At 37.3% G+C, this 445,009-nt stretch overlaps 1 protein-coding gene across 2 annotated transcripts; it reads right to left on the reverse strand.

Moving 5' to 3' along the window:
• Positions 1 to 30,919: 30,919 nt before the first annotated feature.
• On the reverse strand, positions 30,920 to 440,249 carry kiaa0825 (KIAA0825 ortholog). 2 transcript variants are annotated; one of them, XM_039759351.1, is made up of 20 exons: positions 439,997 to 440,249; positions 394,998 to 395,137; positions 386,446 to 386,614; positions 381,529 to 382,201; positions 357,758 to 357,928; positions 319,801 to 319,886; positions 317,049 to 317,276; positions 289,365 to 289,630; positions 278,435 to 278,585; positions 268,306 to 268,496; positions 266,639 to 266,821; positions 265,361 to 265,480; positions 260,988 to 261,127; positions 192,983 to 193,162; positions 189,579 to 189,806; positions 183,852 to 184,260; positions 170,473 to 170,629; positions 158,398 to 158,553; positions 148,029 to 148,123; positions 30,920 to 31,223 (listed from the first exon to the last, which is right to left on the reverse strand). In XM_039759351.1, the coding sequence occupies exons 2-20, from the start codon at positions 395,126 to 395,128 to the stop codon at positions 31,031 to 31,033; spliced, it is 3,927 nt and encodes a 1,308-aa protein (XP_039615285.1). In that variant the 5' UTR covers positions 395,129 to 395,137; positions 439,997 to 440,249; the 3' UTR covers positions 30,920 to 31,030. The 2 variants fall into 2 exon arrangements, with proteins under 2 accessions (XP_039615285.1, XP_039615286.1); XM_039759352.1 differs by lacking the exon at positions 439,997 to 440,249 and adding an exon at positions 396,855 to 396,922.
• Between the last annotated feature and the right edge of the window lie 4,760 nt (positions 440,250 to 445,009).

Raw genomic sequence — 445,009 nt, forward strand, 5'->3', positions numbered from 1 at the left:
ATAAGACCCCGCTAAAAATGTCCATACACATAGATCCAAATTTGGTGGGGGAAGGGGAAATTGTCATCCCTCCATCTCCCCATTCTTGGAGCAATTCCAGAGAAAAGAAAAAAAGGTAAAAATGAGTTAGAAATTCATATTGGCTGCGTTTGAGTCTCTATAGGCTACGTTAAGACCACAATTTTTGGCTCATATGTAATGATTTTGTTTGACTGTTCAAATATATTCAGTAAAAGATTCAAATTCAATATAACTGTGAACCAAAATATATCCTGAATCTGCAAAATTAATAAAAATGAATTCATCAAACTGAAGTGACCTAATGGACAACCTAGAATACCAGCGACATGCTGACTTCAAAATTTTTACTGATCCAGACATATCATAATGTTATTGTAAAAAAAATCATTGTTATTAGAAATATATACGCTTGAGAAGTGAAATTTTAGAAACATTTACCAATTTGGCTTTATTGGCTGGCTTGTTTACTCTCTTTTTAGCATTTAACATTTATCTAAAATTATCAAATATATGCTATGTGAATAAAAAGAAAAATAACTTTTGGTCACCGATGCAACCAAACTCTATTTGGGTAGCTCTCTATTAAAACCCATGAAGAAAGGCTGCCTAAGGTGATGGTGAAAGTGTAAGCATAATCTTATCATACAACCCAATAAATCATAAAGATATACATTAGATTAGGGTCTCTAAAATTAGCTGACTATCCTACTATAATCACAAAAGTCAATGAAACTGAAGTATGTTAATTCTCTTTAAACATTAACTCATGATTCCCATTTACTGTTTCCTCATTAATGTATGTAAATAATTCAAGATCATTTCAGAGATTTTTTTCTATTTCTTTTCTTGAAAGTAACAGACTATGGAGATCTTTTCAAGTGTGTCAGGAGCAAAGGTGAAAAATGAAATCTATCAAGTCATAGATCGTGGTGAACAACAGGGACGATATTTTGTGGAGTTTTTATGGAAGCACATTTGAAGGTGTTAAAGTTTTTTTTCATACTTTGAATTCAATCTCAAATTCACAAATAAGCTCTTAATATGCCACACTATATAGAGACAAATAAATCAGCCTTTAACAATGCAGTCAAAGCCTACTGCTGCAGACCTGATGCCACGATAAAATGACGGGGTTAATCATATAATTTTACCACATATGTGTTTCTATTCTACGTCACTTTAATAATAATAATACTTATTATTACTTTTGTTGTTATTGTCTATACATTTTCTCCCTCCCCACTGTATTTTGATGAGCCAGTGCCCATTTCCATACATATACTTTTTATATGCACAACAGAGGCCAAAAAAAACTTTCATACCCCTTCAAAACTAATAGCTGCATATCAAGATATATGTGCATAAAAGCAAGACCCTCAAATCATTGGAAACCTTAACTTTGTGAACATGTGCTGATATGGTTGGCCAAAATGACATTGGACAGAGAAGAAGGTTAGGGGTGTTTACCTTGTACCGCAACATAAAGCTCGGTGTGTTCACCTTGTGCCCCAGCAAGCTTTAAAAAGTAATCAGCTTCAAACAGCTACATGAGGAAGAGAAAGGAATGAAGACCAGAAGACCCATGCCGTGAAATGGCGGAGCTGGAACATGCCATAACCATGAGAAATGAGAGACATCTGAATGCTGACACACAGCACTGCCAGGAAAGCTGCAAAACATTCATGTTGTATAGTGTGATTGTTTCTTCTGCTCCAAGAATATTAACTCTATAATAAATGAATAAAAAGTTTGAGCCTGCTCCCCTGCCTGCCATGTTACTGCATGTTGCTGTCTGGGGGTCTAAGGAATATCGGGGATGCTCCTTAATTGGGTAAACTGAGTGCAGTGACAAACAACTCTGGGAGAAGTAGAACGGTAGTTCCAGGTATAAGTTCATTGCAGGTGCATTCGGTGTCTCGTTCCCAGAAAGGTGAGTGCAATGATAGCAGGATAAGGGTTTGGGTGGAGGACATATCTGTGGGACCTCCTTTTAAAAGAATCTGAACATGAAATAAAAGAATTTATATAAAAAAGAATCTTCCCAATACCCTTTCATAATAAAAAAGGTATCTAACAGTTGCTTCATATCTTCTTAGATATCCACATCAATAATAGGTCAGGGCCTCATGCAGTAGAATCACTTACCTCTTCTCTACCTTTAAATACTTCCCTCTGCTTCCACTAGAACTCTTCAATGTCTTTTTATTATTTAACTGATGGACATCTGTTGGATTCACTTTATTGAAGCCTTTGAGAATTTCAAACAACTGGATTAGGGCTGCAGTAAATGATTTCAGCTGAAAATTAAAATGCTGAGGTCACTTAGCCTTTTGGAATTGAACCTGCATTAATAGACTGCTCTTCTCTATCCAGAGCCTAATGAAGCCCTAAATAATATACTGTATTTTTTTTAATTAATACCTAGAATTACACACAATGCTATAAATGCAGTGTCACTTGTTCATTGAAGAGTTAAAGAAGAATCCCCATTTATTTCTATTCTACACTTTTTATGACAGAATAAACAACATGTATTCTTGTTTTTAATGTCTTCAGCACATCGCTAAGATGATTAGTACATTATTTTATGATAACCTCCTAAAACCTTTCCAAAATCTTTTTTTGTTTTAATTCAGTGCCTTCCATCTTTGATTCATTTACATAACGTTAGGTTTTCTGTTTTTGCAGCACTGTTATTAGCCTTTCTTGACAGAGCACTGAAGGAGAATATAAAGACAGAAAAAAGAAAATATCTAATTTACTTTTTTCTCTGTTTTTAAGGAGCAAGCAAATTTTGTTGGTTAAGAGGAGATGTATATGTGTATTACATTTCTTTGACAACGCTTCAAGTTCTAAAACAGATTATTTACAGACACCCAGCTATTATTCATGCAATATTCAAGTACAAACCTACAAACCTATACTGTATATCCATCACCATAAATTATTTATATTTGAATTCTTACACAACAGCTCTTGTAATACCTTTAATATAGGTGGGTTTATAAACAGTGTACATATCTCAATTTATTGGTCTGCTTAAATATAAATTATATGAAGTACTGCAGAAAAAAGGAAAATTTGAAATGAAGATATTTTTCATTGCATGTTAATCTCCTTATATTATCAGCATTGTGTCACACTGGTTAGCACTGCTGCCCCATGCTCCAGAGCCCCTGTGCAGTTTACAAAATCCCTCTTAATATGGGGTGATGTAGGGGTTTCCTGCAGGTACATTTTGAATCCCACAATGTTAATCCATGCTGTTTAGCCTGACCGTCAGCTCATAATAGATGTGCTTTGGATCTCTGTGTGAGTCTGCTTTATATTTCAAAGGCATCCCATTTAAAGCCGAATGCTGTGTTGCAACTGATGCTGTCTGGCTTGGTTTTGGGTTTTCACAACCATTTATTGGATAAACTGGGTTAAAAAAATGGATGGATGGGTGGATAGAAAAGCTTTATATTAGGCAATGACTTTTGAGTAATCCTGGATCAAATATTGTATGATGTTCACATTAGAAGCAATACCTTGTGATAAACATCTCCCATAAGAGTTTTTCACTTTACCAAGGAGGAATCTGTGCCTAATTTGGCTCATTTTCCTTAGCAAAGTCATAGTGTTTGAGGGTTTTTTTGAGACCATGGCTCTTTTGAGGTTATGCCATAGCATAAACCCATAGTAGGGTTTGAGTTTATACTTTGGCTTAGCCATTCTCATATATATTTTTGTTTAGCTCTTTCATAACTTAAATCTTGGTGTCTTCTGTGGCATTGTTCTATTGTCCTGCATGATCCACTTTAGATATGACTTCTCATTTTCTTGATTGATTTCTTGGTATTGTGTTAAATTCAAAGGCTGACGTGATGAGGTTAGCCCAAACCAGGACACCTTATAGACTGTGTTTGATAAAAGACATGAGGTGTTACTGTTTACAGTTAGTGCTTGATTTCTATGAAAAATCACTGCTTGTATTTTGACCAAACATGTCCAGTTTCAAAATTTCCTAAATTCTGATTAGCAGTCAAGAATTCGATCAAAAGTGTATGTGGGGCCACTAAAATAACTATAAGTAGGGCAGCATCTTCACTGGTCAGCCCAGAAAAGACTCACTCCAGACCAGCTTGCCCAAAAAATCTTCCTGCAGGCTAGAGCCAGAGAAGGCCCCCAAATGGGAAGCTGGCTTTAAGAAATTAGAAAAAACTGTAAATGGTCCCAAAATTTGCATGATGCCCCACAAAGGAGATAAAACTGCAAAAACTCTGGCTTGTAAAGGAAACCTCAAACTCTTTATTATTATTACTATTACTCATGCTAAAATTTTAATAAATTGATTTATTTACAAAAAAAGACGAAATAACAAAAATGCTAGAAAAAGTAAATATGATGTGCCTAAAAAAGCAATCCAACAACAACCAAGTCCCAGAACAGTATCCAATATTCAGAATTAGACAATATGGCACAAATCCAAAATTCAAAGAACACAGCAATACCTATAAGCTCCTTCACAGCCTCTATAATCCATTGCTGAGATTCTGTCACTACCTCAGTACATAGCAAGGGGAAGATCCTAGCCTTATTGATGTCAGGGTGGCCCTGCCTCCTGGGGCTCCACCCATAACGTACACAGAACTTCAGAACATTTAAAGAGACAGTGCATACATCTTACATTATAAACAAATACAACTAAAATTACATAGAAACTTTGAAACTATTACTATAAAAACAAGAAGAACAACAATGTACCAGAAAATAAACATAAGCCAGGGAATAAACCCTGACTGAAACATAACAGTATATCTATAACATGTAATTTCAGAAGCCTCTGATATAGGTAACACTGTAGATTTGCTACTACCAATAATTCAGCCATTACTCATATACTGTCAAGTAACAAAATATTAACAAAGGCTGTTTCATCTTAACAACACTTATAAAGCATCAGTAAAGAGGCTGTTTATCTGTGTGCAATGTGATAAACTAAAATAACTTCACTTTGGTGGCTTAAGTGGGTTATAATATGTCTCTCAATATTGCATATTTCAGTGTAAGGCTTGTGAATCCTTAATTAATGCTTAAAAAGACCAAATGAGGCTCTCAGATTTACAAATAAGCTCTTAATATGCCACACTGCACAGAGATGGATAACCACTCTTCTGATGCTTCGAATGTGTTATTAAGAACAAATGTATGAATACAAATGGAGCAAATACTGAGACATTTAGGTAGGCCCAGGGAGGCTATAGGGCTGTTGTTTTTGTTGCGTTAATAAAGGTATCATTTTTATTCATTTTTGCCCCTATTGAATTTTTCTGGGTGTGGAGGGAATCCATATCTTACTTGTGAAATGGTGTCACTTTTACATGAAAGTACTGAAATTGGTGAAGGTCAAATATGTCTAAATCAGCCAGACAATAAAAATTGCTTCTATATGCTTTCTATTTTGCAAACATACATAGATATATGGAAATTAAAGAATGAAGTGTTTATAAATAAATACGTCAGGTATCCTTGTGGTGTGGGATCCCCACAATAATGAAGGAAGAAGCCCTTTTCTGAAAAAAAGTATTTACAATAGGACCCCAATTTAATGTTCCAATATTTAGCATGTTCACATAAATCTGTGCTGGTGCTTGGCCAGTTTGGAGGCACCCTACGGTGGCATTAAGATACAATAATGAACTATTTTTAGACCAATCTTAATATTTACTTATTTCTTTTAAAATACTGTGTTTCCTTATATCTGTAGCTGTCAGGTTGTTTGGCACCTTGTTATAAATAAGCTTGTGGTTGTCTGCAATGGAAAGAGGTGGGCAAGGAGGACAAACTGAAGAAGCCTTTCCTGTCACAATAGCTTAAGTCATGGGCAGCATTTTACCAGTTCCCCCTTCAACTGATAATTTTAGCATAGATGTTATCCTTGGTAGTTTGGTAATGGCCTGCTGTGCCAGTTACTTGATTTAGGCAGCTCTTAGTTATTTTATTTTTCTAGTCATAATGGATCTCTTTGTTGTCTGCTCGCTAACATATTCCGATTTTCTCACATTTGCCGTCTGTTTCTGTAACGTCATGTGACACAACACACTAGTTTTCACTTCTGAGTTTAGTGTAAAAAAAGCAAAAATTAAATTTACTTCTTGTAGCTGACTTTGTGGAGGTCTGTTGAGGGGCCCTTTGGAGGTGAAAGCCCCCCTGAGCCTTGCTAATGTACAGTATGTATTTTTATAAATACCTTACTGCCAGAAAACTAGAAGTTTAGTAAATAGTAAAGAAACCAAAAACTAAAGGATTGCTCCAACAGGACCTTGGGTTAACATTAATCATCATATAGGCGATTAATGTTATATGAACTTCAGAAAGGAAATTCCATGAAAAATATGACAACCTTGTTATTTGAAATGTATGCACGTTTGACATTCATAATGTGTCATTGAAAAGACAATATTATACACTACTAAAATGTTCTGTATGGTATAAACTAAAAGTGTTCCTTTTTACACAAAATGTTTGATATATTCTTTTAATTTTGTTCAGCTCCCTGACTGCATGTCTACAATTCACTAAATTAAAAGTTGCCAATGACACACAAAGTACCATAGAGTGTATTTTAACTGGATTTGTCTATAACATAAGGAGCATCTGAAAGCAACGCATTTGTAAAGAATTACATTGAAAAGATAAAGAAGAGCAATCAAACATTTGCTCACTTGAAGAACATACATTTTGATGCACAGTGAGCTGCTTTGGTTTCTGACAGCACCACCAACTTTCACCCCCTTATTTCATGGTGATGCTGACAATATAAATTTATGCTAATATGCCTTTTTGCAGTTCTTACAAATAACAATATTTTAGGCACCAAACCAACCTTTTCTACAGCTGTGGCTTGTAAAGCAACAGGAACACACAGTTCCCTGGCTGGTAAATTTTAGGAGCAATACTCAGGCCTAGATGTTTTGAAAGTTATTATACTTTCACAAATAATAGGTGTGTGCTTCGAAATTCCTCTGTGTTCCTTGAGATTAAAATACAGAGATGACTTTTGTAAATTGCAACTTATCTAGAAATGTGCTATGAGGTACATGCACCCACACTGTAATTAAGAAACTTTACAAACAAGCGTTTAGTGAAACAGTATAAAAATTGCATCAAAATGTTTAAAATCAGGATAGTTAAGAACCAACACAGAGATTAGAAAATAACTTTTCCTTTTCCAAAGTTTACATGGTCATATAATTGTACTATTCAGGCTTATGAATGACATTTCCCAAATGGAAAATGTTATGGATGTGGTTTTATGAACCATTGGTTTTATTTCAGTTAATGCAATAATCCATGAGCTGGCAGGGATTGGGAAAGGCAATTTACAGGCGTAATTTAACAGCCTTCAAGTGATTGAATGATGTCACGTTTCTTGAGCACTCCAAGGCATTTTTACTACATCCTAGGGCACTTTATATGAATATTGACTGAATGCATTCAGCTATGTGCAACCACCAGTTGGATGGAATAAAACACCATAGACTCATTAGAGCACAAAATAATATGTGTGGTGGCAAATGAAGTGGCACTTGAATTCAAAACAATGAGGCAGAACATTTTTCCTCACAAAGTATCTATATTGTAGCATTCCAGTTTGTTAAAATTATTACTCATACAAACATGACACACATGAGTTACATTATGTTTACATTTTTAATGTGTAAATTCTCTCCTTTCAGTCTAAATATAATTATACCATGTATATTTGTGAATGACAATCCTGGTCCTGCCATGAGTTGGTGCCTTGTGTGCTGTTGGACTGTGCTCTGGGCACATGCAAATTAATAGTAGACACTTCAGGGCTACTGCAATTCATTTCTGGAGTCTAAAGCACTTTTTAAAGATCTACCATCCCTCCAGAAATAACCAGTTTTTGGCATCTATATGAGAATTTCCATTAAATGAAAATGCTAAATTTGTTAAACCTGTTGTGGTGCCTTATATTCAGCTGGCAATCTTGCAGTGCAGCCCCAATTACCCTCCACAGGCATAGAGTAAGCTAAAGAGCATCTTCTAAACTTAAAAAAGGTAAAGATTAACGCAATGTTAAAGCATTTCAATGTCTCAGCTGTTTAGCCAACAAAGTGATGTCACCAAATCTTTTCTTGGCCAGTACTTGGATTGGTGATCATCCAGGGAAAGTTTGGGTTGCTGCTGGAAGACGTGTTGGTGAGACCAGCAGGGGGTGCCTACCCTGTGGTCTGAATGTGGATCCCAATGCCCCAATGCAGTTAAGGGGAGACTGTGCCGTAAAAATGGAGCCGTCCTTCAGCGGAGATGTAAATTGAGGTTCTGATCATAACAGATAACTGTGCGTCCTTTGTAAACTGTACAATGTATCCTGATGTCCTGGATAAACTGCCCACCACAGCATAGTCATTCTGGCCCCCTAATCATTCGCTGCCTCCAATTGGCTATTTACCTCACACCCCTTCACCACCTAATAGCTAATGTGTGGTCTGCTTGCTGGCGCAAAATGGCTGCCGTTGCATCAGCCAGGTGGATGCTACAAATTAGTGGCTCCACATTCATTATGTAAAGCGCTTTGAGTAGTGAGAAGAGCATTATATAAATATAAAGAATTATTATTATTATTAAAGCCCCAGTGTGGAAATAACCTAAACAAATTTCCTTCAGCCTAAATCTAAAGTCGTAAAAGAGAAAGATTATACTGGGTACATGTAAGCATAAAAACAACTAAAAGATACCGGGGCAGAAATAACTGAAAAATGTATTGTATTCCTTTAAAAAAATACTTCTGACAAAATACATTTTTGTTAATTTGAACTATACAATTACAAAAAAGAAAGCATGGTTGCTTTATATTAATAAACTACAATAAAATCATTTTTCTATCTAATTGACATTATTTTTTCCTGAAAAAAATGAGAAATATTTCACCTAAGGTTCCAAGATGGCATATTTGGATACCACTCAAATTCCTAATGCCTTTTTTTAAACATCTGCCTGAAAAGCTGTCATAGTCTCAGTCTATTATTCCAATTCTTTTTATAAGAAAACAGAAATTTTGACCTTAATTGGCACTTATCCAAAAGAATTTATTGTAACTGGTGCCTATTTATGTCCTAATGAATAAGCAAATTGAATACAAATTTTAACTTTTTAATTTAGATTTTAACAGAAGAGAGTCTTTTCAGTATGCCATAAAAATCAAGAAAAACATCAAGCATTATTTTGCACATTTACCAGCGTCTTTGAGTGTCAGAGACATTTTGGAATTGACTAATTATTTTTTCGCTGCACCCTCCACGGTAAAACTTCACAAAAATCTACTGCCTGCATACGCCAACAAAAGAAGTTCATATTAGTGTTTAATGCTCATTAACCTTCCATCACCTTCAGTTATTAAACTGGTGGATGTGGTGACTGAAATGAGATGAGCGGGTAATGCTGCACTGATATAAAAGCTCCCAATGCCTTCACCACCACAATTTGACACATAAGCCCGTTGATTAATGCATGAAAGGAACCCCTATATTCTCTGCTCACAGTGAGCTAATTTTGTGCAGGAATGTCGAGGCTGGTATGTCAGACTAATTCACCACCCAGGTGGCTACATTTGGACTAAATGAGCTGTGAAGGGTTTCATCTCTGCCCGTCACAGCCTTCCCACTCAAAACCCCATAGTAACAGTTCTCTGCTCCAACATGACTTGTCACACCCCATCAATACAAAATAAATTATTGCCATTCTCATTCATCAATGGACCTGTCTTCACTTCAAGCCATGCCTAACAACTGGAAGCTCCACAGAAGCATTCCCTGCCTTTGCCTCGCACCATCATAACTGAGCGCATTAACATCCCCAGATAATAAAAACAAAAAAGCTGCGCCAAATAATTTGATGCTTTGGGCCACCGACTGCAGAATTTGCCTTTTGAAAGGTCTGCAGTATCGCCTTAGAAGCTTGAGGACGGTTTTCCTGACACACATTTAACAGTAGCCTTGAGAAGTATTACACTTCTCTGATAACAGGGTATTTTATCAGGGAGGTGTATTAAGGAGCACAAGCGAAAAATGAGAGAAACAACAGAAAGGGCCCCATGCAGTGCAGTCTCGTTCACTTCGAATGTCAGTAGGGCATGTGGAGGTAGTTATTGTATAAGCACTGAGATTTGATTCAACAAGGGTAGGAGGGTAAATAGTAAATAAAATAAAGACAAAAACAACTGCCTTGTACTGGCCAGAATTACATTAAAAATATAATTCTTTGGTTACATAAGTATGGGAAATATTAGGAGACAGTTTGTAGTTGTAAGGCCAAAAATTGGTTTCTTTCTCATCAACATATATGTTTTTTAATTTGATCACATTAGCTTTAGTTATTTATCAGTCACAATGTTTTTTGAAAAGATAACTTCTATGTTGAAACAAAAAACAGTGATTTTATCTTGAATCACAGTACGTTAATTTTTTATTATTCCAATTAGAGTTCTTTTCCTGTCATTAAAGAATAAATAAAAAAATGCAAAACCAACCAAATACAATCCCTTTTTTTATTTTTATTTTTTGCATGTTGTACTCTCTTGTTGGCACCCTGCCCAGGATTGGTTCCTGCCTTGTGCCCTGTGTTGGCTGGGATTGGCTCCAGCAGACCCCCGTGACCCTGTGTTCGGATTCAGCGGGTTAGAAAATGGATGGATGGATGGATGTACTCTCTTGGTACTGAGGTTTATAGAGCTGCCTTAAAGCTTTAGGAACCCAATGTTAAGTTATAGCCACATCACCTTCTATAAAGCTTCAACCTTTTTAATTTCAATTTATTTATTTACTCTCTGTCTGGGTCATTTTCTCTTGGTTCTCATATTTCTTCCCACATCACAAAGACATGGCGGGTTAATATTACATCTTTCCGTATCCTCAATCAACTTCATTAACATGTTTTCAGGGTTATAAAGTGCATAAATATAAATACAACACTATAAATATCACACCAGGTCATGTCAGTTGCTGAAATTCTCCATTCATTCTGGAATAGGGTATCACTGGAATATCTGAAGAAAAACCCAGGGAGACTGCAGGAGGAGGAGGAGAAGGACGTGTGTTTGAAAGCTTCAATAAGTGTCACTATGAGATAGAAGTGCATTTACTTGATAAATCTAAACTGGCCCAGTATGAGTGAGTTTGGATGTGCAACTACAGTAGGTCTTCCCCATAATTGACTTGTATGTTGACAAAAGGGAGGAAGTGAAGAACTTTGGAGGAAAGAACCAAAGAACTGTTTACTGACTTCCACCGCACCAAGAGACTCTGTGTCTGATCACAATTCAAGGAGTGGATGAAGAGGTGGTGCACTCTTACAAGTACTTGGGGGTCCACATCCATGATAGGCTGAACTGAATTCATAACACAGAGTAACTATATATGAAAGAGCAAAGCAGGCTCTTCTTCCTTAGGAGACTGCACTCCTTTCATTTTGATAGATAGATAGATAGATAGATAGATAGATAGATAGATAGATAGATAGATAGATAGATAGATAGATAGAATCTGGCTTTTTATAGAAGCTCAATAAATAAATAAATAATAATATGACAGACGTAGTAGTGAGTTTCCACACATGTTCTATAACTTTCTGATGGGCAGTGGGATTTTCTACACTGCATTGTGCTGAGCTGGTAACATCATTTCAAAAGAGGCCCACAAAATCAACACATTAACTAGTCAACTGCGGTAGGCTCAGCTATGGGACACACTATAGACTTGCTGGAGGTTATAGTGGAGGAGAGGATGAAGACAAAACTGAATATCACTATGAACAATACTGCATATCCTCTCTCTGACACACTAACACTGAGGACTTTTAGCCAACAAATTATTCAGCAGAAGTGTGTAAGGAAACACTACTGGGACTCCTTTAAATCGAAAGCAATGCCTCACTTTGACTGCTCTCCTATCTTTAGCCAAGACAAGTTTTGTTTTTCTTCTTTTTGTATTTCTTGTATCTGTTTGTGGGGTTTATTGTTGCTGTCTAGTTCTATCTAGTTCAAGTTCAAGAGTTTATGTTCAAGTTCAAAAGTTATATTCCCCACACACACAGTTACACAGGTATAATGTGCAGTGTAATGAAATGTTACCCTACTCCAAGATTGTGCAAAAAAAAAGAAAACACACAACTGAAAAAAAAAATAAAATTAAGAAAAAGATAATAAAACTAAATTAAATAAAATTACCAAAATTAAATTAAGTTAAAGTAGAATAAACGTAAAAAATGATTGTGCACTAAGTTACAGTGAGTGTGCATTGAGTTTTAGGTTCAAATGCTTGTTGGCATGTCAGAGCTGAGGATCCTGATGGCTGGAGGGTAAAAGCTCCTCTTGAGTCTCTCAATTTTTGCCATTAGGCTGCGCAGCCACTTGCCTGAGTTGAGCGAGCTGAACGGTCTGATGCTGGGGTGGCTAGAATCTATAATTATTTTAATTGCCCTGGTCCTGCAGCACTTGAGGTAGAGGTCCTGCAGAGAGGGCAGTGCTGATATTAAGATGTGCTCTGCTGAATGCACCGCTCTCTGCAGGGCTTTGCGATCTTGGACTGAGCAAAACATGATATGCAGCTCTATGTTAGGATGGTCTCTATGGCGTTGGTGTATAAAAATTCCAAATTGGTGGGGAGACCTTGAATTTCCTCAGCTGCCCCAGGTGATAAAGGCACTGTCTTGCCTTCGTGACCTGAGTTTATGTGTGCTGGGTCCATGTCAGGTCCTCAGTGATGTGCACATACAGATATCTGAAGCCGCTCAAGCTCTCAACAGGAATATCTATATACAGTGTATCTAAGGAAACAGACCCTAATGGGACACTAGTCTATCACAAGGAATATTAAAACACACCAGCACTCAACTCAAATCAGGCTGAATTAAGGCTTGCTGATTAAGCTAACCCCATCTTTGAAATGTGGGAAGAAAAATGGAATATTAAAAATAAACCCAAGGAGACAGGAGGAGGAGGAGGAGGATGTGTGTTTGAAACCATCAATAAGTGAAACTGTAAGTTTAATCTGTAAATCTATATTGGACAAATATGAGTGACCAGGTAGGCACAATGATAGACTTGTGTATCATTTATGTTTCATTCCAAACTTAAGTTTGTTGTTTTCAGGATAGACTCTGGCTTACCTAAACCTAATAACAGGATAAGCAATCACCACAAATGTACAGATTTTCAGAACTGTCTATCTAAAGACAAAATTAATAAACTGGCAACATACTCAAATATGTGAGGTATGTAAAATAAAACCAAACCTTAAATCTGAATAGCATAGCAGACAATATGATCTTTGATCTTGGAATACATATTCAAGAACAGAGCATTGTATTTGTGTGATAATGTACAGAACAGTATGGCTTTTTCATTTTTAAATTGCTTTGGAGCACAATAGGGTGTAATTAGCTATGCAAATTTAACTCTGGTCCAGCACTTTGTTTTGTCACACATATGTTGACTTGGCAGTAGCTATGGTGGAAACTACATATTTGTCAATTCAATCCAAGTTCTGACCCTTAGTCATGATGTGACCTTGAGTAAGTTAATCAACCTCATGGGCTCCAGATATAAAAATATGGGAACAATTGTTTTGTATAACTCATTTGACAAAGCTTTTCATTTTCTTATAAACTAAAAAAGAAAAGTTGATTCCACAAACTGGAATTGCTTGGTACACTGAGTACAGTTTAGGAGGTGAGAACTAATTTGCCAACTCCCAGTACTTAAATAATTCTTAAAAGACAGTAGACAAAAAACTTTACCTCCTTCAAAGCACAACTCTTTTAGATATCCTCTCAGGAAAATTATAATTATGTCAATGTAAACAAACAAAAAAAATAAATAAAAAAAATGATATATATATATATATATATATATACTGCTCAAAAGAATTAAAGGAACACTTTTTAATCAGAGTATAGCATAAAGTCAATGAAACTTATGGGATATTAATCTGGCCAGTTAAGTAGCAGAGGGGGTTGTTAATCAGTGGGTTAATCAATTTGGTGGTGGGTTAATGTTTGTCTGCAACAACAACAACTACAACATTTATTTCTATAGCACATTTTCATACAAACAGTAGCTCAAAGTGCTTTAAAGTGCTGGGGAGGCATATCCATGGAGGGTCACACAGACCGCTACAGGCTTGACAAAGGCACCTTGGCTGCCATTAGGTATCAGGATGAAATCCTTGGACCCATTGTCAGACCCTATGCTGGTACAGTGGCTCCTGGTGCACGACAATTCCTGGCCTCATGTGGTGAGAGTATGCAGGCAGTTCCTGGAGGATGAAGGAATTGATACCATTGACTGGCCACCACACTTTCCTGGCCTAAATCCAATAGAACACCTCTGGGACATTATGTTTTGGTCCATCCAAAGCCACCAGGTTGCACCTCAGACTGTCCAGGAGCTCAGTGATGCCCTGGTCCAGATCTGGGAGGAGATCCCCGACAACACCATCTGTCATCTCATTAGAAGCATGCACCGATGTTGTCAGGCATGTATACAAGAACACAGGGGCCATACAAAGTGCTGCGTACAATTTTGAGTTGCCGCAATTAAATTTTGGCAAAATGGACTAGCCTGCCAAATAATTTTTTCACTCTGATTTTTGGGCGTCTTTGAATTCAGGGCTCTGTAGGTTGATCATTTTCATTTCCATCAAACGATGTGGCATCCTTTCGTTCCTAACACATTACCCAGTCTATATCAGTATAGATATCCAGGAGGATTTCTTTTGAGAATCTGATGTGTTTTCAAAGTGTTCCTTTAATTTTTTGAGCAGTTTACAAATATATATATACATATATATATATATATATATATATATATATATATATATATATATATATATATATATATATATATATATACATACAGTATTACCAACAGCACCATGAAAAAGGTAAAACAGCAAACAGCCTTGGATCAATATACATCACACATTTATTTGAAAATTATTACATTCTTTACACTATGAAGCAAACTGCTAACAACAATACTGTTACCAATAATGCATTATTGACACAGCAACTCTAGGGTAGAAGTGAAAGTGTCTCAATTGTTATACTTAGACAAATTAAACTAACAAAGATTTCACCTCTTAAATCTGAATTTTATGTACTTTTGCTTTAATGTATATTACAAATGATTTTCCTTAATATTTTATGCAGTATCTACAGTTTTTAGAACAGGTATTGTAATTAATGTAATCATATATAACAGTCAAAATATAGTAATCAGACTACATTAAAATTAAAAATGTAAATCTCCATATAGTAGAATGAAGTTTCAAACATTAATTAACTGCTTTTAAAAATGTTAAAAGGCACATTTATCCACCTCCCATTGGTTATGAATGAGTGGAATCATTACTGGTTATGCTTTGAAACTAGCTGCCATCTCTCGCACCCTTCTTAATCTTCATTAAATTTACTTTCTTCTCAGCAATAACTGACATTTTTTACACAACATATTACATAAACGTTATGTAGCACAAGACAGGAGAAAGAGATTTATGAATGATGAGCAAAAGGAGATCATTATGAGAAAGACAAATGGGATTAGAAATAAAAGAGTGGAATCTTTACTAAGTAGCTGGGAAATTAAATATTTCATAGAATCGGTTTTCTTTGTTTTTAGACTGAATATGCAACTTTTTCTTAAACAATACATCATAAGTCAAGTAAGAGAAACAAACAAACAGCATGATTCTACATAAGTAGAATCAGGGTTAAGTGGGATTTTACTTATTGTGCAGCACCAAGTGCCAGGAAGGAAGCAGCACTAGATGGGAGTCAATCCACCTGCAGTACGGTTAATACTTATATGAATATTAACAACCACATCAAGCTTGTGAGGAAAAAACAGTGACCATCTGCTGCAAAATAAAAACACATTATGTGAACCAAAGGAGTAGGGTGTTGTACTGTGTTAGCCATTATGGATGCAATGAGAAGTCAAACAAAATGACAACTTTTATTGGCTAACTGAACTGTACACAATGTGCAAGCTTTTGAGGCAACTCAGGCCCCTTGATTACAAGTTGCCTGAAGACCTAACTTTACATTGTTGTGACATATAGGGCAAATTTTATTTATAAAAATACGAAAATAGCTACAGTATTCATGAAATACCCATAAGCACTCACATATAATAATGTTGCGTTACATAGTACCACTCCATTAACAACAGACAAATATGATTCTGTGCATGAAGACTGCTCAGTGACTACCACAGCATTCTAACAGATTGGTATTTGAATTGTTGCACGCACCACATAATCTTTTCTGGGATTCCTACTTTTAGGAAGAGCAGCAAATTTCAAAAAATGGATGGCAAAAAACATAGTATGGACTACCCTGGCAGACATGTGTAAGTGTAGACTTTGAACAGTCCTCTCCTGGGTCATCAATGCTGTGGACATCTCTGTGATGTAGAGTGTGATAGTTCAGCTCACTGTGCCAGCGGACAATATGAAACAGATAGCTGGAATAAAAATAATAGGTGGTGCAAGTTTAGGCTGTAGACTCGCCAAGGCTCTTTGAGTATTAGCATCTGGCGTAACACTTTGTACGGTGTACTCCTTGTATGTTGTGGTGTGAAGCCCATAAAAAGCTGGACAGCAGACTTCAACTGAAAAACAAGACTTTTGGAAAGACTTAATATTAATTAGTGGAACCACAAGAATCTTGGTATGATAATTTTAAAGAGTTTTGTTGAAATTATTCTAAATGAACTGTATTTTACAGTAAAACCTTGATTATCTGTCACTCGATTAACCATCGGGGCCAAAAAAAAAAAACAAAACATTGCGCATGCCATCGTCTACCTATCACTACTGCCACACAATACGCTCTGAGCTCTGAATATTCAAACAACTCTCCCTTTTGCTAGCATGTAGTGTTTTTCCCCAACTAACAGTGTTAGTTACAAACATTCAGCTTCAATAGCGTTTTGTAGCTTTTCACTTTTGTTATAATTAAAGTACTATACATTGTTATGGCCGATAAATATATGTGTGTGGTGTTGGAATTGGCATAAAAAATTGAAATTATTAAATATTTACAAAATTGCAAAAGTGCTTCAAGTATTGCTTCAACAACAGTGAATGATATGAAGTGTGATTCCAACAAAATTGAAAACGTGTCAAAAATGGAAGCCACTGACAGTAATGTTATTCTGTATTAATGTTAATATTCTTCTGCATTGTCATTTTCTTTTTAAATTCTGTTATATTATGTTTTGTTACTATACTGTGACGTGCAGACAGCTTATGATGTGCTTTGCGGGAGCATAAAGGGCGAAATGCTGTGAAAGTGATAGGACTGGGTGAACGGCTTCTGTTCTCTGAGGGGCGGACATGCCTCTTAGAAGATGAGTGACAGGAGAAGTTTGGAGGAAAAGGAAGAAGCGGCGGAAGAAAGTTTTGAGTAAGGAGTGAGGAGACAATAAGCAGGAGTGTTTGCGGTATAGAAAAAGACAGAACGTGAGTGCCAGGAGATAAACTGATTGGTAAGGAAAGCTTTCTTTAATTGTTTTGGAGATGTGCTCTGTAACCCTGATAACAGAGTATAAGGCAGAGCACCATTTCTTACAAAACAAAGACTCCAAGTAAAACAGAAAACTCCAGTACCTCTGAGTTGTATTTGCTTATTACACTGGTATTACAATATTATAGAAATCAATAAATTTTGTTAATACTATATTTTGTTAACAGTTTTTTTTATAAATAAATATGATTAGTCGCTAAACTAACCTACTGTATATCATTTTTAAAGCAGGTGTTCTATTATCTGTCTTTTCTCTTATCCATCACGGCCTTGATCCTGACCCCTGACAGATAATCGAGGTCTTACTGTATTTGTAAAAGATTGCCTGGTTATAGCATTCTTTCTTGTCCTGGTGGTTGGAGCTCCCTCATGAGGTGACAGTAAGATAAACATATGTAAATAGCAATAATACAAAAGTGAAATTATAAATATAAGGAGTATTATTCTACACAAGCAAGTACCTTATATATTGGTGAATACTTAGATGTCATACTAAGACAGGAATTTAAACAGCTTTCTTAGGAAGACATAACATAAAGTGAGATTTATTGTGTAATATCTTTATTTTATAAAATATTAAGCAAAATGTGAAACTACAAATCAAATCTTTACCACTCTTTTTAATTTATTTATTTAAATTTGCATTCACTGATAATACAATTATCAATATAACAGATTACAGTCCCAGGGGAATAAAGACACAAATTCTCAATGAAATGTTTTTAAGACTTCCTTACATATTTTCTTTTTGAATTACACTTTGTGTACATATGCACTAATGCAAAGTGCACCACTGCTTGTGTATGCTTTCTGAAAGACCAAAACTTATAATTAATCACTCAATCATTATATATAATCAACATTATACTGTATATTGCAATAACAGCCTTAAGATTTATCTGTGTAGTGTACCCTGTTGTATGTATTGAAATGAAGCAAATCATAATGTAAGATGTTAAAGACTGAGGGGAATCTACTCCAGCTCTAATGTATCTCATTAACATGTAGCTTTTAAAACCAGTACAACATAATTTAATCACAGTGGAAGCAAATCACTGGCAAACTGAAGCCACATGTATATAATTCCTTATTGCCAAACACCTTAAAGCTTATAGAATATGCAGCCTGAAGATTTCCTTATAAAGACTGTTCATGCAAGAGGGGTTTCCTCCTTTTCACTGTGGATAAAGTCACCATTTAGAAGTAACATGAAATCTGTGCAAAAAATGTTACTTTGTGGACTCATCCTATTGAACGGCCCATTGCCTCTTACACCACACAGCAAATTTACAACAGCTTGCTTCCAATTTTGAAAACCACTGTGTAATTATTTTCCTGCTAATTAGTGTAATTTAAATGTAATTATACCAAATGCTTATTTTAAACATTAAGGGAAAAAAACACAAGATCTGTAAAATGACAGTAATTTACTAAGATATCAATAAACAAAATCCAGACGAGAAAAAAACATACTTCCACTGCTCTGGCAAGCAGATGTTATGAATCCGTACCGTTTAAAGATTATTTTTTGATAAGCGATAATGTGCAGGAATAGTCTGACAATTGCACAGCATACCCCTGTGATCTATGCCACCTATACAGGGTGTTTAAAGACTCGACTTTAAAATAAAAAATCAAGTTCTTGTCATCAATAATTAACATGCCGTGTACTGATAATAACATGCAAACTGCAAAGGCCAGACATGTCCATAATAACAGAGAGTGCAATATCACACCCTGCAGAGTGAAAAATGGAACATTTATTGCATGTCTGCTACGCCATCCATTCTGCCTAATTGCAAACACCACACAGGTTATAAAAGGCCGTACATAATTAATTAGAAATCTCATCATCCCTGTAAAGTACGGCTGGGCTTTTAGAATCAATAAATCTGTGTAAGGCAACGTGTGGCCTTGAGTCTGCTGGAGTATCGTGCAATATCCTGCCAAGTAAATATGTTTTGCGAGTGCTGCTCAATTGAAGCCTGGATGATGGGTTTGCTATCCCTGAATAAAGCCATCTATAATTGTTAACAGCTAGGTGTAGATCCTCTTTCTTCAAGAGCTATGGAAAGATTGCCACAGTGTCAAATGTGGAAATGGGAGGAAATCCCAACCCCCTTACTGGCAAACTTCCCTTTATTTTTCACATTCCCAAATCACTTGTTGAAAACTCACTTATCACATAGAAATGAAGCTTGATAGCATCTGCTGGTATTTGTACTTCCTCAGTGATATGCTAGTGTAAACTGTAGAGAATGTGCTGGTGGGCGAAAAAAGGTACCTAGCAACAAAGAATCAGCACAAAATCAAAACAGTCTGTTTTACTGAGCTTGCTAGATTATCTCTTAGTGGTGATCTTCGGAGACACCCTTTAAAAAGAGTCAACTGGCAGACAATGTATTACAGGAAATTAGTGCATTACACATGGCTGGTAGCATAGTCTTATATTTAAGGAGAATGACTTGAAACACAAAGGTTGCGTGTTTAAATCGTACTTACTGAATTATTATAAATTATGATATTGTAACAATCAATAAATGAATGCTTGTGTCTCATAGTTCCAGCCAGGACTAAACCCCAAGACACTGTCAGCAGAGACACTCTACATTCTTCTCAGTTCTGCATGGTTTCTTCCAGCATCCCCATTGTTTGAAAACTGTCCTCTTATAAGGGCATTTAGGGACTTGCATTAGTGAAGGTATGTCATGAACTGACACCTCACCTACAGTTACTTACTGATATACTTACTTACTTGAAATAGCTGGGAAAAACTTCAGCCTCCTACAATCACATATTGGAATAAGAAGATCTGAATGATGAATAAATGCACACATAAACAGGATGGCTATTATGCTTACTACTATAAGAACCTTAATTCTGTAAAATAGACACTGTGCAACTGGCAGAGAGCACAGCTAATGTGTCCCTAGTTAATCCTGCAAAAAATATAACATTGTACACATGAACACTGAATAATTAACAACGTTCATCTTCTGCTTATATGAATCGGAAGAGTGACATGCTGGGATTTGTACTCAAGTAACGGTCTACCATGGACAGTCAGTCTATGTTTCATATAATGCAAGCTTTTATATTATAGACCGAATTTAAGTAAATGTTATGTTTTACTGTTGTTTTTGTTATTGTTGAATTACAATTTTTCAAAATGTAGGTAATTTTATTATGTTTAGAATTGTCTACTGTTCCTTTAAATGTCTTAATATTCTGTGTGCTTTGTGGGTGTCTCCCCAAGAGGCGGTGCCACCGTGACATCACTGCTCCAGAGCCCTCCCTCTCACTATTACAGGCCTCATCTTTATGGATTTTGATGTGGGTAATATGGTTTTTCTTCTACTCTGAATTCAACTTATATAAATGCATGTGTGAGCATCCTTAACAGTGCACTGGAGTCTTGTCCATAGCTGGATATACCTTGTTTTGATATTGCTGGAAGAGACTACAGCCCCATAAACCTGAAAGCAATTAAGTAGGTTATAATGGACACATAACTTTTTTTCCAATAAGTTAAAATAAAAATAATTTAGTAACAGTTTATTAGCTGTGCAAAATGTGACAAATGTGATGGTGGGTGAGTAATATATAAAGTAGTAGTTGCTTTAGTATGGATAAATGAGTCCCATTTGCTTTTCACTACTCAACTAGTCATGACCTCTTGTGGATTTTAAACAGGATTAATAACTTTTTATTATATAAATATGCCTTAGAAATTCAATTGCAGTCATCTTCTGTATGATGCTCTTTAGAAAGCCAAGGCAGCATTTTTATTGAAGTCATTTGGAGTTTTTCATGTGAGTAATGCCCTTTCTTTGCTTTTGCCAGTTTCTTTGATCATTTTGCTTCTGTCATTAGATTCTGCTTTCTGGAACTGTGTTGGGATTTTGTCAATGCTTTTTGGTGACTCATTTTTGTGCTATTGAGCTTTGTTTGTTATTTCCTAGTTTATAAGTACTTTTCTGTTTATTATAAAGAATTTTCATTGCCATTAGGTCACAAGCTGAAGTGTTGCTCAGTTTCTTCTCATGTGAGGCATATTTAGGACATAAGTACACTTTTTGAACTTTATTAATGAGCTTCCTTTTTTGGGGCCTAGCCAGACAGAAGGCTACTGTGGTAGCCTCTTCTGGTGAGCCTCTTCTGGGCTGACCAGTGAAGGTCATGGATGGCTCTTCTGGAACCTTTTGGAGGCCTCTACTCATTTTTGCCACTTTTAGCCTGCATTTCATGACCAGGGGCCTCATGTATAAATGCACAAAAATGTTGCATACACCCGTTTCCATGCTTACATCACAATGTATAAAAACTAAACTTGGTGTAAAGCCACACACATTTTCATGAAAGCTCAATCCCTTGTCGTACGTAAGTTCTCTACTCGGTTTTGCAAACTGGTGGCAACCTGCTTCAAAGCAGTGCTCCTGTTCCTGTGTGATTTCCCTTGATTTTTTAGATTAATGTCCCTGACGTGCTTTTATTAAATACACTGAAATTAACCACATATCGTTTATTACTTTAAGGCATCTGATTGTAATCAACCCATAACTATATAATGGTCCACGGAATGGCCAAACTATTCCAAATAGCACAGCTGCTTTAGCGTTTTCACTCTCAGTGCACCACTCAGTATTTAACCCACTGTATCTGAGTGTGGAATCACAGCTGTACAGAAGATGATCGGATTATCGGGATACAGCATCTAGCACATGCTGCCTCAGCCATACGCAAAGTCTATCTGAATGTTTCCCATTCGGCAAAAGCTTCAGAGAACCTCTTGGTTCAGAAACAGTTTCATCCAAAGAGCTCTCAACGTACTCAATCAGTCCATCAATTGTTCCTGGTAGAACTGTTTGTACTTATAAGTACAATTACCTCACTGTAAACTTGCACTACAGTTATAATATTGCACAAGCTGAGCCACTTTATAAAGCGTGTATTTACATTTGAAGATGACTGGCTTCTAAGTTGATTTAGATTTCCAAGCGCTATCTTCTTGCAGCTCTTGATATCATTTTTAAGAAGAAGTAAAATATGGTTTTTACAGTACATTATAAAGATACATTTTTAACTTCTTTTAAATAATGTATATTGTTAATAATTAAACATGTGAGGACACATTGGCGCCCCGTTCAGGGATTGTTCCTGCCTTGCGCTGTATGCTTGCTGGGACTGGGACAACCCTGGATGGATAGATGGATGGAATAATTAAATATGTACTACAAAGATATTTCAATGTTCCTTGAAAGTTTTGAAGAATTGGCGTTCTAATCTTGCAGATGGCTTGGCATCTATTACAGAGCTGATTGTGTGGCGATTGGTTACTTAGAGAAAGAAAAGGAAGGACAGAAATTGGGGGTTAGTACGATTGAGAGAGACAGTACTGCTGCAATAAATTATTTCATCGAAGGTCATGCAAGGCGCAGCAAGCATCATGAGGGAGGCAGGAACAATCTCTGGACAGGGCACCAGCTCATTGCTAATACTGCACCACCGTGTCCCCATGTTTAATACATGCTTTAATTACTTTCATCATGAAAATATCAAGTATACATCTTGGTATTTATATTGTTCAGAGAGCTGTAATTTCATGAATATAATGTATTCTGTGTCCTTCCGGCGGAAGATAAAGCCCGTTTAAGAAGTATGTAGTGATTCACACACACACAGACTACACAGAAGAACACACAGAATATGTAAATATTACATCAAAGATTCTCTGGAAGCTTCCTATTCAAACAGATGCCATAGGCAATGCCAACCAATCACACATCATTATTGAGAATCTATCCACCAATTAACCTTTTTTAATAGATAGATAGATTTTAATAGATATCTAGGTGCCGTCAGACTATAACATTGGTCCAAAATTAGAGCATAAATTAGAGTACTACCATCAGCTCTGAAACAAGATTAAAAGGCTTTGGAAAACAGACGCAGAAGTGGTCCCTATCATCATAGGTGCTACTGGTGTTAATGCTAAACCCATCAAGCGATATACTGAAAAGATCACGCTCAACATCACCATCTCTGTTCTACAAAAACAAGCAGTGATATGCATAGCGTTCATCGTCAGCAGACCAATTGGCACAGTTAGCAGTAATAAATACCAGACATTTTCCTTAGAGTTGACCCTGACTAGGCATCCTAACCCTGACTACTGAGCGAGCATAGATTTTTCATACCATCTGAAAGGCTATGAGATCTAAAGAACTTAAATATAATAATAATAATAGTAAGAAGAAGAAGAATAATCTTTCCTTAACAAGTTTATCAATCCATACTTCCATCCTTCAGTTAAACTACAGGGTGGCCCACGAAAAAGTAGCCCGCCTTCCTGCCAGAGTGGCGCGCCGATTGACTACCCTCATAACGAAAGCTGTTTAGACGTAGTGCCAACGTGTGAGTACGAGCTGAGCGACATGTATTCCATTCCATAAAGAATCATTTTCAGCACTTTCTGTAAAGAGTGAGTAAAGATTGTTGCATTTCAAGTTTCTTTCTTTATGGAAGGGCACCTTTTTTCGCCAGGGAGGCGGGCTACTTTTTCGTGGGCAACCCTGTATATTATGTGAAATTCAGGGTTATGTGAAACAGATGTCTATCACTGCATTAAGTCTCTATTGCAAAGTTTGTTGCAACTAAATTTATACTTCAGCGTTTTATTTTAAAGTAATAAGAAAATAGAAGAAAATTTGTAGAAACTACATAAAGCTAAAATAACATTAACCGTTAAATCAATTTTAGGGTCACGGTTAGGGGGGCATGAAACAGCCCAGGACAGTCTATCCATCAGAAGTCCCACTCAAGCACAAATCCACACTCACACTCAGGTTTTTTTATTTGCCAAGAAAAGAACACACTCTACATTATTCAGGAAATGTTTATACAGAAATAAATCATTCAGATGTCGCTTTGCATTCTATAAAGTAAACTGATTAATGTGAAAAAAACATCCCAAATGGCATTCTGTGGTGTCTCATACAAGACAATCTGTTACTTTTTATGTGATCTTTAAATGTCACTTGAGACAGGTTTAAAGCAATCATGCTTTAATATTGAAATCTGTTAAAGGAATTAAATTGAAATAAATACACACTATTTTGGGGAGATAAAAGATGCATTTAAGGGTTTAAACACTTGCAAACAAATTAACCAGTGATCAAAATGAGACGACAATGAAGACTTCTTTATGGGCAACATGATGGTGCGGTATTAGTGTTGCTGTTTAAGAAAAATGAACTCCGATTGCTGTCCTCTATGATGTTCACAGGTTTCCATATGTCTTTATGGATTTTTGTTGTAAATTCTGTAGATTTCCTTCCATATCCCCATGAAATGCGTGCTAAGCCAATTAGCGACTCTGAATTCACCTCATGTAACTGTGTGTAAGCATCTTTAACAATAAATGGGTATCCTGTTCAAACCTGGATAAACCTCTTACTGATGCTGCTGGAAAAGACTCTGGCCCATGTAACCCCAAAGGCGATTAAATGGTTTTAATAATGGATGGAGAAATGTTTTGTTTTTAATAAGATCAGACAAAAATAATTTAGTAATAGGTGATCAGCTGAGCACAACCTGCCAGATGTGATGGTGGCTGGAGGTACAGTATGTCTTGCAGCATAACCCTTCATAAGCTGGATGTGGGTTATCTTCTTCAGGTAACCCATTTGCTTTTCTCTGTCTCACTGGTCATGACTATTCATGGATTTTAAACAGGAGTACTAACTTTTTATTACATAAATATGTCTATGATAATCAATTGCAGTTGTCTTGTGTAGAATCATTTGACTTCTTCAATGTCTAGCATATCTAGTACCATACAAAGTTTGATGCATTATTACCATACAGCAGCTTATGTAACTTAAAACATCAGATAAAGCATTGCCTCAAATTTCATCTACATTTTATAGAAAAAACAAATAGTGACCCAAACAATCGGCAAACCTGAATGAGGCATCCTGTGGTTATGTTAAGCTAGTCATGCGGGTACTCTTGAGATCAAACCTGTTTACTCAGTAATATGCATGGCTCACTCTCTTAAAGAGCTATGAAAGATGGTGATGTTTCTGAGCAATTTAAATTCTTCAGCTAAGCTTTAATTGTCAAAACAATTTTGAGATTGGCTACAGATGCTGTCCTGCTGTGTATATTCTGTGCAAATGATCCCTGTAACCCAACACTTTTGCTGTGGTGCACTTTGGTAAATGAGATGATTTATCTCAAGGAGCTTTTCTGAGTAACTATTTGACTAATCAATCAATCTGAGAAAAGACTTTCCACTTGCATTGTGAAAGTAATAATTCACACTTTGAAAGACTAGAAATACTACCTTCTCATGATATCATCGACTGCAAAATTAAAGAACAAAGTGGTGTCATATTTTACCTTTTCCTTAAAAAAATTGTACAGACTGCTACATCTGTCTTGATTTCATGCTAAGTTTCTTGACAAAAATCATTCCCTGAGTGCTTATAAAAAGCAATTCTATTTGCAGCACAGTAAATTGGCAAAAACAAAGAGCCTGACAACTGTCCTACTACAAAACGTAGTCTGGGAGCAGCAGAGCAATTTATTATTTTTAACTCATGTACAGTAGGATTAGCAGTTTAAGCGCTAATCTTTATCTAGAAAAAATGACATTGATGTTGTAATTTTATCAGAATTCTCTAGGTAGCTCTTTTTAAAGTATGCTTTCAGCAGAGCTGTTACTGTGCCCGTAAACAACCTTTATGATTTGATATTATTGAAGCCTGTTCATAATATTGTTGGAATGACATCATAATCATAACATTTTATGATCTGAAGGGCAGGCATTATCTAATGCCATGTAACGGACAAAATGTTTGATGTAAGCTGCTTTCTCATTCAAGGTCTTAAACGCTCATTGACTGAATATGAAAGCTCTAAAAAAGCATCTAATTTATCATACAAATAAATAAACTGCAATATTTCCTTTGGGCAGAACTGGCTACAAAAATAATATATCAGGAATACAGTATACATTTCACATAGAGTTATATAGAATGCTAAAAAGCAAAAACAGTTTGTAAAAAAAGCTTCCAAAAGCCCCAGAGCCAAAAATCTGTAGCACCTAATCGCAGACTTATCAACCCATCTGCAGTGCATCTGTGCAAAACTGTTTAACATTTTAAAAGTCCAAAAGTTACTTTTTGTTTTTAAAGTTATTAAATGAACTATGAACGTGATCTTAAAGTTTGTGGCCCAGGTCCAGTTTGAAGGATATTATCAGGGTTGGCCTTACTGGGTGGCACTTGGTGCAAGGATACGGGTTGGCATCTGCCCTATCTCAATTGGAAAAAAAAAGACAATTCTCGATTAGCAAAAGACATACATCAAGTAAAGTTAAATTGTCTACGATATTTAGACTTAACTGTATTATTCACAAATTACTTGATAAAAAAATCTTACATGCAACTGATATTAATTGTATAATTTAAAATATGATGGGTTTAATAAAACTTCATTTTATTCTCTTTTGGATATTTTCATCTATTTGATCTATTTCTAATTATGTAGCAGGGGTGTCCAACTCCGGTCCTGGTGGGCCGCAGTGGCTGCAGGTTTTCATTCTAACCCTTATCCTAATCAGTTTTAACTGCTAATTTACTTCTTTTCCCTTCATTTTAATAGCCCTGTTTTTAAGGATTCAGTCCTCTGAATTGATTTGATTCTTCTTTAAAAGGCAGCCAAACAGAAATGAGATATGAAACGAACCAGCAGATGACCAGCTAAATTGGAACGTCAAACTCCAGCCAGTTTCTTAATATGAAGCCAGTTCTTGCTGTTAATTAAAGCTGTTATTGAATAACATGACTTGTTGTTGCTCTCATTCTGCCACAGAAGACTGTTGATTGTCTGTTTTTTTCTAAGACCACTATCAAGATGTTTTGGTGACCTGAGCAGACCAACACCTTTCTTTATTTTCAGGTTAGCTAGTCATGTGGTGATTTGTTTTGTGTCTCATTATTGTTAGAGAAACAAACTAAGGGGTCTGAGTCCCATCAATTAAAACTAAGGCAAAACATATTAATCAGCATCAAAAATGGCTCGCTAATTAAAAAGATGGTTAGAATGAAAACCTGCAAGCACTGTGGCCAATCAGGACTGGATTGGACACCCCAATGTACAGTATCTCTAATCTTCATTAATTTAGGTAATCTATACTCTACTGGATTAGATACACTGTAATTCTATTAACTATTCATTGATAAGTGAAGAAGTACATGAAACTGCCAGATGTGGGATTTGGGTGTAGTTAGATGATTATAATCTCAAAAATATGTGCTTAGCAGAGCCAGCTGTAGTGTTGCAGCTGCCATTAACAAAGCTGTAAATGACTCCTTGCTGCTCTACTTTGCTCTGAGTGGAATTATCACTGCCAGACCCCAATTAGAAACCTGGAGACACAGGAGAGGAGACAGTACAGAGGAGAGTGAAATTTGAAGGGTTTGGATACAAATAGTGGATTGACAATTGGAAAATGTTGATGGAAATGTTTAATTACTTATAGCAGTGTCTGTTTACAAGATGGTCTCAGAAAAATATGTGCTTCAGAAGTGCCATTTAGATAGATAGATAGATAGATAGATAGATAGATAGATAGATAGATAGATAGATAGATAGATAGATAGATAGATAGATACTTTATTAATCCCAAGGGGAAATTCACATAATCCAGCAGTAGTATACTGATACAAAAAACAATATTAAATTAAAGAGTAATAAAAAATGCATGTAAATGCAGACAATAACTTTGAGTAATTTTAGCATTTACTCCCCTGGGTGGAATTGAAGAGTCGCATAGTATGGGGGAAGAACGATCTCCTCAGTCTGTCAGTGGAGCAAGACAGTGACAACAGTGACTACTGTTGGACACTGCAACATGATGCACCAGACATTGAATACAAAAGAAAATCAGGAGCAAAACAGTTTTAATTCTGTTGAATTTAATAGCTTATGTGAAACATAAAAATGACTAAAACTATATTTGTGCATACCCAGTAGGTACCTGTTACAATCAGCAAAAACTTTTAAGGAAGCAAGACTTTTCAAAAACATTGTTGTGCAGTGTTACCCTTAAACATACACCCATGATTCCAATTTACCAAATCCTCACTAACACATGAATATCTAATCAATGCATGACCTCCGAGAGGTTTCCTGTTAGAGATGGACTATTAGTGTGTCATGAGCAAAAGTCACAGATGGTGGTCATCAAAGGACGACAATATTTTCCAAGTTTAATGTAAGCCCTTTTAGAAAATTATTATAGTTTGCATTAAATCAGTCTTTAGCAATGCAGTCAAGAGCTGCAGTTATGTGGCCATTTTATTTTACTTTGACACATCTGTCCTATACATCAAAATTAATATTATTATTTCTTATACCCATTGGGGATTTGGAAGACCATCCATAATAGAGTGTAGGTTGTCACTTAAGTCCAAACATCATAACATCAAACAATATAAACAAGTTACTGGGAATCAAACAGTTTTGAGTCCAAGTCTTTGCAAGTCAGAGTCTGTATTGTTTAGAAAAATGCATCCCCCCTAATCAAACACTGCCCCCCAGATTAAATTTTGCTGCAATATAGGTAACTGCCTAGCCTACCAAAATGGTACAGCCAGCCCAGAGCTTAATTAAATGGCAAGCTATATGATTTTTTCTTATTTTCAAATTGACGACTTCCTATTTTTTATTATTTTATTAATACTATATGTTGACTGCTGAGCTGTATTTATATTTATACAGGGTGGCGCAGGGAAACAGCAAATTTTCAATTGACATTCAATGCACAAATAAACACATTACAAAATACATTTATTGATGAGATGTACAGGATATGCAATTAATGACGGTAATCAATATTCATTTTATGTTTTGAAGAAAAGATCATGGAGGTGTTGTCTATTTCTCTGTACACATTCTAACAGCCTGTTGCGGAAATTCTGCATTGCTCGACGTATCATGTCAAGAGGAATGCCAGCAATTTCCTCTTCAGCCCTTCTTTTTAGTTCAGCAATGGTACATTAGGCTTTTAAGATATCCCCACAGAAACAAATCACAAACAGTGAGATCTGGGGATTTGAGATGTCACCATTGCGTGAAATGATGCGTTTTACAAACAATCGTCGAATAGCTGCCATCGATTGTCGGGCTCCACCTGGGGACTTCTTTTTTAAGGTTCAAAATTATGCACCTATGTTGTAATCGCATGAGAAGATGGGACACGATCATGATATCCTAACTGGTAATGATGCCAAAATTCCCTTTGCACAGCAGTCACAGTATCACCATTCTTATAAAAGGTTTTCACAGCAAACGCTTGTTGCACACCACTTCACTGCTCCATTATAATTAATGGCAAGGGGTTCTAAACGAGGTTGCATTGATCCCAAACAACTACCGATGCCCCAGGGTCGCCAACATCTAGTTCCAAAATGTCCTGTTTCCCTGCACCACCCTGTACATGTAATAAAAATACATAATATAGCAGTATAAAAGAGACATAACTGGGAATTATGAAAAAAATGGAAGATTATTGCATTTAATGTAATTCTAATTATTAATTGAAATTAAAAGTGTAATGATTTATGGACCTTGTCTTGACAACTGCATATTCTCTTTACGAACAGTACAGTAGACCCTTCATTTTGTAGGGAACTACTTAAAAAATGTAATATGAAATTATTAAATGCTGGATTAGCTGAAAAATGTAAAAGTAAATAATAGTTTAATAATTTAAAAACATTTTTACAATAAAGATAAAGCACAGTTATAAAATGTGACTTTTTTTTAAATAGCAAATACAATAAATTATTCAAATATTTACAAAATCCATTTTGATTTTCGCCCGACATTTGGAATAAAGTAAAGGCAACATAACTTCAGAAGAATAATTGCAGAGGGGATGACTTCTCTTATCCAGAGAGCTGATCATTTTGTGTAAACCAATTTTAATCAGAGTCCTGTGTTTTGACAAAACACAATGACAATTTTTATCTGATTTTACTTTTGATGGCCTGCTGTATACAGCCAGATTTAGTTCAGCATAAGGAACTTAATCCATCTGTAGTTAATTTAGGTCAATGTCACTTTCTTTCCCTTTCTTCTTCTGGTTTTCCTTTTCCACATTACTTAAAGTAAACTTTATTTGCATTAACTTTATTTGAGAAATTTCAAAAAAAGCAAAAACAAAACCACAATGATTTAGTAACAGAGGACTCACTAATTCACATACTAATGACTTGGTTTGAAATTTTATTGGCATAAATCATGCATATAACAGAAATGTAAAACATAACACATCTTATAATAGGAGCAGCAGGTGATCCAAGGTCTGCTCCCTGAAGTCGCAGTGGCAGCCAAATAGCTAAGCTCTTAATGCAGACCCAGACGATGCCATTTCAGTTAAAGGTGAGGAGCATCTCTTGGAAATCTGAAGAAATAGATGTGCCCTCTGACTTCTAATTTTGATGTTCTCTCTCCCTCTGTTGACAATGGTCCTACCATTTAATGGTATCAGGTAAGGAATCATACTCTGATGTTTTTCTGGATAAAAGTGCCTAGAAATCCACATAAAAACACCAATGAGTTTGGTGTCCCTAACCAGGAGCACCGCTCACACTACCAACCTAAAGCCATCACTGGACAGCATTTACTTTTCATCCTGGTGTCAGCACTGCATTCTGGACACACAATACCCAATTACTTCATTCTCTTGTGAGCAGATGATTTAAACAGTGTGCATGATAATTTTCAGCTTTAGTTACTGCAGAAGTACAATATGTTGGTATTTTGTTTTATCTAACCTACTGAGGCTTTTACCATAGTCAGTAGAAGCATTGCACATACTGTACAGTTAATAAAATCAAAAATGTGAAAATAGTACTTTGAGAATTTGTACTCAATTTGTAACAATGGCATTAGTTAAATAATGGATTAAATAACCTGGAACAGCACAGAGAAAATTCAGAAAATCTGAAAAAAAAACAAGTTAAAACAACACAAAATTATCCAAATTATCCTAATGTAACATACATACAGAAAATGTTTGATACGTTCTTAATACAAATGTACCAAACTTAAGATTTTTGGTTTCGACACTGACCCCAAAATGTAGATGCTCTTAAATAACAGCTTGCTTGAGTAGGCTAGGGGTCCAATTAATGCCACAACATTCACATTTGGTCCCCAGGACTGAGTTTGAGCACCACTGACCTCAAGTAAAAACACTAATCAGAATTACAGCAGTTTATTTAGTGGCAGATGCGATATACTTTACAATTGATCCATCCATCAATTTACTAAACCCACTTAATCCAATTCTAGGCTCATGGGCAGCCTCAGAGACACAAGACAGGGACCAGCTCTGTGCATATTGCCAAAAATTTACAATTTAGCTATCTTAAAAATTATGTTTGCACATACTTTAAATGAATATGCATGCAAATTATATTCAATCTGATGCTTACATTCCAAAACAAAGCACAAGACAGCCAACTCCCAAATAAAAATTGTTATATACGCAATAACTGTTGAACACTGACAGTATCCAAAGCCTTGGAGGCTGCCAATATAAACTAAAAAGCCTTGGAAGTAAAATATATTATCCTTGAACTCTTTTGCAGTTGTTTTTCACAGGATGCCATTATTCAGTGACCAGCAGTGCAGTCATAATGTTTTGATATTGTTTTTTCCTGACATTTTATCCTCTATTAGCAATGCAATAGAAGAACCATTAAAAAAACATTCTTCAGTCTTTTACAGAAAGAACTGAAATAATCAGCTTCTAAATTCCAAGCATCACATGGCTATGTTCTATTAAACTTTGGAATATAATTGCTTTACTATGTAAAAATTCTATTACTATTATACATTTTAGCACTATAAATAGTATATATAGGACAGCATAGTTGCACACTGTGCCACTCTGTGGAGTTACCAAGTTCTCCCCATGCGGGTTTTTGACGACTATTCCAGGTTCCTTCAATATCCCAAGGATAAGCAGATGAGCTGATGTGTCAAAACTGGCCTGGTATAAGTGAATTTGGATGTGTTTGAGTGTGCGCAAGAGTTTATAAGAGCCACTTTCACTTGCCTTCACAGTCATTGCCAAAATGCCAAAGTGCAAGCGGTCAGAGTCACAGCCCACAGAAACAAGCAAAGCAAAGTAACAAGTGGGGTCACCCACAATAATATAAATAATCACAAGCAATTAATATACATCTGTACTGTCACCAAAGCAATTACGAAACTCCATTTCAAAAGCTGTGTCACCTTAAATGGCAAAAAATCCTTTATAGTTCATCTTCCATACAAATACTGAAGATCAGAATGCTTTATAGATTTAGAAATACATGCAAAAACTTTGGAATAAAAAATGGACAGATAAAAAAAGAAAAATAACTGAAGAATTTAAATTGAAGAAAATGAAAATAATACAATTAAGTACTATATTGTGTTCTAAACAAATAATACTAAAGGAAAAAAGGACAAAAAGGAAGGAATTAATATATGCAGTATGAAAAAAATTGCAAAAAGGGCAAGGAAGAAAAAAACAGTATAAAATGATTGAACACAAAGAATATGTACAGTAAATAAATAATGTTCTTCCTTACAATTATGATGTGTCACTACGTTCTTTACATTCAGAGCCCTGGAAGACGTGTCTGAGTACAGCAGACTGCTGGCGCCATAGTCAGTTCAGACACCATGAATTCATTTCACCTTCACCTCACACACACCAAATTGAGCGAATGAAGCTGGTAACAGTACATGAATTTCAAAATCACACCTTTTCTCACTATCTATTTCTGATGATCACCTATACATTATAATAATATAATACTTACAGTTTATTAGTTTTCAATTTGCCCATTTCTCTGTTAAATTATTGCCATTAGTTTTACCAAGTTAATTCCACTTAACAATGGATGTATTACTGTTGATATTGCCTGGACTAATAATTTTTGTTCTGCTGCTGATGGCAAAATGAAATCGAATAAAATTGAACTAAGGCCCATACCTACATTCAAATGAAGATAACTGTTAAAATGGAACAGTTACTTGTGCAACAAAACCCCTTGTATTTGGGACAAAGGTATTCGGTGACCTCGCATGCAGAGGTGTCAAGATCTGAAGGCTGAGAAGTGCTGAATTAGTTACAAAAATTCCTGCATTATATAGCACTACATGGTATGGTTCACTTTAGTGTATTATTACTACACTGCAATCAAAGACACATTTTCAACAAGCAAAATAAAGGGATTCCATAGAACAATTCTTCATTTCTACTTATGTTAAGCCTTTATACATCAAATCCAGAGGCATAAAATGTTTTATTTTTTATTTCCCTGTAAATAATGGAAGATTTTTATGTGGATAAAAAGCTAGCAATGCTGTTAGTACCTGATCTCAAATGTCAAAGCTATTAAAACGTGCATATTTCTATTCCTTTGTGTTATAATGCACTCTGCCAAGGTCAACAAGCAAATGTGTTCAATGTTGTATTTTAATGTCACGAGAATATGAACAAAGTACAACGCGGCACTGCCAAGATATTTAAATATCCATTCACATTTTTATATATGATACAGAAAGAAATGAAAAAGACTGTCACCTTTTGTGAAAGCTTCTGAAACAGTGAGTCTAACAATATTCCAGTCCAAACAGCTTTAGTGGATCTGACAGAAACAACAGCATAGGCTACTTTAGTTCAGCTTTCACATTTTAACACAATGGAGAGAATTGAAGAGAAATGGAAGAACAAAATGATTTGATACTCTCTTTTACTAATAAAAAATAGTTCACACAAGTTTCCTGATAATTTATTAAAATATTCAGTAATGTGCAACTTTTAATAGCACATGGGTTATGTTTGTAAATCAAAAAAACAGAGGAAGTACACATACTGTAAATGTTCATTTTACTGCATAGCATTGTAATGAAAACTTTTACAGTAGCTATAAAACTTACACAGATATTTTAGGCATTTTTATTTGACATTTTATTTATTGATCAATGCCATGGCTCAAGATGCAAATATTATTGACTGGTACTAGCTGTAATAATTTCACAATACTCGCTTCCAGTGATGCATTGTAAGGCAATATAAGACAAATAAAATTAAACTGCAAATATGTTAGAATATCTACAATGAAATGAACACTCAAAATATTTTAAGTAAATACCCTGGAGACTGACTTCATTATAATTCTAAAACTAATATACTAAATCAGTACAATGCAAAACAGTTTTGAGGTCCACTGTGCTACTGATATAAAAAAAATGCCAAATCACATTCAGTAAATTCATACATGACAATTATGGGATTTAAGTAGCCAAATACTGCAGGCCATTACTTTAAAGTATTTTATCATTTACTAAAGATACTTGAATATAACATGCCTATATAAAAGGAGTGGAGGGCATTTCTAAAATGTTGGCTACAATGAAATATTTTACTTAAATGTCTAAGCAAATTTTAGGAGTTTTAACATAACATATAAAAACAATGAGGAGAGTCCATAAATCCATATATTTGGTAAAGTACAGCCTGCTTATTCCACTTCAGGCTAACAGGGAACTGGGGCCTATCCTGAAAGAAGTGATAAGCGAACCCCTTGACGTTTGCTTCGCCTCAAGTTCGGTGAAATCATAGAAATATTCAGGGACTTCACCAAACACAGAGATATGCATTGAAGTCAATAGGAAAGGAGAAACTCAGCAAGTTTTGTGTGAATTATAATGGTGCAAAGAGCTTTTAAATGTCCCAGAGGGTTAAGGAGGTGTCTGACATTTATGGTGGACCAATTGTTGTGGCCCAAAAAAGTGACTCGAGCTGTAAGGCAGCAGTACTAACTACTGTGCCAGGATGACTGAAACAAAAAAGACACAGATGAAGCAACAACCACAAATAAAAATAACACATACAGCCACAAACTAGCAATAAGAAAAAAAAAATCATTGCACTCACAATGTTTTGATCTTCAGAGCACTGATTGTCTGAGCCATGCAGCATTTGTTTGAAGTCACACTTCATCCAGTAGGTGCAATTAGCCACGTAGCTAACTATGCAGATGCTTTGCTCTTATTTCTTCCATCAAGAAGAAAGAAGTGCCTTGTAAGTAGTATTAGATCTTTCCTTTATTATTATTTAACTGGGTACTGTGTGTTTTCGGACTTGGAGGGGAGCTCCTTTAAGGGTTGTTTTGATTCGTCACTGCGTCACGTAGCTAATTATGTATGCATTCTATTGGTGTGTACAATTAGCCACATGGTTCACTGGCAATTGAGTGAGCATAAAGAGATCATCGTTATATTCAGCAGCAGTACTCATAATATTCTTATTATGGTCAGCTAATGTATCCTTCAAATGAAAGTGTTACAAGTTTTGTTTTCTTTTTATTAATGCATGCTGGATACAAATCTTGCTAGGGATACTGATAGTGACATCATGCATGTACGACACAGATCAGGCAGTATGTGAACTATGAGGTGGAGTACACTTACGGTGTGAAAGTTCTGAACATGGCTGCTACAGCTCTGTGATGTAACTCTGGATTTGCAAATCATCTTAGGAAGCTGGGAAAAATGTTTGTCAAAGCTGGACACAAAGAAAATTTGTAGGCAAATATTCAGAAAACAAGCTTACTGGTAAACATATTCACTGTGAATATGAATTGGTGGATTTTGATGATCAGTGCTACCTGGCAGTATCCTATGTAAGGCAGGAATCATTGCACAGCTCACACAAAAGCAGACACATTCCCAATTTTGAGCCACACAGAAACTTTTGGGATACCACATAACAAAAATACCAGACACTATTCCACACTAACACAGGGAGAAACTCCACACAGACACCTGTGAGTGTTATCAGCCAATCATACGGCATCAACTCAATATATTTAGGCCTGTACACATTGTCAAGACGATCTGCTGAAATTCAAACTGAGCATCAAAATGGGGAAGAAAGATGATTTGAGTGACTTTGAACATGGCTTGGTTGTTAGTGCCAGACCGGCCGGTCTGAGTATTTCACGCAAAACCATCTATAGGGTTTAGAGAGAATGGTCTGAAAAAGGGAAAATACCCTGTGAGTGGCAGTTCTCTGGGCAAAAATGTGTTGTTGATGCCAGAGGTCAGAGGAGAGTGGCCACAATGTTCCACACTGATAGAAAGGAAGCAGTAACTCAAATAACTACTTGCTACTACTGAGGTATGCAGAAGAACATAAGTAAACTTTTTTCACGTTGTCATTATGGGGTGTTGTGTGTAGAATTCTAAGGAAAAAATGAATTTAATCCATTTTGGAATAAGGCTGTAACATAACAAAATGTGGAAAAAGTGATGCGCTGTGAATACTTTCCGGATGCACTGTATATAGTAATGTGTTGGTCACGGACTTGCACAAGAGAGTTGAAGGTGAGACCAGATTTAAAAAAAAAAATATCAATTTTTCTAAAAAAAAATGATCATCTGAAATTTTTCCAAACAGGAGCTGTCTTTTTAGTACTCACAAAAGCCCAAAGCACGTATGCAGTGATGCAGTTGCTCCCTTCTCAGATTAAAAGAGTAAATGGCAAGACTGAGAAAACAGAAAGTGAACACATGTCCAGGTCAGTGGCTGGTTTTAAATGTTCCCTGCATCAACTAGCGGGTGACCTAAATGAATAGATTGAACATTTAAAAATAAAAATGTTTTTAATTACTGACATCCTAATTTAACTCCAGATTGATGTGTCTTCTTAATGGAGTTTGTATGTCATTTTTACTTGTTCACAAGCCAAAGATGCACAATAAGACTGGCAAGACTTGGGTGAGTAGCTCCTAGGCCTGTGCCCACGCCATCAGAGTAGGCTTTAGGTTCCCAGAGATATATACGAGGTATGTCTATTAAATAGTGAGACTGTGATTCCACCTAGTAAACAAAGCAGTCAGAACCGGTTATAACTGCATGCGTGGTGACCTTGAACATATCTGAACCTGCATGACAAGCAGCATCACTCTATGACGTTCAGTTGATCGTGAATCGCCATTTAGTTTGGTTGTGTTTTCTGTAGTGTGCCGAAAAAATGATAAGTTTAAAAGTTGAACAACATGTCAATTTCAAATTTTTAGTAAAATTATGCAAAACACCAACAGAATGTTTTCAAATGTTTACTACAGCTTATGGGAATGACTGCCTGTGTCATGCACATGTGTTTGAGTGGCACAAAAGATTCAGTGAGGGACGTGAGAATATCAAAGATGATGAACGCCCTGGACCAAGAATGGAAAAAGCTCGTCAAAGCAAGTCAAAATTCAAAGCCATGCTCATTGTGTTTTTCAATATCAAGGGTGTAATTCTGGAAGAATTGGTTCCAGAAGGCACAACAGTTAACCAGCATTATTATAAGGAAGTTTTGATAAAGCTGAGAGAAAAAGTCAGAAAAAAGCGGCTGCAACTGTTGGAAAATGGTTTCATTCTTCACCAGGACAATGCGCCTGCTCAGACAGCACTTTCTGTAAAGCAGTTTTTGACCGACAAGCACATTACAACACTACTACCAGGAAAAGCACAGATGTTTTAATTTTCACTTTTGGGTGGCAGAGATGCATAGTAAAGCATGCTAAATAATACATTAACAGAACTAGAAGGAACACTCAGATCATTACTGTAAACTTTCATATGTTATCCTGTGGCATATAGTTTAGCCCCTCTGCTTGTATAAGCCCCCTCTCTATCCTTCATTCATCTGACTTACAGTATCGTGTTCATTCTCTTTTTGCCCACTGTGAATTTGTTTGCTATGGGTTGGCTGCCTTGACAAATCTTCCTAATCTCTGAACAACTTCCATATCCTCCACCTTCATATTCATCCTCACATAGTCTCCCCATCACTGCCTCTGTTCTCCTTTGACCTTTTTTGTGTGAAAGGCCTTCTTTAAATCCTCTTAATCATCTCCTCCTCATTTCCCCTTACCAAATACCCATACTTTCTCAATCTATCTTCTCTAATTTTCTCACTGATCTTTACCACTCCTGTCCTCCTAACCTCTTCATTCCTCAGTCTTTCAATCAGTGACGCATCCAAAGCCCACTTCAGCATTTTCAATGCAGTTCTTTCATTTCTCTATTTCCTTATTTTTCTTTCCTTTTTTCCCTTCTTTCCTTTGTCTTTGCACAATACATCAACGTGATGTTATTACCCTTAAATGGCTTTTTAACTTTTATCACAAAACTCTGGACATCTCCTGTCATTTCTTCCAAGCTATCTTTATTTTCTTACCTAATTCCACTTTACAGTGCCCCCCCTTGAGTTATAAATGATCTCAAGTGTTTAAACTTCTCCATCTTCTGAAGATCTAAGCCTGCTCTATCTTGTATTTACAGTTTCTCACCTCTCCTCCAGCTACTGTACTGATATCTACGATTTTCCAGCATTTACATTAATTTCTCACTCTTCTAAGGCTCCTTGCCACTTAGTTACCCTTCTCTGAATTCTTCCTGTGGCTCTGCCATGACTGGAAGGTCATCATTGTTTAATATTTTCCAGCATTCACCGCCCAGTACCCATACTAAGCACATTTCAAAAACAACAAAAAGGAAAGGGCTAAGAGCAGGACTCTGATGAAGACCTACTGACACTTTGAACACTTCTGTGTTTCTATACGCAGTTCTCACTGCTTTTTGAACCAGCATACATCATATCTACCATTCTCTCCAGATTTTCAGGAGCTTATCATCCATCTGACTATTATACCACCCTAACCATCTGGGTTACATCCATTCTCATATGATTAGAGTCTAACACTTTATCTTGCTAGTTACACAAACAAACAATAATCTACTACAACTATGAAAACAAAAGAATTATCATTTCTGTTGCTATTTCACCCCTCTCTTCAGCTCTCATATTTGGCATCCCTTGAAGTGTCACTGTAGTGTTTGCACCTTTCGGATGATTCACAACATATAAGGATTGTCAAAGATTAATCTTCACAATCCTCATCATGGCCTGTTGGAAAACTGAAAGCTTGCTAAATTCACATTTTATTTAATGTCATTTGATATCAAAGTATGCACACTTTTTGTGTAATACTGCTTTTATTTCATATAGATGGAATTTCTGGGATTTCTAAGTAATAACTGGTCGTTGTTTCAAAGTTTTATCTTTTGGAACATACATTAGGATTGCTCTTTTATTAGTATGAAAAGACAAACATGAAAATTCTCCAATCTCTTTTAAAATCCTCTGTGGAGAATGGGAGTTTAGCTTATAAGCAACAAGCATATGGTAAGATGGTACCCCAGTCCACCAAAACTCTACTGACACAAAGTGTGCCAATTTAAAGTCACTTATAAAATTTACAGTGTTTCACTGATCTATGGGAAGAAACCAAAGCTCATATGAACTTAGCAGATGAAAATTTCACACAGAGTGCTCCTACAAAAAATATCAGTCCAACCATTTTCTGGATCTGCTTGTTCTAATTCATAGTTTAGGAGTGTCAGTGGTTTCTCCTGCATCACTAGACTAGGAAGAGCCATCATGTTGACAGGATAGGACACCAGCCCATTGCAGGACATGCTTATGCACACATCCCCACTTACTCATGGCTGCCAATCAACCAAGGGGCACAGCACTGGGTAACCACACAGACACAGGGAAACATACAAATCCCACACAGACATTGCCAAAAGGCAGGGATTGAACCCGTGGGAGAGTTGAGACTGCAGCAGGACTAACCACTGAATCACAGTGCCACCTTTAGGAAATCAGGTTAGTATAAAAAACAAAAAAAAAAAACAGTGATGGGACAATTAAATTAGGAAGAAAGTCCTCATTTACTGTAGCAAACAAACTGTATGCAGAACTGAAAAAGGAACAGGCTAACAACAGCTGCACAACTAGCAGAAAAAAATTAATTGACATAATTATGATCACTTTTAACAATTTATAATTCATAAGATATGAGTATAATTTAAAGCATTAGAATGCTACATACTACTCCAAAGTATAGATCTACAGATAGAGAAGATATCTTTTTCTGTTTTAAACAAAAGCATAACCTGAACTGTCTGGAAACTAATTTTCCACATGAAAAACCTTTTATCTAGAAGCACATGTCATTTGATTCCTTCCATCTTGTTTAAAACTTAGCTATAGTAACATTCACCATCTTAAAACACCTTGTATGAAATCATTAGCATGGCAAATGAGACAATGGAGCAAATGAACTTCATTTTGCATTATATCATCTGGACACTTGAAGCAGAGAAGAGCAAAGGGATATCGCAGCTGAAGCGTTCGCTTCTATGTGATGGCGAGAGAGAGTAATTTTACTGCTGCTTATATCAATCATGTAAAGAAAATTAATTTGTGAAAACAGCACAAAATAATTAATGTAGGAAAATATGCCATCAGGTTTGAAAATGCTGCTGTCAAGTAGGGTTAATGTAAGTGTGAGAATATTGGTTTTGAATGCTGCAGTGCAGATGTAAAATAATTTGCAATGTAAAGTATTGTGGCTTACTGAAAGGAGTGCCCCAAAAATAACACTAAGCATTTTTTTTACTTCATTTTCTACGAGTTCTGCAAAATTTCTTCAAGAAATGAAAGAAAGAAAAAATTGATATATATATAGGCACATGTTTTCAAAAAAATCACACATAATGTATTGAATTCCTGTGGTAATTTATCTTAAAATTTTAGTCATCAGAGTAAACCAAGCCAGTAAAAAACAACATATCATAAATTCTTTAAAAACATCAACATTCTAGTTGTGAATTACAAACTATATGTTTCACGTGTGATTTAACTAAGTTGCAGTAAAATGTTTTTATATGATTAGTCCAGATAGACAATCTAATCAACTACAATATTGTAATTTGGTAAAGTAATGTGATCCATTAATATGAAATTCTGGTAACACTTTAGGTACCACAAAAATGCATCAATTTTGCATATACTGTTATGTAACAAGACCTTCACATGGGCTTTGTTTGATCTTACTTAATTTTACAAAGCATCAGTAAAATAGTTATTCACCTTTGTGCAGTATGGCATATTAACATGAGAGTAAAATTAATTGTGAATATGAAAGATTCACAGGTCTTATACTAAAATACAAAATATCAAGAGAAACATGTCTCAGTTAAGCCATCTCTCCTAAGTGAAGGTCATACTGCAGAGAAAAATATACACATAACTTATGCTATGTGTTATTAAGACCAAAAATTGTTTGTTACTGTCTTGTTACATAATAGTAAATCTGTTGGACATGTGCTTTTTTCAGCACCTGAAGTGTTACGGAAATTCTGAAAACATTACAACTGTTAATATGACTAGAAAACTTAATCCATGTTTTTATAATGTAATCTCAAAAATTAGGATGACTCTATGGAATAGTGCTGCAGCGCCCGTTTCTGTTTTACTCTCAATGCTCTCCACAGCTTTACAGTCAATTTAAACGGATTCACTGAATGCATAAGTCAACTGATGAATGTGCATTAAAAAAATCTATCTATTATTCTTTGTATTGTTAATTAGAAACAAGCAAATGCATTAAAATGTTGGGGTCTCAGGGAAACCCCTATTTAATAGCAATAAGGCAAAGTTGAAATGTGAGCACAGACTGCCACATTAGTGTCATACGTTGGAGAGTTCTGTTTTGAAGGAAAAGGGCCTGTCAAATGACAGCTTACTTCTGGTTGCCATTTTCTTTTTATTCTGTTTAACTGGAAGGGCCGATGTCACCTGAAAGTGACATCACCAGGGCTCAGTGACAGCTAGATTTTCCATATTGGGAAAGGAATGGGGGATGTGTTAGTGACTGCCTCCATTTCCAGCCCTGTTCTCCCAAACGATCCCAGTACCATAATAGCACTCACGAAACTATTATATATTGTCTTGCATGCACTTCAGAGGGTAACCATATAGACTGATTTAAGGTATGTAATACCACCTCTAGATGAGAGGGGGCACTGCTGCTAACCATGTCCCTTTTTTCATTTTGGGACTTACAATTCACAATGTTAATATTGTACAGCTTCAATACTTTTTTTGGGGGGGGAAGGGAAGTTTTGTGTGTCAGTTGTCCACCTGATACTGTTTTCCATGCACTTACAAATAAAAAAACCCTTTTGATTTACAATACCATCTTTTTGTGTCTGTTCCTCGCTGTCTAACACCTCTCAATTCTGATTCCGATAAGTCCCAGACTACAAGACACTCAGTGTGTAATCTGGTGCCATCTTTTTAAGCACACATGGGGTGTCACAGGGAGATTTAATTTTGTTTTTTATATATATATATATATATATATATATATATATATATATATATATATATATATATATATATATATATATATATATATCTACCACAGAGCACAGTATATATATACTGTATATGAGGAGCCACGGCCATTACCCAGCCGGGATGCTAGCTGGATGGAAAAACCGGGGGAGAGAGTATCCACAGGGTACTACCTTCCCCCCGAGACGCTAGAAGATGGCACATGGATTCCCACAGGGCATGCTTTGACTTAGAGTTTGGTGCAGCACCTGCTGGGTTCTGTGGGGGCCACCAGGGGGAGTTGCAAAGCTCTACAGTGGACTTCCACCATACCTGGGAGTGATTCCATGTAATGCTGATGGGCCACCTGGAGCACTCCCAGGTCCTACTGAAAAGGAGCCGACTCAGTCCATTTGCAGTGCTGTGCTCTGGGGAATGAGGAAAAAGCGCTTCCTCAGCTCTGAAATAAAGTTTGTTGTGAGCTGCACTTGTGTATCTGCCTGTCTGTGTTGGGTGGAGATATATATACTGTATACCTGGGGTGCACAGCCACCCTAACCCAACACAGACAGTATATACATATTGCAGTATATATTTGTACACACACACACAAACACACACACGCACGCACATACAATGCATGCTGAGTCCAGAGTCATTGCAGAGGCACCAGCTACTTGCAAAGAATTGCCAGGGGCAGGGAGCTGTTGACCTTTCCCACTGGCCTAATATTTGGAAGGTACTAGTGGTATAGTTATGTAAACCACCACTGGCTTTTAGTTGTCAGAATAACTTAATACTTCCCTATAAACTACAAAACTTTTTCTGACTTTCCATTATTCTTCCTCCAAACAGTGTATGAATAAATGCAAAAGCCATAATCTTTTATGTAAAACCACCAACAGAAACAATCACGCTACATACTATCGCCTAATCACAGTAAATTAATACATGAAGATGATAATATTGAAATAACAAATGACCGGTGTACAAAGTAAGCAGCTGAATACACCATGCTGTTTTTGTCTCTTAAATAAACTGAAGTAGAAAATTAAATGTTATTGCAAATGACTAATCAATCATTCTCAACAAAATTCCTGTTTCAGGCTGAGAAAGAATAGAGGTTTTATTTTGGATAAACTATCACTCGTTTCAGAATTTACTGTTGTGGTGTGACTACTGTTGACTGACTGTTTTGAGCTGTGCACGTTGCTGGAAGCAGTTAGGTTGAGTTATTGGGAATTCCTTTTATCACACTGACTTTCAATTCACGTACATGGATGATTCATTCACTCGTGTTAGGCTCACTCTACATGAAAAAAAACACTGAGACATGTAACATGAATAGTGCACACCAAGTGTTGGTATGCTAACAGGGAGAACATACTGTATGTAGGATCTAATTGACATGGAGGTAACGGACACACTGAGATTACCCACCCAGTAAAATATATATGTGTATAATCTGTCACATGCGGGCACTTAGGGACAGAATAGGGACAGGCTCTGGTGTCAGTAATTCTCCACCACTCCAGGGGTTGGCACTCATCTGCAGCCTGAAAGATTGATTTTCTACTGCTGATGTCACTTTCGGTGACTGTCTACCTGGACCTGCCTTTTCCTGTTGGAAACAGTCATAACTCGACGAATCTACATCTTTAGCAGTCATATCCAAACTCCTGTCTGAAAAAAAAACGCAACACAACACTTTAACCTGTGTTTTATTTCTTTTTTTGACGCTTTATTTATACAGGGTTTACTATGGGTGCCTCAAAACTTCCCACTGTCTTTGCAGCCAGTCAGGGTAAAGTAAGTTTTAGCACAATCAGACAAGCCATTTGTATCTGATAGATAGCAGGCTGGCACTGTACCAAATAGTCCGACTTTAAATGTTATCCAAGAAAATTAAGGTTATTTGCATTTTTTACATTCGTGACTGTTGTGCCCCAGACCTTGCTGTTCGATATGAACTTAAAATTTAAATAGGGCAAGCAAATGTGACAGTTCAATATGCCCTGACAGACAAAAGTCATTAGCATTGGCAACTCCTTGATCTAAAATTAAATTTTACGCTGAAAACACACAAATATGAATACAAACAAGCAGTCTAGCTGCCAGCCTATAATGACAATTAAATAGTTAAGATAGACTTATATCTGAGACAGAACAATGACCACTGCTCCATTATCAAATATACGGATGACACCATGCTCATAGGATGCATATCTGGGAAGGATGAAAACAACTGTCTAAATCAAATGAACTGTATGGTAAACTGGCGCAATAAGAACTCTGAATGCAAAATAGACCAAAGAAATGATATTTGATTTCAAGAGACAGAAATATGTATGCTCACTCATTGTTGTTAACTTAGATAACAATCTTAGCTAGAATGCAAATACAAAAAAAATTATTCTCTAAATGCAATCAGCGTTTATTTCACCTCCGTAAACTCAAACTATTTAAGGTAGATAACAACCTCATGTTGTCCTTTTATCGCAGTATCATCCAGTCTGTTATCACTTTCAGTTTCATTGCCTGGTTTAGTGGTCTAACAAACCAAAGTTTAAAAAAGCTCCAGCAGATTACCAAGCATGCAGCTAAAGTTACTGGGACTAATGTAGGTGATCTGGCAAGTTTGTGTCAGAGGACAATGTTAAAGAAACTGGAAATCAGCTCAACTGATGACAGACATCCATTACATGTTGAATTTAACTTCAGTAAATCAGAAAAGGATAGTCGCTTTGAAAACCCACACAAATCGCTCTAGAAATTTCTTTCTTCCTAGTTCCATACAACTTTTTAATAAGGAATATCAGAGAAAATTATTAAGGTTTGACATGTATCCTGTAACAATTTTTGTGTAAAAATGCAGAATTAAACTGCCCTACCTTAACCTGTCTTGTCTCTATTAGTTTTGTTTTATTTTTTCTGTCTTATTATTAAATACAACTGAGAAGGCAAATTTCCTGCTTTCTTGTGTATACATGACTAAATAAAGCAACCTTGACGATAGACATACACAGATCCAGAAGTGGAGCTAAGAAAAAGAATTGTTTTCAAAATGTGTGTTATTAAATGTGCAAATTTTTTCAGTCATACACAAGAATCACCTCCTATTGTGTCTTCGTACTTCAGTATAACTTGCTGCTACTGTAGATGTCAGCCCTGGATCATGTAAACATTACAATTCACTATGAAGCAAAGTGTGTTTGAGAAGGACGATATTTCCACAAGATCATTTTGAGTTTTTTAAATTCTTGTTGAGTTTATTGTGTAACAGAGGTGTGTCTGTGTCACCCTTAAATAAAGACAAAGATTCCATACTTTGATTGTTGTTTATTAGTATATTTCAATTTAGCTTCTTCATGAGTAGTGTGGGAGTTGAGAAATCCTAAACTTGATTATTAAGATTGAGAGGGTAATTTGAAGACACAAGTTAATTCCAAGGAATAATAATTCCTATTGCTGAGGTCATATATGATCAGTAAACAGTTCAACACGCTGTGCAAGGATGTGTTGTTCCTGTCTTTTTAATCTCAATCTGCTTTGACAATTCTATTTTGTCCCAGGCTAGGTTGCAGAAAGAGAACAATGTTTTACTGGGTTTAAGGTAATGAAGGCATCATGTTTTGTGTGACAAGCCACACAAAGTTTCTTGCGCACAGGCTTCACATACAAATTCAGAGGAGGTTCATTGCTCTGGTGTGTCTTTATATTTTACCTTGCATTCCCCTTCAAACGATGTGCTTCTCTTAACTAACTGGAGCTGCAGCCCTGGTCTGTTGGAGGATACTGTTAGTGTTGGTTTTTCTTATTTTTTGTAAAGCTTAACAAAGACAAAAAAGACAATTCCCTGCTCTTAAATTTTAGTTAAAATTAAAAAAAAATGAAAAAACTATACAAATTTCCCGGATAAAGATGTTTTAATCAGTTGTTTTTATTTGTTGGCTTCTGCTCTCTTACACCAAAGTGTAGTGCACATGTGTCTGGTCAGAATTACAAGATAGTGGTAGCCTTTTAAATAGATTGTAAATCTGCGTATGATGTGATTAGTTTATTTATGATGCTTATATCTTAAGTGATAGCATTTCTATACAGCTAATTGTATATTACACAGTGCTAGAGGAAGATTTCAGTATACAGTCAAAAATATAGCATTAAAGGGACCACCCCGAAATACCACAATCTAACAGTTACCATATTATAATTACAAAACCATTTACAATAAATGTACTGGAAACAGTTTTCAGTGACATGCTAGATGGTTACAATATAATAATAGACATGTGTTTATGTGCATGGATTACAGAATCGATCTAAAGTTTTTATCACAGTTGAAGTTATTCAAGCAGAATCTGAATTTATTTTCTGAGAAACTGTAACACAAGCATTTACAAAAGAGTCGGGCACAACTATAAGGCTAAGGTGAAGGCTAAAGGTACATCATGCTTATTTGTCTAGATAAAAATATACAGCTATAAAAAGCCATTTGTGTTGTTATTAAATGTGCTGATTTTTGCAATCATGCACATGAAACACCTTGTATCGTGACAGTTTAGCCTACGTAGGCTAGGTGTATCAGTGAGTGTGCTCTATCAAAGGACTTGCCTTAAACAACCGCTATTATTGTCCAGTCCTGCTGGAACTGGTCTGTCTCCCTCAGACTCTAAACTCAGATTAAGCAGGGTCAATAAATGGACAGATATATGGATATAACTATCAAAAAACATTGAAAACTTGACATTGCTTAAACCATGGAAGCACTAGGACAACGTTATACATCCAGGGAAATGCCTGATGTCTTAAATCCCAATTAAACATATTTATTCACTTTATTAAGAAGTAAGTGATTGCTCAAGATTCATAGTAAAAAAATATATGAATATGTGAGTATGAAATGCATTAACATGACTAAACCTGAAAGTCTGCTAAATCCACATTTACTGTATATAGTCACGGATAAGTTCTCCCACGGATAAGTAGGGACTTGATTTTACTGTATAATTTCTGGTGTTTTATAATATCGGTCATATAAGTCGAATGTGGAAAACTCAGCTGTTGGTCCAAGAGATTATGATATGCTAATGCCCACCTCAGAGAGTAACCACGGAGCACACTGCCTTTTTTTCCATGTATTGTTCCTATATGACCACACGGTAATACCCAAACTATTCTGAAGCAACGTTTTCACTGTTTTGTGTTTTTTGTATCTCACACCCTAATACACCGTAAGAGCATCCCTTATCGACGATGGAGCATTCGATCAGAAGAAAATACGAAGCTGGTTTTAAATTAAATGTTATTGAAGTAGTAAAAGAAATTAGTAACTACGCTGCTGCAACAAAAAGTGATGCATCTGAGAAACTAATGCAAGATTGGATGAAGCAAGAAAATGTAAAAAAAAAAAAAAATTAAGTGTCGCATTTTTGAACGGGCATATTAGTCGGGGTCTGATTTTCTGATCGATTTTTCGGGTTTCAAGACCCAAGTTATATGCGAGTATATACGGTACTTACTTTGGAGATAGTATTATAGGTAGTGGTTATGTGAAAAAGTTTTCAAAGTATAATACTTAATAAAAAGTTGCCAAGTTTATATACTGTACTAACATTACTTAACTAAAAAAGTTTTACAAATGATCGAATTTTGTTAATTAGTTCTGTAATAATATTTACACACTGTACTCTGTACAGGTGACAATAGTGACCCTATAAACCTCTAAAAAATTTCTTGTCAATAAAATTTATATTTATGATCCTTCTGTTGAATGCTTTTGGATTATTAAAATAATGCTGAAGTACCATTATGGTTGCAATGAGAAGTCAAGCAAGATGACCCCTTTCATTGGCTAACTGAACCGATAATGCTGAGGCAAGATATGGTGAACCTCAATCAAGTCTAAAGATACCTAGTAATAATAAAAATAGTAGTATAATAAAAAATGAGAAGGCACTACAAAAAATTCAGAAATTGCTGTGATTGTTAGTGGCTTCCAGAATAAAAATAATGGCTGGGTGAAAATGAACAATAATTTATATTTTTGATACATACAAAAGTAATAGAATATGTGAAAAACATACAGAACAGGATTGTGTCAAAAAATAAATAAATAAATATGGGGCTTGGCAAATGCCAATCAAGACAGTATTTATATTCTAATGGCACACCATGAAAAAATACATTTGAAAAAAGTATTTGTCCATAGTTGTTTTCCATTTTTGTCCATAATTCTATAAATCTGTCCCTTTAAGTAGAGGTGCCGTGAATGTGTTTTGAACAAAGGTGCATTTTGACCTCTGAATCCTAAATAAATAGTGCAGGTTTCATGCATTTTCTTATTCAAAACATTAAATAATATATATGGACATATAAAAAAAGGAGGACACTAGCTGTTGCGCTGTAATGAAATGTAACTATAACCGCCAAGCACTAAGGTAACAGCAGAATGACGCCTGTTGAGATTAAAAGGCCAGCGACTATTTCTTACAGACTTCCTGTCGAGTTAGTTAGGCAATGCCTGTTTGGTTGAAGGGACAAAGCATTTTGGATGTGAATGCCTGTCAGGCTCGAAGATTTATCGGCAGCATCAGACGGGCTGTCTGGTTACACTTTCAGCATTAAAAGTTCAATTCTTCCATACAACTACACACATTGCAAGTACTGCTGCAGAATGTTTCCAACCACAATCTAATCTAGTGTTCTTTGCAAAAGAAAGCCGCATATCCCCTCTTAAAAGATAGCGTGCCATCTTCGAGAACAGAAAGCCATTACAGTATCTATCATGCCAAAAATATATTTAATTTGTGCACAAAATGTGCTTAGCGGTTTGAAGCAGATAACATTAAAGTGCCCTCAGTACAACAATCAGCAGCTAAATTCTGACACACTAGGACTTTGCAATCCAAATTTCAAGGATGCTGAACACATTACGAGGTATATAAAATGTGCTGTTAAAACAGAGAAGTGTAAAAAGACAAAATGCTGTACTCCACTTGAAACAATTATGCACTAAATAAATGCCTTAAGGCAGATTTAAAGGCACTCCAGGAAATCATGTCTTGTTTAAAAGACTTAAAATCCCATTCCTCTGGGTCTCTTTTCTCAACTACAAATTTTAATGATAGTCATTTATATTTTGGCATATTTAACATGAAAAGGGGGGGACAGGGACTTTTCCTGGTACATTTTGGAGTTTGGGTGCACTCTTTCCCAAGCAATTTATATAAATATGACAAAAACAAGCTTGCTGATCCACAAACATGATATTCATTCTGGTAATTGAGGAAACACATTGAAGAAGACAGGATGGAATCCAGATATGCCAGCATCTGTGTTTATGCCTGTAGTCACATGCTAGGAAGATTGAAATATGGATTTCATTTTAAAAGACACAAACATTTGAAGCCCTTCACAAGTTACTTTTCAGACTAGTGCACCGGCGTGAATCATTGCTGACTCAATAAAAAGTATTAATCTATGCCTCCAGCAAGACCGAGATAATTACCTTACTTGTCCTTCATGTTTACAATTACTTAATTAGTTTACACTGTACTGAAATAAAGGCTGTCATATAATTCTCATTTTAATTTCTGAAACCAACAGCAAAGTCCAAAAGTATTTAACTTCAGCAGGGTCCCATTTAACATATTTAATAGATGCAAAGGCTCACGAGTGCCGATATAAAGAACGATTTACGCTTGCCATGCATTTTTGTCCAATTAATAGATTGCCTATGTGTAACATATTTTGCATGACAAAGGAGCCGAATATTAAAACTGCCATTGGTAATGAAAATGCACTTTGCAAATTAAAAGTGCCGAAACTGAAAATTTTTCAACCTCTTTAGGAAATAAACAGTCCTCAACCAATTAAACTGCATTGTAATAATCCCGTGATTTATTGTGAGTTGTTTAACTTTCAAAACTCGGCTAACCCACATTAAGGTCACAATCCATCATGTCTGGCTTGGAGAGCAGGCGAGTAATGGCTGTTGTATTAGCTGCTTTTGATGATAGTATGAAAGAAGTATTAGCACTTGTCAACAAAACTGCTTACAACATAACATTAGCATGCATGCACCGCTGTACCTATTTATTATTCTGGCAGCTTCACACACATTGTTACAAGCTTATAAAACATTTTGTCGGCGGAAACCAAATGTACACTGTTTGGTTTTCTGATAGAGTGGCAGCGTGAATGTCTTGCTGCCTTAGTTTAGTTTCAGAGCAAACAGAAACATGAATTCTTTACCCTTATTGATACTGAAAGAACTGAATAATTCAAGATCCCGTTCTTCTGTTTGCTTCTATCACAGTTATCAATTACCCATCAGTCTCCTTGTCAAAACAGAACAGATTAATTTGGCTGAAAACAAGACAAATAAATGGATACTATAACTTAGGTAACAGGGTTGCCAGACTGTCAAAGGGAAAGCCAGACAATGACATTTCTTGCCCCAATGGGATATTTGGCTTTAGCAAGTAAATGATTCCTCTTTATCGGCCAAGAATGCACTTAAGCTAAACATAAATTAATCTGCCTATTTTGACTTTTAACATTGCGTTGAACTGTGATAAGGAGGTGGCCAAAATGGCACCTTGTTGAGCTACAAAAATGTCTGCAGGATTAGGCATCCATCTTCTTGTGCTCGTTTGGTTTGTTTAAATTAACAGGAGATCAATAAAACAAAATATTTTAACTCAGAGTTACGGAGTCAAAATCTGTTATGCCAACACATGCATTTAAAGAGTTTACTAAAGTAAACTAAGTAATGCTAAGTATGCTGCAGTTATTGCTACACTTTGGTTATGAGTTTAGAAATACTAAAAGTATCGAACCACAAAATTGTACCACATGTCACATTATAGTAATTCAACAGAAATGGCACAAACAATATTGTTATGGAAGCTAAATGTAGATATTATTTTTATAGACATACCTAATAAAAAAATTTAAAAAAAGTCACATACACTTTTAGGTCATTTTAGGTTTGCAAAGTCTTCTTTATGAAGCATTGTGTACAAAAAAGAAAAGAAATGAAAAGTATACCATTAACTGCAGGCTTCATGATGTTGTTTGATGCACACGCTTATATCCAATCAGTTGTACATGACGCACAGCCGCTATGCTGACAATGTCCAGAACACTATGAAGACAACAATTTCAAAACGTGCATAATGTGCTTGTTTACAGATAAGCTGCAAAAGTGATACTCGGACCACCAAGGACAGGCCAGGACCTGGGTCTGCATTTGAGGCCTACATTTTTAGCCCCTCAGTTAATACTCTACATTAAGCGTTTGGTACACAATAAATGAACTCTAACCGATTTTAATAATTTTGTATATCTTTCTATACGAAGCTATATTTGGAACAGTCAGCCATTTCATTTTAACAGTCTAAAGGACATATTAAGAATATGTCTCCACTTAGTTTTAAAAAGTCGTATTACTTTCAGCTGGTTTACTTCAAATGACATGCACAAAATGTGCCTTCACCGAAATCAAGTTGCTAATTCATGCATATCAGTTAAGATAAAATAATCTTTCAATTTGCTTAGCCATTAGTTATAAGACTAGTTCAAAGTAATGTATATCAGTAGAGAAAACACATTGTTTTTTTTTTTCATTTTTCTCTTTATATAAGAGACTGGTACCAAGTACAAATGCATAATCTCTCAGTGCCCGTCACAATATTACTTTTATGTAGGTGTATTTCTTCTCTTCTTCAGTAACATTGAAACTGTGTGACTTAAAAGTGGTCTTCCTAATAACGTATCAAATTAATTCATTTATTTAATTAAATAAAAAGATGCAGTGTTATCTGTCTGTTGCTCAGCCCCCCACACTAGGATAAAGTAATGTATTCAAATCAACATTGATGATTGCCAACTATTAAGCACTATTTGTAATTATATAAAACAAGTGCATCTCATATTTTTAAAGCTGTGTGATAACTTCACTAATAATATACTTTAGCTTGCCATCAAGCAGCAGTATAATCATCTAAAATTGCTGATACTAATTGCTGGCTTTTATATCATCCACTGTTAGTTTGCAAAGCTACATACAGTGGTGTTTGTGTAATTTATGAAGATAGTTTCCTGTCACTTTGTTTAATTTGTCGTTTTTTCAGCATGTTCAGTTTGGTAGAAAGAACATTTGCCACCTCCCCTTAATACCCTTTTGTATACACACAGACGCATGCACACGTTTATGTAGAGTGAAATGCTTTTATACTGAAAACATAAGAGAAACACATTTTATTAACTGACTGAGTATTTAAGTTGATTAAAATTTACAGTCTAAGTTACATTGTGACCACCACACCAAGACAGCCCCGGGTGCAAAATAAACGCCTTTAATTTAGCAAATACCTTTTTACAGTCCACACCACAATGTCCAATTCACAATACTCCTTTTCCTTCTCCAGGTGAGCTTTTCTTTTTGTCTTCTGATTCTCACTAAAATGGAGGAGGCTAGTTGGCTTCCTTTTATGTTGGACCCAGGAGCACTTCCAGTGACAGGGCATAGCCTGATGGAAGCACTTCCAGGTCAGGGGGAAGCCCCCTGAAACAGTGTGCCCTTTCTCATGCAGCAACCTCTGGCAGCACCCAAGAACCCTGACATGTTTGTCCATCAGGACTATGAATTCCATGGATCCATGCCAGCGGAGCACTTCCATCTATCGTACTGGGGGAGATCCAGTTTTATATTAAATATTGTGATGGTTAGGTTATGCTTCTTCTCATGTTGTCCTTCTGTTATGGCTTCCCAGGTGGGCAAGGATCCACCAAAGCACTTTCAATATATATTCATTAATTCATATAGTATTGAATAAAATGAACCTTACTCAAGTCGATGTAAGACTGTGAAGTTTCTCTCTCTTACTTGATGTATGTGTACTGTGATGGATGATCTACATGAGCAGGCACCCTGGCTAAGATGGAGTATGGTTCCATAACCGGACAGGAGGTCAGCCCTATGCCACTCCAAGAAATAGGGCAAAGAACATCCTATCATGCCCAGAACACAGGCAGAGGATGCCGATGTCAGAATGGATATACTGACATCCTGGCTGGGTTAGATCCAGGAACAATACCCAGCCGGGAGGCCCGTGTAATAGAAGGAATGAGGAGGACAATTGATTTGGTACATTTCACTCCCCAAGATGTTAGGTGGCAAACTCCCTGGCTTAAAGTTCCCAGACGGACTCCCTCAGGGCATGCTGGATCCTGTAGTTCCTTGATGCAGTCCTGTGGTGTTCTGAGAAGACTGCCAGGGTGAGCTGAAGGGGTTAACAATCCCTATATGGTGGGAATTCTGATTGACCCAGAAGTACTTCCATCGGGCTATGCCCTAGCACTGAAAGTATTTCTGGATCTAAAAAAAAAGGGGCCACTTAACCTCATCCAGACGAGTCACAGTCAGGTGGAATTGTACAAAGCTCGCCTGTGAAATGTAGAGGAGGAGAAAAGAGAGAGAAACTGAGGAGAATTGTGCTTAGTGTGTTAATGGAACCTATATGGAAGGTAACTGTGAAAATAAACCAGTTTTATTTGAACGGGACTTGTGTGTGTGAGGTTGTGTCTGGGATTTGGGGATCTCTGCCACCCCCTGGTGGTTGACCCAAAAATAACAAGATATTTTTTTCTGGAGGTTGGAGGGGCGTTAGTTCTGATGTTCTGCCACTAGGTGCATGTACTAGACTGCCCTCTGCATCATTTGGCTATGTGGTGTCCTTGATTACGTGATGCCCGCTCATACAGGTGGTCCTCTCTCTACCTCATTCAACTGACCTGGGGTCAGAGGCAACATGTATGCCCACTGTCCTACAGCTCTGTGAGAGTCACTAGTGTTATGCACTCAGGCAGATGGATCCCTGAAATGTCTCCCAGCTGCTAAATTGCTCTCTAAGTGCTGTGTCTGCAAAACGGTGATCACAGAGCTGCTTTTAAATCAGCTTCTCCAGGTAGGCCAATTCCCTCAGACAGGTCTTGACCACCTGAGGAGCATGCTTTTCTCAGGTCAGAACCCAGGGGCACTATATATATATAGTGTCCAAGGAACTCTCTTTGACCTCCACGATGGTGAGGCATAGCTAAGTGCAAGGGGATAAAACTTCTTTTTAAGCTTTGAGTGTTTCACACACAATGGAACACAATGACCTCAATAACTGTGAAATGGAAGAAGTTTGGTATAAACAGTGCATACGTACAAAAATGTTGCGCACACCCATTTCCACGCTCACTATGCGATGTATAAAAACTAAACGTGGCATAAAACCACTCACATTTTCATTCCAGCTCAAACCCTTGCATACACTAGTTTTCAGCTCAGTTTTGCAAGCTGCCAGCACCCAGTGTCAAAGCAATGCTTCGGACGGACTGAAACATAATGTCACAGAGGTGTTCTATTGGATTTAGGTTAGGTGAGCATGGGTGGCAGTCAGTGGTATCAATTCATTCATTCTCCAGGAACTGCCTGTATACCCAGGCCACATGAGGTCAGGCATTGTCATGCACCAGGAGGAACCCAAGAGCATACCAGACCTGCTGATGGGTTAAGGACCTTCTATGGCCCTGTCCAGCTCTCCTAGAGTAATTGCCTGTCTCCTGGAATCTCCTCCATGCCCTTGAGACTATGCTGGGAGAAGCAGGAAACCTTTTGGCAATGGCATATATTGATGTGCCATCCTGGAGAAGCTGGACTACCTGTGCAACCTCTGTAGGGTCCAGGTATTGCCTCATACTACCAGTAGTGACACTGACTGTACACAAATGCAAAACTAGTGAAAAAAATCAGAAAAGATGAGGGAAAAATTTCAGTGGCCTCCACCTGTTAAACCATTTCTGTTTTGAGGGGTCATCTTATTGTCGCCCCTCTCGTGCACCTGTTGTTAATTTCATTGACACCAAAGCAGCTGAAACTGATTAACAACCCCCTCTGCTACTTAACTGACCAGATCAATATCTCAGAAGTTTCATTGACTTGATGCTATACTCTGATTAAAAAGTGTCCCTTTAATTTTTTGAGCAGTATATATAGAAATAGAATATATAGGAATATATATATTTCAATTCTTTATTGTCATGTGTACAAGTACAAGTTCCATGTACAATGAAATGCTTGCTTGCATGTGCCCCTGCAGACAGTGAACATAGACAAATATATATATATGTGTGTGTGTGTGTGCGAGTGTGTGTTAGAAGTCCACAAAGTGAGGAAATTAATCATTTATCTTAAAATAATCTTTTATTCCTAAGCTTTCAACATCTATCAGGTGTCATCATCAGAAGAAAATGATAAGACATACAGGAAACAAAGGCAATATATAGTGAATGAAGAAGGGGGGTAAGGTGGGTGTAAGACAAGTGGATCAGAACAGTAGTGTTTGGAGGGTGTTGGTTTTAAAATTTTTTTTATTATTTGGATGTTCTGACGCAACCAAGTAGCACTGCCGACAGTTCAGGAGCTCACTCACACCCTGATTCAGATATGGGAGGAGATCCCCCAGGACACCATCCGCCATCTCATCAGGTGCATGCTCAGATGCTGACGTGAGTGCATGCACACTACTTAGTCACATCATGAGTGGCCATACACACTACTGAGTCACATAATTAGTTGCTGTGATGAAATTCACACATGCTGTGATTTCAATTTTTGATTTTAAGTGTAATGTTGAATCCAGCCCTTAACGTGTCTGTGATTTATGTTACCATTGACCGTTGTTACATCATTTTGTTGTCCATTTATTGTGGTCCAATGTGTGATTTAATGTTTATTTTTTGAGCAGTATATATATATATATATATATATATATATATATATATATATATATATATATATATATATATATATATATATATATATATATATATATATATATATATATGCTCTTTGTCTGTGTGTATTGCAGTGTTGTTATTAAAAATCTTATCACTCTCATTTTTTAACTAACTGTCAAAGATTGACATTGACTGGCAACACCTAATTTAACTAAAGGTACATATGTATTGCAATGTGTAGTGAGGGACTTTTTCATGAGTTGGTTCCTGCTTTCTACCCTCTGCTGCTACAGGCCCTGAAATCCAAATATTAACGTTGGTTTAGGAGGTTTAGGAAATGAATGGATGAAACTCTTCGTTCAATTTTTTTGTCTTTTGTTATTATTGAAACAAACATCGAACATTGTCTTTCATTTTCTACAAGGACCAAAGCATTAGACTAGTAAATCTGTCTTTAACTATGACCTGTCATTTGTGTAAACACTGCATTATTTTGCCCTAATAAAAAAGGCTTGTCCTGAAAAGGACAAATTAAGATGGACCAGGACCAGGAGATGAAAGTTCTTAAAAGGGATAAGGCAAAATGTCTTAAAAGAAAGTCAGAATAGAGTGATAGCAAAACTAAATTGGAGGACTTTGCAGAGATCTGTTTTCACTTTTAAATTAAACAGTCTTTTTTCTGTTCATCAGTGCCAAAATAGCCAAATTAAATCTGCAGTGGTTCAATGTTGTATAACAATAAAATGTGAACACTTCCATGGAGGTGAATACTTTTTATAGGCACTCTAACTATTCTTAGAGTAAAGTGAACATTTTTCTTGAGGCTTTATTGTTTTAGTATTGTTATAGTTATTACTCTTCAGGTTTTGAGCTGCAAAACACATCTTTAAGAAAAAAATATAATAAAACTTTACTTAAATAAATATATTGTTAATATGAAAAACTTTAGACTGGAAATAAAAATAAAATACCCAATACATGCTGTATCTTCAAATAAAAACACATGGTACAATCTTTATTTTGACCTCACCTACTTAACTTTCTCAGAACACATAAATTCCAGCTGGCTTTAGTGCTATTTGAAATTACATTTGTGCAACTTAATTAAAAACACTGAAAAGCCATTACACTTAATACAGACCACTGGCACTAGAATATCATTCCAAACTACTTGGCACTATCTGAATTTTAAGGGGGTATGGCATTTTCAAATACTCAGGGAAATCTAGCCCTTTTTCTTTGCCCAGTGAAGGCAGGGAGCTGAAACTGGTAATTATTTGTAATTTACTGTCCCATTTTAAAAATGGAGCACTCCTCTGGGCAAATAAAGCACACCCTCCTAAACATAGACTGTATGTGTGAAGAGAAGTTATGCACGGATTTGCTGCAACAATAGTGGATCTACTAGACATTATTATGGTATATTAGTATGCTGAAACTGCAGCTTTTTAGAAGATGAATGAAAAACTGCAGTGAAAAAGACATTAAAAAATAATCTTTTAAGCTGTATAGTTGAAAGCAGCACACTTTTGCTAATAAGTCTGCATTAGGCCAGTAACCAGTACAGAATATGCCCGAGATGTAAACAGTGTTCACTACAACATGCATTTTCAATAAGCTTTAAACTTTTGTAAAACTAAAAGTCTCATTAAGCTTTCACTGAGCTGCTATGGAAGCCCAAGCGCTGCAGTTAAATAATAACAATTGTAATAATTAATTATATTTATATAGTTTTTTCTAGACACTCAAAGAACTAGACAGTAGTGAATGAATGAGAGAGACAGGGGATGATTAGGGGCCAGAATAAATGAGGCAGTGGTGGCAAATTTAGCCTGGAAATCAGATTGCACTCTACTCTGTTATGACCACAGAGGGTCAGGACCTTGGTTTTTCATCTCTTTCAAAGCACGGCACAATTTATTCAGCACAGTGTCCCCATCATTGCAGTGGGGCATTGGGATCCCCCTGCTGGCATCACCAACACCTCTTTCAGCAGCAAGTCATGCTTTTCCTAGGTGGTCTCCCATCTAATTAGTGGCCAGGCCTAAACATGCTTAAACTTCAGGAGGATTACCTGTGCAGGTTGTACGGCTGCTGGCCACAACTGTGTAGCAGGAATATAACGGGTTCAAAATGGTGACCCAATAAAGCCAGATAGAAGATATGAAGTAGGTGTAGAAAACATAGGTTTTTTTTACAGCACATAAACTTTGTTACTGGGCTTAAAAGAAGCAGACAAGGAAGAAAGTAATATTTTAATAAATATGCCTTTAACAGTTTAGAATATCATACAGAAAACGATCAGGTTTATAAAAGGGGAAATAAGACCATGTAGAACAATGCAACAGCAGGTTGGCAGCCATTGATATAATGTGGGAGGGAAACTTTTCCAGACAATGACACACGACAATGGACTGACACCCCCTGCTCCCCCAATACCATTGCCAAATGCACAACACCTCTCTTCCTAGAGGAGAACATCCAAAATCAATTCTGTGGGTTGATGGCAGACTTATAAAGCAGCTGTCTATGTGGTACATGAAAGATCTCATTTCGTATTTCTGTCAATTTGACACCTTTCATCAGTGTTAAAATCATTTAGAATGGGAGATTTCCAATTAGAGAGTGTTAGTTATTGGGTCAAGCTAAACAGTAAGGATGGGTGAGGACAGGGAGCAAGAGCTTGAATCGTTGTGGAGGAAATTCCATCTGGTCTTGCCAAAGATATGGGCTGTTGGATTACATCGGTGTCTCTTTCTCCTTTATGAAAAGTATGACACAATAAAAGGCAGATACTGCCAAGTGAGGACCAGCTGTTGATGCCCACACTCCAGTACAGATGGCAACAAAATGTGGAAGGCTTTCTATAGAGTAGTGGGCAGCTATCTAATAAGAATGTCATCTTTGGTAGTTTATATTAAAAATTCGGATTTCTTTTAGCTCTTAAAAGGTTCAACTTCTGTTCATCACGGCAACACCCATTTGGATGAAGCTGAGATGGAATGAAATCCAGTGCTCTTTAAAAAACATAGAGCTGGATTTTCTAAACATTTATATTTTTGGTTGGCTGCAAAGCTACAGCTATTCCTACCCAAATATTCAGAGGGAGAACAAGAAAAACCTCCAACTGCAAACCCACGAAATACTGCACATTCCACTATCCCCTGACAAATAAAAGTATCCTCGTGTAAAAGGAGCTTCGGCTGTAGTTGGTTTTCACTGCACTCACTCAGCTCTCTTTTTCCTGCAGTGGTCTGCAATAAAATAATAATTCAATTACCACAGGAGGAAATCTGTTATGCAATTCTAAGTTAAACATTCCCCTAACTATATTAGATTTTGCTTTATGCCTCATTACTTGTTTTTATTGAATACTTATTAAATCACAAGGAATCCTGTATTTGGCAGGCTTTATTCAGAAATGTGGGAAACGGGCAGGGCTACTACCACTGTGCTAAATGGCTTGTTAGGAAAATCTCTCCCCATAGAAGGACTTCATTCGCTCAACCTGCTCAGGTGCTCATGATGTGTTATCCAGAGAGTGAAAGCGAGTCCAGCAGGGTCCGGAATTCCACTAAATGCTAACAAATTCTGCTGCATTTTTTGTTCTTCTTTTTCCTTGCAGACAGGCATAGCACCAAATTTAACCCTTCAGTGGAGCAATGAAAACAAGCAAAAAAATAGAACGTGATCCCTTCCACAGTAGAAAACTAGTATTTTTCAAGTGATTTTTTTTGGTTGTCTACTTTATCTTTACTGTACATCTGGTCTCCCACCTTCACCCACCCCAGAGAGTGAGAGACAGACACTTACGACTGTTGCATGATTTCTGTACAAAGGGCTATTCTAGACGCGTCCTAAAGCCTCATTTTAGAAATGCAGCTAAACAGCTGTTATTTCTAAAGATGGACCTTCCTTTTGTTGAGGCATTTTATTTAGACATTATAGTTCAAAGCCTAATATGGTCTTCCTTTAAAAAAAAAAAAAAGTGCATCAACAGTAAGGATAACAATAGCAAATCTGGTCCTTGTGACAACCTGACCCGACTATAAATGAGTGGAAAATCTACTGAGCATCTATTACCTCAAGTCTTTTTTAAATGCATAATATTCCAGAAAGGCAAGCGCTTTAATACTGCTAGCTAATGGCCAAGATATCACAGTGTGAAGGAAGAAAAAAAAAAGCATTTGCCATTTAAAATATCATTTGGCATAATGAAAATGTAAAGCAGTAGTTTTATTTTATTCAGAATGGCAGGTTAGGAATCCCTGTGAAGCTACATTGAAGCAATCAGTCTATTAATAATTTAATTTGGTTCAGAAACTGTGCATGTGAGGCTTCACAAGCTTTTATTCTGTAACCAGCTGCTGACCCTAATATGGATCAACCAATTAGACATCTCTATTTAATTGTTGGGCAACCCGACTAAAACACACAAGGCATTTTCACTACAAACAACGCTCGATAGCCTGAAAGAATTGCAGCTATCCCCCTGGTGGAGATGCTTGGTGTGATAGAAACACACATGGGAGATGGACAAAAAAAGAATGAAAAGCAGGATCATTTTAGTGTGTGCTGAGAAAAAGTACATCTTAATATAATGAGCTTTTTTTTTTCTTCTTCTTCGATCTCCCTTGGCATTGCATCAGCTCTCTCAGATAACCCCACACAAAGCAAACACCATTCGTCTGAAGTTTCATTTGCTCCTTGTTATCGCTACTTATGCCACTTAATTTATTATTCAAGGCATTCACTTTCTTGTTTATTAGATGCAAGGTAGTCGGTCATCCCCAAAGGCAACATATGTTAAAGATTGCTTGTAATCCTGTCACTTTGGACCTCTCTGGGCGTTTACATTGCATAAGGAATTCAAAAGTGAAGAAGAAGGAGAAAGAATTTGAAGTGTATCTAGAATGATGATACATAAATGGTTGACACTTTCTCCCTCACACACACACACACACACACACACACGTGGAAGAAACAGGTGGCCACCTCCTAACCTTTTTGTGAATAGAAAAAAGGGGCAAGAGGATTTCTATCAAATATAGCTTAAAAATTGCATGTATTTTATTCATGTAAATGTGTTTGTTATCTGGTAGATTGTAGATTTGTATTGGTAATATCACCTATGCTGTGTTGCCACACCCAAGTTATACCTAGATTCTTTCTACTCCCGTGGAAATATAAGTATACTTGATCAGTAATATGCTTCAGTTTGAAGATACTCTCAAAATATGGCTGAAGGAACACCTAGTGCGTACTACACAGTTCCAAAAAATGCAGTCATTAAAAAACATATCATCCATTTTTGCACTCTCAACTTTTCATGGGATATTGATTAAGAGTATATAATTTAAAAGAAGGTTTTATCCAAACTTTGGTTACTGTGCGGTTAGACATTGATAGGAAAACTGTCAACTTTAACTTGCTGTTTTCCATTGAGTGTCACATAATTGTAACATCTAATAATTGAGTTATTTCATTTTGTATGCCTTGAAATGTATTGTAAATTCAAGAGCACAATTATCACAAACACACTTTCATGGAAATGCACACAATAAACTTTATTTGGCTGTCAGAATGAGTACTAATTGCTCATCTGTAGGCAAAGATGAAATTATAAAGCTGATAGAGAGTATGAGTGTGACCTCTTAAAATGATTATCATTCACATAGGAAAAAAATGTCTCTGCATTGCACACTTTAGCCACATTCATTAAAATGTATATAATCTTTCAAGTGTCACTGAGCCAATGCATTTCCAAATCTGCCAGGATGACATAAGCATTTATTTACTTCCTTATTAAACTGTTTTGTCCAAGTTTGATATGGAGGTATCGTTGTTAGTGCTGCGCCCCGCAGCTCCACCAACCCAAATTCAAATCCTAGCTCACCGTTGGAATGAAGTTTACATATTCTCTTTGTGATATATTTTTTGGGATACTCCATTTAACATCAAAATTTCTTTGAAAGTGATATGGTTTTATGACGGACTGGCACCTTGTCAAGGTTTGGTTCCTACCTTGCACCGAGTGCTGTCAGGACTGATCTGTAACTCAAGACTGGAATATAAAATGACAACTCTAGGTTGGACTAATCCAGGTTCCTTCATTGGGCCACTTTACTACTTTCTTTAAAGGGTAAATACATAGTATAGTCTATTTTACAGAGGCAGACTTCTGCTATGATATCTGTCTGTTTTTCTTGCATTTTAAGTCCTGTGTGGATTTGACTTATTGTTGTATATTCTAATCTGATGCCAGGACATTTTCCAGCTCTTTCTACTATTTCAGTACTTCATTGCTGCATCTGTTATAAATGAATGAAGTTTTAACACTAGTTGTTATCTTTTGGTGCAACCATCCATTTTCTGTGCCAGTTTTGTCCAATTCCAGTTGGGGCTTATGGGGGGCCAGAACCTGTCCCAGCATCATCAAGTGCAAGGGGTACCAATCAATCACAGAACAGTGTCTTCATTGTTGCTGAGAGAGGCTGTGGCTTCACGTGACAAAAGGGACGCAGAAAATGGATGAGTTTTGTTGGTTTTATATTGTATATTAGTTGCAATGTCGCTATCTGCAAAAATGACTTAAATGATATAAATATTACTTGATTCTAATTTAGACATTCATCAGCACTGTTCACCCAAGCATTCTGTTTTGAAGTGAAGTTATGAAAATGGATGCTCTTCTGCAGAATTTCTTATTGGAAGAGGAGTGAGCTGTCATCAGATAATGTGTGACTATCGCCACGGTGAGACTACTGCAGAAATTTACCAAAAAAAACAAGTCAATGCTCAATATCCTACATAAACATCTACAAACAGATCAAAAGGTTAAAATGATAGCAGTGCAATGAGGCAGGCGTGCCTTTGTGAATAAAGAAAAGCAACTTTTTAATGCAAGAATCCAAAAGTTTCATCAAATGTTTGTCTTAAAGAATACAGAGCCTGGAGTGTTACAGTTCTGGAGGTAAGCGGTGGCTGATAATTCAGGGTCTGAAGTTTTGTATTCATAAATCTAATCCTCTCTCGTTTCATGCACATGCACATGGATTAGTCTGAGATGCTGCTCACAATACAAGGCACTTCATAAAGTAAAGACAATTTAATTCTGCCATCATTATAAAGTAGTCTGTATGTACAGCATGCGCTCATATGTCAGTACAGCACAGTGAATCATAACTCTTCTCCACTGTACAAGAAAGCCGAAAAGAAGAAAATGCTGAGCTGACAGACGCCTCACAAGATACAGTATAAATATATATATTTTGTAAGTTATCTTTATATAGTATCCATATTAAGTCACATTTAGATCACTGTTCATTACAACGCATACCTAGCAGTAATACACAGCATGCTTGGCTCCTGGGGACATAGCTCCACAGGCAGGGGGTAGACTGTGTGCATTATGTGAATGATCATCAAATCCCCCTAATCTTTGAGCACAGACTTATGAGGCAGGCACAGTATCATCGACATCATAGAGTTAATGCTATTTTTTTTCTATTTTCTCCCACTGATTTACACTGAGCAACCTTGTTCTAGATAGAGATATTCTGACTGTCAGTATAAACTGCTTCTGTTTTCATTTTGCATTTATTTCAATGCCAGACTCAAGGCATAAATTTTTCATCACCTGCTAAGCTATGAATAAAAGATTAAAAAAGAACTGAGGGGGAAAGAAAAGTCTAACACATGCAGTGCATGCAGCCCAACGTGCAGACACAGTGTGCATAACTAGATGTTTAATTTTTACCATAATTTTAACATTAGGAGACCAGCACAGAAGCAGAAAAAAAATAATAATAATAATAAAATGAAATACAGGATGTCTGGGTATGATTTGCCTACCGAGTGCACAAGGCTCTGACTTTTTGTTTGTTTATTTTAACTCTCGAGCTACCCACGCTGGAGTGAGATGTACAAGACCCTGTGGAATCGTCAAGATGAAGAGCTGACAGCCTGAGCATCCTTATTTATTTATGTATTTATTTACTGATTTTGTTGTATTTATTTTTTATCTACAAATACTCCATAATGCACTTCATCTTGTTATTCTCAGCGTTAATAGGTTAGACGCATAAACCTTCCTGAGAGACATTAAAAATTTACAATTAAAATAAATCCTTTAAAACTCTGTTAAAAATCCAGAGGGTAAAAGCCTTTAACTTGTATCTTTTTAACAACCCACAAAAAAAGACACAGGTATGGCAGTTGCAATGGGAAAAGCTGGCACAGAAGAGACCCTGTTGACACTCTATAATAGCACCTATAATTCAAACAGAATTATGCATGGGCCCAGGATTGAAAGCCTTTTTTTTTTTTTTTTAATAATTTGGGGACATTAAGTATAAAAAATGAATCTGAGAATCCACCAACAGTGCAAATTAAATAAAAAGGAAATCACTGAAAAAAAGTATTAGTAATTAATTTTATTCAAGCTTTCTACTTTCATAACTCAGTATCCCCAGTTCTCTCGAAGATGGCTTCATTTCTGTGAAGACGCGTTTTAAATGGCATTCAATCAAGGTCAGCTAAACTGCCTCTGAAACTTTGCCAGCTAATTGCTCGTACCATGTGGATCGTGATGGGCACAATAGACCTTCAGCACCCAGAAGACCCTTAGAGAATACCTCAGGAGTTATTTCCCAGGTGTTAAGAACATGCGAGGCGTTAGTGGTTTAAACAGCATCACACATCTTCCTGTTACTTCTCGACAGCCCTAAACCCTAACAAAGCTGTTTTAGCATCCTAGCTGCCTGTGTAAATAAAAAAAGGTGCATATAGTCATGTTTAAAACGAATCACCTGGGATTCTCCTTTGTACAGACACCCTCCAATAAACAGCTTTCTAGCACTAGGCAAGCTAAATATAAAACAAGATGGGGGGAATTTGAATTGTTTGAAAGAAGAAAATCTGAATGTGTTATAAAATATGTTTGAATTCCATTTTAGAAATATAAAAAAAAATAAATCATAACCATTTAAATGTAAAATGTGAAGTTTCACTTTTATCTCCATGTCTACATGTATGTGTGCAGACATACACACACATGCACAATATAGTTAGATATAAGATATACAGTATACATTCATACATACATATGTATATATAAACAATAAGTATACATTAAATTAAATGTACAGTAAAGGTGAAGGCACTTTTTATGATCTGTACAGTAGTTTGCCCACTTCTCAAGGACCTCAGATACATAGCTAGCTTGAAAGTGAAGTAATATACAGTACATGCATACATTCGGTGTGGTGATTTCTAATGCAGATAATAAAGTCTGCTGCCCCCGCGTTCTCCCTCCTCTTAAATGTTAAACGAATAGTTGCTTACCTGTAGCTCAAAGATTTCTGTACCCCCCATCCACACACACACACACTCTTCACCCATCCCATATTACAGCCATAAGGTTCTATGTGCAGCAAAATTCATCTTGTTAGAATGGTGGTAATATATCCCACCAGGACCACTGTTCCTAGTAGCAATTTAAAATAATTATTGTGAGACTTGATGCTAGACATCAGGTTTGCAATAGAATTACAATGAGGGAAGTGTATTAGAGACAAAACATTGCTGGAAGAAAACTTCATAATGGTGCAATTTGGCACCATGCCTCAATTTTAAAAGTAATGGGTTATCTTTATGAGGACAGAGAGCAATGAACAAATTTAACACATTCAAATTGGGCAGCCAGCTTAAACATTTCAGATTTAACTTTTAGTAGAGGAGGAGGAGGGACAAAGTTGAATTAGTTTTACAAAATGAGCCCAGTTAAATGCATGCCAGAAAAAAATACACATACATTTTTATATCTGAGGGAATAAACACAAATTTTTGAAAAGTATATATTACAAAGAAAACTTGCAAAATTAAATTGTATAGCTCTTCTTTCTTTATCTGAAATTAAGATGCAAGTAAAACAAAAAACAGCCATCACACAAAATGCTATACCGTAACAAATGTAAGAGTAAAATCTATGAACTTCAGCCACCTACTTCAGAACCCACTCATCCATTTCAGAGTTGTCTATACTGGCAGCACTGGGCACACCATAAATGGGATGCCAGGCCATCGCTGAGAACACTCACTCATACTGGGACTGATTTGGAGCTGCCACTTAAAGTGTCCCAGACGGTTTAGGATGCTCAGGGGATTCAAATGCAGCTAGAGAAAAACTCACAAAGACACTAGGAGAACTTCTGAACTCCACAAATCTACTGTCCAGGAAGATATTCAAGCCTAGGAATCTGAATATGTGAGGTATGAATAGACTACTTTAAAAACAAACATACACAACAACCTTTAACTGCATTTTCATATTCATTATTTGAGGATTTTACATACTAGAGTTTACGCACAAGAAATTATATTTGGTGCTGAAATTTTGCATAACAGTAAAAATGTATTAGTTATTAAGTTTATGTAACTTAGTAGTAGCAGTTTTCTGTAATCATTATATATAAATACAGTATACATCTCCACATTATATAAAATGAACTCTGTCATGGCGTGTTCTGACAGCATACCTACAAGATTTGAAGGGTGTCTCGGTGCAAAGAATATGCTGATGCCTATTAGCAAATTAAAGTCTTCTGTAAGGCTGCTGTGACAGAGTCCTAAAATTGTAGTGTGGTGATAAGCAAGGCAGGCAGAAAGGGGGTTTGTGGACCTCTTATCATGTCTCCAGAAACTGATTTTTTTTCAGCAGGCCACGGCACAAAAAAATTGTTTGTAGCCATCTAGATGAAAAATCCTGACCAAATGCTTGTGATACATATGAGTGCACTACTAGGAAAATGAGTTTTGTCATGTCTATAAAGTACAGCAGTTGCACTGTTTTAATTCCATTCCCCTCTTCACTTTTATTTTTCTGACTAAGGTAGGCTGCGTGGCATACTGGTTAAGACTTTAGACATCAAACCTTGAGATTATGGATTTAAATCCTGCAATTGACACCGTGTGACCTGTGATCCAATTGGAAAAACAAAAGAAATGTAAGCAACAGGTATGTCAAATGTTGTCTTGAATGAAGGCATCAGCCAAACAAGTACAGCCAGATAATAAAAATGTGGTGTAAAATTGGTTTCATTAATTAGAGAAGTCAGGGCTAATACCATGCCATTTTCCAAGGTTGTTGAATCACAAGCAGGGTAATAGGGGACTGCAGCCTGTCCCAGCAAGCACAGTGCACAAGGCAGGCACAATCCTCAGACAGGGCACCAGTCCATCGCAGGGTGAAAACCCCCACACACAGACATATTAGGGGCAATTGAATTTCTCTTTTAAACAATACAATTAAGTACAACTAACCACAGTATTGGTAATTAATTGACATAGCAAAAATAAAGGCAAAAGCAGCAAGAGGAATAAAACATATGCACAGCTACTATAGTCAAACATAAATCCACATTATGAAACAGGCCCTAGCTTATTATCTTACTTACCATGTATGCTTAAGTAACCCCATTTTTCTACAGGAACCTGATTTTTAAAATGCCATGCAAGTCCTTATTCCAATTAGAGAAAATCAAGTTAGTGGCCTCTGAGAAAGCAGATTAACACAGGTAGATTTCCCTGCAAATAATCCAGTTATGTGGACATGTAAACTCTTAACCAGGTTACTGTTAAGGATTTTGATGTCTGCACATGTTCATTGCACTCTGTGTGTTGCTTCACACATGCTTTCACCAGCCATAGGTAGAAGGGTCAACAAAATACAGTACATTTTCCAGATTCCAATGTTTGGGCAATTATATTATTTCTTCTCTTGGCTAAAATAATCTGTCTTCAGAAATCGCTAAATTTGTGTTGATGAGCTGAACATACAGTGCTAAATTCTGTAACACAATCTTGAGTTTAACACGCATTAATGAGTATGATTACTTTTTAAAGTAACGGATATTCAATAGAAGTATGTCAAGAAACGCTACTGGGGCTCCTTTATACCAAAAGCAATATGCCTGAATAATGCTTCACTGGGACTGTAACAGCCAAGTCAGAACTTTTCTTTCTTTTGAAATTTTCTTGCATTATTGTAATTCCAGTGTGTCCAGACCAACATGTGGTGGGTATTTTTATTTACTTACTTATTTATCTGGTTATTTATGTATTTATTAATTTAAAGAACTTCTGTAAAAGCCAAATTTCCCTCTGGAACCAAATAAAGTTTTATCTAATCTATCAAATCTAACCTAATGTAATACTTATCTTCTTGAAGTAAAAATACCTGCATTATTATTATTCGAGTAGCAGTGTGTGTAAGGTGAGAAGCACACACAACGGGCCCTTTGCAGAGTGATCTGTGTGCAGTTCGCTAACGGAAACCTATAATTAAAGCATCAATTTGACTAAACAAATTTATAAAACAAGTAAATTACAACAGGAGATATGTTTATTTTCTGATTCATGCTGGCCGATGATGATGTTTAACTGTTTTTTTGCGTTTAACGACGTTGGATTGTTTTGCCAAAGGAGAACTCCAGAAGATTACTTGCGCATGCAAACATAAACTATTAAGAAACCAGGTTTACACCTTAACTGGGTTATTCTTTTTAACTCGATTATGCGTGTGCATGTAAACGCACGGACTGTCAAACCATATTACTGTCCTTTAAGCATTGGATGAGATGAGTCTTTGCATAAAGGCAGGGAAATATGTGAGAATGTTCGACAGTAGAGAGGACTTATACTGCCCTAAAATCACTATTGACCTCAGAGAACAACTAAAGTGTAATATTGAGACTATATATGTGGATTCACCAGGGGAACTTTATTATAGGAAGTGTACGATTATATGATTGATTTAAGGGTAACTTTTATTCTTCTTCTCTCATAGCTACTGTATAAGAGGTCTGTAAGGCCATAATACAGTTCAGGAAGTGAAAGGGTTTACCTGTTACACAGTAACTTGTTAATACCATAATAAAGGAGCAGCCTGATGGCTGTATTGTACACCTTCCCGTAGTAGCTTCAGGCTGTTTGGTGTAAACCTGACGAGAATAACTTGCTTTAATTGTAACTCATCATTTTATAAGAAAGCAAACCAAAGATGGAACTCCAAACCTTATAAATGCACAGTCATATCCATACCATTCATTTTATTAACCTGCTTTTTTAAAAAAAAATGAGTCAATCACAGCAACAAATAGGGCCATATATATATATATATATATATATATATATATATATATATATATATATATATATATATATATATATATATATATATATATATATATATATATATATATATAAATAGACCATCGAAGGGCACACACATGCACCAACAAACTCTCTTATTTACATAAAGCTGAAATGACCGAAGTCACCTAGTCTAACGTGCAAGGGTTTGTGATGTAGGAAGCAGATGAAAAACCTGAAAAAAAACCTTTAACATATGTAGAAATGGGGTAAAAAGATCAGTAAAGGAACTCAAATCAGCCCCAGTTGTGGTCAGCAGTAGTGCTAACTACTAGAAATGCTATGGCACCCTGCCCAGGCACTGACAGGTAAGTTTTTGTTACAAAATCAAACTCTGGGTTATTTGAATTCAGAACGTTAGCAGAACTTCTTAAATAAATGACATGCTACCCACATTCCTACTTAAAACAATTATGGCAAGACAGCAGTTCAGGTATAATGTGTGTTCATGCTTTCTTTATATTATGTGGAGATTTCTGTATACATTTATTTATTGCTAGGAAAGCTTTTAAAATCAAATAGCACAGGTAATAAAACCTTAAAAAAGAATTAAATCATCATACATTTTAATCAAAGGCTCAAAAACAATGAAGTGGAGGTGTGGGCATGATCTGAGTCAAAAAGTTAGCGTTGGCACATCTGCTTTTTATGCAGAGATGCCAGGCATTATATTACCTAGGAATTCTACAAATTCTGTACAGAGGTTATAGAATTTAGTATTTAATTCAGTAAGTTTTGTGTTTTCCTGTATAGTGTTTTTTTAAAGTTCATTAACAGTTTCATATTTGCATGGGTTTGTTCTGTGATGGTCTGACTCCCAGTCTAAGAGTTGTTTTGTTACTCATACTTAATGCTTTCCAGCCTCTGACTTCCTGTGATCATAAAAATTATTGCTGGATTAGGAAAATGATTAAAAAATCAAATACATTTTCACTGTTAATCAAAGGTATAGCATTAAAAGTGGACTAAATGCAATGGTAAATTATATAAATAAATTATAGTTTGATTAAGAAAAATATAGCATATTATATACATAACTTCATCCCTTCCATATTATTAATTATTTTGCTGTGGCAAGCATTAGGTTAATAGTATATTGACTCTGTCCCAGTATAAAATAAGGAGATACAAATTTTAAAAGAATGTTATATTTTATTTAGTTGATTATCAATAGACTGTAACATAATATAACATTGTGAAACCAGTTTAATTTCAATGTAAGGTCATTGGAGGGCTGCGCTAAGTATGCACACCCAGTCAATTTACTTAACCCTAAATGTCTTTGGGAATGTGCAAGGAGAATCCAAACACACACGGGGAGAATCAATGGATGAATGTGGCAGCAGCACTAACCACTGTTTCGCTGTGCCATCATTATTAATAGAAAGTTTAAAACACGGTTATAATGATAGTAAAATATTAGGTAATTCTTATTTACTTTAGTAAGCAAAATTGGGTGTGCAACCTCCTAAAAGTCACACAAATCAGGCGGGTGCTTTCATCAACCTTCCCAGAGAAGACATCACCCCAGGCAGCCAGCCCCCAACTACTACTTTCATAATAAAAATTTTAAAATGCTAGAACAGTTCCAAAATATACAAAGATGCATTTCAGTGAGTAGAACCATAAAGCCTCTGGCTAGTTAAGAACAGTTTAATAAAAAAAAATACTTTACCAGTAAAGAATTTATTTATATAAATGTAAAAAAGCATAAAAATAGCAACGACAAAATGTGGGCAGACTGGATTTGCATAAAAAGGCAATCTTGAGCAAAACTATACAAACTTATACACACTCTGAAAGAAAAATAAAGAACAGAAGACAAGAAGCCAGAAACCAGAAAAAAAATCCAAAGACAAGGAATACTCACCTAAAACTCCTACAACAATCAATAAACCTCTGCTGGGAAGGAGGACCCAATAGCATTGATGTCAGAGTGGCCCTGACCCTAGTGGCTCGACCCACAGAAGACAACAACAGAACATTTAAAGACATAGTATATTAATATGAAACAATACATAAACAAAACGAAAATCACTTAAAATATGAAAAGATTTTAATTATAAAATAACAATAAAATAAAAAATAAATATTGCACTGATTACACAAAGTAGTCATTGTTTTGACTAGAGATGGAATCTGAAGATGGATTGTAAAAAATAACAAGCCAAGGTCAAAACTAGTAAGACAGCCAACACTCTTAAAAATAAAGGCCAGAGTGATTCTTTAGAGCGATGCCATAGGGGAACCATTTTTGGTTTTCAAAAAAAAACATCCACATGAAGGTTCCAGTTCCAAAAAAACTGTATTTGTTTTGGTCTGTAATTTGTTCTAGAAATAATCATGAAAACATGAGAACAGATTTGTGAAATACCAAAGGGTTAATGATTATAAAAGGACTCGCACAAGTTATAATAACTCAAGCTAATATAAGGTTTTCATGATCTGTCAGTATCCTGCTGTTTAACGTTCAGTAAATATTTCTCTTCAGTCCACATATTAGGACCACTTTTGAAGCCCAAAGAACCAATTTCATATGTAAGGAGCCCTTCCCAGAATACAATGGTTCTACAAGGAATTACATAACCCAATAAAGTTCTATTTAAGAAACATTACTTCAACAGGGTAGGGCATGAGGTAAAAAGTAGAGCATCATAACGAGAATATCAGAAATCAAAAATAATGAAAAGTGCGAAAGCCAAAATGTTAATTGCAAATTTTACTAGAGGGGCAGAAGACTTCAAAAGAAGAGATTGTTTTAAATGCTAAAAAAACATGAGATATTAGGTTGTATCTACAAACTTAAGCGATGAATGCTTAGTGTTTCCAGGTTTATGAGTTATTGGGCTAATGATATCACTTGGTGTAACATCTGGGAGAGGTTGTCTGGCCACTGGTGGACACGTCCCTAACTGTGGGTGCTCAAGATATCGGCAACTATAATGAAAACAAAACGTGCCGTGAGAGAAAACGTTTAATTTCAAACACCATTAAAATGCATCAGATACAAAAACTAATGTGACAACTACATTCGAAGACCACAAAACCCCCAGAAACAAAGATTTAGTTAGGTTTAGAGACCAAGAAGATACTGAAAATAACTAAAAATAAACTCCAGGGAATAAGCCTGTGGATGAAACATAACCACAGCTTAGTTAACTTATTTCTTCTTGTAGCTTTCATATATTTTACCATTGTGAAGGATACTGGGGCATCAGTGAGCCCCAAACCCCCAAACACGAACATACAAAGAGTTCTGGGATCAAATAATGGAAGGTTTATTCAATTCACCTCCACCAAGTATCACAAGCACAAAGTAAACAAGTTTTCTGTCTATCATTAATTCTCTCACCACCTTACAGGCCTCCTCCAGTCAAGGGTTGCCTCTCTACCTCCCAACTCCGACTCACCTTGATAAGGGAGCGCAGTCCGTTTTAATACACAGGAGTACTTCTGGTGCCAGGGCGATTGCCCAATGAAAGCAGTTCCAGGTCACATGGAAATCCATTATAACTGTGAGCTTGTCTCCCTGCAGTGCCCTATCGCGGCACCCAGTGACCCTAGCAGGGCCGCCCTGCCAGACTACATTTCCCAGCATGCCCTGCTGGCTTCCCACTGTGCATGAATATCCGAGTCTGCTGCTGTCTAGTGTGCTGGGGGAGAAAACCCCCCCAGCGGCATCTTTCCTTTTCAGTGGGTTGTCCATCCATCCCTTCTGGTCCTTCCTTCTGGGAATGATCACTTTCTCCTCCCTGGCAAGGATGCCCATCTGCCTGTTAGAAGCCTCCTGTCTGGGTAATGAACCATCCCTTCTTGTGGCCAGGATACCCGTCCAGCCCCTGTGGCATCTACACCATATACATACATTACACTCCTTTTTCCAGCCAGTATGTTTATTATGCTTGACTCATAAGGTCCTAAACCAGTAAATAATACAGAGTAATGAATATGTTACAAGTTCCACGATTTAATTTCAATAATGGATGATTTAGAAGTTCTGAATTACACTCAGTCACATAGTGTTAATATTGCAGCACCAAGTTGATAGTGTACAGTTTATACTGGGTAAAGTAGTTTTTAATGGGATAAACGTAGGTCTACATAACTAAACGTAAAAGAATGCAGTCGCCATTGACCAGTCCATGCAATAAGTTACAGGTCTATCCAAACAATTTATAAGGTTTAATAAATGGAAGGAACCGCTTACCAAAGTTGGGAGTTTGGGGAGCCAGAGCCTATTGAGGCTGCACTGGGACAACTAGCACGAAAGTACCTCACACACACACCCCAAAACTTGCTTATACGGGTCATTATAGAGTCACCTTACATGAACGTGTTTGGGATGTGGGAGGAAAAACAGAGTTCTACTGTATGAATATAAGCTTATGCAAAAATGGAGAAAATGTTTAAACTCCACTCCGACAGTGCCTGAGCCAAGGAAGGAAAATATAGTATTTGAAATACATGAATCAAGTTATATTAATAAAATCACTTTTAAAGGTTAGCAATATTCAGGCTAATGAGACAAAGACATGATGTGGGAGTCTCATTAAATCAAAGGAGTACAGCTTTTGAATCATATGCAAAGATGAGGGAGTACAAGAACAAAAATGATCATTTTGTTACTCCATCAGTTATTTACTTTGTTCTGCATTAGTTACTTTAGTCTGTTAAGTCATTCTGCGCAGGACTTTATTGATGGCACACATGACTAAGACCATCTGAGAGTTAAATTGAGTTTAATCATTTTCATGTCATTGTTTAAAGAGTATCTTATTTAAACAGAAACAGAAGACTGGTGCGCGATATGCATTACAGAATGTATTTCAAAACTAAGAAGAAAATAATTCATTAAAGAAAAGGATTTCCAAGTAATAATCTTATCTTTTCTTCCCTTTAAAAACATTTCCTTAAGCATTCAGACAAACCTCTTCTTTGGCAGAATGAGTGCTTCTAATTGGCAGCTACTGTACACGGTCTGGTATTTCGATTTTAATGGCACATGAACAAAAAAGAAAAAAAAAAATCAGAAATAGGATACTCTTTCCCAAGAAATGTTAATGCCTCATAATATTTCTCTATATTTGTGAACACTGAAGACACTGAACTGTGATTGCCTGTTCTGAGACAGATTTTCTAGCTCAGTGAATAGTGGAAAAAATACTTGATACAATGCTATGTACAGTTAAGACTGCTGCTTATTTCTTTAAAGAATGCTGAGGATGATACTTAGTCTCCTCTCTATAGATGATTTCTCATCAGGTGTCTCCAAGGCACTTCTTGTACTCTTGCCCTCTCCCTTCCCCCACCACTATGCCAGACCCAGGATCCTGAACCTGGCATCTGCCTCACGCTCAGCTTTTCAGCTCAAAAACAACAGTACATCTTCCCCCTCATGGCAACCCTGATTAAACAAATTAACTGTGGCACTCGCTGCAAATGTACACCAGTGCGCGGGATGAGAATGGATACAATGGCCAAGGCTGCATTTAATTTTAATTAAATTTCATTCTTCTGCTCACTTTTGCCACATCTCCAAATGTCAGCAGGATTTAGGCAAATGGAGTGACATCTGCTGCTGTATCACACATCGCCTATAAAAACCGCGCCGCATGAGTAGCACCTGGAGTTCTGCCAGGCACGGGTGAAGATGCTTGCCGCAGTGCCACTGCCGCCACCATGCTTCCGGCCTCTGCAGAAAAACACAGATGATTCTCTGTACAAAGGGATCAGATAGGAAGAAATGCAAGGGCTTGGTGGTCCCTGAATTTGAATGAAGTAAAACCACAGCTTTACACAAAAGGCAAGATGGCTTATTTCAAGGTGACAGAATGGAAAAAAAAAATTTAAAAGGCTGAGCTGATGCTACATCAGTCTTGTTTAAAAAAAGAAAATAATGTGAGCAGCACAGGTGTCATTACAAAAATTAATGTTTATAAAAAGTTTCATTTGATCTGTGTGCTGCCTCCTTTACAGTAGGGGGGGGAAAGTGCTAAGTCAGTTAAAGGTCAGGCATGTCGCATAGAAAACATGAGGGGCATCTGCCCAATAGTGTGCTCTTTATATTTCCATATTTTTAGAAATAAATAAATAATACAAAGATAAAAAATTAAAAGGCTATGCATTTTATAAGACACTTATGAAATAAATGATCTCAGATATGTAGTGCTATGTTTATTAAAAAAAGTCACTAAAACAGATGAAAGTTTCCAAAAACTTGCAGTGTTTAAAAATAAATGCTGTATTACCCCCAAAGAATGAAGTAACATAAAATAACTAAGAGAGTCACAACTAATATACTGCATTAAAATTTCAGTCCTATGTGAAGTTCAGTTACTGGTCGCGCTGATTCACTTCAACGAGAGCAAGCATTATTTTTAGCTATGTGACTATTCATATTATTGTCATTCATTTTAACACCAACAGCAACTGTCCTAAAAACTTTATGCTTTGTTATTCTTGCTGATAGTTTAATTGTGCTTTATTAATTATATTAACCAATTTTTTGAAAATGCTCTCTTTACTTTCTCAGCTTGAAAAACCATCAGTCAAAACATTGGTTGTATGTGGTACAGTACTAGCAAAATAATACACTGTAAAAGAGAAAATTAGCTGGTGGGCAGCATGGTGGGGCAGTCATTAACCGCTACGTGGAGCTTCATAAAGACACGCACTGCATCTGACATTAACTGGTGACTCACTGTGAGCTCGATTTGTGCAAACGTCTGCTGACCCTACACTAGTGAAAGCGGTTTCAGAAGGAGGACTGATGAACATTAGCTGCTAATATCCTGACTTTTTATTGAGATTATTATTAAAATCTACTATACTCCCTCACAGTAAAATGCCTCTGACTGGAATTCTTTTACTACCAAGTAATAATCCTAAAGGATTATAGGACACGTGGACTGTGCTCAAGAGATGGACAGGCTCAGTCCTTCCTATGACCTTACTATGTGACCCAAACAAGTCATTTAACCTGCATGGGTCCCAATGTGTGAGCATCTCTGGCAAATTACTTTGGAATAAGCATTAGGTATCCAGCATAGATGTTGCATTCCTCATTACCTCTCTGCAAATAAATACAAATCGCAAAAAATTATCAGCCACAATGAAGATGTAGAAGAGTGTAAAAGACAACTTATTTCAACACTAATATATGCAAGGAAAGTAATACTGTAAATATCAAAATGGTCTGTCTGCACAGACGCAATGTTTAACTGCTAGGTGGTGCAAAATGAGTACACACATCCAAACCGTCTCGAAATGTTCAGGAAGGAATTACAGGCTAGTGAACTTCCCTACATTATTACTCTTAGCGTACTGCAAAGTTGATGCTTCTTGGGTATCGCCATTTGCTAATTAATCATTTCCAAAGTTACTAGAACAATATCCACATCAACATAGCTTTGCAGGTATGAGTTTCCATAAGTGACTCTCTACTTAAAGAAAGTCTACTGAACTGTACACATTCTGAGATATTTATTGTTTTTTTTTTTATTTCATTCCTGGACAAGAATGCCTTTTCTTTAGAAAAAAATATCATGTTCTTAAAAATTATGTCAGAAAAATAAAGATTTACTAATACTAGATTATTCAAATAGGTTTCACTACATATTAAGCAATACAGAGTTTGTTAATGCATTATTTACGGTGATTACCTTAGTTATGATAAAATAGCTCATTTGTCTAGGTGTAGTTATTACGTACTTGTAAAATGTACAAATAAAAAATAATAAATTATTCAATTTTATATTAAAACAATTATAATGAAATTTATAGCCTTAATGAAAACATATTTTTAGTGCAATATAATTTATAGGAAGGACAGTTTAAAATATAACAAATAGCACTCTAAATTTTATTCCATTCATCTGACTTCTATGCAGCAATTGTTTCCCCAGACAAAAATATACACCATATAGTACATACACACACAATAATTAGGCTTTAAAGTGTGATAATATAAGTAAATAATGAAAAGAAGATGAAGGAAAAAACAGAAATGAAATAAAACTATAAGGTACATGTTCTGCTATAAAATAAAAATAGTACAATATTACAGACTCACAAAGAAATCACAAAAAGGCAACCCTAAAGTTATAGACAGCTCACACACTTCAAAGCAGAATATTGAATATGAAAGTGAGGTGCTTCAAAGTCCATTGATAATCCGATCATAACTGAGATTCTAAGATACTGCATCAATGCTTTGGCAGGAAAGTAGCTAACATTAAAACTTTTGCAGACATTAAACTAAAGAAAAATGTAACCTGCGCCCACAGCCAAAACAAAAATGTCACCTAAGATGCAAAAAGAATCTTCAGAAATCTAAGAGTATTATTTTGAACTTTAAGCTCTGAAATATTTTTAAATGATGCATGTTTTCAAGAAGGATGTGAGCTACAAACATAACCTTTCATTACATCAACTGTGTTGTGTTTTTTTTATTTTACCAAAGCAAGGTTTAGAAATTACACAATGCAATTCAAATGAAATCCATTTACACTTTTGACTATATTTATGTATGTGCTGTATACTCATTCACGGGTTTATTTAGATTATATAATGGCATTCCTTGGTAATTTAAGTATGAATCAGGATATACTTTTCAAAGCACAGGCACAGGAATGTATGAACTAAAAGATAGACCGTACTGCAAAATCTGCACTTAAAGAGCTTTACCTCCTGTGTGTATTTTATTGAAATATTCTACTACTGTCTAGTGCAACAGTACTAGAAGCCTCTACAGTGAAACTATTTAGAGTGTTTCATTTATTATTGTTAAGGAACTTCTTATTTTGCTCTCTCACATTACTGCAGTACCAAACAGATACATCATGCTCCTTTTCCCACAGCCATTTCCCAGCCTGTGCCAGTAGAGGAGGCTAAAGTAAGTTCAGAATTGGCTGATGTGCCCAATGCCAGTGTAGTATACCTAATTTCAAGATGTGCTTTCAGTGATACTGTGGCTTTCAAGCCTCCTTCAAATTAATGAACAAGCATGACACAGAGAAAAAAAAAATGGCTTAAGATTTTCATTCCAAAATGAAAAGTCCACCATGAATAGCCCTTTTTTTTACTGATTTACATTTATACTGGACTTCCATGGATAATGAAACATTTTTACAAATTAGGTGCAATTTTCATAAATAATATTCAAAAATCTGCTCTGCTACATTTTATAAAGTGTAAGCTGTAAAGGATGACAATCCTCTCATTCATTTACTGAATTCAGGTCCAGTCCAATGTAGGATACATTCATGCTAGAAAACAGTCATAATAGTGACTAAACTATCACACATTTAAACTTAAATTAAAACTCACATTTTAAAAAATCTTAGGTCCTTTAATTTATTTCCTATGTCTAGTATTGAAAAGTGGCATGGGTAAAGCCACTGTCTGCATGTATTTGTGGATATATTTCCAGACAGTCCTGTTTGTGCCTATGATAAGTTAAATGTTGACATTAGAAACACCTTGTATGAGTGAATGAGAGTGACTGTGTGTCTTGTGCTAGACGGGTGGCCTCCCAATGACTCCTCATAGGCTTCAGTGCCTATCAAACCTGAACTGGAGTAAGCAGATTTGAAAATGGATGATGAGTTTAATATTGCAATATCATTTTTCAATTCAACAAAGCAAAAACGAATATTTACAACCATTTATTAGGATGGTTGAGTATAATGATTGGCAGTACCACCAATAATAAAATAACACAACGATATTTAAAAAGTACTAAGAACTAAGAAAATTGCACAATATTAGTTACACCTACAAAAAAGTAATAAGAAAACCTTCCAACTTAAAATAAAGTTTTAAACATGGGACTAACTGAATAAAATTTCTTATATTTCAATTAACAGAAGATATTCGAAAAGAAGCAAACATCTCATGACTTTGAAGAAAATGCTGTAAGTAACAAATATATATTATGACAAATAAGATACAGAATCTTAAGAATTATTCATCAAAATTATTTTAGATAGTCTGGAAATAGAAAAGCATTCTTGACATCAATTTTTTATTCAAAGTATCACCATAAATAGATTCTCAAATTACTATGGATTTGATAATGTTGATTAACACTTTTTATTTTTAGTAACACAGTTACTAGGAACATGTCCGGATTTTACAGTGATGACTCTAACAACAGACTACAATACAGAATACTCCAATTCACAAAACTGCATGTTATGCAATAAAAAAAAAAATACAACATACTACAAACATAGACAGAATAACTCCATAAAATACAAAGCGATAATTGTACTTACTCTTTATCCTCTATCAGTTCTTATAAATTAAACTTAAAACTGGTTGGGTGGAGGGGGTTGGGAATGTGGGAAAGTATATAACATGCCAAGTATCTGCAGTAATCAGATTCCGTGATTTAATTAGCTCACGTAAAATAATTAAATATAAAAATTCTTGACTTAGCAATATTTTTTTCACCGTGTAACTTTTACAAATTACTTTTCTGTTAAAACATATTAAAATACCACAATATTAAGCCAAGTAATAGTATTAAAAAGGTACCTTTGATAATATTTATGACTAATATAAATAACGAGTTTTGAATTCCCCTTCTGACATTATGTGGCATATCTGATAATAAAATAACCTGAGGTCTGTTAAAGCGGTGAACATGGCCTCGACTGCTTCGGTCTTTTACAGCAATAAGACTCATCATTTGCTATAAACGAGCTGTCAAACTTTGCCTCTAAAAAATGAGTTACTGAATGCTTGGAGCCGTTATGTTATTGTGCTTATAAAAAGATAAATTTTAACAGAATGAATGGTACTAAAATGGTGCTAACTATGATACAAATAACAACCATAAACTGAGTGAGTTCACATTTGATAAGGCTAGAAGTGATTAAACTTTAGTTATTATGCGGGTTGCAGGTTTTTTCTTTTGATAAGAGCAGGAATCTTGTAACTTTTATTTTGGTAAAACTGACAGTGCATCTTTACTCAGCTGATATATCAGCTATGCGTTACTATGCAGGAAAGTATCCAGAAGGCTTGTTGTCTTCACTTCACTGTAATAATAAAGACAAACCTTTACCAGATTACAAATCCATGTTTCCAATGGAAACCTTTAAGGAGCTTTATACTTCTTAGGTGACAGAGTGGTGCAGTGGTTAACACTGCTGCCTCATACATCTGGGGCTCTGGATTTGAAAGTCATGCCTGGCATTGTCCAAGGGGAGTTTGCATGTTCGCTGTTTTCACATTTTGCTATCCTGCAGTCTTGTGCTAAAATCATTTAAATTTATTTTTCCCCACATAAAGCAACACTCATACCCCAGAATAACAAAGTGAAAACAGAATTTTGAATTTGTTTGCAAATTTATTAAAATTAAAAAGACAAAATATCACATTGACACAAGTATTCAGACCGTATGACACTTGAAATCAGGCTCAGGTGCTCCCCATGCTATTGATCATTGTTGAGATGTTTCTACACTGTATTTGGAGTCCACCTGATGAGACATAATTAGGAAAGGCACACAGCTGTCTATAGATGGTTCCTCAACTGGCAATGCATATCAGAACAAAAACCAAGCCATGAGGTCAAAGGAATTTCCCACAGAGCTTAGAGACAGGATTGTGCTGAGGCACAGATCTGAAGCAGGCTATAAAACAAAAGATCCCAAGAGCATAGTTGCCTTCAGAATCCTTAAATGGTTTGGAACAACCACAACTCTTTCTAGAGCTGGTCACCCAGGAAAAATGAGCAATCATGAAGGAAGGGTTATGGCAAGAGGTCCTATTGATCATTCTAGTTGAGCTCCAGAGAACCTTGTGTAGATGGGAGAAAATTCCAGAAGGACAACCATCAATGTAACACTCTACTAATCTTTGCTTTATGACAGTCAAAAGCCTCTCCACAGTAAAAGACAGATAGAAGCCCATATAGAATTTTTTTAATAAGGCACCTAATGGACTTTCCAAGAAACAAGGTTTTCTGGTCTGAGGAAACCAAGATTAACATCATGTCCAGAGGAATAACAGACACTGCTCATCACTGGTGCAATACCATTCCAAAGGTAAAGCTCAGGCTGTGGGACGGACTGGGAGACTAGACAGGGTTGATGGAAAGCTGAACAAAGCAAAAAATTTAATGAAAACCTTCTCAATGTGCTCTAGACCCCAGACAAGGCAATGGTTCAACTTCTAACAGGACAATCATCTTAAATGCAAAGCAAAGACAACACAATAGTGACCCAGAAACAGCTCTGTGAATGTCCTTGAGTTACCCAGCCACAGCCCAGACTTTGGACCCAATCAAAAATCTCTAGACAGACCTGAAGATGGCTGTCAATTGACGGGTCTCCATCTAACCTGTGTGGAGGACTGCCGGCTTCCCATGCCGGTCCGCACCCCCAGGCCGCCAGGAGGAGCTCTCCTGACAGCAGGATCGTGCCCCGAGGTCCAGCAGGGCCTTATGGACCTTGTAGTGTTTATACACAGCCCTGCTGGATACCTTGGGGGCCACCAGGAGTCGCTGTGGGGGGACTTATGGGCTCTTTTGTGCCCTATGACACGGGAGTACGTCACGGTCACGTGACAGGAAGGAACGACATACTCCCGGGTTGAAGAAAAGGACTGATTGCCGGAAGGAATAAGGAACTGTGGACTGTTGGGACAGAAACACCTCCGGGTCAGGGGCTATAAAAGGACGGTGCCTCAGTCCAGACACTGAGCTGTGCTGGGAGGTGGAGGAGTAAAGTATCTGGGCGAGGAGGAGAGGTTATTGTGTTTATTATTGTTAGTTTATTGTATGAGTAGTGTGGAGGGTGCTTGATGCACATTTGTGATAGAGGAAAATAACGAGTCTTGGACTTTTACCCGGTGTCTGGGGTTATACCTGAGGGTTCAAGGGAGCACTAGCGCCCCCTACTGCCACACCTGATAGAGCTTGAGACAATCTGCAGAGAAGAATAGCAGGAAATCCTCAAATCCAGGTATGCAAAGCTTATTGCATCATACCCAAGAAGACTCTGGGCTATAATCGCTGCCAAAGGGGCTTCAACTAAATAATGAGTAAAGGGTCTGAATACTAGTGTCAATGTGATTTTTCAGTTTTTTACTTGTAATAAATTTACAAAAATGTTTAAATCCTGTTGTTATTTTGCCATTCTGGGGAACTGAGTGATGCTTAATATGGATAATAAAATAATTTAAATGATTTAGCATAAAGCTGTAACATAGCAAAATGTGAAAAAATGAAGAGATCTGGATATTAAATGAATGCACTCTAAATGAGTGGGTCCTGTTATGGATTGTGCTTACTGCTGTAACCCTGAATTGAATGACGCATGTTTTGGAATGTCATGTTAAGCTCTGCTATAACTTCACGTCATGCTTTCATAATGAAATCACTTTGAAAAGGCATAATAAGCAGTACTTTTCAGAAAATTATGGGAGAGAATGCATAATAAATTGGGAAGTATTAAAATGAAACAAATATAAAACAAAGTCAAGGTATAACAAATATTATGTAAAACAGTACTTGCTAAGTTTCAAGCGGCTAACCCACTTTCCTAATAAGATAACACTGCTTACGCTCTGCCTGTCTGTACTTGCTTTAATTGACACAATACTGATGTGGTGTGCTTCATTTCCTACTAAATTCTTACCCAGCTCTATTTCAGCACTACAGCTTAAATGGGTCACAGGGTGAATTTTATTCTTTGCTCTGGATGTTGACTTAAATGGACTCAGATTCCTCATTTGTGGTATACATCCTGTTAAAGCTTACTACCCTCTTAAAGTCCTTTACGAACAGCACATGTCCTTAACGATATTCTGCCTGAAAGACATAAAAAACACTCACATCAAGGGCACAAGGTCTCATTTCTACTGAGGATAACTGACTGCCCAATGTTTCAGTTCTAGCCACTATCATTATATGTATAAGACACTTTTCTGGGCTTTGTCTTCAGCAGTTAAATGTAGAATGAGGAGAACATTGATACACAGAGAATGACAGAAATAGAATGAATAAAAACAAGTGCAGTATAAAAAGTCCACTTCTTACACTCATTCCTGCCATCTCGTGAAAATGTGTCACAGCAGAATTTTTGTGTTCTCCAGGTTTTTTATAACCCCACATTTTGCCAATGCCCAGTGATGCCCAGTGAACACCCATCTTATCACAAATATGTACCAAATGCACCTACACATTGTATAGGCATGGCACTATATCCTTTCCATTTTTGGATCACAAGTTCTCTTTTTTATTCTGTTTATTTACATGCATATACAGCATAAGCAGGGCAGACTGCTGTTACAATAGCAGCCTTTACATGCACTTCAATAACCCGGTTATTCACAGAAACCCAGGTTGTCAAAATGCAATGTAAATCCTTATTCCGATTACAGAAATTATGTTTTTGGCCTTTGAGAAACCTGGGTAATGGAGGTAGGTTTCTCCATGAATAATCTGATTATGTGGGCACATAAACCCTTAACTAGGTTATAGTTAATTATTTTGTAGTCTGTGCCATGTTCATTGCACTCTGAAAGCGTGTGCACATGTATTTATTTGGTTTGCACATGCTTTCAGCAGCTACAGGTAGAAGCGTTCACAAAATAAAATTCCAGAGACAAATGTCCTAGTGATAGAATTATTCCTTCTCCTGGTTGAAATAATCTGTCTAAATATTTCAGAAATCACTAAATATATGTTGATGAGCTGAATGTAGAGTGCCAGGTTCAGCTGGATAATCTTGAGAGCAATAGAGTAGCATGTTAAAAGCAACGTGTGTTACATAGTCTAATTACTTTTTAAAGTAACACGTTACCTAACGGAAAACTTATCTTACTGAAGTAAAAATACCTGCCTTATTATTATTGCAGCAGCACTGGGAGTAAGGCAAGAAGCACAGGTAGCTGGTCAATTGCAGGGCTCAGTTGCACAACCAAGCAGAAAAGAGTTTGTTGCCTGCATTCCAGTAACGGGAACCTATAAATAAAGCGTTAACTTGACCAAACATATTTATAAAACACAAAGAAATCACCACAGGCGTCAGGCTTATATTCTGATGATGATGTTTAACACATTTTTGTGCAATTTAATGACTTTGAATATTAATTGCCCATGTCAATGCAGATGTTTATAAAACTTGGTTTCTGCTTTAACCTGGATATATGTATGTGCATATAAGCACACTCAAAGTAATGTTCAACTATATGAACATGTTGGTAAGGATGACTCAAAGTAAAGGAGTCACCTTTGTAACTATGATATTCTCCTTTCCCAAATGTATTGCAATCTCAGAACTGTGTGTGGAGACTTGGTTCTCAGGAAAACACTTTCAACATTTGCAGAGAAACACACAAACCCTCTTTTGATTAAAAAAACACCATCTAAATAGGACTTACAATGTCTTAATGCTAGGTATATACTGTGTGATTTGTAGAAATCAAAGGCAAGCGACTACTCACACTGCTGAATATTGTTAGCAGTTGTATATGCGCTAAAACTGTATGAACATGTTTGTTCTGTTTGACATGCTAAGATGTGAGTGCTTAGACTATACGTGTACACAGCACCGACAGACAGTTTTACCCTTTAAAAAAAAACATTAGGCCACTGTCTTCTGAAAATGTCAACAAAGAAAAGAGCTGCTTTTCTGACTCTTGCCATGCTCTGAAATGAAAAAATAACAACTGGACATGTGGATGGTTGAGACATGGCCACTGTGGCCTGTCTGTTTTACACAGAGAAATAGAGATATGTAGTCCATGTAATTAACATTGTGTGTGTTTGCTTTGGGCTCTTCCAGTAAAGGTCTCCTAAGATTGTTTCATCATTGGCCATGTGTGTTGCTATATATTATTTACATTTTTTAAATCTAATATGTGAAAATGTCAAAATGAGCATGACAATACCCAATGTACAAAATACTGTGATCAATACAAAATAAAATTTTATGGTGACATCAGAAAATCGGCTTGTGAGACTATTTACATTACAAGACAGCTGAATGAAATTTCTGACATGACAGAAATTCTTCCGATTGTACAAATATCAAGATAAGGTCAAGCATCACAACTATTTTTATACTGGGATTAGAACCCAGGACTCTAGAGCTCATATGACAGTCATACTATAACCCCAAAAAACCATACAATAAAAATAAACAACAGGATTTATGCATGACTGACAGAAAAAGTGAAAATTGTGCACCACAGCACAGGGTTATTTTTTAAACGGAAGCTACTGATTTTTTTTACTTCACAGCAAATGTCTTTGTGGTGTTATGGGTCCAATAGATTTGACCTGGGACCAAATTATCAAACAGCAAATCCTCTTTGGGCTAGGTCCTACCAAAAAAAATAAATAAATAAAAACAATCTCACAGACTTTAACACTCCTTATTCGCTCCTGGAGGCTACCAGCCAATCACCCACACCAATGTCTCTCCAAGAAAATTTGTATTTGGATGGATTTGGTTGCTGACCTTGGTGTATATCAGAAGTCTCTTCTTACAGAAGTGGCACTGATAAAACAATCTAATCATTGTAGGAATAAATAAACAAATAATAAAAAGAACATCTTTTTAAAACAAAAAAAATATTAATTTGAAATTTAATCTCATTCACAAAAGACATGCCCATAAATATGTCATGCAAATTTTTAATTTAATTTATTTGCTAACTTCTCATAGTAAATAGGAAGAAAGAACACTGTTTTAGTTTAGCATTATAAGTGAAATTCTTAAAAGAGGGGTGAAAATTGGAGGAATACAATTGCTTTGGGGTTGAGGGGAACCATTTTATTGCCATAAAGGCACTGTAACAAATAACTTGCAATGAATTTAACATGGAAGGCACATCACATTTAATCTCACCATTCGTTAAGTTGCTGGAGCAGTCCACTGCATTGAATCACAGTGAGGGACTAATTACAAGATTGTCTCAGAGTTTTTCCACTGATTTCAAGCCAGACATTGAGTTGTGTGTGTAGCACCAGTTGAGGGTGATGTTGGAAGCTGACTGGTGGGTGATTTTGGAACATGGTGCGATAGTAAACAAACAAACACTATAGACAACTCGGACACAGTATGCAACCTTCAGACATTCACAGTGACTTGATAAATTAATTAAAATCACTTCAAGATTCCTTGGAGTTGTGGGGTAGGGCTATGGATTACTAGGCAGGTGATCATGATTACTAGACGGCTTGTGGTAATGTGAGGTCCACGGCTCATTGCCTTTTAAAGTAATAATCCGAACTCGTGGCTTAAGGAGGGGGCATGGTAATATGGCTGGAGCGGTTCCTGGGCAAGATGCAGTGCGGACGTTTCCTCAGTTAAGTGCACAGGTGAGGAAGCGTCTGTGTCTATAATTGATGCCAAGAGCTGCTAATTGCCACACCTGTGCCACATCCCCACATATATAAGGAGATACACGAGTGTGAGAGGGGGAAAAAAAGAAGATGGAAAGGAACGAGAAAAGGAACAGAGGTTAAAAGGTGGCTGAAGAGCAGGCTTGGTGAGGACAATCTGGCCACCTAGAGAGGAAAGGCAGCATGAACAGGGGTCCCGTGAAGAACTGTAGGTTGTAGCACTCTAGGGGCTCGTTTGCCCCATTGTTCATTGGTGTGGAGTGGGGCAAGCATGGCAGATGACTTCCCCAGGTATGACTGTGGGTGCGTGAAGGATGAAGGAAGGAGTGTCGACCTTTGTGAGGAGGCAGCCAAAACGGGGTTGGGAGATGAAGTTCGCGTCTTTTGAGTCTCCGCCTGGTGCGCTTGTTATGGGTGAACCAGGGAGACGAAGAAGGAGGTGGGTTGGGATCTGAAGGAGCCAGTGACTGCATTTTTAACTTCTGCTTTTAATGAATTTATTTATTGTGTTTTTATTCCCCACTATCCACTTGTTTTTATGGATTATTTAATTATGGACATTTTTGAAGAACTGCATTGTGGACACTGTTTTTGGTTCTGTTTTGATTATTTTTATTAAAAGCGCGGAACACCTTTTACACCATCCTCTTGCTCTATGCATGATTTGTCCCCATCTGTCAGCTCATTCGGTCATAACTATCGACGGTGTTTTGGGTTCAAGAGGCTCCCAAATGTGAAGAGGGAGCATAAAGTGGACCCACATCATCACTCTGCCCATCCACTAGTTTCATAATGTCAATTTAAACCTGCCAGATTTTTATCAATGCAAGATAAGGATTCATCAGTCATATAGTGCGTTGCACTGAAGTCGAATTTTGGTGTTATCATTTCAAACAAGCTTTCTCAATCATTTATCTAAATTAACTTTGATATAATTTTTTTCATGAAAATTGCAGTGGCTGTACCAAGTCATGGAACTTTTTGTGATTAATCAGAAAGTAACATTACAAATTCTGAGAGTGTGGTGATATTTTGGTTGAAACAGTGCTGTCAAATTTTACTTTTGCTGTCAGTCCCAATAACAATTACAGTAAGAACAGTATTATAAAATCAATCACATCATTTAATTAATTGATATTTGATTATGCTATTACTGACCACTACTCAAACAAAATGGAATATGATCATATCAGTGACTTCCTGCAATTTTAATTAATCTTCCTTAACATTTTCTACTGTGTGTTTTGGAACAACCTGAGGTGTAATGGGAGAAAGACTGATACACTCAAACAAGCCGGGGATAATGAACCTTAAAAGGATGGTTTATTATCTTTTTGCCGACAGGGACCAAACTTCCATTATTAACCTCAAGAGAGGTCCAGTGAACTATTCACACCTCACCTGAGGAATCACTGTCTTTGTGGGCTCTCCTTCCTGTACTTTCCATGTTCTCATTATTATCCAGACTAGTTTATTGTCATGTTCATCAGCTCAATTTTTTTGAGGATGTTCAAGCACCCATAACTCTCTCGCTTCAGATTCTTACCTTCATATTTTACACAAATCAGTGGCACAAAAGTATTTATAAATGTTAAAATGTAAAATAAACACAATATAACTTCACATTATATTAATCTGAGTTCACTTTCAAAACAAAACAATCCAGACTCAGAATAAAATTAAACTACTAGTAAGCACTGATACAAAATGTTGAGAAATTACTTCAAAAGATTTCCTCAAATGCTATGAAAGCTGCTGTTTTTACTCCTTTTTGTAGCACTGAAATACAGAATTGAGACGTTGTGAATTGGACAGATGATGGCTTATGCCATGCTGATTTCACAGGGTGCATCTTTAGCAATTGGAAATGTTCAAACTTTTGTCAAACCTTTTGTCAAAAACTGTGGGTGTGGCACAGATTATTTAAGAGGCTGACATCTTTGTTTATGGACTGTGAATTGATGATCCCAGCTTCACAGACAAACACGAACTTTGGAGTTATTATATTTACGAACAAGCTACCAAAGGCAAAGAAAGCACTTGAACACTGTATGTGAGTGTTTTTATGTGTTTTGTGGTTTTCTGACACAAGAATTCCATTTCATAGGTTTATTTTTCATTGTGCTTTTATTTGCTAAAATGTATTTTGTTCCCATCTTAATCTTCTTTTTTTTATCGTCACCGTTTGGAAGCATCAAGTGACTGAAGTCATTACTCTGCTGACTTCACGGAAGTGACACTATAAATATGCTGGCATCCAGACCATGAGATATCTCTCAGAGGGTACACATTGTTCCAAAATCTCTGCTAGTGTCAAAACCACAGCAGTGGACAAGATTATTGTTTTTTAAGTAGGCCCTAGCTTTACAATCTTTCTTCTAGTTTTGACTTCCTTTGTCCTTTGACTTTTCAGTAACATCTTTTCCCTTTCATTCTTGGTTGCCTGGTTATTCTTAACTTACATGTTTGACCCTTTGTCCTGACATATCTTTTCCTACTTAAACCATCTCCTGGTTTTCATTTCTCTTACAATAATCCTCAGACACTTCTTATGTCTTGGAAAAATCACACTGACAAACCTAATGAGTTAAAATAAAGTATTTAAATATGCTCCCCTATTCATGATATGCTTATAGTGTAAGAATTACATTGTATTCCAAAAGATTTGCATTTTCTGTCACAAACAAAGACAGTATTCGAGGGCCTCTTGACATACAATATTTTTAGTTTTGCTATCAAGGTCGAGGACATATAGGTTTCTTGGGGGACTAATCCTGGAGAAAGCAATGTAAAGCTGACCATGCGAGAACCATGGTGAGCTAAGTTCAACCTCTGCCAACTTGAGTGTCCGTCCCTGGGCCTTGTTAATTGACAATGCAAAGCAAAGCTTCACCGAAAACTAATCTCTTGAACTGAACGGGTATGTCCGTCACAATTACAGGAATGCGAGGAATTAAAGCCATCTCGCCAATGCCACTTTAGACTGACTCGAACGGAGGCTGGCGTGTGAGTGAGGAGGGCCCCACCCGTTTGCCTCTCCTCTCGGCCCGCAGCCTCTTTCTTGGATTTGCGTGAATAAATCGCTGCCGCAAGCGAACTATGATACTTAGTGTGATGAGAGAAGTTGCAAAATCAACCGCAATGTTAAAGCAAATTATAAAAAAAAACCTGATCTAAATCCATTAAGTTAGTTCTGTTGTGAAAAGTGGACAGACATGCATACATACAGACAGACAGATGTTGGATTTATATATATATATATATATATAGGTAAGGGCGGCACGGTGGCGCAGTGGTAGCGCTGCTGCCTCCTAGTTAGGAGACCTGGGTTTGCTTCCCGGGTCCTCCCTGCGTGGAGTTTGCATGTTGTCTGCGTGGGTTTCCTCCGGGCACTCCAGTTTCCTCTCACAGTCCAAAGACATGCAGGTTAGGTGGACTGGTGATTCTAAATTGGCCCTAGTGTGTGTTTGTGTGTGTCCTGCGGTGGGTTGGCACCCTGCCTATGTTGGCTGGGATTGGCTCCAGCAGACACCCGTGACCCTGTGTTCGGATTCAGCAGGTTGGAAAATGGATGGATATATAGGTAAGATTTTATTATCACTTAAATCTGATTTGAGGCAATTGTAATTTTTATAACCTTAAGTTTCCCTTAAACACCTACACTCACTAACTTTTCTTTAAATGGATACATATTTGCGTAACCTCCTGAAGAATCAGTTTAGTCAGTGGAAAGCAAAAAATGACCTCCATCCATAAATATTCTGAAATATGGTTGCTATTTGCTTGCAGAGAGATGGTGCTTAGTCCAGCGACAACAGGCTCAAAACAAAAAACAAAAATAAGATTTTCTTAAGAAAAATTAAATGTATTAGAAATATGAGTGTCTACACAACTATCTGAAAGTCATCTGCTTATGAAAGACACCTTCAAACATTGCAGCTTTTTCTAAAGCTAAAATGTTTAGATTTAAGGTTTGTGGGATCGCATATAAATATGTTTATGAAAAGTATCCAATTTAGGCCTACGGGAAATGAAAGGACCACAAGTTTGATTTCAATTATTTTATTTTGATAAACATCCTCTAGATGTCACTTTCGGTGCTGTTATTCTATTACATAGGAAGTTTGTTACCTTTGTTGTGGTTCTAGTTCAGCTGTTAATGAGAAGAGCTGCCTGTGTCTTGACTGTCCTGATATGTGCCAGTGAATATTCTAAAAAACACTAGAATGCTTACTTTCTTTTATACTTTTAAAAAATATGCTTTTGTTCCAGTTCTCTCATTTGTTTTTAAATTCACATGGAACACTATGTATAATTAAAGATGTATATTAAAATCAGTTTTCCATAAGTTTCTTAAGGCTATTTTGAAGACAGTCCTGCAAATAAGGGTTAAAGATATGTATCTATTTGTGACACGCAGGCATTCTATTTTATCTGCATAGTAGAAATTTAAAATGTGTGGAATATATTCCTGCTTTAAAAAACCCTTTCCTTTAACTTATTTCTTATTTAAAAATGTAAACCGACTTTGCAGTCTAGAGAAAAAAAAGGTAAAACAGCATTTGTACCTTATTAAAATGGCCAAAGATATCCTTGTCCGTAACATCTTGGCTCTAGCCTACACTTCACACTCAAGTCATGCAGATTGGAGCTGACTCTCAATTACACAAAGTCTTTCTCCAGAGATGACAGTCCAAATACAGTAGAGATAAAATACATCAAGGTTTAAAATAGGTCCGTTCAGCCCCAGTGCCGCTTCATCATGAAATGATATAATTCACTGATGCTTCTGCCTAGCCTAACATATGTTCTATTCACAGCCGCGTCACTCTTCATTTGTAATTATTTCCTTTTTTTATCCTGTCTTGTAATACTTTGCTTGGCTGAAGATAAATACCAAAAGGCAAGAGGAATATGATAGCATGATGACCTGTTCCAGGGTGTTAAATCCCTGTCATGGTTTGATTTTAACATAGGGTATAGATGACAGTACATCAGTTCAGGCATCATTGTCCTGAATTAGACTGTATTAATTATCACTTGAATGCAATATGCATGAAAAAAGCAGCTCTGGCGACTAAAAGGATTTGACTGAATAGAAATCCATTTCTTGTCTGCTTGTTTATAGATAGAGACATTTTCTCTCTTTTGCTAACATTGCTTTTTTATTAACTGTGATATTCATAAGATGACTTTATGGAATAAATTATCTCAGTCAGGAACACAGTCAGGTGATGTTAAGCACATTAAGTTAACTATTCTCTTTAACCACCTTGCTAGTCATTTATTTTGATGGCCTAGACACAGATCAACAATTTTGTCACTCTCAGTATTAATCAGTCTTAATGGCAACTGGCATGCAACTCATACATGTGGGTTATAGCCTCCTAAATATAGACACACTTTCAACTTGCAAAATGCATTGCGCCAAAAGCATTCATACATTGTGTATTGTACTTGTCTGAATGATGTTCTTTAAAGTTATACTTGAATGCAGAAGAAAATCCACACTTTTCTACATAAAATATTTAAGACAGGATTTGAACAACTACAATGTAGAAACAGGCCTGCCACAATGTTACATCTGAAATGAACAAAATTGAATTCAGCCTGGGAAAGGTGCACACAATTCAAATAATTACAGAGATATTTAACATACCTGACGATAAGGTTCAGGGAAATAGTTTAGCAATGGACGTTATAATCTGAGATATTATCTAAAAATGAACTCCAAAGGGACATTTAATTTTGACATAATAAATTAATTTTAAATAAATAAATTACATTTTATTTATACAGTACCTTAGTTGTTTCCTTTTCATACTAAATGGCACTTTTTAAACTTTTTATTTCTAGTATGTACAGAGGAGGAAAACGATGCTTAAGAAAAAGATAAGATACTTTTTTGTGTTCACTCTTGTGGAAAGGTTTCAATAGACACCGCTGAATAGTTTGAGCCCATTATTAACTGTCGTTGGGACATTACACATGCCGAGGAGATCACTAAAGAGCATCTGTCATCAGAAGATGGGCTAAGTCATTCCAAATCCATCTAAATCAGACTGTGTGATATCAAGAAAAACGTTTTTCAAAACAAGTATTGGACCCAGCCAAAAGTAGTCCAGACTAGCCAATTAACTATACAATTCTGCAACTCTCTGACACAATTAAATATATATAAATTTGAAAGGGGCTGAGTACATTTCTAATCGGTATTATTTAAAACTGCTATTGATAGTGAGTTCAAGCCAGCATGTGTGCACCTGAGGAAAACTGCTTGCCAATAATTCTTCTACTTTGGCTTTTAAAAATGACAAATGCACTTTTCATAACCTCCACTTGCAGCTACCAGCTGCTTCAACAGACTGACAAGTAGATGTCAACTAATCTTTAACTAAGACTGTCAGCAAAATCATTTGGAAGGTTTAAATTTTTTAACTTACAGATAAGAAAATAAATACACAAAGTAAGGAAGAAACAGCCTAAAACTTATATGACATACAGTTAGTACATGTCAGTCTGAAGCTGCAAGCTTTTGGTTTCAAGGTGCTAACAGTGAAAAGAAAATTCTACCTGGCAATATGTTTAGAAGATCCAACTCTTTTTGACTTAGAATAGAATCTAATAAAACATGAAATGCTTGATATACTCTCTAAAGAAGAAACACAACTAAAATAAACATTTTATTTAAACAGGGATACTGTACAATAGAACAGAAGAAATTCAGTTATGTTCTTATTGTCAACCTATCATGACCTAAAGTATAGCCATCAGCCAGTCACAATTGTAAAAGGGGCAAATATATCCACAATACAGCATTGCACAGTGCACTGCATAGCGCTCAGCAATATACATTTTCCTACACCAGGGACAGCCACCTCCATGCATTTTAAACATTTGATTCATTCCAAGACATTGTTGATTAAGTTACCATTTAGTGCCAGTGCCTGCTGTGGGGTTATGCTACAAACACCTGTCCTCAGCTGAAAACTGGGCCAGTATCCACCGGAAGGTTCCCTCTCCTTCTTCCCATCTGACTAAAACAGTGTCATCTGTTGGAATTAAATTTGCTACTACCTAGCAATGCAGTAAAACAGAGATTACAAGGTCTGCCCACTGTGCCACTCGACCTTCAAAATACAGTACAATGAATGCTGTGTTAATAAAGTAGCGGCCCTTGACAGTCCTATTGGCATGGTTTCTTCATTGTAGACTCCTGCCAAAGATGCAGACATTGTTAAACGGACACCAAACCAACTCCACCTCCACTGTAACACCCCCCACCCCCCCAAAACCAGCCCCCATGTACCTGGAGACCATTTTAATTCACTCACTAGTTAAATTCTCCAAGGAACTGCCGTATATGGTAACATACAATCCAATATCTCAGCTATCAGTTTTCATACAGCCCGACTGGACCTTTACATTAATGCTGCCCCACGTTCATTGTTCTTTTATTGGATCTGTCAGCATTTCATGACAGCACATTACGGAGCACATGGCTATGGAGTCGGTATCAATCAGCCTATGATCATGCAGATATAAGTTACAGACTGCTGATAATGGACCATAAATCAGATCATCAGCGTCTAAGCAGAGGGTTCTTAAAAAGGCAGTGATCTGAAAGCAGCCCCTTGGCTCCTCTCACCTGTCACTAGTATGGCTCACTCCATCACAAGCTGCACAACCATACAGTACAAGCTAGATCTTCTGGGGACTGGACTGGAGTGGTCAATCGTGTGTGACATTCAGGAGGAAAATGACAAGCAAATGTTCCTAAAAAAAGATACAATCTGTATGTCATGTTGCAGTGCCTGGCTTTATAGTGGCAAACTCACAATGTTTTGTGTATTTATGTGAGGGCATATTGGACTGACTTGAGAATAAACTCCTACAAATACACCATTATAACCTTGACTGTGTGCATCTGCTTCTGTAGGCTGAGGACTTCATGCTCAAGTACAGCATTCCTACGTATCTTTGACAACAAAAAAACGATGCAAACTTTCTTAAGTCTGAACATTTCTAATGATGAAATAATACAAATTAAACAATCAGTTAGACAATAAGCTTGAACGGGAATGTGTATTGATGCAAAAATTGTAACCTAGACAAAACTTTAATCTGTTATTTCTAAATTAAAATACAAGTTACACAGGCCTATACCTAACATATAGTGAAAGATTATATATTCACAGATTTTTTTTATACAGTGCTAACATAAATGGCATACCTCAATAAACGTGGATGTTGCACTGACCAAGAATCTATCATGTTGTCATTAAAAATGGCACAACAGATTCACCTGAAACCATTTACATTTGTTAAATCTTTATGATACAAAAAATAAAAATAATAATTAAAAAAGTCATGATGCTGCAGTTTAGGCTTCCTTTACGAAAAATGATATTATGATAATAGATCTGAAAGAATTTGTTGCATTTTCTTCAAGTAGATCAACACATAAACTTACTAAAATGACAAACATATCAGGATTGTTAATTGACAGGATATAAAAATGGTCTGTACAAAATAAACTCTATCATAAACTTTAGCTAAACAGAATAAACAGATTTGGAGGTTTACTTATTTTAGTAAAGGATTGTAGTTTGTACAGATGGTGTGCTGCTAGTGCTATGCTGACTTTTTTAAAGGAATAATCTTTAATGTAATAAAAAGTAATAAAATTAAAATAAACTCATAGAAAAGTACAGCATTGATCTGGAACATGATTTTTTGGAATAGTATTCTTTTTTCCCACTGCAATATAAAAAAAATCTTTAGTCATATGAAAAACCAAAGAGATTGAGCAAACACATGCACTGATATCAGATGCATTCTTATTTAATTCTTTACTTATAAATTTCAATACAATAACATACTTTTATAAATATATTGAAATAAAGATATCGTCTTGACTGTCATCTCTTTAACATATTCAAGTTTGGAGATTTCAATCATTATGTATATATTTTGCTATCTTTATCGCCCAATTAAGGGATGCCTGTCTCTTTTTGTTTGGAACCAGCATGTGCTCCTTAGGTAGTCTCTCCTCAACTAACAGCGCACAGCTACTTGTTGTGTGAGCTGAAACTCCTCTACATTTACGGCTCATGGTTTTATTTTAACAAAATTTCTATTGCAGCTCCTGTAAGTGTACACAGTTTTTTGTTATCATGAAAAGTTTCATAGAGTCAAAAAAATGAAGACGGATAAAATGCTGAACCTACTCCTATAATCCTTTGCCACAGGTAAATCTTACACATTTTTATTGGAATAAAGATAAACTGGCAATGAAACCTTTATAGAGAAAATAATGTATAACTCAAAATACAATGAGTGCTATCTACTTATTAGTTGGAATGCTGAATTCACATGTTTATAATATTTTTGTATTACTGTAATAAACTTCAATATGAAAGAAGTTCATGATTATAAAGACTTTGCAAATAAAACAAAGCAAGCCTATAAATGTGAGGATTTCATGAAAATTATTGCAAAATTTTGGAGCGTAAAGATAAATAGACCATGTGCAACAAAGGCTGCAATTATGAGTGATTGTCTATGAGAATTGTATTGGATTTGGGAAAAGAAAGACTATGCCCACCCCCCACTTCTCCTTACCATACACACATAAACACAAACACACACACAAACCTCTTGACAGAAAGGTTTTTAAACAAAGCTTAAAAGGAGATAAATAAAGTCCTGCACATCGAGAGACTTTAAAATGAAATTTAAGCAAAAAAGTGGATAACCAGAATGCAGTTTGCTTCTTGTCTCGTTTGCCTTATCACTATAATTGCTGCATGTCTGTCATCACTACTGAATGTGAAAAAGTGTCTTCTTCAGCTGCTCCCTGCTTGTTTTGTTCGCTGTATTCTTGTAAAGTGGGAGAAAATAAGTGTCATTTAATGAATAGTGCTATTCTTTGTCTGACAGCTTCATATCTGTAAGGTGTAGGAGGCCCCAAAGCTTTCGTTCTTTGATAATGTCTTTGACAGTGTGCTAAATTCCTCCCCCAAAAGGACGGCATATATTCTACTAAAAGGGGTTTCATCGAGGCTGAATGGGTGCCCCCCTTTAACCCCCTTCAGCTTCTGTTCTTACATTAATTGAGCTGATCAGATCGAGCAGATGAATTTGTCTTTGATGTATTCGGATGTTTAGTTGACGTCTCTCCTATTGGCGGCGGACAGAGCTCTCAGACAAATAGGGCTGTTGCCATAGAAACAGCAGACAGCAAGGGATCTCTTGAAAAATATTTTTATTTCGAAATTCAAACTGTAAAATTCTCACTGGATGTGGTTCTCATTTCGAAAACGTGTCATATCTAATGATGAATGCAATTAAGATTCTCACCAGTGCCTTAAATTATAAATTAGGCTAATTTTCAGAGCAATATTCCCTCTTCTGGCATGGTGACATACAAATGCTTAACAGATAAAAAAAAAGAAAGAAGCAACCTGCTTTCCTTATGGCGAACAAAGCAGCTCCTAATAACTTTGTTAATACAGAATTAAAATTCATCAACATGGCATGAGGGTGGAGAAGTCCTTTTAAGAGGTTTGAAAGACATATTTATCCGGCTAAGAAAGAAAATCTGAAATGCGTCATTAGGGTACCATTTTTTTTATTAATTATATTAGTTAGTTTTAATGCTACCATTTTAGACTATTAAAGTGAATTTTCCCAAGTAAAATAGGCAGTTGCCTAAAATTGATGCCTTTACCTATAACTGTAAATGTAAAACTTATTACTTTTCTTTTAATGCAGCTGCTAACCACTGTAAGAATACCAACAATGTTTTACTGACACTCACTTCAGATGACATGCTTACTTAGTATAAATGGTTTACTGATATTTATTCTAATGCAATTTCCCATTTCAACTGCCCTGCCATGAATTTTAAGTAACATATTGAAATAGCTGATCTATTAATGAAGGGAATAATAGTTACAAAAATTGTGATTTAGTCATACTTAATGAACGCTGTCTATAAGCAACAAGTATATGTCTTAGTAAACTTTGATGTGTGTGCATGTCCTGATTACTGCTAGTCCATCATAGACAGGGAAGTCAAGAAAACAGAAAATATATTAAAAAAGAAGCATTTAAACAAGTAGTCATTCCTGTTTATACACAGCACAATTAAATCAGTTTAATTGGTCCATTTTCACACTTCGGAAAAAAAAAACTTTAAAGAGAAAATGTGCAGTTATGTTTTTATGAGCACTTTGCTAAAGAAGTTACATCCACACAATAAGAAACAAAGGGAAGCATAAGGGGAGAGGCAAGTCAGTAGATAGGGCATGACAAATGGTACAGACAAAACCACCCTTGAGTATTAGTTTGTGTTCATGATGCCCTAAAACAAAAATTAAAAAAAGAGGCTGAATAAACCTTTGTTTAAGATGAGGGTTATTTTTGTGTTTTTAATGTTAAACCATTTATTGGTCAATGAGCCAACAAACAATGAAATAGTTAGCTATTTTAAAGGCACTGTATCTTGCCTAATTTTCATGCACTAGTATGTTTCCTTTTTTTTACGAGCATTACAATTAAACATTTTTGTTGCTTAAAATTAATTAATTTTTAATGTAGACATTATGAATGGCATCTGTCATTAAGTAAAGTCTAATTAAAACAAACAAAATGATGGTTTGAAGGGCAATATGATCCACAGTATAAAGACAAGTCCTAGAATAAATAATCAGTGCCAGTAACAACCCTTAAAGCGCTAACTTTCACCATCCAGTTATTATAATTAGCCCCTCCTACCTTCAGGCTGCTACTTCTTGGCTTTTTTATACTTGCTTATGCTCTCCCAAAAGGTCCCTGCATTTTTTTTGTCATGCTGCATACATACATACATACATATTTATATTGAAGAAGGGCTAATTTAGTGCTACTGTAAAAACAAGATCATATGAGGGGAAATTATTTATTACAAAGGTAGGCAACAAACTAACAAAAACGCATGCAATAATTAAAAAAAAAAAACATCACTGAGTCTTTCTATATGAAGTCTGTTGCTTTGTGCAGTGCATGTATCTGGTTACATTTTAAAGTATATCAGAAATGATGCCAGTCATTAGCATATTTTACCCATCAGACCCATTTCTATTCCTGCACAATTTTCACTACAAGGGTGGCCTTTTGGCCTCCCAGTACTTCAGAATGACCACAGAGCCCACCACAGCTGCAAAGGTAAAATGACTGGAAGTGTAATTCCCTTACTATTTAAATAATATATTAAAATTTAATTTTCAGCACCTGGAAAAGTCTGTTTGTCTGCCAGCAAATGAGACAGTTGGGCCTGAAGCTGATGTACATATGGGACTACTGAACAGCCTATCACAAATAATTACTAAGCTAGAGCAGCTGTACGCTATGCAATAGTCATTTTACTAAATCATGTTTAAGTTTTTTTCCATCTTTTTCAGTTTTTTTACTTAGTAATAGGTAAGAAGTAAAGTATTGCATCATTGTAATATAATTACAATACATCAGTGTGTTAAACGTGGCCATTTAAATGAACAGAAATGTAATTAATTTATAACCCCCACCCCCTATTTTAGGCTATCAGCAATACTGTGTATTAATTTGAAGTAGTTTCAAGGCTTAAAGCCTTTAGTGATGCTCTTTGGGGTTCCAGTGATTAAAAGGCTTATAAAGATTTCATTGGTTTTCAATGGATTGAAGGATTCAAATGAAAATATTTAAAAAGCCTTTGTAAACTGTTAAGGTGTTAATTTTGGTGTAGTTGCAGTGGGATAATGTGATTTCTTTAGCATTTAAAAATTATAATATAAATATGTCTACCATAACATAAATATAAATGGAAATGAGGGAACATATAAATATGCTTATACAATATAATACATATACATTTACAAAACGAGTAAGAGGTAGCAGATAAAGCTCCTATATGCATTTATATGTAGGTAGGTATGTATATACAGCTCACATGAAGATACTGCAAAATCATTGAATTTGTTGAGTGCTCCCTACCTTTTAATGTAACTTTTTAAGAGTCCCTACCTTAATCAGTGTGTGTGAGCTTTAATATATAATTCAGTATGTTTTAGGTATGCTTATATTGTGTAGTTTCTTAATGCATACTAATAAATACATCAGAGAAATAAACAATAAATGAACAGTTCAAAAATTATTACTAAAATTTATAGATGCATTTCAAAAAAGTACTGCAGATAATATTTTATGGACCAATCAAACAATTTCATTTTTGCCTCTTATTCATACAAACTGTACTTTCAACAACTTTTTAAATGCAATCCAAAATATAGCTAAAAAGCCTAGAGATTTCCTAAACAATTAGCACTCTAAAAATACATTCAGAAGGTATAAAATGATTAAACAAAGACTGACACTAAAATATTAAATAACCATTCTACCTCTAGATAATCTTTCGCAATTTAGGGGTGTTAATGAAGAGAGCCTTCAAAGGATAAATCATGAAGCACTGATTAGATTTTCACTAACTTTGTGTTTTGACACCTTCGTCTTTCCTGGCATTATATTGTCCCTGTGTATCTTACAAAAGAAGCATTTTACCAGGTCTGCACATGAACAGGAGACAGGAGCACATATAAAAGAGACTGTCAAGGCTACAAGCCAAAATGGTCTCATTTGGATGTGAAGTGAAGAAAAACTCCTGGTGCATTTCATTACAATCTATGTGAATCTTTTGAAAAGAAGGATGGATTGGGAGTCTTATTCTTATTAATTTATTGAAATTGATTCAGTTTGCTCTTGTGTATCAGGAGAAGGAAGGTATTTTCTTCTTCAACATAGGTTTAATTATATTGACTTAAAAGAACAATATATGTTATGACGCGGAGTGATTTTACATTAAAATCAGCTGTACGCAATAATTACTGCAGTGCATTTCAATATATAAAAGATGCCTTATAATGCACATCACAGGTACCAGCAGACATTTTATTGATGATGATTGTGATATTCAGAAAATTTGCTTCACTTAGCAAAAGCTACAAGCAGAAAAGCTAAACCTGCCATAAATATATTTCTATAATACTAGAAGCCTTCCTTCCTGCAATAACGTATGGACAAAAGGTAATGCTGTTAAAATAGAAACACCATAAAAATTTTGTAATCAGACTAATGTTGAATTTTTATTGCTACATAACTGGAACATTTTAACTTAGCAGGATGTGGTGTAAATCATCCTTAGAAATTTACACCTTATAATACAGCTTCCTTTTTTAAAATAAAACTAGGATAATTTTATCTTGAGAAATCAATCACAAACTTTAGATCCTTCAACAAGTCAACCACAGAACAAGAAGTGAAATAAAAGAGCAAAAATTGTCATTGACAGTCAATTTTTACATTTTTTCTTTTTCCAATACTGAGCAGAGAAGACTATGGTGGGTGCGACATACCTATTTTTCTTTCTGTACAAAATCTATCTATATACATATTTTCTTAAACATTTTTTTTTCATGAATGTCAAGAAAGTGCCTTGGAAACGGAAGAATCGTTCACTCTTAAGGCACCTTGCCGTACAGTAGCTTCCTTATCTTTATTAAAGCTTCGTTGAAGTCAGGTACATTTTGGAGCTACCTCCATATCCTCAAACACAATTATCATTAATCAAGCTGCCCACAGTAAACTGACAGAGCATGTCTTACAAATCCCTTTGCTAAATGCAAGAAACCTAAACTAGAATTTATTTTTAGTGTTTTATGAACTAATGCTTCCACCAAACTACTAATTAGCTTTCATACTCAGAGAGGCAATAATATATGAATACTGAAAATCTTAAATCGATACGCTGTATGTAATCATGGGAGCCTAATTTAATTACACTTGTTTATTAGATTAGTTTCTCTCTATAAATCTTACATTAAAAAACAGAATAAGCTTTGCCAGGGTAACAAAAAAATTAATTTATTAAGAAGCTAACATCCCTGTGCCAGACCAAAAATGGGCCAATTTTGACATAATTTATTAATGTTGAATAATAAAAGGTTACTAGAAACTAGTGAATTTAAATTTAATTGAGATTATGTGTTCAATAATTAATTTTCCATGAGAACATCACTTTCGAGGAAGTGAGTGCTGAATGCAGCAGATTATAATAACTTGCAAGTCATGATTTCTTCCAACACAATGCTTCAGTCATGAGGTACCATTCTTGTACAGTATAAATGATTTCAGATTGGGTTCCTGAGCTGGCCTGTTGCTCCATCCCTTTAATAGTATTTAGAAACTTAACAGAAATAACATTTAAGAGTCAAACCCAGCCATTGTTAGCAAAAATAGTTTCTTGTGAAAAACTGCATATTGTTAACAGAGTAATTTATAAGTACATGCTAAATTGTCTCGCATTCCTGATAAAAAAAATGCAAAAAGATCATTTACATTTTGTGTCTTCTTCCAAATGAAAAACTGTTATCTAACACATTTGCATTCAGTATAAGCCCCCTGCTTATGGCTTAATATTATAAATCTGCCATAACATTGGAAAAGAGAAGGCAATCTATGCATACAGTATGTCTCCATATTTCAAAATTTCATCGAAAGAAATTCCGATGACCGTCTCAGTCTTTCACTTTTTTTTTTTTAACTAAAAATGACAAAAGGGCCTGTGTCACATATGTAGCTATCCTTTCATTTCAGCCCCTTCTTATACATAAATATCAAACATGTGAAGGACAATTCAATGACCTGTTATGGCCCCTGCCCCTTTCAAACACACACACTCACACACTGACACATGCACACACACACACACTGGTACACAGACTTATCCACCCACACAACAGACACAAATGCACAGCTTTCATATCCCCCTGCATACGTGCTGCAATTTATTTTTCACGAAAAAACATTCTAATGATGTCTTTGCGACATCTGGCGGTGTACACTACATACAAAAAAAAAAAGAGACACGAAGAAGAAAGTTTTGTTTCTGCAAAGTATAAGTGCTCAGAATTCAACACCAAAAGACTTGTATACCCCCTAGTGGGAGGACAATGGCAATCTGGACTGCAAAAATAAGGCGATGGACGTCCATGAATCCATAAGGTGCAAAGGTCACAGTTCTTGAGATGCAGTGACATCATGACAATAGGACACTTTACAGCCTTAGAAACACAAGCTGATCCATTTTGTATATAAAAGGGACCATGCCTACCAGTTCCCACACATTCAGTGCAAGTGCCAGACAAGGGGGTGGGGGGAGGAGAAGGGGGGAAATATTTGCCAGCACCTAATGTACAGCACTAGCTGATATATCTGGATCCCCCACAAAGTTCTTTAAATTTATTTTTAAATGCTGTAGAATCAGGAATCTGCACTGTCCTGTCTCCCAATGTTTAAGCATCACATAAATTTAGATTGCATAAGGAGGATGCCTAAAAGGCAGATCATAGAATCTTTTAGAATTAACACCAGCAAAGTTTTTTTTTCTGGTCATGAATGGTGCTGTGTTGCTTAACTATTTGTTTTAAATTAACCTCAGGGTATTGTCTCATAAATATGTCAGATAGACACAGGTTTCTCTGTTGCTTTCAAATAAAAAAATGTTTTTCACTCTTCTGTACTCTACCCCATTTAAATGCCCCGTTATTCTATTGATGGGCCCCATGGTTTGGATGCTTCATTTATGTTAGTCAATTTAAATTGTGCCAGAGATTAATACTCAATTCAAACTATATAAAATAGATGTTTGCAGGCTGCACTTTTACTTTCAATTTGTCTATCTCATCTATCTGTCTTGATGTATGTTTATATCATGTGCCAAAAAAACAGTTGGGGGTTCAGAATAAATGCTGCTTTGTTTACTAATGTTTTTCAGAAGAAAGAGAACAGCAAATGATGAAATAAAATTATAGTTCACTGATGCTGTAAAAGCGATTACCTGGGTTGCACTTTGGTTAACACCAGCAGTGACAATACAGCATATAACAAGCAAACCTTTAAGGACAGCTGACTAGAAATCACCAGCTAGCTGAGTAAAAATAACAAGAACATTCGAAATGTAACTCATAGGCACAAATTGAAAGGCCCATCCTGTTAGCGAAAATAGGCTCATCCATCTACAGATTCCAGTTTCATGAAGTCTTAGGGTCTGTAAGATACTAGTTGTGTTGTTGCATCTTATTAACTAAGGTTTACACTTTTTTGTTCTAGCAAGTACAGTATGTTATAGTTGCAAACACAGGCCACCTGATGCTCTTAGAAGTTCTAGGGCATCATGTTTTTTTTTATTCAAATTCTATGAGCAGCACTGAGGTGTACTTATTTTTTATTTTTCAAGTTTCTTTTAATTTCCAAACTCTACTTTTTTTCAAAGTCCAAGGTATAGCTTTGTTAAACTTTACAATGAAACAAACGCTACCAAAAGATACTTTGTTACCCAAATAATAACAATACAAATAAATCTAAAACATATGAATCATGTAACTGTATATATAGTAAAAGCAGAGTAAATGGGTACAGGATAAGGTGCATTGACTACACAAAATATAGCACTAGACACAGACAGTAAGTAATCAAGATAATATATCAAAAGAGCAAAGATAACAGTTGAAATTTAACTGTCACTTATTAAAACTGGCTTATTAACACTAGTGGGCTCATTAACTTGCTAATATATTATTGTGTATAAAGTACACTATAAAAAAGTCATGCTTAAATTAAAAATGATTCCTTTTACTTTTTAAATGCGGGACATTTCTGCAGTCTCTGTAGCTCCCGCCTCAGTATTACAATATGGAAAGGAAAAAGCAAAATAACATTAATAAAGAAAGACCAGATAAAAGAATTCTCATTCCAGTGATTAATGGTACAAATTAACACTTAGGGAGCTTAACTCCTAGGGCTTCTGCAAATGGAACAAAAACGGATAAGAGGTATTAAGAATGATAAAGCAGAAACCACAGCTATGAAAAGGTTCAGAGTGGACATATACTGCGTTTCTACCATTGCTACCAATTTAAGGTATCCATCTACCTTGTGCAGCAGGGCATTATATAGAGAGACATGAAAGTAATTCAGGACCCTTTCACTTTGTTGAGTGAACTCACATTACATGCAATCTCTGTTGTAGTAGTGGCGTTTATGAAGAAATATACAAAACATGGGGAGAACATGCCAGCTCTACAAAGAAAGCACCTCAACCAGAAATCAGACTGGAGTGCTTCGTCATCTTATGAAGGCTACATGTAGCGGGTTGGATAATGGATGGATGGAAACTATTAATCTGTACATATGGAAACAAAATAATTTCCTCTTGTTATAAGACAAATTAATTCACTACGTAACAAGAATATATGTTAACACCTAATACACTATGGAATCTCATTTATAAATATTTTACTTATTTATGTGCTATGATTTCAATTTTCTATATAAATCAGACAAAATTGTCAATAGCTTAGGATCAATCTTAACCCCTCTAGTACAAATAATGGATTTTCACAATAACACTGTGGCAGAGGAGGAAGAGACAGTTCAACATCCCACTGAACTTTGCATGTTTCGGGAATGCTGCAACACATCCTTGATTTAAAACTTGAAACAACATCTATAAGGGTGGCATGGTGGTACAGTGGTTAGAGCTGCTGCCTCATGGATCTGTGTTATGTTTACGTGTTTTCTTTGTGTCTGTTTGGGCTCTCCTGCAGACACCTCTGGGGTTTCACTCACAGGTTAAATTGGCCATGTGTCTGCATGAATGGGTTCTACAATGGACTGGGGTCCTAGCCATCCTACCTTGTGCCTGAGGCTGCATGGATAGACTCCATACCCCTATGACCTTAAAATGGCTGGAACCACTTTGAGAAAAATTACATTTCGTTAACACCTATAGTATGCTTACTTTATTTGGCAATAGTACAAAATTAATAATTACTAATAATTAATTCTCCTGATTGATAACTTTAACAGAAAATGGACAAAACATTTTAATTCCCTGGATATGTAAGATACCTGACCAAGTGTAAACATTCAAAGTCCAAATTAAATTAATTCTTACAATGTGACTAAATAAAACACAGGGCCACACTTGAAATACAGCAGGATCAAACTTAATTAATGCATTTATCTAGAAAATCATAGTCCAGACGGGGAAACATTTTTTATATAGTTTATTATACTTTTGAAAAGGCAAAAAATATAGTTTGCAAATAAATCTTAGTTAAAAAAATCATATACTTATTTATGAAATTAGTTGCATGTTTTTTATTTATATCTTTCCCTAATATTTAACAGAAATATTACATTTTTAAATGCATGTAATCAATAACAATATCTATTTTAGCGAATAGCAATGTAAAGTAATGACTGATTAGAATGTACTAAATGGCAGAAATGTTTGACTCTAAGTCTAGGGATCTCATAGCATAAAAATAAATGACTGAACAAATGTGGTTTTCCACATTCCACTAATTTACTAAATACTGAGGAACAGCACAAGTAAAAACCATATTTATTTCAAACAGAGGCTAATTTGGAAAATATCTAAAAATATTTATTACTTGTTAATTGCATAATGAGCTAATTTAATTCAGTAGGTAAATTGCAATACATATTTGTTGTGTCATGTTTACTAAATTAATTCTACTTGCCTCACAAATGGTTGAATCAACAACCTTTATTGAATGCTCGAGAAAATTAAGGGTGCAAGCTGCACAAAAATCTTTTTTGTCCATAATATGCATGACCAATAAAGATAACACTCCTTGCTAAAGATATTCACGTTTCATTTGCCTTAAGTAATCGGTACATTAAATGTCTTAATTGCGTTTGTTACCTCAGGAACAACAAAAAATGCCAAAGGAAATTAGTATAAAGGGTGACGACATTCATGTGATGTAACAAAGAGAATCTTCACGCAATATCAGTTTACTGGATATGGATGAGAGAAGTGCTTATGATAAACACTTTTACTAAGACAAGTGCGGTTATACTAAAACAAATGAATGGCTACCGTAGCGCTAATGCACTTTCTCTTGGAATCTTACATTGTCCTGCCAGTTAGCAAGGCATGCAGACAAATAGACATCATCTTTTCCAAAACATTTTTGCTCTGAAGCTTACCAGCTGATCTACATTTTTGCTAAAACCAGACCAATTTTAACTTTTATAGATAGACACATATAAAATTAAACCTTTGCAAAATAAAGTTGTGCAAAACTAACTGCACCTTAAATCTGATCCATTAGTCACTCCTTCTTTTAGGGATTGCCTTTGCCACCACCACTACCAGCTCATTTTACGTCATGCAAACATTTAAATATGTAAGGCTCTCACATTTGCATGCACTTCATCCCTGAGCAAGCATTTAGTTTCATAATCCTTTTCTTCTATTTTTCTACATTTTTATTTTAGCACTCATGTCATTGTCGTGACTTTTATATATTTTTATTTTGTTCTGGATTATGTCTGTGCATGCCCTGTTTGTTTTTAATCTGGCCTAATAGGTGAGATGGGCTACTTGCCGATTACAGTTTTCTGTCCTACATTTCCAAATCAGGCTTTAAGCAGTTCCATTAGCACCTTTTGTAACTAGAAACAACATTCACAATACTTTCCATTAGTTTTACATCCTTTCACTTGTGGCAATATACTTTTGCTACCTGTACTACTACACTGGCTGAACAAACAGGCCCTAGCCTAATGTTACTCGATTGTGTTTATCTCTTTTGTAGGTCACTTTGGATAATAACATCTGCCTATTAAGTAAATGTAAATGTAAATATAAAAATAAAAATAACTTTCCCTAAAAGTTACTGGTCTGATTATTTATTCATTCGAATGTGCATTGTGCTGTGACTTCCTAATTCTGGAGACTCCAAATGAAGATAAAATTTCTAAGTAAACTCAGCCTGTACAGATAAAAACTCTTGAGTGTACCCTAAATATGCAGCCAGGTTAAGACAGACAAACCATCTTTTCATTTTATACATACATTTGTTCCTATCTAAACTTTAAAAAACAAAACTGCAAGGGCAATTATGAAGAGAGAAAAAGTCTACAGAAAAACAATTCTGAATGTCTGTCTACAGGATTGTCAAAAAATCTGTTTTTATGTTTTTATTTTCAGCTTTTGCAGAATGTTTAAACAGAACAAAATGTGCTTAAATCAACTAAAAAGAATACATTGTTCAATGAAAACAAAAATACTCACAATAAAAAAAGGAAGTACGAAAGAAGTCCATCGATCCGTTATTACTTCTACTGACACGAAAAATGTGTCACAGGATCATAGGTATTCTCTTTTTTTTGTAGTATATACTTAACCTGATAACTTTTGAAGCAGCTCGTCTTGGATGGATGTGAAACTCTTACATGAAATGCATTATTTCTTACTGCAAAATTGTCCAAGTTTCAATTCCTTTGGCCATATAATGATCATTAAGGTGATAAACAGTCTGTAGAGCATATTTAGAAACCACAGGCGTCTGGTTTATTGTGCCAGTAATCATGGGTACAGCCCTCTTTGAATTCTAAATGGTTTTTATTGTGGACACACATGCAGCAGGAGGTAAGGTTATAAAAGGCTTCTTGAATTCTGGGCCTGCAGCCATACCACACAGCACAATTCTCTTAAATTCCAAGTAGTTATGGGAGGTGATTACGCCTGGTGAACCCAGATCTAGTTTTAAAACTCTTTGAATTGATCTAGGGCCATTGTTATAATGAGGAAAACAAATCTACTGTTTTTTGTTGATTATTTGTACATATGTATACTTTCAATTACTTTTCAATAATCAAAAAAGGTAAAGTTTAAACAAAAGTGCTAATTTAGAGAGTAGAAATGTAAAATAATACTCTGTTCTGTTAAGGGTGTTTTCTAAACAATAATGTATTTATCACAAAAACATTAATCCAAAAACAAGCAACAAATCTGTTAAAAAATAAGTGTGGCTCTTTCTTACAGTCCGAACTTTGGTGGGGCAGTGATTAGGGCCACTGTCTCACAGCTACATAGGTGGTTTGAGTTAAATTAATCACTTCTGGATGAATTTGGTGTGCTCTCCGTATATTTTTTCTTGAGGTACTAGTGACAATAAACTGGCTTGATATGGTGTGTGAGGCAGGGTGTTTGAGTGAGTGTGCCCTGTGATAGTCCAGCACTGCTTCCTTTGTTGTTCCTTTTCTGCATCTAACACTGCTATAACTGCGCTGTAATAAAACACGTAGGTCTGGATGTATAATTGAAATCTATATTTAGAACAATAAACATGAAAATAAGCTCACTGTAGAGCTGAGGGGTACCTAACAAAGGATATACTCAAAATGTAGTGCATGAAGAGAAAAATGACAGACTATAACAATAGGCAAAAGACAATGTTTAACATATTACACTCTTCACAGTGGACTTGAGGAGACCACTAAATGCAAAACTACCGTATATACTTGCAGATACGTTCTCCCACGGATAAGTCGGGACTTGATTTTAAAGTATAATTTCTTATATTTTATAATGTCAGTCGTATAAGTCGAATGTGGAAAACTCATGCTATTGGTACAAGGGATAACGATATGCTAATGCCCACCTAAGAGAGCAACCACAGAGCACAGTGCCTTTTTTTTCTATGTGGGTGCAGCAATGCGCTATATCAGCGTGTGCTCCTAACCTCCTCTCTCTCTCTCTCTCTCTCCCTCTAATGTGCCTACGTGACCACATGGTAATACAAACTATTCTGAAGTGACATTTGCACTGATTTGTGTTTTTTGTATCTCACACCCTCATACACCTTTATTATCTATGATGGAGTGTTCGATCAGAAGAAAATATGAAGCTGTTTTTAAATTAAATGTTGTTGAAGCAGAGAAACAACTGCGCTACTGCAACAAAATTCGATGTGTCTGAGAAACTGAAGCAAGACTGGAGGAGGCAAGAAGTATTCAAAAGTATTTAAATATTTTTTAAAATGAAGTGTCACAATTTTGAACGGGCGTATAAATTGGGGTCTGCCAGTAGAAAAAGTCAGTTACAGAGAAACATAATATGCCAGTATAAGCACTGGAGTTAATATTCTTTTGTGAAAGGCAGTACTGAACACTTCATTTAATGATTAGACTAATTTACTTCAGATTTTTCCATTAAAACTATGTGTACAACTCTTCATGTAACACCAATATTGTTCTGATGCTTACTCAAGTAATAAAAATAACTAAGAATTATATGCATTAATAAAGTAATTTGGCCTTGATAAGTTGGATCATGGAAGCATAGACATCTATCTATCTATCTATCTATCTCTTTTCAATAGGATGCAGCTCTGGAATTTTGATTTCAGTTAAATGCATGCACTACCTTTGCATATTTTTCAGTATCTTTTTGTTTGATAGCAGCCATTATCTATCTTCATATATTGGTTAAAATCTGTATGAACTAACCCAAAATCTTGATTTGGAATATAGCCATTTTTCACTTTTTCTAACTGCTACAGAGAAAAAAAGAATTCACTTGAATTTGCATGGAAGAATTGTAAAGTTTAGAAGAGTTAGGCTAAAAGGGAGTCCTAAAATAGAGGTGTTTTTCACAGACTTCAAATGTTTTTAGTTAACAATTTTGAAGCTGGGATTCAATAAAAAAAAATGTATCTGTTCCTTGTAATGACTTTCTTAACAGACATGAGCAGTTTTAGTGCAAAAACGAAGAGTACATAAAATGAGTCTTTAATTTATGTATTGAAGTGACAAGAAAGAAATGTTATCCATATCCAAATGTTTCTGGATAGAAGTGCCATCAAATGTATATAGATCTATAGATACATGTAAAGAGTTTTCTTTTTCTTTTTTTACTTATTGACTGACCCTGACAACAAAATAAAAAAGGGATCCCCATCATTTTTTTGGTCAGATATCTCATTAAGAAACCACTTCTTCAGAGAGCTGTAGCTTCCAGGAAGAGTAAAGTGGTTGGTTAGTATAATTAACAGCTGCATTGTACTTCTGTACATACAGGGTGGGGCAGAAATAACTCCCACATTTCAAAGGGGGATTGAAAAAAAAATGGTACGAGGTATCACCAAAAACGTTTTATTTCCCAAATGTAGATATAAAAAAGTTTTTTTACTTTAAGTTTTAAAAATGATATTGTCCAAATGGTGGCCTTGACGGTTGATACACATTTGGAGCCGTTCTTGGAAGTTTTCCATCACTCTCACTAGCATGTCGGGCGAAATTCCTTCAATTGCTTCTTGAATGGCCTCCTTTAGTTGGTCCAAGGACCGAGGACGGTGTTTGAAAACCTCGGCCTTGAGGTACCCCCACAGAAAAAAGTCACAGGGATCAGGCGAGCGCGGTGGCCATGGAACTGCCTTGCGTAAGGAGACCACTCGACCAGGGAACATCTCCTGCAAAAGATCCCAATACAGCAATCCATACGTCTTCCCCAGTCTACTGGAGACTACTGGAGACAATTCCTGACCAATCATAATCTTGTATGGATGTAAATGAAGGTCAGTATGCAAAATTCGCCTCACAATTCTTTCCGAAATCCGAAGAGCTGAGGCACGTTTCCATGCTGAACGCGTTGGAGACAGCTCAATCAAAGCCCTTACTGCAGCAATGTTTTCGGGTGTTCTCACATTTTTGGGACGTCCAGGTGGTTTTCTCTTCAGTACAGATCCTGTTGCCCTTACTCTTTGAACCCACAGCAAAATCGTTCTTCGGTCTGGAACACTTTCATTAGCACGTAAACCAAACCGCGTGCGAAACGCCCTCTGCGTCGCAGTTACAGATTCGCCATTTTTGAAAAAAGCCTCCCCTACAAAGCCTCGATGCTCAGCCGACCATGGCATGGTGACGACTGACAACTTTATTATGTACCGTACCTAACGGAACGGACCGCACCCCTCTACCTGCTTTGGGAACCCCACAGTGATTTTTCGAAATGTGAGAGTTATTTCTGCTACACTCTGTATAAGAAAGGCATGAATGGAACTTTCAAGCACACATACTGAGGTCAATTTCCATTAAACTAGGAGTATATCACATCTTATTTTTTTGATTTGTTGATGCTGAAATGTTAACACAAGCTTTGGCCCTTGGCCATCTAGATTAATGCAATGTAGTCATGACTGGCCAAAAACATAGTGTATCTCAGCTGTAATTTGTCTAAGATTCAGCAAAAAAAATTTGAGCTGAAAAAAACTATAAACACATTACACCAGACTTAGTATCATTACACTGGCTGCCTATGCCCTTTAGGGCTGATTTTAATCTACTCCTAATTGTATATAAGGCTGTACTTAGCATCTTTTTATATTAATGACTGTCTGTCGGCCTATATTCTTAATTGCAATGTTAGATCATGTAACACTTCTTTCATTCATATTCAAGAAGGAAGCATAAAAGAACTGGTGAGACCACCTTTTGTTTTTATGCATCAAAAATGTAGGAATACTTTACCACTGGTGATATACCAAGCCATGATCCAGTGTGTGTGTGTGTGGCGATGTTTATGTGTGGTGATTGACTCCTCTTACTATAAATGCAAATATTTTATAGATGTCACTCATGTATTTTTTAAGTATTCAGGGTTGGCACTCAGCACTACTGCCACCTCATAAAAGCCTGTTACCGCCGCCTCTGATGTTGGGAAGGCATTTACACACGACTATTCTCAAACTGCTGTTAAACCAATAATTGCTGACATATTTATGCTTCTTACAATGCTCAAAAAGGGGGTCAGTGGAGGTTTACTCCCAGAGGTTTACTTTCTCCAATACCTCAAAATATCCCAAACAACTGGAGTTTTTGTTTTCCTTTCATCCATGGTCTTCTGACCATAAAAGTTGACTAATACGATGAACATTTATTGTATCTGTTTTACAGTCATAAATAACTTGTATAACTTATATAATTGCCCTTTAGCTTTTCACTTTTTCATTTGTAACTCTTATTGTAAAGCACTTTGAGGTACATTTGTGTATGAAAATGTGATACATAATAAATATTGTTATTGTCATTATGTCCTCCACTGCAAAATAATCATCCTACTTTGTTCATTTTTATCTGTTGACTGTTTTTCCATTCCACTGTAAACCATTAGATGATGCAGATTTCATTTTTTTTTTTTGCTGAGGTGAGAAGAGATTTTGTGGAGAAATACAGTATTTTATTTATATATATATATATATATATATATATATATATATATATATATATATATATATATATATATACACAATACAATACAATATATTTTTGTATAGCCCAAAATCACACAAGTGCTGCAATGGGCAATGGGCCCTGCCTCTTGACAGCCCCCCATCCTTGATTCTCTAAGAAGACAAGGAAAAACTCCCAAAAAAAAGCCCTTGTAGGGAAAAAATGGAAGAGACCTTGGAAAAGGCAGTTCAAAAAGAGCCCCTTTCCAGGTAGGCTGGGCGTGCAGTGGGTGTCAAAAAGAAGGGGGTCAATACAATACACAGATCAGAATAAGTCTTCAGTACAGTATAAAAATAAAAATTTTACAAGTATTGACCAGAATTAAAAGTAGATGATATCACATAATATGATTTGGATTTGTTTTGAGTCCTGGAGACCTCAGCCATCAAGCTGCCTCCTCCATTTGGCCATTCCACAGCTAAAACAGCGCTGGACCAGCCAATCCGATGAAAGGACCCCTCTACCCAACAATTCCTGCGATCTTTCATCAGAGACGACTTTACCTTTGGCAGGCAAAACAACTTGGCAGGTGGGCTGTGGCACCAAGTGCCACATTTGAGTACCAAGAAGAGAAACAGAATAGGTGAGGGTTAGTATCCAATTACAACTATAACTATGTTACTTATGTTTTAGTACTAATGACTAACAACAGAGATGCAGTCTGTACAGTTAATCAGCAGGTCTAGTCAGGATATGCCAAACTGAAGTAGTGAGTCTTAGGCCGGGATTTAAAAGCTGAGACCGAAGGGGCATCTCTTACAGTAGCAGGCAGACCATTCCACAGGATGATAGATCCCAGTGGAAGCATGTAAAGTGAAAAAAAGACACAAAGTGTCCAATAAATAAAGTGCAGTGCTTCAAAAATAGTTCCATAAATAAATAATCCACAAAAGAAAAATGTGGAGGTTAAAAAAAACCAAAAAAACGAGGCCTCACGAGTCCCGCTGCCTTTCCGGCCTTCCGCGGCCAGTCATCTTTCCCCGGTCACTCCCGCTACCTGATCGCTCAGCGGGAGCGAATTCCAACTCCAACGCCTGGGTGTCGGCCTAACACCCAGCTTCCTCGCAGCTGCCCACGAGCGCTCGTTCGCTCGCTCACCCACACACACTCCGTGTGTCTCTCTCTCACTCGCACCGACTTGCTTCCTCTCTTGCTCCCTGTAACCTCTGTCCTTTTTTCCTTTTTTTCTCTCGTTCTTTTCTATTTCTCTTTCTTTTTCATCCTCCCAACTGACTCATGCTTCTTTATATTGTGAGGGGCCATAGCAGCTGCAGCACATTTGCCACGGGAACAATCATGGATGTGGGCAGTCCCTCACCTGTGCACTAGGTGAGAAACGCCCACACCGCAGATCGCCCTGCAGCTTGCTACGACTACTACGCCCCCTCACAAAGCCGCAGTGAGTGCGGTGATTATTTAAAAAGAAAAGGCCTTTGCTAAGCGAGCTGTGGACCCATAACACCACAGGGTGCCACCAGGGGGAGCTGTCAAAGGACCTGGGGACTCATCCTTTTCCTATATCCCGGAAGTACGAGGTAGTCACGAGGACAGAAGCCCTAAAGTACTTCCAGGCTGAAGAAAAAGCCAGTTCTTCATTAGACCTGAAAGTACTAGCAAGTCACGTGGTCGGAAGGACAGAAGCACTTCCGGGTCAAGGACTGTTTAAAGGACTGCTGGAAACCCAGCAGTTGAGCCAGAGTCGGGAGGAGGTGGACAAAGCTTGCTGGGAGGTGTGGAGGAGAGATTTGTATTGTGTTTGTGCTTGACTTATTGTTATTTACCTGTGGTATTGTGGCTGTGGTGTATAAGGCATTATCATTTAGAACAAACAATATTAAAATACTTCTTGGGACTTTTACTTGGTGTCCAGAGCATCTGTCTGTTGGGGTTAATGGGGCAACAGTGACCCCTTGCGTTTCACAATATATATATATATACAAAATGTAATAGAAATAGAAAAGATGATTCAGAACAAAACTTAGGTAATAGCTTCTCAAATGGACAGTCAATTAGGATGCAATCTCAATTTCCTTCCATATCACACACTAAGCTGCCAGTTTCTGAAAAAAAACAAATGAACGTTGGAAGGTACTGTGGACCAGGGTGTGATATTTATTACACTGTCATTGGAAACCTCAGCTTAAACATGACAATCAGTTATTAAAATCTGTGACACATTTATTAGGAGATCATTACTGATAGCAGCAATGAGCTGATCAGCTTCCTGAAGACCCATTTTATTTTTGCTGGGTTTATTCTTTTATGGCAAAACAAAGTTGAATGATGCCAGTTCAAAATACAGTATTTAGATGCTCACCTCATATAAATATATCCAGGTTGAACCTTTAGCCATTCATTAGATTATGTTTTTGCGATGGAAATGGCTACATTCCGCGTTTTAATGTGGGGATTAATTCAAGTAAACTTGAAAATAAGTAAATATGTGAAGGAAATAAGTAGAAACCAGTACACTGTAGAGAAGAAGAAAGTGAAAGAGAGTTGAGGAACCTCCATATAAAAACAGGTGATTTTAATTACTGTCCTAAAGTGTCCAGTAATGCAAACCAAATGTTAACACCACCTATCCGTCCATCCATTACCAAACTCAGACTGGCAGTGTTGACATCACAAAGCTCAGACATGGGTGCAGGCCTCAAAAACATCATAAAATGCCAGACCTACTCTCTATACATGGCTGGACCCACTGGATATACCTCATTCTACACAGCCTAGCCCCAATCTCAAATGGCAGGCCTCTGGGGTCCACATGCCCTAAAATAGAACTTAGCCTTTTAAATAGCAAAAGATTAAAACATGTCCACAAAGTGGAGAAGAGGAAACCCATTAAATTCTGACCCCAAATAAATAAATTTAAATTCCTTTAATATTTAAAGAATTACTGAAAAAAAATAAAAAGGGAATAACAAAAACATAAGGTAAAAATGCAAAATTTTTAATGCAATTTTTCTAATGCAAAATAGCTAATAAAACCATGAAATAATCGCAAACCAAAAAAACAGTACCTTTTAAGCAAAGCCAGGGGTCAAATGCAGAAAATTCAAACAATCATAACCACAAAACGAGGAAAAGAATACAAAAATGCAGAGCTCTCTCTTAAATACCAGCTGGTGCAGGATCCCAGCTGCATGATTGGGTGGTCTTTCTCAGTTTTCAACCAAACCTTGCAAGCATGCTTTCTCTCACATGTGTTGCACTGAATTTTGTTTGTGTGCCTGACTGAATTATATGTGTTCAATCACCTCTTCCAAGACTTTTATACTTTGGCCACCAAATATCCTAATTTAATTTACTTATAATTAAATTTTATTTCATTATAGTTTTAACACTATTTTTGATATAACAGTGGTTGTGAGTAGTGTTGAAAAGCATTTTTTTCAGCAAATATGTTGTGTTCACTAGTAACAAAATATTTTCCTAGAAAATATTTTCCGGCTTAAACAAATATTTCTTACCCGGTGCCCCATGATGCACAGAACTTTCACATGTGTGTACTGTAAGATTGTTACTCATCGGTTTCAGGCATGTATGATGTCACAAATTGAGCAGTACTCCAACCTTCCGCCTCATGTTAAAAAATTATTTGAGGGGTACACTAGCTGAGTGTAATGAGATTATGAGTGTTGCCACTGGATACACAATACTGTACCCTGTGCTTAGGCTGTGCAGTGCCTCCTGGATAATTCACACACATACTGTAGTTTAGTCATATACCACACAATTCAAAAGAAGCCTTAAAGTAGCCCTGACCCTCTTTCAGTCAGAATGAGACTCTTTTAAATAATAAAAATAACAGATTTATTACTAATTACAAGGTTTTTCATTTTTCTTGATGGATGAAGAAAGTGTGAAGCATCTGCAAAGATACATGGGAAACAAAAAAGATGATCCAGCTGTGTCCAGAGCAACAACTTGTAACAATGGAATGAACCCATCCCACAATTCACTTCGTGGCCAGTCAATATGTGACCCAAAACTAGAATTCTGTGAGTGTAATGATATATATATCTTTTTTACTTACTGCTAATTTGTGGCAGCTTGCTGTATTTTGGTTTTAGTTATTGTTCTATCTCTGTCTTTTGTTGTTTGAGGCATGGTGGCACAGTGGTTAGCACTGCTGCCTCATAATACAGATTACATTTTTGGCTACAATAATCAGTCTGGCATAGCTGGCAGACACATCACCAGTCCTCGGGGATAATTAAAATTCCATTTCACCATTATATTCCACTCGAAATTAGCTCAGTTCTTCCTTCCTCAATGACTTCAATGCATTTTGCAGAGTCCAACATAGTGACCAAACATTTTACTCATCACTAATTGTGAGTACTAAGTTTGACTCAAAAAGAGAACTTTATAAAGTAGTCAATTTTACTGGGGCCATAAAAACTTCTGCTTAAAAACTTAAGAAAATCTGATCTAGGAAAACTCAAACCATTAATTAAGTTGAGACTAGCCTCAAAAGATGGAATCTAAAGGGAAGAGCAGTGATTAGTAAAAAAACTAATTTCATATAAAAATTAGCAGGAAGAGAACCACTCAAAGAATGATATGCTGCTATCATGACGGAAGGAAGGGAGGAAGGAAGGATAATATTTAGAGGCAGAAGACAATTATAAGTAAAAGTAAACTAAGCCCTAAGTATATTTCATCATCTCATTATTATTAAGAAGCCAGAATTCTCAAGTGATAAAAAGTTTAAGACTTCACACTGTATGTGGCAGACGGTCATAGAGAATCAAGCTCTAGCAGTGAAACATCAGTCATAAAAACTCTAAAACTGAAAAGTTAGATTCAATTTACTGTTCAAAATAAAAGAGAGCATTTTGAACCAATATTGCCTGACTTAATCATTAAAACCTTACTTTATATTTTCAGAATGCTCAACCTATTACAGCATCTCAAAGCTTCTTTACTGGAATGAACATTAAAATGTCAGTACATATTCTGACTGTAATTGATTAGAGAGCAGGATAATATGTGTGTTTCTCAAGACAGAGAGTCTCCTTATACATTTCTTTTTTAATGGGTTTGGGAAGCTGTAAAGATGAGGTTTATTTACAAGAATTCTGCAAAGATATACCATTAATACACACCTCCTTGCCAATAAAGTCACAGCACATGAAGTGGCCGTGGGGGGGGCACAAGTAAGGAAATGAGTTTCATCTACCATTAGCGCCCATTATCTCTGGTCCAACTCTCATACTTCAATAGACATTTTAAGATGGGTCACTGTGTAAGAATTACATTAACCATAATTTTACCCTTGACTGACTAATACCGTCTATGACAAAATTGTTTTCTGCAATATTTATCCAATTTCTCCGGTGCCACCATCCTTTTTGCCCTTGTGAACCCTACCCTTTTAATAGGAAGTTCACCTTCTTGGATGGCAGCTGTCTGCATCTACGGAATGACTGGGTTACTATTAATTTATCCTTCCTTTGCCCTGTAGTGAAAGATGAGACACTAATTACTTTGGCTTTATGAACTAATATTCAGGGGCAAAGGAAGGGTAGGGATGATGACAGACGCATCTTATCAGCTTTAAAACAAATTTTCTTCCACATTGACTTGGTGCTTCATAGTGTAAAACAATGCCTAAAGTGGTATTTTCCATAAACTGGGTGGGGTGAGAAATACATATTTTATTTATCTTCTTGTCTCTGTCACCATTAAATAAGAGGAAATGAATATTACTGCACTCAAACAGTGGAAAAAAAAATCTTTGTAATTGAGTGTAGTATTTAATTTGACTTTTGCCATTAAGATTATAATGCTTTTTTTCAGCCAAGGCCATCTAAGTAAAATTTTACTTGCTTATGTACTTGCTGAATCCTAAATCTTATCTAGTATCTGCTTTCAAATGTTAATCTTACTTCATGTAACTGAAAATGACACATATTCTAATACATTAGTGCTTAATAAGTAGTGCGTTGTGGACTAAGTAATAAAAAAACTAAAACTGTATGCAGCACAGATGAGTGCTTATCAGCTTTATCATAATGGAGAAAAAATCGAGAATTTTTATTTTTCTTGTCTGCCAATGACAAATATATTCTGAGCTGTTTCAGGAAGACAGACAGACAGACGTTTTAATGTGTTGTAAGCTGATTCTCTTTCTAATACATTCTAAGCAAAAAATGCTATACCTGTATATTTTATCATTTTCCTTCAAGTTTCCAGTCATTTCATAAGAGTACAATAACATCAAATGAAAGCAACCATTCAGATGTACATGTTCCATCTTGGAAAGTCAGCTTTATATTAATATAATACAATGTTACATATTTGCACATAAAAATTGAAAACCTTTTAACACATTCAAAAATAGCAGCACATGACATGAGATTAAGTTAAATCTATTTTTGCATGACTTACTATAGCTTACATACCACACTGATGACATTGAACAGATTTGGTTTGTTCGTGCAATGTCAAAATAAGAACAATTTAGGTGAAAGAAATTTAAAGGTTGGCAGTATGACAGTCTTAAAGTAAAATGCCTCCAAAAAGGCATTATCAATATGGAACATGTATAAAGCTGTCCAAACGGTCAGGCTATGAATCATAAAGTACATTAGAAGTATCATAAGGTTTAACCTAAAGCAATCAGGTATCATCTATGCCTGAAGATGGCGTCTTTTGGACAAACTTCAGTTGATTCATTGGTGGCTAACTGAGATCATCTAAAATAATCAGAATTGTTGCTGTTTTCAATGAAATGGATTTGAAAGTGAGTTTGTTTTAGAAAAGGCATCTAGTACTAGAAACTTTCAAGCCGTGTAGGTAAACTTGCAACATGTTTAATGTAACTAAAATAGTCAAAATAAAATTAGTATTGAGTGTTAGAAATAAAAAAACAAACAGTATTACCTATAGTATGACATACTTAAATTGTAAGTTCTTATTTTTACACTTACCTCATAATGATATCTGATTTTATTGGTACATAATTAGGACACATAAAGGAAAAGCAATGCTATGCAGTATTTAACTTTATTCTTTTCATCTGTATGAACAGTCAGTTTTCTAAAAGTATGATTCACCCCACACAATTGAGTGAAAATAAAGCTTGTTACTTTGCAGCACTATCTCATTGAGTCAATTGTTGAAATGAACTTTATGTCTGTAACATTCAATTTTTTGTAATTGTCATTTTAGATCTGTGGATGCATAGTTATTAGTCACTGTGTTTTGCATAATGAGACTACAAAGACAGCACAGAGGCAACTATTTTTTCAAAGCTTATACAGTAGTAAATAACTGTATTCATTTATTAATATATAGCATTCTAAAATACTTTGAGGGGGTGGCAGGCTGACAAGAGGATGTCAGGCGTAGAGGCACCAATAGGACTGCACAGGAGAGGGCTAAGCTTTAAAAGAAAAAGAAGGAGACAGAGCGACACTCACAGACCGGCAACAGAAAGTTCCCCATACACACTAGTTTTGGGAATGCAGGACCCACTTGGGGACAGTAGGCCTTTTATGTGTCCTGTGTACTCAAGAAGAACCGACACAAGAGTGTAGGAGAAAGATGGTCTAGATCGGGGTGGGCAATGTCGGTCCTGGAGAGGTGCAGTGGCTACAGGTTTTCATTCCAACCCAATTGTTTAATCAAAAACCAATCCTTGCCAACCTCAGCACTTATTTAATTTTATGGCTTGCTAGTCTGCAATGCAAGGTTCTAATATCATAGACTTTTTCCTTTCCAAAGATATGATCAAACAATTTGAAGCCTAAAATGGATCATTTTCAGTCTGTCACATTTTGCTATTAAGTGTTTTATTAAATCAAACAGTGCACGATGAACACACACAGATGTAAATAGAAACAAGGTAGATGGAGAACTGTTGGCTGCTTTGCCATTTACATCTTATTGCTAATAAGGGGCCATTAAAACAGTGAATGCAGCTGTGTAAGTCTGAAATAAGCAGTTGAGGTTGGAGACCCTTAACAAGCAAGACCACTAAAATGAAGCATTAAAATGTCACTTAAGCAATACGTGCTTCATCAGCAATAATTGACTTCTCATTAAGAAGGTGGGTTGGAAGAAAAACCTGCAGCCACTGCGGCTCTCCAGGACCAACATTGCCCACCCCTGGTCTAGATGGAAGAATGTAAAATGGGTGTATGAGATCTAGCAGTGGGCAATAAATACCTGGCTTACGAACCAAATAGACAATGACCCTTGGAGTTAAAAAAACAGAGTGACAACACTTTCCTGTCACTAAAGGGTACATGCACAAGAACATGGTAGCCCTATAACATAGCAGTCAGACCCTTTAAGAGCTACAGCAGGGTAAGCGCCATAGGGACAAGAACTGCTACAGGGAGTTCTAACTTGAAATCCCAAATAAAATTTAATGCCATCTTTTGTTTCGGAAAGGATTCTGGAACTAGTCCAGATGTGCCCGATACTTGGGGTTTAAGGCCTATTGATCTAGCAACACAACATTTTGATGCCGTTCCCATTAAAGGACACTTTATGGTATTAGAAACATCTGATGCAGCAAAATGAGGGGACTGACAGGCCAATTAAATAAAACATTTTGTTAAAACCAAGGATCAGCATCAATGAAGAAACTGGTTAGAGCACAAACCGACAGGAATGCATTTCAATGGTCTTGATTTACAGAGTTGTTAAGAACGTCATTTATTTTTGCTGCAAAGAAACAATGTAAATGTGATGTTAAATAAAGGTATTTTATTTTGCTCAAGTAGAAGAATCCAAACCCGTATGCGTTAATGCACTTCAAAATTATATTGTTTACTATTTAAAATTAAAAATGAAATAAAAAATTTTAAAGAATAATAACCTTGTTAATGTCCTCCCCAGCTAGCACTCTTCATATAACTCTGTAATGAAGCTCAACTGTTTGAAACTCTTCAAACCCTTTTATCACTTTCCATACTATCCTCTACTCTTTCCCTCTCCTATATGGAGCATGGATGCCAGATGGAGTACTTAACACCTAACTATACTTGGATTACTGAGTGGGAATGACGTGTGCATTCTAGTGATATGTTAAAATCAATAGAATAAAAAAAATCACAGTGTGCTGTTTGGATTCTCATCTTCATTGACAACAAAAAACATTGTCATTATTTAGATTTTATATTTATTCTATACATATGACAAATGAAATGTAATGACAATAAAGTGAAAATGGTTTTCACAAAATATTTTGCTCAAAATTAAATGAAGTATTCTTGAATTAATTATTTATACTATAATTTTGTTAATCCCTCTTAATTGTATCATTTAGAATATACAAACATTACTTAACCTAAAAATGTTAAAAAGAATTTAGTACAAATATAAAATGGATGTAAAAAATTCTGTTAATGAGTTGATCTGATGGCCATAAGTACAAGTAAACTCATCCAGCATTGATTTGTAATCCGATTAGAATGCCGTGGGCCAAGACCATCCTGGCATTATCAGGCTCAAAACTGGATCCAACTCAATTTTATAACATAAAATTGTTTTTCAAAAGTATAAAAATAAACTGCAGCAAAGGGTATTCAATATAAAGGTTTATAATGCTACTTTATAAAACAAAGAAAATTAGTTGAATATCTGAATGTATGTTTTCATGGAAAAAGTTGGTGCTTTTTCATGATGGCATGCAGCAAAAACCCAGATATCGTGTAAAAATGGAATAACGTGTAGTGTAAACAGAAGACTGCCACTCTCTTGCATGCATACACTGAAAAATATAAAAGTTATTTAGTTAAATGCCAACAGTACCATGATAAAAAAAGCTGGCCACCAGTCATGCCACACCAATACTTAACAAATGTGCAATCAAGCAAGTATGGCATCTGCAATCTAAAAAAAAGGAATACTATGTGCTGTTTAAAATGCATTACAATGCCTCACCAGAAAATTCCTAAAAAGCCAATCGTTGCAGACAGTTGAAAAGGCATCTCTCTCATGCATTTCTGCAATCTTCTGAAAGATAAAGTGGGGACGACAAAAATGTACCATTTCCGAAATTCATTACAAATAAAGGATAGGAAATGAAGAAAAGGTTCTATAAGATGCGTCAGCAAAGGAAACAAAAAAGACTAAGTGACCATCAGTCATGTCACATAAAATATCTATGCTTTTGAACAATCTTTTAAAATCTGATGGAAATGTAGGAAAGTGCTTCTGAGATAAAAAGAAAGAATGCATGCATTGCTGCCAATGATACAGAAAAAAAATGCTTTCAAGATGATCACAGAGTCCGGATTTTATTAAAGCAGTTGATAATGCTGCTAATTTGGAAGACTGAGGCAAGTTTGCCGTGCTGGCGGCCTTTCTCATTTAAATGTGAATTTGCATGTGCTGCCTTTTTGAAATTTCAACAGTTGTCAGTGGACATATAATATGTACAGAAAGGGACTGAGTAGCCAGCACATTTAGGTGTTTTAGACATTTATTTTTTTACTGTAAGCCCCGGCATATATCACTTGCAGCACCCCATTAACGGCACAGATTCCTTGGCATATACTGTAGTAGCATGCACGATACAGTATACTTATTTATGTAGCTAATGCTGGAATGTAAATATTGTGATAAAAAACTACACTCAGAAAAGTAGTGCCAGGAAAGAACAAGCATCAATGAAGATTATATAAGAAACCTTGAGGGTCCATACTGAAGATATCTTTCAGAAATGGGTGCTAACATTAAGTGAGCCGCAACATCCTTGAATGACTGGAGCACTGGAAATATCTGACATTTAAAATATTCACGCTGAAAGTTGGAGCACATGAATGGGAATCACGTATAATGTGACCTTAGTTCTTGTAAAAGTCTTTTCAGGTCTACAGAGGAAGTTGCATAAAACAAACCCCACAAAACTGTTCAGAGAGTTTAGAGGTAGGAGGTAAGTTAATCCTTTAGCTTCCTGAAACCAAATATTAAGTTACAGAATCATAGGTAACATGAAAGGTATATGTGTTCTTGCAAGAAACAGTGAGGTAAGAATCAGGCAGTAAGTTAGAACCAGAATGAAACAGTAAGTGACTGAGTGTAATGGATGGAAGTTAAAAAAGCAGATAATCATGGCAGTTCATTAACAGACTAACAGATCACTCCATGTTCGTAAGTGTCGTCACTCCCTCATTTTTGCTGAGAACATGGATGTCCAATGAAAAATGTCTTGCAAAAATACAACTAGTACGAGATATTGTTGTGCCAGTAGCAGAAACACGCAATGGCCTGACAGACTCGCAGCTCCCAAACTGACTGCCCCGGGTTGACCACTGGCACGGTGTGTTAGGGAGCACTGCTCTGATAGTGAAAGCAGTTAAACACAAGATGCGTGTTTTCTTCATAAACAACACAAAAGATTTCTTTCTTGGTAACTAGAAGTAAAATTGAAAGCCAAACTGTAAACTTTTCTGAGCACTGAAAAACCAATGGGCACAATCGTAACAAACACAGATTAGAATTGCAGAGCACCATAAACAAAACTCTTACTCAATAACTAGAGCCAAGACAGAAACCGAGTCTATACAAAAACAAGACTATGTAATATTGAGGGGGCATGAAAACATATTGCCAAGTGAAAAAAAAAATAAAAATGCAAACAAATATTAGACAAGCTGTCACTAAAAACAACACCTGAAGAACCCTGATGTTTATGTGATCAAAACTCTGAAATTTTCTGTGACCAGAAGATGAGCTTTTACTGCTCAAAAAAAAAAAGAAAAATTGTCACTAGAAGGCAAGCTTATGTCACAAAAAATAAAAACATTTTCTGTGACTGAACTGATTCAAAAAAATAAATCGGAACTAAAAGTTTACCCAACACTACAAGAATCAAAACTTTGAAACTGAATTTGACTGGAAGGCGAATATTCACCCTGCAAAGAAGTACAGTGACTGAAAGACAAGCTGTTGCCACAAAAATTAAAACACATTCATTCCCTGAGAATGGAAGATGAAAATCGACTACTTGAAAAAGCACCATGACTGGAAGGCAAGCTGTCACCACAAAGTAAAATCTCAAAAAAAAAAAAAATCGAAGATTAGAAGTCAAGATTTTGATGAATCTCGACATGCTAGACCTCTCTGACTTTCTCGTATATGAAGTACAAGGAAATTATTGGAATCCTACAAAAATTCCATTTCCAGATTTTGATGAATCTCAACATTTTATACCTTCCTGAGTCCGAACATACCGTTTCTGGAATCATTGTCTTGAGGTTTACTCCTCAAATATCCATCCCCATATCTGAGTATACAAGAAAGTCTAGGGGAGACCACTCCCAATTTTTATTTCTGAGATACGCATGCTTGCCAAGTTTAGTTGGGTTTGATCATCTGAAGTGAAACAAATTGACATTTCAATATGAGTTCTGTTTAACATATTAGAATATAATACAATTATGGACTCTAGCATGTAGCACATGATATTGCTGGATGACCAGGACAGTTGCCATAGCTCTGGAAGAGAATCGTAACTGTTCACTCTGAGGCCTTGTGGATCCCCCATTGGTTATTTTCCCTAAGAACACTGTTAATTGTGTTTTTGTGTTCATCTCCACTTCTGTCAGCCATATCTTTTTTTAGCAGTTCTTCCTGCTGGAAAGATTTGAAAAACATTTTAAACAAAGTTTAAAGACCTCTGCACTAAAATTCATCTAAATATGTATATATAGCATATTCTTGCTATTCCTTCATTCTCTTAAACATTGTTTGATTTTTCAGTCATTTCCTTCTAAGCTCACCATTTCCGTTTCAGCTATTTCCTATCTGTAGAAGCAATGACAAATATACAGACCCAAATGTAAGCATGATGTGAACCAACCTGCAAGGTAGCAATAAGATACAAAAGTCTGCAATCAGAACAGCATGTACGTGAATTCAACAAGTATTCAGAGCCTTTCCCTTTCTGCACAATTTATTGTGTTGTAAATTTAATTATAATGGATAAATTTGCAATTTTTTGCCCATCAGTCTACACTCTTTAGTACTTCATGACAAAGTGGCAACATCTTTTCAGAAAGATTTACAAATTTATTAAAAATCAAAAACTGGAATCTGTCATTTATAGAAGTATTCAGATCCATTGCTATGGCACTCCAAATTTTGGTCAGTTGCACCCTGTTTGCTTTATTTACACTTTAAATGTATCTAGAACTTAACCAAGACCCACCTGTTGCAAACTATATTGGCTGGGTACCATTTAGAAAGGCACATACCTATGTATATGAGGTCCCATAATTTACACGGTATGTCAGCACAAAAACCAAACCATGAAGACCAAGTAGACCTCCACAAAAATTGTGGTTAGGCATAGATAAGGGCAAGAGTATAAAAGCAATTCTAAAGCTTTAAATGTTTCCAGAAGCACAGCGACTTCAATAATTGTGAAATGAAGACGTTTGGAACCACCAGGACTCTTCCTAGAGTTCCCTGTCCAGTGAAACTGAATAACCAGGCGAGAAGAGTCTTGGTGTGGGAGGAAATCAAGAACCCAATAGTCACTTTAACAGAACTTCAGGAGTCCTCTGCTGAGAAGGGAGAACCTGTTGGAAGGAGTACCATCTCAGCAGCACTCAGGCATTTATGGTAGAGTATTTAGATGGATCTCACACTTGAGTGAAAGACATATGACGATTTAAAGTACTTTAAAGATTCTCTGGTCTAATGAGACAAAAACTGAACTATTTGGGCAGAAATCCAAGCACTGTGTACCACTTGCCTAATAAAATCCTTATAGTGAAGCATGGTGGTGACAGCATCATGCTATGGGGGTGCTTTTCAGCAGCAGGGACACGGAGGCTGCACAGAATAGAGGGAAAGATGAATGCAGCCAAATACAGAGAGGTCCATGAAGAAAACCTCCACCATGCATGTGCCCTCAGACTGGGGTGATGGTTCACCTTTCAGTACAACAATGACCCACAGAATACAGCCAAGTCAATACTGGAGTAGCTTCGGGACAAGTCTCTGTCTGTCCTTGAGATGCCCAGCCAAAGCCCGGACTTAAATCCTGTGCAACATCTGTGGACAGACCTGAAGATGGTAGTTTACATACTTTGTACACTTCCCAATCCAATCTATTGAACCTTGAGAGGATCTGCCAGTACAAATGTGTATAGGAGGTCTATACGTATTCATCTGCAGTTAAATATATGCATGTTTATTGATACATACTGCACAGTTTCATACAAACTTTCAATCTAATTTCTGTCTGTAATGATCCCCATTGTCCCATCCCCCCAACAAAACACATAATGCCAGATTTAAAAAGGGAGCTTTTAACCCTTGCACGAATACATTAGAAAGATGGCAGGAAAATATTTTGCATATATCTCATTTATTATGCAGGAAAGGCCATATTGCAACTTTCATTCAAACAGTAGGGGGTTTCAGTATGAGATAAAACTGTCCTCCTACGCAAAAAAAAAAAAAACAACATTCTGTGATTGTGTGCCATGCGATTAAATATATAAACAAATCAACAATACCATAAATATAAAAACATCCACAAATGTGGCATCACTTGAATGTGTAATTCCAAAGGAGGGTAAATTGTACTTAATTTTTTTTCCATTTGTTATATATCTGCAAAATATTGTTTAAGTTATAACAGCAAATACATTTACAAAAAACATATTTCAGAGAGCAATGGTACAGAAATTAGATAGATAGATAGATAGATAGATAGATAGATAGATAGATAGATAGATAGATAGATAGATAGATACAGCTTAATTTAATTTATAATATAATTGCAGTCATATTAACAGACATCAGTTTATAACATACATAAAACATTTACAACTTTTAGGCTTTTCTACTCACATTTTACCACTGGACATTCATTGTCTAAAGAACATAAAACATCCGATTGATAAACAGAAAATTAGACACAGATACATACTGCGTACAGATAGGACTACGGTATGAAATATGTTTTATTTGTTGTTTTCAGCAGTTATGCACAAAATAATGGATGTAGAAATACCAACTATAAATTGAAGTAATGCACAAATTATTTTTTTTATTTGTCTATATTTTGTTTTATCGTAATATCAGGTCATTTGTATATATTTTACTGAATTTTAAAAAGAATACTATTTTATGTCATGTTATATTCACACCATGTTTCTCAAAACTACAAAAATGACAAAATAAAATTTTTATTTCTTTAAAAATTATATTTTAAAGAAACATGCTGGATTTTTGCTAAATACAATATATTTTTGGTACATTTAAAACGTATTTAACAGTATATACTGCATTTAAAATTTGGTTTCAATTAAATTTATTTTATGAAGCACATTCTCCTTTTTGAAACAAGCACTATATAATAGTTACAAATATAAGTGTAAATGTAATTTTCAGGCAGTTTAGTAGTTAGTCTGTTATGTAATCATGATGTCTTTTTACCATATCACCACAGTCAAATAATAAGGAATGTCGCCATTGTGTTTTTTTAAACTTTTTAATGATAGTGAATAAGACCCCCCAGGGTGCCTTCCCATATAATTATACTCACCTTATGTCATTCAGACCTGCCTCACTGTTGGAGGGCATTATACGATAATACCAGCCTTTCAGACTGACAGCATATTCATTTAATTGAATAACTGTATCATTAACAAGTTAAGAAGAACCGAGAAACCACAATCCCAGTGCAGGCTTGAGACTGAAAGGAAATGCAGAAAAAAGGCAAAACACCATTCTCTCATTAACAGCAGAATAGGAGAAGAAAATCTGATGTAAGAGTAAAATTCAAAAATGCACACACTGTATCAGTACTGAAGATAAACTGTACTATAGGCAAAAGATATTGTTAAAAAACGAAATTCAATGAAAATTTGAAAAAAATCACCTCTTTTTAACACTTTCTGCTGATTTCTGGTTCAGTTGTTGAAAGTAAAATATTCTTCTCTTAGTGCAATTGGCAGTTTATTTCTCATTTGGCAAACATATACCTGTAGCTCACTGCATAATTTGTTTTAAAGCATTAATATAACAGCTAGTATTAATAATCAGATCTACAGTACAATGCTTTAAGGATTACCATTTCTTTAAATACACTAAATAAACAACAATAGGAATAATCAGATGTTTTTAAGGATGGCCTTGTAGCATAGCGTTTAATGTGTCGGCTAAATTTGGATGCCAGTTCTGGTTACTGTTTGTGTGAAGGTTACACATCCTCCTCATGTCCGGGTGGGGTTTTCACATTTTGGTTTTCCCCCAGTTCACCAAAGAAGTAATGCTTAGATTATCTGGTAGGTCCAGATTGTCCAAAAATTGTGTTTGTGTGTGTTTGTGAATATGAACTAACCTTGGAGCTTTATCCTGGGATGGTTCCTACCTTGTACCCATGGCAGCTAGGATGGGCCCTGGCACTCCGGAGTTCAGAATGTGATTAAGCTAAATTGATAAAGGATGGCTGGACAGATTATAATATATTAAATTCATCAATCGTAACTGTGCATGCAGCAATACAAAATGTTATTTCTTTTTAATTTTTGTGGATTTATAGTCATTCTGATGTTGGTCTATTTATTCTTATCTACCTATTTATGTATTTACTTTTTTAAAGAGCTCCTGTAAAAAGCAAACTTCCCCTGGGGACATAAGGTTCATGTGTTTGTTCGTTTCTCTGTTCATTTTATCTATCTATCTATCTATCTATCTATCTATCTATCTATCTATCTATCTATCTATCTATCTATCTATCTATCTATCTATCTATCTATCTATCTATCTATCATAAGAAACACTAGCAATAAATAAGATTATTTTCAAGTCTCTACTAACGGGAAAATATACCAAATATTTTCTTCTTCCCACAATGCACATTTAAGCAAAAGTAAGGTGCCTATTGCTCTCATTGAGCCTCTCAAGTGTTAAATAAAGCACTGCAAAGGGAAAAACTGTAATATATAGATATATACACAGAATAAAACCTATCATAAGCAGAGAAATTTAGGTAAGACTGTGTGTCTACATGTATTGTCATTTATATGTATGGTAGGTGGAGGCACATTTTTGTATCCTCGCCAGATCCTATCATTAGGTTTACAGGGTCATTCATTAAAGGTTAGCTTAAAGCATGGGCAACAAAACATTGATTTTCAAGTTCCTGCATCTACTTCCACTTATACTGGTATCCTGTTGAAAATAATTTTAGCATGAAGGTCATTAATTATTAAAAAAAAAAAAACTATAAAGCAGCATTTTGTCTAATTAATAAACAAGAATTACCAACAACAACATTTATTTATATAGCACTTTCCATTAGAAAATATAATTCAAGGTGCTTTACAAATGGTAGTGAAGAGGAAACAAAGAAAAATAATAATCAAACTAAAAAAATAGCTACTTAAATATGAAATAAAAAATGTAAACACCCTATCCAGGATAAACATCCAAAAGCAGGTTTAAAAACGGATGAATGGTTGATGACTATTAAGATTAAAACAATATACGCTGTCATGCATGTGCATCTGAGGACCACCTTCCAGACTCTGGGGAGGTAAGAAGTTCCACCCCAGGACAAGAGAGAGTGCTGACATTATCTTCTGCTTCATCTGCAGCAGCCAAGAAAAGACACCCAAGAAAGATGAATGCTTTAAACTCCACCACCAACAGAAAGCTCCACCCCTTCTGGTGGTATCCCTAAAAACCATCCCATTTCCGGACACTCCTGAGGGACAGAGCCCTTGCATACATACCCTTGAGAATTAAGCTTCAGATCATCTTTTTTTATTTTCTTTTTAGCCTTTTGTCAGCTGATTTTAATGCTGATATTAAAAGGGGTTACCAGGGTGGTACCCTAACCTTTCCTTGACATCTCAAGTTGTTTGCTTTCCCGGCTACCATTACATTGTGCATTATTCAAACCTCTTTTTTATTACATTATTGGCTATGTTTTCTTTATTCTCAAAAAACTTCCGATTGGAGATGTTCTAGTTATTTGCTCCACCATTCACTAATCTTTTTAATGAAACTGGATTTTCCATTATTGGGTCAGGATGAGCCTAGTCCTTTCCTCACAGCTTAAGATGCAAAGCAAGAACCAACCTTGGATGAGAGGGCAGTCGACTTTAGGGCATGCATGCAGTCACTCGCACTCAATTTAGAAACGAATGTATTGTGATTAGGTGAGAAAACCATGACATATAAAGAGAAAAATAATGTGAGCATGGGCGAGTGTGCCAACTTCACCTATTAAATACAAATCATGTCTGGGTCCGTAGAGCTGGGAGATAGCAGTGTTAATTATTTAGCTTCTGTTAGCCTCTGTTTTAACATGGGTGAAGGTATTTTAAGTTTAATTAATTTTAAATTCTAAATGACATTGCATATTTACACATATACTGTAATATAAAATTAACTTATTTTACAGATGCTGTGAACTTGTAAACTTCTGGTACGTTACCCAGCATTTCAAAATGATTTAGACTGCTTTATAGATTTCTAATTTCTAATTCGCACTTTATACTTTTGGGTGTATGCCAACCTAACAAAGCTGAGTTTATGCCAAGAAATTGAATAATGATGAAATGAATAGGAGATAGTTGACAAAACTATATGTCAGAGCCAAATAAGGGATGCCCAAAATTACACACACTTTACCATACACATATATTTTAAACCGAGACTTATATCTATCCAATCAAACCTTGAAATTCCAAGTGCAAGATAAAGTTCAACACATTTATCAATTTAAGTGACTGAGATGGAATCAACGTCTTCTGTACAGACTTGAGTCCTGTACAGTTCAGGCAGCTTCTTCCAGCTGCACTTCCGGGTGTGGTGAAAATGCAGCCAAATACAGCCCTGAAAGCATCCATGTGCCCCCTGGTGGTGGCAACGGCCCCCGGCAGGGTTGAGTGCCCATGTCAGTTGGTGCGGGGAGAAAATGTTCTGGAAATATTCTCTCCCCCATTCCTTCCATAATCAGAGGCTGGGCTCAGAGAGAGAAATGTGATGCTCATCTAAGATTACAATATGAAGTATTATCATAAAAGTACAAAAGATCTGACAAATGAGAAGCAACCATTCAGTTCATGAACTTTGTTTGGTATATTTAAAGCTACATTGTACTTATAACTCCACATATACTAAATAAACATGATTAGGGTTTCCTAATCAACTGCTTTAGTGATTCGTTTCTTTCACATTCTCCCAACCCTTAATGTAAAGCAGTGCTGTCTGGCATTCATTCCTAATTTCTGTCTGCATCCTTAAAGATGTGATTCACTATTAAGCTGAAAGAATTCTTTTGGATTAGCTCTGATGATGCCTTTATGATTTTGGAACATCTACGTGAGGACCCTACTTTAGCCCTTCTCTGCTCAAGAATCTAGAGGTTTACTCTCTTTTGCCCTTCAGAGTAGGAACAGTTTGTCTAGAGATGCACTTGGTTGGTCTTCTTGTAATTAGTTTGTATGGTTTCACCCATAGACCTCAGTTTCTGATCACAGCTGAAAGACAATCAGTTCAATTAGCACAAGTGTGTTAAGGTTGACACCGAAATATTACCAAAATTAATAAGATAACCAGATGAAGAGATATTAAACAAAAAAGGCATTGTAACCAGGAGACGAATAGAGATATCATCAAACCCAAAACATCGAAAAAGGTAAGGCAAACAGGTGAGTAACCAATGGAGGGGATAATGAAAGAAAATGCACAAAATTTCTAATCGGAATCTGTCAAACTCAGATGATTACAGCTCAATCATGCCAATATTTAAGCCGTTGTACCAATGGTGTAATTCGTGTAACCTTTGGAGCTATTCTCCATGGCAATCACAGACATGAAACGTCTACCATGACACAAAATAGTGATGACTGGAAATAAACAAAAATAACAATGATCTGTTTCAAAATAAATTCTATACATATATAAATGAGAGAAAAAAATGAACACAAAAAAGGAGACAGGGAAGGAATCATAACAAAGCATGTGTGTAATGTTGTTTTCATGTGCATCCAGTGATAGACACACAGCCTATTCAGGTACGGCACCTGACATGTGCTTATCGTTGAAGGAATTGATATCCAGCAACCACAAAATATATTAAAATACTGTAATAAGAAAACTAATCTTCTGATATTACTAAATGTCTCACAACCTTTTAAAATTGCCATCCATGGTCAGTTTTGCAATTCTGTATTTGTGATTTTCTTTGTCTAACATGCTAATTGATAGCTTTATAAAATCCGGTAAAAGAAAGTGAAAGGAGTTGCTAATGTAAAGTGCATTTTACTTGTCCAAAATAATATCAAGGACTTCAGACGTGCAGGTATGATATCCTGTAAATAGCTTTCAAACAACATCTTCACAATAGGCTTTCCAAAATTTCATTTCATTTATTTATTATAAGAAACTGCCTAATATTTAATGTGGGGGAAAAAAGGATTTTATTTATAGTATTTTAAATGGAAAAATGTACAACATAACACCATAGAAATCTGCAGAAATCTTCCATTTGCCGACTAAAGTCACGGACAAAGATTTTAAATATCTTCTGTGGGTTAAAAACTACACAATAGATGTAGAATAATTATATATTTGACACGCAGAAATTAGCTACACTATACAAGATTACTGCAGTATTTCAAAAATGATCTTTTTACTTTCATCTAGAAGCAAAGGTAAGGCACTGAAGTGTTTGCAGGCCTGCCTACTTGACAGTTTGCCGTGTTGGATGTGACTTTCACAGTCTGTTGGTAGTTTGTGGGGAAGCCATCACACCTGTGACTCGGTCGTTGATTAATGAGTCTTTCAACTCATCACTGCCATGTGAAGGAGGGCCATGGCCTTTCCGAGCTTCACTGATTTATTCGCCTTCGGTACAAACCTACTAAGGTAGCCTCTATAAAGAAAACCACACCTGGTTAAAACTAATGAAAACCTCAATATGTCATTTTGAAGGCAAGTCAAAAAGCATGTAAAACTAGACAAAAGATGTATTCAAGCAACATGAATGCAGTTTTGTCATAACCTGTCAATCTAAGGCCCAGCAAAGGAGAAAAAAAAAAAACCTTCCTCAATGACACATTGAACGGCTCTAACTTTCAGAGTGACAATCTTGAATTCTCTCTCTGCCATAAGATGGAGAGCCCATGCCTAAATTTTTAACATTTCTCCAATAAAGAAGAAAAAAAAATGTTTGTTAGAGGACGTGTCATTCTTTCTGTCCTTGATATTCAAGTGCGCCTCTCAGTTGCAGAGAATCTTATAAAATCATGTCACATTTTTGCCATGTCAAATTTACAAGCACAGCATTACTCTTTGGCAACCTTTTCAGCATCCCAGTCTGCTGCATGAATTTTTAACAGTAAGGTAAATTGAAATCTTAAACTGAATTAAGTTTATCTTAGGATAATCAATACACACATACATTTTGAAAGTTGAGGTATTACAGAAAATCAAACAACCTCAAGAAAACTCCCCCGTACATCTTAATGGAGGACAAATTTACAGTACATTCAGGCAGCAGGTATTGTGTTTGTGCTGTAATTAAGACGATTCCTCTGTTTGCTATCAATTACTATAAAGATGCACTTTTTATAATATTTACCTTGCTTAATACTTTAGAAGAAATGTGTTAACCTTATAAACAAAAGGAATATTGTACAGTAATAATAAAAAAAACATTTGTATCTTAGTAAAAAGCATGTAAAAGTGATTTAAATTTTTAGATAAAACACTTTCTTCACAAAAACCTACATTTCTAATCTTTTAAATTTCATGTAAATATTAATCTGCTCCACATACAATTGAACTTTAAAATGCTCTTTTTCCAATGATTATACTCAAAGACACTGATTATATCAAGAGTGGAAATACAGCTTGACAGCCCTGATAAGTGTTTTAGAATCCTAACATTTGCCCCAATTTAAAAACTGACATAAATAATTGCAAAACACTGTAATTAAATGGAACAAATCCAGTGTTTTGAAAATGTACTAAAAATTATTAAATGTTTTCAAATTTGTAAATGTAAAATGCAGAGTTCTGGAGCTAAAACCCGGCCTAGTCGGTGCGTGAATGGAATCAGGATGTTCTGCAAGTATCTGTTTAGATAATCAGGTGTTCTCCACACATCCCAAAAACTGCTTGCAATAATAACTGGAAACTCTAATGTGGAAACATGCAAGTGAATGAGCAGGTGTATGTGGGAATGTGGCCTACCTTACATTTGAGACTGCCAGGATGGACTCCTGCCACTGCAACCTTGAATTGTATTAAGCTTGAAGGAAGACAGAGGGAAGGGTAATATATTTTACTAAAACATTCCATAATTATATCGAATTTTTTACAGCTTAAATTAGTTATGGGGGAGCAAATATTAACATTAAACCATTAGACTCACTTGATCCGGACTGTGACAGCACTGGGTACAAGGCAGTAACAAACCCTGAAAGTGGCTTCAGTCGTGTACTCACCAACTCTCACCCACGGCCAGCTTAGAATTCCCTATTGATCTAATACTCACAGTTTTGGAATGTGAGAGAAAAGCAGAGTATTTAAACAAAAACAGACAGAATATCTAAATTGTACACAGACAGTGAATGGGTATTAAAGAAACGTCCATTTTTTTTCTAACCTACTTAACCCATTCTTAAACTGAAATATGCTTTGTGTAAAAGTATTCAGACCTCTCAGTTATTTGCTTTGTGTAAAGGATTCAGGAAATGGTTGTATAACTTGTGGAACGAGCCCCGGACACAGACAGGCAGACATCATTTTAAGTACCACCACACATTTATTCACAGTCACTATTTACAATTAAAGTGCACCACAAACCCCAAACTCCCCCAAAGTCCAGGCCAACACCAAACTGCCTCTTTCACTTCAGGCCGCCTCCACTCCTCTCCACCAGGACTTCATCCTTCTCCTCACCTGAGAGCGGCCCCTTATATACACACCCGGATGTGCTCCAGGTGCTTCCCGACACTCTTCCGCCAGCACTCCCCTGTGTGGCGGAAGTGCTGGCTGCGCACCTGGAAGAACTCCGGGTGTCCCCGGTCCTCTTCCCACCAGCACTTCTGGGTGTGGCGGAAGCTGTGGTCCAGGGCTCCAAAGGCAGCAGGGAGCCCCCTGGCGGTGACCATGGGCCCCCACAGGGTTGAGCTTCAAAGCTCTGTACCCGTGGCCCCCAAAGCAACCAGGGCGGTCGCCCCCTTGTGGTCTGGAGGAGGAGCAAGCCCTCCTCCGGTCCTCCTGGGCGTCCCAGCTGGGCAGTAGCCCCAGCCACTCATCACAAACTGAACAAATGGTATGAAACAGGCATCAGGTTAAGCAGAATTGTATTTTCTATTGGAAGGAATTGCACAAGACATTCTTATTTATTATGCCACCAGACTGGCAACATGTTGCATGCTGGTTGGGCATGTAAGAATTTCTCTATTCACATGGACATTCTACTGTTACTATTAAATATAATTAGAACTGTCAAAATGATATTTGGTAGACGTTCCTGGCACTAAAACTATTCCATTATTCCATCTACCCATCACCGAACCTGCTTAATACAATTCAGTTTCATGGGAGTGGAACAGCACTGGAGCAACCAACTCTGTACAGAGTACCAATCCATCATAGGGTACACTCATATTTAAATATAAAGCATACAGTAGCACTGTTTTTGTAGCAGAAAGCCCCTGTTGCACTATATGATTTTATCTTGGATTTTCATTTACATAATCTTCAAGAGTCGTTTGCTAGTTATCATGAGATGTGCAGTGTGACATCTCTAATGATTCAGTCAAAGAGATTCACAACTCACTATGACAAAATAAAGTAGGTTAGATTTTGTGGCAAGTCGTAGGTGTGAACTACTGATTGTGCAAAAGCTAAAAACCAATGAGCGATCAGGCAGAAGTAAAATGCATACAATTCCCAAAAACAAAGAATAGCCCAACAGAATCTACAAGAATAAGAAAAACAGGGAAAAGCAATCAAGGAACAAAAGACGATGCACAAACAGATCTTTGGAGCCAGCACAGATATCTTTTTAACATCTAGTCTTTATTATACCACATTAGAGTGGCAAAAGAAAAAAGATGCTTCATGTTGATTGGATGATAAAATGTGTCAAACACTGTGATACTTTAGTGGTGCAATAGGGAATCTGAAATTGTGCATTCAGGAGCAATGTAATCCATCACCCCCGGAAGTTCCTAGTGTATAATCTGACATCCTCCATGAGACCCAGCAACTGAAGTTGTAAAAAATGACATACACACGCTCGTAGTTGTGTAGTGTGACGGCAGCCCATCATATATGTCTTTGGGAATTGGTAAGAAAAGCTAAGTACAGTACTTGAAGATACAACAGGAACATGCAAAATCCACAAAGTGCCTGACAGGGATTTAAACCCAGGGCTCTGGAGATGGAAGGTAACTACTGTGTCATTGTGTGGGAGTTTACAACTTTTGCACACTATATGAAGTCAATTCTTTTCTAATATTCTTAGCATATTCAAGATTTTAAAGCTTCACTGACATTTCAGATACAGTGGACTGAAAATTAAAGACTGTGTCAAAGAATCACACATGGATTAAAGTCAGGATTTGCAATGAGGACTTGAATATTCTTTTTTTAAGACTATTACAAGAATTCTCCCAGCAAATATCTGTTGTTGACTGATTAATTAATGGTTCTGACATTGCTCGCTGAGGAAAAGCATGTCCATAGCCACTGCTACCACCTTGATTTAATCAATAGATGAAATTATTAGAATGAGCTTTTTCAGTAAATTCAGACCAGCATTAATAAGTTTTTTTTTTTGGTTTTTTTTTAAATTGCTGGCTTGTTTCTAGCCATAGTACATCCTATCACAATCCAGACAAGAATTGTGCAGCACTCTTTATACTGTTGACTGCTTAGGTTTCAAATCATTATTCATCACAGAACTTGTTAACTTTTCAAAGTATTTAAAATTTAAAACCGAAGGATCTCCCTTTACATTTCTTATTCTGGGCAGGACAGGAAGTGTGTGTGTGTGTGTGTGTCACAGAATTTTCTAGGTAGAGTCTGGGTGATATGGTGCATCTACCACACCTTGATAACTGACTCAACAGAGCTCATATGAATGTTCACTTTACTGTTATGACGTAAACCTTTTGATAAGGTCATCTCTGACTTTCTGAGAAATCTTTTTGGTTTTAAATCTTGTGTATTTCTTTCAAATTTCCTCACAAAACATAGATAGGTATTTTTAATCTGAAATTATGACTATCTCTCTGATAGCACACCAACAGAGGTCAATTAGCTAAGCTCTGTATGTCTCATTTATTAGGTATGCCATAGCAGAAGGGCTTACATATTTCAGCAGTTAAAATTTTCCCAATTTGTGTTTTTAATCTTCATTTATTTCAACTCAGTTTATTCTTAAACTGCACTCTTTTAACCAAGTATAGGTTCACAGATCTTCAAAGTTCTTCACAGCCTTTCAAATATAACATAATCAAAGTCATACCAATAGATGGTCCACCTAACAAAATACATCAGCCAATTGACAATGTGGGGCAGAAAAACAAAAACTCCAGTGAACAGCATTTCTAGAAAATGAAATTATTGTGTTGTCCATGATTATGTAGAATAGAAAAAGAATTTCTGCTGTACTGTATCAAAACTAGCTTCCTTACCCTTTAAAAGAATACAAGTTCATTCATTAAATCAGGGATGTCAAGCTCAGTTCTTGGAGAGCCACAGTGGCTGCACATTTTCATTCCATTTTCTCCACTTGTAACCAAACACTAATGTAATGGTGCACAATATGTTGCCTTGATTTTAAATGACTTTGCATTTTAATTTTCTTTTTTTCTTTACCAACAGCCAAACAATAATGACATGCAAAGAAAGCCGAGAGATGACCAGGCTAATTTCGTTCCCAATTCCTACCTGTGTCTTTCACGCAATATCTGTCTCAATAAAATATATGAAAAGAAAGAAAGTGAAGGTCTGAGAAATGTTGACCTGCTATATTCTGGAATGGTCCTGTTGTGGCAGGAAGAAAACACTAACCAGCCATGGAATTAAATAACAGATTTTATTAACAGCTAAATAGATTGAAGTGTAAATGAGGACCCTGCAGGACTGTCTGAGCCCACTGAGTTAGCTGGTCACCTCTTAGGTAACTTTGCAGCTCTTTATCATTTGGGTGTCAGTTAAGACAGAAATAAAAACAATTAGACAAGTCACATAAAATTAAAGTAAAAAAGTAAGTTAAATTAGCAGCAGTAACTAGAGACTAAATAAAAAAATGGTTGACACTGTTGCACTACGTGCTATACAAATGATTTAACATATAACTTAATGTGTAAGGTTCTTGAATTCCAGACATCTCATTTTATGGATTGGAAGAACAACTTGATCTACTATGTGTACTGCATTTCCTTCAAAGTATGTACAGTACTTCCAATTCTTTTAGCTGGCAACAGTCTTTCAGTTGTGTACTGTAATTTAGGAAAATATACAATAAAAGGTACTGTGCAGTCAGACTATGAGCACTACAGCTAAACTACAGTAATATCAGGTTGGTCTATAGCCCAGCTCTCAAAACCTCTGTCAAAATACTTTTTACTTCTAAATAAAAACAGGGTTTGTAGGGGTTAAAATAGCCTATAATGCATCCTGAGCTTCTGAAATTTTGTCAAATCTGTAACTCCCCTTCCTCCATTTGCCTTACATAACACAGTATTCATTTACATAACTCTTTTGAGAGACATGAGATATTGCTTTTTTACCTTTATAAGAGGGCAGTTATGAAAAAAGAGCAGAGCTAAAAGCTAACAGGACATGCTTTCACAAGACAGACACTACCAAGTAATAGCTTCATTTTCAGATCAAGGAATACATATTTGAAAATGCATTTTACTGTTCAAAATTCACAACAGAAAACACAGCATTAAGGTTCATTTCAACTACAGCCGAAAAGAAAATCTATTTTAGTCTATATATTTTTCTACATCTTATGATAAAATAAGAAATGTTCTGAAACTTATCAAATAAAGATGGAGTCTATAAAATACATAGTTGAAATAATCTAAAAAGGACAGGGTGATGCAATAATATAACTGCACTAAATCAAGTATTAATATGACTATTGCAGATCCTACTTTGGCAATTCCTGACTCCAGAACATCACTGGTATACAATTAAAGTAATTTTAAATAGCATTTGGTGGGGAAAGTATTTATATTTCTTGTTTTTTCAGAATAGTCAAGATTATCTTTGAAAACAAGGGAAGGGTTCCATCAGAGATACACATTATGAGATATAATTAATATATAGGTATTAAAATTTCACTTACACACATGTACATTACATCAAATTCAAGTTCAGGTTTTTTATGTGTGCACAGAGTAGTGACAACAATACAATTCAAATAGCAGGTAATGAATACAAACACCAACAGTGATTATAATGTCATAGTTTAAAAGCAACATCTGGTTACAAGCACTTATGCAGATGTCACAATAGGTAACTGCTGCAAAGCCTTGTGAACTATGGATTAAAAATATCTGTGAATCTACTGGTAGTAGTGCAGATGGTTCTGTTATGAACATTGAGGGGTGTATAGCTCTCCAGACCCCAGACACAACAGACACTGAGCCCAAGTCCAACATACAACACACCTTTATTCAACTGTGGGAAATACTTTTGTCTCGTTACCTACAGTAGGACAGTACAGTATAGCACTAAGCAACAATACACTGCTCTTCTCTCCCTCTCTCTTTTCTCTTCTTCACCTCCACTCCTCCTCACAAGCTTCATCCACATCCCTCAGACTCTGGCTCTCAGAGTTGTGGCAGCTAGCCCCTTTTATAGAGTACCCGGAAGTGCTCCAGGTGTTCAACGATCTCTGTGTGTGGTGGCAGCCCTGTAGAGGAGGGCTCAGCCATTCTCCATATGCCCCCTGGTGGTGGACACTGGCTCCAGCAGGGTTGAGATTCCCTGCTCTGTGGCACTGTAGCAAGCCAGTCGTCCCGGGGGAAGTATTGCTCCATCCATGTTCCTTCCCCCGGTCCTTCCGTTTTGGAGGAATCCTGGCTGGGTAAGAATCTCGGCTGTCCGTTACACTGCATTTTTTGCCAGAATGGAAAAGGGAGAAAAGTAATAATAATAAGTAATAAGACTTGGGCCTCCAGTCCTCGAAGAAATGTGATGTATGCACCTCTCATGACACACACCACACCAGGTCACTCTACTGAGGTTGCTGCAATGTCCTTCCCTGCCATCCAGTGTCGTCATGGCTCCTTTCCTGGCAGACCTGCCATATGCTTAACAGACCCGACATCCGATAATGTGGAGAAGGAAGCTGACACCTCCAATCCTTTGGTCGTGTATGACCTTCTGTTGCACTAGGAGTGTATGACTGGTGCTTGTGATGAAAACAATCAGTCGGCATGTGTAGTGTGCTTTACTGTCAACTAGAGCTCAATGAGGCTCTTTTTCTGTCAGCAATGCCATGTGCCTATGCTGCTGTGTTGCCTTGCCTCGCTCCATCTTATATATCGGAATGCCTGACGCGTTATATTCCAAATCGTAACCTTAGATCTTCAAATGAGTGTCTCCTTATAATTCCAAAAGCTAAACTTAAAAGAAGTGGTGAGGCGGCCTTCTGCTGTTATGCACCCAAAATCTGGAATAGCCTGCCAATAGGAATTCGCCAGGCAAATACAGTAGAGCACTTTAAAACACTGCTGAAAACACATTACTTTAACATGGCCTTTTTATAACTTCACTTTAACTTAATACTGATACTCTGTATGTTCAATTCTTCATAATAACTATTCACAGTGGCTCAAAAATCCATACTGACCCCTACTCTCTCTTCTGTTTCTTTTTCCGGTTTCTTTGTGGTGGCGGCCTGCGCCACCATCACCTACTCAAAGCATCATGATGCTCCAACATTGATGGACTGAAAGCCAGAAGTCTACGTGACCATCATCATCAGGTCCTTCCATGAAAACCCTAAATACAAAGAGGACTGTTTGATTTATGTTAGGTAGATTGCCCAGAGGGGACTGGGCGGTCTCTTGGTCTGGAACCCCTACAGATTTTATTTTTTCTCCAGCCTTTGGAGTTTTTTTGTTTTTTCTGTCCACCCTGGCCATCGGACCTTACTCTTATTCTATGTTAATTAATGTTGACTTATGTTTATCTTTTATTGTGTCTTCTATTTTTCTATTCATTTGGTAAAGCACTTTGAGCTACATTTTTTTGTATTAATATGTGCTATATAAATAAATGTTGATTGATTGATTGATTGATTGAGGTGTGCGGCCACATCTCTGTTTACTGTGAGAAGAACCTGAAGTTAAATTTCGTGGCCAGGGTAGCCCGTATATCTTACTCTTGGGTTGTGTCACATGTATCATGGAATAAGCTGTTGACTGAGAAAAAAGACCAAGTTTAAGGTTCAAGGCCCAGGGATTTTTGTGAGTTTTTGTGTGACAGACAGATAGCCCTTAGCATTTTACAAGTATACAGGTACTGTTTTTCTTTCTAAGGCAGTGTCATGAACAGAAAGGGGCTGACTGTCAGTAATTTAGGCACCATTGATGTATATGTAATGAGATGTTCTGTTCATGAAAGTACCCATATGTTGATGTCTATGTAATAAGATGTTCTGTACATGAAAGTATCCACCCACAAATGTAACATAAAAATAGAGTATACATCTTCCATATCGATCCTGTATTCATGCAGATTCTGTAACCAGTGTGTTAATTATTATGAAATTCCTCTGTAACTGAGGACACACTATAAAGTACTGCCTTAATAACTTCTTAATGATTTCTCTACTTTAAATAGCAGGAAGTCTGACACATGTGCAAAGTTTGAACAATAAAGGGTTTTCACTGTATTCAGATTACTATGGAACTTTCACTTGTACTGTTCTCTCACTAACAGATAAAAATGCAATATAGCAGCAGTAAATTTAAAAAGTACATTCATTTAAAATTGGATATAATTGTCAAAACCTATTGTATGTTTTGGACTGCTAAAGAACAACAGTGTGCTCAGGCAAAGCATACAGTGCATCCGGAAAGAATTCACAGCGCATCACTTTTTCCACATTTTGTTATGTTACAGACTTATTCCAAATTGGATTAAATTAATTTTTTTCCTCAGAATTCTACACACAACACCCCATAATGACAACGACAAAAAAGTTTACTTGAGGTTTTTGCAAATTTATTAAAAATAAAAAAAACTGAGAAATCACATGTCGATGCACCTTTGGCAGCAATTACAGCCTCAAGTCTTTTTGAATATGATGCCACAAGCTTGGCACACCTATCCTTGGCCAGTTTCGCCCATTCCTCTTTGCAGCACCTCTCAAGCTCCATCAGGTTAGATGGGAAGTTTCGGTGCACAGCCATTTTAAGATCTCTCCAGAGATGTCAAGTCTGGGCTCTGGCTGGGCCACTCAAGGACATTCACAGAATTGAAGTAATCCATTACTATTATATTATTACTATTATATATTACTATTTCATAAACATTTATCATATAATAGAAGCCAGCAGTATAATAAGGAAATATACAAGCTGGAGTAGTGGAATAAGGCTTGTAGCAGCCTGTAACATGATGTGCAACATACTGAAAGATGGAAAGTTGATTTGCTGAAACACTCCTTTTATTTCTAGAAAAATGTAGAAACAAAAGACAACCTTACAGCATTTGTGGACAAAACACTAGAGGCTTTCCCAAATGACAGCCATTTCAAAAGTGGTGGTCTACATAAAGATTCTTCATAGAATGTAAAAAAAAAATGTCAAATGGAATTTTAAAGAGAAAATCTCTGTCATTTGGTGTCAGGGATTATATCCTGCATAAGTAAGCATTAGATTATCCATCCATCCATCCATTTTCCAACCCGCTGAATCCTAACTACAGGGTCACGGGGGTCTGCTGGAGCCAATCCCAGCCAACACAGGGCACAAGGCAGGAACCAATCCTGGGCAGGGTGCCAGCCCACCGCAGGACACACACAAACACACCCACACACCAAGCACACACTAGGGCCAATTTAGAATCGCCAATCCACCTAACCTGCATGTCTTTGGACTGTGGGAGGAAACCAGAGCGCCCGGAGGAAACCCACGCAGACACAGGGAGAACATGCAAACTCCACGCAGGGAGGACCCAGGAAGTACTAAAACAAACACTAAATAAAGAATATTATGCAAATCTTTTAAAAAAATGTTGTTATGTCACATTTTAAAACTATACTTAGTTCTGCAGGTTGTAGTCTTTTGATTTGTCCTGAAATGTTTTTTTTTTCACTTGAATATTGTTTGTTGTAAAATTTCATCAACAGTGAAAAAATATCTAACATGATTTGTCTTGAATTCACATTTAGCATAAAAGAAGCTGAAATTTGGCTAAGTGTATCTAATCTTTTGATGTTTAATGTAAATATACACACCCATGCATGTGTATGTATAACTGGTATTTACAGCATAAGGATGGCACACTAGTGTGGTAGTGACACTGTCACATAATCCAGAATCTCTGGTTCAAATCCCACAAGTTTGCATCTTCTCTTTGTGTCTGTATGTCTTTTCCTCAATTTTTGCTCCATTTTTTCACCCATGTCCCCAAAGATGTGCACCTTAGGATAGCTGACAAATTCCAAATCAGTCTCTATGTGAACACGTGAGTATGCCCTGGGATGAAGTGGGTGGTGCACTCTTGAATCAGGTTAGATGTTATGCTATATACAGGATAACCTTAATTAAATTTGTATTATATACAAAGTATATGGCCTTGACCTCCTTCATGAGATAATTAGTATCCCTGAGTAAAGTAACATTTATTAAAGCATTTTGTCCTAGGGCAGTCACAGAATCATTTTAGTTAATAAAACATAAATACTAAATACAAGTTTCATATTAAGAATCCTAAATGTATTAAAACAGCACTGATTACAGGACACTATTACAAAACAATAAAGTATAGATTTTAGGAAAGGAAAATAGATCACAACAGTCCTGTACAGTAGGTAGTGTTTCTTTGATTCATATAATAAGGCATTCTAAATACCTTTAATATGGAAGATGTTATTCACACAACCACAAAAGCTTTAAAAACCTTGAAGCTAGTGGAAGCAATTTCAATCAGCAGTTCAATGTTTATTGCTGGAGGCTTTTTTCTAGCTAAATGCTGCGTAGTTAATTCACATTTCAGATGTGTAAGAAATAGGACAGGACACATGAAGTCTGTTTGCTGGAGGTAAAAACAACAGAGTTCAAAATCAGCCAGAACACTGAAACTGTTACTCGCCTCCATCTGGCACATCACACCATTAGATCTAAGGTGAGCAGACTTGGCTTCCCACATTTCATTTTGCTACAGATAATTTATGCCTCTAAATAGTACTGCTGAAAGACGGTTTGTGGAAGACTTGAAGGGCATCACATCACAAATCAGATTTCTTGTTTACATTCATAGTAAATGTAATATTCATTCATTAAATGCTGGAAGAACAGAATTTCAAAGTGCACAGCCTTAGCATTTAAAATCTGCAATTTTAATAAGTTCTGGAATAATTAGATCAACAATATACACTTGTCAGTTACTATATAACAGGGTACATGGTAGCTAAGAGCACTCACACACTTGGACATTAAGTAGGAATCTATACAATCTGCACTGTACTTTAAATCTGGACCTAAGTATTTACACAGGATCAGATTAATGATCTCAAGGTGAAACAGCATGTCTCCACTAAGTACAACAAAATTAAAGATCCTTAACTACCCATTTAAGACACGTTTTTTTTCTTACTAATTAACTATAACTTCTATAAGTTATGATGCAGATTAAAAATTAAAAGCTCTTTTTTCAATTTGCCAGTTCATTTTCAAGGTTTGGATTATAAAGTCTCAATTTCCCACTGTGTAATGCCCCTCTTCTGCCTTCTACCGAGGCTGACCTCTGTAACTCTGTGGAGCAAATACACTGAGAAAGACATAAATGTTCTGTTTACTCCCGCTCAGCAGACCAGGAAAAAAAAAAGATGTCAAGGATATTTTTTTTCCACTTTTTTCATACCATGTCCTGAAGGCATTCCACGCCTCATTACCGAGGACACAGGCGCCCCCTACTGTGCTTGAATTGGATGAAAGCACTCTGCTTTACTCCACGAAGGTCTGCTTCAGCATGACAAGATTGAGATAGTATTTGAGCTCAATGTCATTTTGTGCTGAAAATCAATACATTTCTTCTTTGATGATGGCAATATATTTTTTATTCTATTAAGTTGAGTTTAACTCCCTCAATGGTGTGGTAAACACATGAAGTGTAATTCAAAATTTATCAGCTTTTTTTGTGACAGTGTGTTTCTCCTTTAATCCTTTAAACTGTCTATATTCATTCAACAAAAGAGATCTTTATTAAAGCAAACGATGTAACCAAGGACATACTATGACAAGATTATGAGGTATTATGCAATATTTACATCCCTTCACCAAGTCCCACCGAATCCCAAAGTCGCTTTTTTTTCCCTTCTGGTGGGCCAAGCTGCTCAATTAAGAGTGAGATTACCCATTCAAATTCATGAATAATCCTCAAATAATTCAGAAATGGTGTGGGGGTGGGGGAGGGTGACAGTATCAGCTTTTACACATGTGCAACAAACCAGCACATTTGGTGAAAGCACATGAACTCTTTGAAACACTTCACCCTCATTATAAAGCTGTCCTTGGCAGACAAGCCGTTTGCCCTTTATTAGAAGGTGCATGTTACAATGAAGGTGATTTAAAATGGATTTCATGTAGCTGCTAGACAAGGTGCAGTAGCCTTATAGCAGTAGATAGTGTTATAACTGACAGCTTTGAATTGGGGGCTGAGTTTATTTGAAATACCGCTACCTAATATGTGTCAAATAGCTACATAAATATTTATATGATGTTTTGAGGATTTATATTTAGGAAACTTCAGCATGCTTTCAATCAGGTGGGAAAGGCACATCAGTCTTGCTTTAACCATTTCAGCACCACAAACTTGCAAACAGTCGATGCACTAATCACCGCTGCTGTCTTCTTGGGGTTCATGGATTTGTTCTGCTGTCCCAAACTGGCCTTCTCTCTCAGGGGGAACTAACAAGTCTGTTAACTTCTTAGATCTGACACTAGTAATCCTGGCATGTTAATAATCCAAATGCCCAGTATTTACGCTTTAATTGCATCTATTCAGTGTAAAGCATCAAAATGATTCAAAAGCTGAAGCTCTGTGCACATAATAAACACCGCTGTATAAATGGAAATGGAGCTCTTAAAAAATAACACCTGAAGCCGCATCACAATAGGCATAAATCAGCCAACCACCTCAATTAGGATTGCCATGACTTACTACATAGTTTCACTTTTGACATATATGCCATTTATTAAATCTCGTTTACCTCAGACAGAAGACAGCATATGAAACAAGAGCAAGGCCAATGATGGCAAGCAGCTGTTTTTAAAAGTGAAAAAAGAAGAAGAAGTAGAAGAATCTCCTATTACCTGTTTGCCAGCAGCGCCCTCAAGGTCACCTGACTGAGTCCCAGATAACTTGGCAGCAGTTTCGGCCATTCCCAGTCCCACTCAGTTATGGCTGGCTGTTGATGTATGAGGAGAAGCTATTGTTAGTTATTAATCAGCGTTAATATGATCAGTAAATTAGAGCTCCAGCTGCGATAGACTAACTAAGAAGGAGGGGGTCCAGAACAAGGACTTAGACAGATGATATCAATCATGTCCGCACAAGAAGGTTTTTATTCCAATAAGACAGCAATTAATTTATAAATCCATTTGGGGATGTAGCCATCATTTATACAAAGATAAATCAATTTTGGAAGTCGTTATTCTTCCAACTGTTTTAATGGCACTTTGCCCAACCACCTTCAAGCAGAGAGATTCGCTCTTTGTTTGAAAAGCAAATAAAAATCCAATTCCTTTGATCGAGAAATGTCACTGTTTACTATGAGCAGAGTTTTATTGACAACAGGAGATGAGTGCTAGATGCTTCTCATTGAAGACTTTTTCTCTTTTTTCCTTTTAGCTTTGACAAATGAAACAGAGGTTTCAAGCGGAACAAGCAGAGGATTTTATTACATCCTTCAACAAGAAGGAGGAAAAATCTTAATCATTTATACTGAAACATAGCAGAATACAACTAACAAAAAAATATTTTATGGACTTTAGCATGCATGTGTGGGTGGGTGGATGGATATTGTTATTTTTTTTTTTCTATTTTTTTATTTTATCCATGTACTAAAAAACCTTTGAAGATCTAAGTTTCATTTTATTTTTATCATAATGGAGGCACCTGATTTTTTTTTAATTCAATATTTCATGAAATATATTCTTAGTGTAATTCTAGCCTTTTTATATTCTAAGTAATAAAAAAACACTTTATTTAATTGAAATATGCTCCTATTTGCTTCTCAGTGGCCATGCTGTGTGTTAGATTAAATCATATATTAGGTATTGACAACAAGGAGAGACGGGTCTTTTAAAGTTGCACTGTACCTAGAGATGCATTGATTGAGTTTGAGTGACTGTGTTAGTAACTTTGAGTCAGCTAACTCATTTTACACTTTTTAAATTTCTGTGAACACAAACCAGCAAAAACAGGAGAACTTTACCATAGCACCAGCTGTAATTTACAGAAAATGCAGTATCATGGACCATAACCTCATAATTAGGTATTTCATTTCAAACAGGGTACATCCTATGTCAGTAACGTGGAAAAGAATGAAAAGAGAAAATATTTAATAAAGCACAAATTCCTTATGATTCTCTTCAGATAAAAAAAATTGTTCTTTCAGCTATTAGATAGCGCCATGCTCTTAATCACAAAAGGAGTAAACCAAGATTTGTTTATTTGTAATGGGGAGAATATTTATGACACTCACCCAGGGTACAGAACTGCTGTATATACATCAAAAATACCATTGTTAATGGGATATATTAGGAATTTCATGTTCTCTTGACAGGACCTGACAATTGTAAAAATACTGACAAACACAGACACCCATGAAAACTGAAATCCAACATCTTATATATATATTGTCGAGGATGCCAGGGGCCACGACCCAGCCGGGACGCCCATCTGGGATCACGTGGGGGCCGCCTTCCTGGTTGCTTTGGTCACCGCCAGGAGGCGCCCCAATGTCTTGGGGACTTGTGACCTCAGCACTTCCGCAACACCAGGAAGTGCTGGGGGGGAAGATATAAGAGGACACCCGGAGAGCTGCCGGGAGAACAGCTGGCACTTCCGCCACGCTGGGGCGTGGCCAAGAGGGGAATACTGGGAACCACCTGGAGCTCATCCGGGAGGACATAAAAAGGGCCGTCTCCCTTTATTCAGAGCTGGAGTCGGGTGGAAGACGGACGAGGCACGAGAGAGAGTGTGGAGGCAGCCTGAAGATAGGCATTGAGTGGCCAGGACTGTGTTGGGGTTTGTGCACTGACTTTATTTAGTTTCTGGGTGACACTTATATTGTAAATAATTGTAAATAAAAACGTGTGGTGGTTGAATATAACATGTCCGCCTGTCTGTGTCCGGGTCGGCTCCACAATAGATATATATATATATATATATATATATATATATATATATATATATATATATATATATATATATATATATATATATATATATATATATATATATATATATATATATATATATAACAATGCTGCTTTAAATATTATACTTGGAAGGCATTGTGACACAATGGATTAAACAGTTGTGCTCGACTGCTTCTGAACATCAAGTTCAAATCCCAGTCTGTGTGGAGTCCTTCCTGTGACCAACACAGGACACATTCATTCACACAAAGAACATTCAATCTGCAAGGTCACTGACAAATCTTATGGAAACAGTAGTAAGAAGTACATCAGGTAAGCTGATCAGTGTATTCTGTTAAATAAAATAAACTTACGTATTTTAATACATTCTTTCTAAATATGAACTAGAGAGTGGCACATGTTGCATATGGATCAGACAGGCAAGTAACAATTTCACTGTGGTCTGTACACGAGACAATACTTCTACTACTACCAGGACACTACTCTTCTAATAATTATATATTTATGTTTTATAAAATTGTATGGATTTTTTGTTACTTATTCATCATTATACTTACCTAATCTTAGTTATTTTTTTCTTTTCTTTTAACTTTCCCTTTGACATCATGTAAAGCACTTTGAACTACTTTGCTTGTATGTGCCACAGAAATAGATGTTGTTGTTGGAATCAATTTCGGTTTCACTGTTTTTGGTTTATGATGATATATTTAGTGAAAACAATTATTTAAATTCCTAAAATCATGTGGTGCAAACTGACAAGAAAATAAGTGTATCATTACACATTGTCACACACATGCAATTAGAAGATAGTTTACAGGCCTGAATAAGTGTGATTATATCTGCCGGACCAGGGGTTGAAGCTATCAGATAAAACTTTCTCTCCTTCCTCCTCTGGAGACCATCACAAGAACGTCCCGCCTCTGGTAAAGTGAGGTCCATGCCTTGTGGGTGAAATTTAAATAAATAATTGTCACTCTTGCATTTTTGGTTGGTGGCGCGGTAGCATGGCAAGGGCGGTTCCCGTGTGTGATGTAGGTGCAGACAGCCCTGCACTTAGTGTACATGTGCAGGATTGCCCGCAACCCTAATTAGCGGGACTAATCTGGAACTTCTGATTGCCAGAGCTGATCCACATCCCTGTTTTAAAAGGGAATTGTGAGTGCTAGAGGAAGGAAAGCAGATTGGGGGAAGAAAGAGAATACAAGTGAAAGAAGAACATGAGAGATTGAAGAAGGAACAATAGTAAAAACATAGAGGTTGAAATAGGGAGAGTAATGATGGAGGCAGTAGGAGGTGCATGAGTAGGTGCAAGAGGTTGGAAACAGGCAGCTTGGAAGAAGAGCCCAAGGAGAGCCGAGGTTAGACACTCTAGGGGGCTGAAGAGGGTTGACTTGGTCGAGCACGATGGGTAGCCAGAGTAACCAATTTTCTCGTAGTGGGCTCCTAAGCCCAGGGAGAGGCAGCAAGAAATGAAGCGAGCAAGGCGAGGTTCATAACGGCACACAGAGGCGCTGAAGGAGGCAGTTGTGTCGAGAGCCTGGATTAAGGGGTGGCTATGCCTATCAGTGAAAACGTCTCCTCAGGCTGATTGATCTGAGGGTGAGCCTGTGAGACACCTGTTTAGGGAAGGAAGCACCAGTGCTCAAACACCTGTACAGAGCTTTTACTTTTTCAAAGGGTGTTTTGGTTTTACCTGCCTTGGGTTTTTAACTTCGTTTATACTGAATAGTTTATGGATGTTTTAACCTCTTTGGATTTGCTCTCATTGTATAGATTTATTTATTTAAGAAGATTTAACCTGCGCTATTTACTTGAACACTGTTCTGTTTGTTTGTTTAAATAAAATCATTATGGCACTGTTTTCACCTACCCCTTACGTTGTGTTTTTGTCCTCATCTGCCAAGCTCATCCCAGTCATGACAATTGACGGTGTGGGGTTCAAGAGGTTCCCACAATTGGAGTGGGAGAATACAGCTGACCCGCACCATTACACCACCTGACAACTTCATTTCCAGTCTCGACGCTCCTAACCTCAATTCCTGTTCTGGCTCTCCTGACCTCACTTCCTGTTCTGAGCATATTTAAATGTAATTTTGTTTGCTACAATTCAGTTCTGTACTGAGCTCGGTCTGTAAAGATATTATTTTTGCATCTTTCATTAACTGCTACCCCTAACCTTTTTTGTTGTCTTTGTGATTTCCTCACAATGTCTATATCATTTGTGCAATACACAGCAACAGTAAGATTTAATGTATTCTCAATCTTTCATTAGGATCAACTATTACCCCATTAATACCAAACTCAATAGCCATTATATAAATAAATAAAATATTATACTAACAGATGACACTCTTATGTTGTAAGGCAGAAAAACGACTCTAGGCTCATATTTTGTAGTAAAAGAAAGCATATTTTCACAACATAGAACAACAGAGATTTGACCCAATTTCATGGCACTGATATCAAAAACAATACCAGATGTTTCTTAAATTGGAATATGACATTTAAATAAGCAGAGAGGTAGTATTTCCAAGAAGATATTTAGCATTGTTGTTTCAAGCAGTAGCTGAATTATTAGTGGCTTTCATTTCAATATTCTAGGATATATTCTGCAAACAGATAAACTGCAAAACCACTTGACCAATTACTTTACCATACAGTTCCGAATTGCTTTGCTCCTTATATTGTAAAGAATCATTTGGAGGTATAAGGCAAACAGAGATTATGTGATTAGAGCATTTAAAAAATTCATCCCTATTAACTTGCACTGATACAAACTCATAAGGATTAAAACCACTCATGTTAGCTCACTCCTCTGCCTTAAGGCGCTCACTCAACAAGATTTTCACTTGACAAAGCAGAGACAAATTGCTCCGTGGCTCACATTACAATATCACTTGTTTAACATTTACTTCTGACTTTTGAAAGTGACATCTGTTTAACTTTCATAACGTTTTCCCTATTTATGGCAATACTGGAAGTCGCAATCAGCTTTCTGTTTTCATAACCAACTATCTTTAATACATAAAAAGCTATATTAAAATTATTCCCTATATTGTTAATTTTCACATTTATGAAAAAGTGACTGACTCTGCAGTGCTGCTTTACCACTGATATTATGAAAGACAAATTATAAACAGTACATGTCAGATGAAGAACAAGAAAGGAGTCTAAAGGAGTAACATTTAATGATTTTTCACTGTAAAACATTAAGGCAATTACTCATATCTGGTCCACATTTATAAATATACACATCAGTCTTTCAGGAGTTTTTGTAAAAGTGTTAACAGATCGTGTATGGCCATCAAACCAAAAGGTCTCCTAATACATTTCAAATATGTTTTAATAGAGGGTACTGTATGTCTCAGATGGCAGCATAAGCAATTATGCAAGCTGCTAATGGAGAGTTAAAGTACCTTTAGCAGCAGAAATATCAATGACTTATCCTCAAAACAGGTTAATTAAACAGAGCTGAAATTCATTGCATTTATTGTGTGACACTAGAGGGCGCTGTCGCTCCTCAAACCCCATAGACAAACGTCCAAGACACCAGGTAAAAGTACTAGAAATATTTTTATTTCTTTTCTTTTTGATATTGGGCCACAGTAGACACCACAATCACCCCAATAAACAATAAATCAATAATACAATACAATACAATACAATAAATCAATCCTCCTCTCCCAGCAGCTCCGTCACTTTACATCCCTACTCTGGCTCTTAACCAGTCCTTTAAATAGTCCTTGACCCGGAAGTGCTTCTCCTCCTCTGTTCACGTGACTTGTCAGCACTTCTGGGTCAGATGGAGAATTACATTTTTCTTCAGCCCACAAGTACTTCTGTTCTTCCGACCCCGTGACTTAGGAGTACTTCCGGGCTATAGGGAAAATAAAACTCCCCGTGTCTCGTTGCAGTGTCACACGATGGCACCAAAGGCACCCAGCAGGACTGTGAAGCCGAACTCCATCTCCCAATCCGGGGCACCTCCATGCTGCAGGGAAGACGCCATCTAGCGCCCTGGATGTGTTAGCCGGGATGAGCTGCCGGCTGTCCATCACAGTTCCCCACCCTTAGCGAAGCACAGTGGGGCGCAGCTTCCAGCCCCGTGAGGGTTGTCTTCCTCCAGGAGGTACCATTGGCTGTGGCCAGTCCGTGGCTTTGTCCTATAAAATAATCTCAGGAGAACCATGGGGAGACATTGCACACATGCTTAACTTCCTCCCCTGTTCTCCGTGGACAATTTCTCCACAAATGGCCTGGCCGGCAGCATTCGTAGCACAGCCACCTTCCCCCGATAGTCTACCCCAGTGAGACTGAAAACAGGTTGGAAACACTGGCTCCACCCGTTTACCTGCAAAGGATGGGTCGTCAGCCGCACATGAGCTCACCACTCTATTATATCAGGAGACACCCATTTCTCTTCCACAATCTCCTTTTTAATCTGGGGCTTTCTCACAATCTGGGTCTCTCTATGCGTAAGAGAGAGACCCTTTGCTGTTTGCACCCCTTTTGATTTTTGGCTGACTGGCGCCGATGTCTTAAGGATTGCATTGCTCCGGGAGGCAGCACTATCCCGCTGCTCCAGCTCGTTCGATCCTTCCACTGGACACTCGGTCATCATTCCTGTATCTTTTGTAGGACGTGAAGTTACTTGGCAGCCGCTACTAATTAATCGTGGGGCCGTTTCACTCTACGTCCCTCTTTCTTGTACGGTACCGGTAACATTTACTGTACCACTGATTTAACCATCTCGGGAAGCTCCCAACCAAAACGCAGGTACTCATCCACCTATTTCAAAGGTGCTTTGGTCGCTGCTCCTAGCTCCTCCACTTTCTTCTTAATTTAAGATGCGACCTGCAAGAAACTTTGTACGGGCTGGATAAGATTTACCAGCTCCTGCAAGTCAATATTATTATTTGAATTGGCCGGAGGTGGGCTCGAGCCATCATCAGCCCTACCTCCCAGCCGTGAGCCAATGAGCACGCCTGTTTCTGGCGTATGCTCTGTTGGGTTTTGCAAGGGCGGTTGGGAATTGGAGTTCCAGAATGCGGCTAATGGCCTATTGTGATCCGCCTGTTTTAATTTAGTGGTGGATTGATCAGTCATGCCCCGGACCTCCTTATCCTTTATGTGGGGTGAGCGATGCCTCGCTTGCTTTCCCCTTCCCCTTCAGAAAGACCAATTCATCATTTCGTGAGCGAAGTAGGACACAGTCGGACGTGGACCTTCTCCTTCCTATAATCCCTCAAGGCAGGTCATGTGTGTCCCTTCGGTGAATGTCTGTGACGACGAGTTTTCATCCAAAAGTCCGTTGAGATGGCCGCTTTCGTGCTTGGGGTAAATGCTGTCCTCTTGGCCCCTCTCCAGATCTTCTTCATTTGAGAGGTATGTGCAAGGAACAAACTTTATTAAGTCGAACCAATTTGTGGGTTTTCCTCCGACATGTACCTCATTCTGGATGTGATGATCCAGCGAGTTTTTCCCCTGAAGATGACTGCCTCTTGTCGTCTCTTCAGCAACGCCGATATTTCCGGGTCTGACATTGCCGATCTGTGTCACTTTCTTCATCCCCATGACGGACCGGCGGACGGGTTTGGTGGGTTTCTAAGTGTCGTGACGGTTTTGCGGGTTGTGTGCAGAGAATATTTTTTCCAGGTCCTCTGCCAATAAACGGCCAGAAAATCCTGCCGATTACACCAATGTGACACTAGTGTGCACTGCCGCTCCTCAAACCCCATAGACAAACGTCCAGGACACCAGGTAAAAGTATTAGAAATATTTTTTTTTCTTTTCTTTTCGATATTGGGCCACAGTAGACGCCACAATCATCCCAATAAACAATAAATCAATAATACAATACAATAAATCAATCCTCCTCTCCCAGCAGCTCCGTCACTCTACCTCTCAACTCCGGCTCAGCTTGCTGGGACACCAGTCTTTTAAATAGTCCTTGACCCGGAAGTGCTTCTCCTCTTCTGTTCACGTGACTTGTCAGCACTTCTGGGTCAGATGGAGAATTACATTTTTCTTCAGCCCGGAAGTACTTCTGTTCTTCTGTCCCTGTGACATGGGAGTACTTCTGGGCTATAGGGAAAATAAAACTCCCTGCGTCTAACTGCAGCATCACACAATGGCACCCACGGCACCCAGCAGGGCTGTGAAGCTGAACTCCATCTCCCATGGTGGCCTGCGGGAATCCGGGGCACCTCCACGCTGCAGGGAATATGACATCTAGCGTCCTGGATGTGTCGGCCAGGATTAGCTGCTGGCCGTCCATCACAATTGGTAAAGATATTTATGTTATATCTGGTCTGTTGCTTCATGGGTAAGGCAGATAAAAATCACCTTTTACTTTAATTTCTTTCATAAATTTCATTTGATAGTTTGTTTAGTCTGTGCTTACCATGCTTGTTTCCTCTCTACACTTGTAACCTTTTGATCACAAATATGTAAAGGCAGAAATGCTGAGGGATCAGTGGTACACTACATACTGTAAATGGAGTCTCAAACAATCTTAGTCACAGACTATTATCTGGAGCCTTACTGAGTGATCAAAGGAGGGTACCACATATGTACAAATGCTGGAAAGCATTAACAAAGGCTCTCCTGTGTTCTTGTTCCACTGAGTCTCCCTGATCTTCTCAATATAAAGACTTTCTGCATCCATGATTGTCCACATTATCTCCTGTTTAACAGCACAATTGACATGTGCTATAATTTGTTTCTTTTACTGCCCTGCCTCATAAAGACCAATAGTTCTGTCTGTATCAAGTTCACTAAGCTGTGGATTTCATTGATGAATTTCGGGTGATGTTGTAAGCATTCTGAGGTCACCATAATTCAGACCTGTCCCATTATTACCAGTTTCAACTTAACCATATCACAAATATACATAATAACAATCTCTCCTACAAATGTTGCCTTTTTTCTAGTAAATACTTCCTATTGTACAGTCCAAGCTCTTGCTATTCAAGAATCAAAGGTAATGCGAGAAGACATGTTCATTGGTATTAATATTAATTAGTAATTGGTTGAAGCCTTTATGCAAGGAAGTTTAAAACATTTGAGACATAAATTTGGTTACACAGCTCTTGCTTTTTCCAGTTGGAGCACAGACAGATGAAGTGACTTGCTCATGGTCACACAATGTCATTAACAGAATTTGAACCCATATAACCTCAAGGTTTGAAGTCGAAAGACTTAACCACTATGTTACAGAATTGGAAATGACATTTTATTGACAAATCCATGTTGAAGGCAGAGTGGGCAGCACAGTGGGCTGAGCTCCTATAATCTTGTTTACCAGTGACAGAGGGATTTTATGTACCATGGAGTTTACCCGTCCTGGTAATAGTTCAAAATTTTCTTCATCACATCAAGCATGATAAATGGCTTTGTTTTTCACTTGTAGGATGGATGAAGAGCACAAATGGTTACCTGAGTCTTTGTTATTACTTTATATCATATGAACCAAGAGCAATAGTTTACTAATAAGCCAACAGGAATAAGTATAACAAAAACTTATTGGAAAATCTAGGAATTCAAGTGGGAATTTATGCAAGAGTTTCCTTTACATTACTTACAAAATACAGCCAACTTTCTCACCAAAATAATCCATTTTAAATGACTGCAATTAGCATGTACTGAGAAACAGCAAAATGCTGAATATTGAAATATTGTATTTATAATAAACCCAGCCTCAGGCATTTTTACTAACAATGTGTAGGCATTCTGCTGAGTTTCTAGTTTATCCTTTTGACCTTCTAATTATTTTATAACAATTTTTCTTAGTTTTTTGCTCCTCTAGTTTCTTTTTAACAGTAAGCCAATTGTTACTTTAATACTTTTTTTTTTTTTTGGTCCACTTGATTTAAAGTCTACATGGTCTACTGAATATAATTATAATGTATTTAGTAAAAATCAAATCACATGTTGTAACTGGAACTGATCGAGTGTTACTGCATTATATAACAGTATACCAGCAACATTTTTTACCAATGTTACGGTATTTGCTACTGCACTCAAATACTCCTAAATGAAAATGGATTGTAGTTAGGCGTTAGATTATATATACAGTAGGTCTAAACACTGGAAATACAGAGCTAGAAATAAACAACAAAAATACAATGAACAGATCATATCAGTCCTTGATCTCAGCTAGACAAGGCTGACAAGAGCTGGGCCCACAAAAGACTGAAAGAATAAAAAAACTCACATAAATAAGCAATTGAGGCTTGTCCACGAAATATATAAACAAATCTATTATTGAAGAGTTGTCTTAAAATACAGTACCTACCTGGTCAAACTTATCACTCCCAATGTGACTAAACTCCTTAAGTGGGTTGAAGGCAGTAAGCTGCAGATCTGAATCTTTAAGGCTGATCTTTAAATGTCTTTGAGGAGCTTTAACTTTTGAATCTTCTATGGCAGAAAGCTGGGCCTTCACAAACTCCTGTATATAGCAAGAGGGAGTTGGTGAGGGGGAGACAGAGAGGAAGAAAATAAATGTGAGTTTTTCGACATTTGAAGAAGAATACATTTGAGCCCTCGGCTATCTTATAGTTAGGAGCAGAATGGTTTGAAAACTCACTTTACTGCCCACTTTTGAAAACATTAAATCAATTTTTTATTAGTTTCTCCTTCATACATAATGTTAAATAGTTTTACTCCTTAACTGTTTATGCTGTAAATTTTAAAACCTGATTATTAACGTATTCAGCATTTAAGTGAATAATCCATTAAACATTAACTAATATCATTTAAAGGATAAATGAATTTACAGTGTTAATCAGTCCAGTAAAAAGGAATTTTGAAATTTCACTTTAGTTGAAATCAGATCAGTTTCTGCAAATATTGTGCATCATGGGTGATGTGCTGCACTGGGGTATTTCAAGCATATAAAAGTGGCATGTGACAGGGAAGATACTCAGTTGGTACTTGGACTCACAACTCTTGTTATGAGGCAGCAGGTCTAACCATTCACGCACTGTGCTACAAAAAAAAAATACATTAAGTATTTTAATGATGGACAACATTTACTATTCAACTATACAGCAAATGGAACATGTGTAGTAATTAATATTTGACGCGACACTACAGTCAGTGAATGAAGATATTTATACTGCTATTCTACGGCTACAATTACTCCTCTCCCTGCTTGAGTATCATTTGCTCTTTTATGGTTTGGAAGAAAAAGTAGAGACTGCAAAAACATTTTTATACTAATTTGGCTTCAAATGGGCTTCTTTCATCTGTTCTTATTAGAGAATGAAGGGGAAAAGGCCACAAACTGTATAGTGGATGCTAACAACCTGTTGGGCAAACTCAAATCATGAAACAAGGGAAAATACATAATCTACTGTAGAACAAGCCCACCGTGTGTTTGTGTGTGTGTATATATAGCACTGTCCTCCTTCTCCTCCTCCCGACTCTGGTTCCTGGAGTTATGGCAGGCAACTCTTTTTATGTGACACCTGGAGGCACTTCCAGTGTGTTGAAGCTGAGGTTTCGAAGCACTTCTGGGTGAGGTGGGAGCCTGACAAAGTATAACTCGCCAGTTCCCACAGCACCCTCTGGCAGTACCAAGGGAACCCAACAGGGCTGAGCCAAAGAACTCTAGTTCCCTTGATGCCCTGTGGGAATCTGGGGCACTACAGAAACCCAGTTGGGGCTGCCATCTAATGATCCAGGGAAGACTAGCCCTGCATATGCTACCTCCCTCGATCCTATATTGTAATTGCCATACGGGATGGATAGGTATCCCGACCAAGAAAGAGAAAGGTTCCTTACTTGGACAAGAAGCCCCAAGTGGATGGACAAGCATCCTGGCTGGATGTGTTTTCAATATCTTTCCTGTACAGGATAAAATGGAAGAACAGGAAAGGACTGCCTCTGAAGACTGTTCGTTCCCTCAATACACTAGGTGGCAGCTTCACTCCCATTCATACTCCCACAGGGCACCCTGGAATATGCAATATCAGAGAAAAACCCTGTTGGGGTGTGTGGGTGCCGCCAGAGGGAGCTATAGAAAAGGTGTGTGCATCGAAGGAGGTTCCGCTTGACCCAGAATTGCTGCCAGGCTGAAATTATTTGACATCAGACACACTTCTGGGTTCTGAGATAATAGGAGTCTTCTAGACTCATCCAGGTGAGCCAGAGTTGGGAGGAAGTAGACTAAGCTTGCTTGGAGGAAACATGGAGGATTTATTGAGGAGCAAAGTCAATTGAAGGAGTATTGAAATCTGTATAAGGAACTGGATTTAAGAAAGCCATGTTTATTGAGGCCTTTGACCGTGTGACTGTACTTGAGTTCTGGGTTTGGGGAGCTGCAATGCCCTCTAGTGTGTGCGTGTGTGTGTGTGGTGCGTAATAGTGCATCACTTACTAAATGCTGTACCTTGAACTAGGAAAGAAAAACAGAATGAAGGGAAATGACCAGGAGAGGAAATGGTAAACAAACCATAAAGTAATACCAAAGAAGGAAACATACACAATATCATAAGCCAGGAATCAAATTAAGACATAAAGCCAAAAGTCAGGAACTGGGAAATCTAAATATCACTACTATACACACATACATGTCATAAACTCAGGTTCATATCAATTTTTTTCTGAAGGAAATACATTTGTCTTCCACAAATTACAGATTTTTTGTTACGCCATTTAAAATGGAGAATCTTTTGACATGATAAAAGTTCATTTAGGATGCCTTTTTCAAAAGCTTAAAATTGTTAATGTCACTAGTTTTAAATTTAGTACATCACTATGTTGTTCGTGGATTCAGTTTCTACATGCACTTTAGGTTTCTAGGAGCTGACCCCTAGAAGTTGTGATTTATGTTGTCATCGGAGCAACAATATAAAAATTTACCATTTTGACCTTCCCACTGTTCCTTTATTTTGGCCATATCTTAAGTTTATTTTTGAATTCGACCTTGCCTTGTTCTCCAACTTCTTTACTCATTTTCCCCTTTGGTTTTGGTTGCTAGAAATCTTTTTGATTGATAGTTCTTACTGGGTGTGCCTTCCTTGTCCTCGTGTAAACTGTTCAGCGATCCCTGTGGTGCCAGAACAGTACAAAGGGTTTCTGTTTAATTCATCCTCAAAGTCAAATGTTGACGCTTCTGATGCACTGAAATTTATAGTGGTGCTCCAATGATAATAATTGAACATCCTTTGGGACAGCACTCCATAGCAACCATTGTCATCTCTTAATAACAAGTGGCACAAAATAGCGGCCCCGGGAGAAGCAAACAGACAACAAAAGCAATACACAATAATTTTTCGTTAAGTGGACACAAAGTTCATATTACAAATAAATACTATAATATTAATCTCCGCCACAAAAATACCATGAAAGGACTTCAAAATTGAGAAGGAAGCTAAAGAAAGCCACTTAACATATTTTACACATCCTGAATCATGACACTATGTAGGTGAACTACTGCACCAAAACAAATGTGCAGCCTGAATGAAAGAAAAAATAAATTGCTCATTGTAGCATCTTTGGGGTTGTTTATACTAGGAAAAAGGCACAGGTATCTCCAGAAATGTTGGCATTGGGACAAAGATAAAGGCACTGAATGAGACTGGTGGACATTAGGTTATGAAGACTAGGGGTAAGGAAATGGGTAGGAGAACCACACCATAACACCAGATGTAAGAAAGATGCAAAGCTCCAGGGACTCTTCCATACTTGTCTATTTATTCGAGAAAGTCATGTACACAGATCGGTTTTCTGCAGTTTGATGATTTGTAGCTGGTGCTGCTATTGCACTGATTTTGCATTAACAGAAGCAGATTTCTTTTCTTTGTACATTCTGACATTGGCTGAGAGAAAAAAAGAAAATACAGTACATCTAAGCTCAACCAATAAAAAAGTTACACAATCTCCAAAACACTAAAGAATAAAAACAAAGCACTGATTATAAAAATGGAAGTTTTATAATCCCATTATTAGTCAAGTGACATTTTCTGCAACTTGCTGGCCTCAAGAACTGATTATGTGAAAATAGCCAGGCTGGCATTGAATGGAACCCAACATATCACATAATGATGGGTCTTATTGTTTAACACTGAAATGACCTGTGTATCTTAATAAAGTACAGTAAGGTCTAAAATCCAATTTCATAAATGTGGTTTACTTGGCAGTGTGCACTTTGCATAGATGTCTGTACATTTATCAAAAAATGTAATCTCTTGATGTTCTGTATTCAGACTAGTTCTACTTTACCTAACAGAGTGAGTATGAATGACGCGATCCTCTGACTATTCTAAATGCGTATAGTGAGTTTCTTGTGCACCACGAATACATCAGGGCAACGTCTTTGTCATATGCTTTACTTAATTTTTATTTTTGTTTTTAATATTTTTTTCACTATTATGGTGATGTCATTGTGTTACCATTTTGAGTTTTTGCTCTTTCATGGACAACTGCATTTTGCATATCTAATTTAATAGTTTATTTTATTCTGTGTGTTTGTTGCTATGATGCTGAGTGTTAACTTCCATCATTTATAAAACATGATAATGTGCAATGAACAAACTCTGGGAAGACTAATGGGACTCTACTGTACTTATCTTGCAGGCCACCAAAAATAACAAATACATAAACAAGCTACTTTTTGGTCATGACTTGCAGTGTGGTTTGACTATTTTGCCTAGAGTTTTGCTTTTAGTAACAGTTTTACAAAAAATTAGGGTACTGACCCCTTGCTTTGAATATTGACTGTTCATTTGTTTACTCCTCAAGAAAGATGTCTACTCAACTCTCTCTTAAAAATAATGTTAGTCCAATTGGGTAATTCCTTGGTCAAATTTGAATAAATAAATATACCACAAATTTCTTATAGGAACATCGGATGTCTGTGAACATTAGTGAGGGAGGATGCAAATAAAATCTGTTGGGTCACCTTAATTAAAACTTTTAAAGCTATTTCTCTAGGGGCGATGAACTGTCTCTTCACACTACCAACAATGTCTAAAAATATAAGTAAAAAATCTTTCCTTATCACCTGCAGCTTTGTCCTGGTTTGAGTGATAAATGTTTAAAAAAAATACAGTAAGTACATTTTTTGTTTTAAATAGTATAAAAAATACATCTTTTGTTATAATATTCAGCAACTGAAAAAAATGTTAGACTTGGTCTGTACATCTGGCTTATCATTTGGCAACACTTACAGCAGTGATTTGGGACTCTCTGTCCATAAAGCAGTTCTTTTCACTGTCTCATTACCTCTCCCTCCACTTACCTGAACACATACAATTTCTTTCAGAAAACATAAAAATATGTATCCCTCTATCCTTGCTAATTCCATTTCTGATCTTTTTCTGTCTTCACCTGTTCCATCAACACTAGATAGTCTTGATTACTATAGCTCAGCCCTTCTTTCAGCACTAGATTAAACAGTTCCTTTAAAACATAAGCAAGTTTCCTTTAAGTGTTCAGCTCCATGGTACAATTCAGAGCTACAGTCGATAAGAGCAACTAGCCGAGGCTGTGACAGAATGTCACATAAGACTGGCCTCGCTGTGCGTATCTAGGCTTTTTGTGACCATCGAAGGGCTTGCAGGAAATCACTAACTGCAGTCAAGAAGACATATTATGACAGAATAATAGAAAGTGGCCATGATAATCCAAAAGTTTTGTTATCTGTTATTAATAAACTGCTTCAACCTGCATCTGGCCCAATTAACTTCTCTACCGAAATCTGTGAAATATTCTGTATTTTTTCCGCAATAAACTTAAATATTTAAATAATTCAACTAACATAAATATACCATACAGTTATATCTTTCCCCACTCCATCCAGCTTCTTCTCTAAATTTTCTTCAGTCACATCCACTTTTGTTAATAAACTGCATTGTAAGAAGAGGCCGACTATTTGCATACTGGACCTCTTCCCCACCACACTTCTTAAGTCTTCCCTTCATGCCATAATCCCAACTGTTACAACAATAATAAATACATCCTTTGACACCGGCTTTGTGCTAGCCACTTTTAAAATTGCATCTGTAATCCCAATGTTAAAAATGTCTGGTCTTGATGCTGACGATGGTAACAATTTTTGGTTTATTTCTCACTCACGTTTTCTGTCAAAAGTTCTTGAGCATGTTGTAGCCTTCCAACTCACCAATTACTTAACTTCTAATAATATGATGGAACCCTTTCAGTCTGGTTTTAAGGTGCAGCACAGCTGTGAAACTGCCTTGCATTGAGTAACCAATGATTTGCTTCTGGCAGCAGACTCTGGACAAACCAGCAATTAATTCTTTTAGACCTCAGTGCAGCATTTGAAACTGTCAGACATGACATACTACTTTCCAGAATGGAGAACATTCTGGGTATTTCTCACGGTACCCTCCAGTGGATTAAGTCCAATCTGTCTAACAGGCAAGGGTTTGTTAGTCTTGCCAACAACAGGTCCAGCTTAACACCAAGTACACAAGGAGTTCCTCAGGAATCTGTCCAAGGTCCTCTGCTCTATATATCTATATGCTTCCCCTTGGCCATATAATTCATAGCTATAGATTGGGTTATCATTTTTATGCAGATGATTCTCAACTCTATTTCAATGATAAAAGTGAAACGTCATCAGCGCTTTCTCAGCTCACAACTTGTCTCAGTGAAATTAAAAAATGGATGGAGCAGAACTCTTTACAAATTAAACTGCAACACAACTGAACTCCTGCAAATTAGCACTAAAGTGCAACTTAAGAAAATTAGCTCCTTCTCAGTCACTCTTGATGGTAATCACATCAGACCCTTCTTCTGACTCAAAGCATCTTGGTGTCGTTTTTGATTCCTCCCTTTATTATTCTGCCCAGATACACCACATTAAGAAACTTTCTTACTTTCGCTTACATAACATATCCCGTGTTTGCTCATTCATCTCCTTTTTTAATACTGAGAAACATGTCCATGATTTTATTACATCCCACATCAATTATTGTAACTCCCTACTGGCAGGTGCCATTTCTAATCTTATATCACAGCTCCAGTTAATTCAAAACTCTGATGCAAGAGTCTTAACACAGACCAGTAATAGTGAGCACATAACACCCATCTTCGCTGGCTACCTGTGTCTCACAGGTTTGAATATGAAATTCTATTAATAATCTACAAAGCTTTAAATGGCCTCGCACTGGACTACATCAGTTGCCTCGTCCATCACTATTCTCCTGTTCGCCCATTAAGGTCCTCTGATTCTGGCAATCTTGTTGGGCCTCACACTAATATGCACTCTATCGGTGACAGGGCCTTCATCTGTATAGCACCCAGACTTTTGAATGACCTCCCTAAATTACTTTGATCAGCTGACACAATTAATTCTTTTAAAATACAACTTAAAACTCATCTGTTCAGGAAGGCTTTAAATTTAACTTGAAATTCTGTCCCCTCTTTCAGTTTGCCTCTCTGTTCAGATGCTCAGTATAATTTATGTGCGTGCATGTGTTATATCACAAATGATGTTATTTGTTGGGCTTTTCTTTTAGTATTGAATTTAGTATTTTACTCTGGTTTATTGGCTTTTATTCTATTTAATGCTTGGTATTTCCTGTATATATCTCCTGTGTCTATATTCTTTTCAGGAAATATTTGTATCCAATGTTACATATACCTGCTGCTTCTATCTGTAACTCTGTGAAGAGCCCTGAGCATGTGAAAGGTGTTATATAAAAAATGTATTATTATTATTATTATCTCCTCAGAGAAGCTGACAATAATACGACATCAAAAAAGACACATATACAGTATACCTGTAAAATATATACATACTGTAGAACAAACACACAATATACAGTGCATCCGGAAAGTATTCACAGCGCATCTTTTTCCACATTTTGTTATATTACAGCCTTATTCCAAAATGGATTAAATTAATTTTTTTCCTCAGAATTCTACACACAACACCCCATAATGACAACGTGAAAAAAGTTTACTTGAGGTTTTTGCAAATTTATTAAAAATAAAAAACTGAGAAATCACATGCTATGCCTTTTTTGTAATATGAGACCAAAGGAGCTGACGGTACTCCAGGTGAGGCATCACTAGTGCGTTACATAGCTTAAGCATAACTTCCCTTGACTTGTATTCCCCACAGTGTGTTATATCACCTAATTCCCTATTAGCTTTCTTGATTGCTCCCGTATACTGTCCGGATGGAGATCGTGAAGAGTCCACTAAGACTCATAGGTACTTATTTAAGGTGTACTTTCAAGTATTTCAAAGACTTCCCATTGTGTATTCAAATGTATAATTTTTACCTCCAACGTCTAATACTTTACATTAACCTACATTAAATGTCTTCTGTTCAAGGCTGCAAGCGATTAAAGTCCCTCTGTAACAACTTAACTCATTCTCTATTATGTGTCCTTCCACCTAGTTTGGTGTCATCTGCAAACTTAACCAGTTTAATAATTATATACTGTATTTGTCTGGACTGTTTATGTACATTAAAGAGAGTAGCCACCTCAGCACTGACATGGGGGAGACACCACTTTTAACATCACATAATTCTGAAAAAGTTCCCCTCACCATTACTCTCTGCTTCCTGTGCTTGAGCCACACCCTGAAATCCACTTCTTTTAGCTTGGTCACTAAGCCTTCTGAAAAATAAGCTGTGGCTCATCCTCATCTTCTAAATCAAAAAGCCTTACATTTAAATTCTGTTTAACACTGACTGTTTTGGTTTTGCCTGTCTTTCTAAAACAGAGCAGCCTAATGGAGCAGACTAACAGATCAGGCTAATACTGTATAACGTAGCTTCCGAAATAGCTGGTAGTTTACATGTTTAGAAAAATGTATTTTGCTTGCTCCATATTACCAAAGTGGTCAGCACAAAGGTAAGCTACATGCTTGCCTATAAAATCAATAAACAAAGCCATTCACTCTTGTAACTGATGATCATCCACTTGTTCACACATTTTCCCACTGTTAGGAATGCTGGATGTGTCACATGCTCAAGCAAAAGGGTAGAAGTCACTCACACACTTGTGTGGAAAATTCTTCTGTTGATTTACTTACTTTGATAAAGATGAGAGGTCTCTGATGTTGGTGTCACATCCTTTGAAGCTCAACTATGAGACAAGAATTGCACATAGAATCGAATGATCTACAAAGTGATGAAATAGCCAAAGAAAAAGCTTCATTTTATAAAGCTGGACAACATACACATCATTGAATGAGGCCAACTTTGCCGCATCGGGCACTGGACCAGCAGCACAAAGGATGCTGCTGTAATTCAGATCTACTTAAGTGGAATTTCTGCTAGATAGACATACCACATCTGAATGAGTAACCTCCACTTGAGTATTGGTTTACAGATCACCACAACACAGCTTTCTACAGATTCTGTTGCTCTTGCAAAAAGAGGTAATTAGCTGCATGGCTCTCATTAATCAAGAAGCTGTTTGGTGAGGTGTTTTTTTTTTTTAATTTTCTTTCAGTTTATTGTTAACCTTGAAATAATTACTCTATGCTGAATTTTGACCTTCTATAGGACCTAAACTATCTGTCACAGTACACTGTAGCAGCCTGCTATATGATTCCAGTATTTAATTTATTCTCTTGGGCCAGAAATGTTGATGATTATCTGCTAGGAATTCTTTGTAAAATTCAGGAATACTTTGGTTTAGGTACTGCAAAAATACATCTATTACTCATCTATTGTTACACAACAAGACCTTAACAAAGGATTATTTTGGTGTTAGTGACACACAGCGTCAGTAAGGTAGCCATTCATACCTGTGCAGTGTGCCATTTGATATGCTTTAAAATTACTTAAGAATTTTAAGGATTCAAAACTCTTCTATTGAAATATGCAATATCAAGAGATCTACAGTATGTTTCATTTAAGCCACCTCTGACCATTCCAAAGTGAAAATATTTCAGTAGGCCACATTGTACTGATGAATAACCACTTTATTGATGCTTTGTAAGTGCATTAAGACAAAAATAAATCTTTTCTTATTACATAAGAGAAGATTCATTTTTGCAGTACCTAAACTAAAGCGTTACCTAAAATTTTGACTAAGGACCTTTTATTTTAATTTTTTAGACTACAACTTTGTGTTTGTTTTTTGGGCGCTTTCACTGGATTTTGTTAGTGTTCTAATAAAGACCATGGGCTGGTTTCCTGAAGTTTGCTTTGGGCTGGGCTTGAATTTTGTCTTTCGACCTCCTGGTCCATTTATATGTTTGTAAAGTCATTTTGGAATAGCCTTTATTTTCTTTTGTGAACAATAATAACATAAAAATATTTCAATACTTTAAAGAATACATGCTATAGATAGACCGTGTTCCACGGTTCCACAAAGTATGTCCATATGCCATTTGACAGCTTATGGAAAATGAAGAATGAAGTGAACTAGTTGAAGGCTTGTGGAATACCATCCAAGGTGGATTGGAATAATTGGACAACATCAGCTCTGTCAGGTCAGAATCCTACCTGGTCAACCCTGGTATGATTTCACCTTAAGCCTAATGACTTTGGGAATCCTTAAAGATTACATCTTGGTGCTGTCCAACTTTTGAAATGGGCTGTAGAATCCCATCCATCCTAGACAGATCTCCTCCGTTGCTCAATACAGAATGGGAAACCAAACTAGACTCTTACCCATCCACCCTTGAAGGTTTTTCTTGTGGGAGAAATTAACCAACTATTGGCTCAATAAGTATGTTTCATCCAAAGGCCATGTCACATTACATGACTTTACTAGTGATTTTCACTTATATACTTTATTTACACAAGTCAGAGGAAATTGTGACATGCTACCTGACTACCAGTTGCGCAGTCTGACATACCCAGTGAAACAGTCCATTCAGTCTACAACTCACCCTGACAAAATCAAACAGGTCTGTGTGCATGAGATCAGACAGCCAATGAGTGCTTACCTGGCAGTACAATTCATATAATAAAGCAACCAGTAATAAGGAACGTAGGCGTTTGGATCTTGAAAACAGAAGAGAGGCTCGTATGTCAGATGTGTTGTGTTTTACATACTACAACAGAATGGAAAAAAGGCAGAAATTGTGGCTGAACCTGTAACCCTCAATACACGGGCCCTAGCTCCATCAGGAAGTGTATTATTGGCTCTCAGAAAAAGGGGTAAACTTACAATATTTTGAAAATGTGAAACTGTGCTGGAAAGTCATTACACTGTCGTCTAATTTGACATACTCTGTGGTTCCTAGTTGTGTAAGCTGACATGCTTAGGTGATGAGATCTGCAAGTGCAACTGTATTGATCAAGTCTGACATCACCTCAGACTAGAAGTTGTGTAAAGTGACATTGGTTTAATTCAACACCAGGTCTGATGTGTTTGCAATGGTATTTTACTTCTAGAGTAGATCTCTTGCAACACAATATTAGGCTGCTCAAGACAGAAAGCTTGGATCACTCTTTCACAGACTCTATATTCTTTGCAGAACCCAATGCCTCTGTGACAGGAGAGGGAAGGGTGCCATGTGAATACACATGTAATCCAGTACAGAGCCAGAGGGACTGGTACAGAGTGTATATCAACAGAGTTTGAAGGTAAAACAGTCATGTTTAAACAGTAACAAATACATATTTAATTGTTACATTAAAAATTTTAAATATTGTTATTTTCTTTAAGACTTTGCTTTAGTGCTTACTCTAACAGGAGGAACTGACTTAAACATACAGTTAACTGGGTACAGTAGTCTGTTTACAAAGCCTGTGATGCTCTTCATTCCTGCCTTGACTGATTTGGATACCATCTAGTAATTGTGAGATGCAGACCCATAAAGTCATTAAATAACAGAGTAAAAGGAAGACACTCGTTGCAATCTCTACTGCGTGTATTTTTGGATGCATTCTTTAATGGTGTGAAATATTACCCTGTGTGACCGAGCCACACAGACAATTGCTGGCATAGTCTGCAGTGTTTAGTTATTAGCAAATATACAAGGTAACTTCATACAAGTTCATTTTTAGAAATGTAAGAAAGAGCACAACATGTTAATGGCTGCTTTTTAAATGATTGTTTCATACATTATTTTGGAATTTAAATTTCAATAGTGAGCTTTTCACTTGGTATAAAAAGTTCTGATCTTTGGGGGGATAAACCACTTCTGTTTATCCTTTCCACAGGCACAGTTTAAATCTTACCAGAAAAAATGGAGTGCATTGTTCAGCACTCTTCCAGAATACTACTTCAACGCCCTTAATCCATTTCTGAAATCCAGAAGTGCAGAAATTCAAAAAGATTCTATTACCACATAGTACCGAGTTTGCTATTGACTTCAGGAAAGCTTTTGTGCCTCCTTGACTAACCCTTAGCTGCTAGCAGACGCTGCCTCAGGCCAGCACACACCTAATTGCTCGGTAAAAAGACTGTTTCCCTACCTCATTGAGTTGGATGATGTGATAAATTTGCCTCAGGTATTCGCTGCCACCTGGTTTGTGGCAGATATCCAGGACTATCATGCCTATTTTCTGCTCAGTCAATTCAAGCGCTGTGCTTTCCTCATGCGCGACACAGCTCTCATTGGACTCAAATGCACTAGAAGAAAAAAGAGAAATAAATAAAAAAAAAGATTGTAAAAGGGCAGCAGAGGCTTAAAAAATACAAAAAGGAAAAGCAGTGCTGATTTGAAACATTGCAAAACAATAGCACAAGACAATCTTCTAAATATAAAATCATGTAATGTTTGAATACATTATGCCTCCCAAAAAAGAAGTGACACCAAAATACACACACTTTAACTGACTTGGTCTGGGAAACACAGAATCCCAATGAAAGTCATTTATAGCTCAGACATCTAGAATTCAAGTGTAATCTGCTCTGGACAAATGTGTTTCAAAATGCCACATTTACCTGACCTCCTTTGCACATGCCATTGTTTGAAGTTTGCTGGTGCACTCATACAGACTTTGATTGTAAAAAAAATGAAATTTGCATAGCAATTCTAAAATTTAAATAGTGGCTTTAAGACATGTTTCACTTTGAGAAGGAACTATGTACTACAGATATAAATTAATTAGAGGGCAGAGTGGGTAAAGAAACTGACGCTTCTGTTCCTGCATTTGCTCTGTTGGGTGGCCCAGAGCAAGTCACTAACCCTGCTTGAGCCCCAACTGGAAAAAATATATAAAAAAAAAGTTTTTAAAGTGTATTTGTACTTATACAGTGTCTTGGGGAAATGCTTGCTACAAAAAGGCACTATAAAAATATATTTTTGGTTGTAATAACCCAATATGCAAAGGTTTAAAGTTCTTATATTGCATAGCAATAGGGTATCCACAGGGTGTTTATTATTATTCATTTTTTTGACAATAGCAAATGGTGACTACGGGTCAGTATTCCTTAGGAGGAAGATAAAAAACTACAAGAAGAAGACTTTTACCTGACGGACTGCTGCTCATTCAGCCTAACTTGACATTAAATATTTTTATTTTGTGGATGTTCCCACAACATGTTAATGCAAACTTCAAGCTTCTCATTTGTTAAAAAAGCTTTCCTTGACATAATTCATAATACATTTCTCATATTTGTGAAGAATAATGATGACTTAGTATTTTTATGCAACCCTTTACTTTATAATCACACATTTTAAAAAGGGCGTGTTTCACCTTGACACAAATAAGCCACTTAATAAAAGAGTTTCAGTTTATTATTCTAATTTTTTCACGAAGTAGCAAGAAAATAAAGGGATAAATTAAATAAAACAAGTTCAGGGACACCTCTCAAATGCAAAAATGATTATGAATAGTAAATCTACCCAGTCCACACTCGCACACTAAGAAAATATATTCCTGCAGTTTTATTCACAGGCCCATGAGGCATTCATGTAGCGTTCCTCTTGTTATTTTTCTTATTTTATGAGAAACCTAGACGCCAAGCTAAAAATTAATAAATAATGCAATGAATGCTTTACTCCGTATAGACTTCATATCATTGTTTTGCCTTTTTGGACTCCAACCCCCCCACCTCCCCCAACTCCTTTAAATTATGAGATGGCAGAAACTGTGTCACTTGTCAGGAATCTTTTGAGGGTTGACATTGAAAAAGTTGAGGCCTTTCTGACCAAGGAGTGTATCAGTGTCAGCACCTGAATTGTATCCTTTCCTGTCCATCACTGTGCAGGTGAAGCAGATGATTGGATTCAGTCAGCGCTATGATTAATGAGTTCCTCTCTGGATTTGGGACAGCCTATCAATCATGTCATTAGGGAGAATGTGCCCTGAAAGAGGCAGACCTCAGCCAAGGAATAACTGCATTTATCTTAATCTGTGTATGCACGCAGTCAGCCAAGTCAGGGTCACCATGATGGAAAACAATAATCTTCTCCTCTACAAATTACTTTGTGAAGATAGCTATTGCAGTATTTTTTGGACTTGTAAGCTCTCTCCCCAAGATGTACTGTACACTGATTGTTTACAACTCAGGCGTCACTTCAAAGTGAAGGTTATTTTAATGAATAGTAATGATTTCAGAGAGTGTCTAAGACAGGTGATACATAAGAATGCCCCCCCACCTCTGTTCATGTAACTATGAGTAGCACAATTCCTTCAGTGGTTAATGTCCTTTTCCATAACTTTATTTACATGCATTATTTTCAACAGTTCCTTTCTATATGCATTGCTTCATTAAAAGATTTATAGTTCTGGATAAGATTTAATCTGCTTTCTTAGATATCAGTCATGTTCCTTGATACATATACATATCCACCTATTCATCCATCCATTTTGGTATTTCAAGGTCATAGGCAGCCATAGGCTTTCCTGGCAAGACATAAGCCAGCTTTAGACGAGATTAAAGTGCAACCCCATCGTCACACAAATACTTATATTCAGTCACGCTAGGACAACATAGGGTCAACTATCAAACTACCGCTGACCTAACACGTCATTGGAATATGAGAGGAAACTGGAATTTAAGGGAAAAAACCTTCATGGACACTGAAGAAAAGTGCAAATTCACTTAGAATCTGTGACTAATCAGGTCTCTGGAGCTGTAAGTCAGCCACACTAACCCCTGAAATTCAGTGATCTCATGTGACATAGTATCTTTATTTAATTATAACTATAAAAAAGTGCAGTTTGGACACTTAAACTACTCAAGTATGATAAAAAACGGACGGCTTCCTACAATAATGATCCAATTCTTGGAACACAAGATTTTATAGATCTAGGATGATTTAAAAATCCCACAACCTACTGAAAGGAGACAAATCTGTGGAAACATTAGAAAATGCCCAGTGTTTAGGATGGGTGAAGTACACAAAACACTTTTAGGTTACCAATAAATAAGAAGAATAGAATGCAATATACTTTGACTTTCTCAACGCAGACACATGTACATTAGATTATTTGGTGACAATAAATTGACCCGCTATTTGTGAGTGTGTCTTGTATGAGCCGAATTCCACCGCAGGATTGCTTCCTGCCAAATGTCTGGTGCTGCTATGGTAATCCTGACCCACCACAAACCTGAACTGTACAAGTGGGTAAGAAAATCTATGATGGAGTGAAAAAATGATGTTTAGGCAAACAAAAAGATTTAATGTAATGCCACCACAATCTGAAAAGGCTCTAGGCTTCAATGACCAGAGAAGATTTAATACACTGCATTTCAACATGTTGTTGACTGTATAAGGGCTAATATTATTTCATGTTCCAAACCATCAATCAGTCAAACTGCATAACTGGATTGGAACATCAAAATGCAGAGTATAATGATATCTGGAGAAATGTTAAACACATTTTTTTTGCCAGAAACACAATCCTCAGGGCTCAAATCTAAAAAGAATTTGAAAAAAAAAAATTTTCAGCAATTATAACTTTAAAAAAGCAACTCAGTCTAACATGTAGAAAGAACAACATGCTTGTCTTTATGCAGCCCCAATCACTAAACCCATGGGCAGAGCCTTCAGTCGCAAGTGTGATTTTACCATGTAAATTAAATACTCGAATGAAAAATGATAAGAAGGGAAAATATAACATTGCACAAAAATAATGCACAACAAGCTTTTCTGCTTGTTAAACGTTAGACTTCAATTTCTTCCTACGAGCTGACAGTGAAGCATGAGTGTTGCACAGAATTAATTACAGACGCACAAGTAAATCTCAGCTTTTCAGGCTTTGTCTTTTTGTTGTTTATTTAATTAAAACAAATGATAACAAGACAATAAAATGGAAACCTATTGGCCATGAATAAAATTTTCATTAATGACAAAGTGCTTCATTTCTAAAAAATATTATAGCAACTGATCCAGAAAAGAAAATATAAAGAAGAATGAATAGACTTTTTTCTTAAACTGCTGCCCACCTACTATTTAAATAAAAATTTCTTTCTATCTATAACGGCATCACCATCACAAAAATGTGACTCTTGAATTAACATGCTTACTGTATGTATGCTGTTTATATTATTTATCTCCTTTAACCAAAATAAAAAAGAGTATTTGATGCCACCCAAACAAATCTTACGACTGGATGTAAACTATGACTGTAAGGGGCTTTACTGCTTGGCACAGCTAAATCCTTTTGCCACTCTGCTGTAGCCCTGCATGCGTCCATTTGTGAGAATGTAGCTTTCTTTAAAACACATCACACATTTCTGACTTTAGAGTTAAACTAAATTCATGTTCAAGATATCAATATTCCCCATTTGCCTATTTTGGCAAGTATTTATATTGGGTGGGATGAATAAATAAGTGTTAATTTCTGGTTTTCTTATTGAAGAGGCGTCAGACTTACATCAATGTTGTCTCTTATCGATGCATCATATTTAGCTGACAGCATGAATACATCTTGCTGAACTTTTATCAATATCACTGTCAATATCAGTATTTCTGCATTTCTTGATGGAACTGTTGTCATTCTGATGAGATGTCAAATCTAATTTAATAATATTACACTTTTTCTGAATTGTATATTTTTTTAGGCATAAGTATTACAAAATGACACACTGTCGGCACTAACCAAATGTAAGATTTTCGGATAAGCCTAGTTTCAAAGTATAGACATCACCAAAGAGAAATTATTAAATAATTTTTTCAGTCTAGATTACTCAATTCAGCGTCACTGGAAGACAGAAACTTAAATGATAATGCTGGACTCAGCGTAGAGACCAGGCATGTCAAACACGTGGTCTGCGGGTGGCCCGCAACTGAAATCTATGTTGCCCACACAACAGATCCTAGTTATCACTAAACTTGTACAAAATTATTACTATTGTTTGTGATTGAATCATTCTGCATCTTTGCCATTACATATTGACTTTTCTTACTTCCGCCTTCTGCCAAAAGCACATTTTCCCATGGCATTACGGTACCGGAAAAAGTCATCTGCTAGTAAAGTTCAGCTCCTTGATACCCTGGGCTGCTGAGACTGACCACTGGGCAGAACTGACCATCATGAGTAGTATTAGCTCGCATATTTTCACGTAATGGAGCGGGAGATCGACAGGTGGATTGGTGCGGTGTCCGTATTGGTGCGGGCTCTGCATCGGTCTGTTGTGGTAAAAAAGGAGGTGAGCCGTAAGGCAAAGTTCTCAATTTACTGGTTGATCTACGTTCCTACCCTCACCTGTGGTCATGTGATGTGGGTAGTGACTGTAAGAACGAGATCGTGAATGTAAGTGGCTGAATTGAGTTTTCTCCGCAGGGTGTCCGGGATTTCCCTTAAAGATAGGGTGAGAAGCTCAGTCATCCGGGAGGAACTCAGAGTAGAGCCAATGATCCTCCGCATCGAGAGGAGTCAGATGAGGTGGCTCAGGCATCTGAGCAGGATGCCTCCTGAACGCCTCCCTGGTGAAGACCCAGGACACGCTGGAGGGACTATGTCTCTCAGCTGGCCTGGGAACACCTCGGGATTCCCCCAAAAGATCTACTAGAAGTGGCCATGGAGAGGGAAGTCTGGGCATCTTTGCTCAAGCTGCTGCCCCCGCGACCCGATCTCAGATAAGCGGAAGAGGATGGATGGATGGATGGATATTTTCTTGTTTTTTCGCTTTAGTTTTATGCAATTTTGTGCTAGTATTGTAACAAACAGTTAGTGCAGACTACGTTGGCCTCGAGAGTACTGTCTATGTACGGAAGCACTTACCTTTGTGAGCAATTGTTTTCATTAATGAAAGCTACCAAAACCCCACATCGCTCAAGACTTACTGTCGAGCACCTTTCATCCCTCATAAAAGTTGCAGCTGCACAAGATTTCAAGCCTGGTATTGACGAACTGGTTACTAACAAGAGATGCCAAGTGTTGGGACAAAAGAAATAAATCTCATACTGTAAGATATCCTATATAAGGACCTAGCTAAGAGGCCAAGATTCTGATTGTACGCTGTTGTACGGAGATTGTACGGAAATAAACTGCTTTTCTTTAAACTTTAAGTGTTACATTTTTTAAAGTTTTCAGTATTGGAAAGAAAGCTACAGTAACTTTGTATAATAGTATAATAGTATTTGTTACAGTGTGGCCCGGTGACACACGTATGGCAGTCGAATCGGCCTACCAATGGTAGTGAGTTTGACATGCCCGGTAGAGACCAACCATGAGCAGAACGGCAGTTCATCTCAAGGCCCACTCACCTCTATGCCCATACTCACACAGGGCTAATTTAGAATCATCAGTTAAAAAACATGACTTTGGAATACGGAATAAAAATCCATAGAGACACAGGGAAAATGAGCAGATCTGACAAATCTATCAAGTGTGGGATGAAAATCCTGGATGGTGGACGTGTGGACTAGCAGCACTAAGCACTGTTCTACTGACTTGCAGAATTATAAAACAGACATTCTTCTGACAATGTTTTGTCATAATATATTACATACATTATCATTTAAAAAAGAAAGAATGTTCTTTGAGACAAAACAATCTTTTTCTGACGGTATCCTTAATTAATTGTGTCAGTGAAATAACAGAATGGATGGATGAGAACTGCTTGTCTTTGAATACAGAAAATAAAAAACAGAAATGTTGGTTATTGGGGGGAATGATACTGACAGCAACAACATTCTGTCACTCTTTATCTCAGTTGAAATCACTGTTAGTTTTCCTGAATCAGCACACAACTTAGTTGTCATCATTTTCACTAGCATGTCACTATGCAAAACAAGCCTTTCTCTTCTTAAAGGTGTTAGAAAAATTTTAACATTTTCTAAATATGAAAAATAGTAAAAAATGTATTTATTTCTAGTAGGATTAAATACTGAAATGTGTTATTCACTGGTTGTTCACATTTCTCTATACGCAGCTTCAATTAGTTCAAAATACTGATATAATAATTGTGTTAAGAACTCAGAAGTTTATACTAGCTTCCAGTTAAGCTTCCAGCTGATTTTAAAATCCTCCTTCTTAGAAAACAGTATATAAAGCCTTATAATGACCAAGGCCCTGTTTACCTATCATTACTTACAAACCAGATTTTAGGATGAAAACCTACTAAATGTTCCAAGGATTAATAAAATAACAGAAGGTGGTTGAGTTTTTAGTTACATGGCCCCGAAACTTTTGAACAATCTGCTTGTTTATATAAGAGATGCCCCAAGAGTCTCAGCTTTTAAAAGCAGGCTGAAGACTCACTACATTAATATGTGATGCCCTGACTAGAGCTGTATCTCTGTTGGTTAGTCATTTGTAAAAAAATACAAGCATTGAGATAATTATGAACCGTTACTAATCCTCCTCTGTCCTGTTTCTGATTTTGATGTCCTTCTGTGGCTCTTGTTATCACTGCTCTACAGCCAAAATGTTTTCCTGTCCAAGGAAAAGACATTTGAGATACTGATAACATTGGAATCAACAAATGGCAATATTCTGTCGTCAGATTAGGTGGCCCAACATTAACTCTACTGTAGAATACCCAGAAGGCAGTAGGTGGCCATTTTGCTAAGGTCTCCTGGACTGACTGTGACGGACGTTAACTTTCTGTGTTATAATTGACGATGGACCCTGCATATATTTATTTTCTCCAGGGGTACTGCTGACTGGAGCTTTTTTCCCACTCCTTCAATGTCAACTAGAAATGGTCCACAGTTCAACAACTTATTAATGGATGGATAATGATTGGCTCCATTTATGTTAATCAGTTTGAAACTACTGTACTTTGTCTCTTTATGTACTCATTACATAAAAATTTGTATTTGCTCTTTACCTGAGAACTTGTCATAGTGCTTTGTACCTGCACTCAGGGAAGGGCACTACACAAAAAAACAAAAAAATGAATTTAATTATCATTAATTTTTTAATTCTATCAGGCAATAGCCACATAAGCCAAGCTTTGTCATGAAGCTATTGGAGTTTTATAGTAAAGTGAGTCAATTGAAGTAATATGAAATTATCTCAGTTTTTCTACATCAGTTGTTACATTTTTCTAAACATCTTAATCCTGAAGCCAACAGTGGTTCTATACAAAGAAATTAACATAAAATTAGTGTGGAAGACTTTCTTTTACGGTGCTTTGAATAAATATCATTTTGTGACACAAAGACTCTGGAGAAGATAAATTCTGTTACACAAACGTTTTATTTCACACATTGTATTCTGGTCGGTATCTCTTTTTACAAAATAAAACACCAAACGTATCCCTGTTCTTACATGACCTAATTCAAGGTCAAATGAAGCTGAAGTCTCTCCAAGTACGGCATTAGATAGAACTTTATTTGTCTGCAGGTGGAAATTTGGCTTTTTACAGAAGCTCTTTAAATAAATAAATATATATATATATATATAGAGGAAAATAAGTAAATAAATATACAAACACACACTTTGGTGTGAACAAATAAGAAAATTAAACAGAAAGAACACGTTTGACTTGGCAGCTGTAGTCACAGTGAGGCATTATGCAGGTGTATTGATCTTGGTATAAAAGGGCCCTAGTAGTGTTTCTTGACACACTTCTATTGAAAATTCATTGGATGAAAGTCCTCAGAGTTAGTGTGCCACAGAGAGAGGACGTGCAGCATTGTTCAATTTTGTTTTAATTCTCTTCCCTGCTAGTACCTCAGGGGTACCTGACCGCCTCACATAAATGAGCCTGCCCTTTATATTGGCTTGATGATTTCAGTGAGCCTCACTTGAAGATATGTTACCATCCCAGCACATCACAGCATACAAAATTACTGTGATAAAATATCATTTGCAAGGCAGGAACCAGCTCTGGACAAGGCATTAGCTGACAAGAGTGCATTCACTCACATAACATAAGTTAAGAGTAGCCAGAGACCTAATGTAAATATCTTTGAGATGTTGGAGAAAAACTAATGCACCCAAAGAAAAATCTACACAAAGACGGAGATGCAGGCCTTTATTGAAACCCAATCTTCTAATGCAGTAAGGTTGCAGCTCCACCTCGTCTACCATAAAGGAAAAGTCATCTCTCTATTATAAAAAAAAATCTTGGGAGGTAGACTAGGGAGATGAGATGTGATCTTCTCGAAAGACAATATGACGTCCCACGAGAGACACTTTAATGTCACGCAAGACAAGGCAGTGAGACATTTAAAACAAGTTCAAAATCTTGATTTTGGCAGAGATACTTGCTCTTAAAACGAAAAGCAAGAAGCAGAACATGCAGCTCGCCAGCAGCAGCAAGACAGCATGATCCAATGGCATCTCCTAAGCATGTGTTAAGCCTCCCCCCCTTTCACAACGCGAGCAGCGTTATACGTCCTGCGAGAAAGATTTAACCATGCCCGGGGCCAGAAATAAAGGACAAGTATTGTTTTTACAAAAGTTTTAAAGTAAAAGTGAAATGAATGCATATGTAACAATTCCCATGAAAATAACAATCTCTTTAAATTGTATATCTGGTAAACCAAACCCAGGGGTGGGCGAGAGAAGCGAGCAGGGGTTGGGGCCCCCAAGTTATTAACAAAATAATTCTTATGTATGGATTAGATTTATCTATCTATGTGGCCTTAAATACTTCTATTTCATTGTCATAGTGTCTAGTGCTGTAGCTTTATAGCTCCAGGGAGACTGATTTGAATACCAGGACCTGTCACTATCCATGTGGTCTTTGCACTTCCTTGTGCAGGTTTTTCTTTGAGTGTTGTGGTTTTATTTCTTCATCAAAAAAATATGCATGTGATTCAAAATTGGCCCCGTGGAAGTTTTTGTGAAGGTTTGTACATGACTGGTGTATTGTTTATATCTTTTTCCTGCCTTGTACTGTAAGCTGCCAGGAACTGAACAAAATGAGTATGGAGTACTTATAAAAAGTATTCACCTCCCTATTATGCAACATTAAATCACAGAAGTTGTGTCTTTTTTCACATTAGTCAACAGAAAAAGACTCCTTACTGTCTAAGTGAAAACAGGTCTAAATTAATTACAAATATAAAACACAAAATACACAATACACAATAATTTCTAAGTATTCACCCCCTTCAAGTCAGTATTTAGTAGATGCGCCTTTACAACCATTCCAGTTCTGTAGGCACAGGTCTCTCTCTCTCTCCATCAGCTTTGCACTGCAGTTCTTCCCCATTCTTCTATCTTCAAGCTCGTATCGGTTGCATGGGGATCATGAATGAACAGTATTTTTCAAGTCTAGCCTCAAATACTCAAATGGATTAATATCTGGACCTGACCTGGCTAACTTCCAGGATAAGGTGCCTTTACACTGCAATTAACTGAAGCCTCAGACAGGTGATCTCCACTAAATTAATGATGTGGCTTCTAAAACCAACTGGCTGCAACTGTGAAGATTTAGCTGTGTCATATTAAACATTAGATGAGATTAGAGATCTTGATTGTCATATACACTGTGAGTGCACAGTGACATTTTTGTGCCAAAGATGTGGGGAGGGTGGCATGAGGGACAGGAAAGTATATACAGGCAATAAAATACAATAACAAAATAAGATGATGATATATGAATCACATTAAATTCTCTGTTATTCAATGTTGTTGAACAGTAACAGGGGAAAATTTTCTAGGAGGTGAATACTTGTAGGCATTGCAGATAATGGATGGGTTATATTCAAACAGACAGGAAGTGCAAGGCTTAACAAATACATGCCTACTACCCCTTGCCATCAATTCCCACATAACTTTTTTTTTCAAAATAATTTTAAAAATCTAGGCTTATCCATTGAACATTTATTATATTATGGTTTAAAACCATGCCGACAATATAATGTTTTCAAATGTGCTATCTAACACTTCAGATTTTACATATCCATTGTAAAATGAGTCAACATTTGGGGTCGCTGTTGCCCCTTAAACCCAACAGACAGATGTACAGGACACAGGGTAAAAGCACTAGAAGTATTTTAATAATTTCTTCTTTTAAATAGTGCTCCTTCAAAGCACCCCAGCCACACTAAACAAGCAATTAAATGAACACCACCCAGCAAGCTCTGTCACACTCCTCCCAACTATGGCTCGTTTGCTGGGTCTCCAGCAGTTCTTTATATAGTTCCTGACCTGAAAGTGCTTCTGTTCTTCCTACCACGTGACTTGCCAGCACTTCTGGGTCAGAAGGAGAATCCAAATTCTTTAATTAGCCCGGAAGTACTTTGGGGCTTCCATCCTCATGACTTCCTACTACTTCCGGGCTGCAAGGGAAGCATGGCTCCCCAGGTCCTTTCACAGCTCCCCCTGGCAGCACCCACGGCACCCAACAGGGCTGAGAAACTGGACTCCAAGTTCCAGGATGCCCTGTGGGAATTCGGGGCACCGCTGCACTCCAGGGGAGCTGCCATCCAGCGTTTTGGGGGAGACAGTGTCCTGGAAAAGCTGCTTCCCCCATCCTTCCATCCTTTGGGTGTCCCAGTCAGGTTGAGCTGCTGGCCGCCCCTCACACCATCCATTAATTTTTTGATCTCCATTTGTCCATTACAGGGTCAGGAGAAGCCTAATGCTATCCCAGCAGCAATGGACACAAGGTAGGATAAACAATCTTTATTCTCAATTTAAACCGACTTGCTTGTCTTTGGAGAGAGTGAGAAAATAAACAGTGATTCAGTTAGGAATTGAACCCAGGTCCCTGGTAAAGTGAGGCAAACAATGTGTCATAATGCACCTACCTTAAAGTGTATTTGTTTATTTACTAACAGCATTTTTTGAATGTTTAAACATACATTGTAAAATAACTTTAGTAACACTTGATATTAGCAATTCAAAACATTATTTCTTTCCAAATGTAGATTTTGTTTAGAGAAAGTATTATATAAATGAAAACCAAGAAAAAGAAAAGCCAACATATTTTTTGCTCCATATACCAGTGTATATGGTTAAAATCACTATCAGGAAACATCCGCTGCCTAGGTGACTCCAGCATTGGAATATGACGGCAAACGAAAGGTAAGAGCTACATTCATTAAATCAAATGTGAGAGGGTACTGCAGCAGCTAAACAAAACAGTGGTTAGTGTGTTCACTATCATCACTCTTTTGTCAGTAAATAAACCACCAAGGGACCTGCATTCACACAAAACGAGGATGGGGCAAATTTTACAATATGCCCCTCGCTGGCTTGGAGATTTGTGGTCCCAAGTGCCAGCAAGGACAACTCACCCCTGAAGGAGAGGCAAATAAATTGTGCAGTATCTTAGGATGAAGAATCCATTTGTTTTATCAAAAGCAGATATAGGCCTTGTGTGAAGAGAGAGTAAGGAAGGCAGGAACTAAAAAGAAGCCATTAATCCTTGCCATCAATTCCCTTGCAACACCTTGATTATTATCAAATTATTTTCAAAATAATCTTAAAAATCTAGGATCACCCACTGAACATTTATTATATCACGGTTTAAAACCGTGCTCAGAATTTAATGTTTTTAACTTATAAAATCTAAATCTGCTCCTGTCACCTTTTCCCCTAAGAGTGTGCTTAAGCTTTACTTTAATGAAAACATCTAGAACAAAGATAAGCTTTAAAAATCAGGGATTCTGAGTCATTGCTATGTGACCAGTGCTTCGGAGTGAATAAGTGGTCCTGAATGAGACATCCAAAAGGATTAAATTATTCTAGAGTGTAATAACAGTGGTGGCCAGAGAGTACTAAAATGACAAGCAGTCTTCCAAAGGGCCACAAAATAGGCCATATAACAATGAAGGCAATGTGGTGGCTTTTTAATATTACTAGAATGACATTTCTAAGCATTCTTGATACAGGTAATGACAGGATATTTATTCTTTGGGAATTTCTGAATCAGTAGAATTTGTGGAGAATCAATACTTCAAGCTACAGCTCATAAACCACAAACTGGAATGTAAGTAAGTGCTTTGTTTCTAATCTATAAAAGTTAAAAGCACTAGCTGAGGTCTTCTGATTTTTTACTATTACTGGCTGCCTTTTAATGCAATCAAAATACAATCCATTTAAATTTCAGCATCTTTTATTCCCCCCATGCTGAAATGATGGACAAATCAACCTACACATATCTTTAGTAAAATTTTATTTTCCAATCCTAACGCAGATAATTGCATTGGGGAATGGTATACTACCAATAAGAGCCTTTACAGGCAGAGGTTTATAAAATAACATTTTGACAAGAAAACATATCAAAGTTTGAAATCAAAGCTGCCTCAAAATTAAAAACAGTGTATAGATTAGACTGAGAAGCAAATTCTGTGAAACACAGTGTGAATATTAAAAGGCACGATATGTGAGGTGTGGTGGAGGAGCAGGCTGCAAACTTACAGCCCTCAGAAATCAGCTTTGATTTTATACGTTAATGATGTCTGTGTGAGGTGTTGTTTTTTTTTTTTTTTTGCTTTCTTCTCATGAATTTAAGGAAATAAGAAAACTGATAGAAATTTTCTTACCTTTCTCCACATAGCATTTTGGCTTTTTGCAGTTGGCTCTCGATCCATTTTGGCCTTTGTGTCTCAATGTACTGAATGATTTTGAGAACCACTGGTTTGGGACTTTCCTTCAGCTGACCCACAATACTTTGCAGGCAGTCACTGACCAAAGCCAGTTTTTCTTTGCTCCACCGATCCAGTGTGACTCCAGTGAACTGCTCAGTTCTATTGCCATCTTCTAGCATGTGGCAGTGGAGAGCAACTATGTTGTGAACCAGAAGACCATAGAAATTAAAATTCTTTGAGATTTTAGAAAGCCTTTTCTCTGCGACATAAAACAAGTATCTAACAGCAGCAGGAAGTGAGGAAACTAGGCAAGGCATATTGGAAATGATGAACACAATGGCTTCTGCCACCAGCTTTTTGAAACCTTAAAAGAAAAAAAGAATATCTTTACAGTTCATATTACTTGCAAAAAGCTAAAAAGTATAATTCCCCAGTAATAATAAACATGTATATTTAATACAAACAGAAAAGTGAAAGCTTACACAAATAAAAGATGCTGCTGCCTCTTAACATGAAATGTAATTGTCACTTTGATCAAATCATGCTTCAGTTTAAATTTTCTTTGACATTGTTGGACACAATCAGTGATTTAATTGATGGCACTGAAACCAATCAAAGTATAGAAATGTCTGTTTAATAAAAGTGTTGTTATTATGGAAAGGAATGAGTGAGCATCATGTCTTTTTTCCTATCATCTTTCAGGTAGTACTTTATTTAATAAAGCATTCAACAATATCTAAGCAATGGGCCAGTTCAGTAAATTGGATAATTCTTACATCTTGCTATTAAGAGACAGGATGTCAAACTGAAGAGGGTACTGGAATAAACATATTTCAAAATGTAGATTTTGTACCTTCCTAAAGATTAATAAATTAAAAGTTACATTCTAGTCAGTGTGATCAAAATACAGTATAAAGCATCAAAACAATTTTGATGAGGAAAGGCTATTCACCAATATTATACAAAATCAAATTAAATTAAATTCTGATAGTTCAACAAGTAACTAATCTACAGATAGTGCCAGGCCCCATTTATGTTAATCAATTTGAAACTTCTTTGTCTCTTCATGTACTCATTATATAATTAGTAGCATTTATATTAGCATTTACCTATGAACTTGTTACATTGCTCAGTGAAGAGTGTTATACTACATGAAAATAAACTGAATTAATTGAGTGTTTGTAAAGTCCTACTGTCTATCCAAACTACAGTAGACCCCCGCAAAGTCACGGTTCATAGTTCGTGGCCTCAGTCATTCGCGGATTTTTTCTTGGAACCTACCCGCAAATATCCTCTGCAATTTTTATGGCTCTTTTTGTGGCAATACTGTACTGTAGAGAGAACAGGAAGCAGCTGTACAGAAAACTGTGACTTGGGATGGTGAAAGTAGCCAATAGAATTTGAAACTGCAACTCCCAGCAGACCCTGCAGTGGCTCTGATTGGTCTTCTGCTGAGGGTGCTGGGGCTGTTGAGGTCAAAGAATGTCAGCGCGGCTTTTAAAAAGGGGACTGGTGACCAAAAGCAAAAAAAAAAGAAAAGTTTTTGTAATTTGTGTTTCAAGTTCCTGTCTGTCTGCCTTCTGTTGGGTTACCTGCACTTATTCATTTTGTCCTTGATCGTTTCCTGTGTCTGTATTGTCTGCCTGTGTACATGAGGACTGTAAGTGGATTCATGGCCATCCTGCAAAGAAAGGAGCGCTCCTGAACCCGTCTTCACCATTTCAGGAACTACCAGTAGGACTGTCTGTACATTCTCATTCAATATGTGGATCTCTGGACTATCTATTTTTATCCGTTGCCGTTTTTCATTAACTTTTTCATGATTTACTGTGTGTGTTTTGTTTGTGCTTTGTTGTACTGTATTTAATGTGTAATCGCCGTAAGGGGAGCAGGGGTGGTATCGTTGTTTTCTTATTTCATTTGTTTTCATTACATTCTTTATTTGCTATTTGATTACTGGTTTGCTTTGTTTTTGTCTCTGTTTGTGAGTGCGCACAGGTCAAGTCAAGGCTGAATGCATCCCTGGAATCTCCACCACAAAAATAAACAAATCTCCATCTTCTCGCTCGACTCTATGCTTATTTAAAAGCCTGAACACTGCTTGTCCTTTTTGGCCGATTGCTTTGGTTTTTCTCTCCTCCCCAGACATTCTCTGCTCCTTTTGGGGGTTTGTGCTCCCCTATGATGTTTGTCTATTGTTTAATCGATAACTAACTGCATACTGAGCTGCTTTTACTTCTGAAAGAGACATGTTTGTTTGAAGTGTTTGTACAGACAGAAACTTTACTCAATCTCCAGTGTTTCTGTGCAATTCTGTGCCCCAAGCATTGCACTTTGTACATATTGTTCCAGTAGTTTTTAAAATAGTTTTTACAGTTCATTAGCAATGTGTATAATGAGAGTGTTGCAGTAATTGTGATGTACTTTGCATGAAAAAAGTGTTCCATTAAAATTTCACTTTTTCTTTGTTAATAAAAACGTGCTTGCATGAATTATAGTACATATAGTGGTAACATCGGTATTTTACATTCTAGCACTGCGGGAGACATAGCAGTACAGTATACAGGTTTACCTTTATATTCTTTATTTTTAGGCAATGTATTAAGAAGAGTTTGAAATTAAATTGAAGTGTTTTGGGGTCATATTTAGGGTTTAAACTATGAAAATAGGCATTTTTTTAACCACATCCAAAATATGCGGTTTTTCACAATTTGTGGGTGCTCTAGGAACATAACCCCCGTGAATTTTGGGGGTGTACTGTACTTGGTAAGGTATTCCATGAATCTATGGTTCTGTGTATTAAGGAAAACATTTTAAAATTAGTGCAAAATTTATTCTTAACAAACTTCCATTTGTGTCTCTGTGTTCTAGTTGAAGAACCATTTGCAAGTAACAACAGGGATTTAGTGTACCAATTATCTTAAATCTTGCTTAAATTATATTGAAATGGTTCAACCTCTTCACCTCTTTTTATTAGCCCATAATTCACAGTCTGTGAACATGTCTAGTTGCTCTTCTCTGGACTTTCTCTAGAACTGCTGTGTGACAAACAGACAAAACTTGTACAAAGCACACCATATCAGGCCATGCTAATGTGTTACAAAACTTAAGCATAACCTGTTTTGATTTGTATTTCACCCATCTGGTAATAAAACTTAACATCCTACTAGCCTTCCTAATCTCTTCTGTACAATGTCTGGATTTGGACATATATAATATACCAGTAGCCATACCACCTACACTTCAGAATAGGTCTTTCACCTGAAGCTAAACATGTTCGGACCCGGCCAGTACTTGGATAGAAGACCATCTAGGAAAAACTTGGCTTGTTGCTCAAAGAGGTGTGGGTGAGGCCAGTATGGGGCACTTACCCTGTGGCCTGTATGTGGATCCCAATGCCCAAGTGAAGTGACAGAGACACTGTGCTATAAAAATAGCACCATCCTTCGGATGAGACATAAAACCAAGGTTTTGACTCTCTGTGGTCATTAAAGGTCCATGGACATCCTTCATAGAGAGCAAAATGTACCCCCAATGTACATGCTTAATTGCCCTCCATGGCCTAGTCATTATGGCCCCCTAATCATCCTCTGTCTCTAATTGACTATCTTCCCCATTAAGCACCTAATATCTAATGTGCGGTAAGCATACTGGTGGAATATGGCTGCTGCTGCATCATCCAAGTAGATGCTACACATTGGTGGTGATTAAAGTGGCTCCCCACTCTCCATGTAAAATGCTTTGAGCAGTGTGAAAAGCACTATGTAAATGTAAAGTATGATTATTGTTATTAATTAATGGGTCCACTACATCTTCCAAGTCCTTTTTATAATGTGCCTTTTTAGGTTTCAAATGTAAGTAACACTTAAACATACTTTAATATTCATGCATCAATCTATCTTTCATAACTTGACTATCCAGGGCTGAGTTATGGGGCAGCTGGAACATATCCCAGCAGTCACTAGATGCAAGGCATGAGCACCAGTCCACCGCTGAGAGAACACACACACACTAGGGCCAATTTAGCAAAGCCAGTCTACTTAACCTGTGTGTTATTGGACTATGAGGAAAACAAAGCACATGGAGAAAACTTACAAGAAACATGGGAAGAATATACCAGCTCCCCACAAGGAGCACCCAAAATATTAATGTCCTTACTGTTAGGCAGCAACACCACCACTGCACCAACTTGCTCCTCTGTTAATATTTGTAATATACATAACAGTTCTCTCCTGTTCCAGTGAGATGTGCCTTATGCACATGTGGCTGTTGCTTCTTGCTGGTGCTATGCATTTCATTGTTCATTCTGACTTCTCTGTTATGTTCTTTTTAAATTTACTTCAGGATTATTGTTCTTGCCAAAGTTATCTGAACATAAGGACTTTGATTTTCTCTTGGGAACTCCTTACCTGCAGTCAGAGGTCTTGATGCAACTCCACTACACTTCACCCAGTTTCCATGAGCCCTCTCCTGGTATCTTTTACACCTTCTGCATTATAGGTGAGCGAGTTTCCATTTTCTCATTTAGCAGTGCCTGACTGTTCCTGACTGTTCTCTGTTAGGTTAATTTGCTGACCTCCACTCAATTTACTGGTAGGTATTAGGTTTTGGACCCTGGCTAATGTGATTGTGATTTGGTGTTGTAGCTACAATAGCATGCTGTTTGCATCTAAATATTTTCGAAGATGCTCCTTCGGATTGCTTATCACTAAACAGCTATATATTTTGTAGGAGATAAAATATCTGGTATGAGTTTTGCAGGGGTATTTGGTCTTAGAAAATTCAGCATTCACAATGCTGCTACAGCAATTAGGTATTCATCATTACAGCTTCAAGGATTGAATTTCTATCCCTGAGAAAACTCCACAACACATTACTACTATATGGTACTAGAATTTATTCATCTCTCTCCTTGAAATTCTTGATTGTTTCAACTTCTCCCAGCACGTTAAATTTTCTATACACAAAAAAGGTCCCATTCTAGATTGGGTTTGCATTGCTGGGTTTGATATAGTCAATCCTGTGAAAACTGAATTGAGCACTACAGATTATAAACTTTACATTTGATTCCAGTATTCCATTGTCTCAGTCCTCACAAAAGCTTGTTATTATATTCAGGAATATTAAACATATTGATCATGGTCTTATCTCTAGGTGTTTTCACACTCATAGTCTGTTTGCTGTGTGCCGAATCAGGAAATCTCCAGTTAGTTCATTGACTGAGTGTATGAATAAATAACAAATAGTAATATTAAATCGTAATCTTATTTTCCTTAGCCTATAAGTTCTGAAAAACAAATCATAATTGTACATTAATGAGTGTAGAAATATTTCATGTTTAAATACTAAATGTAATCTTCAATGACTACATTAACTCCTTCTCACTTTTGTCCAAACCTTATTTAACTGTAAGTATCAGATGGCTTTAGCTGTCTTAATTTAATTAAATGCATTATAATTTAATTTGATTTCATTTAACAACAAACAAAATGCTTGAATTAGGTCAAACACATACAAATTTATAAAGAAATTGATATTAACTGTCAAGTAAAGCATTATATTGTTTTTCATTGAACAAAATGAGACAGTGAAATGATGAATACTGTATATAGGCAAACATCTCAAAGTAAAATATGTGTGCTAATTCAAGTAATGACTGAAATTACAGATGTAATTACTTACTTTTTCCAGATTCCTTCCTTTTTATTTCCCATGGAACATAATTCCATTCCTTTGGAATTCTACTTAGGAGATATTCAGGGACCATTTGTTTATGCTGGTAGATCCCATGGTTTTCACAGTCTTGCCAGGCATGAACCATAGAGATGAGTTGGTTTACAACACTAGTGATGGGTCTGATCACTGCCATTCTCAGACATGACATTGCTTCAAGTTCTGGTTTGCTCATATCTGCAAAATAACAAGTAGCACTACAGATTCAGTATAGTAAAAAATAAGTGTATCAAGCTGCAGGTTTTATAAGATTATATATCTATTGCAGGTGTATACGAGATAAAACTCATTTTCTCAGTTTTCTAAATTTATCATGAAGTCTGACTAACTCAGTGAATAAAATAACATTTTATTTGATATATATGGGTATCTATATGTCTGTCCTTTTTTAAACTTGTGTCTTCAAGGTTACTGGAGATTGGAGTATGGAGAAACACCCTATGTAGAAACTTGAACACACTCTAGAGAAATGATGGTCATCGCCATCTGAACCAAGAAGCAAATTTTTATAATAATAATGACACCAATGCCTCATGTTATAAACCAGTGGTTCTCAATGTTATCAGGTGGCATGGGAACACAATAAAAAAATAAATAAACAATGAAAATGATAGATAACCAAGGTTTTGCAATGGAGAGTAAAGAAACACTCTGAGAATATTGATGCTAGGTGCCTGTTAAAAGGACCATAGCTTACATGGCAGCTTAAACTGAGTCTCCATACTCTGTTGCGAGACTCGCTTCCTGTCTCTCTAGCCCTTTCTCTCTCTTCCATACCCATCACCTACAACAACTGGAAGTCTCCCTCTGCTCACATGGCAGCAACAACTATCTTTTGCGCCCCATCTTTTTTAGTTAATCTTTGACAGGATAAAGCCTCCCTGCAGATCACAGGCCAAGACTGTTGGATTTGTGCAGTGTAGAGCATCTGAACAAGAAATTATTGTCTTTCTGCCCACCCCTCCTCCATGCCTTGCAAGGGCAATCCATGCAGCCTTTCTTCCTCTTAGGTCCAGTCCACTAACATTACAATATTTTTCATTTGGTAAACTTGCTTGGTGTATGATTATTTATGTAACAGTTTTTGAGATTGCCAGAATAATGCAAAAGAATATACAATGAGGAACAAAGACGAGTTTTAATAATTATTAATAAAATAAACTTTTCCATTTCCATTTTAGTGTCCATTAATTTTAATCAAGAGCAGAAAGTTATTGTTTCAGAAAGAATCATTAATGTTTGGTTACCTTCATACAGAAATCTGTACTAACAATTATAGACACTGGAACCTGATATGACATTTGTAAATTTTATGATTCCAAATTCTTGTATATCAAACCACACTACTGCTCTTACGTCTCTGTATATCTCAATCAGCCACAACATTAAAACTGTTGGCAGGTGAAGTGAATAACATTGATTATCACATTACAGTAGCACCTTTTAAGGTGTGGGATATATTAGCAAGGAAAAGAACAATCAGTTCTTGCAGGTGATGTCCTCGAAGCAGGAAAAATGGGCAAGTGTTAAGGATCTGAGTGACTTTGACAAAGGCCAAATTGTGATGGCTAGACAACCGGGTCAGAGCATCACCAAAATGGCAGGTCTTGGTGGGGTGTTCCTAGTATGCAGTGATTATTTCATACCAAAAGTGGTCCCAAGAAGCAAAACCGGTGAACTGACAACATGGTCACTGATGTGCAAAAAAAAGACCTTAATCCTGGCCTTGAGAGAAAGGGGTCAGAACATGCAGTGCAGTTTGCTGCATTTGGGGCCGTGTAACCACAGACCAGTCAGAGTGCACATGCTGACTCTTAGTCCACCACCAAAAGTGCCTACAATGGATATGTGAATGTCAGAAGTTGACCATGGAGCAAGGGAAGAGGTGGTATGGTCTTAAGAATTGCACTTTGTTTTACAACATGTGGACGGCCGGGTGCATGTGCATCATGTACCTAAGGAAAAGATGGCAACAAGATGTACTATGGGAAGAAGGCAAGCTAGTGGAAGCATTGTGATTCTCTGAGCAATGTTCTGCTGAAAAACTTTGGGTCATGGCATTAATGTGGATGTTGCTTTGACACATACTACCTACCTAAAGATTATTACAGACCATGTACACTCGTTCATTGCAATGTTATTCTCTGATCGCAGTGGGCTCTTTCAGCAGGATAATGCACTCTGCCACATTGTAAAAATTGTTCAGGAATGTTTAAAGAACATGACAAACTACTCAAGGTATTGACTTGTCCTCCAAATTCCCAAAGTCTCAATTCAATCGAGCATCTACAGGACGCGCTATAAGTGCAATTTATGGAGGCCTCACCTTACAACACAGGACTTTTAGGATTTGCTCTTAATATTGTGGTGCCAGATACCACAAGACACTTTCAGAAGTCCTATGTAGTGCATGCCTTGATTGGTCAAAGCTGTTTTGGCAGCACAATATTAGGCAGGTGGTTTTAACACTGTGGCTGATCTGTGTATATAAAACAATAAAATATCTGATAACGTCTGTCTGATGAAGAGAGGAAACAATAAACTCAAAGGAAGACGGATGTAAGGGCTAAGAATGTCCAAGGAAACAAAAAAGAGGGATATAAGAGCTAGCATTTCGAAAGAACAGAGGTGTGAAAATGCATGCCACAATCGAAACAGATAAACTTACCATTGTACCTTTAAGCTTGTTTTAATAAACAAGCACTTTTCTATGCTAGTGAAAATATAATTAATTAAAATAGCACTTGGCAAGCTAGTTAAAATGTATTTCATTAAAATAGCACTTGGCATGCTATCTATAATCTCTTGCTTAAATTTCCAAATTAAATATTTCATGCACAAGGGACAGGGGAGTAGAAAACATTATAGTTCTGTTTGTTAAACGTTCTGTATTACATATTTGAAAAAAAGAAGAAAACAAAAAGTGGATGAGACCCTCTGCTATAAGCCTAATGAACTTTCTTGGGACATCCATAGTTATAGACAGTTTATGCCTACTCCCTCCCCCTTAACTCCATCTAGAACAAAATTAGCAGATCATTCTTTTAATTATGAACAAGAGAATCTTAAAAAGATAATCCAGTAAAAGTTCCAGGTTCTATGTGCGAAAAAGACTAATATGTCAAGCTAATGTATTTTCTAATATTGCAACAATTAATTTTAACAACATGGTTTTAATGCTTTTAAATAATGGACAATTCCCAACTTATCCAAATAATAAATTCTATCAAACTAGTATTTGCAAAACTGCAATTAACATTATTACAATAAGAAAAGCTTGACTGACTTAAATGTTACATACCGTACAAATGATGATCTTTCATTCACACCATTGTCTAGAATAGTTTTCTTACCTGAAAGGTCACTGAAAGATTCCCATAATTCCTTCTTATCAAAGTATTCTTCTATCACAACACAAAGAAACTTAGGAGACAAATAAGGGCTGATCAACACCATGAAAATTGCTTCCATAAGTAGTGTTTGATCTTGAAAATTATTTGCTGGATCACTTTCACCTTCAGTTATTAGGAAATCTAAAAACAAAATTGGCAATATTAAGAAGCTATTATTTATTATACCATGGAATCAATGAAGCAGTTAATGTCAAATCATTTTACAGCTGCATGGACAAAGATAAATGTGAAACTTGAATTGAGAGACAGAACAAAAAAAAAAGGAGCACAGTTTAATAACGACCAAGGATGATGTTTGGTGGCAATAAAGAAAAAGGTTAAGTAGCCTTTATACATACAGTACATTATTATTAAATCAGTAGTTTTGAATATGTATTTTGACTGGCAAAACTCTTTCTAAATACTTTTTTAATAAATATCTGTTGTAAAAGTGGAATATTTTTCGACAGAAATTGTGTATACTGTATTTGAAACTGACAAGGACACTGTACACAAGAGATGAAAATCACTAACAATGCTCTCACTACTTTTTGAAATATATGTTTTGACAACAGCAAGCCATGAGGTACATTATCTTTGAGCGTTTTGACGATTCAGGTAGAAAAAATTGAATACATTTATAAGATTTCTCTGCTTTGTTTATTTAATTAATTTCTTGAATTATGAAGATACTGTACATATTTAATTGAATAAAATTATGTGTATTGAGATGGTTAATGGAAACTACTGGCTTAATCTTTATATTTTCTTTGCTTGTGGTGTCATTGTCACATTATTATTGTCCTGCTAAATAGATGCAAAATGTGTCATTATAATTTGCTAGCACATTTTTTTTTCACCGAGACCTTAGGAGTTTCATTTTTCTGCATTTGCCATGAAGGTAGTAGTCTAATACAAAATATTAAAGAATATTTAAAAGGTTTAACATAAACATACCGAGTACAAAATAATTTTGATTATTAGTTTTTTAAGATTTATATTGTTAACATATATACAGTACAGTGCCTTAAAAAGTATTCAGACCCTTTCAATTTTTATACATGTTGCACTCTTGTTCTAAAATCATTTAATTTTTCTCTCATTAAGCAACACTCAATACCTCAGAATGACAATGAAGATAAATCAAGATTTTAGAAATTTGTGTAAATTTATTAAAGATAAAAAGCTGAAATATTACACTGACACAAGTATTCAGACCCTTTCCTCACTAGTTGAAGCACTTCTGGCAGCCATTACAGCCTGGAGTCTTCTTAGGTATGACGTGACAGGCTTCACATGCCTGGATTTGGGGATTTTCTGCTATTCTACTCTTTAGATCATCTCAAAGTCTGTCAGGTTGGATGGAGGCACTCAGTGGAAAGCTCAGGTATCTCCAGAGATGTTTGTTTGGGTTCAAGTCTGGGCTCTGGTTGGGCCATTCAAGAACATTTACAGAGTTGACCCTAAGCTAAATCTGTAGTTGTCCCTAAATTTGATCTTAGGGCCATTGCTCTACTGAAAGGTGAACCAACAGCCCATGAAGCTCTGGAGCAGGTTTTTTTTAAGGATACCTCTATATGTTACTCTGTTCAGCTTTCCCTCAACCATGACTAGTCCCCCAGTCCCTGCCACTGGAAAAACGACCCCACAGTATGATGTTGCCACCACCATGCTTCACTGTTGGAATGGTATTGCACAGGTGATGAGCAGTGCCAGGCATTGTCCAGACATGATGCTTTGAGCTAAGGTCAAACAGTTGAATCCTGGTTTTGTCAGAACAGAGAATCTGGTTTCTCATTATCTGCGAGTTCTTCAAGTAACTTTTTGACACCTCCAAGAAGGATTTCATGGGTCACCTGGCCACTCTGCCATAAAGCTCACACTAGTGGAGTTTTGCAGTGTTGGTTATATTTCTGAAAGTCTCTCGCATCTCCCAAATAGTTCTCTGGAGCTCAGCCAGGTTCTTTGTGACTTCACTCCTCAGAGGCATGCAGCTCTAGTAAGAGACACGGTTGTTCCAAACTACTGGAATTTAGAAATTATGGAGCCCACGGTGCTCATGCGAACCTTCAATTCTACAGATTTTTGTAACCTTCCATAATCTGTTCCCGGACACAATCCTGCCTCTAAGTTCTGCAGGCAGTTTCTTCAACATCATGTCATGGCTTTTGCTCTGATACACACTGTCAACTGTAGAACCTTTTATAGACAGGTGAGTGCCTTTCCTATTCACATACAACCAATTGAACTGACCACAGGTGGACTCCAAACAAGGTGTAGAGACATCTCAGCATAGATTAATACGATGGTATGCCCCTGAGCCAGGTGTCATAGCAAAAGGTCTGAAAACTCTTTTTTAATAAATTTGCAACAATTCCTAAAATCCTGTTTTAACTTTGTTTTTTTTATTCTTGGATTTGCTTTTGAAGAGGAAAACCATTTTAGTAAAAGGCTGCAACACACCATAACATGAAAAAGTGAACTTGTCAGAATACTTTCTGAAGGCACTGTAGGTGACAGAGTGGCTAGTGCTGCTACTTCACAATTCCAGAGTTCCGAATTTAAATTTAAGTTCTGAGTGTAAGCCTCAGGTCAGGCAGTGCCTCTGTGAAGTTCTCACATTTTCCTCATTTCTGTGCAAACATTCCAATCTGGATACTGAGATTTTCCTGAGACACCTTAAAGTGTGTGGATATACATTGTGGCAGATTGGTACACCTTTCAGGGTTAGTCAGTGCCTTGCCCAGGCATAATGCTGAACAACGTTTTGTTTACATGTTTCTAATTTAGGATTAGAAGGCCTCCTAAATGGATTCCTTGATATTAATATTTTTTCTCACAGAATTACAGTTTCCATCTTACTTAAAACAAAAATGCAGAGCACACACAGAAACAACCAGTTTTTAACCTACATTAAATGTCAGTTTTAATTGTCCACCTAAATGGCTTATCTTGCATCTACTGGAGTGTCTAGGATGTGCAAAAAAATTAAACCTGCTGTGTTTGACAACAGGCAAAATATTACGTTTGACCAAAGCATTGTGCTGTACTTAGAATGCTCTGTAAGTTTTAGTTTGTTTCATGCTCATACATAGTGAACAGAATCATAAGGTAATTAACAAATAAACACTAAATATGTTTCTGTATAAGCATCAAGGATTGAAACACAGTGAAGAAATATCAGTAGAGTACATATGGAGAAATACAATAAAAATTAAACAACAGATGTCACTGGGAGAAAACAGCTTAAGTTGTTAAAATAAAAAACGGAAATAGAAATAGCCAAGAAAAGAGAAATGCATACTTAAAGAAAAAACAGGATTTGAAGTCTGGAAAGCAAACTTTGGTACAGAACAATAAGGATGACAGCATAGCATAAGCAAGCAAAATGGAGTGAGCAGTAAGCACTCCATGTTGTTAGTACTGTAGAAGACTCTTATGCCATGTGAGGGGTTTACACTTTAAAAATATTTATTTATGCTATATAATTTGACTATGCACACATTTTAACAAATATAAAATTTAAAAGAGTTTATGGATTATTTGAGTACATTAAGGAAACTAGTTTAAATGTATAACTCAAAAATCAGAAGTTCCAGAATTAAAAAAAGAGAAGAAATAGCCCACTAATTAATTTTTTGTACTTTATACAAGTATTAACAGGCCTTACAAGCAGACTGGCATTGCTAAGTAAGGCTGAATACTGAGGGATTTATTGTAACAAATTAACATGAGTGTAATACACAATAAAGAATGAATGATGAACTTCTGCATTGTGGTTTCATTTTTGATAACGCTGCATGTACTCTGCAGTGTATCTTTACCTTGTAGATGGAGTTTTCAGTAATACTTTTAATTTAAAAGTTAAAAATATTATAGCACTTGAGATAACAATTTAAACAACAACAGCCAATATGTTGCCAACTCATGTTGCCCTTTGTTGACTACAGCTCTGCCTTTAACATGGTTGCCCCCCATAAACTCACCCATAAACTATCTGCACTTGGCCTGCACCCCACCCTCTGTGACTGGCTCCTACTTTCTGACTGGCAGGCCCCAGTCTGTCAGGATTGGTAATAGGACTTCACCCACCATTATCACAAACACAGGCACCCCACAGGGATGCATCCTCAGCCCCATTCTCTACACCCTGTTCACCCTCGACTGTGTCGCCTCCCACAAAGATAACATCATCCTAAAGTTTGTAGACGACACCGCAATGATAGGATGCATCATGGGTGGGGATGAGGCGGCCTAAAGGAGATAGGTGGACAGTCTGAAGTCATGGTGTGAGGACAACAACCTCACCCTCAACACAGACAAGACGAAGGAGATGATAGTGGACATGAGGAAGGACAGGAGATCTCACTGGCCACTGTTCATCCAAGGGCTTGAAGTGGAGAGGGTGAGCAGCATTAAATACCTGGGTGTCTACATCAGTGGGAATCTCATTTGGACACTTAACACCACACAGCTGGTCAAGAGGGCCCAGCAATGGCTGCACTTTCTGAGGAGACTGAGGAAGTTTGGTATGTTGACTAATATCCTCAGTAACTTTTAGAGCTGCATTGTTGAGAGCATCTTGACCAGCTGGATCAGCGTGTGGTATGGCAACACTACTGCTATGGACAGCAAACACCTGCAGAGAGTGATAAAGACTGCTGTGAAGATCACCAGGACCCCACTGCCCTCTCTGCAGAGCATCGAAAACTTCTGAGTCCAAAGGAGAACTGCCTTATCCTCACTCACCCCCAACACAAACTGTTTTTTGACAGTAACCTCTCTTTTGAGAAACAGGTTAATTCTGTAGTCAAGAGTTGCTTTTTCCAGCTTCGTCTATTAGGTAAGATCAAGCCTTTTTTTTTATCTTCTAAGCATCTTGAGAAAGCTACTCATGCTTTTACCTTTTCTCGCCTTGATTACTGCAACTCGCTGTATTCTGGGATTAATAAATCCTTGATACGCAGGTTGCAGTTGGTCCAGAATGCTGCCGCTCGCTTTCTGGTTGGGGCAAGAAAGTCTGATTCTGTTTCTCCATTATTAGCTTCTTTACACTGGCTGCTTAGATCTTTTGATCAGTTGTACCTTGTTGTTCCTCGTACCAAGTGTAAAACTAAGGGGGACAGAGCTTTCACAGCTGCTGCTCCTCGCCTGTGGAACTCTTTACCTCATCACATAAAGGAGTCATCTACAATTGAACCGTTCAAAATGAGATTAAAGACTCATTTCTATTCAATTGCATTCCGTGACCTTCAGTAATACTGATGGTTTCCTCATTGTGATTATGTAACATTACTTCTATTTATTTTATTTATGTTCATTTATTTTATTTCTATTTATGCTATTCATGTTAATTGCATGTTTTTCTTTTATTCTATTATTGTAAAGCACTTTGGCCGCAGCATTCCTATGTTGCTTTAAATGTGCTACATAAATAAAATTGACATTGACATTGTTCACACTTCTACCCTAAGGCAGGACATAAAGAAGTACGAAATGCAGGACTTCCAGGCTAAATACTGTAACTCTTTCTTTCCCAAGGCAATTAGACTCCTAAATAACTGACTGGAATTTATAACCATGGTTCACCTCATTCTATCTACCTCACACAACTGTATTTGACTTGTCCATCACACACCTACCTGTACAATTACACTTCTATTCTGTTTTTATACTTTATGCTGCCTCTGTTCCTTATAATTTATCTGCTACTTATTATTTATGTTTATCTTTATATGTTGGTTTTGGCATTTTGTGTGGATAGCAAAGAAAGAATTTCATTGTACAGGGAAACGTGTTTCCTTACTGTGCACATAACAATAAACTTTGAACTTGAACTTTAGTTGTATAATGTAAAGTTAATCAGAACAATTTTGCTACCAATAGTTGTATGGGTTACTTCATCAATGTACTGTTGGCCTTTTTTCCTTTGTGTTCCTTTTTCACGCAGGGTATTGAATTTGGCCATATAGTACTGTATATGATGTCTTGGTGCTACTGCACTGAACTGATGCCAGTGTTATGAATTAATTTATTTATATTAAGGTGATAAACTCCTCCTCAGTATATTGTGACTCAAATAAAAAGAGCTGCACACCCCTAAATGATCAGATATTGTCTTGTTCACATGCAAAATATTAACGCAAAGTTTGCTGAGCTTTTGAAATCATGTTTCCTATGGTCTGATGCAAATGTTGTTGACTAATACTGAAAGTTATTAAGTGGTCATACTGGTCAATCATGGCTTGACTTCATGCTTGGTTTCCACCCTGATGCACCTTGTCACCTGTGTTACCCTTGGACTCTATACAAGGTGTAGAAAAATCCCAATGATGATCAATAAAACCGAACGTACCTGACTCATATTTCAAGTGTTATAGCAAAGGGTCTGAATACTTGTATCAGTGTGATATTTCATTGTTTTTATTTTTAATAAAGTAGCAAAAATTTCATTCTGAGGTACTGAGTGTTACTTTATCTGCTGGAAAAAAATAGTTTAAATGTGTCTGGCTGCTAAATACCAAAAGGTGAAAAAGTGAAGGGGTCTGAATACTTTCTGAATCCACTGTAGATTGCATCCAATGGGGATTTTTAAAAAAAAGTCTACTTCAAATCAATGCTTGACATTTCGTAAAATTTATAATTTCCTGTGTTGACACCCTTTTCAGATGGGTTCCATATTTGTATACAATACTACTGGGACGGGATTTAGCATTCCATAACCTGGACTGGATTAAGAAGTGGATTTAATAATTGATGGATAGATGGACGGTGTTATGTAAGTTAATAATAATGAACAGCTTGACTTTGATGGTGCCGAGATGACACTTGGTCATTTTATTCGCAGCTTTCAACTTTAGACCATTGAGATGGGGACTCACATTCATAATGAAGAGTAACCATTGAAAATAACCCATTTTTCTAGTTTAGACCTTTCTTGAGGAAAAATCATGGACAATGTTTTCCTTTAAGGTGTTTGTTACCAGTTCAGAATAAATATAAGAAAAAAACTGAAATTTACAGAAGAAGAAAACTATAACACAGCTAAGGATCTCTATATAGGAATTATGGGGCTAATGGTAACAAGCAAAAAAGTAAATGACAAGCGTAAAGACAGAGGTTAACAGAAATGTTCAGAGAATCAAAAGGAGCTCAAATTTTGCTTTCCATTTATTAAATATGTCCTAACATCTTTTGCAATTAGACTGCTGCATTTTAAGCATGTGTATTGTTGATGCTTTTTCTTAGATTCTCATTTACTAAAATAGTATAAATGCTTGCATATAAAGTAGTTGACATAATTTATTTGCAACTGAAGGAAAGTATTAAAAAACAATGTTGTTGCAATTTAGAACAGTGCAAGTCCATATTATTTAATGAGTTGTTTTTTTTTTTGTTTTTTTTTAACAGGCTCTCTAGCCTTCTTCCCTGTATCATTCAAAATTCCATTTATACCTCTGCTATCTTTTCTCTTTTATACAGTAAGCCACGGTCTAAGTCCCATCCACCAAACCTGTAAAAGTTTGTCTCATTAAACTCCACTCTGTCCTTCTAAATAAAGATGCCTGCCAATCACTTTGTCGCAGCCTTTGCATGCAGCACCACAGACAGCTGTCACTTAGAGTACCACTGCTTCAGCATCATGATAAACTTGATACCATCACCAGTCTCCCGGTACTTTTAAAGACGCTGAGCCTATTCACCAGATGTAAGGGTTTCTGGTTCAAATCTCTTCAAAAAATGCATTCAGAAGCAACTACAGTATATAAAATTTATTGCAAAATAAGAACTTTCTCTTTTTCTGGGTACAGTATTTATAAAGTTCCTTCTCTGTTTACCAAATGCAAAAACAAATGTCAGGAAACCTCAGCCATCCACACAGCAGGTTACCTTCCAGAAAGACAGGTGTACAGAGACACTAATGCTCATTTGAACAAATACTGTATGCTTTGTATGCTTATACGTTTGTAGTTTAAATAAGCAGTCACTGTAGTTGTGTTATGTTCTACTGTTTATAATGTGCTTTCAACAATCATTTGCTTTACCGTAAGATATTACCAAAAGCTTAAAACCCTCCAATTAAATATTACCTTTGTCTATAGGATTAATCATCTAAAAGAGCATTAAAAGTCTTTTCATCTCTGCTGGCACACATGGAAATACTAGAATACTTTTGCTGATTACAGTATGAATAAATGAAACCCCCTTCAAATGCCAATTACATATAAACAAAAGTAAAAAATAAAATTTAAAATTATAAACAGGGAATCTAGTTAGAAGCAGTTGTCAGCAAAAAATCATATTTTTTAAAGATGTTACACTGCAACACAAAATATTTATTTAGTGCTAGAAATGGTTTGGTTTAAGATCATGGAATCTCTGCCATTTAGACTAAACACTCAATGTGTATAGCTGGCACGTTTCCTTGTGTGTGTATGGGATTTTTTTCTCAATACTCCAGTATTACTCCTCAATCACACAGCCATGAAGGTTAAGTAAGTTAATTATTATATCCAAATTAAGAGGCCTGAGTGAACATTGGTGTGTGCACAAACACACTCTGATGTCTTATCCAGGGTTGGTTCCCTCATTGTAACCAGTGTTCCCAGGATTAGCACTTGATACTCAAAATCATGACTTGGTTAAACATCACATAGAGATGCCCCAATATGAAAAAAGAATGTCTGCCAAAAACTGAAATGGAAAAGCTGCAGTATCTGAATGCAAATTGTCTGTTTTTATTCAAAATCAAATGCTAGGATTTATTATAACTATAATAATAATAATAATAATAATAATAATAATAATAATAATAATAATAATAATAATAATATATTTTATCAGATCACTTGGCTCAGGCAAGTTTATTTTGGGCTGTGCAGAGTCACTGGTTCTAATTTATTTTTTTCTTATTTCTACTTCCCTCCCCTATTTATGCTAATCCCTTTAGGGGAACTCAGCAGTATTTGCACCTTCCTCAAATTACAATTTTTTTTTATTAGTGCAATGTTTTGTGGATTTTAAATTGTAGATGCTTATATTTTATTTTTTGCTCAAACAAACAAGATTAACTGAAACACAGGACACTTGCAGGGGCAAGTAACATCAAAGTGTCTTCTTTTTCCGAATTGTACCAGGGCATCAAAGCATCCTCTTTTTCTGAGTTGTACCAGTAATCAATCACCTTAAAACATCTGTGTAAATGAAGCAGAAGACCAGGAAATACTTTATAACCTGTGAACAGATGGATGCCATAGGACTATTTGGAATTACCAAATTACAATATACTTTACAGCTTGGGAAAGGAAGTAGTGTGGAGATACTAAAAAGATCAAAAACTCTGAGTGAAGTTATCAATCATCTGGGCACCCAGTCAATCAAATGTGTGTAACATCACATGTTCTGAAGCTCCATGTGGAATTTTAATATAAATATGGTTTGTCCAAAGGGCGAAGGCGATGTCAGAAAATGAGACCATGCAACTGTTTCATCTGACTGTCAATGAAAGCATCTCATGAATAACACCGATTGCTAGTTCAAAAGCTGCCACAAGACAAACTTCTAATTCTTGACATTCCTTGTTAGCTTTTTTTAAAGATTATATATATACTTTGCAATCTATATTTTATTTTATACTTTCTTCAGCTGGTATTATTATTTTTTAATAAATACCGTTTTTCTTTTAGATTTCTATACTTTGTCTTTATATCTAGAGTGACTGAAATAATAAATTGAAAATTAAACACCTGTTTTGGGAGTATCCACATTACCTGTCCATAGGATTTATCAAGGTCACGTCTCAAAAGAAAAGACAGCAGTGGTAAAAGAAGGGTTTATTGTGGGTCATACTCTGTCAAAAATACTGAGGTTAAGAAAGTCACAAAGAGCTAATGGAGATGCAGATTTCAGTACTCAAAACACACAAATCAGTCAATCTGCTAAAACGACACCAGTAAAGGAATGGTTTAGCATTTGATTTTTATAGAGTTACAGTTTTTTTTTCTAAGTGTATAGTAGGAACTTACTGTAAGTTGATAGCCAGCTACCAATTATATACACCAGATTAGAAAAACCCGGTTTGATTTTTTTTTCTTCGTTAATATGCATGTTACATTTTTTTAGCATGCCCCACCTCATCAACTTTAAAGTAACAATAATTAAAATTCACAATAAAACATACACTTATAGTTATTTATAATATTAAAAAAATAAAATCTCTTAATTCTAACACTTAGAATTATTGTCTTCTAAACAAGAAGACAATACTTGTCAACTGTGTGCACACATATTCAATATTTAGACTCATTTCATATAACACTGAAATAAACTGACATATACTTTGCTCACTTTTATACATTTAGAACACCAATAAAAACGCAACAAAACAGAATTTTTAAATGAATCACAAAAAACAGGAAATAAATGTAATTTTTTGCTTATCACCACTATGCATTTTTTTGCTTCCCACAAGACCTATTTAAATGGCTGACGGTTTCCTCAAAGATATATTTGATATTGTTGACTAAATTTGAGGTTTAGAGCACAGCATGAATGTCACATACTATATGCTGGAAATACAACTTCAAATGCAATGTAACTTGATGTGCTTCAGCATCAATAAAGTGGTATCTTGTAGTGCACAGGATCTAAAACTACTTTTAAACTTAAAAACATGTTTTGTGCATTATGAAAGATTTCATTTTTCAAATGTTTTGTCTACTGTGAAGGTGGCTTTGTTTTGGAGTGCTACAAGACTATCAAATGGAGTTTTGGTTTCTGTAAACTATTGCTGTAGGCTCTTGCACTGATTTATTCAAAGTTTTGGAGAGCAGCAACAGAAATTTACAGTATATGTACAGTATGCAGTTGGTCATATCATAGGATTGGTAAATTCTGAAATGTTTGTTGAAATGATCAGTAACTTAAGTTAATCCTAGTGAGTTTAACTCTTTGCTTAGGTTTTGTGCGGCTGATGACCAGTTAGGTTTTCTTCAATTAAAATGTTGTAACATAAATGTAGGCTATAATTCATAAAAGAGTATGCCATAGGACTGTACATTAATTTGTGTATTTAGCATGATCTCCATCTGGAGTAATATTAAAAAATGGCAAATTGCTAGTGCATACTTGGCCTTGTAATTTGGCAGCATTTTGGCAAATCTGTTGGCACATCCTTGTTGTGTAACACTTTTTTTGGAGTAGTTTCCTTGGAAATAATAGTACATGTGTGAAACTGTCACCAGGAGGCAGCTGGATTCTACTGCATCCCACTGAAAAACATACTTTAAAATACTTACATTTTTGTGTTTGTTATGACAATAGGTAAAATATATTTGGTCTTAGCTTACTTTTTCCCTTCTGTGCATTAAAGAAATTGAGATATACTGTATATTCACTAGAAAATGTCTAATGGTGACACTAAGTCCCACTGAAAACTATACTCAGAAAAGCTTTCATAACAGTCTGATAACTAATTGTGTAATCAAAGTTTGAATCACAAAATGCTACATAAAAACTTTCATTCATTTTCCAAAACTGCTGATTCCAATAGAAAATCACAGAGATCTAATAGACTTTTTGTTAAAAATCTTTTAAAACACTGAAAATCTGTTAATCATTTTGTATTGGGTGCCATCGATCTATCTTATAATGTTAACAATAAAATATCAAGAAATGAGAAATGGCTGTGTTTAAGAGAACTCTGTCTCTTTAAATTGTGAACTCTATTTCAGGTTCAGAGCAAATGATCATGCAAGTCAACCGAATTCTAGCATTTTTAATATGATAACATTTATGGAAAGAAACATTCAGAAGAAACTATCACATTTACCTTATAAAAGTACAGACTACCACATTTTTAAGAATCATTAATAAACAAAAAATATTTGATGTTACAACCACTCCTTTGTTCCTTCCTGACAAGATACCAACATAAGCAGATGTATGTAAGTGTTTGAGAAGTCAGCAACTTGGCTGAACAGAAGGGATGCCTTACAGGAGAACTGACCAATTTACAAGGTGGATGATGTTGAACATACAAGATTCTTTTCTAAGGTAAGTGTGAAAGATGGCTGTGGTGCTGCCTTTGTGCTTTATGAAGATTTAGACACTGGGCAATGTTAGTACACTGTGAAAATGATAATGCTGTCTATACCTCAGGTAATGACTTTCTATTTCATCTAGCAGAATGCATTATTGACTCTATTATGTCTAATCCTCAGGTTATAAAAACTATTTCATTTATTAGGAGACACTCATATAACTATTCATAGTATTCATTCAATAATTGTTTATTACACAATAATAAGCACCTTTACAAGAACTGGGAACATACTGTAACACTTGTAACTACCATCAAAATCAGTGAAATTGTGATAAAAAACTTTGAGTGAAGTAATCCATGATATCGGCACCCAGCCAATCAAATGTGTGTAATATCACATGTATGGAGGAGTATTCCGGCTAACAGAGAGGAAGAATCCTTACCCAGATAAAAAGCTCCAGGTGGATGGACAGACATTCCGACAAAGAAACAAAAGTTCCCTTACCCAGATATGAAGCAGCAGGCAGATAGACGTGAAAGAAAACTGTAACTTTGTAATGTAACTGCTTGCAAGTTATTAAGTGTTTAAAGTTGTTTTGCTATAACGGTAGGTTATTCATACAGACATCTGTCATAAGCAGATGTATTTAAGTGTTTGAGGTTACAGGTTGCAGTAAGCTGACTTAAGACAACTTCCTTCTTTAGCAACACATCTGTTAGACACAGGAAAGATGACTTTTCCTTCTTTGGGGCCCCTCTTGACACATGTACAAAATTGATGAAATGCTTGCATGCTGTTTCATAATTTCATTCTTACAATATTAAAAGCGAATTGAAACCGGAAAACTTTGCTCTTCTGCTTTGCAAAGCATGAATCCATGTACTCATCTGTGACTGAATAAAGACTGATTGATTGAACTAATCCTGTCTTCCTTGTGGGTTACTTCCACATGAAGAGGCATCACAACCAGTAAAACATAGCGTAACTTTCCTGGCCGGGATCAGTGGAAAGGCCAGGTAAGGACTGTCTCTGGGGGGCAGCTTAATCCCCCAAGATGTTAGATGGCAGCAACATTAGAACATTAGAACAATCTAGACGAGAACAGGCCATTCAGCCCAACAAAGCTCGCCAGTCCTATCCACTTGTTTCCTCCAAGAAAACATCAAGTCGAGTTTTGAAAGTCCCTAACGTCTTACTGTCTACCACACTACTTGGTAGCTTATTCCAAGTGTCTATCGTTCTTTGTGTAAAGAAAAACTTCCTAATGTTTGTGCGAAATTTACCCTTAACAAGTTTCCAACTGTGTCCCCGTGTTCTTGATGAGCTCATTTTAAAATACAAGTCTCGATCCACTGTACTAATTCCCTTCATAATTTTAAACACTTCAATCATGTCACCTCTTAATCTTCTTTTGCTTAAACTGTAAAGGCTCAGCTCTTTTAATCTTTCCTCATAATTCAACCCCTGTAGACCTGGAATCAGCCTAGTCGCTCTTCTCTGGACCTTTTCTAGTGCTGCTATGTCCTTTTGTAGCCTGGAGACCAAAACTGCACACAGTACTCAAGATGAGGCCTCACCAGTGCATTATAAAGGTTGAGCATAACCTCCTTGGACTTGTACTCCACAGATCGTGCTATATAACCTAACATTCTGTTAGCCTTCTTAATGGCTTCTGAACACTGTTTGGAAGTTGATAGCTTGGAGTCCACTATGACTCCTAAATCCTTCTCATAAGGTGTACTCTCGATTTTCCGACCGCCCATTGTGTATTCAAACCTAATATTTTTACTTCCTATGTGTAATACTTTACATTTACTGACATTAAATTTCATCTGCCACAAATCTGCCCAAGCCTGTATGCTATCCAAGTCCTTCTGTAATGATATAACGGATTCCAAATTATCTGCTAATCCACCTATCTTGGTATCATCTGCAAACTTAACCAGCTTGTTACTTATATTCCTATCTAAATCATTTATATATATTAAAATAGCAGCGGCCCTAGCACTGACCCCTGTGGAACACCACTCTTAACATCGCCAGTTCTGATGAGGTTCCTCGCACCATCACCCTCTGCTTCCTGTGTCTGAGCCAATTCTGCACCCATCTAAAAACATCACCCTGAACTCCCACTTCTTTTAACTTGATGCCCAACCTCTCATGTGGCACCTTATCAAATGCTTTCTGAAAGTCCAGATAAATAATATCATAAGCTCCACTTTGATCGTATCCTTTTGTTGCCTCCTCATAGAATTCCAACATGTTAGTAAAACACGACCTCCCCCTTCTGAACCCATGCTGACTGTTCAGAATAACTCCTGTCCTTGTCATGTGTTGCTCAATCTTATCCTTAATAATTCCTTCCATTAATTTTCCTGTGATGCTTGTTAAGCTTACTGGCCTATAGTTGCTTGGATCTGCCCTGTCACCCTTTTTATATAATGGGATGATATTTGCCATTTTCCAGTCCTTTGGAATCTCTCCAGTGCACAGTGACTTCCTAAAAATATGTGTCAAGGGTTTATATATGTACTCACTAGCCTCCTTAAGAACACGAGGATAAATATTATCTGGGCCTGGTGATTTGTTTGATTTCATCTTATTTAATCTGAGCAGCACTTCTCCCTCTACAATTTCCAAATCCCTCAGTACCTCCTTAGTAGTTTGTTTACCTCTGGAGGTTATCCACTTGCTCACTTGTAAACACCTCAGAAAAATGTAAGTTTAGGGCATCTGCTATTTCATTGTCTGTATCTTTTAATTCCCTTTACTATTCCTGATGAACTTGACCTCCTCCTTAACTGTTCTTTTACTACTAAAATACTGAAAGAATCTCTTGGGGTCTTTCTTCGCCTTATCTGCTATATTCCTCTCCAACTGTCTTTTAGCCTCTCTGATATCCTTCTTAATGGTTGCCCTCATGTTCTCATACTGCTACGGTTCTCTTTGCAGTCATTAGTCTTATATGCCTTATACAGCAGTTTTTCCTTTGCAACTTCTTTTTAAATCTTTATTAATCCATCGTGGAGTTTTTTAGTTTCCTATTACTTCCAAATTTAGGTATGTATCTGTCCTGCATTACATGTAAAACATTTTAAACCTGTTCCACTGCTCCTCGACTGTCTCCACATTTAAAAGCTTATCCCAGTCTATCCTACTTAGACTTTGTGCATCTGCTCAAAATTAGCCCTACTAAAGTTCAACTTAACAATTTTAGTCTTTGCATCTGTACTCTTACAAAATACTGAGAATTGTATTACATTATGGTCACTTGACCCTAGTGGTTCAATCACCTCTACACCCTCAATTCTATCCTGATTATTACAGAATACTAAATCCAGACAGGCTTCACCCCTTGTTGGTGCTTTAACATGCTGTGTTAAAAACAGTCGCTGATTACTTCTAAAAACTCCTGCTCTTGTGCTCCTCCATCTGTAAGGTTATCCCAGTTAATATTTGGATAATTAAAGTCCCCCATGACTATAATATCCCCTGTAAACTTGCCTTTTGATATTACTAAAAAGATGTGTGTTGAAATTACTGTCTGAATTGGGTGGTCTATAACACACTCCTAAAATGAGACCTTTTCCCTAATATTTTCCAGGCGAAGCCACATGTCCTCACTAAGATGGGGCTCATCATCCAACTGAAGATGACTTACATTTAATTCCTGTTTGGCATAAACAGCAACCCCACCTCCTTTTCTGTTCTGTCTATCCTTCCTAAAAATGTGTATCCCTCTATGTTACACTCATCCCCATCTTTGTTATTTAGCCAGGTTTCCGTTATTGCTATAATATCATAATTATGCTCTGCTACATACAACTCCAACTCACTTACCTTATTTTTGATACTTCTAGCATTAAGGCAAGCTATTTTTAATGTGTTAATCCTTCTATCTTTACGTGTTTGCTTAAAATTTACATTACTATGCATTTTTATTTCTACACCATTGTTTGTTCTTCCATGTATAGATCTAAATCTGGCCTGTCCTAAACTCCCTGCCCCCCATTCCCTAGTTTAAACAATCCTCGACTAGCCTACACATACGCCTCCCCAATACATTGGTGCCCCTCCGGTTCAGATGTAACCTGTCATGGCGGAACAGGTCCCATCTGTTCCAAAAGGAGTCCCAATGCCCCATAAACCTATACCCTTCTACCCTGCACCAAGATTTGAGCCACGCGTTAAGCCTTCTAATCTCCTCAATCTTACCTGGACTGGCGCGTGGCACAGGCAGAACTTCGGAGAAGACTACCTTGTCAGTTCTGCTCCTCAGCTTGGTACCTAACTCTTTGAATTTGGATTGCAGAACTGAGAGACTACCCTTATGTATGTCATTTGTTCCAACGTGGACAATGACAACTGGATCCACTCCCGCTCTGGCCAAGAGCCTATCCACCCTTCCAGGGAGGTCTCCCACCTGTGCTCCCAGAAGGCAACACACCGCAGACTCTCTCTCTGGAGCACACCTGCGCTTCAATCCCCTAATGATTGAGTCCCCAACTATCACTACCTCTCTCTTTTTGGGAACTGGTTTTGAGGTGGCCCATTGGGGCTCCTCAACCCTGCCTACCACCTCAGAATTATCAGAGTCACCGTCCAGCTTCGCCAGGACATGATAACGGTTAGACACTTCTAATTCTGGGGTTGATGCCCCCGGACAGTGTGCACCCTTTACCTTACACCTTGTGACCATGACCCACCTATTCCTACCTGTCTGGTCTGGAATCTCCTCCCGCGCCACCTTAGGAACCCTGGATATCAGTGCCCATTCAGACACCAGCAAGGAATGAAGGGAATTACAGTTGGGTAATGCAGTCCTGATGGGGCCAGGTGGTGCCGCAAGAGGGTACTGCAGGGAGTTACACTCCCTACTATTTGGGGCTTACATATGACCTGAAAGTGCTTCCAACGGGAGAAGCCCTGGCACTGAAAGTACTCTCACGTCCTCAATAAAAAGAACCGCACTGCCTTGTCCAGGTGAGTCGGACCTGGGAGCAGAGATGGGCAATACTCAACTGTAGGAGAGAAGTGTGGTGGTGAAAGAGGAAGGAGAGATGACTTGTGTTTTGTGCTTGTGTAAATGAGGTTTTTGTATAATAAAATAACTTTTGTTTGAACCTGGGACTGTCTTGTGTGCTCGGGTTTAGGGTGTGGGGGCTCACTGGCATGCCCTAGCTTTCACACACTGTACTTAAATATCATGTGCTTATAGGGAATATTTAATGGGAGTTACCAGAAAAATCTTAATAAGTTGACAGGTGTTACTATTTGGAAAAAGAAAAGAATCCTGAATATTTTATATATCCAATCATCCATGTTTCCAAGCTATCTTATTCATTACTTGTGAGAGCCAGAGACCATGCCAGCACTAAACAGGCATGAGGCTAGAGCCAGGAATTGATGGGGTATCATCTCATCGTAGTGCACATTGTACATACAGTACTCACAATCTGTGACTAAAAATCTAATACTGAAAAAAAAATTCAATAATTGTATTTATTTTAAACTTTGCAAAACAAGGAATGTCCCCTGACATTTCATTTAATAATAAAGCAGATTGTAAAAATTGAGTTACACTGCACTTATTTTTTGTTCATGTTTTGAAACAACATCATATGAATTTCAGCTGTTTATGATGGGAGAAGTAACTTTCTTTTGTCTTTTAGCATCCACCCATTAATATTCGGAATTCATTTCATCTTGTAGATGGTCACAGGTAGCAGAGTCTGCCTCAATGGAAATGTGCTCAAGGAAAGACATAGACAGCGCATCAAAGTACACTTAGGCCCAAACACTCACACCCTTACATGTACAGTTGTATTACAATACACAAATCTCTGTTGCTCTAAAACAGGGTTCTCAATTCTTGTCCTGGAGGGCCACAGTGGCTTCAGGTCTTCATTGTAACCCTTTTCTTAATCAGTTCACTGTTTTTATTGCAAATTAACTTATTTTGAATTAATTTTAATTGACTTGTTTTTTAAGATTTGTTTGCCTGAATTTCTTCATTGTTCCTCTGAATTGCTTCATTTCTTTCCTTAAAAAGCACCCAAACAGAAATGAAATGTGAAGTGACTGAGCCAACAGAAGACCAACTACTGTACGTGCGTTTAAGTTCTCCTGCGAATAAGTCGGGGCTTGATTTTACTGTCTAACTTCCGGTATTTTATAATGTCAGTCATATAAGTTGAATGCGGAAAACTCACGCTATTGGTCCAAGAGATTATGATATGCTAACGCCCACCTGAGAGAGTAACCATGGATCACACTGGCCATTTTTTCTATGTATTGCGCCTATGTGACCACACGGTAATATCCAAACTATTCTGTAACGACGTTTGCACTGTTTTGTATTTTTTTGTATCTCACAACCTCATATACCTTTATCGTAAGAGCATCCCTCATCTGCAATGAAGCATTTAATCAGAAGAAAATATGAAGCTGGTTTTAAATTAAAAGTCATTGAAGTGAAGAAAGAAATTGGCAATTGCGCTGCTACAACAAAATTCAATGTGTCTGAGAAACTGGCACTTGGAGGAAACAATAAGATGTAAAAAAAAAAAATTAAGTGTCGCATTTTTGAACAGGTGTTTAAGTCAAGGTCTGATTTTATGACCAATTTTTCGGGATTCAAGACCCAACTTATACGAGAGTATATACGGTAAGTCAGGGCCTCAAACTCCAACCAATTTCATTCCAACTAGTTGGTTAATTAGGCGCTGATTCTTGTTGTTAACTAAACCTGTTCTTTAATTCCATGGCTTGGTGCTGCTCTCATTGTGCGATAGCATACATTTCTGAAATTGTTGATTTTCTCTTTTCTAAGTGCAGTGTTAAAATGTTTTGTGGAACTGAACAGATCAACATTCAAGAGACATTCACCTTTCTTTATTTTCAGATATTGTATGAAGGACACAGTTTGCTGCTCATGTTTTGGCTCATTTTATACCTCACTATTGTTTGGCAGCTAATTAAGGAAAAGCCTCTGAGTCATCAAGAGCAAGTCAATTACAACTAATACAAAAGAAGTTAATCAGCAGTAAAAACAGGTCACTAATTAGGAGAAGGGTTAGAATGAAAACCTGAGGTCACTGCGGCCCTCCAGGACTGGAGTTTGAGAACCCTGGTCTAGAAGATCTGTAGAATTTAACATTGATTTGGCATTTCACTATCTAAAGTAGACCATGGAACAGTAGGAAAGATCTTGCCATACAGGAAAGGATCTCAGTTGAAGAAAGCAAAAAAAAATAATCAGTACAACAGTCTTCTTTAAAAGTGACAATTTAAATGCTGTTCCACGGTCTTGCTATTATATTCATATTAATTGCACTTCATTCTACTTAATATAATCTACTTTCTCTGTAACTGATATTTAACTATTTTTGTTGCAGAGAGTTAGGTGGAAACGGGAAGCTGATCTGTAAGTGTTTGCTTACCTTAAATGTCATTTATTGATTACTTTTAGTATCAAATTGATTTTGGTATTTAAGTCTTTAAAGTGTTCTGGATTTTTGATTAAAGTTAAATTTAACTCAGATTAAATCCACTGTGAGTGTAGCAAAAATATGTCAAAACCTCCAAGGAGGGTAATACTTTTTATAGGCACATGACATTGCACAGTGATTAGTACTATAATGTGTGCATGTTTCTTTCACATCTCAAACATGGTGCTTCACCAACTGGCACAATATGTGTGACTGAACATGTGTTTGCATGGCAGTATGTCCTGCAATAAAATTCTGTCTCATCTAGAGGTTCTTCCTGGTCTGATACCACTGTAACATTCTATGGAGCTGGTCAGAGAAATGGGACGATGGATACACTGTATATGTCCTAAATCTCATTTTGTCTTCTCTAACTGCTTTCCTGATGAGGGCCATGTTGGTATAAAGCATAGTGGAGCTGACCTGACAGTTCCTTTACCCAGTTACAGTCTCCTCCATATTCAAGCTCAAACTGGGGATTACAAGTTGCCTTTAGAAGAGGTTCAATCATAATGCCGCTTTGGCACTGAAGACAGCAGAAAACTGTCAAGATATATTTTAATTAGCACATTGTTGGAAACCGAATAAGCTGCTAAGTTAATTCACTGAAAGCTGATTCATGTTAAAAACTCTGGATTATATACAAATCATTTGCTTTCTGTATGAATCTAAACCTTGTAGTGGACTTTTTTGATATCTATATAATATTGGTTTGTGACATGAAAAAATAATGCTGGCTTCCGACATATATAGCATGTCTTACTTACATATCTTTCAGTGTTAAAGTCAGTGTGATTGCTGCATTTAAACTCAACGAGAAAGTGGAACTGCTGATTTTCCTACATTATGTTTTCATTTAGAATTTGAAACAAAGCAAGCAGACTTCATAATTAAAATAAAAGCAATTTCATTCTCACAGCTTTAATTTTTTTCAAGCACAAAAACGGTCTCTCAAAACGTTTAAACAAAAAGGTAAAAATTTGAGCACGCTGAATTTTAGGTATTCCTTTCACATTTTTTTCTTTTCTAAAAATCATCCATATGACAGTTTAGCAGACCACAGTTTGATTCAACATCTATCTATACAGCATCCACGTTTTTCCCATGTTTGAAAGTTTTCTCAATACAATCAAGTTTTTTTTTGCATTTTTTGACATCCCAAAGATTGCACATGTTAAGTTATTTTTCACTGTAAAAATTGATCTGTCTCGTAAAAAAAACTGGAACAAGTGTCACTGGGTTCCTTTTGTGGCATCACTCACATTTAAAAGGCTAAATCCACATCTGACCAGCCAATGTTGGTACACAGGGTGCTCTTCAAGTTAGTTGTGTGGGATTCCGTGTTAATGGATGTCCCTCTTAGGAAATTTCTCTATTTCAAGTTTAAGAGTTCCTTCTAATCCAAGAAAACCTTTCTTAGCTTTAAATCCCATCAAGAAAAAAAGAGTAACTTAATTCCATGCTATAAAATGAAAAGAAAGTTTGAAATACATTTTGACTCTTGAGCTTTCATCATCAAAAGCAACTTTTCTTCTCACCTCTCTTTGTTTCTTATAAATTTACAAAGGCATGGCGAAGATTCAACTAAAAAAATCAGTACTTCTAACTTTAAATGCTCAGTTATGACCTCTATACCTCAACACTATAGATTTATGATCTTATGGGATGCTGCATTATGTATTGATTCAAAAAAAGAAAAAAAGTATTTTTCAAATTTTATTAACCTGCTGTCCATGTTTGTTGAATGTCAAAATGAAGAAGCAATAGTTAAGGTGGTTAATTATGACCTTTTGCAATAGTGAGAATTAATTTTTATATTAGTAAGATATTCCTGTTTAAATTGGTTAATTACAGCCTAGACTCAAAATGGGAGGTTTTTAGGTCTTACAATAAAAGTTGATACAGATAATTTGAAAAATTTCGAGCATGCTATGCTGCCACCCAGGGACCAGTAAATAGAATTTCTTAATAAAAAGGAATAGTAAAGAGTTTAAAATCAACTATGAAATAATTTGTGAAAAGTGTGGAGATCTTAACTAACGTTTTATGATTAGTCATTCATTTATATGATCTAATGTGCTCTGTTCTGCATTAAGTATAACAGTGTGATCTCATGCTGTAGCATATGCTACAAAAGCTTGATCAAGGATGGATAATAAACTGTGAAAAGCATTCAGAATAACTTTGCCATAGTAAAACTCTATAAAATCTTTGATCTAACAGAAGCACAGAGATTTTTAACTTTAAAATGCTAATTGTCTTGTATAGCCAGAAGAATTAATTGAAATTATAAAAGCAAAATATATTAAAACGTTTTAACCTCTGCCATTATTCATAGAGGACAAAATGTTAATATGTTTCCCACATTGATGGTTCCCTTATTTGAAACACAGTTCATTCCACATCCTGTGCTATATTCTCAACATTGATGCCAATCATGATTTAATTCACCAAAGCACTGCTAAGCACAGACAGAATGCAGAAATATATTGTGATAGAAGTGGGCTATGGAATGCTCACAACAGTTCAAACAGAACATTGCTTATGTGATATCTTACAGAATTGATGTCAGCTCAGGGTGATAAAAGAGAACACGTCTGTAGAATTAGGTCTTAGTATCTATGAGTTGGTTCTTACACTGGCTGATAATGAAAATAATCATAAAATAGATATGGAAATGTATTAAAAGATAATCTCCTTCTTAAGCATAGTGAACTTCTTCTTCTTCTTTCAGCTGCTCCCGTTAGTGGTCGCCACAGCAGATCACCTTTTTCCATACTTCTTGAATATAGCAACAACCAGTGTAAAAATTAGCCAAGCATCTTTTAAAGATTCAGCTTCTTACTTAAAACTGGACGGTTCAGTGCTAAAAATGCTGAAATTCCCTTATCATTGTGATTCATGGAGTTTCTTGAACTCCTCTCTCATTGCACTATTAGAGCTGCACAGCTGAGTTATCTATAGAAGCATTAGTTGGACTACTAGGGATGGCAGAGCAGCATTGACTATACTGTGTAGACATTTTAAATGAATCAGACAAAAATGCCCCCTGTTTATCTAAAGTACTTCCATTCTATGAGACTGGTTATCTCAAACATATTGAATAAATAAGAACTGAAGTGATTTGGAAAAAGCTCCATTCCAACAATACGCTTGTTAATGTTTACTAAAGTTTTAAATGCTACATCTTCTCCTCCCCAATAAAAAATTTCTCATTTTCTCAAAGGTCCCTACTAAAGGTCTGCATTCCAATTAAAATCCTGCAGTTCACAGTACAAGGTTTTGCGACATGGAACTAAATTAAATGTGAAACGTGGCTAACAACTAATATCCCAGATGCTAACGTGGAGCTACCCGGGTTTAGCACAGTTAGAGTCGACAGAGACGCAAGTACCTGCGAGAAGTGGAAAGGAGGAGGACTTGCTCTCTATGTGAATACAAGGTGCTGCAACTCTGGACATATAAACGTTCAAATCTCCACTTGCTGAAGGGAAATGGAACTGTTGGCCGTAAGTCTGCATCCATATTGCTTGCCCAGAGAGTTTGGACGTGTCATTGTTGTTATTGCTTACATCCCTCCTCGGGCGGAAATGGAGATAGTGGTAGTGGGTGACATCATCCATTCCGCTGTTGCTAAACTACAAACACAGCACCTCGCGGCTCTTGTGGTAATCTCTGGAGATTTTAACTATGTGACGGTGGACAAAACATTACCTGCCTTCTCCCAGTATGTGGATTGTAACACCCGGGAAAAAAGGACTATCGACCTACTGTATGCAAACGTTAAAGATGCATACAGCGCCACCCCGCTGCCTACACTTGGGAAAGCAGATCATAACCTGGTTCTGCTTCAGCCTCACTACAAACCAAGAGTGAGACAGCTACCTACAACCACACAATCATTCAAGTGGTCACCTGAGGCAGAGCAGGCTCTGATAGACTGCTTTGGAACTACGGAGTGGGAAATCCTGCAGGGATCTTATAGTGAGAATATTAAGGAGGTTGTTGACTGCACTACTGACTATGTTAATATTATACAAAATTATTGTCTTTCTGTTACATATAATCTATCTATCTAAATATAAGAGTTCTGATGAACGTAGGTGGTTAGATGTTATTCATGCGGTCAAACCTGTGCAAACAGTTTAGAAGAACCTTTGAGAAAACTGCTTACACATTTTGCCTGAGTTGCCTTGAAAGCTTGCATATTGTAATCCTTTTAGTTAGCCAATAAAAGGTATCATTTTGCTTGGCTTTTCTCTACATTCATAATGACTAACACAGTACAATACCCTAGTATTACAAAACTATTCTAAAATCATTATTCTGTTTCATTGTAGTAATGCATTCTGTTGGAAAAGAAGAAAAAGACAGTGTGATGATGTCTGTGGCATGGTGGTGACTCATTATTTTTAAATCAAGTTTTCAAGTTAATTACTCCAGATATTGTGGTGTGTATACATAGCAGGTTGTAAAGGCAGATATGCCATAGTGATTATTGTTGGAGTACTGTGTTGTTTTTATTTTCCCTCGTGTAGAAATATTCTTAGACTATGTGCCTAATATATGGTCCTTTTAGAGAGAGAATGTGTTATGCTAAACACATAATTGGCCATGGACATGGCATGACAACAGTGATGTGAGCGCGTTAGGAAGAATCTGTTGGGAGTATTACAAAACAAAACTTCCAAATTGTATTGAGAAAGGGTTGCCATCTAAAAAACTTCTGCTTAACCCAGGTCCTGCAGTCAGAATCTAACATCACTGAAAATGCCTAAAAGGAGCTGAAATATTCAACTAACAGCTGACTCAAAGGAGTTGTATCAGAAATCATAAGTCCAGAGCTGGCCTTATCCAGATGTCTGGGATGGATGCTTGAGTCAACACACTTGGCTCAAATTGAGGTGCCACAATTTATATTTTTCATATCATTTATTATATACTAACAAAACAGCCGCACTTCGCAGCGGAGAAGTAGTGTGTTAAAGAAGTTATGAAAAAGAAAAGGAAACATTTTAAAAATAACATAACATGATTGTCAATGTAATTGTTTTGTCAGTGTTAATGAGTGTTGCTGTAATCAAGGATTTGATTATCATTATTTCTTTCAATCAGGTTCGTATTTGGAGGATGTGTTGTGTTCAAGTTACATTCTGTATTTGTCAACCATTGTAAAGATAACAGGTTTCATTCATTGAAGTGATCACTACCCAACTCGGTACTTGTGAATCTAAGATGTTTAACAGGCATTCACGGTATTAATTTGTGGATCTGCCTGCGAGTATTTAGCGACAGTGTCTCTATGAACTAGTGGATTTGCCTGCGAGTATTTAGCAACAGCGTATCTAGTAACTTGTGGATTTTTCTTCGAGTATTTGGCAGCAGCGTCACAAAGTTGTTTCCATCTAGCTGCATCAGAAATTTTACTACAATGTCTGACACGCCTCCTTTTTACTGTTTTTTCACAGTTTGGTTTGCTGCTGTCATAATCGGTTTGAGTTTTATGGTTTGTTTCAATTACGTTAGTATTGTATCGCAGGACTTGTTGTGTTGAAGTGACATTCGGCATCTGTCAAGCATTGTAAGCATACAACTGGTTTCATCAATAACTTCACATCCAACTTTTGAGAGCTGAAACATTTTTAAACATCAAAGTGTCCACTACTCAAATCGTCACCTGTGAATCTAAGATGTTTAAGAGGCATTGGTGGTTCTCCAAACGTGTAAAATATTTGGCCATTTCAGAACACTTAAAAGTGACAACCGAACAATTCAGCGGCAGCCATCAACTCACATGCAGAACCATAGGTGAAGGGCTTAAGTATTTCACTCTTATAGTGCTCCTGTGTAGTATAATTATCTCCTGTACCGTCATCAGTCCACACCTTGAACCTGTCCCAGCCATTCAATACATAAGACACAATATTCCTCCAGATATCATGAGTGGGCCTGATATGGCCGTGCAATATGTAACACAGAGCGGCATCTCCGGGCATGGAAACCACTCGGTAAGTGACAGTTCTTTGATCGATGATGATCACCTCGATAGACATGTTAATGGGGGTACAGTTGGAACGGTAAAGGAAATGGGTACTTGAACAATAAACTAAGTCAAAAATACCTACACAATAACTGTAATCGTAATAAACGGACAATAAAAAAACGGAGAAACTGTGGATTAAATAAAAAGGCTGCAGTTATCAGCAGGGAGACATGAATACCGTGGCGAAGCAAGGAAGGGAATGAAGAGACCGGAGTGACAGAGGGCCTTATATGGGCAGGCAGCCAATTACGTGAGAGGCGTGGGGATGGGGGACGCAAGATAGGCAGGCAGCCAACTACGTGGGAGGAGTGGGGATGGGGGATGCAACACCGCCTCACACGGCGACCGAGCTGCAGGCTATGGACGTATATATGTACGTATGTAGGATTCAATAATGACTGTTACGCATAGAATCGAAATGAAACCCGCTTAACTTTTGTAAGTAACCTGTAAGAAACGAGCCTGCCAAATTTCAGCCTTCTACCTACACGGGAAGTTGGAGAATTAGTGATGAGTGAGTCAGTGAGTAAGTTAAGGCTTTGCCTTTTATTAGTATAGATATCTAACATTATATAAAAAGTCACAAAACTTAATATGGAACATTATTTGGAAATTAAAGATCTGTTAATTGGGATGAGTAAGGAAATTAAGTGCCCTATCAACTGCACAGCCTCTATGGGAAGAAAAATAGATCTTAAAATGAATGGGGACATAAAATTAAATGAAAGGCAAATGAAGTTTGTGCTCCGATTGTAGATCTTGAATTCACATTATGTGAAAATTCTCCACAGAACCAATGATGGCTTGTAAGATAAGCAACATGGTTAATGTTTTAGAATTCACTGAGAAGCCAATGTAGGACCGTCGAAAAATTAAATTGTATAATGATAGAAGTTATTTATCTGTTGTAACAAATTTGGGTAACAAATAGGAAATTAGGTATTTTAATTGAATTAATTTATTACAAAAGCACCACCATAACCTGGGACAAAGTTCAAAGCTTAATGTTTGCTGGATGACAGTCACTGCTTTAGCAATACAGTATGTGCAACTCAGGGTTTCAAAACAGTATATTGCACAGATTTCTCTTTGATGACCTTAAATGTAATTGGCTAAAAACTCACTAGGTCACATTTTTTGAGATTGTCACATTCTAAAATCTAAATGGAACAAATATTGTTGATTACTTGTCAGATAATTTAAATCAGGTGTTACGGAAAAAAGCAGCATGTCTTATTTTACTCAAGATTACAAAACAAGTATTTAACTGACTAGGTATTATTCAGAACCTCTTTAAACAATTACTAATGATGTGTGTACTAATGAATTGTGTGTGTCTGTCTGGCCCGGAAGTGAGAGGTGGAGTCGGGGTAAGGGCTCCACCTCCGAGGATACATAAGCAAGGCCAGCATGTCGGCAAAATGAAACCTCCGAAGAAAGTCACTAACTTAGCCTCTAATCAATCAATCAATTAACATTTATTTATATAGCACATTTTCATACAAAAAAAAATGTAGCTCAAAGTGCTTTACAAAATGAAGAATAGAAAAATAGAAGACACAATAAAAAATAAACATAAGTCAACATTAATTAACATAGAATAAGTAAGGTCCGATGGCCAGGGTGGACAAAAAAAAACAAAAAAAAAAACTGCAAAGGCTGGAAAAAAAAAAAAATCTGTAGGGATTCCAGACCAAGAGACCGCCCAGGCCCCTCTAATACAGAAGAGAGGCAAGCACATCAGCAAAACGATATCCCTTTTACTTATCCTCCCGCTAATATACAAACAAGACGAGCACGTTAGCAAAATGAAACCTCTGAAGAAAGAGACACTAGCTTAGCTGCTAATACAGAAGCAAGGTGAGCACGTTGGAAAACGAAACCTCCAAAGAAAGACAAAGTCCATTAGCTGCTAATGTACAATTGACGCAAGCACGTCAGCAAAAAGAAACCTCCTAGGAGAGAGATGCCCAGAGTAGTTTCTTTCAATTACCTAACATCTCTACATTTCAATTATTTTTTTGATGACTTCAAAAGTTTCTAGGACTTACACAGCTAATATGATATAATATAATATAATATAATAATTTATTATAATGTAATTTATGAATTTAATAATAAAAATAACAGTAAAAGAATTCATCAGTCGTCATATCTTGTTTAATAATGGGGTATAGTAGGTATATAAAAAAAAATTGTGCTCTTTTCAGCAACAAACAAGAAATGGATTAAGAAAAACACAAAAATAGACACAAGAGACTTATAAAAACGCTCCTTTTGATTTATGCTTATTGGAGGACCAGAACGTGGTTAAATCCTTTTAACTTCAGGCTCCATCCTAATAGTAATCAATGTTTGCTTATAACCTAGCGCCCTGTCCAGAGACTGGTCCTTTCTTGTGCCCAATGCTTGCTGAGACAGGTTTCAGCTTCCTAGCGCCCCTGACCTAGACAAGCAGGATTTGAAAATGGATGGATTAATGTTTATTTATTGTTATGGTTCATTTAAATTTTTTTTATGTTTTTACGGTACAATTTTACATTTTTCACTTATTAAAATAATTTTTAATTTATTCGACATGCACGTTCGTATATTTGAAAGTTTGTAACTTGAAGGTTTATATGTATGGAACTTACCGTTTATATAAAATGAGGCATCAAGTCTTCTCAAAACGTTTTCCCAATTTTTTACTTTTTAACTTTCCATCCTCTTTGCTCAACATTCCCCATCCAGATGCAGACACTGATATAAGCACATTCCATGCCAGTAAGCACACTCAGATAATTTCTATCTCAGTTGCACCTCAGACCACATTTGCTGATCTACTGCAACCATACTTACAAGAATCTCTACCTGTGAGAAATGAATAGTGCCACTTTGAAAAAGTCAAACTGTAATTGCAATTTATATTTGTCTTTTTATAACAAAAACTCAAATTTAAAAAGTTCAAAACGGTTCATAATTCCTAACTAACAGGAAAATATTTCTTTAACGATAACTTGGGATCAGACAGCTACTCCTGCTTTTGCAGTTTATATTAAAATTCATGTATTGATCTATTTAGTTTTGCTCTTTGAAGTCAAATATTAATTTTTAGACTTCAGAAATCCCAATAACAGAAATTAAAATACAATATTTAGTTCTGCTGTTTTAGAGGTCCAGTATCCTGTTTTGGAAGCCTGAGATAGCAGCTCCTTGTGTACAGTTTGCACCTTCTCCACATGTGCTTGAGTTTTCAACTGAGTACTCCTGGGTATGTGTTATCATTCCAAAAATGGCCCAGCCTGAATGACTGTGGGTGTGTGCATACCCTAATCTTTTTTTCTGGGCCACTGTATTAATATTCTTGGTCAATTCATAAACCAAATTAAGGAAACTAAAATGAGTCAAATATATTTTTCAATATACATGAAAATGAATCTTATGTAAAAGAATTTACAATATGCACTTCATTTTGTCAAATAACATAATATTCTCAAATTTACTTAATCCAATTAAGGGTCATAGGGGCATTCAGTGGAAGGCAGGAACCAGCCATTGGACAAGGTGCCAGTTCATTGCACAGCCCACCCACACCCTCTGAGACAATGAAAAACAAAATTTAAACATGAAGGGATTTGACAATAAAAGTTACTTGGCAGATATTTGGCAACCATCGCAGCCAAAACCACAAAGTATAATACTCATTAGCATGTCTCTGGAATTTCTTCCCTATATATCTTCCAACTGAATTCTGATGATTTTCATGGTCTTTGGCATCAGCAGCTATAGCATTTGTCTGCGTTTTAGCTGTTCTTGTTTCCAGTTAATCTTGAAATGCCAACCCCCAGTCAACATTATTTCTCATTTCTGCATGATTTTTCTCTGAATTGCCCATTAGCATCCTTTGATGTGACACAACCTCCTCCATTTAGCCTTTCAATGTTTTTCTAAGTGTTAAAATTTTATGAACTAAACAAAACCACAAAACCATTAAGCAAACAATAAATATTAAGGGATAACCCAAATGCAATAATAAGAAGAATGGCAAGGAAAAGTTCTAAGAACTGAAGGAAGAACAAAATTGGGAATTTACAAATATGATTACAAGGAAAGTAAAAAATAATTAAAAAATGCAATGGAAGGAAACAAAAGGAACAGATAAAATTACAATTACTAGTAAAATACAAAATTGAAAAGTCAAGACTCCAAAATAGTTTAACTACGAATTCTAAATTGACAAACCAAAAGGTCATTAATCCACAAAAGAGCCATTAATATGTTAACATTTTAAAAAAGCAAAACATGGAAAATCTGAATCAAATAAGTAACTAATTCCTTTAGGGTCATCCAGAAGGCATTCAGAGACAAGAGCATTAAAGGTGATTCCAGAGCAATGAGCTGATGCTTACAATGATCCAGACAACCTGGTATGGCCAGAGGAAGAGGTTCAATGACTGTGTCTAAGGCAACCTTAGACTAAATCAACATCACTAACTGGAAACCCTACCTGCAGAATGTCCAGTATGGAACCACACGATTCATCAACCAACAATTCCAGATTGAAAATGAGTATGTTTCTGATGAGGTGGACAAAAGATGGAGACAGAAGTAGACTAGGTAGAACACAGATTTCAAGAAACCTCTCCTAAATGGAGCTTCCTACTCCCACTCCCCAATGTATGGATCCATGAGCCATTCTTGATTGATGATTGTGAGAAGCAGACATGTCTAAGATGACAACAAAGCATACTTTAAGCATGTCTTTCAAAATCTCCATAATCTTGGATTTTCCAGAGGCACTTACCTAATTCATTTTCAATTTTGTTGGCAACAACATACAGAAAGCATTTAGATCAGGCATGTCAACTCACTACCATTGGTGGGCCACTTTGACTGCCATACGTGCGTCAGCGGGCTGCACTGTAACAAATACTATTATACTATCATACAAAGTTACTGTTGCTTTCTTTCCAATACTGAAAACTTTAAAAAATGTAACACTTAAAGTTTAAAGAAAGGCAATTTATTTCCATACAATCTTCGTACAACAGCATACAATTAGAGTCTTAGCCTTTTAGCTAAGTCCTTATATTATATTATATTCATTATATTATATTCATTGCTTATACAGGAGTCTTACAGTGTGAGATTTATTCCTTTTGTTTCGACACATGGCATCTCTTGTTAGTAACCAGTTTGTCAATATCAGGCTTGAAATCTTGTGCAACTTTTATGAGGGATGAAAGGTGCTCGGCAGTAAGTCTTGAGCGATGTGGGGTTTTGGTAGCTTTCATTAACGAAAACAATTGCTCACAAAGGTAAGTGCTTCCAAACATAGACAGTACTCTTGATGCTAACTTATGGATCTGCACATACGAGGGTGGCAGGTAAGCATACAAACCCGGCACACCAACTTTGTTGTATTTTGCCATCAGAATAGAATCTGACTGCAGTTCAATCAATTCCATTTGGATATTCTCAGGTGCATTGTCAACGTTGTAAGAGTATGGTGACGTAAACAGTACAAAGTCATGTTCGTGTGAACTGAAATTGCGAAAATGCTCACTGAATTCATTGCTAAGTAATACATGTTGGAAAACAAATCCTCCAAAAATCAAATTTTACTTTACTTCAAAGTTAATATTGTAAAATAAGCCGATATGCAAAAAGCCCCCTGACCTACACTAATTATACAAACTCAAAATCACAAAAATACGCTAATAAACAACTCACCAACTTCTCGCGTCCACTTCAGATCTTCAGCTGTAGTCTGCACTAACTGTCTGTTACAATACTAGCACAATTAGTACAATTACATAAAACTAGAGCAAAAAAACGTGAAAATATGCAAGCTATTACTACTCGTGATGGTCAGTTCTGCCCAGTGGCCAGTCTAAGCAGCCCAGCCAGTAGTGTAGCCCAGTGGTCCGCAACCTTTTTGACACCAAGGACCGCTTTACTAGAAGCAAATTTTTCCAGGGACGGGTGGGTTGTTGGAGGTTGGAGTTGGTAGGATGATTATGGGAGGGTTCGTAGGGCAAATTTATACACCAAAGTTACATTTCATTTCTATTATTATTAAGTTATAATATAGTGTCACAAAGTTGAGACATACTCAAGGAAAGGTTTGGGGCAGCCACCCGTATAATCTCGTTTCCTGGCTGCAAAGTGTTCTTTTTATAAAGATACAGCACTGAAGTGCATACAACGAGTCCAAGACAAGACTGAGGGAAAAGGGAAAAAGGGTAGGCTTTTAAAGAGGAAGACAGGAAGTGAGGTCATAAGGATCGGGCACGTGTTCATCAGTCATTGGATCAGGCCTGGACATGACATCAGGGGGGATGGAGCTGGTAAGGTCTGTTTCCATTGGTTTGGTCCCAGAAATGATGTCAAGAGAGCCAGGTGGAGTCTCCCAGGAATGGTCTACAGGGAAGTGAGAAAAAGAGTCATTGCACTCTGCCACATCCCGGCATGCCTCAGAACTGCCTTCACTCAAGCCCTTTAACTGCCTCCCATGCGCACGTGTATGACAATAGTAATAGAAATTATACAGCTTACCATAATGCAGAATCAGTCAGAGCCCTGAGCTTGTTTTCCTGCAAACAGACGATCCCATCTGGGGAGGATGGAAGACAGTGACACGCAAAGTGTGCTGCTTATGTTCAGTCTACTCCGTAATCTCGTTTTGGTTGCTGTCACTGCAGAAAACGTGCATCACAAAGATAGGATATTGGAAATGGAAGCAGCTTCAATAGCTTCTTTTAATAGCGTCATTTTAATCTTCTCCTGTCTACAAGTTATGCTGACGAGAATTTTTCTCAGCATTTCCTTGCGATAATACACTTTCAGGGTGCAAATGGTGCCCAAATCCAATGGCTGAAGCATTGCCGTGCAATTGGATGGGAAGAATTCAATGTGAACATTATCTAAATGCGGAAGCATGTTGTGGTCAGCACAGTTATCCTTTTCTTCTTATTATTATTATTGTGAGGTTTCTGGACTCTTTTGGGATCTGGGATCCCCCCCACCCAACGGGAACGACACGCTGAAGTGCATCCCGAAGCGCTATTGCCACATGTGAGATTGTTTGTCCGGGTCCCAAGAGAGTTTAAAAACCACTCATTCAATTTCTTGAATGAGTGCCGCATTAATAGGAATGTTTCTTGAACAAGCACCACAGCAACCACATAAAAACGGCTTTTTCGGCGTCTTCAAATGCAGCAGTTCGCATGCGTTTGCAACCCGAGATTTTTCTTCTTTTTTGCATAGAGCAAGCATGCTATTTCTATAGAAGGGTGACAATGAGTTAAATTCCAATGGCTGTTTTTCAAATGTTGACGAGCAATAAGGAAAAGGTATCACTTAAAACCACACAAAACAAAAACAGCAAAAAAACAGTACGAGGAATGTTCGAAGAAAGAACATTTTTTACAATGTTTCTGTTTGGGAATCGTTGTGTAAATGTCCACAACTAAGCTGTAACCACAACAAGTATACAAACTGGAGTTTTATAATCGTGCAGGAGTAAAATAGCTACAAGGAGAGTAAAATAATATATTTAATGTGAATTATTCTGGTATAGCACTCTTCACTGAGTGGATGCTTTGAGCACCTACATGTATTTAAACCTATAATATGGAAAGAGTACGATATTTGCATATGTAAACACATGTGAACACACAGATCAATATAACAAACATTAAAACAGAATTGAATTTAAACAAACATAAACAGAACCATGCCCAAATAAAGCTCCATTACCATAATAACTTGGAAAAGGCCTGTTGACAGTGAGAGAAAAGTAAAACCTTCAGCTAACAGCATTCTTGGAGGGAATAAAAAAATGACTTGAGATGTCCACAGCCTTTTCTAACAGGCAAAGTCACAGTTTTTCTGGACTCCTTCGCTTTTTGGACATTCTCCAATATGATACACCATCCATACAGTATAGTTATTTTGAACATGTTCACTATAGTTCAATGTTGAACTGGCAGGACCATATCCTGGCAGTATTTGGTGAACTGTGAGTAACAACTTGAGACCGGCATGACTGTGGTATTTGATGAACACAGTCATGCAAAAACCAACACTAGATTTCAGGCAAAGGAATTTAAACAAAAATGTTACATATTAAAGATATGAAGCACAAAATGGAAGGAATATTTACACCTTAAACACATTTCTTGGTATAACACTGGCTAAATAATTTTAATGTGATAATTTATGTTCTTTAACAGTACTTTGTGAAGTATTTTTAGTTTTACTTTATAGGGAAGTAATATGTGAAGGTTTTTAACCGTTTTGAATGTATTCGATTTAGTTTTACAGTACATTTGTATTCAACTTGCTGTCTCTGTTTGTCTGGGTCAAATTTTGCAATCATTTTTTATTATTTACAGTTTTTTGTTTATGCAAGACTTGTCGCATTCAAGACATTACCGGCTGTTATGCTATATATGGCGATGGTTCCTGTCTACTGTATCCATCCGTTGATCAACAAACAAAACTCTTTAGCATAGTTAGCTGTGTCTCAAGCAGGCCAAGTGCTACACAGGTTTCACCTTTCTTTTGTTTTGGTGCCGACTCCTGATTTACCATTGTACTTCATTTGCTTGTGTTTCTTCATCCGTCATGTACTGACTTATCTACATATCTACTACCATGATTCTCGTCAGAAGTTATTATCTCCTGGTTGTATTCCTTTACACTCACAATAATCCCTACAGATTCAGTCTAATAAAATTTAGGAAAACTGGAATTAGTGCAAAAGTATTTTTGGAATGGAAACCTCATGGTGCCTAAAGTCACATTACACAGTGGGAATGTCAAACTTGACACACTGCTGATCTCATCACCTCAGTAGGTCATAACTAGAAATCACTGTGGATGACAAATTAGAAGACTGCATAACAACTTTCCACCACAATCTCACATTTACAAAGTATCAAGAGCATTTTCTGACAGCCAATAACATGCTGCCTGACATAGCCAGACCCAGAACCAGGCCCTGTTTTCTTTTTTCCATTCTATCATGGAATGTAAAAAACCCAACATAAAACAGATGAGTCTATTTTACGTTTTTCAGGTACAAAATACCCATGTTCCTTATTCATCATAGCTGCATTATATGCACTGTATTTATGGGGGAGTGCTCCTTGGTTATCAGCTCTCACATCTCAACAAGCCCAACCCTAATCCTGTTTGATTTTGTCAAGGCAGGTCATAGACTGCTTGGGCTGAGCTGTTGGGCAAGTCAAACTACACAACTTGTGATCACAGGAACACGCTGTGACTGCCTAAAACTCTCTGTGAATCTGCAAGTTAAGTCTGTGACTGAAACATTATTGGAAAAGTTGTCTAATGCGACATGGCTTTATTCGCAGTACTGAAACAAACAGAACAAGTTTGTTGCATTCTATTGAAATTACATTTTCTGCAAAAGAACAAAAAGTCAAATTTGTTTGTCTAAATTTGAGTGCAAACCACTAAAATGAAGTGGTCAATTTTTCCAAATATTGGCCAGACTGTCTATCTTTTAACCTTTTGACTAGCACTGCCTCGAGTATATAAGCAACTGTATTTCATTTGTATTCAGTACTCCAAGCACAAAATCTTCTTTAAATCAACATAAAATTTATTTTGAATCTTAACGTGTTGTCACAGAATGGCAGGCTGGCTTTCTTAACACAAGAAGGATGGTCATCCTTTAGATTAATAAATTGTGTCACTTTGTCCTTGTAATAATAAAATAAGGCAGAAGGACTCAGAATATCACAGCTCCTAAGTGTGAGACTACCCGTGATCAAGCATTTGTCAGTTTTTGTAACAGATGACAGGTATTTGAATAGGTAAGTGAATGCAATGCAGCACTCAATAAAGAACATGATGGAAAGTGAAGTAATGTTTGCACTTATTTGACAAATGTTAGAATCTTTTAAAATGACAGCACTAAATTACCTCTAGTAATAAAGGCTGTGGACCTAATATTGTCTGTTTGATAAGTAATGGAAAACACTGGTACTGAAAGAACGATGGAAATTGATTTTTCTGAAGCAAGTGGTCAAACAACCTTTGACCTACAGTCACTCTATTAAGTTAAATTATATTGATAAAGTCAGTACCTTGTACTCTGTCAGTTCAATAATTATTCCTTTAGGAGATATGTTGCTTGCAACATGGAAAGCTGCAGTCGTTGTTGAGAATTGTATTAATTTTCACTTGTAGTGCTACAGAGAAACAAAGGTTAACTGCCTGGGTTTTTAATAATGACCCAATTATATATCTGTAGATGAGTTAAGATAAATGAACTTACATTTGTTTCCACTGTGTGACACTATGCCTGAACTTATTATATTTTCATAAAGTCATGTAATTAAGATGCAGGTAACATTTAGCAGGGAATTATTATAAAAGGAATAACCACACTGAACCAAGACAAAACATTTAACGGAATACAAGAAATAGTAATTTATTATTATTATTATTATTTGGTAATTGTTACTGCTTTGAAATTTCAAAACACTTAGAAAAATCAGAAACTGCATGTTGAAAATTATTAAATATAATATTAAAGTATTATTTCCAAAACATGCTTATCATTTATTTAATTGTTGGACTCACTTCATCCAATGCCTACCATAGCAGTGCATGTGTAAGGCAGCAGTCTTCAGTATGAGACAGGCACTCTGCCATACTCACTTACACTGGGGGAGAAAACCACCACTGAGACAGGGAGAATGTACAAAGCCCATGAAGACAATGATTGAGCAGCCCTAATCATTGTGCCACTCTGTCACCCTCATATACTTGGTGAGTAAACTTACAGCATCATCTATATTTCATTCTGTTGAAGCACATTCTTCAAATAAAAGGTCACTGGGAGCACAAGGCGTTCCAGGCTGAGCGATCGTAAAGTTTTTTCCACTAATTACAAGTGTCACTGAATCTGATTTTCATAACTATGCCTAAACAAAGCCATGTCCTACAATAATTAAAATAATTTTACCTATACCTTTCAATATAGTAGCCATTAATCAAATACTTACTTCACACATCTATCAGTTTTCAAAAGCTGCTTTTTTGTTTCCAGGGTTATTGGAAACAAAACACAGCATTTTTATAAGTAAGTAACATTGCAGGTTTCTCAAAAGAGAAATTAACTTAATATAATTGTCTTTGTGATGTGGCAGGAATCCCGAATACCACAGTAAACTGTTAAAATATATCAAAAATCTGCTTATTGTGAAGATAGCTCATAATAATGGGTATAAGGCATATTTAAAATAGATAACAAAATTATAAATCATAAAAAATTATATATTCAAGAAAATGTACTAATTAAAATGTATATACAGTGCATCCGGAAAATATTCACAGGGCATCACTTTTTCCACATTTTGTATTGTTACAGCCTTATTCCAAAATGGATTAAATTAATTTTTTTCCTCAGAACTCTACACACAACACCCCATAATGACAACGTGAAAAAAGTTTACTTGAGGTTTTTGCAAATTTATTAAAAACTGGTGTCTAAAACCTTCCAAAATGTCAAAACTTGAAGCAATATTTATAAAGAGCAGAAAACAAGATTTTTGTTTGCATCATAACAAGTAGGAGGTATCATTTGGACACAAAGGGTCAGTTTTACAAAATTTATGTTTTTCTGTTTGAAGTTAATTTTCAAATTGTCTGTTTTCGTGTATTGTTGTTATATTCATCCATTCCAGTATGGACAATTTCAATGCTCCTTTTTGGCATGGATACAAAAAAAAGGCTATAATTTTACGAAGGCTATTTATAGAACAGGGCAGCACAGTGGCACAGTGGGTAGCGTTGCTGCCTTGCAGTTAGGGGCCCCGGGTTCGCTTCCCGTGTTCTCCCTGCATGGAGTTTGCATGTTCTCCCCGTGTCTGTGTGGGTTTCCTCTGGGTGCTCCGTTTTCTTCTCACAGTCCAAAGACATGCAAGTTAGGTGCATTGGCGTTTCTAAATAGTCCATAGTGTGTGCTTGGTATGTGTGTGCGTGCCCTGTGGTTTGTTTCCTGCCTTGCGCCCTGTGTTGGCTGGGATTGGCTTCAGCAGACCCCCGTGACCCTGTAGTTAGGATATAGTGGGTTGGATAATGGATGGATTTATAGAACAATATTTTTGCAACTGAATAGAGCAAGGTCACCCTCTATTTGGGTACACAACTTATATATTACTTCCATCTTTAGCAAGGTCTTCACTGGGCATTCTGGCTCAATCCTACTTATAAAACATCTGAATTAGGGTGACTAGTATCCCAATGATTCTTTAGCATTAGTGACTTTAGAGTTTCATGTGTGTGTGAAGTTGCATGTCATCCCATGGAGGGTTGGGTTCACACATTGTACCCAAAACTCCTGGAAAAGCCTGAGGCCACTGTTATTTCTATATGTAAAAAGATAAGGTTTGAAATATAACATATTAATACTTTTAAACATTACAAAATGCACACTTTAATAGATCTAATTTGACAGTATTTTTGAGGTTAAAGATCTGCTGAGTTAGAAATAATAAAGAAAGAATAGCTAGAGATGTGAGCTAACAAAAGATAATCTGAAATTCATTTTGCCTTAACCTCATATATACTGCTTGTTTTAGACTAAGGTACACCATAGATTTAATTTTTTTATGTTTTACTGTATATTCCATCTAACCCGACGGAAAACCTGGTATTTAATCTGGTTCACCTGTACTAAAACAATTCTGTGAGTCAACAGGTTGCATTAGGTATTCAAAAATGTGGCAATGATTTTGTGTGAAATGTTTAGGGTAATTATTTTGCAATTGATATTCAGAAAATGATGCTTAATTTCTTCCAAAATATATTTTACTAAAATATATATAAAACTTTGTGGTGGGTTGGCACCCTGCCCAGGATTGGTTCCTGCCTTGTGCTCTGTGTTGGCTGGGATTGACTCCAGCAGACCCCTGTGACCCTGTGTTCGGATTCAGCGGGTTGGAAAATGGATGGATGGATGGATATATAAAACTTTGAGAGTTTTCTTTGCTTAAATACAGATGCAGTGTCTTTGAAGAGATTCTGATGGACTTAAAAAGACTGAGAAAAGTAAGCAAAAAGGGTGTGATTGCCTTTAATTTCTTTTCTCTTTGCTCTTTTGAAAAATATACAGCAGAAAAAAATTCATTTTCAAATTAAACATTTGCATAGTGATGTTAACATACATAACATGAACTGTGTTAAACTCATATACAATGAATTTCAGCAAATACAAATCCCTTAGCATAAGTCACATACAGCCACCAATGAAGTGTTTCCAAAAAAATTAGCCATAAAGTCCAATCTGTCATGCACCACCTGGAGCAAAAGCTTTGCTTCGTTTGATTCCTTTTCAGCAAATTTCCTAATTGCCTCCAAGCAAACAGCTGTCAACTGTCTTGAAGAGATGCTTAGACTCGGTCCTCAAGGTGTATCAGTATATTGTAGCATTTATCTAACAATAGCTAAATGATGTACAAAACATTTTTTAGCTTCTAATTTTTTGCTGATGTTTGTGTAGTTCAGTAGCTGCTTTGAATGTCATGTATCAAGTATAAACGTAGAAGTTGTTCAAATTAATTAATAACATTAAAAAACTTAGAGATGTGGTATGAAAGAAGAATGAATGAAAAAGGAACATATTAACATCACCATTATACATTACATAAATAAAAAATCTGCATAGTCTTCCAAGTGTGCTTAAGTGGCTGCAAAAATGCATAGTTTTCATTTGCTTTTCATTCAGTATTATTTTTGTTTAGTCACTTCTTTATATATTATTTGACTTAATTTTCTTTTTCATCTTGAGATGACTTCAGACAACAGGAATTAAATTAGACAGGTGTGTGGAGTTCTATCATATAGAGAAATCATTATTAAAATACCAATAATGTAGCTTTACCAGAATTCCGTCTCTTGCCCCAGTTTCCTTTATTCTAGTTTGTTAAACTTACTATTTTTTGCAAATTTTATGATGTTTGTCAATTTAAGCATTTTGTTAATTTCTTTCATTCTGATACTTTGTTTTTCATTAATTGCTTTTGGGTTTTGAATTGTTTTGCAATTGTTCTTTTGTCTGTTAACAATGTTAATTTAGCTTGCTGTATATTGAGTCGAATACTCCTGATGGGGTAGTTGTGCTCTCCTCTTACAAGGAAGGAACATAAATCAAGGGAGCAATATATATCAGACATATTTCTGAGGTATTAGCTACTGTAGATTCCCATTGATTTTGATGTTCATCTAACTTTGTGATTGCTCTATTCAGGTTTGTGTTTTTGTTTAGTTTCGGAACCCCTGTTTGTCGCTTTAATACTGTATATATATATATATATAAAAAAGGCAAAGCCCTCACTGACTGACTCACTGACTGGCTGACTGACTGACTGACTCACTGACTCATCACTAATTCTCCAACTTCCCATGTAGGTAGAAAGCTGAAATTTGGCAGGCTTATTCCTTACAGCTTACTTACAAAAGTTAAGCAGGTTTCATTTCGAAATTCTACACGTAACGGTCGTAACGGTTGATAACGGTCGACAACGTCCGCCATGTTGAACTTTCTTATTTATGGCCCCATCTTCACGAAATTTGGTTTCCGGCTTCCCTGCGCTAACTGAAAAACCGATGTACTTACTTATTTCGATGGTATGACACCACTGTCGGCCGCAATACTGAACTTTCCAACGTCACCAATTTTTAAACTTCCCGTGTAGGTAGAAGGCTGACCCCATCTTCACGACATTTGGTAGGTGGCTCCCCTGCTCTAACCAAAACCGATGTACGTACTTATTTCGGTGGTATGACGCCACTGTCGGACGCCATATTGAATTTTCCAAATGTCACTAATTCTCCAACTTCCCGTGTAGGTAGAAGGCTGAAATTTGGCAGGCCCATTCCTTACAGCTTACTTACAAAAGTTAAGCAGGTTTCATTTCGAAATTCTACACGTAATGGTCATAACGGTCAACAACGTCCGCCATGTTGAACCTTCTTATTTATGGCCCCATCTTCTCGAAATTTGGTAGGCGGCTTCCCTGCACTAACCGAAACCAATGTATGTACTTATTTCGGTGGTATGGTGCCACTGTCGGCCGCCATATTGAACTTTTCAACAGTCTTTGTTACTTATGGGCCCATCTTCAAGAAATTTGGTACACGGGTTCCCAACGCTAACTGAATTATACTTACGTACATATATACGTCCATAGCCTGCAGCTCGGTCACCGTGTGAGGCGGCATTGGGTCACCCATCCCAACGCCTCCCACGTTGTTGGCTGTCTGCCTATATAAGGCCATCCATCGCTCCAGTCTCTACATTCCCTTCCTTGCTTCGCCACAGGGATTCGCGTCTCCCTACTGATAACTACAGCCTTTTTGTTTAATCCACAGCTTCTCCGCTGTTTTATTGTTTGTTTATTACAATTATAGTTATTGTATAGGTATTTTACACTTACTTTACATTGCTCAGGTACCCATTTCCTTTATCATTCCAACCCCCATTACCATGTCTATCGAGATGATCACTATCGATCAAAGAACTATCACTTACCGAGTGGTTTCTATGCCCGGAGATACCACCTACCTTTTCCATTCTCTTTGTTACATATTGCACGGCCAGATCAGGCTCACTCTTGATATCCGGAGGAACATTGTGTCTTATGTATTGAATGACTGGGACAGGTTCAAGGTGTGGATTGATGACGGTACTGGAGATAATTATACTACACAGGAGCACTATAAGAGTGAAATGCTTAAACCCTTCACCTATGGTTCTGCATGTGAGTTGATGGCTGCCGCTGAATTGTTCAGTTGTCGCTTTCAAGTGTACCGAAATGGCCAAATATTTTACACCTTTCGACAACCGCCAATACCTCTTAAACATCTTAGATTCACAGGTGACAATTTCAGTAGCGGACACTTTGATGTTTATGAATGTTTAAACTCTCAAAAGCTGGATGTGATTTTATCGCTGAAACCGGTTGTGTGCTTACAACGCTTGACAGATGCCGAATGTCACTTCAATACAACAAATCCTGCAAATACTGTCATAATTGAAACAAACCATGAAACTCAAACCGATTATGACAGCAGCAATCCAAGCTGCGAGATTTGAGACAAGATTACTGTTCACATGGCCAACTGTAAGTTGTATGCTCAAGAGTAAGCTCAGCGCACAGCTTGGTCATGTTACAACCGGAGGGCCGAACTGACAACATGGTATACAAAGAGATCCTTAACAAATAATTATTGGCATATTATTGGCAGTTTAAAAAGGTAAAATTTTCTTCTTAATAAAAATTTTAATGCAGTACTTTGGCGCTGCAAAGCGCGGGTGTTTTGCTAGTATATATATTGTCATCGGCACCCGGGCACAGACAGGCAGACATCTTGTTTTGCACAACCACCACACTTTTATTTACAATATATACAATTGTTCTGGTCACAAAGACCCCAGTCCTTTGGTCACACAGACCCACACAAGTGCACAAACCCCTATCCCAAAGTCCTGGCCTCACGATGCCTTTCTTCGGGCCGCCTTCATCCTCTCCTTCTGCCTTGTCCTACTTCCACCCGACTCCAGCCTCGAATGTATGAAGGACGGCCCCTTTTATACAGTGCCCGGATGAGCAGCAGGTGTTCCCGGCAGTCCTCCTGTCAGCCCTCCGGGTAACACCCAAGGTCTTCCTCCCAGCACTTCCTGGTGTGGCGGAAGTGCTGGGGCAACAAGTCTTCAAGACATCGGGGCGCCTCCTGGCGGTGACCACGGGCCCCTACAGGGAAGGGCTTCCATGCCCTTGACCCGTGGCCCCCAAAGCAACCCGGAAGGCAAACTCCACGTGATCCAGGCAGGGCTCTGACCCTCTTCCGATCCCTCCTGGCGTCCCGGCCGGATCATGGCCCCTGGCATCCCCGACAATATATATACTTTTGCTATTGCATTAAGGACTTTGGATTTTGGACTAGTGAAATTTTTGAGATTCATCATATTAGTTTTGCACAGCACTGACTCACATTGACAATGCAACACAAACACTCTCCCAGTTATTTCAAGGAAGAAACAATATAGAAACCTATAAACAAAACACATTCAAAATGGTGGCACCCTTAAGAAAAAATCATGGAGTCAGGAGTGCACATAATTGATTTTTAACATTATGAACTGCAATCTGAATGTGAAAACAAACATTACCAATGTTTTTTCCATGATAAAAATCACATAAAGGACCCATATTCTATCATATTATATTCAGTATTCTGTTCTTTGATTTTTCCAGTGCCTTTAACAACATTCTGCCACATCGACTAGGGAAAAAGTTCAAGGTTTGCATCTTGACCCCTCACAATCTCCTTGGTCAAGGACTACCTGACCAGCAAACAGCAGTTTGTGAGACTCAGGGGCTGCATGCCAGAAATTATGGTATTTAACACTGGAGCACCACAGGGAACCGTCCTGTCTCCCTTCCCGTTTACCCTCTTCAGAACTGTTTTTTTTGTACAATACCAATGCTTGCCATCTACAGAAATCTTCAGATGACTTCTCCATCACAAGGTGCATTAATAATGTGTCAGAGTACAGGAGTCTTGTGGTAGACTTTGCAAGAACCACCTGCTACTCAATAGCAAGACATAAGAGCTGTTGTTGGACTTCAGGAGTGCCAAGGAGCGTCTGAGATCAGTCACCATGCAAAGAGCGGAAGTAGAAGTGGCCCAGAGTACCTCGGGATTCAGATAAACAGCAAACTGGACTAGTCTGAAACATAGTGGCATGGTACAAAAAGGGGTAGGGAAAACTGCATTTCCTAAGGAGATTCAGACCTTTTGATGTATGCAGCAAGTTGCTGGAAATGTTCTATCAGACAGTAGTACCCAGTGTATTGCTCTATATTATGGTCTCGGGGAAGTAGCTTGATCTCAAAAGATGCACTTCCCTGAACAAACTTATCAGGAGACCCTGCACCATCTCACAGCGAAACCTGGGCACATTGGAAGCTGTTGTGGAAAATAGGATGGTGGTAAAATTAGATGCCATCATGAAAAATCCCCTAAATCCCTTACATGGAGCATTTTGAGCCACAGATTCATTCTACCATGGTGTACTAAGAAGCACTTCTTGAGGTCTTTTCTGCTCACTGCTATCAGTAATTCAATACATCCTCCTGACAACCCAAACTAAACGTTGATACGCTTTAAGTTCCTTTTGCAGATTCTCCACAATATACTTTATTGATTGATTGAATCAACTGTATTATTTGTCCTATGAGTTTGCATCGTTTTTATGTTTCTGCTGCCGTATGCCTCTTTAATAAAGTTTATCTAATCTAATCTAATTTAGGCATGCAAGAAAAATTAAAAGATGAACACATCATAAAACAGCCCCATCCTCCTGTGGCAATCTCTAAATGTGCCTATCATGCTTAGGCAGGAAACAAACATAACAGCAACAGCAAACAAGGAAAATAATTATCAGAACAAAATACCCAATACCTATCCTCTAGACAGTATCCACACCAAAGAAAACTGATACTTATCATGAGAGCTGTGGCAGGAAGAGAACAAAATAGACTGTACTTCAAATTATTTATAAAACTGACTAGAAAAGGAGGAAAAGTAATACATGCATCTATACTAATAAAAGGGAAAGCCCTCACTGACTCACTCACTCACTCACTCACTCACTTACTCACTCATCACTAATTCTCCAACTTCCCGTGTAGGTAGAAGGCTGAAATTTGGCAGGCTCATTCCTTACAGCTTACTTACAAAAGTTGGACAGGTTTCATTTCGAAATTGTATGCGTAATGGTCATAACTGGAACCTATTTTCGTAGATATACTGTAATAGACTGCAGCTCGATGGCTGTGGGAGACGGAGTTGCATGTCGCATCATCACGCCTCCCACGTAATTGAGTGCCTGCCCATATCAGGCCGTCCATCAGCAGCAATCCAATAGAAACACTGCTGCTAAATATTCACGGGTAAAGGGCTGTGCTTATGCAGATGAAAATGAGATGGTCAGGATGGTCAGCGAAACTGCGAGAGAAACTTTTAAGTGCCGGGTCTTAACTAACATTAAATAAAGCTGTGGACATCGCATGAGATGGCACAAGCACAGCTGAGAACCTTCGATGCTTGTACACCAAGCGGCTCACGTGAACTGATGCAGTACGCAGACAAAAAACAACAGCTCCAAAGAGCGCTGAACAAAAACTGCATTACACAATTGAGAAGGCAGCAAAAAAATATGAAGCGAGTGACGCATACAAGCATATTCATAAGTGCAGCTACTGCGAAAACAAAGCACACGGTGGAAAAAGTCAATGTCCAGCTAAAGGAAGACAGTGTAAAAAAAACACGTGCATGCAGTGTGTCACGTCTCAGATAAAGAGGAAAACGAGCTGTTTATTAATGCAGTAAGAAACGAATCGATGAATGAAACCTGTTATCTTTACAACGGTTGACAAACACAGAATGTAACTTGAACACAACACATCCTTCAAATACGAACCTGATTGAAAGAAATAATGATAATCAAATCCTTGATGACAGCAACACTCATAACAGTCACAAAGCAATTACATTGACAATCATGTTGCGTTATTTTTAAAATGTTTCCTTTTCTTTTTCATAACTTCTTTAACACACTACTTCTCCGCTGTGAAGTGCGGGTATATATATCTATACTAATAAAAGGCAAAGCCCTCACTGACTGACTGACTGACTGACTGACTCATCACTAATTCTCCAAGTTCCCGTGTGGGTAGAAGGCTGAAATTTGGCAGTCTCATTCCTTACAGCTTACTTAGAAAAGTTGGGCAGGTTTCATTTAGAAATTCTACGCATAATGGTCATAACTGGAAGCTATTTTTCTCCATATACTGTAATGGAGTTGAGCTGGATGGCCGAGGGGGGCGGAGTTTCATGTGACATCATCACGCCTCATTATGAAAGCAGCAATCCAAACTGTGAGAAAACAGTAAAAAGGAGGCGTGTCAGACGTCGTGGTACATTTGCTGATGCAGCTAGATGAAAAGAACTTCGTGACGCTGCCGCCAAATACACAAAACAATTACTTTGACAATCATGTTACATTATTTTTTAAATGTTTCCTTTTCTTTTTCATAACTTCTGTAACACACGACATCGCTGCAAAGTGCGGGTATTTTGCTATATATATATATCACAGCGACACTCATAACAGTGACAAAACAATTACATTGACAATCATGTTACGTTATTTTCAAAATGTTTCCTTTTGTTTCTCTTTCCTTCTTTAACACACTACTTCTCCGCTGCCAAGCTGGTATTTTGCTATATATATATATATATATATATATATATATATATATATATATATATAGATACAGTATATATATATATATAGATATAGATAGATAGATATATATATATATATATATAGATATAGATAGATAGATATATATATATATATACTAGCAAAATACCCGTGCTTCGCAGCGGAGAAGTAGTGTGTTAAAGAAGCAATGAAAAGAAAAGGAAACATTTTGAAAATAATGTAACCTGATTGTCAATGTAATTGTTTTGTCACTGTTGTGAGTGATGAGTGTTGTTGTCATATATATATATATATTTACACACACACACATAAACATATATATATATATACATATCTATACATATACACATATATACATACATATATATCTACATATATACACACACATATACATACATACACACACATATATACACACAAATACATATATATATATATACATACATACACACACACACATATATAAACATATATATACATATACATACATATCTACATATATACACACACAGCTATTTCGTATCAGTGCAATACGCTGTTTGTTAAAACGGTTGACTCCCGCTCTTACGTGCAATAACAAATCAAATCATTCAGTTGTCTTTGCTTTTTTGTTCTTCAAAGTCACCAAAGCGCCGTGCAAACTCAGTGCGCTCAGTTTATCAGCAAAGTGCGTATTTGGGAACACCGTAGTGACGACTTGGTTTAACATTACTTGGCAACAGGGAAAGAGGGGAAAGTTGCACTGGTGCATTTGTGTCTCTCATAAAAGCAGCTTCACTTGAAATCACTTTGTGATTGTGCACGGGTAAAAACGTCCGCTGAAGTGTCAGATTCTTATTTAATTCTTCTGCTTTCTGTATCTTCTGCATTGCATTCAGGTTACCCTGATGTTTTGTCTCATAGTGCCGTCTTAGATTAAATTCTGTAATTACAGCCACATTAGCTCCACAAATGAGACACACGGGTTCAGTAAACATATACTCAGCCTCCCATCGCTTTTTAAAGGCTCTATTTTCAGAATGAACTTTTCTCTCCAGCATCGCGTGAGCTAGCTTCGCAATAAGTGTTTGGCAAGGCAGCTGAAGCGCTGCATTATGGGATCTGTAGTTTATTGTGTTACCAGCGCTTCATATACCTGGGCCATTAATAACAATAATACAGTATATAAAATGATCTCGGGCCGGATATAATTAAACGCCGGGCTGGATGTGGCCCGTGGCCCTTGAGTTTGACAAATATGAACTAAATAGAACTTGAAAAGATATATTTTTGAAATGTGATCGCGCAATTCAGATAGAGTTGACGCGCACTACAGCCTGCATCCTCCCCTCGCTCTTACTTTTTTACCGTTCATCTAATGAATACACTGAGTATGGCTTTACCAAAACAATCATTGATGGCGAATAAAGTATCCATTATTCGAGTATGTAGATCGGATATATATATATATACCCGCGTATCGCAGGAGAAGTAGTGTGTTAAAAAGCTAGAAAAGAAAAGGGAACATTTTAAAAATAACGTAACATGACTGTCAATATACAGTATTTGTTTTGTGAGTGTTACTGAGTGTTGCTGTCATCAAGGATTTGATTATCATTATTTCTTTCAATCAGGCTCGTATTTGTAGGATGTGTTGTGTTCAAGTTACATTCCGTGTTTGTCAATCGTTGTAAAGATGACAGGTTTCTTTCATCGATTCGTTTCTTACTGCATCAATAAACAGCTCGTCTTCTTCTTTATCTGAGACCTGACACACTGCATGCACGGTTTTTTTTTTACACTGTCTTCCTTTAGCGGGACATTGACTTTTTCCACCGTGTGCTTTGTTTCCGCAGTAGCTGGATTTAATATGCTTATCAGACGCTTCATATTTTTTGCTGCCTTTTCAATTGTGTAATTCGGTTTTTGTTCAGCCCTCTTTGGAACTGTTGCCTTTTATCTCTGCACTGCGTCAGTTCACGTGAGCCGCTCGGTGTACATGCAACCAAGGTTCTCAGCTGTGCTGGTGCCATCTCGTGCTATGTCCGTGGCTGTTTTTAATGTTACCTTAGTCCTGGCACTTAAAACTTTCTCTCGCAGTTTCGCTGAGTTTGTGTCAAACACCACCCTGACCATCTCATCTTCCTCTCCATAAACACAGTCCTTCACCCGTGAATATTTAGTGGAGTTTGCTATTGGATTGCCGCTGACGGACGGCCTTATATGGGCAGGCACTAAATTACAAACGCCAGCGGCAGCCTGTCTATGAACTTAATTTAAAGTGTAGGTTTACATCGTGCTTTGTTTCCGAAGTAGCAGAACTCATCAATATGGTTGTATATTTCACTCGCTCGCTTCTTATTGTTTCGCTGCCTTCTCAATTATATAATGCATGTTTTCTTCAGCGCTTTTTTTAGGTCTTCCTGGTTTTCTATGTACTGCGTGATTACGTGGGAGGCGTGATGATGTCACACGAAACTCCGCCCCCACGGCGGTCAAGCTCATCTCCATTACAGTAAATGGAGAAAAACAGCTTCCAGTTATGACCATTACGCGTAGAATTTCGATATAAAACCTGCCCAACTTTTGTAAGGAAGCTGTAAGGAATGAACCTGCCAAATTTCAGCCTTCCACCCACACGGGAAGTTGGAGAATTAGTGATGAGTCAGTGAGTGAGTCAGTGAGTGAGTGAGTGAGTGAGTGAGTGAGTGAGTGAGTGAGTGAGTGAGTGAGGGCTTTGCCTTTTATTAGTATAGATACATACATATACATACACACATATATAAACTGCTCAAAAAAATTAAAGGAACACTTTGAAAACACATCAGATCTCAATGGGAAAAAGAAATCCTCCTGGATATCTATACTGATATAGACTGGGTAATGTGTTAGGAACGAAAGGAAGCCACATCGTTTGATGGAAATAAAAATGATCAACCTGCAGAGCTCTGAATTCAAAGACGCCCCAAAAATCAGAGTGAAAAAATTATGTGGCAGGCTAGTCCATTTTGCCAAAATTTTATTGCAGCAACTCAAAATTGTACGCAGCACTTTGTATGGCCCCTGTGTTCTTGTATACATGCCTGACAACATCGGTGCATGCTTCTAATGAGATGACAGATGGTGTTGTGGGGGATCTCCTCCCAGATCTGGACCAGGGCATTACTGAGCTCCTGGACAGTCTGAGGTGCAGCCTGGTGGCATTGGATGGACCAAAACATAATGTCCCAGAGGTGTTCTATTGGATTTAGGTCAGGAAAGTGTGGTGGCCAGTCAATTGTATCAATTCCTTCATCCTCCAGGAACTGCCTGCATACTCTCACCACATGAGGCCAGGAATTGTCGTGCACCAGGAGCCACTGTACCAGCATAGGGTCTGACAATGGGTCCAAGGATTTCATCCTGATACCTAATGGCAGCCAAGGTGCCTTTGTCAAGCCTGTAGCGGTCTGTGTGACCCTCCATGGATATGCCTCCCCAGACAATCATTAACCCAAGACCAAACTGCTCATGCTGAATGATGTTACAGGCAGCATAATGTTCTCCATGGCTTCTCCAGACCCTTTCACTTCTGTCACGTGCTCAGGGTGAACCTGCTCTCATCTGTAAAAAGCACAGGGCACCAGTGGTGCATCTGCCAATTCTGGTATTCTATGGCAAATGCTAATCGAGCTGCATGCTGCTGGGCAGTGAGCTCAGGGCCCATTAGAGGACATGGGGCCCTTGGGTCACCCTCATGAAGTCTTTCTGGTTGTTTGGTCAGAGACATTCACACCAGTGGCCTGCTGGAGGTCATTTTGTAGGGCTCTGGCAGTGCTCATCCTGTTCCTCCTTGCCCAAAGGAGCAGATACTGGTCCTGCTGATGGGTTATGGACCTTCTATGGCCCTCTCCAGCTCTCCTAGAGTAACTGCTTGTCTCCTAGAATCTCCTCCATGCCCTTGAGACTGTGCAGGAAGACACAGCAAACCTTCTGGCAATGACACGTATTGATGTGCCATCCTGGAGAAGTTGGACTACCTGTGCAACCTCTGTAGGGTCCAGGTATCGCCTCATGCTACCAGTAGTGACACTGACTGTAGCCAAATGCAAAACTAGTGAAGAAACAGTTAGAAAAGCTGAGGAGGGAAAAATGTCAGTGGCCTCCACCTGTTAAACCATTCCTGTTTTGGGGGTCATCTCATTGTTGCCGCTCTAGTGCATCTGTTGTTAATTTCATTAACACCACAGCAGCTCAAACTGATTAACAACCCCCTCTGCTACTTAACTGACCAGATTAATATCCCATAAGTTTCATTGACTTTATGCTATACTCTGATTAAAAAGTGTTCCTTTAATTCTTTTGAGCAGTATATATATATATATATATATATATATATATATATATACACACACACACACACACACACACACACACACACACACACACACACATATATCAGTGCTTCCCGATTCATTTTACCCTCGCACCTCCTGTGACGGACGAGGCCGATTTCGCACATCCTGAGAAGTATGAAAAAATATGAGGTTAACGCAGAAAGACTGATCATCAATTGAAGCTTTACGAATAATGGGATACTTTATTCGCCATCAATGATTGTTTTGGTAAAGCCATACTCAGTGTAATCCTCCTTCCATTTTCTAATTTTTTCGCGACTAGTCATGATTAAATGAATGGTAAAAAAGTAAGAGCGAAGTGACGGTGACTTATTGAGGCAGGCAGGCGAAAGCACAATACCACGCGGGCTCAATGTAGTGCGTGTCAAGTCGATCTAAAATGCACGATCAGATTCGAAAAACTATATCTTTTCAAGTTCTATTTGGATATAAGTAGGTTCTATTTAGTAGACAGAAATATCTTTGGTTGGAATGTAAGTCGAATTTAGTCTTTAAATTTCTATGGTGAAGAAAAATTTATGCAATTAGCCAACCTGTGGTGTACCATGCGCCGCATAATCAGGCCGGTTTTTTAATGATTTTTAAGCACAGGGAGAAAATTAACATTTGAAAAATCAGTAATGTAATAAATCAGCAAGAAAAGCAACATTGTAACAATGCATGGAACAAACCAACACACAATCGTCCGTGACTGAAAACTGGAGGACCGCCATCGTGCCTTCTCCTCCCAGACAGAGGGATGGGGGTGGACGGCGCTGAGGCGCGGAGGGTGGAACGGGAGAAGAGGAGAAGAATGTCCATTCTGCTCCCTCTTTCATGCTAGTCTGCTGATTTCTCGTTCAGTATGCACTGCCTGCTCATGTGCCCACTTCCAACTTGTCACTTGAGTCGTTGTCTTTGCACAGTCCAGATGCACCTGTGACTCACGTAGACTTTTCTTTGCTCTGTGCGGTTTTGGCTGCTTTTCTATATATAATCCACCAAGACACCCGACCACGGTAGTAGCGAGGAGGGAGGGGGGTATGTACAAAGGGTAGGGACGTAATCAGTGGGAGCGTATGAGTCGCACTTAGTGGGAATTCCACAGTTTGCATTTATAAATGACGCCGTTTTTTCTGTGTCGTCGCGTCCGAGTTGGAGGGCGTGGCTCTGCGAGTTGTCGTCGTATCCAATGGTCTTGGAGTTTGTGGGTGTGGCTCCTCCCTGCGTGCGCCATAGGTGCCTTAATTGTTGGCGGCTTAGTGAATCCACGCCCCTTCTAGCGTGCTTTCCATGGGTGTCTTGCCAGGTGTCTTACTTGTCGGCGGCTTAGTGAATCGCCTTCAATGGGTGTCTTGCCTTTCCATGGGTGTCTTGCCTTAGTGAATTATATATATAGATGATGACTACATTTAACTTACATTCCTACCAAAGATATTTCTGTCAACTAAATAAAAATTACTTATATTTAAAATTTAAATAGAACTTGAATAGATACAATAGTTCATAATACCCACGCAGACTTGCAGGTAAGAGCGGAAGTCATCCATTTTAACAAGCAGCATATTGCATTGATACGAAATACCCTGCCCATTTAATTATTTAGGAATGGATAGATAAATTAAGATTTTGTACAAATAATGTTTTTCATTTTTCTTCCTCGATGGATTATGGCATCCCCAGCAACAGTTGCTCGCACCCCAAACGGTATATATATATATATATATATATATGTGTGTGTGTATATGTATGTTTGTATATATGTAGATATGTATATTGTCGCAGTAGGGGCAGTAGTGCTCCCTTGAACCCTCAGGTACCACGCCAAACACCTGGTAAAAGTGCTACAATTATTCTTTTTATTATAACAATGTGCACTAAGCACCCTCCACTCCACACTATTCATAAATCACAATAATAAATCAATAATCAACAATCCTCCACTCCCAGATGCGTTGCCCTCCTACCACCCAGCTCAGCTTATTGTCTGGGAGTTCCCAGAGTCCTTTAATTCCTCCTGACCCGGAAGTCTTTCTGCCCAACAGTTCCACAAGTCCTTATTCCTTCCGGGTCAGGGTAAACAGTACTTTTCTTCACCCCGGAAGCCCGTCGCTCTTCCTGTGACGAACTTCCGGGTCATGGTGCCCAAATGAGTCCATTGGCCTCCCGACAGCGACTCCCAGTGGCCCCCAAGGTATCCAGCAGGGCTGTGTATAAAAACTACATAGTCCATCAGGCCCTGCTGGAATTCGGGGCCCGTATATGCTCTCGGGAGAGCTCCTCCTAGCGGCCAGGGGGGGAGGGCCGGAGTAAAATGCCGGCAATCCACCACAGTTCCCCTTAGCGACGACAACTGGGGCGGAGCGTCAATCCCTGCGAGGGACGTCCTCCTCCAGGAGGACGCGTCATCCGGACCTTGGCTGTGTTTAAACCTCCCAGCAAACCTTGAGGGAACGGTGTATCTTCTATCCCACCGCTCCCCTGTCCTCCGGGAACAATCTCGCCACACATGTCCTGGTTGCCGACAGTTGTAGCACCGCCAACGTCCTCCTGGTTGTCTCTCTTCCCGAGACCTGAAACATCTCGGGAATTCTGTCAGCTCCACCCTTTCCCCCGGCAAAGGAGGGTTTTACAGCTGCCTCGCAGCTCTCGATTCTTTTTCCCATCTTGTCAGGAGATCCGCGCTTTACTTTGGGGACCTCCTGTTTATTCTGGGGCTTGGATACAGCTGGGGACTCTCTACCAGAAAGAGAGGGCCCCTTTGCTGTCTGTACGCCCGTTGATTTGTGTTTTTTAGGAGGCGGTGTCATCAGCGCCGCATCGCTCCGTATAACAGCAGTGTTCAGCTGTACCGGTACGATTGGTGCTTCCCCTGTCCCTTCTGTCATCACGCCCCATTCTCTTGTCGGGCACACTGTGCTTTGACACCTGCTACTTATTAACTGCGGTGCCGGTTCGCACTGTGTCCCTTTATACTGTACAATACGGGTCGGACTCACCTGTATTCCCGCATCGATCATTACTGGAGCCTCCCGACCAATACGCTGTAAATAATCCCATATTTTCTTCAGCGGTGCTTCGGCCGTCGCTCCCAACTCTTCCACCTGGTTTTGAATGTTTATTAAAGTCTGTAATAAAGCATATATGGGCTCGAGCAATTTCTCGAGATCCCGCAATTCTATTTTGTCATTTAATTCGGCCGTAGGTAATTTTACTTCCACTTTTTCCTTACCTACCGGCCGGGAGCCAATAAGCAAGTCCTCTCTGGGCACGTGTTCTGCTGGGTCTTGCAAAGGCTCTTGGGATTTGGAGTTTCTTTTAGATGGCCGGGGTGGCGCTACTGGCCGACTGCGATCCGCCTTTTCTATTTTATCGGCGGATCGTTCAGTCACGTCCCGTCCCTCATTACTTTTAATTACAGCTGGTGCTGCTTCGCCTGCCTCCCCCTTCCCCTTCAGGGAGCTCGATTCCATCGAGGGAACGCTGACCTCACCTCCGTACTGCTGTCGACCTTCTCCTTCCCATAATCCGTCTGGGGAAATCACGTGCCCACTTTTGGCGAATGGAAGGTGGCCCTCATGGTCACATGATCGACTGTAGTCCTTTGTGTGTTCCCAGCCTGCTCCGGGATAGGTCACATGACTCTCTTCGTCGAATGGGATCCCCCGTTTTCGATTCCTAGATGCGCTAGCCTGTTCGTCATCGCGGCCATCTTGCCTAGGTGGGAAGTACATCTCCGACTCGTCGTCAGAAACGAAGAGACCGGCTCCTGCAAAATAGGAATAATAATTTCCCGGCGTATCGGGCGTTTCTCCGGCACATACCTTTCTATTTACAGGATGTTTTCCCAGTCCATTTAGGCAGTCCGGCGTGTCCGATGTCTGGCGGCCTTCCTGCTGCCTTAACGCACGGGCCCTTTCGGCTTCAATCATTATCCGGTCTTCCTCGCTTCCCGTAAGGTAGGTCCACAAAGTCGCGGTGTCATCTAGGGCCGTTTTCCTAGGCCGATCCTCATTCTTTCTCCCAGATTTCTTCCCCATGGTGTATCGATGTATAGACAGGCTGTCTATTGCAGAGCTCTTTGTAGAGGGTAGCATTTCTACCTTCGTACGTTCGAGCGGGACCTTCTTAGGGTCGTCTGCGTACACAAAATTTGTTTTATATTCAGGTCCTCTGCCAACAGACGGCCAGAGAATCCTGCCAACTACGCCAGTGTCGCAGTAGGGGCAGTAGTGCTCCCTTGAACCCTCAGGTACCACGCCAAACACCTGGTAAAAGTACTACAATTATTCTTTTTATTATAACAATGTGCACTAAGCACCCTCCACTCCACACTATTCATAAATCACAATAATAAATCAATAATCAACAATCCTCCACTCCCAGACGCGTTGCCCTCCTACCACCCAGCTCAGCTCATTGTCTGGGAGTTCCCAGAGTCCTTTTATTCCTCCTGACCCGGAAGTCTTTCTGCCCAACAGTTCCACAAGTCCTTATTCCTTCTGGGTCAGGGTAAACAGTACTTTTCTTCACCACGGAAGCCAGTCGCTCTTCCTGTGACGAACTTCTGGGTCATGGTGCCCAAATGAGTCCATTGGCCTCCCGACAGCGACTCCCAGTGGCCCCCAAGGTATCCGTCACTGACTGACTGACAAATCACTAATTCTCCAACTTCCCGTGTAGGTAGAAGGCTGAAATTTGGTAGGGTTATTCCTTACAGATCCCATACAAAAGTTGGGCAGGTTTCATTTCGAAATTCTACGCGTAATGGTCATAACTGGAAACTGTTTTTCTCCATTTACTGTAATGGAGATGAGCTTGAAACCCGTGGGGGCGGAGTTTCGTGTGACATCATCACGCCTTCCACGTAATCACGCAGTACGTAGAAAACCAGGAAGAGGCTCAAAAAGCGCTGAAGAAAACATGCATTATATAATTGAGAAGGCAGCGAAACAATAAGAAGCGAGCGAGTGACATATACAACCATATTCATGAGTTCTGCTACTTCGGAAACAAAGCACGATGTAAATCTAAACTTTAAATTAAGTTCATAGACAGGCTGCCGCTGGCGTTTGTAATTTAGTGCCTACCCATATAAGGCCGTCCGTCAGTGGCAATCCAATAGCAAACTGCCACGGGTAAATATTCACGGGTGAAGGACTGTGCTTATGCAGAGGAAGATAAGATGGTCAGGGTGGTGTTTGGCACAAACTCAGCGAAACTGCGAGAGAAAGTTTTAAGTGCCGGGACTTCGGTAACATTAGATACAGCTATGGACATAGCGACATGGCACCAGCACAGCTGGGAAACTTCGATGCATGTACACCGAGCGGCTCACGTGAACTGATGCAGTGCACAGACAAAAAGCAACAGTTCCAAAGAGCTGAACAAAAAACGAATTACACAATTGAAAAGGCAGCAAAAAAATATGAAGCGTCTGATACATACAAGCATATTCATAAATGCAGCTACTGTGGAAACAAAGCACACGGTGGAAAAAGTCAATGTCCCGCTAAAGGAAGACAGTGCAAAAAAAAAAAAACCTGCGCATGCAGTGTGTCGGTCTCAGATAAAGAAGAAGACGAGCTGTTTATTGATGCAGTAAGAAACGAATCGATAAATGAAACCTGTCATCTTTACAACGATTGACAAACACGGAATGTAACTTGAACACAACACATCCTACAAATACGAACCTGATTGAAAGAAATAATGATAATCAAATCCTTGATGACAGCAACACTCAGTAAAACTCACAAAACAATTACTGTATATTGACAGTCATGTTACGTTATTTTTAAAATGTTCCCTTTTCTTTTTCATAGCTTCTTTAACACACTACGTCTCCGCTGGGATACGCGGGTATATATATATGTATATATATACCCCGATCTACATACTCGAATAATGGATACTTTATTCGCCATCAATGATTGTTTTGGTAAAGCCATACTCAGTGTATTCATTAGACGAACGGTAAAAAAGTAAGAGCGAGGGGAGGATGACTTATTGAGACATGCAGGCAAAACCACAATAGCACGCGGGCTCGATGTACGAAAAAATATATCTTTTCAAGTTCTATTTAGTCCATATGTGTCAAACTCAAGGCCCGCAGGCCACATCCGGCCCGGCGTGTAATTATATCCGCCCGAGATCATTTTATATACTGTATTATTGTTATTAATGGCCCGGGGATATGAAGCGCTGGTAACACAATAAACTACAGATCTCATAATGCAGCGCTTCAGCTGCCTTGTAACACTTACGCGTCCCGCGTCACTTCAGTCGTTTCCTTACTTTGCGAAGGAAGTAGCTTTCTCACAGCTTCTGCACTGTTTTATAAACGAACGATATATAAGAAAGTCCTTTTTCCTTGCTTCGCCAACGAAGCAGCCTTTTTATTTAATCCACGGGTTCTCCGCTGTTTCATTGTTCATTTATTACGATTTTTATAGTTATTGTGTAGGTTTTATTTAATCCACGGGTTCTCTTCTGTGTTCACTGCGGTGTCTTCTTTTGTTTACGAGCTTCGCCAAGGAAGCAGCTTTCTCACAGCTTCTGCACTGTTTTAAAAACGAACGACATATAAGAAAGTCCTTTTTCCTTGCTTCAACAACGAAGCAACCTTTTATTTAATTCACGGGTTCTCAGCTGTTTCATTGTTCATTTATTACGATTTTTATAGTTATTGTGTAGGTTTTATTTAATCCACGGGTATTTCACCGCTGCGAAGCGCGGGTATTTTGCTAGTATATATATATAAACAATTACATTGACAATCATGTTACGTTATTTTCAAAATGTTTCCTTTTCTTTTTCATTACTTCTTTAACACACTACTTCTCTGCTGCGAAGCGCGGGTATTTTGCTAGTTTATAATAAATGTTATGATGTGTAGGTTTTAACTTGGAGACATGGACATTAGGATGGATTTTGAAATGTGTCTGAAGAGCCAGTCTTTATAATACTGCAATGACCTTTTTACAAAACATATACTGTCCAATTTAGAGAGGCGCTATTTTATGTGATGAATCTTTCAATCTTACATGTCGAGCTCCACCTTTTGCCCAACTCAAATCTCAAGAGATTGCTTTCGTCTATGGTTCACAAACAATTGTAAAGAGGTGTTCACCTTCTTTAAGTTCATCCTAACTAACTGCCACAAAGCATTAAGCCTAGTGAGACACTTAGTCACACTACTGACTGATGTAAGTGATGACACCTCAAATAATGGGGGGCTTGAACTAAACCTTAAAATGGCAGTACATTCAACAAAATGTAGGAAGATGGGTAATAAAGTCCATGGGAACAGCTTTCCATGCATAGCTGGGTGAAGAAAAAAGCTGTTTTAACCCAAATGGTAAGCCTTGTAAAGGTACTATGCTTCAGTCAGGGTTCCCGGCATGGCTAGGGTTCAAATGTCTCTTTTATGTCTGTTTTGTTCATTTTTATGTGGACATGGTTGATCATTTAGTTTCTTTATATCTGCATATCATTTTAATGCCCCATGTGTTTTGTGGGTGGGTTTCCAAGAGGTGGTGTCAAGGGACTGCCCTTAGCTCTACAAAGGCTGTGGAAATCAAGCTGTCCCTTGTGGTTCATTGAATGTGCTGTCCATGGTGAGTTTCTCTGGTGAATAGTCTGTGCTTTTTCTGTATTTCTGACCTCTGTTTAATCATTAATTTAAATATGTAAATCTTGAGAACAAATCCTTTCTGCCATGTCAGACTTCTCAGTGTGCCTTGCATGTTAGGATCCACTTACAGTTGGTAGTCAGCACTTGTATAGGCATTCTGATGTGATACAAATGTTGGAATGTAGTATATTTTCTAAAAACACATTGAAATAGAGAACTATACATCTTCTAAGGCAGTGTTTCATATACTTTTTTGTCAAAAAACAGTTTTGCCATTTTTGTGTATTTGTAACCCAAAATCTCAGAAGATCGTCCTCCCAGAGAAGGGTGTTTCCCCTTGGAGAATCCTCTCCTATCCTAGGTTGAAGGGGGTCCCCTTAACGAATCTTAGATGTGGGTTGTAGAGGAGCAAATATGTTTTCTTATGCTGCCGACCCATCAAATGACATTCAGCAAACTTTTGCAAAATTTCCCATTCAGAACAATTGTGATTTATGGCTCTGAGTGACCCATATTCAGACAACATGCAACCCAAAATGGATCATGGCCCATAGTTTAAGAAAAAATGTTTTATAGTAATTAAAAGAAACCAAGCACTGCAAATATGCATGCATGCTTAAATAAAAAAATAGATAAATAAAAAATGGATGCATATACCTCCTGCATAGTGGTTGTAGTCTGGAGTCACAAATATAATGACAGGGTGTGAGGCCTCCAAACAGACCATAAAGTATTGCCAGGGCCTTCACTACATGCCAAGAAGTAAATAACCTCAAGGGGACAAGTCCCCAGACTACAAGGTGCAATCTGCAGACTGCAGACTACATGGAGCTAACAGGGGGGTTTTGCATGAAAAGTTTAAACTGTAAAGAAGTTCCAAAACATTACAAAAAATGCATTACAAGGGAAAGAAACTGTAAAAACACTGGATTGTGAAGACACTCTAAACATTAATTTTTATAAATAAGAGGTTTTCTTAACAAAAATTAGGAAAACAGGGAAAAGGAAAAATTAGGACAAAAAAGAGATGCCTCAAAATGCAGTCCCAAAACAGTATGCAAAGTCAGAATTCAATAAACACAAGCACAACAAATCCACAAAAACTAGAAAAAAATCAGATACTAATTTTGAAATTCCAAATACTTAATTCACCACTGCTAGGTTTTGCTTCTGAGAGAGAATATAAAGCCAGCAGGGGGACCGAACACAGGGGAAGTCTGTGGTGATCCCTTCACCAAAGGTGGCCAAAGTGGTGTAAGGCCTCCAAGAATAGCCAGGGAAGCAGGCTGGAATTCCTTTTGCCTGCCCAAAAAGGATGTACCAAAGTTAGCCTGAGCTCCCACTCTAGTGGTTGACTTTGGCCTACTCTATGCCAAAATGCACTTAGCTTTAAAAGTTTAAAAATAACAGTAACATTTACAAAATATACTCTAAGCCCCACCAGTGAGACAATAAATGTAAACCTCTGGCTTCAGGAGGAAATGACAAACAAAGAACTATTATAAATAAATTATTTATTAAAAAAGGGTAAATAAGAACAAAAGCTCAAAAGAACCAAATAAGGCATAAATGAGGTGCTTAAAAATGCAATCCATTGTAACCATGTCCCAATACAGAAGACAAAATCCTTAAACAGAGCCAAAAATGTAAGAAAACTAGAAAATGCCAAGAAAAACAATAAACATAAAATGAGATCTCATTAACATCAAGTTCATACATTACACAGCATAATACTAAAAAAGACTGGAATTCCCAAAAGCCTTTATTTGGCTTGGAGCAGTCCCATAGCAGAGATTGATAGGTGGTACCACCTCTTGAGGAATTACCAAAGAAGAACAAAGGACATGGAAGAACAAGTATTTAGACATTGAAATCAAACAACAAACAAAACTGATAAAAATAGATAATTATACAAATAATAAAGATATATGTCTATAATAACATTAATAATAATAATAATGAAGGAACCAAAATGTGCAAAAAAGAACATTAAAAAAAGGAACTAGTGCACACCAGGATAGTGACCCTGGTTTAAACATAACAACATCAGGAAGGCCCTGCCTCCTGGGGCTCCACTCATAAAGAATAGACATCGATTTAAGGAGATAGCTTATAGTAAACAAGTAACAAACAAAACTGTCAGCGATAACACAAAAACATAAAGTAATTCAAAATTAAAAAAACGGCAGAAAAACAGAAACTAAATGACAGCCAGTGAAAGAATCCTGGCACACAACAATAGTATAGTCTCCACAACAGAGAAGAAGGAAGATTTTGCCATTTACCTCGGAGAGTCAGACCTCCTCTCAGTACTTCAGCTTCCATCATACAAGTAAAATACGAAGAGGAAAGAACTGGTTAGAAGAGTGATTATCCGTCCTTAAAAAATTCATTGTGAGATTACTGAAGGCAGAACTTTATTCTCTTTGTTAAAACTTTAGCTTAAACAATCTTTATCATTAATGTTCAATAAGGAAATTGTCCTTTAGGATTTGCATTGCTGTTTTCCTGTTTTCCCTGTTTTCAGCCTGCAGCATTGTCTTTTAGGTAAAATATTAACTTTTCTAGGTGCAATAAACATGGCAAGCATTAACAAGCCTAGTTTTTCAAAGAACATTTTATATAATTTTCCTGGGTAGTCATCTGGCCCTACAGCTTTACTATAGGAATTTAACATTATTCTGAATCTTGGAGAGCCTAAAACTTTATACATTTCATCTATACAAACCACCTGGAGCTGGGGTGTTTTTACTTTAGCAATAACATAGAAAACCAACAAGTAAGTCAGTAGATCATGCTGTAATATATCTTTGAGTAGACCCATGCAGTGTTGATGAGTGGGTTAGAAAAAATCACAGAAATTTTTGGGAGCTTCACCAAACTTTGCAATACACACTGAACTATACTGGACTTTATTTTGGCCAAAAATGTGACCTGAACTGTAATGCAGCAGTGCTAACTAGTGTGTCACTATGTATCAAGCAACAAAAGAAGTAGACGAAATACTGCAAACAAAATACAACAAACAGCCACAAATTATCAATAAGTAAATAAAATATAAATTACTGTTCTGACAGATTTGCAGTCTTGGGGCACACATTAGCCATGTCACAAAGCAGTTGCGTGGGACTGGCTTGTTTCATTGAAGTCGCATCTCTGGGCTCAGCTGGAACATCTTTTTTTTCTTTCTCATGTATCTGTGCACCCATTTTTTCTTTCATCAAGAAGAAACAAACACCTTGTAAATAGTTTTAAATCTTTCATTATTATTATTATTATTATTTAACATGGTCTCATTGTTTAAAGGATTTGGGGTAGGGCTCATTTAGGTCTTGTTCTGATATCTTAGCAGGGCACAAGGCTAATTATACATGCAAATTAGCCTTGGGGTGTTGCACTGCTGGCCACAAGGATCAGTGTGTTACATCCAGTGGCACTACTCATAATATTTTCCTTATGGTCAGCTAATGTATCCCTCAGATGAAAATAATGTTATTTTTTACTTTTTCTTTTTATTATTATTATTATTGCATTTAAGATAGAAATCTGTTTATAGTACTAATGGATTGTGATATTATACATGTGTGAAGCATATGGTGAACGATCTTATAGTAGACATGTACGAAAGATCTGCAGATAGTTGGTACCGCTCTGTGATGTCAGACTGCATCACAAAGCATCATGGGACATGAGAAAAATGTTCACCTCAGCTGAATTTCCAGGGAAATATTCAGTGTACAAGGTTACCAGCGAATACAGCATACCAGTACTTGCTGCGAAAAATGAGTTGGCAAATTTTGCTGACCAACACTATTGATTAGCATTGCTCTCTCATTTCTAACTCTAAACAATAATTGATTTTCATCCAAAACCACAATCCTTTGTATGTATCTATACTTCAACACATTGTGAAGCTCTGTGAATGAGTGCTATAATATAAAGACAAAGATTAGAAAAAAACATTTTATTAGAAAACACTACTTGAAGAGAAAAACATTTCTGATAATACAGTATTTATGCTAGAGGCCTGTATGTCATATAATCCACCTAACCTAAACAAATAAAGCAATGCAGGAAAGGATGCAGTCATTGGTGTTGAAGTGCTACAGATTAACTAATTCTAAAACATTAATTTGTTCTAGAAAATGGAAACAGCCCTTCCAGAGTTATAGAACAGTTGTCCAAATAAAATAATTTGGATAAGTTTAAAATATTTAACCTTTAAGATAATTTTTTAGGAAACAACAATATAACATATGGCAAATGAAGACTATAAAAACATCTGTAGTCAAATTAGAAAAAGTCATTGTTGCTACTGCACATGTCAGCTTTTACTCAGTTTTTCCTAGCTATTTAACATCTGCTTTCACCTTTTGTTCAACTGTTTAATGTCACTGCATTAACAAAAGATGTTCTCTATGTTTAGAAGCATGTATGAAGGTACTTTCCCTTCTCAAAAAGTCATGCTGGCTGAATAGACTGTCTTTGTATATGATTTAGTTAAATCTGTAAAATAGTTTATTGGCCAATTGACAAACAATAGGCAGCACAGACATTTTGCAGTATGATTAAAATATTATTAGATTTTTTAAAAATGTTCCAAATTTAAATGCAATTTTTGCTGATTAAACTATTCACTTAACATTACTATGGGTCTATTTTTTATGGGTGCCACATAAGAAAATCAGTTTGTTGTGCAGGGCCGTACATATTCTGTAAAATGTTACTTTATGGTAAATATGTTATATTTCTTTTTTCAACATAATAAAATTAATATACACCACATATTCACAGATTTTGTTGATTTATTGAACCATGGAACATATACGCACTATGGCATGCTTTCTAGCACAATCTACAATTTCTGATTGCGTTAAAAAAGAATAGGAAATGAATCACTTATAAAGTATTTTACTGTCTCTATACCTTTGACAACTCAGTGGGAAGAATTCATTCTTTTATGACCTTCAACTAGTGCACTGAAGTCAGGTGTAATTCCTGATGTTAATATTTGCAGCACAGCATACAGATGGTCATCACTGAGAAAAGATCTGTACTAGGATTTCCTCAGGTTTATTACAAAGATTGTCTGTTCACATATGAATGTTGATCCAAAGAGGACAAGCATTCTCTAAATTAGTCTTCTCAAGTGTGGGAAATTCTCCTTTTTGAGAGAATAACAGATTGTCAGTAATAGCACTGACTTGAAGTATTCCGCCAGCAATGCATCAGACTGCAAGTCTATAAGTTCAAGTTGTACATAACTGGAGGCACTGTCCACATCGCTGGTGAAAGGAAAGGAGATGTTGAACATTTCAGTTTACAGAGCTTTGAAGTCTTCAAATCACCTGGAAAACTCACCATGTAGTACCCGGAACAAGGCTGCATATCAGTTAAGCTTATCAACAGATAGATTCCTGCCTCAGTGTCTGAAGATGTGTCCATAGGTTCCTCTATACTTGTTGAAAGGGAAGCAGCAGCTTCCTCATGAAGGCCTTGACTAGGCTATGCATTTCCTGTGCAAAAAGACCACTGCCTTGCAATTTTGTATTCAGTTCATTCAAAAGTGCAGTCAAACCAACAGCAAATGCTAAATCTGATAGTTGATTTCAGATCCCAGACCTGTTTGAGCACTTTGCCCAAGCTTAGGCACCTGACAGCTGTGTGGCGGCTCAGACGAATCTGACGCTGCTCCAACAGTGTAACAAACTGTCTGTGATTTAATGCCCTAGCCCTGTTGAAATTTACAGTATATATTATAACATCAACCACATGATTCATTTTTAGCACTGATTAACATAGCACTTCTTGGTGAATAATACAATGTGAAAATATGACTTTTGGGTTAATCTCAAGTCACTTTTTGCCTGTCAAAATAGGAGAACCATCAGTTGTCACACCAACTAACTTTTCCCACTGCGGTCCTAACTTTTGCGTACATGTACTGACTTAAAGTATTTACTTTATTTACTGAAGTAAATAAATCCTTATCATTTGTTGTCCCTTTCATTGACTGCATAGAAGCCAGTTCCTCTGTCATTTCAAAGTTTTTCAATATTCCTTTCACAAAATTTAACATCACATCTCTCAACCAAGGCCAAGGAGAAGTCAGTCCACATTTTCCACCATATGTTTCAGCAAAATGTTTATACAAAAACAAAAGAAAATGCAGAAATAGCCTAATCTCTATATATTCAAGATTCCATGTCAGCAATTTGTTGAAATACTTTGCACAGCTTTAATTGCCTGCAATCATTCTGGGTAAGTCCTTGTTAACGTTACACATTATGATAGAACAGAAGTTGTCTATTGCCTGCAAATATTGATCTAGTTATGTTAAGTTAGTTGGAAGAAGGTTATGAACAGCATATATGAGATCTTTCATTGATTTTCAAAGGGATTAAGGTCTGGAATCTGACTGGGTCTCTCTGTTCTTTCATTTTAAGCCAATGCAGTGCTGTTCTGGCTTTGAACTTTGGCTCACCATCCTGCTGAGTCACAAACTTTTCCAGTTTTGGTTTTCTGGCCAAGAATGGCAAAATCGTTATCCACTATTCAATGTATTGCTCCTTACTCACAAATGTGTCAGTTCTTTCAAAACTACCAGTCCCTGCTGCCAGTGAAGAAAATATAAAGATAACTTTACACTTTGTTCCAGTGTTTAACTTGCACCTTTTATAGACAGTACTTAGTTAATCACATCACAAGATGAGTTCTTCCACTATTTTTCCACAGTATTCTATATATTCTAGCTTACTGAAGAAAAACAGTTTCATCCATCAAGAATGCTTACAGCACTGGACAGATGTAGGCAATGTGGCAGTTAGACAATGTAATGTTGTAAATAAGGCACTAAACTTTAAACCACAACTCCTGTAACTGACTTACTGTATGATCTTGACCAAATCACCAGCCTGTTTCCTAACTGAAAAATATATATGTATGTCTCTCTATATATAAAAAAAAAATCCTGGAATGAAAAAGCAAGGCGATGATATGTGATCCTCTCGGAAGTTCTCGAAAGACATTTTAAAGACCCGCGAGACAAAAAAGACTGGCCACGGAGCATCTCGTGGGGACCATAAACATGAGACTTGGTGCCAAGAGATTGTCCCAGGGCAGTCTCGCAGTAACGTGGAACATAAGATTCAGACAGCCAGCTTTGCTCTCAGCAAAGAAGAAAGAGCAGCGTGGAGAAAAGAGACCCAAGGCACGATACATATGCAGAGAAAGGTACAGAATATGAAAGCAGTAACAGTCGAAATTATTGTAGCGTCCCAGCCAAGCTGAAGCCTTTTTTGTTTTAAGTGACTGTTAGGTCCGATCGAGGGAGGGCAGAGTGCAGCACAGAAGACTGATAGCTGGGTGCTGATTGATGTGGTAAGGGGGAGGCGAGACCTATGGGAGGAGGGGTTGGAGAGGGGGCTAGAAAGTTGTGTCTGGGGTTATGCCGTTGCCGATTGTTAAAGTAGAACTTTTGTGACACTTTATTACTTTATTATTTTGTGACAATTTATTACTTTATTATTTTGACACGTCAGTCGCTACAGTATCAAAAAAAAAGATAGCACAGATCACATTACCACAAAACACACGGAAATTAGAGAATTGAGAGAATTTCAAAAATGAGGTTTAACTCACATGCATTTATTGGTTACTTTGCACAAAAAATTATTAACTGCTGATGATGTGGATCATTTTGTCTGTGCTAAAATTCCAAACAGAGAACCCTATCCTAAATTATTGGTACAAATTCATTAAACACAAGTCTCACAAACCTCATTTAAAAGTTTCAGCATATTTGAACACAAAAAATTCCAAATATTGTTTTTACAGAAGTTCTGAAATAAAAGTGAAACTAATGAAATAGCAACAATTCAAAGAAAAAACATCTTACAAGTGTGCATCCGGAAAACCAAACACGGGGGTTGGCGAGCAAAGCGAGCAGGAGGCAAAGCCCCCTAGTTATCTATAAAATATATAAAACTCATGCAGGGACTGCAGTTATCATAAGACAGCAGGAGAGTGCTGAGGCTGATGGGGGGGACACCAATATCAGTACAAAGTTTTCTACTGGCCAAAGCAGGGTCTCATCTAAGACTGCAATTACAGAGCTTTCTTCTAAACAGATCCGGATAAGTTATATTTTCTGACTAGCCTACAGCTTTTGTCTAAGAATATGTCATTTTGCACCATCATGTTTAGCTATGCTGAATTTCCATGTACGGTGTTGCTGAACACTTAAGCAGCAATGTTTCATTTTTTCAACCCTTGAAAAACCTTTAGAACTACAAAACCCCCTTTAAGTGAGTTTAGCATGTGTAGACAAAGTTTAGCATCAATAGCAATTATAAATTAACATTGAATGAATCAACTTTGAATCATCTGTATAACATTACTGAATACCACCATTGGAGATCTGGACAATCTACAGTATGTCCATTAAGTTCAATCCACAACACTCCCTACTGTTGCTTTTCATGGTCCATAGATTCAATTATTTAACAAGCCAATTATTTAACAAGAAATAGCAATTATGGTTCCAGCCCAGCAAGAATTTACCACAATTATGGAATCCAGTCATACACAAAACCAACAAATTCTTCACCCATGGGAACAAAGAAACTGATAGATATTACAGAGGTAGTGAAGATGACAGTTGGGGCACTTGCATTTCACTTGTGATATTCAAAACAAAACATTAAAACAAAAACATAGAAATATTTGTTTGCTTTCCTTAATCCATTACACAAATATTCCTGTTTAACACTGGATACATGAGTATAGTATGCAATAAAAGTAATAAAACTTTTTCCACTTTGAAACAATAGACTGTCCAGAGTTGTGAGTGTTATGAGATGTTTACTTTAAAATTTATTACTCTTAGAAAACATTTTTCTAAGTATAAGTGAATGTGGGAATGTGGGTTTTTTTATTTTCAGAAAATTTCTGTGCAGTTACTTTTGAATTATAATGTTTCCCAATGATAACGATTACTCATTTCACTTTATTGTTACTGAATGGATACCACCATGTAATGACTCCTGTTACTGGCATGCTGCTTCCAGTTGCCAAGGAATTTGGCTTTGGACAGCGCTGCATCTTACATCATCAACACGACCCCTTAAATTCCAGTGAATCAATTCATTCATATCTGTGATTTGGATAAAAAACTCAACTGAAAATACTGCCAACTTCTGAACTTTGAGTCTTCCCAATTACTTTGCTTTCTGATTAGTGATTAGGCTTTGGTGCAATATGTTTCTTTAGTTTTGTAGTTTTTACAACATTTCATCTTCTGGTTCTCCTTCAGCCTTTGGACAGAATACCCAATGAATGTGTTTGAAACATTTTTTTTACCCTTTTCAAGACTCTCCCCTACTCCGCTATGGTTTTTAGTTTTTAATTTGAAGTTTCTGTTTTAATAGGTCTTCTATACTATGGTTCACTTAAAGCAGCTGATCCACTAAATTCTGAAACAGGTAGAGCCAGTGAAAAACTGTATCATGCTGAGCAGCATACTGTACCTGAGCACATTTAGACTTGCAATTACAAAGAAGACTTTTTAAATTAATTGATTTATTTTCTAAATTTTATGCAAATTGTTTACAGTTTGAAACATTTTATTTCTTATTTAAAAAGACAGGTGAAGTTGTGTATATTACTATGGTAAATGTTTTACTGTAGTTTACTTCTAATACGGAATGTGTGACAACAAAATACATTTTTGGGTGGGATGATGGTTGGATTTATTTTAGGCACTGTATAATGTTCAGATTGAACTTTTCATATGTTAAGAGAATTTCGTTGCTAACATTCTATAGCACAAATTTGGGATGAACTACCAGTAAGTTTTCCAACTTTCCTCTTTTGTATCATTTTGTTCCATCCATCCATAAATGAACAGCAGATGGGATGATGAAGATAACGGATGGATAATATTTTTTAATTACTTGTAAAATGTAAGCCTCTTCTTAACAATATATTTGCTTAAAGTTAAAAATATTTATACAAATGTATTTTTAACACAACAGTAAAAAGGGAAGAAAACCCTAAAAATGACAGCACAGATTCTTACCTGAATTATTTAACAGCTTTCGAAGTACTAGGCAGTTGTGCTGAAGCAGTGTTTGCAGTAGCAAGTTCTGGTTACAACCAGGCTGGGATAACAACATTTTCAGCTGATGCTGAGCAGTTATTTCATCGGCTGCTGACATCCTTTTAAAAAGAGGCAAGGTAAAAACAGAGATGAGAGTTAATTTATCTAAGAAATGAATAGCCTTAACACTGTAAATGTAATGCTAACTTTCTTAAATGTCAATTCCTCCCAGATTAGTCTGTAAATGCCTTCATGCTTACTTACTTAAAGTCTGCTCATGGAAGGAATTACATTTAATCTCAACTAGCTAAAAGCAAATTAACATTTGGTAAGCTGCCAAATACATAACAGATACAGCAAAACCTCAGTTATCTCATTGGTAGTACCATGAACATTTTTGTTCTACACAGCAATCACTGTATTTTTTCTAAATGAATGCATGTACTGTGGTTCTTAATATATATTTGTGTTCAATTATTATTGAAGAAAGACAAAAAGAATAAAATGAACATTTAGCTTCAGGGCCAAAAACTAACGAAAATAGGTGTAGTGTGCACCCTGCTGTTTGAATATGGAACATTTGTCTCAAGCCTGACAGCCCATTACAGGTTTTCACTCAACTGCCAACTTGAAAGACATTTCTAGGTGTTCCAGCTTTAGCATCAGCACAGGCATCACAATTATTTCAGTTTGTTTGCGTCACTGATAACAAGTCCTGTTTTTCCCCCAAAATATAAACAAATGTGCGTCAGCATTATATTGAATATGTTGAATTTAATTTCAGTTACAGAAAATCAGTTTTAGATTAGTTTTTATTTTTATTTATACCTTTATCTATTTCCTCAGCATTGCTCGGAAGACACCAATTTTACAATTTCTATCATCAGTTAAAACACTCCATTCCATAGTGCCTTTACTTGTATAACCTTAAATTTGTACCCAGGTTTGTTCTGAGTAAGGTTCCATGCTAACTAGTCTGGTGGAACAAGCTGGACATTCCAATGATTAAATGCATTTATTGAGTGGGAGAGACAGTAAAGGTCTTTTGTTTAGGATTTAGCTGGAGAACCATTAGGGATGGTATCTAAGACAGTGCATGAAATTTGCAATGTAACACCAGCTCTGACTTAACCAGCAAGCAAAATAAGTATGTACGTAGGGCAAAATGGTAAAGGGGGACACTAGAGACATAGCTATTATGCCCTTAACTCTTTTTCTGCCACACTCAACATTGGGCACATTTTTTGCAATTGTCCTTATCTGCAGTGTTAGACTTTAATCTATATTATTTAAAAAAAAAAAAAAAACCTTTTCTTTGGCATCGTGACACAGAATAAATTTTAAACATTTTAATCTCTTATTTCACCTTCAGGAATTGTAGAGCCTTGATGTTGTTTCAGTTAAGCAATGGAAGGGCCGAGGGGCCACCACTGTTCAGCTGTGCTTAAGGCATCAGTTGGCTTTAATTTAGCTCTGTATAACCTGCTTTTTGTTATTAGGACTGAACCAGAACTGAATTTATGAAACAAAATTTGAATTAAAACAGGCCTACTTTCCAAAAACATACACACACACACACACATATGCGCAAAGTAAGTGTACAATCATATGCTTTGTTTACTGACAAGGTGACTTTAATTGCGTAGTTTAAATTAATAAACACACAACTTCCTGTGGACTGATATTGATGTAGTATAATCATATGGCAAGCCAAGAAGCCAAAACTTTTTTCTCAGTACTTCACATATTGAGAAGTGATTCAAACCTAAATACACTTTCAATCCATGCAAGATGCGCACATCAATACATTTTCTGAACCTTAGACTGAGTTAGGGTCAGGACAAAAGAGGAACCTCTGCTGGCACAAGGTAGGAACCAGCTTTGGATTGGAGCCTAGTCCAGCACTGGGCACAGTGAAGCATACAAACGGCACAGAGGTACAGCATACTTCATAATTAGTATTAAATCTTAATTTACTAATATTTGAAAGTGATTGGAAAAAAAGGCTGTCTAAGAAAAAAAAAAAACACTTGTTGACACAGGCAGAGCATGTATGCTATTCATAGATAGTGACTGGAAATGATTTCTGAAGCAGCAAGGCAGCAGAACTAACCATTACTCCATTGCGCTGCCCTGCTTTCTAGATATAAATGTATATACTGTAACTAAAGCACTATAAAAGAAAAAGTTTTTAGTTTTGTTGGCATTAATGATATAATGGGGAAGAAATTCAAATTTTACACTTTCATCATATTATTTTTTTCATTTTTTTTCTATAAAAATATTATTGTTTGTATATATTGTATTATAATGAAACATCCATCCATCCATCCATTATCTAACCCACTATATCCTAACTACAGGGTCACGGGGGTCAGCCAACACAGGGCACAAGGCAGGAGAGAAACTCCGGGCAGGGCGCCAGCCCACCGCAGGGTGCGCGCGCACACACACACACACGCACACACTAGGGACAATTTAGATCGCCAATGCACCTAATGTCTTTGGACTGTGGGAGGAAACCAGAGTACACGGACGAAACCCATGCAGACACGGGGAGAACAAGCAAACTCCACATAGGGAGGACCCAGGAAGCAAACCCGTATCACCTAACTGCAAGGCAGCAGTGCTACCCACTGTGCCACCGTGCTGCCCTATAATGAAACAATTGCAACAAAGTAATTAAATACAAATAACCAGACGTAACATCTCCTTCCTTACACATCTAGAGAACAAATCAGAATATTCAATGTGAGGTACTCACTCAAAAAGTAAAAAGTTGAGGTATTCCAAAAGTTACCAGTGGGTCAGCGTGCTTAATTATGAACAATATTAATATACAGATGATGAATCCCAAACTGGTTTTGAACAGTTTTTCATCATAATAGCGGTTCATTAAAATTTGCAGAAAGACTTCATATTTAATTTTGGACCATACAGAGTTTGAGACAGCTTTGTTTGATTTCTAGAGGGGCTTCCCTCAGGGTGCCACTATTTCTGATGGCTACCCTTTCAAGCAATTTATTAATCAAAGGTCAGTTCCTTCTGGCAAATTAACTCCTTGTTTAATTAGGTAGCCCATGTTTGCTTTTAGTCCATTAGGTTAAGAATAAACAATCGTCTGCTTTATCTCTCTAATCAATTTTAAAAGACTTGTATTATTAATTAAAAGTATTTTTCTTCTTTGTCTTTAGTTATTTGATTGTTTAGGTTTTACTCTATTATTGATTTCAAAAAGAAGTGAATGAATAATGAGCAGAAAGATGTTAAACTACATATGTACCCTACAGGGGGTTTAGCCATTTTGTGTAATTTTCAAACCTGAGACATACATATTAATCAATTGAGTCCTTTTAACTACGAAATAAAAGATAAACATAACAGCAAACAATAAAACTTAAATTAATTGCTTTGGGACAGGTTTGCCTTATCCTTGTTAGCAAAAAACATTTAATCTCTTAGATTACTGATTGCAGAAAGTAAGCAAAATAAAATGACAAATAAAAAGTTAAGTACACTTAAATATTTTAATAGGATAGAGTAAAATCCATCTTCCATGTGGGACCCAGAGTAGAAAGTCTGAAAATCCTTCTTCACTATAAAGATGAAATGAAGTGTGCACTTCAATCATGACTACTCAGACATTTCCACACAATTGTGCCTATGAACAAGTTGGAAAATGTATGCATTATATAACATTGAGGTGTGTTTGGGGACTTGAATTAAAAGTGGGAGCATTTTAAATTTTTTCCATCAAAGAGTCAGTTACCACAGTTTTGTTCATTTAATATTTTTATAATATTCATATTCAAAAACAACAGCAATAATGAAATGCAATCAAATGTAATAGTAGACTAAACCAAATGCATGCCTTTTAACAGCATTTTACAATGTCAGGTACATAAAAATGGAACACAAATTGGAAAAACTTACAGGAAAAGTTGATTTATTCAGGGCTAATTAGAACCAATGTATCTCATGTCAAGTGAAAGAAAATTCAATTTTTGCATAAAACTGAACACGACTGGTGAAATCTGAACACAGTCAAAACTCCCATTATAAAGGCTATCAACTTATTACTCACTTAAATATTGTTGGTTGCAATAGCTTACTAAAGATGAAGGTAGGACATGATTCATCTCAATTTTATCCTTTATAGTGAAAAAAGCTGAAATTTCAGTAAGTATATTCTTGAGAAACTTACTGTACAGTAGATCAAGAACTAGAAAGTACTGTAGAAACTTTCACATAAAACTGAAAGTACTGTATGGTAATAAAAACTGCTATACCTAATTAATGCAATTTATACTACATTAAACAACATTGTCTGAAATAAAAGGTTTAACACTCACCTAAGAGATTCATGAGAGAATAAGGTAGGCTTAATAAAAGAAAGCCACTGTAAAAGATGGCAGCTGGGAATCTGTAAGGTTGATAAAATAGAGCCCTCACTTGAAATATTTTGTACTGCTCTAGAAGAAAGAAGATTCCAAATGAGATTTGCAATTAATCAGTGTGTAAACGGAAATTAAGTTTTTTTTAGTCATATAGTTAGTCATAGAATCAGTCATACAATCATACAATGAGGTAAATTGCACCTTGCTATTATTAAATGAACTACAATATATTCCTTTCTATCAGTACTCAAAAATAAAGCTAAAAGTTTTTACTTCATAGGGAAAAAAATACAAAATATACACCGATCAGCCACAGCATTAAAACCACTGTCAGGTAAAGTGAGTAACATTGATTGTCTTGTTACAATGAGACATGTCAAGGGCTGACATATATTAGAAACAAAGGAACAGTTAGTTCTTGAAGGCCATATGTTGGAAGCTGGAAAAATGGGTAATCGTAATGATCTGAGCGACTTTGACAAGGGACAAATTGTGATGGCTATATGACTGGGTCAGAGCTTCTCCAAAATGGCAGGTCTATGGGAGCTGTTCACAGTATGCAGTGGTTGGTACCAACCAAAAGGTAAAATAAGTTTACAGAGATGAACATTTATTTTTGAAAAAAGTAAGATAAATCCTAAGAATGATTAAATCAAGTTTCATTTCTTCTTGAGCCTGTAGATGCAAGAGCAAGCTTCATCTACCTGCATTCCAGTATTAGAATAACCAGGTCTCAAAAACTGAGAAATATCTGTGTATCTGACCCATGGCAATTGCTTTTGTGTGAACTTAATACTGTATATCTTACTTTTATTCAACTTATTTTTTATGAGCTTAAATGCACATTTAGTTTCAAACTTAACTTCTGTCATCGCATTTAGTTGTAACACTATAAGTCTCTGTCTCTTTTCCTTTCTCATCTATAATTAAAATATTAAATAAAAAAGGAAATATTTCTTCCTACATGCAGTATGTTAGGTTACAATATTGTAAATGGTAAAATATAAGTGATTCATTTTGGCTAAAGAATCAGTTATTGTTAGATCTTGATATTACTATGAATAATATCATACTGTAACATTTTACAATATGCATGTTTCTTTCTTATTCCAGGCTACTATTTTGAACGTATCCAACTGAATATGACATTAACTACTTAAATATTTTTACTTTCATGCACTCTAAAGACAGCATACAGATTTAACATTTCTAACTCAATCTATTGAAACTCACTCATGCAGTTCCTGCAGAGGTGATGTGACAATAGCCAGCACAGCAAGAAGCTGATTACAATGATTATGAATGGAAACAATCCATGAGAACTGGTCCTCAGTTGATTGAAGAAGTGCTTCTGTACTATTGCATATTGACCAAAGGTGGTTTTCTGTGCAGAGCAATATGGCAGTAATGTCACTTCTGTAGAAATAAAATATTAAAAAGTGCATACAAAATAAGAATATAGTCAGAAGGCATTACGCTTGCCTCACTAATTTAATCCTAACAAAAATATATATTGTTTATATTAGAAACACAGCTCTATTTGAATAATTCACAAAAAAATTTGTTTAAGGTAATCAATTCTTATTTAATAAAACATATTTAACACTTGAAACTAAACTATAATAAAAGACACTATAGCTAATTTATTACATAAATTTACACACAAATAAATCAAAAATGCTGTATACCACATGTTTTCACTGTTGTAAAAGCCTCTAGGTATGTGACATTCAAAGGTTACCAAATGAAAAGATCTAAAATGTAAGCTGGCTGCAAAAATGAGTAAACAGGAACAAATATGTTGAATTTTGAGTATCTGAAAGCTTGTTTTTTTTTGACATAATGCATGATTCGCTCCTGCTGAGTATCTGGGGATAGCTTACCCACTTGCCAATCTCTAAGCTCACAAAACTGTTCTGGTCACTTCCTATTATGCAGTATATTTGAGGTTTTTTGGCCACATGTGTTATCTGTTTCATTTTCACAATTGTTCCATGCACTGATTTTTTAAAATCACTTCCAAATTCAACAAATAGATAATAAAAAGAGATAGCTACAGTAAATACACAAACCTAGCATTATCTAGTCAAGTAACTGTAGCAAAATGCTTGATGTAGGAATTGGCCAAATGGCTATGACATGCCACTGTTTCTCTCACAACTCTATTCATTTTACTGGCTAACCAAATATTTTGCTGCTTACCCTAATGTGATGAATCTTTGTGTTTACACATTTATATAATTTAAAATCATACTGTATTTGTACTTTTATTGGCCATTTTCAAAGGTGTTTATTATTCTTAACATTCTGCTGGTGACTTCATCATGCCAGCATTTTGAAATCATTGTTGTTCACACTTGCTGCCACTTGATATCCATATGCTGTTTATGGTTGCTATGTCTGTTGCAGGTCACATGATGCAGAGATCATGTGATGTGCCTTGCTTCTGTCAATAAAGGATGGAGGTTCCCATCAGCACACATCCAAGTATGGATTGAAGACACATGAATTACTAGTGTTAGTCAAGGATAAGAAATAAAACACTGTTTAGGAATTTTCTACATGTTTCACATTTCTGATTTATTTCTGATTTTAGTTTTGTGATTTGGTTTTGGCAAAGGGCATTGATAATTCTGTTGGATCTAACACATTCAGTTCTGCCATACTCTTTTCTTTTGTTTTTCTTTATTATGCAGTTAAAAATGACCATGAACACATACTATTATCACTTTTCCTCTGTCTTTTGTCCCGAGTGGCATTTAGGAACAGAAGGATGACATTAAGACATGTCACGCTCACATAACACCACATTATGTGTTTTCTTAATACAAATATCAATATTTTGCAGTAAATATGTAACAAAAAGCTGAACACATTATGAAGTTAGACATTGACGTTACCTGACTTGCAAAGTCCTTCTATAGGTGGGGCAGGCAACAGAATATCTCTGAACTAGAATTTCCAATGTCTCGCTCAGGACCTGGGCCAAGATTTCCTGGGCAAGGCTGGAAGGCAATGTAGTCCAAAGATCATGCCGTAGGCCCATGAGGAAGTAATGCCACATTAAAATAGAGAATGAACATTTTTCCCCCTGGAAATACAACATGGGTTTACTTATAACATTTATTATTTCTGAAAAGAAGCTGTTGTTACTCAAAGTTAATTAGTTCCAGAGAACCGAAAACAGATATATCACATTTGTCTGTGACCACAGAGAGATTATTGACAATATGTAAAACATCTTCAATGACAGAAAGAAAAATGTTTTATTTATGTTAGAAAAACAATAAATGAGCCACTGAGCCAAACCATAGCCATCTAACAGTTGGGTTCACAGGTAAAGGTTAGAAAAACCTGGAAAATTTTTTATTAAATTATTGGAAATGTAATAAAAATTGCAATTATTAATAAAACAGAATGTAATTCATCTACATTTCAAAACATTTTGAAAAAAAATCAGAATTGTTTAACTAATGGTTCAATAGTAAAAAAGCTAAATACAAGAAAAAAACTAAACATATGTTGCCCAGATATCTTATTAATTAAACATGAATAATGACAGATGATTCTAGTGAGATAAATGTGCACAGTGCTTGATTTTGTCAACACATTCTATTTTTAAAAGTCTACTACTGTCTGTCATAGAACAACAGTAATTTCTTATGAATTACAACAATCGTAGAGTATACTGTAGAATTACCACATGAAAAATACTTTTACTTTATGTAAGTTTTGTTCTATAGCTGCCGTGAAATTTTAAAAATACAAACCTCTAAGAGATTTCGTTTCTGCACTCTTTGGCTGCTGAATGCCCCCTGTGGCTCTCTGAACAGGGTAAAACCACAGACTTTTCATGTGATCAGACCAAACATCCGGACTCAGATGACCACATAGGATAAGAAAGGAATTGCCTTTTACAGTTTAACTGACACGAAATATGAAAAAAACAAAACTAAAACACATCTGTTTAAAAGAATTAAAAGCAGAATCTTGGTTGGGTCTGATGTATGGGAAAGTCTATTCTCCCACTCTAAACTTATGGTAAACTTATGGTAATACTTAAAAAATACATTTGATGAAAAAAGTTCACAAATAGGTTGCAATGAAGAATTGATGTCTTTTCACACTTGCTGGCAATGTCAGCTTCTACAATGCTTTGGTTATAATATTTTCAAAGCTAATGTACCAGCGACAATTATTAATATGAATTATTACATACAATAAAATACGCTCCAGGGTTGGTTTCTACCTTGCACCAGATGTTACAGACATAGGCTTTGACGCCCTGTACACCTGAATTTGATTAAGTGAATGTTATGTGATAAAATACTGAGAAAATACTGTACTTCACCCACCAGTTATTTAATTCTTTAAAATAACTAGGAGGGAGTAAAGGAGCAGGGTGAGGAGTATGCACTGATACAGCGCATTGCCGCATCCACCACACAACAAACCAATTCAGGATCCAGATTAGAACCCGAGTGCAGCCATGCAATGGGTGACACCTCAGCACCACACTAGTTCAGATGGAATGAAACAGTGTGAAGTTTTTTTTTTTATGGTGGCTGAAGTGCCAATTCTGCCATCAACCCCCAGGTTCTTCCCTGCAGGTTGGAGGGCCTACATGTAGAGAAGGATGCAGATCAATGTCAAACCCAGGACAGAGCAATTGCAGATTAAGGGCCTTGCTCAATGACCCAACAGAGCAGAGTCCCTTTTGGCATTTTATGGAATTCGAACCGTCCGATTGCAGATCCCTAGCCTCAGAGCGACCACTCCGCCCAAATTTATTTAGTTAAAATAACTGAATAAGAAAAAACTAACTTCTCATATTCATTGCAAGAATTATGCTCAACACAAACAAATAATTTTTAAAGTAAAATATGAAGTGAAACAAACAAGTCTGAATATGAGAAAATACAAACAAATTATACAAATGGCTTAATTTTGCAGTCAATACATGTTATACAAAGTGCATAAACTCTATTGATTATTTCTGTCCATGCATTTTTAAAATCTGTTTAATCTGAGATGCAGGAAGAATGAACTTCCACTGGGGAGAAGGCGAGAACTAACCTTGTCTGGGTTATTCATAAATACAGCAACTGCTGTTCAGAGGAAAGAAGACAACTCACCTGCCACAGATTTGCCCATTTGCTGCAATGTCACACACTAAGCACAGCAGAGCACCTGAACATGTACAGTATTCTCACAGAGTGTACTTTACAAGCCTTACAGCAGGCATGATCCTGACAATGACTGCAGTGACACTACAGCAAATATGGAAGTGCCGGCAGCATACTGTGAGCAATGAAATAAACCAAATAAATAAAGCACCAGCAAATATTGCCAGTAGAGAAACTTCACAGTTATGTCCATTATTTTTCTAAAAGACAATACAAACTGGTCTGTTTTTAACAAACTTGGGGTATTAAAAATATATCATTAGAAAATTTCCCATGACGAACAAAAAACAATATTCAGGAAACATTTCTATGTTAGAATTGTTACTGGTAGTGGTTGAATATTCTTCACAGACTAGCCCGAGCTAGAAATCATAATCACAATAATTAGATGTCGACTGGCTAAGTAGCTATGCCTCAAGCTTTCCATCAGGTGCAGAATTTCACAGATTATCATTAGAATCACTTTGCTCAGGCCTGACTTTTTAATTACTGTGTGAATTAGCTGCAGAAGTGAGAGCACAGTATGGTAGCTAAAGTGCAAAACATTATTATATATTAGGAAATATGGACTTGGTGTATTGTTTAAAATTTTATTACAAATCATTTTTCTGCATTTTGATATTAACTCATTCATTTGCAACATTTATTGAAGTTTTAAGATGTGTATAGTACATTTATTTTATATTAAATGCATCATATAAACACACAGGTTATGACAGTGGCATCTTTAACTCTAGTTATTTCTTTGCAACCCTGTGAGCTTTAAGGCATTTAAATTTATTTTTTCACTAAACTCTTGCTGCGTCGCTTTATAAATATAGAAAATATCATCACATAATTATTCCTCGATAGAAAAAAATTCTGAAATACATGAAATGTGCCAAGAACAGTACACTACTATTTTACTGAAATTACATTTTAAACATATTTGTTAAACATATTTGTTGGTGAAACATCACTTTTAAAGGAATCCCTAAGTAACTCTGGCATTACTTAATGTTTGAGCATGGTACATGTTTCTTTAAGTCTACTGAATTCATGTATGTAATAATGATTTAAATGCTGGCTATAAACAGAACCCCTGCTGGAGATAAATGCAGTTTATAAAGCCTGTCAACAGGACTGAAATACAGCAGCAGTACAGCAGTGTCAGACTTGAACATTAATCCTATCAGCACATTGTTGTTATTCTGACAAATATCTGATAACATTTTCTCAAATTATGTAAACATCCATTCTGAAAAAATAGCAACTATTACAACACAGATTAAAGCATCTTTCACCACCGTGTCTTAATTGTAATCTTCAATTTCTCTTTGCAAATGGTTTGCCCTTGTTTTACAAAGGGCAAAATAAGATTACATTAAACAGATTCTGACATGTGGATGATTATTAATTTGTACAGCAACAGAGTAATAAGGTATTTTTCATATTAAAGACTAATTGACTAGAATATTCTCTGATACAGGCAATACTCTCCCATAGCAGAAAAACACTGTCAAAAATGAATAGCTTAAAGTCTTCTAATAGTTTACTGCAGTAGCTCATATATTAATGCTATCTTAAAATATTTACAGTCCAGTGAATAAAGTTATACTGCATATCAAAAGGTCAATAAGTGATATGTTGTCATAGTTGTCATCAGTCATTTCAATAGTTTATTTACAAAAGTACTCAGCAAGCTAAATAACATCAAATATTTTCAGATATTAGTAAAACACATCAGTGGAACAATGAAAGAAAAATAGACAGAAAACTGACTTCTTTAGGGGTGTAATAGGCTGAACAAACTGAAAATTAATTCAGCAAAACTTGATTAGGGTCCATAGGTACATTGATGGATTGTTTTTAAGCAATACTTGTGGATTAAAGACGGTGGATGTGGGGGATCAAGTACCTCAGTGTTGTTAACTATAAACCCCTTAAAGTCTAAAAAATTAGTTATTAGATTATTCATATATACTGTACAATTGCCTTATTCAATAGAATGGAATAGGAGGCAATAACCTATCAAGCTTCAATAGGAGAAAGACAGGAACAAATCTGAATGAGATACTTACCGGTCAGAAGGCTCATTGACACCCACACACTAAACCAAGATAGAACTACCAGTTGGATTACCAAAAGTTTTTGGATTGGATTGTAAAAAGAAACAGGCATCCTATAAGGAAACCTTTGTGGTCTATCTTCTGTTAATTTCTCACACCATAACAGTTGCGTTTGCTGTACAAATGAAGTGCATCTTTGAGGATTTCAATCTTAAGCACCTACTAATATTTCAGATTATACACATTGTCACCAGCCTTGCCATGTCATGTTCAGTAGCATATTTATTTTTTGAAATCAAAACCTTGCATCAGTCAGGATGTATTTCACCCACTGATAAAAAACTTTTAAAGAATGATCATTCCCCTGTTCTTAGGCAGAAAGTCATTCCCACGTCATCTTAAAACTGCACTCAGATTAGAATGGTTTTCATGCTTAAATTATTAAAATATATTATAATATATCCAAAATTCTGCTGATCATATACTGATATATACCAAGCATAGACACCACATCACCTTTCAACTTGTTCACTGAATTAGATTATCTTCAATATTGAATTTGCAATGCTGCTAGCTAAAACACCCCAGATTTACTGAAATTGTTGCCTGCTTTGTACTAAATGGCCAGACACCCGAGATCATCTAAGGTCATCCTTTCACTACTCGAAAGACATGGCATGGGCCATGGTTGTCCGCCACAATATCCACAATATATATATGCGGCTGCGTCTTCCCTGCAGCCTCAGCCAGATTCCCGCAGGGCACCATGGGAGATGGAATTTGCTTCATAACCCTGCTGGGTACCGTGGGTGCCACTGTGTGATGCTGAGGGAGACGGGGGGATTTTTATTTCCCATATAGCCCGGAAGTAATCCCAAGTCACGGGGTCGGAAGAACAGAAGTACTTCTGGGCTGAAGAAAAATGTAATTCTTCATCTGATCCGGAAGTGCTAACAAGTCACGTGAACAGAAGAGGAGAAGCACTTCCGGGTCAAGGACTATATAAAGGGTTAAGTGAAGACCCAGCGGAGAGCCGGAGTTGGAAGGGAGTGTGACAGAGCTGCTGGGAGGAGAGGAGGAAATTTATTGTATTATTGATTTGTTTATTGTGGTGGTTATGGTGCTTTGTGGCACAACCCATATTTAAGAAAATAATTAAAATATTTCTTCGTGCTTTTACCTGGTGTCTTGGACGTATGTCTGTGGGGTTTGAGGAGCAACAGCGCCCTCTAGTGTCACAATATTTATATATATACGTTTACATTCTCTATCTTTTTTTATTTCAGGTGTGTGATTAACTTTTGTGTGTATGTCGATTATATAATTTATAATTGGAGAGTCACCAAAACCGGAGTCAAATTCCTTGTATGCGTGCATACTTGGTGAATAAATGTGATTCTGATTCTGAACTTTAGCCAGACAGTGTAACTAGCATATAAGTGTAGATAGGCAGCATGTTAACTGCATCTGATTTTAATTGTATATTCAGCCTCTTTAACAGAAATAAAATAATTTGAAAAACGTTACAGTTACAGAATATTAAATCTGTATTGAGCCTTTTAATCAGCATGTATAGTAGTGTGTGTGTGAGAGGGAATGTGTAAATAAGTGACTACTTGACTCATAGGGAGATTACAGAAAATATATGTGTATATAAAAGTTAGTAAACTCTTGTTTTTATAGGGATGGATCTGCTGCCACTGAGTAGGCAGCAAGTCATCAAGACAGAGTGAAAACAAAGGCTTATTTGAGGATCCCTTATAATGTTATTTTCTTTAAAATTACTCTTTCTTTTGGGATGATGTTTTCTTGAGGATATACATTGAGAATTAACAAGTAGATTTTTTCTATTATTTTTTGACTGACATGGAGATGTACAAAGAACATAAATATGTATATATTAAAGTATGATTATATATTAGTATACTTCAGTTACCCCTATGTAAATATTTAATGTGTTTCACTGGAATTAAATTACTGTGGAATAAATTGAAAATGACAAGTACAATATTCATCAGCCGTAGACTACTGCAGATGATTCCTTCAAACTGGAATTTGGCAAATTGGTATTTAGTAGGCCAAAGAATGATATGATTTCTGTTCTCTCTAACCTAATACTGCTATAATGTAATCGTACTATTATATTAATAACCATTATACCTTGTAATTTGCTGATGCTGTAGACTTTAAATGTGCCACCCCATGCTATTCACTGACCCTATCTGCCAACCCCACTAAAAATCTTCTGGAAACAGCCCCATGGATCACTAGCTTTTAAAACACACTACGTAGTGAAGGTAAAAGATTTAGTCATCTATGTTCATCTTGTAAGTGTAATGGGCAAAATTACAACTGTCCCTCCATCCATTCATTCTTTTTGTAACTGGCTACTCAAGTTTACAGTGAAAGACAGCCGGGGCCTCATGTATAATGCCATGTGTAGAATTCACACTTAAACATAGTATACAGAAAAAAGCAGAAATGTGTGTACACAGAAAAAATTAAGATGCATAAAACTATGAATTGGCCAAGTTCCACGTACTGTCCTTTATAAATCACAATGAACATCAAATTTAATGCATATGCACTCGCCTACATCCCCACCCGACTCCTCCCAGGATTTTGCATACTAATCAATATAAATATCACCTTCCAATCGGTGTTTTATTAAAAAACAATGGGAAAATCATGTGGAAAAAATAAGAATTTCAGAGAATACAAAGTGGAGGCAAGGAATAATGTACCATTTGTTGGCTTAAGCAGTGGTTTAAGCAAGAAAAGGAATTTATAGAGTGATACAGCATGGCGGAGACACTGAAAAGTTTAAGAAAGTCACACAAATAAAAAAGAAGGGGTCAGATATCAAAGTCGACATGAAAAGGTGAGTCGCGGCCCACAGCAATCTGTTTATTCTGTTTCAGACAATATTACAAATGCCAAGCACCGTGCCAATGACGTGACTCCATGTGGTGATAGTGCTGCTTTGCCCAGAACATCTTCAAATGCTGGCTGCGCACACGTCTGCCTCGGAAAACGCTTGGCAACCACCTGGCTACATGCTGACGGACGCTGTTCTGGAGTCATAAAATGAAATTGTGGATGCTGTAAGAGATGTGGCCAATGAAATAAGGAATATAAGGGATGCACTATGTGATATTGAACACAATTTAAATGAACTGGTTAAAAAAATGCTGCATCTGATTACCTGTTTTTATACTTTGCTAATTACATTCAAACAAAGTTGTAACGCTGTCCAATTTGGTTGATCATTTGGTGGGTCAGGGTCATCTTCATCATACTACATCTCTTTAGGTACGAGCAAGCCACAATTGTGTGGCACATCATGCAGGACGCTACATGACTGCACAATGCGACACATTTTCTGTGGACATCAGAGCAGCACATTAATAGAGTGGAAATGCATTCTATTTTCATAAGCAAATTCATTCTCTGAAGACACCTTTATTGTGTAGCATCGGTGCAGAGCAAAACAACGGATTGATTCTCTTCTCTTTGCATGGCTATTTGGGGTGAGTCACTACCTTTAAAAGAACCAGTTGCCTTTTGCTTCACTAGTTGGAAAAAGCACCTGCAACCGTACGGAGCTACCATTTTTATAGGTTCTCCAGCTATATATGATGTAATGCCAGCTCGTTCTTTTGGTGATTCATTCCTGGCTGATGTAACTTCTCCAGCACCGTTGTAATAGAAATGTGCATGCAGTTGACTGCTCCGATTACATTTGGAAAACGGGATGTTGCTGCGATTTTGCACTTTGATGTTTCACGGGTTCAACCACAGTGCAAGGAAATTTTATATATCTGGATCAAAAGTGGATAATACCATCCCATACAGCTGGAATGGTGCGACTCAATGATGACTGAGAAATACCCAATCGGTCAGCAAGTTCACATTGAAAAACTCCTGTGGTTAAAAAAGTGGACAGAACTAACAAAGGAGGAGGTAGAGCACAATTCCTCAAAGTCTGCCTTTGTAAACCTGCCGCCAGTTCAGCACACAGCTCCAAGAGGATGGCTCTTGGAAAATGAAATCGACTTAGAAGCTAGTCATAATCATCATCTATAAATACACACTCTCTTCTAATTCTTCTTTGTGATGCCTTCTAACACCAAAGCAGCTATGGTAGTTGGAATAGTTTGGCCATTCCATGCACCATTATATTGTTGCAGAATGATTATAATCAAATGAATTCAATTTGTAAACAATATGAAATTAATTTTGGTGTATTTGATAAATCTCATGTCATTGATGTGAATATGAAAAAGAAAGGTAAATGACACAGAAACAGTAGCACTGCTTTGACATTGAGTGCAGAACTGACCAGAAGCATGCATATGCAAGTTAGGGGGCTACTGTGAAAATGTGTGTGGCTTTAATGTCAAGTTTAGAATTTATCATCTCAAAGTGTGCGAGAAAACAGGCATATGCAGCATTTTGGTGCATACGTACCGTTTATACATGAAGCCCTTGATGTTTACACTGGTTCTAAGACTAAATCGGGACAGAATACCCGATCTGCTGCACAAACTTGTGCACACACCCATACTTATTTATATGGAGGCATTTTGACAATGGCAGTTAACCTAACCTTTGGAAAGTACTAGGAAATCTCAAATAAGCATAAGGAGAATGTATAAACTTCATACAGGAAAATCTGGTACAGTTATAGTAAGTTACAAATCAAGACAAATATCATGCAGCTATCTCTGTAACTGTGGCTACTCTACAACATACAGAAAATGAGTTGTTCCATATGTTTATTCCAAAATCTAAGACATGAGTCTGTATTCCAAAACCTCCACATTTGGTAGGCATTAATGTAATTTGGTTAATAATGCTGCATTGAAGACAAGGCACACTACTCTCCTGATATGATATCTAATTCATTAATAGCAGCACAGAACTGAACAGTCACGCCGTTAGTGTGGCTGCTAAAATAGTCTTCCTAACTGCTAAAAATGAACTGGCAAACAATGTATGCATGCTCACTTATTAAAGCCAAAGTACTGTTCATTAGAAGAAGAAATAAACATACTGTGCTTGAACAGCATAAAAACTAATGGAATGCCCTCCAGTTACGAGTAAATACTGCGGTTAAGGACAGTCCTTTTCTATGCCTAATTCTTAATTTTTCCATATGAATGAGCAATAGAAATGTTTGATACCTTAGTTAAGGTACATTGAAAACAACACAATAATGACTTTTTTTATAAGAATTCTGAAAAACTGTTCTTCAGAAGTTTGATTATATAGAGGCAGCCTTAAAGTTGGGCCAGAGATTAAAAAAGGAGGGAACTGGAAATGAGCTTCACTCTCATTAGCTAATGTTGCTTATAAAAACCTTCAACAGATCACTATTCAGTTTTCAGGTATTCTGTTAAACCCAGCCTACTTTTCCACAAGTAATTTGCTTTTTTGGAAGTCACGTTTTTTCCAAGGCAATGGAGGGGCCTTTGTCCTCTGCAGGGCCCACTTATGCACCCACCCACACAAAGGTCAATTTTAAATTGTTTATTAACCTAACTTTCATGTTTTCAGAAATGTGTTGGGAAAACTGATGCATAAACAGGGATAATGTGCAGAATGCACATGATAATGTCCGAGTTTGATCCCTGATGCTGAATGTGTGAAGTGGCAGCACTCAACAATGTGCTACCATGCCACCCACTCCAGTAATAAATCGTTCAAAAAATCTGTTAATATCCCTTCAGCCTCTTGTTAATAAACAGAAAGTGCAATAAGACAACATTAAACTGCTATGATTAACCTTGTACCTCATAAAAACTTTTATGGTCACTCCAGTAATGGCTTTCAGGATCTTGCAGAATATAAGTAGCACAGGTTCTTGTATTGTAGTCAATAACTTGTGCTTCGAGGGCACAGATCAGCTCTTGGTACTGCTGGATTGGCAGCAGGAACAGGGGCCTGTCCATGAGATCAAAGAGAAAAAGAGATTTAAGGCCTGGTTGGTAGGAGGTAACAATCCCCAGTTTTACAAATGTTTTTAATTATTAGGTATCAATCATTCATTTCCTTCATCTGCTTATGTTAACGCTCACATTCACTTGAAAGAAGTCTGCTCCCCCATCTTCAGCCTTTCTCAGATCATACATCTGTTTTCCAACAAACACACATATCTTCTTCCAGATGAATTGACTGTCAGTACATCACTTATACAGATATTAATATGCTTTATAACCCAATTATTAGACTTTAGTATTTTTGGCCTTCCAGTGGCAATTGTTCTCAGCTGTAATACACAGCTGTCAGCTATAAATTAAGTAATATTTGATGTGCATCACAATTCCCACTTCTTGTTCTCCTGATTTACATCTCAAACTTTATGATTCTTTTCCTTCTGAAAGAAGTTTACCATTTGAAACAATAGCAAGTTTAAAAAACTCAAATGAAATGCTCACTATAAGCTAAATATGAAAAAAGAATTGGTGGAGAATAAGGAATGGAGAATGATGTCTAAAGTTTAAGACACAAAGGGTTTAAGCTTTATACCTTTGCTTCTACATAATTCACCAATGAAATTAAGAGACAGTCAAAAATTCATTCCTACTAAAACATCTCTTTTAATATGCACTGGTAAAACAACAAAACATATGCTAAAATATTACTTCAAATATATTCATAAAGCTTAAAGTAGTGATGAAAGAGACAGCAGAGTTTTCATTTGCATACAGTTTTGAGAAACTGTCCCTAAAGCTCTTGCATTAGTTTTCATAATTGTGAAAACAATACTCAATAATAGTTTTTCTTTTTAAGTTAAAGTTAAAATTTTACTTGGGGCCAAACAAACCAACAGAAAATACATTAAGTGATTTGACCTGTTCCCAGCAGTACTGATTAATAAATACAGATCTTGGACACGATTCATCCTAAAGGACAGCAGCGATGTGGATAGTAATACCTATAAAAACCAAATCACATAAAATACATATATAAATCTATAGCTCATTTCTAATAGATTGCTAAAATATATACTTAAGCCAATGAGTTTACAAATTTATGACATGGAGAGAAAAAAATAAAACCATATCAATTTAAAGTGGACATTTTTAGTGTTTTTTAAACAACTCTTTAGCATAAAAGGCAATACAAAATGAAAGCCACTATTAAACAATCCAGACATCAAATCATTTCCCTACAAGGTGGAAGGTCTGCTTGTGTGTTTAAGGGTTTCTTTGGGCACGTGTGTGCCCAAACGTGTGTATCCATGGGCATGTGTGACATCCAAATTTGTTCACTGTGTAAATGTGAATGTGAATTTGGACTCTTACAAACGGGTGGTTGCGTCTTGATGACGGAACTCAGGAAAGAATGGCACCCACATACAAAACAAAAATGGTGTCAATGCAATGGTAAATAATAGCATTTTATGTTTGAAATTAATTTAAGTCACTTTGCAGAGATAATATTTTTCTCTGTGTCAAAAAAGCTACAATAAATCAAGTGTGATTGAATGTTGTAAAACAACAAAATGTGAAAACATGCAAGGGGGTAGATATATTTTTTAAGGACTCGTTATACAAACACACCATACAATGCACATGTGTATTTTTGTTTTTGTTTCAGATTTTTTGTGGAAGTCAGTGGTACAGTTGTGAGTGTAAATGGCTTGCAGACCCAGAGCCTTATGGTTCCTTCCAATTATGTGCACGTGTCTACCTTGCCTAGTGTATCTAATTCTGCAAATACAGGCTCATGCAGACATTAATCTGGCTTATAATGGAGGATGCTTTTGTATGCTTGTAAGGTGGTAGTAATCAGTGTCTGTCTCTTTTTGCTTTTTTCGTTGTTTCTGCTCTTCTTATTGTTACACAAGTAAGACTGAAATGTACAGTAGGCTAAATTTTACTAACGTACACATTACACCATTATATGTTCCTAATGGCTCCATGTTTTTTTAATCCTAAATAGTTATTCCACTGTATATTGGCAAATGCTATTGATTGCCAAATTGTGAACTTTATGAACAGCATTAGTAAGCTAAACAATTGTAAACTAAAATGGCAATTGGGAAATAAAATTAAGAATAAAATGAAAGCAGCATTGTAAAATGATCAATAGGCCACGACCGTATACTTCTTTTTGCAGAAATACATCCAACATTAAAGGAAGGAGCTATCATAGAGAGAAAAAGAAATTTCACAACTTGTAAAACTAAAAGTAGGTATTCAAGAGTGGAGAAGTTGAAAACTTCAGAAAATTTATGATTTTTTTTAGTTTTTGAGGACAAATGCCCATTTTTGTGTTTGTATAAAAAAACAATTTTATATATATTAGTCACACATGTGTACACGGGATAGTTTAATGGTTCAGATAATTGCAATTTTCCTCCAGAAAGCCTGAGCGTGATGTCAACTAATACCTTTTCTATTCCTCTCTTTGCAGACTGGAAGATTGACAACCATGACACCTCTGATGTCACTTCCAATTTGCACCTGCCTTGACCCGCCTCTTCCTGCCAAGAACCTTTATCACTGGAAGCAATGCCAATCTTTGGCAGACTTGCTGAATTCTTGCATCATCACAACGTTTCTTTTCTTTTCCAACTCGCTATACCTCATGTTTTAAAAGATTACATGGAGTTAACCTTCATGGGGTCCCAAAGATTATTCATCTCCTCTTGTTTCTTTGTTACAAAATATACAGGGTGAGCCGAAATAAAGTACCACATTTCTCAAGGTCATTGTGCAAGGTAGAGGCAGCCAAGTGGGTTGGAGTACTTTGATAGGCGATCCCTTGTATTTTTCAGTTGGCAACGTGCCTTGGTCCAGTGCACACCGTGCTTTCGCTGTCAAAGAGTTCTTCAAAAACAACAAATCCACCATCACTATGCAACAAACCTTCTGAACACACTTCAGCATTCCTCCTAACAGTGATGTCCCAAATCGGAAAACAATTCTTCAGTGGGTGGCTAAATTTACACAGACTGGTACAACATTGAACAGAAGATCTCCAGGCCACCCTAGGACAGTACGAATGCCTGAAAACATCCTGGCTATAAGGGCATCAGTTTTGCAGCCTCCTAGACGTTCAGCGTGCAAACATTTGGAAGATGTTTCCGGGGAAGCTGATCTCCCTGCATGATGATGTCAGGTGGCTTTCATGTTCGCCTGATTTCGCTCCATGCAATTTCTTCTTGTGGGGCTATCTCAAGTTGAAGGTATACACACGCCAAACCCAAAACTTTGAAGCCCTCAAGGACGCTATTCACCACAAAATCGCTGCTATTCCCCTTGAAATGGCTGAGTGAGTCATGCAAACATTCAGAAATCATCTTGAAGAGTGCATTGGCATCATTTTTAAAACATAGTGAAAAAATCTATTTTGTATAACCCTTTCTTGTGTCGTAAAAAAAATGTATTTTATCTTGTTTTTGTAGAATAAATGTTTGAAATGTGGTACTTCTTTTTAGCTTACATTGTATACGGACTTTGGGACATGAGGGGACGATGTCGCTGACAATAGTATCTTCTTTTTTTCCTCAGCCCTGAGAAACCACTCGCAGAGGGAAACTAACTCTATCTTTTCAGTCTCCTAACTACAAAACCGAGACGCTCCTAGCATGGCTGCAGGTTGGTATCCCGACATTTCGTTTTTGTGTACTGTGCATTCCCTCGGTTGACAACAGTATAAATATACCTGCACAGTTTCTCAGATTGATTCATTCGGCTCTGCTCCAGTTGGCTAATGAGAAGTTCTGTAGGACATATTAGAAGAGGTGATCACAATATAGATGACCTGGGACATCACACCTTCTCCTCCTCCTTTTTTCAATTCAAATACAGAACACCTTAAACCTCTAGCCACAACAAGCAAGGCACTTTGTCTTCCTAAGGTCAAAAAATATAAATACCTTGGTCTCGTCCGATGCGAGAGATGGATGTCTGAAGTGGAGCTCCGCTAGCAGTGGTGTTATTTTTCATATTATTTGCTTATTATCCTGAGATATCCTGTATTTATTCAACCCGAGAGGGACTGCTACAGTATATGTAAGCACATATAAACATGGCCAACAAGAAGGGGGGTTCGAAAGAATCGAAAACTAAAGCTATATCCAAGCTGCGATCAGCAAGCCCCAGTTCAAGATACGGCCTTTCAGAGACAGACCTGGATCAGATGGGAGAAAGCACAGACTCCTCGGGACCACGGTCCGCTATATCGTTACCGGCTGAGATCGAAAAGGGGAGCGAAGGTGCAATCGTGAGTGCAGATCTGGATAGCTCGCCGATTGGAGAAGATCACCTGAAACTGGAAAGGGCCTCGATGTCCGCGGCTTCAATTACACAATTACGCGAGCCTGGAGCAGCGGGGACACCGGCTACAGCAAAGTCTGCTGCTTCATCTACTGTACAAGAAAGCACAATTGAACTATCTGAACTGAAGGTGTTGCTCGCTGAGCTCACGCAAGATATAAAGAAAAGCGAGAAGGCTAATGAGAAAGCAACGGCAAAGGCACATGAGAGAGTGAAACAGGAATTGAAACAGGAGATGAAACAGGCCAATGAATGGCTGCGACAGGAATTCCAACAGGCAAATGAAAGGCTGCGACAGGAATTCCAACAGGCAAATGAAAGGCTGCGTCAAGAGGTGCAACTTGAGCTTCGAGAGGTGCTGGGTAAAATTGAAGAGCGCATTCAGGAAAACTCGGTTAAACTGAGCACGCTTACTGATCAATTGGAGGATTTCAAGGAGACATTCATGAATCGGATTGAAATGGCCGAACATTTAGCTGCCAGTGCCGAGGAAAGAGCAGTAAATGTCAGTTCAGAATGCAAAAAACTTGGAGAAAAACTTGGAGACAGACTGGCTGCTTTAGAAGATGGGAGTAGAAGGTATAATGTCAGAATTGAAGGTCTGTCGGAGAATCGAGAAAGTTTAAACCCTGTGAAATTCGCAGCTGAACTTTTTTCTAAAATAATTTTGGATGACTTTAAAGCAGAATCTGAGATAGCAGCGTTACGCGACGCTGATCAAACACCGTCAGACCCCGACCAAGATCTTTTATAGTTCGTTTTGAACGATTATCACTTAAGCTAGAGGTGATGGCACTCCTCAGAAACAAGGAAGATATTATATATGAAAATAACCACATTTGTATCTTCCCTGACTTCTCTCCAGCAACAGCTACTAAACGCGCAGCCTTCTATAATATTAAACAGCAGCTACGGCAAGCCAGTGTCAAATACAGCCTCCTGTATCCGGCAAAACTGAAAGTGGAATGGCAGGGTCAATTCTATGTCTTCGCTAGCAAGGAAGAAGCAGAAAAGGAATTAAGAAAGCTGATCCCAGGACTATTCTGATACATAATAGTGAGTCATGGCAGTTAATGATAAAGCAAAGATTAATAATTTTTTGTCTGATCTATTTGTTTTAAAATACGGGTTTTTATCAGCATATATTCTAATATATTCTCATTATTACTTAGTATTATAAGGGCGCTATCTGTTTATGTTTTATTGTGCTTAATTATTCTTTTCCTCCTTTTCTTTCTTTTTTTTTCTCTTTTTCTTTTCTAATTATTTTATCTCTACCCTAAACGAGACTGTTCAATATCATACCCTTGGTTTACTGTTATTGCTATTACTGCATTAAGACTTGTTATGCTTCTTCTGGACACATTTTTAACACCATCCCCCGGGTTTATTATCTGGGTGTATCATCTTAATGCACTAAAATTGCTGAAGACTATATATATATTTTAAGTTTGAGATATCTCTATCTTTTAACCCTAAAGCACTGCTGCATTGGAGCTTATTTTGCTTTGGACGTACTCTGTCTCTGGGTATGTCAGAGGACTGGGACTGTGTGAAGTAGGTTTTAGGCTCACTTGGGGTGGCAAAAAGGGAGGGTGGGGGGTTAAGGGGGGGAGAGAAAGAGAGCAGGCCTGATCTATACCTAATCTATCCTCTCAATCTTTATAATTATAATAAGACTATAAAATGACATCAAAAACTCAGAATCAGTGTCTCCATGATGGGACAGTTAACTTTGTAAGCTGGAATGTTAAAGGCCTGAATCACGAATTAAAGAGAAAGAAAGTACTCTCTCAACTAAGAGGTCTGAATGCTACAGGAAACTCACTTAATAAGCAAGGATCAGTTCCGGCTGCAAAAAGACTGGACTGGCCAAATGTTCCATTCTAGCTTTTAAGAAAACTAGAGGTGTGGGAATTCTCATACATAGAACTGTACCATTTGTAGCATCAGATGTAGTATTGGATCCTGAAGGGAGATATGTAATGGTCATGGGAGACTTATCTAACTGTAAAATGATCTTGATAAATGTTTATGCACCTAATGTTGATGATAAGGAATTTATACAAAATTTATTTGCATCCATTCCCAATCTGAACACTCATAAAGTTATAATGGCTGGGGACTTTAATTGTGTTCTAAATCCACTTTTAGATAGGACTTCCTCCACAGGGGGAACGGCATCTAATACTGCAAAAATAATTACAAAGTTTATAACTGATCACAACTTATCAGACCCCTGGAGGTTTTTAAACCCAAATTCAAGAACATATTCTTTCTACTCACCAGTACATCATTGTTACTCAAGGATTGATTACTTCTTTATAGACAATAACTTCTTGCCTAAGATTAAATCTTGCAAATACAATGCTATTGTTATTTCTGACCATGCACCTATGATCTTGGAGCTAAAATTACTAAGCCCCATGCACTCACCCCGCAGATGGCCCTCAACCCGCTTCTATTAGCTGACGAGAATTGTACTGAATTTATATCCAAACAAATCAAATTCTTTCTAGAGACAAATACATCCCCGAGATCTCTGCAGGAATACTCTGGGAAACTCTTAAGGCCTTCTTAAGAGGACAGATTATCTCATATCTTTCCCACAGAAATAAATCCGAGCCAAGAAAGTAGCAGAGATAAAAAGCGAAATTACTAAAATAGATGAAGAACATGCCAGACTACCAAGCGAGACTCTACATAGGAGGAGGCAGGCTCTACATTCAGAATTAAACCTCTTGACAACTAAAGAAACTGAACAACTAATTTACAAATCCAGACATCATTACTATGAACATGGGGAGAAAGCTAATAAGCTTTTAGCTCAACAAATTCACAAGCAAGAAGTGCGCAACGCAATCGTAATCACTACTACGAACGGAGATAAAATCGTCAAACACAAAAATATAATGCACACTTTCAGAGACTACTATAAATCCCTATATACCACTGAGTTTAAAGAAGACAATACACAATCTAATGCATTTCTGGATACATTACAGATACCACAAATAGACGCTTCTAGTGTGGAGGAACTTGATAAACCTCTGGCGTTATCAGAATTACTAGATGCTATAAAGTCACTCCAAGGCGGGAAAGCAGCAGGCCCTGATGGCTACCCTGCAGAATTTTACAAGAAATTCTCCGCTCAGCTAGCTCCCCTCCTATTAGCAACATTTACAGAAGCCAGAGATAACCAATCTCTTCCACAAACCTTTCGCCAAGCACTAATCACTGTCTTTCCAAAACAAAATAAGGACTTATTACAATGTGCATCATACAGACCAATTTCACTTCTGAATAACGACGTTAAAATACTCTCTAAAATCTTAGCCAGAAGGATGGAGAAAGTGCTCCCCTCGGTAATATCACAAGACCAAACTGGATTTATTAGGGGCCGGCACTTATCTTCAAATCTTCGACGCTTGTTTAATGTAATATACTCACAAACTAAATCAAACACCCCAGAAATATCATTATCGAGCTCCATATGCGCAAAGCATACAATTATACAACTTAAAATTATATATCGAGCACATCTGTCTCAACCAAAACTCTCCAAAATGTTTGCAGGGCATGATCCAACCTGCGAACGTTGCAACCAAGTCCCAGCCTCACTAGGTCACATGTTCTGGTCCTGCACCAAATTAACATTATTCTGGACAAACATTTTTAATTACCTTTCAGATAGCCTTGGACTCACAATCCCTCCTAACCCATTAACAGCTGTGTTTGGTGTTCTTCCAGATGGGTTTAAAGCGGAGAAAGACAAACAAATTGTGATTGCATTCACTACACTTTTGCGCAGACTTATTCTCATAAACTGGAAGAACCCAAACTCTCCTCTTTTAAGTCAGTAGGAAACCGATGTGTTATATTATTTGAAGTTGGAAAAATCAAATACTCAGTTAGAGGATCCATTACAGACTTTTTCAAAACATGGCAGAATCTAATCAGTAATATTTTAAAATAAGTTCATAAAGCACAGAGAATTTATTAATTTAGGTATGTTTACAAGCCTTAAATTTAACGCCGTTTGGCTTGCTCTCTCTCTCAGGGGTGGGGATTGATCTGTTCTTAACTTAATTTTTCTCTTTGTAAAAACTTGATTGCTTTGTATGGATTGTAATAAAATTAATAAAAAAAAATAAAAAAAATACAAATACCTCATTAACTGCCATTTAATAATTCCTTAATTATTAATTTATTCTGCCACTGAACTGTATCAACTTTGATTTTTAGGTTATAAAGTTGCATTAAGAAAAAAAATTAGCAACACTTGTTCAACCTTAAGAATGTTTTCTGTTACTTCCTCTAAGAAGAATAGCTTTGCTGTATGTGGTTGGTATATATGTAACTCTTTTTGGTCCTTAATATTGTTGTACATGTTGATGAGTTTACTGCTGTAAATTCAAAATGGTACTGGGGAATAAGAGAGTAGTCAAGCATGTGGAAATCGATCCTGAATTGTACTAAATGAAATGGTCACTAAAAAATAGAATCTGTATTTTGTAATGGTGGCACATGGAATGCTTTCCAGCTATTTATTATTTCAGTATATAAGAATGTCTAATGTAGTATCATTTTTATTCACATTTTCACCTAAGATAAATTATAAATTCAAATTGAATCTAAGAGACCTATGTAATACAGTACACACATTAAAATGAGTTTTGTATCCAAATTTTGTTTGGGACAATAATACAGCGTGACAGGCAGCCACAGCCATTACCTACTGGGATGCAAGCTGGTTGGAAGGAGCTGGGGAGAGAGTATCCATAGGGCACTACCTTCCTTGGGATGCTACAAAGCAGCCATGCTGGGCGGCTGTGAAACCATGGATTTCCGCAGGGCAAGCTGGGAGTTGGAGTTTGGTACAGCCTTGTTGGGTTTTGTAGGGCCACCAAAAGGAGCTGCAGAGCCCTACATTTAACTTCCATCACACCTGGGAGTGATTCCAGAGTAAAACTGATGAGCCATCTGGTGCACTCCTAGGAGCTAAACAAAAGAAGCCTGCTCACTCAATTCGGGGAGCTAGAGTCAGAAGGAGGAAGACAAAGCTTGCCAGAGAGGGAGTGGAGGCAGAAGGACTGAGAGTGACCCAAGGAAGGGACTGTGCCTTTTATACTTTGATGTTGTACTGTGCTGTGCTGTGCTCTAGGGAGCAAGGAAAAAGTTCTTCCCAAGCTCTGAAAAAAAGGGTGTTATTTGCTGGGTTAGGGTGGCTGTATGTGCCCTGGGCTATCACAACATATTAAATACAAATTACTAATTACTAAAAACCACCATGGCCAAATAATTAGTATTTTCTTTTTTCCCTCTAACATAATTTCAAAGTGCTATAATTATATATAGTCTTTTGAGACCAAGGAGACCAAAATTAACTATTTTGGTCTAATTAGACTACAATCTGAGCCAATCATATAACACCACACTTAACTCTGAAGAAAATATCTCTACTGTAAAGCACAGTGGTATCAACTTCATGCTATGTGAATGTTGTGCCCTGTGTCCCATCCTCTAAGCACAAACGAGCAAACTGGATGTAGAGGCAAATCCTATAGGAAAACCAATAACCATGTGATAGAGAACTGAAACTTGGGAGAAGATTAATCTTCCAGCTGTCCTAAAACATAATATCAAAGCCACTCTGAAATAAACTGAAACAACAAAATCAGTCTTTAAGAGTGGACAATGTTTAAATTGAGAATATTGTGTACCAATGGTCTCCATTCTATTAGGAGTCTAAGGAGTGTTAAGAACAGGCAAGATCAGCAGTATCCAGATGTGATAAGCTTGAGATACTTAACCTAAATGATAAAGCTAGAAAGGGGTTTCCACCAAATTTTGACTTACAGCTGAATACTAACATCTGTCTCTTTTTTGAATACCTAAAATTGAAGTACTGCATATATAGAATTGTGTTTTCACTTTGAATGTGTGAGTTTTATTTTTTTTGTATTCATCAACTGCAAACAATCAAACTTTAATATGTTTTAATGATTTAATGATTTCATATTGCAAGACACTAAAGTCTGAAAAAGCTGACAGTGGGATAGAGGCCCTGTACATTTTACCTTGTTTCAGCTAAGATGTCGTCATATGGGATGGATCAGATTACCTTAAGAATTAACTGCACAAACACAGAACTAAGATTCTCACTGCCAACTGAATTAATGAAAAAAGAAATATGATAAAGCATGGTAGAATTCTAGTAGGGCTGCTTTTAATCACTTTCCTCCTTCAACACCTTACTGCTGAGTACTTTTTGCAGCCTTTGTGTAACATTTATCCAGCCTCCACACCTCCGCCTCCTGTCTTTACCAGAGCCAAATAAACTCAATATGGGTTAAAAATCTGGCTCATTAGCTACTTCACTGCATTTGCACTATTGCTACATCTGGGGAGCAATTTATTTAACCCAACTCACTTGTGGCTGTTGTCATTCAGAAGGGCCTCATAGTGGGTTACTCGCTGATGAATGTAAATAGCAGTGGACAACAGTACATGAAGGTTCTGAGCAGTGGCTTTCCAAGGAATTTCCTTGCTTCTCTCCTTTAGCCTTGTCTCAATGGCGGTTGTCACTTTTGTGCAGACCTCCACAAAGTCTGCCCGAATTTCCTGTAAACTGTCTTCTCGCCATGCCAGAGCAAGTGCAAGAAATGTGTCAAGTTCATCCATGATGTCAGCGCAAAACTGAAGCAGAAAAGAAAGGAATTAAATAGAAAAATCAGTCATGTTTAATTTATGCACACTTTTTGTAATAATCAGCTCTAAGTAAAAGCATTGAGTAAATTACTGACTTAATGCCATTTTAGAAAAATAACATATGGTTCCATTTTTGAGCATTTGGTAATCATTCATATTTCATATATAAAGCTGGATAAATCTAATATGAGGGTTAATTCCAATTTGTGTAAATCAGGCAAATAAATCTGAAACAGAAAAATAACTGAGATTACTAAACTGTGTGCCAGGAATTGCAAAACTATCTTTAATGGCCCCTTTTTGTCTATACGGAAATATATCCTCATTTTTCTGCAGCAACAAGAAACACCCTTTTGGCCAGATAAAGAACTTTATAGACATTTCTACAGTAAATAATAAAAATGACTTATTCTTAGTACTGTATAAAAAACTTCTTAAATTGTTATGCGCAGGTATCTGTCTAAAACTAACATTCCAAAAACCTGAAACTCATTCATTATTAAGACGAATAAAAATCTCCCACTTTGAGTGACTACTTTCACCTCCTTGCAGTGGCACACAAACTCTATGTAACAGAAGGTTGGTCTTTTTTTAATCAGAGTATAGCATCAAGTCAATAAAACTTCTGGGATATTGACATGGTCAGTTAAGTAGGAGAGGGGCTTCTTAATCAGTTTCAACTGATTTGGTATTAATGAAATTAACAACAATTGCACTAGAGGGGCAACAATGAGACAGCCCCCAAAACAGGAATGGTTTAACAGATGGAGGCCACTGATATTTTTCCCTCCTCATTATTTCTGACTGTTTTGTCACTAGTTTTGCATTCGGCTACGGTCAGTGTCCAGGCGATACCTGGACTCTACAGAAGTTGCAAAGGTAGTTCAGCTTCTCCAGAATGGCAGATCAATACGTGCCATTTCCAGAAGGTTTGCTGTGTCTCCCAGCACAGTCTTAAGGGCATTGAGGAGATTTCAGGAGACTGGCAGTTACTCTAGGAGAGCTGGCCAGGGCTGTAGAATGTCCTTAACCCATCAGGAGAACTGGAATCTGTTCCTTTGGCCAAGGAGGAACAGGATGAGCACTGCCAGAGCCCTACAACCTGATGTCCTCTAGTGGGCCTGTGCTCAGTGCCGGGCACCGTGGAGCTTGATTGGCATTTGTCATAGAATACCAGAATTGACAGGTCCAACACTGGCGCCCAATACTTTTCCCAGATGAGAGCAGGTTTACCCTGAGCACATGTGACCCACATGAAAGGGTCTGGAGAAGCCGTGGAGAATGTTATGCTGCCTGTAACATCATTCAGCATGACCAATTTGGTGTTGGGTCAGTGATATCCATGGAGGGACGCACAGACCTCTACAGGCTACACAACGGCACCTTGACTGCCGTTAGGTATCAGGATGAAATCTTTGGACCCACTGTCAGACCCTATTGCAGGTGCAATGGGTCCTGGGTTCCTCCTGGTGCACAACAATGCCCGGTCTCATGTTGGGAGAGTATGCAGGCAGTTCCTGGAGGATGACGGAAGTGATACCACTGACTGGCCCCGACGCTCGTCTGACATAAATCCAATAAAATACCTCTGGGACATTATGTTTCAGTCCATCCAAAGCCACCAGGTTGCACCTCAGACTGTCCAGCAGCTCAGTGATGCCCTGGTCCAGATCTGGAAGGAGATCCCCCAGGAAACCATCCGTCATCTCATTAGGAGCATGCCCCAACATTGTCAGGAATGCATACAAGCACGTGGGGGACATACAAACTACTGAGTACAATCTTGAGTAGCTGCAATGAAATTTCTGCAAAATGTGGCATCCTTTTGTTCCTAACCCATTACCCAGTTGATGTCGAGCATGATTTTTTTTAGCATTGAGATCTGATGTGTTTTCAAAGTCTTCCTTAAGTTTTTTGAGCAGTACAGTAATCCCTCCCTATATGGCACTTCGACTTTCGTGGCTTCACTCTATCGCGGATTTTAAATGTAAGCATATCTAAATATATATCACGTATTTTTCGCTGGTTCGCGGATTTCTGTGGACAATGGGTCTTTTAATTTAAAGTACATGCTTCCTCAGTTTGTTTGCCCAGTTGATTTCATACAAGGGACGCTATTGGCAGATGGCTGAGAAGCTACCCAATCAGAGCACGTATTACATATTAACTACAACTCCTCAATGATATACGATGTGCTTCCCCAAGCGGATTGTTTGCTTTTCTCGGCCTTTCTCTGACATTCTCTGCGCCTGACGGAGGGGGTGTGAGCAGAGGGGCTGTTTGCCTAGAGGATATGGACGCTCCTCTAAGAAATGAAAGCACGTATTGATTTTTTTATTGTTTGCTTTAATCTCGCGCGCTCTCTCTCTCTCGTTCTCTGCGCCTGACGGAGGGGGTGAGAAGAGGGCTGTTTGCACAGAGGCTGTTTGTTTAGAAGATACGGAGGCTACTCTAAAAAATGCTGAAAGACTTACCTTCACATTGCTCCCTTCTTTGCGGCTGCTTTATCGCAGTGCTCATACTTAAAAGCCCAACAGCACGTATTGATTTTTTGATTGTTTGTTTTTCTGTCACTCTCTCTCTATCTCTCTGACATTCTCTGCTCCTGACGCCGCTCGTTTGAAGAGAAGATATGTTTGCATTCTTTTAATTGTGATAAAGAACTGTCATCTCTGTCTTGTCATGGAGCACAGTTTAAACTTTTGACTAAAGGGTGCTATTTCATGTCTAGAGGGCTCTAATAATGTTAACAGTGTGGGTGAGTTTATAAGGGCTTAAAATATATAAAAATAATCATACAAACATGTGGTTTCTACTTCGCGGATTTTCATCTATCGCGGGGGGTTCTGGAACGCAACCCCCGCGATCGAGGAGGGATTACTGTATATATATACTGCATAAATGGGCACCAGAGAACCCCAAACCACAGACACAGCACACGATAATGTGATAAAATATAGAGTATTTATTCACAACGAACTCCTTTACATACATAGATAGATAGATAGATAGATAGATAGATAGATAGATAGATAGATAGATAGATAGATAGATAGATAGATAGATAGATTATTAATCCCAAGGGAAATTCACATAATCCAGCAACAGTATACTGATACAAAAAAAAACAATATTAAATTAAAGAGTAATAAAAATGCATGTTAAAACAGACAATAACTTTGAATAATGTTAGCGTTTAACCCCCTGGGTGGAACTGAAGAGTCGCATAGCGTGGGGGAGGAACGATCTCCCCAGTCTGTCAGTGGAGTAGGACAGTGACAGCAGTCTGTTACTGAAACTACTCCTCTGCCTGGAGATGACACTGTTCAGTGGATGCAGTGGACTCTCCATGATTGACAGGAGCTTGCTTAGCGCCCGTCGCTCTGCAACAGATGTTAAACTGTCCAGCTTTATTCCTACAGTAGAGCCTGCCTTCCTAACAAGTTTGTCCAGGTGTGAGTCGTCCTTCATCTTTATGCTGCCTCCCCAGCACATCACCGCATAGAAGAGGGCACTCGCCACAACCGTCTGGTAGAACATCTGCACCATCTTATTGCAGATGTTGAAGGACCCCAACCTTCAAAGGAAGTATAGTCGGCTCTGACCTTTCTTACACAGAGCATCAGTATTGGCAGTCCAGTCCAATTTATCACCCAGCTGCACTCCCAAATATTTATAGGTTTGTACCCTCTGCACACAGTCTCCTCTGATGATCACGAGGTCCATGAGGGGACTGGGCCTCCTAAAATTCACTACCAGTTCCTTGGTCTTGCTGGTGTTCAGGTGTAAGTGGTTTGAGTCACACCATTTAACATAGTATTTTATTAGCTTCCTATACTCCTCCTCCTGCCCACTCCTAATGCAGCCCTCAATAGCAGTGTCATCAGCAAACTTTTGTATGTGGCAGGACTCCGAGTCGTATTGGGTGTCTGATGTAAATAGGTTGAACAGGACCGGAGAAAGTACTGTCCCTTGCGGTGCTCCTGTGTTTCTGACCACAATGTCAGACCTGCAGTTCCCGAGACGCACATACTGAGGTCTGTCTGTAAGATAGTCCACGATCCATGCCACCAAATGTGAATCTACTCCCATCTCTGTCAGCTTCTCTCTAAGGAGCAGAGGTTGGATGGTGTTGAAGGCGCTAGAGAAGTCCAAAAACATAATTCTTACAGCACCACTGCCTCTGTCCAAGTGGGAGAGGGATCGGTGTAGCATATAGATGATGGCATCCTCCGCTCCCACCTTCTCCTGGTATGCGAACTGCAGAGGATCGAGGGTGTGGCAGACCTGTGGCCTCAGGTGGTGAAGCAGCAGCCGCTCCATGGTCTTCACAAAATGTGACGTCAGAGCAACAGGCCGGAAGTCGTTCAGCTCACTAGGACGTGGTACCTTTGGGACTGGGGTGATACAAGATGTTTTCCAAAGCCTCAGAACTCTCCCTTGTTCCAGGCTCAGGTTGAAAATGCGCTGTAGAGGACTCTCCAGTTCCAGCGTACAGGCCTTCAGCAGTCGTGGCGATACTCCATCTGGACCTGCTGCTTTGCTGGCACGAAGTCTCCTCAGCTCTCAGCTGACCTGCGCTGCTGTAGCTGTGGGTGGGGATGTTTCTACTATGCTGGTATCAGCAGAAGGATGGTTGGAGGATGCAGTACTATGAGGTGAGAGTGGCAATCCTCTTTTAAATAATCAGCCACAACAACAAATAAACCACAAAAATCTTCCTCTTTATCCACTTCTGCTAAGTGGCTCCTTTTTAAGCTGGACCAAGGAATGCTTCCAGTGCCATGTCATGTCTTCCTGGAAGCACTTTCAGGGCAAGAAGAAAGTAGGAAGGTCTTCTCCCAACAGCACTCTCTCTCTCTCTCTCTCTCTCTCTCTCTCTCTCTCTCTCTCTATATATATATACACACACACACACACACACACACACACACACACACACATATATATATATATATATATATATATATATATATATATATATATATATATATATATATATATATATATATACACACCAGTATCTACCAGCAAATACATTGACAGCAAACAATACCAAAGTAAATGAAAAGACCTCAAACATACATCCCTGGTCTTGAGGGACTTAAAATCCTTTCCTGGGGTAATTTCTGGCCAAACCACAGAGTCATTTCCTGGGCTATGGACAGCTTTATGTTTGTTCCAGGAACACTACTATAAAACATCTTCTAGTTGTCGCTCAGATTCTTGCAACCCTAAGCTTTCAGTTTATTTAAAGTGCAAGGACTCTCAGGTAACATCATCAATACCTATTGCCTTTAGGAACCAATGCAATGCTGCCCTTTAGTGAAAGGGTGGGAAAGTGAAAACCTGCCAATCCTTGAAGAGCTTGCCCTGGAATGGTCAAACTGGTACTTGCTATTCCCCCTAAATTATATCCAGATGTCCTGTAGAAGGTCCAGAAGGTCTGCTCTCTCTGGCCTCACTCACACTTTAATAATAAGGCCAGGCCCTTGATATCTTCTGGGGAAGCTGCACATTTCTACTCAAACACAACTTCCTATTCTTCTTCCTAGTGGACTTGCACTTGCTTATTACCCTGTGAGGGCATCCTGCCCACTTACCCAAAGGCTTCTATACCTTTCATGCCTTCTCTCTTTCTCTTTCCTGGAGGCTTTAAGCCACTCTGCATTACAGTAGTGAAGTCCTTACCCCAGCAGCTTCTTGCACCCCAGGCACCCCCTTTTAAATATGCATTGCACATTGCTTTAAAATAAACATGACTTCATTTCATTAAAATGTACTTTGTGCTTAGCCAATAAACAAAGCAGAACTTCTGAATAGCACTGGAGAATGTTATTTCACAATTAAATAAAATAAAAAGAACATTAGAATGCATTTGTGCACATAATTGATTCAACAAGGTGCCACCAAAAATTGTAATTATAAATGTTAGGGTATTTTGCAAAAAAAACGAAAAACTGATGACAGTACAAATAGCATAAGGTATTCACTTGACCCTCACTGAGTTTGCACAAGTAGAACAGCTTCATATAGTAATTTCTTTGAGCTATTTAAATCCTGCACAATCTAAATTTGAATTTCATGGTTCAATGCATTATGAAACAAATCTGCACAAATTAGTCAATAAGCAATTTCATTTTCTTTTTGAAGCGATCAATGCTGAACAACATATGTCAGCTTTTTCATGCAAAGCACCAAACAATTCTTTCATTATTGGTTAATAATGAAGAAAATGTAACATTTCTCAAACAAATGCACACACTGTACTTGCTAAGCCTTATACTTTTATACTTTTTGATTTAAAGCAGAAATGCATGATTAATATTTGCCTTAGTGCCTATAATCTTAAACTCCAGTCTTTTACCAACAATTAACTTTAAATTTAGGCCAACATGGCAGCAACGCCTGTAAGCTGTCACATCACAGTACATAGGTTCTTGCTTGATGACTGTTTTATTTGACTTGTTTGGGAAAATTGCATGTTGTCCATATACTCAAATGCCAGAACTGTAATACGCTAACATTTAAATGACAACTGGGAGGGGGTGGGGCTTGAATTTATATGATGTGTACTGGTACACTTGAAAACACCACCAGTATGCAGCAAACACTGCCAACACACAACCGTTAAAAATTGAGAAGTATTCCATATGGGTGCATATGGGCCCACTTCAAGTATTTTTAATACAATTATTCTTTTGTAGCTCTCTCCTAGGTGTGACGAGGATGGACAGGATTAGAAATGAGTACATTAGAGGGTCAGCACAAGTTAGATGGTTGCGAGACAAAGTCAGAGAGGTGAGATTGAGTTGGTTTGGACATGTGCAGAGGAGAGGTGCTGGGTATATTGGAAGAAGGATGCTAAGGATAGAGCTGCCAGGGAAGAGGAAAAGAGGAAGGCCTAAGAGAAGGTTTATGGATGTGGTGAGAGAGGACATGCAGGTGATGGGTGTAACAGAACAAGATGCAGAGGACAGAAAGATATGGAAGAAAATGATCCGCTGTGGCAACCCCTAATGGGAGCAGCCGAAAGAAGAAGAATTCTTTTGTAGCTCTCTCCATGATGTGTTTTTTTGTTACAAAGCTTATTGCCTTGTTAAGTAAAGTACTCCATAACATGCATAATACAAATTTCATTTGTTTTTTTTTTATATTACAAATTTGTAGCTAGGTTTGAATTCTTTCTAAAAATGAAAACTTACAATTTACCACTGAATTAAATATAATATACTCAGAATAATAGACTGGAATCTCAAGTCAAAGCAGATGGAAGTCAAAAGACACTGGGTTATTCTCACTTTCTGGTCACAGAATAACTAATATTTTAAAATCATAAATATGAAAGTGTCTTTTCATATAATCCACCAAATGGCATCAGAGCTTTCAATCACCAGCACCTTGAAGTGGAATTGAAGTGGAATTGATCCAAACGGCTAAAAGGTAAAAGGACTCTGTTATCCATTGCCAATTTACTAGACTGCCAAGACTTAAAATTTTTCTTAAGTTAAAAAAGGTAACCAAACACCCATCTCTTGCACATCCTGAAAAATGCAGCTGCCACAACAGGTTTTTATAGCCTATAGCTTACATTCTCCTTTAATAAAAAAAACTACTCTCACCATATGTGGAAGTTGCCATAACTCTAATAGATCAAGGTATGTCACATGCTAAAAAAATACATGCCGAGTATTATACGATATTTATATCTCAATATAAGTGAGTTATGTTGCACAAGATTTGGGCATAGTAAAAAATAATTTAACACATGACAAAGCCTACTGAATTTAATACTCCATTGGCTAAGCCTTTTTTCATAGATATCCATATCTTATTTAACACTTGTCTTTGTGTAGAGTCCAGATGATCCGAGAGTTAGGTTCAACTTTAATACTCTATAAAATATTCCCAGCCCAACAAAAAATGAAAAAAAAAACATTAAATATTTTTTTCAAGGTTATGTTTAAATGCTACTTTTGCTGTAAAATTAATCTATATTATTATTTTTTTTTTGTATATATGTTAGAAGTCCCACTGATGGGCTTGTATCTTGTCCCGTTGGAGAGTTTGTTCCTATTTTTGCTAATTGCTGCTCTGGCTTCCAACAATCCTGACATTGAATTAAGCATGTTTAGTAAATTTAGGGATGTGTCAGTCATTGTCAGAGGGCTATCTGTATTATTTAAAAACTTTAAGGTTTAACCTTTTATATACTTTTCAAAGAAACCAGTGGAGTTATTGCTTGTCACATGTGCAGTACTAAGCTTGGTGAAATGACTTTTACATTAATTATAGAAGGAATACAACAGAACTTGGAGGAGAGATGAGAAGACATTCCCCATAGACAGCTAAGATAATATTTTGTCAGGTTTTACTGTTCACATTCTGACATTTTGGCACAATGTGTCAAGCTGGTTATCCATAGGGGAAATCTTTAAATCTCTGCTTAGAATTATAGCACTTTTCCGCTAGAATCAATGTTTTAAGTCACAATGCCTGATCACGCCTTTAATACAATGCCAAAAAATGGCACAATACAAGTATCAAAGAAACATACCACATAAATGGCACAGTGCTTTATGGATTTTGTAATAATGTCAGCTTTTGCAGCGAAGTATTTCTGGTGAAGACATATTTGAGATTAGGCACCCAATACAAAACCAAGTAAGTAAAACGGTCTTGAAAAACTAAAAACCACTTACAAATATTTATGTTAAAACTTTAATAAACATGATACTTGAGTTAACGAAAAAAACAGCAACACGATTTGGTGATATTGGACTAAAGACCATATGCCACTGACAAACTGAAAGAATGCCACCCTTTCTATCACAAGTAAAGTTAATTTTTATAGCCTAAATTCATATATGCAGTAATTAGCATTACACTGCATTAAAATAAAGTCACTGTTCCACATGCATGTCTTAAAAGAATGTTAATGGAGGTTGGCATCTGGATGGGCAATCAGGCTTAAAGATTTCTATTCCAATCACCCCTTTGATGAGAGGGTACAAAGCTTGGATGTAGTACAGCCCATAAAACCTCATGGGCACACTCACTTGCCTACATTTAAACTGAAAATTGGGGAACTCAGACAAACCACAGGTCGGTAAGACATCATTTATGACAGTCCAAGACTCTCTAGGTGGACTAAAAGGCTGGCTGGGTGGCAAGGGAGATGAAGGAAAGTCAGTGAGAAAGAGGTGTAGAGGGGAAAATTGGCACATTTGAGTAAAAGGCAAAGGGCTCAGAGATTGTTTGGTCTGATGAGACAAAAAAATAGCTCTCTGGAGAGAACTTGAAGCATAATGTCTAGTCAAGACTGGGCCCTGCTCATCAACTGCGTAATACCATCCCTGCAGTGGAGCAAAGTAGTGGCAGCATCACACTATGGAGGTGTACCTCAATGGCAGGGAGACTGGTGAGAATTGAGGGAAGGATGAATGCAGCCAAATACAGAGTGGTCCCTGAAGAAACCCTACTCCAGAATGCATGTAACCTCAGGCTGAGGCAATGGTGCAGCAAAGACAACAGTGGATTTGATTTGGGACAAGTCACTGACTGTTCCTCGGCTGGAAAAACGAAGCCCAGACTTAAACCCTGTAGAACATCTGTGAAGAGACCTGAAGATGGCAGTGTACAGACACTTCCCATCCAATGTAGCACAGAATCAGAGGATCTGCCAGAAAGAATGGGATAAACTGCCCAAATCTAGGTGTGAAAAGCTTGCACATACTTACCCAAAAAGACTCAAAGCTACAGTATAACTGTTACAAAAGAGGCTTCTACAATTTACTGAATTAAATGTCTAAATGCTTATTATAAATGAGAAATTTCAGTTATTCATTTTCAATAAATTTACAAATCTTTCTGAAAACATATTTTCACTTTGCCATTACAGGCTCTTAAGTGTAGATTGGTGTTCAAAAATGGAAAATTTACCCATTTAAAATTAAATCTACAACACAATAAAGTGTGCAAAAATTGAAGGGGTCTGCACACTTTCTGAATCCATTGTAAACAAAGTCTTAGCAAACAGAATGTATGAGTTTTATCCAGGCTGCAAACTCGGTATCAACCCTGAGAGCATCTCTGGGTGCTCCAACAATGATGAGGTTCATCTCACATTTATGAAGTTTTTACAGGTTAAAGAATGTCTGCCATTAGTAAACTTGGTGTGATCTAATGAAATGAGAGAAGATTTAACATTTTTAAAAGACTAGTGAAAACCTTTTACAAGATATTAGTGAGAGTATTTAACAAAGAAATGTACCTTTAGCATTCACATTTAAAAATATATTTTTTAAAAATAAAAACATATGGGCAATTGGTGAAGTGTTTCTGGAAACGCCTTTTGTCTTAAAGCTTCTTATAACATCAGATGCATTAACAATAAACATTCTTTTAAAAAATTGTTAACAGAACTTAGAGGGTTTCCATGTTGGCCAAAGGATTTCTGAATCTATATCTATTTTATAGCACAAAGATTTTTATTGAAAATATTACTAGATGAACAGAGATCACACATCATCTGGGATGATGCAAGGAATGGTCTTTTGTTTTACCTGCCCCAATAAATTCTGTGAGGAAACTGCAATCAGTCTTTTGTTCAGCCCAACTTTTTCCTCCTTTTCTAATAATTTTGACAATGAATTCAATGACATTCTGTTAATTTAATCACTTTATTATGTATCATGATGTACTCGATTTACTACATACGCTAGGCAAATATTTTTTGTGAAATGAATTAATGTGAATGATATTTACATGTAAGTGTTGCATTCTTTTGTTGTTGGAATTCTTTGTCTTTTACATAAAGTGATACAGATACATATCAGGTTTTATACTTTAGGATTAGATTAGATTAGATTGGTTTAGATTAGATTAGATTAGAAAACCTTTACTAATCCCAAGGAGTAATTAGGGTTAGGAGTTAGGAGTGGGGATGTAAACTAAAATATACCACACCCAAATGAATAAGAATATTAATATATTGTGACGCCCAGGAGGACCAGAGGAGGGCTTGTACCTCCTCCAGACCGCGAGGCGGCCGCCCTAATGCGCTGGTGGCCTCGGGTAGAGGGCATGGAAGCCCAGCCCTGTAGGGCCCCGTGGTCACCGCCAGGCGGCGCCCCACTTCCAGACCATCTGCCACATCCGGCCGAGGCAGGAGCCCGGCCGGGGCACCCAGGAGGACCGGAGGAGGGCCTGTACCTCCACCAGACCATGAGGGGCTGTCCGCCCTGGTTATGTTGGTGGCCTCGGGTAAGGGGCATGGAAGCCCAGCCCTGTAGGGGCCCGTGGCCACCGCCAAGCGGCGCCCCGCTGCCTGAACAGCCCTGGAGCCCAGCACTTCCGCCACACCAGGAAGTGCTGGGGAAAACGACAGGGACACCGGGCGGCTTCGGGTGCACAGCCGGCACTTCCGCCACACAAGGCGTGTCTGCGGAGGAGTGCCGGGAAGCAGCTGGAGCCCATCCGGGTTCCCATAAAAGGGGCCGCCTCCCTCCAGTCAGGGGCGAGAGTCGGGAGGAAGGAAGACGGAGCTGGAGTGAGGACTGGAGGCGCCAGGAGAGAAAGACAAAAGGACTGTGTGGCCTGGACTTTGGGGGATCGGTGCAGGAGGCACTGGGGTTGGTAGTGCACAAAGTTTGTAAATATTGTATATAATAAAGGGTGTGTGGTGAAACTAGTTGTCCGTCTGCCTGTGTCCGGGCCAGCGTTCACAATTGTTAAACACCAACATAATTATTCTGAACTATTTTTTCAGTTTTTTATTAAAATGAAAATGAAGGTTAACTTTTCCTTGCCTTGGAAAAGCACCTAGGGCTGATGCAATATGTTTTTAAAGCTATCATACAAAAACTGAAAAAAAAGCTAGCGATATAAGCGTTGCACAAAAGTGTAGCCTGCAAATATTTCTCTAATTTCATATTGTGCATGTGAGAAAAAATGAAAACCTACCTTACGAGAAGACTAACACTTCAGACATTTCATTTAGTAAATACTACTCAAACTGTTTTACAATTCTGTATATGCAGAGTACTAACTGCATACTTTGCTAACACATTTTTAAATTCTTGAAACCTAAAGTCAGTCAGATCCTTTTGTGGCTGAAGTTTTTGATTGAGACACTTTCCAAGTTCACTTACTAAATTATTTTAATTGACTTGTGTCACCCACATATGCATGGGAGTCTGTTTACAGGATCTCCTCTGAACCAGGGGTTGCCGCTGTCCTCTGATGCTTCTCTGTTTTCTCACTCTGCAGACCAGAAGAATAGCTCACCTCCTAATGACGCAATTTCCACATTATAAGAATTTGCAGCCCAATGAAGTAATTTCCGGTTCCAGTTCCAAGATCCCTCCTTTTTCTGTTTTTCAACTATATACTGTATCCGCCATTTTCTAATCTATACAGTTCTGTTTTGGACTCCAGTCTGTAAAAACATTTATTTTTCAATTTTGCACAATACTTCAAGTATATGGGGATGGTTTCCCCAAACCTATCTCTCATTTACTTGCTGTTAATGACAGAACCCTTAATGTTTCTTTTTTCCGTAAATAACAGCAAAACAAAAAGCAAATAGTTACAATCTCTGTGCAGTAAATAAACTTGATTAAGAAATTTAAACATTAATCTTTCTTCTTTATCACAGACTCCAATCCTAATTTAGCAGCACAGAAAGAAATGCCAAATATTACAAGTTTGAATTTTATAATTGAAAATATGTAGGAACAATATTATAGTTAATTGCTTGGATCAGTTACTTCTTCTGAAATGCTGAACAGATTCTGCACATTTTTCCCTACAAACATCCACTTTGCTCTGTTAACATTTAATGATGCTCTATATGCTGTCGCCTAAGACTACATGTTTTGTTCCGCATGCCAGTCAATTAAACTGCAATTTCAGCTGTTATTCCAACAGGACGATAATTAAAAATAATTTGAAAGTCCTAATCAAGGACACCATTATTTTAATTAAAGACATAATTCAGTGATTAAGAGATATGATGAAAAAAATAGCAAAACCAGTGGCTAAGATTAGGATTTGAAAAACTATACACTATAAAGTGAAATATCAGCTTTATTTCTATTCTCATCATGGCAGAGTGCCAAGAATGGCAACACTTATTTGCTCATGGCAAAATTTCACAAACTAAATAGGAAACAGCAGTGTTGCACTGCATTACAATTTCTTATTTTATTATTATTATTTTCTCAAACATACTCTTTTTATTTTTCATATATTAAAAATCTGACTGATTTCGGCTAATTACCGTTAATGTAACAAAACATTAAATCTGCTATTTACTCTCCAAGAATTTCAAAAGTTGACATTGAAGCTGTTAAACACCACCCAATTAGTTTTGAGTAAATAGATGGGAAAAGTGATTACATAATACTCTGAAAGAAACTGTTATATTGCATAGCTCTGATTAAAGAAATGTCTTTCAAAGTTTTGAAATACTCATGGTGAATCACCTTAATCACCTTTAAGACCTTCAGTGCTTATGAGAGTGCTTATTATTTCTTAGAAAGCTTCTTTGCTGCCAGCATTGAAATATACCAAAAAACACCTCATGTATATCAAATTCTACAAGAGAATTATTTTTTATTTTATGCAGAGTGCCAACATGACTTTAAAAATACTAAGCATTCAGTAATTTATAAAAGAAATACTAGGTGCTATACGTGTTTTTCGGCCATGGTGTACTTGTCAGTGATGATGAAATATATTAGTTACTGCAAGGACCTGGAATAGAGCATGCTATAACATAAGGCCTAGACACAAAATAGAAAAGTAGAACACATGTCATGTTGAATATGCAGAAAAAATACTTGAAATTAAATAAACAACATTGTTGTGATGTAAGATTTTGTATATAACTTGATAAATGTTTTGTATGTCTTTATTTATAATTTAGGCAAAGCAATGTAATTTAGTGTTACTTTGGTGAGAGGCATTCGAGTTTGAAACCCCCCCCCCGCCCCCTTTAACGACTAAGTCTCTTTGTAATTTTACGACAGGATTTGGGAGATGTGTCTTAAACCAGTTTGGCGAGTATTTCTCTGCTAAAGTCTTTCAACCCCCGCAAGGAAGCCAGGATGTTTAACATATGGTTTGGGGGCAGGTGTTAAGATGTTCTATTTCCCCCATTGGTGTGAGGTATGGCTGTTTGGAATTGGCTTGTCTCAGGGACCTTTAAGCACCATGATGTCCTATTGGCTCTAGGGGTTGGACAGAAAACCTATAAATTTGCTTGCTTTATCTCACTCTGTTTCTCTTACTAACGTCTGAAAGAAGCATCTCTCTTACTAACAACTGATGAAGACCATCACACCATGAACTGACAAGAACAGCACAAAGAAGAGCACAGCTTCAGCCATATCGACCAGGCTTAAGGCCAGTTCTGAAGAAAGCCGAGCACCAATGATGTCTTAACTAGAGACATTAAGTAACTAACAAGTCTGTGTGCCACCTGAAACTACACATCACCATTTAATCAGGTTGTATGGTTGCCAATATTCAAATGTACTTTGCATTTTGCTATTATTTATGAATATTATCAGTAATACATTATTTTATGTGTAACTTAACTCCTGCTTATCTTTTTACTACATCTACTTGCCTGAGGTTATAGATATAGAAGTGAAGGTGGGGATAAGTTATATACAATAATACCTTATAAACAGTAGTAAGTCTGTGAGATTAGGCATTCTAAGGCTACATATTAATAATAATTTCCCCTTGGGATTAATAAAGTATCTATCTATCTATCTATCTATCTATCTATCTAATACAATAGGGGAAAGTAGAGCAAAATATATTATTCTACCAAGATAAAATAAACATGAAACCAAAAAGATTCTGAGAAATGACAGCATTAGTTGAACACCAACAGATGCACATCTACATTATATTTGTACACTATAATATACACATTTTGTACTATCAATCATTTAAACAGTAAAATGATCTCAGAAAACAGCCAGGCAGACAAGCAAAAGTTAAATTACTGTCAAGCACAACATCAAGAAAATAAATATGAAACCAATAAATGCAATTTTTAAAAACAGAAAACAAGCTTTAACTCAAAATATAAATGCACTAGTGCAGGGGTCACCAATATGGTGTCCGCAGGCACCAGGATGCCCCAAGGACCACATGAGTCGCCTGTGGACCTGTTCTAAAAATAGCACAACTTACCAATTGTTGCTATTCTTCTTTAATCACATTTGCATTTATATATTTTTGAAAATGACAATATCTAAAAAAAAGCATTTAAAACATGTATATTATACAAGAAGTGTAGATAAGTTTAGGTAAACTCTGTTCTATTCTAGTTCAACGGTTAGTATTGTGCGCATGAAAAAACTTCAGCGTTTATGTAGAGTAAGATAGCTGGTGCAGCGAAGATGGGGAACTGAATGCGGTTTCTTATCCCAAAAACATGGCAGAAAAAGAAAGAAAGTGTATCATTTTCACAGTGAATGGGAGAAAGAGTTCTTTTTTACTACTGTGAAAGACACCTGCATGTATCTCATTTGCGGGGCGACTGTGGCAACAACAAAGTGGCACAATGTGGCACTACATGTCACAAAAGCTACCATGCTAACTACCCACCAGGCAGTGTGCTACGAGCAGCAAAAGCCTGCGAGTTCAAGGTAGCTTTGGTTAAGCAGCAGTCTTTTTTCACATGACTGGCGAAAACCTCTCAAAACTCTCAGAGCTACACATTTTCTGATAAAGAAGAAAAAGACATTTTCAGATGGGGACGTTTTCAAAGAAGCAATGATGATAATTGCTAAAACTGTACTTAAAGATGAGAAAAATGGAACCGATCTAATCTCCTCTCTCTGTGATGTCCTACTGGGGGCTAGACGGGTGTCGGCTATGTTCGGTAACTTAGGCAATCAGCTGGCCGGGATCTGGCAAAGTGCAGTTGGTTTAGCATCTAGTGCGATGAGTTCGTCGACAGCAGCAGTACAGCCCAGTCTTTATCCGGATGGTGTTAGATGATTTCTCCACAAAAGAAGAACTCCCGACACTACCACCACTAAAGATGACTACGAGGAGAGTTGACATTTATATCGCAGTGAAGGAGTTTTTCATGTAGAAAAAAGTTCCATTAGAAAAGCTGGTAGCGGTGACTACAGGCTGGGCTCCTGCTATGATCAGCCGGCATACAGGTTTTATCATTCACTGTAAAGGTGTCCCAGACTTCCAAAAATTTCTGCATTACCACTGCATCATTCACCAGCAGGCGATATGTGCAAAAGTGATCGGCTTCAAGCACGTGATGACTCCCGTTGTGAAAATTATAAACGGCATCCGCTCCAAAGCGAACAGAACAGGATATTCAAGGTGCTATTGGAGGAGACGTCAGCTGAACATGGTGACCTGCTGCTACACACTGAAATCTGATGGCTTAGCAGAGGACGAGTTTTACTTCGTTTTTTGTCACTTTTGGGTGAAATCAAAGAGTTCATGCAGTCCAAGGGTGAATACATCTCGCTGCTACAGGATACAGAGTGGACACTTGACCTTGCATTTTTAACGGACATTACTGGGAAACTAAACCAACTGAACTCCAAGCTGCAAGACAAGGGTAAGACTGTTGGTGATACGATAAGCTAAGATGAACATTTTCTCTGTGCATTTACAGAGAAAAAAGGTGCTGCATTTTCCCTGTCTGCAGTCGGTGCTGCAAGACAATGTTTATGCATCCAAGACATTTGGCAAAGTTGCAGAAAAGTACTGTTGAGTCATGGGCAAGAGTTTGAGAACAGGTTTTGTGACCTTGATCATCTTGAGCCATGTGTGTCATTTATTTCCCATCCTTTCATGAACATGGACATACCATGCATTGCTAAGCAACTAAGACAAGTGGAGATCGAAATTGAAACACTGCAAAATTACCTCCACCTCAAAGCCTACCAGGCTGCACCAAACATTTGGTGCCTTGTTGACACAGAAAAGTACAGTGGTGTATGCACAGCAGCTATGAAGGTTGCCAGCCTGTTTGGTTCAACCTATCTCTGTGAAACAGCATTTTCTGACATGAACTTCATCAAGAACAAACATAACACGCCTCACTGATGCACATCTGCAGGACTCACTCAGAGTTGCAGTGTCAAGTTACACACCCAGATTACAATACACTGGTGAACAGCATGCAACCCCAGTCTTCCCACTAACAACGAAACAGATACCAGATGTTGTCATTGGCAACATGGTATTGCCATGGCAAAGTTGAATTCAAATATTGAAAAATTGTGTTCAATTCAAAAGTCAAAAATATGTTCATGAAATGTAACAGATATAATAATTTTATTAAAAATACTGCAGATTTGGTCATTAGTTCAAAATGTGATAAGATTTACTTAAAATTCTGAAAGTTTTTTGTTAAACATCACATGATTGATACCTTTTTCAAACGTGGTGCAACATAGTTAATGATTTGTTAAAAGGGTTTGTCAGTGGTTAGTGAAAATGGGATATGGTGATTTCCTATGAAATGTTGTAGAAGTGATCATTTGAAAATGTAAACAATTGCTGAGATTAATATAAAGTGTTGAATATTGATATTATCTGCTCCCACCTTGTTAAGTCATTGTTGATAAAATCATAAACGTGATCAGTGTCTTCACATAAATGAGTACAGTAATCCCTCACTATATCGTGCTTCGACTTTCACGGCTTCACTCTATCGTGGATTTTATATGTAAGCATATCTAAATATATAACGCAGATTTTTCGCTGCTTCGCAAGTTCTGCGGTCAATGGGTCTTTTTACTTCCTGTACATGCTTCCTCAGTTGGTTTGCCCAGTTGATTTCATACAAAGGACGCTATTGGCTGATGGCTGAGAAGCTAACCAATCAGAGCACGCAGTTAATTTCCTGTGTGCTGAATGGCTCAGCGACGGAGCACTGAATTCGATTCCGCGGCGTTAACCAGGAAGTCTTGTCTCGCTCATTCAGCATCAACGTGTTTCGCTGTGTAAAGAGTTAACTTTTGTGCTCTTTTGTGTTTATCTTTGTGCATAGTCAAGCCCTTCATTATGGCCCCAAAACAATCTGCTCCTGCTACTGCTTCAGGGGCCGTGCCCAAGCGCCAACGGAAGATGTTAACAATTGCCGAAAAGGTAAACATTTTGGATATGTTGAAGGAAGGGAAAAGCTACACCGCTGTAGGACGCCATTACGACATCAATGAGGCTACGATTCTTTTTATTTAAAAAGTTGGAAAGGAATATAAGATCTACGGCCGCAGTGTCCTTTTAACCAGGGTGCAAAACGAGTTGTAAGTGGATGTAATAAGGCAGTAGTCTGGATGGAATCTGCTTTAGGGATTTGGATTGAAGAAGAACAACGGCGGTGCTACACAGTCGCCTGAAGAGGCTCCTTTAGAAGGGCTGTAACGCACTCCTTTGTTGTGCAGTAAAACTAAACTCATCGTTATCGGACAAGTCATCGTGTAATTGTTGGTGAGTAACTATAATTAATTTTCTACTTACAGTACTTAATACATGTACGTACGTTTAGTGTCACTGTACACACATTTACTGTATACAATTTTTCTTGCATTGTACGTATTTATTGCTGGTGGCCTGTCTATCGTAATGACTGTAACATATGTGATATCAGAGACACTCAATATCTAAAATAATATTTAGGTTTTACTGTATATAAACAGGCGGGTGGCACGGTGGCGCAGTGGTAGCGCTGCTGCCTCGCACTTAGGAGACCCGGGTTCACTTCCCGGGTCCTCCCTGCGTGGAGTTTGCATGTTCTCCCCATGTCTGCGTGGGTTTCCTCCGGGCGCTCCACAATCCAAAGACATGCAGGTTAGGTGGATTGGCGATTCTACATTGGCCCTAGTGTGTGCTTGGTGTGTGGGTGTGTTTGTGTGTGTCCTGCGGTGGGTTGGCACCCTGCCCAGGATTGGTTCCTGCCTTGTGCCCTGTGTTGGCTGGGATTGGCTCCAGCAGACCCCCGTGACCCTATTCGGATTCAGCGGGTTAGAAAATGGATGGATGGATGGATGTATATAAACAGTGTGTTTACATACTGTGAACGCTGGCCCGGACACAGACAGGCAGACATGTTGTTCATCACCCAACACACTGTTTATTTACAAATATTTACAAACTTTGTGCACTCACAACCCCAGTGCCTCTTGCACTGATTCCCCCAAGTCCAGGCCTCACAGTCTCTGTGCCTTGCTCTCCTGGCCGCCTCCAGTCCTCACTCCAGCTCCGTCCTCTTCCACCCGACTTCTGCCAATGACTGGAGGGAGGCGGCCCCTTATATACAGCTCCCGGATGAGCACCAGGTGTTCCCGGCATTCCTCCCTTGCTGGCTGTCCTCCCGGCAGCTCTCCGGGTGTCTCCCAAAGTCTTCCCCCCCAGCACTACCTGGTGTGGCGGAAGTGTTGGGTTCCAGGGTTCCTCAGGCACCTGGGCACCGCCTGGCCCTCTACCCGTGGCCCCCAATACAACCAGGGCGATCGCCCCCTTGCGGTCTGGCGGAGGCACAAGCCCTCCTCCGGTCCTCCTGGGCGTCCCGGCCGGGCTCCAGCCCCAACCGGGTCCCACACGGGATACTCCGGCATTGTGGCCACGGGTCCCTACAGGGCTGGGCTTCCAAGCCCTTTACCCGAGGCCCCCTACATAACCAGGACGGATGCCCCCTCACGGTCTGGAGGAGCCACAAGTCCTCCTCTGGTCCTCCTGGGCGTTGGACCACAATGCATAATTTCAATGAATCTAACAACTAAGAGAATACAAAGGGTTTATGTTGTATAACTGTGCGGGGAATATTTATAAACAGTTTGAGAGAGTTTCTAAGGGCTTAAAATATATAAAAATAACCATGCAAACATATGGTTTCTACTTCGCGGATTTTCACCTATCGCGGGGGTCTGGAACGCAACCCCCGATCGAGGAGGGATTACTGTATCATTAATCATTAATAATAATATATAACTAAAGGTAACCTGAGCAAATTTGTTATTTAAGAAGAGTGTATCAAACTGGTAGCCCTTCGTATGGCTCAATACCCGTGAAGTAGCTCTCAGTTTCAAAAAGGTTGGTGACCCCTGCTCTAGTGGATCAAGTACCAAAAGGACATTTGACAATTTGGTCAAAATATTAAAATAATGGGTCAATAAGGTGGCAGTAATCACCTAACACAATGAGAACCTGTCAATCAAGACAAGGGCATGGCAGGGAGAGAGAATGCAGAGTCAAGTCAACTTTATTTGTAAAGCGCTTTTAAAACAACTACAGTTGACCAAAGTGCTGAACAAGATAAAAGTAAACACAGACTCAGAATACAATTATAAATAATAAAGGAAAGACCAGTCAAGAAAAAACTAACAAACTTCCAACAGAGAACAAGCAGCTTAAAAAGAAGTTTTTAAAAGGAATTTAAAAACTTGAACTGTAAGTGCAGGTGAAGTATTAAGAAGGAGACAATTCCAGGTACTTGGAGCAACTATCTCAAAGGCATGATCATCTTAGTGCTTTAGTTACATTCAGGCACAAATAATAACAGACAGTCTGAAGATCTACAGTAAATAATTTACAGGTGGAGTAAGGACAAAGGTGATTAGTGATAGATGAGTAAAAAAAGCTTTAAAAACAAACAATACATTTTAAAAATGTATCAAATAGCTAAAGCAGGTGCCAGCGTATGACCTATGCGCAAGTATATTATACCAAGAGGCAGAGGGTGAAGAAATCATTACCCAAGGCTCACCTCTGAAAACAAGAGTCATTAGAATGGTGGAACTTCAGAGAATAGTTGTCTATAAAATGCTCTCTAGGGACCCAACCAATCATGGTTTTTACAAGGCCCAAGAAATTCATTCATTGGAAGGGTTACAGGAGGAATCATTTGTAGGATACGAAGGCTGAATTAAATGGTCAGTGTCTCATGAGATACTACCACCGGTGACAGTTTGAGAAGAATAAGCCAGTAATTTTTTCATAGCAAAATGAAAGGCAATGCTGCAAGTAATTACTTAGATAGGACATGACGTACAGGTACACGCAGCTCAAAAAAGGTGAACTTGTACTCAGAACTGAACAAGAACTGAAAGACTGACAGAAATAAACTCTATATAGAAAACAAAAAAAGTTATCAAAAACAATGTAAGCACCTGAATATACTGTAGGTTATGAGGCTATAAGCTGAGCAAATAGATTTTGTGCTTCAGATTTGCGCTTAAATAAAACTTATTAATTAACAGGGAATGCTACAGTACAACAGTGTTTGTGTGGAGGAAGGTTTTGAGCTCCTCTTCTGTCCCTTTCTTTTGCGTAACGTTTACCCATGGCTCTGTCTCTACTTGTTACTTCCCAGACAGTATGTATTTGACAAACTTCAAGTGCCAAAACAACAAGCACCTCAATATCAGCTTTTAGAGAGAGGAAACCAAGCAATGGGAATAGAACGCAGAGAGCTACTCCTGTTAACCCGAGCAAGTGCAGCATGCTGTATATTGTTTACAGACCTGAATGAGCAGAAAGTGAGAGGAGATGGATGGCACCAAGTAGGGAAAAGAATAAATATATATTATTTAGAAGCCATAATCCAAAAAGTGGAAGGTGATCAATATATAAGACAGGCAAAAAATTAAATACACTTTCAAATATGAGAAAAACTATAAACAAATATCAAAAACATTGAATCAAGAAAAAACACAACTAAGGGATTTTAAGTGACTAAAAGGGATGTTACACGTGCATGAATGGGGGATAACTTTAGGGCTTATAGGCTACTGGTAATTCCTCTTCCAGTCAGGGGTTGGCACTGTCATTCACCCTTTCCCCTTTTTTGCCCTTAGACTAAGAGAATGACAGTACGAGGATTTATGATATCACTTCCACTTCCATCAATGAACCCAACTTTTCCACCCAGGCTCGGAAGAAGGCAGTCAGTAGACTTATATCTGAGAAGACGTCATACTGCAGCGCTGGCTGACATTGGCCAAAACAGCTGGCAATTAAATGGGGGTCATTATCCTGTCCCCCAACTTGCCATTCTTAAGCTTTGCTTTCTTTCACAGGGTAGAGAGCTAGAACCAAGTGGTCTAGTTAGGCCTCTCTTGTTTATTTGCCTTGCCCTTCTAATGATGTGACTGCAGCAATGTAAAATGTATTCAGTAACAAATAAGCATGTGGTGCAAATTGCATGTAAAATGAGATAAAAGAAATGTACCAACTGCCAAACTGACCACCAAAAACAATGCTACCTAGAAGATAAAGCATGACCAGGAGACAGAAAGCCAACGGCCTGCATCACTGTGTGGTTTGGGAATTGTAGTGTCTCTGACCACATGGTCCTATAATTCTGCACACAGCAGAAAAGATCATTGGGACCTCTCTACACTCCAATAAAGACATCTTTATCAAGTGTTGTTTCCAGTTCTTCCAGGTTCTGTAACAGCTTCCACCTCTTGGCTGTCCATACTCTCAACTCTGTGCATCCCCCTCTCCTCAGAGGTTAATAGTCTATTCACAGGAAAAGTCCATTAACAAGCGCATTTTTCACTTCTATCTCTTGAGAATGTTTTACCACTTATCATTACAGTATATTACCGTCAATCAGTCATTTTCTAACCAACTTAGTCCTTAACAGGATCATGGAGGTCTGCCAGAGCCTATCCTAGCTAGCACAGGGCACAAGGCATGAACACACCTTTTAGAGCACGCCAATCCATCACAGGGTGAACACACAAACACACATACACCCCACAACCACACACTAGGGCCAATTTATTATCGCCAGTTCGCCCAGTCTGCATGTCTTTGGACTGTGGGAGGAAACCATTGCAGACACGAGGAGAACATGCAAGCTCTATGCAGGGACCCAGGACACAAACCCTGGTCTCTTTACCACTGCGCCAGCCCTTATTTTATTACAGTTCAGCTTAATTTTACAATAAAATTACTATAGGTAGAGAAAGAACCCACAAACATGGATGCCCAACACGCACAAATAAGGTGAAAAATTGTATAGCCACGCTACGAGATGAAGGATTGTCAAGTGGTACTTACATGAACCTCTTCTCCCAACAGGAAAACCAAAGGAAAATAATAGCTGCTATTTCCGGGTTCCAAAATGGCCACCATGACATCACTTCCTACAACTCCATTTGGCATCACTTCCGTCTCTCCCCTTGGACATCACTTCCAGTTCCTCCCCAGTGACACCATTTCTGACTCCTGAATTCGACGTCACTTCTTGCCAACCATTTCCTGTTCCCATAATTCATCTGTCTATATAAACTCCATTTTGTGAAAACACCTTTGTCAATTGTAATTTGAATGTACTTTTGATCAACTTTGAACTTCATTTTGCTTCATTTTGTCCACAGTACAATATATGGGGACGGTCCCCAAAATTTTATTTTGTGGAGTTTCTTCTTTTTGGATTGTTATTTCCACACCATTAAGTAAAACCAGCAATGATGTCATCTTCTCTGGCCAGTGTGGTGTAGTGGCTAAGAAACTGGAGTCCTAACTTCAATGATAGTGGATTCAGCCACTGCCTCTGCCTCACCGTGTGGGGCTGAGCAAGTTAGTTTTCATTCCTGGAAACCACCTATAATAATTGTGCTATTTGTTGATCTTGTATAGTAAGCCATCTTGAAAAAGACATAATTTAGCTATATAATAATAACAATACTTACTTGCATATACCTCCAGATTCTTCCAGCTTGGTGATGTGACAGTGTGTTATTAGCATAGTAGATTGTTCATTTAGCATTTAGCAATATGTTGGTAAGATTAAAATTTCAAAACATACTGATCTGCAGTGAATTTTATGAGGACCTAGTGGCTTCTTGAATTGTGTATTACATAGGTTCTTAATTAACGTGTCTTGTCAGATTTTGTGTTTCCCAAAGTGGCGATTCACAACTGTAATCAATGGTAAAGGGCGGTGTATGGTTTGGGGAGAGTTTTGCAAAGGGTCGCTGCTGACATTTTAAGCAAATGCCACAGCAACGCTACATTGTGCATCAGAGATTCTTCAAGGGATGACTGTCACTGCCAATTCTCTAAGGGGTATACCCCCTCCCCCCGGATGAGACTTTGTCTCAAAGACAAAAAAAAGGGACGAATGGGTCGTGAAGTAAAACGTTTCAGAACCACTGCTATATTGTATTGTTTTTGTTATTTTTTTATACTAGGGGGCTTTGCCCCAGGCTTGCTCCACTCACCAACCCCCCGGCCTCTGCTACGCGAAATATATTGCATAATCCATATCACGTATATGGATTTCACTTTCACCAAACAACAAATCTTAATTCTTGCGCATACGCCTCTTCAGATCTCTTGGCACAAAGTCTCATCTTGCGTCACTTGAAATTATCTCATACAGAAATCAAAGAAAACTTCTTTGTGTGTGTTTTTCAGATTAATTTCGTGTAAAGTGCGATACTTTTGGACGTATGGATTTGTATCCATTATTGGCTGTAGAATTTCTAATATGTACGATCATTTAAGTCTTTCGATTCTTTGTTGTATCACTTCTCTGTGATCATAATTATAAACCTGTCCGAATTGTATTTTCTTTGAAATTAAACTTGTAGTAGCTATAATTGTTTCGGGACCACAGATTCTCATAGTGTATGGTCCTGAACAGTGTTATTTCACGTTTTCAGCATTGATTGATGTGAACGCGAACAGATTATTGTAGATTTGGATATTTTGCCTGAAGTGTTTGCGGATTTCAATTTCACCAAATAAATCTTTTATTTCTCTTGGATATGCCTCTTCATTGGGAAGAAACACTACATTTCCCTGATGACAACATGAATTAGATGATCTACAAGACTCCGACTTAAACTTTAAAGCTGAACAATATGTCATATCACCTTGTCCATATATTCAATCTCTTTTCACTGTTCTGTTATTTCACAGAGTAATAATTTGCACCAACGTTTTTGAACCTCTTTACGATGTTCTACTTTGTCATCTACTCTTTGTCTTTTATATCCTGCCCCGGGCATGGTTAAATCTCTTGGCGCAAAGTCTCCTTTGTCATCTACTCTTTGTCTTTTATTTCCCGCCCCGGGCGTGGTTAAATCTCTTGGCATAAAGTCTTGTCTCACACAAGTTGAAATTATCTCTCTGAAAAAGTCACGTCTCATCTCGTCCCAGGATTTTTTTATATAATAGAGAGATATTGGAAACATAATCATTTTATTTATTTGCTTTCTCAATCATTTATGGATTTAAGTCTCATATGTGGCTAGTTGTGCTATAATCTGCCATAACCACAGCCATTGTTGTAATATGTGTTTTAGGTTAATTGGTGACTCTAAATAAGATGTGTGTGGGTGTGTGCTTGAATGGGCTCTGTCATGGAGTGGTGGCTCACCTAGTGCTGGTACCTTCCGTTTGCTGGTGCTGTCAGGACAGGTTTTGGCTCCACACAACCATGAATTGGAATTAGCAGTTTTGAGAATGTTATGCTATGATGTATAATTTTCTGCTTGCAATGGTATAATAAATGTGTTACAAGATTTTTCTGGTAAAGAAGACAGATATTTTGAAGTAAGGTTGTTATATTCTCGTTATGGTGCCGGTGAGTGGCAACATGTTGCATGTTAATATGCACATGCAAGTGAAAATTTCACATGGAAATAATGACCCTATAAATCTGTAAACCTACAGTATAAAAAAATATGTGATCACTTAAACAATGTGCAAATGGCACATGTCTGTTAGCCTGATCAAAGAAAAGAATAATACATTTAGGTAAAAATTTGGGAGAAAAGAAAAATTCAGATATGTTAAGAGTGAGGACTGGACATGACTTTAAGTATTTAAGCATGTGCAATCTTTTTCAGTTTATCAAGACTGGGTCTGAGTAGAGGTCAAATATGTTTGGTTTAGTCTTTTGTTAAATTTATCAGTTTAAATTAAGAGAAAGCAAATTAGTAGTTTAACTAATTTGTGATTATTACTAAATTAGACTGAATGTTCAGTTCACCTTTGTGTGCAGCAAAATCAATCATTAGACCAATCTAGACAAGAACAGGCCACTCAGCCCAACAAAGCTCACCAGTCCTAGCCACTTAATTCTTCTAAAGCTGCATCAAGTCTAGTAATTAAACAGGCTGAAGGTTGTATGCAGAATCACATAGCCACCTCACAAAGATGTGTAATGGAATTGAAAGCAGTTAAATGTAGAAAATAAAAAAAACATTATATAACACCCAAGAATTAATTAAAGCAACTGAAAAGATTAATCAGCATTGTGTATTCTAAAAACGTGATGATTGCACTAAATATTATGTAATACATATGGGACCATACGTTAGGTATTGTGAGTAGCTTTAGTATACTTCATGAAAAGGATAATGGGAAACTAAGACAAAACCAGTAGAAAGGTTACCAGATGCACTCATGACTGAAGGATAAAGGTTGTTAAATTAAGAGTGAGTAATGAAGTAAGTGTTAATAAACAAAGATCATTCAATTCCTTAGATTTACTTTTCATGTGCCCTGGGACAATCACTAATCTTTTTCATCTACTTTGCTACCTATTGACCACTGAAGCAGATTTAGAAAAAAGTATTCCAACATGTCTGCACATGACTGCAATGTTTAACAACTAATTTTCTTAAGGCCATTGACTATAGCCTTTAACTGTATGTTATAACACAGGCTATATATTTAAATAAATGCTTTTGCTAAAAAATAGCTATAAAATGTATTAGTATACTACTGAATTGAGTGGTGTACTGAACTTCATTGTTTTACATCATTATCAACACATTTTCTGAAAAATTCCACAAATACAGACAAAAGCAGCTATTTTTCAAAAACTACACTGTGAAGGACAGCCGGGTCCCATGCCCGACAGGGACACCCCTGCTGCTTATGTTCCGGGGAAGCCACCATGGGCAGCCCAGTACCTCCCCCGGGACGGTTGGTGGCAGCCTTTCCTGGGACCAGGTGGTCAAGCACCTGGAACACTTCCGGGTGGGTTATAAAAAGGGTCAGCCACCACCACTCAAGGAGCCAGGGTCAGGAGGAGGAGGACTACGCTTGTGGAGGAGTGGTGGTTAAAGGAAAGGTTGTTGCTGTGAGGTGAAACAGTGCTTGGGACTGTGTATTGTCTGTGGGTCACGGGGAAGACGTGTACCCACGGGTGAAGAAAAATAAAAGTTTGTGTTGGTTTTATATGTGCCTCTGTGTCCTTCTGTGCCGGGTCAGGCACCTATATAGCACCTTTTGTTACAATACACATTCCAATATTTGGAGGTAATGTATAAGACTTATTTAAAATTAGACTGTCACATATCAAAAAAGTGTATCAACAGAAAACAAAGATGTTTATAGTCAAGCCTTTAGTATATGCTGAAAAAACACCTACCTTGGCAACTCGTTTTGGTGTTTTGTTTTCCTTTATCAAAGAGAAAATGTGCTTTTCCTGCTGTACATTTTTCACACTGATCATCAAATGAGACCCTGAGAAGTAGATAGTTTCCTCTTGCCTCAAAGCCTTTGTATAGACATCTTCCATGACAATTCTGAGACAGTGTACAATAGCAGGACACAAATCTTTGAATGTGCTTCTCCAATTAAATGTCAGAGCTAGAGACTTAAAAATAAAAAGATATTAAAACAGAAATGTTTATTACAGTATATTGAACCTCAACAGTTATAATGGACAATATTTATTATTTTTATATTATTTCCTGCTAAAATATTTTTTGTTAACAAACATACAGTATTATGCCTAGCTGAGTCATTAAGTATTAAAAAAGATGATTAACTAAATTGTTTTAATCTTTCATCATGGGAGATACTATACAGTTCAGAAAAACTTTGTTTTGCACTTTTATGTCCTTTTTTAAAATATCAAACAAACTGGCACATATTAAAGATGAGGCCTCACTTTCTTGTTGGTTCCAAAATGTTTAAAACAATATTATACATTCATAGGGTCAAATTTGTCATATGTACTGAACACTGTGAAATTCTTATTTGCACATTATAAACAACAAGCAATATGTCACCATAAAGTCTAATGTTTTGTTTTTGACTGCTCACTGTGTATTAAAATATTTTTCCTTTTTAAGTGTAAAACTATGTGTTAAATTTACATTAAATTTCATCTAACCAACCTAAGCCAATATCGCATTACATAACTTCTAGTCATGGGTATTTTAGATTTGCCAACTGCAGTTGCTGAACTTGTTGCCAGCCTATGTCAATTTAAATGACTGAAAAATTGCTGGATTCATCACTTTTAGTAATTGCATGCCACCCTTCCAGCACAGCTAAGCGCGGTCCTTTTTCTGACAGCCAATAGCATTTGTCTGACGGAGCCGGTACTTTAGGAAGGATTAAAAGATATGACGAATTCATATGCAGTCTCTGCTCTGTTGCGGCACATACATCAGACAGATGTGAGGTGCAAAGGTCCCAGGTGCCATATTCCTCATTACTGTATTATTTGCATTGTACTTCCATATAAGCATTGATTGGTTGACAGCACTCATTACACAAGTTTACCCTTGTGATTAAAGACAAAATCAAACCTATCTAATTTTATCTCAAAGCAAGTCACAGACTAGCTGGAGTGAGTCACTGGGCAGAATACATTAGACAACTTGCCTTCACAGAAGTGCACCCTCGATTGCCTCTGACTTGCTAAGATTATGCAAATAAAGGATGAAGCTAAAAAATCTCAAAAAAACAATTGTGTAAGACATGGAATGTAGTATTTTGTTTAGATTTGTCTAAAATGTTTCTGCTGACTCTAGAATTTCCATGATTTAACCTGGCTGTGTGTCATCATCAAATTTAAGATGCCTTTTCATACTTTTTTTAACCTGACTACCACCTCTAATTTTATCAGATTCAGGCTGTAGAAATGTTTCTGGGGTTTTAATTGGCAAACAATTGGGGTTTGTATATCTAATCACTAGTTACTTTGAGTGTTCTTGGTTAAATGTTATCTAGTCCTACAACATAACTAATTCAAAGTTTTTTTATCCTACTATTACATCACTTATCTGTAATTTCCATGTTGTTTATTGTTTTATTATAATTATTCCTTGCAATTTCTGCAAAGTTTCACAATTGAAAATGAATGAAAAATAATAATCAAAGGCATTTTTAGTTACTTTACTATTGGTTTAATACTACCCTATTGTTCTGAATATACCTGACCTCTGCCCTGACTGTTCTTTTAATACAAGTATACTGAAAGAACCTCTTTTTGACTTTTGTATCTTAAGTCATAATCTTCCTTAAGTGCCTTTTGGCATTTTTTGTATCCTTTTTAACCTATGCTCTCATGCATTTATAAGCCCTACAGCTGGTGTTGGAGATATTTGTATTGTGTGCATTATTCACCCGCTTTTCTTTTATAATTTATTTATTAACTCCTTTTTACTCCGAGTTCTTTCAATGTACTCCACTGCTGTTCAACCAACTCTACACCTAAAAGTTCATGAACCCTTTTAAAACAGTAGTTAGCAAAATAAGGGAGTTTAAAAAGAGAATCATATAAAAGTCAGTGATGATAATTTAAGAATGATAATAAAAAAAAAATGTTTTACATGCATAATGATTTTTTTTTACAAATCTTGACACAATAAGGCAATGATAAAGATTCAGCCCTCATTCACATGACTTTTAATCTACTCCCTTAATAACTAGGCCTTCATAAACATGATTTTTTAATAGAGACAATAAAACATGGCAGTTGAACAACACACTTTATACACAAATGAATGAATGAAAAAAAAAAAAAAAAATTAATTTTCAGCAGGTGTTTAGGTATAAGAAAATGCTATATTGTAAGTCAAAGTTACAAATTTATTGGGGAGTAGGCCAGTTCTCCAAACATTACTTATACTTTTTGCAATAGCAGTAAAAATGCTGTTTGCCATATTGATCAATCTGATGTGTTTGTTGTCTTTTCCTGCATGAGACAATTACAAGGTATTCATCTAGTTTCATTTTAAAAGATATCTCTATAGTAAAAAAAAAAAAAACTATCTATGCACTGATTGTCAAATACTGGAGCTGATAAAAGAGAATCAAACTGTAAATATTTCTGCAAAAATGTAACTAATGAAGGCATTATTACGAACAAAACCACACAATTATACCTTTTTCCTCTGTACTCTTTCACTGAAAGGCTTGGTATCTTCAGATGGAGTGCCGTCTGTATTTTCAAATGTCTTTTTATGTATTCCTTTTCAGAAAAAAGTACTGGTTACCATTATCATACTTTATATATCAAAAGACACATTTCTAATTATCCTCTAAACATTTATTAGAAAGAAAGAAAGAAAGAAAGAAAGAAAGAAAGAAAGAAAGAAATGTTCCCTTTCAAACAGGGGGAAAAGCAAGAGTGCTCTGCAAATCACTGAAGAACTGTAGTAGTTCCTGAAGTTCTAAGTAGAAATGTATATTTATTTAATTAATAGAGAAGTTGCATGATTACAAGGCAAAGTAATTTGGACTTCCACTGAATTTTGATTCACACATTTACAGGATCGGTACAGGCCCAAATGTGATCATCATGCTGTTCTCTTCTGCAAGTGTTAATGTTTTTTAATTTTTTTTCTAAAAAACAATTTAACCAATAAAACATCTAGTATATTTAATGCTTTGCTAGATAACACAACATATTTTTGTTTTCATAAATACTGCTAGTATGTCAAAAAATCTGTGTATAACAGTTCATGCTTCCTTCGACAAACTGTTACAATATGAACAATTTACCACAAACAGAGTGGGAAGATCACATTCAGGACAGAAAATAAATGTCTCAACAATAAAAAATATAAATTTAAATGTTTCTCTACAAACACTATACAATCTTCATTATTGTAAAATGTTGAAAATGCTGTTCATTTCTATATTTGTAATCTAGCATATTGTGAAGCTAAGCACCTGTACTATCATTTAAATTTAATGATTCCAAATTTATGTCAGAATGACAGTTTTTCACATCTGAGTCACATAAAACTGAATATAAACAATAGGCTTAGAAAAATGGAAAGATTTCACCACAGAAAATATTTAAGTAATAAATGATTGATTACTCTGCAGGAATATCCTTCATCCAAAAAAACTGAGTTAATATCAAAATATGATAAAAACAAAACATAACATAATTCTACATATGATTATGATTTAAAAAAAAAAATCAAATTCACTTTATCATAAAACCCCATGGGTATTGCCAACATGGGTTTTTCTTCCATTTCCTTCTTTAAATCTTGGCATGCTATGCTTCATACTACTGCAGTCTTGAGCTACAGGTTTATATAAGTAGTTAAATGATAACTTTGAGGCTTTTCATCTGAAAGTTATTTGTTCACAATGATTGTATAGATATTGTATTTTCCCCACATTAAATGGAAAATGTGTTCTATAGGGAAGCATTTTTCATACATTTGAAAAACATAATGCCTGTTCTTTCAGTTTAAAGTGTGTTTCAAGGGATATGACTGAGTCCAAACGTGAAAACAAAATCCTTAAGATGTACCAAATATATATATTTTTCAAGCCAAAAGTGTTACCGAATATAAATCTGCATTTTGAAATAACACACAAATTGTAATACAGTCATTTTACAAAGAAAAAAATGCAAACCATTTTTTTTGATTCAGACATTTAAAAAGAACAACTGGGTGCTTCACCTTACTCCTCACTTCCCTCGACAACAACTTTTCAGCCTCAGGAAAGTAGGTTCCGCTAGGATATACTTTTCATCTTGAAAAATCGTCCTTGAATGCTGTTGTTGACATTACAGAAAGCTGATATCCAGATGTGAACTGCTGCTTTACTCCCAGAAAAAAAAACAAACTTATAAACTCTTACTCTCTTTCAGCAGGTGTGATAAAGAGAGAGACCAATCTGAAAACCTGTCAGAGCTCTGCAAGAGGGAGGCGATTGTGGATACACAGAGAAAGTTGCACGATTTAGTGTTAATATAGTTTGGTACCGGTTCAATAATGCTATAATGATTATTAAAAATAATTCAAAGTTGATGTATAAATGCTACTTAGAACTACCTTATCATATTATGTACATGAGTAAATATCTACTGAGAAGAAACAGTGAAAGTTACTTTTACTCACACCAAAACTTTGTTCTCAATTGTTCTTTTATTGCCATATCATCAACAAAAGTGACTTGGCATGTGCTATGTAATTGAATAATTAGATTATTAATATTTATTTGAGACTTGGCTCCATTGCATAATGTGCCTTTTTCATAACCCCACTATAATTTTATTGTGCAAGCACTTGACACACCACAGAAAGTGTGTAATGTTGAGTATTGATTGTCATTTGTATCTACATCCAGGTGACCTTGATTCTTCCAAAAATCTAAGACAAAAATGTAGTTTAATCAGCTCAGTTCAGATTTACTGTCATGTGTATAAAGTACTGTAGAACTCTTATGTGCATGCTTGACTGACACACACCATGCTGCCACTTGGAATGAATCTTGCTCCATAGGCTATATAAAATATAACAATGAAGAATGCAATAGATAAAAATTAGCCTCTGACACAATCAATCCCACTCTGTGAGTTCCACAGTTCATTATTTCAGTTACGTAAAATGATTTATAAAAATCACATTACAATGTTTTTCAAATAATTTGGAGTAATTACTACACAGTCTTCACAAGTTTTCATGTGGAAAAAAGAAAAAGTCGAAATAAGTAGACCATGCAATTTGCGGGCAACGAGCAAAATGCTAGAATGCAGCTCATTCACGTTAGACTTGACAATGTATGTACAATAAAAAGTCAGTTTTCTTTACACAATAATGATAACATCTGAGACAGTACCAAGGCGGGAAGGAAGGCTGGTTCACCAAGGAAAAACCAATGTGAAACAGAACTGTACATGAGACAAAGTTGCGCAGAAATAATCAAACGATTTGGTCTTGTATCCGCCATTAAACCACTGTATTTCTATGTGTTTCACTGTGTGTGCCAGAATTGCATATAAAATATGATTTGAGTACACATGACATAAGAAAAAATATGATTTGAATAAATATGTACAGCTGGCACTAGGACACATTTTGAATCACATTAAGTTACAATGATTTAATAACATATCCATATTCAAATCAGATAATTTAATAGCATACTGTCAGCTCCAATGGTAAATCAGACATTCAGCACACGTTTGTGCTGAGAATCAAACAGAATTGGAGACATAAAGAGAGGAAAATATGTAGCCTGAAGCCAATGTGAGACCACAGACAACTGGAAATTGAGGATGTGCCTTTGCAGAATGTTAAACTCCACCAACAACAGCTTTGAGCAGACAAGTGAACAGAAAAGGTATCCTTACCTCAAGAAAACAGTATCTGTGATATAGTTTATTACTCCTATGTTTACTTTGTTGTCACAAGAATGCCTCAGAAATATGGAGCACACCTTTTAGTAAATAAAAACCTTTGAAGCTTCATATTGGACATATTCTGTAAGTTTTTAGGTTTTAGTTTACATGTTTGGAGTCATGACACTTGACAGCCAAATAAATAGTGGCTGGACAGAGGCTGGAGAGGGGCGATTTTGCTGCCCGTGAGGTGGAGTGTCCCTCGGGTGACTCCCGGTGGCAAGCAGTTTCACTGCCCGTCCACCACACATGGCTGCCCTGTTCGTTTAAGGTGGGCGACTGGTAATGCTGCAAGTGGTGGCTAGACGGAGGCTGGAGAGGGGCGATTTTGCTGCTCGGGCAGTGTAGTGTTCCTCGGGTGGCTCCTGGTGGCAGGCGGTTTCACTGCCCGCCCACCACACACGGATACCCCGTTCGTTCTCGGTCGGTGGGTGGTAATGCTGTAAGCGGTGACCCTGTTGTGGCTAAACGGAGGCCATCAAGGGTGAACGGGGCAGTTAGGAGTAGCATTGTAGTTTGCATAGGATGGCGGCCTACTGAATGGGGGAGATTCACTACCCGCCTTTGGCCGCACCGTGTTCGTTCTCGGTGGGCGGACGCTGCAGGCAGCATACTGTAGAGGAGGTGACTGTGAGGTGGGCTGGTGTTGAACCATCCCTTGATGCCCCCATTCATTCAGTTACGTACATAGCAGGAAGTTGTGTCTTGTCACTGCATCAAACGTGTTGACTACTGGTGCCTTCCTGCTGTGATAGCGTATACAGTGCTGTGCAGAAGAGCTCATCTTAATCTTTTGTCTTCACCCTTCCTCAATGTCTCTGAAACACAAATCTGATGCAAGTGCTGTGATACAGTAAAGAAGAGAAAAACCATCACCATTGAAAATAAAGTAGAAATAATAAAAAGGTCAGAGAGAGGTGAAAATCCATCATTCATTGGCAGTGCACTTGGTTACAGTTGGTCAACAATAGCATTTATTAAATTTATGTACCTGTCCCGACTTACATACAAATTCATCTTAAGTACAAACCTACAGTCCCTATCTTGTACGTAACCCGGAGACTCCCTGTATATACACTCACCTAAAGGATTATTAGGAACACCATACTAATACGGTGTTTGACCCCCTTTCGCCTTCAGAACTGCCTTAATTCTACGTGGAATTGATTCAACAAGATGCTGAAAGCATTCTTTAGAAATGTTGGCCCATATTGATAGGATAGCATCTTGCAGTTGATGGAGATTTGTGGGATGTACATCCAGGGCACGAAGCTCCCGTTCTACCACATCCCAAAGATGCTCTATTGGGTTGAGATCTGATGACTGTGGGGGCCATTTTAGTACAGTGAACTCATTGTCATGTTCAAGAAACCAATTTGAAATGATTTGAGCTTTGTGACATGGTGCATTTTCCTGCTGGAAGTAGCCATCAGAGGATGGGTACATGGTGGTCATGAAGGGATGGACATGGTCAGAAACAATGCTCAGGTAGCCCTTGGCATTTAAACGATGCCCAATTGGCACTAAGGGGCCTAAAGTGTGCCAAGAAAACATCCCCCACACCATTACACAACCACCACCAGCCTGCACAGTGGTAACAAGGCATGATGGATCCATGTTCTCATTCTGTTTACGCCAAATTCTGACTACCATTTGAATGTCTCAACAGAAATCAAGACTCATCAGACCAGGCAACATTTTTCCAGTCTTCAACTGTCCAATTTTGGTGAGCTTGTGCAAATTGTAGCCTCTTTTTCCTATTTGTAGTGGAGATGAGTGGTACCGGTGGGGTCTTCTGCTGTTGTAGCCCATCCGCCTCAAGGTTGTGCGTGTTGTGGCTTCACAAATGCTTTGCTGCATACCTCGGTTGTAACGAGTGGTTATTTCAGTCAAAGTTGCTCTTCTATCAGCTTGAATCAGTCGGCCCATTCTCCTCTGACCTCTAGCATCAACAAGGCATTTTCGCCCACAGGACTGCCGCATACTGGATGTTTTTCCCTTTTCACACCATTCTTTGTAAACCCTAGAAATGGTTGTGCGTGAAAATCCCAGTAACTGAGCAGATTGTGAAATACTCAGACCGGCCCGTCTGGCACCAACAACCATGCCACTCTCAAAATTGCTTAAATCACCTTTCTTTCCCATTCTGACATTCAGTTTGGAGTTCAGGAGATTGTCTTGACCAGGACCACACCCCTAAATGCATTGAAGCAACTGCCATGTGATTGGTTGATTAGATAATTGCATTAATGAGAAATTGAACAGGTGTTCCTAATAATCCTTTAGGTGAGTGTATGTATACCATGATTAATATATTATACCATGATTAATATATGCGGTGGGCTGGAGTCCTGCCCGGGGTTTGTTTCTTGCCTTGCATCCTGCGTTGGCTGGGATTGGCTCCAGCAGACCTCCATGACCCTGTAGTTAGGATATAGCGGGTTGGATAATGGATGGATGGATGAATAATATATATATATATATATATATATATATATCCATCCATCCATTTTCTAACCCGCTGAATCGAATACAGGGTCACGGGGTCTGCTGGAGCCAATCCCAGCCAACACAGGGCACAAGGCAGGAACCAATCCTGGGCAGGGTGCCAACCCACTGCAGGAAACACACAAACACACTCACACACCAAGCACACACTAGGGCCAATTTAGAATCGCCAATCCACCTAACTTGCATGTCTTTGGATTGTGGGAGGAAACCGGAGTGCCCGGAGGAAACCCACGCAGACACGGGGAGAACATGCAAACTCCACGCAGGGAGGACCGGGAAGCGAACCCGGGTCTCCTAACTGCGAGGCAGCAGCGCTACCACTGCGCCACCGTGCCGCCTATATATATATAGTGACAGATAGGGGGCGCTTTCGCTCCCTTGTCCCCCGTCCACGACTCCAGACACCAGGTAAAAGTCCAATACTTGACTTTATTTAATCGCCACAGTGCACAAAGCACCCTCTCCTCCACTATTCTCATAAACAAACCAATAATACACAATAAACAATCCTCCAACTCCCAGACGCGTTGCCACCCTTCCACCCAGCTCAGCTCGCCTTCTGGGAGCTCCCGTAGTTCTTTTAAATGCCCTGACCCGGAAGTGTTCTCAATCCCCAGTCCACGTGATCTTGTATCACTTCCGGGTCACGTAAAATGTTCTTATATTCACCCCAGAAGCCCATTGCTCTTCCTTTGACAAACTTCCGGGTTAAAGGGCACAAAGAAGTCTTCGGTCCTCCCTGCAGCTCCCTCTTGCGGCCCCTGTGGTATCCACAAGGGTCTTGTATAAAAACTACATGTCCTATGACTCCCTGCTGGTCTTCGGGGCACCTCCATACTGCAGGGAGGGCTCCATCTGGCAGCCTGGGGGTATTGGCCGGGATGACAAGCCGGCCACATCTCACTATATATATATACCATGATTAAGAACAAATAACTGATTTGGAAAACACCAAAACTATCTTTTAACAGATCTAATCTCTTAATTGAAGGCATCAATAAGCATCATCACTTTGGATATAGTCTTATCTAAGCACGTTTAAGAGTCAGATCACTAACCATAGGATTTATGCAGCTCTGTGCTTGGCATTTATTGCTACACATTATAAGGTACCTAATAATATGTGACTTAATCTAATAATGCGCAGTTAAGTAAGACTAAGAACCAAGTCAAAACACGTGTTGGGGCACAAGCCAGGTCAGTACATTTAATTAAAGTGACATAAAAAAAACAAAACAAGCACCCAATGGCACTGAAAAAAAAAATGGTGGATACAACCTTCCTGGCTCTATTTGAGTGGTTTTGAGTGGAATAGAGTTTTTGTTATTTAGCTATGCTAATATTGAACGTTAAATGTTAAGTTTCAACAGATCAATGTGTGAAGAAAGGAATGGTTGATTTTGAAAACTGTTACTGCCATTTAGTGAATATGTAGTGCTATTCATTTGCTATCATTTAATCTGTTATGTCTGATGATTTACTTAAATTCATTTTCTATCTTTCAGAAAACTTCATACGTTTTGTATATTATTTTAAAAATTTTTAGATGACATGACACCTTTGGATAAAATACTTTCTAGACTGTTTTACACTATAATACGATGATAGGGTTAATGAATATAACATCCCCTGACTTATATTCAAGATATTATGATATAACCTAACATTTTATTTGACTTTTTAATTTCTTCTATGTAATGCTTTGTCAATGAAAATGTTTTGTCAGCAAATACCCGTAAATTTTTTTCAGAGGTTGCTTCATGTATGACAGTTTGATATTTATAATGGATGTTCCTTCTCAGCTCAATCAAGTCAAATGCTTTATGAAAATCGACAAAGGCTACAAAGAAACTCTGTAATATTTGCATTTGTGCTCCATAAGAACTTTTAGTGCCGGGATGTGGTCGATGGTAGACCTCTTAGGTATAAAACCAGACTGCTCTGGTTGCTGGTAGGTGAGCAAGTGGTCACGGATCTTATTGAGGATGACCCTGGCAAGGACCTTACCAGGCACAGAGACAGTAGTTGCCACAATCCAGGCGATCACCCTTCTCTTTCCAGATAGGGATGACAAGTTCCATTTTCCAGTCAGTTGGGATGACTCCCATCTCCAAAATGGAAGCAAAGATTGATTTTAATACCAGGAAAACAGCCTTACCACCAACCTGGAGTAATTCACCTGGATACCACTGATCCCTGCAGCCATCCCTGTCCTCAGTTGGTTCACCACCTGTGTAATCTCAGTGAGCTTGGGTAGTTCACAGCTAATTGGAGGATCAGCCTCAAGAACCTTGGACTCAGAGACGTCCAAAGTCCTAGCCAGAAGATCAGCTTAAACAGCTGCTCAAAGTAGCCAGCCCAGCGGGTCACAACGTCATCTTTAAGGACAGTTCCATCACCCACCCTGACTATGACTCTCTAAGAAACAGATTTGGATGTGAGTAATGCTTCAATTTCCCTGTAAGCAGAACTTGGTTCATTAGACCATAGATGGTGTGACACATGTTTACAGATTTCTTAAACAAATACACCCTTATCTGTCCTCAGAGCCCTTGCAGCCGTCCTTCTCAGTTCCTGGTACAGACCAGAGTTGCCATCAAGATGTGCACTGCGACTCTTCTCGATTATATTTAGTTGATTGAGCTGTAATGCAGGACATCCTGAGACTTAGCGGGGTTCCCCCAGAGTTGTTATATATCATGACTGGCCTGCACACTGGTACTGTGAGTGTGCAGAGTGGAGGCAGAACCTCTGTATTTTTCACAGTTGATTCTGGGGTTTGTCAGAGGTGTGTTCTTACTTCCACTCTGTTCAATGCTTGCATGGACTTAGTGTTGGGCAAGGTTGTGAGGTCCAGCGGGTGTGGGGCATCTGTTTGTGAAGAAAGATTCACTGATCTTGATTTTGCTGATGATGCTGTGATCTTTGTGGAGTCAATGGAGGCTCTGATTGGCACCCTTGACAGACTGAGCAAGGAGTGTCTGGGCTTGCGAGTGTCCTGGATAAAAACCAAGATCCAGGCCTTTAATGACCTCTTGGGCAGAGCCATCAGCAGTGTTTCTGTCTGCAGAGTGAGTGTTGACCTCATCAAGATGTTTACTTACAGAGTCGGACTTTGTTAACTATAAAAATTTGAGAACAAAAAAAGGAATTAAAATTTGGGTATAAAGCAATTAAGGAGAATTACAGAGTGTACAGCATAACATTTATACTCTTGACCAGATATATTATGCAGTAGACCATGCTAAGCAAGGGCATAGCAACTGTTCACAATTGTATCTCAAAATGAAGGCAGCCAAAAGAAAAACAAAATGGCATCACTAGAGAATGCCAATTATTTTTAACAGTTGTTTAAATTGAACTGAGTAGGTACACAAGGGGTACACTGCTTTGTTTCCAATCTGGAATTTGCTTGGGTGATTTCTGGAAATCTACTATGATAAATCTCAATTGGTTGTCATTGATTACTATGTCTACTTTGCTATTTATTGCAGTCACATCTACAAAACTAAAATATTCACCAGATGAATTGTATTGACTTCGAACAAACTATGAATTGCCTGCTGATCTGCTGCACCATGGCATTCTCAGATGACCAAAGTACGTTCACCAGGGCTCTTATCGTCATTTTTGTATCAGCAGGAGCAGCAGCGGGTCTATTCCTTCTTTTTGGTCTGAAGGACGCACTTGTTCATGTTATTTTGAGCGACGTGTTGATTATAACTTGCTGACTCCTCTGGTAAAATCACAGAATATACGTCCATAGATGCTTTGAAGTTTGGATTATTTAATACTCAATCTATCTCTAACAAAACTCTGCTGATTGGTGATTTTATCATAGACATTAAGATGGACTGTTTATGTTTTACGGAGACTTGGCAGCAACCGGGTGATTATTTTCATCCAAATCAAGCTCTCCCTCCAGAGTTTGCCTGCATCTCCAAATCCCGTTCTTCTGGGAGGGGAGGAGGTCTCGCAATAATACACTGCAAAGACCTAAAATTACCACCGATACCTCTTCCAGCGTATCCATCCTTTGAACTGTTAGCTGGCAAACTCTGCAGACCTTCACCTATTATAATTTCTGTTTTATATAGACCTCCTAAACTATCAAGTGCTTTCATTGCAGAACTTTTTACTGTTTTAACAACTTTGTGTACAATGTCTATTAATGTCATCCTCATGGGTGATTTTAACATACATGTTGATGTGCCAACTGATGCGCTGACAAATGATTTTAATGAAATCCTTGAATGTTTTAATTTAATTTAACATATGTCAACTTTTCGACTCATAACAATGGTCATATTTTAGATTTAGTTTGCTGCTCTGGTATCACACCACACAATCTTATTCCTATTGAATTATCTATCTCAGATCACAAAATGATCACGTTTGATGTTAGCTTACCTCTCCGTAAATTAAAGGTTCAGCATGTAATTTCATTTCGTAATGTCAAACATGTAAACCCAGAGACCATTATAGATTTTTTTTTTAATTTTATTAATTTTATTGCAATCGTTCCATACACGTCAATCAATTTTTTACAAAAAGTAGGATTAAAATCAGGTCGACCCCCACCCCTGAGAGAGAGAGCATGGCCAATGGAGTAAAAAAAGGCTTGTAAACATACCTAAATTGATGAGTTTGATAAGCAAATAGAGATAAATGGAGAAAAAAAAAAATACAGAAATAATTGCTTCCTCTGTGCTTTAAGAGCTTATTCTAAAATATTACTGATTAGATCATGCCATGTTTTGAAAAAAATCTATACAGATCCTCTAACTGAGTATCTGATTTTTTCCAATTTCAAACAGTATAAAACATTGGTTTCCCACTAACTTAAAAGAGGAGAGTTAGGATTCTTCCAGTTTAGCAAAATATGTCTGCGTGCCAAAAGTGTAGTGAATGCAATTACAGTTTGTTTGTTCTTGCCCACTTTAAACAAATCTGGAAGAACCCCAAACACAGCTGTTAATGGGTTAGGAGAGATTGTGAGACCAAGGCTGTCTGAAAAGCAATTAAAAATTTTGGTCCAGAATGATGTTAATTTGGTGCAGGCCCAAAACATGTGACCCAGTGAGGCTGGGACTTGATTGTAGCGTTCGCAGGTTGGATCTTGCCCTGGAAACATTTTGGATGGAGAGTTTTAGGCGAGACAGATGTGCTCGATATATAATTTTGAGTTGAATAATTGTATGCTTTGCTCATATGGAGCTCGAGTGAATTCTCTGCATTGCTATTTTCCACTCCTTTTCTGATATATTAATTCAGAGGTCTTTTTCCCAGTGTCCTCTTGGATCTTTGAAAGGGAGGAATTGTAAAATAATTTTATATACTACAGAGATGGTGTCTGAGTTCTTGAAAGTGAGCAATATTTTTTCCAGCATGGACGAGGGTGCAAGATGAGGAAAATCGGGCAGGTTCTGTTTAACAAAGTTCCTAATTTGAAGATAGTGAAAGAAATGTGTAGCTGGAATGTTAAATTTGGAATGTAATTGTTCATAGGACGCAAAGACGTTGTCTATATAAAGATCTTTAAGCAAGTTAATCCCAAATTTTTCCAGATATTAAAAACTGCATATGTTTGCGAAGGTTAAAAGAGGTTGCACACCTCTCTTGCAGAGGTGCCACAGATAAAAGCTTCTCCATCTTAAAATGCTTTCTATATTGGTTCTATAGTCTGAGTGAGTGAAGCACAATTATTAGGGTTATTAGTATTTTGCTGATAACTTGCATTTATTGGGGCACAGAGCAGGGAATATAAAGAAGTACTGCAGGATTTTAGTTCTAATGTGGACCAGGCCTGTGTATGTTCATCTATTTGTGTCCAGGTTTTTATAGCTTGTATGTTTGCTGCCCAGTAATAAAACTGGAAGTTAGTTAGAGCCATGCCACCTTCTGCCTTTTGTCTTTGTAGGGTCCCACTTTGGATACATGGATGTTTTGAGTTCCAAATAAATGAGGTTATTGTTGAATCTAATTGCTTAAAAATTATTTATTGATGCATATTGGAATGGTTTGAAGTCTTGCTTAATTTTTTCCATGCAGACGGCAAAATTTTGTTGATAAAGAGCTTTATGTTTACTTGTGATGTTTACCCCTAGGTATTTAAACTGTTCTGTAATGATAAAAGGTAGGGTGTCTAATCTAATATTATATGCTTGAGAATTCACTGGAAAGAGTACACTTTTATTCAGATTAATTTTGAGACCAGAGATCTTTTGAAATTCTGTAAGTGCTGTTAAGACTGCAGGCACAGAATTTTGTGGGTGTGATATATACAGTACCATCTGGATATAGAGAAATTTTCTGTTCCAGTCCTTCTCTGATAATCCCCTTTATCTGATCAGGATTTTGACAGTGTATTGCCAGTGGTTCAATGGCGATTGCAAACAGCAGCGGTGACAAGAGGCATCCTTGTCTGGTACCACGTTCTAGTTTAAAGTAGTCTGAACAAATGTTGTTGATACAAATTGAAGCTTCTGGATTGGTATACAGTAGTTTGATCCATGCACAAATGTTCGGGCCAAACCCAAATTTCTACAATATAGTAAAAAGGTATTTCCATTCAATCATGTCAAATGCTTTTTCTGCATCCAATGATAATAATATTTCTAGGGTGTTTGACTTAGTTGGTGAGTATATTACATTAAACAGGCATCGAAGATTTTAAGATCAGTATCAACCCTTGATAAATCCAGTTTGATCTTGTGATATTACTGAAGGGAGCACTTTCTCCACCCTTCTAGCTATGATTTTTGAGAGTATTTTAACCTCATTATTGAAAAGTGAAATTGGTCTGTATGATGCACATTGTAATAAGTCCTTATTTTGTTAAGGAAAAACGGTGATTAATGCTTGGTGAAAAGTTTGAGGAAGAGTCTGATTGTCTCTGGCTTCTGTAAATGTTGCTAATAGGAGGGGAGCTACTGAGCGGAGAATTTCTTATAAAATTCTGCAAGGTAGCGATCAGGGCCTGCTGCTTTTCCGCCTTGAAGTGACATTATAGCATCTAGTAATTCTAATAACGCCAGAAGTTTATCGAGTTCCTCTGCACTAAATGTGTCTATTTGTGGTATCTGTAATGTATCCAGAAATGTATTAGATTGTGTGTTGTCTTCTCTAAACTCAGTAGAATATAAGGATTTATAGTAGTCTCTAAATGTGTACATTATATTTTTGTGGTCGATGATTTTGCCTCCGTTCGTGTTGGTGATTACTGGGACTGCGTCGCGGACTTCTTGCTCGTGAATTTGTTGAGCTAAAAGCTTATTAGCTTTCTCTCTGTGTTCATAGTAATGATGTCTGGATTTATAAATTAGTTGTTCAGTTTCTTTAGTTGTCAAGAGGTTTAGTTCTGAATGCAGAGCCTGCCTTTTCCTATGTAGAGCCTCGCTTGGAAGCCTGGCATGTTCTTCATCTATTCTAGTAATTTTGCTTTTTAGTTCTGCTACTTTCTTGGTTTGTAATTTATTTCTGTGGGAAAGATATGGGATAATCTGTCCTCTTAAGAAGGCCTGTATTTGTCTCTAGGAAGAAACTGATTTGTTTGGATATAAATTTTGTACAATTCGCGTCTGCTAATAGAAGTGGGTTGAGACGCCATCTGCAAGGTGAGTGTGTGGGGCATAGTGACTTTAGCTCCAAGATCAGAGGTGCATGGTCAGAAATAGCAATAGCATCATGTTTGCAAGATTTAATAGTAGGCAAGAAATTATTATCTATAAAGAAATAATCAATTCTTGAGTAGCAATGATGTACTGGTGAGTAGAAAAATATGTTCTTGAGTTTGTGTTTAAAAACCTCCAGGGGTCTGATAAGTTGTGATCAGTTATAAACTTTGTAATTATCTTTACAGTGTTAGATGTTCCCCTGTGAAGAAGTCTATCTAAGTGGATTTAAAACAAATTAAAGTCCCCAGCCATTATAATTTTATGAGTGTTCACATTGGGAATGGATGCAAATAAATTTTGTATAAATTCCTTATCATTGACATTAGGTGCATAAGCATTTATCAAAATCATTTTACAGTTAGATAAGTTACCCATGACCATCACATATCTCCCTTCAGGATCCAATACTACATCTGATGCTACAAATGAGACTGTTCTATGTATGACAATTCCCACACCTCTAATTTTCTTTGTAAAGCTAGAATGGAACATTTGGCCAGTCCAGTCCTTTTGCAGCCGGAACTGATCCTTGCTTAGTAAGTGGGTCTCCTGTAAAAATACTATTTTAGCGTTTAAACCTGTTAGGTGAGAGAGTACTTTCTTTCTCTTTAATTCGTGATTCAGGCCTTTAACATTCCAGCTCACAAAGTTAACTGTCCCATCATGGAGACATTGATTCTGAATTTTTGATGTCATTTTATAGTCTTAACTGGAAGTGAGACAGCTTTAACCTTAATTTCCTATTTCCCCAAGAGTTATTGCCATGCAGCCTATTGTTATGTTGGTAGATATAATTATAAAGATTAAAAGGATAGATTAGATATAGATATAGTCTGCTCTCTTTCTCTCCCCCACTTAAAATTTGCCTCTCCATGTGAGGCAGGACCCCACTTCACGCAGTCCCGGTCCTCTGACATACCCAGAGACAGAGCACGTCCAAAGCAAAACAAGCCCCCATGCAGTGGCATTTTAGGATTAAAAAATAGAGATATCTATTGCCAATATAGTCTAAATACTATATGCCTAAAATATAATCATTAACAAATTATGAACTTAAAATATATATAATCTTCAGCAATCTTAATGTATTAAGATAATAAACCTGGGGAATGGTGTTAGAAAGTGGTCCAGAATAAGCATAGTAAGTCTTAATGCAATAATAACAATAACAATAAACCAAGGGTATGATGTTAAACAGTCTACTTTAGGGTAGAGAAAAAATAAATAAGATTAAAAAAAATAAAAAAAAATAATTAAGCACAAACTTCTATAACTGTAATTAAAACATAATTAGATAGTGTCTGAGTAATAAAGAGGATATATAATTATAAAAACCCATATCTTAACAAATAGATCAGACAGTAAGTTATTTATCCTTGCCATGTCATGACAGGTTACGACTCACTATTGCTTTTCAGAATAGTGTCGGGATCAGCTTTCTTAATTCCTTTTCTGCATCTTCCTTGCTGGTGAAAACATAGAATTGACCGTGCAATTCCACTTTCAGTTTGGCAGGATATAAGAGGCTGTATTTGATATTGGCTTGCTGTAACCGCTGTTTAATGTTGTAGAAGGCTGTACATTTAGTAGCTGTTGCTGGAGAGAAATCAGGGAAGATACGAATGTGGTTATTTTCATATATAATCTCTTGCTTGTGTCTGAGGAGTGCCATCACCTCTATCTTAAATGATAATCTCTCGAAGCGAATAATAAAAGATCTAGGTCTAACGGTATTTGATCCGCATACGCGATAAGCCAATGCTATCTCAGAATCTGCTTTAAAGTCCCCTCCAATTATTTTAGAAAATAAGCCATTATAGATTTATTGCAATCCCAGCCTGTTTCTCCTTCCGCTACCACACCATCAGAATTAGTAGAGCTTTACAATGCTGTTCTGTCTTCTGCCTTTGATACACTAGCTCCCTTAAAAACACTGTTTCATTTATTCACACTGCTCCCTGGTTTACACCTGAACTCCGTCGGCTCAAAGCCATGGGCCAACAGTTGGCGCGCTTAGCTAAAAAGACAGGTCTTGTTGTACACAAGGACATTTATTCAGATCATATGTTAAAATACAAAAATGCTCTCTCTGCTGCCAAAACTGTATACTATTCTAACGTTATCAATACAGGAGGGAAAATACTAGACCTCTTTTTTCTACAATAAAAAGGCTAATTACACCACTAGAAAATGTCGCTTACCATAACCTCTCTGTTAAATACTGCTGCACCTTTTTGGAATTCTTCAACTCAAAAATTGAAAAAATCCACCAGGAACTTGCTTCCTCTATCTCTGCAGAAAATGACATACTCTGCACTACTGTATTACCATATTCCTTCACCAGCCACCCTATTCTCAGATTTCAGTTTACCAGCTGAAAATAATATCTCGGACCTTATAACAAAATCTAATTCTTCCACATGCCAATTAGATCCAATACCTACAAGCTTTGTTAAGTCCTGTCTGTCACATATTTCTCCTTCACTACAGGCACGGTCCCCCTCTCATTAAAAATGGCCTCAATTACTCCAATTCTAAAAAAAAACCTGGTTTAGACCCAAATATCCTTAACAATTATCAGCCTATTTCAAATATTCCATTCATATCTAGTTCTTGAAAAGATAGTTGCCTCCCAACTCCAGTCCCATCTTTCAAAAAATAACCTTTTTGAACAGTTACAATCTGGGTTTCGTCCTAAACACAGCACAGAAACTGTCCTGGTCAAAATCACAAATGATCTTCTCCGGGCAGCTCATATGGGACTTTTATCAATTCTTGTGCTTCTTGACCTCAGCTCCACATTTGACACCATATCCCATCAGATACTTTTGAAATGACTAGTTAGTTATGGAGTCTTTGGCCTTGTCCTCTAATGGTTTTCTTCCAACCTCACTGATAGGAGGCAATTTGTTCAAATAAAGGACTTTAAAACCTGAGAATGCAGTTGTTACTCAGGGAGTCCCTCAGGGTTCTGTTTTGGGGCTGCTTCTTTTTCTCTATTATATCTTCTGTGGCAAGCGGCTGGGGATGGCACCCAGCCGGGATGCCCAGAAGGACCATAGGAGGACTTACGCCTCCTCCAGACCATGAGGGGGTGACTGCCCTGGTGGCTTTGGGGACCACGGGAACAGAGCTTAGAAGCTGAACCCTATAGGGGCACGTGGTCACCACCAGGGGGCACCCGAATACCTGGCCCTCAGCACTTCCGCAAAAAAATTAGAAACAAAAATCTCATCATTATATTTCTCTAGGATACTAGAAAGTGCATTTAAATTAACACAGTAATGCATAATAATTCCTAAACACCAATTTATTTAATTTTGTTTAATAGTTTTTAATTCATCAGATCAATTATTTTTCATCATTTGATGACAAGGTTTGAAACTTCTGACTGATGTAATTTAATGTACCTGTATTTTATTTTCCTAATAAAATGGCATGGCTTTTGTAACAGTTGTTTGAGTCTTGAGTATACACCAGAACTACGCCAAATCAAGATGGCAGGACGTGCTTTGGAGCGCAACTATAGGAAAACATGACTCACTGTCCATAAGCTTGCATTTCGTGACCATCAAAAGGCCTATTCCAAGTCCCTAAAAGATGCGCAAGGCCAATTTTATTCAAATCAGATGAATAAAAATATAGGAAACTCAAAGCAGTTGTTTGCTACAATAAATCAACTTATGGAACCACAGCAGCCATCTTTCACAACGCCAGTTACTAAAGAGCATTGTAACAGCTTTATTGACTTTTTTAGATCAAAAATCTATAACATTTGCTCCTTAATGCCTGGACCACATGCTCCGCCTATGCCTGCTTCAAATCCATCAACTGGGAATATGCCATCTTTCCCACATTTCACGGAGGTTTCCAGCAGCTACATTGGTGGAATTGTGCAAGGAATGAAACCATCATCCTGCACATTGGATCCTATTCCGACAGTTCTGCTTAAGTCATTTATCCCCATTGTCAGTCCAACTATTACAAAGTTAGTCAATCTCTCGCTACAAACAGGCCATATGCCACCATCTCTCAAAGCAGCTGTCATTTGCCTACTGCTGAAGAAGCCCTCATTAGATCCTGAGGTTCTTGCAAACTACAGGCCCATCTCAAACCTGACGTTTTCGTCAAAGATTATAGAAAAGACAGTTGCCCTTTAACTCCAGAGTCATCTTACATGTAATAACCTGCTTGAAAAGTTCCAGTCAGGTTTTCGTTCAGCCCACAGCCCGGAAACAGCACTGCTCAGGGTGACAAACGATCTACTGATGGCAGCTGATGCAGGCTCACCATCCTTGCTTATTCTTCTGGACTTGTCAGCGGCCTTCAATACAGTCGATCATTCCATCCTCCTGGATCATCTTCATCACACAGCTGGACGCTCGGGAACTGCATTACGGTGGTTCCAGTCCTACCTGTCTGGCAGGACTGAACAGGTCTCGTTGGGAGATTGCTCCTCCAGATTGTCCATTGTCTTATGTGGGGTCCCGCAGGGGTCAGTTCTCGGTCCTATCCTTTTCACCATATATATGTTACCTCTTGGGCATGTCATTGCCAGACACGGACTATCTTTTCATTGTTATGCTGACGACACGCAGCTCTACATTAAAACTGCCCTAAACCCTTCAGAGGCCACATTACACCTTACTACATGCCTGGAGGAGATACAGGCTTGGATGAACAGCAATTTTCTACAGTTGAGTAGCAATAAAACTGAGGGACTCCTTGTTGGCACCCCCCACCAGATTCGTTCTTTTCCAATACTCCAGTTCACTTTTGACAGCCAGGTCATTACTCTTTCTTCCTCAGTTACTAATCTGGGGGTTCGGTTTGATCCACAGTTGACCTTCAGTGACCACATAAAACATGTGTGTAAGGCATCGTTTTACCATCTATGAAAAATCTCCAAACTCCGCCCCCTCTTAATCCTCCCAGATGCAGAGAAACTTGACCATGCCTTTATCTCCTCAAGGCTGGACTACTGAAATGGACATTTTGCGGGTATTCATACCAAGGACAAACAAAAGCTTCAATATATCCAAAACAGTGCTGCAAGAATCCTACTAAGGGTAAGGAAATTCGAACATATTACTCCCATCCTCACATCACTTCATTGGCTCCCTGTTTCCTCCCGGATTGAGTACAACATTCTTCTGTTAACCCATAAATGTATCTATGGCCAGGCACCTTCTTACCTTCAAGATTTGATTTACTTCGGATCCTCAGATCATCTGGCAGCATGCAGCTTCAGACTACCCTTACTAAGCTCCGTACTATGGGGGGTCGAGCTATTTGCTCTGCTGCCCCACAGCTCTGGAATCAGCTCCCTGTTGAACTGAGAACTACACAAAACCTGGACACTTTTAAAGCAAATGTGAAGACTTTTTTATTTAGGAAAGCATATAACTGCTGAGATTGTAAATCTAATCTAGTCTTTTAAACTTTGTGGTTATTGCTCTTGTTGTAGTACTTTTGAGATTTTGTCAATGAAAAGTGCGTTATAAATAAAATCTATTATTATTATTATTATTATAGTTTGGCTTCTTGATCAACAAAAATCAAATTCAGTCTGCAGTTTGAGGTATTATTGTAAAGCTCACAAATGGGCATTTGTCTGTATCTTATCAGTTTTTCAGATGGTGCCCCTCAAATACAGTAGCTTTCTAATGTATTGCATCTCATCTGAGCAAAATCATATCATCTTGCCTTTCTCTTATGCTTTCAAAGATTCTCACATAGATACAAATTATATCTTCAGAGTGGAATTAGTTTCACTAAAGAAGATCAATAAGCAAAGACAGGTAATTGGTAAAGTTACATTTTAAAGAAAAAGTGGATTAAAGGGCAAAGGGCCATTTTGACAATACTGATCTGTAACTGCTAATGCCATAATTTAAAGAACATCACCTAAAGCTGAAGGTTTATAATTCATGATTGCACAGAGGTGATTGTAATATTGTTAATAAAGACATAATGAATTTGTGAATAACTGAGGTGAAATGAAGAGAAAAACAGTACTGTCTTGAATGTCAATGGAAATCTTAAGGGTTTGTGAGTCTGTACAGTGGTAAGTCTTGATTTACTAGAATAGACTTGGAAAGACAGGCAGGTACTAAGGATAAATTAAACATAACTCGGATAAAAATGTAGTTGCATTTATAGGAATCCATTACAAGTACTGTATATGATTTTGCATAAACATATTGGAAACAAAGAAGAATTGTTAATATAATACAAGCTGATTATATTCCAGGTTGGGAACATACACTGTATAAATGTCACAGTCAATTCTGTTCCATATCTTCAAATTAAAATTATATAACAGCCACCTAAAACCCAGGACATTTTGCCACAATATCTCTAAAAAGTCCTTAGTGACTGCAAAATCAACTAAACGTTCAATGCAGAGTTGTTGGGCTTTTGCGCTGGTGGTTGGAGACAAGGACACAGAATTCAGTGGATGTTCCTCTGGGTGGGCTTTCTTTATTGCAGTTGTACTGTGTGGACGCTAGAGGGCGCTCTTGCCCCGTGAAACCCAACAGTCAGATGTTCAGGACACAGATTTAAAAGCACCAAGCAGAATTTTAATTCTTTTCTTAAATATAGTGCCCCAAAGCACCACAATCACCACAATTCTCAATAATCACAATGCTCTAATTCTCCTCCCAGCAGCTCCGTCACACTCCTTCCCAACTCTGACTCTCTTGCATAGTCCTTCATATAGTCCTTGACCCGGAAGTGCTTCTCCTCTTCTGTTTACATGACTTGTCAGCACTTCTGGGTCAGATGGAGAATTACATTTTTCTTCAGCCCCGAAGTACTTCTGTTCCTCGGTCCCCGTGACTTGGGAAACAAAAATCCCCTCATCTCCCTACAGCATCACACGGTGGCCCCCAGGGTACCCAGCAGGTTTGTGAAGTCAAACTCCATCTTCCATTATGCCCTGCAGGAATTCAGGCCAACTATAGGCTGCAGGGAAGACACCATCTAGCGTCCTGGATGTGTCGGCCGGGATAAGCTGCCGGCCGTCCATCACAACTGTCTCTATTAAATGTACAAACCCCCAGTTTCTGTCTCTCCACGTTCTTTCTCCACATCATAACCAATTGCCACATAATACATGTCTCTATGAAAGTCAAACTAGCTGTAAGTTTAGAACACAAATCCTAATTTTAAGGAACAATCAAAAATCCATTATACACATTTAATTACATTCCTGCTTATCCATGAACAGGGCCAATGGAATGCTGTATATCATCCCAGCAAGCAATAGACATGTAAAAAAAACAGGTAATTAGTCGAAATTTCAACTTTAGTTATGAAATAGACTTGTTTCTTTCTTCACTGTGGTCCTAATATGCTTCCACATGAATACGAAAGTAGGCAAGAGGAGGGAATGACAAATGACATTGTAAGGTGAGGGAAATACAACACTAGTTAGAAATGTTGAAATGAAATTAACTGATGCTGCACAAAAAATTGATGGTTTTTGGACTGTTACAAAGAGTGAATAAGTAGGATTGGGGTATACAGTGGGATGCAAAAGTTTGGGCAACCTTGTTAATAGTCATTATTTTCCTGTATAAATCATTGGTTGTTACGATAAAAAATGTCAGTTAAATATATCATATAGGAGACACACACAGTGATATTTGAGAAGTGAAATGAAGTTTATTGGATTTACAGAAAGTGTGGAATAATTGTTCAAACAAAATCAGGCAGGTGCATAAATTTGGGCACCATTGTCATTTTATCGATTCCAAAACTTTTAGAACTAATTATTGGAACTCAAATTGGCTTGGTAAGCTCAGTGACCCCTGACCTACATACACAGGTGAATCCTATAATGAGAAAGAGTATTTAAGGGGGTCAATTGTAAGTTTCCCCTCTCCTTTAATTTTCTCTGAAGAGTAGCAACATGGGGGTCACAAAACAACTCTCAAATGACCTGAAGAAAAGATTGTTCACCATCATGGCTTAGGGGAAGGATACAGAAAGATGTCCCAGAGATTTAAGCTGTTTCCACAGTTAGGAACATATTGAGGAAATGGAAGACCACAGGCTCAATTCAAGTTAAGGCTCGAAGTTGCAGACCAAGAAAGATTTCAGATAGACAGAAGTGACGAATGGTGAGAACAGTCAGAATCAACCCACAGACCAGCACCAAAGACCTACAACATCATCTTGCAGTAGATGAAGTCACTGTGCATCGTTCAACCATTCGGCGCACTTTACACAAGGAGATGCTGCATGCGAGAGTGATGCAGAGGAAGCCTTTTCTCCGCCCACAGCACAAACAGAGCCGCTTGAGGTATGCTCAAGCGCATTTGGACAAGCCAGCTTCATTTTGGAATAAGGTGCTGTGGACTGATGAAATTAAAATTAAGTTATTTGGGCATAACAAGGGGCGTTATGCATGGAGGAAAAAGAACACAGCATTCCAAGAAAAACAACCTGCTACCTACAGTAAAATATGGTGGTGGTTCCATCATGCTGTGGGGCTGTGTGGCCAGTGCAGGGACTGGGAATCTTGTCAAAGTTGAGGGACGCATGGATTCCACTCAGTATCAGCAGATTCTGGAGACCAATGTCCAGGAATCAGTGACAAAGCTGAAGCTGCGCCGGGGCTGGATCTTTCAACAAGACAATGACCCGAAACACTGCTCAAAATCCACTAAGGCATTCATGCACACAATTATTGCACACTTTCTGTAAATCCAATAAACTTCATTTCACTTCTCAAATATCACTGTGTGTGTCTCCTATATGATATATTTAACTGACATTTTTTATCGTAACAACCAATGATTTATACAGGAAAATAATGACTATTAACAAGGTTGCCCAAACTTTTGCATCCTACTGTATATGTTGTATACTAAAAGCAGTCAATGATCCAGGTCAATAGCTCATCGTGTGCTTACTGTTCATGCATACACTGAATCAAAATCTGTAGTAGAGGTGCAAGAAAGATTCTGCATCAAGTTTAACGTGCCTTGGTGAGGAAGAATACCATCTTGTCACACTATTCTAAAGTGCTTAGATAAATTTCAATATACTGATAGTGTGAAGGACATGATTTGAGCATTGAAAACAGTAAGAACACTAGAAAATATCAAAGTCAAGTTGTAGACATTCAGCACAATGTCCATCGGCAACATTAAACATTAATTCATTAATTTTATATTTATTTTATTAGGAGAAAATAATAAAGCATATAATCAAGTTGAACTTATACAACAAACTAAAAATAGAAAAAAAAATCAGAAAGTTAAAAAAGAAAGCAGGAAGAAAAAAAAAGACAAAACCTCACAAAACAGAATTCATCCCTCACCCAAAAGAAAAAGAAGAGAGGAAAGAACATAGCTTAAAAAATAGCTGTGAAAAAAATGGAAAAATGTCCTGATGTGCCTTGATATGAATGCTTATTATAAACTTTTATTAACTAGTCCCTGTCATAATAAAAAAAAGTTGAACAGATCATACAAATGGAAATTTGATTTTTCCAATTTCAAATAGTAAATAGAACAATAATCACCCATTGACTTATAAATGGTGTGTTGGGATTCTTCCAGTTAAGCAAGATTAGTCTATGTTCTAGTAGTGTGTTGTTAGCAATTGCATTCAATTTGCCCTTCTCCCCTTTGAGCTGGCTGATAAATATTTGAAGATTTTTGTCCAAAATAATGTTAACTTGGTGCACTATGAAAACATGTGGCTGAGTGACGTAGAAGCTAGATTGCAATGCTTGCAGGCTGGATCTTGACCAGGATACATTATGGACAATTTTAAAGGAGACAGATAAAAGATTTTAAGTTGAATCACTGAATGCTTAGCACATATAGAGCTACAGTGAATTCTACGAATGACTGCCTTCCACTCCTTTTCTGATATATTAATTGAAAGGTCCTTCTCACACCATACCCTAGGTATTTATGAAAAGAAGATTCTTTGAGATGTTTTTATATACTGTTGAGGTGCTCTGTGAGTCTTCAAAGCTGATCAGTATTCCTTCTGGAATAGAAATGTGTAGGAGATAGGAAAATTTGGGTAGGCTTATTTTAAGAAAAATTCTAATTTGAAAGTACTGGAAAAATTGTGTTGCTGGAATGTTAAATTTGAAGAGTAATTGGTCATAAGTTGCAAAAACCTTATCTATATACAGTTCTCCAAGTGTTTTAATCCTGGACATTTTCCAAAGTTTAAAAACGTGTAGGTTTCAGAGGGTTCAAAAAGGATATTACCATATAGAGGTGCAAGAGATAAAAGCTTCTTTACCTTGAAGTGAATCACTCTGAGTGATTGATGGACAACTGGATTAATGGTATACTGATGATAATTTGTATTTACTGGAGCACAAAGCAGGGCATATAAAGAAGTACAGAAATATATTTTTGTCATTTAGCTTGTGTATTTGCTGCACAGCCACGGGGAGATGCACAAACCAGTGTGTTTCTTTGTGCCGGTCCCAAGCCCAGAAAAATCAGGAGGATTACGTCATGAAAGGCATCCAGTGTAAAATTTTGGCAGATCAATATGCGAACAACAATGAAGATTTACATACCGTATCAGTCAAGGTTTGGGTTAACAACCAGTACTGTTAGCCAAAAGTGTGTTGTGGGAAATTTGGCTACAGTTGGCTTATGGAGAAGAGGGGGAAACTGTGTCCAGAGGCAAGAGAAGAGGAGGAAGGGTAGGAGAATGGAAGGGAGGGTAGGAACTTTTAATGTTACCAGTATGACTGGAAAAGGGAGAAAGTTAGCCAATAATGATGGAGAAAAGGAAGGTTGATATGTTGTGCATGCAAGAGACCAGATAGAAGTGGTGTAAGGCCAGGCGTATTGGAGGTGTATTCAAATTTTTCTACCTTCACGTGAATGGGAGAAGAAATCCTGAAGGCATTGTATGTCAAAAGTATTTTGGAGGTGAAAAGAGTCTTGAACAGAGTGATGATTATGATGCTGGAAATTGAAGATGTGATGATGAATTTTATTAGTGCATAAGCCTCACAGTTTGGTATGGGATGGGAAAGAAGATTTATGGAGTGAGTTGGATGAAGTGGTGGAGAATGTACCCAAGGGAGAGATAGAGTGGTGATTGGTGCGGGTTTCAGTGGACATGTTGGAGAAAGGAACAGAGGGGTTGAGGAGGTGATGGGTAGGTATGGTGTCAGGGAGAGAAATGCAGAAGAACAGACGATAGTGGATTTTGAGAATTGGATGGAAATGACAGTGGTAAATACATATTTTAAGAAAAGGGAGGAAAACAGGGTGAGTTACAGGAGTAGAGGAAGACGCACACAGGTGGCAAAGTGGTGACAGGAGAAAAGTGTAGTTAGGCAGCATAGGATGGTGGTCTGTAGGACAGCATTGGAGATTAAGAAGAGGAGGAGAATGAGGATAGAGCCAAGGATCAAATGGTGGAAGATGAAAAAGGGAGACTGTAAGATGGGAGTTCAGGGAGTAGGTAAGACAGGCACTAAGTGGCAGTGAAGAGTTACGAGATATCTAGACAAATACAGAAGAAGTGGTAAGGGACACAACTAGAGGGGTGCTTGGTATGACATCAGGACAGAGGAAGATGGACAAGGAAACCTGGTGGTGGAATGAGGAAGTAGCCGTGGTACCAATTTTTAAAAATAAGGGTGATGTGCAGAGCAGTAGTAACTACAGGGGTATAAAATTGATCAGCCACAGCATGAAGTTATAGGAAAGGGCAGCAGTATGGTTTCATGCGAGGAAAGAGCACTACAGATGTGATGTTTTCTCAGAGCGTGTTGATGAAGAATAATAGACAAGGCCAGAAGGAGTTGCATTGTGTTTTTATGGACTTGCCGAAAGCATATGATAGGGAGCCTAGAGGGGGAGTTGTGGTATTGTGTGAGGAAGTCAGGAGTGGAAGAGAAGTATGTAAGAGTGGTACAGGATATGTACAAGGGAAGTGGGACAGTGGTGAGGTCTGCGGTAGAAGTGATGGATGCATTCAAAGTGGAGGTGGGATTACATCAGGGATCAGCTCTGAGCCCTTTCTTGTTTGCAATGGTGATGGACAGGTTAAAAGATAAGATTAGATAGGAGTACCCGTGGACTATGACATTGTGATCTGTAACAAGAATAGGGAACATGTTGAGGAGACCCTGGATAGGTGGAGATATGACCTAGAGAAGAGAGGTAGGTGTGAATGACAGGGAGGTCAGACGAATGGTGAAGATGCAGGCAGTAGAGTTGGCGAAGATGGATGAGTTCAAATAGACAAAGCCAAAGAGGCAAGGGCAAAGGCGAGATGCTGGGTATACTGGAAAAAGGATGCTAAGGATACAGCTGCTAGGTAAGAGGAGAGAGGAAGGCCTAAGGGATGTTCATGGATGTGGTGAGAGAGAACACGCAGGTGGCTGGTGTGACAGAGCAAGATGTAGAGGACAGGAAAATATGGAAACAGATGATCAGCTGTGGCAACTCCTAATGGGAGCAACCAAAAGAAGAAGTAATAAAATTAAAAGTTAGGTAGTGATATGCTACCTTCTGCTTTAGGTCTTTATGGAGTTTCCTTTTGAATGCGTGGACACATTTAGATATCTTTTTTAACCAGTTTATTTAATTGTTAAATGAATTATTAATCAATTATTATTAATTATTATTATATGACTGTTTGTCTATTGCTCTCCCTGTCATTAAGGTAAAAATCCTCTTCTTGGATCCCAGTATGGTACTGATTTGTTTTATTTGGATCTTCAGATTAAAATGTTCAGAACTTCTGCAATAAACTGTTTGACCAATTCTCTCTATCAAAAGTCAAAAAATAAACAAAAAAGCTTTATCAAGGAATTTGCCAAAAGTAAATCTAGAAAGAAAAAAAAAATCTAATGTGATTGTATAATTAGTTTTCCTATATGGCTAGCATTTATCACAATATTTAAATTTTAATTGTGATATTCAAGTTATCAGTTATAAACATTAACATGATAATATGATTAATGAGCATTTTCTACTTTATTTGTGTGATATTACAGTAACAATTTTCATAAAATTGTAAATCACACCATGTGAAACATTTTAAATAATAATGTATAATCTGATATTATACAATTCAAAGTATGCTTTCCATCAGTAGTTACAATACACATTAATGAAAATAGCTTATAACACAATAAAGTGCCCACTCAATAAAAATTCTGTGCTGCAAGAGTTTTAAATTGCTTCGCACTAAATGTCCATTCAATTAAATAAATACATAACCTACAAATTTTTTACCCAGTATTTTCATTTTAAGTGGCCTATTCATGTTTCTTAAATTACGTTTTGCAGTGTCATCCTCTTGCACAAAATTTCCAACAGACTACAAAAACTTATTTCCAAGAAATGCAATTAAAATTTAAAGTAGGCAGGTAAACTTGCAGCAACTATTCTACAGATTTTTATTGACAGTCACAGTTTCTGATGCATTAAAAATGGCCATTGTTAAGTTTGTTAATTGAATCTCTGTTAGCATCACTTCAATTTGGTTTTAACCAAAATATATCTTTTCATTATTTTTAATCTGTCTGATAAGTATGGTTAGGTACATAAATAAAGTATGGTAGTGTACTTTTGTATTTTTGTACAACTGTATATTAGCACATCTGTATTAGTATTCTGAGGCTAGTAGTCAGTGATAAGCAATATATTGAATTGATAAAACTCCTACTTACTTAAAGGCTCCTAATACTGTATGTTTCAGGTTATTATATCAAATGCACACATTTTTGTTACACATTAATAGATACAGTATGTCTATGAACGTACCATTGGTGTACTGTCTGAATATTGAGAGTGTAAAAAAGAAAAAAAAAGATACAGAAAATTGGACCATCAAAAATCAGTGTCAGTGGGAGGCACAAATCAAAATCAAAAGAAAAGAAACCAAAATACCTAAGCCCAAAATGTTTTCCTAAAATCAAATTCTGAAATCCCAAGTGTAAAGTGAAAAGCCATATTAAGCTGAACACAAAACAAAATCCCAAAACCTAGATTGCTTTTTATGAAGAATTTTAGATGGTAACTGTGAATCAGATTCTGGTAAAAATATCAGTATAGTGATTAGCGGGTGTCACTTCCGGGAACTGCTCCCTAGTAATACGTCATCACAGCTTAACAACAGCAGCACAAAAATGGCGACAACTGTGACAAAAACAAAATAGCATCATGGTCAAAGTTGAAATAATTAGCAATCCAAACTGATACATTATAAAAAATAACTATGCAAAAAATTAAATTGAAAAGTAAATGGATCACAATAAGAAGGAATACAAAAAAGTCTAAAGAAAAAAATGATTTCAATAAATAAATATTAACTATGCCAGTACCTAATTCATGGTAACTGGTGATACAATTTTTGCATAATTTTTGTATCTTATTACAACATCTGCCACTGAAATGGCAGGATGTACAGTACATATAAAGTTGTAGCCAGTACATAATACTACAAATACTCTACTTAATTTGTTTTTAAAATACATATTGTTTAGATGGTGCAATAAGAAGAGCTATTATCTCATATCCTAGAAAGTTTATCATTGATTATATGTACAACAATGATGAAAATGCTGCACCACATATTTTATTTTAATGGGGTTCTAAAAAAAAAAGGATTTGGATACACTAAACTTACAAAACTTTTAAAAATGTAAAGAACTCTATTTTATTAATACAATCTGCAAGTAATAAAGCAGAATGTTTTTCATGTTTTTACAATTAATTTTCTGGCAAGTTGTCTACGTAAGTGATGAGTCTTCTTTGTAAGTAAAGTATTCCTTAGAGATATTTGCTTTAATGCCAAACCACACAGCACTATGTATCTTCTCTAAGCATCAGAAAATGCTGAATACTTTTTTAAATGCTCAGACTTTTGCTAATTAATACTATGAGGAGCTGTCAAGAAGTCATGGTGGGCCATTAACGTTCCACTGAGCACTGCTATAGTAAATATTTATGATCACATTATTTGTAAGAGTCAACAGTGAGATACTGGACTTGTAATTAATAGTTTCATTCTTCCATGTGCTCTGCATTATTGTACACAAATATAATGAATTACAGATGAAGGATCCAAGAAAAATATTTCATAAAAAGTGATCAAATTTTATATTTTTCTTTTATTTTTTTTTAGGGCTGTGCATTCTTTATAATGATTATAAGTTCTTCATCCACCAACATATTGTCCACATCTATGATTCAATTCACAATTCTAATTAAATTTCTAAACTTCTATTGACATTCTAATAAACAATTTCTAATTAAGTATTATTCTAAATATAATTTTCTTTGAAATACAGGTGGCTTAGTGTTATCTCATTATTTAATGTAATTTTAGTATTTACCTCCTCTACTTGCCAATATGCTTCACTGTTGTGTTACTTGCATGTTGAAATGTAGCCATTAGTATAGCTGCACAGTTAGTATCAATCTCAAATACACAAAGTGATTAGACTAGTAGCTACCAGAATTTGGCACAAATTTACTTCAAACAAAGGCATGCTGCAAAGTTTTGGTTTTTTTTCCAGATTTTGTTGTAAGAATATGCCATCATGTTCTGTACTAAATATTATGATATGTACTGTGGATTGTTTTGGTAGCAACAGTAAAATTCCAGAGGTCTTTACAGTAAAGATTTGCTGAATTGAGCAAAGGGTGTCATCACAGCACAGCAGGTAGCTTTGTGCTTGACAGAGATCTGCTTTCTGACAGAGCTGGGAGCCTTTTGGACAGCATTTCAATGTTTCCCATATGTTCATGAGGGTTTCTTCAAGAGGCTAAAGATATGCCGTCAGTTTAAATGCTGTCTCTAAACTGTCTTGGTGCAGTGTAAATTTGAAAAGGTGGTTTGCCTATTGTGTCTGTGTAGTACTGGTTATTTAATTTCCAGTTCCATATAATCATAAATTCAGTAAATGAATCAGATAATGGATGAATGGATATAAAGATGGAAAATATATCTTTAACAGGTACATTTCCTAACCAATGTGATACCTTATTCATATACAGTTAATCAGATATTTTAAGTAGTGTTTTTTTTTACTATTAATCAGTGTATCAGTGTAACAACACTTAAAAGTGTAAATTGCAGTGAGAATTGTGTGTATGGTGCATGAAGAACATCAGATTTTATTGGAAACATTAGGAGGTGTTCTTCAAGCAACTGATATAGTGCTTCAGGCAACCAGCAATTAAAATAAGATCAGCATTTAGATGATTTATAAACAGATAAAGAATGAAAATCATTTAGTTAATGCTTGTTCCTAGGGGTATTAAAAGTAGGCACTTAAACAAAAACTCCTTGTATAGGTTTAGGAGTGCTATATATGTAACAATTATATATATTGTATATATGTACAGTATATGTGTATATATATATATATATATATATATATATATATATATATATATATATATATATATAATTATGGGAAAAGGACTAACACATGGGAATGCTGCCAAAATTATATGTACATACAGTATATTCAATACTCAACAGCAAACGTTTAACAGTCTTTTGGAATTATAATCATTTTGTTCTTTTACTCTTGACAGCCCAGAGATCAGTATTTCACAATGGAATTGGGTACTGTACAAGTAAAAGATGTCAAGAGAAGATCGATAAAGATTAGTCTGAATAGTTATTAAAGAAGCATATAGCAACATTGTCTAAGCCATGGTACTATAAACATTTTTCAAGTACTTTGAAAGTATAATTAACAGCTTGCCTATGCTAACATCAACAAGAAAGAAAACAGCTGCTAAGGTTGTGATGTAATATTTAGACGGATGCAGCATTGTCACCCTAAAGGCAGTGAGCATAAACAATAAAAAAGAAAAATATAGTTTTATATTATATTATAAAACCAGTTGACTACACATCAAGGAATGCGCTTTCATTTGGAAGCAAAACATTGCTTACTCAAGCTAATGGGAATTACAGTGCATCCGGAAAGTAGTCACAGCGCATCACTTTGTTATGTTACAGCCTTATTCCAAAATGGATTAAATTCATGTTTTTCCTTACAATTCTACACACAACACCCCATAATGACAACATCAAAAAAGATTACTTGAGGTTTTTGCAAATTTATTAAAAATAAAAAAACTGGGAAATCACATGTACATAAGTATTCATAGCCTTTGCTCAATACTTTGTCGATGCACCTTTGGCAGCAATTACAGTCTCAAGTCTTTTTGAATATGATGCCACAAGCTAGGCACACCTATCCTTGGCCAGTTTCGCCCATTACTCTTTGCAGCACCTCTCAAGCGCCATCAGGTTGGATGGGAAGCGTCGGTGCACAGCCATTTTAAGATCTCTCCAGAGATGTCAAGTCTGGGCTCTGATTGGGCCACTCAAGGACATTCACAGAGTTGTCATGAAGCCACTTCTTTGATATCTTAGCTGTGTGCTTAGGGTTGTTGTACTGCTGAAAGATGAACTGTCGCCCCTGTCTGAGGTCAAGAGCGCTCTGGAGCAGTTTTTCATCCAGGATGTCTCTGTACATTGCTGCAGTCATCTTTCCATTTATCCTGACTAGTCTCCCAGTTCCTGTCGCTGAAAAACATCCCCACAGCATGATGCTGCCACCACCATTCTTCACTGTAGGGTTAGGGAATTTTGTTTCTCATGGTCTGAGAGTCTTTCTGGTGCCTTTTGGCAAACTCCAGGCAGGCTGCCATGTGCCTTTAACTAAGGAGTGACTTCCGTCTGGCCACTCTACCATACAGGCCTGATTGGTGGATTGCTACAGAGATGGTTGTCCTTCTGGAAGGTTCTCCTCTCTCCACAGAGGACCTCTGGAGCTCTGACATAGTGACCATCGGGTTCTTGGTCACCTCCCTGACTAAGGTCCTTCTCCCCCGCTCGCTCAGTTTAGATGGCCGGCCAGCTCTAGGAAGAGTCCTGGTGGTTTCGAACTTCTTCCACTTATGGATGATGGAGGCCACTGTGCTCAATGGGACCTTAAAAGCAGCAGAAATTTTTCTGTAACCTTCCCCAGATTTGTGCCTCGAGACAATCCAGTATTGGAGGTCTACAGACAATTCCTTTGACTTCATGCTTGGTTTGTGCTCTGACATGAACTGTCAACTGTGGGACCTTATATAGACAGGTGTGTGCCTTTCCAAATCATGTCCAACAACTGAATTTACCACAGGTGGACTCCAATTAAGCTGCAAAAACATCTCAAGGATGATCAGGGGAAACAGGATGCACCTGAGCTCAATTTTGAGCTTCATGGCAAAGGCTGTGAATACTTATGTACATGTGCTTTCTCAATTTTTTTATTTTTAATAAATTTGCAAAAATCTCAAGTAAACATTTTTCATGTTGTCATTATGGGGTGTTATGTGTAGAATTCTGAGGAAAAAAATTAATTTAATCCATTTTGGAATAAGGCTGTAACATAACAAAATGTGGAAAAAGTGATGCGCTGTGAATACTTTCTGGATGCACTGTACATTGTATATACTTTGAAAGCATTCTGAAAAGGGCTCTACATTGACCAGCAATGAAAATATCTAAAATACGTTGCTTATAAAAAGTATTCACGCCCTTGGATGTTTTCACATTTTATCATTATACAAAATGGGCCCACAGTGAATTTAATTAGACTTTTTTGACATTGGTCAACAAAATGAAAACAGAAATTTGTAAAGTGATTTAATTTAATTACAAATATAAAACACAAAATAATTGATTGTATAAGCACCATAGGTCTTCATCTTTGCACATTTGGACACTGCAGTTTTTTTTTCTTATTTCTCATTGTAAAAATAGCTAAAACTCTATTAGGTCACATGGGGATCTTGAGTGATCAGCCTTTTTCCAAGTCCAGCCACACATTAGCAACTGGATTGAGAGCTAGACTCTGACTCAGCTACTCCAGGACATTAACACTGTTGTTTTTAATCATTCTTGTGTAACTTTGGCTTTATGCTTGGGGTTGTTGTAGTACTGAAAAACAAAAATTCTCCCAAGGTGCTGGTTTCTTGTAGAATGCACCAGGTTTCCTCCATGATTTCTCTGTACTTTGCTCCATTCCATTTACCCTCAGAAGACTTCTAAGGCTTGCTTCTGAGAATCATCCTCAAAGCAGGATGCTGCCACCACCATGCTTCATGGTGGGGATAGTGTGTTTCTGATAATGTGCAGTGTCTGGTTAATGACAAAGATGGTGTTTAATCTAATAGTGAAAAAGCTCAATTTTGGTCTCATCAGACAATTGAACCCTCTCCCAGCTGACTTTCTGGCAAACTATAGTCAAGATGTCATGTGATTTTATTTTTTTATTTACAACAGTGACTTTCACTTTGCCAATCTACCACAAGAATGTAACTGGTGAAGCACCCAGACAACAGTTGCTGTATGTACAACCTCTTCAATTTCAGCTACTGTAGCTTCTAACTCCAGAGTTATCAGAGGACTTCTTGAATGATCACTCAGTTAAGTGAATAGGCTGCTGTTGTCAGAGTTATAGTTATACCATACTCTTTTCATTTAAATTATAAAAAAGAAATCCAAAGTCTTGCATATTTTAATTTTCAGCCCAAACCCACCTATAATAATAATATGCAATCAACAAGTGGATTAGGATCATACTAGGTTTCAAAATGACTCCAAAAGTAAAAAAAAACTGTAAACATTAGTTTAAAATATGAACATGAATTTTGTGAAAACACACATTAGACCATTATGGTGAAGTTTTTCAATTACTGAAGTTTGTTCTTTAAGGTCTTGAGTACCTGAACATACCAAAGTATGTCAATAATTCACCTGGAAAGGAAAACACTTTTTATTGCTGCTTATCTTTTTTAAAAAAAAGTTGACTGTGGGAGGAGAAGTGGTGTCTATCTGCTGAATATACACTAGAGGTGATCTCTTCACACCTAAGATCAGGTAACAAACATGCCAAGGCTGATCAAGAAAACAAACCAGACAGGCTGGGCTGAAAAACAGGTGTTTTCAAAGCAAGAAACACACAGAATGGGCACACAACACTTAGGACTAATTTATAAGAAACAAAGTAACATTGTGAATAAAAAAGATAGCAATTTTTCTAAATTTGAACTGCGTATTTGAAAAAAGTTGTGCACAAAGTAAATACATAAAATAATACAAAATGATTGTAGCCATTCACAGTGTGTTATAATCTCAGTATCAAAATATTATTTGTCTAGTACGGAGTTTGTTGTATTTGCTGCATAAGAGAGAAAAGCACCATTCACCCATTTTTGAATTCAATGTAGAAAAAGGCTACCCATAAAATTAATCCAATAATAAAATGAAAAAAGATTTACTGTGTGCTTTATAGCCTCAGTTTAAAATTAGAATTTGTGTTGTGAAGTGTTATTTTTTGTTTTCTGCATCATGAGTGCACTTTTATTACTTTGCACTTTCTCCTGTTCACTTTACTCTTGCATGTTCTCCTACAGAGATGAGATGCATGCCAGGTTTGGAAACTGGGCATTATATTCTACAGCCATTCTCCACTTGGAGGATGAGAACAGTTTGCATTTTATTAGCATGTGAAAGTGGCTCCTCCTGCATAGGCGGGCGTAACTCAGCTCAAATACTGCTGTTTCTGAGGAAAGGAAGAAGCTGTAATTTTTGTTTAATTCGCCTAATTTCAAAAACCACATTTCTAACAGCAGGCATATTTTACAGTGTAGAATCTATTGTTTCTGATTATGTTTTACCTAGTTTCTACCATAAAGCAGCTTTGAATTATTAATGAAAATAGAAGGCAAAGTGCCTCTAAATGTGCTTGGCATTATAGACGATGCCTCAGTCTTCAGAGATTAACAATTGTAAATACACTTTGGATAAATATAAAAACAAAAGTAATGAATCTCTAATGCAGAGGTGCCCACACTTTTTCGGCTTGCGAGCTACTTTTAAAATGACCAGGTCGAAATGATCTACCTATATATATACTGTATAATGTGTATATATATATATATATATATATATATATATATATATATATATATATATATATATATATATATATATATATATATATATATATAATGAGTATACTTTATACATAAAATATATGTTGTTGTACCTTGCATAACTGAATAACCTTTATGGCACAATAACAGTTCAATACATTTATGGCCACTACAGTATTTGGATTTAATAATCTTCATGTGGGAAAAGGCTGACTCGCATAAATGAGTAGAGCTGAATAATGCAGTCAAGGAGCTTTTGAATTCAGCCGAGTAAAAAATGACGGCTATCCGATTATTTGCGATTTTAGTTCCCTCTCCTTTCTCTTTCTCAGATCGCTTTTCAGAAGGAAGTCAATTTCGTAGTTTTTATGAACACTTTGAAAGTGCCTTTCCACATTTTACTTCTTTGGAATAGCAATGATAGATTGATAGATCAGACAAATGCACTTTGATTGTGACATTGTGAGAAAAAAAATCCTCTTCCAATTCCACATCCAGCCCTTACCCTCCCCAAACATTTTTTTTAAAATCCCTTCTTTAGTCGATATAAATTGGAAGTCTAACTAGATAACAGCCGGAGTTTTGCAGTAGCTTGCGCGTTTGATCGTGCGTGTGGGATGACCAGTGTCTTAGAAGAAAAGAGATCTCAGACTGGCCGCCCTGTATGTCAATCAAGTGGCAAATGCCATAGGGAGGATATATAGACTAACGTTTAAAAAAATTTTTTTGGAATGCAACTCGATCTGCCTGCACTACATTTGCGATCTACCAGTCGATCAACGCATTGGGCACCCCTGCCCTAATAAATCCAAAACCCACTACTGGACCACATATTATCTCATTGAAATTTTAAAAATGTCACTGAAGATTCCATGTAATTGGTTGCTACAGGTTCTTAAAGCATGCCAAGAAATTCTATCCATACCAAATGGCTGATGGACATTAACTTGTACCAAAGTCCACTTTACATCATGTACGAAAACTAAGAATAAATTACATGATGCGACAGGCACTTGATTGGTGAGCTGCTTGATATCATGATCAAATTAGGTGTAAAAGGTAATAGGCTCATTGGTGAGATTGGATAAAGTTTTACTGTGTAATACAAAGTATCTCTTGACCCTGCTAAGGTTTCCATGAATTATTACAGCTACTACATTCCATCTAAAAAACACTGTAAATTATTAAACTACACATAAATAATGATAATCAAATATGTATGTTTTATTAATATATAGTTAAGTAAGCGACTGTAAAATGAGTTACTTTTTCATATCAGTGTCTAGAAATGCATTGCTATGGATATTCAGAAAGTTATTGACGTAACCAGTTAGCTATTGTTTCTTATAATGAAATATCTAGATTGTATTCCAGTTTTGACATTTACATACACAGTTTGCATAATTTAAAACAGTCGTGCAGTTTTTCCTCTGTCTCTTTATTACAGCATTGAAACACTTTTCTTGACGGCTCCTTGCCCAAAGTGGAGGTACAGTAGCAACTCGTAAACATCTTTCATCAAGGTGTAGCAGTGATACAGAGTATTATCATCCTACTTAATACAGACGACATGCTAATGACATTTTGAATAAAAATTCTTCAAATCCGCTTTGCTGAAGAAGTCTCTTGCAACAATAAATAACCTCTGAAGAGGTAAACACTTTGTATTCTGTAACAATGGTGTACAGATCATTCAACAATTTGTTCCTGCTGCCGTATGGAGGAACACAAAAAGCAACCAGAAAAACACTTGAAAACTTATCAGATAACATAAAAATGAAAACTATTGCATTTCCCAGATTAGGTGAATGGCTTTTAGTGATGATTTTAACATCCCTGCACCATGTGTTATTTACCATAAACACATCTCCTCCGTTATTTTTACCTGACAGTCCTGTCCGATCTCCATGCAAGACATAAAAGACATTTTTGCCAGAATCTGGTGTCTCAGCAGTTAGCCACATTTTACGGAAACAAAAAACGCAGACAGTTTTTGATGTCACTTCAAGTAGCTAGTCTTTCCTGAATATCATCTAGTATATTATGCAGTGACTGCAGATGTTGGACAAAAAGATGCAGGACAGAGGAGGTTGGTTAACTAAGCAGTAACCTAAAATCATTGTTAGAACTCTCTTGCTAATTCGTTTGCAGATAAAAGAAAATGAGAAATAAAACACACAAAAGATTTTTATTGAAAGCATCCACAATCTTGGACCAGCTATGAAGTATCCACTACACTTCGAGCTACCAACATTAAACAATGACGGCTTCACTCTGTGTGACTTCTGGGAGATATCACCTAGCAACCCAGGAGTGTGTCCTTAACCACAGGTGCTCAACAGCAGCACTCAAAACCCAAACAAAATGACATTACAATAATTTCACTACCTATGAAAAATACTTTCTATAAGCTTATGCTCAGAATTAGTAATAATAAGTACATATTTGAAATCTGTATGTTTCAAACAAAAAGAATTGTCCATTAGTTATCATAGAAAAATGCATAAGTCTGGAAAAATAATGATAAACTGTGGTGAAATCGTAACAAGTTGGTAGTATGGAAGGAAAGACAACCTAGAGTAGCTCCTTTGTGCTCAGAGAACTGCAGAAGGGAATAACAAAGTTACTTAGAAACTGGAATGTATGGGGTCTAAACAGGGGCTTGTATGATTATACAGTGACTAGTAAAGCTCTGCTGTAGAATGTATAGAGTGGAAACAAACTATGAAAGATGGAATTTGCAATTGCTAGTTTATGACATTTTGCATACTTTCCAGAGGCTGACTGAATTAGAAAAAAGTGTTGCTCCAGTCTGCCCCTGCATTTAGACTTGGTATCCTTAATATCCTCCCCACCCCCTTTGTTTTCTATGTATAGTCTAGGTTAAAGGCTTAATTTGGAATTACTTTTCTAGATGTAAGACATATTTAATATATTTCCCTATATCCATATACTCATATCTCACAACACATGCTCCTCTGAACATGTTCCAAAGGGTTTAAGCGAAGATAAACCCCATAGTTTCTTCACAGGTCCACAATTTTGCTTTTGCAAGGTTTTATTATCATCTTGGTAAAATGTAATTTCTGATTGTAAGAAGGTAACAAAAATATTAATGTTCCCCCTGTTGCTTTACAAGGTTCATGGAAAAGCACAGTAATCATAAAAAGAAACTGGAAATCAAAAAAATAATGATGTCCTATTTATATTGCTTTTTATTCTGCCTCTTTTTACCAAACCACATTGTTCCCACAGATTGATGGGTACATTTTGAGCTTGTTTAAGATGTATATGCCACTTATGCATTAATTAAATGCATTACCATGTACTTTGACTAAGATGATCTTATATTTTTAATTCCTCTATGATATGGTGCAAAGTCTTATTCATTCAGAGATTTAAATATAAGAGGGTATAAATTGTTTCTTTAAATTTAGTATATTTACATAAAATATACAAATAAATCTTATACATTTACTACACCTCAAAAGTGACATACTCTGTAGAAACTGGAAATAAAACCAAACAATACCTTTTATAGAGCAAACTACTTCTTGTTCTTTGATCAAAAAGCAAACTGAAGCAAGTTCCTCTATTTTATTCTCCAAGCAAAGAAGATTTTTCATAAGTTGAGAAATACATCTCAGCTGATGAGAGGTCAGAGGAAAGAAGTTCCTCCCTATTTTGGTACGGTCTCCAGAATCTGTGTAGAATTAAAAAAAAGTTAAGGAGAAATATAAATACAATGTAAAATTAGTCCATTAAATATATTTTTTCTATAAACACATTGCTTTTCTATGATGTATTCCTTTTTGAATATATTTCATATAATATCATGCATAAAATAGACTATATAATGCAAAAGTAAAAAATAAATAGCTTAATAAATAATGTTCATAGTAATCAGCATATTTTTTGGTGAATCACAAATATACTACAACTATCCAAATTTCTAGATAAACCTCCAAAAAGAGATGTTTTCGTTCAAGGTTATTATCCATTGTTGTAGAGTATTAATTTGTGAGTTACCAATTATTTTTTCTCCAAATACAACTTAAAAATGCATTAAAATGCAATTCATTTCATTTTTTACAGTCTGGAGATGTGTATAGATAGATAGATAGATAGATAGATAGATAGATAGATAGATAGATAGATAGATAGATAGATAGATAGATAGATAGATAGATAGATAGATAGATAGATAGATAGATAGATAGATAGATAGATAGATAGATAGATAGGGGGAAATTCACATACTCCAGCAGCAGTGTAACCCCGTATTGCAGTTTTTATATGGGTTTGCAAAAAGAGAGAAAATTATGTCTCTACTAAGTTGTTAAAAATTAGTACAAGATAACAGATGAACTGTTACACAAAAGTTTTTCGCTGTAATACTGTATATAAATTGAACAATGAAAATATCCAAGCATATTTTTAGAAAGTGCCCTTTTCAGCTTAGACAAGAAGAACTTCCCTCCTAGAAGAACTGCGCATGTTTATGAAAGGCAAACCTTGTTAACAGTATACCCTTGTTGATGGATATGATAGGAAAGAAAAAAAAGAAAGCAGAGGAAATCCCTTAACAGTTGTTATTGATTCCAGCATTTATGGGTTGATAGTTTAGTACCGTTTACAAAACTGAACAGATGCAGGCAGCCAGCAAAAAGGTAAACAATTGCTGTGTGGCATGCTGCCAGATCCCAAGCCTGATATATTAAACTCAGAGTGAAGTGCATTTCCCTTTTGGGTTGCACTTATTGCCACTTCATTTCCTCTGTGCTCTCTCTCCAGTGCCGTAGCTGTCGCCTGGCTATTTTCTGTCCTTCTCTGACCCCTGAGGCCTAGTGCTACCTAACAGAGCCATTAGTGGAGGGAATTGCATGTGTCTGACATGGCCTGAAACCAATTACTAGATATTTTCTTCCAAATGATGCCCAACTCTGCTGGGAATGAGCAATCATGAAATAATTTACCTCCTGATTTAATTTTTTCCTGCACAAATTAGTTGTGGGCTTCGCCAGGGCTATACACAGCTGCTTTCAACACATATGCTATCTTATCAAGATTACACTTGAAATGACAATTGTGTGTGTGATTGTGAGTCTGAGTGTGTATGTGGGTGTGTGTGCGTGTGTGTGTGTGTGTGTATGGGGAGGGGGTAAATTCAAGGGTACCGAATAGAAGAGGCTTGGGATTTTGGTTTAAAAAACATTGACAAGTTTATCAGATATACTGATCCTTCTGTAGTCTCTGCTGATTGGAAATGACAGAACAATAAAGGTCTGACAATGATGCTGTGAACAAATCTGGAAGGATAAAATCCTTATTGTGATGTTTACAGAATTCTAAAATACACTGAAGTGTTTTTTGTATTTTATGTTGTTCCTGAGAAGCAGGGGGGTATTATAAAAATCGTATACATAAATTAAAAACCTATAATTGAAAAGGATAAAGTATGCCATTTACTGCCATCAGAATTCCAATCAATCTATGAATCACTTAAAAGTCAGTCCACAAAACAGCCTCCCTTACCGCTACTCACACAAAGTCATGGAAAATGACGACATAAAATCATATGTCATGTTTCAGATAAAATTGTACTGATGCAATCTATGAGTACAAACTTCAGTACCAGAACCAGTGATGAAATTAAATTAAAATTTGCCATTGCTTCTCTAAATACCATAGGGAAGATAAACAATAATAGCTAATCTGACTTATTTATGGATGCTGAAATGGTTCTTAAGCATAACAGATATTTTAAGCTTCAAATATGACAAAAAAAGGTGATGTGTGCTTACAGAATTTGTTATGTTTGCTTAGCACTGTATTGATTAGTAATTTTCTCCTACAGTTAATATATATAAACAAATATAACTGTATAAGAAATATAGTTGTGCCAGCAAAACAACATCAACATAACAACATAAATCAAATTAATATTTCTAAATAATAATGCTGCGTGGGTCCCCTTAATTTTCCCAAAAGCCTGAAAGAATCTATATATATAATTCACTAAGGCAAGACGACCATGGAAAGCACGCCGGAAGTGGCATGGATTCTCTAAGCCGCCGACAAGTGAGACACCTATGGCGCACGCAGGAAGGAGCCACGCCCACCAACTCCAAGACCATTGGATACGACGACAACTCGCAGAGTCACGCCCACCAACTCAGACGCAACGACACAGAAAAAATGGCGTCATTTATATTTGTCTGTCGTAGAGGCAACATGCAGCTCCGACCCACGCCGACTGTTCATAGAGGCATGTTTCTCGCGGAGGTGAATCGCCATATGCAGCGTGTAAAATGGTTTGCGAGGGGTATCCCATGGGATCCTTAAAACATTCCTTTACAACTGAGATTAGAATACAATTAAGTAAGCAGTCTTTAAAAAATGAGTTTTCGGTTATGATGCACGACCGCGTGACCATAGCAAACTGTTTTACACACTACATACAGCAATTCGCATCTGCGACAAACATGCGTCTTCTTAGATGCTCCTGCACTTTGTACACACCCCCCTCCCACCTTGCTACTACCATGGTCGGGTGTCTTGGTGGATTATATATAGAAAGGCAGCCAAAACCGCACAGAGCAATGAAAAGTCTACGTGAGTCACAGGTGCATCTGAACTGTAGAAAGACGATAACGACTCGAGTGACGAGTTGAAGGTGGCCACATCAGCAGGCAGTGCATACTGAACGAGAAATCAGCAGACTAGCATGACGGAGGGAGCGGAGTGGATGTCCTTCTCCTCTCCTCCCGTTCCACCCTGAGCGATTGTGTGTTGGTTCTTTCCGTGCATTGGTTAAAACCCAATGAAGGAAGCAGTCTTTAAAAACCAATAAGCCCTGTGCCTCTGTTTCATTACCATCTCACCTGCTTCACCAATGCAGGCCCCGCAACAGGCTAACAGGGCAGCCAACCGGGTAACCAAAGTCTTTGGGTTCAGGGGGGAGTATGGTTACAAAGCTGAAACTTAAAGGAATTGACAGAAGGGCACCACCAGGTGTGGAGCCTTTCGCTTCATTTGACTCAACACAGGAAACTTCGCCCGGACATGGACAGGATTGACAGATTGATAGCTCTTTCTCGATTCTGTGGGTGGTGGTGCATGGCAGTTCTTAGTTGGTGGAGCGATTTGGCTGGTCATTTCCAAAAACGAACGAGACTCCCGCCTGCTAAATAGTTACACGACCCAACAGCGGTCGGCGTCCAAATTCTTAGAGGGACAAGTGGCTTTCAGCAACGTGAGATTGAGCATTAACAGTTCTGTGATGCACTTGTATGTCCGGTACTGCACGCGCGCTACACTGAATGGATCAACGTGTGTCTAACGTGGGTAAGCCGTTGAACCCCATTCGTGATGGAGACCGTGGCTTCCAATTGTTCTCCACGAACGAAATTCCCAGTACGTGCGGATCATACGCTCGCACTGATTACGTCCCTGCCCTTTGTAAAGCCCCCCATGGTCGGGTGACTTGGTGGATTATATATAAAAAAGCAGCCGGAACCGCAAAGAACAATGAAAAATCAACGTGGAAACCAACTGAGGCGGTGTTTGGAAAATTAACAGTCAACGTGACTCACAGGTGCGTGTGGACTGTACACAGACGAAAGCGACTCAGGTAGGGAGTTGGGGGGGCACATAAGCGGCAGTGCGCACTGAACGAGCACCGCTCAACCCCGCCCTCGCTTTGAAGGAGAAAGCGCGCGGCTCCTCTGGTTTTCAGTCACGGACAATTGTATGTTGGTTCGTAGCGTGCATTGTTGCAATGTTACTTTTCTTGGTGGTTTATTAAATTACGGATTTTTCAAATGTTTATTTTTTCCTCTGTGCTTAAAAATCATTTAAAAAGCAGCCTGATTATGTGGCGTATGCTACGCCACGGGTTGGCTAGTATTCCATATTCTGCAAATTAAGCGAAAGGAATCAGTGCTATTTTCTGTTACTAATAAGAATTCCAATTTTTATTTCTCACAAACAATATTAAGAACAACAAAATATTATGTATATAAAGGAATATTGCAAGGCAATACAGCAACTACTATTACTAATGTTAATAATTTCATTTTTATAGAGCACCTTTCACATTCTAAAAGTGCTTAAAAAAATAGGATTTGGAACCCACAAAATGGTGCACAATAAATATCACTAGCAGAAGCTAATATCAAATATCAAAAAACATACATACTGTATATACAGTACATATATTTATACAAACATTCATAAAATAAATATATGAATGAATGAAAACTAATTTGGGCTAGAAAAATGTGGTCAGGAGTGAAAAAACAGACATACAGGACAAGAATGTTAGCGTAAATGAAATGCTTTCTTAAACAGCATTTTAAGTTGTCTTTCAGAGCTGTGCAGAGTGTCAGCAGAATTCAAAATAGGTTATTCCAAAAATTGTCTACAACAGAACTGCCCACAGAATACTGTACAGACTACCCTGGGCATGACAAGATTGCCAGTGTAATTGAACTGGAATGTAATGATGCAGGAGGTAACTGATGCAAGCTGGTGTTAGGACAATTAGGAAAGTAAAGATTGATTTTAAACAGGTGTTGTCTGTTCACTGCTGTAGTTTTGAGTGAGGATTCTGGCAGCCCCAGTTTGAGCCACCTGAATTTAAAACAACAGATTAGAAGGGGCACCTGCCAATACAGTTACAGATATCAGTCCAGGCCGTGATAACAACACGGACAAGCTTGTCAATGTCTGGAAAAACAGGAACAAGCAGATACTGGACACGTGGAGATGGAAGAAAGACAATTTCTTTATGTGATTTCTGTGACTTGAATAACAAAGCAATGAATCAAGAATGATGACAAAATTTCTCACAGGAGATGAGGGTACGACTATATCATCACCTAGGGTGAAAGAAAAGGGTTCATTCTATTAGGCAGAGTTTTAGTGCCAATTAAAATGGTATCTATCTTGTTGTAGATTACTTTTAAGCTGTTGTGCTCTATCCAGAATTTAATTTCTCCAAGGTAATCTATGAGCCAGCAGACCTCTGGTGAACACTCATTTTAAACACTGAAACAAATCTGAAAATTTTCCGCATAAAAATGAGGTAAACCAAATGCTGAACTATGAATAATCCTGCCAAACAGAGGGAAGCAGATACAGAAAAACATAGGAACAAGGGCAGGTGTTTGAGCAACTTCTTGTGTGATTGGCGCTAAGCTTGATTTACTGTTGGTAAAAGACAAACTCTTGCCTATCACGGAATTAAGGCCTATATCATTTTAGAGCTTTGTTAAGAGATATGAATGCAGGATACTCTAAACTCTGGACAATTAAATATTTTGATCATTGCACTGAGGAACAGTTTCGGGTAAACAGTTACAGGTAAAGTAAATGTCAGATGGGATGCCACAACACTCTCAAAAACATTAGGAAAACTGAGCAAGAACTGCTGCAACTGTCAAAGTGAGGTTCTTAATTTTAGAAAATTAGCTGCTGCGACTAATATGTGATGTCCGTGATGTGTCCCTGAACCCAGAAAAAAACCATAGAGGGACTGTAGCGAGGGAGACTGCCATTATATAATCTGGTATACCCTTCTTGCTGCAGTAGAAGACAAGAGATCTGCTTGTTCGGCTTAGCATGGGATATTTCCTTTAACTTAACTGGGTAAGCTGTCACTTTGGATTCAGACGCCTTGAGTTAGCAATCAGCCTGTGTGATGATGAGAAATGGACAAGGCGAGACCCAGAGTGATTCTTTGACAGTGACAGGAACCAAATTACTAAATTATGGTTATTTTCTAGACACAAAAAAACACAACTTTGAGTAACAAAATAAAGAGACAAAAAAGTAAACCTACCAGTCTCCCATGCTGTGCATAACATGTGACAGAGCTAAACTAACTGATAGAGTGCCTACAGAACTTTCTTAGCTCAAACCAATATCAACACACTTCCTTATATCACCCCGAAAAGCTTTTCTGGTGATTTGGCATCTCCTCCTCCTTGCAGCTTAACTCTTCTGCAAGTCTCCTCCAGACTGCCAGCTCCATGGACTCCTGCCTAAAAACCCCTTTTAAGATCCAGACATTCAGTACTTCTGTTCCACTTTAGCAACACTTCCAGGCAATAGACTACCCTGTGTCTTGGTGCAGGACACCAGGTATGAGCTCCTTCAAGTGGAACCAGCTGTCTCTACAAGTCCACAGGACTCTTTCCCTAACATGCAGCATTGTCCCCAGCATGAACCCCACAGCCCCAAATTGGAAAGTCCTTTACACTTGCAAATATCCAAAGAGGTATATGTTATTACAGTGATCCCTCGCTGTATTGCACTTCGACTTTCGCAGCTTCACTATATCGCAGATTTTAAATGTAAGCATATCTAAATATATATCATGGATTTTTCGCTGCTTCACAGATTTCTGCAGACAATGGGTCTTTTAATTTCTGGTACATGCTTCCTCAGTTGGTTTGCCCAGTTGATTTCATACAAGGGACGCTACTGGCGGATAGCTGCGAAGCTACCCAATCAGAGCACGTATTACGTATTAAATAAAACTCCTTAATGATATACAATATGTTTCCCGTGCGGGGCTTTGCATACTTAAAAGCTCTAACAGCACGTATTGATTTTTGATTGTTTGCTTTTCTCTGTCTCTCTCACTCTCTCTGACATTCTCTGCTCCTGACGGAGGGGTTGTGAGCAGAGGGGCTGTTCGCACACTGGACTAGAGGATACAGACGCTCCTCTAAAAAATGCTAAAAGACTGCCTTCACATTGCTCCCTTCCTTGTGGCTGCTTTGCCGGGGCGGTGCTTTGCATACTTAAAAGCACCTATTTATTTTTGATTGTTTGCTTTTATCTCTCTGTCTCTCTCTCTCTCTGACATTCTCTGCTTCTGACACGTACTCCTTTGAAGAGGAACATATGTTTGCATTCTTTTAATTGTGAGATGGAACTGTCATTTCTGTCTTGTCATGGAGCACAGTTTAAACTTTTGAAAAAGAGACAAATATTTGTTTGCAATGTTTTAAAGTCCCTGTCTCTACAACCTCCTGTGTTTCTGTGCAAATCTGTGAGCCAAGCGTGACAATATAAAAATAACAATATAAATGTATGGTTTTTACTTTGCGGTTTTTCACCTTTAGCGGGGGGTTCTGGAACGCAACCCCCACGATCGAGGAGGGATTACTGTATTATGACACACAGGCAATTACTTATCACAGTATATTATTTACAATGGTACAGTTGTAATGTGTTGTATAAAATTTTAATTTCCCAAATTTGGGAAAGAAACACCTCCATTTAAGCCTGGTTTAAGATAATGTATGCCATGTTTGCATTCAAAAACATTACTCATCATCTCCTTAAATTAAACCTTTGAATTATGTGATCTTTGTCAGACTGTGTGTCATCATATTCATCAGTTTATATGTAAAGCAGTGAAGTCACAGGGACGCTGACTTATGTTTTACTTTGTAACTGTGAGCAACCCAAGTATCCACTTATTGCAAAAAAATATAAATATCAGTAGGTTGTCTTTATACTTGTCCAATGCCTTGATATGTATTCTCTATAGGAGGGTGATGCATAATAACAGCAATTATCACTTACCTCTTCCGTCATTTCTGAAGAGGTTTGCTAACCAGTCGGAGATAATGTGTTTCTTTTCCTCTACCAGTACTGTAAATTCCCCAGCAGGCCAAGTAGTTCGTTTATAAATCCTTCATTATACAGTGTGGACTGTGCCCGGCAGTTTATTCCAGCCAAGTCCCCCAAGCCGCCAGATGGAGCCCTCCCTGCAGTATGGAGGTGCCCCGAACACCAGCAGGGATTCATGGATGTTGTAGTTTTTATCCTCAGCCCTGATGGATAACACAGGGGCCGCAAGAGGGAGCTGCAGGGAGGACCGAAGACTTCTTTTTGCCCTATGCCCCGGAAGTACTTCCAAGTCACATGAGTGGAAGGAATGATGTACTTCCGGGGTGAAAAAAGGACTTTTATCTGATCCGCAAGTGATAGGGAATTATGGACTGAAGGATGAGAAACACTTCCTGGTCAGGAACTATAAAAGAATTGTGGGAGCTCCCAGACGGCAAGCTGAGCTGGGTGGTAGGAGGGCAACGCATCTGGGAGTGGAGGATTGATTTATTGGTTTATTGATTGTGTTTGTTTATGAGTAGTGTGGAGTGGAGGGTGCTTAGTGCACATTATTATAATAAAAAGAATAATTGTAGCACTTTTGCCAGGTATTTGGCGTGGTACCTGAGGGATCAAGGGAGCGATAGTGCCCCCTACTGCGACACTGGCCTAGCCGGCAGGATTCTCTGGCCATCTGTTGGTAGAGGACATGAATTTAAAAATATTGTGTACACAGACGACCCTAAGAAGGGCCCGCTCATATGTCCGAAGGTAGAAACGCTACCCTCTACAGACAGCGCTGCAACAAGAGACCTTCTTCAACATCGGTACGCCATGGGGAAAAAATCTGGGAGGAAGAATAAGGATAGCCCAAGGAAACAGGCCCTAGACGATGCCGCGCGTACGTTGACCTGCCTGACGGGAAGTGAAGAAGACCGGGCAATGATTGAAGCTGAAAGGGCCCGTGCGTTATGGCAGCAGGAAGGCCGCCAGATATCGGACACGCCGGACTGCCTAAATGAACGGGGAAAACGTCCTTTAACACTAGAATTACCAGAGCCTACGAAAAAACTCGTACATCCGTTCCACCTTAAATCGCTTCTTAAATCCCTTCACACCTCTCCGCCAGCGTCCTTTGTCTTATAAATGTGCTGATAAAGAGAAGCTAGAAGCAGCCGGCTATTCCATCCCCCCACCAACTTAGAAGGTGCACAAACTTCTCCCAGCCCATGCCTTGACTGAGTATCTGGGAGTGAAGTGGAGTTTTAGAGTGGAAATAATAGATCGTTATTTGGAACACATGCATTTCATGTCTGTTCCATTTCTACAGTAATCTGTGTAAACACATTGTTAAAACAGAAACGTTTTTTATATTCTAGTAGTAGATGACAAAATGTAGGCATAAACTATATAATGTATGAAGCCTGAAGTCCAAATATCAAAGAAATATTTTCACAAAAGGTACAAATATAAGACAACAATTGCACTTTTTTTCAAAAATATAGCTGGAGAAAAAAAAGCCGCCTTAACACGTGACATTGACACCCACTAATTACGACTGCCTCCGTGGCGCAATACATTTAGCTACTGACTGGGAATCAAAAGCTCGCAAGTTCGATTCTGCAGTATTTCGTTTTGAGAAGTAAACTGCTCTTAGTCTTACTATTTTAGAATAAAAGCATACATTTGATTTCAGTCTGTAATAGCCGGTGTAATTTATGATCCTTATAAAGGTTAGCTTTGTTTTTTTTTTTTTTTAATTCACTTTTCATTCTCTCAGTCGCGTTCAGAATCAATCCATACAACCCCATCTGACACGGCTGTTTTCACATGAGCGGAAGGAATGATGTACTTCTGGGGTGAAAAAAAGGACTTTTATCTGACCCGGAAGTGATAGGGAATTATGGACTGAAGGATGAAAAACACTTCCTGGTCAGGAACTATAAAAGGATTGTGGGAGCTCCCAGACGGCGAGCTGAGCTGGGTGGTAGGAGGGCAACGCATCTGGGAGTGGAGGATTGATTTATTGGTTTATTGATTGTGTTTGTTTATGAATAATGTGGAGTGGAGGGTGCTTAGTGCACATTATTATAATAAAAAGAATAATTGTAGCACTTTTACCAGGTGTTTGGCGTGGTACCTGAGGGTTCAAGGGAGCGATAGTGCCCCCTACTGCGACAACAGCTTTTTCCTAAATCTAACTGAGGAGTTTATGCTATTTCTGGCATTTATACTCTTTATAAGTACAGTATAAGGCTTTGACATTTCTTCATGCATATTATAAATAGAATGTAAAGGAAGAAGATATAATGGAGGTTGGAGGTTAGAGAAAGAAGAAGGCAGGAGAAAAAAGCTGGTGGGGGAGCAAGCGAGAGAGAGCAGGCTTAATTGAGCAAAGGCAGGCAGTTGGCAGGGTATAAGGCCGACACTCTGAGGTGGATGCATAGGGTAGTAACTGCTAAGCTTTTCAGAGGAGTAGAAGTGACTAGGATCATGGACGGCTTGCCACGTAAGGCCAAGAAGGCAGTGAGAGTTAAGGAGGCTTGGGAAGGAGAGCCCCAGTGTGAGCACCCTGGTGGCTGGGCACCTGAGTCTCAGACCAGCAAGTGAGCTGTACATAGCCAGGGGATGGAAGGCTACCAGACCAGGAGAACAGTCATCTGCACCTACAGAAATGGTGACTCCTGTTGCAAGGGAGAAGCAAGGAAGCCTCCAGTTAAAGGGAGAAGGCACCAGGTTTTTATAAAAGACAGGTTCCAGCTGTGGTTTTAACCTTGTTTTAAAGGCTTTGTTTATTGGGATTTTAACCCCCACTTTTATCACCTTGTTTTTATGGATTATTTATTTGACTTTAAGCACTGCACTATTTATTTGAACACTGTTTTGATGCTTTTTTTTTGTTAATAAAAGCACAGGATGCTTTTACATCATCCCCTTGCTCCATGTGTGATTTGACCTCATTGCACAGCTCATCTGGTTACGTTACTGGCAGTGTCGGGTTCAAGAGGCTCCTAAATGGGAATTGGGAGCTTGAAGCAAGACCCGCACCATCACACTGTTACCTTCAAAGTACTCCCCATGTGCATATATACAGTACATTGACTTAAATGGCATTCCCATTTCTGGAAGGATGCCTGGGCTCATCTAATGGTAGATCCACCCCAAGCTGAGGGCTGGTGCTATAGCCTAATGTCTCTCCTTTCCTTTTACCTCCAGGCCCAAAGAACAATGGCGAGAAGGACACCAATATTACTTCTAGTTCCAGCTACTCTTCCTGACAGAAAACTTAAATGAGCCACCACTAAGATGGCAGCCAGTCTCATAACAGACTCGTGTTTAGAAAGACATTACTGTATCACAGCTGTCACTTTATTTTTCTACAACCTTTTCAATTATATGGGGTTCAACATTGGTGCCCGATCTTTGTGCCTGTCTTTCTTACACTTGTTATGCAAATCTACATAAATTATTCTTTATTAATGTATTCCATTTTTTAATGATAGTTATGTCACATCTTATATATTTTCAACAAACATATACTATAAAACATATGTTTTCTGAAAAAAATTTGTTTTAAAAATGTTTTACAGTAAAATTTAAAGTTTCCCGATTTCCTTTTAAAAACAAAAAAAGATTTTTTTATATCCCTTGTGAACTTCCAGAATTAGGTTTGTAATAGTGTTAGTCATGTCATTCTACCTGCGTTAATCTTTTGCAAATTGAGTGCTATGAGCAAATGCTTATGTTTAAGATGAGAATGCTTGTCAGTTTGTTTGTTTTTTTTGGGTCATACACTCCTTATTTTCCATGATACTGTAGAAGTATTTTCATATGAGGAAGCAAGCTGCTCGTGTTATATTTAGTCACAGCAATGGTTTTTCATCAGTTTACATTTGACTTCTGTTTGTTTAGTAACCTTTTTGCTAAAGCCAAAAACTAACCTAATGATCATTTGTTAGTTTCATTTGTTTCTGACTCATCTCTGCCTGACTGGGGTTCAGTATAAGCATTTGTGCTGTCTCATGACAGGCACACTGCTTTTGTTTTAAATGAAGAGTGAAGGCAGGATGAGACAGAATTATTTGACTAAATACTAAGACTAGGACTAAGTGTTGTAGTTTTTTTTTCCAAGTGGACAGCTGCTGAAATCATAGTGTAGGAGGGAGCCTTTATCAAACATATCGATATAAACAAAATTAGTTTGGGGAGAGCTTCTTTTGTTTGTATCCGTTGTGAACGATAGGGGGCACTCTCACTCCCTTGAACCCCTGTCCACGACTCCAGACACCAGGTAAAAGTCCCCAAGTTGACTTTATTTTGTCGCCACAGTGCACAAAGCACACTCTCCACCACAATACTCATATAAATCACCAGTACAATCAATAAACAATCCTCCAGCTCCCAGACGCGTTGCCACCCTTCCACCCAGCTCAGCTCATTGTCTGGGAGCTCCCACAGTCCTTTTATACTCCTGACCCAGAGGTGTTTCTGCCCAACAGTCCACAAGTCCTTATTCCTTCCGGGTCAGGGTAAATAGTCCTTTTTTTCAACCCGGAAGTCTGTCGCTCTTCCTATGACAAACCTCTGGGTCACAGGGCACGAAGAAGCCCTCGGTCCTCCCTGCAGCTCCCTCCTGTGGCCCCCACGGCATCCAGCAGGGCTTTGCATAAAAACTACATTGTCCATGATGCCCTGCTGGTCTTCTGGGGACCTCCATGCTGCAAGGAGGGCTCCACCTGGCGGCTTGGGGGTATTGGCCGGGATAAATGGCCGGCCATCCTTCACACCATATATTTTCAATATATTGCTCAGCCCTAGTTACAAGTATATTTATGTAAGTGTTTAATTACAAAACAAAAGACTGAGGATTGTGGAACATTTCAAAGAAGTCTATATGAAGTATGCAAGAATATTGAAGAAAATTTTAATTCCTGCTTGCCAGTTTTCCATGGCTACCAATTAATTTACATCATGCAGTCAAAGACAGTGCCATAGTTTCTCTTAGCTTGACCATGTTAATGAATGCCTAATGCATGCCATTCAGTTTTACTAGGTTCTCCATTAAACTAAACATCATACAATCTGGCAAGAAGTGATGTAAGGTATGTAATATTTCTCCTTGAAACTTTTTAGAAGCAAGTTACTTTAAATTAATTCTTTGTCACTTCTATCCAGATTGCCATCTGCCTATTCTTTACTAAACTGAATACAAGTGGAACCTTGGTTTACAAGTGTTTTGCAAGACAAGCAAAAATTTTTAATAAATTTTGACTTGATAAACGAGCGATGTCTTGCAATACGAGCAGCATGGATACACTTTGTCTGCTGAGCGTCATATGATCACAACTGAGCTGATGGTTCTTCTCTCTCTCTCTCCTTATCTCGCTTGCTTGCCCAGCGCGTCTCTCTCTCTCCTTATCTTGCTTGCTCGCCCAGCGAGTCTCTCTGTTTACAGCACGTCTCTCTCTCTTCTTATCTCGCTCGCCCAGCGAGTCTCTCTGTTTACAGCGAGTCTCTCTCTCTTCTTATCTCGCTCGCCCAGCGCGTCTCTGTTTACAGTGCGTCTCTCTCTCTCCTCATCTCGCTCGCCCAGCGCGTCTCTCTTTTACTACAGCATTGTGACTGTGTGTGTGTGTGCGCTGTGAAGTGCGAGTCCCCATCTTGCTCCCCAAAACACGAAGCTGAGTCTCAGTACTTTAACACTAGCTTTATTCAGCTTAAAACAGCAACAGCGCTGTTATTTATTGCAGCGGGATCTTTATAATGTTTCTTTTATGACCCATTGACGACAGGCACTTATAGCATGTCTGCGATCTTTTAGGATGCTCTTATATGGCGAACTGCTACAGCGCTGGGAGACTGCGATTGCTTTGGGACACTCTTCCGCGTGTCATCCCGTTGGGTGGAATCCCACATGAGTTTAGAAACTCACTCACACCAGCCATATTTTTTTTTAAAGGTAAAGTGCAGGTTAATTTGTATTATGTATTTGTATTAATCATTTTTATATGAATAGTTTTGGGTTGTGGAACGAATCATCTGAGTTTCCATTATTTCTTATGGGGAAATTCGCTTTGATATACGAGTGTTTTGGATTGCGAGCACGTTTCCGTAACGAATTATGCTCACAAACCGAGGTTCCACTGTATATGCATCTAAGGAATGGTTTACCAACTACTAACACAGCACATCTAAAAGCCCAAAATGAGCTCCAGACATGGCTCCTTTTAAAAACCCTAAGCGGATCCTAAAGATTGCAAGAAAACAGACTATGACATCCTATTACAGTTCATTAAACATCTTTAGTGTTCTGAACCTGTGGCCCCATTGGAAAACATGGTGATAAGGGAAACATCTATACCACAAATCAAGAAATAAACTTTTACCTACAGCAAACTATTAAACATAAACTGTCTTTTTAATTCATTACACAAAACTTTGTTCTTGACTTCACTTTTATTGCCATCAAAATGTTTCAGAGGTGACTCAGGCCTACTTTTACAAGAGCTGGCCCTCATAACTTACAATTAAAATAACTCCCAGAAACATTTGAAAACACAAGTCTTCCTTCTGTACATAAGCTTACTTTATGACATCATCTTGCTCGTTGGACTTCGACTATAACTGAAATTTCCTTTATTATACCTCTAAAAACCAAAGACATGACATAATTTAAAACTCATGAAAATGCCCTATAACAAAACTTTAAGCCTACCATTAAGAATTCCAATACAGAAACCATTTACATTCATGATGTCAATTCAAATGAATACAGGAATGGGAAATTTTGGTCCCAGGTCTAAACAAGCACATGAAATTAGCTCTACAGTGCATCCGGAAAGTATTCACAGCGCATCACTTTTTCCACATTGTTATGTTACAACCTTATTCCAAAATGGAATAAATTCATTTTTTTCCGCAGAATTCTACACACAACACCCCATAATGACAACGTGAAAAAAGTTTACTTGAGGTTTTTGCAAATTTATTAAAAATAAAAAAACTGAGAAATCACATGTACAAAAGTATTCACAACCTTTGCCATGAACCTCAAAATTTAGCTCTAGTGCATCCTGTTTTCCCTGATCATCCTTGAGATGTTTCTGCAGCTTAATTGGGGTCCACCTGTGGTAAATTCAGTTGATTGGACATGATTTGGAAAGGCACACACCTGTCTATATAAGGTCCCACAGTTGACAGCTCATGTTAGAGCACAAACCAAGTATGAAGTCAAAGGAATTGTCTGTAGACCTCTGAGACAGGATTGTCTCGAGGCACAAATCTGGGGAAGGTAACAGAAAAATTTCTGCTGCTTTGAAGGTCCCAATGAGCACAGTGGCCTCCATCATCCGTAAGTGGAAGAAGTTCGAAACCACCAGGACTCTTCCTAGAGCTGGCCGGCCATCTAAACTGAGCAATCGGGGGAGAAGGGCCTTAGTCAGGGAGGTGACCAAGAACCCGATGGTCACTCTGTCAGAGCTCCAGAGGTCCTCTGTGGAGAGAGGAGAACCTTCCAGAAGGACAACCATCTCCACAGCAATCCACCAATTAGGCCTGTATGGTAAAGTGGCCAGACGGAAGTCACTCCTTAGTAAAAGGCACATGGCAGCCTGACTGGAGTTTGGCAAAAGGTTTGATGAGACAAAGATTGAACTCTTTGGTGTGAATGCCAGGCGTCACGTTTGGAGGAAACCAGGCACCGCTCATCACCAGGCCAGTACCATCCCTACAGTGAAGCATGGTGGTGGCAGCATCATGCTGTGGGGATGTTTTTCAGCGGCAGGAACTGGGAGACTAGTCAGGATAAAGTGAAAGATGACTGCAGCAATGTACAGAGACATGCTGGATGAAAACCTGTTCTACAGCGCTCTTGTCCTTGGACTGGGGCGACGGTTCATCTTTCACCAGGACAACAACCCTAAGCACACAGCCAAGATATTAAAGGATTGGCTTCAGGACAACTTTGTGAATGTCCTTGAGTGGCCCAGCCAGAGCCCAGAATTGAATTCGATTGAACATCTCTGGAGAGATCTTAAAATGGCTGTGCACCAACGCTTCCCATCCAACCTGATGGAGCTTGAGAGGTGCTGCAAAGAGGAATGGGCGAAACTGGCCAAGGATAGGTGTGCCAAGATTGTGGCATCATATTCAAAAAGACTTGAGGCTGTAATTGCTGCCAAAGGTGCATCGACAAAGTATTGAGCAAAGGCTGTGAATACTTATGTACATGCGATTTCTCAGTTTTTTAATTTTTGATAAATTTGCAAAAACCTCAAGTAAACTTTTTTCATGTTGTCATTATGGGGTGTTGTGTGTAGAATTCTGAGGACAAAAATGAATTTAATCCATTTTGGAATAAGGCTGTAACATAACAAAATGTGGAAAAAGTGATACGCTGTGAATACTTTCCGGATGCACTGTATCTGAGTGAATATCAGAATGTTAAAAGCAGTTGAACTTGAATTGCTACCACAAAGATATATATATATATATATATATATATATATATATATATATATATATATATATATATATATATATATGTGACGGGCAGCCGGGTCCCAGGCCTGGTCGGGACACCCCTTCAACACTGGATCCGGGGAAGCAGCCATGGGATGCACTCTACGTCCCCTGGAACATGTGGTGGCAGCCCTCCTGGCTTATATTGGGGCCACAGGTGTGGGACTTCAGGACTCAGACCTGTTGGGCTCCGTAGCCACCACCCGGAAGGAGCTGCATGGCTTAACGAGCCTCTGTGGGCTGGCATGCAGCCATACCCAGAAGTGCAGCCTAAATAGGCCAATTACCACCTGGAGCATTTCCGGGAGTGCTACAAAAAGAGCCTGCAGCCACTACTCAAGAGCCAGAATCGGGAGGAAGAGAACGAGGTTGCCAGGGAGGAGTGGTGGTTTGAGAAGAGAGTGCTTTTTGTGTGTTTGGTGCTTATCTTCAAGTGCTTGTGGGACTGTGTTGTGGCTGGAGGGATTATGGGGAAGACGTGCCCTCCAGCAGAAGAAAATAAAAGTTCTGTGCCATTTTACACGTGCCTCTGGAGTGAGTCTGTGCCGGGTCGGTGCAATATAGTACCTTTTATTACAATACTAGCCATGTGCGCCCAACTACGTTGCGTGTTAAAGTTGTCTGTGAAGGGCTCCCTGTTTAAACGCGGCTGCCAGTCATTAACTGGGCCGTTCGTCGCACAGCATTATGATTTTTCATAAGGGAAACAAAATTACAAAAGAAAACCCTTGGATATTGATTCGATAGGAACGGCCTACTCAGAATCACTGTCCGAATCATAATTATGTGGTGGTGTAGGAGCATTTCTGCTTCTGTCCGTTCACAGTCCATCTCATTTTCACGACACTGTCGTTTCCTTTCACGATCTCTTCTCAACTTTTCTCCAATCTCGCAGGATGCTTTTTGGCAATCCAAAGAGTAAGGCAATATACACGGAGCAATGGTTATAAAAGTGGGACACATAGGTATCCAGGCTCTTTAAAGCATAAATAGGGATCACTTCACTGACATTTGAGCAAGCCACGGTACAACTGTGAGACGCGCAGCACTCGCCGGCTATAACGTAACAATAATAATTTCCGGAACGTGCTGTTACGTTGTCATTCATTTTACCCACTGTCTTTCTTTCATTCATATGTTACGTAGGCACGTACCTTTTATCTTCGGCAATCTCATTCTCTAACCAGGCCTCAGGAGCTAACCAGCGTAACACTGTCCACCACCCCTTCGTTATTCCGGCACATTGTTGACATCCGTGAGTAACAACAACGTACTAAACTGGAAAGGGGTCTATGCACGCGTGGAATTCGCGGACAAACAGAGATCAAGATCTAAATGAAGATCGATCTCTTTAGTTAATTTAAATCACAACAATTGGTTTAGTTTGAATGTCTGTGTTTTGAGGTGTGACTGGAGAACTAAAGTCTTCAGTAGTATAAGCCTGGAGGAGATTCTTAATGCAATGCCTATGTTTTAGCTGTCTCTCTACTGCCATCTAGTGCTTCTTCTTGTAATTCATTCGCGGACAAACAAAAATCAAGATCCAAATGAAGATTATATATAGAGATATATAATCTACTAGCTGTACCCCATGGCTCCGTACACATAGTAGTGAAACATGACAAACTTTAAAAATCAATTAAAAAAAATGTAATTCTGGCCTAGCAGAAGGTAGGTTAGCTCCAAAGTCAAAAGTTGGCACTGTATGTGATCATGTTCAGCTCTGATGGGAGAGTGTCCCCCGCATGGGGAGAAAAGCACGTGGCCATGGTATCTCTGGCAATCAGCAGCTGCCCTCTGAAACACACGTAGTTCTGATCTCTCTCTCACAAACGTTAACTGTTACTCCTTAACAAACTGTAGATGATAAAGTTTATTGAGCAAGCAAGTATCGGTAGCTAAGCGGATTTAAACGGAGGCTTGCGCGTGAGTGAGGAGGGCCCTGCCCCCCTCACCTCAGCCAGCAGTCTCTCGGTTTCACGCAATAAATCGATATTGCAAGCAAACTATGGCAGAAGTTGCAAAATCAACCAGAATGTTCAAGCAAATTATAGAAAACAAACACAATCTAAATTTGTTAAGTAGTTCTCTCGTGAAAAACGGACAGACAGACGTTGGATTATATATCTATATATACAGTATATATATATATATATATATATATATATATAGATAGATATATACATATAGACATAGTATATAGCTAGAAGATGCAACTTCAACAGTGACTTTGCATACTGACCCTCAATTAGATCTCATGATATTATGTCATTTGAAATCATTATCATTTGAAAATTATCAGAATTTCAATTGCATTAGTATTATCAAGGTAATAAATAAAATAAAAATATGCTGCAAGCAGGATTTTTTTGACATCTGTGCTCCATCTACCATGAAGATTACAATACATCAAGTTAACTGCAAAGCAAGGTTGCTGCCAGAACAAATTTAGCAGGGTGGTGCTGGATTTCACGGGGGACATGATACATGATTACCATCCAAAAAAAAAACTGCATTATTTGTGATTCATCACAAATATGCCTGAGGGAACACAAACAACAAAATGCAGCAAACAGAACTTTACCCTGCACATTGTAACACAACACTGTAGAATTATAGTGCCTTAACAAGGTAATGGTAGGCTGTATTGATAAAGACTTGTGTAAGGTGTCACAGGTAAGCTCTTCAACTCGGGTACACAGAAAACCAACACACTGAATTTACAGTTCTGTGCAACAAAAGATCATATAGTTAAACAAGATTAAAATATGCAAAAATACAAAATATAAAAATGAAAGAATGTCTTGGCTTTAGCTGAGCCTACCACTGCATGGTTATTGCAAGTTAAAGGTAAACAGCTGAAAATGCTGGCATGTTTTCATATAACTATATAATTTCATATTCCTATTCAATATTTAATATTCATATTTCATTAAATTGTATTTTTTCTCCAGCCCATGTGGAGTTTTTTTTTTTTCTGGCCTCCTGGCCATCTGACCTTACTTCATTCTTTGTTACTTAGTATTGCCTAATCTTATTTTTGTTTCAGATAAACTTTTCTTTCTTCATCTTGTAAAGAAATTTGAGTTACACCATTTGTATGAAAATGAACTATATAAATAAATGTTGTTATTGTTATTGTAAACTAGACTATGGAACCACGTAAGGAATTACTGATTTAGAAAAGCAAGAATTTAATTTGTGTAAAAAAAATAATTTAGCATAGAAGGAAAAAGAATATAAATCTAAACACAAGGATATTGTTTCTGAGACGTGGTACAATAACCAGTTCTTAATAACTGTAATTTTCATTACTGTATGTGTTGTTTTTTATAACCATTTCTTTTGTTGTGTTTGTTGTATTTCTTCTTGTCATTTCACAAATTATGTATGTTGTTGGAACATCAGAAGATGTAGGAAGTGGTTTTAAATTTCCAATAAGATGCTGAAATTCACATTAATGTTATGTCATAATAATTAAGTAAAGTGTGAAATGTAAAGCATATTGATATGTGCCTTTCTCTACTCAGGTTTAACATAGACAACCTTATTTGCCCTCTCTGAGGTTTTGCATAATTGAAGACTTACATCTCATGCAAAAATATGACTACAATTAAACTGAACGAAAACATGCAAGACTCCACCAAATACAACAGTTCCTTTTTAATCTTACTCCCTCTATTAAATGAGTTCCAACTGGCATCAAGTACTTTCCTTGGTTATATTTTCTGTAGTCTCCAAAAGCTATGAGGAAGAAGTGCTGGAAAGTATATCACTGCACTGGTGGAAGAAAATAAATTTTAGAAATGTCCATCCATCTACCTATTATACAACCTGCTATATCCGAACTACAGGGTCACGGGAGTCTGCTGGAGCCAATCCCAGCCAACACAGGGCGCAAGGCAGGAAACAAACCCTGGGCAGGGCGCCAGCCCACCGCAGGGCACGGACACACACACACGCACGAAGCACATACTAGGGACAATGTACCTAATCTGCATGCAGAGGTGGGTAGTGACGAGTTACACTTACTCCGTTACATTTACTTGAATAACTTTTAAAAAAAAACTGTACTTCTAAGAGTAGTTTTACTGCACCATACTTTTTACTTTTACTTGAGTACATTTGTGAAGAAGAAACGCTACTCTTACTCCAGTACATTGGGCAATCGTTACTTTTTTTCTATTAGATACGCTATATTTTTGCCAGAGAGAAGCCGCCAGTGGATCTACTGCACGACTGTTTCACCCATCAGATGTAGCAACAATAATCACATGGCTCTGTTTCACCAATCAGACGTAGCAACAATAATCACAAGACTCCGTTTCAAAAATCAGACGTATTCATGCAGTCACATGACCACACACAAACTGTGGCGGCATAGCAGCACAAACTCCTCACAGACAGCGGACAGGGAAAGAAAGAATACATGAAAATGAGAGCCAACTCCTGCTGAAGCTTAACCATCACTTCACTGAGTGAAGAACATGCACGTTTTAACCAAACATGCACAGACACAGACAGTCAAGGTAAAGTGTGACTTCTTGTACTTGCACAAGCTGCCTTATTCTAATGTTATTTTCTATCAGCTGTGCTATTTGGAGGGCAAGTGAATATGCAGTATTATACTGTCAGTGTACAGTATATCTTGTCACTGTAAGTAGTTTGCACTGTTCAAACATACATATTACCTACTGTAGGTAATGGCTTCAAAAGCTTTGTTGTGAAAGACTGAGATTTGGAACTTTGTGCTATTTGTGCATCTTTATTTTGTAAAGATGTTATTTATTTTTACTCATTTTTTATTATTTGGAAATAGCAGAATTTGCACATTATCTTATATTTTTGTCTGTCTTATTACAACATTTCTAAAGAATAAATCATTTATCATGATCAAACTCAGTACTTGAGTAGTCTTTTCACCAAATACTTTTTTACTCTTATTTGAGTAATTTTTTGGATGACTACTTTTTACTTCTACTTGAGTAATATTATTTTGAAGTAACACTACTCTTACTTGAGTACAATTTTTGGCTACTCTGCCCACCTCTGCCTGCATGTCTTTGGACTGTGGGAGGAAACCGGAGTACCTGGAGGAAACCCATGCAGACACAGGAAGAGCATGCTAGCTCCACACAGGGAGGACCCAGGAAGCGAATCCAGATCTCCTAACTGCGAGGCAATTTTAGAAATGTACTTGTCAATAATACTTTGACAAAAATAGCTTTTCTAACCTAAAGTTACAGTTTAATTAGTTTATGATGAGCACAGCTTAATAATGGGATGGCACAATAAATATCATTGCTGCCTCAAGAGATGTATGCCTCAGGCTTGATTCCATACCATGTGGCACACTCTGCCTCTTTCTGCCATAGCAGCCTGTTTCTGGTTATGCTTGTATTCATTTTATAAAAGTATAGTGTGCTATTGAGGATCAGAAATGGGGGTATAACATGATACAAAGGAACATTCTACTGCAATAAAATTATATTTCTTAGTAACAAAGTAATGTAGCATGTTGGTTTAAATTTTTTCAATCACATTAGAGTTGATGACTTGACTAGAATTTTGTTAGTTGCATTACACTTATGTACAGTATCTAAGCAAATGATAAAAGTCCATTTCACAGAATGCTTGAGTGTGGCTACCTGCTCTGTGTTCCACACTCAATTTGCAGTGCACATACACACTACTGTAGCTTCATGTACTGTAGATGTAGAGTACATTGAATTGTACAAACTATACTGAACATATGTGCTGTTTTACAACATTACAAGATGGTTTGTTTTACTTTGGGATTGTACTGAAGTCAATTTTGTCTTTTTAAGATATTAAGATTTCAAGTTTTATTTAAATGATAACTTTTCAGTTTTACAACACAATAATAAGATTAATGTGGAGAATTCAAATTTAGTTTAATGAAGACAAAATTAAGAATATTTCTGGGAACTATCATAGTTAAACATATTTAGCATTTTTCTTCAATGTGATGCACAGCTTCTTGATCAAAGTGCTCATAAGGAATTAGACCTACTGAGGTAAAGCAGTCATTGATATCCAATCAAATAAAAATGTTTTAGGCATTGTGTTGTAAAATTAAAATGCCAAATCTTTATATGTATTTTGCTTTTTTTGTAATATCTCTTTAACATTCTCATGAAAATGTAGAACTCTTAGTACCCAAATCTTTACTTTAATTATCAGTGAATGTAAGATGGTTAATTACAAAATATAAATGATTTCTATTTTATTGTCTCATGCCTTTATGTTAGTATAAAGGGAACGGAGACAGAAGACACATAGATCTAATCAATAAGTGCTTTTTGTCTGCTGGCCACTATATTAACAATCATTTTGCCATTTGCCAACTTCATGTTTGCTAGTATTCAAGTGTTTTACTCAGCTTTATTTTTAATTAATAAGATTTTTTTTGATTGAGAATTATTTTTGTGAACTAAAGGCATCTACTTGTTATAGTAAATCATAGAATTTACTTACCTTCTGAATTATTTCCTCCTCGCTAAAATATTGAAAAGACATTTGGGTATTACTCTTATTCTTGTTCTTTTCAATTGGTGCATATTTACATGGATTTAGAGAGTAATGCAAAAGTAAAGTAATTAGTAATGTGATTGTTTTATCCAGGCAGTAATAAGTAATGTAATCCTGTTACAATTTGAAGAAGTAATAAGCAATTTGTAATGGATTACTTTCCTTGAGCAACTACCCAAACTCTCTCAATGCCAAAGTAATGTTTAAAACCTACTCTTGAACTATGAGTTAACTACGATAAGTTAATTAAACTTAACTATGACATGTTCAGAATAATTAAACAATAAACTACAGATTAACAAAAATAGATAGTTTTTTCTAGAGTCAAAGTTACATTTGATTGTAATAAAACTATTTAAAAGTTTCCTTTTCATTTGAATTTGTCCAGATTATTTTTTTTCTTATGTCTAGCAATAAACTACTAAAATAACTAACTGATAAAAATCCTCTATTAAGAGGACCATCATTCATTACTGTGAAGAAAAAAGTGAAATCAATAAATGAGGAAGTATTGTATATTAAGTTTCACAGTGGACTTACTTTGACTTTCATGAATAAATATCACCAACTGTAATGGAGTAACAGAAATTAAAACAAACTAACCTACAGCATTAGCAGCTCCTTTCATTTTGCTGGAGATTTTTCCTGGCTTAGCTGCAACCATCTTGCTGTCCTTTAATTGAAGCTCACAAAACTTCTCAATCTGAGCTGACAGCTCATTTGTAATAGTGAAATAATATACATCATTTAGGAACTTGATTGTAAGTGCAGGCTCAACAATTCCATTGAGTGTGTGTAGATCTTCCTTCACCATATTGCAGACTGAAGGGATTGCAGTTTCATAAGCATGAACCACTTTGTCAAAACCAGTTTCACCAGGAGTTGAGCCCAACAGTTCATGTAGGAAATCCTGTAAATATTTGCTCCGAATATTTTGAAATCTAGAAAGCACTTCCTCTTCAGGGTATAAGAAAAGAAGTTGCTGAAGGCACTGGATCTTAAAAGTTACTCGTTGATCGAATTGTTGGTCAGCCTGTTGACTGGATGACAACTTTTCAACAATGAATCGCCTGAGATGTAATTTGATATCATCCCATAGAGACTGGACCTGCAAAGAAGATTCATCACCTACTGCATGCAGAGAAGCTGTAGAGGTCATTGGGAATGATGATCCAGCTGGTTTGGATGGAAAATAAACACCACACTGGCAGGAAATATCAAGAAGGAGATGAAGCACTGTTTCTTCCTGACTTTGCTCTGTCTTCAGAAAATTTTGCTAGTAATGAAAAGTACATGACATGAGAAAACTTGTTAAAGTGAATACAACAGGTACCATTCAATCTTACAATATTAATTATACTATGTAATTTTTATTTGGATTTAACTACAATGCTTTTCTCACTACCATTTTTCAGATTCCAGAAAACACATCCAGTTTTCAATATTAGGTATGTGATTAATGCTAAAACTATGGCTTCAAATATACTGTACTTTGAAACTGACACATAATCCCTTGTCTTTGATATTTCATTCTACAGTTGAAGTTTAAGTTTAAAGGGTAACATTCAGTTATGTCAGGAAAGGGTATAGTTTCCGTTTTGACCCATTCTTTAGTTTGCATTTTACCCTTCATCCCTCTGATCTGCAACAGGCCATGGTATTCAGCTATAGTCACATCATGGCAATGCAAATAAAAAACAGGGAATGTTTTGGGCTAATGGGTGGAAAATTGAGCACCCAAGACTGTCATGTCTTATACCCAACAAAGCCCTCTAATGATTTAGTGTTTTCCTTTTATGTCTGGTATTTCTCTTCACCATTGACTTTGCTTTCTTTGTCTTTATTTTGCTAGCCCCTGTGCCTATATTGATATACTTTCTGGCTTGCAGACTTTAGATACGTTTCTGATTTTACCTGCTTGATATGTGTCCTCTTTGCCAGCTCATGCTTATCACCACCACCACCTTGGCTTGCAAATCCTGCAGGAAATGATGGGACATTGCTTTGCTCGCTGTCTTTAGGGCTTATCTTTGTTTACTTTGGAAGACACTTTTGGGATACTACAATGTGAAAGAACCCATCTCTGAAGGCAATAAACACTAGAGAGCTTGTCTGAAGGCTTTCATAAATATCAAGGTGTAAAAGAGCAAAGAATTTCATCCACGCATCCTTTTTTATTTCCATTGCTTTAACATCTAACTGCCATACTGTGGATACCACCAAAGCATTCAGCCTTTGGGCCTTTCCTTCCAAAGAAAGTAATTTAGTTTTTAGACCAAGAAAAGAACGTCTGATTATCCCTCTCGCTAAGAATTAAGTTGCTACCATTTCCACCTTTCTGGTCTTCACCAGGTAATTCTGTTCATATACTGTATATCTAGAAAAAGTAGTTGAAAAAGTACTTTACTAATTTTACCAGAAAACTGAGATATTTTCAAATATGAATATCAAGATGCTGAACACCCTTAGATATCATTAGATGAATAAAGGGTGCTGCATTGATGAAGTAAGATGAGAGTAGTGAAGAAACAATTATTTAAGAAATGGGTATTCTAATGTACTGATTTTGTAAATGCCCAAAGATTAAATTCTGTGTCCTAAAATATGTCCGTTGTAACTATAAGTGTTATGGAGGACGGACTGACATTCCGACTGTGGTGGAGGATGACTCCTTACCTAGCTGGAAGACCACAATGCAAAGACTACACAGATTTAGGCACAACCTGGCCAGGATGGCTTATCTCAGTTGGGGTGAAAAGACAATGGATGGACTAGGGGGGGACAAACTATCAAGAGCTACTTAACCCCAATCATGAGAGGTGCTAGTGCTCCTTTAGCTTAATCTCAATTTGGACACCCACAGGATTACCTTTTCTCCCTGACTTGGGTAAGAACCACAAACCTTCCCTCCTGGTTGTGCTGCCACCGATATCATCCTTCATTCATGGCATCCCAGCTGGGTAAGATATCACCCTTCATCCCATTTGGGATGCCAGTCCATCCTCCATGGCACTCACATTTGTTTTTAACAATTATGGTTTATAGTGTCTGGTTCTTGTTTCAGAGTCAACTCAACATGTGTGCTTAAATACACAAGATCAAATACCATTCTATCAATGAATTTGTAACAACTCATGGTGATGCAAATTTGTAGATTTATGCTTGCCAAGTGAATACTTACCAGGACCAACCTCGTTCATATGCCACAGTCAAGAAAATGGCTACAAAAGGTCTGACCAACCTTCAATATCAACAACAGATATGTTGCCATTGTGAAATAAAATGTAACGTAAAATAAAATTGTGATAGTGTATGAGATAGCAGCTAGCATAAGAATTAGTCAATTGAATTTACTCTTCAAGAATAGTTAAACATAGGCAAGGACTGGACACATTTGATGATCAGAAAATTCACTCGTTAAATGAAGCACAACTGCAACAAATGGTCTATGAGAATTTCAAGTTAATGAATGTGGACTGGGAATAATGAACATATTGTTTGATAGCTATGAATTAAACTGTTTATAGTAGTGTGACCTGGAACATAAACAACAATCAACACAATTAAAGCATAGTGACACTTTAGCGCCGAAAAAAATTCAAGGTCCAAGCCACTGCTGGCAAATCATGTGTACGTTTTTTTATTATGTTGTGGGTGTAGTTGATATTTATTATATGCCTCAGAAGGCTCAGAAAATTCACACAGAAAAAAAGACAATTTTATGATGATTTGCTTTGACGTTTGTGGAAATCAATCCATAGGCAAAACAGTGGGGAAACCTGACAAACCAAAGATCTTCTGCTTCATGTTAATGCTGCTCTAAAAAATTTTGGATTTTGAGGAGAAGCCACTCCAAGTTCACTCTCCAGATTTGGTCCTGTGTAACTAAACTACAGAAAAGCAGCTGTTCAAGCAAGGAGGCATAAAAAACTCCATGAACATTCAAAAACTTTACTGTTGTTCACTGGGTTTATGCTGAAAAATATCATTTGTTTTGACAGCTCAACTTGCAGGAAACTCTCTATAGTTAGAACAATAAAATCCTTGTTGGAATTATTCATTATGGTTATTTTTCCCCACTAGTCTGTCTCAGTTCAGGTTGTACATTTTCCTAGGACTTATTTATTAAATTCATGACATTGCATTTTCAGACTTGCTTAAACAATCATAAAAGGCTTGAAACCTCCCCAGTAACACTGGGAATAAGGCAGGAAACAGACCAGGACAGGGTGCCAAGTCCATGCTAGGGCTGAGTTGTGCCCACAGCCACATATGTACTTGTAAAAGGTCAATTTTGCAAAAACCAATCAACCTAATCAGCAAACCTTTGGGGACATGGGAGGAAAAAGAAAGCGGTTATTCATTTTTATCTTTGGTCACCTTGAGTTACTTGCACACCTCTCATTTTTAGTTTTGAATCACTGATAACTGAAGAAGGGGAATTTTAACTGACAGTTACACAATTGTCATTCATAATAAACAGCAATTATCTAGGATATGTAGTATGCATAAGAATCATTTTATTTATATAATGCTTTTGGTCAAGTAAGAATCAGGGCAAGGATGACGGTAAAACAAAGTTGTTAAATACTGCTACCTCTCTTTACACAGAGGAAAAAGGTTCAGGTGCATCTTGATGTCACTTCTGATCCACATATAGAAGACCCTCCTATAGACCCACCTATACAAGAAGAAAAGGAGCAACTAGAAGTCGGTGTTCATTCTGGACCCTAATTCCTCTGAGGAAAGAGCTCTCATGAAGAAAGGCAAAGACGCCTGACTAGAGGACCAACAATCCTTCATTATTAATTTGCAATGATGAAGATGCAAATTTATTATGTTGATTAATTTGTTGCAAGGAACAGTCTCTTAAGTGTCTCTTTCATCTAGTCCTACTACTTATATTCCATTTATGTAGAATAGGGGATGTAAGACTTAGATTAAAAAAGAATGAAAGATCTTGACTGACTGTTATTCTTTGTACAATATAATGTTTGCAGGAAGGTACACCTTCTTGAGACTGACTCCCACACATACCGTATATATACTGTATGTAAGTGGTAAAGATAAACAGACCTGTCAGCATACTGGATTTTTAGCACTTGATAATGCTCTAGAAGTCTACAGATTTTATCACTTTCTTAAATTAAAAGATTGCATAATGTTTTCAAAAAATGATTTTTATTTCATTCCTTATCTTTCTGATTATGTCTAATGCACACCAGCCCCTTTCCCAATCACCTTGTCAGTAATTTTTGTGCAGTTTTGATGTCAAAGGCTTGCTTCGAAGTATATTTTGATCACATTCCATCAACTACCAAGAGTAAAGTTCCCACTGCTGGCACAGACCAGCTTATTATTATTTAGCAATATTTAAGATGCTCTTTTACTCTGGTACAGCAAGACTCTTTTGTTATTGAAGATAATGATTTAGTGTCTGGATGTTTAACAAGGTTGCCAGCAATTAATGTACTAATGTAGTTACTTATTAATGTGTTTAATAAATAAGGCATAACTTACCAAAGCTCTAAGGAAATCTACAAGTTCATCATAGCCAGTAGATAAAGGTCTAAAAGAGTTGAGATGATTAGGACAGAGCCACTGCAGGCTGTCTGCTGTGAGTGGCAGCATATCTCCTGTACAAACATCATTCATTTCCATCTGCATCTCCTTCAGGCTTTGGTCAATACTGACAAAAAAGAAGAAAGAATTAGCATAGACATCTGAGTTCTCTACTTAGGCAAAGACATACACATCACAGATAACAAAGACAGACAACAAAACTGAATATGAATACTGCCTGGAAGATAAACATTTTTGATGTACTATTCATAAAAAAAAAACAAGAATTAAAATGATTTATATTTTTGGCTTGATGTGAAATGAGTAGCATGAATATGTCAAAAAATAACTTTTTTCTTCATTGCTATTACATAAACTGCGTGGCATGGTGGTGCAGTGGTTAGGACTGCTGTCAAACAGCACCCGATTTCTGCATGAACTTTCCTCCAATCTTCCAAATATATGCAATACAGGTTGGTTCTGGTTTTATGAAGTTAATCAACAACAGCAAGATGACACAAAAGAATATGGTAATCCAAAACAGAATGTTCAGACGGTTCCAATAATTGTCTTAGCTGAAGGTTTTCAGGATTTTTGTTTCAAAGAGATTTCAGTAAGAGAATAACTCACTTTATTAATTAAAGGACCAATATAAATGCTTTACTGGAAAGTTAATACATACAAAATGTCCACCAAGCTATGTGAACAATGCACCCTGATGACACAGTTTTGAAAGGGAATGTATTATTTAGTTTAATGATAGCAGTTTAATAATAATCATTATTATTATTATTTACATTTGTATAGCTGACTAACCTATTTCCAAAAGAGTAGCATATTACCAGCTCCTGAAATCACTTCTGCCCAATCTCTACAATAATTCCTGGGGTCAAAGACAGCTGTATTTTGTTACCTCAATGCAAGGGCAGACCATTGAGTGATCTCTGGTGTACCTGAACTGCTCAGCCTTCTGTTGCCCTAAAAACACATCCTGCCATCTTTTAGCGGGACAGGCATTCCTACCAACTACTGGGTCACATGACTTCTGGTGTTCCTGGGGAACATTAAGTTCTGCAGTTTCTCTTCTCTTAACTTCTTAAGCTCTGCTTATTGTATTTCCAGGACTACTAGAATATATACAGAGCATATTGCCCATAGTAGATCCATTTTTTCACACTGACATAAGCACAATTCTCTATCCTGCAGGATGTCAGTAGGAACCACTTCTGCCCTGTACCATCCTAGTGATGTCTTCTAGTCAGCCAGATTCATTTTTACCAGCAGTTTGAATAATTACATGTCAACTTAACATGAATGACATTTTTCAGTTATAAATATTTTATTCTGAAATGTGGTATTTTATACATTGTAAAGTGCTCCATTATATAGATAGGTGCCAGAACTGCCATGAACTGGTGCCAAGGATAGCAGCCATGGTAGTTTGGTGCTCTGTCTTTCTGCATCATATTTTATAATTTTATATTTTATCTTCTTAAATGTATTTTTTGCATTGTGTGTTGTTCTTGTATGTTGCACCAATACTATCAAGACAAATTCCTAGAACACATCAGTGTACTTGGTCAATAAAGTGAATTCTGATTCTGATTTTGAAGATAGTGTACTCAGTGAAGGGTGCTACAGAGAATAAATTTCAATTTGACTAATTGATCAAATAAATGCAACTGAACACTGCAGAAAACACCTCTGTTAACCATAATTTCTAAAAATGACAGAGTTACAATGAACAGTACTTTCTATATAAATCAATGCATCTTTTTTACTAGTTTATTTTATGCTTTAATCGATACAATTTCAGTATGAGATACTGTGTAACATTTAACAACTTCACAGAAACACATATGTTATCACTGCTACCTCACAACGAATGAGGCAGGTTCAGTTGACAACAAGGGCATCTACTGTGTGAAATTTTCATTTTTCACCCAGGCCTCCCATAATTCAAAGACATGCACATTCTTTACAGCTGCCAACAAAGGTTTCAATGGCTGAGTTAAAGTACAGACTTTTATAGAACGAAAATTTTGTGTCAAGTCTTTAAAAGCACTGTTCATTTAAGAGTGGCTACATATCTGAACTAAAGCAGCATTTGTAACAAAATACTGAAAAAATAACCTCTGATGTGGACTGTGGGCTATTTTTTATATTTGTATAAAAAGAAGAAAATGAAGGGCTCACACACTTTCAAGCAACACAGTACTTCTAAATTCTAATGAAATGAATGAAAACATATTGCAAAATAATAATAATATATTTTACTTAATGAATTTAAAGGAATATTTCACTCAAAATTATAATTACCTGCTTCACACTTTACAAGGCTAAATTATAATCCTATGTGTAATCACTACCTGCAGTGTCAATGTGGGCGTTTTCAAAGGCCCATGCTTTCTCTCCCACATTCCCGATGTCTATGTTAGCTTAACTGGTGAATCTACATTTGCTTAAAGTATGAATTTAGTGTGCTGTGCAGTGGACTGGTGTTTAGTAAAGGGTGGATTCCAGTCTTGTTGTTAAGATAGACCTTGACAAATGTATATGGGAAAGATGAATCAAACAGTTTCCAAAATTCATATTAAAAAAATTCCACATTCTTTAAAATGCATTTTAAAAGCCAGATTACAGCTTGTGCAGAATAAAAAGATTGATTTCATTGTGATAGTTGAAAGTGGTTTAAGACTTTCAATGCAGAAAAAAGATTAACACTTTAAATATAAATTGATTCTGAAATACTCTATAAAAATGCTCAGACTAATCTAATATTTAGAAAAGGTAGAGTTGCACTATTTGCACTATTTTTCTTGTAAATTTTACAGTACTCTTTCAAAATGAACCTGTTTTCAAACAAGACATAACACTAAACCCAAAAAAAGGCAATCTCATACTTTTTTTAATTATGATAGCACATTTCACAGCTCTTTAGTTTACAGAAACCAAATCCACTGATTACTCAGCAGTCTTACAATATCTTAAGTTCTCTGTCAAAATTAATTTAGTGTGTGAGCATTAATATGTTGCAGAACACTGCACAGGTAAAGAAAAAGATCTTTTTCAAATAAATTTAGGCTTCGGCAAGTTCAAAATGAATAGCAGTGAAAACAAATATCTCTTCTGTATCAAAGGAACATTCTTTATATTGGAAAAGCAAATTACAGCTGTGAAAAATGATACTTCACTGCCTGTGGCCTACTTCTTAGTGTTGTGGTTCTGGGACAGACCTTTTTCAAAATATACCCGGATAGAGCATGACAAAGATTGGCATATATTATTTATCATCCACTGTTTGCTGTTCCCAGCTATTTGAAATATGATGCCCTGTCCATATTCCCTGGCCTTTTTGACACTTCATTAAAGACCTTGACAGTGGCCTCCAGAAGTGTCCAATTTGATGAAACCTAATGGATTACAGTATTTTAATTTGAAAAGCCCCAGACGTTGTCAGCCTATCCTAATCTGCTTCAATTAAGAAACAGCTTTTAAGAAAATCTCTGACATTTGAGTCTGGGTACTAGCCAATGACTTTGAACGATAAATAGGCTAAAACCTTCAAAAGCATACATCTTTTCCTCTTGTAATTTGTCTCAAATACTGATAAGAGGATTAGACAGGTGTACTTTGGTGGACCACCCTGAATCTGTCAATAAAAGACATACATTAATACTCAGAAAAACCACTGGAAAAAAAAATTTAATTATATTAACAGGAGACAGAATTTCAGAACATATGACATCCAATTAAAGCAACAAGTGTTAATTAAAGACCAATTTAAATCCTGACCTTTGCAATTATTATGGAGACTGCAAATATTTTTCTGAAATTTTTCACAACAAAAAAACTAAATCATTAGTGACGTAAGAATTACAATTTGATGCATATGTTTAAATCACAGGTGTTTTATCATTAGCATAAACAAACATGAATAAATGCCATCAAATCTGTTTTGACTCAGTGATCAAAGTTGTGGAATCGGCCTCCTACACACTGCTGTCTGAGATTCTAAACTTAGCACAATAACTTGAAAACATACATACAGTAATATATATTTTTTTATCTTTTAAGAACATGAAATATGTATATGAATAATTCAGAAAACATAATAATTTAGGAGTTTAATAAAAATGAAACATTCTTGAATCCCCTTCTGCAACCTTGCTTACAATGTGTTTTATTTATTTTGTGTGCCATCTGGTGCATTTATCTGTTGAGTGCATTGCCTGTTCATGAACATGTGTAGTCACTTTAAATTACAATCTGAATGCAGTCTTCCTTTGTCAGATAACACTATATGTATTAAGATGTACAACTGTAGACTGTTTCGATGTTATTTTTAATTTTAAATTTGTTGCAAATGGAAAACATACTTAAGCACAGTGTAAAAGTGTTGCTCTTGTCTGCACATAGACATAGTCATACCTACAGGCTCCAAGGTATTGATTATTATCCTGCAGGGAAAAGTTAAGCACGGCAGATGGCCCACAGCTGTTGTTGGTGTTTACACACAAGTTTGTATGTAACAGATTCAGCAAAAATATAGAACTAAATGCATGTCTGCCCTTTTTTCTCCCTTTCTAATGTTGATAAAATATTTAATTTTAAACATTGAAAGCTTTGATTGTGAATGGATGCATAGCATCACAGAAGTGTGCACAGCAGGAATTTTTAGAAGTTAGGTACTGGGTAATTCCAAAGCCTAAAACCTCTTGTTAGTTTAAAGAGATTACTACACAGGCAATGCTCGCTCCTCACTGAACAATTCTGGTATTTCACTGGTAGTGTAATACTAGTATTATTTGTGACAATTAGCTTTAATGTTACTGCTTTACTGTATATGTCAGAGAGAATGCTCTCATAACAACATGCTAAATACTGCTACTCTAGTGAATATTTGGTCAAAACAAACACGATTAATTTACATAAAGTAAAAATTATAATATTGCTGATTTAAGCTACTTACTATACATTCTTCTTCTTACTTTCTTAAACAGTCATTTACTTAGCAAACAGTAAAATGGCTCCAGCAATTCACATTACATGAAATTGTTCACTGTGAATGACAGCTGCCAGCCAGTGTTGAAGCAAAGAACAAAAACTAGATGTCTGCAAATACCATAACTTTTAAATAGAATAGCAATAAACTACAGAACTGGTTGGAAGCCTAAATTTGCATAGTTAGCAGTGAAGCGCCAAAAGCAAAGAGAGATGCAAAAATTTACAAGCATGACAGGTCCCCATAAATATGCAGTGCTTCACTGTTCAGGGATCACAATATGAGACTCACTTGTACGGTTCTTGGTTACCTAAAAGGATATGTGCCCCTAGTTACAACTATCCTGCTGACACAATATCTGGAAGTTAGGATCAATTTAAAATAAAACTGTGCTATTATTCGGGTGTGCTATACAGCCAAAATTAATTTGGTTTTCAATAATGGAAATTATCTGATAAAAAATATAAAGCATCTTTCACACATAAGCTTAATTAGAAGGAATACTGCAAAGCCTAAACTTTTATAATAAAAAGCAAAAATGTAAAAATAAAACAAATACCCTGCAAATGTTTCACTAAATCAGAATTTATATCAATGAACTGTACAAGTATGGGATAACATTTCTGTGAATAGTCAGTAACATCCACAGAAAATTTTAAATGACTAAGTAAGGCACATGAGCGATTATAATAAAGAGATATTTCCAAGGAGCAGATCTAAAATGCTACAGAAAAGTGCAGTGAGGCTTTCTACATTTACACAAGGGAAAAAAGAAAATCAAAGCCATTATCAATCTGTTGGTGCGTTTTTAGGTGTCGAAGAATGTTGCTTCATTACTCTGGGTTATATAACTTTAAAACACCTTAGTTAAAGAAAAATTGTATTCATATTGAAAGAAAGAGGTCACTTTCCTTCCAAGAATCAGCATGAGTCAAGATTTATTTCCTTGACTTTTTGCTAAATTCCAAATGTAAACAGAAAAGTTCTACACTTGTTACATTGTCATATTTTAGTTGGAAGTTGACCTATCAATTTGAAAGAATATTAAAATATGTTTGTGTTTTCCAGCCATTTTAATAAATGCAAATGCCTCAATGGCATTACAAGTATAAGTTAACAATATTACAAAAACACACACATAGATAGATAGATAGATAGATAGATAGATAGATAGATAGATAGATAGATAGATACTGAAAAAACACTTTACTTCAGTGCACAGTGTTTATTTAAACAAATTAATTGCAAGATGTCTATTTATTTTTAAAAAAAACTACAAAATGTACATTTTACAGACAAAGATAATAGCTGAAATAGTAGAGCTACTCCCTAAGTGACCAAATTCTCAGATGTATAAATTAAATTAAAAAAAAAAAAAAAAAAAACAATTAAAAGGTTCAGATGAAGGTTATTTTTGAAAAGATTCAAGACCATCTTCTCCTCATTAACATTTTCAAGGTTTATTCAAAGACATTATCACACCTATTATTTAATCTTTCTAATGAGTCTTCATATATAAATTAACATTGTTTAATTCATTGAATTCTAATTAAGTTGGTACATTTTAAATTTGAAAATTTAGCTTATTTATGTTAGAACTTATAATTGCTAATTAAAAGTTTTACTTTCTATAAAATATATAATCATATTCCCAAAGAGCACAATGTGATACTCATAATTTAAGTAGTATTACAGAGACATGGATGCACAATCAACTAAAGAAAGAAAGAAAACAATGTTAGCAAAATAGTGGGAAATGTGGTTTCCTTGACGTTTTGGTAAATTCTAATTGCAAAGTGAAAGGAATTGCACGTGTTACAGAAAATATTTTAGTTGGAAATGGACACATCAATTTGACAGAATATTAAAATATTTTTTCTAACAACTTTACAAACATTGCAAAATGTTTCAATGGAATTGTAAGTGTAAGTAAATAACATAACAAAAACCAGGCAGGCAGGCAGGCAGGTAGGTAGGTAGGTGGGTAGGTAGATAGATGTGCTACCACCTAGATGTACCTATACCACCCTGAATTAAAAAAATATATATATTCTCTATACTATGGCTATCAAAATACACTTCTGTAACAAAGACTGAAAAACTACTATCCTATAATTCAATTTTCAGAATGTTGCTCACAGAGCACAAAAGCCTGTTTCAGTTATTAAATACAGAGAATTCATGGGTTAACCACCTTGGGAATGGATTTGCTTATTCACACATCAAGAAAATCTTGTAGTTTTCTAGCTCTAAACCTTTCCCACACATGTCCTCGATTTGGCTACTTACTGCTAAATTGTTGAACTAACTACCATGTGTGAACAAACGTAAAAAAGAAATACACAAATGCATAAATAGTTTTGTCTTTCTGTCAGAAAAGTCTGGAAGACTCACTTGGTACAGGCCACTGTTCAATAGACACAACTCTGCCTGGTACAATCTACTGTGTTTTGCTCTCAGTGATCAATACCAGAAATATTCCTTGAGGAACCTTCAGTATTCTATTAGCTTTGACTTGTGTGCAAATTCAAATGTCCTAAAACATAAGCATTGCTTAACTGACTAGGTCACCACAGTCTTTCTCTATAAGACAACAGAGGCATCTATTTACATTGTGAGCTGTCTGCTCCCAACAGTGAATCTTCACAAGCTGTAGATACTTAACCAACAAAGCATGCCACTACTAATTGATTCATGTGTTCCCACACTGAAATATTCTCCCATTGCTACTATGGTTTTCTTGCTTTTTTTGAGGTATACTGCTGAACTATCTGTTGCTTCTGTGCAAAACTGGATTGCTCCTGGAAATTTTCTACCAGATGGTACCTGGATATAACATATTGTATATACACATACATACAAACAACCAATATATAAAAACAGATTCTAGCTCTGTTTGCAAGTAAGACTACATATCCTTAGTACTGTATGACAGGGGCGACATAAATACGCAGGAATGAAATGTTTTAATTGGCAGACTTCCTTATTTACCTTGGTATATTTTATTAAAGCAAGAATATTAAACAAAGATAAAAAGCAAAGGTGGGAAAAGTCAACTTATCATTTAGAGGATCTGTTTCAAACATTTTTAAAATATGGCAAAATCTAATTAATAAAATTTTAGAATAAGCATTTCTATCGGGGAAAAGGACATTCTCCCTTCTTTGTTGTTTTTAAAGATATGCTCTAGCTGTTGGCTCTCTCTCTCTTAGGTGGGGGGTTGAATTCTTATTGGTTAAGTTTGACTTGATTGTATGTAGTGTTATCTTCTTCATTGTATAAGTTAGACTTAATCATATGGAATGTTATTTTCTTCAAATAAACTTCAAATAACGCAATGATATAATTATACAAGTTTAGTGACTTTAACGTTTGATCTTCTTTATAATAACCATCATAACACATTACTGATAATTCATGATTAAAAAAATGCCAATATGACAGTTGTGCAAAAAAAAAAATAATATGAAGTATGCTCAGTGTCTTAAATAATCACATTACTTACCACCATGCATTGAGCTTTAATTTTTCTTCTGTGTCATGGAGCACCTGCTGAATGTCCATTTCCCCAAATACACCAGTGAGGGAGATGTCTGTAGGACAATTACCCTGCAAATTGTCCCCTGGCCACTCCATGTTAGATGTCTGGAGAATATCCCAATATGGCAGATACAGAAGAAAGAAAACATATTGTTTACATTACATCACATATTAATGTAGGTAAACTATTAAGTAATCTCTATAGTCTGTAAATACAGAGTGTCTTGCAAATGCATTCAGGCCTTTTAGATGTTTTCAAAATTTTCCTGGAGTACAAACAATGTTCCAGTGTTATTTGTATGGTATTCTTACATGTGCAAGCAATAAAAATTAAAGACAAAAAATTGCCTTGTCAGGAAATATCAAAGAAGTCAAAAACTGAAATGTTCTGCTTGCATAAATAGTCATATCCCCAATACCCTAACCTCTGGGCTTTCTGCCTATGCACTATATAAATCAATGACAAATTTTATAAATAATAAAGAAATCCAGTATGTTTGGGAAAAACATTGTCAATCAGAAAGAAATGTATAAAAGTTAAGACCTAAGAAATCGGATATGAAGGGATGCACATCTCAGGAAAGAGGTACACAATGGTTTTAAACTGTTTGGGCTATTCCCTGAGAACAATTGGCTAATATTTAGGAAGTGGATGCTGTATTGCACAGAAAGTTCATAGAAGAGTATGTTCATCAAAACGTATCACTTTTATTGACAAGAACTTATATGAACAAGAACGTAGTATTTAAGTAAGAATGAAACTTGTGGAGAAACCCATTGAGTGGGCAACAGTCAACTAGAAAGACCCATCAAATTCACTGCCTGAGTAAAATAAAGGTGCTTCTGTTGCATTTGACTAAATGATTACCGGTAAGTTGAAAAAATAAGCCCTTAATTAAAAAGAATCAAGTAAAAATACATGAGAAGCTGCCCACAGAATGCAGGAGAACAAACCAGCTAAGTTCTGAGAAACGGTCTTGTGATCAAAAAATAAGGTCAAGAGTTTGCAGTTTTACCAAAACCTAATGTGTTTTGTGTGTAGCATACCTAACACTACTCATGATCTTAGCTCAGTTAACCAAAGAAATTAATTATGGCGTTAGTAGCATTGTAACATTGGGGTGCTTCTGGAAATAATGATTCTTATAAGCACTGAATGATATCAAGAAAATATGTTAAACAGAAAATTTGCAAACATCACCCCTAACCAACGTATAGACAACTTACTCAAAACACTTAAAGCTGTTAATGCTGAGAATGTTCAACAAATATTGGTGTGGTATCTGAATAACTATATAACTAGTGTAGGAAACTTATGTTAGAAGCCACAGAGAAACACTCTGAAGAAAATACAGAATTTAGCAGCTGAAATTAAGGTTAAGGTGCACCAGTTAACTGCATCAACTTTATCAAGGGTGTTGTACAGGTCTGGGTTTGCGGTTGTAAGTGCCATAAAGGAATGACAGCAGTCTTGGCTAGGATGGAGAATTATGCCCTTCCTTCCTTAATATCAAACCCTGACCTGTACTAATGGGATTGTGAGAAATCATTTACAATTTTCTATATTTAACTCTTTTTTTGTAACCACTCCCTAGGAAATGCTACATAGCTACTTTTCCGTATTTCATACTTACCTGCCTCTCCACTGAAGTCAGCAGTTATTCAAAGGTTTTCTTGGAAATTAAATAAAATTAAACCTGTGCTGTGCCTGGCTAGTGTGTTTCAATTCAGGGAAAAATTGCTATAGAGTTAATGTATGAGACATTTTAAGAACCCAATACTATTATTTACTTATTTCTATTCAAATACTTATTAACTTTACCTGGTACTGGGGCTGTCAGGTTGCTCTTCACATCTTTATTAATAGGCTCATGGTCATCTACAGTGGGAAGAGGTGGACAAAGGGGACAAGGAGAAGAAGCCTATTCTGTAAAGCTTGCTGTGATACTCGATACACCTGATATAAAATAATCTCCAGTTATGACACTCATTGGTAGCAGTTTGCTAATTTAATCTTCCACTGATGATGTAAGCAACCAGGACTCATCAAACCTGATAATGGATTTTCACTCCTTAAATACAACTGCAAATGGACCGTCATGTTTTTCAGTTAACATAATCGATCAAAGACAAGGTGTGAAGAGCCAGGAGCAATAGCTCTATGAATGGACCTCATTGTTGTACTTATTGGTTGACTGACCGCATTCTGCCTGCATTGCAGCACATGTTGTGTCAGTAGATGTATGCCCTATTTGTTAAAGGTCTGTTTCCTAGACTTCAGACCACCATTAGCTAGATGCTTTTATAAAAAAGGTCCATTTTTGCTATATTCATGGAACTCTCCCACAGTATAAGGTTTCTATTCTGAATAACCCATGCCAGATCATCTGGTACACACTATGAAGTCACATTCAAAAATACTAAAATTATATGTGCACTGAATTGTGTACAAAAACCCCAGAACACAGCATTGTCTGCATATACTGTACCATTGTTGATTATTAGGAAGGACAGGGAGTTAAGGCAAATGTAGCTATTGTAATCAACCCAGAGCTCTATGCATTCTATTTCATCTAATGTATATGATACATTCTTGCTAAATAAAATCTACTAAACCTGTCTGAAAGATCTTATAAAAAGCTAACCTTCTTACCATAACTGGAAATTATGAAAATTACTCATTTAATAATATATACGGAAAGCATTAAATTAATTCAAAACTGTGCACCCAGACCTACTGTACATTAAAAAGTCAGTATCATAGTCTGTTATGATGTAAACAACAAAATGTGCACATTCATTACAATTCAATAGCTATAATTTATCAATATACAATGGAAAAAATATCCCTGCCTTTGAAGCAAACTATATGAAAAGCATGAAAAGTGAGACTGAACTTGTCCTGGTATAATACACAGGTGTAAATTTAAAATAATGTTAAAATATCAGTCAGGAGTGGCACATTACCACATTGGTCAGTGCTGTTGTTTCAAGAACGCAGTGTTCTATGTTCAATTCCCATGCATGACTGTTGTCCGTGTTGTGTATACAAGTCCATGTCTACATTTGTTTTCCTTTCACATCTCCAAAGTCCTGCAGATTTGGTTAATTCCCATGTTTGTTTATGAAAAGGCCAAGCAAAAGACTGCTACATTACACAGAGCTGCCTGGATAAACTTTAATATGACCCTGAATTGGATAAAGTGGATCTGAAAATGGCTTACTGATTGAAATAACTGAAATTTTGCTTAGCACGTACAGGAACCATATTACCATAACAGGAACCATAACAGGAATTATACCAAACATGTACAAGAGTACAGCATCACAGGAATGAATTATTATTTTATTCAGCACTTTTTCACCTCCACCAATTGGTTATTTTTCAAAAAACATTTGTCCTCCCATCTATTTAATGAATACAATTTTAGATCTATTAGAAATGTATGTTGTTTGGCCTCTGAAAGCAAGAATTTTTTTGTGATAACGGTAAGGCTAAAAAGGCAATTGGTGTTTACAGATTATCAAAATTCATGTTTCACATGCTTCCTGGTGTTCTTTTTTAATTATATTGTGCCGAACTGCAAAGTAAGTTGAAAGATAAATGGCAAAAAACAAAATTGCAGTAAATTAAATGAGAGGTATTATAAAGTTGTCCAACATTATGAAGCTGGATGATTAAATTCAGAAACTGGGGTACAGCTTATGTACCACTAAAACTAGTAGATAAAGTGCTGGCAGTTTTCCTTTATATAAACAAAAAAAGTATAACATTTTATAAAGTAAACAAGCACCAACAGTGTAACAAAAAATGTCACTTACTTCTAAAGGATATAAAAGTACAGTGGTCTGTAATAACAAGCAGTATAATTGTAAAATGCATTATAAGGAATTGTAGAATGCTTCTTATATTAAAAAAAAACCACAAACGATAGTGTGAACAAGTACCCACTGCAGTGGGGTGGATAGGTATATTTAAGATAGATAGATAGATAGATAGATAGATAGATAGATAGATAGATAGATAGATAGATAGATAGATAGATAGATAGATAGATATTGTCATTGTCACTTTTACAAAGGAACAACGAAATTGAAGGTGCAGTCGACTCAGTGTGAGGCATAAGAGTTAAAAAGATAAGAGAGAAAATAATAACAAACTGAATAGCAATAAAAGTACTTTACGAAATATACAAACTGCACTTGTTATATATACAAATTGCAATGGTTGACTTAAGGTCTATATTGCACATTGGGAGAATGATATGGAGCAGTTTTATTCTGAGTTCAGGGCCATGATCGCTTTTGGATAAAAGCTGTTTTTAAGGCGGTTTGTCCTGGTTTTCATTGCTCTATATCTCTTGCCTGATGGCAAAAGCTGGAAGAGGAAGTAACCGGGATGTGATGAATCCTATGAAATGTCTATTGCTTTTTTGCAGCATCAGGAGGTGTAGATTTGTTCCTAAGTGGGGAGGGTACAACCAATTGTTCTGTCTGCTGTCCTGATGACCCTGTGGAGCACTTTCCTTTCTGAGGAAGTGCACCTGCCGTACCACACACACAGTCCGTACATGACCACACTCTTGATGAACAGTGATAAAAGGCAAGGAGCAAATATTTGGGGAGATGGTTCTTTCTGAGGATTCTCAGGAAATACAGTCTCTGCTGAGCCTTCTTCAGCAGGTCCTTGGTGTTGGTGCTCCAGGTCAGGTCATCCTCCAGCTCAATGCCCAGAAACATGAACACCGGGACCCTCTCCACACAGGAGAAAGTCAATAACAAGCTTCTTCATTTTTGTGGTGTTCAGGAGCAGGTTATTGACTCTGCACCACTCTGACAGCCGCTCCACCTCATCCCTGTATGCCAGCTCACCCTCCTTGCCCGAGATGAGTCCGACCACTGTCGTGTCATCCGTGAACTTTATGATCTTGTTGCTATGGTGAGTGGGGACACAGTCATATATGTAGAAGGTGTAGAGGAACGGGCTGAGCACACAACACTGCACCTAGTGAGGCTGAGAACAGTGGAGGTGTGGGGACCAAGCCTGACCCTCTGGGAGCGACCAGACAGGAAGTCCAATATCCAACTGCACGTGAGTGACAGAAGTCCCAGATCTACCAGTTTGGACACCAGTCGTTGTAGGAGGACAGTGTTAAATGCCGAGCTGAAGTCCACAAAGAGCAGTCTGGCATAACTCCCCTGCTGCTCCAGGTGGATCAGGGCAGCATGAAGGGCTATGGCCACAGCCTCCTCCGCGGATCTCTTTGCTTTGTAAGCAAAGCATCGTTAAAAGATTTCATGCTGAGGTGAACAAAGCCTATCACACTGATGTGCTTTTTGGATTAAGATGCTAATATGTTTAACATGGCTATCTTCTCTGAAGATATAGACAGACTTGAACGTCAGAAGTTTGTTACCTTGTGAAACTCCATACAACTTAGTTTCCAGGAATATTCATCACAACATTTATGAAGCCAAAGACAAACAAAAAATATTATGAAGGTGTCTGGGAGGTGAGCCACCATGATAATCAGGTTTTGGCAATGGAATGCCAAGAAATGATCTTTGTAAAATTGGGATTAAGGAAAACACAAAGTACGGCAATTCCATAGACTTTATTAAGAAGCTGTGGCCAGCTGTATTTCCTGGTATAGGAAATGTGTACGATGTGAAGAAGAATTGATTGATAGACATTATAAATCAGTTAATTAATTATCAGTGTTGCTTTTAGCAATGGCAGTAATTCATTAATAAATAGTAACACTCCCTCCTGAGGACGTCAAATTAATGTAGCGTGCATGAGAGTTTTAACTTCTGCCAACTCAAGGATCTCTGTTTCACCTTCCAGCTGGGATGTCAGAAATATGAAGAGATCTACACAATTTATGAATGACGATCATAAATCGTTTAAAGTCTACATTAAATAAATTTTGCTTTCACTGTTGTGGTCTAAATGTGGTAGACTATTTTTCAATAAATAACCGAAACATGCCTGCTGCAATAAATAAAACCAAAAAATTTATAACTTAAGGATGACAGAAGATAGATATATGCAATTGTTTACAGTATAATATATATATATATATATATATATATATATATATATATATATATATATATATATATTGTGGTCTCCGGCCGGGACGCCCAGGAGGACCAGAGGAGAGATTGTGCCTCCTCCAGACCGCGGCGTCCGTCCTGGTTATGTTGGGGGCCACGGGTAGAGGGCTTGGAAGCCCAACCCTGTAGGGGCCCGTGGCCACCGCCAGGCGCCCAGGTGCCTGAGGAACCCTGGAGCCCAGCACTTCCGCCACACCAGGAAGTGCTGGGGGGAAGACGACAGGGGACACCCGGACGGCTTCTGGGTGCGCAGCCGGCACTTCCGCCACACTGGGGTGTGGCTAGGACTGATTGCCGGGAAGCAGCTGGAGCCCATCCGGGTTCCTATAAAAGGGGCCGCCTCCCTCCAGTCATTGGCAGAAGTCGGGTGGAAGAGGACGGAGCTGGAGTGGGGACTGGAGGCGGCCAGGAGAGAAAGGCACATTGACTGTGAGGCCTGGACTTGGGGGAATTGGTGCTGGAGGCACTGGGGTTGTGAGTACACGAAAAAACTGTAAATATTAGTGTAAATAAAGAGTGTGTGGTGATGAACAACATGTCTGCCTGTCTGTGTCCGGGCCAGCATCCACAATATATATATAGTCATTTGAGCACAAGTGGGGAGTAGTTTAGGGGCTCAGGTGATGGTAATAACCTGCCAAACCAGGGACTGGTGCTGTGGTCTAAAGCCTTCTCTCTTCCTCCCTCTGCAGAATGAAAGCCTAACTGCCAGTTCAATGCTGACATCACTTCCAGTGTCTGCCCTCCTGGACCCTACTATTCATGTCCAAGAACTACATAATCAAGATGGCTACCATCCTACTTCAGTTCTGTCTTTAACTCTGAGTCCAGATGTCTCCACATATTGATTGAGTGCTGTCAAATAATATACAAAGTTCACCCAGGGTGGTGCTCCCCAACTCTTTAACTTTGTTTTGTTTCCTCTGTACAAAATGTACTGTATATACATTGTCATGCATGAGCATGTCTGAGTCATCTTCAGGACTCTGGATGGCCAAACAGTTCCACCCAGAGCTAAGAAGGGGCGCCAACATTAATGCATTCTTCCTCTCTATTAACAGTCCTAAAGCTTCAAGACCAGGGGCCTCATGTATAAATGGTGCGTACACACAGAAATGTTGCGTACGAACGTTTCCATGTTCAAATCGTGGTGTATAAAATCTAAACTTGGCGTAAAGCCACGCACATTTCCACAGTAGCTCATATCCTGTCATACGCAAGTTCTCCTCTCGGTTTTACAGATTGCCGTCACCCAACGTCAAAGCAATGCTACTGTTCCTGTGTGGTTTATCTTTCTTTTTCAGATCCACAACCCTGACGCAGCTTTATAAATATACTGAAATTAACCGCATATTGTTTATTAGTTTAATGCATCTGATTGTAATTAACCTGTAACAATATAATGGTCCACAGAATGGTCAAACTATTCTAAATATAATAACCGCTTTAGCGTTGTTACTCTCACTGCACCTTCTTCTTCTTCTTTTAGCTGCTCCCGTTACGGGTTGCCACAGCGGATCATCTTTTTCCATATTACTCTCACTGCAACACTTGGAGCAGCTGGTCCGAAAGAGAATTATCGGTATACAGCATCAAGCACACGCTGCCTCAGCCATGCTTCCGATTTGAACTGCTCTCACAAGGCAAACGCTTCAAACCTTTCCTGTACATACCTCGCGGTTCAGAAACAGTTTCATCCCAAGAGCTCTAAATGCACTCTATCAGTCCATCAACTGCTCATTGTAGAACTGTTTGTTCTTATAAGTACAATTACCTCACTGTAAACTTGCGATACAGTTATAACATTGCACAACCTGAGCCACATTATAAAGCGCATATTAACATATGATGACGATATCATTTTTAAGATGAAATGCAGCAAAATATGTTGATTATATTATAAAAACTAGCAAAATATCCATTGCCATGGTGAAGTACTGACTTAAAATTTTTATTAAGAAGAAAATTAAACCTTTTTAAACTGAGGGAAAATATACCAATAATTATTTGTTAAGGATCTCTTTGTATACCACATTTTGAGTTTGGCCCTCCGGTTGTAATATGACCAAGCTGTGCACTGAGCTTGCTCTTGAGAATTCAACGTACAGTTGGCCATATGAACAGTAATCTTGTTTCAGATCTCACAGCTTGGATTGCTGCTGTCATAATCGGTTTGAGTTTCATGGTTTGTTTCAATGACGACAGTATTTGCAGGACTTGTGTTGAAGTGACATTCGGCATCTGTCAAGCGTTGTGCGCATACAACCGGTTTCATCGATAACTTCACATCCAGCTTTTGAGAGTTTAAACATTCATAAACATCAAAGTGCTCACTACTGAAATCGTCACCTGTGAGTCTAAGATGTTTAAGAGGCACTGGCAGTTGTCAAAAGGTGTAAAATATTTGGCCATTTCGGTACACTTGAAAGCGACAACCGAACAATTCAGCGGCAGCCATCAACTCACATGCAAAACCATAGGTGAAGGGCTTAAGCATTTCACTCTTATAGTGATCCTGTGTAGTATAATTATCTCCTGTACCATCTTCAGTCCACACCTTGAACCTGTCCCAGTCATTCAATACATAAGACACAATGTTCCTCCAGATATCAAGAGTGAGCCTGATATGGCCGTGCAATATGTAACACAGAGAATGGAAAAGGTAGGTGCCATCTCCGGGCATGGAAACCACTCGGTAAGTGACAGTTCTTTGATCAATGGTGATCACCTCAAGAGACATGATAAAGTGTGTACGGTTGGAATGATAAAGGAAATGGGTACCTGAACAATGTAAAGTAAGTCTAAAATACCTAAACAATAACTATAATCGTAATAAACGAACAATAGAACAGTGGAGAAGCCGTGGATTAAATAAAAAGGCTGTAGTTATCAGCAAGGAGACGTGAATCCCATGGCGAAGCAAGGACGGGAATGTAGAGACCGGAGCAACGGATAGCCTTATATAGGCAGGCAGCCAACAACGTGGGAGGCGTTGGGATGGGGTCCCAACGCCGCTTCCCACAGTGACCGAGCTGCAGGCTATTGACGTATATATGTACGTAAGTAGGATTCAGTTAGCGTTGGGAACCCGTGTACCAAATTTCTTGAAGATGGGCCCATAAGTAACAAAAGTTCAATATGGCGGCCAACAGTGGCATCATACTACCGAAATAAGTATGTACATTGGTTTCGGTTAGCGCAGGGAAGCCGCCTACCAAATTTCGTGAAGAAGGGGCCATAAATAACAAAGTTCAACATGGCGGACGTTGTCGACCGTTATGACCGTTACGCATAGAATTTCGGAATGAAACCTGCTTAACGTTTGTAAGTAAGCTGTAAGGAATGAGCCTGCCAAATTTCAGCCTTCTACCTACATGGGAAGTTGGAGAATTAGTGACATTGGAAAGTTCAATATGGCAGCCGACAGTGGCATCATATTTTTTTTTCCTCTGTACCCTAATAAGCTTTCATATGATACTCAGACGGTGGGCTACGACTCGCCGTTTAACGGCGACTTAGATATGTGACTTCTTTTTATATCGGGCACTGTGCGACTTTTTGAACTTGAGCTTTCGAGTTTCTCCGACACGCTATGTCACGCGATCGGCTTCCTTTTCTTCTTTATACCACTGTTTAAACCAACAAATAGTACGCTTTTCCTTGCCTCCACTTCGTATTCGCTGATATTTTTCTATTTTTCCTCGTTTTGCCATTGTCTTTTCACAGAACATTGAGCTTAAGTGCTATTTATATTGATTTACATATTCAAAGAGGCGTAATTCTGGGAGGAGTTGGGGTGGGACAGCAGGCACGTGCACGTGCGTTACTTTTCATCCTGATCGAGATTTATGTAGCGGAAGAACGTGGAAGTTTGCGTACGCACAGATTCCTGCATCTGGATTTTTCTGTTCGTACGCACATTCCCGCTTTTGTGCTTACACCATGTTATAGTGTGAATTCTACGCACGCCATTATACATGAGGCCCCAGAAGAGCACTGAGGTCACTTTTGCATCCTACATCCAGCCCAACCCCTTCCAGAACCATCATGTAAAAGGACCACAACTACATGAAGTAGTTGTTCAGTCCAGAACAGGAGACATACCTGACCACTAGGCACTCTCTTCCCTTACTTAAATTCAGCCTTCATTGTTCATTTTGCTATCTTTAACTTTCAGCTTTAATGAAAGTGGTTGATCCAGAAATTTTTTCTGTTGAATCCTTGTCCTCTTTCTACAAGATGTATGGTCGAAGGACAGTAATAAACAACACAAAACATACAATTACTAAAGCTTAGTTGAACCTTTTGCTCTCCTATAGAAAAAGTTACATAACCTACTGTATGAATTCTCAAGTTTTAGTTCACGTAATCAAAATGGATTCATTCTTTACCTATAAAGGTTTCTGGTGCCTACACCATGAAGGAAGAATAGATTTGCTCACAATTAGTTCATACTGATTTACTCCACATCAAACTACCCACCCAGTTTGTGTGTGTTAGATGATGCTCTGAACTTCCTACTGAATTTAGGCAGAGAAACCCATAACAACTAAAAACTTATCCTTCACATATGGTATTTGTTTTCAGTTATAGTGAAACCAAACCCAAACCACATTAGCTGGGGTATCCTAAGTTATAATTAGTAGTTCTTGGAATCAGAATAGGTGTATACCTTGCTCCTTCTTTGTCGGCTTTCTCCAAATACAAGTAAATACTTTGAGCATACCTTTCTTTCTTTGTTCAGCACCTTTTCTAGTTCTTCACCTTGGATGCACCTTTTGGTTGCAGGTGGTACTGCAGTTTTCTCTTCGAGTTTTACACACAGAGTACTCTTTTGGCTAGCATAAAGTTTACATCTGCTTTCTAGTTGGTAATCAGTCAACCCTCATGTTTAGTAAGACGAACGCTTTTATGTGTGGCTTTGCTCTTACTTGTGCACTTGCTATTCCTTAGGAAGGTTTGGACTCATAGCACCTTGTCTAATCCCAACAGAGACAAGTCTTCCACTCTTCCCGTCCAGCACCAGGTTACTCATCAAAGTAAATGGGGTTACTGTAGCCTTTGTTACAGCTACACCCTAAGCCAACAGAATGCCTGCTATAGATGGTAGAAATTACAGCCAGGCTGAGAGTAGTGTGTGTATGGAGACAGTACAGATCCAGTGCTGGCAATGGTTGTCAAGGAAGGAGTACATGTTTTGCCAATGGTCTCTTAGGATCACATAAGCCCACCTTTTTGCTTGATAATTAGCACAATATTTTGTCAATCAATATTGTCCATTGTCAAATATGGCCCTTTGTTTGCTAAGTAAGTTTTAGATGGTGCATCAGAAAGACATCTGCAGCTGTCACTTTAGCTGTGAATGATAATTTTATCAGATAAGGCGCAGCGGCACTTTGGACAGAAAACTGGTACTCTTTCTGGCATTAAGAGTACCTATGGTTTGCTTTTTAGCAAAGCATTATGTGCCAAATCATAGGAAAATTGGTAACGCCATTCTGTCCTATACTGGTCTGCATAATTTCTCTCCACCAACTAAAAGATGTCACAGGGTGTATTCTCCCAATGTGAATTCATCATACCCAAGGGCCTTTATTAAAAGGTTTCTAAATTATGGTGACTATCATAAAGTTTCCCAGGAAGTTATGAAAGTCCACAAAATATACTTTAAAGGTTATCAAATTCATTTGTCTACCAACATTAGCCAAGCAATGTCGCAATGTCTCTCATAAGGAAAAGAGCTTGGGTTTAAGACTTTTTTTTGTAATTGCCTTGACTCAATTTATCTCAGGATTCTGACTAATACTCTATGAGGACCCAAGGAAAGCTCTGGTAGTTAGCATTGAACAATATCAAAACTGCAAACTGCAAATCATTAATCTATCCATCACCCCAATTACAAAAGAGCATTTTTTCAGGTAACACTTAGGGTTTCTTGTAAAGTATATTAATCTGAAATTTGAACTGCTTATCAAAATTGGGAAAAACTGATGACAAAGAGGTATATTTACTGAAGAGATGGACAGAAACAAATATGAAAACGTGTTGGGTCCGCAGTCAGAAAATTCATGCTTAACTAAAAGAAACTGAATGTGTGGTTTGATGTGGTGATGCAAAATGGCGACATACAAATGCATTTGTAGTGCTTTTATTTTCAAGCGTCGCATATTCTTTAACGTAATGACACAATACATTTTAAAAGTCTTTTTTTCACCTTCACAACAACATCAAAATGTACGGCAGTGTATTTGAGCCACTGAGAAAAAAATTAGGGTCACAGTGAAAATGTCTTTTTGTGACTAAAGTAGAAATTTTGGATTTAATCTCACAATGTCCTCTTTAATCTCATAATATATTCTATCATTAAAGCAGACTGTCGTAAAGTCATCTTAAAACCGACCTAGTTGTCAATCAGTACCTACTTCTGGGGCTTCCTCCTGCATTGACAGCCATGGCAGGCAACAATCGCCATATAGAACTCATGTATGAAATTCCAGCTCTCTGCACATTTAGAATCCTTATACAGTGGAACCTCGGTTCACGAACATCTCAGTAAACCTACAAATCGGTTTACGACCAAAAAGTTCACCAAACGTTTGCCTCGGTTCACGACCACACACTCGGTATACGAACAAGCCAGTTTCCGTTTCGGTTTGTACATGTTCAGTCTCTCCCTGTGCATTTCCTGTGCAGCGAGCGAGCAAGAGAGAGAGAGCGTGACACACACAGAGGTACGCGAGAGACACACGCACACACAGGTGTGCGAGACAGAGGCACACACACACACAGGCACCCGAGACAGAGGCACACACACACACACACAGGCACGCGAGATAGAGGCACACACCCACACAGGCAAGCGAGACAGAGGCACACACACCCACACAGGCGTGCAAGGCAGAGGCACACACACAGGCGCTCCAGGCTCACGAAAGAGACACACGCACACACGAAAGAGAGAGAGAGAGAGAGAGAACGAGTGAGCGAGCGAGAGAGGGAGGGCTAGACGGTGGACACATAAGGTAGAAAAGGCTTGTTTTTGCTTTCAGTTTTGTTTACAGCGATCGGTTCATAGCGTGAATTGTGGTAATGTTACTTTTCTTGGTGGTTTATTAAATTACAGATTTTTCAAATGTTCATTTTTTTCCCTGTGCTTAAAACTCATAACAAAAACGTGTTTTTAGCGAACGGTTCCTAGCACTATAGCGCAAACTTTTGCAGTGTTAGTTTTCTCTGTTGTTCAAGGTTTTCTCAGTGTTATTCAATGTTTTTACATTTAGTTTACTATTACTCTGTGAATTCTATGGTATAATTAACTATATTTGTGCATAAAAACTAAAAATTATATATTTACATACAGTTTGTACGGTCTGGAACGGATTAATTGTATTTACATACAATTCTATGGTGGAAATTGCTTCGGTTCACCACCAAATTGGTTTACGACCAGAGTTTTGGAACGAATTATGGTCGTGAACCGAGGTTCCACTGTATGTATACTTGATGAAATGCATTAAAGTATGTATGTTTACATTTTACAGATAAATTGTTGAATTCATTTAAATAATGAATACTGCTAATAATTACACATGTGGGGGCGGCACAGTGGTGGAGCAGAAGCACTGGTGCCTTGCAGAGAATCACATTCCTGGTGTTCCTTGCCTGGAGTTTGCATGTTTTCCTTGTGGGGTTTCATAGTGTGCTCTGGTTTCCTTCCAAAGACATGAAGGTTTGCGGATCTGATGATGTTAAAATGATGCTACTGTATGTGTGTGCTTGTATTCACCTTGTGATGAGCTAATGCCCTGTCCAGGGACTGTTTCTGCCTCACACCAGATGCATGCTGGAATGGGAGCATCCCTGGATTGATGAATGTAATTGTTAAACATCCACCATTTTCAGAGATATTGTAGAACAGTGTCCTGGGGATTTAATGGAAGTTTCAGGCAATTCACAACAATTTTTTCTCACTGTGATGATATCTCACACTGCCACCTGGTGGAATCTTCCAGATTTACATAAAGTAAGTGTGCATTTAATTTAGCAATGTTTTCCTTTGGATGTTGTGTGTTTACTGCTAAATATTTGCTGTAACGTTTTTCTGGATATGTATGTATAAATCAGAAGAAAATGTACATGAGGCTCAGAGCTGGAATCAAACTAAAACGTTGCACCTGTATATCACTAGGCATAGTCATGCACGCTTACTAATAGTAATCAATCCACATAAACTCAAACACCATAACAAGCTTAAAAGTTAAATCTGTTGACATATTAAAATATTAACTATAAAACTAAACAGATACTTTATACATAGTTTTTTATTTCTGTATTGTCCAGAAATGCCTTGCTGAATCTCTATCTAGCTACTTAAAAAGAACAATGGGCAAATTACTTACAGTAAGCCCACATAAGCTGTTATATTGTGCTTCCTTGGTACATGATTAGCCAACTGGTGGTTGTTTTCAAACTAAAAGGAAAGTGTAAAAGAACACTAAATAATAAGACTGTAATATTTTGGCATTGTTATGAATCAATAAAGCATTGCAGAGAAAGTATTAATAGCACTGTCAAGGCTAGGCATGGTATTTTTATAGGATCAAATACATTCTCAGAAGGTACATAAGTACTTGAATTCAAGAATGAGCAGGACATCTGTTTTAGGCAAGATGGAGGTCCTCACATTCACAGACTAAACAGAGACACTCATGGCACACATTGTGGATCTGTGCACCAAACCAAGTGACACCCACATGGTGTCAGTTGGACATGAATGAAACAGGAATAGAAGCAACAAAGAATGTGTTTACCTAGCATAACCCTACATGTCTTACTTTGAATTAGTATATTGCAGATCAATGGTGTTTTGCACGCAGAGCTATGGCAATTTGGTTGTGATATCTGAACACTGGGCCACATAGATGCCTCACAGCTTGGGTAGAAATGAACATTCACTACTAGTAACAAACAACCTTTAAGATGGAAGACAGTTAACAAAGTGTTAAAAACTTTACAAATAATAAGCCATTGCACAAAGCAGTCATCGCAATAACAGTGTGTTACTTGAATATAAGTATTATTGAACTAATATAGCAAAAAATAAGAGTTTAAGGAAAGATAGGTTTCAGTAGTTAAGATAACTTTGCCAGACATTTCTATGACATTATATTGGGGCATTGTTGTCAAAGTTTATGTTTTCCATGTTACATTTAATGTAAAAAAGTGCCTTCAATTCATGGAAAACCAACTATGTTCCAATCTACATTATACCATCATAAGTTCTGAAATTTCTGGAACATACCATTCACTATATTATTCAAATGATATAAAGAAAGGCATGCTTTACAGATGACTGAGATACATCAATCATAAAAAGCAAAAATAATCGCATGCACACATCACTGCTTTTTTTAGTAAAAACTTAAACTTATGTATCTTACTACATATTTAACTTACATGTACAACAAACGCAGCATTCAGAATCTATGATATAAACATAGTCATCATGAGTCAAGTGGAATATAATAGAGAATGTCAGTGTCAATTTCTCTTTCTCACAATCCATCCCCTTCATCCATACTGATTTTAATAATCCCTGTCAAACCACAAGCAGTCAGCATTAAGTTCCTGACACAGGAGCCTTCAAGTCTGAGACAAGATCTCAACATTCATTTGGAATTGACAAAAAAAAGCTGTCCAGCTGAACAAATATTGTTTCCTCACTCGACAAACGTTAAGTTAAGCTTCTATTAAGTTTCTTTTTTTCTGCTTTTCAAGCTGAGGTCAATAGGAGTTTTAAAAGAAGGGACATTATTTACAGAACTATAATATTAAACATAATTATACCAAAACTCATATTATCTTTAAAAACATACTTAAATGTAAAATTAATAATAAAGTAGCAGTTTTATAATACTATAAATGCAAAATTGGGAATTAAGAAAATGTACAATATTAATGGATCTTCATTTTTTAATAATAGAATAGAAAATAGCTTCCACATTCTAAAAATCTGGATACAGCTAGTGGAAATTATTCTGTTATACTGCTGTAAAATTTGAATATTCTGGTACTAAGATAAATTTTATTTTAAAGTATAATTGTATTTCATGATATATAAATGTTTACAAGTTTAAAACTAAGGTTTACAGTTAAATCTGTCATTTAGTACAAAAATGTCACCCACTCACTCAATTTTCAAATATAGTTCTACAGTATGTAAAATCACAGTGGCTGTACAACAATCAGGATGGACAAAGCCACTCTATCCCAAGTGACCATGACCACCCAGTTACAGGCCAAATTCCTTTGACTTGTTAATCTGAATCCCGTTTTGCTAGGAACCTCAGCCTACCACAGAGAGTGAGTGACTTTAGCAACATTGCACAGTAACCTCAGCTCTACCAGTTCTTACACAGATCTTGTGTCCATAAGAGAGGATGTAAATGTAAATTGGCTGGAAAATCAAAAGATTGATTTAAAGACACAAACAGAAAAAGGAGATAAGGTACACCACTGATGAAGTCATTTATAAATTTTAAAGGGAATCAAGTATATGCATGCAGCACTTTCTTTATTAAAACAGGCACCAAACTACATGTAGCAATGGCTTCACAGCACAATAGTCTTGTAGCACCTTCCACAACTTACTACATTGTATTAGATCATAAACCTTTTCTAAGTCCATAAAGAATTTGCAGACAGAATCAGAAAACCCCCATATGGCCTCTGAAATCATATGTGAAAGGACAAAGAGTTGATCCACTTTCTATATCTGTGGTTGAACAGTTCAATGTAGTTTCCATTCTATTACATATTTTACTATTATTATGGAAATATACTGAAATACACATACTAGTATTCAGTATAAAATTGAGGTTCTCATCACACTCTTCCAGTCGACGGCATAATTAGCTAAGGCACTCCCACCACATTTTAAAGTGCTTTTAGCATTTCTAATCAGATCATATCAAATTGAATTAGAGACAGGTGGGTCACAGTTGAATGTAAGCACAAGGTAAGAGGTACACACTGGCCAAAGCTGGAGAAAGCTGTTGGGAACTGGAGACAAAAACATGGCGGATCAGGCCTCCAAAGGACTTTGCTAAAAAGTTTTACCTCTTTTGCCTGCCTGGAATGGCCTGACCCCTTCTTTTTTGACTTTTGGCTGCTCCCGTTACCCAGCAGCTATAACATCAGGGTGGTTCTGCCTTTTTGGGAACCACCCACAAAGCACAAGGAACACATACAAACTTAAAGAGACAGTATATTATTAACCAATAGTAAGCAAAATCAAAAGAAATAACATACAAATAAGAATAAAAATACTTTAAATGAACAAAAAACACAAAAATATACATACATACATAACAGTATCAAATTTTTTTTAGGATAACATGGACTGGCAATGACTGAGATAAGGGACAGGATCCTAGTGGTTCACTTCAAAATCAGTTGCCAGTAAGAAAGAAGTAGTGATAGTGAGGCAGGTAGTGGCTTCCTTAGCATTACATTTACCCCAGGAATAAAGCGGACAAAAACTTATTTATTAGGGGTCACAGAAACCTGTAAATACCAAAACATCAACATAAATACAGTAGAAAAAACATGCCTAGTGTCCACTGCTGTATTTATGCAAATTTAGTGCACATCCTTGGTGTGATATGTTTTGAGACAGTTATCTACACACAATCCAATGTTTGAATCAAGACAGTAAAAATGTGTTTCTTTGTACACTTTCCTTAAATATATTTTCAGTTACTTGTACGCGATAGGGTAAAATGTCAGTGCCCGACCTGAAGGATTGATGTGCCCCTTATGTTATTGTGCACTACCATAGCACAAGGCATGCTGACTTCCACATTTCCCCTGACAAAAACATTGACAGTTGCCACATTGTGAACAGTGCTTAAGGAGTTAATGTCTTGCTGTCCTTGATCACAATTTATTTTGCCTTATTGTCACAGAGCTACTGTCACACCACTTTGAAGCTTAAAGCGACTGAATTGCCAGGCATATTATAGTGGTTCAGTCATATGGTGCTGTATCATGCATCAGTTTCACTTTTTGTGTCACTCTCAATAGTTTAGTTTCAGTTTTATAACCACCTTTATGGCTTTGTGTCTGTCATTGTGTTTTTTGTTGGAGACTCCATCTCACTCATTAATGCTGATGAGTTACCTTAGAGATACCATTAAGCCTGATCCCTGATGTTATTTCATCCACTAGATAGCAGCAGAATGCTGTCATGAGAGTTATTAGAGCTTAACACTATAAAGTGTAACAGCACATGTCACACCAAGCCTGGCTCTGGTTTAACCATAATTGCTTTGAATTGAGAGCCTGAGTCACAATCAACGTTAATGCCCATCAGATTAAGGATATTAAGGCACAGGTTTACTTCAGGGACAGAGAGATCCATATAGTGTATTAGCTTCCTAGTGCAGAAGTGGGAGACCTCTGCCAGTTTGGTGATTAACCTCCTGTTCACAGCAATGGTGGATCGAGTTGTCACTGTCCATGTTGGAAAAATATTAAATATGGTTAAGTCAGACTGCAATTTCTACAACTGAAATGTAAAGAGTTGCCTAGCTGTGAATCGCAGCTGACAAGGTGATCTTCTCTGAAGACCTGAATAAGCCATGAATCATTCTAGGTAAGACTGAGGAGATTACAAGATGTATGAAGCACACTGTTCAAATCTTGGTTGTATGACATAGGGGCATAGGTTTATGGAACTCTGAATCAACATAGAACATATGGCATCTGTTACGCTGTGTTGGGTTACAGCTGAACCAGAAGGACAATGTATGGTATAGAACATTACTGATTTAAATGCAGATTGTTTAAAATAGGGAAGGGGGAGTCAGGGAATTTAGATCATGCTGGTTTATCTGTACATTATGCCAAATTTACTATATAAAGTAACTAATAAATTACTGATCCAGTCACAAAGACTAAATACAACAAGTAATATTTCAAAAATTACTTGCCTTAATGACAGAAGTATCAAGAATAAAACAAATGAGCTGGATTGCATAGTTGAACACAATCATGGTATTAAAACAACAACATGAACTTCGCTTAATCCAAGAGAACGCATAGACGGGCAAAATCCAAGAGAACGGATGAAAATAACATAGACGGGCAAAACTCTGCAATTCCCACAGTAAACCGATTTATTATAACCATAGTGAACCAAAGCAATTTCCACCATAGGATTGTATGCAAACACAATTAATCTGTTCCAGACCGTATGAACTGTATGTAAATATATATATTTTGTAGTTTTTATTCACAAATATAGTTAATTATATCATAGAATGCACAGCGTAATAGTAAACTAAATGTAAAAACATTGAATAACACTGAGAAAACCTTGAACAACAGAGAAAACTAACACTGCAATAGTTCGCGCTATAGTGCTAGGAACCGCTCGCTAAAAACACTTTTTTTTAATGCCTGTGTGTGTGTGTGTGCCTCTTTCTCGCGTGCCTGTGTGTGTGTGTGCCTCTCTCTCGCATGCGCCTCTGGGTGTGTGTGTGTGTGCCTCTCTCTCGTTCGCCTGTGTTTGTGTGTCGTGCACTCTGTGTGTGTGTGTCGCGCTCTCTCTCTCTTGCTCGCTCGCTGCACAGGAAATGCATAGGGAGAGACTGAACATGTACAAACCGAAAGGGAAACTGGCTTGTTCGTATACTGAGTATGTGGTCGTGAACCAAGGCAAAAGTTTGGCGAACTTTTTGGTCGTAAACCGATTTGTATGTGTACTGAGACGTTCGTGAACCGAGGTTCCACTGCATGTCTGAAATGATCCATATGGTTGGATCAGAGTTGCCGCAAACAGATGTAAGTTCTCCCATCAGTAAACCCTGATGTTTGTGTGGAAAACTATGTATGTAAATCTCAAGCCTACACAAGTTTTATAAATCTGACCCTTGGTCTTAGCCTAGATGTTCATGGACAAACTTTAGCCTTACACTGATGTTCTTTCTGTACAGCAAAATTTTCTTCCTTGCATGACTGCTATGTAGATAAAATTTGTACCATGTAGATTTGAGCAGCCTCATTCTAATGGTATACTCCTGCACTTATACATCAACAGTAGCAAGAGCCACCTGTAGATCCTGAAATGACCTAGAGACTTGTTTCACCTTCTTGAATTCTTCTCTCAGGCTGAACTTGCTGGAGTGCTCTGGCCTGGGCAAGTTGGCAGTTGTTTGAAATTTTATCCACTTGTAGATAATCTTCTGGACAACGGAATGGCTAATTTTCAATTGTTTGGAGATTTTTTAAAATCCGTTGTCAAACTCATATGCATCTAAAACCTTGTTTCTGAAAATCTCAAAGAGTGTTATTTTGATAAGGGCATGGTGATTACACTCACTTCAAGGACAAACAACAAATAAAGCTAAATGTCTGAGCTTTAAATTAGACAGGTTCCCCGAAGATTACCTCTAATGATATTCAAAACATTTGCACATAAGCCTAATTTTAGGTATTTGAGATAATTGTAAGGATGTACTTACTTTTTCCACATGTGAAATTTGTATTTGTATTAATTTAAATTAAACAATGGACTAAAAAATGCAAATGTATTATATATCATCTTTACTATTGATGCTGTTTAAACAAATATTAAATCTTTATATGTCTACATATGTTACAACACCAACAACAATTTATTTCTTGTAAAGCCCAAAATCACACGAGAATTGCCTCAATGGGCATTAACAGGCCCTGTTTTTGACAGAATGCTAAAATGTTAAAAAAAAGAAAAAAAAAAACATTATTATTGGGGTGTACTTAATTTTTCACAAACCTGTAGATAAAGACTGTAATATAGCGGGGGTGGGCAAATATATATAATCATAAATATGCCTAATAACCTTCTAGCTGAGAAGCCTATTGCATAAAGTATTAAAAGTGGGAAAAAAATGGAAGTAACAGCTTATTTTAAAAATAAAAAGGATTACAAAGTGTACATTTATTTCAGCTAACTGACAGAACTTCATTACATTCATCATTGTTTTAAAGACTTATACAAAGAAGCAGTGTTAATATGAGATTTTAGGTCACAGGCAACAATTGAGTTCTATATTTAATGTGACTTTGGAGCGAATAAGTGGCACAGATAAGCAAAGCTCTGTTTTAGATGCAAAAGCCTAATGTATACAATAACAATACTAGTGTAATTTTTTTCTTGAAAAAATGTAGTTAATATAATAAGGTATCATCATGTCAGTTTTCATTGTAATTATTAGTCATGGCCTTCATATTTTGTGTATAAATGGAAGATGCTGCAGGAATTGGAAAGTGAGCATACCAATTTTGTCTTTATTTCAATATTGAGTACAAATGTTTAAAATTGCAATTACCTGTAGCTACTGATCCAGAACTTAATTAATAAACATTGTCAATAAATGGGTGGGTTTCTGGTGGTGTGGCTTTTAAACCAGAATTATGCTAGCAAGGGCAAAATGTACAGTATATACAAAAGGTATCTTTCATTTGGAAACATTAATTAACTTGTCTGTTTGCCCATTATCAAAACAAACCTTGACAATATGATCTAATTTCTCTCTCGCTATAAACCCTAGCTTCTCTTCATTGCACTAGTTGAGTTTGCTGTAATTCTTCACAACTTTACATTTAATTCGTCCCAGGCAGTGAAAAACCTTTTAAAACCAGTTTGTCTTTACTTCATCAAGGACTGTAAAAGCCTTGATATCTTCTCTATAGAACACTTTCTGGCAGCTCAGAACTCTTCCCTCCATTAACTCCAATTCTTATGGAAAAGATCTGATATCCTGGCAGCTACACAGGTGTTGTGCCCTCCATAATATACACCAGAGTTTAAATTTTCTGCTTCTGTTTACCAGTAAATTTCTTTCTTGTATACAGAGTAATTACTTCCAAGGCACTCAACCCTTTTACAGAACCTTAAATCCCCTACTAGTGTACTCCTTTCTATGCTGGCATAATGTAGTTCATTTGTGTCATTAAGGCTAGCTCTCAAATGTACAGGTTTCTGCCTAGCTCTGTCTATAATGTGTTCTGTATGTTGCAGCTAGAAGTATAGTCAACCAACTGTGCTCATCTTACAACATTTAGATAAATCAAAGGTCATTATTTGCTAGGTTTAAGACCTGGTAAAGTATACACTCTGAGAAACTAAAGAGAATCAGCTATTTCTTAACTGTCACTAATATGACAAAAAGAATTACAAGTATATACAGTTTGGTTTAGTTTAAATCACATAAAATATAGATCAAAGAAAAGGTAGCAAATTCAGAAAGCCACCTGCACCTAAGACCTTGTCCCTTTAGACTACATATATGTAAATCACCTTAAACATTCATATATCAGGATAACATTTTGCTTTCTTGACCAAGAGCTTCAGAATTGTAAAGTGCTTTCAATAACACTAATAGACAGGTTGCATTGTAAATTTACATGATTAAAGTATATGAAAAGCATCAGTTAAGTCATCATCACTCTGTTCTGCATTACAAAGGTCAGGTACAGAACTATGAGATATACTGGTACTAAAAAAGTACTGAAAACCCCAATTTTTAAAACAGTGCAGTACCAGTATTACATTAATTTTGGTACCTGAAGTAAATGGTAGCTTTAGTGTGGCGCACAAAGGATGTTCACAGGAGAATGGTAGTTTTCATATAAGTCTTTATAAGCGCAATCAGAATTCAAAGTGGGACCCAATTCAGACTCCCTCACACCTCCTCTCCTCAAACATATATTAATGTAATCTTGGTTGATAGTGCAGAGAGGAAGCTCATCTTATCAATGTACAGATTGCGATGCACAAAGGAGACACAGGATTTTGCACAACAAGTTCCTTTGTAAAATTTAAATATCTCAGGATAGGATGTGGGGAGAGTGCTTTTTATATCAATGACTACTTTCCTGCAGCACTTGATTCTGACAACTGCATCAGTTTTCCAAACTTTTACTAAATCAAGTTAAGTTAAAGGTGCTGAAAAGAGTCTTCTGTAATATTCATCTAAAAATGAACAAGCATGTACCTCCATTAAGTTTTTAAACAGGAATAAACCTGTACTTCCAACTTTTTCTCCATTTACAACACATCCTTTACTCAATTCTTTTTCCAGATAGTAAGTTTCCGGCATGCTAATTTAGCATTTTTTGGGGTTCATGGTTATAATAACTTCTAACAGACTGTCCAGGATCTATTGGTTTTCCGCTCTTTAACCAATGTTACAGTATTATCTAGGTAAGAACCCAAACATTCCACCTGATTCCAACCAAATATTCCACCTTAAAATTTGATCCATCATTGTCGAAAATGTTAGTCGTCATGGACTAGGACTCCCAAAGCACATACATGCACACATATTTATCCATTCAGTATTTTTAATGTAAACTCTTATGCTGTCAATAACAATTTCTTCAGCTGCAACTAGGGCTTTAGTCCAGGTGCATGAAATCATGAATACCTCCAAGTATCAGTCTATTCTGGCACAAAACCTTCAAGCATCTGCTAGGAAAATAAAAATAAAGAGGAACTTATCCTTTCAGCATGACAACGACCCAAAGCAAATAACAAAATCATCAGAGCAAAGGCTTCAGCGATGGCGGATCAAAGTTCTGTAATGGCCCAGCCAGAGCCCAGACTGTAATCCAATTGAAATTTTTTGCAAGTAGGAATGGGCAAAAATTGGCAAGTGCAGATTGTGATGGTGCAGGTCAGCTCCAAGCTACCAGGTGCCACCGGGAGCCTCTTGAACCTGTCACCGTCAATAGTCATGACCAGGATGATCTGAGCAGATGAAGACACCAAGCAAGGGGAAGGTGCAATGTGCTCAGTGCTTTTATTAAAAAAAAAAAAACTAAACAAGTGTCCAAAAAGTGCAGTGCTTTAAGAAATTTCAGTAAATAAATAAATCAATTAAAAACAAGGATGAGGTGGAGGTTAAAATCAGAATAAATAAATCCATTAAAACAAGATTAAAATCAACTGGCAGAAAAGTGTACTTTCTAAAAGCCCGGTGCACGGTTCTTTGAATTAGCAGCTCCTCTGTTTATCCCACATGAGCCTTGCAGCAGAGGAGTTGCCCTTACAACAGGTCTTCCCCCAGGTCTGGGTCCCTGCTGTCCTGTGGCTAGGTAAAGGTTCCTTCTCTGGACATAGGCTTGGGTCCTCAATGGCCATGACGTCCACATTGGGGCTCTCCGCCCAAGCCTCCTCAATCCTCGCTGCCTTCCCAGTCTTCTTCCGCGAGCTGTTCACACTCCTTGTCACTACCACTCCTCAGACATCTATATATATATACAGTAATCCCACTCGCGCTTCGACTTTTGCGGCTTCACTCTATTGCGGATTTTATAAATATATATAAATATATAATGCAGATTTTTCCCTGCTTCGTGGGTTCTGTAGACAATGGGTCTTTTTACTTCCTGTACATGCTTCCTCAGTTTGTTGATTTCATACAAGGGACGCTATTGGCGGATGGCTGAGAAGCTAACCAATCAGAGCACACAGTTAAGTTCCTGTGTGCTGAATGGCTCAGCGACGGAGCGCTGAATTTGATTCCGCGGCGTTAACCAGGAAGTCTTGTCTCGCTCATTCAGCATCAACGTGTTTCGCTGTGTAAAGAGTTAACTTTTGTGCTCTATTGTGTTTATCTTTGTGCATAGTCAAGCCCTTCATTATGGCTACAAAACGATCTGCTACTGCTTCAGGGGCTGTGCCCAAGTGCCAACGGAAGATGTTGACGATTGCCGAAAAGGTAAATGTTTTGGATATGTTGAAGAAAGGAAAAAGTTACGGCATCAATGAGGCTACGATTTTTTTTATTTAAAAAGTAGGAAAGGAATATAAGATATTAGACCTTTTAACCAGGGTGCAAAATGAGTTGTAAGTGATGTAATAAGGCAGTAGTCTGGATGGAATCTGCTTTAGGGATTTGGATTGAAGACTGCCGGATGAAGAACAATGGCGGTGCTACACAGTCGCCTGAAGAGGCTCCTTTAGAAGAGCTGTAACGCTCTCCTTTGTTGTGCAGTAAAATTAAACTCATCATTATCGGACAAGTCATTGTGTCATTGTTGGTGAGTAACCATAATTAATTTTCTACTTACAGTACTTAGTACATGTACATACGTTTAGTATCACTGTACACACATTTACTGTATACAATTTTTCTTGCATTGTACGTATTTATTGCTGGTGGCCTGTCTAACATAATGGCTGTAACATATGTAATATCGGAGACACTCAATATCTTTAAAATAATATTTAGATTTTACTGTATATAAACAGTGTGTTTACATACATAATTTCAATGAATCTTACCTAATATCTAAGAGAATACAAAGGGTTTATGCTGTATAACTGTGCGGGGAATATTTATAAACAGTGTGGGAGAGTTTATAAGGGCTTAAAATATATAAAAATAATCATACAAACATATGGTTTCTACTTCGCGGATTTTCACCTATCGCGCGGGGTTCTGGAATGCAACCCCCACGATCGAGGAGGGGTAAACGTATAAAATTCTTTTCACGTTTGAAACGGAAATTAACTATGACCACAGAACATATTAAAATACAGGAACTAATCACTTCGTTTTTTTGGACGCCATTTTTATATAGTCTTTATGAATTGTTATTATTTGTGTGAGAGTTACTTTACTGATATTGAAAACAAGTAAACACAAACACGGCAATCTATCCCATAGAAGTACACCCCACATCGCGCTCTCCCAGCTCTCCTCTCTGGACTCCGGCGCTGAGCCGTTCGCCGGCAGGCACGTTCTGACAGAGAAGTTTTATTTATTCGTCCATGTGACTGTCGCGGAAACTGCCACATTATAACTTTTTTTTAATTGGCAGTACTTGATAGTAGAAGAGATGAGGAAAACAGCTTTGCGTCTTTCTACTTTTTAACTGTGCCGGGGTGTAAACAATGTGAAGACGAGGAGTCGTGAGAACAAAGTGGACGCTCGGAGGCGCGGAATGTCAGGCTGCTCTGCCGGGTCAAGAGCTTTGCAGTTTCGGGCAGCGTCCTCTGTTCTTGCACTGTTTGTGACACTTCGAGTGCCCCGTCGGCTCCTGGGAGAGTGGAAATCATTGCGAATGAGTGTGACTGGCGCCATCGAAGTAAAACTCTATTTGTAAATTGTGCTTCATGATTACTTACTGTCCCTTAAGGTGAGTTCAGGTCACTATAACCCCGCAACATTCAAGGTTGCTTTTGTGATAAATTCTTTTAAGAAGATGGAGGGTTTACATCAAAGAAGAAGTACCGACCTCTTCATGTTAAGTTTTGGACTTGGGAATTGTTTGGACCTTCTGCCTGTTAAGCACGGAAGGGCAGTGTCCACATTTCTCAGAATAATTTTTCTCTTAAATCACAGGCACGTAGTGCAAGGTTGTCAGGCAGAAATTTGCAGGATCGCATAGAAAATGTAATTTCTATACCACAGCGGTCGTGTAGCGCTTTTCACAAGGGATCTGCTACCGAGAGATGATCCAAATACATTTAAGCTGCTGTTAGTACTACTTACCTGTTGTGTTATAGCGCCTTTAAAATGTACTTTACCTGAAAGCACTCCAGTACTGCTCAATGTATCTTTACTTCTTATATGTTAATGTTTTACTGTTTAATAATTTATATACTACATTTTAATTATTTTCCCTTACACTCAGTGAGCAAAGCCACTTGGTAATCAGCTAGTTTGTAATAAAATCAACTAAGTATTAGTTTAAGGGGTGAGTACACAAATGCAACCAAGTTGCTGTATGATTTTTTTTTCTTTTTCAGTAAACAGTTTCTGATTTGTTTTCACCTTCTTTGCATTGATTGCAATTTTGCAATAAAGCTGGAATATGTTCTGACAGGATTTATCTTGGTTTCATTTTTTTATTACACAAAATCTGCAATTTTGGCAGGGGTGTGCAGTCTTTTTATATCCACTGTAAATAAGTTGCCAGCAAGGAAATCCCAGGCTAACAATGTTCCAAAAACACAATCCAAAGGCAAAGTCAAAACCAGAGCAAGAGGCTCAAAAATCCATAATCACAATAAGCACAGCAAAACACAAGTAAACACAGCACTCCCAGGCATGTTTGAAAATAACCGACAGGAATTGTGTAAAACCCTCTGGATTTAAAGGACAGAGGGCAGTACATTGCTGTGATTGGCAGGTGGCCTTTGCCTCTTGGGGGACCACACATAAAAGAGTTAAAACATAAATTCAAACCACAGCCAGGGGAGGAACCCTGACTAAGACATGACAACAATTCTGCTAATACATCTAGAGTTTATATAATTACAGTCTTCCTGTTATGAGTCTTGAGTGAATTCTGACATCTCTGTGCCATCATCTGATTTCATTTTCTCTCAAATCTTGTCACCTTGGGTAAACAGTGCAAAAAGGAAATACCTACAAGGCAACCCAAAGAAATAAAACAAATTTTGTAATACAGAAATCTTAATACTTTTAAAAGATCTAAAATTCATAAAACAGAAAATGATAAAGAAAAATGGACAACCCACAAAATCAAGAAATGAGTCCAAACAGCAGAAGCTTAAATCTGAATGTCACGACACTAATGCCCTATAGAACTCCAACTAATAATGTTATGAAATTAAATTTCCTCCAAGAAAAAATAAATAGATGTGAGGTCTCCTAAAACATGCCAGGAAGCAGGCCAGAATCCAACCTGGTCTACCCAGCAGAAGCTCATCTGATTTTAGCCTGGGCCCTAAGGCTACTGGCTGCCTTCAACTGGAGCAAGTCCAAAAATAGGGAACTGGAAAAACAACTATAAATATCCCAAAAATATAACGAAGACCTTACAAGAGGAGAAATAACTGTAAACTTTAAGCTTGTATTAATATGAAGAATCTTTTATAAGTCAATGACTTATTTGCAATAAAACTGAAAAATAAAAAGAAAACCTCAAAAGAGCAAACAAAAGGCACAAAGGAGTTTCCAAAAAGGCAATCCTATGCAAACAAGCCCTTAAACGCAATCCAAAAAAAACATCTGAATCCTTTAAACAGACCACAATATATCAAGGTAAACCAGAAAATTCTAAAATAGGAAACAATACTCCGAGAATCTTCTACACATGTGTAATCCCCAACTGCTGAGCCTTATCAGCCAATTTGAATAGCCTAAGGGAGGGCTCAGGGGTGGTGATGTCAAGGTGGCCCTACATCCTGGGGCTCCCTCCACAAAGAACAACATAACTACATTTAAAAGAATAGTATAAAGTTACAAACATACATGTAATCAACATAAATAATATATAGACATGAAAAATAACAACATAAATAAGATGGGGAACAGTTGCATAGGTCAACACATAAAAGGCAAGGAAAAACACAAAAAGCAACAAATGGAAATATTACAAACAAAAGACTGTTATCTAAAATTAACAAAGAACAGTATCTATATCAAACTGTCTATCTATATATACATTATATAGTCGGTGATACGGTTTGTATAATTGCAGCAAAAATTCCATAAAGGGAGAAAATTAATCATATATCTTAAAATAGTTTCTTATTGTTGAGCTTTCAACACCTACCTGATTAGACATACAGGAATCAAAGGCAATATATAGCAAGTGAAGAAGGGGGGTTAGGTGGGTGTAGGGCGTGGATTAGTAAGGCGGGGTTCAGAGGGTGTAGGTCTTAAAGTCTTTTTTATTATTTAGATGTTCTTCTTTTTAAGCTTACATATGCTGGGTTCATGTTCATGTGTCTTTTAATAGCATTCTCATTTGATAGCCACGATTCAGCCAGCTCTCTGGCAGTCTTAGTATTTGCCCTGAATCTTACTTGCATCGTGCCCCAGTTAAATGTGTGGCCAATTGAATTGGTATTTGCATACTATCAGAGACCGTGGGTTTTTCCTTCTGACGACATTACAATGTACTTGTATACGTGTAACTATTTTAAGATACGTGCTTCACTTTCTCCCTTTGTGAGCTTCTTACCATAAACATTATCTATACTAATAAAAGGCAAAACCCTCACTGACTGACTCATCACTAATTCTACAACTTCTCATGTAGGTAGAAGGCTGAAATTTGGCAGGCTCATTCCTTAAAGCTTACTTGCCCGTGCATGCAGTGTGTGATGTCTCAGATAAAGAGGAATACGAGCTGTTTATTGATGCAGTAAGAAAGGAACAACCCTCTGAATCTGAACTAGCCTTTGTAGACATATCAATAGGAAAGCATGGTGTAAAGCTTAAGTTTAAATTAAGTTCATAGACACGCTGCCGCTAAATATTCGCAGGCAAATCCACAACTTAATACCGGGAATGCCTGTTAAACATCTTAGATTCACGAGTACCGATTTGGGTAGTGAACACTTCGAAGAATGAAACCTGTTATCTTTATAACGGTTGACAAACACGGAATGTAATTTGAACACAACACATCTTCCAAATATGAACCTGATTGAAAGAAATATTGATAAACAAATCCTTGATGACAGCAACACTCATAACAGTGACAAAACAATTACATTGACAATCATGTTACGTTATTTTTAAAATGTTTCCTTTTCTTTTTCATAACTTCTTTAACATACTACTTCTCCGCTATGAAGCGCAGATATTTTGCTAGTATACTATATATCTATCCATCCATCCATTATCCAATCCACTATATCCTAACTACAGGGTCACGGGGGTCTGCTGGAGCCAATACCAGCCAACACAGGGTGCACACACACACACACACACAACAAGCACACTCTAGGGACAATTTAGAATTGCCAATGCACCTAACCTGCATGTCTTTGGACTGTGGGAGCAAACCGGAGTACCAGGAGGAAACCCACGCAGACATGGGGAGAACATGCAAACTCAATGCAGGGAGGACCGGGGAAGCGTACCCAAGTCTCCTTACTGTGAGGCAGCAGCGCTACCACTGTGCCACCGTGTTGCCCTTTACTGTATATCTATATATCTTTATACTGTATATAGTATAACTAGCAAAATACCCTCACTTTGCAGCGGAGAAGTAGTGTGTTAAAGAAGTAATGAAAAAGAAAAGGAAACATTTTGAAAATAACGTAACATGATTGTCAATGTAATTGTTTTGTCACTGTTATGAGTGTAGCTGTGATATATATATATATAGCAAAATACCCGCGCTTCGCAGCGATGTCATGTGTTAAAGAAGTTATGAAAAGAAAAGGAAACATTTTAAAAATAATGTAACATGATCGTCAAAGTAATTGTTTTGTGTATTTGGCGGCAGCGTCACGAAGTTGTTTTCGGTAGCTGCATCAGAAAATGTACCACGACGTCTGACATGCCTCCTTTTTACTGTTTTCTCACAGCTTGGACACACACACACACACACACACACACACACACACACACACACACACACACACACACACACATACATACATACATATATATACATATATATACACATACATATCTTCATATCTACATATCTATATACATATCTACATATACATATATATATATATACATACATACACACACATATATATAAACATATATAAACTGCTAAAAAAATTAAAGGAACACTTTGAAAACACATCAGATCTCAATGGGAAAAAGAAATCCTCCTGGATATCTATACTGATATACACTGGGTAATGTGTTAGGAACGAAAGGATGCCACATCGTTTGATGGAAATGAAAATGATCAACCTACAGAGCCCTGAATTCAAAGACGCCCCAAAATCAGAGTGAAAAAATTATGTGGCAGGCTAGTCCATTTTGCCAAAATTTAATTGCAGCAACTTAAAATTGTACGCAGCACTTTGTATGGCCCCTGTGTTCTTGTATACATGCCTGACAACATCGGTGCATGCTTCTATTGAGATGACAGATGGTGTTGTGGGGGATCTCCTCCCAGATCTGGACCAGGGCATCACTGAGCTCCTGGACAGTCTGAGGTGCAACCTGGTGGCATTGGATGGACCAAAACATAATGTCCCAGAGGTGTTCTATTGGATTTAGGTCAGGAAAGTGTGGTGGCCAGTCAATGGTATCAATTCCTTCATCCTCCAGGAACTGCCTGCATACTCTCACCACATGAGGCCAGGAATTGTCGTGCACCAGGAGCCACTGTACCAGCATAGGGTCTGACAATGGGTCCAAGGATTTCATCCTGATACCTAATGGCAGCCAAGGTGCCTTTGTCAAGCCTGTAGCGGTCTGTGTGACCCTCCATGGATATGCCTCCCCAGACAATCATTAACCCACCACCAAACTGCTCATGCTGAATGATGTTACAGGCAGCATAATGTTCTCAATGGCTTCTCCAGACCCTTTCACTTCTGTCACGTGCTCAGGGTGAACCTGCTCTCATCTGTAAAAAGCACAGGGCACCAGTGGTGCATCTGCCAATTCTGGTATTCTATGGCGAATGCCAATCGAGCTGCATGCTGCTGGGCAGTGAGCTCAGGGCCCATTAGATGACATGGGGCCCTTGGGTCACCCTCATGAAGTCTTTCTGGTTGTTTGGTCAGAGACATTCACACCAGTGGCCTGCTGGAGGTCATTTTGTAGGGCTCTGGCAGTGCTCATCCTGTTCCTCCTTGCCCAAAGGAGCAGATACTGGTCCTGCTGATGGGTTATGGACCTTCTATGGCCCTCTCCAGCTCTCCTAGAGTAACTGCTTGTCTCCTAGAATCTCCTCCATGCCCTTGAGACTGTGCAGGGAGACACAGCAAAGCTTCTGGCAATGACATGTATTGATGTGCCATCCTGGAGAAGTTGGACTACCTGTGCAACCTCTGTAGGGTCCAGGTATCGCCTCATGCTACCAGTAGTGACACTGACTGTAGCCAAATGCAAAACTAGTGAAGAAACAGTCAGAAAAGATGAGGAGGGAAAAATGTCAGTGGCCTCCACCTGTTAAACCATTCCTGTTTTGGTGGTCATCTCATTGTTGCCCCTCTAGTGCATCCGTTGTTAATTTCATTAACACCACAGCAGCTGAAACTGATTAACAACCCCCTCTGCTACTTAACTGACCAGATTAATATCCCATAAGTTTCATTGACTTTATGCTATACTCAATTAAAAAGTGTTCCTTTAATTCTTTTGAGCAGTATATATACATATCCATACATATACACATATATATACACACACACACATATACATATATATATATATATACATATATACATACATCCACATATTTAAACATGTATATACATATACATATCTACATATATACATATACACACACACATATAGATATATTGTGGAGGACTGCCGGCTTCCCATGCCAGTCCGCACCCCCAGGCCGCCAGGAGGAGCTCTCCCGACAGCAGGATCGTGCCCGAGTTCCAGCAGGGCCTTATGGACTATGTAGTGTTTTTACACAGCCCTGCTGGATACCTTGGGGACCACCAGGAGTCGCTGTAGGGGGGCTCATGGTCTCTTGTGTGCCCTATAACCTGGCAATACGTCACGGTCATGTGACAGGAAGGAACGACGTGCTCCCGGGTTGAAGAAAAGGACTGTTTGCCCTGACCCAGAAGGAATAAGGAACTGTGGACTGTTGGGACAGGAACACCTCCGGGTCAGGGGCTATAAAAGGACGGTGCCTCAGTCCAGACGCTAAGCTGAGCTGGGAGGTAGAGGAGCAAGTGTCTGGGCGAGGAGGAGAGTTTATTGTTGGAGAGAATAGTGTTTTGAATGAGTAGTGTGGAGGGTGCTTTGTGCACATTGTTGTTAAACAAAAATAAAGAGTCTTGGACATTTACCTGAGGGCTGTTCCACGAAGCGAGCTAACCTCAAAATCCAGGTTTATTTCGATAATCCCGGTTTAATTTCTCGAAATTCGGTTCCACGAACGAGGCTAACCTGAAGCTCCGCTTAATTACTATGCCAACATATGCTCTTGGACAAGCCTGCTCCGTGGCAGGTTAGTTGTGAAGCTTATCTTAGCTTGATGAATATGATTGGACAAGCCATGTGATGTCACAGCACGACATTCTGCGGGGCTGGGATTATTCTGCTGCTGTTCACTCCCTCTTTCGCACACATCGACCCTCCAATATAAAATTATTATAGATTACATGCAGGCGATTCTAATTACTTAGAAAGTATAAAATGACAAGGAGTGCATTGAAGGCTTTTACATGAATAACCATGGCGTGCCCATTTATTCATAATCCAGTTGATGAGGGCGAGGCTCATTCGTAGAGCTTTAAGGCAACAGGTTCCACAATTACTTGCCCAGGATAGATCCGTTGCATTTTTGGATGATTATTTATCTGGCTATAGATTTAGTAGACACAGTATTGCATATTTGTGTCAGTTATTGGAACCTTACATTTCTAAAACACACGTCGCTCTAAAGCCCTTACGGTTGCACAGTCTTTGTGTATCGCTTTGCGTTATTTTGCCAGTGGTTCATTTCTGTACAGTGTGGGGGACGCTGAACATTTAAGCAAAGCTACAGTGTGCCGTGAAATCAGGAAGGTTTGCGTTGCATTAAAGTCCTTTTTAAATATATTCATTACCTTTAGTGGCCACCGAGGAATTGTTGCCATTAAGGAAACTTTCTTTGGAATTAATGGTGCTTAATCTTTAAACATCTACTCAATTACAGCACATAAATCATTACCTGATAAGTAACTGAATTTAATTTGTTAGGCTTTCCTAACGTCATTGGAGCCATTGACTGTACACACGTGAGGATAAAGGCTCCAGCAGGTCCAACAGAGCCTGATTACATAAACCGCAAATCATATCACAGTATTAATGTACAGGTAAGTACTGATAATATCTCACATTTATATACAAGAGGTAAAAGTGTAGTCGTCCAACATTAGCAATGTATGTCATTACCATTTCCTAAAATGTTTCAGATGGTATGCACTGCTGAACATCTAATTTCAAATATTGTGGCAAAATGGCCAGGATCAGTACATGATGCCAGAATTTTTCGCGAGTCTTCACTGGCTCAAAGCCTCAGACAAGGCAAGTCAACTAAAATTCAAAAAATATACTATAGTTTATTATACTACAGTCTAAAGTGTGTACTTTCCATTTTAGGAATTTTTCCTGGTGTGCTGCTTGGTGACAGAGGATACCCATGTCTACCGTTTCTTCTCACACCATATACAGATCCTGCAACACAAGCAGAAAGACATTTCAACAATGCCCATTGTAAGACAAGGGCACGCATTGAAATGACATTTGGACAGTTAAAATCCAGGTTTAACTGCCTGCGGCATCTCAGAGTTACACCAGAGAGAGCGTGTGACATTGTAGTAGCCTGTGCAGTTTTGCATAATGTGGCAATACTGCAGCAGGAGCGTATGCCAATAATGACGCATTCTTCACTTCTTTTCGTTCCACTCATGTTGCTCCTGAAACCAAGCATTATTAATAATTATATTAATAATTACAATTATATATCACTTTTTATCGAAGATGAACCCATATAATTAACATGCTGTCCTGTTTATCAATGTGTTAAAATAACCTTAAAGTACCTTACAACTGGTAACTAAATGCATATGTAAAAGGAAATTTTAATGACTATACATTTTGGAGGCTTGAAACTGTTCTCATTTAGTTGTTAAATAGTTTGACATCCTTAACACAAAAGTTACTAAAATCATGTTCTTACGCATTTAACTTGTCAGCTATTTTCTGCCATGCAGCCTCACGAGCTTTGATAATACAGCTCGTGTTCCCCTTTCTAGTTATTATAGCTTTGTAGTCCTCATAGGCTTGTAATAATAATTCTTGCTCCGCCTGCGAAAAAAACGCAGCTCTTTCCTTAGTTTCTATTCTTACTTATCCAGCATCGATTAACAAGGCTGCCTTTTATATCACGTGGACGCGCACGAGCCTCGCTTATCAAGCTTGGCTTGAATTAGCGGAGATTAAATACACCTGAATTTTGTTCGTGGAACTCAATGAGCCTGAAGTGAACTGTTAGGCAAATAATCCTCGATTTTATAAGCTCGCTTCGTGGAACAGCCCTCTGGTGTCTGGAGTTGTACCTGAGGGTTCAAGGGAGCACTAGCGCCCCCCTACTGCCACAATATATATATATATATATATATATGTATATATATATATATACTAGCAAAATACCCGCGCTTCGCAGCGGAGAAGTAGTGTGTTAACAAAGCAATGACAAAGAAAAGGAGACATTTTGAAAATAACGTAACATGATTGTCAATGTAATTGTTTTGTCACTGTTGTGAGTGATGAGTGTTGCTGTCATATATATATATATATATAAATATAAATATATATATATATTTACACACACACAAACATATATATATACATATCTATACATATACACATATATATACACACACACATATATACACACATATATATATCTACATATATATACATACATATACATACACACATACATACATACACACACATATATACACACAAATACATATATATATATATACATACACACACACATATATAAACATATATATACATATACATACATATCTACATATATACACACACAGCTATTTCAGTATCAGTGCAATACGCTGCTTGTTAAAATGGATAACTCCGCTCTTACATGCAAGTCTGTGGATATTATGAACTATCGTATTTGTTCAAGTTCTATTTAAATTTTAAATAGAAGGAATTTTTATTTAGTCGACAGAAATATCTTTGGTAGGAATGGTAAAAACAGACAGGAATATTATTCCTGAATAAATCAACTCAAACCTTAAACAACTTATAATATTTTGCTCTCCATAAAAATATATCCTGTCTAAATTATACAAGTTAGAAATAAAGTAAACATTAAAAGAACAAACATTCAAATTTCTTTACTCTTATGTAATTTTATATATAAAAATAAACTTAGATTTTAAATATCCCAAAAGATTTTGCTCTCCATAAAAATATATCCTGTCAAAATTATACAAATTCAAATATGAACATGCTGCATAACAAAACCTGGAAATATAAATAAAATGTGTTCCTTTCAGCAATAACAAATCAAATCATTCAGTTGTCTTTGCTCATATGTCATTTTAGAGCTGGACGCCTGGCATCTTTTTTGGCAACAGGTTCGTTTCTGTTTGGTGTGAGGTTCTGTGTTGTGGAGATTCTCAGGATGGATTGCAGGTGCTCATCAGTGAGGCGACTCCTGTGTGCTGTTTTGTTAGTCTTTATCACTGAGAAGAGCTTCTCACACAGATATGTGCTACCAAACATGCACAAGGTTCGAGCCGCATGTAGACGGACTTTTTTTTGTTCTTCAAAGTCACCAAAGCGCCGTGCAAACTCAGTGCGCTCAGTTTATCAGCAAAGTGCGATTTGGGAACACCGTAGTGACGACTTGGTTTAACATTACTTGGCAACAGGGAAAGTGGGGCAAGTGGTTGTGTCTCCCATAAAAGCAGCTCAATTGAAATCACTTTGTGATTGTGCACGGTAAAACGTCCGCTGAAGTGTCAGATTCTTATTTAATTCTTCTGCTTTCTGTATCTTCTGCATTGCATTCAGGTCTTTCAGGTTACCCTGATGTTTTGTTTTATAGTGCCGTCTTAGATTAAATTCTGTAATTACAGCCACATTAGCTCCACAAATGAGACACACGGGTTCAGTAAACATATACTCAGCCTCCCATCGGTTTTAAAGGCTCTATTTTCAGAATCAACTTTTCTCTTCAGCATCGTGTGAGCTAGCCGCAATAACTTGCAGCATCATAAGCTAGACTTGATTAACGCGGTAAGTGTTGGCAAGGCAGCTGAAGCGCTGCATTATGGGATCTGTAGTTTATTGTGTTACCAGCGCTTCATATACCGGGCTTTAATAACAATAATACAGTATATAAAATGATCTCGGGCGGATATAATTACACGCGGGCGGATGTGGCCCTGCCCTTGAGTTTGACACATATGGACTAAATAGAACTTGAAAAGATATATTTTTTCAAATGTGATCGCGCAATTCAGATAGAGTTGACGCGCACTACAGCCTGCATGCCTCAATAAGTCATCCTCCCCCGCCTTACTTTTTACCGTTCATCTAATGAATACACTGAGTATGGCTTTACCAAAACAATCATTGATGGCGAATAAAGTATCCATTATTCGAGTATGTAGATCGGGTTATATATATATACATATATATATACCAGCGTATCGCAGCGAGAAGTAGTGTGTTAAAAAGCTAGAAAAGAAAAGGGAACATTTTAAAAATAACGTAACATGACTGTCAATATACAGTATTTGTTTTGTGAGTGTTACTGAGTGTTGCTGTCATCAAGGATTTGATTATCATTATTTCTTTCAATCAGGTTCGTATTTGTAGGATGTGTTGTGTTCAAGTTACATTCCGTGTTTGTCAATCGTTGTAAAGATGACAGGTTTCATTCATCGATTCGTTTCTTACTGCATCAATAAACAGCTCGTCTTCTTCTTTATCTGAGACCTGACACACTGCATGCACGGGTTTTTTTTACACTGTCTTCCTTTAGCGGGACATTGACTTTTTCCAACGTGTGCTTTGTTTCCGCAGTAGTTGGATTTATGAATATGCTTGTATGTATGAGACGCTTCATATTTTTGCTGCCTTTTCAATTGTGTAATTCGGGTTTTGTTCAGCTCTTTGGAACTGTTGCCTTTTATCTGTGCACTGCGTCAGTTCACGTGAGCCACTCGGTGTACATGCATCGAAGGTTCCCAGCTGTGCTGGTGCCATCTCTGCTATGTCCATGGCTGTATTTAATGTTACCTTAGTCCTGGCACTTAAAACTTTCTCTCGCAGTTTCGCTGAGTTTGTGTCAAACACCACCCTGACCATCTCATCTTCCTCTCCATAAGCACAGTCCTTCACCCGTGAATATTTACCCGTGGCAGTTTGCTATTGGATTGCCGCTGACGGACGGCCTTATATGGGCAGGCACTAAATTACAAACGCCAGCGCAGCCTGTCTATGAACTTAATTTAAAGTGTAGGTTTACATCGTGCTTTGTTTCAGTAGCAGAACTCATGAATATGGTTGTATATGTCACTTCGCCGCTTCTTATTGTTTAGCTGCCTTCTCAATTATATAATGCATGTTTTCTTCAGCGCTTTTTTGAGGTCTTCCTGGTTTTCTATGTACTGCGTGATTACGTGGGAGGCGTGATGATGTCACTCCGCCCCCACGGCGTTGAAGCTCATCTCCATTATAGTAAATGGAGAAAAACTGCTTCCAGTTATGACCATTACGCGTAGAATTTCGATATAAAACCTGCCCAACTTTTGTAAGGAAGCTGTAAGGAATGAACCTGCCAAATTTCAGCCTTCCACCCACACGGGAAGTTGGAGAATTAGTGATGAGTCAGTGAGTGAGTGAGTCAGTGAGTGAGTGAGGGCTTTGCCTTTTATTAGTATAGATATATATATACACTCTTTGGGGGGGTGCCAGAATCCATGAAGGAAGAAAAATGAAAAACATTATTTGTACAAAATCTTAATTTATTTATCCATTCTTAAATAATTAAATGGGCAGGTTATTTCGTATCAGTGCAATACGCTGCTTGTTAAAACGGATGACTCCCGCTCATACATGCAAGTCTGCGTGGATATTATGAACTATCGTATATGTTCAAGTTCTATTTAAATTTTTAATAGAAGGAATTTGTATTTAGTCGACAGAAATGTCTTTGGTAGGAATGTAAGTTAAATGTAGGCATCATTGCATACATTTTTCTTCACCATAGAAATGTAAAGAGTAAATTCGCCTTACATTCCAACCAAAGATATTTGTGTCGACTAAATAAAACTTGAAAAGATATATTTTTTCAAATGTGACCACGCAATTCAGATCGAGTTGACGCGCACTACATCGAGCTCGCGTGCTATTGTGGTTTCTCCTGCGTGCCTCAATAAGTCACCCTCCCCTCGCTCTTACTTTTTTACTGTTCATCTAATGATTACACTGAGTATGGCTTTACCAAAACAATCATTGATGGCGAATAAAGTATCATTATTCATAAAGCTTCAATTGGTGATCTGTCTTTCTGCGTTAACCGCATATTTTTTCATACGTTTCATACCAAGGGGATGCGAGGGTAAAATGAATCGGGAAGCGCTGATATATATGTATTGAAATAGTTTTACTGTGAAATAATGCAAAGAGTACGCGACATGTGTTTCACCCTAATTTTGGGGTCATCAGGTGTACATACTCAGTGCACCCCCCTCGGGAATTGAACCTCGGACGTCGGTGCTAGAGGCGAAGCCTCTTCCATTGCACCATGGCGTGTGGTTTGTCTATTTGAGAGTATGTAGATCGGAGTATATATATATATATATATATATATATATATATATATATATATATATATATTGTCACGCACGCAGTAGGAGGCGCGGATTGATTCGATAGCACCTGGGAAACCATTCGCGCAGGGAATGGCGGGGTATTAACTTTCTCCCTCTGCTTCCTCGTAGAAAGAAAGACCTTCCTGCACCATAGGTTTGGATTGACCGCAGTGCGGTACTTCCGCCCTTCCTCCGCCATCTTGCCCTGACGTCATCCTTCCCATCCTCCCTTGCGGTCCTTCCCGGCATCCCTCCACTTCCGGCTCCACCCCAATAAAATGGCCGCGACGCCAGGAGTCGGCGTCGCGTTATGAACTGTTTAGTTTGTGCTTTGACCTGTTTTTCTTTTTCTTGGCAAAAGTTCTGTACAATATACGGGGCCGGAAACCCCAACCCTTATTGCTGTCTCCTTGGTCCTTTGACAATATATACACTCGCGCTTCGCAGCGGGGAAGTAGTGTGTTAAAAAAGCTAGAAAAAGAAAAGGGAACATTTTAAAAATAACATAACATGATTGTCAATATACAGTAATTGTTTTGTGAGTGTTATGAGTGTTGCTGTCATCAAGGATTCGATTATCATTATTTCTTTCAATCAGGTTTGTATTTGTAGGATGTGTTTTGTTCAAGTTACATTCCGTGTTTGTCAATCGTTGTAAAGATAACAGGTTTCATTCATCGATTTGTTTCTTACTGCATCAATAAACAGCTTGTCTTCCTCTTTATCTGAGACGTGAGGGTTTTTTTTACACTGTCTTCCTTTAGCGGGACATTGACTTTTTCCACCGTGTGCTTTGTTTCCGCAGTAGTTGCACTTATGAATATGCTTGTATGTGTTAGACGCTTCATATTTTTTTGCTGCCTTCTCAATTGTGTAATTCGGTTTTTGTTCAGCACTCTTTGGAACTGTTGCTTCTTGTCTGTGCACTGTGTCAGTTCACGTGAGCCGCTCGGTGTACATGTATCGAAGGTTCCCAGCTGTGCTGGTGCCATCTCGTGTGATGTCCACGGCTGTATTTAATGTTAGCTAAGACCCGGCACTTAAAAGTTTCTCTCGCAGTTTCTCTGAGTTTGTGCCAAACACCACCCTGACCATCTCATCTTCGTCTGCATAAGCACAGTCCTTCACCCTTGAATATTTAGCGGCAGTGTTTCTATTGGATTGCCGCTGACGGACGGCCTTATATGGGCAGGCACTAAATTACGTTGGAGGTGTAACTCCGCCTCCCACGGCCATCGAGCTGACGTCTATTATAATATATGGATGAAAAAATAGGTTCCAGTTATGACCCTAACGTGTAGAATTTTGAAATGAAACCTGCCAAACTTTTGTAAGTAAGCTGTAAGGAATGAGCCTGCCAAATTTCAGCCTTCTACCTACACGGGAAGTTGGAGAATTAGTGATGAGTCAGTGAGTGAGTCAGTCAGTCAGTGAGGGCTTTGCCTTTTATTAGTATAGATGCAAAGCTGACAGACTCATTCACTCACTAACAAAAATAATATTTCCCATTCAATTAAAAAAAAGTATTACATCATCATATTCTGGCCATAAACAGTATGTTTTGATAGTTCAGTGATAGTTTCAGTGTCCAAGAATTTGAAATGTGTGGAAAAACTTTGTTGCTGTTTTAGCTATTCAAAGAACTTTTATGGAGTTAGAACTTCTGTGTTTTTCAAAAAAAAGTTTGTTTTGAACATTGGTTGGTCTTTGTTATTTTCATTCAAATTACTTTTTGGCTAAGACTTGCTATTTCCAGAGCTACAGTTTATTTATTTCTTCTGATCCTTCTGTTTAATTTCTGCGTTTTTTGTCACATTGGCATTACAATTAAATCTTTCAATCCAATTGGATTATTAACAGTAGAATTGAGTATTTATTTCTTGATGATGAATACCTTAAACAGATGTTTTGCTAGTTTGGAAGTGAAAGGGTTACCCTGGTTGGCCAAGACCTCACAATGAATTCTCATACATGTAAACACATCAGATACCACTTTCGCCAGCACTGGCAGAGGTCGCCTTGTAAAGAAGGGTAACCTCCAAAAAAATGATTTGCATAGTCTACTATTACAAAAATGTACACACAGCCCTTTTTATTCCTAAGAAGTGAAAATGTGCATGGGGATTGTAGAGTTATGAGGTGGGCATTGTGTAAGGATGAACATAATTTGATCACTAGATGGACCATAAATCATCAAAATTTTTTTAAGCCAAACAAACTACTGAACAGTTGAGGGGCTGAAGGGACAGGCTATTAGGACTGGTGTTCTTTATTTATTTTTATTTGCTTTCATGAGGAGTTCCTGGGACTTCTTGATGGCTATCAAAAAATTGGTCTGTCTCTTTAGTTTTGACCCCTTTGTATACTCTGCTTTGGTTCTTGTTTCTTCTTCCCATCTTGAAATAAAAAGTCATTTTGTTTTGGCAGAACACAGGCAAAAACCATAACTTAAAATAGGCAGAGGTCAGTATAACAGAAAAGACAAACCCAGACTGATTCTCAAAAATTAAAAACACCAACAAAAGTCATAGTTTACAAACATTGTAAAAAGTCTTCACAGTAATTTGTGCATGTTACTGCTAATTAGCATGAATCATTAAATCTTTGTTTTAAAATGTATCCAGTGCTCAGGTGACAAGGTGATATGTGCTACTATCTAAATTAATAACAATGACGGAGTGTTGTCACATATTATGATGATGTGCAATAATGTGACCAGCTATCCACAAAATGGCCATGGCTATTCAAATTATCCATAAAATGGAAGCAATATAAATTCTAAAAATTCTCTAAGATCTCTAAAAATGAAATGGATCATTTCTTTCGTGACATAAATTAACATTTATCACAGATATGGCAGTCTGGGCAATTTGTATAAAACCGGTGCAAGTGTCTAGCATCTAGCACTAAAATATCTCAAGAGTCTTTCTCTTATTTTTTTAGTGCTGAAATGTCCCCTGTGTACTTTGAAGCATGTGAGCTACCAATAATTAATGACATTTAAGAAGACATACATGCCACAACATATGCAATTCAATCAGCACAGACTTCAACATTCAAACGTTTTACTTGGAAACCAATGCCAGAAGTAAAAGATATTTATGGGTGAAAACAAACTACTTCCTTCTGGACTGCTCTGCCGTAACTCTTTAACAGGAATTATTTTTTACAGCACAAATTAAAGATTAGGGAAGCAGAATTTGTTGACTCACCAGGGAACACTGATCTAAGTGGGGTACATTCCAAAAGCAAATATCAAAGCAAAGTGAAATCAATATTTAGAAATAGTAAAACAACTACAAACACAAAATGGAAAAACAAGTACATTTACACTATAAATGTTCTTGTAATTCTATAGCATCCATATGTATGTGCATATAACTACACTTGAGAAATTAAACTTTACACAGACCAGTTGAATATAAAAACAGAAGTCTATTTTAAGCCTACTAATGTATATACAAGCTGTACATATTAATGAGTATTGGAAAAATCAAGTTTACCGTACGTTATGGGGAATTTAGGGGAATTAGCCATGTAGGGGCAATTTCACTATACACGGTGACTAGTATTAAATACTCACAAGAAATAAGGTAATAATACTATATATTACAAAGCAAAAATCCAATTTAACAAACTTTTTTTAACAGTTTAGTGAAACAGTAGGCAAAAATTAAAGCTCACAACATAAATAACTTTACTCAGATAGTTTCCCCTTTATTAATATTAGCTTTAATGGTGATTTTCAGAAACACATTATCAATGATCTGTATGTATTTATTCATTTTTGGTATACTTTTTCCCTGAGGAATGTTCTTTCCGCATGACCTTTACAGGTATAAGGTCAAAATATACAAAAATGAACACTAAGGCACAGCAAAACAGCCTTCATTTAACTTGTTGAGCATAAGTCAAACATTTACTACTGGACTGATTTTATCTGCAAATCCAAGATGTTCAGTTTTGCCACTTTTTAGCAGATGAGTTTTGCAAATGAAAATAACAGCAAAATGCACATCATTAAATACAAAAACCAACCTTATTAGGGTTGTTGCCCACTGAAACGTCATATTCTAACAATATGCAAGAAGTAGTGAAATATTTCTTTTTTGTACAAAAATTTCTTAATGGTGACAGGCAGTTGCCAGTGTGAGTGGGCATTGTCACTAGGCATAAACCAAACATTACTTGTACAAAAAAGCTGGGTTGTTTTATCTTTTTCCTTTAATAAATAAGAGCCTGTTCATGAAATTTTATTTACTGCTTGTGAGGATATGCCTAAGGTAAAAAAAAAACAATTCTTGAGTTGTGTTTCTGAGAAATCATTAATGTTTGGTTGGTCATCTTTTTAAATCATGTTTCATTTGGTACTTAACACTGTTAGTCACAAAAGGAAGTACTGAGACAGAACAGGTTATACCTACAGCTGAATAAAATACACCAAAACCTATTCTGAAATATTTGCCTGACTATCTGCATCAAAAGAAAACTGAGCTCTGTATGAAGAAGTATACTTATACCTCTGAATCGGCCAGTGCAAACAAATGATCTACTACCTTGACAAACAAGGTCTCTTTATTACCTCTAGCCTGAGCAACAAGTGGTTCAGTCGGATCAGTTGAATGTAAAATGCACCTCATCTTATTGAAACCTATTGAATTAAGATAAACACCACAAACTGGTCTAACTGATACAAGTTTCACAGAAAATGGTCTAATTCTAGAACAAAGAGCACTGTTTACTAGCTATTGTGAATACATGAAATAATTTTATTTTGAAGTTGTCATGAGATTACGGGCAGAGTTGACAGTACAGGGGTGCTGCACTCTAAATTAGTTTAGCAATATGAATAGCATAAAAAGGTAAAATATGTTTGCCTCTTTAGTTAGCAAAGAACACTGTTAAACATACAGAGTACGTTAAAACAGGCAAACCCACTTTTTGCCATGACCCAGAATTTTTTAGGTTTACAAATTTGCACCGTATTCTTCTTGGCTTTGTTATAACCAGAGAACATAGCCAAACTCATCAAACCAATAAGGAATGACACTTACACCCTTTTTGGCAAGTCGCAGAAAAACAGCTTTCCACTGTGATACTTTTTAAATCACAGCTTAAATTATGTGCATATTATTAATTTATATTGATCACAAAATGCGTGTATTCAATATGCAGTGATACATACGAAAGGAAAAATTACAAGTTTAAGATATTTCATTCAAAATGTAACCATATCGGTACTATAATAATTTACTTATTAACATATTGGTATAGGGTATCTGTTATGTTACGATAGGTACTCTTTTCACATTGTTTCGTACGTGATATATTATTTTACTAAGTTAAGGGCTTAAGTTTTTTTCAATTATAAGTCAAACAGACTTTCAAAAACAAATACATTTCAAAATACGTGTAACGCAATACGCACAAAAAATTATAAATGCAACAATGGAATCTACCGCTCATTTACAACTTGTACAATTAATATCGCAGCATTTTAGAGAAGATTTCCTTGCCTTTGAAGTCGCAGAATCATAAACCAAAGAATTTTGCGATGTGCCTCTAGCTCAAGAAAAGAAATCCATATTTTAAAAACAACCAGGTACTGACGTTGAAAGCGTCTCTGACAACCACGGTGGAGTGTAACTATCAAATGCTTCCGGCGACAAGCGCGATGGGAAGGAAAATACGAGGTATACTTTAAATTCGCAAATGTATATTAAAATCAGGTATCGAATTTATTGGCATCATCTGAAAATACACTTACAATTATGACCTCTTTTGTACGTACATCAAATAATGACAACCATTATTTTCTTAGTATTAAATCACACCTAATACGTCCTGCCAGCACAACCCCTTTTCGAGTAGTGGTAAAGCCATTTTACATAACGCGAGAGTGTCACTGGACGAAGCTTTGTCAGCAAAGGCGGAGGAGGGGTAGCACTTCTGTTGTAAAATTCATTTTTTATATCATACAATTCATGGATGCACGTGTTATTTTATTTTGATTATTTAATTAACTAAATATATACATATATTGTTTAAGACGCACCTTAGGGAGCAATGTTTAGCTTTGTAAACGTTGTCCCCTATAAAACTACAGTAATGGTAAAGGCCAAAACGAAACACGTGTCGCTTTGGCGCCTGTTTTAACAAATGTGTTGGTAGACGTTTTATTTTTCTGTGTCCAGTCCAACGGAATGAAGTAATACAGACAAAACAGTATATCGATTATCTTCGGGTAAGTCGGGGCTTAGCGCTAATAAAGTACACATCAGTTCTTTAATGTGCGCTAGTCTGTCTGCCTACGGTAAAGCTGGTATATTTAGTATATAACTGTAGCAAGTGTAAAGGAAATTTGTATTGTTAGTTGCTAGCAGCTTATAGTTGCTTTCGTGCGTTGCCCTCCGCGGACAAGAGAATTTCCCCGTGATCCTACACTGTTGTTAAGCGGATTTAGAAAATAAGTTGATGGCTGAGTTAAGCTCTGCCTTTCCAGACTTAATACGAAGAAAAACTTGTAGTGCATAATATGCATAAGGACATGCATTGTTAGGAATTGTTGCTATTTATTGTTTTTTAAAATTACCTCATGATGATGTTAAAGTACACCTATTTTGCTGTAGTCAACCCGGCATCAATGAAAGATTATCAATGCACGAAAGAATTTCCATATTATGACATTGTTTTATAATAGCATACGTGTTTTTACGACTTTTAATATTTTACTGTTGTCAAATTTGAATTAACTGGCATATAAATCAATGGACATTTAACATTAAGTTAACTCAAATTGTATTAATCACATACAGTTATACACATGGTATAATGTGTTGTGAGATGCTTAGTTTCTAAACTCCGAGACTGTGCATTTAATTAGAATATAAAAGGAGAATAAATAATAAACCAGTGTTTCCCAACCTCGGTCCTGGGGGTACACACTGGCTGCAGGTTTTTGTTCCCAGTTTCTTAATCGGTGACAACACCTGATAACTGATCTCATTTAATTAGCTGGTGTTATTTTTCTTTTATTCTACATTCAGAAAAGCACAGCAGCATAATTGTGACATTTATAAGGCATTTAGAAATATTTCTGTTTTTATAGATTTAAATGCTTAACTCTCTTTTTTTTTGATTTCATTATATTTTGCCCTTTCTCTGTGCAGTTTTTCCCCTTCATTGTATCTTATTAATGACAATTAAAAATGAGCAGAGCAGACACCCAGGCAAACAACACTGAATAATCAAAGGTTGCAGCTACTTTAGAATCAGACCTACTAATTCGTAAATAATGGATTAATTAAACAATTAGAACACATAGAAAAATAGAATGAAAATATTAAAAATAAAATACAGTAATACATTATTCCCATGTAACTGCTTGGTACATTTCAATATATATAGTGTTTTTTTTTTTTTTACTTTTTTTTTAACCAAACTTTGTTTTCTAATTTCTATATTATACACAGAACTTGGGAAATAACACCACATAATTAGCCCAGGAGTCCAATTATAAACAGAAGCTGGTTGGAACAAAAACCTGCAACCACAGTATGCCCTCAGGACCGAGGTTGCGAAACACTGAAAAATATACATAAAATTTGTTACCAATGGTATTCGTTTCTAAACTCCATGACTGTGCATTAATTAGAATATAAAAGGAGAATAAACTAGAGAATTAAAAAATAAACGACTTTAAAAAATATACATAAAATTTGTTACCAACGGTATGCTTTTGTAACATTATAAAAAATAATGACTTAAAGTTCAATAACTTAATATGAGAATTAACTCTAGACTCCAGGCACAGTTAATGGAGCTGAGCAACTAAGCATTTCATTACATGTTGTACTGATTGTATAGATTTGGTTTTACACTGGCCTTGTTTTGGATAAGAATGCACTATGGAAAGAAACTCCTCCTCTGTCCTTCTCTAAGCTAGTCTTTAGGCAGCAATAGCATTTCTCTGACCACACTACAAAGAAGAGGCCATTGTTAGGATGGCAGGTATCTTTGATAATTTTCTTTGCCTTTGTCTGACATTACTTAGTATAGATGTTGTGGACGTTGGAGGTTGCACACCCAGTGGTAAGTTCAGCAGACCGCAGCACTCTCTGCAGAGTTTTACGTTCCTGTTGTGTGCTCTTTTGAAACTAGGCAGTAATACTTCTTGTCAGGAAACTTTTGATAGTTGATATGTAGATGTTCTTTAGTAACTGGGATGGCATCCTAAAAATACCTGAGATGGTAAAGACATTGTTGTGCCTTCTTCACCAGGTTGTAGATGTGCTAGGACCAGGTCAGGTTCTCTATGATGTTTTCGCCCAAAGTCCAAATAAGCTATTTTTGTCTTGCTGACATTCAGGAGAAGGTTGTTCTCCTGACACCAGTGTGACAAACTCTGTAGTTCTAGTTCATCAAGGCAAGAGTTTGTGATTAGGCCCAACACAGCAGTGTCATCAGCAAACTTGACATGATGTTAGAGTCGTGTGCAACCAGACAGTCGTATGTATTACGGGAGCATAATAGAAGACACAGAACATAGACAGATGGAGTCTCTGTTTTGAGGGTGAGGAAGTATGAAGTGCGGCTACCCACTCAAACCACCTCGGGGGGTCTGCCTTTCAAGGAGTTAAAAAACCAGGTGTACAGTATGGTGTTCAGATACATGTCCCCGAGCTTAATAGTGAACTTGAAGGGATTTATTGTGCTAAATGCTAAAATAGACAGTTAGATAGGTAGAACTTTATTTGTCCCCGGGGGGAAATTTGGCTTTTTATGGAAGCTCTTTTAAAAAAAATAAATACTTAAATGCGTAAATAAATATGCACCCAGTTTGATCTGAACAAATAACAGAATGACTATTAAGAAAGACAATTAAAAAGAAAAAAAAGCTTCTTACTTGGCTGTCAGTCACAGAGAGGCATTATGCAAACATATTGCTGTAGGTATAAACGGGCCCCAGTTGTGTTTCTTGGCACACTTCTGCTGAATAAAGCATTGGCTGAAAGTACTTAGTGTTATATGTGTTCATAATGACATGTTTTAATCCTCTCCTTAGCAACTACTTCCAGGGGGTCTAGAGTGTATCCTATACCTGAGCTTGCCCTTTTAATTAGGTGGTTGATTCAGTGGGCCTCTCTTGAAGTGATGTTACCAGCCCAGCACACCACAGCATAGAAAATTGCACTGGCCATCACAAAATTAAAAAAGATATTAAAGATGTCACTTCCAACATTAATGGAACATGGTCTCCTAAGGAAAAAGAGCCTGCTCTGGCATTTCTTATGTTGTTTCTCTGTGTTCCTAAGACCAGTCTAACCTGTTATTAATGTGGACCACCTCTACATCTACTCCTTGAATAGTCTCCAGACATAGTTTCTTTGGTGTGGCAAAAGTCAATAACCAGTTTCTTGGTTTTGCTGATGTTAAGATACAGACAATTCTCTTTGTACCAAGAAGCAAACTTCACTACCTGACTTCTATACTCATCCCCTTTATCAATATACCACATATGTGTGGAATAATTAGAGAATTCCTGCAAGTAACAAGACTTTGGGCCTCCTGCATAATGCCATGTGTAGAATTCGCACTATAACATGACGTAAGCACAAAAGTGGAAATGTGCTTGTGCACAAAAAAATCCAGATGCATAAATCTGTGCGAACGCCAGTTTCCATGTTCTTCCTCTACATAAATCCCGGTCAGCGTGAAAATTAACGCACCTGCTGCCCCCTCCGAACTCCTCCCAGAATTACACCTCTTTGAATATGTTCTGTTAAAATGCAATGGCAAAAGCACAAGGGAAAGTAGAATTTCAGCGAATACCAAGTGGAGGCAACGAAAAACGTACTATTTGTTGGTTTAAACAACAAAAGGAAGTTGATCGCGCGACATAGCGTGTCGGTGAAACTCAAAAGCTCAAGTTCACAAAGCCTCACAGTGCCGAAATAAAAAAGTTGTCAGATGTCAAAGTCGCCGTGAAAAGGCGAGTCATAGCCCACCGCCTGAGTGTCATATGAAAGCTTATTAGGGTACAGAGGAAAAAAAAAAGGCACACACAAAGCACAAAATGTCAACTTTAATCTTAAAAATTTCCACTTTAATCACAAAGTTTATTTTGTCATTAAAGTAGAACATCATAAACTTCATCTTAAAATTGTTTAATTTACTAGTTTCTTAAATCCCATCGTAACTAAATTAGCACGTTAAATGCTTTGCTTTGTATTTGATCTTCTATGTGTGTGAATCAGTACGTGCTTCCAGGCTTTCTCTTCCTTCGACAGGACACATAATCCATTACATTCGTGATATTACAGCTCTCTGAATAATTAAAATACTGAGATGTACTGTATACGTGATATCATTTTCATGATGATAGGAGTTAAAGCATGTTATTAAATATGGGACCACGGTGGCGCAGTGATTGTTCATCTCTCACGCAAGATGCTTGCTGCGCCATGCGTGACCTTCAATGAAATGCTTTATTGTAGCAGTACTGTCTCTTTAAAATGTACTAACCTCCA

Source organism: Polypterus senegalus, chromosome 7 (genome assembly GCF_016835505.1).
Source record: "Polypterus senegalus isolate Bchr_013 chromosome 7, ASM1683550v1, whole genome shotgun sequence".
Lineage (NCBI taxonomy): Eukaryota > Metazoa > Chordata > Cladistia > Polypteriformes > Polypteridae > Polypterus > Polypterus senegalus.

Excerpts from the sequence above, each read along its gene's own strand:
- kiaa0825 (XM_039759351.1), bottom strand. The coding sequence starts at position 395,128 with ATGGAGTGGCCAGGGGACAATTTGCAGGGTAATTGTCCTACAGACATC. Across the intron at positions 261,128-265,360 it reads TTCTCTCATGAATCTCTTAG|GATGTCAGCAGCCGATGAAA; the intron begins GTGAGTGTTAAA and ends TCTTTTTAAAAG. Across the intron at positions 158,554-170,472 it reads ACATCATCCAACTCAATGAG|GAGTTTGTGAAGGCCCAGCT; the intron begins GTAGGGAAACAG and ends TGCTATATACAG.